The sequence below is a fragment of the Ovis aries genome, chromosome 7, assembly GCF_016772045.2.
Source record: "Ovis aries strain OAR_USU_Benz2616 breed Rambouillet chromosome 7, ARS-UI_Ramb_v3.0, whole genome shotgun sequence".
NCBI lineage: Eukaryota > Metazoa > Chordata > Mammalia > Artiodactyla > Bovidae > Ovis > Ovis aries.
Window position 1 is genome coordinate 35,933,208 of NC_056060.1, and position 463,484 is coordinate 36,396,691.

At 41.3% G+C, this 463,484-nt stretch overlaps 10 protein-coding genes, 2 long non-coding RNA genes and 1 pseudogene across 43 annotated transcripts; 7 read left to right on the forward strand and 6 right to left on the reverse strand.

The window, feature by feature from the left end:
- The first annotated feature begins 4,097 nt into the window (after nucleotides 1-4,097).
- On the forward strand, nucleotides 4,098-59,980 carry CAPN3 (calpain 3). 4 transcript variants are annotated; one of them, NM_001009212.1, is given in 24 exon segments: nucleotides 4,377-4,730; nucleotides 31,757-31,826; nucleotides 33,561-33,679; nucleotides 35,131-35,264; nucleotides 35,957-36,125; nucleotides 37,386-37,532; nucleotides 39,483-39,566; nucleotides 40,469-40,554; nucleotides 42,800-42,877; nucleotides 46,638-46,798; nucleotides 48,171-48,340; nucleotides 48,680-48,691; nucleotides 49,339-49,547; nucleotides 50,312-50,348; nucleotides 52,582-52,599; nucleotides 55,826-55,939; nucleotides 56,902-56,979; nucleotides 57,349-57,406; nucleotides 57,502-57,566; nucleotides 58,036-58,104; nucleotides 58,210-58,288; nucleotides 58,495-58,611; nucleotides 58,928-58,986; nucleotides 59,322-59,978. In NM_001009212.1, coding segments are annotated over 24 exon segments (2,469 nt in total). In that variant the 5' UTR covers nucleotides 4,377-4,421; the 3' UTR covers nucleotides 59,349-59,978.
- On the reverse strand, nucleotides 7,278-27,715 carry LOC132660178 (uncharacterized). Its single transcript, XR_009601472.1, has 2 exons — nucleotides 17,077-27,715; nucleotides 7,278-11,369 (listed from the first exon to the last, which is right to left on the reverse strand). It is a non-coding gene; the product is annotated as an uncharacterized LOC132660178 (long non-coding RNA).
- Nucleotides 59,981-60,456: 476 nt separating the features above from the next.
- Nucleotides 60,457-116,697, reverse strand: ZNF106 (zinc finger protein 106). Of its 4 annotated transcripts, none has more exons than XM_012181288.4 (22): nucleotides 116,526-116,697; nucleotides 100,794-100,879; nucleotides 97,104-97,165; nucleotides 91,028-91,225; nucleotides 85,603-87,783; nucleotides 83,923-84,553; nucleotides 82,676-82,745; nucleotides 81,146-81,300; nucleotides 81,002-81,062; nucleotides 80,183-80,521; nucleotides 78,043-78,823; nucleotides 77,643-77,698; nucleotides 76,391-76,536; nucleotides 74,220-74,354; nucleotides 71,901-72,017; nucleotides 69,476-69,667; nucleotides 68,966-69,028; nucleotides 68,164-68,283; nucleotides 67,569-67,640; nucleotides 66,697-66,768; nucleotides 64,778-64,924; nucleotides 60,457-64,338 (listed from the first exon to the last, which is right to left on the reverse strand). In XM_012181288.4, the coding sequence occupies exons 2-22, from the start codon at nucleotides 100,845-100,847 to the stop codon at nucleotides 64,282-64,284; spliced, it is 5,709 nt and encodes a 1,902-aa protein (XP_012036678.2). In that variant the 5' UTR covers nucleotides 100,848-100,879; nucleotides 116,526-116,697; the 3' UTR covers nucleotides 60,457-64,281. The 4 variants fall into 4 exon arrangements, with proteins under 4 accessions (XP_012036678.2, XP_060275103.1, XP_027827510.1 ...); XM_060419120.1 differs by having other exon boundaries at nucleotides 104,468-116,558; XM_027971709.2 differs by lacking the exons at nucleotides 85,603-87,783; nucleotides 91,028-91,225.
- Nucleotides 116,698-119,977: 3,280 nt separating this feature from the next.
- Nucleotides 119,978-164,882, forward strand: SNAP23 (synaptosome associated protein 23). 8 transcript variants are annotated; one of them, XM_042253033.2, is made up of 10 exons: nucleotides 119,978-120,042; nucleotides 137,564-137,629; nucleotides 144,417-144,520; nucleotides 145,085-145,126; nucleotides 145,528-145,576; nucleotides 146,289-146,406; nucleotides 150,519-150,551; nucleotides 156,149-156,307; nucleotides 157,303-157,447; nucleotides 158,794-164,882. In XM_042253033.2, the coding sequence occupies exons 3-10, from the start codon at nucleotides 144,464-144,466 to the stop codon at nucleotides 158,857-158,859; spliced, it is 669 nt and encodes a 222-aa protein (XP_042108967.1). In that variant the 5' UTR covers nucleotides 119,978-120,042; nucleotides 137,564-137,629; nucleotides 144,417-144,463; the 3' UTR covers nucleotides 158,860-164,882. The 8 variants fall into 8 exon arrangements, with proteins under 8 accessions (XP_042108967.1, XP_060275117.1, XP_042108968.1 ...); XM_060419134.1 differs by having other exon boundaries at nucleotides 157,303-164,882; XM_042253034.2 differs by lacking the exon at nucleotides 150,519-150,551.
- On the reverse strand, nucleotides 162,570-168,620 carry LRRC57 (leucine rich repeat containing 57). 3 transcript variants are annotated; one of them, XM_012181286.3, is made up of 6 exons: nucleotides 168,526-168,620; nucleotides 168,174-168,279; nucleotides 167,930-168,068; nucleotides 166,994-167,262; nucleotides 164,606-164,791; nucleotides 162,570-164,149 (listed from the first exon to the last, which is right to left on the reverse strand). In XM_012181286.3, the coding sequence occupies exons 2-6, from the start codon at nucleotides 168,255-168,257 to the stop codon at nucleotides 164,108-164,110; spliced, it is 720 nt and encodes a 239-aa protein (XP_012036676.1). In that variant the 5' UTR covers nucleotides 168,258-168,279; nucleotides 168,526-168,620; the 3' UTR covers nucleotides 162,570-164,107. The 3 variants fall into 3 exon arrangements, with proteins under 3 accessions (XP_012036676.1, XP_004010534.3, XP_004010533.1); XM_004010485.5 differs by having other exon boundaries at nucleotides 168,519-168,620; XM_004010484.5 differs by having other exon boundaries at nucleotides 168,375-168,620.
- Nucleotides 168,621-168,648: 28 nt separating this feature from the next.
- On the forward strand, nucleotides 168,649-180,873 carry HAUS2 (HAUS augmin like complex subunit 2). Its single transcript, XM_004010486.6, has 6 exons — nucleotides 168,649-168,780; nucleotides 173,777-173,869; nucleotides 174,198-174,267; nucleotides 175,333-175,465; nucleotides 177,174-177,282; nucleotides 178,842-180,873. The coding sequence occupies exons 1-6, from the start codon at nucleotides 168,688-168,690 to the stop codon at nucleotides 179,049-179,051; spliced, it is 708 nt and encodes a 235-aa protein (XP_004010535.2). The 5' UTR covers nucleotides 168,649-168,687; the 3' UTR covers nucleotides 179,052-180,873.
- Nucleotides 180,874-183,532: 2,659 nt separating this feature from the next.
- On the reverse strand, nucleotides 183,533-196,096 carry LOC132660179 (uncharacterized). Of its 2 annotated transcripts, none has more exons than XR_009601475.1 (3): nucleotides 196,007-196,096; nucleotides 194,769-194,892; nucleotides 183,533-183,746 (listed from the first exon to the last, which is right to left on the reverse strand). It is a non-coding gene; the product is annotated as an uncharacterized LOC132660179 (long non-coding RNA). The 2 variants fall into 2 exon arrangements; XR_009601474.1 differs by having other exon boundaries at nucleotides 195,461-196,096.
- LOC101117673 (ferritin heavy chain) lies at nucleotides 191,796-192,678 on the forward strand. Its single transcript, XM_042253035.2, has one exon. The coding sequence runs from the start codon at nucleotides 192,018-192,020 to the stop codon at nucleotides 192,561-192,563; it is 546 nt and encodes a 181-aa protein (XP_042108969.1). The 5' UTR covers nucleotides 191,796-192,017; the 3' UTR covers nucleotides 192,564-192,678.
- A 144-nt stretch (nucleotides 196,097-196,240) lies between the features above and the next one.
- On the forward strand, nucleotides 196,241-310,045 carry STARD9 (StAR related lipid transfer domain containing 9). 10 transcript variants are annotated; one of them, XM_042253036.2, is made up of 34 exons: nucleotides 196,241-196,405; nucleotides 201,580-201,649; nucleotides 203,393-203,509; nucleotides 251,295-251,411; nucleotides 252,626-252,658; nucleotides 252,748-252,809; nucleotides 254,381-254,493; nucleotides 261,001-261,070; nucleotides 262,692-262,764; nucleotides 266,911-266,978; nucleotides 268,112-268,209; nucleotides 268,610-268,819; nucleotides 268,998-269,095; nucleotides 270,043-270,120; nucleotides 270,562-270,633; nucleotides 273,498-273,677; nucleotides 277,255-277,306; nucleotides 277,652-277,789; nucleotides 278,495-278,577; nucleotides 278,700-278,803; nucleotides 283,877-284,073; nucleotides 284,544-284,991; nucleotides 287,084-287,343; nucleotides 287,851-297,106; nucleotides 297,268-297,444; nucleotides 297,874-298,057; nucleotides 298,399-298,536; nucleotides 306,465-306,582; nucleotides 306,722-306,843; nucleotides 307,044-307,108; nucleotides 307,279-307,481; nucleotides 307,613-307,710; nucleotides 307,921-308,079; nucleotides 308,533-310,045. In XM_042253036.2, exons 1-34 carry the CDS (start codon nucleotides 196,359-196,361, stop codon nucleotides 308,632-308,634), a joined length of 13,410 nt encoding a protein of 4,469 aa, XP_042108970.2. In that variant the 5' UTR covers nucleotides 196,241-196,358; the 3' UTR covers nucleotides 308,635-310,045. The 10 variants fall into 10 exon arrangements, 9 of the variants coding, with proteins under 9 accessions (XP_042108970.2, XP_027827514.3, XP_042108972.2 ...); XM_027971713.3 differs by having other exon boundaries at nucleotides 307,613-307,692; XM_042253038.2 differs by lacking the exon at nucleotides 298,399-298,536.
- On the reverse strand, nucleotides 299,622-324,560 carry CDAN1 (codanin 1). 5 transcript variants are annotated; one of them, XR_006060526.2, is made up of 30 exons: nucleotides 324,445-324,560; nucleotides 323,723-324,210; nucleotides 323,306-323,509; nucleotides 322,940-323,109; nucleotides 322,710-322,823; nucleotides 322,549-322,627; nucleotides 322,011-322,131; nucleotides 321,723-321,832; nucleotides 321,170-321,259; nucleotides 320,175-320,250; nucleotides 319,503-319,708; nucleotides 319,077-319,197; nucleotides 318,803-318,949; nucleotides 318,538-318,704; nucleotides 318,057-318,144; nucleotides 317,722-317,811; nucleotides 317,479-317,533; nucleotides 317,134-317,267; nucleotides 316,947-317,050; nucleotides 316,528-316,686; nucleotides 316,117-316,180; nucleotides 315,871-315,949; nucleotides 315,539-315,687; nucleotides 314,265-314,372; nucleotides 314,073-314,136; nucleotides 313,731-313,912; nucleotides 313,368-313,475; nucleotides 312,070-312,631; nucleotides 310,921-310,964; nucleotides 299,622-309,083 (listed from the first exon to the last, which is right to left on the reverse strand). XR_006060526.2 is itself a non-coding variant. In XM_027971712.2 (28 exons), exons 1-28 carry the CDS (start codon nucleotides 324,532-324,534, stop codon nucleotides 312,506-312,508), a joined length of 3,693 nt encoding a protein of 1,230 aa, XP_027827513.1. In that variant the 5' UTR covers nucleotides 324,535-324,560; the 3' UTR covers nucleotides 311,833-312,505. The 5 variants fall into 5 exon arrangements, 4 of the variants coding, with proteins under 4 accessions (XP_027827513.1, XP_042108980.1, XP_060275122.1 ...); XM_027971712.2 differs by lacking the exons at nucleotides 299,622-309,083; nucleotides 310,921-310,964 and having other exon boundaries at nucleotides 311,833-312,631; XM_042253046.1 differs by lacking the exons at nucleotides 299,622-309,083; nucleotides 310,921-310,964; nucleotides 322,710-322,823 and having other exon boundaries at nucleotides 311,833-312,631.
- Nucleotides 324,561-325,854: 1,294 nt separating this feature from the next.
- TTBK2 (tau tubulin kinase 2) lies at nucleotides 325,855-457,048 on the reverse strand. 3 transcript variants are annotated; one of them, XM_042253050.1, is made up of 16 exons: nucleotides 456,708-457,048; nucleotides 424,001-424,083; nucleotides 423,694-423,829; nucleotides 415,073-415,220; nucleotides 390,306-390,379; nucleotides 384,210-384,350; nucleotides 382,413-382,517; nucleotides 378,876-378,941; nucleotides 372,377-372,469; nucleotides 371,711-371,836; nucleotides 356,492-356,649; nucleotides 351,746-351,962; nucleotides 349,084-349,295; nucleotides 346,737-347,325; nucleotides 335,205-336,478; nucleotides 325,855-332,694 (listed from the first exon to the last, which is right to left on the reverse strand). In XM_042253050.1, exons 3-16 carry the CDS (start codon nucleotides 423,760-423,762, stop codon nucleotides 332,232-332,234), a joined length of 3,735 nt encoding a protein of 1,244 aa, XP_042108984.1. In that variant the 5' UTR covers nucleotides 423,763-423,829; nucleotides 424,001-424,083; nucleotides 456,708-457,048; the 3' UTR covers nucleotides 325,855-332,231. The 3 variants fall into 3 exon arrangements, with proteins under 3 accessions (XP_042108984.1, XP_004010537.2, XP_012036685.2); XM_004010488.5 differs by lacking the exon at nucleotides 424,001-424,083; XM_012181295.4 differs by lacking the exons at nucleotides 415,073-415,220; nucleotides 423,694-423,829; nucleotides 424,001-424,083; nucleotides 456,708-457,048 and adding an exon at nucleotides 405,389-405,499.
- Nucleotides 375,804-378,483, forward strand: LOC114115593 (testis development-related protein-like). The gene has a single exon (XM_027971714.3). The coding sequence runs from the start codon at nucleotides 375,867-375,869 to the stop codon at nucleotides 376,419-376,421; it is 555 nt and encodes a 184-aa protein (XP_027827515.1). The 5' UTR covers nucleotides 375,804-375,866; the 3' UTR covers nucleotides 376,422-378,483.
- On the forward strand, nucleotides 421,180-421,636 carry LOC121820066 (large ribosomal subunit protein eL27-like; annotated as a pseudogene).
- Nucleotides 457,049-463,484: the final 6,436 nt, after the last annotated feature.

Below are 463,484 nucleotides of genomic sequence, written 5' to 3' on the forward strand. Positions count from 1 at the left end.
TCCATCTATCAAATCCTCTGAATGCCCAGCATAATTCCGGGGGTGGGAGGGAGGTGGCACTCTAGACTAAAATAACTTCTCAGCCTAGGGGATAGAAAGCCGTCAGCAACTCTCCTGGGAACATTACAGTCTTAACCATAGACAATGGAGGCCATATAACTGGCATTCTAGCAGAAATAAAGGAGACATTGGCATCTGATATCAGATCTGCCTGTCTTATGACCAGTCTTGCTAAAGACTGCAGTGTCACAGCAAGGCCAGACAGAGTCAGACAGCTGCTTCTCGACAGTTGTTTTCAGCACGGCTGATGGTGTTAGATTCCACTCCCATCAGAGCTAGGAGAAGGGAAGCCCTGACTATTTATATACAGGAATCCAGAGGTCTTATGCCTAATGTGGTTATTGGAGTCTTAGTTTTGCATTTACTCTTTCACTGATTACCAGGAGACCCAGGATCTAGCTTGGTTCTGTAGCGAACTGGCAGGGTGATCTTGGCCATGTCATTTAATCTCTCTAGGCCTGGGTTTTCTCTTTTTTCAAGAAGAGAGATAATCTCTAAAATTCTGTGACTTTCCCATGACTTAATAAAAATATAGTAGATAGCACAAGTTTTCTCACCTCTAAAATGGGGTTAATCAAACCTGCAGGGTTGTGTACCGACTCAAAGTATTCCGTGTGTATGAAAGGAAAAAAATAGTAACTTTGGAGAAACCTAGTAGATACCACCTTTGCCAAGTAATCAAAGTTGATATCACCGGTAATAAAACACATCAATATTAAGTACCCCCACATCTGATTTGATGAGAAGGGCATATAACCTCTGTGATATTCTTCCCCCAAAACCGTAACCTCAGTCTAATCACGTGAAAATCAGACAAACTCAAGTTAGGGATATTCTGCAACATACCTGATAAGTACACTTCAAAAGTGCCAAGTTCAGGAGAGATTGGAGGGATTGGAGGACACCAAGGAGATGCGACAATTAAATGCAGTGCAGATCAGATTCTGCAAAAGAAGAGGAAAAAAAAAAACTACATAGTGGGAACACTGAGAAAAATCTAAGCATATCTTGTAGTTCAATTAGTAGTACCTTACCAACATTCATTTCTGAGTTTTGATCATTGTACCATGGTTGTATAAGGTATAAACATTAAGGGAGGCTATTGAAGGGTATTTGGGAACTCTGTGCTGTCTTTGCAATCCTTTTGTATGTCTAAAATTAATTTAAAAGTTTTAAAAACTATGTGAAGTAGCCAGCTCACAGTAGGCATGTAATGAGTGGCAGGTGTTCCAATTATAAACGAATTCATTAATTCCAACAGTGTTGAGTTAAATGTTGGTGGGAGACAGTGATACACAATCATTAACTGCCTTGTTGGTGTAACAGGAGTCATTCCAGCCACAGATACTGCATAACTTAGGCTGAAACGTGTTATAAAAATTAGTCCTTCATGCTTTTTTTTTTCCTTCATTCTTGAAGAGCCTTCCAGGAATTGAGATGTGCAGCTGTTTACATGCTCATTATCTGCCTTTGTTTGTGGGCTCAGATTGGATTTCTTACTGAGAGCATGAGTTTCTACAGCTGTGTAGATAAATAAACCTTGAGTCTGGACCTGCTCATCTGATAGGAGTTTTATCCACAACTATTGGTAAAGCAAACTGAACACCACCTTGCACTCTGTGCGTTTGATATTCCCATCCTGCTATGACAGGAGGCTGATCTCCATCACACACCTGTCTTCATTACCCACAGATGGAGCTGACTTAAACAGTTGAGGAAAGAAAGATCAGCTGTGTGTGGCCTGGAGACAGCTCCTCCCCCAGGGGCAAATCAGCCAAGATACTTTCATTGCATTGGCAAAGCAATAAGAAGCAGAAGAAATTTCTTCTCACACAGAGAAGTTTCATTCAACAGCTATGCAACATATGTTTATTAAGAGCCTTCTATAGGCTTAACCTGAGGGTGCAGTCAGTCTTTTTGGAGGCTCTTTTAGTGCAGGCAGGTAGGCATACCACACGTCTGATTGGAGACTGTGACCACACAGTCCTGGGCACATGCACTCACTGTACACATGGAAGATGTTCAGTAGATGCTCATAAAGTGAAAGCTGCTTTGTACCAATGTCATTCCACCTGGTTTAACCCCAAAATAGTATTAACTTTGGTTCATCTCTAACAATTGTCGACTACAAACTGGCACTTGCCACGGACACTTGCCATCTACAAGGATTAAACCATGTGCTGTTGCAGCTGCTGACGTTCAACGCACCATGAAAGGAGTTCAGGGTGGAGAGCAGAAATAAAGCGCTGTGCTCCAGTGGGGGAGGAGGGAAACTAGCAGAGCAGGTCTTCAGATAGCTAGATATTTTCAGGAGCCAATTTTATGAGCCCAATTCTCGTATCTCTTCATATCTAGAAAAGCACTAAAATCTTTCATGGTAACGACTGTTCCTCATGACTAGCAAAAGCTTTATGAGACTAGCATAAACCTTCTAGAAAAATATGTGCTTGATTGCATGTATTCCCCCTTCCAAAATCACATATATACTGACCCTCCCTGCCTCTTTGGAGCAGTGTCTCAGAGCTATCTGAGGTGCTGTCTCCCCAGCTGCAGTCCTCATTTTGCCCAAATAAAAACTTAACTTGCAACTCTCATGTTGTGCTTTTTTTTTAAGTTGACACAATAACAACATTTATTATGTGCTTAAGACAATCCTGGCACTATTTTAAATGTTTTATACAATTTGCTTAATTTTTACAACTCAATAACAGAATGACTACCATTATACCCATATTATAGGCAAGAAGACTGAGACATCAGATGAAAGGAGGAAGTAACCTACTTAATCATGGAGATGGGAATGACAGCCAACCCCAGTATTCTTCCCTGGAAAATCCCATGGACAGAGGAGCCTGGCGGGCTACAGTCCATAGGGTCACAGAGTCGGACATGACTGAGCGACTAACACACACACTCCCCCTACAGCTGCACAGGCTCAGCAAGGGAGCCACAAGCCTAGACTGTGAACCTAGACATCAGCTTCAGATGCTCCCTCCTCTGTTCTGCTCTGCAAGAGCAGCAGTAAAGACCCTTGGGCTTTTCCTTGGAGGGATGGGAGAATAAGCTTATGGTTCCTACAAGCTGCAACTCCAGACCTAGGGCTCTTCAAAACTGCAACCCTGGTGGATCATGACCCTGTAATTCTCCCTATTCCATCTGTCACTTCCCCACTTCTCTCATAGCCTCTAGCCTTGGGCTGATGAGGTGGTCACATGGGGACAGGCGGGACTGCAGTCTGGGACTAATTTCCACTCAGCCACACTTGGAAATCTCCTTACAGCCTGGGTAGCAGCTACCATGAGCAGAAGACAAGGTGGAGGCCAGGCAGGCAATTCCCCAGAGCCACTTGTGCCCAAAGCCACCTTTTTAGGTATCACATGCCAGGACTTGACAGCCAACCTGGCTCAGTATCCAATTCCAACTTCTGACTCAGATGCCTAATGTGGCATGCCTGCATATGCTGTGTTCAGGTACACTTCTGTAGAGGATCTGGTCCCAGTGTTGATTTGGGGAGGTGGGGAGAGACAAGCGATGCCTAAGTCAAGAAGAGACAGGGATTTTCTCAGCTGAGAACTTTGCTGAGTGGCATTTTCCACCCAGACGCTTTCACTGAACGCTGACATCAGAACATTCTAGAAGAGATGCCAAATCAAGTCGAATAAGGTTCTGATATCCTAGAATTTTTAAAAGTAAAAACCCATGTTCTCAAAAATGCCTAGAATATTCTCCTAGAATTCAGTATCTCACATCCACACTTGCTAGCTTTTCTCAGTGTTGTTCTCCATTAATCTGGTGGTCGATAGTTTGGTAGTCTGCTGATTCAATACTGCATCTGCCATTCTTTGCTAATTTTCAGTTTCAACTTTCTCACATATTCCCCTTTCATTTCCTGATAACGTCAGCACTTCATGGCAACACAGGGACACCACTGACCAGGTCCTTCTCTCTCTACCACGCAGTCTAGCTGCACCACTACCCTCTCTCTTGCTCTCATACTCATGATCTTTCTTCATGTCTATTTTTGGTCTTCCTGGCTCAAGCTTCTTTGGGCCACGGAAACACAACCCTCACTCTCTTTCTCTCCCTCTGGTATGTATGCTGCTGGTTGGAGCCCCCCAGGTAGAAACTGCTGCAGAAATCATTTAGTGCTCCTTCCTCAGGAAAACTGATGGCTTCCGGACCACAGCTCAGTTTTTAAGCTGGATGACCTTCTGATGGGTTTTAAACTTCGAATTGGATGTGGACATTTTTCTTTCCGATGACAGAATCACTGGAACTTCCCCTTTGCAGTTGCTTCCTTTCCTTAAAGGTAGCTGAATCTTGCTGTCTTTAAAAACCTTTTCTTTCCAAATTTGCCTGCCATGCCGACTGTCATTAGCGCCTCTGTGGCCCCACGGACAGGGGCTGAGCCCAGGTCCCCAGGGCCCATCGCTCAGGCAGCCCAGGGCAAGGGCACTGAGGCAGGGGGTGGAAACCCAAGTGGCATCTACTCAGCCATCATCAGCCGCAATTTTCCCATTATTGGGGTGAAAGAGAAGACTTTCGAGCAGCTCCACAGGAAATGTCTGGAAAAGAAGGTTCTTTTTGTGGATCCTGAGTTCCCACCGGACGAGACCTCCCTGTTTTACAGCCAGAAGTTCCCCATCCAGTTCATCTGGAAGAGACCTCCGGTGAGTAGCTGACTGCTCGCTGCTTGGGTTTTTTTCCTCAGGGAAAACCTCCTACTCAGCACTTCTCCACAGCACAGCTCATGGGGGCACAGGGCACTGGGTGGAGGATCCTGGAACAGCTCCATGGGGCTCTGTCCTCAAGGGAGGAGGGCTCATTCTCACTCCTTGCTCTCTTTCTGAAAAAAATCTTGTTATTTTATGAAAGCAATTGGAACTCAATTTAATTCACCCTATAAAAAGGAAATATTCCTTTCCCAGAACAAATTCCAAACTGGAATAGCCAAACAACTTCCAAAATTCTGACTTGGAGAGGAGTCCAGATCTACTCTCTGTTGGGTGTCCTGCATCTTATTAGGATTGTTTTCACTCTCTCACTGGAGGGTGAAAATTGTGATGTTCATTTTAGTTTGCCAGTGGCCATGTGGTTCTGAAATACAGAGTCCTAAAAAGAGGAGAATGGCAGCGAAGACTACTTTTTCAAGCACAAAATGTTAGGATTAGAAGGAGAAGCCCCAGCCATCATTTGTCCTAATCTCCTGAATGAGGAAATAAAGACACACCACAGCAAAGCCTATTCAAGACACGCATGACAGCCTGGATGAAAACCCTTTCTCTCTTAAGGGCTCTTCCAGCCTTTGGCTTCCATGTACAGTAATCTACCGGAAGGCAAGTTACATTTTCCAGGCTTCCTTCTCTGATCACACCTCTGACATGACCCTTTCTTTAATTCAATAAGTATTTTTGAACGTCTTCTAAGCCAGAAACCAGGCAAGCAACTGAGGAGTCAGCGTAAATAAGAAAAACAAAAATTCCTGCCCACCTTCAGCCAAGAGTCCTGAGGGCAAGACATGCTTTGAATAAGATGGATAAATTGCAGGAGACAACGCTCAGGGTGCTATGGGATCAGAAGGCAAGGAGAGTTAACCTCCGCCAGAGAGAGAGAGCCCCTCCTGAGGAACCCATGTTATCTGAGTGCTGTTTTTTAGCTTCATGGGGTTAAACTGGATAAGCCTCGCTGTGGTGTGTCTTTATTTCCTCATTCAGGAGGTGAGGACAAATGACGGCTGGGGCTTCTCCTTCTAATCCTAACATTTTGTGCTTGAAAAAGTAGTCTTCGCTGCCACTCTCCTCTTTCCAGGGCTCTGTATTTCAGAACCACATGGCCACTGGCAAAGTGAAAAGAAGCACTGGGGCCTGGTGCTGTTCATGAGCCATGTGTCTGTTTTTAACCTGAGATGAAGTAGCCAGCAACCCTGTCTTCACACTGTGTTCCCCAAGGGCCCCACCCTGCACCTGCCGGTTCTGCGGCCAGGCCCATGACTGTCCTGAGGGCCCTCGGTTTACAAGAGAGGATTGGAAAGAACTTCATTCCCCAAGCCAGTCACTGCCTTGCTGCCAGGGCACTGGGACACATCACATCCCTGCTGAAATACCTTCAACCACACCGCTCTCCCTGCCCCCGCCCGCAGGCCTTGAGATCAAACTCCCTACCTGGGGGATTGCCTCTCCTCCAGCCAGCCCGGCCTCCCTGTCCATCTCTCCTTCACCCTCTCCCCTGGACCCTGTCACACGCAGCTGCTCTGTTGTCTCAAGTCTTATATCTCTCAGCCTTTGCTCCTGCTGTCTGCCTGCCATGCCCTTGTTTTTATCTGCTTTGTTCTGCCTTACCCTTGCTGTGAAACCCTGCTCAGGTATCACTTCCTTCCAGCTTTCTCATGGCCATTCCCATCAGCTGAGAGGGGGGGAGCATTCTCATTCCTCTTGGGAGCCCCTCACTCAGCAAAGCACCTAGCCCGCAGGAGGCACTCAGCTGCTGGTGGTAAATGAAAGCCCACATCACAGAGTATTGACCTCTGAGAGGGGACAGTCCTGTGCTCCAACCTGATAGTTCCTGAAAGCCTTTTCTAACAGTTCTGCAGAGACAAAAACCAAAAAACTTACAAATACTGCTTTTAGTGAAATTGTTGGTGGATTTTAGCCTTAAAACTTAGACCTACACATTAATAAACATGCTTTAAATGGGTCTGTTATGCTCTAGGCCCTAGATGGGTCCTGAAACAAACTGCCATTGTCAATGTGAAAGGAAGGCCATGAGAAGCCTTGTCCTAAATTGTGCTCCCACCACCACCGCCCCCCCCAAGTCCGGAACTTTGTACTGTCTCTAAAGGGCCAGATAGCAAAGCCCAATCTCTGTTAAAATGTCCCTATTTACTCTGAGGTTAAGTTTTGCCTCTTGGGTTCATTGGTATAAGCTAGAATACAGAATTAGAGATGGTCAGCCTTGGATTATCTTGGAGATGCGGTCCAGCTCCTTCACCTACAGGTGATGTGATTAAGATCCAGAAAGGGCATGTGACTTATCTACAGTCACATAGCAATGAGTTTGAGACTGAACTACTGCATTGACTAGAACTTTCTGAAATGTAAAGCACTTCTTGGAGGCATAAGTTTTCATAAGATGTAGTGACCTTTGTCAGGCTCAGACAGTCTGAAAAGGGGACTATATCCTATGAGAGGCCCTTCCTGCTTTTACTATCAAAAGCGCAGTCAACACCAATCTGAATTTTTATTCACAATCAAGTATTGCTTATTACAATCAGGTGGTGATAATGATGATAAAGGGAGAATTCCTCATGACGAACTATGATTCTAGTTAAGATAAACGGCTGGACGTCAACCTTTTCCTCTTAAAAGAAGAGAGACATAGGCCCCCACACCCTCCTGCAATCTCTCCTCACCCTCGCACCGGGCACAACCTCACTGTCTTTCCCCCTCTAATAGAGAGCATCACACATTGAGTCTCCAAACCAAACAATCTGATTCCTCTAAGCTTTACTTACAGCATCTATTTCTAGGATCAGAAAGCAACCAAACCTTACACCACTTCCCAATGGTTAAGCCAAATTTTCTTGATGACAAACCCCCGGAGAGAGAAGATTGGCTCTAGAAAGTGCTTCTGGGGGACTGATGACTCTTGCCAGGTATGGGGTGACACCCATGTTCCATTCCATGCGGTGGGGGCTGCGGTCACACAACATTCCTGGCCTCTCTCCTCTCTCCTTCCCTGAGGGTGGGGCGAGGGGGAGGGTGGGTTCGTAAAGAGAACATGACCTGTGAAGCCCAACACTTTCCTTTCTTTTTCCTCCTGGGAACAAGCTACCTGCTGTTCCTTGTGGCAAGTTCCCAAAGGCAGGTCCCTGAGGGGAGTCCTTAGCCTCCCTGAGACTCATACTGGCGAATAGTATGATCACAATTGACCCTAAGAACTCAACACAACGATAACTATTCTAAGTGCTTCCACATGTTAACTCATTTCATCTTCACAACAACCCTGAGAGGTGAGTGCTATTATTGTCCCCAGGCATTCTGGCTATAGAAACTTAACTCTTAGCAACAAAATCTATCTAACTGTGGGCTTTAGAAGCCAAGATCAGACTTATGAACAATATATGTAGCATTTTTGACTCCCACCTGCCTTACACATTTGTCTCATTTATCCATTGGTTCAAAACTCAGGCACAGAAGTGGGGTGTCATTTACTGGGTTCTCCATAAGCCACAAAAGGAACTGGGCAGTGTCTTAGGGGTTTGGGGCCCTGGAAGCAGCGGCCCCTGTGAGCTTAGAGGTAGAATGGCAGAGTGGCTAATAGCCCAGTCCTGACCCGAGGTCAAATTCTGACCCTGATACATAACACTTGAGTAATCTTGATCACTTACTCTTCTCTTTGCCTGTCCCAAATTTCCCCACCAGAAAAATGAGGAATAATCCTAATAAAAAGACCCATCTCACAACATTCTTGTGAAGGTTGAATTAATCCACACCAAAGACTTACAGCTGCCTGGGACGTGGGGGAGTGCCCATGAATTTAAAATGCTCCCGATATGACTAGATGTGCAGCCTCTAAAAAGGGCAATGTCAGAAATATCTTTCCAGTTTCATTTGTGTCTAGACCAAGATACTAGTCACAGTACTGTATTTGAGTACTTTGTGCCTGATCTAAATGAAGCGGTCTACCTACTGTGAGGATTTATGTGTGAACCATCCCCTGTGGGCAGGCAACTGCTTGTCCTTTTGGGCAATTCCAATCACCCCCCCATCAAATACAAAAGTGTGTTTGATTGTGAAATGTGAGTGCATCATGGGAGTGTGAAGGTGACCACATAATGGGGGATCACAATGCCCTGGGGAACATGGGTGCTCACTCAGCGACTGGCTCGAACAACCTTGGGACTAAGGAGGCGAGCAAATGCTCCCATTTCCCCATCTGCTTTTGCCTCGTGCATTCCAGGTTATTTCTCCATACGCTCCTGAAATCACTGTTAAAATCAGGGACAACTTAGCCCCTTTTGCTTTTGGAGGGGAGAGGCAAGAGGGGCCAGCTGCAAGACCTTGTGCATCTGGTGCCCTCCTTACCCTTGGGAATGTGGGATCCCCAAGTCACTCCACAGTGACCCAGAGGCCCATGAGGGAATTCTCCCTTGGGAAGCAGCATCTCCCTTCCTGGTGCCTCTGCCCTTCCCTCTGTAGGCAAGTTGACTCACATCCTCTTGTGGCACCAGGGTTCTGTGTGGTGCAGACCCTCCAGTCAGCTCAGCTCACTAAGGCCTCCAGCAACAGGGACTGGCAACATGTTCCTGAGCCTCCCTTGTCTCTGACCCTAGACAGAGTTTCCTTACAGTAAATTCCATCTCATTCCAGCCCCACCCTAACCTGGATCCCAGAGAAGGAGGGGTCAACTCTATTTGGGAGCCAGGTTAAGTCAGACTTCAGGTTAAACTGCACTTGATGGATTCAGCCTCAGTGTCTCTTGGCTCTGCCAGGAGAGGTTATAGCCTATTTGGGCCTCCCATTCACAGCTGAGGTCAAAACAGCATCATTGAGATACTGCTATTGCTCTTCAGTTGCTCTTCAAGTCTGACTGAGACCCCATGGACTGAAGCCCACTAGGCTCCTCTATCCATGGGATTTCCCAGGCAAGAATATTGGAGTGGGTTGCCATTTCCTTTTCCAGGGCATCTCCCCAACCCAGAGATCAAATCTATGTCTCCTGCTTGGCAGGCAGATTCTTTACCGTCTGAGCCACCAGGGAACCCCTCATTGATATACAGCCACGTCTAATTTATCCCTTCAGCTCTTCCCCTAGGAAATCTGTTTTCCCTTCCTCCTCTGCCCTCTAAGCTTCTAGGGCTGACAGCTGGGACTCTGCATTTTCCCTGAGCCACTTTCTGCTCAGCTTTCTTTGTTTTCACTGGCTCTTGGGAGTTGGGGAAATTAACCATCTTTCCCTGATCTCCAGATCTAGTGCTCTGTAATTTGCTGGCAGTAGCTGGGCCTCTAGCCATAGGTTGCCCAATTACCTTTTCCTCTCAAGTCCTGTTCCCGTGCCATCTGTTCAGGGCCCGACCCTTTGCCAGTTCAGAGCTGGGTCTCAGCTTCACCCACCTGTCTCTAGTGTATGCCTTCCCTCTAAAAACCAGCCCCATATCCAGTTGTGCTTTGCCCTGTTATTCTAACCTGGCTCAGCCTTGCTCTTCTGCTTCCTTGGGTCAGCTAGTTCCCTCTGCCTAGACCTGAGGAAACCTCTTTCCCAGACAGACAGAAGTCCCTTGGTACTCTGAACAGACAACTTCGTTTCCTTATAGTTCCAAACTTGGAAATTTCTTGAATTACACTCTTTTTAAGGATAGAGTTTAGATAAGTTTTCCAAGCTGTAATTTATCATGAACTGTCTTTCACCAAGTCTAGAAGATTCTGATGCTGGTACTTTCTTGATCTTATCAGAGGGTATCCCTGGAAGGTCACAACCACCACCCAGCTGAATGCAATTGAAGGAAGTTTCTAATGTAAGATGAGTGACAATTTCAGGAATATTAAAATATGAGGGGTTAAAAAGTGCCTTTAGGATGGAGAAATAAGACGAATAAGACCCCTTTTCTCCTAAACTCAGAGTTCTGCCAACCCCTTCATACTCCTTTTTCCCAAACCATTTCTTTCTCCTGGGCTCCTATCAGCCTGAATCCAACTCCTGAAGCTGGACTTTGCTGCTGTCTATCTGACCTGGTCTCCTGCCCCTTCCCAAGTCCTCAGGCAGAACTAACTTCTCCCTGTCCCAAGCTGTTACACCAGACAAAATTTTAAAATAAAATAGGACTTCCCAGGTGGTCTAATGGGCTTCCCTGGTAGTTTAGCTGGTAAAGAATCCTACTGCAATGCGGGAGACCTGGGTTTGATCCCTGGGCTGGGAAGATACCCTGGAGAAGGGAAAGGCTACCCACTCTAGTATTCTGGCCTGGAGAATTCCATGAAATGTGGTCCAGTAGTTAGGGATCCATGCTTCCAATGCAGGGGGCACGGGTTCAATCCCTGGTTGGGGAACTAAAATCCCACATGCTGCATGGCACAGTCAAAAACTAAACTAAAATAACTCATTACATTCTTCAGGTTAGGTCTTGTTACCACCACAAAATTATCTTTGATATTTTATACATGTTTATCCAAATGTGTTTATCCAATTCACATTTTATATGTGAATCCTCAGCATGGCCGAATCTTCAGCTTCTCTCTTCAAGAGGAAAACACCCAAGGAAAATGTAGGAAGATTCTTGTAATCATAGGAAGGGGGCTGGAAATGGTTGTTTTCTGGGGGAGGAAAAAGAAAAAAAATGCTGATTTAGTTACAAGAGAAAAGAGAGCTAGAACAGAAGCCAAGGTGGGGTGTGAGAAGCAACAAGGTAGGAGGCTTCACCTGCCAGGGTCAGCCCCCCCTTGACCTGAACCTCAAAGATCCCTTTATTGATAAGCTTGTGAAATGCTGGAGGCAAGTATGTGACTTTTCTCAGTAAAGGACGGAAGTTAGTGTTTAGATTTTCACAAGCTGGATTGGGCTAGCACACCCACAAATCAGAATGTGGAAAGCACAGGAATGGGGAAAAGAGAGAAGCATAAAGAAGCAAGTGGGGGCAAGGAGGGCCTGACCTCTCAGAGGCTGTGAAAGGGGGTTCAAGATCTCCAAGGAACCATGAAGCCTCAGCTCACACCTGGGAAGCATTCTACTTTTTTAAAAAAGCTGACACTTCTTTACCATTTTCATCCAAACTTCAGATTTAAATAATCACGATAGAACTTTTAGAAGTGTATTGTATACCCCCAGAGCACCAGGAATATATAGTATATATTATACAGGAGTATAAAAACTGCTATAAAAAACTCATTATAAATCATAGAATTGAAAATGTTTGGAAACTACTGCTTTCCACCACTCCAGGTAGAGGGGCTCCTTTCCTGATGTTAAGGTTTTGAAGGCAAAACGAAGTCCCCATCTCCTTTCCTGCATTAACCTTTCACAGTCTGAAAGTTCATCCTTATTTCTAGCCAGAACTTTTCCGGCCACAATTTTAGCACATTATATACACCTCTGACCCAGCAGACAGTGAAACAGAGTCATCTGATTTCCTCTATATTGTGATTCTCCCTATTTGTGAATAATGCCATCCTTCCTTTAGTTGCTTCAGATCAAATAGCCATAAAATTCCTCTGACTCTAAAGGAATGTGGTTTTTCCCTCCCTGGAGATGTCGATGCTGTGATCCATGATTAGTTGACCCTTAGAACTTCTTTGCCTTTTGGCTGAGATCGCAGACGGTAAAGCGTCTGTCTACAATGTGGGAGACGCAGGTTTGATCCTTGGGTTGGGAAGATTCATTGGAGAAGGAAATGGCAATCCACTCCAGTACTATTGCCTGGAAAATCCCATGGACAGAGGAGCCTGGTAGGCTACAGTCCATAGGGTCGCAAAGAGCCGGACACGACTGAGCGACTTCACGTTCACGTTAGAACTTCTTTATTTGTGAATTCACCTACTCACTGAAATTTATTTGTAACCCCTAAGTCAATATCCATAGGGCTCCTTCAGTCATTTGCTGACATGTATAGGGCAGTGAAAAATTTGTCTCCCTCCATACATGTTCCTAGCTGAAGTCAGACAAGGTGACCCTCTGCCTGCTAGTTTCAGCTCTCAGACTGTAAACAAGAGTCCTTCTCATAGTCTGTTTGGTGTTACATTTTGTCACATTTCTGTACTTTTTATTGATGATTTCTCTTTTAAATGCCCCTCAACGTGCTGTGCTGAAGTACTATTTAGTGTTCTAAAGTGCAAGAAGGCTGTGATGTGCCTTAAGGAGAAAATACATGTATTAGATAAGCTTCATTCAGGCATGAGCTGTGGTGCTGTCAGTTCAATGTTAATGAATTAATAACACATATTAAATAAGGTGTCTTTAAACAGAAATACACATAAAATAAGGTTGTATATTGATGGGTTGATGAAAATCTTGTGATCAGAGCCTCCCGGGAATCTCATACTATATTTCCACCAGGTGTGATGGCTCAATATTCACTAACTGAACATTCACAGTGAATTTATAGAACGTAACTACCATGAATAATAATGAGAATCAACTCTCTTCCTATGTTCTCCCTATTCCTGGGTATCACAGCTTGAAATAATACCCTATGAACAGTGCGATCAATAGGAAACACTGCAACACATTTTAATCCATTGCAGTCATTACTGTTTTTGATGTTAAAATTGTCCCATCTTCAGACAGTGTTGCCTGTTATCACTTGACATGACACCATTCATCTCCAACTGCTTCCTTGTTTTCTGGCCACAACAAAAATTCCCAGGCTCGTCTTGTACATTTCTTGCTCTAGAACCTGGAATGAATCATTTCTTTAAAGAGCCTGGTTCCTTTTAGTCTAAACTGGAGTTGAAGAAAAGGAGTGAAATGTAGAACACAGCTGACCGTTGACTTCCTAGGACCCAGGGCTTGCCCTTTACATCAGCACCCTGGATTTGGAAGCTTTCTGACAACCTGTGGGGACACTGGGCGTTTCTTGCTCTAATGACTGCTGCCATTGCCCATCACTGCTAAAATTAACACTCTACCCTTTGTGACTTCCCTGCCGGGAGGGTCACATGACCTGAGTTACTCAATTCTGAAAGGAAGAAATCCTAGTTTGGCACAAAATAAATTTACTCCATTCCAGTGTGAGAAGAGAAGGAAGATGCAGAGTCATAGGGACGCTGAGGCTGTGTGCAGTGAGCACTCTGTCCCTGGGTCTAGGACCCAGTCACTGTGCAGCTGCTGCTCTCAGGATTAGCATCTTTCCAGTGAACCTGGCTGGGAGGAGGTCTTCTTGTAATCTGTTTTAGTGTCATCACCTGTCAGACAGTTTAGAAGCTGCATCACTGGACTAGCCACAAAGAGGAAGAATTGGGGACATGCTGCAGAGTGGTTAAGTCAGACGGATTTCAAAGCAAACAGACCTGGTCTGAACCCTGACTCTGCCCCTAGAAAGTTACATAAAGTTTCCAAGCTTTTAGTTTCTTTTCTATAGTGCAGATAGTGATACTCTAATCAGATGGCTGTTCTGAGCCAGTATCCATAAAAGTCCAAGTAGGTGCTCAAGGTAAGCCAGCAATTACTATCGGAATAGGCAGCAAAGGGAGTGCACATTCTTTCAAGTCAAAGAAACTGCATTCATATCCCAGCTCCACCTCTTACCAGTGTGACCTCAGGCAAGTAAGTTACTAACCTTTCCCAGGGCTTGATTTCCTCACCTGTGAAAAGAAAATCACAGTTCCTACTTTCTTAGAGTTGTGGTAAGGATTAAATGAGATACTGTATATGACTTGCTTAGCATAATGAACCAGGAAGTACTGATGATGGTAATTGAAAGTCAAAAGGAGGTACCCAATTGAGAGTCAGCCCTCTCTCTAAGCAGAAAATCAATCTGCCATCCTGGAGTGCAGATGGGGGCCATGAGTTTCAGTGAAAGTGACAATCCTATAAATAACTTTAAGGACTGCTTCCCATCATATCCCATAACATAAGACAGCAGCTTTCCCCAGAAGTCATAACACCAACAGGACTCTAGACATCATAGGAGGAATAAGCTGAAATAACTCAGCAGTATTATGGTGCAAATGGGAGGGACAGAGACAGAAATAGCCAAGAAATGTATGAGAAGATACCTTTTGTTGATATGAACAAGGAAGAGAATTGTTCATAACTCATGTAGCTCTTGAGCATTTGTTATCTTTATTGTTTTTGTTTAGTTGCTCAGTCATGCCCAATTTTGGGGGACAACATGGACTGCAGCACACCAGGTTTCCCTGTCCAGCACCAATTCCTGAAGCTTGCTCAGACTCATGTCCATTGAGTCAGTGATGCCATCCAGCCATCTGATCCTCTGTCGTCCCCTTCTCCTCCTGCCTTCAATCTTACCCAGCATCAGGGTCTTTTCTAAGGAGTCAGTTCTTCACATCAGGTAACCCAAGTATTGGAGCTTCAACTTCAGCATCAGTCCTTCCAATGACTATTCAGGGCTGATTTCCTTTAGGACTGACTGGTTTGACCTCCTTGCAGTCCAAGGGACTCTCAAGAGTCTTCTCCAACACTACATTTCAGAAGCATCAGTTCTTTGGTGCTCAGCTTTCTTTATGGTCCAAGTCTCACATCCACACATGACCACTGGAAAAACCATAGCTTTGAATAGACAAACCTTTGTTAGCAAAGTAGTGTCTGCTTTTTAATATGCTGTCTAGGTTGGTCATAGCTTTTCTTCCAAGGAGCAAGCATCTTTTAATTTGAGGTTGCATCCACTATGGACACCTTTGTCTGTAGTGATGCTTCTAAGGCCCACATGACTTTGCATTCCAGGATGTCTGGCTCTAGGTGAGTGATCACACCACCGTGGTTATCTGGGTCATGAAGATCTTTTTTGTATAGTTCTTCTGTGTATTCTTTCCACCTGTTCTTAATATCTTCTGCTTCTGTTAGGTCCATGCCATTTCTGTTCTTTATTGTGCCATCTTTGCATGAAATGTTCCTTTGGTATCTCTAATTTTCTTGAAGAGATCTCTAGTCTTTCCCATCCTATCGTTTCCCTCTATTTCTTTGTATTGTTTACTGAAGAAGGCTTTTTTTCCTCTCTCCCTGCTATTCTTTGAAACTTTGCATTCAGATGGTTATATCTCTCCTGTTCTCTTTTGCCTTTCACTTCTCTTTTCTTCTCAGCTATTTGTTCTCTCTTCTCAGAAGACCATTTTGCCTTTTGCATTTCTTTTCCTTTGGGATGGTTTTGATCACCACCTTCTGTACAATGTTAGGAACCTGCGTTCATAGTTCTTCAGGCACTCTGTCTATCAGAGCTAATCCTATGCGTCTATTTGTCACTTCCACTATATAATCCTAAGGGATTTGATTTATATCATACCTGAATGGTCTAGTTGTTTTCCCTGCTTTCTTCAATTTAAATCTGAATTTTGAAATTACCTAAATGGACAATATTTACCCAATTTTACTAAAGTAAATACTGATTTTTAATTTCTCTAAAATTTATAATGTTATTTTGGGAAGACAATGTGCAGAGCATAATGTGAGAAACTTAAACTTCATTCCCCCAAGTAGGAACTCTATTGATACTTTCTAAAGGTAGTAAATAAAAAGTACTAGTACAAGCATATTATTTAAAAACATAGAGGTAAATACCAGAAAAAGTAGTTAAAAGAATTAAAACTGGCTGCCTCTGAGGTGAGGGATTTGTGGGGCAAGAGACCGCTCTTCCTCTAGATAACTTTTGTTTGATTTTTTAAAAACTTTATTCATTTGCACATATACCCCAATGTTCATCACAGCACTGTTTATAATAGCCAGGACATGGAAGCAACCTAGATGTCCATCAACAGATGAAAGGATAAGAAAGCTGTGGTACATATACACAATGGAGTATTACTCAGCCATTAAAAAGAATACATTTGAATCAGTTCTAATGAGGTGGATGAAACTGGAGCCGATTATACAGAGGGAAGTAAGCCAGAAAGAAAAACACCAATACAGTATACTGATGCATATATATGGAATTTAGAAAGATGGTAACGATAACCCTGTATGCGAGAGAGCAAAAGAGACACAGATGTATAGAACAGTATTTTGGATTCTGCGGGAGAGGGAGAGGGTGGGATAATTTGGGAGAATGGCATTGAAACATGTATAATATCATATAAGAAATGAATCGCCAGTCTAGGTTTGATGCAGGATACAGGATGCTTGGGGGTGCACTGGGATGACCCAGAGGCATGGTACAGGGAGGGAGGTGGGAGAGGGGTTCAGGATTGAGAACATGTGTACACTCGTGGCGGATTCATGTTAATGTATGGCAAAATCAATACAATATTGTAAAGTAATTAGCCTCCAATTAAAATAAATAAATTTAAATTTAAAAAACTTTGTTCATGTATAAAACAAATAAAAATAAAATTATTTCTTAAAAAAAATACTGACCTCAAAAAGTATTTTGAGGAAATTCCCAGGCAGTTCAGGGTTAGGTCTTCAGGCTTCCACACTGCAGGAGGCACAGTTTTGATCCGTGGTCAGGGAATTAAGATTCCCACATGCTGCTGAGCATGGGCAAAAATAAAAAGTAATAACAATAAACTTAAAAAAATAATAAATTTTAAAAATTATTTTGAGCTATTATAGTATCCTGTAAAACTAGTGCCATAGTTTCAAACACTAGTGAACATAGAATCTCCGTGACCCCTTCCAAGAGGATCTGAATCCTTAGGTCTGGGGTAAGCCCTGGTAATCTGCATTTTTAACTGGCATCCCAGGTGATTCTGATGTAGGTAGTCCAAAGACCATACACTGAGAAACACGTAGTAGACGAAGATGATGAGCCTGCACAAATGGACAGGGAGATGCATCCTCCTGATGGGCGGGCTGCTAGAATGGAGTTTCTACCCGGGCCAGCTCCTTGTACTCACACTCGAACTGCCCATTTGAGCATGATGAAATTTGGAAAAAGCTGAGATTTCCTGTGAATATAATTCTGATACACATTAATCCTCCTTCCGGGTCCACCACATTCTCTGCCTCAAAGGTCTTGAACTCAGAACAGAATGTGTCGGTTCACAGCCACTGGAACCCACTTTCAGAGGGACTTTCATTCGAGGTCAAGCTACCTACCTTCTAGGTTCCTCTCATAGATTAGAGTCCTGAAATGGTCAGCCAAGGTCTTTGGGGGGATGGGGCAGGGACATCAGGAGAATGAAGGCTTCATTAACCTCAGACAATGGCCCGGAGCAGATTCCTCCTATGCATTCAGCAGCCTGTATAGGATTAGTGTATACAGCATGTTTCGAAGGCCCCATGCTATATCCCATTGGCCGCCAGTGTTAAAGGCCTGAATGCCTTTTGCTGAGGCAGAGTAAGCCTCTCTGTAACTATATTTTCTCTTTTTAAAGAAAGAAGCCAAGCAAGGCTGATGGAGGTGGCCTGAAGGTCTGTAGGCCTTGTGGCCTGTCCTGGGGCTGTCCCTGGCTCTCTTGCTCCCCTTGCCGGCTCCCTGTCTGACTGGCATGGTGTTGCCCCTTGACCGTGGGCTCAGGGGCCTCCAGCCAAAGCTGCTGACTCTGACCACGGCCTTTCTCTGGGCTGTGTTCATTTGCATTGCGCTGCTGAGGGTGGAGGAGCTATATAGGCTCCGGCCCATTCACGGGAGGATTAGGCCTGGACCGAGGGCGCAGCAGGAAAGAGGCCACAGCAAAGGCCCAGCTCCACTCCCTGAGCGGTCACCATGCCCTACCTGCTGCCAGGATTCTTCTGTGACCGTGTGATCCGTGAGAGGGACAGGAGAAACGGAGAGGGCACTGCCACACAGCCCATCAAGTATGAGGGGCAGGATTTTGTTGTTCTCAGACAACGGTGCCTGGCTCAGAAGTGCCTCTTTGAAGACTGTGTGTTCCCAGCAGGCATCCAATCCCTGGGCTCCCATGAGCTGAGCCAGAAAACCAAGATGAAGGCCATCGCGTGGAAAAGGCCAAAGGTAGGGATAGGAGGGACAGGGTAGCTGTCCTGGTAAGGACAGCTCCTGGGGACAGGAGACCAAGTGGTCCAGAGCCTGAGACCAAAGATCCTGGATCTGACCAAGTGGCTTATTAATGTACTCCTGCTCCTAAATACTTTCATGCTTCCTCCTGAAACTGGAGCTGTTGTTTTCTGTTCCTGAACTAAAGACTATTTAATACTTTATAAATGCCTGAGACTGTAAATATTTTTGAGAGAGCTAATGCACTGACTTAACGTCATAGTAAAACAGTAAGGAATCATTGTCATATCTCTTCTTGAGAGCAGGTGTTCTTGGGTGGGAAAGTGGAGTGGTGAACAGAATTAGGGCTCACAGTTACAAAAGCAGTTCCATGGAAGGTGGTGAAAAGTTATGGAATAGGAGGCTGCAGGAGGCTGGAGACTTGTCTTCTTAACTGTTTGCCTAAGGCTGGTTCATTAGTGATATGTCACTTCTGTTTAAATAAAAAGGTCCGTGCTGACCTGCCACACTCCTTACCGGGAAAAGCAGTTTGCTCTGCTGCTGCTGCTGCTAAGTTGCTTCAGTCGTGTCCAACTCTGTGCAACCCCATAGACAGCAGCCCACCAGGCTCCCCCGTCCCTGGGATTCTCCAGGCAAGAACACTGGAGTGGGTAGCCATTTCCTTCTCCAATGCAGGAAAGTGAAAAGTGAAAGTGAAGTCGCTCAGTCATGTCTGACTCTTCACTACCCTATGGACTGCAGCCTACCAGGCTCCTCTGTCCATGGGATTTTCCAGGCAAGAGTACTGGAGTGGGGCGCCACTGCCTTCTCTGCAGTTTGCTCAAGGATGCCTTACAGCCCAGCAACTGAAGAGCCTGTTTGTTTCCATTGTATTCAGCTACTCTGTGCTTCTCAAACTGTGGTCTTTGGACTACCTGCGTCAGAATCACCTGGGATGCCAGTTTAAAATGCAGAGTCCTAGGGCTCATCCCAGGCGTATCTGTATTTCTGTATTTAACTGACTGTATTCATAATAAGTGAAACATGAGTTCATGGTGACTCATACCAAAATATTTCTCTTTGTGTGTGTATGACTTTTATATACTAACTTTTTATCCTTCAACTGTGCTATATTTCCTTATTAGTTTCAGAAATGTGTTTTTCTTTTTGTTATTTGTTCAGGATTTTCTCCATAGACAATTACATCATCTGTGAATGAGGAGTTTATTTCTTCCTTTCCAATCGTTATAAATTTCCTTCTCTTGTTTTATTGTATTAGCTAGGTTTTCAATATGATGTTGAGTAAGAGTGGTAAGAGGACTATGGCTGATTCATATTTGGCAGAAAACAAAATTCTGTAAAGCGACTATCCTTGAATCAAAAAAATAAATTTTTTTAAAAAGAAACAAAAAGAGTGGTAAGAGGAGAGTCTTGTCCCTAATCTGAAGGAGAAAGCATCTCATTTCTCAACATTAAATATGATGATAATTGTAGGTCTCTAAAAAAAAGTACATTTTCTTTACCAACTTGAGGACATTGCCCTCTGTTCCTGAGTTTTTATCATGAATGGGTATTGAATTTTGTCAAATGGTTTTTGTGTATCAATTGATATGATCATTGATTTTTCTTCTTAGCCTGTTGTGATGATTGATTTTCAAATGTTGAAAATCTTGCATACCTGGAATAAATCCCACTTGTCTGTAGTGTATAATTTCATTTATAATTTGTCATTTTTGAGTTACTAATTTTTTTGAGGATTTGGTTTTATTTTCATAAGAGATATTGATTGGTCTGTAGTTTTACTTTGCAATGTCATTTTCTGATTTGAGTATTAGGGTAATATTGGCCTCATAGAACGAGTTATGAAGTGCTCTCTCTGCTTCTATTTTTCTGGGGGGTATTATAGAGAATTGGTGTCATTTCTTCCTTGAATGTTTGATAGAATTCACCAAGAAAATTATCTGGATCTGGTGCTTTCTTTTTTGGAGGGTTATTAATCATTGAACAAAACTTTTTAACAGGTATAGCCATATTCAGATAATCTATTTGTCCTTGCGCATGTTTTGGTAGTTTGTGTCTTCCATGAAATTAGTATGTTTTATCTAAGTTACCAGTTCCTGTGGTCATAGAGTTATCTGTAGTATTCCTTTATTATCCTTTTAATGTCCATGGGATCAGTAGTAGTGACCTGTTCATTTTTGATGTTGGTAATTTGTGTCTTCCCTTTTTTTCCCTTGGTTAGCATGGCTAGAGGTTTATTAATATTATTGACCTTTTCAAGAACCAGTTTTTGGCTTTATTGATTCTTTCTATTGTTTTGCTATTTTCAGTTTCATTGATTCTGCTCTTATTATTTCTTTTTTTTCTACTTGCTTTGTGCTTAAATTTTTTCCTTTCTCTAGTGTTCTAAGGTAAAATATTGGTATTGATATCAGATCTTTCTTCTTTTCTAATATATACATTTAATATTGTAGCTTTCCCTCTGAGCCCTGGTTTCACTGCATTCCACAAATTTTGATGTTATATTTTTATTTAGTTCAAAATAATTTGTAACTTCTCCTGGAACTTCTTCTTTGACTTGTGTGTTATTTAGAAGTGTGTCATTTAATTTCCAAATAATTTGGGGTTTTTCAGTTATTTTATTATTGTGTTCTATTTTCATTCCACTGTCATCTGAAAACATACTTTGTATGTTTCATATTCTTTGAAATTTGTCAAAGTGTGTTTTATAACCCAGAATGTGGTCTTAGTGACTCTTCCATGTGATATTGAGAGCAGAAATGTGTATTCTCCTTGCGACCTCATAGACTGTAGCCCACCAGGCTCCCCCGTCCATGGAATTCTCCAGCAGGCTCCCCTGTCCATGGAATTCTCCCCTGTCTATGGAATTCTCCAGAATAGCTACTGGAGTGGGTAGCTATTCTCTTCTCTAGGAGATCTTCCTGACACAGGATTGAGCCTGGGTCTCCTGTATGGCAGGCTGGTTCTTTACCATCTGAGCCACTGGGGAAGTCCATATATTCAGTCTGCTGCTGCTGCTGCTGCTAAGTCACTTCAGTTGCGTTCAACTCTGTGCGACCCCATAGACAGCAGCCCCCCAGGCTCCCCCATCCCTGGGATTCTCCAGGCAAGAGTACTGGAGTGGGGTGCCATTGCCTTCTCCGATATATGCAATCTAGTACCTTATAATAGAAAATACCCAATTTCTCCCTTCCTTCCCTCGAGACATTACTATCACGGATTTCACTTACCATATGCTATAAGTACTCCACATGTTGTTGTTTGAATTACTTTAAATAAAGTTATTTTGAGATTAAGAATAAGAAAAATAAAAGCTTTATTTTACCTTCATTTATGCCTTCTCTGCAGAGACGGCAGCAGCACTCCACTCCAGTACTCTTGCCTGGAAAATCCCATGGACAGAGGAGCCTGGTAGGCTGCAGTCCATGGGGTTGCAAAGAGTCAGACATGACTGAGCGACTTCACTTTCACGTTTCACTTTCATGCATTGGAGAAGGAAATGGCAACCCACTCCAGTGTTCTTGCCTGGAGAATCCCAGGGACGGTGGAGCCTGGTGGGCTGCCGTCTATGGGGTCGCACAGAGTTGGACACGACTGAAGCGACTTAGCAGCAGCAGCAGCAGCATGCCTTCTCTGATGCTTTTCCTTTTTTTATATAGGTCCAGGTTTCTGTTCTAAATAATTTTCCTTCTCCTGAAGGAGCTTTTTTAACCTTCCTTGCAAGGCAAGTCTTCTGGAAATGAATTCCCTATGGTTTTGTCTGAAAAGCCTTTATTTCTCCTTCAGTTTTTAAAAAATTCACTTATTTTGGGCTGTATCAGGTCTTAATGGAATCTTTGTTGTGGTGCACAGGTTTCTGTCTAGCTATGGAACACAGGTTTAGTTTCCCCGTGGAATGTGATCTTAGTTTCACAGCCAAGTATCAAACCCACATCCCCTGCACTGTAAGGCAAATTTTTAACCGCTGGACCACCAGGGAAGTCCCTGTCCTTCAGTTTTGAAAGATTAATGCTCTGCATATAGAATGCTAGGTGGATGGTTTTTTCTATCAATTTAAATATTTCAATCCGATCTTTCTTGCTTGCATGGTTTCTGAAGAAAAGTCTGCTATAATTCTTGCCTCTTTTCCTCTAGAGTATTTCCCTGCTCTTGGCTTCTTTCAAGATCTTTTCTTTATCTTTGGTTATCTGCAGTTTGAATATGATATGCCTAAGTGTAGTTATGTTTTATCTTGCCAGTATTTATGTTGCTTGATGTTCCTTGAGCTTCCTGGATTTGTGATTTGGTTGTCTGTCATTAATTTTGGAAAGTTCTTGGACATTATTACTTCAAATATTTCTTCTGCTCTGCTCTTTTTTCCCTCCAGTATTCCAATTATGCATATGTTGCACATTTTGAATGTCTCACCATTCTTGGATATCCTTCTCTGTTTTTTGTTATTGTTATATTCTTCTCTTTGCATTTCACTTTAGGAAATTCCTATTGTCTTATCTTCAATCTCGCTGATTTTTTTCTTTGTCTTTGTCTAATTTACTGATGGATCCATCAAATATATGTTGTAATATTATTTATTTCTATTGTTTCCTTTTGAATCTTTCTTGATTTCCATCGCTCTGCTTATATTACCAACCTTTTCTTGAATGCTATCTACTTCTTCCATTAGACCTTTTGACACACTAGTCATAATTACTTTAAATCCCCTACTTGGTAATTCCAACATCTATGTCATATCTGAATCTAGTTCTGATGTTTGCTTTACCTTTTCAGACTGCTTTTACCTGCCTTTTGACATCTCTTGTAGTTTTTGGCTGAAAGCAGATGTTGTTTTGGGTAATAAGAACTGAGATAAATAATCCTTTGGCATGAGGTGGATTTTTTTTGGCTGCACCATAGCGGTGTGCAGAAATTCCCTGGCCAGGGATCAAACCCATCCTCCGAGCATTGGGAATGCAGTCTTAATCACTGGACCACTGGAAAAGCCCTGGCATGAGGATTTATGTTAGGCTGGCTAGAAACTGGTTGTGCTATGGTTGTTTCTTATAGCTGTAGATGTCAGATGCTTCAGATTCCTTTAATATCCTTGGTTTGTTTCCTCTCTTGACTTTGGGCTTTCCTAAGTACGTATCAGAGCTTACATCTTGCAGCTCTTTCAGCTGTAAGCCACTGTTATTTCACTGGAGCCCTGTTGATGTGGTAATACAGTGGGGGAGGGGAAGTGTTCTATAATCTAATGATTAAAGCTCTGCCTTTTAATGGGCCTGTCTCTCTGGGCTGTGATCTTCACACGTTTTTCCACTGGTATAGCTTTTTTCCCTTCTTTGGTGAGAAAGACTAGAGGGAGCTAGAGTGGGAGTAATATACTTCCCCCAACATAGGTAAGACAGGAAAAGCCTTTTCCCCAGTAGGAGGATCTTTCTTGAATTTTCACAAGAAATTAGTGGAATTTTTGGAGGTAGAAACCATGAAAGTATGGGGGAGGCGGGTTCTTCTAAAGACTGTGGCCTCCAGAAGTTTCTCACTCTGTGCTAGTCCTCACTCAGCTTCCAGAAATTCATCAAGGTTACCATTTCAGTGTTTCTCCCAGTTTGTTGCTGAGGCAGCTTCTGCCTCAGATAAACAGATCTTGGCTATAACTCTCTGGTTTCACTTGCATCTTTATTTCAATGTAGTTGACCTGTAACCTCAATTCTCTGATGGGTCCAAGCAAAGTCACTGGTTTTCAGGTGTTGGCTTTTTCCTGTGGTAAGGAAGGGAGGGATGACTTCCAAGCTCTTTACATGTTGGAGCTGAAACCAGAAGTCTCCTATTAGCCCACCCTTTTAAATGTATGTTTTTATTTATCTTATAATGCACATTATATGTTAGGATAATACACACAGATAATTTAAAACTAATAAAAATACTTTTGTAGAGTTGTGTGTTCAGAACATTTTAATGATGGAAAGAAAGTGAAAGTGTTAGTCGCTCAGTTGTGTCTGACTCTTTGCAACCCCATGGACCGTAGCCCGCCAGGCTCTTCTGTCCACAAGATTCTCCAGGCAAGAATACTGGAGTGAGTAGCCATGCCCTTCTCCAGGGGATCTACCTAACCCAGGGATCCAACCTGGGTCTCCTGCATTGCAGGCAGATTCTTTACCATCCAAGCCACCAGGAAAGTGCTCTTATGATGGAGGTATACAATAAAAAATGTTTGGAGACAGTGTACAAACCACAGTACTCAAAAATGGAGGAAATGGTTACCTGCTGCTAATTGCTGTGGCTCCATCACTGACAGATCCAGTCTCATGCCAAATTATAGCCAAAGGAGTGACCAGAAGCCTTAGGTCCCCAAGCTAAAGTGACAGAGCCAGCATGATTTACCCTTTGTTTATATTAACCAACAAAAACAGGTCTCAGACACTCCAGAAAACTAGGCAGTGAGGAGGGTATCTAGGCAAATCTAGCTAGTCTATGAATTAATCCTCAACAAGCTTGCTAACTGACCCTCACCAAACAGACATCTCTCATGAGGACACACAGTTGAGGGTCTCTAGGCTGGGGGTTTCCCAGAGGGCAGGCAGGGATGATTTCCTCTTTTTATTATATCCTTCAATCTCCCAGCCCTGTATATACTCAGAAGTCCAATTAGTGTCTGGTGAATTTAGCTGAGGTAGTATTGAAGGTAAATGTAGCATATTGGGGAATCTCTACCATTGCAAAAAATGTAACTCCATTCAAATACCTGAAGCAGACGGGAGAGAAAGCAGTGCAGCTGCTTCTGCCTTTCCAAGTTGTCAGCCCTGGAATTGGTGGCAGATGGGTGGACAAGGCTTCTGAACCTGTAGACCCAAGGAGAGAAAGCTACCCCTGTGACAGCTAAAAAATGTAGCCACAATTCCATTATTTGAGTCACTCTATAATATATTCCCTTATAAGAGGGGCAGGACACTCAGTAGTCAAGTGTCTCAGTTGGCAAGTAACAGAGGCCCAACTCTAACTTAAACCAAAAATGTTCTGTAACTGAATTTTCAAAGGTGATGATTGGGTTTAGACACACTGAATCCAGGCCTCAAACCACATCAAGACACACTTCCTAATATTATCTGTCTGTCTGTTTATCACCTCTGCCCTCTCCACCCACTCCTCCATCTGCTTCTTCTGAGTTGTCTTTACTCTCAAGCAGGTTACCTTCACAAAGGGGCAGAAATGGCCACAAGCAGCTTCAGGCTGACATTCTCCCGCTTAGTAACTCCTGGAGGAGAATGTGTTTCTTTCTCAATAGTTACAACGAAAGACTTGGCCCATATCTCTTGGCCTAGACTTGGTCATCTGCCCATTCCTGGTGGTCATCCAACCGCCTTCACTCTAGTTGCCCTAACAGCTGTGTGGAGCTGGGGGAAGGGGGAAGCCCACCAGTACAAGTGCTGACAGTAGGGTTGCTCTCCAGCTGAAAACTGAGGAATAATATCAGGAGAAGGGGGAACATATTGCAAGGATGCAAAATACTGGGGAGACAAAAATAACATGTTCACTATACCTTAATTGCTTTGCTTTTTAAGAGGAAAGAGTCTTATTTGAAATAATGAGAGTTTTCTATTTTATTAGGGAAAAATGGTTTTTAAAGACCACATTCTGGTAGTTGATGTTCTCTTTACTACATTTTTACTGCTTCTAGTTTTTATGTTTTGTTTTGTTTTAGTGCTGGGAGATAGAAAATTTTTTTAGAGAGACAGAAATGAATCATGAGTTATACTTAAATATCCAACTCAACTTTAACATTGCTGGGTTTTTCCTGAAGTTATTCACTTTTCTAATTTTACATATTTTCTTTTTAAGTGAAATCTCTCTTTGAAGCTTACTTGCTTTTGGCTGTGCTGGGTCTCCGTTGCTATGAGGGCCTTTCTCTAGTTGCGGCAAGCAGAGGCTACTCTCTAGTTGTGCACGGGCTTCTCATTGCAGCAGCTTCTCTTGTTGTGGAACACTGGCTCCAGAGCGAGGGTTCAATAGTTGTGTCTCAAGGTCTTAGTTACACTGAGAGCATGTGGGATCTTCCCAGACCAGGGTTCAAACCCATGTCTCCTGCATTGGCAGGTGGATTCTTTACCACTGAGCCAGCAGGGAGGCCCCCTGCATATTCTGTTTTACACTAAAAATATCCTAGTTCCTAATGACATTGATGTACATTATTTACTTTATCCTACATGTGAATGTTTTGAAGTAGTAACAATATTATTTTTATTTATTATGGTTCACATTTCATTATGGTTTGGGGTTTGACCTTAATATGTAAGGTTTAGCCTTTGATTGTATGGATCACAAAAAAACTGTGGAACATTCTTAAAGACATGAGATACCAGAACACCTTACCTCCCTCCTGAGAAATCTTTGTGCAGGTCAAAAAGCAACAGTTAGAACTGGACATGGAACAATGGACTGGTTCCAAATTGGAAAAGGAGTACATCAAGGCCGTATATTGTCACCCTGCTTATTCAACTTATATGCAGAGTATATCATACGAAATGCCAGGCTGGATGAAGCACAAGCTGGAATCAAGATTGCTGGAAGAAATATCAATAACCTCAGATATACAGATGATACCACCCTTATGGCAGAAAGCAAAGAGGAACTAAAGAGCCACTTGATGAAGGTAAAGGAGAAGAGTGAAAAAACTGGCTTAAAACTCAAGATTCAAAAACCTAAGGTCATAGCATCTGGTCTGATCACTTTATGGCAAATAGATGGGGAAACAATGGAAACAGTGACAGAAGTTATTTTCTTGGGCTCCAAAATCACTGCAGATGGTGACTGCAGCCATACAATTAAGAGATGCTTGCTTCTTGGGAGAAAAACTATGACCAACCTAGACAGCATATTAAAAAGCAGAGTCATTACTTTGCTGACAAAGGTCCATCTAGTCAAAGCTATGATTTTTCCAGTAGTCATGTATGGATGTGGGAGTTGGACTATAAAGAAAGCTGAGCACCAAAGAATTGATGCTTTTGAACTGTGGTGTTGGAGAAGACTCTTGAGAGTCCCTTGGGCTGCAAGGAGATCCAACCTGTCCACCCTAAAGGAAATCAGTCCTGAATATTCATTGGAAGGACTGATGCTGAAACTCTGATACTTTGGCCACCTGATGCAAAGAGCTGACTCATTTGAAAAGACTCTGATGCTGGGAAAGATTGAAGGCAGGAGGAGGGAACAACAGAGGATGAGATGGTTGGATGGCATCACTGACTCAATGGACGAGTTTGAGCAAGCTCTGGGAGTTGGTGATGGACAGGGAAGCCCGGTGTGCTGCAGTCCATGGGATCACAAAGTTCAGTTCAGTTCAATCATTCAGTTGTGTCCAACTCTTGGCGACCCCATGGACTGCAGCATGCTGGGCCTCCCTGTCCATCACTGGCTCCTGGAGTTTACTCAAACTCATGTCCATTGAGTCGGTGATGCCATCCAACCATCTCATCCTCTGTCGTCCCCTTCTCCTACTGCCCTCAATCTTTCCCAGCATCAGGGTCTTTTCAAAAGAGTCAGCTCTTTGCATGAGGTGGCCAAAGTATTGGAGTTTCAGCTTCAGCATCAGTCCTTCCAATGAATACTCAGGACTGATTTCTGTTAGGATGGACTGGTTGGATCTCCTTGCAGTCCAAGGGACTCTCAAGAGTCTTCTCCAACACCACAGTTCAAAAGCATCAATTCTTCTGCCCTCAGCTTTCTTTATAGTCCAACTCTCGCATCCATACATGACTACTGGAAAAATCATAGCTTTGACTAGATGGACTTTTGTCAGCAAAGTAATGACTCTGCTTTTTAATATGCTGTCTAGGTTGGTCATAGCTTTCTTCCAAGGAGCAAGTATCTTTTAATTTCATGGCTGTAGTCACCACCTGCAGTGATTTTGGAGTCCAAGAAAATAACGTCTGTCACTGTTTCCATTGTTTCCCCATCTATTTGCTATGAAGTGATGGGACCAGATGAGAAGGCAATGGAGAAGGCAATGGCACCCCACTCCAGTACTCTTGCCTGGAAAATCCCATGGATGGAGGAGCCTGGTAGGCTGCAGTCCATGGGGTCGCTAGGAGTCGGACATGACTGAGCGACTTCACTTTCACTTTTCACTTTCATGCACTGGAGAAGGAAATGGCAACCCAGTCCAATGTTCTTGCCTGGAGAATCGCAGGGACGGCGGAGCCTGGTGGGCTGCCGTCTATGGGGTCGCATAGAGTCAGACACGACTGAAGTGACTTAGCAGCAGCAGCAGCAGATGGGAGCAGATGCCATGATCTTAGTTTTCTGAATGTTGAGTTTTAAGCCAACTTTTTCACTCTCCTCTTTCACTTTCACCAAGAGGCTGTTTAGTTCTTTGTATTCTGCCATAAGGGTGGTGTCATCTGCATATCTGAGATTATTGATATTTCTCCCAGCAATCTTGATTCCAGTTTGTGCTTCATTCAACCTAGCATTTCTCATGATGTACTTTGCATATAAGTTAAAAAGCAGGGTGACAATATACAGGCTTGATGTACTCCTTTCCCAATTTGGAACTCCTTATTGCCAAATTCAGACTTGAAAAAAGTAGGGAAAACCACTATACCATTCAGGTATGACCTAAATCAAATCTCTTACGATTATAGAGTGGAAGTGAGAAATAGATTCAAGGGATTAGATCTGATAGACAGAGTGCCTGAAGAACTATGGATGGAGGTTCGTGACATTGTACAGGAGGCAGGGATCAAGACCATCTCCAAGAAAAGAAATGCAAAAAGGCACAATGGTTGCCTGAAGAGGCCTTACAAACAGCTGTGAAAAGAAGAGAAGCAAAAGGCAAACAAGAAAAGGAAAGATATACCCATTTGAATGCAGAGTTCCAAAGAATAGCGAGAGAAGAAAGTCTTCCTCAGCGATCAATGCAGAGGAATAGAGGAAAACAATAGAATGGGGAAGACTAGACATCTCTTCCAGAAAATTAGAAATACCAAGGAACATTTCATGCAAATATGGGCACAATAAAGGACAGAAATGGTATGGACCTAACAGAAGCAGAAGATGCTAAGAAGAGGTGGCAAGAATACACAGAACATACAAAAAAGATCTTTACATCCCAGATAATCACAATGGTGTGATCACTCACCTAGAGCCAGACATCCTGGAATGCAAAGTCAAGTGGGCCTTAGGAAGCATCACTATGAACAAAGCTAGTGGAGGTGATGGAATTCCAGTTGAGCTATTTCAAATCTTAAAAGATGATGCTGTGAAAGTGCTGCACTCAATATGCCAGCAAATTTGGAAAATTCAGCACTGGCCACAGGACTGGAAAAGGTCAGTTTTCATTCCGTTCCCAAAGAAAGGCAGTGCCAAAGAATGCTCAAACTACCACACAATTGCACTCATCTCACATGCTAGTAAAGTAATGCTCAAAATTCTCCAAGCCAGGCTTTAACAGTACCTGAACCGTGAACTTCTAGATGTTCAAGCTGGATTTAGAAAAGGCAGAGGAACCAAAGATCAAATTGTCAGCATCTGTTGGATCATTGAAAAGCAAGAGAATTCCAGAAAAACATCTGCTTTATTGACTATGCCAAAGCCTTTGACTGTGTGGATCACAAAAAACTGTGATCACAAAGAGTTGGACACAACTGAGTGACTAAACTGAACTGAACTTAGGATATATCCCCAAAGGAATAAACAGCCAACATTTTACATTGCAAGTCGCTTGAAAGAATTCATTTTATGTATGTGATCATGCCATCAATTTGATAAGCAGTTAGGTTCCTTTTCTTCAATTTGCTTTTAGCTTTTACAGATTGCTTTTTTCCCCCACTAAAATTAGTATACCAGTTTATTACTCTTTTAAGTATTAACCATTCTGTTTGGTGTGTAGTAGTATCACATTGTAGTGTTTCCCGTATGATTAATGATGTTGAGCATTTTCCCATGTATTTTTTGCCATTTGTATGAGGCTCCTATGGCTGCTATAATATATTACCATAAACTTGGTAGCTTAAAATAAGAATTTTATTCTTTCACAGTTACAGATTGCTTTTTAAAATTGCATTTTCTTCAATTTGGTTTTAATTCTATAAAATGTACATTGTTCCTAAGTCAAAATTATTTTAAAACAGATATATTCAGAGTTTTACTTCCATCCCTATATTCGCCACTTAATCCTTTCCTCCCCTATAGGTAACCTTTTAAAAAATTATTATTTGGGGTTTGCCCTTCCATTGATAAGAGCTTCAAGGGGGTGGTGTGTGTGCTGTGATCTATGCACGACTTTCCATCTAGTAGGTGAGACAGATCCTTGAGCTCAGGGAGATTCATTCACTGAGCTCACTCACCCGGATTGTTGTATTAGGGAAGACAGAAAAACAGAGAGGGCTATATCACCAAGATAGCAAGGCTTCTTGAAGCGGTGAAGGACAAAGTTAAAACCAAAACACAGAATCTATAATTATTTCAAAAGTTAAAATACAAAGCATGACACATCCAAACAAACACAAGAGCACCCCCTGTTGGCCTCTGTTGGGATGCATATAACTGGTAGTGCCTGGATTTGAAAACTGCTCGGACCAGGGTGTCACGTTGGGTTAGCTTTATTAAAGAAGCATACCTACCAACAGACTGGGAGGCCTTCGAGGCTCATGTCAAATTTATTCTTGGCTCTCCCTAGCTCTCAAGTCCTGTGGCCCTTGGGACACATGCTGATACTAAATATCTATGTTACCACATCTTGGGGAAAAAGATCCTTACTTTCCCTCCTGCACCTCTTTTCCTGGCTTAGAAAACAAACAAACAAGAGCTGTGTTTTGTACTGTCCCTTGGTCAAAGCTGAGACAATAGTGACACTGTCCTAACTCTCAAGGTGCTCCCTTACTCAGACAGTATATCACTGTGAGGGATCAATGTGGGACAGTGAGAAAAGGAGCCACGCACCTGGCTTCTCCTGCCTGCTAGCTGTGTGTCCTTGGGCAAATTCTTAACCTCTCTGAGTCTTGGTGTTCTCATCCGAAAAATAAGAATGATAGTATCCAGTTCATGGGCGTTTCTGAGGTTTAAGTGAGTGGTGTGTGTAAAACTCCTGATATGGGATGCCAGTACTGCATATGAACCTCAGTAAATAATAGCTACTATTATTATTTCCTTTTTGCTTCACAGGAAATTTGTGAGAATCCCCGATTTATCATTGGTGGAGCCAATAGAACTGACATCTGCCAAGGAGATCTAGGTAGGAAAGTTCCTCTGGTCCTATTTAGCCAAACAATCAAGGTGTGACTAAGAGGTATGATCCTTTTATAGTAAGTAAAGGGACAGTAATCTGGTTTTGCTTGTAATGAATTTGGGGGAGGTAGTTTTGATAACATTATTTAAACTCATTCAGCTCTGTGTTGGTGATTACTTCATTTAATTTCTGTCCCTCCTACCTTTCTCACCAGCTCTTTACGTTGTGTCACAACAGGAGGTCGCCTCCTCTCCAGAGTCTCCAGGACACTCACACACCCCACTCAGCAAGACAAAAGCCCTGTTTCTAGCAGGACCCACCTTCCTTAAAGGGCTTCCCTGGTGACTCAGTGGTTAAGAATTAGCCTGCTAGTGCAGGAGACAGGAGTTTGATCCCTGGGTCAGAAAGACTCCCTGGAGAAGGAAATCCCTTCTCCAGGAGTCCCCACAGTGGAGCAGTGGGGTCCCCACTCCAGTGTCCAGGCTCCAGAGGAGCCTGGCAGGCTAAGTCCATGGAGTCACGAGGAGTCAGACATGACTTAGAGACTAAACAACAACAACCCTTCTTAGAAAGCAGCTCTGAAATTGTGTGCCATGCATGTCCCTTGGGCATGCAGAATCGATATGCTCACAAAAAGTGCTTTCATAACTCGAACTCTTGTTTAAACTGCCCCAGAATAGCTCCGTTTTAAACAAGCTTTTCAACAAAGGCAACGCCTGCCATGTGGATGAGCATCCAATTTTGTCTGGTTAATTAGCTTGGCTGCTTCCTTTATCTCAGCCTCTTATTTGGAAGGTATTGTCTTTAGTGTGAACTGCAGAAAAGTGCTGTGAAGTAACGTTGGAGGAAACAAATATCAACAGACACAATTTAGAACTTGAGGGAAAAGGGGCACTCAAGGCCAAACTGCTCAAGGCCAGATGAAAGGAATTTAGCTAATTTGGTCCTGGAAGGAGAGGCTGAAGAGGGTTTGAATATCTGACTTCCTGCACTTGAAGGAAGGCTGCCTGCAGAGCCCTGCCCAGCTAATAACCTGGGCCTTCCAACCGACATGCTGTTTCAGAAAGGCTGGCTGCTTGGGAGGTGGGAAGTGGGGAGGGTGGTAGTGGTGGTGGGAGGAGGCCTGTGGAGGCTCTCAGCCTCCCCTCTGCAGACTCAGAAATGCCTTGACATCCCACACAGCACAACAAAGGCCTTGCATAATCTAGCCTGTGTTCTGTTAGTGTTCCTGGCCTGCCACTTGGGCATTCACACACACACATGCACACACTAACAGGGCAAAGTGCCACCTCCAAATACTAACCAGCTTTCCTTACAGTACTAATGGGCTGGTCTGATGGCTCTCAGATGCTCAGATCCTGCAGTCACATTGCAAAGGTGCAGGGCAGGCAGCTTCCTTACAGGTGTTAGAAAGAATGACCCAATTATGACCCCCACTGCTCAGTTTCCACTGAGGTCCAGATAGAGGTCTGAGCTTATACTGCAGCCAGAGGAATTGCCTATAGCCTTCAGGAAAGCAGTCACGAGGGAGTAAGTTACCCTGTTGATGGCATAGTCCAGGGACTGCGGTCACACTCCTTTCCTTGGCTGATACCTCCGTAAGGTCAGATCTGGAAGCAGGACAGTGAGAGTCAAGTGTACGCCCTTCTCCAGAAAGCAGAGCAGCTGATGGGGATGGGGTCTCCTTCTTCCCTGGAGGTGTGGGCCCTCCTGTGACCTGTGCCACGTGTTTGCCTGCAGGGGACTGCTGGTTTCTTGCAGCCATCGCTTGCCTGACCTTGAACGAGCGTCTGCTTTTCCGGGTCATACCCCATGATCAGAGTTTCACCGAAAACTACGCGGGGATTTTTCACTTCCAGGTGAGGTCAAGGGACTGTAGTTAAGAGGGCCAGTGGGCCGTCCACCTACCAAGTATCCTGGGCTTGACTTCCCAGTGGCTCCAGGAAAGATTCCCACCCACCCAGCCAGCTATGGCTGTGGGCAGTGACCCCCTTCAGGCCTCAAGCCTGTGAGGAAGTAGTTGTTTATTTCTTCCTACCCTCAACCCCCTACACCTTCCGTTAGGCCCCAGAAATGTTAGAGGATATCCTGTTTGCTGGCCTGTTGGTCTATTTTTACCCTTCCAGCTGTCAGGCTTCTGTGTGATAACCAGAAGCCCTTCTCAAGTAAATCCCTAAGACACTGGCACTAGGAATCCAGAGGGCCCTTGAGGCTGCAAAAGAAATGCCCACACAAGTCTATACCCACACTATCATTCACCCATTCCGGGCTCTGGAAGAAAAGTCTGGTTAATCTGGGGACCAGGCTTCTGGCTTGGCCCAGCAATGAGTCTTTTGGTTTCAGAATAAGTTCAGACACTGGAAACTTTCTGGATCCAAATTGTCCTAGCAAAGAGCCAAACCTCATGCTGACCCAGAACTGAAATGAGCTTCTTATGTGGGCACTTGTATCTATGGGTGTTCTGAGGCTTCTGAACAGCCCTGAAGGCTCCCAATGTCCTGGACTGACCCAGATCATCAGTTGATCTTGTATCCCAGGATGGAAGGCCTCAGAAAGGGTCTTCTCTGCAGGTTTAGGATCAGACTCCTGCTGCTATCCCAATGTGGACAGGGCCGCGGGGTCCCAAGTCTTGTTTTTTCCCTATGCCATCAAGCTGCTCACTCCCCTTGGGTATTTAAAAGGTCTGAAACCAAAAGGATCAGAAACACAAAGACCACACAGATTTTTGCCTTCTTGTTCATAGGAGAGTAAATGTCATTAGAAGGAAATTAAACTACTTTTGGCTTTCTTGGGTTAAAACCAATTTGTTCAAGAAAGAACATCATCTAGAATTGGGATTACTGGACAGTGTTCCTGGTTTAACCAGAGTATATTCTGGGTCACCTTCCATTTCCATGTCAATCCTTCTTCTTCAACAACAATTCCTACCTTATTTGTCATCAAGAAGTACATAAATTATACGTCACCTTCTCCTAGACCAGGGCTTCTCAGCCCTGACTGCATATGAGGATCAGCTGAGATAACTAAAAGTACTGATACCTAGGCTGTCCCCAGACCTACAGAGCAGAAGGAAAATCTCAAGCCCTCAGATACACATGGAGTACCTACCATCCCCTGTACTGAGCTGGACTGTGTGGAAGAAGCATAATGGTTTGTAACATACTTCCTGCCCTCAAAGAGGTCACAGTCTGCTTAAAGAAAGATTCACCCTCTCTAAACCCAGAATAGTGTGAACAAGAGGAATGTGGGGTAGGGACGCATTTCCTGCTGGTAATCTGAGGATGGCACTGTGCTTGATGCTTCTGTGCAGTTCTGGCGCTATGGAGACTGGGTGGACGTGGTTATTGATGACTGCCTGCCAACTTACAACAATCAACTGGTTTTCACCAAATCCAACCATCGCAATGAGTTCTGGAGTGCTCTGCTGGAGAAGGCTTATGCTAAGTAAGACGGGGATAGGAAATCTCTAGTTTCCATAGTGAGCTCTTTAATCCTCCCTTCTTGGTGGCACTACAGATCCTGGATCCCAGTATTATTTCTCTGGAACTCAAATCCCAGAGCCTTGGTTGGCTCAAACTCATGAGCTCACTATATATACATATTTGTATGTATATATATATATAACTTTTTATTCTGTATTGGGGTATAGCTGATTAACAGTGTTGTGATAGTTTCAGGTGAACAGTGAAGGGACTCAGCCATATGTATACATGCATCCATTCCCCCCAAACTCCCCTCCCATCCAGGCCGCTGCATAACACTGGAGCTCAGAATATATGAATAAAAGCCATGTTGCCTCTCAGAAGTTCCACTCCAGCTACTAATGGCTTTAATGGAGCCCTACTTCAGATTTCGAGTATAGTGGAAAGAGAACTATCAGGAAGTGGGAATAGCAGGTTCCAGTCCCAGTGTTTCTCCTCTCTGTGGCCTCAGCTGGTCACACAGCCTCTGGGGCTCCGTCTCTCCATTGTGAAGAAAGGGAATCATAGTATCTGTTCAAAAGCTTACAGAGTTGTTGGAGAATTTGGATAAGGCAGCATCACAGGACCCAAGAGTAAAGTCCTGGAGCCAGGGGTACTGGGGTCATGTTTCCTGGAACCCTGTGACCCCAGACTAGTCTTCATCCTATCTCTCAGGCTCCATGGTTCGTATGAAGCCCTGAAAGGCGGGAACACTACAGAGGCCATGGAGGACTTCACGGGAGGAGTGACAGAGTTTTTTGAAATCAAGGATGCTCCCAGAGACATGTACAAGATCATGAAGAAAGCCATCGAGAGGGGTTCCCTCATGGGCTGCTCCATTGATGTAAGTCTGGGGTGTGGGGTGCAGGACAGGGTGCTGCCAGCTACTGGGAAGACTTACCCAGTGAACAGCAGCACAGGGCTTTCCTCTGGGATGGGGTGAACTTTCTGTTTTAGGAAGCAGAAAAGTAGCTCTCAACTTTGAAAACTGGGAATTTCTCAAGGGAGAAGTTTCTGGAGGTTTTCAATAAAGATCCTAGAATTTAGGTGGAAATAGGCCTCCAGGGTTTCTCTTACCTTAAGATGGTAGGTGTTGCAGGAGGGCAGACACACTGAAACCATAATCACAGAAAACTAGTCAATCTAATCACACTAGGACTACAGCCTTGTCTAACTCAATGAAACTAAGCCATGCCCTGTGGGGCCATCCAAGACGGGCGGGCATGGTGGAGAGGTCTGACACAATGTGGTCCACTGGAGAAGGGAATGGCAAACCACTTCAGTATTCTTGCCTTGAGAACCCCGTGAACTATATGAAAAGACAAAATGATAGGATACTGAAAGAGGAACTCCCCAGGTCAGTAGGTGCCCAATATGCTACTGGAGCACTGACTCGATGGACGTGAGTCTGAGTGAACTCTAGGAGTTGGTGATGGACAGGGAGGCCTGGTGTGCTGCGATTCATGGGGTTGCAAAGAGTCAGACATGACTGAGCGACTGAACTGAACTGAACTGAACTGAACCGGCCTCCAGGGCTGGTGTTTCTCAGTTCCAGCATGCCCCTAGTAAGCTGGCCACACACTGGGCTATGGACCTGAACCTACCAGTTCCCTAAGAAAGCCTCCCAGTCACTGAACTTTGATCATATCTCGCACGTGGGACACAGGCTTTGTGTTGTAATCTGGGAGAAGCTCAGCCTGCAGTCCACCTCTCAACAAAGTGGTATGAACTGAGACCAGAGCCAAGGGTAAGGGGATGGCAGACTGGCCAGGAGATGCACCTTCCCTGGGGGTTAGTCAGTGTATTCTAACAGTCTTGGTTATCTCTCTTTGTGAGGAAGGGGCCCAAGCTGAATTCCTGTTCCCTCCTCTCCTAGTACACCCAGTAGATGGGAAAGCTTGGGAAGATGAAGCACCCATGGACAAACGTTTTCTTTCTGCATCACTGTTCTCCATCTTTTCTCCATTCATGCTCTACTTATCTCTCCTCTGTTTCTTTGTCTATCCCCTCCCTTCTTTCTCTCTCCTTCCCTTTCTATCACCCTCCTTTGTTTACTCTCTCTCCCTCTCCTGGACTGTCCCCTGCCCTCCCTGTTGGGCCTCAGGATGGCACAAACATGACCTATGGAACCTCTCCTTCTGGGCTGAAAATGGGGGAGTTGATTGAACGGATGGTGAGGAATATGGATAACTCGCGGCTCAGGGACTCAGACCTCATCCCTGAGGGATGCTCAGATGACAGACCAACTCGGGTGTGTACTCCTCCCACCTGTATGGCCCGGTGTGTTGTGTGGTGTCAGACCTTCCTCAGCAGCCGGCACCGCCCACGTGGGCTCCTCCTGGGGCCTTCCAGGGGTCTGGGTTGGAATCTCTTGCTTGCTCCAAGGCTCCTGAGGAATGGAGGGGGGAGACAGCTTTTGGAGGGAATCTCTGGTGGGGGAGGGGATGGGGTTCCTTCATACTCCATGGTCAAGGCAGTTTCTCTGATATTGAATTAACAGGCATAAATATTTATGAGAGAGATTTCATTTATTTGTAAAGTATTTCTCTCCTTCTAGTTCATTCATTTATGTATTTGACACTTATTTACTGAGCTCCTACTAGGCTCTCTTCTAACAAAGAAAATTCTCTCCCATTTGTTTAGAATTCTAAGGAACGAGCAGTCTCCACACACTCCCGCTACCCCCTGCCCAGAGCTTATATTCTAGTAGTTTTGGAAGTAATACATACTATACAGTAAATCAGAGGAAAAATGAACCTATTTTTTCCCTATCTGAGGATAATAACATTTGGCATATGTCCTACTAGGATTTTTCTGTGCATACACCTAATCTAAATTTTTATTTTAAAAATGCAGTCATACTGTATGTACCTCTTTGCAGCAAGCTACTTTTTCAGCTAGCTTTATATACCTAATGTGTCAACAAGAATCACATTCTTAGTGTGTCTTCTATAACATTTTTTGTGGCTGTTCAATAGTCCAACATTGTAGTTGGACTCCAAATAAATTGTAGTTTTTTTACCCCATAACTTATTATTGGGAATTTAAATACTTTCTTTTTCTGTTTTGGCTGTAGTTTTTAAATGTTACAGCTAACATCCTATTAGATACATCTTTGTGTCCATCCAGGACACTTTTCTTTGGACAGATGGCCAGTAGTGGAATAGCTGGGAATGCATATGTAATGCCACAGAGTCACTTCAAGTGGTTTCCCTGGTCCAAAACTGAGAGATTTATGAACCTCCTGCCCCCCTCCCTTTATATTCACATGGTCTGGGTCCTCTAAAGACTGAAATCTGGAAGAGTTTGAGATGCCAAAAGCCTTGGCTCCTCATATACCCCTCACTTTGAAAAGGGCTCCAGGCTACCTCTTAAAGCTGTCATGTCACTAGGCAGAGTGAAGCCACAGAGATCCATCTAGGGCTCACTGGGTTTTGGCCCTCCTACCCTTCTGCCAAGGATCTCTTGTGGCTGCAAATCTCAGATGGAAGAGACTTCCCTGCTCCTTGAGGCTCAGTCATGTCTGAGCAGGACTCTCCTCTGGCTGCCTTGGAATTCTCTGCCTGGGTGCAGGAACTTTTAATTTCTTTCTTTTTTAAAATTTTTGGCCACATCACATGGCACGTGGGATCTTTGTTCCCCAATCAAGGATCAAACCCGCACTCCCTGCATTGCAGGTATGGAGTCCTAACCACTGGACCACTAAGCAAGTCTACTTTTAATTTCTTGAATATGTTCTAGGGTGGGTGGAGAAGGTGAGGGGATATAAAGATAAAAGGTTAGACCTCCATGTTTCATCTAACCCCTCTTCTCAATCCCTTTCTCTTCCAGGAATAGTCAACCCTGGGTGGGCTCAGGGAAGGGGAGCCTGACCCAAAGCAGCCTCTATCCACCCCCACTTCTTCCTTTGAAAGACCCAAGAGATCCAGAAAGGAGGGCCAGGCACGCTCACACTCACCTCGCGGCCCCAGCCTCCACATTGTTCTCCAAGCTGGTCAAGGGACCAGCTTGACGGAAACACCTTGTCTGGGCTGCATATTCTTGGCTCTCTTAAAGGGCTAGTGACGGTCTTCTCATGGCTAGGAGGCATGCTTCCAGGGCATGGAGGAGTGCTTGTCTTCACTGAACCTAGGATGTGAACCACTGTGAACTTTGTCTCAGGAAACAAGCCCTGACAGGCTGTCTGGTTTTCACTCCACAGACGATTGTTCCAGTTCAGTATGAGACAAGAATGGCCTGTGGGCTGGTCAAAGGCCATGCCTACTCAGTCACTGGGCTGGAGGAGGTGAGCCTGGCGGGGTATGAAGGGTTAGGACTTGAGGGGCTACTTGGGGGAACCTCCTGAAGTCAGGACTTGGCTTTCTGTGCCCTTTCGCATCTGCAGAATTTGCCTCCCATCAGGTACTCAGGCTGAGTGCCTGGGGTTAGAGGAGACTACTGGGACTTGTAGGTGGATCTTGCCACAAGACAGTGCTCAGTTTATGTTTATTTTTAGTGCTAAAGATAGCAATTGCCCCAACATTTCCAAAGAACAAATAGAAATCACTTTGGTTTTATGAAATTAATTTCATGGGCTCTTGTGTTTCTTATTTTTCATGGTCAGTAATGATGTTTTGCTCCCACTGACACATCTGGCCTTAACTGGGTCACAGCAGAGACAGGGAGTTTGTCAGGCCCCTTGTGCACAGTGGGCAGTTGTGCCCTGGTCATAGGGATGGGCAGAGAGGGGCAGTTGTCCACAGCAGCCCATGCTGCAAACAGGAGGAAGGGGCCCCTTTTTCTGATTGATCTACTTACAGGGGACATTTTCTGTCATTCTTCAGCCAGCAGGGACGTTTTTTTTCTATTAATAATTCACGAAGAGACACCTAACTGCCAGCAGAGCCCTACATTGTATGCCTTGCCTCCTCCACCCACGCCACCCAAATTTCTAAATGGCCAGTTGTTCACTGTGAAAATCACTTCTTAGAAGATGGCAAGGTGATGGTCAAGCCTAACTCCTGTGAGCTCGTGCTAAGGTTCTGCCATTTCACAGCAAACTTGTGATTAGTCTCCTTGACCAAGCAGGACAGCTCCCTGTATGGGATCCTCTCCCCACTCCCACCCCAACCCTCAGGGCAAGACAGAAGACCCCTCACCCCCTTCAGAAAGGTTCCAGAGCAAGAGAGCTTTTCCTCTTTGCCCAAGGCCCTGTACAAGGGTGAGAAAGTGAAGCTGGTGCGGCTGCGGAACCCCTGGGGCCAGGTGGAGTGGAATGGCTCCTGGAGTGACAGGTGGGTGAGGGGACCCCATGAGTAGGGGACAACAGGACCTGGGACAAGATTGGGTTGGGGACCAAACCATAACAGTACTTACAAATGCTTGGTCTAAAATCACCCTTAAAACCAATGATCCATAGAAGAGGAAAGGGGGTGTGGCTCTAGGGAAGGACTGGGAACAGAAGGGGTGTAGCTCCAGGGTAGTGCTGGGAGCAGAGCTTCGGGAACCTGGGACCCCAAGAGCTTGCTGATGGCCATTGAGGGGAAAGGAAAGATCCTAGAGAGCATGGGCCATGTCCAGGCAGGAGGGGAGTCTGGATGCAGTGGTCTGACTGGACAAGTAATTTTCTTTCTCGTAATTATCTATAAAATGGGGAAAATGTTAGCACCTACCTGGTGGGCTGTTACGAGGAGAAAATGTGATGGTGTTGCAGAGAGCTTAGCCAGTGCTAAGATTTCCTCTCCCTCACTGGCCCTAGGAAGAGACGAATAGGTCCTTTGAAAGAACTGTACTACTTATTACTGGGAGCAAGTGACTGGAAGCAGCTAAAACAGCACACAGAGGGAGGAAGCTATTGTGAAGGCTCCAGAACCTTCACAAAGCTTTTTTTGTTCCACCCCAATCGCTGGGTCCTGACTGCCTCTCTGCAGGGAGAGTGGGCCCTGGAGCTCCTTTATTCCCAAGGGGGCAGAGCAGGACTCCTTAGCTGAGAAGGACCTCAACCAGGCTGTGTGTACCCTCAGCCCCTGTGCTAATTTTAACATACCTCTCATCTCAGGGCACCATAATTACTGGCTTGTTTGGACATTCATTCACTTAGCAAGTATGTGTTGAGCACTTACTGAATCCCAGGCACAATCCGAAGCACTGGAGGTATGCTGTGAATAGGCAACTTTGCTGGGTAGACCAATAAGTTGCTGATCCTGGTCTCCTCACTGTTCCCTTCCTTTATCCGTGTGACAAATCCCAGACACCTCATTGTGCAGTATGTGTTAGGCCCCATGCTTCTGTCTGGGGACTTAGAAATTAACACAGAGATTCAGACCCTGCCCTATAGGCCTTAAGGTCTAGTGGGAAGGACAGAAAAACACTAATCATTGAGATAAATGCTATAGTTAGGGTCACAAAGCAGGAGCCCTTCTCATAGTATGAGGGGACAGGAAGGTAGCAAAAGGTTGCCTGGAGGGATGGCATTTGAACTGGGTTCTCTGTTCTGGAAGGGTCCCTGGTGCCCCATAAGTCTACCAGCCCACTGGTCCCAGTCACCCACAGGGACCCTCGCTATGTTCTCCAGTCTCAGATCTTGGGGTCCACTTTCTGCCAACTCCTCCACTTCAGGGACTGCTTACAAGTGGAACTCAGCTTCAGTCACTTAAGGAGAGTTCCCTCCCCGACCCACTGCGTCCCTCCTGCTGGTCTCAGGAATCTCCATGTCCCCTTCAGTATTCCTTGATTCCAAGCACTTCTTCAATCCCTAACCTCTCCAGAGACAATCCAGTTTAGCTTCATTCTTCTCACAAAGGTACTTTAGTTCCTCCTTCTTTGGGAGAGAGTGTGTAAAACTGCCCAGCCTTTAAAAAATACAAAACTGGGATGTTTCTTGGGGTGGCAGGAGGAAGGAGAAGTTGACCTGTTTAGTCTTTCTCTCAGTAAATCAGATAGTTACTTATTAGATGACAGGCCTGTTCTAAAAGTTTTACATGCAATATTTCATCTCTTGCTCATCACAGCACTACGAGTAGGTGACACAATCATTTCCCTTTTGCAGTTGAGAAAACAGAAACTGCGATAGGTGAAGTGACTTGCCCAGGGTTACAGCTAGTACTGGTATAATTAAATTGAAATCCCAAGTTACCTGTTTCCAGGGCCCAAATCCTAACTTGAAAGGGTGAGGAATGGTTAAAGTTTTAATCAGAGAAAAGTCTGCTGCTGCTGATGCTAAGTCGCTTCAGTCGTGTCCGACTCTGTGTGACCCCATAGATGGCAGACCACCAGGCTCCCCTGTCCCTGGGATTCTCCAGGCAAGAACACTGGAGAAAAGTCAGGCCCTCAAAAACCATTTTAAAAGATTGGTCTTAATCCTGAGGATGGTGGGAAGCGATTATGGGGTATCAGGTCAGATTTGCATTTTGGTGGTTCACACTGGCTGCAGTTGGGAGAGAAGCTATTTTGTTCATATTTCTCTGACACCTCCTGGCCCAGCTCATATCGGGCCTTCCCTTTCTTTTCCCTTTCATCACACCTCCATCATCCCTCCAGCTGGAAGGACTGGAGCTATGTGGACAAGGACGAGAAGGCCCGTTTGCAGCACCAGGTCACTGAGGATGGAGAGTTCTGGTGAGTCCAGGATCCAAGAAGACTCTGAAGGGTAAGGGATGGGGTGGGCACTGAAGTCTCAAACCTCCAACCCCAGAAAATGGCCATCAGATTCCAGCCCTTGGGATATCTGAGCCCTATTCTCCAAATCCAGCCAGAGACCTGGCAAGACTGAGGGTTTTGAGAGCAGTCTGAAAGTTATGGTGATGACCGGGCCCCAGACCAAGCCAGTGCGCTATAGCTCCCGCGGTGTTGTAACACTCTACCATACGCACTGCTCCAGCCACTTGCTCCTGGCCTTGGTGGAGCTGTTTTCTGAGTGGAGGAAGCCCTAGTTACTCAATTCACTCGATGCCACTCTCACCATCACTCTGATCATTTCTCCTGAGCCTTCAAGTCTCAGATTAAAGGGAACTTTCTTCTGGACCCACTTGTTTTCCTCAAGATTGGGATTAATTTGTGATACTCATCACCTTTATTTTTTTAATTAATTAATTTTACTTTACAATATTGTATTGGTTTTGCCATACATTGACTTGAATACACCATGGGTCTACATGTGTTCCCCATCCTGAACCCCCCTCACACTTCCCTCCCCATCCCTTCCTTCTGGGTCATCCCAGTGCACCAGCCTCGAGCACCCTGTATTATGCATTGAACCTGGACTGGCAATTCATTTCACATATGATAATTTACATGTTTCAATGACATTCTCCCATATCATCCTGCCCCCACCCTCTCCCACAGAGTCCAAAAGACTGTTCAATACATCTGTGTCTCTTTTGCTATCTTGCATACAGGGTTATTGTTACCATCTTTCTAAATTCCATATATATGCATCAGTATACTGTATTGGTGTTTTTCTTTCTGGCTTACTTCACTCTGTATAATCGGCTCCAGTTTCACTCACCTCATTAGAAGTGATTCAAATGTATTCTTTTCAATGGCTGAGTAATACTCCATTGTGTATATGTACCACAGCTTTCTTATCCATTCATCTGCTGATGGACATCTAGGTTGCTTCCATGTCCTGGCTATTATAAACAGTGCTGTGATGAACACTGGGGTCCACGTATCTCTTTCAATTCTGGTTTCCTCAGTGTGTATGCCCAGCAGTGGGATTGATGGGTCATATGGAAGTTCTATTTCCAGTTTTTTAAGGAATCTCCACACTGTTCTCCATAGTGGCTGTACTAGTTTGCATTCCCACCAACAGTGTAAGAGGGTTCCCTTTTCTCCACACTCTCTCCAGCACTTATTGCTTGTAGATTTTTGGATTGCAGCCATTCTGACTGGTGTGAAATGGTGCCTCATTGTGGTTTTGATTTGCATTTCTCTGATAATAAGTGTTGAGCAACTTTTCATGTGTTTGTTAGCCATCTGTATGTCTCCTATAGAAAACTATAAAACACTGGTGAAAGAAATCAAAGAGGGTACAAATAGATGGGAAAATATACTGTGTTCATGGATTGGAAGAATCAATATAGTGAAAATGAGTATACTACCCAAAGCAATCTATAGATTCAATGCAATCCCTATCAAGCTACCAACAGTATTTTTCAGAGAACTAGAACAAATAATTTCACAATGTGTATGGAAATACAGAAAACCTCAAATAGCCAAAGCAATCTTCAGAAAGAAGAATGGAACTGGAGGAATCGACCTGCCTGACTTCAGTCCCTACTACAAAGCCACAGTCATCAAGACAGTATGGTACTGGCACAAAGATAGAAATATAGATCAATGGAACAAAATAGAAAGCCCAGAGATAAATCCACGCAGCTGTGGACACCTTTGACAAAGGAGGCAAGAATATACAATGGAGAAAATACAATCTCTTTAACAAGTGGTGCTGGGAAAACTGGTCAACCACTTGTAACAGAATGAAACTAGAACACTTTCTAACACCATACACAAAAATAAACTCAAAATGGATTAAAGATCTGAATGTAAGACCAGAAACTATAAAACTCCTAGAGGAAAACATAGGCAAAACACTCTCTGACATAAACCACAGCAGGATTCTCTATGACCCACCTGCCAGAATATTGGAAATAAAAGCAAAAATAAACAAATGGGACCTAATTAAAATTAAAAGCTTCTGCACAACAAAGGAAGCTATAAACAAGGTGAAAAGACAGCCTTCTGAATGGGAGAAAATAATAGCAAATGAAGCAACTGACAATCAACTAATCTCAAAAATATACAAGCAACTCATGCAGCTCAATTCCAGAAAAATAAACGACCCAATCAAAAAATGGGCCAAAGAACTAAATAGACATTTCTCCAGAGAAGACATACAGATGGCTAACAAACACATGAAAAGATGCTCAACATCACTCATTATCAGAGAAATGCAAATCAAGACCACAATGAGAGGTACCATTTCATGCCAGTCAGAATGGCTGCTATCCAAAAGTCTACAAGCAACAAATGCTGGAGAGAGTGTGGAGAAAAGGGAACCCTCTTACACTGTTGGTGGGAATGCAAACTAGTACAGCCACTATGGAGAACAGTGTGGAGATTCCTTAAAAAACTGGAAATAAAACTGCCTTATGACCCAGCAATCCCACTGCTGGGCATACACACCAAGGAAACCAGAATTGAAAGAGACACATGTACCCCAATGTTCATCACAGCACTGTTTATAATAGCTAGGACATGGAAGCAACCTAGATGTCCATCAGCAGATGAATGGATAAGAAAGCTGTGGTACATATACACAATGGAGTATTACTCAGCCATTGAAAAGAATACTTTTGAATCAGTTCTAATGAGGTGGATGAAGCTGGAGCCGATTATACAGAGTGAAGTAAGCCAGAAAGAAAAACATCAATACAGTATACTGATGCATATATATGGAATTTAGAAAGATGGTAATGATAACCCTGTATGCGAGACACCAAAAGAGACACAGATGTATAAAACAGACTTTTGGACTCTGTGGGAGAGGGAGAGGGTGGGATAATTTGGGAAAATGGCATTGAAACATGTATAATATCATGTAAGAAACAAATCACCAGTCTAACTTCGATGCAGGATACAGGATGCTTGGGGCTGGTGCACTGGGGTGACCCAGAGAGATGGTATGGGGAGGGAGGTGGGAGGGGGCTTCAGGATTGGAAACTCATGTACACCCGTGGTGGATTCATGTTGATGTATGGCAAAACCAATACAGCATTGTAAAGTAAAATAAAGTAAAAAAAAATAAAATGTGGTCCAAAGAACTAAACAGACATTTCTCCAAAGAAGACATACAGATGGCTAACAAACACATGAAAAGATGCTCAACATCACTCATCACCTTTAAAATTGCTTGCTTTATTGTCTGTGCTTCCCCAACTACCTGTGCCTGGTAGTACTTGGGCCCAGTGGAGAGGCACACAGGACCACTGTGGAGAACTGAATTGCTGCCAAGCTCTTCCAGCAAGAATGCATGAGTTTGAGTTGTTAATGCAAGAGATACATCAGAACTGACAGTGTTGGGACTTCCCTGGCAGTCCAGTGCTTAGGACTCTGTACTTCTGCTGCAGAGGACATAGGTTCGATCCCTGGTCAGGAACTATCTGAAAGCCACATGGCAAGGCCAAATTTTAAAAAATAAATAAATAAAAATTTTAAAAAAGAACTGACACAATGTTGACCCTAAGAAAGGAAGGACAAGGTCCTCTCTAGGACCATGACAAAGCTGCTCTGGACTATTTCATTGTGCTGTGTTAGCCCTGCGTTCTTACCTTTCCCAGCCTCCCAAATAGTTCTCTTTCTTCTTCCAACCTCTCAGGATGTCCTACGATGATTTTATCTACCATTTCACAAAGCTGGAGATCTGCAACCTCACAGCTGATGCCCTGGAGTCCGACAAGCTTCAGACTTGGACAGTGTCTGTGAACGAGGGCCGCTGGGTGAGGGGCTGCTCTGCCGGAGGCTGCCGCAACTTCCCAGGTGGGAGATGCTCTGGATGGGGGAAGGGTCCAAGCAGAACAGGTTCCAGGCAGAATAATATTAACTAGTATCTGCCGAGTCTTTACTAACTTCCAGACATACAATGTCTTATTAAACTGTCCCCATTTTACTGAAAGGTGACTTCCCTGGTGGCTCTGTGGTAAAGAATCTGCCTGCCAGTGCAGGAATTGCAGGTTTGATTCCTGGGTCAGGAAGATCCCCTTGAGAAGGAAATGGCAACCCACTCCAGTATTCTTACCTGGGAAAATTCGGACAGAGGAGCCTGGTGGGCTATAGTCCATGACGTCACAAAGAGTCAGACACGACAGTGACCAAACAACAATAACAACATTACTGAGAAGGAAATCTCCATTCTGAGTAGCTTACATTAAGGAGCTGGTAACAACTTTTAGGCAGGTTATTATGTCAGAACTGGACTGTGTTCATTATGCTGAGGATTGAACTGGAGAACTGAGTTAGCAGCAGCTGCAAGAGTTTAAGCCAGAGATGATGAAAGTGAAGACCAAGTCAGGAGCAGCAGAGCTGGGGGAAGGGGCAGGTTGAGGGAAGGAAATATTGGGTGATCTGGAGAAGGAAGAATGACTTCAAGATTCTCTCATTGGGAGCCTGAGTAGATGATGTCAATAACATAACATGAAACACACAGGAGAAAAAAAAAGTTTTTTTTGTTTGTTTGTTTTTGACGGAGTTGGTTGTGGGCTTCTGCAGAGGAGTTTACTTTGGGACATGGGAAGTCTGAGGCACGTGTAGAATATCCTGGTGAAGATGCATGAAAGAGAACTGGATGCACAGATAAAAATGGCACTTGGCTCTATGATAGGGACTCAATATGTATTTGTGGAAGAAAAGAAGGATGGAAAGAAGAGGAAGGAAAAGAGGGAAGGAAGAAAGAAGGGATGATGGGAAGGAGTCAAAAGAGAGATTGAAGCTGGGATCTACAGCTCAGGAGTCAAGAGCATGTAGGGAGCAGTTAGAAAGTAGGAGTGGATAAGACAGCCTAGGTAGATGAGAGAAGAGGCCCAGGACCAAATCCCAGAGACTAGTAACACTGAAGGAGCAGGTGAGAAAAGTGAAGCCATCAACAAAGACAGAGAATGAAAATTCACAGAGGAAGGAGGAGCCACATAGCCAATCAGCGCAGCTCCATCTGTATAAAGGTATAAAGGCTACCCGCCCCCACCAACACACACACCAAATTAAACAGATGCCTGAATCTTTCTTATTTTTCATACATATTTGAGTATGTAGATGAGGAGGCTAGAGATGAATAGGTTCCCTCCGTCTCATCTCCTGTCCTTTCCTTTCTCTGAGAGGCAGATCTGAAAGTGCAATTCCTTTTGGGGGGGCACAGACACTTTCTGGACCAACCCACAGTACCGTCTGAAGCTCCTAGAGGAGGACGACGACCCCGATGATTCCGAGGTGATCTGTAGTTTCCTCGTGGCTCTGATGCAGAAGAACCGGAGGAAGGACCGGAAGCTGGGGGCTAACCTCTTCACCATCGGTTTCGCCATCTACGAGGTGTGCCGTCCCTGACGAGCTTCAGACCACCTCTTCAGGGAAGAGGCTTTCAGAGGGCTTCCTGAGGGGTTCCCCAGCTTCCCCAACATCCAGTGCCCCCCAAAACTCCTGATATCTGGCCCACTTGTGTCAGAACCTCTTAAAGTTTGTAACCAGTGGGGGAAAAACCCACCTAGGGGAGGCGGGGATGGGGCTGGGGCTGTCCCGGTAGGTACATGGGGCATTGGAGCCCCTCATTCACTCTATGATTGCTAGCATGCCCTTTGGCAAGTTTCCATCCCCATTAAGACCTGAAATCCACAAAAATCTGAGCACCTTCCTTTTCTGTTTCTCCCCCAGGTTCCCAAAGAGGTATAGAAGTGGAGCAGCCAGCAGTGTGTGCAGCGTTACCAGGGTCCTGTGTCTGCCTGAGGCACATGAGGACACCTCCCTTGGGGTTTGGGGGCAGGACTGTGATAGGAGAGGGCCTGGCCCACCTTACCTAACTCCAGAGCAGGTCCTCGGGCATGGCCTCCTGACCCCCACCCCCAAAACGTGCCCTTCCCCTTGCCCACCAGAGACCATCACACGCTTACATCCCATCTCACACTCACACACAGAATCACACAGACACATTGTGAGGCTGATCGCCTTCTTTGGGGGTGGAGAAATCACCTCCCTCAGACCCCGCCCACAACCTCCCCTGCTTCCTTGGGGTCTTTCCCCAGTCCAGAGGTGTTCTGGAGCTGAGCAGCAGCAATTCTGGTAAGTGACCCTGAGTGTGGGATGCCAGACTTGGCCTTCACTTCTGGATCACAGCAGAAAAGGAAGAGGATATGGGGTAGGGAGCTGCAGGGATGTTGAGCTATTGGAGGCCTTGGGCATCGGAAGCTGGTAGGTTGTGACTATGAAATGAGTGACCAGGGAGTTGGGGAGGAGGACCCCTGGAGGAGGACTGTGAGGAGGACCGGGTGTCCCTCCCGAGGGGCTGAGGCACCTTGGGCTCTTCCCTCCCTCAGATGCACGGCAACAAGCAGCACCTGCAGAAGGACTTCTTCCTGTACAACGCCTCCAAGGCTAGGAGCAGAACCTATATCAACATGCGCGAGGTGTCTGAGCGCTTCCGCCTGCCTCCCAGCGAGTACGTCATTGTGCCCTCCACTTACGAGCCCCACCAGGAGGGCGAGTTCATCCTCCGGGTCTTCTCAGAAAAGAGGAACCTCTCTGAGTGAGTCCCAGCCTGGCTTTCCCCGCCTATCCCTAAGAGCCCACGTCACCCATCCCAGAGACTAGAGGTGTGAAACAGCCAGACAGGTCTCCTCCAGGAGTCCTATTGACCAGGACCTCTTTCCCTATTCCTGAGCCACTGGGAGCATCTCCCCTACATCCATCCACCCACCCATTCAACCCACAGAGCGCTACTGAGCACCTGCTCTGTCCCCGGCACTCTTCTAGGCACTGAGGACAGAGCGATGAATTAAACAGAGAGAAATCCCCGCCTTCGTGGAATTTAACATTCTAGCATGAGATGACAATGTAATAGGAAAAAGTATAGAGAGTATATTAGATTTACGTAAGTGATAAGGGGAAAAAATAAAGTGGGAAGAGGGATAGGAGCAGTTAGGGGGGTGACTGAACTTTTATGTATGGTGACCAGGGAAGCCAGCAAGGGCACATCCTGCCCTCTTTGTCAATGGAGATGAGTTCATAGGCCCTTGCCACTTTGACCTCTGTCCCTAAACAAAACATAAGGTCCATGAATAGGTAGCTGGGTCATACATCTGGGGAAACCTAGACAAAGCCAAAAAGAAGCCCTGTGTCTGCATTTGGCTTCAGGGAATGGCACCTGTGGTAGGGAATGTCAGTCCCTGAGGTTCTCTTGAGGTCAGTCCAGACTTGGCTCTGAGAAGCCAGGTGGCCTGAGCAAAAGCCCTCTGCTTCCTTCTTGCACTTGGTGACACTGAGACCCCCTCATGTTTGTGTTCCTCACAGGGAAGTTGAGAATACAATCTCCGTGGATCGGCCAGTGGTGAGTGGTTTGGCTCTCACATGTGAAAAGGGCCAGGGAACAGGCGGGTGATGGAGGGGTAGCCGTGGGACACGGGAGTCTGGGGTGTGCAGAGCCATTACTCTGCATTACTGCAACTTCCGTGTGGCATGGCCTGAAGTCATGGGGCCACTTGTGTCCTGGTGGCATTTAGTCAGTCTAGGGGCTGGAAGGACAGAGAGTCCTAGAAGGAAAAGCAGTTTGAACAAAGAGGGAGGGACCAAGGCCACAGGAAGGGGTGACAACAGCTGCAGCCAGCACTGGATTTATGTTAGAATCTCACACAGAAAAAAAGCAGCACTACACCAGCTCTGGAGTCGGTGTCAAAACCCAGGTGCTCCACCTGCCAGCTCGGTGACAAGTTATGTAACCCTTCTAACTCAGTTTCCTACTCTGTAAAATAGGGGTGATATTAACAATACATGCTGCTCAGGGCTTTTGTGAGGTTTGAATTGATGAGATCATGTACATGAAGGGTCTGGAATAGCACAGGCCCTTAAATGGCGATTGTTCATATGTTTTACATCTTCAAGGTACTTCTCACATGGGTCATCTCTCTGATCCTTGAAAGATTTCTGACATGTAATAAGGTTATTATCCCTAGTTTTCAAGTAAGGAAGCAGAGGCTCAGTGGGTTAAGTGGGTTAAGCAGAAGTTAAGTGGTTTCTTTGAGTTCACAGAGCTTGTAAGTGGCAAGGCTGGAACTCACAACCAGATTCTCTGAGTGGAGTCAGGTTCTCTCCCCCACCCCATGCTGAGGCCTGTCCCTGGGGGTAGGAGGCCCAGGGTTAGAAGCACAGTGCTGGTGTCTGCTGAAGTCTCCATGTAGAGGAGTTTTATGACTGCCTTGGACTTTGGGTTTTGGTGAATAAATAGTCCCTTGTGCTCTGTGGGTGTGTCCTGGGCCAATAAGAGGAAGCATAAATACCCCCACTGAATTGTCTTCTGGGTAGTGATGCTCATGGTTCTAATCCCGACCCTGTGCTAGTGGCAGATCCCCAAGGGCCTTTTGAATTATCACAGATGTTGGTTTTAGTATTAAGTGCTGCTGCTGCCGCTGCTAAGTCACTTCGGTCATGTCCGACTCTGTGTGATCCCATAGATGGCAGCCCACCAGGCTCCCCTGTCCCTGGGATTCTCCAGGCAAGAACACTGGAGTGGGTTGCCATTTCCTTCCCCAATGCATGAAAGTGAAAAGTGAAAGTGAAGTCTCTCAGTCGTATCCGACTCTTAGCGACCCCAGGGACTGCAGCCTACCAGGGTCCTCCATCCATGGCATTTTCCAGGCAAGAGTACTGGAGTGGGCTGCCATTGCCTTCTCCTAGTATTAAGTGCATTTGGTGCTATTCTTATCTTTTGGATGTCGGTAATCAGTGTAGCGTATTTATCAGGTGCAGCAAACTCAAAAGCTTACCTGAATTCGTATGTCACCTAACGGAGCAGAGCAGGCACGTGTGACGGTTTTGGTGTCCCTGTGTGGGTACAGTTGCCTGTGGTCCTCTTGGTTTCAGACAGCTGGAGTGATGGTGACTGTGGCAATCCGGGGATGCAGAGCTGCTGCTTTCAGCTCCTCAGATTGCTGTCACAGGGGGTCACAGATCCGTGCAGGCTGCCAGTGAAAGTGAAAGTGTTAGTCACTCAGTCGTGTCTGACTGTGTGCAACTCCATAGACTGTAGCCCACCAGGCTCCTCTGTCCATGGAATTCTCTAGGCAAGAATACTGGAGTGAGTCACCATTTCCTTCCTCAGGGGATCTTCCCGATCCAGGGATCAAACCTGAGTATCCTGCATCGCAGGTGGACTCTATCGTCTGAGCCACCAGAGAAGCCCTGACCTTCTAATTTTAACGAAAAACCAAAAACTATAAATCAAATAAAATTCATTTTCAGGCCAGTTTAGGTGAGCCAACTTTTGGGGTGATTTAGTAACCAACTTCATTAAAAAATACAAAACATCTGCCAGAAGCTCCCCTTCCTTGGCCACGACCAATGGCAGAATGGACTATAAAAGCAAAGCCTTATCAGCTGCCAGTGTCTGGGCCTGGAAAATTCTCTTCTCCCTATACCCTCCAGGCCCGTTTGGCTCCACATGACCCAGATTTCTGAACCTCACCCGACACTGAGGACCAGGTTCACAGGGAAGCCAAAAGCCACTGGGTTTTCTGGGAACTTGCTTTTCACTTATCTTGCATTTATTATTTTCTTTTCTTGTGCAGAAAAAGAAAAAACCCAAGGTGGGTGTAACAGGGTGAGTGGGCAGACAGCACGCAGTGTGAGTGTGTAAGAGTGAGCATGTGTGTACTGGGCCTGCCTCCTCTCCCCAGCCCTCCACCTCCTTCCCTGAGCTCCTCTGGCAGCTAAGGGTACAGAGCATTGATAGCTTACACTTGCCGAGTGGAGGCTATGAGCCAGCCACTCTTGTAGGTGCTTTCTGTGGATTCTCTGCATCCTCACAACAACTCTATGAGATTGGTACACACAGACCTCAGAGATATTATGTGTTCAGTTCCAGAGCACTGCAAAAAAGCGAGTATCAGAATAAACCAAGTCACAGGAAGTTTTTGGTTTTCCAGTGCATATGATAGTTATGTCTGCACTATACTGTAGTCTATTAAGTGTGCAGTAGCATTAATACTAAAAAAAGTACGTACCTTAATTAAAAAGACTTTATTGCTACAAAATGCTGATCATCATCTGAGCCTTCAGCAAGTTGTAGTAGTAACATCAAAGAATACTGACTGCAGATCACCATAAGATAGTAATGAAAAAGTGAAATATCGTAAGAATTGCCAAAATGTGACACAGAGACACAAAGCGCACAATGCTGTTCAGAAAATGGCACCGATTAGACTTAAGATGGAATTGCCACAAACCTTCAGTTTGTAAAAAATGCAGTATCTGCGAAGCATGATAAAGCAAGGGACGCCTCTACTATGATTACCTTCATTTTCAGAGGAAGGAAAGGTACAGACAGATTGACCAACATGCCCAAGACCACACAGCCAGTGGCAGAGTCACCCTGGAACCAGGAGGTCTGGCTCCGTAGTCTGTGCTCTGAACCACCACACTGTATCGCCCACATAGAAGAGAAAGGGAGGATGGCCAACCAGTGAAAATGGGCCTGACATGGGGGTCCTGCAAAAACCCCCAGGAGAACCTCTTCTTTCTCAGAAGTGGGTGTGACTAAGCTAAGCTCAGACTTGATTCTTGCAGGAATGGCAATGGGCCCTGGTCCTCAGGAAGCAATTACAGAGTTGTGTGAGGATTTCCATGGCGGGGGGAGGGCCTTGTCTTCCGACACCAGTGCCTGCTCTGCAGGCAGGACAGCTCCTTCTTCCTCCTGTTTTCCCTGCCTGCTCCCCACTCCTTTTTCCTTAGCCTTCTGGGGAAGGGGGTGGCAGAGGACACCCAGAGGGGCTGTCACTGCCAGGGCTCTCATTCCAGGTGAAGCCAGTTGCCAATTCCCTCCTAGATAGTGACCTCTCTCTCTGATGGACTCTGCTTGCTGTGCATGTCCAGACAGGAAAGGGGAGAGGGGAAGAGAAGCTTCACATGCATGGCCCCAGAGGAGCTGCTCAACTTGACTGGTTTCAGGGGGAAAGATAAGGAGAGCTACCTGGGGAGCTTGCCCTCCTGGGTGTCCTGGTTAAGACCACTCTGCTGCAGGGACATCATCACTAAAGCTAACCATGCATGCTAAGAGCATCTCAGGGGCCTCAGAGGAAAGCTTTCATGTGTAATTTTGGAACTCGAGATTACAATCAACCTCATCCTTGCTCCTTTCACCTGATAACTTCCCCTGTGGTCTCCAGGGCAGTAATGCCTACAATAATGTTACCCCTTTTACAACTTTGGTTTGACCACCCAGAGTGCCATCCAGAAATGACTGACCTTTGGGCATCCTCACACCAATGGAGCAATAGCCATAGGCCATCAGACAAGGTTTGGTGTTAGTGTTCATGACAGCATCTGGAAGGATCCATCATAGGGATCCTCCAAGCTAGTACAGACCAGAGCTGACATTCACCAAGCACCAACTGCATATTAAGGCAGGTAAAATATACATTGTGTTCAGTTACAACAGTGTCTACAAGGTAGGTGCTATCAGGATCCCTCTTTTATAGATGAGGATAAAGATTCAGAAGTCCTTGTCTGAGGACACACTGCTAATGAGTGGGGAAACTTGAACTGGAAGCCATATTTGCTCTGAACCCATGTTTCTTGCCCTCAGCTCTCTGGTGCCGGGCCTTTACACTCCATGGCCTGTGTGGCCCAGACCCACACTTGGGCCCCAAGTTGTGTGCCTGGTAGGGGCGCCCCATGGCCACACTTCCCCCCTCAGACTGCTAGCCACACTTGCTCTGAGATTCCCTACAGGTATCAGTCACTTGAACAAGACCTCTTGCTTGGAAAGCAGAGCAAGCCAAGGTATTTGGGGCCTGCTGGGAGCCAAAGCTGGGGAAGCTCTCTCCATGGTCTGTCCATTCGTGCTGCCCTAGAGGAACAATATGGAAAGGCAAACGGGAACTCAAGAGTGCTCAGGAACTCTTATGCACTGAGAGACTTTGACTGTCCCCTTGTTCTCTGCACTGCTGACAGGGGCCTTGTCTTCCTCCTCTGGCTTTCTCTATGGGATGTATACCCCAGCCAGTGCCGCCACAGCATGGCAGCCGCTCTCCACCCTTTCACACTCTCCTCACTTGCATGAGCATGTCTGACAAATACCCCTTATATTTGGGCATCATCTTAAACGTTTTTCCAGTACATTTATTCATTCAGTATCTTGTGTGATCCCCATAAGAGCCCCATGAAAAGGGCAAAGCAGGTTTTATCATCCCCATTAATGGACGAGTAAACTCAAGCCAGAGGATATTTTTCATATGTGAGGGGCATGGCTGGGACTCCAGTCAAGTATTCTGACCCCACTCAGTGAGCATATAGATAGTCAGTTCTTTTCTCAATGTGTCCTCTGCCAAGTCCTAGAGGTTCCTTGGAGAAACCTCAGTAGCTGCCATGGTGATGTGGGGGTGTCAAGGGAAAAGAGCTCTGCCCTCTTCATTAAGCAGAGAAGCTCTGTTTTTAGAGCTTCTGGGGAAATTTAATTTGAACAAGGTTTCCATTTGAAAAAAAAAAAATCTACGAAATACTTGAAAATCACTGCACTATACCATGCTGCTTTTAGGATTCTTAGCATTTTCACATGTACTAACTACCATGTTTAATCCTCATAACTCTACAAGGAGATAAGAAACTTAGGTCCAGAGAGATTGAGCATCTTTCCTCAAGTCACACAGCTTGTTAGTGGCAGAGATGGAGCTTGAACAGAGGTTCAAGAAGTCCCAGCTCTGCTCTTTACTCCTCACTAAACAAAGCTGCTCCAAGAGAGAGGTTGCTTCATGTGCCCACTCAGCCAGTAATTCTTGTTTCCTTCCTGCCCCCTCACTCCCCTTTTCTCTCCAGCCCATCATCTTTGTTTCAGACAGAGCAAACAGCAACAAGGAGCTGGGTGTGGACCAGGAATCAGAGGAGGGCAAAGACAACACAAGCCCTGATAAGCAAGCGAAATCCCCACAGGTTTCTGAGCATGTGCATGAGTGGGGTGGCCTGCACACAACCGAGGCCTGTGCTCTTGGAGTGCATGGGGGTTGGAGGAGCCATAGGGGTGGGGTGTCCCTTTAACATCTAGAGGTTTAATTTTGTCCCACTGATATTTTCCCTCATCAAATTCAAAAATTTGGGGGTGCTGCTTGGATGAATGTCTTGGGATTGGCTGCCACACCAAGCTGGTCCTGGGAAGGACAGGCTGAGCTTCCCTGCTGGAGCCCATCCAGCCAGGATGATGAGAGAAGAGGGATGCAAAGCCTGTGACAGACACTGGGACAGAACAGCTCATTTCCTGGTGTCATTAACAACAGGGAAGATAAAGAACAGTAGTGGGAGCGGGGTGACACCAGAAGTGGAGCCCTCCAGAGCTCAAGGGACAGTGTTAGATTGGAGTGAGGACGGGGTCATATAAAGTATACAGGAGGCAAAGTATACTAACAGGCAAGATTCCGGATAAACCCATGGACATCTCTGTCCTGTGGTGCCCATCGGCATGGGGAGGGGAGGAGGGTCCTCTGAGGAATTGGCCTTGATGACAGAAACAGCTGGAGGTATCAGATTGGTCTGGTCTGCTTCATTCTGCTGGGGCTGGTTTGGTTGGGATGGTCAGGCTGTAAAAGGAAGAGAGGGCTCTAATTGGTGCGGATGGGGGAAGAGGACCAAGGGGGCTGTCTACATGTCTGTACAGCTGAAATACCTCCTCTGGCTAGGCTAGGGAGGTACAGAGTGAAGGGTTGTTGGGGCCCAGATGATTCTCACTCCAGATCAGTAGGTTCAACCAAGAAAGAAGAGCACTGACTCTGTACCCAGCTCCTGCTGCCACCTATGGCTGGTTTAGTCACCCTGGCTCCTTCAGCCCAGAAGGAACTTTCCTCTTGGGTTTGTCCATCTCCCTGGTCCCTGCCAACCAGTTTTCCTTTGTGCCTCCACAGCTAGAGCCTGGCAACACTGACCAGGAAAGTGAGGAACAGCGGCAATTCCGGAATATTTTCAGGCAGATAGCAGGCGATGTGAGTACCTCCAACTCTGACTCACTCAGACACTCCTCTCCTTGATGAATTGCTCAATTTGCCAGTTATTTCATTATTGTTCAGTGGAGGTCATTTGGGTTTTCGGTGGAAACGGGGTATATGAGTGTAGCACAGAAATCCACAAGTGAAGTCCTTTGAGTTCTAGACCGACACACCCACTGGGTGGGCCCACTGCTTTCTAGACAGCTGAAGGTACAGTGTCTTCCTCAGAAAAGCCCCAGCTTCCCCGACAGAACAGCCCTGTCATGGACTATACAAGCATGGACGGCCAGGATTTGATTTGCAAAGCCTATGCTCCATCAGCTGCTGCACTCTTGAACCATGACTCTCTTCCCCTTTCCTCCTCAGGACATGGAGATCTGTGCAGATGAGCTCAAGAATGTCCTTAACAGAGTTGTGAACAAACGTGAGCAGCTTAATTCTGCAGGGGCAGGTGGGCAGTCGGGTAGTGTGTGTCCAGCTATCTGAAGGCAGCTCCTCACTCTTCTCCATACCTCTCAGATAAGGACCTGAAGACACAAGGCTTCACGCTGGAGTCCTGCCGTAGCATGATCGCTCTCATGGATGTATCCTTCCTGCCACCCTTTCCCAGCCATGTCAGCAGCCCCTATGTAGTCTCCTGGGACTAGGGCAACAATGAGGGGGACCCAGTCAAGCAGAGGGGCCCAAATTCATGCTCAAGGAAAGATTTAAGGAGGCCCTGTGCTAAACTTCCTGGCTGCTGGTCTTAAAGGAGCTGTTGGAGGAAGCACAGTTGGGAGAACACTGGCCCCTGCTCTCAACCTCAGGCCTGGGATTCTGAGGCCCTACCCTTTAGTGGTCTTTAGAAAAAGGTTCCCTGGGTTCTAGAGCAGGCACTGATTCTGACTAGGGAAGCATGGAGGGGGGTGTTAAACACTAGGTCAGGGCAAGGGTGGATATCCTGGGCAAAGCCCTTCTGTAGAGGACGTCCCTTGCACAGCCCCCACAGAAGGTCTGCTCCCAAGCCAGGAGGATTTTGCTATGTGCCCTGTAGCCCTGACCTCCTTCCTCCAGACAGATGGCTCTGGGAGACTGAACCTGCAAGAGTTTCATCACCTCTGGAAGAAGATTAAGACGTGGCAGGTGGGAGGAAAGAACAAGGGTGGAAGTAAAGTGAAAGTGAAGTAAGGAAGGGACTAATTCAGAGGATGAGTGTGTGACCTCTGTCCTCAAATTTTCTATTGCCAGAAAATTTTCAAACACTACGACACAGACCAATCCGGCACCATAAATAGCTACGAGATGCGCAATGCAGTCAATGATGCAGGTATGGGGTGGCCAGGATGCGGATAGGAGGTGGTAGGAGCGGGGATGAGAGGGGAGGACTGGGCCACTGGGGCCTACCAAAGGGATGAGAAAGGGCTTCTTGTTCTCCTCTTCTAGGCCATAGCATGACCAGGAGGTTCTAAGGAGAAAGCAAGCAGGCCTGAGGACTCAACCCTATCTCATCCTCTCCTGTGCTCTCCCCCACAGGCTTCCACCTCAACAACCAACTCTACGATATCATTACCATGCGCTATGCAGACAAGTACATGAACATCGACTTCGACAGTTTCATCTGCTGCTTTGTCAGGCTGGAGGGCATGTTCAGTAAGTGGACAGCTACCCTTCTGCTCTCTTGTGCCCTTCCTGCTCCCTCTCCTGTAGTGGAGGGAATCTCCACTAACTGACCTTACTATATGACCCTGGACAAATCCCAATCTACTGTTCAGGCTGAACAAAGGTGAAGGCCCTTTTTAGGCTCAGAATGGGATGGCAAGGGGCAGTTATTGGTGATACTTTGGCCTATTTTGGTGCTGAAGGGCATCACCAGGCACATGGTCCTCTTAAGAAAAAAGGTGGAGTGGCGGGGGATTGGGGGGGAGCACCTGTAACTGGCCTCTGGTCTGTGCATTCTTCCGAGCAGGGGCTTTCAATGCATTTGACAAGGATGGGGACGGTATCATCAAACTCAACGTTCTCGAGGTAAAGCCTAAAAGAAACAGTACACTCCCCCTGCACTTTAAAATCTGAGGTGGAGGGATGGGATGGGATGGGATGGGAACATAAAGGGAACCTCAGAGCTCAGCAGGATGTGGTCATGGGGAATGCATACTGGGGGAAGGCTCTAAGGAAGCCTGTTATGGCTTTATGCTGGAAAATCTGTACTTTCTAGGGGAGATCTGTGGGAAGGATGCTTCTCAGGAAATCTTCCCAGTGTCTGGCATGCTGAGACTGGCCTTTTCTTCTACCCTTTAGATCTCTAGGGCTTGGCTCTTTTTGTCTCACGTGCATTCTGATCTTGGGCCTTCCTCTTGCAGTGGCTGCAGCTTACCATGTATGCCTGAACCAAGCTGGCCACATCCAAGGCATGGAGGATCACTCAGGATTTCAATTTCACCAACAGAGCTAAAGTCACTTACCTCAAAGGACACAGTTGCTGCATCCCCAGGAAGCCTCCAGGCACCTCATCAGTCTAGTTCCTCCTCTACTTACTTCCCGCCTAGCCTTAGGGCATCTGTCCATTTGTCAGGCCCAGCCTGACCCTTCAGTTAAGGAATGGGGAAGGGAGAGCTGTGTTGTCCCTGTGCCACATGGAGCCAAGTGCCTGTCTGCTTCGGCTATCCACAGGCCAGTGAGAGCTTTGCTTGGAGTCTGATGGCCTCAGCTCTGAAGACAGGTACTCTCCTTAGATGCTCGCAGCTGTCTGCAGAAGCATTTGCCAATGGCACTCAGTACTTCCTGGTGCTAGACCCCTCCCCCCCGCATTCACCCCCCTCCCCTTCATCTCTGTGTTCTCCCACCCATGGGACAGCAACCCAATGAGCACTTGGTTCTGCCTGATTGTTTCAGGACAGGGCTGCTCTGGAGTAAACTAGTTCAGTGAAAAGAGGTTTGGACATTTTGGGTTATCTGACTCATAAGTTAGGTTGCATTCTGAAAAAAGTTCATCTAAATAAAGGCATATGTTTTGCTGGTTTGATTGTGTTTTGTTTTCTCACACTGAGAGCTACAGCAAGACTGAGTAGCTCCAATCTCACCCATTGGATATAGAGCTATAGTTTCAGAATACAGCAATGGAAAATATACACACACACACACAAATCCCAAACCCCACTTTAACCATGCCTTTTTGCTATTTCTTGAGCACAGGAATCACTCAAATACTTTCCAAGATACACCAGGAAAGGAATAGGTGTTGGTGTCTAGATCAAGACAAAATGGGTCACCTATTAACTGGAGGGGCAAGTTAGCTGACTGTAATGACGCAGAGCTCCTCTACTAACACTGACCTACTGTATGACCTTGGACAAACCCTTAAATGAAGGTGTTTGCCGTGCTTATCTGGACCATGATCTATAACCATCTTGCATTTTCCACCCAATTTCCTTCTTGATCTCTATATCAACATGGAAAAGGGTCGGCCGTAAATATGTAGATAAGGTAACAAAAATAAACAATTAGTAAAAGTACTTTATTTTCCTCTTATATTTGCTTTATATGTTGCTTTACAAAGTTAGGAAGTTCACAGCTTTATACCAAAATGTAAGAAGGCTAAGCTATTTGCTTATAAACATTTTGTAGTCAAATGTCATCTGATTTCAGTCTTCTAACCCATATTCAATTAAAAAAAAAATCAAGACACCAAGGGCACTGGCGCAGCTCAAGGGCATGTACTTCTCTGAAACAGGAGAAAAGATCCTCAACAGCCTTTCCTCCTTGCTTCCTTCTCCCCTAATTCAACTGGGCTACTACTGTGAATTCAGAGGAAATCTGGGAAATGTTAGTCATCATGTGACCCAGCAAGGCCACATAGTTGGGGGTTGGAAGTGAGGTTAGCGGTTACTGTCTGATAAGTAGTAGGTTTGGTTTAATCAAGATTTCACATCTACTGATGTATGGAACTCAGTATAACCCAAACCACCTATACCACAGCTTGTTTCTGACCATCAGACAGCATCTCTGAAATTCTCATGGATCCTGAGGATTTGCTGGGATAAAATCACTGTTGTAACAATGTGGCAGGCTGTAACAATGTGGCAGGCATGGCCTTAACAGTTTTTAGGAGCTCTCCTTTTGGTAACAGTTACAAAATTTATAAGTCAGCCTATATAAACTGCAAACCAGAGGGGACGTGCTATTTAAATCCCACTTCACAATATAGTTTAACCTCCCCTCAAATGGAACTCTTCCATAAAATATACCATTACCATTCCGCTAAGTGTTATACACCTACTCCCACCAAATCATCCACATTCCTAGTCACTAAAGTTGTCCACTGTATAATCTACCAAAAAGAGAAAAACAAAAAACCCTTTGTTAGGCAAATAATCACTTAAATAGCAATAATGTTGCCTACAAATTATAGGTAGTTCAGAAGCTAAACACTCAACTTTTGAGGCAGAAAAAAAAAATTCTCCATGAAAGCAGGAGTGTAGTAACAATGATGTTCTCTCAAATTCAAGTAACATCAGGTCAAGAAAACCCTTTGTTTGCATTGTGTCTAACTGCTTTATACGGAATAGAGTAGCATGCCAAAATTTTGAACCTGATTAAAAATTTCATGATAAAACTTGAAGTCACTGATATTCCATCAGAACAAACTGCCATTAAAACACTAGCATATATACACAAAAGGACTTATGCTATGGTTTTCTTGGCTTCTGCTGTCAGAAGTAAACACAAGTAATTAAAAATAACATTTGATTCCTTAGAAGAAATGAGCTGTGTTTTGTCACATCACGTAACAATTTCCTTCCTCCACTAAGTGTGAAATATCAGAGCCAACACAAATCCCTGAACCACTGCCCTAATCTGAGAGGGAAGAGAAGGCCAGAATCAGCCAAGACATTATAGAAGACTTCAAAAAAAGACTTCTGCATAACTTTGAAGACACTTAAAAGTAATAACACACAACCATAAGCAGCCAAGATGCTTATGGTGCCTTTATTTCTAAACAGATGGCTACAACAGTGCATTTAGGGCAATACACTAACCTGGTGTTAAGTGAGTTTTACACATTCTTGCAACAAAGACATTATTGCTACGGCTTCAAAGAAAATTCCTGTGAAATGGGGAGAAGTATTATCAAGTATAGGTGCCCACATGCATACAACACGTACAAGAAACATCCATAACTGCACACATAAAGGCAGATAGACTGTGCATGATTCTATCAAAGTTAAGCTCAAATCAGTTTTTACTGATTCTATCAATCTGTTCATACCTACAACAGTTCCCCACGACTGCCCAACACCTCACATATCCCTTTCCTGCTGTACAAAGGCTCCACCACTCTCATCTTTTCAGACATGTCCTCAGGCAGAACAAAAGGGCACCTATGTAACAGAGCATGCAAGACTTTCTCAGCACACTGCTCAGCCAATGTGGGAATGTGGGTTCACTACAGTCCAAAGGAAAATGCCAGGTTTAGCAATAAATCTAAATGTACTTTCCTAGGAATCACCATTCCCAAACCCACAGAACAGCTTGGGTTCTCTGGTCACATGTACAGGAAATGGGGTAAGAGAAGGGAATGCTTGTTCTCAGACAGAAACAGCACACATCAACTTTATACAACAAGATCTTCTCTGCTCTCTCAAATATCATGCAAATCTCAGTAACGTGGTCAACACAAGAGTCCTGCCTTCATAAGGACAGAAGTAAATAATTCATGGGGCCATTCATTATCTAGATGTATCTCCCAGCTTAGTTCTTTTTTTTTTTTTGATCCAGTAAGAACCACCACAGGCTTTCCTGGAAAAAAAAGAACAGCTACTTAGTCTTATACTCAATTCCAGGGGTTTTGGATACCCTCATGAAACCTATCCCTGAACCCCAGGTGAAGTTCCCCTACCCTAGAGTCTGAGTGAAGACATGGGAGAAGTGTGTACACTAGGGTGGGTGGAGATAAACCTGGCTGCTCTCCTCTAGTAAAGAGTGGGCATCACATCTGGAGCTCAGTATGTGGCACTTGGCTCCCCTCTCCTCTCCTCCCTCTCTCTGTAGAATCTTTTAGAGTTTTGACGATCACAGAAACAAAAAGCTAAAGTAACACCTCTATGGCTTCACTGAAGAGTCCAGAGAGAATTTAAAAACAAAGCAGTGACAAGGCGGCTTTGTTCATTTGGCTGCTCTTGAAGGACAGGGAGGGTCTTTTCCCTTCACCCCACTCCACCCTTCCTTCTCAGCTTAGTGGGGGAGGTGAAGGCAATACACTGGTCTTTAAGAAGTTTGCTTGAGGCCTTAAATACTATATTCAGATGCTTTATCCTGATTCCCCCTATTTGTGTACTGCGGGTGGGTGAAAAGTACCTCATGAGCCCAGAGGAACTATATGATGGCTGCTGTCAGTCTAGGCACAACCAGAGAATGGGAGAGGGGTTGGCAATGAAGCAAACTAAAAGGTTTCAAACCTGCCCGCTTGGAGAGTCAGAACCTGGAAAGACAAAGGCACACCTCCAGTTTGAACAGCCTGCCAATACTTGTTAGACCCAGGTCTAACAGGGGGATCTCCAAGTACCTTGAACCAAGTCCTTGAACCGAGGACTTTTATCAAAATCTGCAGAGGTTCAATAGGAATTATTGTCTGCAAAGATTTGTCATTATGTGATCTGTTGCCTGAGCTCCTAAAATATAATCAGCAGAGCAGCTACTCCAGCTGTTAAAAATCTACTGTGTGTCCCCTTAGTATTTAAAGCCAGCTCTGTCCATCTAAGACGAGAATATTGAAACACATTGTACATAATTGTTAAGAAAGGAAAATAGTTGCTTCCAATTAAAATACCCAGTGGTTAGAATTAACTGATTGCAATAATTGAGGAGAAATTAAGACTGATCCTAAAACCCTAACATTTGAACAAATTTGTACTTAAACACGTGACTATTGGTGTAAACCATCATAAGAACAGAAACTAAATATCACAAACTGAAATCAATAAAATACATGTGTGATTTGGGTCAAACTGGGTAACCAATTAAGATCTGTGTCTTTAATAAACATCTGGAGAACACCAGTAGCATTAATTACTATATGCCATGCTGTCCCAGAAGAGTATGGTTCCTTAAAAATCTGTTTAAATCTGACAAACCTCCAGCAAAAACTTAGAAGTGTAACCTGTCATCCCATAGAGCTGCCCAGACTTATGCTAGTAGTAAGCCTGGCTAGTAACCACTTTCTCCTTCCCTGATTCACTGGGGAAAGGAGGACATTGGCCTGTGTAAGGGGCTGATGTGAGATTAGTTCAACTAAAGACTTCCCAACATGGGAGGCAAAAAACTTCATGAATCAATTTTGCTGTCATCCTCAGCATGGTGTTCAATGTGTCCTGCAGCATCCTAGAAATAAAGGGAAAAGGACCCATGAGAAATAGGTTGGTAGTAGGTCAAAAGAAAGTCAAAGCCACGGAGAGCTTCCCAGGTCTAATCTGTGATCCATGAAAGGCAGTTAAGACCCATCACTCTTAATTCACATGGAACTGTGCACTTGAGTTCTTAACACAAGAATGCTATAATAAACCTCTAGGTTCAGTTACTGGATTGGAACAAGTGAAAACATTCTCTTAAGGCTCTTTCTCAAAAACTACCTAATTCTTCACTTGAAACCTCATTAAGCTATCTCTCAAATCTGTGAATAATATTAATAATAAAAAGAAAAATCCTAACACTCTCCCTGTTTACTGCAAGTCTGAACATTCTAATAAGGCAAAAAAGGTTTCCTGAACCCTGCTCTGAGCAGTCAATGACCCCGGGTTGACCTCAAATCCCACTGATATACCTGTTTGGATCCTTTCTTAGCAGTAAAAAAAGCATCACAGTTCTTCCAGCGACATTTCAGAGTTTGAAAGTTTGGATTTGTATGGTCAGTCAGCAAATGTTGTTTTAAATGATCTACAACACCAAATATCAGAGAGCAGCCATGCCACTGGAGAGAGAATTGAAAGAGTTAAGTTATAAAGAATACGGGAAACATGCAATGAGAACATTCTTCATTGTAGCCTATGAGTAAGCCCCTATTCTTTAATTTATCCTTGGCTGGCAAATTCAGCAAAGCCAGAGGCAACCAAATTAATCATGAATTTATTCAGAAACTTTGAAAAGCCTGGGAAGTCTTTTGACAGTTCAGTATTCTGAAAAGGCAAAGCACTAATGTAGCCATTACGTCTTTAAATAATGAAGCTGTTAGCAAATACAGGCAAATTAAATAAAATTCAATTCAAACTATACTTATTCTTTTTTAAAAAATTTATTTTTAATGGAAGGATAGTTGCTTTACAATATTATGTTGGTTTCTGCCATACATCGATATCAATCAGCCATAGGTATACTCCTCCTGAACCTCCCTCCCACCTCCCACTCCATCCCACCCGTCTAGGTTGTTATAGAGCGTGGTAAACCATAATAATTCTTTATCTTGCCATCATAAAAAGAGTTTCTCAGTCCATTTATTTAAAAAGACAAAGAGCTTTCCTGTAATACTTGAGTAATTTTTAACAATTCTAAGAATTGTTGGCTTATAAACTTGAAAACACAAATGTATGATAAAGAAAACTACATTTGTGGAAATACTGGCAGAAAACTGCCAAGGAAGTCTGTCTTTACTTACAATTTTTATCACTTGAATCACAGTCTTGTGATCTTTCTGTTTTTTTTACTGTATTATAAATGTGGCTGTATTTCAATTGTTAGTCAGAAAGCATAAAGACTCTTTCGTTTTGGCTTTCTTTCCTTATAGGCTTTTAAGAAATGATTCTAACATGTTCATTTCTAAAAAGTAATGAAATCTTGAATTTTCCCTCTGTAAACACTATTTCATACCCCCAGCTTTAATACCAGAAGGTATTTTCCTCATTTCTCTAGATAAGTCTATTTTGGATACTGCTTTGGATTAAGTATGTTTTGGATTAAAACATTAAGTATGTTTTGGATACGTTATACTAGATTTTGCCTGTCTTCACTGAGAACACTAAAAATCAAAGATAGTGATGTATAAAAAGCTGAAAAGAATTAGGCCAGAGACAAATCTAAACTCAAATTTTAAAATGTGAGCATCCAGTTCATCAATGCTGAAAAGGGGATTAGGGTTTAGGGGAAAAAAATTCAGTGCCAGCTACTTTTCTCTGGTCAGTACTATTAGAACTGATGAATTAAATTAAGGTTTATAAGAAACAGTGAGAAAGTTTTGAGGTTTAATCACCATCCTCCACTCTAAAATAAAAACCATGAAATTTAGACTAGTGAACTGAGGTTTAGAACTTCAAGAGGGCAAATTTTTATTTGTCTATTTCTCAAAAACCAATGAACAAACCAAACTACTAATACATGTAAATGCCTGAGGAATGGGTAAAATGTTGTAGGCAGGTTATGAAAATAAGCACTTCCACTTTTCTTTCACACACTTCTGTACTATTGATGTTTTTATAGGCATGTATTAATATAGTAATAAAGCAAAATAATAAACACAAAGGAAATAACCTCTGAATGGACACTTAAACATAGTTCGTATCTAACCTTAAGATTGAACTTTCACTATAGAATTATAGAAGCATTTTATGTACTTAAAAAAAAATAAGCTTATTTGTCCTATGGTGGAAGACTCAATGTGAAAATGTTAAACCAATGATAATGAAGATCTATAAATTGGCCTGGGGTTGGGCAACATCTAAGTCTGGTGACAAGAACAGTTTCAGTCCTTACCCAGCAGCGGTAATTCTGCATCAGATTTAGCCTCACGGCCTGAATACTACCATCATAACAGCCAGTATAAATCTAGAGAAAAATGTTCATCATTATCAGACTAAAACAACACACAATAAAACTACTATGAACATCCTCAAAATAAGAGTCAAAAGCTGGTAGCACTACAACAGGAAACTATAAACCTAAACCCAAACCAGCCCCAGAGTACCATAATAGGAAAGTATCTTATACATCTTCCAGTCTGGATACTTGGAAGCTATGCTCCTTAGAAAGCCATTCTTGGGACTGTCATTGAGAGCAGAAGTGGTAGGGCTCAGAGGCACTGCTTATACTTTAACTGGTGTAGCCCTGGCTTCTGCTGGGCATTACATATCAGGCTTCTGAATTTCACTGGGACAAAGGCTCTACAGCTTAAAGTTAGAAAAATATCCATTCTGGTTCAACTCAAAATTTAAAAATAAAATCAAAGATGAGTAGGGTTACATGAGTTAGCTTCTACTTTTAGGTCTGCTATGCCACAATGACCAAATCTCCTGACTCTATTCCAATGTATTGTCCAGATCATAATGTCTCTGAAAAAAACACCACTCACCTGTTTTTTTGGCAACATCTTAAATTTACCTTCTATTTAATGGTGGTATTGTATTTTTTTATTGTAACTATTTTAGTTCTTAATAAAAATGGAATATTCAAGAGCACTACTGGGTTACTTCTCAATATTATAATACCAAGAAATAGAAAACATTCAATAATGAGGCATATCAAAACAGATGTCATTTTTGGAAGTGACAGTAACATTACTAAGAGTCTGTAGAATTTTTAGTAAACACATTCAAAAGCGAACATGTGACATGGCAAATTAAACTCACCATACTTTTATGGATGGTCATACACATAATCATGTCTTTGTGTCCTCCATAAACCTGCAATCGATCATGCGACTTAAGTGGAGGCAGGGAGGAGGGGAAAAAAAGAAAGAGAATCAAGGTTATTTATACCTTGTGTTTAATAAGCATAGTCCCTGAAGGCTTTTGCAAGTTTAAAACTGTACCTCAGGTATCAAGCTGAAGCACCAGTCACTTGTTAACAGAAGCATAATAGAATAGCAATCTTTTTAATAAGTCCTCCTCCTCAAGGGAAGAGCTGGTAATTGCGGGGAAAAACTCCCCACCAATTTCTGTGTAGTGTCAAAGTCTCAAACCTGAAATTGTACACAGAGAACCACACAGATTTGACAGGCTACAGCTGCCCTCCAGAAACTATAAATTTTGACACCTGTGAACCTGACCAGGTATCTCAGGGCAGTATTTCTGAAAGTGCTGTCCAAGGACCAAACTACTTCATAACTCTGAGTTCCACCCCAGCCTTTCCATATTTAAAAAAACAAAACAAAAAAACCCACACCAAATCCAAACAGACCATCTCTCCAAATCATTCAAACTAAATAGTGAATCTAAATTCTACCTGTAACTCATAGACACGAACAAATTTATCCAAGCAAGCAGTCACCATCACTTTCCCTAGGATATTCACCACAGTCACGGCATGATTGTGACCTTTATAGATCCGGACAAGCTCACCAGTCTGCACCAGAAGAGAGACAAGAGTCACTAGACTGATTTCTAAGAGTCTTGACTTTTGAGATTTATAACTCTGTAATTCTAAAAGAGGTAATGATGAGACTACTTGTACACACATGTAGCTGTACTAATTTTAGACAGGTGAAGTATTCTCACAAGCATTTGTTACTTATATAAAATATATGCACTGTATCCTGATGGAGAGAACCCAGTGTTACAGAGAGATAAGGGTCACAGCTCTGTGAGTATGTATTTTATAGTGTTTGAAGTATATTCACTTTTATCATTCCATTGGATCTGGACAAAAAGTTCCTGAGGCTGAATAACCTCAGAAGTTCAGACTAGGAACTAAACTTCAAAAGTAGCCTCTATGACCCAAGCAGAGTCTCACGGCTGTTTCTATTTGTGCTATTTTAAACAATATATCATATCTACTTTCTTAGAGCCTCAGATGCTCAATATGTCTCACATTTAAATGAGACATTCAAACTAAACCTGATGTAAACTTATGAGTCTGTCCCCCACGAAGAATTTTGATTTCTACAGTGCTTAACAGTATCCAGGAGCTTATGGACAAGGATTATTATTAAGTCTTTCCACTAGAAAGGAGGCTTAATTTAAATTGCAAGAGGAATCCCTTCAAGCTTTATCCACCATTTTATTAAAGATATACCAACAAGGCTTACATGAATGTTGTGAGCGTGGACTGACTGATCACTGGAGCCACTGAATACAAGGTCATTCACCACCTTAAAGAAAAAAAATTCAGTGAGTGAGATTCAGTATAAAGTTCTGAGGTTTCCTTTAACTTGTAATACACATTGGCAAACTCTACTTTCTACCCTGTTTTGAGATGAGCATGAATGAGGTATAAAATAAGCTTCTCAGACAAATTTTTTGAACTGAAATTTATGTGCTGCCACTAAGTACTCTGATAAACTGACAACATATTATTGGTTTTGTTGCTTCTTTGGAATGATTACAAAGTAGAACAGCATTTGAGTATATCTACATTCTATAATTAGATATTTGTCTCTCAATTAATATGCTAAAAATCAGTACATCCTGTGGTGATTGCAGGCCTAAGGAAAAGGACTGTAACCTCCTGTATTCTAAATAAGGCGTCAGAAAACATGGGAAATTTCATTTGAACTCTTCTGTTTGCACCAGACAATGAACTCCTGTTTCATACTTGCCTTCATGCAGAGGATGGTTTTGCTGTGGCCCTCCAGAGTTCTAAGGAGCAATCCATTCCGTGCATCGCGTACGCTAATGGTACAGTCGTAAGAACCCACAACCAGCAACTTTCGGGCACCTTCCTGAGCTGTGGCAAGACAGCTGACAGCCCGAGGGCCATGGCATTCAAAGATTTCAAGTCGTTTGTTGTTCTGAAAAATAAGCCACCATTATATGAAGTAAAAACCACTTAGTTGGAAAAACTCAGCATCAACTAATCCAAATCACTACCCTGATATAAACTCTAAATTCTAACACCTATCTGTAAGTTTTTATATCCACTGTGTATCCCTAACTCCCCAACCTCTGCCATTCCCATTCCAACACTCTCTTGTATTCATGACACCTTCTTCCTCCATTCTAGTGGGGACAGTCTTACGTTATAAACTCATTTCTATCTTTGACCCATGCTATCCTGATCACAATTAGAATCTGGTTCTCTTTATGTCCTCTCTCACTTCCCTTAAGTCAGTGACATGAAAGAGAAACCTTTTTTCCATATTTGAATACATTTTCCATGCCAAAGACCCAATAAGTCTGATTTTTGTCATCCAAAATGTATGTACTCTGTTTGTCATGGTTGCTTCCAAAATTCTCTTTGAGAACTACTTTCTTAGACAACCAGTTTCTCATTCATCAACTTTTATGTTATTCTGACCTTTTTCTGACCTCTGGTTCTGTTTTTCTCTCATAACATTAAGTTAAACTATAGGAGCCTTTATGTCAGGCAGCACGGCATGGTCACATCCTGAATGTGGATGTGGATAAACATTCCTTTACTTCAGATTTTAGACTTGCTTTCCTTACTCCCAAACCAATCTTGTTCATAGTTTCCTACTTTCCCCAAACTCTAAAAAGGTATTTTAGGTGCAAGTATAAGACAAAACTCCCCGAGACTAGGCAAGAGCAGCAGCTGGAAACCTCTATCTCAGCCATCTTAAAATGCTGGGGAGATAGATGAAAGGCATTCAGGGCCCAAAGGTAGACAGGCCAAGGTCAACAGCCCTGGCTTTTTGATGAGCCCCATCATCAAAGCACTGCATTCCATGAGTGTGGGCAAAACAGAATAAAGGCCCAGCCCTAACAAGGATTCAAAATTCACACCTCTGTAAAAACTCTCAAATCTCTGTCTCAAAGTCCACTTTGCTGGGGCTTTTCAACGATTTAAAGACCGTTTCAAAAAAACAAAAATAAAGATCATTCCCGTTTGAATTTGTCATCATTTTGCCCCAAAAGTCTGGCTCCTAACGTCATTTACCTTTGATTACATTAATCTCGCAAAATAGAACTGGGTAATTATCACGTTTTAGCCTTTAAAACATTTAAAATCTATCTTGTCTTCTGCGACCTATTCATATCAAGTGAACCAAATAATGTGATATTTGATTATATATGGGCTAGTTTCTTCTAACTTGATTCTAAGCTTTTTAAAGGCAGAAACCATAGCATATTTTATTGCATTTCTTGTACGTAGTTCCAGATAGCTGGTAGGAGAGACAGTAAGTACTAATTAAACATATGATATTCTAATTAGGTACAATACAGCAAACTTCTAATACACTGTTAAAAGATGACCAGATGGCCTTGGGATAGAATGCCACAACTAATTAGTAACCAAACCTATAACTTCTACCTCTGATTACATTTTTTATGCATTCTCTTCACTTTAGTCTACATGTCAGCTGCTGTAACAAAGCCTCCTAAATGGTCTCCAAGCTTCAACTACTATCAGTATTTTCCAATCTGTTCAACACCAAAGTGACTTTTTCTAAAATACCAACTGGATCATGTCTCTCATGCTTTAAAGCTTACAAGTTCAACTACATTAACAAAGCACACAGAGCCATCAAGAATTGGCCTGTGTTCGTTTCCTAAGCCTTATCCTGAGACCTACCACATAACAGTACTCAATAAAGGCTTGCTCAACAAATAGATTCATATTTGGGTCAGGAAAGAATGAGGCCCAAGGGCATGAAGGCAAACCTTGACTTAGTTCAGCTTACAGAACAGGCTACTTTCATGTTACCCTAAATCAGTTCTAAACAACATCACTGTCATACTCAAAGGAATTTAAGCTCACTTTTCATGGTGTCATTCTTAAAATGAGACAAACTAGTTTAACCCATGACTCATTATTTGGCCCCAAATCATTAGGCTTGATTTAATTTAGTAGAGTTACACTTTGGACCTGGCACACTTGGGCCTGAGCAGACAGAATGCATCTTGTTTCACTTACAACAGAAGGTACGTTTTTGAGCAGTAATTTTGCTGCTTTCTCTTACACACACAAAAACAGGAAAATGGCCTTGTCTTCGTATTTTCTTCCCTCACACACACCACTTCTAAGTGGCATGGGAGTTCAGCCTTCTCTCCCCTACCACTAACCTTTATGTTGAAGGTGACCACAGTGCCATTAGCCAGTCCTGCATAGAGAATTCGCCACCTACTGTGGAGGCAGAGAACCCGGTCTTCCAGCTGTAATTGCTCCACACACTCTCGAGTCTGATAAAAACACACAACACCTGATCAGTAGAGGTTAAAAGCAAATAAGGTATGAAAACAATCCTCTGTGAAACAAGAGTGTGAAATTATTTCTTATGAGGAAGAAAATGTTGCCTCCTCCATTTTGTAGAAAAGTATCTTAGACTGTTTTCTGCTTTGAAATTTGTGGCCAAAGAACCTCAAGCTGTAGGTAACATAGTAAACAAATATAACTTCTAATAATGTTACCTATGTTTCTAACTTGGAATGTAGAAATTCTTCAAAAGGCACTATGAACTGGGTTTTAGCCTCTTAAATGAAGTAGCCAAAAAGCTGCACTTGTCTAAAAAGGAAAATAAAGATTATAGTTGTATTATCTGATAATTGCATTAATCAAGCACTATGTGCTTTCCTGCTACTGATTCTCTATTTCAACAGCTCCCAAATGCCTCCTATAAACCAGTATCAGGTTAGCTGGTTTATAATTACCCAAAAAGTTTTCAAAATATATAGAACACCAAGCTTCATCCCTAAACCCTGAGATTCTAACTCAGTAGGCCCTGGAATATGTTTTTTAAAAATTTTCCTTCATAATTCTGATGCATATACAGGTTATACAAACACAGTTTGCGCTGATGTTCATAAAATGATTTCCATGAATTCCTAGAACTGTGTTTTATCAATAAAATCTAATTACCTAGAATAGGGCCAATTACATAGTAAGTACTCAAGATTGAATGCTGTTGAATGATACTAAGTGACTAAAATAATAAAAAAAGAACTGTTAATGTGGATTTGTCTATTTCTCCCTGTAATCCCATCAATATTTTCTTTACATATTTTGATGCTCTGTTATTCTCTGATAAGATAGATCACTATTCTATCTTGAATGTCTTCTATATTGACCCTTTTATCATTAATAAAAAGCTACCCTTGTTTCAGTAGTATTCTGTCTTAAAGTCTATTTGCCTGATAGTAATATAACTACTCTAGCTCTTTTTGTTGCTATTTGCAAAAAAAGGTACATTTCCCCCCCCAATCTTTTATTTCAGCCTACCTGTGTCTTTGAATTTAAAAGTGTCTTGTAGACAGCATAGATTTTGATGTTTGTTCTTTATCTAGTCAATCTCCTTTTCAATTTGAGTGTTAATTCACATTTAATATGATTATTAAATATGTTTAGATTCAGACTCCAATTTGCTTTCTATTTGTCTCATTTTTATTTGTTTCCCCATTTCTGCCTTGTTTTGTATTAAACAGTTTTTTTAGTATGCCATTTTAATTCTCCTCTATTAAATTTTTAAGCTATCTTTCTTTGCATTATTCTTTTAGTGACTGCTTTAGGGCAGCCGTTCTCAGAGTGTGACCCCTAGACCAGGAGCATCAGTATCACATGTTTGAAAAATAAATTCTTGGGCTCTATCCCAACCCTACTGAATCAGAAACTCTGGGAAAGGGATCTAGTAACATGTGTTTTAACAAGCTCTCTAGGTCCATCTGATGCACACTGAAGTTTTGAATCAGCCTTCTAGAGATTACTTCTTTAAACTGTAACAATCTAGTTCAAGTTAATATTGACTTATCCTCAATAAAATATAGGAACCTTGTACCAGCATAGTTCTAGCCTCTCCCTTTCTTGTGTTCGTTATCTCACATATACCATCTATATACATTAAAAACCTAATTATGTGGTATTATAAATTTTGTCTTAAATAATTAAGTCCTTTAAAGTAAAGAATTATGTATTTTTTTCCTGCTCACTTATTTTTATATTTTAAATATTATGCAACTGTGTATATATATGTATATTTTAATGCAAACAATTTTCTGTCATTTCTTATAATTCATTTAGAAAATTCTTTCTCAGAGGAGAGATCTATTTCTAAGTCTTTAAGTTTAAAAACTTCTTTTAACATTTCTTTTTCTACCTAGTATTAATTTTGGCATATGACATGAAAATAAAAATCAAGAGCAATATTTGTTGGAAAGATCAAAAGAGGTATATTATTAACAGTAGCAAGTGAAAAGATATGCAGAGAGAGACAGAAAACATGGTTTAGACCTAAGCCTCATTTCTACCAAAGGTTATAAGTGTACTGAAACAGATTTAAAACCAAGAAGATGAACAGAATGAAGCATCTGTCTCAGTGTCTCCACTCTACACAGTAAATATAGTCAAAGTGCTTCAGTATCATCACTTTTGATTTCTCTGGACCCACTTACCTTAACATTATAGCAGCGAATGGTATGATCACTGGAACCAGTGTAAAGGGCAGCATTCTTCCCAGAGGTCTGAGTAACCAGGAGGCAGTTCACTTTGGAGGTATGGCCCTCAAAGACACCAATGCACTTTCGACTCTGAAGTCAAGCACAGTTTAGATAATTACTTGTGGATATAGATGGATAAGATAATGTATTTCCTTAAAAAAAAAAAAAAGCTAAAACATACAGTTCATGTTTGTGTCCCCAGAGTCTAGAATAGTACCTAGTATATGGTATCAAAAGGTGTTCAGTAAGTACCTGTTCACTGAATGCCCAGTGAACAGAGGTACCCGCAACTTATATGTTAACTGAGCCATACCAAAAATTGCTTAGGGCAATTTGCTATAAGATAGATCAGAATTTTAATTAATGTTAGGCCAAGTCACTCTAGCATATGGACTAAAGTGCAAGCAAATTCAAACTATAGCTAATTACCCAGATAAGTTGCTGCATTTGATTAGTACGTAGAGAAAGCTTCACAATATTCAAAGACATGCCATCACAGGTCCTAGTGTCCCAGGGGCGGTTTCATAATGGAACACCCTGTTATCTCTGTGCACATACTGTTATATATATTTGCAATGCACATACATACCTATACCAGTCTTACAATTTAGAGTTAGAGCCAATTGCCCAAATCTTACATTCATACCTCCTGGTACCATTGCTTTCTTCCTTCAGTCATCTCTGTTGCCCTTCATACATTATTAGGCTAAAGGACCCTATATACCTATTGCCTACAGTAAACACATTTTCTCAGTCCATCGTCTAATCTTTTGACTTTCAAAGAGTTCATCAATTTCATATACTTTCACTGTATTTGTTCAGACAACGTAGTGTTCCTAAAGTTTCTTGGCTATCATTATTGATAAACAGAATTAGTTTGACATATGTTTTCCTAGTACTCAAGTATGGACATGAGAGGTAGACCATAAAGAAAGATGAGTACTGAAGAACTGATGCTTTTGAACTGTGGTTTTGGAGAACTCTTGAGAGTCCCTTGGACAGCAAGGAGATCCAATCAATCCATCCTAAAGGAAATCAGTCCTGAATATTCATTAGAAGGACTGATGCTGAAGCTGAAACTCCAATCCTTTGGCTGCCTGAAGCAAAGAACTGACTCATTTGAAAAGCCACTGATGCGGGGAAAGATTGAAGGCAGGAGGAGAAGGGGACAACAGAGGATGAGATGGTTGGATGGCCATCACCAACTCGATGGACATGAGTTTGAGCAAGCTCCAGGAGTTGGTGACGGACAGGGAAGCCTGGCGTGCTGCAGTCCATGGGGTCGCAAAGAACTGGACACAACTGAGTGACTGAACTGAACTGATACCCTGTGTGTGCTCAGTTGTGCCCAGCTCTTTTGCAACCCCATGGACGGTAGCCCACCAGGCTCCTCTGTCCAAAGAATTTTCCAGGCAAGAATATTGGAGTGGGTTGTCATTTCCTACTCCAGGAGATCTTCCCGACCCAGGGATCAAATCTATGTCTCTTGTATCTCTTGCATTGGTAGGCGAATTCTTTACCACATGCCACCAGGGAAGCACAAACGACTTAAAACTCAAAAGTCCACTATAAGAAAATTAAGAGTTATGAGCATAAGATTAAGTGTGGGGTAATGAAAGACTGCTGCTCTTATTAATAACTTGCACAATTCATCAACTCTCAGGGAAAATACCTCCTCTGACACTTTCCCAATGTTCATTCTATCCCTTCTCTATTATGTAGCAACTAGGTGACAGATCTCAGCATCCACTCCAGGGCTGGGACCTGACTGTCTCTAGCCTATTGTTATAATTTCATCTCCTTTTGCCAAGTGACTATTTAGGGAGGAAAGCACAGGACCCTTTTTTGGCGGTGGGGGGGAAAAGAAACTCTTGTGCCTATTGACATCTGTGAGCAGGAGGACCTGCTTTAGGAAGAGCTGATACCAGAGAAAATAGAAAGGAGAGAAAGAAAGAATTTAAGTCTTTGGTGACCCCACTGACTCACTAGATCAACTGTATCTAAAGTTAGTCTAAAGCCTACTCCATCTCTGGAAAGCAAACAGACGTGTGTTTAAAAGAGAGCAAGTTGGGAGTTTCTAAAACCTGTAAAGAAGCAAAAACATTCAAACTGATGTATCAACTTACCACTAGATTATAAGCTCGGACAGTTTTATCTGCTGAACAGGTATACAGTAAATTCCCAAATATCTGAATTGCATTCACTGCAGCTTGGTGCCCCTCAAAGCTCCCTTCTGTGGGCTCATCGTCATCTCCTGGCTCTGAAGATATTTCTAGAAAACAATGTTTCAGAAATGTGTCGGCTTGTATCTCAAAAAATACTAAGAAATTTAAAACATTATGAAAAAGTGGTCCCTGGATTCTCCTAAAAACCTGGTTTGCCTAGCAAAACACCACATTCTCATTACTGACCTTCATTATGAAGATTTCATATTAAGAAAAGGTAGGGAAGGCCTTTCTCTTAGGGAAAAAATACTTACATAGTGAGTCTTTGAATGATACCCTTTAAAGCACTAAATATCTTTCCACATCCAGTCTCCTCTGCTGCCAGTTATTTTATTAAGGCATTATTTTTAAAGTAATTCCTTCTCAAAACAAAGTCCCCCACCCCTCACGCCAACAAAACCTTAATACAGTTGTCCCCTGGTAACCAAGGGGGATTGGTTTCAGGATTCCTCCACCCAACATGTACCAAAATCCACAGATGCTCAAGTCGCTTATATAAAATGGCACAGTATTTACATATAGCCTATACACATCCTCCTGTTTACAGCAGACTCTTGAACAACATGCTTTGAGCTGTGCAGGTCCACTTACACACAATTTTTTTTTTTTTCAATAAATGCCCATTACACGATCTGTGATTAGTTGAATCCATAGATGCAGAACTGAAGACACAGAGGCCAACTATTCTAATTAGCTGAACACACGAGAGATCCAGATTAGAGATGTGAGTAAGAAACTGAAATACCAGGATTTGAGGATTCAGGGATACCAGTAACTGCTGGTCAAAGCATTCCATCCTCTTGGTAATAAGCCCAGTCCCCATTCCCTATTCTATAAGCATATTTAAGTAGATTTAAAGCCTGGCTTTAATACTTACAAAGCTTTTTTCCTGTGATCAATTTATCAATTCACTCATTTTTTAAAAAAATATGTAAGATTTATTTATTTACTTATGTATTCCAGAGTGTATGGACTCTATAGTGATTAATAGCTGTGGCTCATGGGCTTAGTTGCTCCAAGATGTGTGGGATCCAAGTCCCCAGACCAGAGATCCAACCCGTATCCCCTGTATTGGAAGGCCGACTCTCAACCACTGGCCCACCAGGGAAGTCCCTCCTGTAATTCATTTAATTAAAACTGAACAACCAAATACCTGAAGAGTTCTTTGATCCTTTTATGGAGGAGATCACAGTCTGAGTTTCTGCCACACTACAAAATAATAGCAAAAGTCTTCTTAGCATCTGTGTGAACAGGACAGGTAGGAAAACTTGTATTTTCCTGACTCAAAAAATTATTCTAAACAATGGAAAAAATAGCAATGATACAAGATCAGTTTCTTCATGTGAAATTTTTATATGAAAGGAAAAAACAATAAATATTTACAACACAAGTGAGAAAGCAGAAACTCTCCATTGCTAAGGAGATATCCATATCATCCCTACTGATTTTCTATAAATGTGACTCTAAAAAATTCTGATTTGGAACAAAAAGTTCCGTTTTCTAACGAAAGAATAGTGAAAGCTGCTCTGATAGGACCAACACAGTATCCTTACCTTACAGGGATGCCATCTTTATTGCGAGTGCCAATCTCACTGGTAGAGCTAACTTCATCACAACCAGAGCGAGAAGTTTCTAATGAATTTTGCTCTGTGGAGTTCCAAATATCCTTTTTAGATGGGCTATCTGGTTTCTCTTCTCCAGATTCAGAAGAATCAATGGCTACCACTTCTAACTGAGGATTAGGAAGTTCTAGGACTTCAATAGACGAGTCACTATCTGGTTCATCTCTGACACTTTCTTGTTCTGGGCCAGTTCTGCTATCTTCCCAGGTGGAGGTTGTCACTTTCCCCCCTTTAGCAGACTTTCCAGTTTTTACTTTCCTTACAGGTTTAGAAGTAAATACATCCTGTTCAGTGTCACTGTTCTCAGGAACATGAGCAGCCCGCAGAGTTTTCTTCTTCCTAAGTTTCTTCTTTTTCTTGTTCCCCCTAGCTTCAGCTGATGTCAGAGTGGACTCTGCCTGTTGTTCTGGCTGGTCAGCTGGAGAGTGGGGCTCTTTTTCTAAAGGGGTTTCTGAAGCAAAGGATAATCTTGGAAAAGAACTGGTACAGGCTTCAGACCCACTGTTGCCTTTGTTTGGCTCTTCACTTTCTTTATCTATGCTAGGAAGACCAGCTGATTGGGAAGAGGGACTGTTCCCTCTGTTTCTGGTAATTCCTTGCTCCACAGAAAACTTCAGTTCTTGGCTAGGCTCATGGAATCTCTCTGTTAGCTCTGATAAGGACAATGCTGCAGTGGTAACTGGATAAACTGGACAATTGTCACTGATCTCTCCTGAATTGAGAAGGAAAAAAAAAGTTATTCCATTGTCTTTGTGCCTGCTATGTGTAGTCATAAACTACAATTATCACTGACTGAATTTCTATCAAATATGACACTTTGATGATATGTTAACAACTTTAACAGTCATGGTTTAGTTATCTCACTCCTCAGCTTCCCATAACCTACATGTATTTCTAGCACAGTATGTATACATTTTGCCTTGCATTAATCTCAAATAATGTACACGTCTTATATCCTAGAAAAGCTCCTTTTATGGGCAGAGATTGTTTCTACTGATCTTTTCTTTCTTGTTTGAAACAATGAATGTGAATTACTTTTGCAGTCAGAAAAGGAAATCTAATAAAAGCTATTTTTGAAAAAAGTGTCACCACATTAAAAAACATACTAAATATTATCCATATAAAAGAAACAAAATTCAATATGAAAGATAACATATATTTGATGTACATATCAATGGTTAGTGATGCAACAGACAGCAAAATTTAGAATGATTCTTCAGACTTTTTGTTCAAAAAAAAACCCAAGAATACCACACAATATCAATTTGTTTCTTAATTTTCAATATAGCACCATTGTAGTTATACAAACTTCAGATAAGATTTTAAGCAACTTAGAAGTTATTCTCAAACGGTGACCAGATAAGCATTATTTTATAAAGACAGTAAAATCCCTGGCTATTTGTCAAAACCCCCAAGTTCCTGTTAGATGATCCCAACCCCAGAGCCCCCTGCCTTTCATCATGGCCGCCAGCTCTTTTCAGGTCTGTATTAACCTTAGTGTTTACTTGAAATGATAAAAACAGTTAAGTAGTGAGAAATCCAGAAGAGGAATATTATCTAGAAAACTGACTGAACAACTTCAATGCCATTTATCTCATGAAAAATAGACAATTCTGCGCCAGTCCTAATAAATGGAACCTGTTACATGCTAATCCAAAGTCAATTTAGCAATCCTGTATTAGAGAAAGTTAGGAAGAGTTACCAATATTTAAATAATCCTCCTAAATAAGAAGACTTAAAGAAAAACTATAGTAACTTTAAAAAGATATATTTATTTATTTATTCATTTATTCGGCTGTGTGGGGTCTTAGTTGCGGCACACAGGATCTTCTATCTTCATTGCGGCATGCAAGATTCTTTTAGTTGCGGATGCAGAATCTTTACTTGTAGCATGTGAGATCTAGTTCCTGAGGCCCCCTGTATGGGAGTGTGAAGTCTTAGCCACTGGATCACCAGGGAAGTCCTGTGATAACTTTAGATTTAATGGACAAGAATGACGTCACATCACTAATATAAAATTGCCCTAGACCCACTACAGGGTTGCCCTTAACACAGAGAAAAGTTTACATACTATTAGCTTGCAGTAATTCCTTGGACACACTGCAAGCAGAGCCTTGTGATATGGCATTCACAGTCTCTTCTTGTTCAGGAGACATGGGTTCTTGTTTAATATGAACTGATGAGTCGGGAGCAGGAACACTGCCATGAGCTTGGAAAGAAGATGTGATTGCTTGGAGAGGGGTTCCAGTGGATGATGGAGACACGTGGGAAGATAGAGGTTCCAGGAAATTCGGGAAAAAAGCACTAGGCAGAAGTGTGCCATCAGTAGATGTTTGAGATCTAACATTCTTCTGTTCTTGTGTAAGGCTAGAGGGAACCTGGTCTGGATGTTCAGAAGGTTCATATGTTTCTAGAACGGGAAACGTACACACATACAAATGCAAAAATGTTATCTGAAAAGCCACTCATTACTGAGCCAACTTGTATTTTTAAACATTACAAGAGAATTTTTAAAGATGCTCATAATTCTTTAAAATAGATTATTATGTAAGCTATATGTACAACCAATGAGGATACAGACAAGCAGGCATTAATATTCTAATTTTTCAGATTTTAACTGACTTCTCCAAAGTAATATTGATACTAATAGAAGAGCCAAATTGGTACCCCAGTCTTGGGATGCCTAACCCAAGACTCTTTCTATAACATTATTTCTATTGCTAAGCATTTTGGGGACATACAATCTTACAGGCCTTTCTACAGAAGCATGAAATCAAGGAGACATGAGAATAATCATATTAACTTTTTCATAACTACTTTAATTCCCCTCTAGAGAAAATAAAAAAGTAACAAGTTACAGACAGTCTAGTCCATCAAATTCTCTGAATACCTTGTAATCCCTGTAGAATCTGTATTCTATGGGTCCTCAGGGCACTCATTTCCATAGTTATCTAAAAATAAAGTATTTTGTTAAGCATTTTAAAATTCAACTTTAAGACGATCCTTTTTCATTAACCATTCCATCTGCTGTTACCTGCTGCTTCAGCATAAGTAGCCTTTGAACTTCAACATAAGCTGTCTGAAGTGCTGCCCGAGCTTGCAGAAGATTGTTATCCATGCACTGCAACGATTTGCTTAGTTCTTCTTCTCGTAAAGAAATACTCAGCAGCTGGTCAACCTGAGAACGTTCTGTCAAAAGAAACCATAAGGCTTAGTTTAATATTGGAGACTCCTCTTTAATAATCCAGGGAACTGCATCAATTATCTAGGATAGGCCTTTATTTTCTCCCCACTAGGTCACTGGAAGGAGACTCATCAAATTTTTTACAAATCACATAGTCAAGTCATGCTATCAGAGCTAGAGACCAAGCATCATGGTTTCAAGTGTACCACCACATGGTACCATCTTACCAAATCACCATCTTCCACAGTGATGCTTCCAAGCAAAACCTCTGGGGAAATGAACTCCTGTAGGTTTCACTTTCCATCTTCCTTTATCTACTACCCTCTTCAATCAAGGCTTTGGCTTAGATTGGGCCCCAAACCTAAACTGTTTGCACTCTCTTCTGGATTCCTATTTTTCTAGTCTGTTAGTTAATTTAAAATAGTTCTCTTTAATATAAAATTAAAACCTTGATATATTAAGGTTCTTTAATATAAAATAACTTTAATATAAAATTTTAAAATACAAATATTTATATTTAATATAAAATAATATATATTTTCCTGAAGAAAATATAGCGTTGAAATAAAATGTCCTACTACATGTATTTGTTTGTCATCTTTGTATCTGTCTCTTTCCCATGCAATATGCCAAGACCGCTCCCCTAAATTCCAGACCCACATATCTAACTACCAACCGGATACTTCTACTAAGGTGTCTCTAAAGTCCTTTAACTCAAGGGATCCAAAAGGGAACTCCTATCTTCTTCTACCCTCAACCTGTAACTCTCATAAAGTTTTCTATCTCTATAAATAAAGCCATCAACTGCTCCAGCTAGAAACTGGTATCATCTTTGACTCCTACCTTATCACATCCAGCCACCCAAAGTTCATCCAGCCACTTCCTGCACTAGATCTTATACTGAAATGGTCTGAGAATCAGTGAAAGGCAAGAGTCGTAGAAGCCTATCAGTCAGGGAGCCCCACAAATAACTTCTTGCCTTAATTCACATGAGAAAAGCAACCACGATTCCTCAGAAAGTGAGTGAAATGGCTATAAATGACCAAGAGGGATTAAAAACTTCTACTAAATGTCTTGTTTCTCTTCACTCCACTGAAAAGGCCCAGTGAGACTTTCTGGTTTTATACTGAACTCAATTTGTCCATGATATATATTAATTTCAGCTTTCTGGTTTAGGTGGTATCACATATTTCTTCTATAGCTCCAATTGGATATAGTACAAAATCGAACTTTTTCTATGCCCTTAAGCAAGGCAACAAAAATATCATAAATTAATAAATGGGTGTTCTCTGTTTGATAAGCTATACTTGTATATCAAGTTGTAAAAGGCTGAAGTGATACAAGAACAGTTTCTTTTTGCCAGAATATTCTATACTATACCTTTCTTTCCTTTAATTTTCCTTCTTTTATTTTTTCTCTCAAGACTTGGCAGTTCAGGAGAAGATCCATCCTAAGGAGATTAAAAAAAAAAAAAAAGAAGAATATTAAATATGCAATGGCCATTATCCAGCAGGGGGAAAAAGAATCAATTCTAAGTCAGTCATACATTATTATTCATGATTGCTACCATCAGGATAGTTAGGAGTTTCATATATATAATATGAGCTCAAATATTAGTTGACTGAATGTATCTGACCAAAAAAAAAAAGAAATACAACCAAGGTTAAGTACCTACCTAGCATCCTAAAGGTAGTAAAGCCTAAGGGCTTGGGCAAAGCACTTCACCCTGGTAAAAGCTAGTAAAATATCTGATTTCATAGTTTCTACTTTAGAATTCAGCAAGAAAATCTTTACAACAAAAAGTTTAACAGTCTGTGAGATAAGACCCAAGACATCAGCTATGCCATAAGACAATCTCTCATCCAATACTATCTGCTACAACATCTAGTTCAACAGGGCAAAGATGGAATTTAAACCCAGGTCTACAACCCGAGCCTTTAACTAGTTTGTTATATTCTCTCAATATTAAAGGAAACAGTCCATTTTCTGAGTGTCAGATTCTAGTCTATACTACTATCAGCAACTCTTTCTTTTCAGAAAGGGTTCCTGAAAGGGTTAAGCAATATTAGCCATCAGAGGTGCCAAAAGAGAAGTGTCAGTGAAGTAATGGATTCTAAAAAGACCAGGCTAGGCAACTTAAGTATAAAAGACAAAGTAAGAGAGACTAAGACTATGCTCATATAGATACACTCTCATAGTATTAAAACTACCCTATTAAGCCTAATAGTTCTGGGTCCAACAAACATATATGCCCTACAAATACAACACTAGAGTACCTTTCTTCAATAGCAGTACAGAATGCATCATGAAAACAGATAAAGTTACAGCTGAAGATGTGGCTCATTCCTTGGTCAGGTGATTCAAAGAATCATTGGCTTAGAGACTAGTTTTAGAGATGACTTCATATTTTCCCAGTACTGTACATTCATATTCAATTACAGCTAACTTAGTAGAGCTACTCAGTGAGAGAAGCCAGTAGGACAAAAATACAAAGAGCCTCAGAAATCTTCTATTCCAGAGTAGGGCAAAACACACGCCCAAGTACCCAAGAAAAACATTACGTTTTTCTTATCATAGCCAAGTCACTACATGAAATGTTCTACAAAACATACAGGAGTCATACTCACTCCAGTGGCTCTTCGTTTCTTTCTAACATTCTGGCCATCATTCTGTTCAGCACCAGAGGTACAGCTGCTGTCTGTGGCTGCATCTGCCAAACTGGAGTTTGCAAGGGCTGAGGATGCATTTGATGATAAAGAGTTTCCTTCTCCATTACTTTCCTGGGCATTATGATTCTCTGATAGTGTAGAACTCTCCTGGCTGTGCAGCTCTTTTGTCAAATCCATCAAAGGTATTGTAAGGTCAGGAGATAATTGCGTGCTATGTCGCCTTCGAGTAGCAACATTTTCAGTTCTTTCATCTGTTCTTAGGGAGGCAGCCAGAGGTGTCACTTCCTGCTTAAGGCTCATGGTTGGTTTTTGACTCTGTGAAGATCTGAATGAATTACTAGGTGAAAAAATCTGCTGGGGCTCATTTTCTTTGCCTGTGCCTTCCTCACTGAAGAAGCTATACACAGACGGAGCCCTGTCTATGATCACACTGCTCTCTGAAAGGCTTCGCTTCCTTGCCAACCCAGGGGATGAAGAAATGGAAACACCTTCCCACTGGAATCCTTCTAGATCAGACAGATCAGGCTCACCATCCAGATCCAAGACCTCTTGCTCATTTTGAACCAGAGGCACCATTTCTATGCCAAACCTCAAGAAAGAAAGGAAAAGAAAAAAAAAATTCATAAATCAGACACAGCTGGGAGAGCGGGCACCACTTAATGTGCCAAACTCTACTAGGCACAGAGATTGCAAATGTAAATGGACAGCTTCTGCCCTCAAGGAGCTTATAGTCTAGTAATTCTAAACATAAAGTAAGTTAACTCTATTATAAGTATTGTAATGTAACAAGTAGTAAATTAGATATTTGTATATAGCTATATACAAAGGGAAGGAATAAAAACTGAAGGTTTTATTTAATATGGAGCTCTAAGTCAACAGTAAGTATGTAATTTTTAATAGCAAACAAACAAAAAAAGTGTTCATCAAGCATTTACAAGCAACAGACACCATGCTAAGAACTTCATAATTTCAATGATACTCACAAGTTATGGGAAAAGAAGGGACAATAAATATGTTATTTCAGCAAGGATGGAAATTTAAGCCTGGAGGGCTATATAATTAAAACACAGCAGGATGATTTGCAAGTAGCAAACCTATGTTGAACACTGCTTTCCCATTCAGAAAAGTTTAGTGCCTTAACGTAAGGTGAACAGCCAAACTATTATTACACAAGTACTCAGGAGAATGTATTTTGTGATCACAAATACAATGTCCACAGCAGATACAGAAAGATAACCATCTATACGTTCTAAGGAAAAGGTAATGAGAAGTTATATCTAAAAGTTGCATCACTCATTGAGATCTACAGTTAAATACAGGGCTACAGATAGACATCTTTGTAATGCTGTCACTTTATGGCTTCTATCACCAAAGTGATGGATTTCTAATGGTATTTTCCCCACTTCATTTCTCAGAAGTAGGTGTGTTTCTTTGTAACCTGAATTCCCTGCTAGGAAACACTTTATTCCACTTGTTATAGAGTAGCAGTCACTCTTGGATATTTAAACCAGACATCTACAACAGATATTTTTTTTGCAAACATTTAATTAAACTCAACAAGTAGAATTTGACTACAGCCAAAGGGTAAGTTTAAAAGAAAAAAAAAAAAAGAAATGGATACTGAAAAGAGGCACACACCTGGGTAAGCCTTTGCCTAGCTCTTGCTTTTTCTTGGTTACTTGCTGAATGACCTGTTCCCAGTTGACATTTCTTCGAGATGCATTTAGAATCTGTCGAAGGGTTGGCTTGAGTCCAGATTCCTTCTCTGTCTCACTCTTTCGATGACCACTGATATTGCGGATGCGGCGAGCACTATTGAGGTTTGGCTCAGGAAGGTGTGCTCCAGTTTTGCTCTTCAAGCTAATGTGCCGGGTTAGATCTCTCTGGAGTGAGGCAGGAAAGCCAAGCTTGCTTAGTTCAGGCAGGAGGGGGCCTGAGGGTTGACCTATATCACTTTTTTGAAGCTCGGCATCCAAGCTAGTACTCTCAAAGCCTTCAGTTTCATAAGATTCATGAGATTTAACAGGGTCATCAACCTGTGCATCTTCTAGAGAGGTTTTCAAACCTAGCAGTAAACCAGACTGTGGGCTGGCTACAGATGTCATTTGTAACTCAGTTTCTTTTTGGTGAACTGCTGAGTTACACGGGGAAGTGGATGGTTTTCTAGATGTTTCCAGGTTTTGGTCATCCCCCCTTTTCTCATCAGCAGCAGGAGTACTGCAGGATAAAACTTCTGTAGTTGTAGAACCCAGGGTTTCAATTTTTGTCCCATGCTTTTCTGTGTCATATATCTCTCCATCACTTTCATCTTCTAATGCCTGTACTTGAAATTCAATCTTCAAAGATCCTTTTTCAGACTCTTCTACATTTCTACTTGCTTTTGCATAATTCCTGGTCCTTTTAGAAGCGCTAAGTGGATTTTGCAATGTCTCATGACACTGCAGCACATCTTTGGCTTTCTGTAATGTATCACTTAAATTTTCATCAGAATCCCTTTGAGTTCTAAGTGAACTTTTATTATTTCCTTTTAAAACATGAGGACCTGAACTTCGCATTCTGGATATGCAAGAACTCTGATTATCTTCCACAGTGTGTTTAGCCAAAGGATTTGAGTGTTCCCCAGAGAAAAAAGAATTAATTTTGGTGTTTTTTGAGGGATTCTTTGAATCTTGCTTTTGAGGAACTGATTTACTGTCTGGAGTTGGAAGGAGTGGGGATTTTAATGATGCCCTCTTATTTAAATTAGGCTCTTGTTCAGGTTTTTCCGTAATGGGGCATTCTCTCACCACCTCATAGGAAGCAGTGCAGTCAGATGAGGTTTTGTGTTTAAGAGAGCCAATATGTTTTTCTTTTCCTGTTTTCGGTTTTTGAGAATTATTTGTTTTATCATTTGGGGGCTCTTTTATTCCCATGGTTATCAAGCTATAATCAAAGAGAGGCTTATCTACCATTTCTGACTTGTTACCAGTGACTTCTTTCATTCCTGATTGTAAATCCAGAGTCTTCTGTGAAGGGTAAGGAGTCCAGCGACGGAGCTTTTCCCTTGCTACACTGCCACTCTTCCCACCAATTTTGGAAGTGAAGGTGTCTGTTTGTTTAGTGGTTTGGCTTTCTAGCTGCTCAAAATTGAAGTCAAGCAAGCCTTCTGAATGAAACTTACCACTTGCAAATCCTTCAGAAGGACTTCTGTATGTGGCAACTGCACCAACTTTGTCATTCTCTTGCCACTGCCACTTATACCTGTCTTGATTGTATTTGTTTGAGTTAGATTTCGTATTCCATAGCATATTCATGTCTTCCATTTGACAGTTAGAATTTCTGTTTCTGCCCGGTTGAAATTTGTCTCCGGGGCCACTGTAATTCCAACTGTTGGTACCACATGCACTGGATTTCCAATTTCCGTTACTGCTGTTCGTATGCCAACTGGAAAAGCCACCTGTTCCTTCAGAATGCCAACTGGAATTCCTTCCTGTACCATTATGATTCCAATCTACTGTCCCACTATTTGAATGCCAACCACCTCCAGAATTACTATGGTTGTGAAACCAAGGTGAGGAACCTCCTGCACCACCCTTATGCCACCCAGAACATCCTCTTGATCCACCATTATTTCTTGAAGAATGTGTGAAGCTGTTTTTCCTACTGTTACTATAGCCATCTTTCTCCCACTTCCTGTCCCACTGAGGAGGTCCACGATGATGCCATGCTGGCTGGCTGTAGCTCTCTCTGTCTTGGTAAGGGATTCGGTCTTCTCGTCTCCATTGGGGTCGCCTGTCATCAGAGTTTATTTCTTGGCTGCTATTGGAAGGTTTATCTTGTCTAGAAGAAAAACAGTCTTTTATTAGTGATTTAAAGGAGTTCTCAGAATTCCTTTAAAGGCATAACCCACCAAACATGCCCTCTGCCTTCTTCCTCTGTCACTTAGAATATGTAACTTAAGAGTATGTAATAGTCTTATTTTTATTTCAAATAGTGATTGTTTTCATATCTTTACATGATATAAACATATTTCACAATTTATTGATTTAAAATTAATATATTTATCAACCCCAAAATATTAAAAACTTGACACATTTATACTATCTTTCCTCTCCTGCTCTTTTTCTTAGCATATTTGAGGATTGTGTTCCTATCACCCAATTATTTTTATATTACACAACTTTTAGAAAAGAGGAGCAAGTACACTTTGTAGCTATGGTTAATTATCATAGTTAACACAATTTAAATCCAGCTGATCTTAATACCATGATTTCTTCAATAGTTGGTTCTTTCTGAAAACCCAGTTTCTTAACCTATTTTAAATGGTAAGATTTTACTCTGCATAATAGCTTTCATTAATAAACACTTTATCAAGTACACATTCAATGACTATTAGTAGTGAAAGAACACTTTTATGCATAGTTCCTGTTTCTGAAGGGCTTATAACCTAGCTAAGGAAATAAGTAAGGTCACAAACAGGAATAAAATAGTACATAACAAGCAAGTAGCATCCACGATAAATGCCATTAGGAGTTTCATGAGCCAGAGGTTTTTAAAAGAAGCTACAGCTGTTTCAACTATTCATGCTAGACAAGAAGCCCACAGAAATGTGAATAAATTTAAGCAAACATAATGGGAATCTGCATAAAACCATTTTCCTTCAAAAAGTACCTATGTTTTCCCTAACTCACATGTGCTTCACATGTGGTAAGGTGCTCAAAAAACTGAATAATATTAACTAAAACTACTGAATAACTACTAATCATAAGGCATTTATTGCTAAACACTACAAAGATTACCTCATTTAATTTTCACAACTCTGCAGCAAGCATTATTATTTCTACTTTTTAGATATGGAAACTGAGGATTGAGAGGTTAAATAACTTGCCTAGAGTAAGATACCTAGTTAGTGTTATGGCAGAAATTTGAACTTTGGCAGTCTAACTCTAGAGCCCATGTTCAAACTGAAGTATAGTTGATTTATAATGTTATTTTCTACTATAAAGCAAAATGACTCAGTTATATATGTATACATACATATATATATTCTTTTTCATATTTTTTTCCATTATGGTTTAACACAGGAGACTGCATAGTTTCCTATGCTTTAGAGTAGGACCTTGTTTTTTATCTGTTCTATATGTAATAGTTTGTATCTGCTAATCCCAAACTCCCAATCCATCTCTCCCTATCCCCCTCCCCACTGGCAACCACAAGTCTATTTTGAGCCTATACTCTTGACCACTAGACCTTGATAGAATGAGAATCTCAAAAACTGAAGTTTGATAGAATGAAAATCTCCAAGTTTCTGCAAGTGGGTTCCAACCTCTGAATCTGAACCTGACATAAATTTTAAACTCAGTACTGACTTTAATAGCTTTTAATGTCTCTAAGATTTTGGATACAAATTGGAATTTTTCTGTTTTTCACCTTTAGGATAAAAGCTAATTCACCTTAAAGTTCAAACATCCACTTACATTATGGATTACAACTACTGCTAAACAGGAGATCCTAAGTCCCCAAGTGTTCCTATAGACACTTGGAAGATTTTTATACCACCATTAACCAATTTGCTTTTTTACTTTCTAAGCTGAATGCAACTTCTGACATTCAAGGAGATCACTGCCTAGTTCTACTAATATCATCCAGAAATGAGAATTTGGCAATAAGTCAGTCACAAAGTAAAATTCCTAGATTATCATGAATTGGCTAGGTCAGGGGGACAATAGCATGTAGCTAAACCCACAGCTCAAAAAGAATAATCTAAATTAAAAACCTCATGAAGGAAAAAAGAAAAAACCTCATGAAGACGTAAGTAGATGACTTTATAAATATGTCACCAAAGAGGCTTATTAAAATAATCAAAGACTAGTAACTGCAATATGAATGTCTAATTTACTGAGAAGCTTTTACTCTCTGACTTAATGTTAAATCATTTACACAGATAAGCTAATAATGGCACAAGAATGTTAGAACAAAAATAGAAGTTAGTCTTCTAGAGGCTCCAACATCCTAAAACAAGAGTAAACTGCAGCTATATAAAAGTAGTGAGAATGTCATTTGAAGGATAACAACTAAACAATTTAAGAATCATGCTGCTATGGACATTTTAAAACTAAGAAAGTCCCTTTCAAAGACCTGTTCAAAAAGGTTTTAGCATAGAGAATAGCAACTACTACTTTTTAATATTCAAACTGCATTCTAACTGAAAATGAAATACAGATCAGGTATAACTAGTATTCAAAAAGGATCTTTAAAATTTTTAGAATCTGAAATGCTTTTTATCATGTTCTAGAACTTAAATCACCTCACTTCATAACTGGTTCTATATCTTTTACTCATATCTGAAATTTTCTGCTTCATTAAACTTTTCAGATCACTAATCAGTAAGGTTCAAAATACAAAAGGCTAATACCTAAATTATAGCTGTAGGTATGAAACTATCTAGTACAAGCTATAAAACTTATATTGTTGAAGTGATTCTGACACTGTCCAATATACAGCATAAATTTATTCAAGAAATACTTACTGAAGAAATTAATAATAAAAGGATAAATCAAACTTAGTAGAAGCACCTTCACATGGTGCTTCACAAAACAATTCACAAAACAATTTTTTCCTAAGGAATGAAATAAGAAATGCTATATAATATATTCAAATGAAACTTATTTACTAATATCTTTCCACTAGAAAATTCATGAACATGAATTTATTGGTACCCCCTCCCCAAACTGGAACTAATACAAACAATTCTAAACATAGTTATCAGCATGGTAAAAATTCCAGATATGTAACAGCTATGGCTAGTTTTTAGATAGGGTCAATACTGAGGCTTGTTTTTTTTTAAGGAGTTAATACAGTAGTTCAAGCAAGCATTCCATTGCCTTTTAAGATTAAGATGGCAACTTCAAGGTAAACTTTAAGGTAAAATCTGTGGCACAACACTGCAAATCAATTAAAAATTAAATTAAATTTTAAAAAAGATAAATCTGAATGCTCCAGGATGAAAAGAATGGAAATGGAAAATGTATTCTCTCCTACACTGTTTCACATAGGCTTTAAAAAATATCAAATTATTACTCACCGACTTTGTTCTTTCCTTTGTTTTATTAACTGAATGAGTTCCTTGTCAAAATAATCTTCCTCTTCTTCTTCCTTTCCATCATCTTCTCTTTCCTGGGCATCAACATTATCTTTGTGCAACTGGCCAGAAATGTGCTTTGCATATGCAGAAAGACCCACTTCTGTAACCCCGCACACTCGGCACTCATGACTACTGTCCCTAGGGAAAGAGGGAGATGAGGGACATTCAATGCTCCCCACCGGCATGGCACACTCACCAGATCTGTTATAGTTTCCTCTGAAAGACACTGCACACTTTGGCACAGTGAAAAATTAGTACTAATCAATCTCAATGCTCCTTTCATCACTTGTAATAAGTTTGTTCATAAGTTACTTTTGAAATGAATTAAAGATTCTTTTCCAGCAATCAAGAGGCAATACACTTCAGAATAATATAGTTTAGGAGAAATCTTCTTGAATTGCTGTACTTAAAACCTTGCCAGAGGAAACGTGGTGAAAGGGGAGGCAGGGAAGGGGGCTCAGAGCAAACAGAAGTTGCTCTGGAGCACACCCATGATGCCAACTGCACTCAGAAATCCTAGTGACAGCGCTCACATTTAATCTCTGGCTCAAAACCTTTCTCCCAGTGAAAAGTAAGGGGTGGGGAAAAGAGCAGGAGGCAGAGCCAATCACAGCCTAGTAACTAAATCGGAACAGCTGGAGCTCTGCCTGGAATGTGAAGATTCCGGACTCCAGGACAAATGATAGTAGTCTCAGCAAACTTTTTTTGGTCTCAATGATACATGTGATCTACATTCTGCTTCAGAAGGGTTTATTTTAAAGGGAATGGAAAGCATTTCAGTTGTAGGAAGTTAACAGCTGTGCTAGGCAAATGGTTTTTCTCAGGTTTCAGAAAAGAACACCATTTAGAGAGACGTAAAATCAGGTTCTCAGTTAAGAAAGATAATTGAGCAGGGTTTTTCTTCTTTTACTTTACATACTTTATAATGCATCTCATATGTGGCCAGTTTAAGAAGCCAAAGTCTTGAATAAATGACCAGAGCTGTAGTAGATGAATAATTTAACTGCATTTTTCGCTTCTTGAGTCCCTCAATCAGCTCAGCTATCCATGCAGTCACTATGATAAACATCAGAACACCATGGGTACATGTGTAATGAATAGACAGTAATGTCTACTCAATAATCCAAATTGGCTTATCTCTGTATCATTTATCTTGGGTTAATACTAGTGATATTTTTGCACTTCCTATGCCATTCTATAAAAATACACAAACACATACACAAAAAGACGTGTTGTCTTTAATAAGATAGACATAGACACACACATGACTCTGCTTCATCTTTCCCCTCATATCCATCCATACATGGGCAGAATTCACTTCAGCTAACCAGAAGAGACCCTCAAAATAAAGCCCCTCATTTACTAGACGATGGTTTCTGTTACTGATCATCTGAATATTCATTTAAAAAAAAAGAAAAAACAACTTATTGAGCAACTACTAAATTCCAGGCAACAAACTAAGTATATAGTTAATGGTGACAAATTATAAACAAACAATGCCAAATAAGTTACAACAAACAAACAAAAAAAACACTGTTTTTTCACTCTGTACCTATCATGAAAAACACCTCAGAAAAATGGAGAAAATTCGTAAGCTTCCGTTTTATTTTTTTGACTTTGTAACTTAAATGCTCTGGATGTAAAATAGTCTAGAACGCTAACATTCATTTTAATGAGTTCTGACCAGATTCCTCAAGTTACCCTGAATATCTATATACTAATTCCTTCTAATTCTTCAGGAACTTAAACATACTATTTTCAGAGAGTTTTCCACTGTACTTACTACAATTATATACTTTAAAAAAAGAAAAATAATCCTCAACTTTCTTCAGTTTACCACAGTCATCTCTCAAGCAACTAAAATTATGGTAGTTCATGAATGTTAACTTGTAACAGAAAGCAAGCCTTTTCTCACAGCAACAAAGAATGAACTTTAAAATGAATATATAAATAGAAATCTATCCCCAAAGGGCAGTATCAGAATAAACAGAAGACTGTAACAAATTTAGAATACATAATTTCCCCTATAATAACAACTCAGATCAACTCAATTTTCTGGTTAGAAAATCTTTTGGGCTTTAATCTCTCTACAACTGCAATAGGTTTTTAGTCCACTTTTCCACCTAAAAATTTATACATTGCTAAACTGTATATTGCAGTACCAGGGACTTCATTCTAAAAGGTATTCTTAAACAAAACCCCTGATTTTCCCCCCTTACTTCTAAAATGCAGAGTTTAAAAAAAAGAAAATGCAGAGGGTCTTTTTTTGGGGGGGGGGTCGGCCAGTGTGGGGAGCTGTGCCTCACAGCTTGCAAGATCTTAGCTCCCTGACCAGGGATGGAACCTGTGCTCCCTAGAGTGGAAGCCCTGGGTCCTAACCACTGCACTGCCAAAGAATTCCCTCAGAGAATTTTTCATATGTCCAAACCATCAAAATCCTTCTTCAAAAGAGATAATTGGAAAACCACACTGACTTTTTAACATATTAAGGAATGCAGACAGTAATTAACTCTTAAAAATAAATATCCATAACCACAGACCTAATTTGCAATTTCCAAAGCACAATTATATGTTAGATATACATCAAATACTTAAACACAGATATTTAAAACATTTTTGCTTTCATTGCCACAAAGTGTATTAACCATAATTCTGAAGCTACTTGATAGAAAAATACCTCAAGATCCTACCCAGATGGGTACAGCAGTAAGAGCAAGATAAAGTTAACACTAAAAATGGTTTATCAGAACACAGAAATCTCTAACATTTTTCTTACAAATGAAATCAAGTTTCTGGGGATTTTTTCCTTTTTTAAGATAAACTTTACAAGAAACTTCATAAAGAGAAAAGAAAGAATTTACATTTATACAGGGAAAGAATAGGACAGATTGACCACATCTTGTGAAAATTCCAATGTGTCTATATCTGAGGTTAAGCATATTAATTACAATATGTATTCATGCTTCCAAATAGGGTATTTGGGAAACCACATGTTCTTTAAAGTTAATAGCAAATTAAATAACATTTTAACAATGCTATTTTCCAATTCTTTATCAATGAACAGTTAAAATACTACTTCATATAATATATAAAGTAATCGTTGGGAAAAAACTACTGCTGTACTTCCTGACTGCTGCTACTGCTAAGTCGCTTCAGTCGTGTCCAACTCTGTGCGACCCCATAGACAGAAGCACACCAGGCTCCCCTGTCCCTGGGATTCTCCAGGCAAGGACACTGGAGTGGGTTGCCACTTCCTTCGCCAATGTATCAAAGTAAAAAGTGAAAGTGAAGTCACTCAGTCATGTCCGACTCTTAGTGACCCCATGGACTGCAGCCTACCAGGCTCCTCTGTCCATGGGATTTTCCAGGCAAGAGTACTAGAGTGGGGTGCCATTGCTTTCTCCGTACTTCCTGACTAATAAAGGCAATAATTTTCCTCAGAGTGTTTAACAGAGGGCCCAAATTAGCTACATCCTGTTACCACACAATTTCCTTTCATATGTGAAAGGTAAAGCCTTCAGATATTCTATCCATAAGCTCCTCTTTATTAAGCTTGCTCTATCTATACCACAACAGCTGGTTGATAAATTAAGGTTTGTGCCCTTTTAATAGTATCTATCTGTAGAAACTACTTACAGGCCATATATCTGAACAAGTACATTAGGAAAAAACAGGGAAATGTTCCAGATGTCTCCAATTATGAACCAAATAAGGTACTCACTTCTCAGCAAGCCAGCATTCAAAATACAAATAATATGCTCTTTACATCTCTGTGTGTGGCTCTTTGCATTTTCGTGTACGGCTCAGCTGGTAAAGAATCCGCCTGCAATCCAGGAGACCTAGGTTTGATCCCTGGTTTGGGAAGATCCCCTGGAGAAGAGAAAGACTACCCACTCCAGTATTCTGACCTGGAGAATTCTGTGGACTGTATAGTCCATGGGGTCACAAAGAGTCAGACACGACTGAGCAACTTTTACTTTACATTCTTAGCCAGATCACAACCAAAAATTAAGTGATACTTAACATCAGAAAGCCAATTTTTAAACATGAAATCCAGAGGAAATAATCACAAACTGAGGACAGAAAGAAAAAAGATGACTGATTACTATTTGTCCCTTTTGTACAAAATAGTGATGACTATTCGTCATGATAATAAATGTTCCAAGTCAGTAAATGATGTTTGAGATTTTGTTGTTTTTTTATAGCTTTGCCAGCTGTTTTTCCTGGCTACCTCCTTGCCTTCTCCCTTGTAATTTGTTACTGGCCAGAAAACCATACCAAACATGTTTCCAAACCTGAAACCACTGTATCTAAAATATGAGTAAATTAAGTACCAAAGTGTCCTCCTCTAAATGAATTTGGGTGCTAATGCTGACGTTAATATTGTCAGTTCAGAGGCTTCAAATGCTAATTTCTTTAATATTTGACTATGCTCCAAATAACTGTAAACAGTAGACAAAATCTCCATGGCACAACTAAATTGACAAGTTGGGGGAGAGGGGAACAAGTTACAGAACAATATATATATGGCATGTAGTTCAGTTCTGCTAATAAGACAAAACAAAATCAAAACATATGTACAAGAGTGTGAACATATGGATATAAATCTGTCTACACGCAGAAGAGAGGTTTGGATAGGGTATATACTACACTGTTGACTTTCCTCTGAGATTGGAGTAGGAGGATGGGGAGATGATTCTGTATTGACTATGAACATGAATCTTAAGCTATCAAAAAGTTTTAAATGTTTTAATTAGCTGATTGGTGATTTTTGAATAAAACAAGGCATTCCTCTTAGAAAAAAATGGGCTTCTCTCCTAACAACTAGACTTACTGGCCTCATTTGTTTTGTTTCATTTCATAACACAATTCAGTCACTGAGTAGCCTAGAAAAAAGTGAATTTCTGAAGGAAGTCTATAGGAAATGGGATCAAATAATTAAGACAACCCACAAAAAGGTAATCAAAGGTTGACTGCATTTCATAGGTTCCTATGATAATGAGTTAAAGATCATATATGTTCAAGATATTATAAGGGTTCTCCACACTAAATTTGAGTGAACTTTTTTTTTTTTTTGGTAGGTAAGGAGCAGGTTTGTTTAGAGGGAAACATACTCCACAGACAGAGTGTGGCCATCTCAGAGGGCAAGAAGCCTGAACACTCTTCTACACTGCTGTGAAGACCTCAACTTCACACAGTAAGGGACTGAGACCACAGAAAAATTCCTCTTACATGCTAAACAGATGCTGAAAGTTCAGTAACATATTAATTTGCCGATACAACCTAAAACTGTATTACTTAAAATACAGATAATTCCAAATGACCTAGGTTGGCATCCTGATCAGTCTGTAACCATTATTTGTGGACTAAGGTATAATTCATATTTCTGTTTTCCAAAGTTCCTCTGTTCCATACTGTCTCCAAAGTTTAAATTCACATACAATTCAAAACATCAAAAAAAGGAAACTTAGTTGGGAAAAAAGACATGGAATATATATACATGCTACCTTTAATGTCTTAATTTCCTTAAACATCTCAAGTTTTAATTCACAAAACAGCATTCTTAAATACAGGTTTATACATAGATTTTATTTATACTAGTGAGATTCAGTGCTATTTAGCAGACTTTGGACTTCTCAGACTATTCCAACAACCAGTAAAGGTTTATGGCATGTGATAATTTGCAAGCTGCTTAGGCAATAATATGAAATGTCCTGGTTGCAAAGCTGGTGTGCAGGAATGAGAAAGCTTACTAATGACAGAACTAGCTCATCCCCATCCACCTCTGCCAAATCTATTTGCCGAAGTTCCTATGAATTCTACACATTTGAGATGTACCACAATTTATCCTTTTTGAATGGAAAAAAAAAAAAAGCTATTGTACCTGTTGTTAATTCCAAAAGACGGTTCAAGGCCATAAGACAATATTCATTTTTGAAGCATTACTATAAAATAAGCGAATAGGCCCTCAGATTCCCCCATATCCACAAGTTTATGGAAGACAAAGGTTCCATACCTGCCCTTCAGGTTCTCAAGTTCCCTGTGATGCAACATGCTCCGCATGTGTTCATCCATCTCCTTCAAAATTAAAGAAAAGCAGATTAAAGGAGAAAAACTTTCTCTGTCTTATTCAATCAACAATCAGGGCTCAAGCTCCTTGTGTTAACGTGGTGTTTGTGGTTTCTATTCACAATTCAATACTGAAAACAGTTCCTTATTAAGTAACTCTTTAGCCTGTTTTTGACATATTTTATTTTTAAATAAAGCAATAATTTTAAAAGACCTATTTAAGTGGCTTTCCAAAAAGGTTAGAAAGATTATTGTATTTAGGAGGCAAAAGACTAAATAATAAACAAATAGGTAAAATTCTAGCCCTTACAAAGTATTTACTTAAGTTTCTTAAAAAACAACAACAAAAATGCCTGAAATCACATAACTTCTCAACTACGTGGCTACTTTTCTTCATACTCTTTCCCCACTCAACAGACAGTTTCTCAAGAGTATGGTACAACTTTTATCCATGTCTTGGCCAGGGCCTGACATACACTTATTAATATCTGCTGAATGAACAGATGGATACATCAATTCTAGACAGAAGTTACAGACATCAGGGAATTTTCCTATGGTAGATCAAGATTTTAAAAATGCCTTGAACACAGCAGTTCTATCATGGCTTCATTTTCACTACCCACTCCCTTGCCTACAACAACTGATGTGTTTGGTTCCAATGAAAAGTTTGAGAATGTACTAGATTCCTCCCCCCATCCCCATCCCACTGGGACGGAAACAAAATCTATGGCAAGAGTTTCTATTTAAATGTGCAAGTGTGACACACACACTCACACACCTCAAAAAACTCAAAAGTTGTAAACGTCGGTCTCTCTGTCACACTAAGTATATATATAGCCAGTATGTCATCATTAGAGAATGGCTGTTTACAAATATAAAACTGACTCAGATGGTAAAGAATCCTCCTGCAGTGTTCAAGACCTGGGTTTGATCCCTAGGTCACAACATTAGGATACTCAGGGATGTAACATACAGTAACCCTAGATTCTTTTCTCCTCCTGAGTGTATTTGGAGCAGTCATATGTGTGTAGGTGCTAAGTCTGACTCTTTTGCGACCCCATGGACTGTAGCCAACCAGGCTCCTCTGTCTGGGATTTTCCAGGTAGAATACTGGAGTGGGTTGCCATTTCTTCCTCCAGGGGATCTTCCCAACCCAGGGTTTGAACCTGTGTCTCCGGCATTGGCAGGCGTCTTCTTATCACTGAGCCACCTGGAGCAACCACGGTTAATACTATAACAGTTTGAGAAACTAGAGGAAAGTACATCAACATAAGCTGTTTTTAGTCTATCTGAGTTTATCCCTTTCAGTTAACCCATTAATTTCTTAGACCGTATCTTAACATTTAAATCATGCCATTCCCTTGCTTAAAAAAAAAAACTACTGTTGGCTTTCCCTAAGGCAGGAGTAGATTTAACTACTCAGCTCTTATTTATTGTGATCCATGGAAAAATATGAAGAGACAAAACATGTTTTAATCCAGAGTAGAAGAAATGCCAAAAAACTTAAAATAGAAAAGTTGTGAGATATAACAAGACAGGCCACAGACTCCACAGAAGTCTGGCACCTCTGAGTAGCTCCCTATCCATCTCATATCTTCTCATCTTCCCTTCTCCCTCTAATCTAAAAGTAGGCATCAGTCAGTCAGTTCAGTCACTCGGTCGTGTCCGACTCTTTGCGACCCCATGAACCGTAGCACGCCAGGCCTCCCTGGCCATCACCAACTGCTGGAGTCCACCAAAACCCATGTCCATTGAGTCGGTGATGCCATCCAACCATCTTATTCTCTGTTGTTCCCTTCTCCTCCTACCCTCAATCTTTCCCAGCATCAGGGGCTTTTCAAATGAGTCAGCTCTTCGTATCAGGTGGCCAAAGTATTGGATGGAGTTGCAGCTTCAACATCAGTCCCTCCAATGAACACCCAGGACTGATCTCCTTTAGGATGGACTGCTTGGATCTCCTTGCAGTCCAAGGGACTCTCAGGAATCTTCTCCAACACCACAGTTCAGAAGCATCAATTCTTCAGCGCTCAACTTTCTTTATAGCCCAACTCTCACATCCATACATGACCGCTGGAAAAACCATAGCCTTGACTAGATGGACTTCTGTTGACAAATGTTTCTGCTTTCTAATATGCTGTCCAGGTTGGTCATAACTTTCCTTTCAAGGAGTAAGCGTCTTTTAATTTCATGGCTGCAATCACCATCTGCAGTGGTTTTGGAGCCCAGAAAAATAAAGTCAGCCAGTTTCCAGTGTTTCCCCATCTATTTGCCATGAAGTGAAAGTAGGCATAAAAAAGTTTTATTCATTGAAAATTTGAGTAAACCTGGTCTAAATTTTTAAAATTAGAACAGCAGTTCTTTTACATTTGTAAAGGCAGCAAGTATATTACTAAACATGATTTTAAAATTTCAGCTGATTTTCCCAACACTAATTGAAATTCTAAAAAAAAAGAAAAAAATTCTTCACCCAGCCTACTAAATGGATCACAATCAAACTCCTCAGTGGGGCAATCAATATTATCAACTATCTTCACTTAACTTACAAATTAAATTGTGGTACTATTATTTCCAGGATGAAACTGTTCTAGTCAGATAAGCCTTTTTACCTATTCCTAGATGGCACCCCACTCCAGTACTCTTGCCTGGAAAATCCCATGGACGGAGGAGCCTGGTGGGCTGCAGTCTGTGTGGTCGCGAAGAGTTGGACACGACTGAGCGACTTGACTTTAACTTTTCACTTTCATGCATTGGAGAAGGAAATGGCAACCCACTCCAGTGTTCTTGCCTGGAGAATCCCAGGGACGGGGGAGCCTGGTGGGCTTCCATCTATGGGGTCGCACAGAGTCGGACACGACTGAAGCGACTTAGCAGCAGCAGAACTGTTATACTCCCTTCTACCGCTGAATCTTTGTATTTTTCTTCCACCTAAAATGCCTCTTCTCCATTTCTTGTAAGCCATTTCACTCCCAAACATCTTTCAAGGATCACTCAGACTTGCCTGGCTAACCTCACTCATGGTAACTTTCCTAGTTCTCTGTATATCCAATGGCAATCAAGAACATCTTAAAAGCACAGAGGGAAAGTTCCTCAGTATTTAAGCTAGATGAATTCTTAGAAAGCAAATATAAGAGGCAGGGGGTGGCGGGGGGTGGTGGGTGGCAAAATATGAGACAAATTGCAGATAATTTCCTTAAAGCACAGGTAAATTCTTTTAGTTTTTAAAACAGTGTTTTTCTTTGAGCAACATCCCCACCTTGTGGATGTCTGAGGATATAGTTAGAACCACTGCTGCTATGCTGTGACAGGCTACAAATCAATGCCATTCCCTTAGCTAATCAGAAAGCTGTTACAATCTCAGCCTGAATTTTAATATATTTTCTCTATAACTGGTTACTAGATGAATTTCTCTTTATCATACTGTTAAGTATCTTCAAATTCCACGTACAGGTTTAATAATATAGTTACTGTCTTCATAAGGCAGTAATGAGAAAGAAACCAGTGGAATAAGACTAAGGTTTAGGAAAGAAGCATAAATGAGATGTTGTTAAAAGCTTTTACCCATCTATACATTCCACATGGTGTCTCTGAAAAAATGGTCAGTCATAAAAGCCTCAGATTCTCTCTCTTCTATTATTACCTTTTTTGAGCTGTACACAATGTGGCACAATATGCATTTTCGTTCTCGTACCATATTGACCAGATCTGAAGCACTCAACGTCACACCTGTAATGAGGAAGTAACATTTAGTAACATTTTCTTCCCAGATGTCCTGAGTTTCATCTTAACATAGCCCAAAATACAAGTCCTGCATCTCCCTAACCTCCACCCTGCTCCTACCCCAGTCTACCCATCTTGGTAAATGAAAATTCCAATTTTGCAGGACCCTAGGGCAAAAACTTTGGGAGCCATCCTTAATCCCACCCACCTTCTCATCCCATATTCACCCTCATCAGCAAATCCTGCCGGTCCCACCTTGAAGCACATCCAAAATCTAGCCACTCCTCACAGCTCAGCACATTCATCCTCCCATGGCACCAGTCTACTGACCTGACTCCCTATTTCCACTCTTGTCTATATTCTCATGAAAGTGAAAGTGAAGTTGCTCAGTCATGTAGCCCACCAAGCTCCCCCATCCATGGGATTCTCCAGGCAGGAATACTGGAGTGAGTTGCCATTTCCTTCTCCAGGGGATCTTCCGGACCCAGGGATCGAACCCAGGTCTCCCACATTGCAGGCAGACGCTTTAACCTCTGCGCCACCAGGGAAGCCCTCTCTCATGATCCATCCTCAAACCAGGAATCAAAGATTCTCAGAATGGAATTCTTTTAAAATTTAACTTAGATCACTTAGGGCTTCCCTGGTAGCTCAGCTGGTAAAGAAACTGCCTGCAATGCAGGAGACCCCTGTTCAGCTCCTGGGTTGGGAAGTTCCCCTGGAGAAAGGACAGGGTACCCACTCCAGTATTCTTGGGCTCCCCTGGGGGCTCAGATGGTAAAGTATCTGCCTGCAATGCGGGAGACCTGGGTTTCATCCCTGGATTGGGAAGACTCCCTGGAGGACAGCATGGATGACCTGACTCCCTATTTTCCCTATCCTCACAATGATCTATTCTCAAATCAGCAACCAAAGATTCTCAGTTCAGTTCAGTCGCTCACTCGTGTCTGACTCTTTGTGACCCCATGGATTGCAGAACACCAGGCCTCCCTGTCCATCATCAACTCCCGGAGTTTGCTCAAACTCATGTCCATCGAGTTGGTGATGCCATCCAACCATCTCATCCTCTGTCCTCCCCTTCGCCTCCTGCCTTCAATCCTTCCCAGCATCAGGGGCTTTTCCAATGAGTCAGTTCTTTGCATTATGTGGCCAAAGGATTGGAGTTTCAGCTTTAGCATCAGACCTTCCAATGAACAGTCAGGACTGATTTTCTTTACGATTAACTGGTTTGATCTCCTTGCAGTCCAAGGGATTCTCAGGAGTCTTCTCCAACACCACAATTCAAAAGCATCAATTCTTCGGTGCTCAGCTTTCTTAATGGTCCAACTCTCACATCCATACATGACTACTGGAAAAACCATAGCTTTGACTAGATGGACCTTTGTAGGCAAAGTAATGTCTCTGCTTTTTAACATACTGTCTAGGTTGGTCATAGCTTTTCTTCCAAGGAGCAAGCATCTTTTAATTTCATGGCTGCAGTCACCATCTGCAGTGATTTTGGAGCCCCCCCAAAATAAAGTCTATGTTATTTATAAAGAAACTGTTTCCAGTGTTTCCCCATCTATTTGCCACGAAGTTATCTGGAACTCTTTTAAAATTTGAGTCAGGTCATTTAACTCCTCTGCTCAGAATCTTCCAGCAGATGTCCATCTCACTTACAGAAAATACAAAGTCCTTTGTCACGGGATACAAAATCCGTTTCTCTCTCATGCTCTGACTCCATATCCTATCACTCTCCCTATAGTGCTCCATTCAAGTTACACTGCCCTCCTTCCTTCTGTTCCTTGATCACACTAGGGATTTTCCCACCTGTGGCTTTCTATATGTCCTGTTTCCTCTGCTTGGAATAGTCTTCTTCAGATATACTTATGGTTCTCATGGATCACTCCCTCACAGTTGCCTCGTCGGGGAGGCCTTCCCTGTCCTCCTATAGAATTGTACTTCCTGCCCCCCATTTCTTCTATCCCCCTAATAACCTTCTTAATTTTTTACTTTTTAGTAGTTCAGTTGGAGAAGGCAATGGCAACTCACTCCACGACTCTTGCCTGGAAAATCCCACAGATGGAGGAGCCTGGTAGGCTGCAGTCCATGGGGTTGCGAAGAGTCGGGCACGACTGAGTGACTTCATTTTGACTTTTCACTTTCCTGCATTGGAGAAGGAAATGGCAACCCACTCCAGTGTTCTTGCCTGGAGAATCCCAGGGATGGGGGAGCCTGGTGGGCTGCCGTCTATGGGGTCGCACAGAGTCGGACACAACTGAAGTGACTTAGCAGCAGCAGCAGCAGCAGTAGTACAATGGTAGACAGCTTCCAAAGATGGCCACAACATTATTCCCCACCCCATGTTCTCTTTTGCGATGTGACTTTGTCACCACTGCCCATCAAAAGGTAGAGTCCCTCTCTGTGACCTGTTTTGACCAATAAAATACAATGGAAGTAACAATGCAATTTCTGAGGTCAGGCCTTAAAAAATCTGCAGCTTTGGCCTTTGCGCACTGGGAACACTTCCTCTTAGAACCCAGACACATGGAGAGGCCGAAAGGGAAAAAACTGAGGGCACAGCTGAGCACCCAAACAACAATCAACGCCATTTGACAGTCACATTGGGCTCTCCAGGTCCAGCTGCCAATGAGGTATCCTAAGTGAGACCAGTTAAAGAACCAGGCAAATGAGCCCTTTTCAACCCAAAGAATTGTAAGAGTCAATAAAATAACTGTTTTAAGAATTTCACAATAGCTTGTAAAACAGCAAGAAATATCTGAAACAAGCATCTTTTACTACCTAACATAGTATATATTGTATTTCTCTGTATCCCCAATTATAAATTCCACAAGAACAAAGGCTGTATACTTAATTCCTAATACAGGTCTAACACTGAAAAGTGTCTGGCATACTGTTGGCATTCTGTAAGTATTTACTGAATTGTTCCAAATAGGATTATCCTGGGTATTAAATATGAGTCAGAGATAACTGGATAAATACTGAGGTTTGGATTAAGACCAGAAGGGTCTCTACAACCCTCCAGCACTACCATACTTTCTTCCTGCATCTCTGCAAGGATGCCCTACCTGAGAATTTAATTCCACTCCCCATGCAAACTTATTTTTCTCTCCACACATACAATACCAGACTCTATTTAATAGAGTTATTTGCGTCCTCATCTGGGCTTTAAGTTCCTTATGGGACTTAAAACTGTGAGGTAATGAAGTTATGCTGCTGCTGCTAAGTCGGTTTAGACATGTCTGACTCTGTGCGACCCCATAGATGGCAGCCCACCAGGCTCTGCCATCCCTGGGATTCTCCAGGCAAGAACACTGGAGTGGGTTGCCATTTCCTTCTCCAATGCATGAAAGTGAAAAAGTGAAAATGAAGTCACTCAGTCGTGTCCAACTCTTCGAGACCCCATGGACTGCAGCCTACCAGGCTCCTCCATTCATGGGATTTTCTAGGCGAGAGTCCTGGAGTGGGCTGCCATTGCCTTCTCCAGAGTTGATATGATTCCAGCTAAAAAGACAAAAGTGTTTTAACTTGCACATCCCTAAACTGGGTAAAAATATAATTTCCATTACAGTTTCTAAAATACTGAAATTAACTCACAGTCTTCCATTTGGGAATCACTGCAGAGAAGGCAATGGTACCCCACTCCAGTACTCTTGCCTGGAGAATCCCAGGGACGGGGGAGCCTGGTAGGCTGCAGTCCATGGGGTCGCGAAGAGTCGGACACAACTGAGCGACTTCACTTTCTCTTTTCACTTTCCTGCATTGGAGAAGGAAATGGCAACCCACTCCAGTGTTCTTGCCTGGAGAACCCCCAGGGATGGCGAGCCTGGTGGGCGGCCATCTATGGGGTCGCACAAAGTCGGACACAACTGAAGCGACTTAGCAGCAGCAGCAGCTCTCTTTAAAGGGCTTAACAAGGATTAGAAGTCAAGGAAATAGAAACCATCCAACTCTGCAATCTCAAAATGCTTGAGAGGTTACATCATATAGGTCAAGTAAGTGTGAATAAACAACTGCTGTCCTCACTTGGACCACCTTATATTTCTGCCATATCACTTAAATATACTTATTATGTAATCTTTCATATTTTCTCCAATGAATTATGAGAATTACCTGCAAATTTCTTAGTCATAAGTCTAAAAAAAAATCCTATAGTAAGTACCTTTTCTCAATATCTTATTATCCTAATACAATTATCATTCCCATAGGCAAAAACAGATTCTTTCCTTTCAGTTTCTCATATTTAGTCAACAAATCCTGACAGATTTCAATTTTTAAATTTTTGTTATATACTCTTCAATGTGATAAACCTGCATGAGCTTATTTCTATTCTCCCTTCCCCCAACTGCTATACTCACTAACATTTCCTGCCCTAACTCCTGCTCCCAATATATGAACTAGTTTTAAATCCAAGCAGTTCATTAGAACCACCTACATAGCTTATAAATAAAAAGAAATACAGCTGTTAAGGAAGAGCAGAACTATTATTGCATTAGTCTCCAGACATTCCATTCTGCACTTCACCATGCTCTCCCCATACTACTAGTCACTCAGAAGTGACTTAAACTGGTCAGTAAGTGAGCCTTTAAGTAATCACTATCTTCATGAAAGAAACAAATCACCAGTCCAGGTTCGATACAGGATCCTTGGGGTTGGTGCACTGGGATGACCCAGAGGGATGGTATGGGGAGGGAGGTGGTAGAGGAGTTCAGGATGGGGAACACGTATACCCCCGTGGTGGATTCATGCTGATGTGTGGCAGAACCAACACAATATTGTAAAGTAATTAGCCTCCAATTGAAATAAATAAATTAAAAAAAAAAGTGTTGCCTGTATGTAAAAAGTTATTGATTTTTGTATATTGTTCTAATAAAGGCTAGCTACCTTGCTAAACTCTCAAAAAAAAAAAAAGTAATCACTATCTCATAACACTGTAGTCCATCTCAAACATCAATATCAGATTATTCCTCTAAATATTTATGAAACTCAAGGCTGGAAAACAGCATTTAGCGTCAAAGAACTTTATCTGAAATATTTTCACATTATCCCATTAAAACAACCTGCTATGTAAGTAATAACAGGTTGTTTGATGGTGGGTATGTCTGATCTCCCTGACCTTACCATGAGGAAGGAATCTGACAAGAAAGGTCTGGAAGTATTTTGGGGCACAGGAACCTATAACCACAACTTTCAAAAGCTGTCCTATTTACTAGGTCTGAGTTCTGGCTGGCTCTTGTTTCCCAAGGTAAGTGACTGGTGATTTCCTGAATCCAGTATATTTGATGGCGCATAAGCTCATAAGCATTTACTTACTAGCATTCTTATATTATCTGCCCTAACACAACATTCAGCAGGAATATATATATATACCAACCACTTTTTATTAGAAAACACAGGGTTAAAACAAAAACAGGAAGTTAAGGCTGTGACCCAGGAAAAGTGATTCAAAGTCAAGCATCCAATTAATGAAGTTGTTCAGACTGCCCATCACCAGGCAAGAAAATGGACAGGGCAGACCACAATCTGATTCTTTATCTTGGAATCAGAACTATGATCAGATTCCAATACTTCTCAATTCTGGAACTTGGAAGCATTATGTCCTAGAGGGAAAAATAACCGAGAAAGAAAACGGGGAAACATCAACTCTAACAAAGTAATAAAAATGCTATCTAAAGTTACCATCACGTAACAGAGTAGGTCATAAGATAACTTATACAAACACTGTTTTAAAAGTTTAACTGGGTGGCTTGTTGCATTTATTTAATAGTTTTAAAAGTTTTCTTTCCAGCCTACTTGGGCTTCCCAGGTGGTACATTGGTAAAGAATCCACCTGCCAACACAAGCAACATGGGTTTGACCCCCAGGTGGGGAAGATCCCCTGGAGGAGGAAATGGCAACCACTCCAGTATTCTTGCCTGGAAAATTCCATGGACACAGGAGGTTGATGGGCTATAGTCCATGGGATTACAAAGAGTTGGACACGACTGAGCGACTAACATTTTAACAGTTTACATTCCTGTATTCATCACTTATATATATCTCAAAGCAACCCCAAAGATCCACATAGCAATTTAAAGTTCTATAACATAAATTATAATCACTGCAAGCTGAAGGAGCCCTGATAATTGTTTACCATTCTTCTCAAAAAGCTTTGTTGTTCTCCATGCATCTTACTGCTAACGGTTCATTCAATAATTTTCATCTACTTTATACAAGTATGATTATAACAGCAATTCTTTTCATAATTCTTCTTACAAAATCTTTTAAGTTAATGGGTGATGATACCACAATATTGGTGTAATGTGTAATGTAGTAAAGCATTTACTTTAGTAGTTTTAATTGATGCTAATAGCTTTCTAAATGCCTTTGTCTTGTATTTTAAAAAACCATTAAGTCTCTAAAAAGGTCACCATATATTTCAGTGTATTTTAAGAAGGCTTCCCTGGTGGCTCAGAGGTTAAAGTGTCTGCCTGCAATGCGGGAGACCCAGGTTTGATCCCTGGGTTGGGAAGATCCCCTGGAGAAGGAAATGGCAACCCACTCCAGTATTCTTGCCTGGAGAAACCCATGGACGGAGGAGCCTGGAGGGCTACAGTCCATGGGGTCACAAAGAGTCGGACAGGACTGAGTGACTTCACTTTCAAAGTCGTGGTTTAAAGGGTTTCCCAAGTGGTGCTAGTTGTGAAGAATCCACCTGCCAATGTAGGAGATGTAAGAGGTGCAGGATTGATTCCTGGGTTAGGAAGATTCCCTGGAGAAGGGAATGGCTACCCACCCTAGTTTTCTTGCCTAGAGAATCCCAGGGACAGAGAAGCCTGATGGGCTCTAGTCCAAAGGATCGCACAGTCGGATACCACTGAAGCGACTTAGCAGGAACGCACAAAGTAGCAGTATCTGCAAAGTAAGTTTACTAAAAGTTCACATGCATTCTGGAATGAGGCAATGACATATCCAAAATCTCAGCAATATAGTAAAAGATATGTTTAGACAGAATTAGCTCCTGTTCAAAAGTACAGTATTCCAAGAGCTTGAAAAATTTCCCAGGCTCAAACTTAGCTTAAAAGTATCAGCCTAAAAAGAATACCTGTATAATATATCCTCCTCAGTGGTCTGACTGGTTCCAAATAGGAAAAGGAGTACATCAAGGCTGTATATTGCCACCCACCTTATTTAATTTATATGCAGAGTACATCATGAGAAACGCTGGGCTGGAAGAAGCACAAGCTGGAGTCAAGATTGCCGGGAGAAATATCAATAACCCCAGATATGCAGATGACACCACCCTTATGGCAGAAAGTGAAGAGGAACTAAAAGCCTCTTGATGAAAGTGAGGGAGGAGAGCGAAGAAGCTGGCTTAAAGCTCAACATTCAGAAAACAAAGATCATGGCATCTGGTCTCATCACTTCATGGGAAATAGATGGAGAAACAGTGGAAACAGCATCAGACTTTATTTTTTTGGGCTCCAAAATCACTGCAGATGGTGACTGCAGCCATGAAATTAAAAGATGCTTACTCCTTGGAAGAAACATTATGACCAACCTAGACAGCATATTCAAAAGCAGAGGCGTTACTTTGCCAACAAAGGTCCGTCTAGTCAAGGCTATGGTTTTTCCTGTGGTCTTGTATGGATGTGAGAGTTGGACTGTGAAGAAAGCTGAGCGCCCAAGAATTGATGCTTTTGAACTGTGGTATTGGAGAAGACTCTTGAGAGTCCCTTGGACTGCAAGGAGATCCAACCAGTCCATTCTAAAGGAGATCAGTCGTGGGTGTTCTTTGGAAGGAATGATACTAAAGCTGAAACTCCAATAGTCTGGCCCCCTCATGCGAAAAGTTGGCTCACTGGAAAAGACTCTGATGCTGGGAGGGATTGGGGGCAGGAGGAAAAGGGGACGACAGAGGATGAGATGGCTGGATGGCATCACTAACTCGATGGATGTGAGTCTGAGTGAACTCCGGGAGCTGGTGATGGACAGGGAGGCCTGGCATGCTGCAATTCATGGAGTCGCAAAGAGTCGGACACGACTGAGCAACTGAACTGAACTGAAGTGGTCTCAGCGTCAAACTGTTGCCAAAAGCTTGGCCTCTGTACACCAGTGCCAAATCAAACCCTGGAGACAAGAGTTTGGGGTGAAGCTGAAAAGGATAGCTTTACTGCTTTGCCAAGCAAAGGCACACCCTGACATTTGGCTCAACTTGATGAGGGATTTCATAACAGTGGCTCAAAGGTGGGGTCTCTGACAAGACTAGGGTGTGAATGCCCTTAATCTCATCTCAGGTGGTCTCAGTCTCCTAATCCTGATGAGCTTCTCTGGTCCTTTTAATCTTGCCTCAGGTGGTTTCTTGGCTGCTTCTTCCTTGACTAGCAAGTGTTTGAATCTGCCTTTTAGAACTCTAGGAAGATCACAGAAACTAGTCTTTACTGCAAGAAATGGAGGACAGAAAGGCCTCTGTGCCTGGGAGCCCCACAAAGCCCTGGTAAGTTTCAAAAGTACTTGAGAAAAAAAATAAATACTTGAGACGGAATCCTATACTTTTCCTAATTCCTTACACCCACAGCAAAAGTAATCTCTTTAAAATGCAAACCTGATCATAATAGTCCCTTGATTTTTGTCCCCATATTGTATTTTGGAAAATTTCAAAGGCAGAAACGTTAAAAGAATTGTATAGTGAATATCCTACATCCAGTTTATCGTATATCCATGTTGTTGTTCAGCTGCTAGGTCGTGTCCAACTCTTTGCAACCTCATGGACTGGAGCACACCAGGTTTCCCTGTCCTTCACTATCTCCCAGAGTTTGTTCAAACTCCACTCCACTGAGTTGGTGATGCCATCCAACCATCTCATCTTCTGTCGCCCCCTTCTCCTTTTACCTTCAATCTTTCCCAGAATCAGGGTCTTTTTCAATGAGTTGGCTGTTTGTATCAGGTGGCCACAATATTGAAGCTTCAGCATCAGTCTTTCCAATGAATATTCAGGACTGATATCCTTTAGGATTGACTGGTTTGATTTCCTTGCAGTCTAAGGGACTCTCAAGAGTCTTCTCCAATACCACACTTCAAAAGCATCAATTCTTTGGCCCTCAGCCTTCTTTATGGTCCAACTCACATCCACACATGACTACTGGAGAAACCATAGCTTTGACTACAGAGACCTTTGTTGGGAAAGTAATGTCTCTGCTTTTTAATATGCTGTCTGGCGTCTGTCATAACTTTCCTTCCAAGGAGCAAGCACCTTTTAATTTCATGGCTGCAATCACCATCCGCAGTGATTTTGGAGCATCTGAAAATAAAATCTGTCACTGGTGTCCATATATCCACCACACAGATTCTATGGTTACCATTTTACTGCACTTGCTTTATTGGCATCTATCCACCTATCTTTGAACACTTTATCATGAGGTATTAAGATGTTAACATTTTTCCTGAACTTTGGGGGTCTATGTTCATAAGACAACTGTTGTTAATTTTCTTTTAAATCTGCAACATCTTTATCGAGTTTCAGCCTCATGAGTGTTTCTCTTTCGTCTATTTTCTGAAAGTTTATAAAAGATTGATGTTATTTCTTCTTTAAATACTTGATAACATTCACCAATGAAACCACTGTGGGAATCTTATTTTTTTAAAGTAATTCCATTTAATATAAACTAATTTAGATTTTATTTCAACTTGTGACAGTTTTAGCACATTGATACTTTCAAGAAACTGTCCATTTTTAGCTCAAATTTGTTCAAATAAAGTTGTTTGTAATATCCCCTTATTATCCTACAGGATCTGTAGTGATGCCTTTCATTCCTGATACTAGATATCTGTCATGTGCTTTTTAGTATCAGTGTACCAAGGGGTTCATGAATATTGTTGATTTTTTTCAATGAACCAACTTCTTGCTTTGTAATTCTATTGGTTGTTTTTCTATTTCATTATTCCTTCTATTGTCTTTATTATCTCCTTCCTTCTATCTACTTTGAGTTTAGCTTCTTGCTTCCTAAGGTAGAACTTTAGCTCCTTCATTACCTTTAAACTTTACTAAAGCAGATGTTTAAGTTATAAGCTTCCGTCTAAGAACGGCATTACCTCTATCCTACAAAACATTTTTTAGCACTTTTAAATAAACTATTTATTTTAGGATAGCTTTAGATCTACAGAAATACTTTATTTCCATACTTTATTTCCTTTCTTTTCCCCTAGTATCCTTTTTTTTCCTCCAGAATTTCACCGAGTGTAACTTTTTTTTTTTTACTGGACTTATACAAGTACTTTCTTCAAATTTTTTCACATAATAACTGGTTAGCTATACATTCTTTCATTCTTCTAATGGTCTTGACACGAGAGATTATAACAGGCATCCTTGTCAACCAGGATACGATATACATTTAATCATCATGTCTCCTTAGGCTCCTGGCTATGACAGTTATCCCACAAATTTAGGTGTTAAATTTTCATCATCTAGTTCAAAATATTCATTGATTTCTCTTATGATTTATTCCTAGATTCATTGATTTAGAAGTTTCACTGAGCTTCCAAATATTTGCAGAATTTTGTTTTTTGTTTGACATCTTGATTTCTACGTATTTTAACCCCATTAGGATCAAAGAACATATTTTGTAGTATTTCGACCCTTTTAAATATATTAAGACTTAATGTGCAGGAAGCACCTGGTCTATATCCACCGCTGGGGAAAAAAGTGTATTCTGTAGTTATCAGGTAGAAATCATATGTAACGATTTTCTGCTTGTTCATAAATGTCTATCAATTGCTGAGAGAAGTGTTAAAATTACTGTGATTGTCGTCTCTTCCTTTAACTGTATCCATTTTTGCCTGTTATATTTTGAAGCTTTGATATTAGACGCATACATACTTATGTCTGTCTTCCTGATGAACTGATCCTTTTATTATTATGAAATAACCCTCTTAATTCTGGCAATACACTTTATCTTGAAATCTACTTTATCTGATATGAAAACAGCCACTCCAGCTTTCTTATGTTTACTGTTGGAAAGACCTATCTTTTGGCATTTAGCCAATCTGTCTTTATGCACTGAAATCAGTGTTTATTCCACTGAAGTAAACAAAGTTATTCATATGGGTGGATTAGGACTAACATTATATTTTTAACCTCCTATTTTTTTGTTTGGCTATACCTGTTTCCATCTTCTTATGCGTTATTCACTTCAATTTTTCTACTAGCTTTTTAGTAACACTTCTTTGCAATATTTTTTACCATAGGGTTGCTCTAGGATATAGAGTATATATCCTTTTCATTTTTACCCTGAACCACTTTACGTAATATGTAGAAACCTTGTAACAATACATGTTCATTTACCCTTACTTTCCATTCTGTGATCTATGGTATATGTTTTATATCCGTAACACATGATGAACTCCACAAGATGATTTTAAGTCATAGATAGTATTAAGATATTAAAAGGAAAAAATAGTTTATATTTATCCAGATTTTTTTTTTACCATTTCTGATGCTCTTCATTCCCTGTACAAAGAATCAAGTTTCCATCTGGTATCATTTCCCGTCAGCCTGAAGAACTTCTTTTAGCAATTCTTGTAATGCAGATTTTCTAGAAACAAATTCCCTTGGTTTTATCTGACAATATTTTTATCTTGTTCTCAGTTTTGAAGGCTATTCTACTTACTCTGGAATTATGGATTGTCAGATTTTTCTTTCAGCATTTTAAACATCCTCTATTCACTCTGCTCCATTTTAATTTTCTATGCTTCAGTTTCCATATTTATAGAATAAAAATAATATCAGTACCAATGTCAGAGGGCTGCTATGAGGAGTCCTCTATAAATTGGAAAATCCATATTGTTTTATACAAAGCAGGTACTAAGTCTTTGCTATATTTAGTTACTAGTATAATTAATTGCTTAATGAATGCCTCTTCCAATAGAGTGCAAGCTCCATGACAGCAAGCAGGAATGTCTGTCTGGTTCACCATTTTATCCCCATTACCTGGCACATCATCTGGTATAGAATAGGTATTTAATATCTGTTGAATGAACAAGCAGAAATCAGCAAAGATATTTGGACTAGATACATAATAAACACTGGAGTATAACCTTCAAGAGTACTGCAGAAATCAGCAATGATATTTCGACTAGAAACATAATAAAAACCTGGAGTATAACCTTCAAGAGTATTACTGTTTTAGGTTATACTACTAAGATAGTTCTTTACATGAATGTCAGAATTTACCCTGATGACATATACACATGTAGAATATCCCTACTGGGATACTCAAGAAACTATTAAGTCACTGCCTCTGGGAAAAGGAACTGAGGACCTGGGGGTCAAGGATTTACTTTTCACTATAAGCTCTTTTGTACTTTCCTCCCTAAACACAAATTCAACCAACCACGATGGTACAATACTGTAGTATTTTTTTTTAAACTCTGCATATAAGTGGACCCACGCAGTTCAAACCCATGTTGTTTAACAGTTAACTGTATTATCATTTTTTAAATAAAAACATTTTTTAACTCATAATATCAAGAAGTTTGACTTTTACATATTTTGAACTTTCAGAGTGGTTCTAATCTGGTTATCACACCACATAGATCAATTCCAATTTACTGATACTCCAAAAAGTGTAATTTCATTAGATACTGATTACCCGTCTAAGAAGATACAAGGGGACAAATAGTATAACTATCAAGAGTAATAACAATTTTACATTCATATACTAGTTTATAGTTTACAAAATATGGTGGGAAACTGCATGACCTTGGAATTAAACAAAAATACCTAATGTGTTTACCACCTTGAGTAAATTTTGATTTCTCCAAACTTCAATTCTTTGAGAACAATGCCATCTAGTTATCAGAGCTTCAGTCTTAAAAAAAAAAAAAAAAAAAGACAATTTCTTGCAGTGAGTTTTGTCTTTTTAAAGGTAATTATTTGTGTTTCAAATAGTTAACACTATAGTTTTAAAGTTATAAAGGTACAAAAGGGATTACAGCTGGTTTTAAGGGGGTGAAATGCAGTTTTATAAAGAAGGACCCAGACTTAACTACCATAACCCACTAAGCAATCTCAGCATCACTACTGGGGGGGAAACTAGAGTACCCAGTCTGATCTTTGACATAGTCCCCAAGTGTTTACCTAAACAAATCAAGTATTACCTCTACCTTCAACTTTATAGTAACATGTTAAATGATAGAAGAAAGCTGAGCACCAAAGAATTGATGCTTTTGAACTGCGGTGTTGGAGAAGACTCTTGAGAGTCCCTTGGACTGCAAGGAGATCCAACCAGTCCATTCTAAAGGAGATCAGTCGTGGGTGTTCTTTGGAAGGACTGATGCTGAAGCTGAAACTCCAGTACTTTGGCCACCTCATGCGAACAGTTGACTCACTGGAAAAGACCCTGATGGTGTGAGGGATTGGGGGCAGGAGTAGGGGACGACAGAGGATGAGATGGGTGGATGGCATCACTGACTCGATGGACATGAGTTTGGGTAAACTCCGGGAATTGGTGATAGACAGGGAGGCCTGGTGTGCTGCAATTCATGGGGTCGCAAAGAATCGGACACGACTGAGCGACTGAACTGAACTGAAGAATCAAACAGAGATCTGGATAACTGTATTACTCTCTTTGAGTCATGAAGAAAAAAGAAGAGGAAAAAAGTAACTTCTAGATTTAAAAAGACTTCAAGAGACGTAACAGTCAAACTCAATGCATAGACCGATCAAAACCTGTAAGAACAAGAAAATGGGATAATTTGTGGAAATTTTTAAAAAGGATCGCATATAACATAAACTGTTGTTCAGTGTGATTATTATACAGGGCTACATAGAAAAAATTTTCTTTTCATTAGAGACTCATATTAAAGTATTTAGGGTGAAATATCAGGAATAAAAATAACAAATACAGTAAACTATTAAGGAATTTTTAAACCTGAGTGATCAATTTACAGGGGGTTCAAAATAGTATCTTCCCTACTTTTCTGGATGCTTAAAAGTCTTCACAATAAAAAAATAAAACAAAAAAGCTTACAGAGAAAACTATTGTTCTCCCACTCCTGTTTCCTAGCCACCTCCACTTCATCAGTTTCTTATATATTCTAACAGATATTCTATGCATATCAGTTCAGTTCAGTTCAGCGGCTCAGTCATGTCCGACTCTTTGCGACCCCATGAATCCCGGCACGCCAAGCTTCCGTGTCCATCAGCAACTCTCTCGGAGTTCACTCAGACTCACGTCCATCAAGTCAGTGATGCCATCCAGCCATCTCATCCTCTGTCCTCCCCTTCTCCTCCTGCTCCCAACCCCTCCCAGCATCAAAGTCTTTTCCAATGAGTCAACTCTTCACATGAGGTGGCCAAAGTACTGGAGTTTCAGCTTTAGCATCATTCCTTCCAAAGATATATACCTACAATAATCACCATTCACAGTTCTCCCTTTTTAAATATCTTCCTTTTAATCAAAGCAATTGGTTTTGAACTAACCTGATCAGACTCTACACCTCCTAACTCCTTCCAAGCCACTTTAAAACCATCTAGTATCTTTAATTAAGGCTATCATTTTCTAGACTAAATAGTTAACTCTAGAAACTGTAACTGCAGTATAGCTGCTTCTCAACCGAAGTGCTTAACAATATCTAACTTGATGTAACATGGGGAAAATTACCTTTCCATCCTATTTGAATTCACCACTTCCCTAGCTAAGTTAGGCAAATTACCATCAAACTTTCAGTGACGTCACCTGAAATGTGCGCCAAAAAAAATAACTTCCATTATAATAATTCATTATTTTTTGTGACAGACCTGAGTGTATCTGGCACATGTGTAGCAGGTGCTAGATAAATGCTAACTGAACCTAATTATTATCTTTTATTGTTTCACTAACTTGAGACCAGGGCTCAAAACAAATTTTAAGATTTTCCAAGGGGCTTAGAATAGTATTAGGCTCTTAGTAAGTGTTCAAAAGTTATTTTGCCTTGAGTAAATCTGATATAAAACATTATGGTGGATAAACACATTTGCTAGATTAAGAGAACTTTCCTTAACTACCATGCAGTTCCAAATTGTTAAAAGCCACGGAAATAAACTTCCAACAAGACGGCTTAATCTGATTCTCAAAGATGATTAAATTGAGCAGACTGAAGGGGGAGTGGTGTGCAAAGCATTTCCTCTCCATAATTATGCACTGAGATTCGGACTAAATGTTAAATTGACATATAGTAAGCTCTTCTTAATTAGTAGCTATTAAGACGCATCCCACCAGGAGAGAAGTCCGAAGGAGGAAAAAGAACAGAAGCTGTCTGTCACAAGAGGTTGAAAGGTGTCCGCGGCCTGAGGCCCGCAGGCCTTTAAGGGGTACCTGGGTCTATGGGCTCCCTGCTGCCCTAGAGGGAGAAAGTCAGCGACCTCCTCGAAAGGTCAAGCCTCTGGAGCCACGTTTCCCGCCGGAGCTGGGAGGAGGGCCGGAACGCCCCCGCGAGACACTGTATCCCGAGGCCAGAAGCACCGCCTGCCCGTAATCCCGCGCGACCCCTTCAAGAACGACCCGCAGCCCCCGCGCCGCAGCCCTCAGGCGCAGAGACTGGCCGCTTCCTGCACCCCCACAGCCTCCCTACAGTGGCAGACCACCAGGTCCCTGGGGTTCCGATACGCCTCGGCGCCGCCCGGCCCTTTGATACTCACACTCACAGCCGACCCCTCTTACTCCATCAGGCCGCCGAGGCGCCGGCGAGGGAGCCCATTGACGCCCCAGCCACCCCCCCTCAGCTTTGGGTCCGGCGACCCGCTCCGGACCCGGTCCCCACCGGGAACCTCCACCGCCGCCGCCGCCGCCAGAGCGCAGGCGCACAACGCTTCCGTCGCGCTCACTTCCCCCCACCCCCTCCGCCGCGGTCCGCCTTTCTCAACAACCTAGCTTTATTTGAACACACGAGAGTGAACAACGGACACAGAGGAACGAGACTTTACTTCAAAAGAATGGAAGATCACAAGGCAGCCCAGCTGGCAGACTTATCCCGCTGCACCGGACTCTGCTGTAACGCTGTAACCAGCCTCCCTCCTTTCTTTTCCATTCTTTTTGCCTTTTTTTAGGCTTCCCTCTTACTCCTACTCTCTTCCTAAGTCCCCACCGTTCCCCTAAGCAGTGGCAACTGTTGTGGCTAAACTTCCAATCATTCTTTCCTTGTAAAATTTACTGAAGCTTATTGACAGGTGCAAGAGCTTCAGAACAGACAGTCCCGAGTTCAAATCTTGACTTGCTGCTGCTGCTGCTAAGTCGCTTCAGTCGTGTCCGACTCTGTGTGACCCCATAGACGGCAGCCCACCAGGCTCCCCTGTCCCTGGGATTCTCCAGGCAAGAACGCTGGAGTGGGTTGCCATTTCCTTCTCCAGTGCATGAAAAGTGAAAGTGAAGTCGCTCAGCCGCGTCCGACTTTTAGCGACCTCATGGACTGCAGCCCACCAGGCTCCTCGGTCCATGGGATTTTCCAGGCAAGAGTACTGGAGTGGGGTGCCATTACCTTCAGTTCAGTTCAGTTCAGTCGCTCAGTCGTGTCCGACTCTTTGCGACCCCATGAATTGCAGCACGTCAGGCCTCCCTGTCCAGCACCAACTCCCCGAGTTCACTCAAACTAATGTCCTCGAGTCGGTGAAGCCATCCAGCCATCTCATCCTCTGTTGTCCCCTTCTCCTCCTGCCCCCAATCCCTCCCAGCATCAGAGTCTTTTCCAAGGAGTCAACTCTTCTAATGAGGTGGCCAAAGTACTGGAGTTTCAGCTTCAGCATCATTCCTTCCAAAGAACACCCAGGACTGATCTCCTTCAGAATGGACTGGTTGGATCTCCTTGCAGTCTAAGGGACTCTCAAGAGTCTTCTCCAACACCACACTTCAAAAGCATCAATTCTTTGGCGCTCAGCCTTCTTTACAGTCCAACTCTCACATCCATACATGAATACTGGAAAAACTATAGCCTTGACTAGACGGACCTTAGTCAGCAAAGTAATGTCTCTGCTTTTGAATATGCCATCTAGGTTGGTCATAACTTTCCTTCCAAGGAGTAAGCGTCTTAATTTCATGGCTGCAATCACCATCTGCAGTGATTTTGGAGCCCAAAAAAATAAAGTCTGACACTGTTTCCACTCTTTCTCCATCTATTTCCCATGAAGTGATGGGACCAGATGCCATGATCTTTGTTTTCTCAATGTTGAGCTCTAAGCCAACTTCTTCACTCTCCTCCCTCACTTTCATCAAGAGGCTTTTAGTTCCTCCTCACTTTCTGCCATAAAAGTGGTGTCATCTGCATATCTGAGGTTATTGATATTTCTCCCGGCAATCTTGATTCCAGCTTATGTTTCTTCCAGTCCAGCGTTTCTCATGATGTACTCCGCATAGAAGTTAAATAAGCAGGGTGACAATATACAGCCTTGACATACTCCTTTTCCTATTTGGAACCAGTCTGTTGTTCCATGTCCAGTTCTAACTGTTGCTTCCTGGCCTGCATACAGATTTCTCAAGAGGCAGGTTAGGTGGTCTGGTATTTCCATCTAACTCCTCTCTATCAGTAGATGACTTTGTCTCCTACTTCACAGAGAAAATAAGAGGCCAACAGATGAGAACTTCTTTAACTTCCTGTTACTAAACATACAGATTTACAAATACTTCCTGTCATTAAAATTGAGGAGATATCTTCTCTATTTTGATTCCAAGACCTTTCCTTCCCTCAGTACTTTGGACTGCCTCTACTCCTACCCACTCAAGATCTACTGACTAGTGCTTCTCTTTAAAACTATTTATTTTCTCAGTTGTATCTTACCTAGCATGCTTAAGTTTTTCCTGTCTTAATTTTAATAGCAACCAAAAAAGCAGAAACAAAAAACTTGAACACTTGTCCTCTTTCCCATTCCCTTCAAGACCATACTTTCCAAAAGCATTCTATAATGTGTCCTCATTTCTGCATCTCCTCTCTCCAAACTACGGCAATCTATCTTTAACTCTTGTCATTTCATGACATAGCTAAGATCACCAATGACCTCTGTGGTGGTATTTCTCAGATTTCATCTTCCTTGACTCCTTAGGAATAGACAACTCCTTTGAAACTTTTTATTTCCAGCACTGTGCTGTATTCTCAGGGGAGCCTGGAGCAATTTCCTGATCTACTTTTAAACTTTTCAATATTCTCAGTGATCATGGTAAACTGTAGGCTCACTTTCAAAAGTACAAGATTTTCCAAGACTTGGCCATTGCCAACTTTTAAGAACTCATTTCCCGCTTCACTGGAAGATATACGAGGAGCTTAGATGAACTACAAGGAAACTTCCAGAAGGCACTATGGTCTTCTTGGACTCTCCGATGCCCGCAGTCTGGAGACCTCTATTCCCGCCCCCACCCCTACTTCCCACCCCCACCGCCCCCACCCCTACTTCCCATCCCCCCCACCCCGCCCCCGTACCTCCGGTGCAACTCCTACTTATCCTTCATGACTTCAAAACTCACTTCCTCCGGGAACCCTTTCAGATACCCTAAGAATAAAGCTCTTAGTCCCTTGTGCGCCAGTGGCGCCTCGGATGTTCTGTATGCCAAGCACTATATTCTGTCCACTATAATGTGTTTCCCACTTCCCTGGTGGCTCAGACGGTAAAGCGTCTGTCTACAATGCGGGAGACCCAGGTTCGATCCCTGGTTTGGGATCCACTCCAGTACCATTGCCTGGAAAGTCCCATGGACAGAGGAGCCTGGTAGGCTACAGTCCATGGGGTCGCAAACAGTCGGACACGACTGAGCGACTTCATTCATTCATTCATTCATAATATGTTTACAAATCTATCTCCCAGTCTAGACAGAGGTCAGGGAAGGCATTCTATTCGCCGCCTTTTCCTCAGCATTCATCCCGCACAAGGCCAGGCACATGGGTTGCCCTCAGTGAAAGTTTGTTGCCTGAACACTGCCCACCTTTGGGCGGTACTCGAATTATCCGGTAAACGGGTGAGTCCCAGGGCTCTCCGCCTGCGTGGCAAGGAGATTTAAAGCCCTCGCACGGTGATTGGCTCCAGCTACAGGGGTGTGTCCGGGCTCGCCGCGCCGGGGAAGTGCGCAGGCGCGCAGTGCTGGCGAGCGCAGGCGCAAGAAGGTCGCAGCTGGGAGTCCGGCCTGCGGGTGTCCAGAGCTGTAGCGGCCGGAGAGTAGTGGCTGGAACTCTGCTTGGTGAGTCTCCAGGAGTGGGGAAGAGTGAGCTGGCCGGGGAGAAGATTGGGATCATAATCTCAAGGAGAAAGAGTGTATCGTGACGGTTGAAAAGTTGGTGAGGTCGGGCTTAAGGGGAGGAGGTGGCGCTCTGACCGGGACTTGGCAGGTCCGGCCCTGATCGAGGACGCTAGACGCCGGGAGACTTATCAAGCGGCCAGAGGAGGAAGGGTGGAGGGTGGTGGTTCTCTGGACTCTTCCTAGAAACCTAGCAGAGGTAAACTCCCACTCTCTAACTTCCCGCCCTCACGGTGTTGCTGCGGTCGGGATTAATAGACTGTATGGTGGCCGCAGTGATCAGAGAAACTCTGAACTAGTTGTTTGAAGGAGGGTACTGCGGTTCATAGCATTGGAGAGTCCATTCTGTCCAGGGAAGTCCAGTTTTAAAACGCGGCTTTACGGAAGACACACGAAGGAAAGGGTCGGTAAAGGATCGAATTCCACAGGGTAAGCGGGGCGGGGGAAAGTCCCGGAAAGTGTTTCACATGGGACTTTTTCTCATCGTTAGTGACCACAATGCAAGGAAAGGCAGATGGGAGTTAGAGGAAACCGAAATTCGTCAAAGTTGGGAAAAGAAGATGAGAAAGGAGTATTAACTTACATCTCTCGGGGAAGGGTGGGAGCAATAGGGAGAGGAGAGTATGGAAATTGGCAGCTTCTGACAGTGATCCCTCAGCACTGTGAAAATACTGTAGCGTCTTTGTAGCAGATCGGAGAAGGCAATGGCACCCCACTCCAGTACTCTTGCTTGGAAAATCCCATGGGCGGAGGAGCCTGGTAGGCTGCAGTCCATGGGGTCCCTAAGAGTTGGATACGACTGAGTGACTTCACTTAAACTTTTCACTTTCATGCACTGGAGAAGGAAATGGCAACCCACTCCAGCGTTCTTGCCTGGAGAATCCCAGGGACAGGGGAGCCTGGTGGGCTGCCGTCTATGGGGTCACACAGAGTCGGACACGACTGAAGTGACTTAGCAGCAGCAGCAGCAGCAGATACTTTAAGATTTGAGAGTGATATTACTCTATCTGCCGTGGTGCCCTTAAGATCGGTTTTCAGATGTCCCAGTGAGATACTGCAAGTATGGCTAGATAGAAATGGTTCTTCCACTTTCTTGTCTTGCATGGAAATTCTTGAGACATCATTAGCAAGAATACTTTGGCATCTCATCTTGAAACATTTCATAGCAAAATTTTTAAATATTACTGTTTCCGCTGCCAGCAAAGTTGATGCCAAGGCATGCAGTGATCACCTGTCATTCATTCCTTTGGCAAGAGGTAATGAGAAAAAACACATTCATGTAAATAATTAGGAGAAAAACCTTTTATATGACTCTGCTCCTTTGACAGGTCATGTGAAAGTAAATAAAATGATCATATAATTTAACCTACAACTTAAATGTTTATCAGTGTTGCTGGAGTTCTTTTTTTAGATGCTTATGGTATGTGAATATGCACTAGAAAATTGCTTTTGTCTTAGTTCCAGAGAAGGAATGATTTATTTGTGCCATTATTTTTTTTTAACAATATTACACTCTTTCCTATAAACAGTAAAATTTCTGTATGCATCTTAGTGTTTGTCTCGTTTACTCTAAATCAACTTTAGTAACAAGCTCACTGAACTACAGGTCACACCTTTTCTAATCATTGGGAACAATACCTTGAGCCAAGAAGAAAGCAAACAAATAGGCCCTGTTGCTCATGGGACACTTATGGTACTTCACTTGTTTTGAACCATTTGTTTTTTGTTGTTATAGTCGTTAAGTCATGTTGAACTCTTTGCGACCCCATGGATTGTAACCTGCCAGGTTCCCCTGTCCATAGAATTTCCCAGGCAAAAATACTAGAGTGGTTGCCATTTTCTTCTCCAGGGGATCTTCCCAGGCTAGGGATCGAACTCACATCTCTTTTGTTTGCAGGCAGATTGTTTACCACTGAGCCACCAGGGAAGCCCGTGAACTATAACAAAATCATTTCTTTTCAGCTTTAGTATATTTTTAAAAAAATGTTTTTTAATTGAAGGATAATTGCTTTTTACAAAATTTTGTGTTTTTCTGTCATTCATCAACAAGAATTAGCCATAGGTACACCCATATCCCCTGCCTCCCGAACCTCCCATCTCCCCCTTGGCAAAATCGTTTCTTGTTCTTGCTCTGCACTTTGGAAAATGCAGCTTTGGGCCTAATCTACTCATTTTTAAAATAAAGTGGAAATTGAACTACCTAAACTCTAATGTTGATGGACTCCAAAATTCTCTCAGCCTTGTGATGGTATTCATTATTGTGACACAGTTCTAACAAACTTATCTGGTGAAACCAGATAAAAGTAGAATAGCAAAAGGGAAAAAGAGGATTTTGCTCTTTGACGTTTTTGTGAAATCAGCTGAATTAAGGTACTTTGTTTCCCTCCTGTGGTTCCTATGTCTTAAACATTCTGAAATCTGTTTTTTTAACTCTTTGTACTTTGCATTCTATATATGTTAGCATTTATAATATATGACATTGCTTGCATCCAAGAGTGCTGAACCTTTTATTCCAGTGCTGTATTTTGTTTTCAGGTCTGTAGATTGACAGGAAAATAAATGACGGGGACTGGTCTTTTCTTTGTCTTGGGAGTGGTAGTGGTAGGGGCTTGGAACAGATGGATTCAGTGCCTCTAACAATTGGAGGAAGTGGATTGTGGAGCCAGGAAACAGCATCTACTGTTCTTTTGTAATATTGGTGGGGGTGGAGATGGGATTCCATTTTACTCATTTAAGTTCACTGACATTTTGGTTTTAATTTCAGTTTAGATTGAATTACTACTAAAATATTTAAGTCACTATTCACTATATTTTTCTGAAATTCCTTCATCTTCTTGATTTTTGTGAGTTCTTGTATATAAAACTTGTTTAAAATTTATTTTAACAATGTTTTGACAGTTGAGATTACCGTTAGACTGCCTCTTGATGCTTTTGGCTGCAAAGAATATAATCAGTCTGATTTCGGTGTTGACCATCTGGTGATGTCCATGTATGGTCTTCTCTTGTATTGGAGAGGGTGTTTGCTATGACCAGTGTGTTCTCTTGGCAGAACCCTATTAGCCTTTGCCTTGCTTCATTCTGTACTCCAAGGCCAAATTTGCCTGTTACTCCAGGTGTTTCTTGACTTCCTACTTTTGCATTCCATTCCCCTATAATGAAAAGGACATCTTTTGGGGGTGTTAGTTCTGGACGGTCCCAACACTTCATGGCAAATAGATGGGGAAACAGTGGAAACAGTGGCTGACTTTATTTTGGGGGGCTCCAAAATCACTGCAGATGGTGATTGCAGCCATGAAATTAAGACGCTTACTCCTTGGAAGGAAAGTTATGACCAACCTAGACAGCATATTAAAAAACAGACATTACTTTGTCAACAAAGGTCCATCTAGTCAAGGCAATGGTTTTCCAGTGGTCATGTATGGATGTGAGAGTTGGACTGTGAAGAAAGCTGAGCGCCCCAAAATTGATGCTTTTGAACTGTGGTGTTGGAGAAGACTCTTGAGAGTTCCTTGGACTGCAAGGAGATCCAGCCAGTCTATCCTAAAGGAGATCAGTCCTGGGTGTTCATTAGAGGGACTGAAGTTGAAGCTGAAACTCCAGTACTTTGGGCACCTGATGCGAAGAGTTGACTAATTTATAAAGATCCTGATGCTGGGAAAGATTGAGGGCAGAAGGAGAAGGGGACAACAGAGGATGAGATGGTTGGATGGCATCACTGACTCAATGGACATGGGTTTGGGTAGACTCTGGGAGTTGGTGATAGACAGGGAGGCCTGGCATGCTGAGGTTCATGGGGTCGCAAAGAGTCGGACACGACTGAGTGACTGAACTGAACTTGATGCTTTTAAAATAAAATTCAGGGACTTCCCTGGTGGTCCAGTGGCTGATACTCCATGTTTTCAATGCAGGGGGCCCATGTTTGATCCCTGATCAGGGAATAAGATCCCACATGCTGCAACTGAGTTTGAATGCTGCAACTGAAAGACCCTGCATGCCACAACAAAGACCCAGAGCAGCCAAATAAATATTTTTAAAAGAAATAGAAATATTTTTAAAAGAAAAAGAAAATCCAAATTTCTTGGTATAGTAGATAAGCCCTTCACAAACTATGTCCTGTCTGCCTGTTAAAGCCACCTTCACTACTCTGTACACATGCACACGCATACATACACGTTTTATTCCTGCATGTCTGTATTGTGGCACTTTTTTTTTTTTTTTTTGACCATGCTATGCAGCTTGTGGAATTTTAGTTCCCTGAGCAGGGATTGAACCCAGGCCCTGGCAGTGAAAGCACCGAGTCCTTACTACTGGACTGCCAGGGAATTCCCTGTGGCACTTCTTTAATAGTCTAAGATCACAATTTTTGTTTTAGAGTTGATTGTGCTTTAATTCCCAGATTACAATCCTGAGATGTTTCATAATTACTATGAAAAATTATTATACTTTTACTGAGCACTACATTCTAGCAAGGTTTTAAATTCTTCGTGTAAGTTAACTTAGTCCTTACCACAGGACTTGAAGTATCAGTGAGAAAACAAGCACAGAGAAGTTGAGTAAGCCATAGTCACCATTTGAAACCATTGTGCCTCCAAATACTGGGTACTTAATCACTATACTGTATTGCTTTTTGTATAAACAAGAATGCCATTCAGTCTGCTGTGGGGGAGTATTCCTTTCTGGGGATTTGAATGCTTATGTTTTCTACCTGTGGCATCTGACTCTTCATATCAGAATATTTGAGAAGCTTACCCAAAAGCATCTAAGTGAACCTTTGAATCAGGGCCAAAGTACTTGGATGGCCTAGGTGAATATTTCACTCAAGCAGGATAAAGCCTTGCCAGTCATCCCCTCCTCACACTTGGTATTTCCCTGGCAGATACCATAGATATGTCTGCCAGATTGTGTCTTTCTGTTCCCCAGGAGTGAATGCTGCATTCTTGAGCCTCCTTATCTTTCTTATAAATCATCCCGTTTCTGTTCTCAGCCTTTCTTTTAGACATAGTCAGTGTAATTGATTACAATCACATCTAGATCTTCCTTCCCAGGATTATATCCTGGTTACTTAGAGTATAATTGTGGAAATCCCAAGGTTGAGCAAGACTTGAAAACTTGGTGTTGGACATCAAGCAATTAAGTTATAATAGATGTTTCTGTAAAACTGAAGTGTACTTTTGATCATTTTGATTAGTTGTTTTAGTGGTACTTTCTCCGTCAGCAGTATTATTTCTGTCTTGAATCATATGCTTCAGTGGTCTTTGAAACCAAGATATTTAATAGATATGATTCAGAGGAGTACTTCTTATATTTGCATAGTGGTTTTTTTTGGTGGTAGGGAGTGGGGAGGGCTTGGTATAAGAATACAGTTGCTCCTGTAGGAGGAAGTAGAAAGGAGACTTGAGAGAGGAAGTGAAAGTAGGAACCTAACACTAAATAAGACTCTCGTCTCATCTAAGTGCTCTCAGGAAGAATTAAATTTCCTAATCAGAGCATGGATTCTTTTTATCCTACTCTAGAATGTTTAGAGTATTTTGGAATACCATGTGCCTACTACATACATTCCAATGTACACACTGGAATACCATGTGAGTATACATGTGAACATTTTTTCTTATTTTCTTCCTTCCTTGTGTGTCAGCACTTCTAATGTTCCATGTTAAAAAAAGGAATTTAAGAATGAAATCTAAAGAAAAACTAAATTCTTTTATGCAGTAAGTGATGGTTCATATCTGAACTTCTGCTTCATTCTCTATAATCCTTTTTTCCTATTTTTTCTATTTATCCTCCATTTTTCATCTTTAGGAGTCTTCAAAAAAAAAGAGCTGCTTAAGTGTATTGTGTGTGTATGTGTGCATGCTCCATCATGTCCAACTCTTTTGCAACCCATGGACTGCAGCCCACCAGACTCCTCTGTCCATGGAATTCTCCAAGCAAGAATGCTGGAGTGGGTTGCCAGTTCCTCTTCCAGGGGATCTTCCCCACCCAGGGATCGAAGCCACGTCTCCTGCATCTCCTGCATCTGCAGGAGGATTCTTTATCACTGTGCCACCTAGGAAGCCTGTATTGTGCATATACTTGTACTTTGTTAGGTGCCATCCCAGACACCTAATAATTCATGACATGAGATACCACATGTGAGGTAGGGATGATTGGCAAGGCTTCCAACAGCCTGAATGAAATATTCACCACAGCCATCGAAGTATTGTGGCTGTGATGCTAAGTTTGCCTGGAAGCTTTCTGATTAGCTTCTCAGACATTCTGATACCAGGAATCAGATGCCATGGAGGATGTAACAAATAACATGAGTGAAAATGGGTAGTTTATTAATAATCGTTATTTCATGAGTCTTTACTCTGTGCTAAGCATGTTATGTAGCTTAACTATTAATAACTTTATTTCTGAAACAACCCTCTTGGTAGAACTGTTATCCTAATGAATGAGGAAACTGAGACTTGAATAGGTTAAATAAATTGCTTGGGTACCAGAGCTAGAATGAATTCATGGTCTATCTGACATCAGAGTCTGTGTTATGAACCACTACATTATGCTCATTCAACACAGTGTTTTAAAGTATCTCACGTTATCTGGAAGTAGCAGGTTTAGTCAGTGGAGAATTATAGCTGAAATTATATTCAACCCAACTAGGACTTGACAACATTTCAGATGGTCTTCGCCTCAGTCTAGGAAGGCTATAATCCTATAGAGAGGTAGAATTTATGTGCATAAAACAATTAGAAAACTGAAGTGAAATGGAAAACTGTATATATTTGGAGGCAATAGAGAAGAATGCTTTATTTTCCATATCCTAACTAAAGTTTAGCATGAAATACACATTTGCAAAAGAAACAAAGGTAATTTTCTTAACATCAGATATGTTCCTTTACTTGACAACAGATGCTTGAAAAATGCTTGTGGTATGTATTGAGAGAGACATGTTCTAGGACCAGGGTTCCTTTCTGCTGTGCTTTCAGACTAGGTAGGCTGCTGACTCCTCCTTGCTCTCCATCTTGCTCTCAAAGAGTTTTCAGTTCTCTTGGGGAGGTCACCATAGCTACATGGTACTTTTTACCCATTCCCTGTGACAGCCCTGGCCTACAGTTTCCCTCTTCAGTTGGACTCTGTTCCCTCTTGCCATTTTATGACCACACTCCTCTGCCTTTTCTTTCTCAGCTGCCATCAAGTCAATTCCCAAAAGTATACCCCCACCCCTGCCACTTCTCCAGTAAGGATTGTGTAGTATATTGAGAGCCTAAGAATTATACTTTATTCTCATAGCATAAAAAAGTTAGACTAGGTGATCTCTGAGGTTTATTTCCCTTTAGAGATAGTTCTCTGAGATGAGAATTAAAAAGAAATTTTATTCACACATAATTGGTTAATTAAGCAGAAAATTTCTGTAGGCTTATATTTTCCAGTTGGTGTTCCATGGAACTGTGGATTCTTTGGGATTAATAAAAAGCATTATTGGAAGGAAAGGTTTTATGGTCATCTATGTGTGAGTGGGAGTGAGAAATAGATTTAAGGGACTAGATCTGATAGAGTGCCTGATGAGTTATGGATGGAGGTTCGTGACATTGTACAGGAGACAGGGATCAAGACCATCCCCAAGAAAAAGAAATGCAAAAAAGCAAAATCGCTGTCTGAGGAGGCCTTACAAATAGCTGTCAAAAGAAGAGAAGCGAAAAGCAAAGGAGAAAAGGAAAGATATACCCATTTGAATGCAGAGTTCCAAAGAATAGCAAGGAGAGATAAGAAAGCCTTCCTTAGCGATCAATGCAAAGAAATAGAGGAAAACAATAGAATGGGAAAGACTAGAGATCTCTTCAAGAAAATTAGAGATACAAAGGCAACATTTCATGCAAAGATGGGCTCAGTAAAGGACAGAAATGGTAGGGACCTAACAGAAGCAGAAGATGTTAAGAAGAGGTGACAAGAATACACAGAAGAACTGTACAAAAAAGATCTTCAAGACCCAGATAATCAAGAAGGTGTGATCACTCACACTCACCTAGAGCCAGACATCCTGGAATGTGAAGTCAGGTGGGCCTTAGCAAGCATCACTATGAACAAAGCTAGTGGAGGTGATAGAATTCCAGTTGAGCTATTTCAAACCCTAAAAGATGATGCTGTGAAAGTGCTGCACTCAATATGCCAGCAAATTTGGAAAACTCAGCAGTGGACACAGGACTGGAAAAGGTCAGTCTTCGTTCCAATCCCAAAGAAAGGCAATGCCAAAGAATGCTCAAACTACCACACAATTGCACTCATCTCATACACTAGTAAAGTAATGCTCAAAATTCTCCAAGCCAGGCTTCAGCAATATATGAACAATGATGTTCAAGCTGGTTTTAGAAAAGGCAGAGGAACCAGACATCAAATTGCCAGCATTTTCTGGATCATTGAAAAAGCAAGAGTGTTCTAGAAAAACATCTACTTCTGCTTTATTGACTATGCCAAAGCCTTTGACTGTGTGGATCACAAGAAACTGTGGAAAATTCTGAAAGAGATGGGAATACCAGACCACCTGACCTGCCTCTTGAGAAATCTGTATGCAGGTCAGGAAGCAACAGTTAGGAAAGGAGTACATCAAGGCTGTATATTGTCACCCTGCTTATTTAACTTCTATGCAGAGTACATCATGAGAAACGCTGGACTGGAAGAAACAAGCTGGAATCAAGATTGCTGGGAGAAATATCAGTAACCTCAGATATGCAGATGACACCACCCTTATGGCAGAAAGTGAAGAGGAACTAAAAAGCCTCTTGATGAAAGTGAAAGAGGAGAGTGAAAAAGTTGGCTTAAAGCTCAACATTCAGAAAACGAAGATCATGGTATTCAGTCCCATCATTTCATGGCAAATAGACGGGGAAGCAGTGGAAACAGTGTCAGACTTAATTTTTTTTGGCTCCAAAATCACTGCAGATGGTGATGGCAGCCATGAAATTAAAAGACGCTTACTCCTTGGAAGGAAAGTTATGACCAGCCTAGACAGCATATTAAAAAGCAGAGACATTACTTTGCCAACAAAGGTCTGTCTGGTCAAGGCTATGGTTTTTCTGGTAGTCGTGTATGGATGTGAGAGTTGAACTATAAAGAAAGCTGAGTGGCAAAGAATTGATGCTTTTGAACTGTGGTATTGGAGAAGACTCTTGAGAGTCTCTTGGACTTCAAGGATATCCAACCAGTCCATCCTAAAGGAGATCAGTCCTGGGTGTTCATTGGAGGGACTGATGTTGAAACTGAAACTCCAGTACTTTGGCCACCTGATACGAAGAGCTGACTAATTTGAAAAGACCCTGATGCTGGGAAAGATTGAGGGCAGGAGGAGAAGGGCACGACAGAGGATGAGATGGTTGGATGGCAACACCAACACAGTGGACGTGGGTTTGAGTGAACTCCGGGAGTTGGTGATGGACAGGGAGGCCTGGCATGCTGCGATTCATGGGGTTGCAAAGAGTTGCACACAACTGAGTGACTGAACTGAACTGAATGTGTGAGTGGGACAAAGTTGAACAGATTTCTTCACTGCTTAAGACTTGATTTCCAGTCAAGAATTTAATGAGCCAGCCAGTCTATAATGTGAGGATAAACATGAACACTGGGAGGAGTTGGGAAGATATAAGAGTTAAATATCTTCATCGTAGAAAGTCAGTGGGTGATACCCAAAATTGACAAATATCAAGAAACAACACCATAAGCACGATTTAGAGATTGGGAGTTAAATACTAAAACAACTAATACTGTTGAAAATTTTTCTCTGGAGTCCTGGGAGCAGGAATTGGTTTGGAGGAAGAGGGAGGTCAGGGGAACTGCTATTTATTACTGCAGTAGAGCTATTTGATACCTCAAACCGTGTGTATATACTTCATTAAAATTAAACATGGAAGAATATTACTTCTTCAAAATAATTTTTAATAGCTGAATGACATTCCATCATGTAGTTATACCATACTTTTTCAATGAGATCTCTTATCATTGGTTATATAGACCTCTTTGAATTTTTTAACATTATAAATAATATTGGCACTAAGGTATTTTTGTCTTTATCTGTGATTTTCTTCTAAATTGATAAAAATGAGAAAAGGCCAGAGAAGAGGGATATTTTAATTTTTCTTGTATATATTTCATTATCTTTTGAGAATTTTGATTTTCTTAATCAACATTTCATCTTCTTAAATAGTGTTCAAGTTAAACTTTAATTGTATAGGAGTAAGAATTGAAATGGCCAGATAATCTGGATGCAGAATCCATCACTGCTTCCACTTTTCTGCCTTGTATTTTCCATGAAGTGATGAGAGGAGATGTCATGATCCTGGCTTTTTTTTTTTTTTTTTCCAAACTCCACAACTATGTATTAAACTATATGTTAGGCTCTTGACTCTTATCCACATGGTCTGGCTTATCAAATAGATGAGTTCTATTGAGCGCCCCCTCTTGGAAGCCTGTGGTGCGTACATCCTGAATTCCACAACGGACTTCTGGAACTGGGTTTTTAGAGATGAGTGTGTTTGTGTGCTTAATTGCTCAGCCATGTCCGACACTTGCGACCCCATAGGCTGTAGCCTGCCAGGCTCTTCTGTCCATGGGATTTTCCAGGCCAAGAATATTGGAGTGGGTTGCCATTTCCTTCTCCTGATCTTGGCTTTTTAATGTTGAGTTTTAAGCCAGCTTTTTGACTCTCCTCTTCCACTTTCATCTAGAGTCTCTTTAGTTCCTTTTCACTTTCTGCCAGTAGAGTGGTTCATCTGCATATCTGAGGTTGTTGATATTAAACTATACGTATTTTTAATGTAGCATTAAGACTTATTGATAGAAATAATAGTGTTTAACCTTTTGTAATGACCATTTTAAGTCTTTCCAGAAAATCAGCGTTTTAAAATATACTAGCATGTAAATACGGAGAAGGCAATGGCACCCCACTCCAGTACTCTTGCCTGGAAAATCCCATGGGCGGAGGAGCCTGGTGGGCTGCAGTCCATGGGGTAGCTAAGAGTCGGACACGACTGAGCGACTTCCCTTTCACTTTTCACTTTCCTGCATTGGAGAAGGAAACGGCAACCCACTCCAGTGTTCTTGCCTGGAGAATCCCAGGGACAGGGGAGCCTGGTGGGCTTCTGTCTATGGGGTCGCACAGAGTCGGACACGACTGAGGAGACTTAGCAGCAGCAGCAGCAGCAGCAGCATGTAAATAATGCATTGGTTGTTGTCTTATTTAGGTTTCGCTTCCTATTGCACAGTTATTAATAATAGCCAGGAATACCAGTTTTAAAGTAATTTTCTCTCATTACAAGAAGTAAAACTTGAAGTTTTTTTCCTTTTAAAAATACAGAAATACAAGTTTTCAGAATTTCAAGAAATTGGAAGGAAGAAGTTAATGAAGAAGGCTATAAGATGTATTCTTAACATGGTTGTTCTGTCATTTTCCAACCATTTTTCTTACTGGAAAAGAAAGGTGATCCATTTAATGTAAAATATACTTTTTATTTCAGTGGTGCCTACTCTCTAGCTGCTGTCATATATTATTTTAACTACATCTCTAACTTAGATTTTACACTGTGGCAGAGACTAGTTTGTTTAGTATAGGAAAAGCTACAAAATTAATGTTTTCCTTCCTGTCTTCCTTTTAATTCCTACTCAAACTTTTTTCTTTCATTAGTCTATTCTTTCTCATGGTCTTTCTCTACTCTTAAGACTTTCTCAGTTTTTTTTTAAAATTTGAGATATTATTCATATAAGTTAAAATTCACCATTTTAAAGTATACCATTTAGTGGCTTTTAGCATATTCATATGACTGGAGCCATCACCACTAATTCCAGAACATTTCCATTACCCCCAAACAGCCCCATACCTGTTGATAGTCGGTCCCACCTCTGCCTACCCTGGCAACAGCCAATCTACTTTCTGCCTTTATGGATTTATCTATTTTAGACATTTTATATAAATGGCATTATACAATATATGGGGCCTTTTGTATCTGGCTTTGTTCAGTAAGAATTAGGCTTTTGAGGCTCATACATGTTATAGCCTTTTTATATAGTTCACAGAGTTCTCATGGCAAGTATGCTAGAGTGGTTTGCCATTCCCTCCTCCAGTGGATCACATTTTCTCAGAACTCTACACTATGACCCATCAGTCTTGAGTGGCCCTGTACAAGTATGGCTCCTAGCTTCATTGAGCTCCTTTGCCATGACAAGGCAGTGATGTGAAAACTTTGAAAGAGATGGGAATACCAGACCATCTTAACCTGTGTCCTGAGAAACCTGTATGCGAGTCAAGAACAACAGTTAGAACCTTGTATGGAACAACTGACTGGTTTAAGATCGAGAAAGGAGTACGACAAGTCTGTTTATTGTCATCCTGTTGATTTAACTTATACTCAGAACACGTAATGCAAAATGCTGGACTGGATGAATTACAAACTGGAATCAATCAAGATTGCTGGGAGAAATATCAACAACCTCAGATATGTGGATGATACCACTTTAATGGCAGAAAGTGAAGAGGAACTAAAGAGCCTCTTGATGAGGGTGAAAGAAGAGAGTGAAAAAGCCAGTTAAAACTCAGTATTAAAAAAACTAAGATCATGGCATCCAGTCCCATCACTTCATGTCAGATGGAAGAGGAAAAGATGGAAGCAGTGACAGGTTTCCTCTTCTTGAGCTTTGAAATCACTGCAGATGGTGACTGCAGTCACGAAATTAGAAGATGATTGCTTATTGGCAGGAAGCTATAACAAACCTAGACAGTGACAAAAGCAGTGACATCACTTTTGCTGACAAAGGTCCATATAGTCAAAGCTGTGGTCTTTCCAGGAGTCATGTATGGATGTGAGAGCTGGACTATAAAAGAAGGCAGAACGCTGAAGAATTGATGCTTTTGAACTGTGGTGCTGGAGAAGACTCTTCAGCACCCATGGACTGAAGACTCCCATGGGCTGCAAGGAGATACTTTGGCCACCTGATGCAAAGAGCTGACCCGTTGGAAAAGACCCTAATGCTGGGAAAGATTGAAAACAGAAGGAGAAGAGGGTGACAGGGGATGAAATGGTTGGATGTCATTACTGATTCAATGGACATGAACTTGGGCAAGCTCTAGAAGATGGTGGGGAACAAGGAAGCTTGGCATGCTGTAGTCCATAGGATCACAAAGAGTCAGACGCTACTTGGCAACTGAACAACGACAACATGTTATAGCATGTAACATTCCTTTCTATGGCTGAATGATACTCCATTGTATGGACATTTGAGTTTTTCCCTGCCTTTTTTAAAAAAATGGAAGTATGTGTGTAGTTGCTAAGTCGTGTCCAACTCTTTGTGACCCTTTATAGCCTGCCATGCTCCCCTGTCCATGGAATTCTTCAGGCAAGAATACTGGAGCGGGTTGCCATTTCCTCCTCCAGGAATTGAAGTATACTTGATTTATAATATTTGTATTAGTTTTGGGTGTACAGCATAGTGATTCAGTTATTTCTTTTTTAGATTATATCCCACTATAGGTTATTGCAAGATTATAGCTATAATTCCCTATGCTATACAGTAAATCCTGGTTCTTTTATCTAGTTCATGTATAGTAGTTTGTACCTGTTAATCCCTTACTCCTAATTGTCCCTCCCCCCTCCCTCCCCTTTGGTAACCGTAAGTTTGTTTTCTGTGTCTGTGAGTCTGTTTCCATTTTGTATATAAATTCATTTGTATAATTTTTTAGATTCCACATATAAGCAATATCATATAGTATTTGTCTTGCTCACTTTGTCATTTCATTAAGCATGATCTCTAGGTCCACCCATGTTGCTGCAAATAGCAATATTTCATTCTTTTTTATTGCTGAGTAATATTGCATGATATATGTACATACCACATCTTCTTGAAGTATTCATCTGTTAGTGGACACTTGGGTTGTTTCCATGTCTTGGCTATTGTAAATAATGCTGCTGTGAAATTGGGGTGCATATATCTTTTTGAATTAGTTTTCATTTTTTCCAGATACATACCTAGGAACTGGGATTGCTGGATCGTATGGTAGCATTATTTTTTTCAGGACCCTGCAGACTGTTTTCCATGGTGGCTGCACCAATTTACTTTCCCACCAACAGTGTAGGAGGGTTCCCTTTTCTCCACACTTTTCTCTCACATTTATTATTTATAAACTTTTTGATGATGGCCATTCTGACTGGTGTGAGGTGACACCTCATTGTGATTTTGATTTACATTTCTCTAATAATTAGGGATATTGTTTTGGCCACACCCTGCAGCATGTGGGAACTTGGTTCCCCAAACAGAGATTGAACCCAGGCCCTTGGCAGTGAGAGCACAGAGTCCTAACCACTGGACCACCAGGGGAATTCCCTTTTGATATGATTTTAAATGGAAATTTTTTTATTGCTTTCTCTTTCTGATATTTCATTATTAGTGTAAAGAAATGCAACAGATCTCTATTAATCTTCTATCCTGCTGCCTTCCTGAATTCATTTATTAGTTCCGGTACATAACTAGTTTTGTGTAGACTTAAGTTTTCTCTTGGAGAAGGAAATGGCAACCCACTCCAGTTTCTTGCTTAGAAAATTCCGTGAACAGAGGATCCTGGCAGGTCACAGTCCATGGGGTTGCAGAGTTGGTCATGATAGCACACACAAGGAGTAAGGGTTCTCTGTATAGATATCCGTCGTTGTTCAGCTGCTAAGTCGTGTCCAAATCTTTGTGACCCCATGGACTGTGGCACGCCAGCCTTCTCTATCTTCTGGAGCTTGCTCAAACTCATGTCCACTGAGTCGGTGATGCCATCCAACCATCTCATCCTCTGTCACACCGTCTCCTCCTGGCCTCAGTCTTTCCCAACATCAGGGTCTTTTCCAGTGAGTCAGCTCTTTGCATCATGTGGCCAAATTATTGAGTCTTTAACATCAGTCCTTCCAATGAATATTCAAGGTTGATTTCCTTTAGGATTGACTGGTTTGATCTCCTTGCTGTACAGAGGACTCTCAAGTCTTCTCCAGCCCCACAGTTTGAAAGCACCAATTCTTTGTCACTCATATCATCTGGCAGTAGTGATAGTTTTATCTTTTCCCTTCTTTGAGGGCAAGTTTGGTATTGCTGAGTCCTTTTAATTTTTGCTTGTCTGAGAAATTCTTTAACTCTCCTTTCTACATGATAATCTTACTAGGTAGAGTATTCTAGGTTGTAGATTTTTCCCTTTCAGCACTTTGAAATATATCATGCCACTTCCTTTTGGCCTGCAGAGTTTCTGCAGAGAAATCAGCTGATAGCCTTATGGGACTTTCCTTATAACTGATACTTTGTTTTTTTCTTTCTCCTTTAAAATTCTCTTTTACTTTTGCCATTTTAATTATGATATATCTTGGTGTGGGTCTGTTTGGATTCATCTTGTTTGAAACCCTGTGCTTCTGTTCCTGAATGTCTGTTTCCTTTGGGAAGATTTTAGCCATAACTTCTTTAAACATTTTTGGTCTACTTCTCTCTTCCTTTTGAATCCTCTGTTATTTCATAGGTTGGCACATTTTTGTATTTTCCATAGATCTTGTATGTTGCTTTCTTTTTTTCTTGTCATTTGCCTTTTTGTTGTTCTTACTGGATGATTTCCATTATTTTATCTTCCAGATCACTTGTTTGTTTTTGTGTCCTTTAGTCAGATATTCATTGCTTCTAGATTGCTTATATCTCAGCAGTTGAATTATCTATTTTGACTGGTTCATCTTTATATTTTCCAGATCTTTGTAGCAGTGACCTGTGTTTCCGTTGATTGGTTGTTGTTCGTTGTTGTTGTTGTGTAGTTGCAAGTCATGTCCAACTCTTGTGCAACCCCATGGACTGTATCCTGCCAGGCTCCTCTGTCTATGCGATTTCCCAGGCAAGAATACTGGAGTGGGTTAACATTTCCTTCTCCAGGGGATCTTCCAGATGATCTGTGAGCCTCCTAAACCCTATATTTCTACTGATAATCTTTCTTAATTCATTAGCATTTTTATTGCTGCCTATTGAACTCAGGATCTGAAGTGACTTAGCAGCAGCAGCAGCAGCCACCATGCAAGACGCTTCACCCTGACTGCTGGCAAGCCAGTACACGTCCATTCCTCTGAGTAGAGTCTAGGCTTCTCCAGCTCTTCATTCTGTTCTGTTGGTTCTCTCTGTAGCCAGTAGAGCTTGTCTCCTTTGTGCACAGGTCTGAGATACCCACATTGTTTCTTGACCCTCCCATTTCCCATGGCGAGAGTCTGCCCCTGCAGACCTTCTCTCTCTTCTGGATCCTTCCCAGGATATAGATCCCAACCTGATGCCTTTTTCCATCCTTCCCTGTTAAATGGAGATCTCTCTTGTAGCTTTCGTTGCATAGGGATTTCCAGCAATTTTCCTTGAGAATTGTAGATGTATTTTGGGGTGGGGGGAGGTGAGCTCAGTGTCCTCCTACTCTGACGTCTTTATCCCCCTCTTGTTTTTTTCCCTACTTTTTGGCTATTATGAATGATGATGCTTTGAACATTGCTGTACCAGTTTTTGTGTGGCCACAAAATTTCTTTCTAACATATGTAGGAATAAAATTGCTGTATCATACGGTAATTCTGTGTTCAATTTTTTGTCTTGGGTCATTAAGTGCTAGCTATGATTTTCCTCCATTAGGTACCAGAATTGTAACAGGGTAGAATATCATCCATTAGTACTTATTTGTATATTAAAAAGCAAAACTTTTATTTGAAACAGTGGTTTTCAACCTTAGCTACACATTGGAATCACCTGGGGAACTTTAAAACCTACTATACCTGGCTCCCACCCCCCAGAGATTCTGATTTAATTCACGTGAGCAGCAGCTTTGGTCTCCAAATTTATAAAGGCCCATTAGATGATTATAATGTGTAGCCAATGCTGGAAAACATTGCTCTAAAATGTACTCTAAGGCTGAAGTTAGGTTTGGCAACTTGAAAAGCAGATGGCAGGTATTGCAGGAAAGAAAGTGGGGCATGAGAGGATTTTCACATCCCAGGTCTTAGGCAAGTTCCTAGGATGGCCACCTATTGTGGGGGTTCTTGACCTCACACTGGAAAGAATTCAAGGGCAAGCCATGGTAAAGTGAAAAAAGGTTTATTCAGGGAAATACACACTCCGTAGACAGAATGTGGGCCATCCATATACAGAATGAGAGGCCCCTGGGCACAGGGGAGTTGTCAGTTTTTATAGAGGTTTGCAGTTTTATAGGCTGAGTGGGAGGATTATTCCAACTCTTTTAGAAAAGGGTTGGGGATTTCCAGGAATTGGGTCACCATCTACTTTTTGGCCATTATGGCCAGCCTTGGAACTGTTATGGTGCCTATGGGTGTGTCATTTAATTTGCAGATGTATTGATATTGTAGGAGTGTATACTGAGGCTCAAGGCCTAGAAGTCAGTTATCCACCATCTTGAACCTGGTTGGTTCTCACCAGGTCTTCAATGTCTTCAATGGCTATCATTCTTTTAAAGGTTGTGCCCTGGCCCTTTCCTGTCTCACAGGGATTTCATGTATATACTGGTTGCCCCTTGAACAAGGTGAGTTTAAACTGGGTGTGTACGGTTATACTTAGATTTTTTTTTTCCCCAGTGAATACCTACTACAGTACTAACATAGTCCCTGCCTTGTTAAAGGGTCAACTGTACTTTTCTTCGGGCAAAGATTCTTCGTGGCTACAGAGTTGATTGACTTAATAATATGGCTCTCTATTCTCCATGTAATATGCTTAATAGTAATTGAAAACACATGCTCTGAAGCAGTCTTGCCTAGGTTTCATCCTTGCTCTACTGTGTGACCTTGTAAAAGTTGCTTAACCTCACTGTTCCTTAGTTTGTACATATGTAAAATGTGGGATTAAATAGTGTTTGCTGTGGTCTTAATGTTTGTGTGTCCTCCCCTCCAAAATTTGTATGTTTAAAATCCAAATAGCAGGATGTCATGGTGTTAGTAGATAGGGCATATGGTTGGTGCTTAAACTATGAGAGCGGAACTCTCATTAGTAGGATTAGTGTCTTATAAAAATGACTCCCAGTTGCTAACTCCTCCCACCATGTGAGGATGCTCCAGCTTTAAATCATAAAGAGGGTCCTACAAGAACTTGTAAAATACCCAGTCTGGTATTTTGTTATTGCAGCCTTAATAGACTAAGTGTTGTAAGGATTAAATGAATGTGTGTATGTGTATTTATATATATTTTTTGTTTCTAGAATAATGTATGTATAATGCTTTACCCACTATCTAGACTTTCAAAATGATGAATAAAGATTATTAAAAAGTTAGCTGTCATTTACAAGTTTTTTTGTATATTTAAAATTTTTTTCCTAATAAAAAGTTAAGAAAGTAACATAATGACCCTCCATGTATTATTCACCCAGCTTCAGTGATCATGGCCATTCTTACATCTTCTATAAACTCCCACTCATCTCCTTACTTTCAAATTATTTTAAGGAAAATCCTGCAGACATTTATTTAAATAGCTTCTTTCTTTAATTTATGTGGCTGTGTCAGGTCTTAATTGCAGCACCCAGACTTCTCTAATTATGGCCGAGGGCTCCAGAGTGCTTGGACTCAGTAGCTGATCCGTGGCATGTGGGATTTTAGTTCCCCAAACAGGAATCAAACCCATGTCTCCTACATTGCAAGGTGGAATCTTAACCACTGGAGCACCAGGGAAGTCCCTGGATCATTTTCTTTAATCTTTACCAAAAAAGCCTTACATCTGTTCGATAGGTCTGATAGATCTGTTACCTATCTTATAAATGCCGAAACTGAGCTTTAGTGGGGACAGGTAGCTTGCCCAAGGTCACACAGCAAATATATTTTGGGATCAGAAATTGGCTGCTGGAGCTCCTGCTACTCACCACTATGCTAACATGCTCTGAACGGAAGTTTCTACTTGTAAATACATTGGTTACCATGAAAGTTTAATCAAAATATGCCAAAGAGAATTGCAAATTTTATCAAACTGTTAAGAGTACAGTAATGACTGTATAACTCATAGAGAAATTTACATTGTGATTAACTTTAAGAGAAGGAATAAAGTAGGAAACTAACTTGGTAGAATATCTTAATGCAAACTCCTTGCTTTCTGGTATAAACTGAGTTAATACCTTATAAAATCATTCTTATATTGGTCTTGTCAGGAATCGATTTAAGGTGCTATTTCTTCATTACTTCCTGTCTCTCCATTTTTATCAATGAAGACCTAGATCTCCTGTTAAGTTCTAAGTCCTTTGTTCTTTGTATTCCTTCTTCCCAGTAGTAGTATTTTCTTTTTCTAAATTAGTATAGATATTTTTTAGGTTCAAAATTATTATAAAACAGCTGAAAACCATGATTACTCTGGTCTTTCTAGTTCTTCCTTCCGTTTAACCATCGTTGAGTCTGGAAGATTTCATGGTATTACTATAGAAAGTATCTGAAATTTTGAAATGAGTCATCAGGTAGAGTGTTTAGCTTATTTTCTTATATTCAACAGTTCTCATATCTTATTAAGGGACCGTGCATTCAGCAGTAAGACCGTTTACTAGACCATGAACTAACCTTGATTTCAGAGTTGATTCGGCCTTGAATAATCAGTCTGGTCTTTATTGACTCAGTCACCTTAGGCAAATTATGTAAACTCAGCCTTAGTTTCCCTACCTATAAAATAGTATAACAGAGATAATATGAATATGAACATATATGAATAACTTAGATGAGTATAGACACATAGTACATGATCTGTGAGCATTTCTTCCTTCCCTCTCCCCCAAGGTTTTATAATAGAAAAGAAGTTAAGAAAGGTAAATTAGGAGTATACTAGTAAACCCAAATGAACCATAATAAGGAAAATAGGGTGTAAAAGCACCATGAAAAAGCTTACATTTTCATATCAAAGGCACACAAACAGCATAAGATCCCAGGAGCATTGGGAAAACGACACAGATATTTAACCTATTAGCTTATACCTAAGAAAAGTAAGTTTAATGGGATCTTTGTGTCAAGTGGTGTTTCATTTTCCTTCCCCTCCCTCTTCTCTAATTCTCCTTAACCTTCTGGATAGCCTTTCCTGATTCCATGAGGAAAACTTCTGGAGATAATAAATATGAGTAAAGCTGTATAGCGCATTCTAGCTCACACCCTGCCTGACACTTCTGAGCAGTTTAGTAAAGGCTAAAAAAGCCTGGGGAGCATTATTCTTTGTCTCTCTTGGGCCGTCCCCTTAACAATTCTGCTTTGTCTCTCTCACTCCCGTTTACTATAAATCATGTGCTCAACACCCTCAAAACTCCAGAGCAGAGCAGTCTTAGGCAGCTCTGTCCTGATACCAGCATGCCAAACATGTGAGAACTTCACAGAAGTCTGTTTCTTGTCTTGTGTGTCATCTGCTCAGGGAGGAACCAAAGAGTACTAGGCAGCACTTTGAGTTCAGTTAAAGGGTGTGTCCTACAAGATGACACCATTGCTGTGCCAGCAGTGACTCTTCGCATCTGCTTCCCAGCTATGTTTGCCTTTTTTTTTTCAATCTGCCTTTTTGATAATTAAAGGCAAGACAATGGAATCTTCAAATTTGACAGAGGTCAGTTTTGCATTCAAGCCTCTGTTTGAACCTACATGGAGTTTTGCTCATATTTACTAGGAGAGTAACAAATACTGACTTGTAATTAGCAAGAGTCACCTCTAGGAGTGGAATTAAAAATTATGCAATTGGAGAGATCTGAGCTTCCTTACTCCCCAAATATTTTTCTACCCATAGGATACTACATGGGAAAATCTCATAGGGATATCATTTCCAGGTACTAATTGATTAGTGTGTACTGTTTTTCTTATCACTTTCTGCATTGTGGGGCATTTAGGAGTTTTATATGACAGGGACAGATAATTTTGGAGCATCCTGCCTAGGAAGGACAGGCTATAAAGGTAGCTTGTAGGGGCTCTAGGAAGTAATGGGGAAGCACGAGGCTGCCTGGGAAGGCAGATGGGGGTATTCTAGAAAGGAAAAATGTACAAAAAAGATGAGAGGGTACAAAGCAGCTTCCTTTGAAATTGTGTGTAACATGAACATATGTGATTAAGGCTAAAGTTTCATGAACAGTGAGCAAAGTAATAAAGCATGTGGTTCTGTTTATACTTATATCTAATGAATGATCAGTTCTTAATTTAAGAAACACCTTTATATCTTTCTTTAAATTTTGTATTTATTTTAATTTTTTGGCTGTGCTGGGTCACTGTTGCTTGCAGACTTTTCTCTAGTTGTGACAAGCGGGGGGCTGCTCGCTAGGTTGCCATGTGTGGTATGTGGACTTTTCATTGCAGTAATTTCTCCTGTTGCGGAACACAGGCTCTAGGGTGCAGGGGCTTTAGTAGTGGCGGCTCCTGGGCTCTAGAGCACAGGCTTGAAAGCTGTGACGCATAGGCTTAGTTGCTTCTTGGCATGTGGGATCTTCATGGATCAGGGATCTAACCCATGTCTCCTGCATTAGCAGGCAGATTGTTTACCACTGAGCCATCTGGGAAGCCCCTATATCTTGATTCTGTATCTTAGTATATGAACCTTTTGCTAGAGCCGCAAGTCGTACTGTGGCACATAAGATGTGAGGTTAAATTTGCAACTTTGGCAGTTTAATAATTTTAATAGCAATAATTTTATGAGCATTAATGTCTTTAATCAAGGCTCAAAATCTAAATTAAATCCTGAAATGGTTAGAAAGGACAGTAGAATTATAAACAAAACTCTAAATGTAATGCCTTCCTGTCCTGGGAATGGGATATTATCACTTTTTTTAAGATGGTTCTAATAAAAGTTTTGGTTAGCTATGGACGTGACTAAAAAGATCAATATGTGACCAGCAGGCTATTCTAGATCATACGCATGTTATGGCAGTTTTTGATTTGTGGTTCTGTTGTTTATTTGAAGGCTTTATGCTACTATTATATGTCGCTTTGTTTCTAAGATCCACTTAAACACTTTTGAGGGTACATCTTGTTTTTCTACTTATTTGTTCATTCAGCACACATTTACTGGAGTACCAACTGTCAGATCCTATTAGGTGTTAGAGGTACAAAGACATAACAAAGTCCTTTCCAAGAGTTCAGTATAATATATTCGCAGTTAACAAGCCTCTCTGCTCATCAATGAGTGTACTGCGCGGCAGGATTTCTCAACCTCAGCGCTTTGACATTTGGGGCCAGACAATTCTTTGTTGTAGGAGGTTTGTGCCAAGGAGCATTATAGGATGTTTAGCAAGCATCCTTGACTTCTACCAACTAGATTCCAGTAACACTGCTCCTCCCTACCCCCCAACTCTTGACAGTCAAAAAATTCTCCAGATATTGCCAGATGTCCCCTGATGATAAATCCAGAATGTGAACCACACTTTTATGTGTCGTTGACAAAAGGCTTTTATATAATTGGTTTTCAACATTTCACTACAAAGCTATCAAAAGTAATAAAAAGAACACAACCTAGATAAGTCACACAGTGCTTATTATTACAGGTGAGGACTCAAAGAAGAATACTATACACAGTGTATCCCTGTTAATAATTAGAAGGCAGGACTCTTGAATCTTCACCTATTAAAAGTTTTATATTTCAATTTGGATGTCTATGAGATCACTTCCTGAGTTACTATGAGTTACTAAGTTAAGTTACTAAGTCTTAGGGACTTCACTAAAATAACAAACCATATAGTAATTGAAAAGGGAGAGTCTACTATTAATAAAAACTAGTTCTTTTCTGAGCTCTTTGTATCAGCATTATCATTTTCTTGTTAATAATGAAAGTATTTCATTTTCTCTGATGAAAAGCTGGAAGACCAGCACATGGTCTTTAGAATGGTCCTTGTGTTCTGTAGGCATATGACTTTGAATATTATTACTTTACTAACGGAATACTACCTGGCTTGGACTTCTTCACCTTATTGCTTTTCCATATTCAAACAATGTACAAAGAACATTCTACAACAAGGAATCTATTTTAATAGCTTCTTTTTTTTTTTTCTGTTCTTGGCTTTTATTTTTTGTATTTGTCATAAAATATAATCGATTAACAATATTAGTTCCAGGTATACAGCATAGTGAGTCAGTACTTTTACAGATTGTGCTCAATGGAAAGTTGTTACAAGATAATGGTTATAATTCCCTGTGCTATACAGTATATCCATATTATTATTTTTTTAATTGATTTTTTTAATTTAAATTTTATTTTTTACTTTACTTTATTGGTTTTGCCATACATTGACATGAATCCACCACGGGTGTACATGAGTTCCCAACCCTAAACCCCCCTCCCACCACTCTCCCCCTGTCATCTCTCTGGGTCATCCCAGTGCACCAGCCCCAAGCATCCTGTATCGTGTATCGAACCTAGACTAGCAATTTGTTTCTTACATGATAGTATACATGTTTCAATGCCATTCTCCCAAATCATCCCACCCTCTCCCTCTCCCACAGAGTCCAAAAGTCTGTTCTTTACATCTGTGTCTCTTTTGCTGTCTGGCATATAGGGTTATCATTACCATCTTTCTAAATTCCATATATATGTATTAGTATACTGTATTGGTGTTTTTCTTTCTGGCTTACTTCACTCTGTATAATCGGCTCCAGTTTCATCCACCTCATTAGAACTGATTCAAATGTGTTCTTTTCAATGGCTGAGTAATACTCCATAGTGTATATGTACCACAGCTTTCTTATCCATTCATCTGCTGATTGACATCTAGGTTGCTTCCATGTCCTGGCTATTATAAACAGTGCTGCGATGAACATTGGGGTACACGTGTCTCTTTCAGTTCTGGTTTCCTCAGTGTGTATGCCCAGCAGTGGGATTGCTGGGTCATAGGGCAGTTCTATTTGTAGTTTTTTAAGGAATCTCCACACTGTTCTCCATAGTGGCTGTAGTAGTTTGCATTCCCACCAACAGTGTAAGAGGGTTGGTTCCCTTTTCTCCACACCTTATCCAGCATTTATTGCTTGTGGACTTTTGGATCGCAGCCATTCTGACTGGTGTGAAATGGTACCTCTCATTGTGGTCTTGATTTGCATTTCTCTGATATTTAATAGCTTCTTGAAGCTTGTGTTTTAATAATGCCTTCCTTCTCAAAGTAGAGGGACCACTTTCCTATTAGAAATAATGCTTCCCTGAAAGTCCTGAAACCTGAATTTTAGATTCAGCTCTAGTACTAGCTAACATTTGTTTACCATCTCTCAGTCTTAATTTCTTCACCGGTAAGATGTAGATAGATAGATAAAGTTAGGTTTATTTTATCGTGTTTTCTAGATAAGTATCCTAAATTCCACATTCTTTGCTCAAATAAGCTTGTTTTTGTGTTCTTATTCTTACAGAATATCCACATTTCAGTTTCTGCACCTATCAAGAATTTTAATTGACCATGGATAATCTGTCAGCAGAAGAAATTCAGCTGAGGGCTAACCAGGTTACTGATGAGGTAAAAGTTTTACTTGGAATAGGTCATTAATTCTCTTTCAATTTTCACAGTGGAAGCATGAGAGGACCTTCTTAGAAGACCATTTCGGCCTCTCCCTAGTCTGTTTATATCAAAGAATGCATTTGCCCTTGAGTGCCATTACTGCTAGTTTCTTATTTTGTCAGCTCATCAAAAAACTAAATAAGTGCAAACAATCTGTATGATTTTTTTTAAATAGTCATTACTGAATAGTAACTTAGAACGAAGATAGATATGAAGAATTCTGTTTGTTTAATTTTAACAAAATTTTCTAATATCTGTGTGATATCCCTGGATTTCTGCTACATTACATTTTTATAAATCCCATTAACTATACTCTTTCAAATTTTCTCTTAAGCATCTGGTAGAAATAAAATAATGAAAATTAAATTAGTAAACTTTATTTTTTGTTTTAAAGAAGGGAGGAATGGATGTGCTAGCAATCTTTAAAAATAAAGTAGCATCATGAATATGGCCTGTGATCAGATTTGGAGGGCGGGGATATGCTACATATTTTAGAATGCTAAAACTCTTTTTTTCTCCTAGTCTCTGGAAAGTACAAGGAGAATCCTGGGTTTAGCCATTGAGGTAAGAAAGTGTTTAATCATCAAGTTAAGTATAGAAACTGTATAGAAGGAATTCTGATAACACAGACTGGAATTAATATTGTATCAATAAGCTTTATTATTTGAAATCGGCAATTGTTGAAATTGTCAAACCATGCACTAATGGGCCTTTTTGGCTTTTCTAATTGATAGTATTGGAATATAACAGGGAAAACAATTCACCATGAGTTTGTGACTTAATTATTTGGCCGGGGTGGGGGGCTTAATATGTTAAGGTGTGTTGGTTTGGGGAGGTTAGTTTTTTTCTAATCCTCTGAGAACTTAAGTTTCTAATGTTTCTTCCTTGCTGTTTTTCAGACCTTGTACTTTTGTTTCTGTTGGTTTGGTTTGGTTGTACTATCAGCTTTTTTCCCCTTCTTTTAGTCGCAGGATGCAGGAATCAAGACTATCACTATGCTGGATGAACAAGGGGGTGAGTTGCAGTCATTGGCAGGAACTCTTGATTTGATTTAGAATGCCAGAAAGCCTTTTCAAATCAGCCACAGTTAAAATTAATTAAGCCTTTGGGAGTACCTTTCCTTTGTAAGATAAGAGTGATATTTTGCTTCTTTTCTTCTGATTTAATTTATATCATGTTTTGATGCCTATTTGGGGTGAGAGTCACAATATCCCATTGTCCACCAAGTATTTATTTATTAGGTAGCAGGGCTTATTGTGTGCACTGGTCATTTGTGTCCTGGACATTATGATATTCTTTCATAATTTTCAGAAATCAAGTTACATCCTTGTGGAATTAGAAACTTTGCATTTGATTTGGCCCTGAGCAATCTGGTCTAGTTTTTATTCATCTTAGGACAGTCTTTAGGTTTTGAGCCTATTCAGTAATAGAAATGCTAGGAATCTGGTCTAGTGAGGCCTACGCCAATCCTCAACATGCTCCTGTTATACACATTTCTTTAGAACAAATCTTTCCACATTCAGAGGCCAGATACCCTAGGATCAGTATGTGAAAGACTTTTAAATTCTGGACAGCATATAGTACCATCTGGCCCTGATATAGTCACTGTGATGAATTGTTTGTGGATTCGAGGTTAAAGTTTGCTCTTCCGTTATACTAATAATAGCACTTTCTGATTGGCAGCATGAATGTAACATAAAATTTAACTTCCACAACTTATTCTTAGAACAACTAAAACGCATAGAAGAAGGCATGGACCAAATAAACAAAGACATGAGAGAAGCAGAGAAGACTTTAACAGAACTCAACAAGTGCTGTGGCCTTTGTGTATGCCCATGTAGTAGGTGAGTTGATAAATCAAAATCTTTTTCAAATAAATCTAAAATGAGAGTATCACCTTCAGAACCCCCCTCTCATCCCCCAGGAAGTGTTCCAGGGCCTAAATAAAGAACTTGGTTAGATCAACTTAATCTCTTTCTCCTTCAGGCATATCAAACTTTTTATGTAAATAGGCACACTCACTGAAAACCATCACTTAAATTTGATCAATCTTTCAATCAAGTCCCAATTACATTTTAAATAATATGAAAAGGTTGGGAAATATCCATCTGGATAATACATAGCAGGATGAAATTAGTGTGTTTTTCCTTTCAAATAAGGAGAATTAATAAAACATATATTCTGTGGTAGGCACATGAGGGATGGCCAAGGAAATAAAGGACTTGGATCTTGGCATCAAAGGACTTAGCATGTGGTTGGATAAATGAGACAGAATAGCAGAAAGTAGAAGCTATAGAAATCTGGTGCTAGATCTATGATATCAGTGGAGGCCAAGGGTACAGAACTACTAAAAGTTAGTTTGGAGTTCATCTTATAGGAGAGAGTGGACTTGAGTTGGGCTCTGAATGATTAGAAAGATCTGGATGGGCCTGGCAAAAGTGGGAAGACATTTCCTGTGGAAGATTTAATGTAAATAAAGACTACAGAGGAGCCTGACTCAACTGTACTACATGATTCACATTGAGAAAAAGTGAAAAATAAGACATAAGTAGGCAGTAAAGGAACTTGAATGCCAGCCTAGGGGGTTGATTGATTGGAGTGGAGGATATAACTGCACACGAGGAGACCAGTTAGGAACCTTTTGTAAACTAGGCCTGTGAGCTGTAACCTTATCATTAAGATTAGAGAGAAAAGTATAAGTCGGATTCTCTTTAAATCAACTAAAAGAAAGAAAGTCAAGTCAAGTCTCTCAGTCATATCCAACTCTTTATGGCCCCATGGACTATAGCCTACCAAGTTCCTCTGTCCATGGAATTTTCCAGGCAAGAGTACTGGAGTGGGTGGGATCGAACCTGGGTCTCCTGCATTGCAGGCAGACCTTTACCAGCTGAGCCACCAGGGAAGCCAACTGATTATGTGTCAAATGTGAAGAAAGAAACATCAAAGAAGGCTGAGGATTTGAAGCCTCTAGTAAACTAGGAAATGAGAAGTCTTCAAATATTTGTGTATAGTGTATGAGATAATACTTGACAAAAAAAGAATTCATTCATTTTAGTGACTTTATTATTAATATTTCAATTCTCTCTTTAATCTTGAATAAAACAACCTCCATGTGTTGACAAATAATATGTGTATTCAGACAAAGATGAGAAGTAAGCCATCCCTCAACTTTGAACTTCACCTTTGGCCAAAATGACATTGTCTGGAGATTAAATAACTATCTGTTCTGCTAAGCATATTCAGTTTTAAAAGAGCTTTGTAACTATCCAGTTGTCTCAGCCACTGTGATAAAGCAAGACCAAGATACAAAGGTTTACAGACTCAGCATTTTTTACTCCTCTAAAGGAATTAGGAATGGAGGAGCTTTTGTTTTGTCATACTTTCAGTTAAGTGTTTCCATGTGACAATATTCTCTGTACTATTTCTACCTGAGCAAATATAGTTAAATTATTTATTGGTCAGCTTTAGTGTTTGGGCATAAGAAACTAAGAAAGACAAGTCTGTTGACCTGTTTAGACCTTGGTTGACTCTCCAAAAGGGTATATTTTAATAGCAATCACCTATAAATCAGAGTTTAATATATTAAGCAAACAAGTTAGAAACACACAGACTTTTTGATCTAAATTCTTAACTATGGTTTTCACACTCACCTATGCTTTTCTCCTATGTTCTGTGTATGCTCTTGGAAGAGTTCAGGGGGAAAAAATAGTACATGAACTTCCTTGAGATAGGTATTAAGAGAAAAGCAAAGAAGAAGAAGTTCCCTCTAGAACCTAGAGCAAATTATTTCTGAATAAATCCTGAGATGGTCTGATATCATAGAAAGTGGGAAATGGAGCTATAGAAGTATTATTTTTCTTTTTCTTTGTGTACCCAGCCAAACATGGGCAGGATTTTCTTGGACAGTAGGTAGAGTATGTTCTTAAAGCAGTCCATTCTCAGCCTCTAACATCAGCAGAGCCCTTTCCTAATGGGTCAGGAGAAGAAAGCTCTTCATAACATATGGAATCAACAGGCTTCTATAACAGAACAGTTGTTCCTTGAAGAGAAGAGAGTAGAATTTCAATTTAAAGACTGATTTTAATTGCCTTCCTTTCACCCATTTCTCCTTTATACTGTTGACACCTTGCCCTCTATGGTATCTCTTTCACTCTTGCCAGGGGCATGATCTTTCTAAGCTTATCTGCTAATCTGTATTTCAGTTAGACTTATCATATAAATAGCCATAACATGAGCTTCTCAAGGCAGAGACAGGATCTTAGTTTTCTGTATAAAGCTAGTACTAATTGTGGTACTAGTTATAACAGTTCAGGTCCATAATCTCTTATCTGCCATTTAGAAATCTAAAAATTTCTGAAAGCCAAAGGTTTGTTTTTAATTAGGCTACAAGATGTAACCTGAACTGAAGCTGTTTAATAATCTATCCCACTTAATGTAATGTTAATCTCTTTCACTGCAGAAATATTGATATATGTGATTATGTGGTACTGCTCAAGATGTCTCTCATCCAGAGGTTTGGATGAGATTTGTGATCCTATATATTAATTTAGGTTCTTACTGTCCTGAACACTTGAAATGTAATCCTCACAGTAACCTTAATATGAGATAGTTTCTCTTATTATCACCATTTTACATATGGGGAAACAGAGGCACCAGAATGCTACGCTAGCAAGTGGAAGAGCTGAGATTCAAAACCAGGCGGAGCCCTAGTTTTTAACTGTATGATGCTACATTGCTTGACTGGCAAGAAAAGAATGAAGCTTTTTGTTGCTACTATTGTTAGATGTATTGCTATCTAGAAAATGTCTTCAGTAGATTTGTTCTTTGAGATTTCTTTTGTTCACTGGTATTCATTGAAGCCATGTCAACAGATCTTTTTCTAATAAAACGTGGAAATAGCTTCCCTTAACAGAACCTTGTATTATAAGAGAAGGAAATTTTAATTTTAGCTCATTCTTTTTAAAGGACTACTAGAATTTAAAAACAGACTACCAGGATTAAACTTTAAAACTGTGAATAAATGCCATTCTTTTAGCTTGCTGCTATTTGAATCCTAAAAGCAAAAAGCACAGATCCTTATTAAAAATGTTATGTGTTTGTCAATAACTTGTTTTTTTGTTTTGGCCTCACCTTGTGTCTTGCAGAATCTTAGTTCCCTGAGCAGGGATTGAACTGTGGTTTCTAGCAGTGAAAGTGCTGAGTCTCCTGGACCACTGGGAAATTCCCTTTGTCAGTAACTGATAAGTCAAAATCCTAACTAACAAGAGTTTAAAAAGAGGCAGGTTTAAAATGGGACTTCCCTGGTGGCTCAGACGGTAAAGCATCTGTCTACAATGCGGGAGACCTGGGTTTGATCCCTGGGTTGGGAAGATCCGCTGGAGAAGGAAATGGCAATCCACTCCAGTGCTATTGCCTGGAAAATCCCATGGACAGAGGAGCCTGATAGGTTACAGTCCATGGGGTCACAAAGAGTCGAACACGACAGAGCGACTTTACTTTCACTTTTCACTTTCTCAGAATTGTAAACTGCCTAATGTCCTAGTTTAACCATTGTCAGACAAAGTAGTCTTTTGTCTTAACTTGCCTCTTTGCATTCTGTGCTTATATTGCCAAACATAATGGCACATAGTTTCAAGACAGGTTGGTATTTCTGGGCAACCTTACTAGAGAAGTTGAAAGTTGGTACTACAGGTTTTATACTATTGAATCTTAAGTCATATTATGGTATAAAGATTCAGCTCTGATTTATTAAAATAAATATTGAATTACTGTATTTTAGTCAACGTATGAATGATTCCTTCATCCTACTCACTGGAGATACAAAATGTTGAATATTTTGCCTTCTTTTCATGTTAATTCTCATAATTTTAGGGCAGAATATCATTATTCAGACATTCTTAGGAATAATGAAGTATACACTGGTTTAAATAGTTTTCTTGTTTTTCTTTTTATCTAGATTCTCAGATGTTGGTTGTTTCTATGAAATCAGGCAGGAATTTAAATGCATTATGTTTTGAAAACTCTAAACCTGCTTCTGTTCTGTTTGAATGGCATTCACTACTTCCTGTATTTCATTCTCTCACTTAATCTCTTCCTTTCTAATCTGCTTACTAAAAATGAAGATTTAACATCAGAAGCTGAGCTCAGTAACTCATCAAAGGGAACTGTAAGATGCAGTCTTGTGGCGCAGTTTGGGCTGTTAACCTGCTGTCTAAAGGTGATGCTTCAGATGACTTTTCTGTGCATGTGCATGGATTTTGTGTATGGTGGAGACTCTAAAAGCTGTGCAGTGCTGTGTAATGTAAAGTGAATTTGTTCTTGATGAGTGTGGTTTGCCAGAAGATTGGATTGACAAGATCTTAATTTATAATAACATCCTTTGACTAATGGTTCTGATACCAAGTTTTTGCTAAAAAAAAATTTAAGATTATAAAACTAAAAACACCCCTAAAATTTCCTAAGAAGTTTTAAATAGGTTGATCTTTATAGAGAATTGCTGCATTCTAGTTCTGATCAAAGGTAAGGGGATTCAGTCTAAATACATGGACTTTGATTTCAGCTTCCTATCTTGTGTTAGGTTTTCCTATTTTCTGGCTCCAGAATCAAGATTTCCTCAGTTAAAGTATTGCTTCTAATGATTTTGGATTCCCCATGATTTAGGTCACTACCAAATTGGGAATTAATTGACAAAGTAAGTCATCTTAAATGCCATTTGGAACAAGAGGGGTATAAATTTAAAATGTTACCATATCTAGTATCTCCTTTTAAAAAATAAAGGTATGCCTTCTTTATATGTTATCACCTGTTCCATGATGCCTTTTGTGTCATATGTTAGCTTGCTCTGGTTTCATATTGAATTAATGCAGAGCTAACCAATCTTAACTTTTTATGGAAGTTAACCCTCTAGTTAGCCTACTGCTTACTGTAATATTTGACTCCTTAATTTTGGATCTTTATGGTAACTTTGAAGACCATAGTTAAATGTTAGAAAATTGTTTGATTTCTACCCTTTGTTTCTTGCTCTTTTTCTTTTTTCTTGTAATCTGATCACTCCCCACACATGCACACCCTTGTAATCGTTACAATTGGTATTTTAAAAAAATATTTATTTATTTGGCTGCATCAGGTCTTAGTTGCAGCACATGGGGTCTTTGTTGAGTCATGTGAGATCTTTCATTGTGGCACATGGAGTCTCTACCTGTGTCTTGCAGGCTCCATGGGCTTCAGTAGTTGGCATGTGGGATTCCATGTCCTCTGCATTGCCAATCAGATTCTTAACCACTGGACCACCAGGGAAGTCCCACAACTGATATTTGTTTGATCCCTTTTCTCTTTGGTATGAAAGAATTATAGCTAATATTGCGCTTTCTTTTTGCTGTTTTTGTTAGTACTAATGTTGACAATCAGAGCTCAAAAAAGAAATTATTAAAGTTATTGCGTTCAGATTTATAGCATCTTCCTAAATTAGGGACTATTTCAAATTCTTATTTTAATCATGCCCTTTTTGAATGTGATATTTATCTGAAAAAAATGTGGTACTTAAAGATTATTAATTGGGCTTCCCTGGTAGCTCAGACAGTAAAGAATCTGCCTGCAATGCAGGAGACCTAGGTTTGATTCCTGGGTCAGGAAGATCCCCTGAAAAGGGAAATGGCAACCCACTCCAGTATTCTTAGAGAATTCTGGAGAATTCCATGGACAGAGGAGCCTGACAGGCTACAGTCCATGAGGTTGCAAAGAATCAGACATAACTGAGTGAGTAACACAACAAAGATTATTAAAGTCTTCAAAACTGATAGTCGAGGTAAATCTAACTTTCTAGATGGGAGTTCTTACTTACATTAAAATCTACCACAAATTTGCTTAAGCATTTTATTATGAAATCTAATTTTTTTCCCGGAGGGGCTGTTAATTTTGTTATGCAGAAGAGTTTTGTTGCAAATCAGAACAATTTCTTTCTTACTGTAGACCAGAAACAACCCTGGCCCCATTATCTTTTTATATAGCTATATTCCAGTTACTTTCAGCTGGTTGTAGATCTCAAAGCTCAGGAATGGTAATGGGTGAGAAGAATAAACATGCCAGTTGGTAATTTGTGCACTTAAAGCAATGAACTTTTAAACTAAGGATCAGATTGAGGTTGAAATGAAAGAACAAAAATATGTCTAAAATATATACATATATTTTTCTAATGCTTACAGAATAATTTTACATCAATTATCAATAGCTCTGTGAATTAATAAATATTGTTATTAGTTTTATATATAAGAAAAAGATGCTCAGAGATGGAAGTTTGCATGAGACTCTATAGCTACTGAATGACAGGTCTGGGATTAGAATTCAAGTCAGTTCAGTTCAGTTCAGTTGCTCAGTCGTGTCCAGCTCTTTGCGACCCCATTAATTGCAGCACGCCAGGCCTCCCTGTCCATCACCAACTCCCGGAGTTCACCCAAACTCAAGTCCATCGAGTTGGTGATGCCATCCAGCCATCTCATCCTCTGTCATCCCCTTCTCCTCCTGCCCCCAATCCCTCCCAGCATCAGAGTCTTTTCTAGTGAGTCAACTGTTCGCATGAGGTGGCCAAAGTATTGGAGTTTCAGCTTCAGCATCAGTCCTTCCAAAGAACACCCAGGACTGATCTCCTTTAGGATGGACTGGTTGGATCTCCTTGCAGTCCAAGGGACTCTCAAGAGTCTTCTCCAACACCACAGTTCAGAAGCATCAGTTCTTCGGCACTCAGCTTTCTTCACAGTCCAACTCTCACATCCATACATGACCACTGGAAAAACCATAGCCTTGACTAGACAGACCTTTGTTGGCAAAGTAATGTCTCTGCTTTTGAATATGCTATCTAGGTTGGTCATAACTTTCCTTCCAAGGAGCAAGCGTCTTTTAATTTCATGGCTGCAATCACCATCTGTGGTGATTTTGGAGGCCCCCCCCGCCAAATAAAATCTGACTGTTTCCGCTGTTTCCCCATCTATTTCCCATGAAGTGATGGGACCAGATGCCATGATCTTAGTTGTCTGAATGTTGAGCTTAAGCCAACTTTTTCACTCTCCTCTTTCACTTTCATCAAGAGGCTTTTTAGTTCCTCCAATTTACTATAAATCTTGTGGCTTAGAAAAATCCTTGTGTATACATTTGCTTCCTCCAGATTAATTCCTCAGTGTCCCAGTACATAGAAATACTAAGGTAGACTACCAGAGTAATTTAAAATATTCCTTCTGCAACAGATTGGAAGTCTCTTAGTGTTTATCTTCCCTGGTTGGGCAGCTAAGTGACCTATTGAATTTAAATAAATCCATAGTGACAATAGAAGATTCCTTGGCTCCACCTCATACAAACTGAAATAGAATCTTCAGAATGTAGCCTATTTACCTGTGTTTTCAAAATCATCCAGTTCACTTTGGTGCTCAGTCAAGTTTGGGAAATAGTACCTTTTAAGGCACTTAAGACCTTTTGAAGGAAGGCAAATTAATTAAATCATTATTGTTTTTATTAGATACACAGCTGCCTGACAGTGCCCTCAAAAACAGGTATCTTTTAGGGTTTTACAAATCAGTGGGAGAAACTCCATGGTAACAGCATGTGGCAGGATCTTAAGCAAGCCTTATTACCTGGAATACAGGTGCTGAAAAGGGATGATGATATGCCATCAACAACATATAAAGATCACTGCTTTGTAAACATACAGAACATGTCATAAATGCTTAAAGAAAGCAGTATAGCTTTTTTTCCCAATCCATTTGAAAATAAATATGAAAATTCAGTTGAAGTCAGCTTTTTGCACCTTTTCCCTTTGATATTTGAAGAATATCTTCAAAGATCCAGTCCTCTTAAGAAGGAAGAGTTTGATAACCAGTCTGATTTTGTTTTAAATTATGCTTTTATTGAACCTTTCATAATATTATATTAAAACAATCTGTTTGTACTTTATGCCCCTTATATCTAATTGAAGGAAGAACTCTCAGAAGTTGAAGGAATTTCAAATATCATTTTTTTGAAGGTTGAGGAGGTTGGAACTCATGCATATCTTTTGTTAGACCAAGAGCCCACAAATCCTGTCCCAGTCCAGTGCTTATGTGCTAAGACTCTCCGAAGCACAGTGTCTTATTCTTTAGTGACAGTTTGAATTCCAGCCCTCATTATTTAACCTGTTTTACAATATGATATCCTAGTAAGAGTCCCACTTATATTATTTCTATTAATGTTTCTGGTTAACTTTCTGATAAACCTATATCCTGTTTATTTTGCTTAGTTACTATTACACTGCTTTAGAATTTTGCCTGAGAATTTAGATAACATGTATCTTGTTAACAAAGAATACATGTAAATGGGTTTTATACTGAACAGAAATTATATATAAATATTCATTTAAATAATTTGTATCCCCCCCCTTGTTCCAGGAAGGATTTAACATGGCTTATTACTAACCAAATAGATTGATTAATTAAACATATAGTACCCTTTCTTTAGCACTAATGATTAAGGTCTAAGATCCAGTTCTTGGTTTGCCAAAAATGAATTCTCACATGATCCTATTAAGGAAGGACCCACTACTTTCCTAAAATCTTTCTGTTTTTGCAATTTCAAAACTTCCTCATTAATGTATCATGGAATAAATCAGAAACCAACATATCCATATACTGCTTTTTGTTTATAGAAAAGAAGAATCTAAAATTGTGTGAGTGGAAACTTTACATAGCCAAATAATCAGTAAAAAAAGTTTTGTGTTTTTTGTAATAGCCACTTAAAAGTCATTTTACCGGGTTCCTTTTCTTGCCATTTATACCAATTTAAGTAGCAAATTCCATGGTAAAATTCTGACTTTGGCTAATTTTTGGTTATATCAGTTAATCTAAAGCATATACTTTTACTTTTAAGAGGTTTGGATCTAGGATCAATTTTTATTAAGGTGGATAAGTAAACGCTTAAATGAAAAAGCCCTAAACCAAAGGAGACAACTGTGACTGGTAACAGTGTGGCCAAGTTACTCATTCATTATCTGTTCAATTTGGAAATAATTCGTGCCTTTCTTCATGATGTTTGTTAAGAAAACTTTTTTTTTTTTTAAGAATTTAATGTTAACAATTCTAAATTTAAAAAATGGGTCAGGTGGAACTATTACAGTCTAAGTAAGTGGGCAGCTGAGGTCTAAGTACTGCCCATTCTCTCTCTTTCATCCCTCATCAACCTCTGAGATGCTTCTAAGAAACCCTTAAGGCATCCCAGAACATCTTTCCTAATTTATTTCTAGTGTCCTTTAACCTTTTTTCTGGAGAGTGTCAGAGGCTAGGGGAACCTGAAGAATCAAATAATTACATTTTGCTACTTAATAACTCCTCAGTGAAGAGTTGGTAAAAGTATTTTAACCTTCAAAAATTTATTTTTAATGTTGGTGGGCTTACACAGTTCATCTTTTTTCTCCCCTAGATTGTGATGGAGCATGGTATAGATAATCTAGATCTAGCTGCATGTAACTTTTATGCTAAGGGTGCTACGACATCCCCAAGGTAACAAGCACTTATGATGATATTTCTCCCTCTCCTTTTTCGTATCTCTACGCTCCTGACTCTTACATAGGACAAAGAACTTTGAGTCTAGTAAAGCCTATAAAGCAACATGGGGTGATGGTGGAGACAACTCTCCTAGCAATATAGTATCTAAGCAGCCAGGCCGAGTGACAAATGGTCAGCCTCAACAAGCGACTGCAGGAGCAGCCAGCGGGGGATACATTAAACGGTATGCTAGCTCTTCCCAATATTTTTACCCTTTTCCTGAAGGAATGTCTCTCTCTGGAGGTTGGGTGTATTTATCTATGAACTGTAACTTATCAGTTAGAAATAGCATTTATTCTTTTTTGGAGGGGGGGTGATAGTTGGTTTTTTCATGGTCTTTTTTTTTTTGGCTGCAAAGCATGTGGGATCTTAGTTCCCCAACCAGGGATTGAACCTGGGCCCCCTGCAGTGGAATCTCTGAGCTCTAACCACTGGACCATCAGGGAATTCCCTTATTCCATTTTAAAATTTGCCTTCTGACAAAATGGTGACTGGGATTATTGACCTTAAATGATGGATTAACTTTTCTTTATAAAGTACTTTACAAATTATTCAGGTAGTCATGTTTTATTTCTGTAAATAAGATGTGATTAAAATGTATCATTTAGAGTAGGAGTTGGCCAGATCCCTGTAAGGATATCCCTGTAAAGGGTCAGATAGTAAATATTTCAGGTTTTCCAAGCCATAGAGTCTGAGTCATAACTACTCAATTCTGTTGTAGGATAAAATCAGGTAATGGGCCACATTTGACTTTGAGCCAGAATTTTACAACCCTATTTTTAGAGCAGTGGTTCTTTAGACTTAAGTATGTAACAGAATCATCTGGGAGGTTTAGTGAAACAGACTGCTGGGGTCCCTTCGGGAGATCTGGAGTAGTCTAAGAATTGGCATATTTTCATATCTAACAAGTTCCCAGGTTATGCTGGGAATTACACTTTGAAAAACCTCTATTCTTAAGTCATTTCTTCATCTTCTGTTAAATGGCTTTAAGACATTGTTATCTCTTGAATCAGCCTTTCCATTTTCACTATAGAATGTTTCCCAAGAATGGTAACCTGCATCTGTTTGGGTCTAACAGGTTGCTGCTGTCAATTTGTTTATTTTTACAAAAACTAAATCCAGACTCAGTCCATGTATAATTCACCCAAAAGTACTGAATTAAGTGTCTTTTTGTAATAGTATAACAAATGATGCCAGGGAAGATGAAATGGAAGAGAACCTGACTCAAGTGGGCAGTATCCTAGGAAACCTAAAAAACATGGCTCTGGACATGGGCAATGAGATTGAAGCTCAAAACCGACAAATAGATCGCATCACAGAAAAGGTAAGAGCCTTCTTACTGCCACAGGAAAATGGCAGTATGTACAGTGCCTTTGTGCCAAACGACATCGAGTACAGTGTTCAGTAATAGACATCTGTGCTGTGTACTCTCAGGGAGAACAACAAGGATAAGATTCTGTCCCCACCGGCCTTACAGTTTTGATGAATTTCTAACATGTTGAAAAACAACAGTCAGGTCCTCCTGTCTCTTACTTAGTTGGTTCATTTTATTTTCTGTTAAAATTTTTATTTTGCCTGAGCTAAGTAGTTCTGTTGAACTACTAAGCAACTAAAATAACTTTATTGTTGGTTCATTTTGAAACCAAGACCTTGGGATCAACTGGTTTTATTTAAAATTCATGAAAATTAAATTTATTAAGAATAATAAAATTTCACCCATGAAACTCACAATCTCTTCTAACCTCTCTGTGAGCTGTCAGGGTGTTTTGTTTGCTGTCTTTCCCCTGAATGAGCGAGTTAGCTTTTGGAATTTTATTGTGTTAGCTAATAACAAATTAGTAAATTCCCGAATCCTCATCTCATGAGTCAGTAGGTAACAATCAGTTCTGCGGAATGGTTCTTGTAGGGTGGATACACAAAAACAAGAGAGAGTCCTGTGAACAGCAAAAAAAGTGTGGTTGCTATTTTTTACTCCATATGAGCTAAAAGATGCTGAAATTAAACCATGTTCAGTGTTTGGTAGTGTCACAACTTCTTGTTACTTCATTAAAATCTCAGTATACTTTAAAGACTGGGGTTTCTCTGTGGAATAATTTATGATGGGTTTCACTCAGGCAAAGAGTGGTTCATCAGATATTTTCAATGCTGTTACGTGGGTGTAGGCTACATATTACCCATCGTTTTCATTTACAGATTGATGTGGATGGCAGTACATTTGTTCCAGAGATCTTGGGGTATATTATTTCAGTCTCTGGGTTAGATCTAGGGTAACGCCAGATGAGATTTCTATGGTTTGGCTCAGGGGACTCCCACAGGATCCAGACCTATAGCAGAGAAGAGTATTCTTATATTTTCATTGCATCTAAATGCAATTGACTGTAAGATGCATCTTAGTTTCAGACACGTTAAACTGTGAAGAAAGATGTTACAGAACTCACGAAATATTAACATGTTCTTCTGTTATATCTTTGTCGTGTTTATACACCCACGGTTTTTCAGATGCATTTGATATTCTGTCACTTCTTGCCCAAAATGAGTTTTGTAATGTGACTTTGACTATTTCCTGAATTTTCTCAGTATGTCAGTTACTCTCAGTATATGAAATTTAATGCTTATTAGAGCAACTTAACCTTGTCAAATAATACTGGTATCTTTTTCTTTTTTTTCCAGGCTGATACCAACAAAGATCGTATTGACAATGCCAATGCCAGAGCAAAGAAACTCATTGACAGCTAAAGCTACTGCTATACTTCTTTATCATTTATTTACTTCCTTAGCTCCTCCTTCAAAGTCATCACCTTTCAAGAGTTTGAAATTTTGGTTCCACACTCTTCTAATCAGGAGGTGTGGAAGAAGATCTAGGAGTAACAGTCCCCAATTTAAAAAAAAATTTTCTCATTTTCCCTTGAGGGTATTCTTAGTCTTCCTTCTAGCATTTTCTTTCTCAGTCCATACAGTTAGGTTGATTTTCATACATCGTTTATAGTTTTATTTTTCATCCTCTCTGTTTACTTTAGCAGGTTCTTCTGCTTTCAAAATTTGGAAGCATTGCCAAAGACAGCCACGTGAAAGGAAGCTGGAGGCAGTAGGGGCAAGCACAGGAGGGGAGGCAAGAGATAAGAGGTTGTTACCTCAGTAAAACCTACAGACCCTAAAGCCAAAAGTGGCATAACCACAGTGAATATCTAGTAGGGTTTAATTTTTATTTTAAGTTGCAGTTATTGCCAGTTTAGGCCAGTGTTTGGTTTTGGAGCCCGGGTACACAATGTTTTTGTTATGCATCACAACTTTGCAACCTCTGCTCCAAAAAAGAACAGAATGAGCTTTTTTAAAGTAAGCTTAATTTCTGAACTCTTGGTGATTCACTTGTACATAGATTCTATGATCCATTTCATATTGCACATATAGGAACACATGGTATAAATGAGTAGCTTTATTTTCATATTATTAATAGTATCATGGTCCCATTACAGGCCTATTAACCTCATAAATTTGTCATTAGTCTTTGAGGAAAAAATGTGTAAATATGAATGTATAACATGAGAATTTCTCTCTACAGCAGGGCTTAAAATTTTTTGGAAAAGTTTGACAAAGTGTATCACATGAATTCAGATTTACCTCAATGCCACAAATTATGTTTAGATAGGAAAAAAAACTTATTTTGATCTCAGGTAGAAAACAGTTAGATTGCTTTGAGTTTTATGTAGTTTTAAACTTTTTTTAAACTAGAATTTATTCTGTTTAAATAATTTAGAAGATTATGCCTTTGGTTTACTTATTGATGATTGCACTATCATTCTCTTGTACTCAACTTCCAGAATCACATTTGTTTATGTGTTATAAGAATCTTACTGGTATTTGTCACTTTTATTTAAAAACTAGCTTCTGCACACTTCAAGGCTATTAATGTCGATTGGTTTGACAAATAACTACTGTTTGATCCTTACAATTAAATTTTGTAACTAATGGAATTGTTTTTTCAAATAGGTAATATGCTTCTGTGACTGCTTTGGGGGGATGGGAAGCCGTAATTTTGTCAGCTTTAATTTGACAAACTGAATAAAGCAAAGGTCCATAAATCAAATGGCACTGCCACAAAGAGCTGACTTAGCACCCTTCCCACACTTACTGGCAATATAGGACTTCCGCATCTGTGATTTGTCTTGAGGTTCATTTTAATCATTACTAGTCTTTTATTCATTTGATCTTAAATATACAAGCGACTGAAAGTGTTGTGGGTGAATACCATAGCCTACTTCTTGGAGGAGATAGTTAACATGGGAAACTTTCAAAGGCTGAAAGGAAAATATTTAAAGCAAGATTTTAATTAGGCCTTCAGAAATGCCACATGCTGAAAAGAATAGTTTGGCAAGTGGTAGTAAATGTGTAAAGTAAGAAGGTATAAAACACTGTAGGCTGTTCTTTACATAAATGCCCTTCCTAAAAGCATTAAAAAAAATTTTTTTAATGCTATTACAGCCAAAGGAAATTGTTCTGAAGATACCAATATGCTGTTCCAACAGTATATAATTGGTTAGAAGTGTAAGCTAAGGCTCCAGATTGCCTGGATTTATGCTGTAGCTCTGCCACTTGCTGGCTGAGTGACTGTAAAACCATTTCTGTGCCTCCATCTCCTTGTGTATAAGGAGGGATTAATGATTTCTACCTCAGAGCATTGCTGGGAAGACTCAGTGTGTAATGCATGTAAAGCACTTAGAGCATTGCCCAACAAATGTAGGAGCTTATTTCATTAGACTGCTGATAGCCGCTGTTCTGTCTAGAGTGGAGCTCTTTTTGGGTCAAGGACCTCTTTGTGAATCTGATGAAAGATAACACAACCTGTCTCTCCAGAGGAATAGACACACAAGCATACACATGTGAATCAGGAATAAATGGGTCTTGAAAGCCTATCCGTGGATCCAAGATGACATACATTTCCAAAGCTTCTGCTACTGAGAAGAAAGGAATGAGAACCTAGAAATCAGGCTCATAATACACTAGGAATAGAAGCTGTTGACCTGACGTTTTCTCCTGTAATAGTCTGGAAACTTGTTTCTATTACTTTTGAAAGGTAGTAACTGAGATGGTTAGCACAAGCTCTGGAGTCTGACCATCTGGGTTCAAGTTTTGGTTCATTTACTAGTTTTGTGACCTTGAGCATAAGACTGACCCATAATGAAGGAGTTAAACGGTATCCTCCAGTGAACTTAATTTTTTGTTTAATGGTTAGCCTCCTCTTCAGGTTTCTAGTCTTCTAATGACAGTGATCTTTATCCCCTATAGTTGTGCCGGTTTTTTTCCTTCCTTCACACTTTTAATTCACTCTTCATTACCACATTTCAACTCTTGTATGTATTATGAATCTCCCCATAATTTTAACTTCAGCTTCCCAGACATCTGATACTCAACTGCACTCAGAATTATTTTCATTAAATGCTATTCTTTAGCATTTAAAGGGAATAACCTAACTCTTACTAAAATTCTAAGTTATTTCAATTACATTTCTAATCATATTTATAGTTCTCAGACTGATAATCAGGTTCCTTATTCTCTATTCATTTGTTTTTCATTCTAACATAGTTTGCTCCAAGCCTTCTGTTTCTGTTTTACACTTGAAATAAAAAGTACCAGTCATTGAGTGCTTACTCTGTCAATAGACACTATGCTAAATGCTTTTATGTATCTTTTCACCAAGTCCTTATAACACACCTGAGAGGTAGGAGGTATTCCCATATTACAAATAAGAGTAAATTGCTCAAATTCATAAAGCATGTAAATGATGGACTTTGGATTCAAAGCAGGATCTTTCTGACTCTGAGGCTCATGTTCTTACTCAATATACTACACTGACTTCTAACTGAGCTCTAAAAGAACTTGGGTGACTTAGAACTGTTGGCCACTAGAATCCCAGCCTCCAGACCATAAGTCAGCCTACTTTATTAACTTATATTTAAGTCTAAATACTTGTGTACTATATCTTTGGGCATATTACCTTTAGTCCTTGCCCTCAAGTAGCCCAATCTAGCAAGAGACAGATGAATATAGAATCTGAGAAGTGCTACCATGACAGATGGAGCGGTTAATTCGGCTTAGACTTCTAAGGAGGGGGCTTAGACTTCTAAGGAGGGGGCTTAGACTTCTAAGGAGGAGGCTTAGACATAGAGAAGGAACATGTTAGTAAGAGAGGGCATTCCTGACTGAGCAAACAAGTAAAGACAAAGGAGAGAGACACTGCACTGTGGGTTTAATGAGAATAACCTGGGAAGACTGGGCAGGCAAATGAGAGCGAAGAGAGAATATCTGGCTGGGTCCAGGTAGTGAAAGCAGTCACAAGAGGACCCCATTAATAATTAAATGTTTGGAGACATTTAAGTTGTTTAATTTATAAGTTCTGATTTATTAGATAAGTACTGATAAAATATTTAGAGAAATGTTCAGTAGATCAGTAAGATTAAGCGTTAAAGTTTATTTAAAAAATTAATGATGATAAACGGGCACCCCCATCCCTCCCCTAGTTGAGAAACAGAATGACATGGGGAAAAGAGAACCCCTAGACCAGATTTAAGGTCACAGAGACTTTCCTCATATAAACACTAGGTTCTTGTGATCTCATGACTTAATGGTTAAACTAGGTTTGTAAAATGAGAACTAACTATACATGGTAAATAACAGCCCCTTGGCTAAGACAAAACTTCAGAAAACAGTGGAAGCTTTCTAAATGTTCATGTCAATAGCAGTCTGACATTATTTACTTTTATACCTTTAGTTTCTCTAAATAAGCATGGTTCCAGTACCACAAAAATATTTATCAGTCACATGAAAGCATTTCAGTACTCTTGCAACCTGAACAAGAAGATGAAATATTTCTCCCTAATCAGTTTCCTTTTTTGCTTTTAATTTTTGGCTGCATTGTGTGACATGTGGGTTCCTAGTTCCCTGCCCAGTATCAAACCCATGCTTCCTGCAGTGGAAGCACGGAATCTTTAACCATTGGACTCCCAGGAAAGTCCCATTAATTAGTTATTTTCAAAAGGCCATTTACAGGTTAAAGTTCCCCTGTCTTCTCCCTTTAAAGGATTAACCTTTCTTCCAGCCATAGTTATTTAAAAAATCTTTATTTAGTATATTCTCTTCTTCAGAGAATAAATTTGATAAACATAAGTTGTAAAATATTGTAGCAGTAGTTTTTTGATAGGTAATTTGATTATTAATAGTTATAAATACAAAAAGATTACCAGAAATAAGACATTATTTCTCATAAAACTTCAGGAAAAACTTGATTATTAAAACCCTTGTATCTTACAAGTTTTGCATATACAGTTTCAGCTCTTCTCAATAAGGCACCTGCAATAGTTAAAAAAAAAAAATTGCTACTGCAGCCTTGCGGAACACCTCTTAGTGTTGTGTTGTTTCTCTGGCAAAGTACATTGTTAATCAAGAGTCATATATTTACAAACATCCTAAATTCTAAGAATAAATACTTGGAGGGACTGGAATAAAATCATAAATCCTCAGATTAACCATAGTGGCCTCTCATGAATTACCTGAATTTCATAAAAACATGAAGTGTTAACACAGAGGTGGAATGGCAACTGATTTTATGAAAGCTCACACATTGAAACACATGAAATTTCAAGCTGTTGTGTGGAGCTATTCTGGTACCAGGCAGCATCCCCTCACTGTATACATAGCAACTAGCTACTGGGTTTCTTAAAGCCAAAGTAGTGATGGTTTTGAAAATCAATCAATTGTCCTTTGCCCTATCCATGACTCAAAATGGAGGACGCTTCCTGTCTCTTGATTCCTTTTAGCTTATTTAAGATGAGCCCTGGAAAGGAAAACAATCACTGCGTGAAATGTGGCCTCCTGGAGTATCATCTTCTTACAGCAGATACCCTTGACGACAACAGGAGCCTTTCAGTCAGCCAGATTGCAACAGGTTCCAAGTCAGTGTACTCTGTAGTTCCCATGCTCCTGGAGGACATCATGCAAATTTCTTCTTGGTAGCTGTGAACCTCTCCATGTACTAAAAATCATGAAAGAATTATGCATTACTATGCCTGAGACGGTAATTATTGGTTATTTAGGATTTTGTTTTTTTAATGGTTATTTAGGACTTGATGATTCTTTTTTCTTTAGGTTTTTATAGTTCTTCATTTCCTACAAAATCTACTTATTTTAGATGGAGATTTAAAGCACATGGTTTTATGGAGTTTTTTCCTCCTTATATCCTAGTAGGAAACCTATCAAAAGGTAAAGATGCTTTACAATAAGCTGTTTAGAGAATAAAAAAAAAATCACCTTGGAACAATACCATTTGGCTGATTCTCAGAACCCACCTCCATATTGGGAACAAATCCTACTGACATAAACAAGATTATACTGTACATACATCCTGCATCTGTAAACATTTATGTGGGTTACTTCACCTTTCTATTCTCTGGAACAGGAACTAGAAATGCAGAAGTACAATAATACATACCTTATCATAGCCTTCCAGTTCTCGAAGTTTCTTAATTTCAAAAAGGTTGCCTTCCACAGCAAGCAGACAGATCTGCGAATCACTGAGGATGCTCTGTGGAAGCATACTGAGCTCAAGACAGTTCTCCTCCAGACGAAGAACTTTAAGACGAGGACAAGAAGATATCTTCACTGAGATCTGAGATATCTATTGAACAACAGTTTTTTAAAAAGGATAATAAGAAAAAGTACAAGCACTATAGTGATTATTTTTTACTAAATTAAAAATCTTTACTTGACTATTTGTCCTAGTTCTTTCTTTTACCACCCCCATTTTCTCACTACCCACTCATTCCAGAAGCCTCTTGTGTTACCCAGCTTCTGTTACTACTCCTCCAGTTTTTTTTTGGGAAAAACTTTTGAAGGTCACCAGTGGCTTTTTTTTTTGGAGAAGGAAATGGCAGCCCATTCCTGTATTCTTGCCTGGAAAATCCCATAGACAGAGAAGCCTGGTGGGCCCCAGTCCATGGGGTCACAAAGAGTTGGACATGACTTAGTGACTAACACAACACACAAGTGGTTTTTTGGAAACAAAACTGATAATAAAAGCACTGTTCATTATAGAAAATTTGAGAATCACGAGTTTAAAGAAAACAGCTACCTATAATCCATCACTGTAAACATTTTGGTAAATTTACTGCCAATCTTTTATGTGTACATAGATGCCAACCACTTTTCTGCCAAAGTCAAGGATTCACTGACCTCATTCCCTGTTGCAGTTGACTGTGCTGTCTATCCTTTCCTTGAAACTCCCTCTTATACATACTAAGTGCTGTGGGGTTTGTTTTTTTTTTTTCCTATTTTTTGAATTATTCCGGATTTTTGGCTTCCCTTCTTGTTTCTATGGGCATTTTCCAAGCAGCAGTCCCTAGTACTTAATATTTGATTTTTCTAAACTTTATCCTAGGAAAGCCTGTTCATCCTTAAAGCTATCCCTTCTGTTAAACTATGTATCAACATTCATTTCTGCTCACCTGTATTTCCTTTCCTGTGTCTCTGATTTTCAATAAAATAACTTCGGATGCTTCACCATCGTGCCCATTCCCAAGAGCACCACTCTTCTTTTAACTCTTGAGTGCAATACCAAGCAGTTATCCTTGACTTACTCACCTCTTCTGCCCTTTAAATGTGCCAAGTCACCTAGTTATAGTTACTTAGCCCAGTAATCATCTCAGACCTCCACTGGGACCTAGTTAAAACTCAAATTCTCAGGCCCTACCCCAGAACTACAAAATCAGAAGCAATGAGTATGGGGGCCCCATGATCTCTTAACTAGCTGTCCAGGTTATTCTAATGCACACTAAAACCTGAGAACCATTGATTTGACGGAGCATAGGAATGTAGAGCAGGTGTTCAACTTGCTTAGCCAATTTTTTCTCCAAATATTCAGAATGTTTTCCCTAAAAGCTCAAGAACATAAAATAACTACTTTAAGGAAAAGATAAGACCAGGCCCCTCAAAGACTGAATATCATCCTAAAGGTCAATACAATCTAGAATAGTTTTGAAGAATAAAACTTAACTGCGATCTTTGGAATGTCCTACATCTCTATGCTGTCCAATACAGTAGCCACTAGTCACATATGGTTACTGAGCTATTGAAATATGGCTAGTGCAGCTGAAGAAATGAATTTTTTTTAAGTTTAAATGAATTTTAATGGCTATGTAGCTACTGGCTACTGCAATGGACTATGCAGATTTAGAAGCACAGACTAGAAAACCAAAGACGACCTGGTCTCACCGTGATTATTTCATCATTTGTGCTTTATTTCTAGATCAGATATTGTTTCTCCAGTCAGATACATGTTAACCAAAGAGCTTCTGAAGTTAAACAACTTTCAAATACTACAATTAAAGCTATCCAACAAAGAAATGAGTGATCTACAGAAATCTATCACTGATGGTTTTTCAGCAAAAGCAGGATACACTTGACAGGCCAAAGAAAAATGAATGACCCCTGATGTCCAACTCTGAGAACTTAGGAGTTTAAGCCTCTTTTCTACTCTATCTTCCTGACATAGTTCCTAGATAGTTCCCTGACATAGTTGCTAGATAATCAGAGGTATTTGAGGACTACCTGAAGAACTCGTTTCCTGAGACAGGTTTCAGTTTGGATATTACCTCCCATTATCTATCTCACCCTCCAAAGAACACCTACACAACAAACACATCCAGTGTCTCAACTAACTGCATGGTATGTTGGGCTTTGAAATTAGTCCAGTCCATAGAATGTATCTCTCTTCTAACCTCTGATAACCCCTCCATGAATATAGTGTAGAGAACAATTGGTTATTCAGGAGACCGCAAACCAACATAACACACTGTAGAAAAAAAATTGTTAAGCTCTAGACCTGGTTCTGGTTGAGGTTGAGTTCAATGACCTGCAGCTCCCCGACTATATCAGGTATGCTCCGAATCTGGTTCTTGGAGAGATCCACTACATCCAGGTGCCGTAGGCTACACAGCTGCGATGGCAGAGCTCTCAGCTGGTTCCCAGAGAGGCTCAGGGTCTTAAGGGCAGATAGTTGCCCAAAAGTAGATGGCAACTCTCTCAATTGATTGTTGTTTAGGCTTAGTGTCTCCAGTTTCTTCAGATTGCATAACTCGTCAGGAAGAGCAGCTAGCAAAGAAAAATGTAAAACCTGAATCTGATACAGCTGAAAAACACCTTTGATGAAGTTTTAAAAAAAAACTATATGGCAGTCTGTTATGCCTCTTGTTAAATATACATAGGCTTTTCACATGTTGCCCCATTTTTAAGTATTGCATCTTTACCAACATAGTCTGCAGAAGGTGAGGGTGCCATCAAAATGCAGGAAAACATTATGTTTATAATGGGCTCCTTTTGTGAAGAAGCCACTGCACAATCCCACAGCAGTTTTGTGGGATTGGAAGGCCCTCTCCTTCCCATACCATCTGTCTTTCCAAATTAGCAGCAAAATTAACTCTGTTTACAGTACACGCCAAAGATAGTCCCTTTCAAGTCCAAATTAACTTCCTATCAATCATTACCCCACCAGAGGAGGCTTATAGGTGTAATTCTAAGAGACAGAACGCCTCGAGGATTCTGCCATTCTCCAGCCTCTGTAGTTCCCTGAAGCTTGTAAGAAACCCCCCCAAAAAACAAACAAAAAACCCCACCTTTTTTTGTTGTTGTTAGATTCTGATACATTTACTTGAATACCAGTTTAATAACATTATAATTATACTCCAAATTCTATTCCAAGAGAAAAACCACCCTTCTTAAAGCCGATCACTAGCAAAACTCCCAGGAGCAAAGGCCATACTTAATTTGTTATTGTTCAAGGAGAGGCTCTTCAGCAGAGTAAACTTCCCTATGATCACAGGCGGCAGATTCTCGATCTTGTTGTTGGACAAGTCGATGGTCCTGAGATTGCTTGTCAGCTTCTGCAACTCTGAGGGGAACTGAAGAAAGAGGTTCTCAGAGCAGAGAAGCGCTTATCTATTAACCTCACCGCCCGCGATCCCTCTCCCTTTACACTCCTTGGTCGGATCCCTCCCAGGTCTCACCTCGGTCAACCCACGGTCCTTAAGTTGAAAGACACCAGTCTTCTGCGCGGTTTCCACATGAGCGCGGAGGGCACTATTTCCCATCCTAACTCCAAGGCTCAGGTCCCTGCGGGAAGGAAGCGCAGCTGTTACCACTAGGTTCTAGCCGGCACCCAGCTACCGCGTCGGCCTCCCGGCTGCGTCTCAATCCCCAGCTGTCACCTCCTGCCGATCCCGGGATCTTGGAGGCCAGCTTAAGAGTGGCAAGAAAGAAAGAGAAGAACGCCAGGCCCTGTCGATTTTGCAGCTGATCTGAGGCGAGACGCTGCTAGGAGTTGAGGGAAGATCAGGGATCCCCGAACTCGCCTCGTACCGCTCAGCTCACGGCAGGTTCGGCAGGGGAAGACCCGGGATCGGCGCTCACTGGGATGCGCTGCCCAGGCTTCCGCACGGGCGGAAACGCCCTGTGACGTCATCGAGGCGCGCGGTGCGTTCCACTCACTCTGCGCGCCACCCGGGAAGGTGGCTCACAGCCATGGCCGCGGCGAACCCCTGGGACCCGGCTACCGCGCCAAACGCTGCTGGGCTACTGCTGGGCCATCTCATTACATCGGAGTTGGTTACTGAGGTGCGTGGCGACGATGGCGTCATTAAGGAGGTGTACCCGGTGGCGACAGAAGCTGGCTGTGAGGTGGTGGTGCCGGAGTGGGTGTTGAGAGTGCTGGCTGGAGGCCGATAGGGCTACTTGCTGGCAGAAGTGACTGGGCCGCAGTGGGTTATGCAAAAGTGGGGCTCTGAGTAGATGGTGTTTCAAGTGTCTGGCAGGCGAGATATCTCAGGTCAGTTCGTGGGCGATAATAAAAACTACTGTTTCCCCGCCTTTTTTTCAATCCAGTGATAACCGCCTCTAGATTGTATGGATGGCGGGGTTGGGAAATAATGGGTAGATAGTTAAAACGGACGTTCCCAAAAGATGCTCATTGTGTAAAATATTGAAGTCTTACGAAGCGCTGGGTCCGGGAGGGCGCGAAGGGAAGCACGCATCTTTACAAGCTAGGGAGTCGCGGGGCTGGGGGGTGGGGAGGGGGTTATTGGCGAGAAAGATCCCGAAAGGCCTGGATATGAATGGCAAAACATAACCACAGCACTCCCCAATTCTCATCTTCCTCACTTCTCTCCTGTGTTTTCTTCCTACCAACTTGTCTAGGGCTCTGGGAGATAGTGAAGGACAGGGAAGCCTGTCATGCTGCAGTTCTTGGGGTCACAGAGTCAGACAATTTGTATAGTACAGTTCTGTAACAAGGTAATTTGATAAATTCATACTATAAGACATTTGGGATTTGTCAGTCTAGAATGTATTGGTAGAAGATAAACCAAGGGAATAAGTCTCTGGTGAGTTAGGCTGCTGATTGCTTTGGGGAGGATCTTCCTTGTGTCCTTCAAGTAAGGCTAATTAGACGTACTTGTTTTGCCTACAGGTAAACTGCTAATCCATAGCTCCTTAAAACCATCTTATAATCTTACTACACAGCTAGATCCAATGAGGAAACTTCTCAGATTTGTAGCATGATTCTACTTTAAGTAAACTGTACATATGAAAACCTATTTTTATTATAAGGATTTATCATTCTTTCAGAATGATGTATTATATGATCACTTTAAACAGTCTATCCATTAAGTACACATCATCCCATGTGTGTTAAAAATTAAGAGTAATGCTTAAAACTGTGTGATATGATATGATACAACACTTCTAGAAAATATAGCTTATTGAAGCTTTGTTCTGTTTTGATCTGTCCATTGGAGAATGGTTTAGTGAAAGAAAGGTAGGGTTAATTGTCTATAGGATAATACGGGATACTGCTTTGGCTTATGCCCTGTTGTTGTTCTTATTCTGTGACCCCAGGAACTGCAGCCTGCCAGTCTTCCCTGTTCTTCACCATCTCCCAGAGTTTGCTCAAATTCATGTCCATTGAATTGGTGATGCTATCTAACCATCTCATCCTCTTCTTTGTCTGCCTTCAGCCTTTCCCAGCATCAGGGTCTTTTCCAGTGAGTCGGCTCTTTGCATCAGGTGGCCAAAGTATTGGAGCTTCAGCTCAGCATCAGTCCTTCCAATGAGTATTTAGGATTGATTTCCTTTAGGATTGACTGGTTTGATCTCCTTGCAGTCCAAAGGACTCTCAGGAGTCTTCTCTAGCACCGTAATTCAAAAGCATGGATTCTTTGGTGCTCAGCCAGCTCTAACATCCATACATGACTCCTGGAAAAACCATAACTTTGACTATATGGACCTTTGTCGGCAAAGTGATGTCTCTGCTTTTTCATACTCTGTCTAGGTTTGTTGTAGCTTTCCTTCCAAGGAGCTTCATGGCTACAGTCACCGTCCACACTGATTTTGGAGCCCAAGAAAATCTGTCACTGTTTCCAATTTTTCCCCATTTGCCATGAAGTGATGGGACTGGATGCCATGATCTTAGTTTTTTGAGTGTTGAGTTTTAAGCCAGTTTTTTCAGTGTCCTCTTCCACCCTCATCAAGAGGCTCTTTGATTCCTCTTCACTTTCTGCCATTAGAGTGGTATCTGCACATCTGAGGTTGTTGATATTTCTCTTAGTGGCTTTGTGAAAGTGTTAATCACTCAGTTGTGTCCCACTCTTTCATGGACTGCAACACCATGGACTGTAACCCTCGAGGCTCCTTTGTCCATGGCAGTCTCCAGGCAAGAACACTGGAGTGGGTAGCCTTTCCCTTCTCCAGAGGATCTTCGTGACTCAGGGATCAAACCCAGTCTCCCACATTGCAGGCAGATTCTTTACTATCAGCCACCACAGATGTAAGAAGTCCTTACATCCTAGATATTCCTTACATCCTAGATATTCTGGCAAACTTTTGAGTCACAGTGCCTTGATCTGAGCTCCCTCTACTGGCAATACATGAGATAAGGATCCGGACCTAAAAAAACCCTCAGAATCTATTTTCTAATAGAAAGGAAGAGTACTACACATGCATACACACATAGTCTATTTTCTGTGTACTGCTCTCTTCCGCACTTTGCTACCATTTTAGAGCGTCTCTGTTAATGCTGCCTCCCTTTTAATGTCCCTAGCTAGAATTCAGTATGAAGAAGAAAGGACAGAGAAAAAAAGAAAGGATGCTCACAGATACAAGCATAAACAGATATGTAGATATAGATACCACAGTGTTATCAGGATTTTTACGTGAATGTCTAGACATGAATGTCCTGGATTTCAACTTCTTGTACCTAGCAGCAGAGTAAACAGAAATACCCTAAACAGATGCCCAGTGGCATGTAAAGTTCATATAATATATAACGGTAGTTGTCAGTAGTAAAGACTTTAGAATTTTCCAATCCCTGCTTTTTTTTTTTTTAAGGTGTTCCCTAAGTCACAGTCCTCAAAACAGAATTTCCATTTACTAGAGGAATTTGACTGTTCTTTCTCTCCTCTCTCCTTTTCTCGAAGATTCTTGTTTTCCCTCTGGTTTCTCTTGCATGTTTTTGGAAAGCTCCATTACCCTGTTGTTGAACCCAAGAGTTTACTAGTTTGCAAACATGCAACCAAGATTAGTGTACAAACATGGAAGGATGAAGAGGTACCAGAGAAGGAGGAAGTTACATTGAGAAATAGGAGATGTTTTACTTTAATTTACCTTCTTACCTTTAATTTACTTCTGAGAGCAGAAAGAGTCAGGCCAATATAATGGAAATGCAAATTGAACGTATTCTCATTTCAGCCCTGTTACACATTGGCAGTATAAAGTTGAACTAATACTTAACCTCCCCAGTCCTCAGGTTTGCCATCAGTAAAATATCCTGTGTTGTCTACCTCGGTGAATGACATAACTATCTGTCCAATCACCTGAAGCCGAATCCTTGGGAGTCATTACTGACTTGACTTTATTCCTCATTCCCTGTATCAACTAGGACTTGTAAATTCCATCTTCTTAGGAACTAATATCTCTCCCTCCCTTTCCTTTTTAACTGCTACTGACCTAATCCAGTCTTATCTTCTCACTGGGTATGCTGTGGCAGCCACTTGTCTAAATATCCAACCTCCAGTCCAGCTCTACTAATTTTTTGTCTGTTTGATATTGTTGGCTCATTACCAGAGTAGGTTGGGGTTTTTACCCCACAATGTTGTGAAACTATTTTCAGACTTTTCTTTATTATCCCCAATGGAATCCCTATACTCATTAAGCAGACACTTCTCACTCCTTCCTCCCCCATCTCCATTAATTTTATTTTCCATACTATCTCCATTTACATTTCTAAAATAGGTATTATATATGATTATGTCACTTCATCAGAAAACTTTAAATTGCCCTCATTTTCTGCCTTATGATTGCTTATTATAGCTATCAAGATCTCCCATGATTATGTAGGAAACTATGTTTCCAAATTGATCTTTCCCTTTTCACATATATGTTAGTATTAACTCACAGTTACTGAGTATTTGTAATGTCTAGAATACCTTTTCCTTACCATCCATCATGAGCTTGTTAAGGGCAGAGAGCTTGTTTCATTCATCTTTGAATCTTCCATTGTCTAACTCAATGTTTATAAAATTGATTATCATTATTCAGCCAACTTTTGCCATGAAGAGCCATAGAGTAAGTACTTGAGGCTTTTAGGTCCATAGGGTCAAAACTAAGCTATTTTAGTATGAGAACAACATGAGATAAGTAAATGAATGAACAAAGTTGAGTTTCAGCGAAACTTTATTTCTGGACCCTAAAATTTGAATTTCATTTAATTTCCATGTGTCACAAAATATTTTTCTTTTGATTTTTTTCTCCAACAATTAAGAAACATGAAAACCATTCTTAACCCTTAAGCTACACAAAAACAGGCAATGGGCTGTATTTAATTCATAGGCGGTAGCTTCCCAGCCCCTGGTCTATATGGTATCTGAAGTTCTTTCCTGTGCCAACATTCTAGAAAAGAAAAAGAGAATAGAAAAAACTATGGATGAAGCCAAGGGATGAAAAAGAGAATGTTCTTATTCTATGGTAACCTGCAATTTTAAAAAGTGATATAACAGACTGAAAGGATATAAAGGAAGTGGGGCAAGGGGGTAGGCTTTTTACAAGAATAATTATGCCTGGACAAAACTATTCCTTTATCTGAGAGAGGAAGAATATGGAAAGAGACAATATGAATGACTTGTAGCCAACAGAGGTCATTTAATGAATCAGATGAATGATTCTGTGGCCCAGAGTGTTTGATTTTAGCCCCTAATCAGCAAGGCCTAGTAGACTAGGTCTTGGTCATTTGTATAGAAGTGGTTCTCTAGCAAACTCAGCCTTAGAATTCTCTGGTAAACTATCAGTAGTGCCAATCTGGTGTGCATGATGCTTTAGGAAATAATACAAAGTGATTTTCTTTGTTTTTATTATTTTTTAAATATTTGGGTAAAGGATTTCTGATGGTGGAGGTTTTAAAAACAGGAAATACACATTGCTATTATCCTAATCTGTACTTCATTTTTCAGGGGGAGTGTTTGACATATCCTCATATTTTAGATATGTGCGCATGCTATTCCAGTGCATACAGAAACTTTTTCTGACATACTACTACTTACTTTGTCTGTTCACTTACCAATAGGAAATGTTAAATATATCTAAGAAATCAACTTCTTGCTTTGTGAACTTCTCCAGACTACAGCAGATCACAGATATTCAAGCTGAAATCTACCAGGTAAATTTTGCTGGAGTTTCTACTTTCCACTTCTACTAAAGGAAAGCATCTTAAGTGGTTCCAACAATTTCCTTGCAAGTAGAATGGTATCTAGCACATAGCTGCGTAGGCTTTTCTTTGCAGTAGTTAATAACAATAGTAATCATAGTAGTAATGAGTAGTAGCAATAGCAGCAACAGGGCTTAAACACCAAAATGAAAAGCTTCCATAACAAGTCATCTTCCTGCTCCCTTTAAATATTCCTGAGTTAAAGATTGTCCTTTTTTTAAAATCAAAGTTTAAGCTTTTACTTCAGGTAAGCTAAGTGGTATTTTTGTTTCTAATGTAGAAAAACCTGGAAATTGAACTCCTAAGCCTAGAAAAAGATGCAGCAGATGTTGTCCATCCTTCCTTTTTGGGTAAGTGATTTAATTAAATGAGTAATCATTCGAATGTCAACTTTTTCTTAAGATTACTTTAAATAAGCACTAGGCTACAAGGTTATGATAATTTTTCCAGGTATTATGCCAAAGCTAACAAAGTCAGCTTTTCTGTGGGCTTAGCTATTGCAAATAGCATAAAAAGTGGCTGAGGTAGGAGCTCCTCAGAGTCAGTAGAGCTTAAAAGACAAAGGCTGAAGAATCTTACAGATGAAAGTATCCTAAAGAGACATGATAGCTAAAGCAAAGGGTAACCATGGATTGAATATTTGATTAGAAAAAAAAATTTTTGGTATAAATCACATTATTATTATGATATTTGGTGATGTTTAAATATAGGCTGCATTAAATATTGGTAGTATTGTACCAATGTTAAATTATCTGAATTTAATAGTAGTGATTTGATTCTTATATAACTACACTTGTTGTTACATTAGAGAATGTTCCTGTTTGGGAAAATACATGCTAAAGTTTTAGAAGTAAAAGGTCATGACATCTGCAACTTAACTCTCAAATTGGTTATGAAAAATATATGTATGTGAGTGTAAAGAAAGAGAAAAAATGTAGCCAAATGTTGGTTCGTGAGTCTAGGTGAAATGTATATGGGAATTCAGTCAGTGAACTTTTCTTGAAACTCTTCTGTAAGTTTGAGATTTTTTTAAAATAATAATTTAAGAGTCAGTTGATAGCCATTAACTGAATTCTCGGGAAAATACTGACATAAAAGTAGCTGATAAGACGAATGTTTACTTTTTAGTGTTCATATAGAATATTAGAGGCAAAGACTTTATGTGAAAAATATGGCTCTGGCTATAAAAAGTAGGAGTAGAATTGGAAAACACTAAGAATTTAGCACTAGATTGGGTAGTCAACAGGAAGAGTAAGAGAAAATATTAACAGTTGAAAATGAAACTAGTGTTGGGTATTAAAGATAGCAAAGGGGAGATATTTAGGAGAGAAGTGGTGGGATTGATTTTTGATGTTGATAGTGATTTCAAAACTTGTCCTGTTGCTAACTATAAATTCTGATTCTGGTTTGTGTAGCTCAGAAGTGTCATAGTCTGCAAAGCATGAATAATCATTTGGAAGCAGTGCTAAAAGAAAAGCGGTCCCTCAGGCAAAGACTGTTGAAACCCATGTGCCAAGGAAACTTGCCTGTTGAAGCTGTTTATCACAGGTTAGACTACAAAGTAGACATTAACAGTTACATGTTTCCTGCTGCTGCTGCTGCTGCTGCTGCTGCTAAGTCGCTTCAGTCGTGTCCGACTCTGTGCGACCCCATAGACGGCAGCCCACCAGGCTCCACAGTCCCTAGGATTCTCCAGGCAAGAACACTGGAGTGGGTTGCCATTTCCTTCTCCAACGCATGAAAGTGAAAAGTGAAAGTGAAGTCGCTCAGTCGTGTCCAACTCTTGGCGACCTCATGGACTGCAGCCCACCAGGTTCCTCCGTCCATGGGATTTTCCAGGCAAGAGTACTGGAATGGGGTGCCATTGCCTTCTCCCCATGTTTCCTGAGGGTAGTTTTTGTTTAGACTAGTAATTATTTCATAGCATAATTCATTGAATAGTATATAAGTGATTGTATCTATTATTAATGCTGATACATTAAACCAGAAAGAAAACCCTTTACTTTAAAGAATTATAGCAATGGTGAAGACAAAGGCATTTCTTTTGCCAGTGTCTTGGAAATTATAATCACTTTAATGAAAGAAATTAGATTCATAACATAGTAAGGTAGATAAAATCATTTTTATTGTGTATAGACAGTTTTCTGTGATGTAAATTTATTATTATGTTAATATCTCTCTATAAAAATTCTGTTGGGGGAGTTTAAGCAGGGACAGATGAACACAGGGTCAACTAAAAGGAGGAAAATTACAATTCTGATCTTACCTGTGCTGACTGTATGCCTCAAAGCCTTGGGCAAATGACTTAAGTTTTTACCTTAGCTTCCCATTCCATAGAAGGGGCATGCTCTCTTTTTCTCAAAGGAGTATGGGAAGTATCAAATTGAAGGTGTAGGTTATTAATAATAAATAATAATAAAGTTAAAAAGCAGGCATCTGGTGATCTGATTGCTTTCTCCAACCAGTGTCTTACTAACTGACCCTGAGCTGATCAGTTTCCTTTTAAAACAAAAAAAAATTATTTATTTGGCTATGACAGGTCTTAGTTACAGCATACAGGATCTTTAATTGTGGCATGCAGGATCTAGTTCCCTGACTAGGGATGGAACCCAGGCCCCCTGCATTGGGGAGTGCAGAGTCTTAACTGCTGGACCACCAGGGAACAGTATTTCCTCTTAAGTGTCAAATCTTTTACCTTACAGTCAAATAATAGATACACAAATCCCATGCTTGTGAACATATTCAGTACAGTAAAATATCATTAATATATATACTATACATTATAAATATCAGAAGAACTAAGTAATAATTTGAAGGCATTTTGCAAATACAAAGATTTAAAGTAGTTTCATGTGTAGGCTATTTCAGTGAAGCACATTTATCCTTGTCTTCACCGTTCACCAGGAATACGTGGATTGAAAAGGAATGAGGTTTTACCTAGAGAAATTTTTTTACTTATGTGAGAAAGTGATTAACATTCATGTTTGTCTAACATTAGGTAACATTAGACACGATTAGTGTTGTCTCTGTCTGTTTTTCTGTTTGGATGACAAGCTAATTCCTGTTTAAAATGAAAGAGAAGAACCTTTTTTATCATTGATATTTCCATGAATGCAGAAAGGTTATTTAATGACTCATTGGGTAGATTGTAATTCTCTTATTTCATATTAAAAGTTCTAATTAAAGGGAAAAAAGAAAACACAAAATATCTGAAGTGGAAAAAAAATAGTTGACTTTTTTTTTCTCCTTCCTTCAGATACATGGTGCATTTGCTGGAACTGGCAGTAACTTTCATTGAGCGATTAGAAGATCATCTTGAAACAATTAGAAATATCCCTCATTTAGATGCAGATCTAAAGAAAATGGTGAGTATTACCAATAGCTTTAGGTACTTCATCTCCTTTCACCTTGCTTATAACTATCATTGGTTATTTTATACTAGAATCTCAAATGTGTGATCTCCCTGTTTAACTTTTTGATGGCTAATATTATCAGTGAATTATTTTTTTAATCAGGATGCCTTTTTTAAAATTTATAAGTCATTTTACATTGTTTAATTCTAATATTTAATAAATCTGTTATCTTCATTGTGCAAGGAACTATGCTATATATATCATGAGAGAGAAACAGATATGACCAATACCTTCCTTCAGATTCTCAAGGTTTGGTGAGAGAAAATATAAGATACTTTTTACTTTATAGTATTATTTGCATAGTGAGTACAGCAGAGAATGATAAAGAAGATGCTATCTACTAAGCACAGAAAAAGGGGTAATTACTTTCATTTTAAGAAGATTGGGACTAGAATAGCAAGTAGGAATATTTCAGTAAAGTTTTAAATAGGAGTTAGAAGCAAGCTGCATCTTGAAGAATCAGTGAAAAAAGCAGTTTGAGACAAGACATGAAAATTAGAGAGCATAGGTATTTGAGGAAAGAATGGTACTCCAGTTGATTTTTAAGGGCATTGAGAGGGAGATTGGCACAGGGTTAGTTCATGGAATATTTTGAAAATCAGACTAAGAAGTTTAGACTTTGAGTATTGAGGAACTGTTGGATGGTTTTTTCATTTGTTTTTAGAGTAGTGCACAGAGGGTTGATTTACTTAATCAGAAATGTAGTTAAATCATGGAGAAAATAACGGTAGAGTAGACTGAGCCTTGTCACTCCCAGGTATGAGCATAGCATCAGTATCACCTGGAACCTTGTTAGAAATGCAGAACTCCTTCACCTTAGACCTTCAGAATCTGAATCTATAGTTTAACAAGTTCCTCAGTTGATTTCTGTACACATTAAAATTTGATGAGCTGTGGGTTAGAGGACTATGCAGAGGAACCAAAGGCAAGAAACTTGGAGAATAAATCCAGTTGTTCAGATGAAAGATTTAAAGCATCTGAATACAAAGGATTGTGCTGATTATTTTAGATTCTGGAGGTCAAGCTTCTATCACGAGGCTACTATTTGGACAAGTGACACATCCAAGGAATGAAGTTTCTAGCCTTGGGGCCTTGAGGATGAGTAGTATCAAGAGATTAAAGAAACCAATAAGTTTGTTTTCTGACATGTCTTATACAGAGAGTAAATGTTTAGTCATGGTTTGTTGAACTGTAGTTAAATGGAGTTTGAGATACTGAATATGCATCTAGATGGAGATTTCCAGAAAACTGAAATGTAGGACTGAACTTTAAGAAGGTTAGTTTGACAGTATAGACTGAGTGTCATCTGCATGAAGGTGATTAGTAAAGAGAAAGGAGAGTTGAACTCACAAAGAAAAAGAATGTGTAGGAGATTTAAGGAGCCTTTGTATTAAGAGGCTGGAAAAGATAAGTTGTTAACTTTTGGTGTCATAATTCTTATGATACAGTAATGATGTATTAATGAGAGACATGGTTTCTCTCCTGTTTTCCCCTTCTTTCATCTGTTACAGAGCACAGCTTTAGCGAAGATGGATATTTTGGTGACTGAGACAGAAGAACTGGCAGAGAATGTACTCAAGTGGCGAGAACAACAAAAGGAAGTTTCCTCTTATATCCCCAAAATATTAGCTGAAAAAAATTCTCTTCATAAACATGATGTTATAGTGCCTCCTTTACCTGTTACTTCTAAAGTTAATGTTCAAACTATTAATGCCAAGTAATTATCAACCGTTTATTTTTATTTAATTATATGTAATTGTGTGAAGCCCATTTCTAGGCAATTATAACACAGGTATTTATAGACTTTGCCACTAGTCAAACTGAAAGAGCCCTCTTTATATTGAAATACTAAGATTCCAAGTTCATTAAGACAAAACTGAATTTTCTTTTGTTTTCCATGTATTTTTGTTCCAGTTTTCAGTAAAGCTCAAATGTAAGTATGGCAGTTTATTAACATGAGTGCATTAACCATATCTTAGGTAGCAGACTTTATTATGTTTTTTAAAAATGCATGTTTTTGAATTAGAAGAGTCTAGAATCTCAAAGTATGTTGATTATTCCTGTGGGATTGTCACTAAGTGTGCAGAAGAATAACAGCAGATCAGACTTCGATCCTTTGAAAGGCCTGCTTGAAAAGTTGGACCTTGGCTGGCATCTGGAAACTTAGATTCCAAGAGGCTTCCCTCCACTCTCGTCAGTTAGAGTTGCTTTCTGTGACTAAGGTGTTTGTACAGTGTGGTTTGTGCTAACACACGCTTTCTTCCTGGGAATCTAGAATTTGGATATATGCTAGGCAGGATGTACCTATGTGAATAGCCCACAATAACAACCCTGGCACAGCTTGTTTGTTTTGTATTGATTTGGCCCTGCTGTGTGGCTTGTGGGATCTCAGTTCTCCAAGCAGGTATTGAACCCGGGCTGTTGGCAGTGAAAGCATGGAGTCCTAACCACTGAGCTGGAGTTCCCTGGCGCGGCATCTTTTGCTTCTGTTTGTTTGTTTTTGGCACTGCATCTTTAATGAGGTTTTATGGTAGACAACCTTTCACACATGTCACAATTCGGTTGCTGGAGGAATTAAGCACATCCTATGGGACTCTACTGGCAAAGGACTCTGGAAGTTTGTGCCTGCTTTCCCCCCAGACTTTGCCCTGTACACCTTTCGCTTTGCTCTTCTGCTTTGAATGCTTTTGCTGGAGTAGATCATAGCTATGAGTACAGTGATGTGCTGAGTCCTATGAGTCCTCCAAGCATCTCATCAAACCAGGGTGGCAAGGAGAGAGGTTATGGGGACCCGACATATGAAGCAGTTCCAGAGGGTATTCACTGGCAGCCTTAGAAACAGGCCAAAAAGCAAAGTAGAGCAAAGAAAAGAAAAAGGCACATTATGGTAAAACTTTGAGAGGTTTTACCTCACAAATTGCTCAGATATTTTACATATCAGAGTTTATTATGCATACAAAAGAGACTGGTATACTAAGTCTTAGGATGTATTTATTTGTATCAGGAGTAAAACTACTCTTGGCTTCTTTTCAGACTTAGGGTTCTCTTTTGCTTTAAATGTATGCTTCAGTATTTTTATGCTGTTGCATTCTCTATCACCGGAATTCACTCATCCTTGTATTCAGCACACTCTTAAAGACAAGAAGACCTCAACATAGTGGATGAGTTAAGTAGTTGTCCATAAGGAAACAGTATCATTACCCAAAACTATCCTGCTAAAACAACATGTTTTGAAGCCTGTTTTGCTGACCTTTGCAACTGGGGTATAGAAGAGTTGTCATAATGTCTTGAATATTGCTGAACATTGCCTAGACACTTTAAGCAAAACTTTTAGTTGCATTTCATTAGAAATCCGTTCAAGCCCATTCTTGGTTTCAAACATCTTACTAGGCATTTTCTTCATGTAATTTCATATATGTATATATGAGGATATATATTTTTATGTCACAGTTATTGATAAATATGATTTAAGTATTATTTTTGTGTTTTTTTTGTCTTTTATGTCTTTTTCAAAATAAATAAACCTTTAGTTTCTAACTAAAACTTTGTGGTCCTTGTCTGAATTCTGTATTGAAAGGACAGATACTTTATTTAGCATACACAGTTAAAAGTATAAGGATACAGATTATCTGATTCACAAAAGCTTCAGGTAAGTTGAGACTGAGGTCTACTACAAAGAGAAAAACTAATTTAGTACTATGCTGAAGTCAATAAGTGTGGATCAGTTGTTCTTTTCCCCCAGCTTCTAGACACGTAGATACTATCAATGTTGTTTAGTCACTAAGTTGGGTCTGACTCTTGGGAGCCCTATGGACTGTAGCCCACCAGGCTCCTCTGTCCACGGGATTTCCCAGGCAAGAATACTGGAGTGGGTTGCCATTTCCTTCTCCAGGGGATTTTCCCAACCCATGGCTTTTGCGTCTTCTGAATTGGCAGACAGATTCTTTACCAGGGGAAGCCCCATGCGTGAGTGCTCAGTTGCTTCATTAGTGTCTAACTCTTTGTGGCCCTGTGAAGTGTAACCCACCAGGCTCCTCAGTCCATGGGATTCTCCAGACAAGAATACTGGAGTGGGTTGCCATGCCCTCCAGGGCATCTTCGCAACCAAGGGATTGCATTGAGTCTTCTGTGGCTCCTGCATTGCAGGCAGATTCTTTACCGTTAAGCCACTGCTGAAGCCCAAGGGAAGCCCCAGATACTATCAATAAAACCATCCAAACAAAAATAGTTCTGAATGTTTTTCTACTTACGCTAGATGTGTGAAGAGTTGTGAATTCACTTCCAACACAAGAATAATGCTACTTTATGGAGACCATTCTGAAGAAATTTGCGTTGCTGCCTGATTTTTCCGGCACTTTTCTTATTTTACCCCTTGCTCTGATTTGTGATTCTGCCAACCTGACCCCTGTTATCCTCTCAACGTTCCATATAGTTAGGAAAATAGTCTGAGGAACAGGAAAACCCAAAGGGTTTCCTGACATGCAAAATAGAGAGTTGAGATATTAATAAAATTAATCAATGTATTATGGAATTTCCTAAGGTAATCCCTGTAAAACATGAATTTATATGAGATTTATTCTGCAATTTGTGGAATCTACTCATTAAGTTTATCTTAGAAATTAGTATAATTCAAGATAAGAAGATCACGTTCTAGAGTTCTTTTTATTTTGCCTTTTTCCTTTCTCACCATTTCCAAATTAATTTCCTCTTCTTTTGGGAAAACCACATAAATGTTTGTAGGAAAAGATTTACATTAGGACATGGTAAGAGCAGGAGTCTAGGAATTTATGAACTGTTCCTAGGAGATGATGGACCTCCAAGGTTGCGCTACCCAAATTTAGGATACCAAAACAGGACTCAAATATCTTACTTGAGACTTTGAATCACTTTAATGTAGAAGGCTAGTAAAAGGGAAAAGTCATTCACTTCCTGAAGGCTGTGGTAAGATTACATTTTCAAGGAGACCCTACACAGACAATATGCTTCCTTGTCAAAAATTAATTTACCTCAAGATGGCAACATATTTTTGATCAGTAGATACTAATAGTACTTTCTGTAACTTATATTTTCTTTTCTGAGTCTAAGCTTTTGTGGGGTGTAAAAATTTACCTTGGTCAATAAAGATTTACTTGAAAAACTGCAGGATGGAAGGCTTTCTGCAGAAAACCTGATGATAGGTGGGACTCACTGAACAGTGTATCAGTAATCTGCGTTGCCTTTTCTCTCCAAGCTCATCTTATATTCTTTTCATCTCCAACTCCAGATTCAGAGATTTAGAGACAGGGCTTGTCTTTAGCTACTGCATTACAGAGAGTAATAGCAAAGGCAAATTAGATCTGGTTTTAGATCCAAGTTCCACCGTTTAGTAGCTGTGTATTCTTTCTAACTTATTTAGTATCAGTCTCATTTTCCTCATCTCTGAAATGAGATAATAGTATCTACTTCATGGATTCTTGGGAAGAGTAAACAAGATAATGCGTAAAAACCAATCAGTCCCTGCTGCTAAGTCACTTCAGTCGTGTCAGACTCTGTGCGACCCCATAGACAGCAGCCCACCAGGCTCCCCTGTCCCTGGGATTCTCCAGGCAAGAACACTGAAATGGGCTGCCATTTCCTTCTCCAATGCATGAAAGTGAAAAGTGAAAGTGAAGTCGTTCAGTTGTGTCTGACCCTCAGCGACCCCATGGACTGCAGCCTTCCAGGCTCCTCCATCCATGGGATTTTCTAGGCAAGAGTACTAGAGTGGGGTGACATTGCCTTCTCCGAATCAGTCGCTAGTACATAGTAATTGAAAGTCATTGCTGTTATTAGATATAACCAAAACAAAGATGATTTTGATAACCCTTTCTAAGCTATTCCTTTTATTTCTTCAGGCAGAATGTTCCAAAAGTATGAACTGGATATGATGGAACTTAGTTAAGGAAACCATTCTGGATTCCCTGAAATTTTACTTTATAAATCACAGTGAGGTCACTTTCAGAAGTCCTGAGGGAGAAAGCTAGCTTGGTTAAATCACAGAACAGTGTAACTTCAATTCTAACAAAGGAAATTCAGATGAAAACTTCTGAGGTGCTTTTTTCTCACCTATCTTAATTGGCATAAATTTGAAAGTTTGTTGAGATACCCTGCTAATGAGGCTGTGGAAAAACAGAAATGCTCAGTATTACTGATGGAAACACAAAAATCATTCATATAGCTCCTATGGAGGAGAAAAAGTTTTATTCACTCAGTTGTGTCCAACTCTTTGCAACCCCATTGCCTGTAGCCTGCCAGGTTTCTCTGTCCATGGAATTCTCTAGGTAAGAATACTGCAGTGGGTTGCCATGCCCTTCTCCATGGGATCTTCCTGACCCAGGGATTGAATGTGGGTCTCCTGCATCGTAGGCAGATTCTTTACCTTCTGAGCCAGGGAAGTCCTACAGAAGAAAATGGGAATATTTAGCTTAAGTGCATAAGCATTTTCTTTTGGACTCAGCAATTCTACTTTTAGGAACCTACTGCAAAGACGTATTGGCGAAAATAAGAAAAGGTGTATGCATACGGCTATTTACACCAGGAATACTTCTAGTACCAAAAGACTGGAAGCAATCAAATTTGCTCTTAGTAAGAAATGATAATATATAAACTATGGACATCCACGATGCAGATGTAGAAAGGAATGAGGTATATCTCTCTATACTGACAGCAAGTGATACACAGGATATACTGTAAAGTATAAAACAAAGTCAGAATCAGGAATTCCCTGGCATCCCAGTGGTTAAGACTCAGTGCATTTATCGTTGTGGCCTGGGTTCAATCCCTGGTTGGGGAACTAAGATTCCAAAAGCTATGCAGGGCAGCCAAAAAGCCAAAACAAAGAAACAAAACCATAGAGTAGTATGTATGTTGCTGCTTATGTAAGAAAGGGGGAGGATAAAAATATATTGTATATATAGTATATAAATAAACTAAAAAGCATGGAAATGAAATTTTCTTCCTAGTCCTTCAGGTGCAAAAGTAGGTTATTTGAGATATTTCTTATTTCTTAAAGTAGGCATTTTTCACTATGAACTTCCCTCTTACAGCTGTTTTGTTGTATTTCAGAAGTTTTGTTATGTTTATTATGTTTGTTGCTTTTGTCTTACATTTTTTACATTGCTTTCTTTGTTATTTTTCTGACCTATTATTCAGTAGCATTTGTTTAATCACATATTTGTGAATTTTCCAGTTTTCTTCTTATAATTGCTTTTTAGTTTCATACCATTGTGGTCAGAAAAGATGTCTGATATGGTTTAAATCCTCTTAAATTTATCTTATTTCATGGCCTTACATAAACTAATATGTAAATTATATGTTACAAAAATTTATAAAAGTATTGCAATTTAACTTTTTTTAATTAAAAAATAAAGACATAAAAGGAACCAGAAGTCCTTGAAGAAAAGGCCTATATCACACTTGGAACATGTTCAAGATGCACCTGAAACTTCCTGTCATGTCAGAAATAAAGGAAGCTAGCAGAGGCTACTGGAGCTGAGTAAAAAGTCAATGAGCCTCTTCAATAAATGGTGCTGGGAAAATTGGACAGTTACATGTAAAAGAATGAAATTAGAACACTTGCTAACACCATACACAAAGATAAACTCAAAATGGATTAGAAAACTAAATGTAAGACCAGAAACTATAAAACTCTTAGAGGAAAACATAGGCAGAACACTCGATGACATAAATCAAAGCAAGATCCTCTATGACTCAGCTCCTAGAGTAATGAAAATAAAAACAAAAGTAAACAAGCGGGACCCAATTAAACTTAAAAGCTTTTGCACAGCAAAGGAAACTATAGCAAAGTGAAAAAACAACCCTCAGAAGGGAGAAAATAATAGCAAATGAAACAATTGACAAAGGATTAATTTCCAAAATATACAAGCAGCTCATACAACTTAATACCAGAAAAACAAACAATGCAATCAAAAAGTAGCAAAAAGACCTAAACAGACATTTCTCCAAAGAAGACATATAGATGGCTAACAAACACATGAAAAGATGCTCAACGTCACTCATTATTAGAGAAACGCAAATCAAGGCTACAATGAGATATCACCTCACACTGGTCAGAATGGCCCACCTTAAAAAAATAAATAAATGCTGGTGAAGGTGTGGAGAAAAGGGAACACTCTTGCACTGTTGGTGGGAATGTAAATTGATACAGCCACTATGGAAGATGGTATGGAGATTCCTTAAAAAACTAGGAATAAAACCACCATGAGACCCAGCAATCCCACTCCTAGGCATATACCCTGAGGAAACCAAATTGAAAGAGACACATGCATCCCATTGTTCACTGCAGCACTATTTACAATAGCTAGAACATGGAAGCAAACTAGATGTCCATTGACAGATGAATGGATAAAGTTGTGGTGCTTATACACAATGGAATATTACTAAACCATAAAAAGGAACACATTTGAGTCAGTTCTAATGAGGTGGATGAACCTAGAGCCTATTATATAGAGTGAAGTGAGTCAGAAAGAGAAAGATAAATATCGTATTCTAATGCATATATGTGGAATCTAGAAAAATGGTACTGAAGAATTTATTTACAGGACAGCAATGGACAATAGACAGACAACGAACAGAGAACAGACATATGGATATGGGGAGAGGGGAGAAGAGGGTGAGATGTATGGAAAGAGTAACATGGAAACTTACATTTCCATATGTAAAATAGATAGCCAACAGGAATTTGCTGTTGGCTCAAGAAACTCAAATAGGGGCTCTGTATCGACCTAGAGGAGTGGGATGAGGAGGCAGATTGGAGGGAGTTTCAATAGAGACGGGATATATGTATAACAGTGCAAAGAAATAGAGGAAAATAATAGAATGGGAAAGACTAGAGATCTCTTCAAGAAAATTAGAGATACCAAGGGAACATTTCATGCAAAGATGGGCTCAATAAAGGACAGAAAATGTATGGACTTAACAGAAGTAGAAGATATTAAGAAGAGGTGGCAAGAATACATAGAAGAACTATACAAAAAAGATCTTCATGACCCAGATAATCACGATGTTGTGATCACTCACCTAGAGCCAGACATCCTGGAATGTGAAGTCAGGTGGGCCTAAGGAAGCATCACCACGAACAAAACTAGTGGAGGGGATGGAATTCCAGTTGAGCTGTTTCAAATCCTGAAAGATGATGCTGTAAAAGTGCTGGACTCAATATGCTAGCAAATTTGGAAAACTCATCAGTGGCCACAGGACTGGAAAAGGTCATTTTCCAATGACTTTCATTTTCCAATGTAAAGGTCATTTTCATTCCAATCCCAAAGAAAGGCAATGCCAAAGAATGCTCAAACTACTGCACAATTGCACTCATTTCACACACTAGCAAAGGAATGCTCAAAATTCTCCAAACCAGGCTTCAGCAATATGTGAACCGTGATGTTCAAGCTGGTTTTAGAAAAGGCAGAGGAACCAGACATCAAATTGCCGACATCTGCTGGATCATTGAAAAAGCAAGAGTGTTCCAGAAAAACATCTATTTCTGCTTTATTGACTATGCCAAAGCCTTCGACTGTGTGGATCACAATAAACTGTGGAAAATTCTGAAAGAGATGGGAATACCAGACCACCTGACCTGCCTCTTGAGAAATCTGTATGCAGGTCAGGAAGTAACAGTTAGAACTGGACACTGAACAACAGATTGGTTCCAAATAGGAAAAGGAGTACGTCAAGGCTGTATATTGTCACCCTACTTATTTAACTTATATGCAAAGTACATTATGAGAAACACTGGGCTGGGTGAAGCACAGGCTGGAATCAAGATTGCTGGGAGAAATATCAATAACCTCAGATATGCAGATGATACCACCCTCATGGTAGAAAGTGAAGAACGAAAGAGCCTCTTGATGAAAGTGAAAGAGGAGAGTGAAAAAGTTGGCTTAAAGCTCAACATTCAGAAAATGAAGATCATGGCATCTGGTTCCATTACTTCATGGCAAATAGATGGGGAAACAGTGGAAAAAGTGTCAGACTTTATCTTTTGGGACTCCAAAATCACTGTAGATGGTGACTGCAGCCATGAAATTAAAAGATGCTTATTCCTTGGAAGGAAAATTATAACCAACCTAGACAGCATATTCAAAAGCAGAGACATTACTTTGCCCACAAAGGTCTGTCTAGTCAAGGCTATGGTTTTTCCAGTGGTCATGTATGGATGTGAGAGTTGGACTGTGAAGAAAGCTGAGCGCTGAAGAATTGATGCTTTTGAACTGTGGTGTTGGAGAAGACTCTTGAGAGTCCCTTGGATTGCAAGGAGATCCAAGCAGTCCATACTAAAGAGGATCAGTCCTGGTTGTTCACTGGAAGGACTGATGTTAAAGCTGAAACTCCAATACTTTGGCCACCTGATGCGAAGAGCTGACTCATTTGAAAAGACCCTGATGCTGGGAAAGATTGAGGGCAGGCAGAGAACGGGATGACAGAGGATAAGAGGTCTGGATGGCATCACCGTCTCAATGGACATGAGTTTGGGTAGACTCTGGGAGTTGGTGATGGACAGGGAGGCCTGGCGAGCTGCAGTCCATGGGGCTGCAAAGAGTCGGACACTACTGAGCGACTAAACTGAAATTGAACTGAATATGTATACCTGTGGCTGATTCATGTTGAGGTTTGACAGAAAACAGCAAAATTCTGTAAAGCAGTTATCCTTCAATAAAAAATAAATTAATTAAAGAAGAAGTCAGTGAGGTTCCCACTGGCCAAAGTTGGGGTGATTTTGGCTCCCAAGAATAGTAACTGTAGTAGACTGAAGCAAACCAAATAAGTTTAAACTCATGACTTTATAATATTGTTATAAACAACAACAGCTTACTAACCACCTTTGGAAAGTGCTAATGAACCAATTTACTTTGAAAACTAGTAAATAAAACAAAATTTAGTATTTGTCCTGCCTTTACTATGTGACCTGTCCTTCAGCTGATGAGGGAAAATTGCTTTGAAGTATTTAAATTCCTAAATGAAAAGTGATAAAACTGAGTTGCAACCTCGTAATACTATGATTTATAATAAGAAATATATTTGGTCCTTGTCTCACTTTTTGGCACAGAGCTCCTAAAACCCTTGGGATTTCCTAAGTGCTGAACCTGGCAAAGGTGTTGCTTGATAATGTTAATAAGGTGACTTTTTGACCTCACTGAGTAATGAGGCCTGGTTGCCAGGTGAAGCAACCATATGATTAGAAAACCGTCACTTTTAGTCCCTCCCCAACCCATGGGAAGGCGGGGCTGGAAGTTTAAACAATCACCAATGGCCAATGATGTAATCATTCATACCTATGTAATAAGGCCTTCGTAAAACCCCCAAAGGATGATGTTCAGAGAGCTGCTAGGCTGAGGAACCAGAACACTTCTGTGTGCCATGTGCAGAGTCCTAACTCCACAAGGAAGCTCTTTTGAGCTCTTTTGAGAGCTCCTCAAAACCTCTCTTGCTTGGGACCTCACCTTCTGTATCTCTTCAACTAGCTGTCAGTTTATATCCTTTAATAGCCTTGTAACAAGTTAGTAATCTAGTGACCAAACAGGTTTCCGGAGTTCTGTGAGCTGCTAGCAAATAAATCAATCCCAAGGAAGGGGTTTAGGAACCTTTGTTTTTATAGCCAGTAAGGCCAGAAGTGGAGAAGGCAATGGCACCCCACTCCAGTACTCTTGCCTGGAAAATCCCATGGACGGAGGAGCCTGGTGGGCTGTAATCCATGGGATTGCGAAGAGTTGGACACGACTGAGCGACTTCACTTTCACTTTTCACTTTCATGCATTGGAGAAGGAAATGGCAACCCACTCCAGTGTTCTTGCCTGGAGAATCCCAGAGATGGGGGAGCCTGATGGGCTGCCATCTATGGGGTCGCACAGAGTCGGACACGACTGAAGCGACTTAGCAGCAGCAGCAAGGCCAGAAGTATAAGTAGCAATCCGGACTTTCAACTGGGTCTGAAGTCTGCTCTAGCAAATTAGCCATACCCAGGGAGTGGGTCGTCAGAATCTCTAGTTTGTAGCTGGTGGGTCAGAAGAAAAGGTAACACCATGGACTTGTGATTGAGGTCAGAAGTGGAGGGCAATCTTGAGGGACTGAACTCAGCTGTGGAATCTGATGCTATGTCTGAGTAGAACTCAATCAAAGGATACCCAGCTGGTATTAGAAAACTGCTTGGTGGTGAGGGGACCGCCCCCAGTTGTTGGAAACTGGGTCCAGAACCTTTAAGCTCTTAATGAAATGATGATTTAATTAATTCAGAGGATGCTCATTAGTGGCTGCAAATAGCACAAAAAGAAAGACAGGTGCCGCCAATTGATTTGATCAAGGCTCTAGATTGAACTACCAAACCAGAAAAAATACAGAGGATAGAAAAACAATTAAATATCTCCATAGTGATCAATCTGTTAAATTAGTCTGTGGGAAATTTACAGAAAAAGCTGCCTGGTTTCTTAAACAAATACATGCTAAAGTGGAAAAGGAGGGGGGAAAGGAAGCTACTGAATAAAAGATTAAAAGATATATCAACCAATATTTGGATCCTCATTCAAACAAAGAGATGGTTAAAAAACTTATAATCACGTATTTGATGGTGTTAAGAAACTAACGTCTTTGGTTGTGATAACTGTATTATGTCTATGTTAAAAAGGTAGACTTCATCGTTCAAAGGCACATATTGAAATACTTATGAGCGATATAACTAAAAATATAGAATACTGTTATGACAACTTCTCCAACTTGAGGATAGAAATTTATATGCACATAAGATACACACACACACACACACACACACACCTGGCTAGGACTCCATGCTTTCACCCTAGTCGGGGAACACAATATGTGTTTAAATATATATATATATATAAATAAAATATATACATATATATACACAAAAATGCATATGTATTTGGCTGCAACATTCAGCTTGCAGGATCTTAGTTCCCTGACCAGAGTGAAAGCACAGAGTCCTAGCCACTGAACTGCCAGGGAATTGCCAAGATGGAAAGATATTAATATAGCGATAGTTCCCGCATCCCAGCTTTACTGAGATATAATTAACATATAACATTGTGGAAGTTTAAATTATATAACATGATTATTTCATACATGTATATATTGTGAAACATTAATATTGGTTAATATATCCTTCATCTCACATAATTACATTTTTTTTTTGGTGGTAGTGGTGGTGAGAATATTTAAGATTTATTCCAGGGTGGGAGGGAGGTCCACGGGGGAGAGGATATACGTACACATATAGCTAATAAGCGAAAGGCAAAGGAAAAAAGGAAAGATATACCCATCTGAATCCAGAGTTCCAAAGAATAGCAAGAAGAGATAAGAAAGCCTTTCTAAGTGAACAATGCAAAGAAATAGAGGAAAACAATAGAATGGGAAAGACTAGAGATCTCTTCAAGAAAATTAGAGATACCAAGGGAACATTTCATGCAAAGATGGGCACAATAAAGGACAGAAATGGTATGGACCTAACAGAAGCAGAAGAGATTAAGAAGAGGTGGCAAGAAAACACAGAAGTACACAAAAAAGATCTTCATGACCCAGATAACCATGATGGTGTGATCACTCACCTAGAGCCAGACATCTTGGAGGGCGAAGTCAAGTGGGCCTTAGGGAGCACTACTACGAAAAAAGCTAATGGAGGTGACAGAATTCCAGCTGAGCTATTTCAAATCCTAAAAGATGATGCTGTCAAAGTGCTACACTCAATATGCCAGCAAATCCAGAAGACTCAGAGGTGGCCACAGGACTGGAAATGGTCAGTTTTCATTTCAATCCCAAAAAAGGGCAATGCCAAACAATGTTCAAACTACCGCACAATTGCACTCATTTCACATGCTAGCAAAGTAATGCTCAAAATTCTCCAAGCCAGGCTTCAACAGTACATGAACCGAGGACTTCCAGATGTTCAAGCTGGATTTAGAAAAGGCAGAGGAACCAGAGATCAAACTGCCAACATCCTCTGGATCATAGAAAAAGCAAGAGAATTTCATAAAAACATCTACTTCTGCTCCATTGACTATGCTAAAGCCTTTGACTGTGGATCACAACTGTGGAAAATTCTTAAGGAGATGGGAATACCAAGCCACCTGACCTGCCTCCTGAGAAACCTGTATGTATGCAGGTCAAGAAGCAATAATTAGAACCAGACATGGAACAATGGACTGGTTCAGAATTGGGAAAGGAGTACATCAAGGCTGTATATTTTCACCCTGCTTATATATTTTCACCTTTACTTTATACGCAGAGTATATCACACAAAATGCTGGACTGGATGAAGCACAAGCTGGAATCAAGATTGCCAGGAGAAATATCAATAACCTCAGATATGCAGATGACACCACCCCTATGGCAGAAGTCGAAGAGGAACTAAAGAGCCTCTCAATGAAGGTGAAAGAGGAGAGAGTAAAAGCTGGCTTAAAACTCAACATTCAAAAAATCATGACAGTCTTCGCGGAGAGTCGCCGCGGTTTCCTGCTTCAACAGTGCTTGGACGGAACCCGGCTGCTCGTCCCCCCCTCACCCCGGCCGGCCACTCAGAGCCAGCCTTCGTCACCACTTGACAGCGCCCTCCGACCGGCCCAAGGTCCCCGCCGCCACTCCAGCGCCGCTCAGCCGTCGCCGCCGCCACCACCACCACCGCCCCTTTTCAGCCGCCCACCATGACGACCGCATCCCCCTCGCAGGTGCGCCAGAACTACCACCAGGACTCGGAGGCCGCCATCAACCGCCAGATCAACCTGGAGCTCTACGCCTCCTATGTCTACCTGTCCATGTCGTACTATTTTGACCGTGATGATGTGGCTTTGAAGAACTTTGCCAAATACTTTCTTCACCAATCTCATGAGGAGAGGGAACATGCTGAGAGACTGATGAAGCTGCAGAACCAGCGAGGCGGCCGAATCTTCCTTCAGGATATCAAGAAACCAGACCGTGATGACTGGGAGAATGGGCTGAATGCAATGGAATGTGCGCTGTGCTTGGAAAGAAGTGTGAATCAGTCGCTACTGGAACTGCACAAACTGGCCACTGAAAAAAATGATCCCCATCTGTGTGATTTCATTGAGACTCATTACCTGAATGAGCAGGTGGAAGCCATCAAAGAATTGGGTGACCACATAACCAACCTGCGCAAGATGGGGGCCCCTGGATCGGGCATGGCAGAGTACCTCTTTGACAAGCACACCCTGGGACACAGTGACAGCTAAGCCTCAGGCTGGCTCCCCACAGCCACACGGGTGACTTCCCTGGTCACCAAGGCAGTGCATGCATATTTGGGTTACCTTCATCTTTTCTATAAGTTGTAACAAAACATCTACTTAAGTTCTTTCTTTAGTACCATTCCTTCAAATAAAGTAATTTGGTACCCCCAAAAAAAAATAAAAAAAATCATGGCATCCGGTCCCATCACTTCATGGCAAACAGATGGGGAAACAATGGAAAGAGTGGAGGACTTTACTTTCTTGGGCTCCAAAATCACTGCAGATGGTGACCACAGCCATGAAATTAAAAGATGCTTGCTCCTTGGAAGAAAAGCTATGACAAACCTAGACAGCATATTAAAAAGCAGAGACATTACTTTGCTGACAAATCTCCATATAGTCAGAGTTTTGTTTTTTCCAGTAGTCACGTATGGATTTGAGAATTGGACAATAAAAAATGCTGAGCGCCAAAGAATTGATGCTTTTGAACTGTGGTGTTGGAGAAGACACTTGAGAATCCCTTGGACTGCAAGGGGTCAAACCAGTCAGTCCTAAAGGAAATCAATCCTGAATATTCTTTAGAAGGACTGATGCTGAAACTAAAATACTTTGGCTGCCTGATGGGAAGAGCTGACTCATTGGAAAAGACCCTGATGCTGGAAAAGATTGAAGGCAGGAGGAGTAGGGGATGACAGAGGATGAGATGGTTGGATGGCATCACTGACTCAATGGACAAGAGTTTGAGCAAGCTCTGGGAGATGGTGAAGGACAGGGAAGCCTGGCGTGTTGTAGTCCATTGGGTTGCAAAGAGTTTGACACAACTGAGTGACTGAACAACAACAACAACAACTAATTCACTTTGTTGTACAGCAGAAACTAAGACAACATTGTAAAGCAACTATGCTCCAATTAACAGAGGAAAAGATCAATGGATATACTACCCACAAAGCAAACTAGGAGCGAAAAAAAATGTATTCTCTTGGCAAATTCAACTTTCAACATTATTAAATAAAATCATCCTGCTATACATTAGATCCCCAGAAATTATAGCTGGGTGTTTGTACCCTTTGACCAACATATCCTCATTCTCCCTATCTACTCTGTTTCTATGAGTTTGGTTTTTTTAGATTCTCTATACAAGCGAGATCATACAGGATTTTTCTGCCTGAATTATTTAACTCAGTATAATGCTCATCTATGTTGTCATAGATGGCAGGATTTTCTTTTTTGATAATGGATGAGTAATATCTCACTATATATATATACATATATATATATGTATATATATATCAGATGTTCTGTATCCATTCACTCTTCAGTGGACAATTAGGTTGTTGCCACATCTTGGCAAATCATAAATAATGCTGCAATGAACATGAGAATACAGATATATTTTTGAAACAGTGATTTCATTTCCTTTGAATATATACCCAGAAGAGGGATTGCTGGATCATAGGTAGCTCTATTTTTAGTGTTTTGAGGAACTTTCATACTGTTTTCCCTTATACAGCCATTTTTTCCACTGCAAAGCACAGTGAGTAGAGAAGTCATTCAGAAGACTAGGTTTCCAGGTGAATTTGAATTGTAAATCAGCTGTCCCAATACTCCAGGGATGAGTCCATTCAAACAGATGAGCGAGGAGGCTGGATAGGTAAACCACTATTGGAACATGCCTGACATATAAAGGCATCACCATGACTCTATTACTGCCACTGCAGGACTAAAATAGCCTCCAACTGGTCCCTCTTGGGCTTCTATCCTTTCCCTTTCCTGAAAATAGTCTCAAAACAGTAGCCAGAGTAAACCTTTAAAAATATAGATCACATAATTTTACTTAATTTTTTAATTTTTAAAATTTTACTGGAGTATAGTTGATTTACAAGGTTGGGTTAATTTCTGCTGTATAGCAAAGTGAATCAGTTATACATATACCTACATCTTTTTTAGATTCTTTCCCATATAGGTCATTATATTGAGTAGAGTTCCCTGTGCAATACAGTGGGTCTTTATGAGTTATCTATTTTATATATAGTAGTGTGGATATGCCAATCCCAATATCTAATTTATCCCTCCCTCCCTGCCCCCATAACCATAAATTGGTTTTCTACATCTGTAACTCTATTTCTGTTTTAAAACTAAGTTCATTTGTACCATTTTTTAAGATTCCACATAAAAGTAATATCATATGTTATTTGTTTTTGTCTGACTTACTTCACTCAGTATGACAATCTCTTGGTCCATCCATGTTGCAGAAAATGGCGTTATTTCATTCTTTTTTATGGTTGAGAATAATTTTACTTTGTCCTTAACATTGTCCAGTAGCTTTCCAGCTCACCTAGAATAAAATCCAAAGGCGTTACCATGGCCTCATGCTACCTCTATGATTCTCTCCCTCTGTCACTCCATGCTATCCCCACTGGCTTTCCTACTGTTCCTCTAACATTCCAGGTTTTTACCAAGTTCAGGGGCTGTTCCCTGTGTCTGAAACTGCCCTTCCACAGAACAGCATCACTCTTCTTTTACAACCTTCAGATTTTTCTCAAGTGTCACATTCTCAAGGCCTTCCCTGGCCATATTATTTACAGTTTCAACACCCTCCTTACTCACTTCCTACCCCCCCTTCTGCTTTATTTTCACTTCTTAGCTAATCTGATATACATTTTACTTGTTTTACTTATTATTAGTTTCTTTCACCAAGTTGCATGAGGTCAGAGGTTTGCCTGTTTTCTTCACTGCTATGACCTTAATCGTAATACATGACTACTTAGGAAACACTTGTTAAATACATAAACTAATACCTGCAAGTGCTCCTCCCTCCAACACGTGTACAGTTCCTGAAATCCTATATAAAGTAGCACCTTTCTCCCTACATACACACAGAGACCATTACTGCATTTCCTTACCGTGCTTTTCCCAAAAAGTTTCATTTAGCACCATTCGACATATTATATATTCACGTATTTACTCTCTCTTCCCTTCCCTGTGGATTCTAATTTCCATGAAGGTTAGGACTGTATCCTCAGGGCCTTAGAACAGCACTTGACTCCGAGCAGGTACTCAGTAGTTACTTCTTGGATGAATTAATGAACCATTTCTGTCCGATACTATTCCCTACAAGATCACAAACTCTGCCAGGGTGCCGCTGAGCTTCCAGCACAATCTAAGAGAAGCTCGCCAGTGAGAACTCTAAATCCCGAACCCAGCGCCTTTTAAAGGAAAGACAATGTCCCTTGAAGGGAACAGCAAAAACATCGGTGTTCCCCTAATATTTAACCACAGGATTGACAGATCAGGCGAACGCAGAGAATAAAGGATTTAGTACATTACTAAACGTACTAAACGAAGACTGTAAACTGTCTAGTGTTAACGAATTTACTAGACTTTGTAGTGCTTCGGACACTGGAAAAACAAAAGCTAGTTTCTCTCAAGCGGGAGCCAGCCTTACCCACCCAGGATCTACACCACCCCGACCGCGAGGCTCAGGATTGGTCCAGGCTCCTCAGGCCTGACTGGGCTTCCTGCCAGCTTGTGGGAGAGGCAGTCCCGTGAGGCGCGTGGGCGGAGCGAGGCGGGGCGGCCCGGGCGTCCTCCCGCCCACCCAGCTCAGGATTGGCCGAGGCTCGGCAGGCACCTCCCCGGCCAGGCGTCGGCCCGCATATGGGCGGGGTCGTCCTGCGAGGCGCGTGGGGCAGGCGGGGCCAGACCCAGGTTGGGGCTGGGCTGGGGCTTGTCTTGACTTGGGGCTGGGTCCGGGGATGCTGCAGCTCGGCAGACCTGCGGGGTCTGAGCCGTGGCCGACGGATGGCCAACGTGCGGGTGGCGGTGAGGGTCCGGCCCCTCAGCAAGAGGTGAGTCTGGGCGGGAGGGGGCGCCTGAGGCGTCAAGTGAGCTGAAAGGAAGGCGGGATCCCCGCCTCTCCCTTCAGTGAGTCTGGCGCGGAGAAATCAGACACAAAGTGGCCCAAGGGGCCAGCGTCCGGAAACCGTAAAGGCCTGGCCGGGACAAGGCCTGGCTTGGGTTGGGTTTTCGATTAGTGCCCTGGCGGGGAGCTCTTAGTGGAAAGCCTCGGGATGGGCTGTCCTGTCCGTGTCCCCGGAGTCACTGTGTCCCGGCAGGAGTTTTGAGGGACCGCCCGCGGCTCAAGTTTTGATGCACAGTTTGAGCCTTTCTCTCTGGATACGCTGAGAAGGGTTGGGAAGTGTCTCTAAGTGGGGAGAGGGGTCGGCGGTGTACTGTCTCTTCTTGGTGGCTCTGGAGTACCTGTAATGACTGAGGGAGAATCGTGAGTTTCTGCGTGCACATGGGTTTCTCTGTGAAGAAGTGGACGAAAGCAGGTTGTAAGGCATAAGAGGGAAATTGAGGCTCAGAGAGATCGTGGTTTCATTCTGTGGGCGACTTCAAAAGTGTGAAGTATGACCTGGAGGGATGTTGTGGGGAGGGAGGAGGGAGGTGGGAGGGGGTTCATGTTTGGGATCGCATGTACACCGGTGGTGGATTCATGTCAATGTACGGCAAAACCAATACAGTATTATAAAGTAAAATAAAGTAAAAATAAAAAGTTAAAAAAAAAGTGTGAAGTAGGGGGAAGTCATTCTAAGCCCTTCCCTCAGCGTAGCCAGTTCCCGTTTTTTGTTTTTGTTTTTTCTTTCATGCGGGAATCTGATCCTACACTCCTCAGCTGTTGAGGCATCCAGGGTCCATAATTTCTTTCCCTTCTTACTGATTTTTCCACTCGCATGTTTGGAAAGTCAGGGCAGGCTTCACACAAGGCTTGGTGTTTGAACGCAAACGCTTTTGAAAGAGTTAGTTTGCTGACAGGTGGAGGAGAAAGTGTAGAGAGCATTCTGTGAGAACACAGAGCGAAGGACTTAGGCTCTTAGGAAACAGAAAAGTTTTGGGCTTTTGAGGAGAGGCTGTGTGAAGGGAGGTGAGTGGTAGGAGATAAACCTGGCAGAATGTGGTTTGGGACCTGAAGGCACAATATTGAAACTATTTGGGAGGTTTAAAAATTTCCAGGACACAAGATGGCTTGAAAATTGGACAGAGCAGTCAGAAAAAGATGTTGTCTCTCAGAACAAAATTCGGTTCTAGCAGGAGCAGGGCTTCCCTGGTGGCTCATTTGGTAAAGAATCTGCGTGCAGTGTGGGAGACTGGGGTTGGATCCTTGGGTTGGGAAGATCCCTTGAGGAGGGCATGGCAACTCACTCCAGTATTCTTGCCTTGAGAATCCCATGGACAGAGGAGCCTGGTGGGCTATGGTCCATGGGGTCACGAAGAGTTGGACAGAGGTCACTGAGCGATTAAGCACAGCACACAGCACAGCAGAGTCTGTGCTTGTCCTGAATGGAGGTGATTGGCTTGAAAAGTCATACAGTTGACTGAATAATGAGAGCAGCGTGATAAGGGAAAGGGACAAAAAAGTAGGAAAAGACAGAAGTGGTGCAATGGGAACTTCACTGGTGGTCCAGTGGCTAAGACCTTGCATTCCTAACGCAAGGGGTTTGATTTCAATCCCTGGTCTGGAACTAGATCCCACATGCTACAATGAAGAGTTGGCAAGAGTTTGGCAGCCACAGTAGAGAATAACATGTCAAACAAAAGTGAAGGGAAAATAAGGGCACAAAAGCTTATTAATTTTTAACTAAATTTTATTTTTTATTATTTTGGCTGTCCTGGGTCTTCACTATTGTGTGTGGGCTTTCTCTAGTTGCAGCCAGTGGGTTTCTCATGGAGATGGTTTATTATGTTTTGGAACATGGGCTCTAGAGCGCAGGTTCAGTAGTTGTGGTGTACAGGCTTAGTTCCTCCGTGGCCTGTTGAATCTTCCTGGACCAGGAATCGAACCTGCATTGCCTGCATTGGCAGGTGAGTTCTCAACCACCGACCACCAGGGAAGTCTGAAAAGCTTATTAACTTTTAGCTCAGGTTAAGAGCCTTGGGCAGCAAGGGGTAGAAGGGCAAGACTGCAGTTACCCAGATAGGAGAAGATTATAGCCTGCTGAAGATTCGGGAGCCAGGATGAATAAACCTAGCATGACCCCAGCTAAGAAGTCCAAACTATTCCCCTCTTCTCACCACACTGTATTCCAGGGTTTGTTAATTTCCACCACCTTCGCTGAGGCTCATCTCAACATAGGCTATTTACTGATTATGTGATTTGTCCCAGCCTTCAAAAAAGTAATCAGCACAGATTCGGTTAACAAAGTCATTGGATCTTATGTGGTACTTGGAAATAAATCTTAGAGTTCAAGCTTCCTTTTTTATTTTTCCAGATGAGAAAATGGTCTTGTTAAAGATCTAAAAGTAGGTAGAGCCAAGATTCCATTCACCAGACCAAGCTGCTCCTTCCTGAGATTACAGAAAAATTGTACTTCTTTCTCAAATGCCTGTTTGCTCAGTAGGACTAGTAGAGACCATCAATAAAATGATAATATAGAGAATGGTTTTAGTGCGCTCCCTTTTACCGCACAGTTGTTTCCCATAATCAGAAAATCTGTGTCTCACTGTAAGAGGCTGCTGCTTGTTTGTCCCAAATCATTCATCATTGACAGAACATATTGGCCAATACTGTAGTCTCCAGAACACTTTCCACTGCCCTTTCAAAAAGGTAATTATCATGAACTATATTCCCTTTATGTGCTCTTCTTTTCACATCTGTGAAATAGTATAAATACTTTAATGGTTTTTTTTATGAAGATTAAATGAAAGGATACATTAAAAATACTTAGAACAGAGCCTGGATGCTTTTAAGTGTCTGATAAAGTGCTAGTTATATAATTTTTAGCAGCTATTTTTATTCCTCCTTGTTCTTAGCTGTCTTTTTAAATTTTATAAATGAGTAGATAACAAGTGGAAATGGCTTGGCTATTTTCTAAGATAGTGATTTTCAAATTCTAGGATACATACAGTTCACCTGGGGAGCTTGTTATAATACAACTTGTTAAGAGGAATTCAAATTAACTAGCTCCACCACCTCCTGTAATTCTAATGAGTGAAGCCTGTGGACCACACTTTGAAAAACTGTCCTAGGAGTCAGTGTGTAACTGAGGATTTATTCCTATGCAAAACCTTTAATCCTAAGGAATGAATACCTATTGGTAGAATTCAGGCCCCAGAGGCAAGTGGTGGTAGCCACAGCAGACTTCTTTGAACTCTGTGCAGTCAGCTGCCCTGTTGAGGTTGGTGTTCTTTCTTTCTCTTCTGCTCAACTTTAATTTGTCTTCATTTTGTTTTAGAATATATTGGAACCACTAGGTTACCAATGGCTGTGGGCCAGGCAGGGAAGGGGTGGTATCTCACCAACTATAGTGTCATATCCTTTTGTCAAGAGGTCAAGTTCAAGACCCTTTTTTATTTTGGCTGCTTTATGCTAGAGTCCTAGGTGAATCCTTAAGAAAGGGCTCACTTAAAAAAATTAGATTAAATAGATTTGTAAAAGTTTTTCCCCTTACTTTGTTGCTCAATTTTCTTATAGCCTGTATATTTTATAGTGGATAAAGAGAAAATAAAACCTATTTTTAAATGCAGAAGGGAAAAAAAATGGTCTTAACACCAAACTGAAAGATTTTCTTTAGGAGAGCTAGGGGCAGGGGATGCAGTTTTATAATCCTGGGGGACAAAGTATATCCGTACTGCCTTAAGTTCTGTCTAGTATGAAATATGAAAGAAAGAGCATCAGAGCCTTGAGGAAATTTAAGTAACAGGAATGCCATCACCTGTGAGAAGGAAATTTTTTTCTAGTACTTTATTCCAAATGCACTGACTAGTTTACAAAAATAATCTTAACCTAAAGACCCCTGTCTCACTGTGTATCCCTTGCCATCCCCTCCCCCCAAGTCCTCAAGGCCACATCCTGGCAACCCTGAGGGAAGATAAAAATGACACTGAACATATTTTCTCAACTTTCAGGTCCCAGGCCAGGAATAATTTAATTGATAGTTTTCACTGTAGTAGAAAGTACCAGTGAGTTAACTCCCATCTGTTAATATTCTGGCCTTGAGCACTTTATTTTAAAATATATATTTATTTGGTTGTGTCAGGTCTTAAGTCAGGCACATGGGCTCAGTAGTTTCCCCACGGCACGTGGAATCTTCCCAGACCAGGGGTGGAACCCACATCCCCCTGCATTGGAAGGCAGATTCCTAACCTCTGGACCACCAGGAAGTCTCTGACCTTAAGCACTTTAGCTAAAGCTCTATGTTGTGAGAAAAGATTTCATATCTAGATTGGAGTGTATTCCATTCATTTTGGGCTTCAGGTTTATGAATCATTTGGATTAAGCCCCTTAAAGTGAATTCAGGGTTCGTTAGTTGATAGAAGTGTTACTACATAACTACAATTTAGGAAGATCCTTAAGGATCTTGGCTGTTATTCTGGCTTAAGAAGATAATATAAGGAAAGGATTTAGGAGATATGTTCTCAGGTCTCAACAGAAAGGACTCTGAAACCTTTTTCATTATTTTATAATGAAATAAAATATTTCATATTATTTATATATGCTCAAAATATCAGAGGAAACGGGAAATGATGCCATGCTGTGTGCTGAGCTGAGGATACTCTCAGGGTTTCCCAAGCCTGATTTCTGAGGCATATGGCTTTGTGGTTAGACAGATCTGGATTTAAATTCTGGCCCTGCCACTGCTAGCTGTGTGACCTTGGACAAATTACATAATTTTTCTCACCCTTAGTCTTCCATTTATTAAAAAAAGAAAGCTCTGTCAGGAAGCTATGTCAGGAGGATGTGTTAAGAGGATAGCATAGGATGAAGAATAGCATATACTATACTTAATACAATGCTTAGCACATAGAGGGTACCCAGTAACAGTGACTCTTCACTGTTCCCAAGCCGAGTTCTAACAATCCAGAGAAACTCGCCAGCTCAGGGACTGCTTCAGACACCCCAGTTGTGGAGATAGCAGTAGGGAAACATTTTGTCCCAATAGTGCTGGTCTCAGCTGCTCTTTTCCTGATTAATTTTAAAAAGCAATATTTCCTCTCATCTGGGTTTGTGTCTTGCTTCTAGGGAGATCAAAGAAGGGGGAAAAATTATTGTGGAAGTTAATGGCAAAGTGGCAAAAATCAGGAATTTAAAGGTAAGCCTAAAATTGTTTTCCTTTTTCTTTCCCCTAAAGAACTAGTATTAATTATAGTGACTTCTGGGGTGAAGGTGTATCTGTGAATGCATTTAGAGAGGGAGAGTGGAGGAGGAAAGGGCATATAAGGGAAATTGTGGGAAGAGCTTTGACCAACCACAAAGCTAATATAAAAATATAACAGGGAAGAAGTTCCAGGGATGTAGTTACTGCAACCCAAGTTCTACCAAATGGGGTACAGCTATTTTGGAAACTGGTTAGTAGTAGATATTTTGAAAGTAAACACATGGCCAGCTTAAATCATGTTTGGGGACAATTTGTGCATGTGTTTAACTTATCTGACCTCCTATTAGACATTGGCTCAATCTTCTTATTGAATATCATTTCATTGAGAAGCATTAACAGGGGTTTTAGTATGCATCTGCTAATACAGAACTCATTTTTAGCCACAGTGAGGCCAAGTAAAGACTTTAGATCCCAGAAGAGAGTCAGGCATTAGCCCAAGTCTTGCTGTAAATACTCTTCCATAGATCTGACTGATCTTTGAGTTACAACTAGACAGACACTGGCAACTTCCTTCCCCACCCTTACTACTTCCTCTGGCTTATTTCCTCCATCCCATTCTTTTCTTTTCCCAGGCCAGGGGAAGTGGAAGGGATTCTTTCTTTCTGAGCCTTGAGTAGTGGAGGACAGGGAAGCCAGCCACGTAAATGCCGCTGCAGTTAGCTTGCAGGTGGTACTTGACATTCCTGAGAGCTGAGGAAGCTGCCTTGCAGGAGGAGGGTTTTCTGGACCCCAGTCCCCCCAGCCACATCCACTCTTGTGTTCCTCCTGTGATGTGATCCATTTCCTTTTATCAGTAGCTCTCTGCTGAGAGAGAAACCTGCCAGACTTTCAACAGGAGCTCCCTGGGGACAAAAGACCTTTCACTCTCTCCTGTCTCTTATTTATACCTCTGTTGCCTAATCACTTCAGCTGCTTTGTTCTGAGAGCTTATATTTTTGGTTCTTAAGAATAAATCTTGGCCAAGATCACACTCTAATCTGCCCCCTGCTCACCTCGCTGGCCAGCTATCCTCTTTTCTGAGTCCAGTTATCCACTCAGAATCTCTTCATCATTCTGTCAGCCTCATTCTACTGTAGGTTTTAGAACCCAGTTCAAGGGATTGTTTCTCCCTGTCCAGAATCTAAATATTAAGTAGTAAGATAGGCATTTCTGTGAATAATGCCACTCTCCCCAGTACCTGGAGGTCGGTACAATTTCCAAGCTGCTCTCTTCTACCCTGAGCAGGTGGATTGGGCCCAGCTCTTCTGTCCAACATGCCTTCCAGGGTTGGATACCCCAGGGACCTCTGTGAGAGCTCTAGGTTGACAGAGCCTGTCAGGCCCAGGGACTGAATTACTCATGCACGACTGGTATATTCTATAGAAATACTCAGAGAAGAAATGATAGTAAGAAGAGGCCCAGGGAAGGAGAGGTTTTTTTCTCCCAAGCAGTCTTACGCCTCACAGGTCTGGTTTATATATAGATATGTGATAATATGATAGACATTTAATTCTGTTGCTTCATTGTACCTAACAAGATGAAGACAAAGGTTACTTTTTTCCCCCTTTTCAGGTAGATAAAATAAAGGTTCTCATGGTTAGTCCAGGTATCTCTATCTACAAGCAGAGGAATCAAGTGCCTCTGATTTGATTCTGATATTACAGTAGAGAAGATACTAGATCTTGTGTTTAATTTTAGGTGGACGGTCGACCTAATGGCTTTGGCGACTCCCGGGAGAAGGTTGTGGCGTTTGGCTTTGATTACTGCTACTGGTCAGTCAACCCAGAGGATCCCCAGTATGCCTCTCAGGATGTGGTAATGTCATTTTCCTTCACTTTCCCCAGGTCTTTATAACTGGATAACTATTGGGAAATTAATGTGGAATCTGGGCCCTGGCTATTTCTTACTTATGGTAGGTTGGTCAGAAACTAATGATGTTTTGGTTTGGGAAGTATTGTCTGCAGCAGATCTGCTGAGGACTGAGAGGATGAGCCAAGCCTTTGCTGGCTAACGCTGTTGGTCATCCTTCCTGCTGCTTAGCTTTCCCACAGATTTCCAAGGTCTGGTCAAGGAGGTCTATGTAGGACTTCTGTTTCTGTGAAGCAGCAGCATTGTCCTGGTTGGAGCACTGTCAGAGGTCATGCATTTGGTCCCTGTGATGGCCAGCAAGCCTTGCCTGATTCACTTCTGTGACCACAGACAGTAGCTCTTATCCTAGCAGCTGCCAGGGTCCTTTCTCAAATTAGAAAAATATCTTTGGCTTTTCATATGTCCTTTCTTAAATGAGAAAGAGAATACTAGAGGAATATGTTCTTAGAAAAAAGTATTGAAAATGGATATATTTGGGGAGGGGCCCTAGACAACCATTGCCTATCAGTCTATATGCCTTTGAATAAAAAGCCAAAGTGTGTTTTCTGCTAAGTATTTCAGTCCTTTGTGAAACTTTCCCTAATTATGCTAAAGAAACCATTTTATCAAGTTTGAGTGATTTAGAGGACAGCATAGGCATACCTCATTTTATGACATTTGGTTTTATTGTACCTAATAGATACTGCATTATTTACAAATTGACTATTTGTGGCAACTCTGCATGAGTAAGTCTGTCTGTGCCATTTTCCATAGCATTTATTCACTTTGTGTCTCTGTGTGACATTTTGGTAATTCTCATAATATTTAATTTTTAAATTATTATTCCATTTTTGTGGTTATCTCTGGTCATGTCGCCACTATGACTCACTGAAGGCTCAGATGATGGTTAGTATTTTTTAGTCTTAAAGAATTTTCTAATTAAGATTTGTTCATTGTTTATAAACATACTGCTATTGCACTTAGTAGACGGCAGTATGTGTAAATATATCTTTGGTATGCACTGCTGAGTCGCTTCAGTTTTGTCCAACTCTGTGTGACCCCATAGACAGCAGCCCACCAGGCTCCCCCATCCCTGGGATTCTCCAGGCAAGAACACTGGAGTGGGTTGCCATTTCCTTCTCCAATGCATGAAAGTGGAAAGTGAAAAGTGAAATTGAAGTCGCTCAGTCGTGTCCGACTCATCGCGACCCCACGGACTGCAGCCTACCAGGCTCCTCCATCCATAGGATTTTCCAGGCAAGAGTACTGGAGTGGGGTGCCATCGCCTTCTCCATTGGTATGCACTAGGAAACCAAAAAATTCATGTGACTGCCTTTGTTGCAATTATTCACTTTATTGTGCTGGTCTGGAGCCAGACCTGTAACATCTCCAAGGTCTATGGGTACTGATTTTTCTGCTAGTACAGACTTCTGAAGATGATTGGATAGTTCTAAACCATGGAAGTATAATTCCCCATCCTTCCCTTTTGAGGGGACCATGTGGAAACAAGATCCTAGACCACTGCGGGATTTGTTATTTTCGTTGGTCCCTTCTGTTGTAATATGAGCACCTCACTTTTGTAGTCACAATTTATTTGCCATAAATGCTTAGCAGGTGCTGCAGCTGCTGCTGCTGCTAAGTCACTTCAGTTGTGTCCGACTCTGTGCGACCCCATAGATGGCAGCCCACCAGGCTCCCCCGTCCCTGGGATTCTCCAGGCAAGAACACTGGAGTGGGTTGCCATTTCCTTCTCCAGTGCATGAAAGTGAAAAGTGAAAGTGAAGTCGCTCAGTTGTGTCCAACTCTTAGCAACTCCATGGACTACGGCCTACCAGGCTCCTTCGTCCATGGGATTTTCCAGGCAAGAACACTGGAGTGGGGTGCCATTGCCTTCTCCAATGCATGAAAGTGAAAAGTGAAAGTGAAGTTGCTTAGTAGGTGCAGTGTGGGTATTACCTGGCTCCGACAAAGCCTTCTCTGCCCTTTGAAGGATGAGGGCTTTTGCAGATCCAGGCTTGTCTTGTGGCCCTGGACTTTTATCCCAATACTCGAGCATGTATGAGGTAACTGGTTTACTAGTGTTCATATTGTTCCACTGAGAACATCCAAGAAGAGCCAGGAAAGGAACTGACTCTTAAATAAGAGGATGGTACTCCTAAAGCAGTTCACAGTTGTGACTGTATCTGTGGCATCGAAGACAGTGGTCTCTAGAAGAAAATGTGAGCATTCCAATGGCTCCTTCCGTTCTTCTTGGCCATGGCATACCTAGGACTGTTCTGTACGTAAGAAACATTAACTATTTTGTGTAACATTTGATGGATAATCTGGGAAGTATATGTAAACAAAAAAATCACCATTTAGTATACAGTGTATAGGTATAATTTTGTTTTGAGGCTCATATTTTGTATTTATGTAGCTTAAGTGTATAAAAATTATCTAGTGGAAACCCAGAAGCCCATAGAGGAGGATAATTCATAAATGTGATTCCTCTTCTGTTGCCTGATTTGAAATTCAGTGGAAAGATCAAATGGGATTTGGACAGGAAGCCTGTGCAGAGAGATAAAACCAGTGCCTCCTGAAATTTATTCTGGCTTGTTTACTAAAAGTCTAAGGAATTCATTGGGTAGTATATGAGAGGGAAGGAAAGGAATCTCTGTCACAGGCTGGAGAAGGGCCAGAGTTTCCAGAATGTTATCAACACTCAGATCCACCTGATTTGTTTGGAGGGACTCATCACTGACAGAAATTGGAGCCCAGACTTTTAACCTTAATCAGTATGACTCTGAGGTCACCAGGGTTAGGAAAGGCAGATTGTTATAAAATAGGACTTGGCATAGGAAAGAGTTTATGTGTCATCTGGTTCTTCCCCTCCCAAAATACAGCAATCCTTTCTACTGTCTTTCTGATCATATTTTGGGTGTGGGGGTGGCAAGAGACCAGTCTTATTGAAGTATAATTTTGATATAAGCCACCATTTAGTGTAGAATGTACAGTTCTGTGAGTTTTGACAAGCACATATAGTTGTGCCCCCAATCCCTCCCAGCATCAGAGTCTTTTCCAATGAATCAACTCTTCACATGAGGTGGCCAAAGTACTGGAGTTTCAGCTTTAGCATCATTCCTTCCAAAGAAATCCCAGAGCTAATCTCCTTCAGAATGGACTGGTTGGATCTCCTTGCAGTCCAAGGGACTCTCAAGAGTCTTCTCCAACACCACAGTTCAAAAGCATCAATTCTTCGGTGCTCAGCCTTCTTCACAGTCCAACTCTCACATCCATACATGACCACAGGAAAAACCATAGCCTTGACTAGACGGACCTTAGTCGGCAAAGTAATGTCTCTGCTTTTGAATATACTATCTAGGTTGGTCATAACTTTCCTTCCAAGGAGTAAGTGTCTTTTAATTTCATGGCTGCAGTCACCATCTGCAGTGATTTTGGAGCCCCAAAAAATAAAGTCTGACACTGTTTCCCCATCTATTTCCCATGAAGTGATGGGACCAGATGCCATGATCTTAGTTTTCTGAATGTTGAGCTTTAAGCCAACTTTTTCTTTTTTTTTTTTTAAGCCAACTTTTTCACTCTCCACTTTCACTTTCATCAAGAGGCTTTTTAGTTCCTCTTCACTTTCTGCCATAAGGGTGGTGGTGTCATCTGCATGTCTGAAGTTATTGATATTTCTCCTGGCAATCTTGATTCCAGCTTGTGCTTCTTCCAGTCCAGCGTTTCTTATGATGTACTCTGCATAGAAGTTAAATAAGTAGGGTGACAATATACAGCCTTGACGTACTCCTTTTCCTATTTGGAACCAGTCTGTTGTTCCATGTCCAGTTCTAACTGTTGCTTCCTGACCTGCATATAGGTTCCTTAAGAGGCAGGTCAGGTGGTCTGTATTCCCATCTCTTTCAGAATTTTCCAGGTTTGTTGTGATCCACACAGTCAAAGGCTTTGGCATAGTCAATAAAGCAGAAATAGATGTTTTTCTGGAACTCTTTTGCTTTTTCCATGATCTAGCAGATGTTGGCAATTGGATCTCTGGTTCCTCTGCCTTTTCTAAAACCAGCTTGAACATCAGGAAGTTCACAGTTCACGTATTGCTGAAGCCTGGCTTGGAGAATTTTGAGCATTACTTTACTAGCATGTGAGATGAGTGCAATTGTGCGGTAGTTTGAGCATTCTTTTGTATTGCCTTTCTTTGGGGGTTGCAATGAAAACTGACCTTTTCCAGTCCTGTGGCCACTGCTGAGTTTTCCAAATTTGCTGGCATATTGAGTGCAGCACTTTCACAGCATCATCTTTCAGGATTTGAAACAGCTCAACTGGAATTCCATCACCTCCACTAGCTTTCACATTCCAGGATGTCTGGCTCTAGATGAATGATCACACCATCGTGATTATCTGGGTCATGAAGATTTTTTTTGTGCAGTTCTTCTGTATTCTTGCAACCTCTTCTTAATATCTTCTGCTTCTGTTGGGTCCATACCATTTCTGTCCTTTATTGAGCCCATCTTTGCATGAAATATTCCCTTGATATCTCTAATTTTCTTGAAGAGATCTCTAGTCTTTCCCATTCTGTTGTTTTCCTCTATTTCTTTGCATTGATCGTTGAAGAAGGCTTTCTTATCTCTTCTTGCTATTCTCTGGAACTCTGCATTCAGATGCTTATATCTTTCCTTTTTTCCTTTGCTTTTTGCTTCTCTTCTTTTCATAGCTATTTGTAAGGCCTCCCCGGACAGCCATTTTGCTTTTTTGCATTTCTTTTCCATGAGGATGGTCTTGATCCCTGTCTCCTGTACAATGTCACGAACCTCATTCCATAGTTCATCAGGCACTCTATCTATCAGATCTAGGCCCTTAAATCTATTTCTAATTTCCACTGTATAATCATAAGGGATTTGATTTAGGTCATACCTGAATGGTCTAGCGGTTTTCCCTACTTTCTTCAATTTGAGTCTGATTCTGGTAATAAGGAGTTCATGATCTGAGCCACAGTCAGCTCCTGGTCTTGTTTTTGTTGACTGTATAGAGCTTCTCTATCTTTGGCTGCAAAGAATATAATCAATCTGATTTCGGTGTTGACCATCTGGTGATATCCACGTGTAGAGTCTTCTCTTGTGTTGTTGGAAGAGTGTGTTTGCTATGACCAGTGCATTTTCTTGGCAAAACTCTATTAGTCTTTGCCCTGCTTCATTCCGTATTCCAAGGCCAAATTTGTCTGTTACTCCAGGTGTTTCTTGACTGCCTACTTTTGCATTCCAGTCCCCTATAATGAAAAGGACATCTTTTTTGGGTGTTAGTTCTAAAAGGTCTTGTAGGTCTTCATAGAACCGTTCAACTTCAGTTTCTTCAGTGTTACTGGTTGGGGCATAGACTTGGATAACTGTGATATTGAATGGTTTGCCTTGGAAACGAACAGAGATCATTCTCTTGTTTTTGAGATTGCATCCAAGTACTGCATTTCGGACTCTTTTGTTGACCATGATGGCTACTCCATTTCTTCTGAGGGATTCCTGCCCGCAGGAATCTATGTCACATAGATCAGGTGTCAACAAATATGAGCCTGTAGAGAGCAAGTCAACTAGAAGTTCTGCTGAGAGGCAGCTTCCTTGTTAATAATCTATAGACCCTAAATGTTTAACATTTCATTTGACTCTTTCCCCAAAATCTATCAAACATGTGTTTTAACTCCGTTTTATAGATAAGGAAACTGAGGCATGAAAGGTTACAAGCCTTGCCTAAGTCACTTAGCCAGTAAATAAGTAGTGAAGCAAGGATTCAAACCCAAGATAGTCCGGCTCTAAATTGTGTGTCGTGTCCACCAAGCCTCACTGACTCTCAACATTAGACAATTCTCAGTTAGTCTACTAGTGACCTGGTCCTCTTTCTGTGTATTATCTGTTTCCACCCTTTCAGTAACTTGAAATGGAGAAGATTTTATCCTCTTTCAGTAGTTGGGGAAATTTAGGCTTAAAGAGATTACATGATCTGCCCAAAGTCACACAACAAGAAAATGAGTCTTGGATTTGAACACAGGATCATCTGAATGCAAAGTTCATATTCTTTTATAAAAATACAAAAAGAGGTATATAGTAAAAGGAAGAGAAGGAAAATTGAGGAGAGAGGATGATGGGAAAGAGAGAGAAAAGGTTATGGTGAATGGGGATTGGCAGGAGATTATACTATCTGATTTGACATCAGAATTATGGGGTAATGGACATCAGCATTCCATTTTTTTTTTCAACTTGAAAGCAATCATTGTTTGTTAACTGACTAGATTGCAAAAATAATTATGGTGGATACCTTAGTTCATCCTTCTAATAAGCCTGTTGATCTAGTCTTCCCTGTTGCCAGCATCTCCACCTTCTACAAAATGGGTGGTCTTTTTCTTCATTCCTCCTCATGGAGAAGACAATTTAAAGGGTCACAGGAAGCTGCTTGCTTCTTTGAAACATTTTCCAACATACAGATGTCATGAATCATATCCTCCATGCAGATAATGCCATGTTTCCCAAAAGATTGAGCAATCAATGTGTTATCAGGGCAGTTTACTTCTTGTTGATTTTGCCATAACCTTACTTAGAGATGAATTCATTTGCAGACTTCAGATTTGGGTACCCCCATTCAATGTATTGGAGAAGGACATGGCAATCCACTCCAGTATTCTTGCCTGGAGAATTCCATGGACAGAGTAACCTGGCGGGCTACAGTCCACAGGGTCACAAAGAGTTAGACACTATGAGTGACTGAGCACTCTTGAAGTTAGAACTGGATTTGAATTCAGGCACAGCCACTTATTAGCTGGCTTTTTTCAAACAGATAACTTAACCTCTCTGAGTCTTAGTTTTCTAGCTGGAGTTACTGTGAGGAGGAAAAAAAATAATGATGTGAAGTACTCAGTCTAGGGCTTGGCAACTAGAAGTTGAGTAAATGAGGTCATGAGTGTTGTGGCTTGGGTTGTGATTATCACTATCACAGCACAAGAGAAGCAAGGCTCATGCTTCTTTCTAAGAGCTGAACTAGATTTGAAAATCTCTTCTTTGAATTTGTTGTGCTCACTTCTGGGACCAGCATGCTCCACTTGGAAAATTAACTTCCCTCCATTCCTCCTGGTCAGGAACATCTGTTGGAGCGGGAGTCCTCTGCTCAAGCATATTGTGTTTGGGTGATTATGTGTTTGTAAAAATTTCCATGAAGAGCATTAGCTCAGCCTTACTCACCAAGGACTGTGAGTGGCTGTCAAAACAAGTGCAGACTGAGTCAACAGAAAGCCAGTCAGGAACAAAAAACCTCCCAGCCCTTGTGGGACGTAATTGCTTCTATACTCCTGGGAATCTTTATTTTAAAGTGCTTTTGTTGTTTGGCTAAAACACAATGCCTAAAATGCCTGTAGCTTTTCCACATGAAAAATTGTGTGAGTGAGCAGGGATTTCCTCCCCACAACTACCAAATTCAAAACTGAAATTCTAGTAGCACTGTGATTGTGTTTGTTGTTGTTTACATGTCCACAATATGCTGAACATCACACAACACACAAAGACCATCCATTGCTTACCCTCAAAGAGCCCTGGCAGGGGCCAGGATGGAGGGCAGTGAGTGTGTGTATGTTGACGTGCATGCATGCATGCATGTGTTATAGGTTCTTTGGTGAACATATTCTCTAGTCCTGGACTCCAGTTTAAGGACGTTAGGAACCTGGAAAGGCTTCAGAGGAAAACCCCACACACCCCAAAATGATAAAGGGCTGGCTGCAGGAACCAAGAGGAAAGCTACTGTCAGTGTAGTGCACGCCATGTGTGTGATTATTTAATGAAAGAACATTGCTCTGGAGCCAGGAAAGACAGGTGACAATAGTGCTTTGCAAGTATGGAGCATGATGATTTTAAGCTTATGCAGAATTAGAACAAGCTGGTCTTCATTGCCATTAGGAGAAAATGGAAGAGAATTCCCTGGCCATCCAGTGGTTTGTACTCTGCGCTTTCACTGCCAAGGGCACAGGTTGAATCCCTGGTCAGGCATCTGAGTTTCCGCAAGCTGTGCAGCACAGCCAAAAAAAAAAAAAAAAAGGAAAAAATAGAGAAATTTGAATTAGGACATGAAGATTACCTTTTGCAGAGTTTTTGAATCCAGCTAAATAATTTTGACTTTAGAATTTCAGAATTTTGGTGTTAGAAGAAACACTAGAGACCATCATGACACACGTTTGAATGATAAAGGCATAGAGAGACAAAAATAGCAATTATAGGGTGTTTTTTCTTTTTGGCTAGTCCAGAATTACGCTTGATGTTGCATGGGAATGTCTGTTGCTTATTCTAGTGACAGGGTCGTGAACTGCAACACAGAGTTTCCTGCAGGGCAGGAAGTGTGCTGCTTAACAGAATCCCAAGGAAAGATCTTGTTCTTGAGACTGGGCCTCTCCCTGGCTCTTTACTCCATCAAGATGAGGACATAGCATTGTAGCCATCTAGTAGTATGTGGGGGCATTGAATGCCTATTATTATAAGTTCTCTAATGTGACATGCTTTTTTGTACAGTTCTTCTGTGTATTCTTGCCACCTTTTCTTAATTTCTTCTGCTTCTGTTAGCTCCCTGCCAGTTTTGTCCTTTACTGTGCCTATCCTTCCATGAAATGTTCCTTTGGTATGTCCAATTTTCTTAGAGAGCTCTAGTCTTTCCCATTCTGTTGTTTTCCTCTATTTCTTTGCATTGTTCACTTAAGAAGGCTTTCTTAGCTCTCCTTGCTATTCTCTTGGGTATATCTTTCCCTTTCGCCTTTGCCTTTCACTTCTTTTCTCAGCTATTTGTAAGGCCTCCTCAGACAACCACTTTGCCTTCTTACATTTCTTTTTCTTGGGGATGGTTTTGGTCACCACCTCCTGGACAATGTTACGAACCTCCATTCATAGTTTTTCGGGCACTCTGTCTACCAGGTCTAGTCCCTTGAATCTATTCGTCACCTCCACTGTATAATTATAAAGGATTTAATTTAGATCATACCTGAATGGCCTAGTGATTTTCCCTAATTTCTTCAATTTGAGCAGTTCCACAAACTATGGAATATTCTTGATGAAACGGAAATACCACACCATGTTACTTGCCTCCTGAGAAACCTGTATGCAGAACAAGAAGCAACAGTTAGAACTGGGTGTGGAACAACGGACTGGTTCATAATTGGGAAAGGAGTACCTCAAAGCTGTATATTGTCACCCTGCTAATTTAACTTATATGCAGAGTATATCATGTGAAATGCTAGGCTGAATGAATCACAGGCTGGAATCAAGATTGCTGGAAGAAATGTCAGCAACTTCACATATGCAGATGATACCACGTTAATGGCAGAAAGCAGAGAGGAACTAAAGAGCCTCTTGATGAAGGTGAAAGAGGAGAGTGAAAAAGCTGGCTTAAAATTCAGCATTCAAAAAACTAAAATCATGGCACCCAGTCCTATCACTTGATGCAAATAGATGGGGAAAATGTGGAAACAATGACAGATTTCATTTTCTTGGGCTCCGAAATCAACGTGGACGGTAACTGCAGCCACAAAATTAAGACGCTTGCTCCTTGGAAGAATAGCTATGACAAACCTAGACAGCATATTAAAAAGCAGAGACATCACTTTGCCACAAAGATCTGTAAAGTCAAAGCTATGGTTTTTCCAGTGGTCATGTATGGATGTGAGAGTTGGGCCATAAAGAAGGCTCAGTACCAAGGAACGGATGCTTTCAAACTGTGGTGCTGCAGAAAACTCCTGAGAGTCCCTTGGACAGCAAGGAGATCAAAACAGTCAATTCTAAAGGAAATCAACCCTTTAACTGGAAGGGCTGAAGCTGAAGATCCAGTGTTTTGGCCACCTGATGGGAAGAGCTGACTCGTTGGAAAAAACTCTGATGCTGGGAAATATTGAGGGCAAGAAGAGAAGGGGACAACAGAGGATGAGATGGTTGGATGGCATCACTGACTCAAAGGACATAAGTTTGAGCAAACTCAGAGAGATAGTGAAGGACAGGGAAGCCTTGCATGCTGCAGTTCATGGGGTGGCAAAGAGTCAGACATGACTTAGCGACTGAACAATGACAACAACATTGTGACCAGGCTAGGGCTACTTACTGCTTCCACAGAAATAACATTTCTGTCTGGGGACTGCAACCCATTATAAGATGATGATTGGTCTATGACCTCCTGCCTCAGAAAGTAAGTAGGGTGAGGTAGAGAGGAGTATGACCCTCACTTTTGTTGTATCTGCTGTACTTGGAATGTGAATGAAGGCTTTGGAGAAGAGGAAAGAAGGTGGAAGAGTTACTGAAACTGAAGAGGGACCTTGGAGGAGCAGGAGAAGGGGAAAACATGAAGAAGAAACTAAGGTGAGAAGGAATTTGAGAGTTTACAGAGGGGTTAGGATTATATCATTTTTTATAGTAGATATCATTTCCAATTTAGGTATAGGAACAGGCTCAGATAGGTTGAGTAGCTTGCTTGAAGGTCACACAATCAAGTAATGGAGCCAGGATTCAAACCTTTGACTCTGATTCCGAAGTCCAAGCTCTCAAAGCCTGCACTATTTATACATAGTTCTCTTTGTTTCTATATTTCCAGTGTTGCACGTCTTAAATGATCAATCAGTGGTTAGTGGATTGATAATTTCATTTATGGTTCAGTGGATGAGAGACAAGAAGGACTCTGCCTTCCTCAATCTTATGGCCTATTTTGAGAAGGCCTTGCAGTTTACCTAAGCTAGAGAGCCACAGACATCTATGAATTTCTCTGTGCATCCCTTTCCCTAATGCATATATGTGCTAGGGCAGCTGGGGAGCGTGTGGGCGTTAAAGGATTTTCTCATGAATATTTGCAGAGCTGTGTACATTCCATCACTAGTGCTAATTCTTCCCAGCCAAGATGGAGACAGAAGTAGAAGGGAGAGAATTTTATAAGAAAAAGCCTTTTTGTGCAATAATTGGATGGGGCTCTTCAGGCCTGAGTGGGGGAAGGGAGATTACCATGAGTGTTTCATTTCAGCACATTCCCTCTGCCAACAGCACAGCTGCTTGGCTCCATAAGCATGTCCATGGGCTGGATTTTAAAGGAATAAGGTCATTCTTTTGGCTTCATCTGAACTCATTTTTTTTCCCTCTCTAGAAACTTGGTTGTCAGTCTTTGTAGTTTTAGACTTACAAAAAAAAATGTGAAGAACTGAGATCCTTGACACTTAATGCTTGCTGTTGGTGCTGGATGCCTGTACAAAAATGAACAGCAGAAATGAGAGAAATCTTATAAGATGCAAAAGCTTGTTTGGATTTTTTTTTCCTCCTCTGTGAGCCAAGGGTAACAAGGAATTTCTGGTACTATCTGGAGTCCTTGAGATTTAGCCTGGGGAGAGAGGTTGTGTATAGGAGTGGCATGCTCAAAGCTTGATAATCAGCTGGAAACTTGGGGCAGCCAAAGCATAAATACAGACAGAGGTCCTGAGATATGTCCTTGCTGTTCCTGCAGTGCTGAGAAGTTGCCCTAGACTCCACTTCCTTTACACTTGAATTTGTCCTGGATTTAAAAGGATTGTCAGTTAATTGCTTGAAGATGAGAGGCATGATGATGGAGATGATCACTTTGAGGATCTTTGGAAAAACCAATTTGCAAAATCACCCGAACAAGAGGATGTAAAATGAAGAACAGCCCTTTGAACAAAAGGTCTGTGTGTCCACCACAGTGGACATGTGTTCACAGGCAGACTGATAACAGTAAGCTTCTCCAGTGGGAGCCACCTGGTCTGCATGGCCAGGTGCTGAATTCTCTCCCATATATTTGCACAGTGAGCCTGTGTCTGGTCCCCTCTCAGCACCTTTCAGTGGTCCTCTGTTTGTGGGGAGCCAGTCCAGCAGACCAACAAAAGGCCCCTTCTAAGTGCAGTGTTCCGAAAAGGGTTCAGAAACTGTTGGGAAAGAAATGGGACTGGTCTCTCTCTAGTTCTTTGCTCAGCAGAAAGCAGACAGCTGCATAAAATGTGTTAGTAGATTAATTAGTTTATTAAAATATTTTGCTATAAAGGTAATCAAGCTAACTGGAAAATGTTCAAACAGTCCAGAAGGGTATAATATAAAAACCGAAACCCCTTCCCCTTTCATACTTCCCTACTGGTCTCATTCTTCAGAGGTAACCACTTATCTTAAAAAAAAAAAAAAGTACTAACGGGCTTACACTGTATATTTTATTTTCAACTGGCTTTACTTTATCACCTTATCTTGGCCCTAATTTATTGGCAATACCTATTGTTCTACCTCATTGTTTTAATGCTATATAGAATTCCATCATACAAAGGTATTGTAGTTTAACTATTTTTCTAGTGATGTACGGTTTGAATATATTATGATATGTAATTATAATTCCATAATTATGGATTCCTGCTATTATATAATATGTATTATATTATGTGTCTGCTGTTTCTGTAATACTAGAGTTAGCATCTTTAATTTCTAGTAGTGTATCTGCTTGTTTGGAGAGTTCAGTTCAGTTCAGTTGCTCAGTCATGTCCGACTCTTTGCGACCCCATGAATCGCAGCACGCCAGGCCTCCCTGTCCATCACCAACTCCCGGAGTTCACTCAGACTCACGTCCATCGAGTCCGTGATGCCATCCAGCCATCTCATCCTCGGTCGTCCCCTTCTCCTCCTGCCCCCAATCCCTCCCAGCATCAGAGTCTTTTCCAATGAGTCAACTCTTTGCATGAGGTGGCCAAAGTACTGGAGCTTAAGCTCTAGCATCATTGGAGAGTAGTATATTTTAAATTTCAATATATTTTTGTCTAATTTCCTTCCCAAAAGATTATACCAATTTACATGCTTAACAGTAGTGTATTAGAATACTTCACCACATTCCTTGTCAATACTAGGTGTTATCAAACTCTTTAATCTTTGCCTGTCTTATTTGAAATGGTATCCTATTTTTAGCTTTTCTTTTTGATATATTTGATAAGCATCTCTGTATGTTTCTGGGCCATTTGTATACTTTATTCCCTGTGAATTATGTGTTTATGTATTTTTCCCCATTTTTCTACTGTACTGTTCATTTTTCTCTTATTTTTAAGAGCAGTTAGAATATTAAAGAAAATGTTCCATGCCATAGATGTTGCAATTGTTTTCCCTGTTTACTTTTGTTTTGATTTTGTAATTTTTCCCCTGTGTGTGTGTTTAAATGTAGTCAAATTTATTGACCTTTCTCTGTGGCTTTCTGGTATATTAAGCTTAGAAGGGCCTGCCATTCTGAAGTTATGAAAGTATTTGCTATTTTTTTTTTCTGGTACACTAATGAATTTATCTTCTTAATTTAAATATTTGATCCATTTGAATTTTTTTGGTGAAGGAAATGAGGTGGGGCTTGAACATCCATCCTTTCTCCGCTAATGTTAGGGGAAACACACTGACTGAAGCTGCCCATCCTGGCCAAGCACCATAGTAACCATTTGGATGAGGTATTTTATGACAGGAGATTCCTTACTAGGAACATGGAACTAATAAGCCACCACCAATAGGAATAGTTCTGGAAAGGTCAAAAGAAGATGCCACCTGTCTTACCACCTCCCAGAATCCTTCTCACTGGCATCCATCTTGGCTGAGCAATGTATGTGCCACCAGGAAGGACACTGAGTCAAAATGATTGGCCAGAAACAACCTGGAAACTAATCCCATCACCATAATACCTGAGACTGCAAGCCACATGGCAGAGCAGTCCTCCTGGGTTCCCCCACCCTCCTGCTCTCTGCCCAGGCACCCCTTCACAATAAAGTCTCTTGTTTTGTCAGCACGTGTGTCTCCTTGGACAATTCATTTTTGAGTATTAGGAAAAAAACCCCTTTTGGGCCCTGGAAGGGGTCCCCCTTCCTGCAACAACATGAAAAAGCCATTTTTATCATTTGCTTAATTCCTATGTATACCTAGAGTCTCTTTTAAAATTATTTTATTTCATTGATCTATTTGTACTTTAATATTGTGCCAGAACTAAATATAGTGTTTCAGAAGTTTCTTTTCCAAGATCTGAAGTTAGGGGTGGTCATTATTGTGTCTTGGCTCTAATTAGTCTGTGGTTTACACATATTTACATAAGCTCAGCTTCCAGCAAAAACAACCTTTTTAGAATCCTGAGCAGGGGCTTCCCAGGTGGTGGTGGTGCTGCTGCTGCTAAGCACTTCAGTCGTGTCCGACTCTGTGCGACCCCATAGATGGCAGCCCACCAGGCTCTGCCATCCCTGGGATTCTCAAGGCAAGAACACTGGAGTGGGTCAGGTGATGCTAGTGGTACAGAATCTGCCTGCTAATGCAGGAGATTTTAGAGAGTGAGGTTCTATCCCTGAGTTGGGAAGATCACTGGAGGAGGTCATAGCAACCCACTCCAGTATTCTTGCCTGGAGAATCCCATGGACAGAGGAGCCTGGCAGGTGAAAGCCGATAGAGTCTCATAGAGCTGGACAGGACTGAAGCAACTTAGCATAGACACATGCAGAATCCTGTCCAGGTGTGGGGATGAAGGAAAATAATGTGTTTATATCTTTGTTTTGTTTTCTTTACCTTTTAACCCTGTTCGCTTACCTCTCCATTAAATCGGCATTAAGTTTGATGTCTTATTTGTGAAAGTTCACTAAGATCCTATAATATGTGATTATTTCACCTTCTTTATTCATTCATTCAACCTACACCTACTGAAAGATATGCCAAGAATTGTGCAAGGCATTGGAAATAATAAGAGTTGGACATTGTACTTACCCATGAAAAACTTAGTTCTTGAAGGAGACAGATACATAGTTAATTACCTTACAGTGTGGTAAATAATATACTGTAGTAAATATTTTATTAAACATTTGAAAAATCTTGAAGAGAGGTTAGCCTTTTTTCATTGGGAGTGGGGGTGTTGTCAGCAAATCTAGTCCACAGGGTGATTTTTCTTTTCAGTATTAAGTAGTATTTAAACCTGTAGTTCTTTTCCAAAGGCGAGAAGGGCCTTAAGACTTGAAGCTGGTGGTTCACATACATGGATTTAACTATACACTTTTGGTGAGTTTCCAAAAAGATCAGTGGCTTCTCAAAAGCATCACATGAGTGATGCTTTACTTGATTCACCCCCTTCTGGTTTCATTCTAGATACCACTTAGTCTTATAAAATAGGTTTATGAATCATTTGATTGAGCCTAGCTGTATAGAATATTAACTTGATTTCTGATCATTATGAGGGAGCTGGGTTCAGTAAAAACCTCTCTTCTCTCTGCAGAAAAGGCAGAGTGGATGGTTTCTCAATTTTTAAGTGTGAGGCAGAGGAGTATGAGCTATTTATAGATTCACCTCCCCCCACAGATGAACACAATAGAAGCCCGAAATCAAATGGTGACCAGATGTGCCCGGGCATCTCCCAGTCTGTATTTAGAAACTGGAAAAGGCAGAGCTGCTAGGAAGTTGGTCTCAGGGCAGAATTGGTTGAACTCACTCATAAGATGATTGTATACAAACAGCCCCTTGCATCGGGTCCGTAGGAGCAGAAGGGTAAAAGAAGTGTGTGCGCAAACTCATTTTTCTTGCTTCTTTTCCTGGCAGTGGGAGATTATTCCTTTGTTAATCATTTCATTGCTCAACTCTTTCCTCTGTAGTTGGGTGGTTAGACAAAGTGGAAAAGCTTTCTGGGGATATGTACTGAGTTGATGTGGGGTAAGAGCCAGTGTGGCTTCTGTGCTGTTGGTAGAGACAGTGGTTCTGCTCAGATGAGAAGAGATCTGACCGAAATGGAAACCCTCAGTTGCTTTTTCTTTTTCTCTTTACTATTCCTTCCTTATTAAACTAACCCCATCTTGCTTGTGGTGGTGGTATGGTTTAAAGCACAAACATGTAGTGGTTTCTGGCTGGTATTGCTTTTCCTTTCCTTCCCACATTAAAGATTTTTGAGAAAATAGAAGCAGCTTCCTCCTTTAATAAGCATCTGGCACCATTTGCATGGAGTTTAGAGACTCGATTTCAGGGTTTGGAAAAGTAATGTTTAATTTTGGAGAATGTTCTCGTGAACGACTCCTATAAGTGGCAAGAAAGAAAAAAAATACCACGTTTTGAGAACCTGCTGTATTCCAAGTACTGAACTGAGTGCCTAGTTCCTCTCATTCACTCTTAAACAGCAACCCCATAAAGTGGGTTATTACCATCTCTGTTCTACAGATGTGAAAAACAGGGCTCAAAGAGGTTAGGAAAAGTTCTTTAGGTCCACACTACTAAGAGGTGGAGTCCAGATTGAAACCCACATCTGGTGCCTGCAAAGCCCTTGCTCTTTCCACTGCCCCTGCCACCAGTTGTGTGTGCTAACTTCTCCTGACTATGCGCTTGTCTCTGATATTTGAAGTATGATATGAATTAGCTGACAATTAAAAGAATTTGAATTGTTAAACTTTGCATTTATCATAAGAAAGGATCCAGGAACCATAATGAGGAACACGTGGTTTCAAGCCTCCCTGTTGATGCTTCTCTCTGAGATACGGAGAACACCATCTATTTTAAATTTTGTGTCTGAAGCAAGTGCTGTCTACAGGTGGAGTCAGGGTGTTTTCTACTGAACCCCTCAAATAAGTTTAGTTGACCCAGTCACTTTCTGAGATGCAAGAAATAGCTCCTACTTTATAGCAAATGGATGCTTTGTTTTACCTATTCTGACCCAAGATGTTCTTATTGTTTAGTCATTAAGTCACATCCATCTCTTTGTGACCCCATGGACTGCAGCAGACCAGGCTTTCTTGTCCTTCACTATCCCGAAGTTTGCTCAAACTCGCATCCATTGAATTGGTGATGTCATCCAACCATCTCATCCCCTGTTGCCCCCTCCTCCTCCTGCCCTCATCCAAGCATCATGGTCTTTTCCAATGAGTTGACCCTCTGCATCAGGTGGCCAAAGTCTTGGAGCTTCAGCTTCCAATTAATATTCAGGGTTGATTTCTAAAGATTGACTGGTTTGATCTCCTTGCTGTCCAAGGGATTCTGAAGAGTCTTCTCCAGCACCACAGTTTGAAAGCATCAATTCTTTGGCACTCAGCCTTCTTTATGGTCCGACTCTCATATCCATACATGACTACTGCAATAACCATAGCTTTGACTATACAGACCTTTGTCAGCAATGTGAAATCTCTGCTTTTATTACACTGTCTAGACTTGTCTAACTTTCTAAGAAGCAAGTGTCCATTAATTTCATTACTGCAGTCACCATCAGCAGTGATTTTGGACCCAAGAAAAAAAATCTGTCAGTTTCCACTTTGGGAAAAAGTGGCCATCTATTTGCCATAAAGTGATGGGACTTGATGCCATGATCTTATTTTTTTGAGTGCTGAGTTCTAAGGTAACTTTTTCACTCTCCTGTTTCACTTTCAGCAAGAGGCTCTTTAGTTCCCATTCACTTTCTACCATTAGAGTGGTATTATCTGCATATCTGAGGTTGTTGGCATTTCTCTTGGCAGTTTTGATTCCAGTTTATGATTCATCCAACCTGGCATTTCGCATGATGTACTCTGCATATAAGTTAAATAAGCAAGGTGACAATATACAGCCTTGATGTACTCCTTTCCCAATTTTGAACCAGTCTGTTGTTCCACATCCAATTCTAACTGTTGCTTCTTGACCTGCATACAGGTTTCTCAGGAGGCAGGTGAGGTGGTCTGGTATTTCCATCTCTTGAAGAATTTTTCACAGTTATGATCCACACAGTCAAAGGCTTCCATGTAGTCAATGAAGTAGATGTTTTCCTGGGATTCCCTTGCTTTTTCTATGATCCAACAGATGCTGGCAATTTGATGTCTGGTTCCTTTGCCTGTTCTAAACCCAGCTTGAACATCTGAAAGTTCTCAGTTCACGTACTGTTGAAGCTTAGCTTGGAGAATTTTGAGCATTACTTTGCTAGCATGTGAAATGAGTGCAATTGTGCGATAGTTTGAACATTGTTTGGCATTGCCCTTCTTTGGGATTGGAATGAAAATGACCTTTTCCAGTCCTGCGGCCATTGATGAGTTTTCTAAATTTGATGACATACTGAGTGCAGCACTTTAACAGCATCATCTTTTAGGATTTGAAATAGCTTAGCTGGAATTCCATCATCTCCACCGGTTTTGTTTGTAGTGATGCTTCCTAAGGCCTACTTGACTTCACACTCCAGGATGTTTGGCTCTAGGTGAGTGACCACACTCTTGTGGTTGTTCAGGTCATTAAGACCTTTTTTTGTATAGTTCTTCTGTGTATTCTTGCCACCTCTTCTTAATCTCTTCTGCTTCTGTTAGGTTCTTGCCATTTCTGTTCTTTATTGTGCCCATCTCTGCATGAGATTTTCCCTTGGTATCTCCTATTTTCTTATGAGATTTCTAGCCTTTCCCATTCTATTGTTTTCCTCTATTTCTTTGCAGTGTTAGATTAAGAAGGCTTTCTGATCTCTCCTTGCTATCTCTGGAACTCTGCATTCAGATGGGTATATCTTTCCCTTTTTCCTTTTCCTTTCACTTCTCTTCTTTCCTCAGGTATTTGTAAGGCCTCCTCAAACAACCATTTTGTCTTTTTGCATTTCTTTTTCTTTGGGATGGTTTTGGTCACCACTTCCTGTACAGTGTTATGAACCTCCATCCATAGTTCTTTAGGCACTCTGTCTACCAGATCTAATCTCTTGAATTTGTTCATCACTTCCACTGTATGATCATAAGCAGATTTGATTTAGGTTATACCTGAATGGCCTAGTGGTTTTCCTTACTTTCTTCAATTTAGCCTGAATTTTGCAATAAGGAGCTCATGAGCCACAGTCAGCTCCTGGTCTTAGTTTTGCTGGCTGTATAGAGGTTTTCCATCTTCGGCTGGAAAGAATATAATCAATCTGATTTTGGTATTGACCATCTGGTGATGTACATGTGTAGAGTCGTCTGTGTTGTTGAAAGAGGGTATTTGCTATGATCAATGTTTTCTCTTGACAAAATTCTGTTAGCCTTTGCCCTGATTCATTTTGTACTCCAAGGCCAAACTTGCCTGTTACTCCAGGTATCTCTTCACTTCCTACTTTTGCATTCCAGTCCACTATGATGAAAAGGACATCATTTTTAGTGTTGGTTCTAGAAGGTCTTGTAGGTCTTTATGTATCCGTTGAATTTAAGCTTCTTTGGCATTAATGGTTGGGGCATAGACTTAGATTACTGTGATGTTGAATGGTTTGCCTTGGAAATGAACCGAGATCATTCTGTTCTTTTTGAGATTGCGCCCAAGTACTGCATTTTAGACTCTTTTGTTGACTGTGAGGGCTACTCCATTTCTTCTAAGGGATTCTTGCCCACAGTAGTAGATATAATAGTCATCTGAATTAAATTCACCCATTTCCGTACATTTTAGTTCACTGATTCCTAAAATGTCGATGTTCACTCTTGCCATTTCCTGATTGACCATGTCCAATTTACCTTGATTCCTGAACCTAACATTCCAGGTTCCTATGCAATATTATTCTTTATAGCATTGGACTTTACTTTCACCACCAGACACATCCACAGTTGAGTGTTGTTTCCACTTTGGCTCAGCCTCTTCATTCCTTCTGGAGCTACTTTTCCACTCTTCCCCAGTAGCCAGGTTTTGAAGTGGACTTTACAAGTGGTGAAATATGCCCGTGAAGGAACCTGGGATCTGTGTACTAACCCTGCCAGCCAGTTGCTTCTTTCCTTCCTGGTGCAATTCAGTATGACCTGGTACCTCTTTTTCTTTTTTGGCTGTACCACGTGGCATGCAGGATCTTAGGTCACTGACCAGGGATTGAACCCGTGCCACCCCCAATGGATGTGGGGAGTCTTAACTACTGGATCACCAGGGAAGTCAGCCTTTTTTTTTTTAAATTATTTTTGCCTTTTCATACTGTTCTTGGGGTTCTCAAGGCAAGAATACTGAAGTGGTTTGCCATTCCCATCTTCAGTGGACCACATTTTGTCAGAACTTTCCACCATGAACTGTCTGTCTTGGGTGGCCCTACATGGCATGGCTCATAGTTTCATTGAGTTAGACAAGGCTGTGGTCCATGTGATTAGATTGGTTAGTTTTCTGTGATTGTGGTTTTCAGTCTGTCTGTCCTCTGATGGAGAATGACAGCATCAGACCTTGCTTTCATCACCAGTCACATCCACAACTGGGTGTTGATGAAAGTGAAAGAGGAGAGTGAAAAAGTTGGCTTAAAGCTTAACATTCAGAAAACAAAGATTATGGCATCCGGTCCCATTACTTCATGGCAAATAGATGGAGAAACAGTGGAAACAGTAGCAGACTTTAGTTTTTTGGGCTCCAAAATCACTGCAGATGGTGACTGCAGCCATGAAATTAAAAGATGCTTACTATTTGGGAGAAAAGTTATGACCAACTTAGACAGCATATTAAAAAGCAGAGACATTACTTTTCCAATAAAGGTCTATCTAGTCAAGGCTGTGGTTTTTCCAGTAGTCAACTATGGATGTGAGAGTTGGACTATAAAGAAAGCTGAGCGCTGAAGAATTGATGCTTTTGAACTGTGGTGTTGGAGAAGACTCTTGAGAGTCCCTTGGACTGCAAAGGAGATCTAACCAGTCCATCCTAAAGGAGATCAGTCCTGAATATTCATTGGAAGGACTGATGCTGAAGCTAAAACTCCAGTACTTTGGTACGTGATGTGAAGAACTGACTCATTTGTAAAGACCCTGATGCTGGGAAAGATTGAAGGCAGGAGGAGAAGGGGATGACAGAGGATGAGATGGTTGGATGGCATCACCAACTCAAAGGGCATGAGTTTGAATAAACTCTGGGAGTTGGTGATGGACAGGGTGTGCTGCAGTTCATGGGGTCGCAAAGAGTCAGACACAACTGAGCGACTGAACTGAACTGACTTATTTTTGGCTATGCTGGGTCTTCATTGCTGCACAAGCTTTTCTCTAGTTGTGGTGAGTGGAGGCTACTCTTTGTTGCAGTGCACTGGCTTCTCATTACAGTGGCTTCTCTTGTTGTGCATCGTGGGCTCTAGGGTATGTGGGCTTCAGTAGTTGTGCTGCACTAGCTCTAGGCTCAATAGTTGTGGTGCGTGGGCTTAGTTGCTCCATGACATGTGGGATCTTCCTGGACCATGCACTGAACCCATGTCACCTGCATTGGCAGGTGGAGTCTTGACCACTGAGCCACCAAGGAAGCCCTTGGTACCTCTTTTTCTAAGTAGGTCCTTCCTCATCTGTGAAATACCCTGGGGTGTCCAGTTTCATGTTGGGGAGGGAAAGATGAAAGCAGGACCTCCAGTTTGAATCCAGAAGAATCTTAATATATGTTTTTGAATGAGATGAAATCCTATATTGTTTTCTAGTTCTATCCTAAATTCTACCCGCTTTAATTTCCAAATATTTATTTTTCAATGAAGATGAACCTCATCTGCTCAGTATCTTCCACATAGCATTTATATACCAGAGAGAATGAGTCTCTCAGGCATTCATCAGCTTGTTAGGGCTTTTAGAGGTGTATCAACTATGCTTCTTTGAAAATCAGCCCCAAGTTTCTGAGTGACTGTCCAGGTTTGTGTCAGTGCATCTCTGGGTCGTCACCAACAAATGGCTTTTGAGCTAAATGCTCAACACTGTCAGGTCTCTCTTTGACCATCTAGTTTGTTTTTATTTTTTTGTCTTTTGCATGCACTTTAATAAGTGCCTGTGACAACACCAGGAAGCACCTTTGTTCCAGGGCTGTTGGCTAAGGCTGGAGTCACACTTTATTTGGTTGAGGTGACTTGAGATAAAGATCTGAGGTGCAAGAAGTGCCGCAAGATGAGTGTGGTTTGAGGTCTCATGATTCTAACATGCAGCTCTGTCTTTTGCAAACTAGGGCAGTCTTCAGGGTTGGAGGAAGGTAGTGTGGCTCGAGGGGGGGAAGCTGCCTGCCGGTGGGATACAGGAGGCAGATGCTGTTAAGATCAACATGAAATTAATCTCTTTAACCAGACCTTGGATTGCTGAGAATGATACAGGCTTCAGATGGGCTGCTGAGCCCAACTGTGAAACTGAAACCATGTTGGGGGTTCAGCTCATTTGCTTCTCCAGCATTAAGATTGGTCTCTAGAGACCCATTCAGACTAAACAGTATTAAAAACAGGAAATTTGCTCCTAGCAGCATAGTTGCAGGAAAACTTTTTCCACTTGGGCAAGAATGAGAGTTAAAAACAGAAACTCCATCCTCCAGGCTTGTTTTCTTCTTATATAAAAGTAATGTTTGTAATTCCCAACAACTTGAAGCAGCTTGGCCCTACTTGACTGCCTGTCAGGCTACTGCCTGAGGGGATTCATTACCGAAGATGGTAAAGAGCCCTTGTGAACACATTAAAAAATGTGGAGGCAGTGCTCTGTGGAGGATGCTGACTTGGTGATGTTTATCTTCACCTAAGATCACGTATGCAGAATTAACGCAGGAAGCACTTAGGGGAGACCTAGAGAACAGCTATTGTTTAATTTGATTCAGCACCCATTTGTGGTGTATATTCTGGATTGGGTCCACAGGTTATGTATTCATTTATTCAGTCATTGTTAACTGAGCACGTACTGTGTGGTGTGCATAGGTGCCTCAGACATGTGATGTGCTTTTTATCCCTTTTGTACTGTGGGACCTGCTCGGGTTTGCTCCTGACAGTCAGCCTAGGGCAGCCCTGAATCAAAGAGTTCAACTCCTGGGACTGCTGCTCTTCTGCATAATTTGCTGCTAAGATTGATGGGGGTGGACAGGGGGACATTTTGGAAGAAGAGAGTGAGGACAAAGAGGAAAGTAAAACCTTGAGAGGAGGGCTTCCCTATCGGCTCAGTGGTACAGAATCTGCCTGCCAACGCAGGAGACTCGGGTTCGATCATGGCGCCAGGAAGATCCATCATGCCGTAGAGCGACTCGGCCCCTGCAGCACAACTATTGAGCCTGTCCTTTAGAGCCTGGGAGCCGTGATTACTGAAACGTGCACACCCAGCCCTACAGCCAGAAAAAGGCCCGCACAGTAAACAAAGACCCAGCATAGACAAAAATAAATACATTTATAAATTATATGTATATATTTTAAAAAGCTAGAGAGGAAATGCTATTCTTTTCTTCTTCTCCCACTGTGTTGTTACTCTGCCTAAGTAGTCCAGCGGGGAGAGAGTGGACTGAAGGCCTCAGTGAACGTGAGTTACCCTACCCTCTGTTCACCATGCTTGACCAACGTGTCATGAACAAGGTTCTGCAGTAGAAGAAACTGTGTGGTGAAAAGATTCTTTACAGCTGTGTGTCATTATTTTTTGCTGGTAAGAAAAACAGAACTGCTTTTTAAAACTTTAAAGTGGAATATGTGCACAGAAAAGTGCACTTATTAGAAGTGAACAGCTCAAATTTTCTATCCACTTGAACTTTTACAAACTGAGCGTATCTACATAACCTGCATGCAGATCAAGAAATAGAGCATTACCAGCATCTCGGAAGTCCCACTTGTGCTCTGTTAAAATACACTATAAAGCTCTTTCCTGGGGCTTTTTTCCAGTGTATGCTCTGCAATGTTGAGAGGAGAAATAATGTCCCTACCTCGCCTGCTAATCTCTGAATTTAAGAGGACAGGCAGGCCAAACACAGCCTTTCCTGGCTTTCTCCTCAACCTTCCTTTCTTTTTCTGACTTGCAGCTGTTAGTATCCTATTAACCTTCTCTTATATTCAGCCCCTGGTTTCTGGCTATAGAGATGTGTTTTGATGTGTTCCCTTGATCTCTTTTTTCTTTGGCTATCCCATGAGTCATGTAGGATCCTAGTTCCCCAACCAGGAATATCAAACCCATGCCCCCTGCACTGGAAGCTCAGGGTCTTAACCATTGAACTTCCAGGGAATTCCCCATTTTAGTTTGTCTTTGTGTTTTACATTTATAAAATATACTGAAAGTGAACAGGTGCATTTCTTTATTAAAAAAAATGTTACAGAGGACATCTTCAAAACGGAGTAGATTAGCAGGGCTTTAGTATGTGTGCTGCTTTAGTATCCTCCTCAGCTTTGGTACTCTTCAGGCTGAGTGTATGCCCGATTTAACTGTTGTATGTAGGATTATATTACAGCCCAGCATTATGAGTTATTATCCACATGCAAGCGGAGCAGTTGGCAAGCCTTCTGGGAAGCTATGCCTTTGCTTGGGGTAGCGTCACGCTTGATCACATGGCCCCCATAGAAATGGAAGGTGTATATATAAAGGAGAGCCCATAAGAAGAAAGGTCATAGAGTTAGAATTTTGTAAACTGGACAGACTTTATGATGACTTTTTAAGATGACTTTAAAAAGTCATCCATCATGCAATTGTGGTTTTGGTTAAGACTGGGCTGTAGTGCCACAGAGTCTGGGTTGGAACCCCATCTCTGACATTGCTAGCTGTGTGACAGGGCAGCTTTCTGGACTGCTCTCTGATTTAGTTGTTTCATCTGTAAAATGATGATAATAGTATCAACTTCATGGATTATTGTGAGGGGTAAATTGTTAATGTATCTAAAGTGCTTTGAATATCACCTGGTACATTTCAATAGTGAATAAATGTTGTTCTTGTTACTTTAACATCTGTCATGACACTAGATTGGCAACTGTCTGAACCTCTTCTTTTTTTAAAATCTAAATGCCAGTCAGGATGGGATTGAGGTAGAATATGTTTCCACTACAGAAGTTTACTTCACAGCCAACTTCATTTGCGCATGGTGACAAGATGAGGACATACATCCACAGCATGGGAAAGAACAATAATGTTTTTTAAGGCTTAATCTTCATTTCCTATAAATTCTTTCTATAGTAAGGTAGAACCATTGTAAACTTCTCATCAGTTTCACTCTGCAGGGGTGGCTGAAGTTTTCCTTCTCAAAAAAAGTGAAGTTTCCATATCAGCAAGATTGGTATTACCTGGGAACTTATTGGGCTCTACCTCAGACCTACTGAATCAAAATTCTAGGGGTGGCATCCATCAAACTTTTAAAATAGCTGTTCCCTTCTCCATAGGATCTTCCCAACCCAGGGATCGAACCCAGGTCTCCCGCATTGCAGGCAGATTCTTTACTAGATGAGCCACAAGGGAACCCCAAGAATACTGGAGTGGGTAGCCTATCCCTTCTCCCATGGATCTTCCCAACCCAGGAATTGAATCGGGGTCTCCTGCATTGCAGGCGGATTCAGAGTATAGAGTTTACTGAGTCAAGAATCGAACCTGTCAATCTTAAGGGAAATCAACCCTTGAATACTCGTTGGAAGGACTGATGCTGAGGTTGAAATGCCAGTAGTTTGGTCATCTGATGTGAACAGCTGACTCATTGGAAAAGTCCCTGATGCTGGAAAAGATTGAGGGCAGAAGGGAAGGAGAGCGTCAGAGGATGAGATAGGTGGATGGCATCCCTGATGCAGTGGACATCAACTTGGGCAAACTTCGGGAGATGGTGAGGGACAGAGAGGCCTGGTGTGTTGAAGTCCATAGGGTTGCAAAGAGTCAGACATGACTGATTGACTGAACAGCAACAACAGCAATCAAAAATGTCCTGAGTTTCCCTGCATCCATCAGTCACTGGTAAAAATTGCTTTTTGAAGAACATCTGGCTCTTAAAAGGAACTCTTGAGGGCAGTCCTCCAAAAAAAGAGACAAAAAGATACAGATACTAACTTTTGGAAGTTAAAGCACACCCATTGGCTGGTACACATGAAAATAGTAAAGAAATCCAAATGTATTGATATATAGATGTAGAACATTAACAGCACCTCCCATACCATCAAAGCTGGTCAGAAGAGTGTGGTAGGAAACTAAGGAATTCTGAAATACATCCTGATACCAGAGTGGGCCATGGGAAAACCACTCTGTGTGTCCTGTCCCTAAGACTTCCTGGGAGAGCCCTGTGCCTACCCTCATGTGTCTTCTAGGTAGGTCTGTGGTCTATAAACAGTCTCCTGTATCTTCTACATCTACCAGTGTGGGCATTAAGAATTGATATTCATAAAGATGACTTCAAGTCCTGCCATTGCCAAATCCTTAGACATTAAGAAAGAATATACTGAATAATTTGAAATTTTTAATGTACATGAAGTTGACAGTGATTTCTGGTTAACTAAAATATCAGAAATATGTTTTTATTAAGAAAATCTCATTTTGTGATCATTTAGCCAAAAGTGGTTTGGAACTTCCCTTGTGGTCCAGTGGCTCAGACTCCATGCTCCCAATGCAGGGGTTTTGGGTTCGATCCCTGGTAAGGGAACTGGATCTTACATGCTACAACTAAGACCCTGCACAGCCAGATAAATAAATTGAATAAATAAAAGTGGCTTAACCATTGCTATGTGATGATCATTCATGCTGTTCACTGAATATTCAAGGCTGTTTATCTCCTGTTGTGTGATACAATTTCACTTTCTGGTCCCATTGTGTGTGGTGGTGGGGGGGGGGGGGGGGGGGGGAGGTTGCATATGATGAGCTCTGTGAGTATATTTAAGAAGAAATGATGTCTGAGCCTTCAGTTGCTGATCTATGACCTTGCAAAGCCCTTTTTCCTTCTGGCATCAAGATCAGTAACATTGGAGATAGATAGTTCTGTCAGAGAAGCTACAACCACCAAGACTCCCTACTGACCCACAAGTAGCATGAGCCAGAAATAAGCTTTTGTTGTTTTCAGCTACTATGCTTTAGGGATCTGCTGCTGCTGCTGCTGCTAAGTCGCTTCAGTCGTGTCCGACTCTGTGCGACCTCATAGACAGCAGTCCATCAGGCTCCCCCGTCCCTGGGTTCTCCAGGCAAGAACACTGGAGTGGGTTTCCATTTCCTTCTCAGTGCATGAAAGTGAAAAGTGAAAGTGAAGTCGCTCAGTCGTGTCTGACCCTTAGCGACCCCATGGACTGCAGCCCACCAGGCTCCTCCATCCATGGAGTTTTCCAGGCAAGAGTACTGAGGTGGGGTGCCGTTGCCTTCTCCCTTAGGGATTTGCTGCAGTAACCTAACTTTGTCCTGACTGCTAACTCTTCAGTGTTGAGCTTGTTGAGTAACTTTAACTTTAGTTGTGCATACACGCATGCATGCATGCTTCAGTTGTGTCCGACTCTGTGCGACTCTATGGACTGCAGCCCGCCAGGCTCCTCTGTTCATGGAATTCTCCAGGCAAGAATACTGGAGTGGATTGCCATTTCCTCCTCTAGGAGATCTTCCTGACTCAGGGATCAAACCCAATCCCTAGGATGTCTCAAATGCATTAGCAGGCAGGTTCTTTACCACTAACACCACCTGGGAAGCCCAACTTTGGTAGAGTATTAGGTATTTTAAGAAAATGGATCAAGGTGATTTGTTCATGTACTTTCATTTATTTTCAATGATAAATGATCTTAATGTGTTTCAAAGTGTTGTTGTTCACTGGCTCAGTCATATCCGACTCTTTGCATGCCCATGGACTGCAGCACACCAGCTTTCCTGTCCTTCACCATCTCCTGGAGCTTGCTCAAACTCCTGTCCATTGAGTCGGTGATGCCATCCAACCATCTTGGTGTCTTCCCCTTCTCCTCCTGCCTTCAGTCTTTCCCAGCATCAAGGTCTTTTCTAATGAGTTGGCTCTTTGCCTTAGGTGGCCAAAGAATTGGAGCTTCAGTATCAGTCCTTACAGTGGATATCCAGGACTGATTCCCTTTATGATTGACTGGTTTGGTTTCTTGCAGTTCAAGGGACTCTCAGGAGTCTTCTCCAACACCACAGTTCAAAAGCATCAATGCTTTGGTGCTCAGTCTTTATGGTTCATCTCTCACATCCATACACGACTATGGGAAAAACCATAGCTTTGACTATATAGACTTTTGTTGGTAAAGTGATGTCTCTGCTTTTTAATACACTGTCTAACAGTCATCAAGACAGTACGGTACTAGCACAAAGACAGAAATATAGATCGAGGAAACAAAATAGAAAGCCCAGAGATAAATCCACACACATATGGACACCTTATCTTTGACAAAGGAGGCAAGAATATACAATGGAGAAAAGACAATTTCTTTAACAAGTGGTGCTGGGAAAACTGGTCAACCACTTGTAAAAGAATGAAACTAGAACACTTTCTAACACCAGACACAAAAATAAACTCAAAATGGATTAAAGATCTAAACGTAAGACCAGAAACTATAAAACTCCTAGAGGAGAACATAGGCAAAACACTCTCTGACATAAACCACAGCAGGATCCTCTATGATCCGCCTCCCAGAATATTGGAAATAAAAGCAAAAATAAACAAATGGGATCTAATTAAAATTCAAAGCTTCTGCACAACAAAGGAAACTATAAGCAAGGTGAAAAGACAGCCTTCTGAATGGGAGAAAATAATAGCAAATGAAGCGAATGACAAAGAATTAATCTGAAAAATATACAAGCAACTTCTACAGCTCAATTCCAGAAAAAAACGACCCAATCAAAAAATGGGCCAAAGAACTAAACAGACATTTCTCCAGAGAAGACATACAGATGGCTAACAAACACATGAAAAGATGCTCAACATCACTCACGATCAGAGAAATGCAAATCAAAACCACACTGAGGTACCATTTCATGCCAGTCAGAATGGCTGCTATCCAAAAGTCTACAAGCAATAAATGCTGGAGAGGGTGTGGAGAAAAGGGAACCTTCTTACACTGTTGGTGGGAATGCAAACTAGTACAGCCACTATGGAGAACAGTGTGGAGATTCCTTAAAATACTGGAAATAGAACTGCCTTCTGACCCAGCAATCCCACTGCTGGGCATACACACTGAGGAAACCAGAATTGAGAGAGACATGTGTACCCCAATGTTCATTGCAGCACTGTTTATAATAGCCAGGACATGGAAGCAACCTAGATGTCCATCAGCAGACGAATGGATAAGAAAACTGTGGTACATATATACAGTGGAGTATTCAGTTCAGTTCAGTCACTCAGTCGCGTGCGACTCTTTGTGACCCCATGAATCACAGCACACCAGGCCTCCCTGTCCATCACCAACTCCCCGAGTTCACTCAGACTCATGTCCATTGAGTCAGTGATGCGATCCAGCCATCTCATCCTCTGTCATCCCCTTCTCCTCCTGCCCCCAATCCCTCCCAGCATCAGAGTCTTTTCCAATGAGTCAGCTCTTCGCATGAGGTGGCCAAAGTACTGGAGTTTCAGCTTTAGCATCATTCCTTCCAAAAGAAATCCCAGGGCTGATCTCCTTCAGAATGGACTAGTTGGATTTCCTTGTAGTCCAAGGGACTCTCAAGAGTCTTCTCCAACACCACAGTTCAAAAGCATCAATTCTTCGGTGCTCAGTTTTCTTTACAATCCAACTCTCACATCCATACATGACCATTGGAAAAACCATAGCCTTGACTAGACGGACCTTTGTTTGCAAAGTAACGTCTCTGCTTTTGAATATGCTATCTAGGTTGGTCATAGCTTTTTTTCCAAGGAGTAAGCATCTTTTAATTCCTGGCTGCAATCACCATCTGCAGTGATTTTGGAGCCCCCCAAAAATAAAGTTTGACACTGTTTCAACTGTTTCCCATCTATTTCCCATAAAGTGATGGGACCAGATGCTATGATCTTCTTTTTCTGAATGTTGAGCTTTAAGCCAACTTTTTCACTCTCCTCTTTCACTTTCATCAAGAGGGTTTGAAGTTCCTCTTCACTTTCTGCCATAAGGGTGGTGTCATCTGCATATCTGAAGTTATTGATGTTTTCTCCCGGCAATCTTGATTCAGTTCAGTTCAGTTCAGTTCAGTCGCTCAGTCGTGTCCGACTCTTTGCAACCCCATGAATTGCAGGGCACCAGGCCTCCCTGTCCATCACCAACTCCCGGAGTTCACTCAGATTCACGTCCATTGAGTCAGTGATGCCATCCAGCCATCTCATCCTCTGTCGTCCCCTTCTCTTCCTGCCCCCAATCCCTCCCAGCATCAAAGTCTTTTCCAATGAGTCAACTCTTTGCATGAGGTGGCCAAAGTACTGGAGTTACTCAGCCATTAAAAAGAATACATTTGAATCAGTTCTAATGAGGTGGATGAAACTGGAGCCTGTTATACAGAGTGAAGCAAGCCAGAAAGAAAAACACCAATACAGTATACTTACATATATATATGGAATTTAGAAAGATGGTAACGATAACCCTGTATGCAAGAGAGCAAAAGAGACACAGATGTATAGAACAGTCTTTTGGGCTCTGTGGGAGAGGGCAAGGGTGGGATATTATCATATGTGAAACGAATCGCCAGTCCAGGTTCGATGCATGATACAGAATGCTTGGGGCTGGTTCACTGGGATGACCCAGAGGGACGGGATGGGGAGGGAGGTGGGACGGGATTTCAGGATGGGGAACACATGTACACCCATGGCAGATTCATGTTAATGTATGGCAAAACCAATACAATATTGTAAAGTAATTGGCCTCCAATTAAAATAAATTTATATTAAAAAAAGATTTAAAAAAATACACTGTCTAGGTTTGTCATAGCTTTTCTTCCAAGGAGCAAGTATCTTTTAATTTCATGACTGCAGTCACCATCTAGAGTCATTTTGGAGCCCAAGAAAATAAAGTCTGCCACTGTTTCCATTCTTTCCCCATTTATTTGCTATGAAGTGATGGGCTCGGATGCCATGATCTTAGTTTTTTGAATGTTGAGTTTTAAGCCAGCTTTTCCACTCTCCTTTTCACTTTCATCAACAGGCTTTTTAGTTCCTCTTCACTTTCTGCCATGAGGTTGGTGTCATCTGCATATCTGAGGTTATTGATATTCTCTGGGCAATCCTGATTCCAGCTTGTGCTTTATCCAGCCCAGCGTTTTGCATGATGTTGCATATAAGTTAAATAAGCAGAGTGAAAATATATAGCCTTTACATACTCCTTTCCTAATTTTAAATCAGTCTGTTGTTCCACTTCCGGTTCTAACTGTTGCTCCTTGATCTGCGTACAGGTTTCTCAGGAGGCAGGTCAGGTGTTCTGGTATTCTTATCTCTTTAAGAGTTTTTCACAGTTTGTTGTAATTTACATAGTCAAAGAGTTTAGCATAGTCAATGAAGCAGATGTAGATATTCTTCTTGAATTCTCTTGCTTTTTCTATGATCCAGTAGATGTTGGCAATTTGAGCTCTGGTTCCTCTGCCTTTTCTAAATCCAGCTTGAACATCTGGAAGTTCTTGGTTCACGTACTGTTGATGCGTGGCTTGGAGAATTTTGAGCATTACTTTGCTAGCATGAGAAATGAGTGCAGTTGTATGGTAGTTTGAACATTGTTTGGCATTGCCCTTCTTTGGGATTGGAATGATAACTGACCTTTTCCAGTCCTGTGGCCACCGATGAGTCTTCCAGATTTGCTGGCATGTTGAGTGCAGCATTTTCACAGCATCATCTTCAAGGAATTGAAATAGCTCAGCTGGAATTCCATCACCTCTGCTAGCTTTGTTTGTAGTGATGCTTCTTAAAGCCCATCTGACTTTGCACTCCAGGATGTCTGGCTCTAGATGAGTGATCACACATCGTAGTTATCTGGGTCATGAAGATCTTTTTAAAATAGTTCTTCTGTATATTCTTGCCCCCTCTTCTTAATATCTTCTGCTTCTGTTAGGTCCTTTATTTCTGTCCTTTATTGTGCCCATCTTTGCATGAAATGTTCCCTTGGTATTTCTGATTTTCTTGAAGAAATCTCTAGTCTTTCCCATTCTTTTGTTTTCATCTATTTCTTTGCATTGTTCAATTAAGAAGGCTTTCTGATCTCTCCTTGCTATTCTTTGGAACTTTTCATTCAGATGGATATCTTTCCTTTTCTCCTTTACCTTTCACTTCTCTTCTCAGCTATTTATTGGTAAGGCCTCCTCAGACAACCATTTTGCCTTTTTGCATTTCTTTTTCTTTGGGATGGTTTTAATCACTGCCTCCTGTACAGTGTTATGAACCTCCATCCATAGTTCTTCAGGCACTCTGTCTATTTGATCTAATCCCTTGAATCTATTTGTCACTTCCACTGTATAATCATAAGGGATTTGATTTAGATCATATTTGAATGGCCTAGAGTTTTTCCCTGCTTTCTTCAGTTTAGCCTGATTTTTGCAATAAGGAACTCTTGATCTGAGCCATAGTCAGCTCCCAGTCTTATTTTTGCTGACTGTATAGAGCTTCTCCATCTTCAGCTGGAAAGAATATAATCAACTTGATTTTGGTATTGACCATTTGGTGATGTCCATGTGTAGAGTCGTCTCTTGTGTTGTTGGAAGAGGGTATTTGCTTTGACCAGTGCTTTCTATTGGCAAAACTCTGTTAGTCTTTGCCTTGCTTTATTTTGTACTCCAAGGCCAAACTTGCTTGTTACTCCAGGTGTTGAAAGTGTTAGAAGGCCTCTCATGTATGCAGGACTCTCTTTAGTTTTTCTTTGACTCCTTTTTCTCTTGGAACCCTCAAACCCACTTATATTTTTGAAGAAGTTGGTTCTAAAAAGGACTTTTGCCCTATAGCTCTGGATGGCAAACTCTTAATATGTCCTGTGGACTCCATCTGGCCACTACCCGATTTAGTAAAGTTTTCTTGGAGCATAGCCATGCCATTTGTTTGTGTAGTATTTGTGGATGCTTTTGTACTACAAAGAGCTGAACAGTTGTGACAGAGACCATATGGCCCATAAAGCCTAATATATTTGCTGTATGGCTCATAATAGGAAAATTTTGCCAGCTCCTATGTCATAAATCCTGATTACTAGGAATAGAAAGATTCTCAGATGATTTGCCTGAATTGTTGCAGATACCTAGCTCTTGGACATTCTGTCTGATGGAATGAAGCTCTGCTCCTGGATATGCTGCTGTTGTTGTTTAGTCATTAAGTTGTGTCAGTCTTTGCAACCCCATGGATCTGCAACATCCCTTTATTTTATCCATACCTTGAAGGCAATGAAACAGCATATCCCATTTGGATTCTGCCTGTGAAGATGCAAAGATGCCCTCATACCTAATAATCTGACCACCTTCTTTGTCTTTGTTCAGACCAGCTGCTGGGCAAGCTGCTAACAAGTCCACTTGCCATGTGACTGCTGCTCAGAGATCCTGCTTTGTTCCTGTTGGTGATGACAGTTAAACCTGACATTGTGATAGGGCTTTTTCAAGCTGCCTGGGAGAGAGGTGATCAGGTTGTCTCACATGATGGGTCACGAATGCGAGGCTATGTGAGGAAATCAGGAAACTAGAAACTGTCTGCTGTATCCACCGTCACACAGCCAGGCCACACAACAATGGTACATTATTCATCACTGCTCAGAATCCAGCAGTAACTGTAGGAGGCCAACAGCAGCTCTCTGTCTACCATTCAGAGCTCCCCAAGAGAGTTCATCTTTAACCAATTTGGCATACCCTTATTAACATTCTTTTTTTTTCAGGGTTTTTTTTTTTTTTAATGGTGCTATCAGTTTATTTTATTTTTGGCTGAGATGTGCAGCATGTGGGATCTTAGCTCCCTGACCAGGGATTGAACTCAAGCCCCCTGCAGTGGAAGCCCTTAAAGTGTGGAGTCTTAGCTACTGGATCCCAGGAAGTCTCCCTTATTATTAACAGCATCCTTATTTGGGGTCATCTAAAGGTTGACAAGGGCTTCCCTGGTGGCTCAGTGGTAAAGAATCTGCTTGCCAATGCAGGAGACATGGGTTCAATCCCTAGGTCAGTAAGACTCCTTGGAGGAGGAAGTGGCAACCCACTCCAGTATTCTTGCCTGGAAAATCCCATGGACAGAGGGTTACAGTCCATGGAGTCTCAAAGAGTCAGACACAACTTAGCAGCTAAATGACAATGCTTGACAGTCTCTCTTTTGCCTGTACTTACTTTGCTTGGGGCTCAGTCAGATGGGGCGTAGAAAAAGGGTTAAATGACAAAAGACATGGTAGATTATGATCAAGGAATCCTTGTGATCATCTTTTTAAAAGCGGCGGTGGGAATAGCAAGAGTCTTTGATTCTGTTCCCGTAAGTCCACCTTTCATCTTTTCTCACATGAACTTCTCTAAGGAATCTCTCTTTGCAGGGAGGAGGAAAGCGGTAGTGTTGGATAGCCATCTATTTGTCCTGTGAATTCCTTGCTTATGTCCAGAAAGTATGAAGGGCGCATATGGGACCTACCAGGTCTCATGTGCCACTTGGATAGTTGTCTATGGGAACATTCCTTAGCAAAAAACACTGTTAGAAATAGACTAGTCTTGTATAAACAAAGATATGTGTTTTGGTGATCTCAAAGTTCAGTTTCTTGATTCCTTCAGGAACTAGGAACTTAAACTAAAAATATGAATTTATGTTTCTCTCTGTATATCTGAGTATTTGCTGCTGTGTTCAATTGTATTTCATTAAAATTTTATTTATTTGTTTGGCTATGCTGGGTCTTAGTTGCTGCACTTGAGAGCTTTGATCTTTGTTGCAGCATGTGGAATCTAGTTCCCTGACCAGAGATCGAACCTGGGCCTCTTGCATAGGGAGCATAGAGTCTTAGCCACTGGACCACCAGGGAAGTCCCCAACTCTTTTTTTCTTTACTTTTTTCTCTTTGCATAAAAAAGAAGCCCTAGATAATTAGACAGGGATTTCTGTTATCTTTTTAAAATATAATTTTATGTATTTATTTTTGGCTGTGCTGGGTCTTTGTTGCTGCACATGGGTTTTCTCTAGTTGCTGTGAGTGGGGGTTACTCTTTAGTTGTAGTGCTCAGGCTTCTCATTGCGGTGGCTTCTTTTGTTGTGGAGCACAGGCTCTAGGGCATGCGGGCTTCAGTAGTTGCAACTCCCAGGCTCTAGAGCACAGGGCTAACAGTTGTGGTGCACGGGTTTAGTAGCTCCATGGCATGTGGAATCTTCCTGGATCAGGGATTGACCCATGTTTCCTGCATTGGCAGGCAGGTTCTTCACCACTGACCCACCAGGGAAGCCCTGTTTTTATCTTTTGAATAAGGTGATAAAAGTTGCATTCAGTAGAGAGGGTATATTTTAGGGTCTGATACTAGAGGGACCCTAGACTTTCCTCTAAACCCTCATCTCCATTCTAGATGATAGGTGGTGAAGTATGTGATTAAAAGTATGGCTTGTTTTCCAGTTTCACAGATTACTGGCTGTGATCCTGGGCTAGTCCTTATCTCTTTGTGCTTTACTTATCTGTAAAAGGGGGTAATGATACCTACCTCAGAGTTGTTGTGAGGACTAAATGAGTAAGTAAATATAAAATACTTAGAACTGTGCTTTTGTTGTTGTTTTGTTGCCAAGTCATGCCCAACTCTGTTTCGACCCCATGGACTAAAGCCCACCAAGTTCCTCTGCCCATAGGATTTCCCAAGCAAGAATACTGTAGTTTCCATTTCCTTCTCCAGGAGATATTCCAAACCCAGGGACTGAACCCATGTCTCCTGCATTAACAGGTGGATTCTTTACCATTGAGCTATTAGGGAAGCCCAGAGCAGTGCTTAGCAGATAATAAATGCTGCTGCTGCTTCTAAGTCGCTTCAGTCGTGTCCAACTCTGTGCGACCCCATAGACGGCAGCCCACCAGGCTCCCCTGTCCCTGGGATTCTCCAGGCAAGAACACTGGAGTGGGTTGCCATTTCCTTCTCCAATGCAAGAAAGTGAAAAGTGAAAGTGAAGTCACTCAGTTGTGTCCGACTCTTAGTGACCCCATGGACTGCAGCCTACCAGGCTCCTCCATCCATGGGATTTTCCAGGCAAGAGTACTGGAGTGGGGTGCCATTGCCTTCTCCAATAATAAATGCTGCTGCTGCTGCTAAGTTGCTTCAGTTGTGTCTGACCCTGGGTGACCCCATAGACGGCAGCCCACCAGGCTCCCTTGTCCCTGGGATTCTCCAGGCAAGAACACTGGAGTGGGTTGCCATTTCCTTCTCCAGTGCATGAAAGTGAAAAGTGAAAGTGAAGTCGCTCAATCGAGTCTGACTCTTAGCGACCCCATGGACTGCAGCCCACCAGGCTCCTCCGTCCATGGGATTTTCCAGGCAAGAATACTGGAGTGGGGTGCCATTGCCTTCTCCGATAATAAATGCTACATAAGTATTATTATTATTAACTTCTTGATACCTGATCACAATCTTATCCAGCACACAGTAAGTTCTCCAATACCTTTTCTATTCACAATAATATGTCCCTCTGTCCTCTCTGGTAGTATGTGCATTTTAATAGAGGCATTGTGAAGTTACAGCTAACTCAGATGAATTACTATACTGGAGAGAATTTCTAGTATTCTACAGGGCGGTGGGGAAAATAATTTGGGGGCACATTGTGATAAGAGGTTGAAGAATTGGGGGTAATCACGTGCTTAGAGAGTATCTAGAAAGGTAGAAAATTGAATATGTCTCATCTTCCTTCCATTTCTATCCCCAAATTTTCTAAATTCAAGCAGTCATAGGGTCTGCACAGCCTTCTGTGGAAATCTAAGCTGGCTCTGTAGCTTCCTCCCTATGTCTTATAACCACGTTCAGCAATAAGAATGCTAGCGGACCACTGATTAACCTAATGGATTCAAGGGCACAGTAGTACGGAAATGATGCAGTGCTGAGTACTGGATAATGTGGAACCAAGGAGAGCTAAGCTAAGAAGGACAACCCAGTACTGAAAAGGAGACATGTAAGGTTGCTTCCTGATGCTGCTCCTTCTCCACTGCCACAAAACTGAAATGACCAGGGCACTGTAAATCGGTCTGTTGTTGATACTGTCAAAGACACCGGTAGCAACAATTTGGAAAGCCAACTTAAAGCTACTCAAGCCGCTGGGAAACTGCCTTCTAGGAAAAGCAACTTCCAATAGGCAACATAATCTGGGCTGGTTTGATTCCAAAGTTTGTGTCCTTCTTGGGCAGAACTGACTGTAGTCCTGTTCAGTTTGAATCTACTTGAGTGTTCACCAGCATTGCTTCCAGAATGTCAGAACAGACTGGGGCTGCGGTAGATAGAGGTGCTGCCCCAGCATTCATTTCTCTACTGGCGTCTCCCTATAATTAAATCAGTGAACAAGCTGTATGGGCTCTTGGAAACATTGCAGGTGATGGTTTTGTTTTCCAAGACCTGGTTATCAAGTGTGGTGCCATCAATCTGCTGCTGGGTCTTCTTGCAGTTCCTAATGTATCATCTTGAATATGCACCTTAGTAGTAACAAGAACCATGAATCCTTGCTAGATGCTACTGAGTAAATTATTTTTTAAGTAATTAATTAATTTTTGGCTGTGCTGGGTCTTCATTGGTGTGCATGGACTTTCTCTAATTACAGCAAGTGGGGAATACTCTCTAGTTTCGGTGCACAAGCTTCTCATTGTAGTGACTTCTTTTGTGGCAGAGCATGAGCTGTAGGTACCTGGGCTTCAGTAGTTGCAGCACACAGGTTCAATAGTTGTGGCTTGTGGGCTCCAGAGCATGCGCTCAGTAGTTGTAGCGCACAAGCTTAATTGCCCTGACGATGTGGGATCTTCCCAGGCCAAGGATCAAACCTGTGTCCCCTGAATTGGCAGGCAGTTTCTTATCCACTGGACTGTCAGGGAAGTCTGCAAATTATGCTTTGCTTCATCTCCTGTATCATGATGTCCAAAAGTACTAGCAAATGCACAGACAATGTCAGATATTAAAGCTGGCCACCAGCACCAGATTCAGTGAGTTGTGAATCATGGTTTAGTCCCATTCTTCATTGGTGTTCTAAGGCAGACTTTAAGATGCAAAAAGAAGCTGTGTGGACTGTGAACAACCAAAGATGTGGTGGAACAGTTGAACAGATTGTGTAACATCATTCATTGTGGCATAATAGAATTGTTGATGAACCTTTTAACTGTGAAACATACCAAAATTACCCTAGTTATTCTGGATGCCCTTTCAAGTATCTTGGGTTCCTGAGAAATTAGGTGAAACTGAGAAACTAGTGTAATTGAAGAATGCAGAGGTTTGGATAAAACTGAGGCTCTATAAAACCGTGAAAATGAGTCAGTACCCAAAGCTTCATTAAACTTGATTGAGAGATACTTCTGTATGGAGGAACAAGAATATCAAAATGTTGGGCCAGAAACTACCTCTGAGGCTATAGTTCAGGATGGCATTCTGAGACCATTATCTTTCAGACTATACAACTGAAACGTAAATTTGTTATATCAAACAGGTACTATGTTTGGTATAAGTTTGCTTTCTGTTTCTCTACTAAGAATTCTTTACATGTGGTTTGCTATTTAGCACTTTTTACAAGGAGACTATACTTGAACAGTTCCAAACTGTACATATTGTATGAAGCTTCTCTCGGTGGGTTTATTTCTGTGTGGAATTTCATATTTTGCAGTATCCTGTAAAGAAAGATTATTTCATTCTTTATTTTAAAAAAAGCAGCAGCTGCTGTTGTGGGTTAGCAGGCAGTCAGGGCTTACATGGTTGAGGGGAGGCCTCAAGCTTTGCGGCAGTTCTAATAGAAGAAGTTGGACTTTATATTTTGTAGTGCCTGTATGTAAGGGATGGAATGCATGGATTGTCAGGGGATCTTGGTGCAAGGTGAAGGAAAAGTTGTCATTGGTCAGTCACAGTTCTTGCTATTTACCCAAAGGAGTTTAACACTACATCCACACAGAAATCTGTGCTCAAAATGTTTCTAGCACCTTTATTCATAGTTGCCAAAATTTGCAAGGAGCCAAAGTGTCCTTCAATAGGTGAATGTGTAAACTGTGGCACCTCCAAATGATGGGATAGTCAGCCTTAACAAGAAATGAGAGGGCTTCCCTGGTGGCTCAGTGGTAAAAAATCTCCCTGCCAGTGCAGGAGACACAGGTTCAATCCCTGATCTGGGAAGATCCCACGTTCCATGAAGCAACTAAGCTTGTGTGCCACAATTACTGAGCCTGTGCTCTACAGCCCAGGAGACACAACTACTGAGCCCAAGTGCCCCAGCTGCTGAAGCCTGCACATCCCAGAGCTTGTGCTCCACAACAAGAGAAACCAATTAGAAGCCCGTGCATTGCAACTACAGAGCCGCCCCTGCTCACTGCAGCTAGAGAAAAGTCCACCCAGCAATGAAGATCTAGCACAGCCATAAATAAGTAAACGAATAATTTAAAAAAAAAATAAAAAATGAGATATCAAGTCATGAAAAGACATGAAAGAACCTTAAATGCATATTACTAAGTAAAATAACCTCAGATATGCAGATGGCACCACCCTAATGGCAAAAAGTGAAGAGAAACTAAAGAGCCTCTTGCTGAAGGTGAAAGAGGAGAGTGAAGAAGCTGGCCTAAAACTCAACATTCAAAAAACTATGATCATGGCATCTGGTTCCATCACTTTATGACAAATAGATGGGGAAGAAATGGAAACAGTGACAGATTTATTTTCTTGGTCTCCAAAATCACTGCTGATGGTGACTGCAGCCATGAAATTAAAATATACTTCCTCTTTGGAAGAAAAGCTATGACAAACCTAGACAGCATGTTAAAAAGCAGAGACATCACTTTGCTGACAAAGGTGTGTATAATCAAAGCTATGGTTTTTCCAGTAGTCATATATGTATGTGAAAGTTGAACTGTAAAGAAGGCTGAGCACTGAAGAATTGATGCATTCGAACTGGTGGTGCTGGAGAAGACTCTTGAGAGTCCCCTGGACAGCCAGGAGATCAAACCAGTCAATCTGAAAGGAAATCAACCTTGAATATTTATTGGAAGGACTGATGCTGAAGCTCCAATACTTTGACCACTGATGCAAAGAGCTGACTCATTGGAAGAGACCTGATACTGGGAAAGATTGTAGGTAGGAAGAGAAGGGTATGAAAGAGGATGAGATGGTTGGATGGCATCACTGATTCAGTGAATATGAATTTGGGCAAACTCTGGGAGATGAAGGACAAGGAAGCCAGGTGTGCTACAGTCCATGGTGTTGCAGAGTCAGACATGACTGAGCAACTGAACAGCAACAAAGTGAAAGAAGCCAATCTGAAAAGGCTGTATATTATATAATTGCAACTATATGACACTCTGGAAAAGTATGGAGACAATAAAAAGGTCAGTAGTTTCCAGTTCATGGGAGGGAGGGAGGGATGAATAGGTAAAGTACAGGGGATTTTTTTTAGGGCAGTGAAATTATTCTTTATGATACTGTAGTGGTGGTTACATATTGTTATGTATTTGTAAAAATTCATAGAACTGTACAAAACAAAAAGTGAACCCTAATGTGAACTTTGGACTTTATTTAATAATACTATAGCAGTATTGGCTCATCAGTTGCAACAAATGTATCATAGTAATGCAAGATGTTAATAATATGGGAGACTGAGGAGCGAGAGGAAAGAGGGCTGAAGGGGTGCATGAGAACTTTGTAATTTCCACTCAACTTTTCTCTTAACCTAAAACTACTCAAAAAATTGCCTTTTAACTTAGAAAAAGGTGAATAGATTAGGGAGAAAAATATTTGCAATGCATATGGCAGATTAAGGACTGCTGTTTATAATATACTAAGAAGTCTTTCATATTGAAAAGAAAAACAATCCAGTAGAAGAATGGGCAAAGGACATGAATAGACCCTTCTTGGGGAGAGCAAATTTAAATGCTCCTGCCAAAGAATGATGACTTCAAACTCACTGTTATTATAGAAACATTAAGATATGAATTTGTATTGTTCAAATGAAGAGCAGTTAAAAAGATTCCTGGTGGGAATATGAAGAAAAGGATTCTCTTATTAATTTTGTCAATAGAAATGTAAGTTATTATAGTCTTTTGGGAAAATAGTCTTAATATTTATGAAAATAAGAAATATTTTAATCCTTTGACCCAGCAGCCCCATTCCTGAAACAGTCTATAAAAATAAAAACATCAGTATATAAACATATATCTTCAAAGATATTTATTGAACCATTATGAGTAGGGATAAAATAATAAAAACAAGTGATTGCCCATTTATAGGAGAGTGATTGACTCAATTTTGGCACATTTACACCATGGAATATATTGCAAATTGTGTTGACTGAGAAAAACAGTGTATAATGACATGCCATTTTTTAAAAAGAAGTAAAAAAACCCCATAAATGTGTAAGTGCGTGTGCATTTATGATTATGACCGTGGAAAGTATGAACAATTATGCCAGTTGCTAACATGTTACCCACAGGTGGGAGGTTTATGTATGAGAAAGGAAGGGAGGAAGGGGAAAGACAGGTGGAAAATAAAAGGAAATGAAATATAGCCCAGTTATTTTACATTGTGTTTGTGTAACTGTGGCTGTGCATGTGCATGAAAAAAAGTTATATCTATGGGAAATAACCTATATGTTCATGCTATGTTATGTGATAAAAAGGAAGCTGCAGGTTGACATACATTATTTGTGTATATTTCAATGAAAACAAAAAATGAAGAAGTGTATATCCTAAGATATGTTGATAAAGATATGGAAGGACATACCTGTTGGTTATATCCTTTATTTCCTCAGTACTTGAAGGGGACTTGTTGGGTACTTAAAATGAGTAGGGTTAGAGGCGAGGTAGGGGTGGAAGTTTAGTTTTTTCTTCATGCATTATTTTTTTTTTCATTTGGTACAAAAAGTCAGTGTACTTTGTAATTTGAAAGACAGCAAAGAAAAAAAATGTCTCTCTTTAAGGCTTCCAATTCTGGTCATTTAATAATGGCAATGTGGGTGAAATTTGGGAATGAAATAATTCTCTTCATGTGCAAATTAAAAGGTTATTGGGACAAAAAGACTGCAAAAGTGATTAACAAATGGCAGAAGTATTCAGGTTTTATTGTTTTTGGCCAAAGGTTAAAACAAAATTTTACTAAGACTTCTATTTAATAGAAATACTGAAAAGGAGAGTTGGTAAAGTTTCTCCCAGTGTGAAGCAAAACAACAGGAAATAAAGAAACCTTGAAGAACAGTTCTAAATTAAAGGGTAATAGCTTAGTGTTCTCAGATAAAATTTGCGTTTCCTGATAATTGTGGTGACAGTTATTTTGCTAGTGGCAAATATCACAGTGGTTAAAGGCAACAGCTTTATTTAGAGGTACTTAACTACCCATGGAACTTCAATTTTCCCATGTGATAGAGAATTTTGATAATAGTAACTGTTGTCATAGATGTATTGTGAAGATTAAATGGATTAAAAATTTAAGGTGCTAAGAAGAAGAGAGCCTAACACAATAATTGCTTTGTGTTACTACTGTATGAATCTAAAGCTCTAGTTTTGAATAAAACACTTTTTTCATAAAACTGAAGTATGGTTGATTTTTAATGTTGTGTTAATTACTGCTGTATAGCAAAGTGATTCAGTTGTATATATAATATTCTTTCCATTGTGGTTTATTATAGAATACTGAATATAGTTCTCTGTGCTATATAGTAGGACCTTATTATTTATCCATTCTATATATAAAAGCTTGCATCTGTTAACCTTATGCATCTATTAAGTTGCAAAGCCTGTGTTCTTAACCATTAAACCTTACGTGTAGCTGTTTGGAGGAAAGCAAATCATTCTAAGTCCTTTCCCCAACTGCAGGCCCCATTAAGTTATATATTTTACGTGAATGCTCTCCAAGTAATAGGCCCCAAACCTTACTTTTCTAACCCACAAGTTTGGAGAGAGGATGTATCAGTAGATCCGCAAACAGTATCAGCTGTACCTCACCGTCTCTGTGTGATGAGAAGTAAAAGTACAACTCTGGGTTATTTGAGGTTTTCCTAAGTAACAGCATTAGTGAAAACATGTGTTTGAATAGTTTCCAGAGTTGTCTAGAATTATTTTCCAGTTTAAAGATGCCTGCTAACAGAGCTAGTTTTTAGATTCTTTTAACTAATTTTTTTTCTCCTCTTTGAAATGACCCTCTTACTTCTCACTCATCAACAATTTCTGTTACCTGTATTTGAAATCAATATTATTTAATCATGTTGAACCCTTTTTCATCCTAAATTGAAGTCACAGTTTTTTTTTGTTAGGAGTCACCTTGGGGCTCAGAGAACATAGTGTATAATAAAGAACTACAGAACTCAGTTCAGTTCAGTTACTCAGTCGTGTCCGACTCTTTGCGACCCCATGAATCGCAGCACGCCAGGCCTCCCCGTCCATCACCAACTCCCCAAGTTCACTCAGACTCACGTCCAATGAGTCGGTGATGCCATCCAGCCATCTCATCCTCTGTCGTCCCCTTCTCCTCCTGCCCCCAATCCCTCCCAGCATCAGAGTCTTTTCCAATGAGTCAACTCTTCGCATGAGGTGGCCAAAGTACTGGAGTTTCAGCTTTAGCATCATTCCTTCCAAAGAAACCCCAGGGCTGATCTCCTTTAGAATGGACTGGTTGGATCTCCTTTCAGTCCAAGGGACTCTCAAGAGTCTTCTCCAACACCACAGTTCAAACACATCAATTCTTCGGCACTTAGCTTTCTTCACAGTCCAACTCTCATATCCATACATGACTACTGGAAAAACCATAGTCTTGACTAGACGGACCTTTGTTGGCAAAGTAATGTCTCTGCTTTTGAATATGCTCTCTAGGTTGGTCATAACTTTTCTTCCAAGGATTAAGCGTCTTTTAATTTCATGGCTGCAATCACCATCTGCAGTGATCTTGGAGCCCCCCAAAATAAAGTCTGACACTGTTTCCACTGTTTCGTCATCTATTTGCCATGAAGTGATGCCATGATCTTCATTTTCTGAATGTTGAGCTTTAAGCCAACTTTTTCACTCTCCACTTTCACTTTCATCAAGAGGCTTTTAGTTCCTCTTTACTTTCTGCCATAAGGGTGGTGTCATCTACATATCTGAGGTTATTGATATTTCTCCTGGCAGTCTTGAATTCCAGCTTGTACTTCTTCCAGTCCAGCGTTTCTCATGATGTACTCTGCATAGGCGTTAAATAAGCAGGGTGACAATATACAGCCTTGATGTACTCCTTTTCCTATTTGGAACCAGTCTGTTGTTCCATGTCCAGTTCTAACTGTTGCTTCCTGACCTGCATATAGGTTTCTTAAGAGACCAGTCAGGTGGTCTGGTATTCCCATCTCTCTCAGAATTTTCCACAGTTTATTGTGATCCACACAGTCAAAGGCTTTGGCATAGTCAATAAAGCAGAAATAGATGTTTTCTGGAACTCTCTTATTTTTTCGATGATCCAACGAATGTTGGCAATTTGATCTCTGATTCCTCTACCTTTTCTAAAACTACCAAAAAAAAAGCAAACAACAACAACAAAAATCTAACAGTGAAAATTTTCTTTAGGAAAATACAGAGCAACCTTTAGTTTTGGACCTTAAATAGTCATCATGAAATCAGAGACATAAATCCAGAGACTTAGTTGATTCTAACCGGTTTTAGGAAGGATATGTCTGATAAATGTTGTTGTTATTCCTTGAGATTTATCTTGTGGATCTTTTTTGAAAATAGAGTTTATTTGTTAAAGCAATTTTAGGTTTACAGAAAAATTGAGCACAGAAATTCCGTATACCTCCTTCCGCCCACCAGGTGGCGCTAGTGGCAAAGCACCTGCCTGCCAATGCAGGAAACACGAGAGACGCAGGTTCAATCCCTGCGTCAGGAAGATCCCCTGGAGGCGGCGTGGCAACCCACTCCAGTATTCCTGCCTGGAGAATTCCATGGACAGAGGAGTCTGGCGGGCTACAGTCCTTGGGGTCACAAAGACTCAGACACGACTAATCGACTAACACTTTCACTTTTCATACACAATTATAGTATCATATGTAGAGGAGTTTCACTGCCTTAAAAATCCTCTGCATCCCACCTATCATCTGTCCCTCCCTGGACTCCTGGCAACTACTGATTTTTTCTTTAACTGTCTCTATAGTTTTACCTTTTCCAGCATGTCATGTAGCTGGACTCATACAGTGTGTAGCCTTTTCAGATTGGCTTCTTTCACTTAGGTGCATTTAAGGTGCCTTCATGTTTTTTCATGCCTTAATAGTCCATTTCTTTTTAGTACTGAATAATATCCCATGTTCTGGACTTACCAAAGTTTAGACATTCACCTATTGAAGGACAGCTTGATTACTTCCACGTTTTGACAGTTTTGAAGAAAGCTTCTATAAATATCTGTGTGCATGTTTTTGTGTGTATATGTTTTCAGCCTCTTTGGGTAAATACCAGGGAGTGCGATTGCCTCACTGTATGGTAAGAGTAATATGTTTAGTCTTGTTTAAGGAAAAAAAAAAACTGGTGTAACGTCTTCCAAAGTGGCTGTACCATTCTGCATTCCCATCATCAATGAATGAGAGTTCCTATTGCTCCATCTCCTTGTAAGCATTTGGTGTTGTCAGTGTGTTAGATATTGGCCATTCGTATAGGTGTATGGTGGTGTCTCCTTGTTTTCATTTGCAATGGTAATGACATGATACTGAACACCAAAAATTCTGGTTCTATGATTCAGTTGCCCCTCTGAAATACGTTTCGGCTTGAGCTTCAGGTATTGTGAGTTCCAATTCAGCAGCATCCAGTGGTCTGTCCCCAATCTAGTGAATGCTTAAAAAGACTGGAAGTTCTGTGTCACATGAAATTAATTTGTCTATCAAATGTGTTCTTGTACTTATATTCCAGAAAAAAAAGTTACATTGCCCGTCTTTCCTCCTGAACTGAATCTTCTGGATCATTAGGTTCTAATCCTCTAAATAAGACTGCCCTTTGGTGATTTATTTAGCCTTCGAACTGTTTTTGATATTCATATTGAGCTGTTCCCATATGCTTCATTATAATAACCACGGTGAGAGTGAACCACGATGTCATCTGGTTCTGTTGTGCTCTGTTTAAGAATTTATGATGAGCTAAGCCTCACGGTTCGTAAAGAATGGACTCTTAACAGTTTCCCCCAATTCCATGTTTGGAGCCTACCAGTTTTGCTTGTTCACACCTTTTACTGTTGAGTGGAAATGGCATCTTCAAAACTTTTTCATAAAACCTCCAGGTGATTATTTGAATTTGGATGAAGACATGGGCAAAGTAGCATTCTCCTGTCTTCTTTCACAATCCACTGAGCTCATTCTGCCCTGCTGTGTGAGCGGTGAGAAATAAATAACACTAGATGTGGCCTTGCTCTGTCTGCACCTCTGTTCCCACTTTCTGCTGGAGCACTGGAAAGAAAGGTTGAGTTTTGTGAATGTTTCCAACTAGTAAATGGATGGCTGCCAACTCAAATGTTCTGATCAAGAGAAATGATTCCTGTCTTCAGTCCCTGAGAATTTAACCCAGACAGATGTCAGGAGGCAGAGAATTCTGCCCAATTTTCAGCTTTGCAAATATAGAACTGAATGCATGGAGAATACAGAGCTGGGAGGGAGACTGGGAAAGGTGGTGAGAATGGTATAACGTCTAGATCTTTCACCTCTACTTGGGTTATTATGGCCCTATGCCTGAATATTAGAAGCACTAAAAAACAAAATGCAAATAGTTCACTGATCAAGAAGCATGACTGCAGCTGCTGAAACAGAATAGTGTAGTGTAATCTTAGGTCAGCAACTCCTATCTTCTTGCTCATGGTCCCTAGTTACATGTATTATCTCACTTGATCTTCACAACAAACCTGTGATATAGACAAAAAATATCCAATTTACCAGGAAAAAAAAGTTTAAAGTTTAAATTGTTCAAGATCACACAGCTATTATTAACCATAAGAACCATGTTCCGGTTTGGAACTGTATCAGGAGATTCATAGAATTTAAGGGAAAGTAGAAAAATGGGCTGCAAACCATGGGGCCTTAAGTTGCAGGGAGGCCAGGTAAAGCCATAGCACAGAACAGTCTAGTTTGAGTACTGTGCTTGGTACTTCAGATGCAGTACTGTTGGACTCACGATGCCAGCAAGGAGACTTGATTAACTCTTTCTTTGCTTTTGGGTCATTCTTTGAAATTTTAAGTTTTGCGAGCCTCATTTCGCATGTTCACATTCTATCCTCCAGGAGATGGAGAGAATTATCTGGCCTATTTGACTTCTGTTGGGAGGGTTGGGCCCTGCTTCCCATGAAAACTGAAACAGTTTCCTCCCAGATCAGAAGAGTATTCGGATGCTGAGCAGCAGCAGTGCAAAGGGTAAATGCCCATCATACCAGCTGTGTATGCAGATGTCCGGTGGCATTCTACTGAGGACTGGTTCAACGGAAAGTTATGCCTTCCCCATAAGCGAGGCTGTTTTGTCCTGAGCCTGGGGTCTGCCTGACAGTCCAATAGGACTTTCAGGCACTACATAAAGTATAGGGGTTTTCCTGGGAGAGCCTCTAGTTGTTTCTGATTCACTAAAACTACAGAAATGAGTGAGAGCAGAAGCAGTCAGCTGTTAGGATCAGTCTGAAGAGGTAGCATGTAGAAAAGGGTCCCACAGGGAAAACCCTCCCTAATTTCTGGGCTTAACTGACCCTCATTGTAGTGTCTTGAGACCCTGAATTTGTGTGATATGTTCCTGGGCAAAATTTCATTGTACTTTTACCTGATTAACCATATTAAAGGGTTTGTTTTTTTTTTTTTTTTGTAATGGGAGGGAAAAAGAATTCATGTACATGGTTTTCCTTCACTAATTTGCTTGCATGTCTTTGCCCTTCTCCTGGACTCTTTTCCCCTAAAGATTAGGGACCATATCAGTTTTGCATCTTAAATATCTAGCCTTGTGCCCAGCATACAATAAGCACTTTTAAAAATAATTGACTTACTGAACAAATGAATTTTCCTTAACAGTCTTTTTTTTTGAAACTGAATTGATTCTCATAAAACAGTGGGGAATTTATAGTCATGGATGTTGAAACATTTCATAATATAAAAGGCTGCTTTGGAAGGTAGGACCAGAGTGACATGCACTCTGTTTTTATTGTTACAGGTGTTCCAGGACTTGGGGACTGAAGTACTGTCTGGAGCTGCCAAAGGCTACAACATATGCCTTTTTGCCTATGGGCAGACAGGCTCTGGGAAGACGTACACCATGCTGGGCACCCCTGTGAGTGTTGAGATGTGATGTCTTCTTAAAGCCACATCAAACCTGAATGTTGCATTGTCCTTGCCACTGAAAGAGGATGTGAGTTTCATAGTCAGTTGGCTTCAGTCAGATTTAAAGGGTTCTGTTTTCTGTTAAGAATACGTTTCTTAGCAACTTAATTGACAGGTAAACTTTGAATAATTAGCTCCTCTTTATTACACCCTGAAGAACCTTAGAATTTTACAACTCTCTTTGATGAAACAGACCTTGTCAGTCCTTCTAAATTTCTCATATTTCTCAGATCATTTCAAGTTCATCACTTGTAGGTTTTTAACGCCTCTGGTGTAGACAAGTCCCAGACTGCCTTAAGTGCTGGCTAAGGCCATGTGAATATGGGGCTGTGTGTGTGTTAAATCTGAGTGTTAGAAAGAAGTGGGAGAACCAACCACTGGGATGGGAACTTTCAAAAGTGTGTAGGATTTATGAGAGCCTTCTTTTATCATGGAAAATTAGAAGGATAGAGTTCCTTCAGAATACTTCTTTGTTTTAGGCTTAGAAGAACCCTGGTGAGATGAATTGGTGGGACAGGTGATAAATAACACCACTTAAGGACATTTTTCTAGGATATTATTCCTCCTTAAAGATTGTCCCTGATGCCATGGGCCCAGATCATTGCTTAACTAATCTTCAGTGTGATGTCTTGAGACCTTAAAGGTTCATGTTTGGTGTGATTTCATATATTTTAAATTAAAAGAAGAAAAGACTCAGTAATCCAGGGGTATAAAGCCATTAACTGGAGTACAAGTTAGCACTGAATCCAATATGTAAGAAATAAGCCACTTCTCTCTAAATGTGTGTTTTGAACATGCATGTACTCTGGTTCTCCTGTGTATGGGGGGTTAGGAGATAGGGTTCTGGGAGGCAACACTGTGGTAAAGTAGGCTTATCCCACTTTACCACAAGAAGGATGTCACCTCTTCGGCATAAAAGCAGGTACCTGGGTTTGTTAGCTTCTCCTCTCTTCCTCCTTATGGTGGTGATATGCCCTTCATCTGATACTTTCCACCTGTTTGTTTCTGAGATCACTGGCAAATAGAGTCTTCCACATACCCTTGGGGATACTGCCTGAAGTGAAGAGGCAAGAGTGAGAACACTATCCTTGCTGAGCGTGGGTCCTGGGTGTTGGGGGAGAGCATCAGCATGAGTGGACAGTAATGCTTTCTTCTCTTCTCCAGGCCTCTGTTGGGCTGACACCACGGATATGTGAGGTATAGACTCTCTCTTGACTGGATCCTCTCAAAGTAGGTCTTCCTTGTACATCCCCTTCAGTGAAACTACAACCCTTTGGTTTATGCAGGGTCTCTTCATCAGGAAGGAAAATTGTGCCCCACTGCCTGCCTCCTGTAGTATAAAAGTAAGGTAAGAACCTGCTGGGCTCTGCAGCCTGAAGTGCTTCTGTGTCCACTCCAGAGCTGTCCTCTCTGCTTCCAGAGTTACCCAGAGGAATGGGGAAAGGTCACAGCAGAAATACCGTACAGCGCTTGTCACATGAATGTGCAGGCGTGTGGTAGGAAACTTAGTTTCTACCCTCAGGCTTAACACGTTAGTGTCTCCTGTGGACCCACTTCCGTTGGCTGGCTGGTTTCCCTTCCTTCATTTTCTGTTCAGTTTCATACTAGCTTCTGGAATTTCTCTTCCAGCCCCTTCCTGGGTTGTTCTCCAGGTTAGTAGTTCCCAAGCTCTTGTGTGGTGGGTGTGGGCGCATGCATAGTCAGATCCGACTCTGTGACCCCATGGACTATAGCCTGCCAGGCTCCTCTGTCCATGAAATTGTCCAGGCAAGAATACTGGAAACTCTAGTACCCAGACTAGTGCTGGCTACCTCCAGTGTGACGTTACCAATTGCCGTTCATTTTCTGTATTCTTTTTTTTTTTTTGGTGTTTAATGTCCTTGTTTAAAAACATGAGACATAATTCACATATCATAAAATTCACACTTTTAAAGTATATAGTTCAGTTTCAGTGACTTTTTTTTTTTAGTATTTAACCATCATCACTATTTAATTCCATAACATTTTCATTGCTATAAAAAGAATAAATGTCCTTTTTAAAAATTAAATGGTTGTGAACATTATTTTTACATTTTTAAATGTGTAAAGTAAAATTTTGCAGTATATATTAAGTGTTTTATTGTCCATGAAATCTGGGAACCACTATTCTAAGAGCTATCTGGGGGTTCCTATGTTTGAATTTGAAATGATTAAGAAGGGAAAATTTATAAGGAGTGTATGCAGAGAGCAGCTTTGAGCTGGAGCCTTTTTTCTGATTGCTGGCTCCACAGGCAAGTATCCATGGTCCAGTGAGGAAAACCTTTCTGTGAGAAGTGTGCTTTCTTATTTAACAAAATATTTACTGATTTTAATTAAGAATTGTAGCTGTTTTATTATTTTAAAAAGTATAAAATGCCAGTAGATACCAATAAGACATAGCATGTCTTAAACAGAATCCCAGTGTATAAGATAGGTAAAAGGAGAATTGTGCAACTTGAATCAGAAGTGGGAAGCAGAACCCTTCTCAGTTAGCTTCCCTTATTGCTCAGCAGTGGTCCTTGAGATGGCTTCTATGAGTAATAGAGCTCAAAGATCAAATTTGCAAACCACTTCAAGAAACATGCTTGTAAGACTGTATGCACCAGGGAACTGATAAAGGCACAGGCTGATGGCAGCCTAAACCCATCCTCAGATAGCCTCTTGAAAGCTAAACTTGAATCAGCACTCATAATGTAAACCTGAGACCCGGGTAATGGCAGCCAGCACTAAAAACCCTGTGTACCCATGTAGAAGAGACTCAAGGGGGAAGCCTGAAGTGACCAACGTCTCAAGAGGATCAGAGATACTCTGAACAAGAACTAGGACCTTCTGATTCTTGGCTTAGTGTTTTCCCACGTCTTTTCAAAATCTAATTTTATGCCTTTTTCTCTGTGTCTCTAGCTTCCTGGAAATCTATAATGAACGGGTGCGGGATCTGCTAAAGCAGTCTGATCAAAAAAAGACCTATAATCTGCGGGTCAGGGAGCACCCAGAGATGGGGCCCTATGTACAAGGTGAGCCACTATGGTCTTGGAAGTCAGAGACCAAACCAAAACCTGGGAAGCTCTCCTGATGGTCACTGATTCATTCAACAGACTTGTAGTGAATACTTATTGTGTGCCAGCTACTGGTATGAGATGCCCAGTAGGTACCAATAAATAGAAAAGACAGGCAAGCTGACACTGTTGTGGGGCATAATGTCAGCCAACAAGCACTAATCACAGTTGTGATAAAGGCTAATAAAGAAATAGATACAGTGATGAAAAAGAGCATCTTCGTGGGGTGGTCAGGAAAAGCTTCCTTGAGGAGGGTGGTAACATTTTAAGCTGGACCCGGAGGGGCACAAGAGCCAGTCATGTGAAAAATAGCATGGCAAGGGGAAGAGTGTTTCAGGTGAAGGGAATGGCATGGGCCAGAGCCCTGCGTGAAGGGGTTGGCTTGGTGATTTCAAGGAGCTGGTGTGTCTAGAGCATGGTGAGCGAGAGGTAAGTGGCATGGAATAGCGTTGGGTCTGTGGTGCCGGGTCCAGTGCGCCTGGGACGGATTCCTAGGTCAGCCAGACTGTTTTTGGGGTACTTCCTGTTCCAGAGATGGTGAGAGTCAAGGTCGTGGGGAGATACCAGACATGGAGCAGGGTCTACACTGCTTTCTCATCAGATATTGGTATTTGATGTTTGCTTCCATCTGTCTTCTTCCATTAGACTAGGTCTTGCTGTTGGGTGCTTTTGTCAGGGAAGCTTTCACTCTCTCGGGCCACTCTTAATAAACAACATGAATTTTATGTTCCTCTTTTCTCCACAATATGCTATTAATATCCCCACAGGCAGAGGGACAGGAAAGATCAAGAGCTGGTCTCTTCTCTGATTAGAGCATGGCCAATGGATGACTCAGTAGGTGTGCCAGTCACAAATTCTGCTGCTTGAGTCTTTCCCCAAATGTTTCATCCTAATTGGTAGCTGGAAACAGTGGTTAAAAAATACCACTTACTTTGCCGGGAACCAGTTGGAGTTTCCTCTGTAAACTTCTGTGTATACACATTTTTCTGCAAAGCAATACTTGGAAGGCAGACCAGGAGTGGTTGTAGTAGTGCCACAGTTTCTCATTTTTTTGTTTATTTTTATCTTAATGTGTTTTTATGTGTAAATGTGGGAGTAGATAGTAACTAGAGGAGACCTCAGATGTAGTTCTAATGTCTTCACTGCACAGAAGATGAAGTCTGGAAGAAGTTAAGGGACGTTCCCAAAGTTCCACAGCTACGTGGGGCAGGGTTGCAACTGGGAACCTTGTCTAGGACTGGAAGAGAAGAATGGGACAGAATCCTGTACATGGATCATAGGAAACCTACGAACATAGGTTCCTGATTGGCATAGTACCTGAAACCCTGAGAATTCATGCAAGGTGGTACAACTTGGATCATACACCCAAGGTCGGTGACAGGATCAGGACTTAAATCTAATGGCTGTTTGGATGAAGTGAATGCTGTTGGCTCTTTGTTCATGGAGTGAACCCTTGTGGGGAGGGAGGAGGCTTGGTGCTTGGTAGGAAATATTTCTAAACAAGCAAAAAGTCTCTTAGGTCCTTTGGATTACATGTTTCTTAAAGGCAGTATGAACTTTTTCGATCATTACAAATATAGGTGGACATTTCTCTTATTTCTGAGTGAAGGAGCCATGAGCTCAAATAGTATAGAACCAGCCTTGGAAAACAAGACCCTGAATAGTCACACTTAACAATGTTATTTCCATTACTACCCTCTGATGGCATTATAGCAAAGTTTTTATTTTTTTTAATGTTTGCTTTCTTTATTCATTTGTTTTCATTGTCTGCCTGTCTGTCTGTATTTCTCCATCTTTGGGCTCATACATTCTGTGAACATGATTCCAATGCCGAAAGTGATTTATGCTTTGAAACCAATCTATAGGAATTTATTAAGTACCTGCTAGATGCCTATACTATTCAGGGTGCCATGGGAAATATGAAAATACAAGAACTTTTAATTTTAATGTAAAGAATTTGTAGTTCTAGTTCAGAACCATAAGCTGGAACTTGATAGCTGCCTAAATCCAAGGAAAGATAAGGAGTAACCTCTTATTTTTCATTAAAAAGTCCATTAATTAGATGACAGGTTAAGTTGAAATCTGAAATGTACAGAGCCCTGTCCAAAGGATACATAAGAGCCCAGTGGTTACTGGGTCTAAAGGGATAATAAGTGAGGCAAAGACAGTATCATATTTTTGCTTTGGCCTTTATCTTAATATACAGAGATGGGTACAAAGCAGGAGGTTGTTGGAAATGAGTAGTTGGGACTCTGAAAAAAATTGTTTGTATTTTCTTTGTATTCAGTCTGCACATAACAGGAGTATTCTTGTTTTTGTTTTTTTTTTAATTCTTACACCTTTTTATTCCTTGTCTTTCTACACCAACTAGAACCCTATTAAAATGGTAACAATATTTAGTTTTGTCCCCAGGGTAAAACTTCAACATTTTACTATGATGTTTGCAATAGCATGCATGTGTCCTCAGTCATTTCTAACTCTTTGCAACCCCATGGGCTGTAGCCCACCAGGCTCCTCTATCCATGGGATTTCCCGGGCAGGAATATTGTAGTGGGTTGCCATTTCCTTCTCCAGAGGATCTTCCTGACCCAGGGATTGAACCTGCGTTCTCTTGCATCTCCTGCATTGGCAGGCAGATTCTTTACCACTGTGCCACTTGGGAAGGCCATTTTCAATACCATGTGTTGTTAATAGATACTCTTATCATACACTTCTCAGACTGTCTAGGGGGAAGGACCAGTTTTTGTGTTTGTTTTTTTTTTTAATTCCTATCCATGGCAAACCAATACTTTGATAAAATGAAGGTGAATTACTAGAAAAGTAAAAGACATATTAATTATAAGCCCAATTATTCTTTATTTGATTTAAAAGATATACAATCTGTCATATTGTTGTGAAGGTTTCAAACGCTTTCAATTTCTGTACCTATCTCATCACATGTCAATAACAGTTTGAGAGCTGACGCCAGTCTCTGCAGCCACTTTGAGAAGCATTACCTTAGCAGGTTAAGGGAATTCTCCCTTTACCTTATTTTCTAAAAGTTTTTATTTTTTAATTTTGAAGCAAACTTTTGAAAAAGTTGCTAGCATAAAGAACTTTTTTACTTGAACCATATGAGAGTAAATTGCCAACCTAATGACCCATATACCCTGATTATTTTAGGGTATTTTTATTTCAAACAAGAAGTACTCCTGTGTAGTAACAACAAGAAATCCACATCAGGAAATTAACTTTGATGCATTACTACCATCTGATCCTTAACACCCATTTGCATTTCACAAATTGTACCAGTGATTGTCCCTTTGAATCCAGAGTTGCCTTTGGTTAGTGTCTCTCTCTAGTGTTTTCCAGCTGGAAAGGTTCCTTGGTCTCACTTGACTTCATGAACTTGACACCATTAAGTGGTGCATAATTTTGATATGTCCATTATTCATTGTTTTTAATTTCCTCAGCTAAGGTCATATCTGCCAGGCCTCTTTACTCTGAAATTGCTGTTTTCCTTTTGTAGTCAATAAGTATTTATTGGTTGTAGAACTGTAAAGTTGTGTGTGTCTTATCCTCATCTAACTTTCAGTTCATTTATTAACTTATTTATGTTGGCATAGACTCATGTTTCCTATTGTATTAAATGAGCCACCTTCTGTTACTATTATTTTTTATTTTGATGCTCCAATTATCCCAGATTTAGCCAATGGAATCCCCTTCAAGTGTGTTCATTTGACTTTTTGTCATATCACCATCATTCTTTGAGCACTTCCTTGCTTTCTGACAGGAGGTATTCCAGGCTCATCTACTTTCCCTGCCTCAGTCTTTGAACCAGCCATTTCTCCTAGGATCCCTGGTTCTTTTTTTTTTTTGGAAGTATAGTTGATTTGCAATATTGTGTTAATTTCTGCTATACAGATAGGCATTACTTCTAGCATTATTCTAACATTGCTTTTATCCCACTCTTTCCTGTGGCATTCCAGTTACAGGTTTATTAGACCTATTCCTTATATATTTTATGATTCTTACCCTTTCTTCTATATTTTGCATCTTTTGGCTCTCTATGCTTTATTTTGGTTATATGATTTTGACATATGTTTCACCTGTATCTAACCTGCTGTTAGTTAAACTTACACATTGAGTTCTTATTTTCACTTATAGTAATTTTCACTTCCTAAATCTACATTTGATCTTTTTGTTATAGTTTCCAGTTTTCTCTGAAATTTTATAATCTTGTTTTTAGTCCCTTAAAATAGTAAGCAGAGTTACTTTAAAGTTACTATAATTCCAGGATCTGGATCTGTTTTAGGTCTCTTTAGATAGTCTGTGTAATTTTTGCTGATTTTCACATATGTTGTCAGATCTACTTATGTGCTGGTGTGTTACAGTTTTGTGCCAGACAATATTTGCTAAATTGCTTGTGGAAATAATTGAGAGGCCAGAACAATAATATTTCCTGGCGGAGAAGACTCATGTTTACCTGTGCCAGGTTCCTGCACAAACATGCTAGGAATCCAGAATCAACTCAGTACAGGTGAAGTACTAAGAATGTCCAAAGTTGAGCTGAGGTCCCTTCAGAAAATATTTACTTCTAATTCAAACTTATTCCTGTGTTTTAGCCCTTTGAGTTTCCAACTCAGAGAGGTGGGGTGCCACAGGGCCCACCTGGGCCCTGGACTGTAGTCTGTGACTCTCTGTATCTGTGAGGTTGTCAAGAGAACTGCTGTCAGCCACTTCTCAAGATATGGGAAATGCTCTCAGAGGGATAATGTCTGCAAATGCTGGCCTGATGTCTCTGGGCTTCCATCCTTCCCCAATATATGGCCTGAAAAAATGTCACTATCTGGTCATCCCTCTGTGCCCTCACATTGATGTCATTTATATTCTGTCCAACTGTTTCTAACAGTCTTTGGCAGAAGTGTTGGTTTATATTATCTAATTTGCCATTACTGAAAATGGAAGGTCTCTATCTTTGATTAAATTTTTAAAATTCTTTTTCTTATAGAGAATTTTGAACATTTTGAACAAAAATAGACTAGTGTAATGAACCCCATGTTCACAATAACCCATAACCCAATGAAGTGAAGTGAAATCGCTCAGTCGTGTCTGACTCTTCGCGACCCCATGAACAGTAGCCTGCACCAGGCTCCTCTGTCCATGGGATTTTCTAGGCAAGAGTACTGGAGTGGGTTGCCATTTCTGCCTTATCTACATTCCTGTCCACAGTCTATATTATTTTGAGGCAAATTCCAGATATCAATTCATGTATAAATATTTTAATATGTAGCCCTAAGAGATAAGAAAAATTTTTGAAAGAAATTGCACTCACAAAATTATCACATCTAAATAATAGTAATAATTCCTTAAGATAAAAAAATCCAGTCAGTGTTCAAGTTAACTATGTTAAATTTTAGTGTAATTGTATTCAGCTATGAGCCTGTGAAGATACTTTGGTTCCTGAATCTCTAATAAAGAGATCCTCCAGCACAGTTGTGAAGGCCTTTTTTGACTTGGTGGGTAACCAGCCATAAAGATTTACTTCTGTGCCCTTAAGTGCCTCCTTACCTTTTATCTAAAGCTGCCCATTCTCCAGTGGCTAAATTCAAGTCTCGCTTCTTCCATGGAGCTTCCCTGACTTTTCCTCTGACTTCCTCAGCATTTATTATCTTACTCCTCCCGTGGCACTTGGCCACGTTATCTTGTATGATTTCTCATGACTGTAAACTGTGGGAGGATAAGGACATGTGTACTGTGTTTTGTATGTCAAATTGAGTCCACCATTTTGTGGGGCATTTAGGCCCTATCTACCTCAGAAATTTGATGAGGGCCAAATGAAGTAATTCATGAGAACTTTTCTTATAACTTAAATATAGCACAATTCTAAGGATTTTTTTAAACTTTTAATTTTGTATTGGGGTATAGCTGATAACCCACAATGTTGTGATAGTTTCAGGTGAGTAGCGAAGAGACTCAGCCATACATGTATCCATTCTCCCCCAAACTCCCCTCCCATCCACATAACACTGAGCAGAGTTCCATGTGCTATACAGTAGGCCCATGTTGGTTATCCATTTTAAGTATAGCTATGAGTACATGTCCCTTCCAAACTCCCTAACTTTCCCTTTCCCTCATCCTTCCCTCTGGCAACCATAGGTTCATTCCCAAAGTCCATGAGTCTGTTTGTAAGGAATTATTATTATTCTTTTTGTTGTTAGCATAACCACTATATGAATTCTAGACTATAATCTCTGGGAGCATAGAGACTGATGTTTCCAGAGAGACTGTCACAGTGCCTGACAGTAAGCTTCCAGTAAATATTTGTTGATTTAATCCATTATCTGAATGAATTAAGTTGTTCCTCAATTCTTGTCTGCCAACTAATATGAAATAGGATAATAAATTTAATTACCTGCAAGAAAAGGTTAAACTTTGCCAAAAAATTTTATTTAATCTCTCTTTTCCTCCTCACAAATCTGATAGGTTTATCGCAACACGTAGTTACCAACTATAAGCAAGTAATTCAACTCTTGGAGGAGGGAATAGCAAACAGGTAACAGGTTTGTTTGTCCCTGTCATTCTTTCAGTCTCATTCTTCTTTCCTGTGTTCTCACTGCCCTTTTACAGTATAGATTCTCTGCCGCTCCCCACATTCACAATCAGGAGGCCTTTGTCAGAACGAAAATGTACCCAGGGGAGGGGGACATGGCTTAGTGCTCTTCTCACTGGTGGTGAAGCTGGAGTTTGTCCTGGATATAGTAATATTAGGTAGTAAGCCCAGAGAATTACCCTATGTTTTATCTTATAATACACAATTTCTGCTGTTTTTATCAAAGAAATGATTCTTGCCTGCATTGTCCTCTCCTTGATAGAGATGATATAGTACAATATAGTTAAAAATTTTTCAGAAAACCATTTTTTCTTCCAGAAAAGTTTTGCTATTGAGTTTTGTTATTGAGTCACTAAGTCGTGTCCAACTGTTTTGCAGCCCCATGTCTCCTCTGTCCATGGGATTTCTCAGGCAAGAATACTGGAGTGGGTTGCCATTTCCTTCTCCAGAGGATATTCCCGACCCATGTCTCTTGCATGTCCTGCATTGGCAGGTGGATTCTTTACCACTGTGCCATCTGGGAAGCTTGTAAAGTTTACTCAAAAAGACTTTAGAATCAGCTATGAAATACTAGGTGCTGTAGATGCTCCTAAAAGCTATTGTAAATTATGATAATACTCTATATTTTTAGTTACTATGGAATACCCACAATGTTATTAATATATGCCCCCAAATAGCCTTTTTCACCTGAAAAAAAATACTGAGGAAATTGGAGTCTTCTATGTCCCCTGTTAATAACATGTCTGAGTTAATTGAACATAAAGGAAAAGATTTAAATTTAAACTTCTGTTCCTTGGTTTTCATAGAACTATCCTGGAAGCACTTACTTCCTATCTTCAGGGTACCCTGAGTTCCTTGATTGTTAAGTGTCAGGCTTCACCTTGTCCTTTTTAGTCCTTCAATTGACCAGCCTCTAGATTTTAACTCTTCAGTTCAGCAACTTCTCTGAGAACAGAAGTCAATGAGTTGGTCTTAAACTGAAGCCATATTGACTGACTTAGATTTAGATAAAGAGAGGACTCTTCAGACTTTAAAGGTCAGCATTGAAGTGAATCTCTCAGGGAGACTGTGCATTCTTCACCTGGCTTAAGCGTGATGTTCATGTAATTCAAGATCTCAGTTTTAAAGCCCTTTCTGGCACCATGAGATTAATATTCTTAATAATGACTTACTTTCACTGTCTTTGAGTCTTCTTTTCCAACAAGTTCTCCATATCTACTTGTCTAATTTAAATGGGTCTGTTTTAGGGATATTCTTCCAGGTTGATGACTCTCTAGTATCACACCTTTCCATTCTGATTTTTAACTTCTATTGCTTAAAATAAGTTCTAATTGTGGTTTAGTATGAAGTTATACTCACTATTGTTCTCAGATATCAGTACCTGGAACACTGCTTCTGCTCTCTTGGGACCATTCTCCTAACTATAAAAGACTAAATACTGGTGTTTTGTGATCCTCACTTGTGAACCTCAGCACTAACATTTTTTCTTGTGTTCCCCATGGATCCTTAAGGATCCACCATGCATAAGCAATCTTGTCCTAATTTTCTTCCCTTGTGTACACAGAATCACAGCAGCAACCCATGTTCATGAAGCCAGCAGCAGATCCCATGCCATCTTCACTATCTACTATACACAGGTTGGTTACCGCTTAAATGTTTGCTGAGATTTCTTCCTTTCATTGTTCCTTTTGACTAATTTTCCATCTTCCTGTTTTTCTTTCTTTCTACCCTTCCCTTTATAGGTCCTCTGATATGACCTAATATTATAAGTAGGACCTACACACAATCTACTAAGCTGCTCACCCAGAAGGGGTAGAGGCATTTCATAAAGACTAACCCAGTATCTTTGACTTACATTTCATATCCATATGATCAGTCTGGGCATTTAAAATAAAAAGCAAGATTGGAATGAAAATATACATTAAAATTAAAAAGTAGAAGATTCACTTTTATTGTGATGGAGTGAGGAGGTTAACAAATCCTACCCCCCCAAAGCAACAATAAACCTAGACAAAATTGTCAAAATAAGTATTTCAGAATAGATCAAAGCCATATAAACGGAGAAGCATATATTCAAGAGAGCTACTGAATTTCTGGTAAGAGTACAAATGCATGGCATGTTCCCTTGGGCTGCTCCCATCCCCACCCACACCCCAATCTCTGTCAGTGAGGAAGTTCAGTCAGAGAAGGGCAGATGGTGGAAGCCAGCAGCTCAGTTGTTGCCACTGCTTGAGGGGTTCACTTGATTGGGAGCATTGTCAGTTAAAGTGGGTGATCTTGGTGGCAAGCTAACAAGGGGATCAGTGGCTCCATTAACCTGAGATTGTAGATCTGCTTCAGGCAAGAAGTGAACTGGAAAATTATCTGGAGGTTTAACTGGGAATTCTGGGAGATGATATGGCCATAGGGAGCTTGATAAGATCTTCACATATCCTGCGTTGAATGGAAGCTGTACACATATGCATCAGAGACTATGTGCCTATACAGCCCTGACTGACAGAATCTGCATGTATGTGCAGAAGAGACACAAGAGGGCCCTGTTGGCTAGTGATTGCTGGAGTAAACTTAAAATGGCCAGAATTTTTAGTGAATTTTCCAGCTCACACATAGATCCATCAGCAGAGAATAAAAGTCCTATTGGCTCAAGGTGTTTAATTGCAATTTCTGACCAGTCTTTGGCTGAACATTAAGGTATGCAGACACAGGTGGCCCCCTAGAATCCAAGCCTAAAATTAAAAACAACTAAAGGAAAAAAGCTGAATAGAGACCTCTTTGGCTGCATGTTGTAGAGGAGTCAGATATTAGAGCTTTAGTCCAGGCAGGTTACCAGACAGACAAAGCAACAATCACTATCACCTTTAAGAGGAAAAAGATCAGAATCCAGGGTTGTTATGTTGTTATCTAAAGTGTCTGGTATTCAACCAAAAATTAAGACATGTAAAAACAAATAAGAAAATGCAGCCCACACCTAAGGAAAATAAAAGTCACTAGAAACTGCCTCAAGTACTCCACTTGTTGGATTTAGCATACAAAGACTTCCAGGTAGCTAATATAATATGTCCAAAGAGTTGAAGGAAACCATGTTGTAAAGAATTAAAGGAAAACATGATGATATGACTCAAGGGAATTTCAATAAAATGATATGTTATTTTAAAGGGGGCAATTCTGGAAATGTATAATAACAGAAATGAAAAATTCACTAATGGGACTCAAGAGTCAATTTGAAATGTCAGAAGAATTAATGAAGTTGAAGATAAAACAATAGAAATCATCCAGTTTGAAGAAGAGTAATTGAAGAAAAATGAACAGAGCTGCACAGACCTGTCGGATATCAGGTGTGTCGGCATAAGTGTAATGGGAATCCTAGAAAGAAAGAGAAAATAGGCATAAGAAAAATTTAAAAATAATGATGGCCAAAACCAATCACCAAACGTGTTGAAAATCATTAATGTATATTTTATTAAAAAGTTAACCAAGCTGGATCATAGACACTAATGTGAAACCTAAAACATTCAACTTGTATAATAGAAAAATAACATGGGCGAACCTTGTGACCTTGGACTAGGCAAAGATATTTTTAGAAATGGCACTATAAATATAAACTGAACAAAAGAACAAATTGAAATTTGGAATGGGTCAAAATTTAAAAATTCTGATCTTCAAAAGACAGTATTAAGTAAATGAAAAGCCACAGATAGGGAGAATTTATTTGTAAAATGTATGTCAAATAAAAGGCTTGTATCCAGAATAGATCCAAAACTCTCTAAACTCAGTAACAGTAAAACAACTCAAAAAGGTGGGCAGAAATTTTGAACTGATACTTAAGAAAATATACAGATGACAAGCACTTGAAAAGATGCAGACATCATTAATTATTAGAGGAATGCAAGTTAACATCAAATAGCTATCACTGCCCACCTTTTAAAATGGCTGAAATTAAAAAGAATGATTATACTAAATACTGGCAAGATGTGTAGGAATTGGAGTTCTCATACATTATTGTACTGGTGGGAATGTGAAATGGTACAACAACTTTGAAAAAGAATTAGTTTCTGAAAAAATTAAACACATACCTACCATATGATTCAGCCATTGCACTCCTATGTATTTTCTCAAGAGAAAAGAAATCATATGTCCATAGACAGACTTATACACAAATATTCATGGCAGCTTTGTTAGTAATTGTTCAAAACTGGAAACCCAAATGTTCATTAAGAGGTGAATGGATGAACAAACCATGGTATATTCATACAGCTGATACTATTAATACTCAACCATTAAATTGAGCTGTTTGACATGTACTTCAATATGAATAAATCTATAAATAATTATGCACAATGAAAGAAGCCAGACATTGTATGATTCTGTTTGTGTGAAATATCCTCAGAAGACAGATTTATAGGTAGAAAATTGAGTGTTGGTCTGGGGCTGGAGATGACAATGGAGATTGATTGCAAACAGACTTGAGAGAATTTGGGAAGTTACTGGAAATGTTTTAAAACTGGATTTTGGTGATGGATGCACAACATTAAAATAAAACAACAAAAATCCCATATTAAAAAAAAAAAAAAGCCAGCGTGGTTTTGCTCTTGAGGACTGGATGCCCCTGCTTAAAACACAGAGAGAATCCTGCCCAGCAGATTAATAACGTGCTGTGACTTAGGCTGTGTTCTGCTGCTGCTGCTAAGTCACTTCATTCGTGTTTGACTTAGTGCGACCCCATAGATGGCAGCCCACCAGGCTCCTCTGTCCCTGGGATTCTCCAGGGAAGAATACTGCAGTGGGTTGCCATTCCCTTCTCTAAGGGATCTTCCCAACCCAGGGATCAAACCCAGGTCTCCTGCATTGCAGGCAGACTCTTTACTGTCTGAGCCATCAGGGAAGCCCATGACAGGTGAACAAGAAGCAAACCAATCAGGCCCCCCTGCCCACCACACCGCCACCTGCTGTGGATCTCTACTGATGAGTTAGAGCCTCCCAGAGCAGAGTTGAGCATTTACCTGGTAAACTGTGCTCAGGAAACTTTGTGGCGGGTGGGGAGGAGGTTGCCTACCTACTCTATGGAAGTTTTGCTCATATTTTTAATGAAGGAAGAACCCAGGGCTTACTGATTGTACCTGTCAAATATTGAGAGCTCATCTGGTTCAGAGGATGTTAGAATACAGATTTCTTGAGTGAATTGGCTAAAAATCCAACACAATGGAGTATTACTCAGCCATTAAAAGAATACATTTGAATCAGTTCTAATGAGATGGATGAAACTGGAGCCGATTATACAGAGTGAAGTAAGCCAGAAAGAAAAACACCAATACAGTATACTAACACGTATATATGGAATTTAGAAAGATGGTAATGATGACCCTGTATGCGAGAGAGCAAAAGAGACACAGATGTGTAGAGCAGACTTTTGGACTCTGAGGGAGAGGGAGAGGGTGGGATGATTTGGAAGAATGGCATTGAAACATGTATACTATCATGTAAGAAACGAAGTGCCAGTCTGTGTTCGATGCAGGATACAGGATGCTTGGGGCTGGTGCACGGGAATGACCCAGAGAGATGTTATGGGGAGGGAGGTGGGAGGAGGGGTTCATGTTTGGGAACGCATGTACACCCTTGGTGGATTCATGTCAGTGTATGGCAAAACCAATACAGTATTGTAAAGTAAAATAAAGTAAAAATAAAAATTAAAAAAACAAATATCATCTTGGTTAGGAGGGTGTCTGTGGGGAAAACAACAATACGTTGTTCCAAATGACACTGTTTAAATCTATTTCATCCCTCAGGCATTCCTGGAGAACAACCTCCCCTCTGAAATCGCTAGCAAGATCAACCTTGTGGACCTAGCAGGCAGGTAATTAGGATCTCAAAACCAGGTGGAATTATTTCCTTGACAATGACCCCGTTCTTGCCCATTTTACAAGGAATAAACTTTTCCCCACCTTTTACACATTTCAATCATCCTGAGAAAATTACAAAAGAAAGAAATTGAATGCTAGGTTAAAAAATTACAGTTTTCTAGGGCTGAGAAGTTCTGTGTTAGGGGCTCTCAATCTTAGCTGCCCATTGAAGTCACCTGGACCTTTCAGAGGTCCCAGTGCCTAGGCTGCACCTCAGATGAAATAAATGTGAGACTGTTAGTGGAGTCAAGGGGAGTGAGGCTGTGTGTAGCCAAGATTGAAAACTGGTGCTTGAAGTACAGGTGACTGAACACACTTTTTCCCTTTAACCTCGTATTGATTTTATGCAGCTCTACACATCGCTTCAGAAAAAAGAAAAGCTTTAAAAAACATTGTGGTATTGGGGATAAGATACTGCCTTTTTAAAAAGTATTAGATGAAAGCATGAATTTTACTTATTTACATATCTAGAAAGAAGAAAATTTCAGGAATAATGTAGTCAGAAAAAAGTGTAACATGAAATAAGGCAAATTTTCTTATTTTAAGACTGTTAAATAATTAATATGGTACAGTGCTCCCTTAAAAGCTTAAGTGCTTTCTGAAAGAAACTGTATCAGCCAACTGGAAGTGTGAATTTTTAATATTTCCCATTTACTTGAATAAGGAATTTGAAACTGTTAATGACCCAGATACCATAAAGCCATTAATATGTGAAATTAAAACAGTAAAGAAAAGGGGAATGGTATATAACAGAAAGCTATATTGGTATCATTACAGTAAATGAGTATTACTTTTGGCTCAAAGTTCTCTGACAGCCAAATGTAATGAATTATTTGATTTTTATTGCCTGAGATATAGAAGGATGACAGTTCATGACATGACGGTAACATTATTTCTGGAACTTATTATGTGGATATATTATATATATAATTTATATTATATGGATATATTATATTATATGGACATATATTTATTATATGGATCTTTTACATGAAGAGCAACACAATGGATAGTGTTTTTCAACAGTGTTAAAAAGATAGTGTCTTCTTGTTTGCTTCTGTTTCTGTTTTCATCGACTGTGTTTTAGTGAAAGAGCAGATCCCAGTTACTGTAAGGACCGGATTGCTGAAGGAGCCAATATCAACAAGTCTCTTGTGACTCTGGGGATCGTCATCTCCACCTTAGGTATTTTGCCAGTAACCTGGAGGACCAGAGTGGGAGGGAGACTTTGGAAAACAATTCACATGTTTTCATTTTGTCAAAATAGGGTACTTAAAAGGTTCTCTTTGATAAAGTTTACCTTCTGGTTTGGGGCATGAAAAATTGATATTTATAGTTTTCAATTACGGCATTACCATCATCCTACCACTCTTATTCCAAAAAGAGAGACTGAGAAATTACGTGTCTTAAATATTCCATTGCTTGAGTCTAGGGTCTAATTCAGGGCTCACATTTAAAGCCTCCTGACACAGACAGAAAGGGATTAGGGAGTATGATGTCTGTGTTCTCCAGCCATTGGTTTGTTTTATTGCATTTGTTTCATAATTCCTTTTTTTATCTTCCACTTTTATTATTGTCTTTTAAGCCCAGAACTCTCAGGTATTCAACAACTGCCAGAGCCTCAACAGTGCAGCACGCGATGGTGGTGACAGCGGGCTCCCTAGCTGTCCTTCCGGGACCAGCAGTGGAGTGGGACCCTCCCGGAGGCAGTCATATATCCCCTACCGGGACTCAGTGTTGACCTGGCTGCTGAAGGACAGCCTCGGAGGCAACTCCAGAACCATCATGGTTGCCAGTGAGTGGGCTGTGGAGTTGGTTCTGTGTTAGGACTGGTGCTCTGCCTCAGAGAAAGGGCCATGGCTGCCCATTTCATCAAGGGTCTTATTCAGCCTGGATGATAGCAGCAAGGCCAGTGATCATGGGCTGGGTGGGAAGGGCTCGGTGTGTGTTTTAACTTTCTGCTTCTACCCCAGCCATTTCTCCTGCACACACTAGCTACAGTGAGACCATGAGTACACTGAGATATGCATCCAATGCCAAAAACATCATCAACAAACCGAGGGTAAATGAGGTGAGACCTCCCTCTGAAGTCCTGATTTCCTACAGCTCACAAGTTTTCACCAAGTTCTCCTGTTTTCCTCTCATTTATTTCTTTCTCCTTATACTCACCCCAGTGGCCAGACTTGTTCTCCAAGTGATGAGGGAGCAAACTTCTTTCTTTTCTCATATCCCGACTGGCTTCATCCAGTTGCCTTTTAAAATAATTTATTTTAGGTGTTTCCCTATGGCCATTGATCTTAAGATCCCTGGTACACTATTGCCACTAGAGGAAAGATCGCTTAGGAGTGTTTGTGTTTACTGCCTTTATTCTGAGTTCATGTTGCTTTGTGCCTTTTTTCATATGCAAATTGCAGTGACATCTCTGTTTGGGGCTAAAAGTGGCATATGAGGAATTTTTTAGCCTTTAAAGCTGAATTAACGATGAGAATATTCTAAAAGTTCCTCATTTGCTTTGCAGTTTTGGTAAAAAATTCCAGGGCAGGGATTACAAATGAGTGGCCCATGTATAGCTCATCTATGGACTGTTTTAAAGGGCAATGTATCAATAATTAGGTGCTAAATTTAGTCACACATAATACTGGAAGATTAGCAGCTAATACTGGAAGATTAGCATACTCTGACGTTCGTATTACCTGCCTAATGTCCTGCTTTAAGGCAATGATTCTGAAACTTCAGTCTGTATCAGAATCACTTGGACGGTTTGTCAAACCAGCCCGGAAGACTTTATGATTTAGTAGGTGTTGGGGCATTGTAGGGAATGGGAGTCCACAGGTTTTGTATTTCTCACTAGCTCTTAGGTGAAGTTCCTAATGGTCCTGGGACCACACTTTGAAAAGACTGCCCTAGAAATTACTCTAAAGAAATGATCTGCTTCTTCAGGCTCATTGCGAGTAGCACCTCATAGCCATTTGGGCCTTCATATCAGTCATTGGTGACCGAGTTCTCTCTGTGTTTCAGGATGCAAATGTGAAGTTGATCAGAGAACTCAGGGAGGAGATTGGGAGACTGAAAGCCATGCTGCTGAGCTTTGAGCTGGTATGTGGGCATCAGGAGTTGTCTGTCCTCAGGAGACCCTTCTCTTCTGCAGAGGATCTGAGCCCTGCTGCATTCTGTATTCTCAATCAGGTGATGCTTGAAGAGCAGAGTGGGAGCAGAGACAGGACAGGAGTTATGATTACCTGTGTAGTTTCAGAAGGGATGGACACCCTTTTACTCTATTATCTTTGCTGTCCAGAGGGCATCAGCCTGCATGACCCTTGTTCTGTATGTGGGCAGATAAGGGGTATGAGAAAAAATTACCAGAAAAATTTACCAGAAAAAATTACCTCGAATTCTCCTTCTTTGTACCACTCTGAGCCCAATACTTAGCCTTCTGATTTGGTTCTGATTTTAACAATAAGGCCTTTCCTTTATCTGTACCTTTCCTTCCTAAGAGTAAGGGTGGGGCCCATGAAGCACATCTCTCTCTTTGAACAGAGAAACTTCCATTCATTGAATGAGGGAAAGGATGAAAACCTGAAGGAGCTGATTCTCCAAAATGAATTGAAGGTGGGTATGTTGGGGCGCTCTGTTGTGCTTCGCTTCACCTTGGGAACAGTTCTGACCTCCCTCCATCATTCGTGGGCCAGGACTGCTCCCTTATCAGGACAGAGAGATTCTATATGGAGAAAACTTTTATCTCCATTGAGCCTTGAGTTCGGGGATGTTTGTCTTACGCCTGCTGATTGGCTTTCTGACTCTCCTTTCTTCTCTCAGGGGATCATGATAACTCCTTTCAGACAGTACAGTAGCCTAGAAAAAAATTATTTTCCAGTAAATAAGTAAATCAACTAAATGACAGGTATTCACTGAGCACCAAATAGGTGTTCAGCGTGATGCTGCAGGAGACACAGAGAAGTCCCTGCCCTCAGGTGGCTTGCAGTCTAGTTGGAAGCACATTTAGAGAATGATTCAATGCTGAACGTACGTGAGTTAAATGGAAAGAGCTTCAGAAAGAAGAAATCATGGTGGCTTGGAACTTTCATTGACAGCTTCAGTGCTGGAGTAGGAAGGCAGAGAATTTGAACTAGACTTTGGAGGATGGATACGGTCTGTTCGATAAGGAGATGGGCTGAGGTGTCAGGGTAAGGGAGGGATGACAGAGGCAAAGCCACAGAAGTGAGAGAAGAGCTGGTGTGAGAGCATGTGGACACGTGCAGTGTGAGGACCTTGGAGCCAGCCAGGATACGTGCTCCTGGTAGAGGCACTGAGGGGAGGAGAGGGCTGGTTTAGGAGTTGTGTACTTGACATAAGCAGGTTACTCACAGCTTCTTGAACCAAGCTGGTGACATGATAAAGGAGTATATAGGGCGAATTAATATGACAGTTGCATGTAGGATGGATTGAGGCCTGGAAACAGACCAACAAGGAAAGAGACTGTTTTTGTGACCCTATGAGGGTGATTATATTTGGGGAGATTGAATCAAGTGGTAATTCCTGGAGACATTTAAAAGGAAGAAGTGGTAGGCATTATTTGGTGACAGGTTGGATTTAGGTCTTGTAAATGAATGTCCCCATTTCTAGTGTTCCACTGCATCATCCTTGTATATTATTACAGTATCCTGGCTATGTCAGTATTTTGTTACTCAAACGAAACTTTAAGACTACTTCCGATATTCAGAAGTTTCTCAAAAATTCTGTTTAGCTATATATTCTGATTTTTGCTTCATTCCAGGCTCATTAGCATTTTTACATTATACAGGCTGGCATACTGGACTTGAACCTGCCACTTGCTGGCCTTAGAACTTTAGGCAGGTAGGAGTGGGTGATAAAGGTCTCCAGAGGGGAGGTGTCCTCTGTAGCACCTTCAGGGGAGTGTGCCCTGCCACCCACCTCTGCCAGCCCTTTTTAGGTATCCTGTAGTTTTCAAACTTCAACTTAATGATTATAACATTAAAAAGAATGTTTCAGAAATTCCCTGGCAGTCCAGCGGTTAGGACTGCACTTCTGCTCCAGGAGGCATGGGTTCAGTCTCTGGTGGCGGAACTAAGATCCTGTAAACTGTGTGGCATGACCAAAAAAAGGAAAAGAATATTTCTAGGATCATAAAATACTTGTACCTAAACTTGTCATGATTTCTTTTTTCTTAATTAAAAAAAAATTAAGTTTTCTTCTCTATGAGATTAGGGGTTAGCTGAATCTAGTTCCTTTTCTGGTCTTCCTCAGTTCTTCACTCCCAAAGGAAGTTTCTTGCCTTGACATCAATTTCCACCACAAGAAGGAAAAAGGACACTTTAATGGCACCCCACTCCAGTACTCTTGCCTGGAAAATCCCATGGACAGAGGAGCCTGGTAGGCTGCAGTCCATGGGGTCGCTGAGGATCGGACACGACTGAGCGACTTCACTTTCACTTTTCACTTTCCTGCATTGGAGAAGGAAATGGCAACCCACTCCAGTGTTCTTGCCTGGAGAATCCCAGGGACGGGGGAGCCTGGTGGGCTGCACAGAGTCTATGGGGTCACACAGAGTCGGACACGACTGAAGCGACTTAGCAGCAGCAGCATTCAACATTGTTCCTTCACATTTCCCCAGTGGGCTTAGCTTAAGGCCTCTAAGCCTTAGTATATTTATTTTTTAAATTCTGTTCCTAAAAAAGAAAAGAAAAGAAAATTCTGTCCCTGATCCATAGTAAGCCCTCAGTGTTTTATTGTTACTGCTGTTGTTACTTTACTATTGCACGGTCTTTCAGACCAGTTTTATAGCCTTCATTCTCCCTGGAGAGACCACTCTTGGTGCTTTGTGGGTCTCTGAGGGGTGCGCAAACTTATATTAGAACTCAAGGGTATACCTCTGGAAGTGTTAGGTCACAAGAGGACTCCCAGTGTAGATCACACAGGATGGTCATGCAAAGAAGGAAATTTAAACAAGATGTCTGACTCACATCCCAGCTAATTTTTTTGATATTTATTTGGATGCATTGGGTCTTAGTTTCAGCACATAGGATCTTTGATCTTTAGCATGCTGGATTTTTTAGTTGTGGCATATAGGATCTAGTTCCCTGAGCAGGGATCAAACCCAGGTCCTCTGCATTGGGAGCACAGAGGCTTAGCCACTGGACTACCAGGGAAGTCCCCCAACTAATTTTCAAACATAGCATTTATGGTGCTCTTTTCCCCCCTAAAAACAATACATGCTCATTGCAGAAAACGTTAAAAATAACATTTATTGAGTTTCTATTTATAAAATTAATAGTAACTATTGAGTAAAACTTAGAAAACACAGAGAGCTTACAGAGGAGGTGCAAGGGCCTGTGTGGGGCCTTGAGTAGTCCCTGGGGAGGAAAGTGAGGACGTGATGCCCGGAAATGGGCCAGGATGGCACTGGACACTGCTCCTCGTGCTGAGTGTCCAAGACCACCCCTCTGTCTCCACAGACAGACCAGCTGTCTAAAGACTGGGCCCGGAAGTGGAACGAGTGGCAGGCTCTCATGGAACATTACAGAGTGGACATCAACAAGAGGCAGGCTGGGCTGGTCATTGACTCCAGCCTGCCACACCTGATGGCCTTGGAGGACGATGTGCTCAGCACAGGTGTTGTGCTCTACCACCTCAAGGTGAGCAGGCGGGTGCACCCCCCCTCCTTGAGCTGCAGGCCCCAGAGGTGCAGGAGGGAAAGGCCAGTGGCAGCCGAGGCGGCAGAACTGCCCTCAGGAAGCCAGGTCTGCCCACCAGCTGTGATCTGTTTCATTTTTGTATGAATAGAGCAGAAGACTAGAAATCAGAATTTGTTTTTCAGCTGTTACTACTGTCACTCTTGTTTTTGCTTTCTGTGCCTCAGTTTCCTCATTTAAAATAAGAAAGATGCTGCTTATATTCCTTTTCTGGCTTCCTAAAGCATAGGAATGCACTCCTAGAGGTGAAATCCCAACCTCATAATTCCACCAGCACTCTTGAGCGCTCCCCGCAGATACAGCCAGCTCACAGAGGGCTTTCAGGGGCTAAAGGGATCAAAGGATAAGAAACAGTTCCCTTCTAGTACTTTCCCACTTCAGTCAACCCCCCTTCTCCATTACTAGGTTTGCCTGGGAAAGAAGAGAGGAGAGAGGAAGTTGATTTAGGAAGTTTATAAAAAGCATGCAGAACTCTGGAGAGCTGGTGGGCTAAGGGTGACCAGGGTGCGACATGCAAGCATCCAGAGGAAATAGAATGACGTGAAGCCCTTCTGTAAAGACCTGGCTCCCGTCGTTCTTTGTCACCTGGAGGCCGCCTTACTTCTAAATAAAGCATTTTGAGAGTTAGTGACACATGGTAGGTAGAGTCTTATATCCTGTCCTCATCAAAAGCGTTTGTCCTATTGTAGAAGGACAGTCCCCATGGATGGGCTAAACATACGTTGAAGTGAACGTGTTAGTCACTCAGCTGTGTCCGACTCTTTGCAACCCCATGGACTGTAGCCCACTAAGCTTCTCTGTCCATGGGATTCTCCAGGCAAGAATGCTGGAGTAGGAAGCCATTCCCTACTTCCCAACCCAGGGATCAAACCCGTGTCTCCTGCGTTGCAGGCAGATTCTTTACCATCTGAGCCACCAGGGAAACATATTGTATGTGGCCAAGAGTCCTATGCTCACTGGAAATCCAATCTGCATTTTCATAATTGTCCCCAGCATGTTAAACCGACATTTAAAAGGAGCAGAGTTTATGGGGATATGTGATGCTGCCTTCATCCCTGGAGAAATTAGGTTGCTGTTGCTGCAGTGCCTGTGGTGGGGAGACCTCAACAAGACTCATGCACTTATTAGCAAGTCTGTGTTCTGAGGCTGAGCCCTCGGGGAAGTTGTCAGAGACTGAGCCTCCCAGACAGAAAGTTAAAGTAGCTTCTTTTTTGACACAGCATAAATCATCTCAGTGAAAATGCTCCAGGCAGAAACAGCTGTGACTTTAATAACAAATCTAAACACCAAAGGCAATCGATCGTTCCGTTAGTCAGAGCCATAGGGAAAGATTGGAGGTCAGGAGAGACCAGATGGAATAAAACGCTTAGTGTTTGAGTAGAACTGATGTGATGCATTGACTGGATGTGGAGTGAGCAGATGAAGGCAGACATCATGTGACAGAGTTAGGGTAGCAGCAGAGGGCTGAAGGATGAGGGCAGATGGAGCTGGAGGCAGGAGATGGACGATCCTGGGTCACTGGCGCCCTTGTCAGTGCACTGAGGGTCGCTCCCTCCCTCACACACTGGTAGTGAACCTAGGCATGAGGCCCCAGTCTGCTTTTGCTGGGGAGGCTCATCTAGGTTGCAGTGTGTGGGCTCCTCTAGTTGCAACGTGCAGGCTTAGTTGCCCTGAGGCACGTGGGATCTTTGTTCAGAGACCATGAATCGAACTCACATCCCCTGCTTTGGAAGGAGGATTTATAACCACTGGATCACCAGGGAAGTCTCTTAGTCTGCTTCTAATCCTGGCATTTCTATGGGTTTTTACCCATTTCCTTCCTTTTCACTTGTTTACATCCTGGGTTGGGTAGTAGTATAACAGTAGTCATTCTAGATTCTCTGTTTTTATTTGCTAACTTGGTTCCAAACCCAGACCTAGTCCCTAACAATGGCCTGGGAGCTGTTTGCCTGAGTCACCTTGGGAGGCAGCTTGGGTGGGGAGTGAGCAGTGAAAGGGTGGGAGGAGCACAGGTTATTGATATCCTGGACTTCACCCTCATAACTGCCTTTGTTTTGCTGTTCCTCCCAAGAAAGAGGCATAAAGCAGCAGGTGCTGGCTCAGCCCACATTAAGTGAGATGCCAGCACGTTTTGGGTGGTTTCTGCTCTGCAGATCCAGAGGCTGGGATGTGCTGTGGCCTTTATCCCTTTGGGAGGAACGTGCCTCATCATTAGGGCTGACCCTGACCCCTTGAGAGTAGTCTTGACCCCTCTCCCTCCATTCTGGCTGGTGGAGTCTAGAGCCTGGCATCCATTGGCTCATGCAATCCTCAGTGGCTGAGCAGGAAAGCCTGGGTTCTGGAGAGTCGTGGATTTTGGGAGGGAGCCAGATCCTCATTTATTACTTCCAGGAGTCTTTCTTCACAAGTGATTTTGGGAGAGCTGCAGGGCCCTCCCTTCTGGCTGTTGACAGTGAAGCCTAGCATAGAACTTTCTAGTCACTTAACAAGCATTGGTCACCAGGCAGGTGGTTTGGTGAGGTTGGAATAGCATGGGCACGGGACCAGGAGAGAAATGAATTCTAGCCAGAGTTGTCCTGTGTCGTCTGTGGGCCCCCAGGGCCGCTTATTTCCTATCAGCTTCAGATTCCTCCTCTATGCAGAGGATCATACTACTACATTCTAGGTGTTAAAGTATTAAATGAGAAATGTCTGTAAAGCATTCGGCGCAGTGCCCCGTACATAGGGGATAGTTAGTAAATGATAAACACAGCTCTAGACTCAGCTCTAGACTCGCATCCCCGTTGCCACGTCACTGCCTTCCTCAAACAGAGCTGTGCTCTTAAACTGTGTTGGTATGGTCTCTACTAACCCAGTGATTCACTGATACTAACTCCAGTTTCTACCTCCTCTCTTATACTCTCTTTCAGTCTTTTTTAATTCTAGATGTGTTTTCCTCCTTTTTGTGCTTTATTCTTCTTAGAATCTGGTGTCTGTTAAACTTCATCTGCGGATTAAGAAGGTAAAAATCCTGTGCTTCCATACATCGTCATAGAAAGCATGTCTCTTTGAGACTGACTTGGACCAAACTTGGGCCACACTAACCTTAGTCCCTGGGAGAAAGCCGTACTCATGTGCCCACTTCCTCAGGCTAGAGAAGCTCTGACTGCCTAACTCGAGGCTACAGGACAGAAAGGAGCTGGCCAGTGCTAGCTGCTGCTGCTGTTAAGTCACTTTAGTCGTGTCCAACTCTGTGCGAGCCCATAGACGGCAGCCCACCAGGCTCCCCCGTCCCTGGGATTCACTTTGCAAAAAGCTGTCCTGTACTGTTTTGCCCACACCTTCCCAGGCGCATCCTGGGCTGCATAGCGAGTGGGCAGAGCAGTCAGAGTAGCCTGGACCAAAGCTGAGAAGTGGTGTGGAAAGGAGGCTGGGGAGGGCATGGGGAGACAGTGTCAGTGCTCAAACAGGTGGACTCTCCTTTGGGGCAGGGCTGCATCCCTTTTTATTCTCCTTAAAATGGCTTTGTTTTTCCGTTTAGGAGGGGACGACAAAAATAGGAAGGATTGACTCGGAGCAGGAACAGGACATCGGTGAGTGACAGTGTATGGGTCTGATGCTCTGTGTAGGTGATCATGCCTGACGGGTTTTCTTTCCGAGGAAGCTGAGGGTTCTGAGAGGAAGGAATCTTGGAGTTCTGAAGGGCTGCTCCTCTTTTGCTGCCAGGCTGTGGGTCTTGGACATGAGAGGAGGTGACACACACACCGTGGGGCCCTCTGGGTCTGGGTGGTTTCAGGTGGTGGCTCTTCCTCTTCTGTCATGATGTGAGATCTTCCAGAAGTGGATTCTGATCTCATCAAAAGAAAGGCGGAGATGTTTCCTGGGCTATGCCTCCACCCGAGTGACCGCCCCACCCCCACTGCCCCCACTGTCTATAGTCCTGCAGGGTCAGTGGATCGAGAGAGACCACTGCACTATCACCAGCGCCTGTGGGGTCGTCATTCTACGTCCTGCCCGCGGGGCCCGCTGCACAGTCAACGGCCGAGAGGTCACCTCCTCTTGCCGTCTCACCCAAGGTAGGACTACCCGTAGCCCAGTTTATGCCAGCATGAGTGGTGGACCAGCTCTGTTCTCAGTCAGATCCAGAGGGCTCAGTGAAGCAGGCTTTAAGAATGGAACCACCAGCCTCTGCACCCAGGGATCTGAAGATTTCCTAATATGGTCCTTTTCCTGTAAATAGAGACCCCAAGTCCAGGACCCCCGAGCAGAGAATGACTCTCTGAAATTAGTACCTGTGTTTGTTAGCTGTACGTCCTTGGGAAGGTCCCTGAGCCTCAAATTCCTCATTTAGAAAATGGGGATAATAATAGAATCATTGTGAGGATTGAATGAGCTAATCTGTGTAATGTTCTTAACAGTGTTCTTTTCACTCAGAAAACACTCATAATGATGATTAATGCTATTATTACTACTACTATTAATCTATTCAGATTCTGTGTTCTTTGTGGGTGAACTTGGGTACCCCTTCTTGCATGGAGTATTCCCTGACTGCTCCACCTGGAGCTCCACTTGCTTTCCCCTGGAATACCAGGGCTTCTCCTGTTCATCTCATTAGTTCAATGCATATGCTATATGATATCCAGGGAGTGCAGATCTTACTGACTCAGCTAAATGATCACCTTACTGAGGGTGGGACTTTGTTCCCCAGAACAGTGCCCTGCACATTACTGTACTCAGAACATGAGCTGGGGCTTGATTTTAGTTTGGTGTCTATGCCACAGGAGCAGTCATAACCCTGGGGAAAGCACAGAAGTTCCGGTTCAACCACCCTGCAGAGGCCGCCGTCCTTCGGCAGAGGAGGCAGGTGAGCACATGGCGTTCTCCACGTGGCTGTTGACCTCCCTGCTTCGCCTTTCTGGTGGGGGAGCCGAGCTACGTCTGTATCTGTTGGGATAGGGGTGAGGAGGCTTCCTTCCTTATCCACAGGTCGGAGAGGCTCTTGGTGGCAGTGGCTCTCTGGAGTGGCTGGACTTGGGTGGAGATGTCGCTGCCTCCCAGATGTGTCTCTGCCCTTTGCTTTGGAAGGAAAGGTGAGAGAGAGTTGCTCGTTCTACTGTGGAGCCTATTGGTTTTGCTTTTAATTCATTACAACATGGAGCAGGGAAGAACTGAGTGTAGCAGCCAAGTTGGGAATGAAGCCTGGCCTGAACCACCTTGGGTGAGTGGTCTGAGGATGGTGAGCTAGCCGCTCAGCCAGTGGGTGGCCGGCCAGTGGTCATGGTCCTCATTCCCTTCCCCTTGGATGTCGCACTTCCTTCATCACTGAGAGAGGTGTGTACTAATATCACTTGATGTCTCCTGTGGCCACCTTCTCTGTCCACAAGATTTACATGTGGTGTGACTGTGGATATCTGTTGCTGCTTTCAGACCTGCCTCCCATGGATCCCATTGAATTCTGGCCTGCCTGTGTGTGAGCTCACAGATGTGTCAGTTAACTTCCAGGACCAGCTTCCTCTGAGTTTTTTAAGTTATGGTAGGATTGAGAAGCCTCTTTCCCTCGTAAGCAAGGGTTCAGGAACTCTAGGAACAACATGAAACTATCTTGGGCTCTTGCCCTCATCTACCTGCTTTGCCTGCCTTGAGACTGTGGAGTATGGAGTCAGTTTTCTATGTGATTCGTAGCAACTGCTTTTCTTCTTCACAGTCGTCCTTTGTCCACTTCAGTGAAGGAGCTGCCTCCCAGATCGAGATGCCCTGTGGGTTGGATACTGGGAGCAGTGGTATCCTTCCGTTCTGAAAGCCACCAGTGTCTTGTACCTTGAGGACTTCCTGTAGCAAATGTCAGCAGGGAACCTAGTGTCTGTGAGGCCCTGGTGCGGGGGGGTTGTCCCACACCGTGAACTCAGGGTGCCTGTGAGGGTTCTGACAGCCCCCCGGGCTCCTGTTGCTCTCTCCTCAGGCCAGGAGTGGTGATGGAAGCTGAGGAGAGTCTTGGGTCAGACCTTGATGGCCAGATGAGGGTGAGGACAGGAGTGCCCTGAGCCCAGGAGCATGAGCAGCAGGCAGGCGCTCCTGGGAGGGCTGCTGAGGCCTGGAGGACAGTGATCCCGGCCTCAGGGAGGATGGCCAGTGTAGGGCAACTGGGGGCCCTGAGGAGTGGCACAGAGTGGAGCGCATCAAGACCAAGGTGAGCTCAGGGCTGAAGCCAGGGCTCTTGTTTTGTCAGAATGACCTCCCTTTTTGTAGTGAAGTCATGAAAGGGGGCCTTATCATAGGTAAGTTCTGTTGGGAAGACACACTGAGGCTGTGTTTCCCCCAGAGTCCAGAGGTTTACAGGAAATGGATCTGCAACTTACTATTTTTTTAATTAAAATTATTTATTTATTTAGGCTGTGCTGGGTCTTCGTTGCCACGTGGGCTTTTCTCTAGTGGTGAGTGGGGGCTACTCTCTAGCTGAGGTGCTTGGGCTTCTCCTTGTGGTGGCTTCTCTTGTTGGGGATCACGGGCTGTAGGGTGCGTGGGCTTCAGTAGCTGCAGCGTGCAGGCTCAGAAGTTGCAGCTCCCAGGCTGTAAAGCACAGGCTCAGTAGTTGTGGTGATGGGCTGAGTTGTTCTGCATCTTTTGGGATCTTCCAAGTCAGTGATAGAAATCTCCTGCATTGACTTCTATACCACGGAGCCACCAGGGGAGCCCTGGCTTTGCAACTTAAAGAGCCACAGATACTTGAGGAGATATTGGCATTGGGTAAAGTAGCCTTACCTCCTGGCTCTACAACAGAAAGCTGTGTGATCTTAGGCAAGCTAAGTCTCTGAGCCTGTTTGCTCACCTCTAAGTAAGGGTGCTACCATCTCTGTCCCAGGGGTCCTTGTGATACAGGCTGAAGGAGCGGGTGCACATGGAATGCTCTGCCCAGTGCCCGTCACCCCACAGCCCTGCTGCCCTGGAAGGTGGCCTCCCTTTTGTTTTCCTGTCCTCGTATCTTGCCCTAGCAGACCCATTCACCCCAGAAAAACACTGGTCTTCTGTCTTTTTGAAGTCTTCTCAGGCTCTCTACCCCCATGGGCATGGACGTGACCTTTCAGCAGCACCAAGAATGACCCCTTTCATTAGAGGACAGAGGGCGACTAGAGAAGCAGGCCTCTCCCCTTTGCTGCCTCCGATCTTTAGCTCCAGCCCTGGGAGCCTTTGGGCTGGGTGGTCCTACCCAGTTGCCATCACCCGCAGGCATGCACCAGCAGTGGGTGGGGTGGGCTCAAGCCTGTGATCTGCTAGACGGGCTGGAGAGACCGTGAGCATGAGGGGCCCAGCACATTGTCAGCAGGGCTCCCCATCTGGGCGTGTGTCTCCATGAGGGTCTCTTATTTGCTCTTGGGTGGTGTAGGCTCCGACGCCTCCTTGTGTCCCAGGTTTCCTTTCCGTCCCCTCTCTCTGGTGGGGTGCTTCTCTGCTGGGAGCCTGAAAAGCTAGCGCTGACTCTAGAGCAAGGGAGGTTGGCCCGTTGGCAGTTATCTGGACCTGAGACCAGTTTGTCCTTGAAAACTCTTTGTCATCTGTGTTCTTAGCATTGTCCCATTTGGAATTGGGGAACTTAGCCTTAAGTGCCTAGAACCCAGGGACACTGTTGCTGCTGCCACTGTCACTGTCTCCTCTGCAAGTGGGTGCCTCTGCGTTTCTGCTGCAGAAGCCTCCAGAGCTGAGCAGCCAGAGGGCCTGATGGAGTCCTGGCAGTAGCTGGAGGTGCTAGGGTTCCCCAGGGTGAAGGGTACCATCTGAGAGGGACAGAGGTCCTCAACTGCAGGTAACTGAAGACTGGTTCTTGGTCATCTACCCAGCATGGAGCATTAGGCCAGCATGTTCTTTTTCACTTGCTTTCTGGGAACTTGACAACGTGCTCAGCACAGGAGCCGTTTTTAGTCTGATGGTGTGTGACTCAGGCGAACGTGCAGGGTCTGTGGGGATTCTTCCAGACTGCCTCTCCTTGCAGGCCTGCTGCCACTGTTGGGTCTGCAGAAGCTGATGGCTAGCTGCAGCTTTCCCCGGGGGAGGATAAAGGAGCTGTCTTCTAGGGAGAATCTGATTGTACTGGGTTGGAGAAAAAGTTTGTTCAGGTTTCCATAACAGCTTGCGAAAAGCCCAAATAAACTTTTTGGTCAACCCAATAAATCTGAGAGTCAGGAAGGAAACTGAGTACTCTCCGGGAATTCAGAATAAATGTCTCCTCCCTGTCTCTTGTAATTGATGGTCTGGATCTTTGTTGGGTATGTCTTAAGACCCTCTGATGGGTTCAGGTTTGTAATTCATCCATGTCCGGGCTCAGATACAATTTGGAGCTGTGATGCAGGTATGATACATACAAGTCTATGTGTAAAATGTTTTTCATCAACTGTTTTTTCTGTTTGTGTGGTGCTCACTGGCTTTTTATTCCATTTGCTAGCCTCTGCCATACGTGTTTTCTGTACACTCCACTGTGTGTGTTTGGCCTTTTGATCCCAGCAGCAGCACCCGTCTTCCCCAGAGCACCTGGTGCAGGTCCCTGGACCCACTGCAGTTTGAGCCCCACACAGCCTCCTTTCCACAGAGGAGCCTGCCACTGTGTCCATTCCCACCCACGCCCCTGTGCTTGTATTCACTCTCCCACCCATCCATCCTTCACTGTCCTCCTCAGGTTACAGTAAGACATCTTAATTTCTTCTAAGTCAAAAGCAGCTGGATTGTGTTTTATGCTTTGCTGCAGCTATTCAGCTCTGCCAGCAAGGCACAGAAACCCCCTAGACAATACATAGACCTCAGGTGTGGTTGGGTTCCAGTAACTGAATCACAAGACCAGGCTGTGGACCATGTGGCCCACAGGCTATAGTTTTTGGACCTCTGCTTTCATTCTTCTCTACAAGGTGGTAAATCTCCTAAGTGGAGTGGACTCCTCAGAGCGCATTGCTCAGCCAGTTTGCCATCCGCTTCTGGTGTCAAGTCACTGAGTGAGTTTCCAAGCCTGAGAGCCATGGGCTCCTGGGGCTGGAATGAGGGCCGAGGGTAGGCTAAGCACAGCCAGATCCAGCTTATGTGTCAGCTTCCAGCAAACACTGAACCTTCCTGGATGCTTCCCCTCTCACCTCAGAGCAGAGCCCCATGCATTTGGCTCTTTTAGAAACCTTAATGACAGGAATGGAGAGGCCCTGAAGAAACAGGATGGGAGGCCCATGCATAGAAGGCATGTGAGACCAAGGGAGAAGTTAGCATGAGGGGAGAAGCTGTCAGTCTTTGGAGGAAGGCTCTGACTCGTCAGTGGTCCTGCAGGAACCTGGTGGCAGAGTAAAGCATGACTGAGTCTAGAATTTTCTTTTTCTTCTTTCGGTAGAGGTGCTGGGGAATGAACTTGAGTCCTTGTACAAGCCAATAGAACCTTTGAAAATTTTGTATTATTGGAAAATTCAGCTGTACTACAAATGATTGACTCATGGCTAAATCATGTTTTATTTATATCCCCAACATGTTCCCAATGCCTCCCCACTGGATCTAAACACATCCTGGACAGTTTCACCAGTAAACACATCAGCAGGTGTCTCTGAGAGGTGAGGCTGAGCCTAAAGGTCTTGAACCCTCTTGCAGGGCTCGCTCCCCGAGACCAGCCCTCCCCCGGGGCCCCTGGGGCACATGCAGGTCGGTGTGTGTCTGAGTTCCCTCTCCTCCCACTACTAGATTGAGAGGTGCAGTCGTGGGCTCTGAACGTGGATGAGAAGTTCCGTTCCCACCATGTTCCCAGAACTTCTGCTCTACTCTCATTATGCCACATTTTCAGCAGATACCTTTTTATTCTCTTCTCTCTCTCTTTTTTTTAATGACAGGGTTTCTTTATTTAGCTAAAAATTAAATAATTTAAAAAAAAACCCAACCACTTTACTTTGCTGTTTTCCTTAACCAAAATGAACCTGTGTTTCTGCTGAGCCCACAGCCTAGGAATCTGCTAGCCTCAGGACTGCTCTCCCCTCCCGCACTGTGACATCACCAGCTGCCTGTGACACCGTGCCGGTGTGTCCCAAGCTGTCAGGAGTCCGGAGCCCTCTGCACCCTGTCCAAGGCAGGGTTCCCTGGGAGGGGCTGAGGCCACTGTGGTTTGTACTGAGCTGTGTTTGCGTTTCCCCCGGGTGACCCGGCCCCTGTGACAGGAGAGCGCTGGGAGAGCAGAGTAACAAGGACCACTGGCCACTGAGGGCTGGAGAGACGCCCTGTGGGACCCAGATTCCGCAGCAGCAGCAGCAGCACCTCGTGGGGGATGTGAGGCAGCAGATCCTAGTGGGACAGATTAGAGCCAAACAGGAAGCGGAGCCGAAACAGCTGCACACCGGCCTGCGGGTTGAAGACGGTAGGAGCCTGCTTGCCATTCCCATCTCTCTGTGCCCCCCCGCCTTCTGTATTCTTTCCTTTGTTTTCTTTGTGATATGATGGAATCTATGGTATTAGGGGTTCTCTCCCCTCTTTTAGAGACCAGGGGCTCTTACAAGGGGCTAAAAGCAAGAGTAAGGAAACAGCCTCATTTTGGCCCCTCATCGGGGTGATGGTTCTCCTGCCTGCTCCTTCATGTGCACACATTTGTCCAGGCTCTGCTGCTGGCCCGTGTGTGTGCCTGTTGCCCTGCTGAGGCCAGGGGCTACATCTCCTTGCCGTGTGGTCAGGGGGGCCGTCACTCTTGCCCCAGAAGGCCCTGTGGCCCTCATCCCGCCCTGTCAACCTGGCCAGCTCTTCACTCTGCGCAGGTACAGCTTTGGCCAGAGGTGCCTGAGTCCAGGGAGGGAGGGAGGGCTGACCTTCTCTTGGGGTGTTTTTGGTTTGCAGACCAGCTCAGAGGAGAGACCTGGCTGGCCAACCTGCGGCAGCAGCCACAGCAAGACCACGCAGCAGAGAAAGAACTTGAGGCTGCAGTGCCTTCTCATTCGTGGTGCCAGACAGACCCCAAGACTCAGCCGTACCCGCAGGTCCGAAGCCAGAGCAACGTGGTGCACCCGCAGTTCCTGCGGAGACACGAGTGGAACATCCGGCAGAGAAGAGCCTCATTCAAGCTGGAGAGGGTCATCAAGAAGCAGAGGCTGCTGGAGGCCCACAGGGGACCGGAGCAGCTCAGGGCACTGTGCTGGCTCCAGGATGACCGCCTCCGGAGGACCCCCTTCCCAGCCCTCTGCCCCGGTGCCCTGATCCCAGGGCCTCATCGTAGAAGCAGGTTGACAAGCTGCAGTTCTCTGCGCCTCCGAAGGCCCTGCAGCAGGCACTCAGCCCAGCTGCGCAGGTATAGCCCACGGAGGCCGCCTGAAGGCACTGGCTGAGGTTGACAGCGCCTTCCCAGGGCCTCAGTTTCTTCCATCTGTGAAACGGAAAGATGTGTCTGCTCTTCTCTTGCTCATCGCTTTCTCTCTCTTCTGACCACTCTCCTTTCTCTATAGTTGGACTCTTCTAAGACTGCCCCTGCCACACTTTGAGCGGCAGCTCTTGCTTCTTTGGTGACATCTCCTGAGGGAGAATCTCAGCCTCGTCTTCCCTGTGCTCCAGACCATGGCTGTCCACGTATGCCTCCTTGTGTAGCTGCTGCCCCAACCGCAGTCTGTTCCCGCACCATTCCCCCTTCCCCTCCCACCCACCCAGCAGCTCTAGTCAGCGGCTCAGCCCCCACCATATTGAGCATGCGGAGCACTGTCTCTCTGACTTCTGGTTCAGTTTGGGCTCCTCCTTTTTTTCTCCTTCACTCCTCATGTTCAGTCAAGGCGAGGATATGCTGTCTCCCCGACTGCTTGGAACAGAGGGCTGTGTCCACCTCTTCATATGCTCTGGGCCTAGCACAGGGCCTCGCCCGTAGTAGGTGCAGTTAATGTAAGTGTTATGTTTGCTCACCGATCACTCATAGTCTTCAGACAGTGTGAAACATTTCCAACACACAAGGTGGGAAGAATCATGTACCTGTCACCCAGAGCAGGTGTCACGATTTGCTTTGTCTCCCCTCCTTCATTTTGCTGATGAAGTATTTTAGAACAACTCCTATACAGCATGTCATTCCGGTCCTACAGCAAATATATACAGTTCTGAAAAATAAGGGCTTTCTTTGTAACCATATTGTCATCACACCCAACAAAATTAAAATAATAAGTATAATAAAAAACCTAGGCCATATTCAAATTTCTCTAGTTGCCTCAAAATATATATTTATAGTTAAGATCCAATAGGATATACACACTGCATGTGGTCACTATATCCTTCAAGTTTCTTTTAATCATCCTTTTTGGCTTCTTAATAATTTGTTCATATCATTAATTTGTTAAAGTGGGTCAGTTCTATGCGATGTGCTTCCTTATAGACTTGTTTGTTTGGGTCCTTGTAGAGCCGTTTCAGTTATTCTTCAGTTCCTCATGTTGGAAGATTTCCCTAAAGGTGGGATTCGATTCAGATTCCGTCCAACCTTTTTATAAGTAAAGAAAATGAGGAACACAGTGTACCCGGGGCTGCTTTAAGAGCCAGGGCTCTAGTCTGCAGTTGTCTTGTGTGCCTGTAGAGCTTTCCTCTGACCCTAAAGGCCATGAAATGAAGTGACAGTTGCTCAGTTGTATCTGACTCTTTGCAACCCCATGGACTATACAGTCCATGGAATTCTCCGGGCCAGAATATTGGAGTGGGTAGCCATTCCCTTCTCCAGGGGATCTTCCCAACCCAGGGATCGAACCCAGGTCTCTCATATTGCTTGCAGATTCTTTACCAGCTGAGCCACAAGGGAAGCCCAAGAATACTGAAATGGCTAGCCATACTGGAGTCGGTAGCCATTCCCTTCTCTGGTGGATCTTCCCAACTCAGGAATCGAACCGGGGTCCCCTGCATTGCAGGCAGATTCTTTACCAACTGAGCTATCAGGGAAGCTCATAAGACCTTAGGGACCTAGTTTTAATGATTTTATTTATTTATTTTTGCCTGTGCTGGGTCTTCACTGTTGCATGTGCTTTTCTCTAGTTGCAGCAAGCAGGGGCTCCTCTCTGGTTGTAGTGCATGGGCTTCTTGTCGTGGCGGCGTCTCTTCTTGTGGAGCATGGGCTCTAGGGCATACAGGCTTTAGGAGATACGGCATGTGGGCTCAGTGGTTGTGGCTCTCAGGCTCTAGAGCACACCCTCAGTGGTGGCTCAGGGGCTTAGTTGCTCCACACCATGTTGGATCTTCCTGGACCAGGGATTGAACCTGTGTCTCCTACATTGGCAGGCAGATTCTTTACCACTGAACCACCAAGGAAGCCCTGGCCTAGATTTAAATCTGTTTCAGAGCAAACTGAGGAGGACTTTATATTCCCTTTGTCAGGAGGAAGTAGGGACCTCTGTCTTCTGAGATGGCTTTCCTTGTCTCCACAGTGTTTTCGTGAATCGGGATCCCTCCACCACGTTACCACCTATGCCTGACCCTACTGAGCAATTATCAGAAGAGTATCTGCCCCTGGCTGCTTCTTACCCCCCAAGGATAGGGCATCTCATCCAGCATGCCCTCCGTTCCTCAGGCGAGGGGCAGTTTGGCACAGCCAGGAAGGCCCTGGCCTGGAAGGGAGCCTCACACCTGGGCACGTGCCTCACCGAGAGCTCCGAGTCGGCCAGTGTCCAGGAAGTGGAGAGAATGGGTAAGCAGCCCCATCAGATGGTGGCCCAGAGTTTAGTATCTCTGGGCCAGTCAGCTCACAAGTGAAAGCCATGGGGTAAGCTGAAGATCCTTACCCCTTCCACTCAGACCAGGAGGGCTAAGGCCATGCGCCAGCAGGGTGGTGAACAAAAGGGAACCTTGGGCCCACGAGGTTGTTGAGGGAGCCAGTTGCAGTTCCTCACATCTTCATGGATCCAAGTAGACATTTGGGCATGGGAAGGCAGCCAAGACTTTCTGGGCAGGATTCATACCACTGTCTCCAAGCGAGGCATCAAAAAGACAGCAGAGGGTCCTGGCAGCTAGGTTTGAAAAGTCCTCTTGCTTGTCTCATGGCAGCCTTTTGAAGAGGCAGCACAGAGTGGGGGACCCAGACACCGTGGCCTCACACACTCCAGCCCCATAGTGGCTCTTGCAAGAGAAAAAGGTGATGTATCTGACACAAATAGTGGTTACTCAGTTGGTTCTCTCTTCTGTGTCTGTGCCCAAGCCCTGCCAGCGCCGCTGGAGCTGGAGGAGACCCAGCGGAAGGAGCGGGACCTCCCAGAGCCAGACAACTCTGAAAGTGACGACAGCCAAATATCTGAGGACTCACTGGCCGAGAAGGGGCCCAGAAACCCACGGGACAGCCCAGGACACAGTTACCTCACCAGCGGCTGTGGCCACAGCCAGGCCAGAGCACGAGCCTCTGGGAGGGGCTTCACCACATCCTCAGGCAGTCGACCATTCACCTTGGCTCACAGGAGTGTTTCCCTAGACAGCCTGATCGATGCTGAAGAAGAACCAGGGGACCATTGGCAAGGAAAGCCTTTCTTTGGTTCAACTGATGAGATGCCCACGGAGACTTTCTGGCGCCTGCAGAGCCCCATTCTGCCTGCAGGGGGCCAGGAGGCAGTATGCAGGCTTGGTTCCATCAGTCACAGAAGAGCCCCAAGGCTAGATGCCATCTTGCCAGTGAGCAGTTCATTTTACCTGGAACCCCAGCCGCAGCAGCCCTGTGAGCAGCCTGAGGTGGCGGTGGCGGGAAGTCCCACAGAACCGGCCACCATGCTCCAGGATGTGCAGCCCTCCAGAGGGAGCCCTCTGGTGTCCATGGATTCCTGGTTCTCCTGTGAGTCCAAGATCAATCCCAGCAGCCCCCAACATTCTTTATGTCCAAGTCCCGACATCCAGGAGGTTCAGTGCTGCGGTTGGGAAAGGCCTGGATACTGGCTCAATACAGAAGAACTCAAGTCACCAGGTACAGAAACCATCTTGCCTTTCAGCTCCACACTGCCTCCGGCCAGCACTGAGCTGCCTTGCAGCATTAGAAGTGTGTATACAGGCCCTGTTTCTGGGTCTGTGTCCCTCTGCGACCCTTGCAGCCTTCTTCACCCAGGAGCTGAGGGTACCTTTCAAGCCAGTGGGGTCCCTGACACGGCCCAGCAAGGCGTCTCTGAAGCATCCAACTCTAGTGTGTCCAGCTTGTTGGCTGCCTCTGCCAGCTCATTTACTTATGTTGGCAGCGCCTGTGAGAGAGACTGGGCTGCTCTCCAGCAAAAGTACCTCCTTGAACTGTCTCATCCTGTTTTGGAGGCCACGGGAGCCCCCAGGCCAGTTTCCCCCTCCCTTAAGGAAAACTCTGATTTTCCCATTCAAGCTTCCGGCAGGGGAGGAGATACTATATTACCAGTTGGTCCTGGGGCATCTAGCAGCCCAGATTTCAACAATGTTCCAACCCATCTGTCCAAAATTAGGCGTTTGAGAGCAGAGAAAGAACAGGACAGTCTGAATGTCAAGGTAGAAGGTACTTCAGATTTCTTTACAACTAGTGAGAAAGAGGCAAGTCATAGTGGAACTTACTCAGCAGATGTAGAATCGTTGACTTCTGGACCTACAAATGCACAGGTCTCTGCAGCAGAAAACAAGATGGCGTACCCCGTGACGGCAGTGCGGGGAGTCAAAAAGAGCAGCTTGGAGGAGTCCTCTCAGAGCAGCAAGAAACCTGGACTCATGACGTCCTCTGATGAGTGTTTCATCCTGAAGAAACCTTGTCACCATATTGTCACCATAGCCACCAAAGACCCCCATTGCCCCCGAGGCGGGGCTCCTTTGAAGAAGAAGAGAGCAGGCCCAGAGAGGCAATTAGGTCAGAAGAGCCACCGCCCCCCGCAGGAAGAGAAGACAGACTCCCAGGAGAGCTCCATGGAAGCGGGTGGAAGACACAGCAGGCCTTCCTGCCCCTTTCCATCTGGTCCAGAGCTATACCTTCACTCTGCTCCCTGGAATCCACTTCCATCTTCCCTGCAGCCACCTCCCTTGGAAACATTCTATGTGACCAAAAGCCGAGATGCCCTGACAGAAACTGCCTTGGAAATTCCAGCTTGCAGAGAAGCAAGGGTGCCCTCCCCACCCCTCAGGGAAGCCTGGGGCTTTGGACATGAGCACCAGGTCCTCCAAAGTGTGTATGTGGAGAATAAGTTGCCAGTACAATTACAAAACCAGAATTCCAAGATTGTATCATCTCAGCAGGTCGCAGCCGAGAGGCCAGTTGATTTGAACACCAAGGAAGTTTGTAGAGAAGAAGGAAAATGCTTTGGAAAGGTTAAAGAAACAAGCCATAATTCGGTTTATTTTTTTGTCACTCAGAATGGACATTTTTTCCCATCTACCAGCATAAAAGTATGTAAATTTGAAAATCAAGTTGGAATTTTAAATAGACACAGTCTTACGACGCTCGGGCAGGGAGCAAAGGCTCCTGTACAGTCCCACTGCAGTGTCTCCTCAAACAGTTCTGGGTCGGGGAAGCCTCTGCTTGCGAGTGAATCTGAGACGGGTGAGGAAGAAGGGCAGGGGCAGAACACAGTCCTCACACAGGCCCAGGCCTTTGACGCAAAGAGACACTTTCCTTCCAGGGTTAGGTCTGATTTCACCTGTAAAAGCATCTATTTAGCCCCTGACAAGGACAAGCCACAGGGTGCCGCTCTTCCTTTAAAGTCTAGATCAGTGCGTTGTAAGGTAAGCAGCCCAGAGACCCTGGCCCTGGGTGAGAGTCCAGCCCATAAGGAGGAACGGAGGAACGAAACTGGCCTTCTTGGAAAAGCACCCCATTACAGAGACGGCTCAGAAGAGTTTAAGCTTTCACAGACTGAGTCCACATATGAACAATTCCAGTCAGTTACATGCTGTCAGGAAAGAAACCTCAGCAAATGCAAAGTCCCTGGAAAAGTGCTTAAAGCAAATCCCAAAGAACCACCTGGAAAGACATGGGGTGAAAGAGTTAATAATGCCGATGAGATGGCTAGGCTAATTAGGAGTGTGATGCAGCTGGAGAATGGCATCTCAGAAATTGAATCCAAACAGGGTAAGCAGCTGCACGCTTCCCACCCACCAGGAGTCAGCAAGGAATTCATCTTCCAGTACCAGCAGGACCAGGAGACGGCTGACAGCGTGCTGAGGACAGGCAGCTTTGGAAACCACCCACCCTTCAAGGATCAGCTGGCTTCTCCCAAACGGACAGACGATGTTATCTGTAGGGCTGATGAAGCTGGGGAAGTGGAGGTGAATGGTAGCGCTGATCCCTGGGGACCTGGCAGCAGATTTGTGAGAGGGCACACCTACCTAGCTGTGCTAGACACACCTGCCAAGGACTCTGGTGGTTATTTAGGGGTGTGCACAGTTTGCAGAGAATGCACCAATGCCTCTGCTCACCCGAGGATGAAAGCGTCAGCCGGAGCTCTGCCATTGCAGCCCAGGCCCAAGGGGGCTTCTGAGGAGGGCAAGGTGGTGAGTGCAGTGTGCCTCAGACGCCAGCCCCGCAGCTTGGGAAGTCTGGAGGAGCTGGAGACTGGGGACGGTGTTCAAGAAAGCCATCCTGCTAAGTGCATCCATAAGCAAGAGGAGCCCGCAGTTCGAGGCAGGGTGGAAGAAATGGCTGCTCAAAGAGGGAGCCTAGAGGAGAGAAACACAGTCTCGGCCACTCAGAGACTCCCTGGCCTGTGCCACCATTGTGTGCACACATCATTCAGCCACAAGACCGGCCTGTTACCAAGCCAGGCGGACTCCTGTATGGCTCCTCACCAAGACCTGAGTCATACCTTGCCCTTGAATTCAACAAGGCTGCCAAGAAGCGATCTCTCTGCACCTAATACTCTAGGCATTTCTTCTGTTGACTGTGTGTTGGATCCTACCATGCTGGAAATGCCCACCAGTCCCTTGGCAGCTGGAGTGGAGCAGCAGGACCAGATTGGGGCGTCTGGACGCCATAGCCTGCAGGGAGGCAGCAGACAGTGCTCCTCTGTGGCGCACTCTGCCCGGCCTGGGTCTGTGCCATCCGTGGCCATGGGACCTCATGGTCAATCCAGTCCACCAGGGAGCATTCCCCTGGGTGCAGAGGGCAAGAGGTCAGCAAGCACTGGTCCCCAAGACCAGGGAGGGCACCTTAGAAGCAGCTCGATGGGCCCAGGTAGCAGGGTAGGTTCTCCTTCCAGAGCCAAGGCAGCTGAACCAAGAGGACCAGACCGAGCCGGTGCCCTGAATGGGGCCTTTAGCCTGCTTGAGAGGAGGGTTGGCAGCCCCTTGGAAGAAGCAGACAACCAAGGCAGAGAGGTAAGGCAGGAGGCCGAGGACCTCAGTCCTGCTGGTGGGGCTTTCTCAGCGCCTATGTCCCCACCAGTGGTACCTCAGTCGGAGCCCTCTGCTCAGCCACCCACAAGCCTGGCTGTTTTGGAGGAGACAGGACAGGCAAAGACTCAGGGGAAGCAGCTTTACGACGTGGTGGCTGGGGCCGCAGTCCTGCCTTCCAGCAAGACTTTATTAGAACCTGAATGTTCTTCAAGGGCCCCCAGCAGGCTGCAGTGTCCTCAAATGGGCCAGTCAGTGGCCAACAGAACCCCAAATGAGGCTGAAGCACGGAATCACATGGCATCTCTCTCCGTTGAACCAGGACACCTATCAGTTGACAAGAGGACAACTGTCCTTCAGGCCATACCCCCCTCTGCAGACAGGTTCCACTCTCTGCCCAGCACTGACACTGACATGGGGCTGCAGTGTCCCTCACGGACTTGCTCCCACACCGACCCTGCTCCAGGTGGGAGCCATGGCACCGGAAAGCCGGAGCGTTTCCTGGGAGCAGGTGAGCAATCTGTGTGTCACACAAGCTCTTCTGAAATCACAGAGAACAGCAAAGAAGCAACCGGAGCATCTCCCTCTGCTGATGCTCTGGTCTCAGATGGTCTTCCTTCTTCAGCAGCCTCCAGGGAGGAGGACAGGAGGGTGATGACAGGTGAAGTAGTGGCTGCCTCACTTTCTCAGGCCCCTTTTGAGGATTCTGGACAGATCGCACAGGGGAGAGAGGTGTTGGCTGCGGCCGAGGGCATGCTCCCTGGCCATCAGGAGAGCAGCCCAGCCCACCAAGAACCTGGGACTCTGGACTGCACATGGGGAGGAGGTTCAGATAACTTCCAAGCCGTTGCACAGAGAGGAAGAACAACCTGTTTTGAAAGTCACCTTGTGATCTCTGTTGTTCAGAACTCAACCAGCCTCTCAGAGCCTAACCAAGACCAGGGCCAATGCCTCGAGGCTTCCACCAGCTTAGAAGAAGGGAGAGCGAGCCCCAAACAGGGTACTCTCCTGCCTGGAGCCCTGAGGGGGTTTGGACCGGAAGCTCCCTCACAGCCACGTGTGAAGCAGGAAGGGAGTGTTGGCTTTGGGCCGGCGGAAGCCTGCAGGGCCAGCATGGAAAGTCCGAGGCCAGCTCTGTTGCCAGATCAGAGCCCCAGGGGAGTCAGAGAGGAGGCCCTGAGCAGATGCCCACGGGAAGACTCGGGTTTTGGTGTCTCCTCATGGAGCCCTGGTGGCAGCAAGACCCTTGGCCTATCCCAGGGCCAGGAAGAGAGTAGATCTGGTCCTTGCTGGCAGCCGTGCAGCCCTCAACCTGTTGTTTGGGGTGCCCATTCCTCCCCTCCCTCCACCTCACTATGTTACAGAGATGGTGACCTGGGCAGGGGGGCTTCCACGGCCCCTATACACCCTTACCACCCTTCCAGGGTCCCCTCCAGGCCCTGGGGAATGGAGAGAAGAGAGGGCCTTGGCGGGGAATCTGGCGTGCTGTTGGCTCATGGCCTTGAGCCCAAAGGCATTAATGTAGAGCTGGGGCCAGCAGACAGCAGCACCCCGGAGGCCTCTGCCACTGGGGTCCTGCCTCTGACTGGGGGCTGCAGCTCCCCTTCTGGCCCCGACATGAAGACGAGCCCCCTCAGCCACTTGCTCACTGATGGGAGCTCCAGGTCAGTAGGGGATCCTGAGAAGAAGGCTGCTGAGAAGAAAGTCCGAGCCGAGCTTGAGGCTATCCCTTTCCCCGAGGGCAAGTGCTCTGAGACACCCGGGAGGGTGCAGGACAGCTCTGGGGGGGGCCAGGGTGCGAAGGGCTCTCAACCCAAGCCAGCAGCAGCAGAGGGACCACACACCCTGAATTTAAGTGACCGGTGTGTTGAGAGTGAGCTGCCGGAGGGACTACAACAGGGATGTTTGGGAAATGACATCAGATGCCTTTCAGAAGAGCCGCAACTTCCCCCAGGGTCCAGGGATCATGGTGGCTTGCATCCCCAAGCCAAACTCATAACAGAGTTAAAGTATATCTCCAGATCCCAGGTTGACAGTCTATGGGAGGAGGAAGAGCAACAGCGAGACCAGGCTACAGGTGGCCGTGAAGACCCTGCAGGGGTCAGGAGTCCCCCACATGCTGATGAAGGTGGCTCGGACAGCTGTCAGACTAGAGGTCCAGACAGAGAGGGCAGGACGGTGGCCAGGTCCCCTGTGTCCAAGACAATCTTGCCCAGCTTCGGTGACTCAGCCACTGTCTCCTTAGGCCAACGCAGAGCACACTGGCCAGCAGCTCAGGGCCCCGGGCAGCCCCCTTCTGGCAGGGAGCAGCCGGCGCCCCACCACCGGGCTTCACGTCCTATAATTGCAGTCTTCTCTGGTCGCAGACACTCCAGACCACAGTTCTCTGTGGTTAGCTCTTCCCGGTCTCTTCAGGAGCTGAACCTGAGCGTGGAGCCTCCTTCCCCAACAGAGGAGGATATCGCGGAGCCCAACCGATTGTGGACCTCACACCCCAGGGGCACTTCCTCAGGAAAATCTGTGGTGAGAACGTCTCTGAACGCTGAGGGCTGTGATCAGGAAGGCTTCCCTGACTTGGACAGTATTGCTGCTGATCTCAGGCCCCTGCCACCCGCACCCCCACCTTACTCAGCGACTTCAGGTTTCTTGAGAATGCCAACCCCCAATCTCACATCTGTCCACCCATCTGGTGCTCTGGAACAGGCCCAGTCAGGAAAGCCAGAGAGACAGGGTGGCCAAGCCAGGCCAGAGCAGCGGCACTCCACGGATGTGGGCGGAGGAGCCCTGCTCTTGTGCCCCAGTGACGTCAACCCCTGCTTCCTTCCCTGGCATCCCAAGGGGCCTGCACGCCCTGGCTGGAGGCAGCATGTGTTTGGCAGTGCAGTCAGTGTCTCCCGCCGCCCCACATCGCAGGGCCCAGCACCACCAAACGTGGCCCAGAGCAGCATGGATAGCCGCCTAGAGGACCAGAGCTCCTTGTTCCACTCCCACCTCAGCACCTTGGCCAGCGCCCAGAGCCTGTTGAACAAACGCAGCAGCGGTGGAAATGCCCGAGGTTCGCGTGAGGCTTGGGAAGTATGGGGTTCCTTGCCTGCCCTGAGGAACCCCGACATCCTGATCAGCTCTGAAGAAGCAGCCCCCTTGAAGGGTCCTGATGAGAGAGCCCAGTTCCGGGGTACCCCTGGTGAAGTGGGTTCTCTGAGGAGGGAGCCCCCTTGGGCTGAGGGAAGCGCTGCAGGTCCAGTGGATGAGATTATGCGGCTGTATCTGCCCGAGGTGGGTGGTCCCATAGCTCAGTCCAGGATGGACACCTTGGAGCAAGGCACACAGACCCTGGGCTGTGGGTCCCACTGGAGCTATTCTGACTTCTCCTCTGCCCAGTCAGATCTGGCCTCTTGGGCCAGCATGCACAACCTGTCTCTGCACCTCTCACAACTCCTGCACAGCACCTCAGAGCTGTTGGGGAGTCTCTCCCAGCCAAGTGTGGCCGAAAAGGAGTGGAATGCCAAGAGGGACACCCCTCATGAGGTGCCCCAGACCCAGATGATGGACGGCTCTACTCAGACCACTGTGGATGAGGGCATCCAGACTGACCTGGCCTCACCACCTCTCCACCTCCAGGCCCCAGAGGCTGACCCTCAGAAGGTCAATGTGATCCTTGAAGGGCTGGGCTCAGATCTTGCTAGCATGTCTCAAGGAAAGGGACGTGTTCCTGGGACACTTCAGAAGAGAGAGGCAGAGGAGACAGTGTGGAAAACAGCAGGGCCCCTAGATCTTCAGGGGGAAGACACTCTTTGCAGGCCCCAGAGCGCCCCTGTACCCTCGTTCCACTTCAACTTTCAGAAAGGCCCCTTTGAGCAGAACCTGCCTTCTCTGAGCCCCCAGGCTTCTCCAGATGCCCTCCTGCCTCCCAGCTCCCAGCCAGAGGAACCCACCTGCCTGGCTGTTGGCAGACCCTGCCTCAGCGCATTTTCCTCCCCAGGGCCCTGCACCCAGGCTGCGGAGTCTGTTGGGGAACTCAGGGTGCAGAAGGAGCAGGGGTCGGCCAGCACCTTGCTGGTGGACAGGGCCTCCTCCCCGATCCTCACACTTAGTGCCAGCACCCCAGGGTCAGGGATCCCCCTAAGCGCCTTGTCTCTTTCATCTCCCTCAGCTCTTTCCCTTGACAGCCGCCAGAAACTCATGTCCAGCCCAAGCCTTCCCCTTCCTGCCCCCCGGCCTCCAGTGGGTAATTTTTCTCAAACCACTGATGAGGCAGATGGCTCTCGGAGAGCAGGGGCTCCATGTGGAGAAGGCAGAAGTTCCTTAGAAGAGGGCGACTGCAGGCCCTTCCTTGGGGTGAGCTCCCAAGGCAGCCCACAGCAGAGCACAAAGCTCCAGGTCTGTTTTGTGCAGCAGCCCCTGCAGCAGTGTCTGCCCAGGGCCACCGCCGGGGTGCAGAGCAGACTGTCGCCCCCTCCACTGGGTAACAGGAGCCAGAGGCTGGCTGACAGCTTTCTGCCTGAGGATGTGGCCTCAGTAGAGTGTGGCCCACTGAGCAGAAGGGGGCCAGGTGGATGGCAGAGCAGGGCGGAGAAAAGGGGTGAGCACTCAGCATCTCCCGTGGAGCTGCGGCCGGCTCTGGACGTTCCCTCTTCGTGGGGGGGCCTCCAGCGCCACAGCCCCTGCCCTTTCTCTGAGTTGACTGATACCCCAGGGCTCCAGGGTTGCGTCTTGGGCCCGCCTGTGGCCTGCCAGCCTGGGGGGCTGCTGCCTCCTGGTTCCCAGATGCACACAGCTCCTGAGCCCCAACATCATGGTCTGAGGGACCTCCCCGTGCATAACAAATTTAGTGACTTGTGTGGGCCTCAGAATAACTCTCCTGGAGGGCCAGGTACCATGGATTCCCTGGGGACCAGATGTGATTGTAGCTCTGGAGAGCAGTTCCAGAGGCTCCCACAAGCCCCTGAGGACCAGAGCCGGGCACCTGAGTGGCCCCAGGAGCAGATCCCCCTGAAAGTTGGGGCCCAGAACCTCTCCCTCAGCACAGAACTCAGAGAAGCAAAACTGCACCATGGCTTCGGGGAGGCAGACGCCCTGCTGCAGGTGCTGCAGAGCGGCACGGGGGAGGCGCTCACTGCTGAGGAGGAGGAGCTATACGCCCGGTAAGGACCGGGTCCTGGGTGGGAGGCCAGAGAAGGCTAACAGCTGGCTGTTCCCCTCTCCCTGGCTCAGCTCTGGGATTTTCTGGGGGTCAGAGATAGATCTTAAGATGGAGAAGGGGCTTCAGGGTCAGCGTCAATGACTCAGTCACGTTCTGTCTCAGGCCAAAACACCCAGCAGAGACCCTCCAGAGGGAGCGGTCTGAGGAACTTCAGAACTCCCGCCGGACACGAAGCCTCAGCCCCAAGAAACAACTGACCTTTGCCCGGGACTTTGACCTCCCCAGCCGGCACCGAGAATACCTGCAGCAGCTGAGGAAGGACATTGTGGAGACCACCCGGTAGGTGGACCCACTGCCCTGCGGGGAGCCGCCTCGGTGTGGGGCGCCACCTCGGTGTGGGGCGAGAGCATGTGGGGAGCGGGGCCTGGACTCTAGTGTCCTGGACACTGGAGGCCACAGCTTTCTATGCCAGGAGTGACCAGGAGTGGGTCCTATGTGCCTGTGGACAGTGGTAGGCAGCTGTGGGGAGAGAGGCAAAAGGAGAAAAGAGGGTGGGAGGGAGCTGTGGAGGGGGTGGAGTGGTTAGAGGGACCATGATGTGCTATGTAAGGCTGCAGGCCTGAGCCTCGGATGTTTATAAAACCAAATTTGAAGACCCTGTGGGCAAAGAGAGGATGGGTCTTTCAAGAAGGCGGTGTTGAGCGGGCCTGGGCCATCGCCCACTGACCACGTTAGAAGGCATCTCTCCACCCCTCTGGTTTTCCCCAGGAGCTCAGGGTCAGCATCAAGGTCTTCTCACCCACCCTCTGACATAGAGCTGATGCTACAAGAATACCAGCGGGCCCGTGAGGAGGCTAAAGTGGAGATTGCCCGGGCCCGGGACCGACTGAGGGAGCGGACTGAACAGGAAAAGCTGAGAATTCGCCAGCAGATCATCTCCCAGCTGCTGCAGGTGGGGAGTGAGGCAAGCCTCTGATTTCTGGGTGGGCTTGGGCCTGGGGCAGACCTCAGACTGGATCAGCCATCACCATGCTGCCTCTGAGTCTTAGAACGTAGCTTCTGGAGGAAGGTGTTGGGTCCTGGTGCCTGTTCAGAGCTGCTTCGCTCTGTTTACATGTCATCCTCAGCTCTGGTCCCCGGGCGAGGGACTGGGAGGAGGCAGCTTGGAAATATAGTTGGGAGTGGGACGGGGGCGGCTTGAGGGTGTGAGGCTAAGGCAGGAGGCACTGGGAGGTGATGGGAGTGTGCCAATGATGCACCCGAAGCTGGCTGATGCTGACCTGTCCTTCCCAGGAGGAGGAAAAACTACACACCTTGGCCACCTCTGGCTCCCGGTGCACCAGCTCCAATGGAAGCCTCTCATCTGGTGTCACCTCTGGCTATAACAGCAGCCCAGCCTTGCCAAGCCAGCTCCAGTCCCCAGACAGTGTGGTGAGCAGGCAAATGCGAGGCATGAACCGGGGGCCAGGACCGGTGATACTTAGGAAGTTTTGTCTCCTAGAGGCCGCTCACTGCTGACATGAACCCTCATGAGCAATGGCCTTTGTTCTTCCCTGTGGTTTTGTCTCCCTTCCCTGTTCATTCATTCATTTATTCAATAGGTATTTATTTTGTGGGCACTATTTTAGTCACTGGGCAAAATTGTTCTTGTCCTTAAACAGATTATTAGAGGGAAGTAGCTTGTTTTATGATTAATTATTGTTGTAGAAAGTTCCATGAAGAAGGGGTGCAAAGACAATATGAAACAGAAACCTGACTTAGTCTGAAGGATCAGCAGAGATGCTCTGAAGAGACTGTGTTTAAACTGAGACTGGAAAGCTGAGAAGTAGTTAACTCAGTAGAAGTTGGTGTCTGGAATACTTGGGGGCAGAAGAGCTTTCCAGATGGAAGACTCAGCAAATGAGTCTTTAAGGGAAGAATTTTATGGGGAACTACAACCTAGATAGCATATTCAAAAGCAGAGACATTACTTTGCCGACTAAGGTCTGTCTAGTCAAGGCTATGGTTTTTCCAATGGTCATGTATGGATGTGAGAGTTGGACTGTGAAGAAGGCTGAGCGCCGAAGAATTGATGCTTTTGAACTGTGGTGTTGGAGAAGACTCTTGAGAGTCCCTTGGACTGCAAGGAGATCCAACCAGTCCATTCTGAAGGAGATCAGCCCTGGGATTTCTTTGGAAGGAATGATGCTAAAGCTGAAACTCCAGTGCTTTGGACACCTCATGCGAAGAGTTGACTCATTGGAAAAGACTTGATGCTGGGAGGGATTGGGGGCAGGAGGAGAAGGGGACGACCCGGGATGAGATGGCTGGATCGCATCACTGACTCGATGGATGTGAGTCTGAGTGAACTCCGGGAGTTGGTGATGGACAGGGAGGCCTGGCGTGCTGCGATTCATGGGGTCGCAAAGAGTCAGACACGACTGAGCTACTGAACTGAACTGAATTCACAAGAAGGTTAGTGTGGCTGGAATGTAAAGAGTGAGATGGAAGAATCACACAAGAAAAGACTAGAAAAGGCAAGGTCATGTAGACTCTATTGAAAATTCTGGCTGCTTTCTAATCCATATGATTATGCTATTTCCCGAAGCTGCTGATGAATTTTTTTAGTGGGGAGAATGACAAACGTGCCAGAGAAGAGGCAAGAACAGCCCCGGTAGACCCACTCATGACTGTGACAGACAAAGCTGAGAGATGACAGTTGCTTGGTTCAGGGCACTGTCCAAGTGGAGTAGTCGAAGTGCATATGTTAACTAGAGAATCCACAGGCACCAGGGTGGATTGGAAGTTGGAGCCAGGGAGTGGGAGGAGTCAGAACCACACACACTTTGGGCTCAAAGGGCTCGTGATGTCCAAGTGACGAGGAGCCTTGGGAGGGACAGGTTTAGAGGGGAAGATCACCATCTAGTTTTGTATTGACTGTGTTGACTTGTGAGAAATGCAGGGGAGTAGTTGAAAATCAGGCAGCTGGGATCCCGATCTGGAGCTCAGAGGTGAAATCTGGCTGGGGATATAAAATCTGAAAGCAAAACTTTTATGCCTTTTATAGGCAAAACTTCACATAGTAAAAAAAAAAGTACTCAAATAGTAACAAAGGTGCAGAACGCCAAGTGCATCTTTCAGTCTCCTTTCTGCCTCCCCAGGAGCATTCGTCCATCCCAGTTTGCTGCATATTTCCAGAGATATCCTGTGCATCTGTTAGGATATGTATATCTTTAAAAAATATGTCTTTTTGTAAAGTTCATGAATGGAAGCATACTGTACCCATTTTCTCTGCGCTTTTTCCTTAAAAATATTTTTAAGATATTTTTTCATATCAGTAAATCTGGTGCTTTTTTAAACAGCTGAATAGTGCCTTTCTCTTTTATTGCATGTTGTTTTGTTTCTGTTTTGTAAATAAGTTCATTTGTACTATCTTTTTAGATTCCACATATAAGTGATACCATACGATATTTGTCTCTTCTCTGACTTCACTTAGTATGGTGATCTCTAGGTCCATCCATGTTGCTGCAAATGGCTCCATTTCCTTCTTTTTTATGGCTGAGGAATATTCCATTGTATATATGAACCACATCTTCTTTGTCCATTCATGAGTTGTTGGACATTTAGGTTGCTTCTATGTCTTGGTTATTGTAAACAGTGCTGCAGTGAACACTGGGGTGTGTGTATGTTTTTGAATTATGATTTCCTCCAGATATATGCCCAGGAGTAGAATTGCTAGATCATATGATAATTCTATGTTTAGCTTTTTAAAGAATCTCCAACTGTTCTCCATAGTGATTGTACCAATTTATATTCCCATCAACAGGGAGGGTTCCCTTTTCTCCACACTCTCTCCAGCATTTAGTGGTTTATACGCTTTTTGATGATGGCCATTCTGATTGGTGTGAGGTGATATCACATTGTAGTTTCAGTTGATTCAATAATTAGTGATGTTGAGCATCTTTCCATGTGTTTCTGACCATCTGTTTATCTTCTTTGGAGAAATGTCTGTTTAGGTCTTCTGCCCATTTTTTGATTTTTTTTTTATATTGATCTGCATGGGCTGTTTATATATTTTGGAGATTAATCCCAGGTCACTTTGTTTACAAATATTTTCTCCCATTCTGTAGGTTGTCTTTACATTTTGTTTATGGTTTCCTTTGCTGTACCAAAGATTTTTAAGTTTAATTAGTTATTTGTTTATTTTTATTTTCATTACTCTAGGAGGTGTATTCAAAAAGATATTGCTGTCATTTATGTCAGAGTATTCTGCCTATGTTTTCCTCTAAGAGTTTTTTAGTATCTAGCCTTAAATTTAGGTCTTTAATCCATTTTTACTTATTTTTGTGTATGGTGTTAGAGAGTGTTCTAATTACATTCTTTTACCTGTAGCTGTCCAGTTTTCCCAGCACCAGTTATTGAAGAATTTATTTTTTCTCTAGTTTATACTCTTGCCTCCTTTGTCATAGATTCATTGACCATAAGTGTGTGGGCTTTCTGTCCGGTCCCATGGATCTATAAATCTTTGTGCTAGTACCATACAGTTTGATTACTGTAGCTTTAGTATAATTTGAAGTCAGGGAGTCTGATTCCTCCTGCTCCATTTTTCCTTTTCAGGATTGTTTTGGCTATTCAGGGTCTTTTGTGTTTCCATACAAATTTTAAAATTTCTTGTTCTAGTTCTGTAAAAAATGCCATTGATAATTTGATAGGGATTGCACTGAATCTGTAGATTGCCTTAGTTAGTATGGTCATTTTGACAGTACTGATTCTTCCAATCGAATAACATGGTATATCTTTTCATCTGTTTGTATCTTCTTCAGTTTCTTTCATCAGCACCTTATAGTTTTCAGAGTATAGGTCTTTTGCCTCCTTAAGTAGGTATATTCCTAGCTATTTTTTTTCTTTTTGCTGTGATAGTAAATGGAACTGTTTCCTTAATTTTTGTATCTGTTTTCCATTGTTAGTGTGTAGAAATGCAAGAGATTTCTGCATTTTAATTTTATATCCTGCAACCTTACCAAATTCATTTAGCTGTAATAGCTTTCTGGTAGCAACTTTTAGTATTTTCTATGTATAGTAAGTATCATGTCATCTTCAAACAGTGACAGTTTTACTTCTTTCCCAATTTTTCTTTTACTTCTTTTTCAATTTTTCCAACTCCTTTTATTTCTTTTCCTTCTCTGATTGCCATTGCTAGGGCTTCTAAAATTATGTTAAATAAAAGTGGTAAGAGGGCACATCCTTATCTTGTTCCTGGTCTTAGAGGAAATGCTTTCAACTTTTCATCATTGAATATGATGTTAGCTGTAGGTTTATCCTGTATGGTCTTTATTATGTTATGATAGGTTCCCTCTATGCCCACTTTCTGGAGAGGTGTTTTTTTTTTTTTTTTAAATCACAAATGGGTGTTGAATTTTGTCAAAAGCTTTTTCTGTACCTGTTGAGATGATCATATGGTTTGTATTCTTCAAGTGATTAATGTGGTGTATCACACTGATTGTTTCTGGATATTGAAAAATCTTTGCATCCCTGGGATAAATTCTACTTGATCATGGTGTATGATCCTTTAATGATCCTATTGTTAGATTAGTTTTGCTAGTATTTGTTGAGGATTTTTGCATCTGTGTTTATCAGTGTTACTGGCTTGTAATTTTCTATTTTTGTGATGTCTTTGGTTTTGTTTATCAGGGTGATGGTGGCCTCATAGAATGAGGTTGGGAGTGTTCCTTCCTCTGAAAAAATAGCTTAGAATGATAGATGTTAAGTCTTATCTAGATGTTTGATAGAGTTTGCCTGTGAAGCCATCTGCTCCTGGACTTTTGTTTGTTGGGAGTTTTTAAGTCACAGTTTCAATTTCAGTACTTGTGATTGGTCTGGCTCATATTTTCTGTTTCTTCCTAGTTCAGTCTTGGAAGATTGTTCCATTCTAAGAATTTGTCTATATTATTGGCATATAGTTGCTTGTAGTAGTCTCTTATGATCCTTTCTATTTCTATAATTATAACTTCTTTTTCATTTCTAACTTTATTGATTTTTTTTCTTGTTTGGCTAAAAGTTTGTCATTTTTCTTTCCCTTTTTCAAAGAACCAGCATTTAGTTTCACTGATCTTTTCTATTGTTTTCTTTATTTCTGCTCTGATCTTTGTGATTTCTTTCCTTCTACTAACTTTAGGTTTTGTTTGTTGTTCTTTCTCTAGTTGCTTTAGGTGTAAGATAAGGTTGTTGAGATTTTTCATTTCCTAAGGTGAGATTTTATTGCTATAAACTTCCCTCTTAGAACTGCTTTTTCTGCATCCCAAAGGTTTTGGATCATTTTCATTTGTCTCTAGGTATTTTTTTATTTCCTCTTTAATTTCATCAGGAATCCATTGGTCACTGAATAACACTGTTTAGCCTCTATGTGTTTGTGTTTTTTACAGTTTATTTTTTTCTTGTAGTTGATTTCTAATCTCAGTATTATGGTCAAAAAAGATGCTTGATATGATTTCAGTTTTCTTAAACTTGCAAAGGTTTGCTTTGTGGCCCTGGAGCAGGTTCTATGTACATTTGAGAAGAATGTGTATTCTGCTGCCTTTGGATGAAATGGTCTATAAATTAAGTTCATCTGGTCTTATATGTCAGCCTTTTATTGATGATTATTCAGCAGTTGTGATTCTGGTGTTTTCAGAGAGGAGGTAAGGTTAAGTCCTTCTGCTCCACCATTTTGTCTTCTCCCCATAATGATTGTTGAATAGAGTAAAATTTAAATTCTCCCTCCTACCACCAGCGTATCCCTGTGCTGCTCTATTATGTAATTTCAAATCACAAACACCACCCTCCCCAAATCACATGTTCACCAACTCTGAAGCTCTGTAGTATATTCCTTCTTGTTTGTTTTTTACATGAAAGTTAGATTAGCTTGTTTAGCACAATTATAAAAACTTCTTAGTATTTTAAATGGGACCATATTAGATTTATAAATCAACTTATAGAGAAATCACATCTTATCCTGTGTAATTTCCTAACAAGAATATAGAAGGTTCAGTCCTTTGTATGATTTAAAACTTTCCCTTCATGTGTCTCTAAAATTACATATCAGATTTCTTCTTGCTTTATCTTTTTTATTTCTGTTATAAATAGGTTTTCTCTTCCTGTATGTCTTCTGTCTGGTTGTTTTCTTGTGTTTATGAAAGTTAAGTTGAATGCTGTGTATTAATTTTGTGCCCATACTGTTTTTTGACTGATTCTCTAGATCCACATTTATACAGTAGTCACTAACACAGGTAGCTTAATTTAATTATGTTAAAATTTCAGTTAAGTCACACTAGCCACATTTCACATGGTCAGTAAACATACGTGGTTAGTGCTTACCATATTGTGAAGCCGTGCCCTTGATTTTTTTTTTTAAGATATACAGCCACATCCTCTGCAAATAGTGATCATTTGTCCATTTTTTTTCTAATTTTTGAACCACTATTTTCTTCTTTCCTAATTGAATGAACCTAATGTCCCAGCATAAATAAAATAATAGTGATGACAGTAAACATCCTCATCTCTTATTTCAGGCTTTAGTGGGAATGCTTCAGCAATTTCCTTCATTTAAGTTGAATGCTAACATTTGAGCTGAAACAGATGTATTTTGCAATACTAAGGAGGCATTTATGTATTACTATTTTATAGAGTATTTTTATCCAGAAGGTTATTTCAGACTCTCTAGAGATGAGTGTTTAATTGACCTGGGGGCTAATAATTAATTCATACATTCTTATAATACTTTATATACTTAGGATATCTTCTTTTAATGTACATTCAGAGTCTGTTTGCTAATATTGTATTCAGGATTTTGTGTCAGTATTTATGAATTTTTTTCCTGTAGTTTTTGTTTTTACAATATATTTCAGATTTTGGTATCAATGTTATACTTTTCATAGGAAAAAAAAGGTTGAAATTTTCTTTTTCAATGTTTAGGAATAGTTACAAAGGTAATGGAAATGTTTAATCCTATTGAATTGTCAGCTTAAAGTAATATGATGCCAGGTCTTGGGGACATAGGAACCTTATAAAGTCTTATGACCCAGCAGTGCTTGCAGAGATTTTGAGGGAACATGTATGAAATTATTTCCTAAAGCCTTATTTGAAGTGATAATGAGTTGGAACCCAGTAGCGATGGATGTGAGTCTGAGTGAACTCCGGGAGTTGGTGATGGACAGGGAGGCCTGGCGTGCTGCGATTCATGGGGTCGCAAAGAGTCAGACATGTCTGAGCGACTGAACTGAACTGAGAGAATGCATCAGTGAGAGAATGGATATACAAGATGTGGTCAGTGCACATTTGTAATACTATGTAAAAGTCAGTCAGTTCAGTTGCTCAGTCATGTCTTAACTCTTGGCTGACCCCATGGACTGCAGCACGCCAGGCTTCCCTGTCCATCACCAACTCCCAGAGCTTACTCAAACTCATGTCCATTGAATCAGTAATATCATCCAACCATCTCATCCTCTGTTGTCCCCTTCTCCTCCCACCTTCAACCTTTCCCAGCATCAGGGTGAAGATGGAGACAGAGTACCTCTGTTTACGTCTTCTTGTGTGTAAAGCAGCACAAAGTTAGAACTGATGATAGAGGTAGGATGGTAAGTGCCTGTTAGATCCAGCAGAAGTCGAGGGTCGTGTCATTGAGGAGCTGCTTGCAGTAAAGGTGGGGTCTGGCTCGAAATTTTCTGATGATGGTAAAGATTGAAGGCAGGAGGAGAAAGAAGACGACAGAGGATGAGATGATTGGATGGCATCACCGACTCAATGGACATGAGTTTGAACAAACTCTGAGAGATGGTGAAGGACAGGGAAGCAAGGTGTGCTGCAGTCCATGGGGCTGCAAAGAGTAAGACACAATTTAGTGACTGGACTGGAACTGGTTCCACATTACAACCTTGGGCTTAGCCATTGGACGTGGGGCTGGGGCCAAAAGTCAAGATTTTCACAGCCCATCACTTTCCCTCCCCATCCCACCTCCCAGTTGGGCTTTGTTTGCTGCTCACACTAAACACAGCTCCAGCCATGGCCTCATTCCAGTTCCTTCAGTGGGCAGAGGGTCCCCCCACCCAATGACCCCTGGTACCTCTCAGGCCCCAGTTTATACTGATCCCTGTTGGAACTCTTTTACAAGAAACCTTGAACTTGTGACTTGAAGGGCAAGGGAACCCTCCAGGGACTGGTTTCTATTGCTCTTGCCTTCTTGGGGGCATCCAGCTTCCTGTAATCCCAGTGGGGATGACCTTTTCACTGGAGCCTTTATGTTGAAGACTGTGCAGTTCAGAGGCAGAGATGATTCTGCACTGGCTTTCTGGTGCTCTGTTCTCTCTCTCCCTTGGCTCTGGTCCTGAGCATCTTCTCTTCTGCAGGGTGACACAAACTTGCCTGATTCCAGAGACTCCTGGATAGGGGAAGTGCGGGGCCGCTCTTCAGTGAGGAACAATCAGCTGAATCTGGCCAGCTCTGCCTGGAAATGCTTAGCCTACAGTGAGTGGTGGGGCAGGTACCTCCTTGTGGGGGGGCTTCAGGGCTGAGATCTGCTAGATCCTGGGGGCTCGTTGTCCCTCAGGATGCCGGTGTTGCCCCAAGGCCCTGATGCTCAGGAGCCTCCACCTATTCATTGTAGGCCGCAGAGCCGCCTTGGGCAGTTGCTGCTGTTCCCCGTCCAGCCTGTCCAGCCTAGGGACCTCCTTCTCCTCCTCATACAAGGATTTGGCCAAGCACATCGTGGACCTCTGTATGGCTGATGTGAGGTTTCCGGCAGCAGACTCTGCTTGGTGGGGAGGGAGGAGGGAGAGGGGAGGAACAGGGCAGACGAGGGCTTCTTTAGCAGCTCTCTCTCTTTACAAAAGGGGCAATTCAGGAAACGCTGGCTTGAGGGACTCATCCAAGGGCCTGCTTTGTACCAACTGTGCCTACTAATCTGGGTGTCGTCACTGTGTCCCCAGGTAATGGCTGCTTGCTCAGATAACCTGAACAACCTCTTCAGCTGCCGGGCAGCAGCCGGCTGGAAGTAAGTTGCTTTGCACAGTGTCTTATTGTTGCAGCCCCGCCGGCCTTGTCTCCTCCTTTGCCTTCTCCACCCTGGCTTCCTTGAGTCCCTCACCTGAACTCTTCTTTTGTGACCCTAGAGCCCAGTTTTTACCCCATCCTCTTCTTCCCCACCCTTGGTGTTCCCCTCAGCCATCAGGGCGAGGAGCAGGAGGTGCAGCTGTACTACAAGATGTTCTCTTCTACCCGGCATGGCTTCCTGGGGGCTGGCGTGGTGTCCCAGCCACTGTCTCATGTGTGGGCAGCTGTGAGTGACCCCACCTTGTGGCCCCTGTACCATAAGCCCATCCAGACAGCGAGGCTGCACCAGCGGGTGACCAACAGCATCAACCTGGGTGAGCCCAGGGAACAGAGGCAGCTCTCTTGGGAGGCTGGGTACTCAGGCTTGGTCTAGTGGGGTGTCAGGCTGTAGAATGATGGGGTGTCACAGGGCACCTTCTAACTTTCTGCATCCCTGCCCCTCCAGTGTATCTGGTGTGCAATACCACCGTGTGTGCACTGAAGCAGCCACGGGATTTCTGTTGTGTCTGCGTGGAAGCCAGAGAGGTGCCTGCCTTGCTGGTGGTAAAGATGTGGGAGGAACTTGGGCTGGAGTGTTGTGAAAAGCAATCTCTGTGGGCATCCCGTCCTCTGCGGGGGGGAGGAGGGCAAATTGGACATGGTGTGTGTGTGGGGAGGGCCTTGAAGGTTGCGTTCCACGGTACTGCCTGCACTGGAGCCTGTCCCTGGTGGAGCCACATTACATAGGCTGAACTCACACTGCTGTGTTTCCAGGGGCAACTGTCTGTCATGGCAGCTCAGTCTGTGTATGATGCATCCATGCCGAGACCCAGCAGGGAGATGGTCCGAGGGGAGATCCTGCCCAGCGCCTGGATCCTGCAGCCCCTCACTGTGGAAGGGAAGGAGATCACCAGAGTCATCTACTTAGCCCAGGTGATCCACCTCCTGCAGCTGGTCTCACAGCATGCCTTGATTTGACCCCAGCCTCATGGGAGCTTACTGTAAAGCTGTTCAACATCCTTTAGGACCCAGGACCTGTGGCCTCAAGCTGGAGGTTTTAGGGTTTCTTGGGTCACAAATCAGTGGCGAATCAGAGGAAGGAATGAGGCACAGCTGACCAACCTTCTTGAAAGCTATTTTCAGAGTCTGGTGGCCTTCATCCTCTGGCTGTTCCCAGGGTCCTCAGGAGATAGATGAGTTATTATGAGGCAGAGCAGCAGCCTCTCCCTAACTTGGCATTGGAAAGTGAAGCTTTTGTCTAGATCTGAACAGCAGTGTACAGGACTGTGCACAGTTCAGTTCAGAGTTTGTCCCATCACCGCAGCTACTTATAGCCGAAGCATGCCCCAGTGTGCATCTTTGACTCTTCCCTCTGGTTTATTTCAGGTAGAACTTGGTGCTCCAGGATTCCCCCCTCAACTTCTAAGCTCCTTCATCAAACAGCAGCCACTGGTTATAGCCAGACTTGCTTCCTTCCTTGGTAGTTAGCATCTCACAGTCAAGATGGCACTCCAGGATGCCCCAGAGATGTTGGGGCAGTTCTTGTTACTCTCTGTATCCTGATGCAAGAAGAGCCAAGGCTACCTGCTGTGGCCGACTGAGCAGACGGCATTCCGCCCCGAAGTTCCAGTGAAACCTGGTCGGCACTTGGTCACAGCTGGCATCTCTGCAGAGCAAGGGCACTTGAGTTTCTGGCTCTGGCCGTCCAGCGTGAATGAAGCTCAACTCACCTTTTTGGATTTCTCACCTTTTTTCCTGTCTCTGGGACCCTATGGCATATAGGCTACTTAAGGATCAGGACTGGGTACAGCCAGTAGAGCTGGGAAATGGCAATGCTCTGACATGGTGCTTACTGAGTTTGGTGCAGCCCTTGGGCTGGTGGAGAAGCAAGCTGCCGTCGGCCAGCACTCAGAATCTGCCTCCAGCATTCAGCTCCACTGTGGGATGGAGTGTTAGGAAATACCAAAACAGAAAATGGTTTAAAAAAACATCTACACAAACCAGAACAATGATGTAGAATTGTTTCTCCTCCTTGAATCTTTACAAATTGCTTTATTATTAATTTTTGCCTTGCCCCCACCCCCTTCCTTTCCCTCACAGGAGAGGACGTTCGTTTGGGTCTTGGCCCGTTAGGAGTACTGACCAGTGCTGTGTTATGGAGCCGCCACTCCAGAGCTCAGCAAAATGAGAAAAACCACTGTAGAAGTTGGCTGGATAGATTTGGGGTCAGAGTGGGGCCCCAGACCCTTGAGGAAGACTGGGGATGGGGCTTCGGCATCTCTCATTTCAGAGATGAAAAACTGTCTTTTGAAGACGGATGATAATGGATTTCCTCGAGGAGGTAAGTGATTTGTTAGGAGGAAGCTCAGTTCCATTCTTTACCTCACTCAAAGGCTTGGTTCCAGCCCTCAGGCTCTTGAGCATTCCACACACTGCTGTAGCCCCTTCTGTTCTAGGGTGGGATGGAGACTGGGTTCAGTTTTCTGACTGAACCTGAGCTTTTATTCTGTATGGTTACTTGAAAGTGGTAGGGGTGGGAGAGGTTCTTGGCTTCAGTTCTGGTGACCAGAATCTTTGGTAGAAGAGGGTGACCACATGGGGATTGAGATGATGTGGTAAAAAGGTAAATTTCTGCATAGTCCAGCAGAGATTTATTTTTCTGAAAGTATTTGCAGGATTTTTTTCCCCTCTTACCTCAAATTAAGTTATTTATATATTATTGAAGGTTTTAATTGCTTTTAAACTTATTTTTCTGGTTAATATTTTGGTAACATTTGATATATTTAACAGCCTATTTATGTACTCCCATATCTTTTCATATGATTAAGACCACTGATTGAAAAGTTCAGAACACTTGCAAATTAAAAGTCCAGTGTGTACATTTATTCAGTGAAGACTACCCTGAGATAGCCTAAGTGTGTCATTTGAGCTCAGAATTCAGCGTCGATTATGATGGCAGTAACTGTTCATGGCCCAGTTTCAAGCTATATAGTTTATACATAAATAGTTTCCTATGAGCTCAGCACTGCTTTGCATATAAAGAGCAACCAGATTAGTTTCCCAGCTATTGCCAGCTGTAGTCCAGGTATGAACAAGAGGGACGATTCCAGAACAGTCACTGGCACACCCAGTGGTAACCACAGAGCCCTGGAAGGAAGCTCTTTAGCAGGTATGTACCACTGGAGCTTCTGAGACAGAGCCAGTGGTACATGTGGGCAGGCAGCCCCGAGGAGACCATATCCCCTGAACTAGAGAAGCCACAGCCAAGCATGTGAGTCAGTAAATCCAAGAACATTAGCTGATGCTGGTGTTAAGATATCTGGTTCTCAGACATCATTGTGCATTAGAATCATGGAAAGGATTTGTGACACCCCAGGCTGGCCCCCACTCAAGTTTCTGATTTAAAGGCCTGGAGGGGCCTACATATTTGTATTTCTAGGAAGTCTCAGGTGATTGTGAGGCTGCTGGTCTGGAGACCACGCTTTGAAAACCACTGTTTTAGATAACTAGTAGAAAGCAGGCATATGGAAAAGAATCTAAATACCAATGAGTTCACTAGTTCATTGGCTGCCTGTCTCTTAATTCCTTTCTTATTGCCTACCTAAAGTAAGCCTTTAAGGTTCACACAGACCAGCATTGTTTCCTGAATTGGGCCTGTTGCTGTTTAGCTGAGTAGCCTTTAACTCAGCATCTTCCAGTGCTCCAGGCTTTTCCTCCCTGCTTGCTTGTCTATCTCACCTCATACGGAGCTGAGTGTCTGAAGTAGCTGCTTACCTTGGGACTCAGCTTCCTGGAGCAGTGCTTTCGTTGAGCCATACCTGATGGGTGCAGAAAGATAAGACATTTCTTAAAACTTTTTTGGTTCCCAAGAATTCAGAACTTTCAGAATTTCCTATAGTATGTTAGATTCAAAGGACAGATGAAGAAAAAAGGTTCAGATGCAAAAACTTATGGACTCGGATGAGCTGAGGGGAAGGGCGGGTCACAGCCTGACTAGGCAGAAGTGTGACTAGAGTGGTATGGGAGACATTCCCATTTTTACCCTTCTGTGCTGACAGGACCTACTGTAATGGCACACAGCAGACCTCTTTAGGCCCAGAGCCTCTTACCTAGGTAGCTTCCTTGGGTTGGAGACCTCTTTGACAGCTAAGAACTTTTCCTAAGAAATACACACACATGCACAGATTTTGTGTCACTTCAAGAGGGTTCACTGAGTACCCTTCTTTCCCTGGCAGAGACTGAATCTCTCTGCACACACTGCCAAAGTAGAAAAACCATGAATTTTACAGGAATGAATTTAACGCACGTTATCAAAGTAGTGCTTTCTTAGAATCAGTGCACCATTTATAGACATTTAGAATGCTTCCATTCTGAGTCAACTCAAACATCCCCAACTCCCACCGCCCCACAAAAACAAGCATCCTAAGGGCTGGTGAGTAGAAATTTCACACATCTTAAACCTTTAAAGGGAGCTGCACAGAAGTCAATACTGTTGGCAGTGAATTAGTAAGGGCCCCAGGCTCTCTGGCTTGCAGGTCTCACATACGGGAACATTTAGTGTCTGCTGAGTGGCCAAGCTACTAGGACAGCTCTACCCTGTCAATACCCACCTCCAAGCCCACCTGAGACTTTGCAGCCTTCTACAGGGATGAATAAGGTGAAAATAACTAGACAAGAAGCCCTTAGTAAAGAAAACAGTTTATTTTAAAAAGCTCTAGTGTTCTGCCCGTGCTTGGCCCCTGGATGGAGCGAGAGTCAAAAGTTACTACCTGCACGGGACTGAAGGCAGGCAGGGTGCAAGGTGAAAGGCAGGTTTCTGTCGGGCGAGCCCCACATCTATTGTACATTTTTAAGGAGATGGCAGTCCAGCTCCTGGTGGTAAGAAAATGTAGACTCCCAAGATTCATGTTTAACTTTACTCACAAGTTAAGTAGAAGTCAGTTGCCTTTGTCATGATTTTCCAAACCACAAAGCTTTAAGAGATACTGGGGTAGCAGCAAGTGGGGCTCGAATCTTGTGTCAACAAGTCCCCATGGGTCATTTCACTTAGTATCCAAGTAATAAAGCCAACTCTTCTTCTCCGGGACTGGAGTCTCTAGGTTTTTCCACCATAATCCTGAATCCAGTGACCCCTTCTTCTTCCTCTTGGACTTGGGATGGTGAGCCGTCCGTGGGATGCCAGGCAGCCACACTCTTGCTTCACACGTGAGCAGGAAACCTGATGACAGACTGAGCTACTTCCACAGCAGCACGGGTCACAGTGGGCACTTGGGATGGCTCTGGGGCCTCCTCCTGAGGCACAGTCAGGCTGGGTTCCAGCGCTCTGGTGAGATGCCTAAAGTAGGGACACTTTCCAGCCCTAGCTCTGGGCCAGCACAGTTCCCCTGTTTGGCTGTACCAGTTCACAAGCTCTTAGCTGGTGTTCTGGCACATGGGGCTCAGCTAAAAACAGGTTGAACAGTGTTGCTAATTCTTCAGAGAAATCCTGGAATAAGCAGAAAGGTGACTGAAAAAGCAGGCACATAATTCTAAATTAATCAATCCCAAATATGAAGCCCTAGCTAAGCAGTGAGTAGACAACCTAGGTATTTTATTTTTTCCCAACTGCCTTCTACATGGAAATGGACTTGTCCTGTTAGTACTCTAGGATGCTCAAGTCCAACAGGGCGAGCCTCTATTGGGAGGCTCAGAACCACTAATGAGTACTTCATATGCACATTATTTCATCTTGAAAAACCCCATAAGGTCTAAGTTATTCCCATTTTATGTAGAAACTACTTTGCCCTAAATCACATTAAGGACTGACTAAGCCTAAAATCCAGGTTATCCTGATTATAAACACCCACAGTTGGGAATTCCCTAGCAATCCAGTGGTTAGGACTCCACAGTTTCACTGGATTGAACCCTGACCCTGCAAGACAAGCAGTGTGGACAGAAACAACCCCACCATCAGAGAGGTTTGCCAGAGCTATGCCATGCTTTCTCACTATCTGCCATCTTCCCTTCCTCCATGGACACAGTCATTCATATAACAGCTACTTAAATGTGAAGGAGGTGCCCTAGAGCAGCCATTTCATTTCAGGGTGGTCCTCAAGACATCACAATATTCGCTGAGCTTCGGAAGATTCTCAGGATGCCAGGCCCTATCACCTGCCCCCCTTTCAGGATAAAAGGGACATGACACCTATTCTCTCTCCAGATAGAATATGAAGACTTCTTACCCCTGGCCACTGGGTCTCATGGAGGCTGCCCAGGCAAGCCTCTATCTCCATCCGTCTCATTAGACCTTTCTCTACCAGCTCCCGGAGCAAGAAGAGCAGCAGGTCCCACTGCAATACACATGGAGAAAGAGCTCAGGGGGCTAAGAGGACTGCACAGCAAGCCTGATACAGAGGACAGAGCTGCTGAGAGAGGAGGGGAGATGAGACTGAGGAGTCTCTCTCAGTGTACAGGAGAAAATGAGCACAGCCCCAGAAAAGGGGACTAAAGCAGCTAATAACATTAAGGGCAGTGGGTGTAAAAGATGACTGCAGAGCCTTCTAAGGAGCCTGCCCGCCAGCCCCCATCCACCTTCTCTGGCTCACCTCCCTCGGCCGAGTGTCTGCCAGAAGCGCCACGTTTCTTGGCCTCAGCAGCAGCTGCAGTGGAACTGGCACCTGAAAGTCATCCTTCCACAGGGAGAGCAGCATGAGCAGGAGCCTTCGAGCCTGCCCCCTCTCCAGCTGGTGCTGTGCTGGAGGCCCCAGGATGGGAATTTGATCTGCAACTGTGGAAAGAGAAAAGCCAAGCTTTAAGAAGTGGAGGCAGGGTCATGTGTCCCTGGGAGGAAGAAGAGCAGAAAAAAGCTGTTTTCTAATCTTGCTTGTACCCAACCCAGAGAACTGGGGGATCTGGCAACAGAGGGCTGTGATAAAAAGGAGCCATACCAAGGAGGGACGCTAACTCCACAGAGCACTTTGCCAGATGCTGCTCAGCCGGTGGGCACAGGAACTGGGGGGGAAAAACAGGAGACCCTGGACATTAGCACCATAATTCAAGCAGCAGCCCTGGGCCAGTGCAGCTCTGATTACCAGGCACCAGACAAGGATACGGAAGAAGGGCATCATGTCATGTCTCACCTGGCGGCACCGCAGCATCTGGCCCAGCTGGCCTAGGAGCTGCTCCAGATACTCAGGGGCAACTCCCTCCTCAGGGTCCCGGGGCCCCACAGCCAAGGAGAGCACGTCCTGCAGAGAGGAAGGGTGGACGCAGAGTAAGGCTTCAGGCCAGGCCAGGGCCAAGGAGGCCACAGAGAATGTGGCTTGGGATGGGGATCAGCCAGTGGAGAGAGGCAGAAAGGAAGACAGGGCTCTAGGGTGAAGTGATGGGCCAAGGTGCCCTTAGACTTGGGACTTGGGCAGGGCAGGTCAGGACAGCACAGCTGGGAGAAGCAACCAAGTGGACAGAGGGAACAGATGGAATAGGTAAGCCAAGGGGCAGTGTGCTGCCAGAGAGCTCGAGATGCCGTACCAAGCCAGTTCTGAAAGCATTTATGTCCTATCACGTACATGCGGTATTTTCTGTCCCTCATGATTCTCCATTCATTTTCTCAGGAGAGTCGAGGCCTCAGGACAGAAATCATCTGTGTATTGAAAACCAGTAGCTAACGGCTGCTGAGAGTTTCCTTCTCCGTCTTATATACTCTAGAACTTGAGTCAGTCCTCTTTTGTCCCTAGTTTCAATCATTATTACAACACTACTACCCCAGATCTGGGCCAGTTACTAGTTTAGGTCCCTGCCCCAGCCACTCCAATTCTGCGGCAGAGCATGAAAACAGCTCCAATCCATTTGTAAATGAATGAAAGCGGCCATGTGCCAATAAAATTTTATTTACAAAAACAAGCAGCAGGTTGGATTTGGCCCACGAATTGTTCACTGATTCCTGTTCTAGACAGTATAAATTCTTTTTATCAAATTAAGAGCACTGATAGATTATTCTTACTGCCTGTAACCAAACAAGCATCATCTCCCACATAGGAGAGTGTTTCTGAAATACTGTCCCAATACTGGGATGACTGTTCCTTAGAACTTTCCTACTGCACTAGATAGCCATTCCCTACTCCACTCCCGATATCATCTATGTACCATGTACTCAGTCAACAATTTTCACATCTACCCTCTTCCCTTTTACCCTTTTGGGTGATTCAAGTACAAAAGTCAGAGAAAAGCAATTACTAAAACCATTCAATTCCATTTAGCCCTGCCTAACTCCATTCAGTTAACAAAATGGAAACTAGCTGGACAACACAGAAAGCTGCTACACAAATACTGGAGCTGAGGAAGAAAGAAGGGCAACTAGGAAAAGAGCAGGGAGCAGGAGGAGGGGAGCCGAAGGGAGTAGGGAGCTGTGTACTTTTATCTCGGAGATGAGGTGGGAGGGGAGGGGAGCATGGTGCTCACAGGCACGGGAGCAGCCCCTCCGCTCCCCCCGGGCAGCTGGCTCAGGACCCTGGGCGCGAAGCGTGCGACTCACGGCCGCTTTCACCTCCCTTCTGATCAGTGCTGCAAGTCAGAGGGAGGACAGAGAAGAGTCACCAAAGCAGCCCTGCATAGGCTCACCATGCCAACCCCTGCCCTTCCCTGTTGCCAACTGGCCCTGAGTCCTGTCTTCCCCCAAGTGGCCTCCAACTTCCTGCCAGTCCACTCGAAAAACTTGGTCAGTTACTCCCCTTCCCTGGACCTTACCTGTGATGTTGGCTGACAACCATGCACAGGCTTTCTCTGTTGCGAGGCTCACAGCAATGTTCTCTGCACTGCTTAGAACCTGTGACACAGAAGTAGTTTTGAGTCAGGGGCAAGTTAGGACAGTGGTGAATGCCCAAGTCCAAGACTGGCCCGCCCACCACCTCATGTGCATGTTGACACACACAGCCCCACAGCACTGCTCTCCCACCAGCCCAGCCCACCACCCCAGGACTACTTCCTACGTACGGCTGCCGGAGTCTCCTCAGGAAGCAGTGCCCTCACGGCACCTGGGCTCTTCTTTTGGCAGAACCTGAAAGGAGACAGAGGTCAGTGATGTCTTGAGACATCAGCTGGGTCCCTGAGTGCACCAACTCCCTGAGCTGGGAGAGCTCTGCCACAGGGGAGGGCATGCTCAGCTCTCTGGCCCAGATGCCAGGAGATTGGACACCCAACCACATGCCTTTCCAATTCGACTCTAAACTTGGGTCCTTAAACCTCTAAAAACCAAGATAAGAGCCTACAGAGCAGGCAAAAATAGAATGACAAAAGCAGGGTGGGAGAAGACATGGAATAAACAATATAAGAAAAAAAAGGACAGGAAAGGAAAGGCTAAGAGCAGAGTGGAGATGAGAGGATCCCAACAGACTGGCATCTTACTCCCGCCCCTGGGTCAGCGCCTGGGCCCCGTGAGGGCACAGCTGGGAACACAAGATCTCCAACAGCTGGGCTGGATCGCCTCCTTCCTGTCCCTGGGTCACCAGCTGCTCTTGAAGAAGCGACTCTGCCTGGCGCACCAGCTCTGCCACCAGCGTGGCCCTGCAGCAGGAACAGCAAGATTTTGAGGTAGTTGGAAAGGCTGAATTGGAAAGGGGCTGCAAATTCAAGCAAACCAGGTCAGAACTAACTTGAAAGAATGTTAGCCATTTCAGCCTTCCCCATCCCACTGGGCCCCTGTCCCCACCCCTCAGCTGACTTTCCTCAGTTTGGCAACAAGGTGTTAAAAGGGGGAAAAGGATAAGGAAATGAGCCTGGGACCTGCAACACCTTCATTCCCAACCCCCTCAATTCAGACTCACTTGATATGCTTGACACAGTTAGAACCAATTCTCTCTGCCACGAACTCCACAGTCCTGCGCAGGGAGGGCGGCTGGTTGTGGAAAAAGGCTTGGGCCAGCTGTGCCTGTGGGGAGGAGGGAGCAGTGCAGGCAAGGGCTCCCTTTCCCTTACCCATGAGGTGGCCCTTGCTTCCACCCTGCCCCTTACCTGCAGCCCCTGTGTGGTCTGGGGAGGCTGGGCTCCCAGGCCCGTGGTGGTGGTGGGGGTGATTTTCCTGACGAGGCCCCCACTCCTTCCACTGCTGCCTGACACCCATGAAGCGAGCAGTTTGCGGAGCTCTCCTGCATCAGAGAAGCCCATGTGCTTAGTTCCAGAACTGTCCCACCCTCCCAAGCATCCAGACTAAGCATTTGTGGAATAGACAGAACGAGGCATCAGGGAGCGCCTAAGCACAAAACAAAGTACGAGGGTGCTGGGCCCATGGGATGCATTTTGGGTACTCATGAAGGGGCAGGCCAAGGACCAAGGACCCTTGGGGAAGAGTATCCTCACCAATATAAGGGCAGCAAGTGTAGAGCAGCTGCTGGTCCACCACAGGCATGCTGTCCTGCGGGAGACAACAGGTCAGTTTGCGGAAGGGAAGCTTCCCTTCCTCCCAGAAATGGGGCGGTCGGGTTAGAGAATTACGTGAGACTTCAGCCTCTATTCTGGCTTGTGTTTCTGGGCCCGCTGACAGGCAGGCTACCTCCTTTACTCTTGTGGTTCCCATGGCTCTGGCTGGACCCCAATACTTACCAAGCCATGCTCTGAGGCTACTGTGTCCACCTCAAAGACATCCAACTGACCCTCTTCCAGAAAGAATAGGTCCTCAGGGACTGTGGGAATCTGGCAAAAGATTAGGGGAGTGCCAGCCAGCACTTTAGGGATTCATCACACCTCCAACTTCATGGTTCCAGGGTTTAGACAACCAGGTTCAAAGCCACCTTCCTCTATGGCAACCCCATCTTTCCTCCTCTGAGCCTTTAGCGTCTGGTCCCGCTCTCTGTCAGAGTCCTACACTTTCCCTTTGCCCATTTCCAGCCACAGAAGTCATACCGCCTTTCCCCAACCTGGACCCTCATTCCACCAACCTGGAAAAGCCAGCCTAGGACAGCAAGCAGCAACAGCTTGTTCAGGAAACACATCTCCCCTTCACTTTCCTTTGATAAGACCAAGCTCCTAAAAGGTAAATGAGGGTGTGAGTGGAATCTGTGCAATGAGAGAAATGGAATGGAGTTAAAAAAAAAAAAAAAGCTATCACTGGGAAGGTGATTCTCAAAAGGAGACCTAAAAGGGACTGCTGTTGTGTAGGCAGCCATGTCTCATCACCTCTCCCAGACCTGTACTCACTCTTAGCTCGGCCACAGTAGGAACAGAAAAGGGCCAATCAAAGTGCAAATAACTGCCCACTGTCTGTCCTTGTGGATCAAGGCCTGGCCTTTCCCCTGAGGGTCAGCTATAGCTATGGAAGCACACAGGAAGCACAAGCTGCTTGGCCCTCTTCAAAAAGCAGCAGTCTCAACAACATTCTCCCTGCACCCTTTTCTCAAGCCTTGCCCTCTCTTGACTCACCGATGCAGGTGCAGCAGGAGAGTGAAGATGCTGCGGTAATAGTCCAGCATGGGGACAATGTGGTCAGCAAGAGAAAGGAACTCCACCAGCCAGGGCACTGTGAGCACTGCTCGGCGTGCCCGCAGCCCCTGCTGCAGCAGAGCTCGCACGTCCAGGACTGGGGGCACCTGGGAGGGCCAGGGTCAGTCAGGGGCTGGGGAAAGCCTTCTAACGCCATTGCCATGCGGCTCCTCCCAGCTCCCTCCTTACCAGCGCCCCCATTCACCTGGCTCCTCAGGGACAGAATGGAGTCCTGGAGCTCACGGGTCGGGGGTGGTTCAGGCCCACGGTATGGCAGGAAAGCGACAAAGCCCAAGAATTTGGCCAGAAGCCTTAGGCTGAGCAGCACCACAGCAAACTGCCTCCGTTCACCCTGCAGGCCATCAAGAAGTAAGAGGTCCTAAGCATTAGGCTTCTAGAACAAAACCACATCTGTTACAGACTTCTTGAAAATATCCTTTCCCCTCTAAAGCAAAGCCTCCTTTCTTCTGCTTTCTAACCTGCCAGTCCACGTCTGACTCCCCATCCTCATCACTAGGCTCAGGCTGAGGAAGGGCGAGGCTGTTGAGTTCTCGGATCTTCAAACTCAGACTATCCATGAGATGCTGATTAAACTGGAAGCTATGAAGGGAAGGGGGAAAAAAGGTACTGGAAGAGGTGCAGGAAGGATAATAGAGGTGGTGTTCCAGACAGAAAGGCTCAGTAGGGCAGACACAGGAGGTCAAGGAACAAGGAGTTTACCTTCATAGGTGAGAGAGTGAGAAGGGAAATGGAAGCAGGAAGTGTGGGTTAGAAGGAGGCTGGGCATCCCCCAGTCCCACCCACTGACATTCCAGGCCAAGAAGAGCAAACTCTTGCCCTTCTGGGAACACAAACCTCTTTTTCAGGCCTCTTCCCCCACTCTCGGCAAGACAGGGGACCTTTACCTGCTGGCACTCAAGATGAAGTCCCTGAAGAAGCCCTGACAGCCTGGGAAGGTAGGGGGTGGGCAGGGGCCCCCACTGCTCTGAGGGGCCACAAGCCGTTCCTGTAGGCGCCGCAACCGCCCCAGCTTGTCAGCTCCAAGCATATTTAACACATCCGGAGCCTCACCCAAGACAGTGCCCCCAGCACCACCAGGACTCTGACACATCTGGGGCAGGGGGAGGAGGAGAGAAATTGATAAACCAGTGAGTTTTTCTGGAAAGAAGGGGTGAAGAAAATGAGGAGGAAGCAGTGAACAATACGGGGTGCCCACCCTATATTGTGTGCCATAGATGTATTTTTTGAGGTCTGTGTTATATTCTTATTTTTACAGGTGAAGAAACTGAAATTTTAAGATTCAACATCTGCATAGGGTCACGAGGATTTGAAACCAGACCTAACCTTGCACTCTTTCTACCACACCACAAAGCAAGGGCAAGAAAGCAGGGAGGGACTGAAGGAGGGCCAGGAGAGCTGGGTGTGTGAGGGGGCCCACAGAGGAAGAGCAGAACTCTTGTTTACTCTTCAGCCAAGGACCTGCCTGTTCTCCTGTCCTGTCCCAAAGTGCCAGCCATTCCTTGGCACCTATAATACATACTGTCCACTGGAGACAGATCTCCTGCTGGAGCAATTACCTGGAGAAGTTGTTTCTGGAAAAGTCGAACAAAATGGCTGTGGCTGCAGGCCGCAGAGAGTTGACCCATCATGGCTCTGAGGAATAAGAGGCAGGGATGGAGTGTTATGGGAGGAAGAGGGGGAGAAAGATCTGAGAGAACAAGCCAATCCTTGAGACTTTCAGCCCTCTACCAGGGGCTTGAGCAGCCTTCTACCAGAGCTGGCTGGCACAAGGATATGGGAAAAGGTAAAGGATACTTTCCTTAGCACCAAGATCCCTCAAGGCTAGAGAGACACTTACTGAAACTGTCAGTCGCTCAGTCATGTCCGACTCTTTGCCACCCCATGAGCTGTAGCCTGCCAGGCTCCTCTGTCCATTGGGATCTCCCAGGCAAGAATACTGGAATGGGTTGCCATTTCCTTCTCCAGGGGATCTTCCTGACCCCGAGACAGAATCTGGGTCTCCTGCATTGCAGGCAGGTTCTTTACCATCTGAGCCCCCAGGGAAGCCCTTAACCTTACACTTAACCAAACATGAAATGAGACCACCCTTCTCCTCTTCAGTCTACACTGACTGCCAGTAAGCTTCATGACCAACGTGGATGGGAGATCACCAGACAAGAGGATATTCTTTCTGTATCCTAGTTATCCAGCTACACAAAGTTATCTTGTATTGTCAGATTAGATGATGGAGAAAATAGAGGTTGGAAAGGGTCTAAGCCAGTGACAGGCAAAAACTCACGCAACCTGGAATAAGAGTGTTCCACTTTATCAATCATTTGCAATCACAGAGCAAGTATAAATGATTTCTGAGTAGAAGGAGTTGGAGAAATAAATCCCTTTTGAGTAGAGGCAGAGGTGGCAGTAACTAAGAGATTAAGGAAGACAGAAAACAGCTTTGTGCTGGAAGGAGTTCGGGGTGGGGAGAGAAGCCTTTCTCTAATCAGTTACCCAAACACCACTAAGTTGCTCACTGCTGGAAGCAGGAAAAAGTGATCAGTGTATGAGCACATACCTGATCCTGCTGCCCAAGCCCTTCTCAAAATCCCAGCCAGGCTCCTCATGGCGATCTTCCCACTCTCGAAGTACCTCGTAAAACACATCCCTGGCAGACACATAAGATGTCTGATCAACTGAAGCACAGTTGGCTTAACTCATTCTCAGGAGTGCCTTCTCTAGCTCAGAACTGTAGACAGGACCATTCACAGCTCCATTGCTTATCCTCTCCAAGGTTCTCTATGTGATAATCCCACAGACCCGACAGTAGTACACCACATGCTTCACTTGCTTCTGTGGGCAGTTAAGGCTAATCTGGCACTCTCATCTGAGAACCCTGTGGCCAAAGTCATTACACTGCGAGAAAGCTGCTACTGTCAGAGGTGCGAGTCCATGGGTGTGAAAGAGAATGAGGCTAAGTGGCCCTTAAGATGTTTGCTAGGAAGGGCCTGGTGGTGCTAAACTACACCCGTTAGTGCCAAACATCTAGTTTCTATGAAAACAACATAGGCTGCCTATCCCGGAGAAAATGCTGCTTCATCCCCTCCCCCAGAGTCCCCTTTTCTTATCACCTCTGTTTTTTGAAAGTATGAAAGGCTCGGTCACTGGAGAAGTTAGCACGATTGTCAGTTTCTGGCTGAAAGGAGACAGCTTGAGCAGAAGGTGGCATCGCCAGAGAGACCTAAAACAGTGACATTAGGGACTGAAAGCAGAGTTCACGCTCAGAAAACTTCATCCCCATATTCTAGTCCAGAGTTTTAGGCCGCATGACACTACAGTGGTGTGAGCTGGGCCGCCTGGATTATGAGACTAGGAAGGGTCAGATCCAGGCTAGAAGATGTCTAAGATGGGGTCACTACCTTGGCGACACTGCCCTCATAGGCAGCTCGGAGGCGACCTTGCAGAGCCGGTGAGAAACACAGTAATCGCTCATTCTCAGCCAACAGCTTCAATGTCCCTTTGTCCAGGTGGGAGAGAACGCTGTACAGGGATAAGAGCACACATGACTGAGAATGGGACAGACTGCAAATAGGCAGCTGGCATCTGCACAGCACAGTGTGTTACCTGGAGCACAGAGCAGGTACATAAAAAAAAGAAAAGTCATGCGCCAAGGATTAAAGACGATAAAGGGAAAGGAAACGAGACCCTATGGAGCAGCTAATGATAGCAAAGCAGAAACAGTAAATAAACCCAAAGGTCAGCTACCAAAACTACTGGGGGCAGTTTGATTCTTTCAAGGGCTAAATTCATAGCTTTGACACGAAACTGAAGGGTTACATGTAGGAAAAGGCCTAGGGTCACTACATCTGTGTCAAGCACAAGCATGCCCCCGAAGTAGCCAGAGAATCAAGTGAATAATGTGAATAAGGTTCAAATGCCTCAGCGGGGGAAACTTACTGAAATTGATGTTCCAAAACCTGCACTGCAAAGAAGACACAATCATGGACACTCTGGAACAGAGGGCTTTCCAGGGAATCTAGAAGGACAGTACCAAGCTGTTGGTTAAAAACAATTTCATTTCCAGACATCATTTCTCAAAAAGAGGCTTGTTCACCAACCTACAGCTCCCGGAGTTGGTTCAAGGTCACTGTCTTTGGCAGCCACCATCCTCCGGGCAGTAAGGAGCTGAAGGACGAAGAAAAGCTCCAAGAAGAGGTTTGGTACCAGGTTCTCTGGTTAAAAAGGAAACTCCAGGGTATTGAACGCCAGTCAAAACAAAGGCTCAGTTCAATTCTTTTACCCTGTAGTTCTACAAGTGTCTTCATTCCAGGGCTCTGTTCTCACTCACCTGCAATGCATGAAGAGTAGACAAGGGCAACCAGCTCCAGACGGTGGCGGGAAGATACTCTGGTAGGGTCAGCGGGTTCAGCTGTGAGGTGTCCTGTCCGGCTGGGGTGAGGAGATCCTGGTTCTAGGGTGGGACAGGCAGGAGTAGGTGACTGCTGCAGCTGCTTAGAGCTACCGGGGAAAGAGAAACGTCATGAGCAGTCAGCATGGCTTCCCCTCCACAGCCACACTCAGGTTCCTTAGAGACCTGTCCACAGCCCAGGAAACAGACCCAGGGTTCCCAGGAGACAAATTAATCACAGGGAAAAGCCCTGCAAATCCCACCCCCCAAAGGAAGCTGACATCCCCAGGAGCAGCAAAGCCATACCGCTCCTTCCTGAGCATCTCCCGCTCCTCTTGCAGACTTCTGCACCCTGAGGGAATCCCATGGCCCCAAGGGCTAGTGTCTAGGACTGAGGGTTGGGAACTGGGAACACAGCTGATTGGGGGTGAGGTGAAGCAAGTCTTGGGCTTGGAAAGTGATCGCTCTTCGCTCACTGGAGTTGGGTTGATCCTGCGGGAAGGCTTGGTCCTGTTGAAAAGCAGCCATAGGTTTTCCTAATTCCCATCTTCAAGCATCTCCCCCTCCACCAAAACATCTAGCACCCCTTGCAAAATGCCCCTCACCACGTAGATATTTCACCCCCTACTTTCTTGTTATTACCACGCTCTACTACAGAGCACCCAGCCTTAATTTTTTAACTCCCCTAGCAGAGCCATATTTTAGATGAGGGCTAATTCTCACCCTGCAGAGCCGGGGGGAACGGAGCCCACGGGAGGGAACTCCTCCAGGTTGCTGAGGTTTGGCGGATCAGAGCGCGCGAGGCTGGGGCTGCTGGGGCTGCCAGAGCTCCTGGGCCTCCGGCCCCCGGCCCAGGGCAGGCACTCCCCGCTGACCCCCTCCTCCAGGCCCCCGGGGCCGCGGCCTCGCTCGCGGGCCGGCCCCGGGCCCCGCCTCCTGCCCCCACGGCGGGCCGAAGGGGCGTCAGCAGCGGTGGCGCTCGAAGCCTCGATCGGAGGGAAGAGCTGGTTGCGCGCTCCGCGGCCGCCCCGCGGCGGGCCCCCGGATCTCCCTGGCAAGCCTGTCGAGGAGCCCGGGGCCTTGGCGGGGGTTGGGGGGCCCTGCGGGAGGACGCGGCTGCTCTGTTCCCTCAGGAAGTTCAGCAGGAATGGCACGAATTCCTTCCGCAGTGGCCGAAGTGAGCTCAGCGCGGCCGCCTCCCTGGGGTCATCCTGAGGGAGAAGCGGCGAGGGGAGAGAGAGTCAGTCAGCTGCCAGCCCGGGGCCGCGAGCAGCCGGGGCCGCAGGGCGTGCTGAGGGTGGCGGGCGGCCGGGGCAGCGGCCCCTAGTTGGAGCGCACTCGGCCCCGGCTGACAGCCAGGCACTCTAGAGGAATGGGACGGGAGGAGCGGTATCTCCCGCGGGAAGCAGCTTCAGGCCAGGCTGGGGGCGTGTCGGCGCTGTTACCTCCGAACTCTGGGCGCTGCGCGCGATCCACCGCACAGCGACTGCGACCGACAGCTCCTCTCGCAGCAGCGACTCCAAAACGGCCGCCATCCCGGTCAGGGCGCTCTGAGGCGACTGCGCAGGCGCCGGCGCGCCACGGGCGCCCTGGGAAGGGCGGGGCCGGCGCCGCCGGGCGACCGTTGGGCCGCGGGGCGGAGGGGGCAGGGCCAGGGGCGGGGCCGGGGCCGCCGCCGCCGCCGGCGGGGCTTCCCCGCACTGAGGCTCGACTTGGGCCTTGGCTCAAGGCCTTGGCTGGGTCCGTGGTTCCTGACAAGAGGCCCGGTGGCCCGCCAAGAGCAGTGTACTGTTGTCGGTGAAGCGAGGCCCCGGCTGCCCTGGCCCGAGGGTGACCTGCCGGGACTCGGGGACGCGGCGGGGAAGACCAAGGGTCCGGGAGAGCGGCCGGACCGTAAAGGTGAACTATTCTTCGGAGAAGATGCCTACGTCTTCTACGATAAGCACATTCTTTTCTTTCAAGTTTTCTAGATTCAATCGTCACTACCCTAAAGAAGTTACGATAAAGTTTGCTAAACTTCATTTTGACCTTGCCTTTCTCAAAAGCCGAGTTTTCAATCCCCTGCCCACTCGTTTTCCAGCAAGATCGATCATTAAGACTTTAAGACGGAGGGGCTTTTTAGGATCCTCCGCCCACAACCCTTAAAAGTGCCCCAGGCCACCCTGCACACAGAATCGCCGTCTTTATTACCCCTTATACGTTACACAAGGTTAATAGTTCAGCTACTTTGCAGTTAATAGGCATACACATGATTAGTTTCTGGTAGCTTATTTCTTAATTTTTCTTATTTCAAAAAATACGAGAATCACCTCTTTGGATGTTGCTGCTCACTGGGAACTCAAGAAAGGGACACCGGGCTGAGAAAAACAAACAGCACTAACATTCCAGGCCAAACCAAATCAGGAAGGGTGAAGCAGTGCCCGCGTGAAAGCCTCCTGAGAGGTCCCTTGGTTCAAAGGACAAGGAAAAAGAGGGGATGCTGCAAAGCAGAAATCACTCCAGTGATACAGGGACGTTTCCTGCAGAGAAGGGAAAAATACCTCCAACCAGCGATACAATGATGGGTTGAAACAGAGCTTTTAACACTTTCAATTTTATTACATGGGGAACCCTCTCCTCACATCAACCCTCTCCTCACATCTGTGAACCGTGGTTGTTGTCTGCAGAGGAAAATGAATACCTAGTTTCTCTTCCAGCGCTGCTTTTTCTAGGTCACTTCTGGATGTGGCACTGCATTTATAGAACACTTTCTGCTCCCTGTTGATCTTGTGACCTCCGGTGCATTCAATAACCATTAAATTAGAAAAATATTTCCCACTTCTGAAATCCAAACCATCACACAAATAGAACTAGAGTTTGCATGCGGAATGAATATTTTATTACTAGATTATAAAAATAAAATACAAAATAATTTTAAAACAGAACTTAAAACACTGTACAAAACTTTAATATGATACAAATGGGAAAATTAAATAAATAATTACACTTTTATGTACAGATGGCCTATACAAAAGCACTCATGTTTCTGCCAATACTCTATGTCCTTGGTTGCCTGAGCAAAAATGCATAAAGAGGGCTGCTTGGAGGGGAAAGAGATACAATACAATACCTTTGGAGGTATTTCAAAGAGCAGTTTCTCATCACTGATTTCATGAAGAGAAGAAAGGGAGAAAACTATGGAACTGTTAAATTACTCTTAACTTGTCTTGCTCGATGAGTGAATTCTTCTGGTTTGTGGTTCCATCTGATTTAAAAGATGCCGATAGTTAGAAACTTTCAAGATTTACATATAATTGAAAATTAGGTGCTTCTCAACTCTTTTTTCCTAAAAGCTGTAAACTTGTAAGTAAATGACCTAATGACATCAGCACTTGGTTATTTCAGGAAAGGAGTCAGGAGGGGAACCAGGAACTGCAGGGGAAGTGAGGAAGCGCGAGCCTGTGTCATTGGTTCTTTTCTTTACTCAGTTCACAAGTTCACGCAATCCAATTTCAGAGCCCCAGTGGTACAGGTTATATTTCCTTTAGCTTCCTCTATTTGTATTTCTGAATTAGTGAACTAATTTATCTAACTGGTGAATAGTTTAGAAAGAAAAAAATCCCAAGGGTTTTCCCTTCCCTGTGTTGATCCCTAAAATATACTCTGGTAGGTTTGTTTATCCCTTGTGGATGAGAAGAACACCCAGGGATGGTGAAGTGCCGTACAGGAATTTTTAAGGATTTGAACTGTATATTTTAAGGGGTGGGGGGAGGAATATATGGCAGGGGTAGTCTATATAAAAATTAGGTTTACCCAGTGTTTTTAACTTCGTGAGTGAACACTTATGTACACAACGTGAAACAATTAAACTACTGAAAAGAAAGAGAAAATTTCCTATCATTAGTGTGTAAAATTATGTCAGCAAGTTCTATAGTTAAATGGGCTCAAAGGTCTGCCTCATGGAATCCTATTCTCTTGGTCAAGGAAACCAGAATCCCTGGCCCAGAGCATCTGAGATATATACTGTGCCCATCTATCACTTCAATTAAAGAGGCAAATCCTGTTAAAGTTTCACAGGGCAATGAAGAAAAATACCTCACTTCCTTTACATGTCTCCTTAAGACCAAGAATCCAGCAAAATCTATGGAAATAATCATCAAATCATTACTGAGTAAAGGTTTTTACTTGGCTCTTTAGTGTTTTAAGATTGTGTATCAGGTCAAGGTGACTTTGATCTTGTCACATACTCTGATTTTCAGATCTGCTAAGGGAAGTAATTAAACATCAAGATTATGTTAGTTTTAAAATTTGGAACAGATAACCACAACTGAACTAGAAAATATACTGATGGGTCAAGAATATAATATAATCATTTCAAGAATCTGAGGTGTGTAGCATCCAGATTTCCCTTTAAATCAATAGGGGGGTCCTTGTCCCATTTGCTGGAGTTACCTAAGAACTATAGGAATTCCCCATTTATTGCCTGCAGTTCTCCGTAGCAGTGCTGGCAACAGATTCTGCAGTCTCCTGAGTCTAACTGGCTTAAATTTCTCATGATTCCAGAGAGACAGCCAAACTCCGGAGAATATCCAATGATATGTTTCCACACTACTCCCACATCTTTGAATTCTATACCAGAGTTCTACTGGATGAAGTGGGACGTCCTAACAACCACCTGGGGTTTCCCATGAACTACTCTTTCTGTATGGTCTGTGGATTAGAACTGCCTCTTGTTCCCATCTCTAAGTTAAGGTCTAAATATGCACCTGTGATTTCTGAACTTGGGTAAATACTGACATGTGAGGACTACCACAGTGGTTACATGCCTTAATCCTGAATACTTTGTTAGAACACAGATGATGTTCTGCAAACAACTGTCTACAGTACCAAACTCAAGAAAATTAAACAACACAGTTGTCATCAACCATTCTATCTCCTCAGTGATACAGGTGCTGAAATATCTCTCCTTTAGGCAAGGTCCCGACACATGTGTGGCAAATACACATAAACAGAAATGGGCAGGTTTTAAAACAGTGAATGCATATAACTTAATTCCAAAACATATAAAGATGACAAAAGAAATAGTTCCCTAACATATGTCACGCTTTGATATCAAGGAATGAAAAAGTTTTAAAATGTGAAAATTTTGACCTTCAAGGCTAAATCTAGACTTATCTACAATAAATGTGTTTTCAAGTAGCCAAAGTAAGATGCATTTTTCCCTTAAGTCACTAAATTCTGAATTCTGGATCCTTTTTCTCCTATCACCAATTCTAATGTTAGATTAAGAATGTAGTTCCTAGAACAAAGAATCCTCTGCTCTTGAGGGAAGAAGCATCTGTTTTTAATTCAAAGCTATTGGATATATAAAAACTAGTTATGGTTTTAACTATCTGTGTCTGGGTTTATAAAACATGCACCAACATTTTTCCTTGTCAATTAAATATAACCATAGAACCATTCACATAAAAATCTGTGGCCTGGAAGGAATCTCTGATGGTTACAGAAGAACCTCAAGTTCCTGTAGTGGCTAAGAGTGATACAGAGAGAGATACTGCACCCTAGTCCACTGGATTAGTAAGCAGCTGAGATTTGTTTAGTGTTTCAAAGCAAACAACACAGAGTGGATAATGGCAACAGTGGGTCTCAATTACCATTTTGCTAGTTATTTAGGACTTGGTTAACTTGCACCTTAAAAAAAAAGTTTCACTTCACAACATGCAACTTAAAAACAGAATGTAACTACGCTGCTGTCAGCAAGGCCAGCCTGCACACCATAGTTGAGAGCAACAGTGTCTATTTAAGACTCACCATTCAAGCATGTTTATAATCTGTGCTTTACAGTTAAATTTGATATGACCCAATTTTCATTCTTTGTTCACTATACGTTAAAGTTAAATGCCTTTAAGCTGTGCAAAAGACTGCTGTGTGGAATTTTAATATTTCAAACAATCTATACACCCTGGAGATTTGGCAGCATAATTTAGGAGTAAGCTACCTAAATAGACTGAGCTATGGCTAATTTCATCTTCTGCTCCACCCAAGTAATTCCAGAGACTGGACAAGGGAGGGTAAGGGCAAGTGTGACAAGGTAACTAACCATTTTGTTGTGATAGGAGAATCTAGGAGGCACTTGGTTTTCAAAAGGTAATTTTAACTTCTTCCCCATACTACTATTAATATAGTTTGGCTTGACTTTAAAGGATAGCCAAGTCCCTCATTTTAGAATAACCAAACTGGTTCAGAATTACTTGGGTGACCTATGTCACTGAAATGTGAAATATGCCACCACTAAAACAAATAATAAATTTAACAAGAACAATAACAACAAAACCCAATTCATTTTCTGTATCATACAGAAATAAAAACAAAAACAAAAACCCTTGTGCCAAAAGTGCTTTGCTCAGGGCTGCCAACTTCTCTTTTTAGCCCAAGACATCTAAAACCATAGAGGTTTGTTTTTTTTTTTTTAAAGCAAAGTAAATCACTATACAAGACAGTCTTTTTAAGTGGATATATTGATACATGAGATATAATTAGTCTTTTTTGAAAGTGTCTGAGCATAAATATCTTTGGTTAACTCTCTTTCTATGTGCAAAGTAAAACATTCTTACATAGCAAAGTTTTCTCTCTCTGGATCTTGAGTTTGTCAGTGCCATTTAGGAAAAGGGGCAACACAGTGGAAAAGTTGGGAGAAAAACGGAAGGACTCAAGAAAGAGAGAAAACATTCAGCTGCCATGTTGTCATTACTATCAGGTTAAACTTCTAGCAGAGAAGTGCCCGTAAGAAATAAAATAGCACACTTCATACAGTTTGCAGCCTCATCAGTTTTTCGAATAGTTACCACAAGCACATTTCTGATTAGAGGGGTCAGGATTTAAAGCTGGCTACTTTTAGCACAATTTTGCTAATACAACAGGAGAAACAAGATAATTTCTTAATTACAGATTACTTCTTACCTCCACCCCGCCCCTGACAAAGTGAGATGAAAAGAGGAAAGCAGAATGGTAATTTTTTAAGAGATTAAAAAAAAATCTATTTATAGTAGACCCATGATTATCAACCCAGTTTATCCACTCTTAACCATAGGAGAGAATTATGTGATTAACATGACAAACCTCTCAATCAGTATTACAAGCTGTCCTAGTACTTTTTCCCCTATTAAAATTTTTTAAAAATGAAAATTAAATAACCTATCTTGGCCTGTTAAAGACTGCCAACCTTTGCACTACATACAAGGAAGGCAAAAAGAATCTGAAGTGTCACATGCCAAGAACAGATTTTCAGAGATGAAGACAGGCAAGGCCCAAGTGTACACGAGGCACACAGTAAAAAGCAATCTCACCACCTGTGACCTTGAAATTACAAATGGAGAATGAGAAAGAAGGAGTTTATATAAGCATAAGTTTCTCTATATATTTATAAATATTTATATAATTTACCATGAAGACATGCAAGCAGTGTTTTAGCAACTATTATACAATATAATACAGAAGGATTGGTCTTCCAATGTTACAGTTGCTTTAGTTAAACAGCAAATATGTCTTATCTACTGCATTCCTCTGTAGTCTTGAAACTGGAGAGAAATTAAGATTCCACATTATGCTACATTTCTTATGGGAGACCATATATGCCTCAATAGTGTTTTGAGTTTTTTGTTTGTTTTTTTCAAAAAGCTCGACACAGATAAAGAGAACAAGAAAAGTTCAGTCAGTGCAGCTTCAGGGCAGCTTTGATGCAGCATTAGAATATGTTCACTTGGTGAGGAAATATCTTTCTTTTTCTGTTTTCCAATTCAACCATATTAGGTTTGGCAGCAAACACAAGGTCAAAGCGAAAACACAGATGTTTGCTAGAAGGCAGATTTCAACAGCAAGCAGACCAATTTACCTGACCTTAATGAGGTCTTTACAACACAAAAACTACAAAGTATAAAAGAGCTCATTTAAAAAATCTAGTCTAACGTAACTTTGATTGATTCCTCTCAGCAAAGAGTGAGATCTGAACAAATATGATCCTCCTTACGGCTTTATAAATTAAGTGTAAATCAGGTCAAGAAGCCCAAATATTCAAACTAAAACACAGGAGAAGCAGGTAATAAAACCTTAAAAGCTAAATACTGACCCTAAATTTATTTCCTCAGGTACTCATTCCTTATTGGCTAAACATATAAAATACAAAGTTTGATAATTTTAAGCCTCATAGTACCTAATTTCTTCCTATGTTTCTTTCTAAAGCTCTGAAAGCATAAAATCACATTCCACAGTGATGTCCTTTCCTGGTACTGTCTTGGAGACTGACAGTAGAAAGAGCTGGTACCTAGAATGTGTAAGGAAGCAAGGTCTGCTACTCTGGTCAGGGTTCCTTCCACAAGGAGGAAACAACAGAGGGAAGAGGGTTCTTCTATCTTGAAGAGTATTACTCTACACTCTGTCCCTCTCCCTAAAGCACTAAAGCCTGCAAAGTAGTTCTATTTAGACTTCTCCTTCCTTTACCTAAGTTTCACCAGATATTTTTCACAATAAAAATATACTAAGAACTGTTGCTCCAAAGATAAATATTAGGAGATTAAAAATAATTGGATTTTAAATTCTTAGCATGTGCTGCTAAAAGCATATTAGAATGTGTTAAAATAAGAGAGACTGGATCAGGTGCAAACACTAACTTTAAAAAATGTGAAATCCAAGGAGGGTACTAGGAATGACTCAAAGTAAAGGTGTGAACTCTCAATACATTAGATAAACACACCAGCCCAACGTATCCAAGCACTGGCTCCCCAGCACACACTTCCCACATACTCTTAATATTGGACTTAAAATTTGACTCTCCAAGGTTGGGAAGCTTGGAAAGAAAATACTAGAAGTTTCACTTTTGCTATATAATCTTTGAGTAGAGCCTTAAAAAAAAGCAGGCCATACCCCTTAAAATCCCAGTCTACCACCTACCTTCAACATTTTTGTTTGGAAGGAATCTAAAAACTGAGAGCTCATTTAACCAGTTTCACCTCCTTCAATTTCGCTGGATGGCCCCTTCCTATGCAAAGACACTGATTCCTGATCTGCTTGCTGCTTGCCTTAGGTAATTTCTTATCATATATTTATATCTTCTTATAAATAATTTATCATGTTACTTTCTTTTGTGAGAAAAGATCAACACTGATTTTTTTCTTTTTTAAACAGACAGTACAGGGACACACATGCATCAAATTTAGGAGGAAGATCGCACACCTTTCAGAGAGACGCGGCCCAGCTCCTATCTGCTGAGTTTACTGGCTGACTTACTCTTCCCTGGCGGGGCTTTAGCGCTGGCTGAGTGGTGGTGGAAGCTGCCGGATCCTTTCAGGCCATTCTTGCTGGGTTTGCAATGCTCCTGTTGGCAGGACCTCCTGGAGGAGGAAGATCCCGAGTGGCTGGGAGGTGACTTGCTTCTCCCCAGATGTGGGGATGAACTCCTCTGGTCATGGTGGGGCCGTCCAGCCCGAGATGGTGAGGAACTGGATGTGCGAGGCAAGGAAGAGCTTCGAGGAGAGGCACTGGGGCTCCTGCGAGGGACAACTGGACTCTTGGGTGGTGTTTTTGGATTGTGAGGGGTTCCTGGACTCTTACACTGCGTAGTGCTCCGGGGTTTCTGAGATCCATTTTGAAGAATTTGGGCCAGGCGGGAGAAAAGGTCTGAGTCAGAATTGCTACTCCCTAGGACTTTGTATCTGCGGAGCCTTAAAAGAACAGAGAATAATTAGTTTCATTTTAATTCACTTCAGTTGAGACTAGAAAGTCAGTGTCCCCAGTCATAATATGTATGTGTGTGTGTGTTAGTTGCTCAGTCGTGTCCGACTCTGTGACCCCATGGACTGTAGCCCACCAGGCTCCTTTGTCCATGGGATTCTCCAGGCAAGAATACTGGAGTGGGTTGCCATTTCCTTCTCCAATATGTAATATGTGTGATGTGAGTCCAAATCAGGAAACAGAGGATGCAGAGTTACTCTTCCATGTATCAGTTGTATAAACCCTGGGCAAGTTACTTAACCTCTCCCAGCTTTGAATGTGAATATTATCTCACAGGGTTACTGAGCAGTCAAGTGCTGTAAAGTACTTAACTGGATGTCTGCCATCCAGAAACACTACATGTTGTTGGTCCCCTTCCTCTTAGAGCACATTAGCTCTTCCCATTTCAGGATTTACTTAATGAAATGTCTCTAGCATGTTAGCACATGAGAGAGAGTAAACTATTTTGTTTAAGGCTTCTAGGACAGGAATTCTACATGCACTTATGCAAACATTAAACTCTACAATATGTCTTCAACACCAACTATACTCACCAATACCAGGAACTGCAGATAAAAATATATTTCAACTTCTTTAATAATTTCCAAAAGAAAAGAATAGTCACTGGTTTCTCTGGGCCTCAGTTTCTGCCCCTCACAACAGCCCGTGATTCAGGAGAGCTGGGTTTGGGGACTGATTGCCTCTCTTACTGGCAACCAAGCTTGGGCCCAAAATTCCAAATATAGAAAATATTCATATGAATAGCATGTCTCCTCTGCCCTAAATGTCTTTCTGTCTTGGCTTATCTAAAATCCATTCAGTCTAAGAATTTAAACCTCAAACTGCTGACATGCCACTCCTTACAGAAGGAACCAGAAGAAAAACTTCTAAGTAGTATAGGCACCTCAGGATGCAGGGGACATATATAGCCACATCACCATCATGGGTCAGAACAAGTTACTTTTTTTTCCCTCTAAATTTTCTCTCCTCTTTCTTCCCCATCATCTACCTATACTGACAAATGACAGGAATTCATTCTGGTTAAGCCTAACTTCATGGATCTTATAGTAAAACTAGAAGAATGGAGTAAGACAATGCCTCTGTGCCAGGACCTGTGTGGGAAAGCTGAGTTCCCACTGAATTCCCCGAGTTTCAGGCTGGTCAGCTGTGTAGTATCTGACACAATGCCACATGTTTGGCTTTGTTATCAAGTTACCAAGTTCGTTCTTCTAAGGGACATGCAAAGTTCTAAATAGTAGATGGTAATTAAGATTTGGACTTGAGCTGCAGTCCAAAGCAGCTCAAGCCATAGATACACTATCTCTATTAAGCATAGACGCCAAGCAAAAGAGAAGCGGGCGATGTGTGAATACTGTTCATGGAATCATCTTTTTAAAATGTCTCAGCTAAATGACTGCTGCTTATTCATCACCGTTTTTCCTGTTGAAGTTTAGTCCCATGGTCATTTCAAGTCCAATGTTTACCTTTGAACCTGAAAGAAACCCTAAGGCAAGTCAAAACTGAACTTTAGTAAGGATAACAACTTCTGCTGAGTAATGATACAGATAGAACCTCACTTTAATATACTTCAGAAATCTCTGTAACAGATGGAGGCCTATTGTGTTATCTAAAACAGGCTATAATTTTCAAGTAAATTTATTTTGATGTTCACTTTGCTTTTGTTAAAAGACTATCCTTTCACTTTCTTCTCCAAGGGTTTAGACCATTCTACTTTGTGAAAAGTGAGTAATGGCTCCAAGGAAAGCACTCTTAATTGGTTTATTACTTCCCAATTATTTTCCCCTCTTCAAAATAAAATCACTCCCTGGTCAACTACAAATAAGAATATTTCAATAAACAAGCATACCATACAGTAAACATTAAGGCAATATCTTTATTATGTATGGTTGTATATATCATCAGATGTAGGGAAACTCCCTATAGGATTTTTTAAATTTAATTCATTATCATCAGATAAATATATCAGATAAATATAACTGTTACCAGGATCCATTCGTCAAATATAGACAAGTATTCTTCCCTAGAACTTGACATCATAATGACATCTGTTATAACGGGATTCTGATTAGACAAAACTAGAAAATTACCAACTATCTTGTTAAAATGGACTGGGGAAGAGAACCTTTGTCGCATGCTATAAGCACTAAACAAAGTTCTTGACATATGCTACCAGATTTCCTCCTCCCCAAACAGTTAAGCAAATGTTTTACCCATCTTTCAGATAAGGAAATTTGGGTTCATACTACTAGAAAGTGGGAGAGCTAGGAATTAACTGGGATCAAATTGAACACTTCAGCTACACTGTGCTGTACGGCTTGGGAAAGACAGGGAAGGAAGTAGATGATCAGAAGCAGGCAATGAAGAGATGAAACCTCTGACATAATCAAGCAGACACAGAAATCATGCTGCACACTTAACAAAGGCGAGGACACAGCATTACCTGGCTTCTACTCCAGGCCTCACAGGTGGTTTTCCGGGTGGTGGCCGAGGCAAGAACTGAGATGGAGCTGAGCTATTGACTTGATCTGTGTTGACCCATGAAACTGGTCTTGGAATTTTGCTCTTTCTGGACTGGGAGATGATGGGTGCCAGAAAGCTGTCTTCAGCTGACCTGCTCAGGTGTGAGTCTGCAGCCAGTCTTGAAAAGGGGGTGAAGACTTCCTCCTCGGAAAAGGGAGCAGGAACAGCGGTTAATCTCTCCTCTAGCAGTTTATCAGAGGCACTTGAGAGGTCCCCAAGGAGAGACCTGAGTTGCCTTTTCTCCACCAGGAGCTTGACGAGGTCTGGCTGGCAAGCTTTCTTTTGGAGGAGCTTTTCTTTTGCAGAGACTGGAGAGGATGAGTCAAAAGTTGAGTCTATCTCTTGTGCTAGAACAGGGATTCGGCTGTGCCTAGTTACAAAGGATGACCTAACCACATCCTTCCGGGATGGGGGACAGTGTTCACTCTCTGAAACAGGATTAAATAGCTCTCCATTTCTAGGGGCTATTTTCTCTCTCTTACCCTCTTGGTGCAAAAAAGTAGAGAGGTCTCCAGAATGATTGGGCAAGTCTTCACCCTTGATGTCATCCTCCTTAGATATCTTACTTTTTTGCATTGCTGCCACCTGGCCTATCTGCTCTTCAACATATGGGTCAATAACTCGTGGAGATACTTCTGAAGGTTGAACTGCCAGAAGTGTCATTATCTCCTGATTTCTGTCTTGATTTGGCACCACACTAAAAGTCTGTGTCTTTGTCACATCAAGAGGTTCAGTAGTAGCTGAGTGATCCCTTTCCATTGTTACCAAGTCTCCTGGGAGAGGGGAGATCTCAATATAATGCTGCCTTTTACTTAATTTCTCCTCTTCATTATCTGACCCTACAACAATGCTTTTCTCTTCCAATTCCCGAGGGAGGTCCTCAAATTCTCTCATAGCCAGTCTGTTATGGTCAGGAAGGTCTTTTGGTCCCAGGTCTTGGGATCTGTCATACTCTCTAATATTGGGTAACATGTCATGACCAATATGATCTATCTGAAGCCCCAAGTCTGTTCTGCTTCCTCCACTAGGAGGTTCGCCCTCTATCACAACCAAGCCAGAGAAGTTCTCCCTTGGAGAGTAAAGTTCCACAGTAGGCTCAATGGTATGAGGGTCTTTCTTTTCTGGCTGCTGACCATAATGAAAACTTCCTGAAGTCGACTGTGTAGATGCCACAGAAGGTCTTGGAATTGTAATCTGGAGAGAGAGGAGAAAAAAAGCTAAATGCAATCATGTGGAATTATAAATGATCCATGAGTTGAGACCTGACAGCTCAAATTCTAATTTTTTCTAAGAGGAACACAGATCCCAACTGGATTTGCCCAACTCATGCTTCAAGTGAATAATTCTGAATACAAATGCATGGTACTCATGTTCCCTTGCTCGGGAACTGTACAGGGTAGTCTTCCTCTAAGCTCATCTCTGCCCTTTCTTCAGCCTGCTCCGTGCTCTGAAGAGTGACTTCTATTGCCTGCACTGTCCAGGCTCCCTTGTCTTCTGATTTCTGGTTGTGTTTTGCCCAATGGGCAGCACCAACAGAGGATCAGAGAATTGGAGGCGAGAAAGATCTGGATGTTACTTCTCCTGGCTTCCTCCTGAGGGACTGCAGCTTTGGTGGTACATTCTAACACTCCTGGCCACAGCTTCTTTTACGGGGGACCCTCTCCTATAGATATGACTCTTTCCAGGTTCTGCTAACTGCCCTCTTCCTTCTCTTTCAGGACTCAGAAAATTGAATGGCTCCCTCTATTTCTGTTCCCGTTGGCTCTCTCAAACTCTACCCACACATCTGTAAAAAGGTCTTTTCATTAAATTTTCTCCAAGTCCCTTTGAGTGTCCCAGCTATTTTCTGCCAGAATCCAGATACAGGATCCTAAGGAAAAATTATTAGGAAATTATTTTAAGTTGAAAAACTCTAAATTCACATGCATTTATTGTACCCATAAATTCTGCCAATCAATATTACTGATATTTTCCTATAAGCAAACATGAAGATGTTACCAATGTTTTGTATCTTATTTAATTTTTCTAAAGGTCAAGTTTATGATAAAATGAAATTCTACCATCCTTCTACAGAGGTCATTTCAATTCTATATGAATAAGTTTCAATATTTAGTAAGAATATCCTTTCTTAAGGACACCTACATCTTCACATTTATTAAAATGTGTAAGGAGGCAGAAAATGTCAACTACATAAACTGGTAAGAAAAAAGCCTTTTTGAGAAAGTAATTCAGATCATTTAATGAAGCCCATTAAGCTCTAATAATACTATGGAAATTGGTCTGAAATCAAAGTGAAATGAATTTGGAGCTGAATGAACGGGAGATTTCACTTAGACCCCACCTCTAGTCCAGTGACACTTAAGAAATCCATTTGGTTGGAGTCAGATAAGTTGTTTAGATCTGTTTCTCTTTGTGTCAGGAATACTGTCAGGTTTAAGAACGTGCAAAGCTTGCCCTAAGCCCAGCCCAGGGAGAAAACACCTTACTAATGTCCTGGAATAGCTCCTAAATGGAAACAGTGTCCTGCTAGGCTCTGTCAGGTTAATTCAAGACAGGCTGAGTTCAGACATGACCTCCCGATAAGCCCACACCTGCAATGAGATTGGGAAAGAGGCAGCAAGTGCTATTGCTGCTGTCGCCCTTCAGGAGGTCACCTTACACCTGCACCTCTCTTTCATTATACTAAAGGCAGATGGCAAATTTCTAATACTTTTTAAAATGATTTTGAAACTAAAATTTATAGTATTTACTCTTAAAAATTCTCAAAATTCTCCAAGCCAGGCTTCAGCACTACGTGAACTGTGAACTTCCTGATGTTCAAGCTGGTTTTAGAAAAGGCAGAGGAACCAGAGATCAAATTGCCAACATCCGCTGGATCATCAAAAAAGCAAGAGAGGTCCAGAAAAACATCTATTTCTGCTTTATTGACTATGCCAAAACCTTTGACTGTGTGGATCACAATCAACTGTGGAAAATTCTGAAAGAGATGGGAATACCAGACCACCTGACCTGCCTCTTGAGAAATCTGTATGCAGGTCAGGAAGCAACAGTTAGAACTGGACATGAAACAACAGACTGGTTCCAAATAGGAAACGGAGTACGTCAAGGCTGTATATTGTCACCCTGCTTGTTTAACTAACATGCAGAGTACATCATGAGAAACACTGGACTGGAAGAAACACAAGCTGGAATCAAGATTGCCGGGAGAAATTATCGATAACCTCAGATATGCAGATGACACCACCCTTATGGCAGAAAGTGAAGAAGAACTAAAAAGCCTCTTAATGAAAGTGAAAGAGGAGAGTGAAAAAGTTGGCTTAAAGCTCAACATTCAGAAAACAAAGATCATGGCATCCGGTCCCATCACTTCATGGGAAATAGATGGGAAAACAGTGGAAACAGTGTCAGACTTTATTTTTGGGGGCTCCAAAATTACTGCAGATGGTGACTACAGCCATGAAATTAAAAGATGCTTACTCCTTGGAAGAAAAGTTATGACCAACCTAGATAGCATATTCAAAAGCAGAGATATTACTTGGCTGACTAAGGTCCATCTAGTCAAGGATATGGTTTTTCCTGTGGTCATGTATGGATGTGAGAGTTGGACTGTGAAGAAGGCTGAGTGCCGAAGAATTGATGCTTTTGAACGTGGTATTGGAGAAGACTCTTGAGAGTCCCTTGGACTGCAAGGAGATCCAACCAATCCATCCTGAAGGACATCAGCCCTGGGATTTCTTTGGAAGGAATGATGCTAAAGCTGAAACTCCAGTACTTTGGCCACCTCATGCAGAGTTGACTCAGTGGAAAAGACTCTGATGCTGGGAGGGATTGGGGGCAGGAGGAGAAGGGGACGACCGAGGATGAGATGGCTGGATGGCATCACTGACTCGATGGACTTGAGTCTGAGTGAACTCCGGGAGTTGGTGATGGACAGCGCGGTCTGGCGTGCTGCGATTCATGGGGTCGCAAAGAGTCGACACGACTGAGCGACTGAACTGAACTGACCTCTTAAAAATTACTTTTTAAGACCTGAGAGTGATGGTGATAAGAAAAGCAGATATGAAATGGTACTAAATACCAAATAACTAGGGAGATGACTATGTTTACATTCAAAATAAACCAAGTCTTTTCATTATTATATGTAATTTCAAGTACATTAGCCAAAATGAAATCAGTATTATTTACAAAAGTAACTCTCCATTGGTCTTCTAGGATTCAAGTTAGGAAATCAATGTACTTTTGATCTTAATTCATCTGAATTCAGGATACATATGTATATATATGTATGGTGTGACAAAAGAGGTGATAATCTTGTATACAGAAAAGATATATGAACCACCAGACAGAAGAATTAATTTTCTTGAAAAGATTCTGAGCAATTATGATAAACTGCATAAATTACTGTCATATAATATTTATATTGCACTTTAATTTATAAAATATTCCTAAAATCATTTTTACTGATTCCATTTCATACCTGCTTGGTATTTTAACTGAGTACTTCTACTAACACAAATTTCACAAATGAAGAAAAATACAGGAAAAAAAATAAGGCAGGGACAGGATTCTAGGATTTTGAAAGTCCTTCTTTCAAAGGGAAAGCCTACTGACTTGTACTACACACTCTTAAATGAAGTCTTGGAAACTGAGTCTGAAAAATAAAACAAAAAAAAAAATCCACAAAACATTAAGAGGAGCAAAACCAAAGATCAATAGCTGCAGGCAGAAATAAAGAAAGCTAATTCTAAGTATAGATGAAAACAGCTTCCTTAACATTAGACTATAAAGAGACAAAAGCAATTCCTATACTCAGGACATTCCACAAATAGGCTAAGTTAATGATCTGCCAGTAAGCCATATGTATCTTTTAAAGGTTTAATTCTCTAATTCACAAACATTTCATTAAGGCATGAATTCAAACATTTCCTTTCTTCTGTTCTCTAATTATATCAGTACACCTTTCTACAAAACTAGAAAATGACCTCAGTCTTTTCCATTTATTTCATATTTTCTTATTTTTATTAATGCCTAGTCCTGAGTGTGACTAATATCAGTCTCACTACTTTTTAGTTCAGATAAAGTAGCCTCATTATTTTACAGTTACCCGATGTTTAGAACTGGCCACACAGCAAGAGACAAACTGCAAATCAACTATTTGCACTTTAACTTACAAATTATCCTTTTCCTTTCCTCTCATTCAAGGATAGTAATGCTACTAAAATAATAAAAACTGTGGTAAATTCAACATCCATACCAAACTGTCTCTCTTCCAGATGAAAGCAATGTGGTATATACGAAATATCTATATTTCATTTTGTTTTCCTAACAAATAATTTAGAAGAGACAGAGGTCGTAATTTATGGGTTCCTACTACAAGAATAACTGTAGAATAACAAATTCCAGGTCTATTAAAGAAATTAAATTTTAACCATTCAAATTTCTTTGGGCTATTCAAATTTCACTGTAGACTTCTTTTGTTTAAAGCATCTTTATATATAATACTTTACATAAGTGCCAAAAACTATGAGTAAAAGTTTTTTTAGAAGTCCCAGAAAAGACAGATTGAAATAAGTATTTCTTGGCTGGCCTATAATTATGTATCGCACACATGGCTACAGGATTTAATAGTTTTCAAGCCCCTTCATACAGTATCTATATCTTTCAGGATAGAGCCCAACCCTCCCCAACTTTCACGCCCTATAGGTTTCTATCGTGGTGTCTATCATACTTAAACAGTGAGAAGACTCACTGGGCTTTGGATTCTTGACCCCGAGTGCTGTACCAGACACATAGCAGATGCTCAGTGAAGGTTAACATATGAATCAATCAACACTGGATGCCTGGGTTCCTTCCATGAAGCCTCTCCTAAGTGACAGTCCAATCTTTCATTTGAACAATTCACAAATGGGCTTTTTTTACTCCCCAAATTGGTCCACCCAGTCTTTAGTCTATTCCGACTGTTCATAGATTAAATTACACTATCATATATATATATATATGTGTGTGTATATATATATACACATATAATATAGTTATATACATATAATACACATAATGTATCATGTGTGTATATATATATGTGTGTATAAATAATTCTAGAGATGTAAACCTATAGAAACAAAACTTTTCTATACTTATAATGACCCACATTTCCAGATCAAAAATAGAAATCCATGGTCAGACAGAGGACATTACTCCCTAGTTAATGCACATGCATTCAACTCCCACAAACTCCATTTCAAGTCGTGTCTGACTCTGCAGCCCCATGGACTGTAGCCCACCAGGCTCCTCTGTCCATGGGATTCTCCAGGTAAGAATACTGGAGTGGGTTGCCATGTCCTCCTCCAGGGGATCTTCTCGACCCAGGGACTGAACCTGCATCTCTTATTTCTCCTGCATTGGCAGGCAGGTTCTTTACCACTAGAGCCACCTGGTAAGCAATCAACCAGGTGGCAATCAATCCAAAAAGTTTTTACCTTTCAATACTATTAAAGTCTACATCTGTCAACATATTACATGGCTCATTCACTTTTCAGTGGAAACTTTGAGTAACTCTGTGAGCTTTAATATAGTCACTCTAGGTGTACAAGGGCTCCAAATATTCAGTGGACACTGGAAAAGTCACATGAAGCTACTATTTCAGGTAAGCTGCACGACCGAACTGTCTCTCACATCTTCATTGAGATTTTCACAATTCACAATGCAAACGCTCATATTTGACTGAACTAATTGCAAAGCCTCCTCACCAGTTGCTGCCCCAGCCATTCTCTCTACATGGCTCGCAAAGACCATGTTACTCCCCTCCCTCAAACCTGGCAGTTTCTTGTCCTGCAGCCCATATACCTCAGCAGGGCAGGCCAACGTCCTTTATCACCTTACTTGTGCAGCTCATCTTCAGCTTCCTTCCTTTGCCCTACCATTCTGGCTTACTTATTTAAATACTCTGAATTTTGGTGTTTCAAGTCTCTGTGCCTTTGTATACTCTGCAATCTTTGCTTGACACCCCTGCATCTCCTTCCAGCAAATGTATCCTTCAAAGCTCTCTTGTTTTTGAAAGTAATGTATCTTCACCATGGTAAAGACCCTGATGCTCAGAAAGACTGAGGGCAAGAGGAGAACGGGGAAATAGGATGAGACGCTTGGATGGTATCACTGACTCAGTGGACAAGAGTTTGAACAAACTCTGGGAGACACTCAGGGAAGCCTGGTGTGCTGCAGTCCATAGGGTCGCAAACAGTCAGACGTGACGTAGTGACTAAACAACAATGGTAAATAAAATCAGAAAATAAGACATAATTAAAAACACCCAACACTGCATGCTCCTATCCTAGGCAGATTTATTTATATCCTCATTTGTGTACACAGCTCCACCACAATCATCTCATGTGGTTTAAGGTAACTGTTAAGATTCAGGTCTTCACTGTCAACCTAACAGGGTGGTACCAATTGTTTATCCCTAAGGTATAGCATAAAATCTGGAACTTAGCAGACACTTAATAAACTGAAGGACTGAAAAGAACAGAATTAAGGCAATGTAATCAACTGCTGACCTGAATCTCCTAGTACTGGAATTAGTAATTCCTTTAACACAGTCAGAGTAATCCTCTTAGTAGATGCTGACAGACAGACAGATTACAAAAAAATTATGTGACTCTTCTTGTCCTGCTCCCTTCTTGTGCATTATTTTATACCCCAACCCCTGCTTTCTTCTTCTCAACATCTGAGAAAAAAGTCAGTGAGTAAAGTTCTTCAGTATATTACAGTCCCCTGATATGAGGAAAGGTTGCTCTGTGTGACTAATAGAATATGGCAGAAATGATGATCGCCCTTATAAAAGACAGTGTGGCTTCTACCTTGGTGGAGGATGTTCTCTCTACCACCAAGCCTCCCCCATCCCTGTTTCTTTCTCTCCTCACTCACTGGAAAAGCCAGCTGCCATGTTAAGTATGGAAAGCCTGAGTGGTGAAGAACTGAAGCCTCTGGCCAACACTCAGTGAGGAACTGAGGCCTGCGAACAACTATGTGAATGGCCTTGGAAGAGGATCTGCCCAGCCCAGTCAAACCATATGATGGTTTTCCTGGCTAAGAGCTTGGTAGCAACCTCATGAGAAACCCTGAGCCAGGCCTAACAGCCTAAGCCACTCCTGTACTCCCAACCCTCAAAAAAGGTGTGAAATAACAACTATTGTTTAAACAGTATTCCTGCCTGGAAAATCCCACAGACAGAAGAACTTGGAGTGCTACAGTCCATGGGGCTGCAAAGGGTCAGACACACTGAGCTAAATTTGGGGTACTTTGTTACATAGAAATAGGTAACATATAGGTGGTGTTATTATTCTCCAGTCATATTTATACTATTTGCAAAGTAAAATGAAGCACTGTCTTTCTAAAGGACTGTCTAGAACCAAGAGATCATGTGGTGCAATCCACCATGATATTCTGTAAGGAATAACTCTTCCATTTCCATATGAAGACCCAAGTCCAACTTCTGCCTACCAACAGTGATCAGCCAAAACCGCGTGAAACTGGTCGCCTTCTTTCCTAGACTCACTGCCATTCTGGCCCGGTAATCAGACCTTTTTCAGAGCAGTTATTTCAGTCTCCTTCTCTACACTTGTCATTCATGCCAGCTTAATTTTGCCTCTCCATTTGCTAATCAAAACATAATATCTTTCCTATAAACCAAAGCTTAGTCTTATTTTGCTCCCTGTAAATCCAGGTTGTTCAGCATCTTTTTAGAAATGATTAGTAGTGTGTTCAACTTCACAATCATTTACCCTGATGGGGAAAAAATCTAATTTCCAAAAACAACCCCACACCAATTTCTTTTCAATCTAGCAAATTTATCCATCTTTCAAAATATATTATCTAAAAATTTTATACATGCTATGTGATGACTAGTGGTTTCATGTGTATGGATAAAGAAAGCCCTAAACAAAGTTCATAAATCTGTGCTAAGAAACAGAATTAAAGAGAGCTGAAGTTGTCATCAGTTAATTTAATATGCTAGCTATATTTATAATACAGATAAACTCTGCCTTGCCTATTTTCATAGTTCTTACATATTTTGAGATACCAGGACATTTTCCTTTCACATTATCATAACAAACAAGCAAGCTTGAATGAAAAAGATATAAACTGTTTCCCATCAGGATATGTCATAATTTAAAATATTCAGATAGAATGGGAAAGTATGTTTTATCATACTATCTAAGCTAGAGCATATAAACAAAGCTACAAAAGATCTAGAGAGACTAACTGGTAGTACTCCCTATTTAATATGTCTGCAGTTAAGTTAGGGAAGTAATACTATATCTGCTTGCAAAAGTAAACTCTGAATGTAGGCCGCAAGAAAAGAACCAAAATATATTTTTATCCCAAGCTCCCCAAAATGAAGGAAATGATAAGTTCAGCACCTTAGACATAAGTGTATAATTGATGCAGCTTGTATTTAAGAGACCTTCAGTTAAGAAAAAGATTTTTATTTAAAGATATCTGTAAATGAGATCAAATGCATACTATCAAATATAATATACAAGTCTTTCAAAAGCTTGATAGAGAAAACATTGCAGATAGTGTTAAGAGAATCATGAGAACAATTTTAATGGACAGAACAGTATTGATGGGAGAGAGTAAAAAACACCAGGTGGAAGGGTGCCAAGGCAAGCCTTTATGAAGGGAAGCACAGCAGATTGCTGTTGGAAAAACACTTGAGCAAGTGAGTATATAGCTAAAAGGGTCAAAGAAAAGAAGAAACTGAATCTGACAAGGTGGAAAGAGGGAATGAATGGAAAGAGGCAGCAAGGAGGGCTGTGGAAAAAGAAATTCAGAGAAGAGAGTATCCACCTCTAGCCAACAGGTACCTTTGTACAATTGGAAAAGGATGCCCCTCAAAGAGGAAACAGCCCTAAACAAAGATGCACAGTTCAGCCTGCAAAGTTTGGGCCAGATTTCAGCCCCAACCTGTTCCCTTGGCTAGGCCATTTTATGCAGTTAATGACTTGTAAAGAAGGAAAGACTGACTAACTCTGATGAAGAAAGAGACAAGCATTTATTTCTCTATTTTGAAGTGCAGGTAAATTCCTACAGAGCTGTACACAAAATCAAATTTTGTTGCCTTTTCTTAGTATCTTACACCTGCATGTGTAGTTCTGTTCTAACCAAAAACATTTCAGCTTGGGGAACAATGCTGTTACAGGTGAGCTGGAAGAGATGGTTGCTAGATGATTGTGGCATTTAAGGAAACCTGGTACTCCACCCATCTAAGCAGATACACCTGCTCTGGCCTGAGATTTGCATACAGTTCCTTACTGCCTCTGGATCTAGCTTTTGTGGGTCTCACGTAGTCAGAGGGCACCAATGCTTACTGATAAGAACAGGGTAACAGGTATCCCCATCTAAATGCCCAGACAGTGCAAAGAGTCAAGTTTCCTCAAAATGTTCCTTTGAAGGCCTGTATCAGAATTATCTTCAACTGCTTGTTAAAATGCAGATTCCTGGGTTCTCACTCTCCCAGACCTCCTGAAGCAGAAGCTGTGGAAGTGAGGCTGGGACTCTATTTTGTGAACAATGGACATTAAAGGTGGAGAACTACTATCAAAATAAAAATTAAATGTGGAAAAAAGGTTGGAAAACGACTGTTTAAAAGGAGTGTAAAATATGAAGAATTTCTGGGTGAATGTTATGTAGAAGAAACAAAAGATGATACCTAGTAACAGTGTACAGTATAAAGTATAAACCATGAATGGTTAAACATATGCCACCTTCATATAAAATATAAAAATTTATAGAATTACAAATTTTAAAAAATCATTATTATATATACACACATAGACACTTCTAGGGGTCTAATTTTGTTATTCTGAAATTAGGTTATAATGAATTTCACATATTAGGTTGCTTATCCTGTCAGAAAACACTTGAGAAATTTCACATTGAGAGATTAACTACACAACTTAGCCCAGACATCATTCTCTTACAGTGAAAGTGAAAGCTGCTCAGTTGTGTCCCACACTTTGAGACCCCATGGACTATACAGTTCATGGAATTCTCTAGGCCAGAATACTAGCGTGGGTAGCCTTTCCCTTCTCCGGGGGTGGGGGCGGGGGGTGGCAGTCTTCCCAACACAGGGATCGAACCCAGGTCTCCCGCATTGCAGGCAGATTCTTTACCAGCTGAGCCACAAATATGGAAGCCACAAGTTGGAAGCCCAATAATACTGGAGTGGATAGCCTATCCCTTCTCCAGCGGATCTTCCTGACTCAGGAATTGAACTGGGGTCTCCTGCATTGCAGGCAGATTCTTTAACAACTGAGCTAGCTATCAGGGAAGCCCCATTCCCTTACACCCATGTGCCAAACTCAGGCCTCCACTGAGAAATCTTAGTTGATAAGTCCTTTATTAATAGCACCTTGAGCGGATGACAGAGAAATGACAGGAGCAAACAACTTACCGCTGTAAGGGGTCCTTCTGCTTGCGCCTCCATTGGACTTGTGGGTGTCGCTGTAATAAACTGACTAGCAGCTCCAGCCTGGAGTTCTAGCCTGTCTATATATTGCTCTGAAGCAGCAGTGGCAGGGCACTCCCCAGAAAGTACAAACACCACACCTGAGGTTTCCTTCTTTAAACGATCATTTTCTGCCCAAGGACCCAACTGGAACTTGTCATCTTGAGGTGACTCCTCTAAGACTTGGAAGACTTCGGGCTCCTCATCAGAAGGGCTTCCAGTTGTTTTAGGGCCTAAAGCCTCGTTTGTCCTAAAGTCTTGAAGGTCCTGTTCCTTGTCCACAATCACCCATTCTTTGGAATCAACCTCCTGCTTGCAGGAGCTCAGGTTAACGGCTACAAATCCATTGCTGCCACCACCGTCTGCCTGCTCAGGAGTGTTGGCAGAGGCAGGCTTGGAAGCATCCGGAAGATATTCTTCATCATAGTGCCAGATGTGGTCTGCACGGGACACAGCTGGAACACAAGGCTTATGAAGCAGAGCAGGGAGAGTCGATTCTTTTCCTGCACTGGGATCCTTCTGCATTTTCTCCAAGCTTAAGAAAATGAGTACAAGTTACTTACCTGCCCTAGAGAAAATACTTACTATATAACCTATATGCTCTATACAGAACTAATATTTACCAAGAGATGAGAGAAAACAATATGGATAAAGCATTAGGAACATTTCACAAGTTAATATTGCTCTTTCCCACCTATCATAATCCTGTTTTGAAAGACAGAGCCCATGGGAGGAAGATGACTCTCCTGTTGCCAGGCAGGAGAAAATCTTAACCAGGTTAACTAGGGTGACTCGTGTGATCCATTTCATCTTTGCTTTGCCAAGGCAATCACACTGCCCTCTTCTCTCTGCTCTGAGAGACTGAGCGAAAACTTACCAGGGGCTTTTGCCTCAGCAGAGGCCCTACAAAAATGAAATGAGGACGCCAATATACATTAGGAAAATATTTTCTGAACTTGTTTTGTCTTCAGAGAGGTATATAAATGTACATTAGTTCAAATAAACTCCTCCAAAGACAGGGCTAGGCAATAATGAGATGGGTGGTATTTGGTTGCACTGGCTTCTGAGAACCACTCTCATGTGCAGGGAAGCAGTTGAAGCAATACCCTGTTCCTCTCCTTTGTAATAAGGTGCTTCACTTCCTTCCACTGTTCCCAACTCACTCCAGGTTTTGCCTTGAGTTCATTTTCTCAGAGTACTTCTGTTCTCAACTCTGTCTTGTCTCTCAGCTCTTCCCTCAGCACGGACCCTCTTTTAGTTCCATTCTTTTGTCAGACTAATTCTTTCCCAAACTAAGCTTTTATCCCTATCACACTTTTATTTTTTATTCTCAATCTCATGCACAACTGAAAATGTTTAAACACCGCCTCAGCACATCCTTTTGATCGCATCACCGTACACACAAGCTTACATCACATAGCTGTGAGAATGAATGAGTACCATGTGAAGAATACACAGCTATGAAGTACTGCTTAAATGGAAGCTAGACTGGACTAGTCCAGGAGTGGTTGAACTGTCTTCAGACACCATAACTACTTAGTCAGTCAAATACATGGCACTTCTAACCTCATATTTCATTACTGATAGTAGTCACCAGGGATATATATTGAAGGATGTTACTATTACTAAAGCCACTGAAGTCTTAATATTGCTAAAGCCTTCTATAATTCAAAAATATATCTGAAGTTCTTTTCAAAGTTTTCAGTTTTTTTTTTAATCACAAAGGGAGATAATGGGCCTTATAACCATGAACTACAAACAGTGGTTACCTATGTATATACCTCTCTGAAGTTCCATCTTTCCTTTTGTCTAGGCAGAACGATAAACAATCACATCTCTTCTTCCTATAGCATTTATTCATAGAAGGCTTTCATTGACTTGAACTGCCTATCACTTGTATATATATTATTTTTTCCCCTGCTTCATGTACTCTTCCACCTTCTTGCCTATTGCCATCTTTCCTAGGCCCTCTCTAACTTATACTCCTCCATTCCAATAAGAGAGATCACCTTCCAAACAAAGCCACTTCAAAATGTTCATTTAATTCCTACCTAGTCTCAGGAAGTTACCAGCTCCCATGGCCAAAGGCTCTACGTTACAGGACTGGGAACAATATTAGAAAGTCACATTAAGAATGAGAATGTTAACTAAAAAACATGGATGACGATGGCACCTTTACAAAATGAGCATTACAAAAATGCAAGAACTCCTTATTTGAAAAATTTTACATAATAGAAATTAATAATAACAATAGTATTTTAGTTGCTTTGAAAAAAGAAAAACTATTTTATACCAGGTCTCAAGAAACTTGTCAGTATCTGGCTTTGGTTCCAATGCCAGGCGTTTCTCCAGCTCAAAGCTGTGGATAGAACGTAACTTTCGCACCAATGGAACATCTCTGTCTGGCTGAGTAATCTCTGAGCGGACACGAATTGGGGAACCAAGGCTTGGAGCATTCAGAATACCATTTGCTTGACCATGGCTGTTTTCCTCTTCAGTAGCAGCCTAGGCAAAACATTAAGGAAAACCATGAAAAACATGCTAGTCACTATACATGGTAGGAATCATTGAAGTCTTTCAATAGAAGCAAGTGTTTGAGATATATTTTTCAGAAGATTAGGGTATTTTGGCTAGTTTAATTCATTACTATTAGACTATTAACCCTTTATTAAATAAGTTTTCTACATTTATTCTCAGATTCAGTATTTTAGTGTTTTATATTTTGGTGAAATAATGTCATTTGTAGCAACGTGGATGGACCTAAAGATTATTATACTAAGTGAAGCAAGTTAGATAGAGAAGACAGATGCTGTATGAAAACACTTTTATGTGAAATCTAAAATATGATGCACATAAACTTATCTATGAAACAGAAAGACTCACATGGAGAACAGACTCATGGTTGCCAGGGGGAGGGGGTGGGGGAACGGGTGGAGTGGTAAGCTGAGGTTAGTGGATGCAAACTATTATGCATGGAATGGATAAACAACAAGGCCCTACCGCATGGCACAGAGAACTATATTCAGTATCCTGTGATAAACCACAATGGCAAAGGATGTTTTAAAAATAATACATATATATATATATATATATATATATGCATGCATAACTGAATCACTTTGCTGTAGAGCAGAAATTAACACAACAGTATAAATCAATTACACTTCAATTTTTAAAAAGTTAAAAAAAATACCATGAGTTAAAAAAAGAAAAAAAAAGGACAGTTTGTTCCCAGGAATTTCCTGGTGGTCCTATGGCTAGGACTCAGAGCTTTCACTGCCTTGGGTCAAGGTTCAATCCAAGATTGGACAACTAAAATTTCCGCAAGCCACACAGACAAAAAGAAAAAGAGCAGTTTGCTTCTGGTACTATAAAGACAGACAGAGGTGACACTACAAAAATCTGACACCAACTTCCTGACTACTTTTCACTACTTATTCCTGATTACTACTAGTCCAGAATGGAGAAGGCAATGGCACCCCACTCCAGTACTCTTGCCTGGAAAATCCCATGGATGGAGGAGCCTGATGGGCTACAGTCCACAGGGTCGCAAAGAGTCGGACACGACTGAGCAACTTAACTTTCACTTTCACTAGTCCAGAAAGTTCTTACCAACAGCCAGACACACAGGGAGCACATCACATCAACACAGAGAACATTTCTGCAAATAACTCTCATATTCTGTTAATTTAAAAAAATTATATAGTTTGAAAAATACCAGAGAAGGCGATGGCACCCCACTCCAGTACTCTTGCCTGGAAAACCCCATGGATGGACGAGCCTGGTAGGCTGCAGTCCATGGGGTCGCGAAGAGTCAGACACAACTGAAATGACCTAGCAGCAGCAGTTTGAAAATATAGTACGTATTGTCCAAAGATAGGCCAAGCTCCTTAGAAGTGATCACTAAGTTTCTTTTCAGGATATATTTCCCATTCACAAAGAATAACTAGCCAACTTTCTATCAATCTTGTTAACAGATATCAGCCAGGAGTCTCATTTTACACCTGTAAATGTTAACCTCCTTTCCAACTAAATCATAAAAAGAGGATGTACCAAAAACTAACTTATTTGTAATTCACTGTCCCTCCATCCCATTTATCTTCATTTTACTGTCCATGAAAATAGAAATGACTGGAAACAGTAAAATTGAAGAGAAATTTAAAGACAATCTACCCCAAGATAGTATACTAAAAATCATTTAATGCAGATATCTGTATCTCTCCTCATACTTACGAGTGGAAAGTGAAAAAGTGAAAGTGAAGTAGCTCAGTCGTGTCTGACTCTTTGCAACCCCATGGACTGTAGCCTACCAGGCTCCTCAGTCCAGAGGGTTTTCCAGGCATGAATACTGGAGTGGGTTGCCATTTCCTTCTCCAGTGGATCTTCCTGATCCAGGGATCGAACCCGGGTCTCCCACATTGTAGGCAGACGCTTTACTGTCTGAGCTACCAGGGAAGTTCACCTGCTTCCAGCTCTAATGAAGAAAAAATCATGTTACTTATTCAAAATGCATTTTGTCAGTTCATTACCAACTTGATGCTTTCCACTTCCAATCCTCATTTCCTCTCCTTAAGGAAGTTTGAGACAGTTTTCAGAATGAACACTTAGACGTCCATTGGTCTTCACTATGGAAGAGGGCCAGAGTCTTGCCATTTTATTTGGAAAGACCACTAAATTCTGTTCTACAGATGTATCTTCTTTTAGACTCTGCCTCTGGTAATTTTTTTAAAACTACCTTCATCTTCCACAAAATATAAGATGAAGATTTTTTAATGTCAACACCTGAATGCTATATAGGGCAAAACTAACAAAAAAATACTGTAATCATTAATATATAAATAACTAGCAACAGAGTGTTCTACTTATTCAAAATTGAGAATCATGATATTCTGCTAAACCAACAGGAGAAAAATGAGACAGAGATAGATATCATTTCCTATGCAAGAAATACACACCTTACAAATCCCAAGCTTTATCTTATTCCTGTTGGTATCCATCTCTTCCCAGACATCCTTCTCCTGGGGACGAGGGTGTCCCAGAGACCCAGGCAATTTATCTGGTGACACACCAACAGGGATGCCATTTTCTCCATCACTAAGCTGTTCATCTGGAAACACCTCATCTGTATTTTCTCGAAGCATGTCTCCTGGGATGGGAGTGGCGTTGGCAATTCTGAAAGTAATAAATGAAAAAAAGAAAGAAAAAATGGCAGAAGGTTAAAAACACCAGAATCAAAAATTACTATGGGACTATCCTACATTTTGTTTCTAGATTTAAATGATGAAGTCTATACATAATAAAGAAAGTAGAACAAAACAAAAACCTCAGAAACTTAGGGCATGCCAGTTCTATAAAATAAACGGCATTTTGATCAACGGAACTTTCAAGCTGATTTAAAAACACAAATTCTTACACAATAACTCTCTAAGTTAGCAATCACTTTAAAAGCATTTACTTTCTATTGACTCTGTGAATTTTAATATATTCTATTCTTAACCTATTTTTCTTAGAGAATAACAAAAACTATAAACAGAAAAATATTATGTTATGATTCTTGCCTTCAAGGGGAAACAAGAAATTTTCTAACTATACAGTTCATATGGTTCTGTATGAACTGACCAGGAACAAAATAGAAAAAATTAACTGGCGTTTGTCCATATGTTCTTTCAAAGTAATTTCATGTCCTATTTACATAATTGGTCATCACTCCCCAAGACTTCTGGCCCATGAAGGGCTTTTCTAGTTCTGTTATAACTCACTAAGTGATCAGGCCCCTGCTGGGTCTCCTGTTCTATAACTAGTATGTTCTACTTTATAGACTATAGTTTTTGTTTTTTTTTTAATATTGCTGACTGAACATAACATTTAGCACAGAGCAAAACCTTTTCTTAGAGGGATGTGCAATGTCTAAAAGTAGAAAAAAAATGCCTTCAGCAGATTATACTGACACACACAATTATTGTGAGTGGGAAAATAGATGTCTTCTCAGTGAACCACTCTAAAGGCCCAGGTGTTATAAATATGTCATGCTGTGAGAATAAGAAAGATACATGTGACAGGAGCACATGGCCTGTGTTTGCAGGCAAGGTATAAATTATAGAAGCAGATTAGGGGTAAACATTAAAAAGATATTTGGAAGAACTGGATAGATGTCAAGACAAGCAATGAGACTGAACATCCTTTTCATGCCCTTTCCCATAATATAAGGTAGGAGTCAGCAAATTAGGGCCTATGAGCCAAATCTGTTCACCTATTTGTGTAATACTATCTGTGGCACACAGGCCTGCTCATTTGTTGACATACTGGCTATACTACTTTAGCACTACAGAGGCAGTGGTGGTGGTGGCAGACAGCAGAGCTCACAGATATTCATCTGGCCCTTAGTTAACAGGTAAGGCTTGATGACTCCTGATCTAAAGCATCCTCTTAGCTTCCCTGGTGGCTCAGACGGTAAAGCATCTGTCTACAATGCGGGAGACCCGGGTTCGATCCCTGGGTCGGGAAGATCCCCTGGAGAAGGAAATGGCAATCCACTCCAGTACTATTGCCTGGAAAATCCCATGGACAGAGGAGCCTGGTAGGCTACAGCCCATGGGGCCGCAAAGAGTCGGACACGACTGAGCAACTTCACTTCACTTCACTTCTATCTTCTACACTTTCTCCCTCTACGAACAGCTAAGAGTTGTGGGACATAAATTACCGTTTTTTTCTCTTTAACACTGATTCTCTAGGGTTTTTCAGGCATTCGACCATATCATTTGCAAAGAGAGAAAACTCAGAGGTGATTGAACTTTTTTTTCAAAGAGCCAGATAGTAAACAGTAGGCTTACGGGTCTAATACTTTGCAGGCAAGATGGATACTAAAATGAGTAGACAATGAAAAGTAAGTATATTCAAATAGCCTCAAAGTATCCTGAGTAGTAAAACACAAAGGGAAAAACAGCAACTTTATGGTAAAAAAACTTAACACCACCTTAACCAGATTACCAACATTAATATCATCAGTAATAAGACATCTTGACATTACGTATCTCCTTATTCAGTGCTATCAAGTTTCCCCTTATCTTGGCTTTAAATGTATCCCACAGATTCTGATACATACTGTTTTAGTTATCAATATTTTTCCTATAATTTCAGTTTCCATTTCCCCTTTTACCCTAGAGTAGTTTGATAGAAGGTTTTTACGTTTCCAGGTAGAAGGGCCTTTGACACTATTTTGTTAGTAAATAATATTTGTTTCTATTACAGTGTGATCAGATAAGGTAACACTTCTACTTTGTGGAACTACCTCTGTTTGGTGACCTGATAACTGATCAATTTTTATGAATATACCAGGGGCACCTGAGTGGATGGTACTATCTCTATTATCAGGGTATAGGAGTTGAAAAATATGCCTAAAGTCTACCTGCGTTGTTGTCTTCTAGTTCTTATTCTTCATTCAGCTGAATTTAACCTTGAACCCAATTGTGAACACAGACTGAACTGTATTACAATCTCCAGTTACTAGCGTGTTTCTTTGTATCTTTGAATATCTGTTATTTGTAGCTTTTGAAAGATTACTGCTATGATTCTGGCGACTAAATATTAATAAATACTATGTCCCATTTGTGACTTGTGACACTTAGCCTTAAAAGTACCCCTCCATCTCTGTAACTTTTAATGTTTTGTGTGGTTTTTTACTTGAATGCTACATTGTTTGATATCAGGATTGCTATTTTCTATTTCCATTTTCCTGATTTATTTTTGTCTATCCCTTTCTAGTCAAGGCTATGGTTTCTCCTGTGGTCATGTATGGATGTGACAGTTGGACTGTGAAGAAGGCTGAGTGCCGAAAAATTGATGCTTTTGAACTGTGGTGTTGGAGAAGACTCTTGAGAGTCCCTTGGACTGCAAGGAGATCCAACCAGTCCATTCTGAAGGAGATCAACCCTGGGATTTCTTTGGAAGGAATGATGCTAAAGCTGAAGCTCCAGTACTTTGGCCACCTCATGCAAAGAGTTGACTCCTTGGAAAAGACTCTGATGCTGGGAGGGATTGGGACAGGAGGAGAAGGGGACGACAGAGGATGAGATGGCTGGTTGGCATCACTGACTCGATGGACGTGAGACTGAGTGAACTCCAGGAGATGGTGATGGACAGGGAGGCCTGGAGTGCTGCGATTCATGGGGTCGCAAAGAGTTGGACACGACTGAGTGACTGAACTGAACTGAACTGAACTGATCCCTTTCTGAAACGTGTTTTTCTTAGTGTATCTCTTGTATATAGCAATGTAAACGGAACTAAAAATCTTTTTCTTTTAATAGATGTGCCCATGCATATTTATCTAGATGACTGCTAAGTTTGGTTTTAATCCTGTTATAGTATTTTATAATTATGTGTATTTTGCTATATTCTCTATAAGATAGGCACTCTCTGTACTTTAAAACTTTAAAAATTATGTATTTTAGAAGGTTTACGTTTTTGTTTTAATGGTTACCTTTGGACGTTTACCTTTTAAATGCTCTTAGTCCCATTTTCTTGTTTAATCTTTTGCTATTTAGTTTCTTACTTGTAAAGTAAAGTGGCTGCAACAGAGTGATGGATTCAAAAACCAGACAAGCATGAGAAACATCTGATGTGTATGAACTGTTCCACATGCCTAGACATTCTGATTTAGTTGGTCTACTCTGAGTCCTACAAATAGGTATTTTAAACAAACATCTACGGTGGTTCTATTGTAGCTAGTCAGGGTCTCACATTTAAGAACTCTTAGACTATCTGGGCTTCCCTGGTGGCTCAGACGGTAAAGAATTTGCCTGCAATGTAGGAGACCGGGTTCAATTCCTGGGTCAGGAAGATTCCCTGGAGGAGGGCATGGCAACCCACTCTAGTATTCTTGCCTGGAGAATTTCCATGAACAGAAGAGCCTGGCAGCTACAGTGCAAGGGGTCACAAAGAGTTGGACACAATTGAGCAACTAACACACAGACTAATAAGGGATATCATCTCGAGTTCTATGGGTCCATGTAAGCTTTTCTAAGTCAATAAGCTCTAGTATCTCATCTCAATATAAAAGGAAAGCAATGGATTAGTGATAGAGAATCCCAATTAGGTCACTGTATGGTTTTTCCCTATTTGCTCTTTCTTTTAAATCAGTTTAAAGCAATTAGAGAACAGGTTTTAAAAAAAAAGGGGAGATCAGAAAAAGAGACAACTTCCCCCAAATAAAAAATAACAAAAGCAATTATATGAATGCATATGTAGAGAAAAAGACATTAAATAACAAAAAAAATACTAACCTCTTTCTAATACACTCTGAAAATTAATCACTTTCATAAGAGGAACAGCTACATGTTTTGTTCCCACTAAACTTAAGCAGAAGATAGTTAGAAATAACTGTGGCTGTTGTTTCCAAGATCTCATATATTCTTTAGTAGTAAATGCAACAAATGCCCCTTTGCATTTTGAAGAAAACCTTCTGTACATTAACAAGCAACACAAGCTCTAAGCTGCCATTTCACGGTATAACCTGTAAGTACTTTCTAAGAAAAGTAAATGTGAACAAAGTCATGTATAAGAGCAGTGTTAATTCCAGGAAACCCAAAGGCATCCCTATATCTTCCCATTTGGTTATCTGAGGCAACCTGGATGAAATAAAAGACATTTCTGCTAACAGAATGCGTCTAGGAAAGACACTGCTGAACCACCTGTTTGGGACATACCCAATTGCCGCAGGGGTCAACCGGGTGTGCAGCTGAGGAGTCGCGGAAGCAGTGGTTGTGGTGAGGGAGCCATCAGTTCCAGTCTTCTCCCAGTCAAAAGGGTCACTTTCAATTACTCCAAAGGCCTTGATGCTGTTGTCAAACACGGATGTAAGAAGCTAAATCACAAAAGGAAAAAACTGGAGTAAGCCAACAGTAAACACAGTCACTTTATTCTATAAGAGAAAGTACCCCAGACTCTTAAATTAGTTTGGTAGTATCACTTTTTTAAAAAGCCTGATGATACAAATAGGGGAATTTGAGTAAGGACTACATAAGGATGATGATGTTCAATTAGCATTGATTTTTCTCAGTTGAGATACTGATTTTTAGTTATGAAGGATAATGTATTTTATGTAGGAAGATAAACAATGAAGCATCATACTACTTTGTGATGATTTGGCAAAGGGAAATATGTATTATATGCGTATGTGTGCATTCAGTTTCAATCATCTAAGCGATCAATTTTTTGGGGGGAGAACATTTTTATATGCTTCAACTTAAGTGACCAAGGTTAACAGTTGGTATATCTAGGTTAAGAGGTATATAAAACTTCACTGTGCTTTCTTAGAATGTTTTTGCTGGTTTGAAAAATTCTTAAACTATGTGTATGTGCACACAAACTATCAAAAAGAAAATCTGGTATTACTTTATATTGTACATTCTTTTATTTTTTGTCTTTAAATTCCAAAGGTCTGGTGTAATATTGAGAAAAATTGCATAAAGATCTTCCTTTACTGTTTGACAGTATGCAACACTTTCAATTTTATAGTTAAAACTGGATTAAGCTCTCATCATTTCTCTTACGGTTAGTATCCTACCCTCATAGATTCACCTTGCACATTGCCTGCCCCAGACCTGAAATCAGTACTTCTTCACTGGAGGATTTTTACAAAGGTCTGTTTCAGGCTTCAAAAATATTGCTCTGACTAAGAAGTGGAGAACAGATGCCATAAATAAGGAGGGGGATGAGGGTGCCAGGATCAGATGACCAGTTAGGAGGCTACTGTCAACTGAACCTGAGTGGGAACAGTGGAGGTGATAAGAAGTGGTAGGATTAGGACCTAGTATGTAGAGCCAACAGAACTTACTGCTAGAGTAGATGAAAGCTGTGAAAGTAAAGAAAGAATAAAGAAAATTTTATATTTCTGACCTGAGCTACTGGATAAATGGTGTTACCATTTAATGAGATGGAAAGTAGTGAATCTGAGGATTGGGATGTTTAAAGTTTTATGGAGTTTAGGGAGGAATAGGGAATACTGATACAAATTTGAGAGTCATCAGTGTATTGATATTACTACTGCTGCTGCTGCTAAGTCACTTCAGTTGTGTCCAACTCTGTGCGACCCCAGAGACAGCAGCCCACCAGGCTCCCTGGTCCCTGAGATTCTCCAGGCAAGAACACTGGAGTGGGTTGCCATTTCCTTCTCCAGTGCATGAAAGTGAAAGATGAAAGTGAAGTCGCTCAGTCATGTCCGACTCTTAGCGACCCCATGGACTGCAGCCTACCAGGCTCCTCTGTCCATAGGATTTTCTAGGCAAGTACTGGAGCGGGGTGCCATTGCCTTCTAGGTATTACTTAAAACCATAGACTAGATGATACGATCTAAGTAGAGCAGGCTGCAAGGGCTAAGGCCAAGGGCACTGCAACACTTAGATGGAAAGATGAGGTGGACTCAGCAAATGAAACCAAGGAGTAGCCAGTGAGGCAAGAAATGGGTATGTGGTGTTGACCAAGTGAAGACACCACCTCAACAAGGAGACAGTCAAACGCTATCAATTATAAACTTAACAGTTATTTCTGCTTATTTAATTGATTTCACCCAGACTGTAGGCTCCAAGAAGCTGGTACATGGCTCATCTTGTTCATTGCCGTATGAACATAATGCCTTCTATCAAAGAGTGTCATATTGTGATTTGTATGAAATATATATCTGGCCATTTAGAAGACCAAAAATATATTTCTCATATATATTTGGTCTTTGTCCACAGTTCCTGACTCACAGCTCCCCAAACTCTTGAAATTTTTTTAGAGATAAGAGCAATGGGAGCACTTTTTGTTATAGTATTTGATCTCTGTCCTCAGTTCCTGAAATCACTTTAGAGCCATAAAGGGGAAATGGGTGTCTTCTTATTCATAGCAAGCTCCTTTCTACCACAACTGGGTTTATGTTACTAAGGTGACTTTTGGAAAGCACCAAAAGATGGAGGCTGCTCATCAGAGGAATCAACCATATGATTAAAGGGTTGGAACTTTTTGTCCCACACTTGTGTCCTCCAGGGGAAGGAAGGGCTGGAGGTTGAATAAATTACCAAGGGTCAGGGAACTCTGCTCAATAGTACATAACAATCTAACGGGAGAAATAATTTCAAAAAGAATAGATACAAGTACATGTATTTCTGAATCGCTGCTGTACAACACATTGTTGATCAAACTATACTCCAAAATAAACTAAAAAGTTAAAAAACAAAAACAAAAAACTTTAAAAAATGACCAGTGGTCAATGATTTAATCAATCATACCTTTGTAATGAAGCCTCCAGAAAAACCCAAAGTATGGGGTTCAGAGACCTTCTGGGTTGGTTAATACGTGGAGGTGCTGGGAGAATGGTGCCCTTAGAGAGGGCAGGAAAGCTCCACACCCTTTCCTCATAACTTGTTATATGCAGCTCTTCTATCTGGCTGCTTAAGTTATATCCTTTGTAATGAAATGGTAATCTAGCGGAAAACTGGTTTCTCACAACCTGTGAGCCACTCCAGCAAGTTAATCAAACTCAAGGAGGGAGTCATGGGACCCTCATAACTTACAGCCATTCAAGTCAGAAATACATGTGACAGCTAGGACTTGCAATTAGTCTCTGAAGTGGAGGGCAGCCTCATGGAAACAAGTCATTAACCTGTGGAAACTGATACTACTTTTCTCTGGGTAGATGGTGTCAGAACTGAGTTGAATTTTAGGAATTCAGCTGGTGTCAGAGAATTGCTTGATGGTGTGGAGGATAAAAACCATGTTGGAATTGTGGGTGAAGATCCCTTAAACAGTATCTAAAAACTGTTGAAGAATAAGCGTTTATTTATAATATTTACTATAAGATTCACTTGATCTTTTTGTCTAAGTCTCAAAGAAAAAAAATAATAAATGCAGAAAAGAAAACTAAAAGCTAAAATGACTTGGGAAAGGCCTAGTTATAAAACCTGGGAATTTTTACTTTGGCCCTGTTTTTCTTGGCATGAACTATGTTACAGCTCAGACTTTTCGCAAATTGTCAGAGGTAGAGGCTTCAGAAAACAAAGGATGAAAGGGAAATGGACTGAAACCCTACACATATATAAGAACTGAAGAGGCAGACTTTGGACCCCTTTCCTAACTCTGGAACCTGATATTCTCATAGGTCCCATAGAGTGAGACGCTTCTTTCCTGAAAAGCGGAGTCGCTGGTCGCGGGGTCAGCATCTGCCTTGCTGCCTGAGTACTCAGCCTGCTACTGTTCAGTGTTGTGCTGGTATTGGGTGGTGACAGGGACAGCTCTAAACAGTTTTTATTGCCAGATGTCCTTTTATCATTGAATTCCTTACATTTATCATAGTATTGAATGTTTTAGAAATGTAGCATTTACACCACTGGGCCTCAAATAAGAAAGAGCTCGTTACTATGATGATGATACTGGAAACCTGCAGGAAGGATGCAGGGCACAGAACAAAGGAAATAGAAGGAGAGCTAAAAGCACTGAAGCACTGAAGGCACCCTACTGAGAACAAATGGTCAGATGATTAGAGCTCTGCAGACACCTTAAAGAGCAAAACATTTCAAATGCAGCAGAATACTTTTCTAATTCAGGACTGTGGTTGCTCCAAATCCTAAACTTCAACAGATTGGGATGGGATAAACAGGACAGGTCAAGGACTTTTTCCAATCAGAACAGGAGCTCATTGTGCTCCTGTTTCCTTTTTCTCAAACTGAAAAGGAAGCCAAGCAAAATCTGAAGAAACCTTCCAGACGATTCTGACACTTCCCTCTAGGAAGGCATGATCTGTATCTCTCCATTGAGAATTACTGGAATCTAGTATACATCTGATTCCTTTACTTCTTTTATTTAATAATATATTCTTAGAAAATACAAACATCTACATACAGAGTCCTGGTTTCTCAAATTAGGGTACTGTATACCCTCAGGGGATGCAACCACACACCAGAGAGTTTAAAAGTCATTTGATAACTGTGGCACAGTTTCCTAGAGAATTTTACCCAGAGGTAAGACACTAAATACATTTTATAATACAATGAACACAAGGAAGTTAGAAAGCAATATTCATAGGAATCTTTAGGATAAATCAAGAGAATGCAGAGAAGTTGTGGACTCATGGCTGACATTTTAAGACTGGTCCCAGACCTCTTGAGAACATGCTCATACTTTGCTGCAATAGGAGAAATTGGTGAAATAGTGTGAGAAACTCTAGAAGTATTAACATCATTAGGAAGGTGACTCTTCCTTGAATGGAAGTAGGGACAGGAGGGAGGTTGGGGGAAGGAGACTGGTGTGGGGGATGTGGAGAAAAGAAGAGGGAGGGCCTGAGCAAGGTCTAGACAGACAACAGTGCAGAGTTACTTTTTATGTGGTTACCGTTGTTGATTATTTGTGTCAACTGTCTATCAAGCTGCACTTACAAATAAGAGGTAGTTGTTTTTCTTAATCCTAATTCTAATGGGATATACAATAAAATGTTTTTTCTAAAGCAAATTATTCAAGACACAAAGTACATAAAAATAAAGTACGTTGGGCAATTAGATTCTGAATAATTTTGATTTTCTACTTTTCTGTAATTTCCAAACTACTTTTATGACATGTACTGCTTTCAATAACAAGAAAAAAATTAACAGAAATGCATTATCTAAAATAAGTTAATTGTATATATAAGCAGGTGTAGTCCACAAAAATGCATGGTAAAGCTCCTGCCACATGGAATACCCTTATTCTTCTCGGTAATCAGTCATCTGACAAAGACATAGTGCCTGAGGGAAGCATTCCATCCCCTCTTCTTATCCTTAGCACAAATGCAATCAACAGCTTTATCATATTTACCTCCATATGAAACCCTAGTTTGCCCTTTCAAAGAAAATGCAGATAAAGTCCAATTATTGTAAAAACAAGAACTATTTGCAATGTGATACTGGGGACTGAGAAGTCTGATTCCTGAATTCTCAGTTAATAAATGGTAAATTAATGGACCAATAAAGCACTTAACCAGTAGAGCACAATGGCAATGCTGTCTTGGCTGTTTCAAAGATAGATTATTTACAGCAAAAGAAACTGCCTTACTTCAGTGATAAGCAGATGCAATAGGGGAAAAGAAAGGTTCTACATTTCTCTCTTTCAGGAATTTTTTAGCAGCACTGGTAGAGGGGAAAAAAAAAAACCAAAAACTGCAACCTTTGGAGAAAAGAACCAAAAAAAGAAGAGAGATCAAATAAAGAGAATGAGTTGAAGAAGCTGCAGAGTTTTAGGCTGTTTTCACCACTTATAAGATACTAGAACAACTCAGGAGTAACCCCTGGTTGGCTGCCCCAGGGCAGCTGAGGCAGCATGAGGCAGCCTCAGCCACTGTGCTGCCTGTTACCAAGGTCATTTTTCAGGTGCTCATCAGCCCACGAGGTAAACTGGCAATGTCTAAGCTTTAAGGTGTCTCCTAAAAAGCCCAGTGAAAAAGATAAGCAACATTTCCTTTTCTCCTTAACAGGACAAAGCAGCATAAAAGAAATAGAAGTTCTCTTATTAATATTAATAACACAGAAGTAATGCTGAGTAGAATATAAGAATGAAAAGTAAGATAATTGTAAGTAAATGCAGTGTCCCTGAGGGACATGTAAAACCTCTTCAGGTTAACATGATGCTTTACAATTCATAAAACAGTCTCACAATTATCTCATTTATATCCTAACAACACTGTGGGATAGGTATTTTCACCATTTCACAGGTGAAAAAGAAAACAGGCTTAGAAAAGCCATACAAATGGTGTGTAGCAAAGCTCCAACTGAAACAGATCTTATAAACTCAGTGTCATTTCCACCATGTAAGAGTTATAGCTGGTCAGCAGGTGTTGGGCTGTACCCTGCAAACCTGCAAACCCTGTAGCTGCCATACTTCAAGACTGAAGAAAGATCCAAGAGACACTGACAGAGACATCACTGGTTTACTGGATAGGATATCTTACACATCCGCAGCAAAATGGTCCTGGAGCAACACTTCGCAGTGCCTGGCAGACAGCAGGCAGACCACAGCAGCAATCGTCACCCCTAGGGGATGAAGGAGGCTACCACTTGCAGGGGAAATTGACATCAGATTGGTTCAGCAGTTACCAGGGAAACCAGCAACTGGGGCAAATCCCTCAGAGCCCTCAGATTTACAACCATCACAAGGGCTGATGCTTCTCTTTCATAAATAAGGAGGCAGAATCATTCTTGGCTAAGGACTAGAACAATCACTAGCTGGGGCAGGGGGCAAGGATGTTCCTGTGAGAAGGGTATAGGTGGGAAGCAGGAACTGGTTGAACAGGGGATGTGCAGAGAGCAAGTGAAGAGCCATGTTAACTGGTGTGACCATATAACAGGCAAGGCAAAAACAGTATAAAATTGCAATTATCCTTGAAAGCTTCTTAAGATGTCCACAAAGTACAGGACAGTAGTTGTACTCAATGCAAAATAGCTCGTTTTCCCCTCAGCATTGGGAAAGACTTCTATTTCTTCAGATGAATGTGAATGAAGCTACCTACGTTTAGGGGCTATACTGTACCCCCAAACTACTATTCTTTTAAACATAAGAATCACACTCAGTACAGCCTGATTGCTGTTAATGAGTTGACAGTGAGGCAAGAGCAAATTCACAAGGGCACTGCACCCTCACCGTCACCACAGAGCATGGCTGGCTGAGCCAAAGCACAAGAGAATCACGGACACGATGAAACTGCTCCATCTCCTGAGTGCGCAGCTGAAGTTACGTGAGTCTAGTAAACATGGGTATTCTGTGACTCTACTGTACTCTATAGTTATAGCAAATACCCATTCATTGGCTCAGACAGACACTGAATGCCTAAGATGCTGGGTGCTAGGAATGCAAGAATGAACAAAGCAGTCTTGTCTCCAGAGTGTCTGCATTTAACAGAAGCAATAATCAGATTAAGCAGAGTTTGTTCAATTTGGCAAACTTTCATTAAATGACTGTCACTGTACTAATTTCTTGAGAAAACTGAGCTAAATGTGCAAGGTCCTGGCTCTAATGGAGTTTATTTAGAAAGGTGACACAACAAAATACTGTTCTCAGAGTTTAGCGTAAGAAACCATTCCTGTCTGAAAGGAATGTCTGCTGCATCTGAGTCAGGCCTTCAACTTCATAAGACAAGCAAGCAGCATTAAAAAACACAGGCATTCCAGGCAGGACAAGCTGGAAGAAGGGCTAGGAGTCCCATCTGACTGCACTGAGGGGTCCAATAGAGCTGATACACATTAAGTACAACTAAGAATGAAGGAGATAATTAGAAGAGGGAAAGCAAGAATTCACCCACTTCTCTCTATCTCCACTGCTTACACCCAGGTCAAGACCATCATGGTTCCCTTGCCTCCTGCCCAGGAAGGCGCTACCTCCCAGCCTCTCTTACAATTAGAACTGAGCCAATGTGATGTAGTTCTGGTAACAGGGTACCAGCCAAAGTGTTCACATCACTTCCAGGTCTGTTCTTAAACCCCCAAACCGTTATCTATACTTGCTCTTCCCTTTCCTGATGACTGTAAAGGCCATGGATTAAAGATAGCAGAGTTAAAATATGGGTGGAGCCTGGCTGTTCAAGGCACCACTAGAGTTGCCCAAGAGAGAGGCCCAACTAACTACACTGTTTTGTGAGCAAAGACAAAAAAAAAAAACAACAAAAACCTGTGGTGTTAAAACACTGATTTTTAAAATATTTCTTTCCAAGGTACATCTCAGTCTGTCTCAATACCTTCCTAAGTAGTCTCTAATTCTCTGCCTCATTTGAACGCACACAACTACAAAAGCAATCCTCTTCAAACACAAACTGGATCACCATGTTCCTGTTTATTAGACTTCCAGGGCTTCCTGTTGCACCAGAATAAACTGAAATGCCTAACAAGATTGGCAAGGCCCTGTATCACCTGGCTTCTGCCCTCCTTTGCAATCTCATCTCAAGATACTCTCTCCCCTCATTTACCACATTCTATATGCACATGTTCTTCTTCTTGCTTATAACCTTCTTCCTCCTGTTTTTGTTCTCCATGTGGCCATTATAGTCCCATTTTTTAGAGCTCAGCTTACGTGGGCAGTTTAAGAGAGAACGAGAGAGAAACCTTCCAACACCTTATTTGATGGGACGTTCCCCCTTGTTAATCTCTAGATCAGCCTCCTGTTTGCTTCAAAAGCAGCCCATCTGTACCTTCTGAAAAATGTTACTATTGTTATTAGAGTCAGGGGAGCCTAAAACACCTCTAAGTCCCGCAAAGCAAAAGGCAAGCCTGCTAAACTTTGATGGAAGCACTGTATAAATAGCCCTGTTTCTAAACCTGGAAATTATATTAAGATTAAGGACACTTGGATAGCTTCCTCTCTCATGTCTTTTGATGTTAGCAATACTCTGGCAATGTATGAAATGGCTCATCTACACATTTTAGTTTCAGGCTCACCAATGATGTGTATATTTATGGGTTTCATTAGTCGTCTCAATTTGCTCACTGATGTGGAGGAATTCAAGATAGATAAAATTGCCCCAGGCAACCCTCAGAAATAGCTCTCTTTCTCAAAACACTTTAAAAGGATTTATTTAAATCATAAGATGGCAACAGCAAGATTGAATATTTTTATCACTATCTACATTTCTGAAAAAGTTCACCTAGCGCGTTTTAAAAAAAGCTTAAAATTTGAAATATAAATTCACAGGAAATCATAAAAACAGTCAAAATAGTACCCTTTACCCAGTTTGCCTGATGGTAATATCTTAAATCACTAGAGTACAATGTCTAAAACAGGAGAATAACATTGTTGCAATCCAGAGAGTTTATCAAATTTCACCACTTTTAGGTATACTTGTGTGAAGAGCTGACTCATTTGAAAAGCCCCTCATGATGGGAAAGATTGAGGGCAGGAGAAGAAGGGGATGACAGAGGATGAGACAGTTAAATGGCATCACCACTCAATGGACATGGGTTTGGGTGAACTCCGGGAGTTGGTGATAGACAGGGAGGCACGGCATGCTGTGGTTCATGGGGTCGCAGAGTCAGACACAACTGAGCGACTGAACTGAACTAAACTGTGTGATTTTATGGTTCTATACAATTTTATCAGCAGAGGAGATTCTTGGCCTAGCATTTGTCTCTTATAGTTGCTATACTTTCGAAAGCTAATAAAAACAATCCACAGGTTCTGTATCTCAGGATTTAACCAACCAAATTAAAAATATTAAAAAATCCAGAAAGTTCCCAGAAGCAAAACTTAAATTTACCAGCAACTAGTTTCAAGCATTTATATTGCACTGGAATGGGTGAATTTAACTCAGATGACCATTATATCTACTACTGTGGGCAAGAATTCCTTAGAAGAAATGGATTAGCCATCATGGTCAACAAAAGAGTCTGAAATGGAGTACTTGGATGAAGTCTCAAAAATGACAGAATGATCTCTGTTCGTTTCCAAGGCAAACTGTTCAATGTCACAGTAATCCAAGTCTATGCCCCAACCAGTAACGCTGAAGAAGCTGAATTTGAATGGTTCTATGAAGACCTACAAGACCTTTTAGAACTAACACCCAAAGAAGATGTCCTTTTCATTATAGGGGACTGGAATGCAAAAGTAGGAAGTCAAGAAAACACCTGGGGCAACAGGCAAATTTGGCCTTGGAATGCAGAATGAAGCAGGGCAAAGGCTAATAGAGTTTTGCCAAGAGAATGCACTGGTCATAGCCAACACCCTCTTCCAACAACAAAAGAGAAGACTCTACACATGGACATGACCAGATGGTCAACACTAAAATCAGACTGATTATATTCTTTGCAGCCAAAGATGGAGAAGCTCTATACTGTCAGCAAAAACAAGACCAGGAGCTGACTATGGCTCAGATCATGAACTCCTTATTGCCAAATTCAGACTTAAATTGAAGAAAGTAAGGAAACCACTAGACCATTCAGGTATGACCTAAATCAAATCCCTTATGATTATACAGTGGAAGTGAGAAATAGATTTAAGGGACTAGATCTGATAGATAAGAGTGCTTGATGAACTATGGATGGAGGTTCCTGACATTGCATAGGAGACAGGGATCCCCATAGAAAAGAAACATTAAAAAGCAAAATGGCTGTCTGGGGAGGCCTTACAAATAGCTGTGAAAAGAGAAGCGAAAAGCAAAGGAGAAAAGGAAAGATATAAGCATCTGAATGCAGAGTTCCAAAGAACAGCAAGGAGAGATAAGAAAGCCTTCTTCAGCGATCAATGCAAAGAAATAGAGGAAAACAACAGAATAGGAAAGACTAGAGATCTCGTCAAGAAAATTACAAGAGAACATTTCATGAAAAGGTGGGCTAGATAAAGGACAGAAATGGTATGGACCTAACAGAAGCAGAAGATATTAAGAAGAGGTGACAAGAACACACAGAAGAACTGTACAAAAAAGATCTTCATGACCCAGATAACCACGATAGTGTGATCACTCATCTAGAGCCAGACTTCCTGGAATGCGAAGTCAAGTGGGCCTTAGAAAGCATCACTACGAACAAAGCTAGTGGAGGTGATGGAATTCCAGTTGAGCTATTTCAAATCCTGAAAGATGATGCTGTGAAAGTGCTGCACTCAATATGCCAGCAAATTTGGAAAACTCAGCAGTGGCCACAGGACTGGAAAAGGTCAGTTTTCATCCCAATCCCAAAGAAAGGCAATGCCAAAGAATGCTCAAACTACCACACAATTGCACTCATCTCACACGCTAGTAAAGGAATGCTCAAAATTCTCCAAGCCAGGCTTCAGCAATACGTGAACCGTGAACTTCCAGATGTTCAAGCTGGTTTTAGAAAAGGAAGAGGAACCAGAGATCAAATTGCCAACATCCACTGGATCATGGAAAAAGCAAGAGAGTTCCAGAAAAACATCTATTTCTGCTTTATTGACTATGCCAAAGCCTTTGACTGTGTGGATCACAGTAAACTGTGGAAAATTCTGAAAGAGATGGGAATACAGACCACCTGACCTGCCTCTTGAGAAACCTATATGCAGGTCAGGAAGCAACAGTTAGAACTGGACATGGAACAACAGACTGGTTCCAAATAGGAAAAGGAGTACATCAAGGCTGTATATTGTCACCTGCTTATTTAACTTATGTGCAGAGTACATCATGAGAAATGCTGGGCTGGAAGAAGCACAAGCTGGAATCAAGATTGCCGGGAGAAATATCAGTAACAGATATGCAGATAACACCACCCTTAGGGCAGAAAGTGAAAAGGAACTAAAAAGCCTCTTGATGAAAGTGAAAGAGGAGAGTGAAAAAGCTGGCTTAAAGCTCAACATTCAGAAAATGAAGATCATGGCATCCGGTCCTATCACTTCATGGGAAATAGATGGGAAAGAGTGGAAACAGTGTCAGACTTTATTTTGGGGGGCTCCAAAATCACTGCAGACGGTGACTGCAGTCATGAAATTAAAAGATGCTTACTCCTTGGAAGAAAAGTTATGACCAACCTAGATAGCATATTCAAAAGCAGAGCTATTACTTTGCCGACTAAGGTCTGTCTAGTCAAGACTATGGTTTTTCCAGTAGTCATGTATGGATGTGAGTTGGACTGTGAAGAAGGCTGAGCGCCGAAGAATTGATGCTCTTGAACTGTGGTGTTGGAGAAGACTCTTGAGAGTCCCTTGGACTGAAAGGAGACCCAACCAATCCATTCTGAAAGAGATCAGCCCTGGGATTTCTTCGGAAGGAATGATGCTAAAGCTGAAACTCCAGTACTTTGGCCACCTCATGCAAAGAGTTGACTCATTGGAAAAGACTCTGATGCTGGGAGGGATTGGGGTCAGGAGGAGAAGGGGACGACCGAGGATGAGATGGCTGGATGGCATCACTGACTCGATGGATGTGAGTCTGAGTGAACCCCGGGAGTTGATGATGGACAGGGAGGCCTGGCGTGCTGCGATTCATGGGGTTGCAAAGAGTCGGACACGACTGAGAGACTGAACTGAACTGAGGTTTTGCAAGCAATCTAGAGATGAGTTAAAGTATATGTCAGGGATGTGCGAAAGTTATACACAAGTATTATGCTGTTTTATATGAGGGAGTTGAGGACCAGTAATCCCCAGGGGCCTGGAACCAATCCCCTGCAGATATCAAGGGTTGACTGTACTCATAATAAGATACATTTGCTTTAATTTGACTACAATTTTAACATCTTCACCTTCAGTTTAACAGACAGAAAACAGGATAGGAGATTATTAGGCAAAGTACAATTCAATTTTCTTAACATTTGTTGAAAATTTAGGTGCCAGGCACAGTGTCAGGATAGTGTGGGATAATAAAAACAAAGTAAGACACAGCTGTACCTCCAGGATATAAAAGCCAGTAGGGACAGACTAAATATAAATTTGGATGTAATTTCCCCAAACACCATAGTGCTTTCTAAAAGTGAATGTCAGCCTTTATTCAAACTGAGACGTGCATAAAATTCCCAGTAGACAGCATCAACTCTCGGTATGCCCATGCTACAAGGGCGAGCACTAGCAGGTTACTGGTAGGGTGCTGACAACATGCAACTTGTTAAGATAATAATGTTCTCTGGCAAGAAACTACGATTTTTTAAGAATTCACAAACCACAGACATTCACAGTAAAAGTGGCTTTGGAAAACAACATCATTTAACACTTGATTATGAAATATATTCCCTTTGGTCCTATGTCAGAACATATAAAGTTGGAGACATACTGTTTATCTGACCTCTGATACAGCTAGGGAAGCAGTCACACTAAGTACTGGTATGGTTTTGGATTGCTGCTAGAGAAAGTTTGTTGCTGTTCTTAACTATACTGGTTGTTCAGTAAGGAATTTAAAATTTTGAAAGAACAGTAATTAAACTCGAATTTAGGAATGAATTCCAAATTATAAAATTAACCATTGGACAGTATTAATTCACAAGAACATTCAGATTCAAAGTAGAGCAATTTTTATGAAAATGAAGACCGTAGCAGGGTATTGTGAGGAAAGCAGGATACAGAAACTGCAAAGGTCAGATCTTTCTGGAACCTGACATCACACTGATACTAGTCATCAGAGCATCTTTTAGTCCCCGACATCTTTTTCCCAATTATCCTTCTCCCATCTACTGCCCTCTGCTCCTACTCACTGCTTACGGAAGATCAAAGAGCAAAGAAGAATCAGAAAATGTTATGAAAATGTTATGCCTATACTTTCTGTTGTTATCAGGTGACAGAATAACAGAGAAGCCTCTAAAAGAATGTCCAAATGAAAAACCAGAGAACAATATTTTGTTAATTTAAGTTGTAGGTGTAAGTTTCAAACTTTAGCTGGTGAACATTATAGTCTTCTTTGGAATGTAGGCATAACTAAGCAGAGAATGTAATTAAAAACTTTTCTTGCTGTGTAATTAATACATTAAACTTTGTCAATAAAAAAATTATTACCCCCCAAGATGAGAAAGTTGGAACAATTCCTAGCTCCTCCTGATTCTAGTCTTACAAGTAAAACTTCATTATTTCATTGCAAGTAATGTGAACTCTACACATTTAAAAAAATCCAGATATAAAATATAAATATGAGAACATATTCCAAAGCGACTCATATACAATGTAATTTTGCCATTTGTTAGCCTATATGTTATAACCCAAATAGCCACATAGAAAAGAACAACACAGGCTCACCTACTTAAGATCTCTAAGGACTCAAGGCTGTATGTTGCTTCTCTGCTTTATGTTCTACTTATGTATTATACCAAAACTGCATTTTTCGCAAAGAAATATTCATTATATGCAAATAAGTTCACTGTGCAGTAGACAGTCTTTTAGTCTTCGACACTGACAACACTTTAGAATATGAACCCTCCACTAGGGCTTCCCTGGTATCTCAGCGGTAAACAATCCACCTGCTGACGCAGGAGACATGGGTTCAATCCCTGGTCGGGGAAGATACCACATGCTGCCGTGCAACGAAGCCCATACACCACAACTATTAAGCCTGTGATCTAGAGCCTGTGAACTTCAACTTTTGAGCCCACGTGCTGCAACTACTGAAGCTCGTGAGCCCTAGAGCCAGTGCTCTGGAACAAGAGAAACCACTGCAACGAGAAGCCTGGGCACAGCACCTAGAGAGTAGCCCCTGCTCACCACAATAAGAGAAAGGCCATGCAGCAACAAAGACTCAGCACAGCCAAAAATAAATAATTTTTTAAAACTTTCATTAACAGGCAGTAAAGCCCAAGTGTTGTCCTTTGTAGATAAAACTTATACACTGACATTATTATTATTAATCAATATGTGCCTTGAATTTATGTTTTCAGTAGTAGTGATTATCTTGCATTAAGCTCTGACCAAGTTTCCCTTGAGAGCAACAGAATCTTCTGAAATTTAGCTGGTTGGGGTTTGATATGCAATTTATGGTAAGCCTCGTCACCCTTAACAGGCCTCACTAACTGATGCTCTTAGGAAATGTTTCGCCGACCACAGACAAAATGGAGCCAGTAATTTTTACTGACTACTGTCCCACAGCATGTTAACACATGACATGTAACTCTCAAGCCCTCAACAGATACATTCCTGAGCTGGACATTTCCTTCTGGTCAACAAATTAGATACTGGATTTCCATAATCTGAACTATCAGCAATTCAAAACTACCAAAAGAATCACAGCAGGAGCAGTTAGAATGCTACACGATTAACAAATCTAAAACTCTTAATGACATATGTTCATCCAGAAGGGAGAAAACACACACATGTGCGGACATGGATAATGTCATCATCAGTTAATTTAATGACATTTCTCATGACGTATTAAAACAGTATTATTTTTTTTTTAAAGTATTATTCTAGGAACCACTTATACTCATTTACAACACCCTCAATGGTACAATGCTTGGTAAGAATAAATACTAAAAGAGAGAGAAGAATTAATCTACAGAACTCACAAAGATGATTACCTGGTAGTCTGGTTTTGTAAAATAATCCAAAGAGGAAATGTGCTCCAGAAAGATGCTGAATTCTGGAGGGAGATGTTTTAACATAAGCCTGTGGTCATACCTTTCCTTAATAGAGCCCACTTGTTCCTGGGAAGTAAAGAGAAAAGGAACCAAAGTCAATTTCTCTTGGAAGCTACATATTAAGAGCTTCTCAGTAACAGTCTCAAGGGTATGTAAAATTGAACAATATAATGTGACAATTAAAAATTAAAAGCCTAATTGACATTTCTTTTCTTGGCAACCATCAGTGTTTTCTCTGTTTTGTAGATATTCATTTGTGTCATATTTTAGATTCTACACTGTAAGCGATATCACATGGTTATGTGTCTTTTTCTAACTTACTTCACTTAAAAGACCTAATTGACTTTAAAAAAGAGAACTAGTGAAAATAAAGCTAAGATAGCTTGAAATCTAATCAGAAATGATAGCTGTACTTAAACTAGCATTTTCATAGAAAAAGTTATAATATCAGCTCACAGAAAGAAAAATATACATATTAGGATATAGTGAAAGGGTTGGAAAATGTTAACTCTTATACATAAGTATACTTTCAACAAAAAATGCCTACCCAGGAGAAATTTTTACTCCTTCCCCTACCAAAACTGACGCTTCTATTTTGAAAATTACCTTGTCCTTTATTTTTCTCCAAGGGAGCTGACCAACCACAAATTCCACCAACATGTAGAACAAGGACCAAAGGTCATCATGTCTTCCCATTTCCTTCATAAGCAAAAGAGAATTCAGTCACATTACATTACTGCTCCTGTGAGTACATTACATTGTTTAAGGCCTAATCATTGTGTTTTCATTTTCCCATAAAACTATCTGGCAGGTATATCTATGTATCCGTATAGCTATAAAGCAATCTACATGGTAGAACAGATTTACTGAAAAACTTTCGATATAAAGAACACCCCAAAACCCAGAAATACTGGAAATAATGTATTTAAGAACCCATTAATTAATAAATGAGTTAATTAATTAGTAAAGGAAGGTGGCTGCCAAGGAATTCAGAGAAGGGGGAAAGGGGAGTCAGTGCTAAGTGGGTACAGAGTTTCAATGTTGCAAAATGAAAAAGCTGTAGAAATCTGGTGCAAAATAATGTGGATATACTTAACACTACTTAATTGTATATATCAAAATGTTTAAGGCGGCAAATTGAATGTTATGTGTTCTTTACTACAATATATAAAAAAGATGAAGTAGCAGCAAAGAAAATCTTTAGAACCAAAATGAAAAGAAAGCTGGAAACATGAAAAGCAACCTAAGACTGAAGCTTTGGTTTTGGCTGTTTGGAGGCATCTGTCATAGGTTTATCAACCAGGGTTTTATCAGTCATGTAGGGGACAGGTGTAAAAACATTAAGCCTACACAAGACAGGAGTTGTAACTGAGACACTGCCCCACCTCTACCCCCACCATATACCTAGGACCCTCAAAGGGCTATCTTTAATGCAATATTTGGTATGTACGTTATTACTACAATAATTTTATGCCTGGTAAAATTTGACCACTATCAAAGAGATAGTGTTATTTTAAAACAAAAACAAACAAACAAAAAACAACATCCTGAGAATCTGTTACCATGGGCCTACCCCTCACTCAGCTTTGGGGTTTAAATTTATATTGTCTATGTGGTACAGGAAACCAAGTCCAGAAATGGTGTTTTCTGGGTAATCCTATTCTGCAGTAATGACAGATGCAAATGAAAATCCTCTCAAGGTAAAAAAGTACCCTTAAATTTAGGCCTCTTTGAAGTTTTATAGATAAAACCCCACCAGATCATTATTTAAAATAGCCCAGGTTCCTCTGTCCACAGGATTCTCCAGGCAAGAATACTGGAGTGGGTTGCCATTTTCTTCTCCAGGGGATCTTTCTGACTCAGGGATCAAACCCACATCTCCTGCATTGGTAGGCAAATTCTTTGCCACTGAGCGACCAGGGAAGCCCTTAGGAAGCATTACAAATCTCAAAAAGAATAAATATAAAGAAATCCACACCAAAGCAGATTTGAAAATTTCTACAGGACACCGAAGACAAAGAAAAGATACCAAAAGTAGTCAAGAAAAAAAAAAAGACGATTAAATGCAAGTTTCCCTGGTGGCTCAGACGGTAAAAGCATCTGCTTAAAATGTGGAAGACCCAGGTTCTATCCCTGGGTGGGGAAGATCTCCTGGAGAAGGAAATGGCAACCCACTCCAGTACTCTTGCCTGGAAAATTCCATGGATGGAGGAGCCTCAGAGGCTACAGTCCATGGGGTCCCAAAGAGTTGGACACAACTGAGTGATTTCACTTTCACTTTTCACTTTCAGCAAGAATGGACAAAGATCTCAGTAAGAACCACAGAACCAGAAGTAAAATAATTTCTTCAAAGTATTGTGATAAATGGGCTTCCCAGGTGGTGCAGTGGTAAAGAATCCTCCTGCCAAAGCAGGAGACATGGGTTTGATCCCTGGGTCAGGAAGATCCCCTGGAGTAGGAAATGACAACCCACTTCAGTAATAGTGCCTAGAAAATTCCATGTGTAGAGGAACCTAGTGGGCTACAATCCGTGGGGTTGGAAAGAGTCAGCCATGATTGAGTGACGGAGCGCACATACATTGTGATAAAACAAGTATTTACAAAAATGCAGGAAAACAATGAGATGAAGTAAACAGCATTCAAGTATTTTGAAAAGTCCTTGTATTGTTTGGAAATTATTCATGTTAAAAGTTTCAGATTCTCTAAATAAACCTGCTTTCACTTAAAAGAAAACAAAAAACAAACAAAAATGGTTAAGATTTAGGTACCCCCAAAATAGAAATGCAGTGCATTAAGTTTAAAAATTATCAAATCAAGGTCACAGAGCATGGAAGAAAGAAGTATATTAGAATTACCTGGGAATTATTTCAAACTAGACAACAATCTCTCAAGGTTCTGCTAGTTGTATTCCTCTGTCACCATATACATTGATGATCAGTATTGTGAAGCTGTGCTAATGTATAAAGCATTCTATTCCTCAGATGTGTTGGGACCAGAAAAGAAGGGTAAGAACCACTGCAATATGTGATCAAATTTCCCTATCAACATTAAATAAGTAGGTTAACAGAACAGCTGATAGATCACTCTATGCTGGAAAGGCTTTTAGAAGAAATCTGTACTCTTCAAATTAAAAAAAAACAACACATAATCTCTTTCTAGTAGTTATTTTGGAAATGCTTATATTATGATCCCTGAACATGTTTATGCTTATCTCAAAATGAATGTCATATTTCAAAGATCCCAATGTGAACATATTCTTTTACAGAATTAATTAGAAAGTATAGCACTCCTAAAATTTTGCAAGAATCTATCTAGAGAATGAATACTTTCTTTTCAAGATAGAATAATTAACTAAATACCACAAAATAAAGCACACTGAATCAAATCAAATGAGTTACAAATGCTTAGCAGAGTATTTCACACAGATAAAAAAATACTTTAACTATTTTCAATTTATAATCACATCCTAAGAAACCAAGTTAACTGAAGCATTGCGTGTAAAACCACAGCATTCTCGTCCTATTACATTTAGCATCAGTCAAGTTTTAATCAAAGCAGTTTTGGCTGCACAAGAATAAGGTAACAAAAATCAAGAGATTTCTCTTTATCAAGGAATCACATGTTAAATTTCCCAACTCTGTCCAAACAAGTTCAAGGATTGAGAATCCATAAAGTACTCACCTTTCCTACTCATAACTAAAGTTCAGGGTAAGGAAAAAAAGTATTAAGAGCAAAACAAAAGGATAAAAGTAAAAAAAAGAGAGGTTTTAAAAATTTAACCCAAAAAGAGATGAACAATTCACTAAAGATGAAAGAAAAATTTAAGCTTCTGTATTTTAGATCTTCATAAAAACAAATGTTTGATGGAGAGAGGATATAATAGATTAGATGTATCTTACGGATAAAATGATGACCTACATTTCATTACGTATTGATAATATGAATTCCCAAATAAATTCTTGAAATAGAACACAGATGTCTTATTTATGCAAAATTCCTTAATAAATGTATTAATACGAGCCGCAGCCCGGGCGTCCGTGCTGCGGGCCGGCCGAGGAGGGGCACGCACGGACACCGGCGCCCGCCCGCCTGCAGCATGTGGAAGCTGGGCCGAAGCCGGGTGCTCCTGGACGAGGCCCCCGAGGAGGAGGACGGCCTGCGAGGGGGGGCGCCGCCCGCCACCGCCCCCGCCGCCGCTCAGGTTCCAGGAGCGAGTTTCCGAGGCTGGAAAGAAGTGACTTCTCTGTTTAACAAGGATGACGAGCAGCAGCTGCTGGAAGGGCGAAAATCCCCCAAGTCCAGAGCCACTAACTTACGATTAAAAGAAGAGTTGAAGACAGAGAAGAAGTCTGGATTTTGGGACAATTTGGTTTTGAAACAGAACATACAGTCTAAGAAACCAGATGAGATTGAAGGTTGGGAACCTCCGAAACTTGCCCTTGAAGACGTGGCAGCAGACTCGGGCGGCCCTTCGAGTGACCGTGAGTCTCGGCCGGGCTGGCCGGAGGACACCAAGGGCTCCACCAAGTACACCAGCCTGGCCACCGCAGGGAGCAGCTCGCGCTGGAGCCTCAGGTCGGCCGGAAAGCTGGTCAGCATCCGCCGGCAGAGCAGAGGCCACCTGACGGATGACTGGGAGGAGCTGGAGTGACCGTCCAGCCCGCACATGTCCTCACACCAAAATCTGCCTGACCGTGCACCTTTGAATCTCATCTCCTTCGCATTCCTAGAGTCTGCGGCATCGTGGTGTTTATCAGTATAGTGTCCCGTCTGGTCTTTCCCAGATGAAAACCACAGAGGATCTGCTCTGTGCTGTTTCATTTGGCTTTCCTCTTCAAATGCCAAGTGAGGAAATTCCAGGAGTCCTGTGAGTTCTCAGTGGACACGCACAGGGTCCACCTGTCATCCGTGTGCCGCTGACCTTAGATGGGAAGTTCACCGCGGTGGGGATTTGCTTTTTGCCACAAAGCTGTCTTTCTGTGTCCTGAGTTGCAGTTCTGTGTTCTGCGACCCGATCCCTGTCTCTGCATGTAGCACACACCTGTATTCTACGACACAAAAATGTAGCGGCCACACACTTCTTTTCCGTTGTCAGAAACCTGCAATCCAGGTGTAACGTGGATCTTCCAGAGGTCACGTCAGTCACACTGTGCTAGCTCTTCGTTCATATTAAACCGTAAAATATGCAAGCAGATTAAATGCTGGAGAAGGGAAGGCTGTATCCGATCCCCAGAAATACACTGTCTGCAAACACAGCTTCACCTCCCACAAGCATATTAGATGGTGACAGTGTTCCCATCTTGAGGTTCCTGAACTTTTAAATACTGATGTTTCTTTTCTTCTAAAGTTTGTTCTCTTATTTTGATTGCAGACTAAAGAATGCTATAAAGCATGGATCAGTTTTAATAACTTGACACTTAAATTTGTTTGGAAAATATTAACTTATTAAGAGTTGAAATTGTAGGTAAAATGCTGAAAGTGCCTCTTTTCTGTAACACCCAGGGTTTTGTTTTTTCCAAATGAGACTGTTGGACCCTGAGAAGCTGTGTGTTGTGCCTGGTTCAGGAGCGTCACTGAACATCTCTTGTGTCTCTGAACTTGCTCATTGTCTCCTTGACAGGTGGGCCCCAGGTCAGGTACGCAGCACGCATGTCCTCAGCAAGACAGACCTGACCCATAGGAGGACCACATGTCTCTGAGGTCAGAACAGGTATAGGGGTTTTTGATTAAAAAGAAAAACCTCCAGTTACACTGTGCATTCCTCTCTTGTGAAAGCCACTGTCTTCAAGGTATTCAGTGAGCAGATCTGTGCTGTTCCACACTAGGGGTGTCCTTCAGCATTTCTGTGGACTCCAAGGGGTGAAGGGGGTGACAGAGTGCCTGCCTGTCACCTGCCATCTCTCAGTCGGTCAGTCTGTGTACACCCAGTCATCTAACTACCAGCCGTCTAGCCACAATCGACATGTCAGCTAACCATCTGTGTCTGTCATCTGTGTAGCGTCTGTCAAAATCACCGACGTCCTTCTCTTTCTAATAGACAAGTTTACTTCACCGAGCCTTGAAAGCGGGACATGTGAGTGGTGGTAAAATCCTGTTTGTCTTAGAACCTTGAAGTGGTTAATAGCGGAGTTGAAAACCGTGTTTCCTCAGGTAAACAGTTCAGCTCATTGACTGGAGTCCTTCTCCCTAGAGACACTTGCTGTGACTAAGATGAGCTGTCTGAAGCAGGAGCTTCAGGCTCATCTTGGGCTAATCCTGTGATGAGGTACAGGGAAGGGACTTGTGTGTTTGAGGTTCTGGGCAGAGTGCTCGGGGTGGGGGCAGGTGGGACAGCCTCCAGCTCGGGGAGCCCGTGCCGGTGTGCTGCGATGCTAAGTGCCTGTGATCCCCTTGGGGACACACGTGATGCACAGCTGGCAGAACGGCCCCTCATGCCCCTCATTCCTCACAACCGAATGCAAGCCAGACTGGGGTTGGATTATGCACGTGAATAATACTTTTCTTATCTACAAACGTTAAGGTAAAAATGAATTTTTCTTCTGTTGTATCTGATTAAAATAACTCTGTGGATTTTAATATAAATATTTATTGGTGTGCTTTGGGGGAAAGATATTTTTTTCTTGATGGAATTTACCAAAGCAACTTTATTTTGTTCACTGGCTGATGAGAGCGCGGGTCTGTCTAAATTCTGTAAACTGCACAGCTTCTCTGAAGAGTGACGTGTCTGCTCTTTTGCCTCTTGTTTTGTCATTAACAGGAAAGTGATTGGTTTTAAAGGAAGTTGAATTCATCCATAATGCTGAAGTTTTTTAAAATAAAAACATGGTTTATAAAAAAAAAATAAATAAATAAATAAATGTATTAATACTTACTTATATCTAATTAAGGACACAAGAGTCCCCATAGATGTGTATATAATTAGCTATTAGATTTTCTGCCAAAGTCAATTTTATTTTCTCTGTAGCTGTACACATCTATTATATATCCACTATACACCTTACCATGCATTAGTATTACTAACACCTCTGCACTCTAATGTAAAGAAGTCAATCTGATTCGAGCATCAGCATGCTCATACAGCTATGACTCGAGTTCAGACACCTACCCTGTTCCGATGAGCATTGACTGATGCATAACGAACTGTCCCTCGAAAGCCTGCCACAGCTCGAGGCTACAAAACCAAGCAAAGGGTAATAAATGAGCTTTAAATAGCATAAGATTCAGCACAGGTGAGCTCATGAAGTAGAAGGGAGAAACATGTATTATACTCAAGAAAACATGACTTAAATTTCTAACTTTTTTTAATAACTGAAATTATAATAATTAGAGGAGAATATCTCTAAATCATACGTTTAAAATATAACAGCTATTAATGAGTCCTATTTTAATTATCAATGAATCTCATTTTTATACCTACATTTATACCTAAATAAAGTAGGATTTATGATAAATAAACTCTATCCATGAGAAAACATAAATGCTTTCATGTACCCAGAATCATGCCAAGCATCACAGTATATACATTAATATTCAGACTCTGGTTACAAATAAGTACATTAAAAACATGAGGTCTAAGCAAACTAAGATACCAACCTCTTTGTCTTGGCTATATCACTCAAACTCAATTCAGAGATGGTGGCAACTTGAACCTCTCCCTGTACATGTAATTCACATATTTATAAACTCAAGTTATTGCACACTTATTATGTGCCAGGTACTGGGAATAAACTCTACATAATATGTGAATACCAGTCCCAGAGAGCTCAACTTGGAATAAAGTCTAAATTCTAGTTATTTGGCCTATAACACCTTCCATGATTCTGGCACTTGCCTCATGCCAAAATGGATTTACTTGAGGTTTCCCCTCCAATCAAGTTTGTTTCTAGCGCAAGACTTTGTACTTGTTATTCTCTCTAGCTGGAACACCATCTCTCTACACACCTCCAATGGCAGGCTCTTCTATCCCAAATTCAGCCCTCTGCTTGAATGTCACTTCCTCAGAGAAATATTCTTTAATCATCATAATTTAAAATAATATCTGCCCTTGCGATGCCACTCTGTTCTTTTACTCTGCTTTATTTTTTTTTCACAAAACATCTTTTGCTACCTAAAATTGATTTTATTCATATTTTTACTTATTTGGTTTTTCCCTGCTTCTTTCAATGGAATATAAACCCTGTGATGGCAAAGTCTTTGTTTTGCCCACTTTACAGACACAGAAACAAGTTCCAAAAAGTAAACTTATTTGAGGACACAGAATTAGTAGGTGATAAAACCAGGCATCAACCAAGGTCTTCTGACTTGAAATCATACACTCTATTTCATGCTAAATCACTTCAGTCGTGTCCAACTCTGTGCAACTCTATGGACTGTAGCCCACCAGGCTCCTCTGCCCATGGGATTCTCCAGGCAAGAATGCTGGAGTGGGCTGCCATTTCGTTCTCCATGTTTCTACTTTACTGTTTCACAAATATCAAGTCAGTGCCTTTAAGATTCATGGATGATGCTATAGCTCAACAGGAAAACTGCCGTACTTTAAAATGATCATGGCCAATAATTTTCATTAGTAGAATTTTTTGCTCTCTTTTTCAGTAATGTCAAATTATCCTCAATTAACATGTACTAATGTGGTAGTCTGAAGAGATTACAATGAATGTTATTTTAAGAGTCTTCAGTTATCAGAGTCGTCTCAGCCATATGCTACACAGATAAATATTCTATGTGTTCTTCCTCCATTTGTTCATTTCTGCAACCTGTGTTTAATCTGTTCATATTAATTATCTACTTATTTCTTCTTTCATCAACTTATCTTTTCTCCTTCGGTTATTCCTGTTTAGTTTCAAGACTTAACTATTTTTAAAATGTTCTTTGTATTTAATGTCAAGTCTCAGGAATCAAAAATTTCTGCAATCTATTTAAGCTCCCTTTTTTCCCTTAGCTGCCATTCACTGACAATCACAGTCAACAGATCGCAATATTTTCCTAAGACATCATGACTAACAGGAATATCTAATATTCTCAATTTGGTTGATGCAACTCTGAGGTTGGAGATTTCTCCTTCTAGAAGGAAAACAATTAAGAGTCCTTTGTTCTGACTCTGACCTTACTTTTGCCATGGAAAGGTTGAGACAGAGGTAAAGAGATCAGCTGCCTAGGGAGATTTTGATGTGATCCCTCCAAGAAATAATACCAGGTCAAAGAAATTCAGCCACCTTAAATGATGCAGAAAAAACAATTCAACCTAACTGGGGAAAGCAGCTATAAATGCAGGTAACTGTAATTGAAAGTAGATTATAATAAACACCATTAGCAAAGTACAATGAGCTATGAAAGTCTAGGAGTGGTAAGAGTTAGTTTTACTTGGTGAGAAGAAAGGAGAAGTCCTGTGGAGGAAGGATGTCTTAAGAATAAGGCAACACATAACCGAGCCTTAAAATAGATGATCTCCAGAAACTGCCTCAATTGATGGTAATTTGGCAATAGCTATTTCAGATGGTAAAGATCTGCCTGCAACACAGGAGACCTGGGTTCAAGCCCAGGTCAGGAAGATCCCCTGGAGAAGGAAATGGCAACCCACTCCAGTATTCTTGCCTGGAGAATTCCATGGACAAAGGAGCCTGGCAGGCTACCGTCCATGAGATTGCCAAGAGTGGGACACGACTGAGTGACTTTCACTATTAACCATCAAAGTTGCAAATGCATACGTTCTCTTTGACCCAGCAGTTACACTTCTGGAGATTTGTCTTACAGATATACACTTTGCAGCTGCTCTATATTCTGACACGGAAAGATCTCCTGACACACTGTAAAGTGAAAGAAAAAGGGAAGTGTACATTATGCTACCTTTTGAATCAAAAGGAAAAAATAAGAGCACACATTTGTACTTATTGTACACACATTATGAACTTCAGAAAGAATATGTTAAGGAACTAAATGTTAAGGAACTAAACATTAAGAACAGAGGAGCCTGGCAGGCTATGGTACGTAGGGTCGCAAAGAGTCAGACACAACTGAAGCAACTAAGCAGAAGCAGCATGCAAGCATTATCTTAAAATGCCCAGTCCCAACAACAACAAAAAGTTACAAGACATGCAAAGAAACAAGAAAGTGTGACCCATATATGTAAAAAAAAAAAAAAGTAGGCAACAAAAACCATTTATGAGAATGACTAGACGCTGGACATAAAAAGATTTCAAAGTGGGTATTATAAATATGTTCACAGAACTAAAGGAAAGCTTGATTAAAGAAAGGAAAGTATAACGGCAATGCCATATCAAACAGAAATTTTAATTAAGAGAAATTTTAAAACAGAACTAAATGTAAATTCTGGGTATGACAAACACAGTAACTGAAACAAAAGTAGTATATGATGTAGAAAGAAGCTCAGACTGCAAAAAAGACCCTTGATCCTAAAGGGGTAATGTGTGTTCTTACAAGATACACTCTAACTCTGTGCATGTTTTTAAAAGCTGTAACACTCAATAATAAAATTAATGAATACTATCTGTAACGTAATCATAAACTCTATATGATACTTCTTGGATGATATCCATTCTGATACACAATCGGCATTTCTTTAAAAAGAGTGATACTATAATAAGCTAATCCTCAAATATTTAATAATAGTATGAAAAAATCTTACTGGTCTGACGTCACCACAGGAATTGGTAAACTGCCGAGCCAGGCCAAAATCAAGCATATAACATTTCCGACACGTACTAGGAAAGCGACCCATGGCAAAGTTTGACTAGAAAATAAAGAATGAAAACATACCTATTATTATTATACTTAATCCTTATATCTTATCCTTCCTGTATTTTAATTCTTCTATTTAAACTCTATATAATACACATCCCACATATACTGCTCTGGTCAATGGTTATTGGATATTAACACATTATTTTGCTGCAGGTTCTATTAATGCCTAAGATCAGGTGAACTTGAGCAAAAAATTTATGTGACTATTATAAAGTTACATAAAATATAATACTGATTTAATTGGAGTCAGTACTCTAATAAGTTTCTTGAAATTCTAGTCTAAGTCACTACTTAAACAAACACCCAACCCTTATTTTTTTAAATGGGAAGAACTAGGAGTGAACAAAATAGAATATATAGTCCAGAAATTGAAATGAATTTCCTATAAGCATCATGAAGCTGAATTTCACTAAGTGCAAAAATGAAAATACAATTCAAGGAAACATAACAGACTTAAGGTCAATATATTTTCCATCCTTCCCTTAACAAAGATAAATGTAGCATTAAATGACCACAGGTTTGCAAAAATGGGTATATTAAGTAAAAGAATGTATAAAAGCAAAAGTCTAATTGTTATAGAATTGTTAGCTTTTATTTTAAAATACTGTTCTACTTAGCGAGCTTTCTAATCACATTGGAAACTCTTCAATTACTATGCTTCTCAAATAATGACATTTAACTTGACATGGAAATAAAAGCAGGAAAAATCTACATTACATTAAGTCTGACTCAACTATGTTAATTTTAGCTGTCATTTTCACGTAAACTGTTTAATTTCTGAAATCATGTAGCAACAGATGGGTATAATTTTCAACTGCAACAAGCAACACAATAAATTTACAGTAAATACAGCATATCAGAAATGGGTCATTTCCCCTGTGAGTAACACAAAAACCAAGGAGAAAATAAAAGCATATTTAACAGTTACAGAAATTGCAATTTCTAGGAAAACAGAATAGAAAAAAATACTATATTGGCATGGTAGCACTCAGGAGAAAAAGCAAGCTCTTTTATAATTGATGGTTTCTTTCAAGTATAATTTGTCACTTGAGAAATAGTTCAAAGAACACAATGCCAACATCTAAAAACAACATGAATCTGTATTTTTAACCAATATCAGAAAAAAGAAATCCGAAGAATGACTATCAATTTAGGTGTATCAGTGTTAACACATAAGTCAAACATTAGTAATTTTTAATTCGGCTGCTGAGCAACTTTCATTGTATGAGAAAAGCTCTTGATTATAAGTTATAGTATATAATTATCATTTTAAAAAAATTAAAAGGCAAGTTACAATACATTTCAAGTTTACATCTCTGCCACAGAAACTGAAACATTATCTTGTATTTAACATAGAAACCTACATTTGTAATTTAATGTGTCCCATCATAAGACTGGGCTTCCCAGGTGGCGCAGTGGTAAAGAACCTGCCTGCCAATGCAGGAGACACAAGAGATGTGTGTTTGATCCCTGGGTTGGGAAGATCCTCTGGAATAGGAAATGGCAACCTGCTCCAATATTCTTTCCTGGAAGATTTCATGGACAGAGGAGTCTGGTAGGCTACAATCCATAGAGTTGCAAAGAGTCTGACACTATTGAGTGAGTGAGCACACACACACATGGTAAGACCAAGAGCACCAAGCAAACTCATTCTGAGCTCTGGCAGGAAAAGGCCCCCTACCGGTTTGATGTCTCGGTGCAAGAATCCCACAGAATGGATGCTCTCAATAGACTCCAGAATCTGTCTACCCAAGCGAAGAGTAGTGCTAATGGTGAACGTGCCCCGGGACTGGCTACGGCGTAGATCTGCCAGATTCCGACCCTGTGGAAACCAAATAAACGCTTTCAAGTGTGCTACTGAAAGCATGGGAGAAGAGCAGAGAATTATTCGTTTACCATTAAAAGATGTTTTGACTGAAATAGCAAGGATTTTATCTGAATCATTATCCTCTCACTCGAGAAGAATTCTCTTAAGATAATGTATAAACATTTCAGACAAATTTAAGAATAACCAAAGTTTTTTAAGTTGTTTCTTTTTAAAAAAATTTTTTTAAAACGAAGGACTCTTTAAATTCAATAGTACTTCACAGTTTGCAAGTTTCACACACATGATTTCATATAATGCCATAAAAACACTTCAAAAATCTCCTATCCCTATACTGCCCCATCTCCTGCTTCCCTCTCCCCACTGTGAACCCGCTTCTTTTTTGTTTTCCTCACTAGTTTGTTATAATTTTTAGGTTTCACATAAAAGTTATATCATATAGTATTTGTCTTTATCTTTTCTGTGTCTATAACATATTATGTTCCTGAGTCGTCATGTTTCCCTTTGTCACTGATGTCATAACAAAATGTAGTCTTGATTACATAAAAAAGATAAACATACACAGGGCAGTAGTTCCTCATTACTGCCTAACATATATTCCTATACAAACTACTTAACTTTTCTATGTCACAGCTTCCTTATAAAATGGGGACAATAATACTTACCTTATACTGTTTTATAAGGCTTAAACAAGATCCATGTAGTGTCTGGCACACAGTAGGTACTCAATAAGTGCTAATTACTAGTATAAATAAAAAGCTATGAAACACTCAATCACAGCAGTAGATAAAAACAAGGAATTTATCTAGTCTGTGCCAGATATATTACATTCATGACGGTATTTAGTCCTTAGCACCCTAAACAGAAGTTGTTACACCAATTTTTCAGATGAGGATACTAAGGCTCAGAGAGTTGAAATAATGTCAACCTGTTAAGATAAAGCTGTTCTTCAAATCTAAGTCTGTTTAACTGGAAAGTGTTCTTTTTCCATTTTACAGTACTGATCTACCCAGAAGACTCCTTATTGAGTAGGTAACAAATTAGCATTCTGATTGAGAGCAGGCTATGATGTTGCAGTTCCACCTGTAGCATTTATATGAAGAATTTATATTCATAGTAATATGGAATTAATATTATTAAATAAAAAAGGAAACTCATTTCTCCCTAAATAATGCTGTAAATTTAACATGATCCAGTAACTATATAAGAGGATTTTATTATTAAAAGTTTTAAACATACTCAAAAGGAAAGAAAGTAATATAATGAACTCTCACATACCTATCCATCACTCAGAATTAATAATTATCAATTATTGGCCAATCTTTTTTCATCTGTTATCCACCCCTCCTCTCCCCATATGTAACATACAATGTCTCCTTTCCTACACACATATACTGGATAACTCTCATGTAAATTTTAACCATAATTTCATCTACATATATTAGGCAAAGAAATGAAAATATATAATAAAATCAAAGAAATTATATGCCAGTTCTATCACAAAAAATTTGAAACTGAAAATATCAATATGAGCCATGATATATTTTTTCTTTTAAAAAAATTTATATACCCTGAACCTATCCACTTGAAAAGAATTTGAAACAATGACCAACCCAATTGCAGGGACCCACAGCATCTAGATTCTGGTCTCTAAATACCATTTCTCATTAGGAGGAATCAGAAAGTAAACTGTGTAAAGTTGCTCAGTTGTGTCTGACTCTGTGAGACCCCATGGACTGTAGCCTGCCAGGCTCCTTTGCCCGTGAAATTTTCCAGGCAATGATAGTGGAGTGGGTTGCCATTTCCTCCTCCAGGGTCAGAAAGTAAGGATGTTATCAAAGCTCCCTACTGGGAGCCAATTCATTTTTCTGAAAACTTGAAATTAAATAATCAAATATTAGTCCTGCCTTTCTGTGTGAAATGTACCTAAGGATAACCTAATAATTGATGGAATGCTTTTAAAAGAATTCCAGTAATAAAGAGGAATTGTAAAATTATAACTGTACATTTGCAACCCCACTGAAGTAAAGAATTTTGGCAGTGATTACTAACAGGTTGATAAAACCTAAGAGAAAAATCAGTGGCTCAGACGGTAAAGAATCTGCCTGCAATGTGGCAGACCTGGGTTAGATCCCTGAGTTGGAATGATCCCCTGGAAGAGGGCATGACAATCCACTCCAGCATGGCAACCCACTCCAGTATTCTTGCCTGGAGAATTCCTATGGACTGAGGAGCCTGGGGGGCTATAGTCCATGGGGTCACAAAGAGTTGGACATGACTGAGTGACTCAGCACACACACAAGAAAAATTATGGGAACTTTAAAATGGATGGAGAGGCTGATAGCCTCAGAATCTCACTGATTCCATCTTAACACAACTAAAAGAGACAAGCAGACACACTGTCTGCTGATATAATATAAATAGGAAGCACACAACCCATCTCTGAAGTATTCTAGCAAAATAAAACTGGAATCTGATCTAATCACAAATTTATAGACAATACAGGGGACAGAAGGATATGTTAAGTATTACCACATGGAGACAATTAGCAAAATCCAGAGCATGGAAACTTCTGCATAACAATTTTTAAAATCAATGACAATACAAACAACAACAACAACAAAAACTTAAGGAAAAAAATGAGAGGGAACTTTTAAAAAGAGGCTTAAGAGGGACTTTCCTGGTAGTCCAGTGGCTAAGACTCCAAGCTCTCAAAGCAGGGGGCCCAGGTTCAATCCCTAGTCTCCCTGGTTAGGGAACTAGATTGCACGTGCCACAACTAAGATCCTGCATGCCACAACTAAGATCCTGCATAAAAATTCCTCATGCCACAATGATGATCAAAGCATTCACAACTAAGACCTGGCACAGCCAAATAAATAAATATTAAAAAAAATAAAAATAGGGGCTTGCCTGGTGGTCTCATGGTTAAGAATCCACCTGCAATTTCAGGGGACACAGGTTTGATCCCTGGTCTGGGAAAATTCCACATGCTGCAGAGCAACTAAGCCAGTGTGCCACAACTACTGAGCCCACATGCTGCAACTACTGGCGCTCACACTCCTAGAGCCCATGCTCAGCAACAAGAGAAGCTATTGCCAGGAGAAGCCTGTGCACAGCAAGGAAGAGTAGCCCTGGCTTGCTGCAATTAGAAAAACCCTGCCTGCAGTAACAAAGACCCAGCATGGGCAAAAATAAATACATACATACATACATAAATCTTTTAAAATTTTTGTTTAAAAAAAAAATAAGAGGCTTAAGATGTACATATCCACCAAATACAATGTGTAAACCCTGACTGGAACCAGGTTCAAGTAAAACAAATATAAAAATAAGTTAGAGACACAACCAAGAAAATGTGAAGACTGACTTGAAAAGATATTATTGTGTATTATGGTTACTAGTGGAAAAAAAAGAATTCTTGACTATATATTGATATATTTATGATAAAATATGACTTCAATTTGCTTTGAAATCATCTGAGGAAGGAGAAGAAAGGTAGAATACAACTCTAGTTTCACTTATATTTAATTTTTTCCACAATAATAAAAAGCTTAAAAATATATGGCAGCCCTGATGTTAGGCAATCTAGATCTATATCTATTCTGGTTACAGGATTCAAAACATTTTTTGCCCTTTCCTAGGTGATATGCTTGGGAGAAGGCAGTGGCACCCCACTCCAGTACTCTTGCCTGGAAAATCCCATGGCCGGAGGAGCCTGGTGGGCTGCAGTCCATGGGGTCGCTAAGAGTCGGACACGACTGAGCGACTTCACTTTCACTTTTCACTTTCATGCACTGGAGAAGGAAATGGCAACCCACTCCAGTGTTCTTGCCTGGAGAATCCCAGGGACAGGGGAGCCTGGTGGGCTGCTGTCTATGGGGTCGCATAGAGTTGGACATGACTGAAGCGACTTAGCAGCAGCAGCAGGTGATATGCTTATCACAAAATACCATCCTTTGGCTATACTAAGGATGATCACATAAAGCCTCAATGGTGACAGGATAGCAAATGAGACCTGGCCACAGTCTTCCTAGTAGATATGAGAAAATAAACGTGTATGATTGCTTGAACCCTATTAGATTTCAGACCCATTTTCATGGTAAATAGCTAGAATTTCTATAGGAGAAATAGGATTATTCCTTAAAAATTTAAAGGCAGATACTATTTAACTGAATCACCAGGAGGCAAAAGACTAAAGTGAGCTTAAGAACAATGAGGGTTTTTAGAAGAAATCAGAAATGTCCGTGAGAAACTGGGTCTGAGCATATAAATTTTATCAAAATATATGGGGAAACCCTAGCAGTCAACTTTAATATGTCAAACAAGAGAAAGAACCCTCAAACAGTTATACCAGCTTTAGTCTTATGTCAAATCAAGTCAAACTTGTAGAGGTGGAAGGTTAATGGTGGGGTTTTTAATGATGGGGAAAAAAACCCCAAAACAGCATGCAAGTCAAAACAAAGCATTCTTAGATAAGTCCACAGAAGCTTGCCAAAGGTCAAAGGAGCCATCACTGCTTGATATACACCATCCTCCTTAGTTTTCCATACATGCAGCTTTCTCATTTCCAGAAGTGAGATTAAGGTGAATGTAAATCAAATAAAAAAGACTATATGCTAGGACTGAGAGAGACTCTGCAGACTTAAAAAGCATCTCCACATCCTCCAGTCAGTAGTAACCTATACACAAAAATAAAGAGTTTTCTCTTATTGTGCCAAGAATATTGGCCCAAGGCCTCCATCGAATAAGTCCTAACACCCATCAAGTTAGTCAGTCCCAGGAAAACCTCAAGCCTCCTTGAGCTAAAGTCTCTTCATTTGCAAAATGGGGGTAAAACCTGCCCTATCGTCTTCAGGGGAAATGACAAGGATCAAGTAAGATGCATAATAAATCCAGAAGAAAAAAAAACTATAAAATAGCATACAAAAGTTATATTATTATTACAGGCCAAAATGAGAGACAGCAAGGTCCATATTAATGACCTAAAAAGATACAGGGATTCTGCCTCAAGTAAAAAAACTATGCTGGCTCGAGTAGTGAATCACATGACTCTGAGACATCAAGACAACAGTCTGCAGGAAATTAATGTCTATAGATGTAAATCACATGTTGAAGGATAGCTGAGGGAAACAAGAGAAGCCCTAACAAGAAGAGGAAGAATTTAGGTGAGGATCTAGGTCTCTGAAATCACTACTAAGCAGTTAAGTTGAAAAAATAAACAAACAAAAGAACCAAATGCCTAAAACAAACTTTGCTAAAGATGAAGGGAAACCCTGAGAACTCTTAAGTTCTCTTAAGTTAGGCAGCAAAGTGAACCATGGCTTTTAAACTTTGATGGTGAGTACTGCGTGTGCGTATGCGTGTGCACGCGCGTGTGTTCATTCAGGGGCAGGGGCAGAGGCAGTGTCAGTGTCAGAGAGAATGGGCTGATTTCCCTCTCTTTGCTGCAGTCATTACTTCAATGCTCCCTTTCTGAATTTCTGTCATCTGCTACCCAACCCAACTCCACTCTCCATCTCAAGGACAGAACACAGCTATGTTAATAGTAAAGAGAAAGAACAATGGCATTTCTCTCCATCTCATTTTAAAATTTTCAAACACTCAAGGTTGATATTTGTGAAAATGGGAACCTAAAGTCCTTAACATAATAAATGGTGGAGAAGGAAGGGACAGGAACACTCATTATATCTGGTAATCCATGTGGGGATAAAAAATTTGGCAATGATGACAATCAACGAAGATGTGCATCAGAGAAAATAGTTGATAAAGACAACTTCCATCTTTGGAAAAATCCATTATCACCAGGTCTGTTTAAATATATACCATCCGTAGAGTATAAAACATTCTGCAATGATACCAAGAATGTTGTTAATTTTATTCACATCTACTGTAATTAGGTACTTTGATCAAAACTGGTCAATTTTAAGACACATTTTCAAAGTAACCTACCTGCAACTGCATGACCACGTAGTTGAATCGATCATTCCTCCCACAACCAATAAATCTACAAACATGGTCTTTCCCTGGATAAAAAGAAAGAAAGAAAGATACAAGACAGTAGAAAAGGTTATACTATAGTTTCTCTTCTTAAAAATTAATAATTTATTTTTCTGTATGGTATTTTAATGATTGAATATAAAAACCTCTTAAGAATCTTAACGATAGGAAATTAGTATTATGCAAAATTTCTACCCACCTCTCTTCATATCCTACACTGCTCTTTATGTAGTAAAGTAAGTGTTTACTAAATGAATAAACGAATGAGGGGACTAGTGAATGATAATTTATTTAGGAAGGAAACAATTAAGAGGTCATTTCAAATCAACTTGCTCATACATGATACATATAAAAGAAAGAAGAGCTATAAACAAGAACTGTGTTAGGAATATATATCCTGGATTTTAGATATGGCCTGCCATTCACCGTTATAGACTCAGTGAATCACTTCATCTTTCTAGGCCCCATTGATATGGATTTGCTTAGTGGTTTTCAACCCGAGTTTCACATGTGAAATCCAAGGAGGTGCTAGTGGCTGGGGTCCAGAGCAAAGCAGAGGTGGAGCAGAGAGAGACTAGGCTTCTGCATCTGATTCAGCAACAGCAAACAAGGGTCCTAAGAGAGGATCAGGTCTGGTGGTTCCAGGACCAGAAGAGGGAATCTGGCTGGAGAACAGTGAATGAAGGGAGGGATGGGATAACAGAATGAGATAATACTGGAGAAATAGGCAGGTACCAGATCCTGGAGGATCCTGGACTCCATAATAGGGAATGTGAACCACATGTAGGTCAGTGTTTTCTAACCCTAGCTGCTTATTAGAATTATCTGGGGAACTTTTTGAAAATTCCTAAACTTTTTTACTGAATCAGAATCTATGGGGGAAAGATACAGGATATGAGCTTTCAAAAGTTCTCTGATCCAAAAGCAGACAGGCCATGGACGTTTTTGAAACACCCATGTATTTGAAAACTACTGCTGAGTAGTGTGAGAAGTATCTAAAAGATTTTAACATAAAGAAAAACACTTAAAACATTCCATTTTAGAACATCGCCATGGTAGCAATGAGGAAGACAGACTACAGAGAGGTCAATTATGGAGGCAGAATGGTCATTCTGGGGACAGTTACAATATCCCAAGAGAGAACAGGGCTTGAACCTTTTTTTAATCTAATGTATTACAGTAGATATAGAAAAAAGAAACAGGATAAATCTGAGAGATGCTATAGTTACTGACTAGAAATGGGCACAATTAAATGGGCACAATTCTCTTGTTTTGTACTGAAACAAGAGAATAGAGTAAGTTGTATAGATTTTAAGGGATATCAGAATGTTGAGTTTGAAGACAACCAGGTGAATTCAGCAGACAACTGTAATTTCAAGCCTGAGACAAAAAACTGAGCTCCAGAAATTTACTGGGGAATGACTGGTTCATAGAAGGCAGATGGAACTACAAACATAAATGGAAGATTTCCAAGTTGAAAGAATAAAGAATGAGAAGACAAGAAACCTAAGAACAGAATTCTAGAAAATGAACCATCTGAAAAGCATGAATAGAAATAAAACAGCCCGTGAAGGAAACAGAGTAATAGCCTGAATCGTAGGAGAAAACTATGAGAGATAAAGGTCATAGAATTCAAAGGTAGAAGTGGCCAGAGGCTGAGAAGTGCTCAGTAATATAAACAATTAGGAAGTTACTGGTGAGTGGAAGGGGCAGAAGCCAGTCCATAATGGGTTAAAGAATAAATGGAACATGAGACAATGAGGGCAATCTTTGAAGAAGCGTCCCAAAAAGTGAGGAAGTCACAGACCAAGAGCCAGAAGGACAGACTTTAATAGACAGATGAGAAATATATCCCAACATTCAAAAAGAATTAGTCCACTAATTTAAAATATAAACACAATCCAGGTTTAATTTAGTTGATGAGTCCACACTTCTGTTTTGCATCTGGGTTATCACACTGTTCTCTCATTCTCTGTGCTTCTGTTCAAAGGGGTCATAACAAGCAAGAAAAAGTACAATTGGAACAATAATTCACGATGTGTACAATGTATGTATATCACTTTACATATGTTTGCAAAACTAAGTCATCTAATAAACTGTAGTAAGAGTGAAAGGACAAAATGACTGTCAGCTGGCAACTTACTCTTTTCTAGCTTCAAAGAAACAAAGAATCGTTTTAAAGTATTTCTTACTATTCACTCCTCAAGACTCCAACTTCTTATTAAGATAACAATTAAATGCAGTATCTCTATTACAAAGGCATTTAAGTCATCTAATAACAAAAGGTCGTACTAAATTTAACTCCTCTTGGAATGCTCTTCCTAAAATAAGTAATACAAAATACTATTTATCTCTTGATATTAAAACCACCCTACTTTTAAAAAGATAAAAATCAAATAAACTAGACCTTTATTGGGTAACCAAAATACAAAGTCAGTAGCAAATTTTCTAGGATTCCCCAGTACATCTTCACTGCATTAGGTAAGAGCATAATGAATTCTTATCTCATACTTTATAACATAGTGTACCCACTGCTCTTATATTTTAGATATATGCAATCAATGAAACTACTTATTAAAGTTAGTTCATTAAATATGTACCAATTTTTGGAAGCATGGAGAAACTAGAATTTAATTGAAACAGTAACTCTTCACCACCACTTATAGCAGTTCTTCAAATAACATTATAATAACTAGTACAAACTGAAGTATCATTCCATGACTACAGGGGCCCTATCTATGTTGTTCTGTTAGTACCCCACAGTACCTGGCAAAGAGTGAAACACCTGATATTTGTGAATGAACAAACTAATGGAAATAATAACTATAATGACAATAATATTAATAAAAATAAAGCATGCATAATATGAAGTATACTGTGCTAGGCATTATATTAAGTGTTTTATATGTACCTAATCCTCACAACTTAAAAGGCATAAGTATTATTATTTTCTCTATTTTTCCAATTTGAAAATGGAGGCTTGGTGAGGTTAACTACTGTGTCTAAGACCCCATAGCTGGAAGACGATGAAGCAGTTTGGTCCCAGAGTTTTTGTTCTTATCCATTATGCCAGGAATAACTGAAACAGATTTTAAGGTCAAGTAACACCTGGTAAATAAATATTAAAACTAAGCAGTAAATAAAGATTGTGACAAAATATGGGTTTCCCTCATAGCTCAGTCAGTAAAGAATCTGCCTGCAAAGCAGGAGATCTGGGTTTGATTCCTGGGTTGGGAAGATCCCCTGGAGAAGGAAATGGAAATTCACTCCAGAATTCTTGCCTGGAAAATCCCATGGACAAAGTAGCCTGGCGGGCTACAGTCCATGGGGTCGCATGAGTCAGACCAACCTAGCGACTAAACCACCACCACGATAAAATACAGACAAGGAGATCCACTATGTGCCAAGTACTAAAGCAAGCACTAGGAATACAAGATAAATTAAATACGATCCATGCCCTCAAGGAATTCACAGCCTGGATATATAAACAAAAAATTACAATATGTATTAGTATGATGAGCTCTGCATTATAGACAAATTGCTGTGGATACACAGAAGATGTGAAAATTTTATGAGGCTATTCTAGAACTAAATCATTAGATTTTAAATAATTAATAAAGTTAACAGACTAGAGGGCTAGATAAGAGGCTGAGGTGGGGGGCATGCTGAGATAAGAAAAGCACACTAAAGTCTTGTATGCCACATAAAGGAATTTAGATCTGACACACAATGGGTGGCAGCTGGGGGTGGGGAGAGGTAGTTCAAATGTTTTCAAGCATGAGAGCTACATAATTTGGCCTGTGTTTTAGAAACGTAATGCTATTCATCATTAGATGCTGATTTATGGAAGAGCTGAAGGCAGAGAGATCAATTAGGAGGTTACCACAACAGATGAGGTAAAAGATAAGGTAGGTTCAAATTAAAGCACTGAGTGAGAATTTAAAGAGGAAGGATTTCCAATTAAGCTTTAAGAAACAGAATAGACAGATTATACAAGAGAAGAAAGTGAATGAAGCCTTTTAAGTTAAGTGGACAAAGTAAACTGTATTAATATAAACCAAGACAAAAGTATGAGAGAGGATAATGATTTCTGGTTGGGGATTTTGCACTGATTTATCTATAGAACATGGAAGTTGTGTTAGGAATTTAGCAGTACAGTTTAACAGAGGTCAGCCATGTAAGGCCTCCCAGTGGCTCAGTGGTAAAGAATCTGCCTGCCAATGCAAGCAGACACAGGTTTGATCTCTGGGTTGGGAAGGTTCCCTGGAGAAAGAAATGGCTACCCACTCCAGTATTCTTGCCTGGAGAATCCCATGGACAGAGGCACCAGGTGGGCTGCAGTCCATAGGGTCGCAAAGAGTCCGACACAACTGAGCACAGACACACATCTATGCAAAGTAATAGACCTATGTGTTGTCAGTGTGGCAGGAGTTGACTGCCCAGAGAAGATGGACAGTTTGAGAGAGGGACACCAGCACGTCAGGGAAAGAAGAAGGAACTAGTGGAGAAGGCTGAGAAGGAAATCTGTTCAGATTTTCCATTTCTTCATGAGTCAGTTTCAACAGTGCAGGTTTTTCTAGGGATTTGTCCATTTCATGTAAATAATTTGTCATGTAGTCCATAGTATTCCCTTATTATAATTCTTTTAAAATTCCTGTAATGTCTGTAGAAATGTCCCCTCTTCCACTCCTGATTTTAGTAATTTCAGTGTTTTTGCTTTTTTTCCTCCCTTTGTCTGTCTAGCAAAGGCTTGTCAATTTGTTCATTTTTTAAATAAAAGAACTAATTTCTGACTTTGTGGAATCTCCCCCATTGTTTTTCTGGTCTCTCTTTTATTAAATTCCACTGTAATCTTTCTTATTTCCTTCCTTCTGCTTGCTTAAGGTTTAATTTGCTCTTTTTCTAGTGTCATAAGGTAGAAGGTTAGGCTTTTTACTGAAAATCTTTCTGGTTTCATGATGTAAGTGTTCACTGCTATAAATTTCTTTCTAAGTACTATTCAAGATGTACCTCATAACTTTAGGTATCTTGTGATGATGAAGTTTTAACTAAGCAATTGGTAGAACCAGTTTTGAATCTCAGAAGGTAGGGTCATTAATGCCATATATTATGCAGGACAACCTATTATTTTTCTTTGAAGGAGACACAATACTGCTGGAAAGAAAAAAAGCATTAAGTCAAATTTCAACTCTGCCACTTAATAATTATGGGACTTTGATCAAATCTTGGTTTCCTCAACAGAGCTACTGAAAAAAGTTAAATGAGATAATATATTTATAAAGCATTTTCTTGATTAACTATTCAGTGTTCATTCCTCCCTGCTAACAGCACCCAAATTTCCCTTTGGAAATGATCTTCCTCTGTCTCAATTGATTTGATTTACTCAGGCAAGGTGGGACATTAATTGCTCTAAGCCAAACAGAATAATCTAGAAATTGAGATCAAGTTCAGCTGGTAAAGAATCCACCTGCAATGTGGGAGACCTAGGTTCAATCCCTGGGTTGGGAAGATCCTCTGGAGAAGGGAACGGCTCCCATTTCAGTATTCTAGCCTGGAGAATTCCATGCACGGTGTAGTCCACGGGGTCACAAAGAGTCGGACATGACTGAGCAACTTGCACTTTCACTTCACTTGATGATGGAAAGAAAACTAGATATTCAAGACTGAAGACAATCAATGCATGATATTACTCTGATAAGTATAATTATTTCTGGGATGTTATAATCAGAGCAAAACTCAATACCTTCATATAATTACAAGAAGAGATATTATATTTGAATATAGGCCCCTTCCAGTTGCTATGGGCAATCGTCTCTCAACTGTGAAAGAAACCAACATGAGGATAAAGTTCACAATATGGAAGAGAAAACTGCAGGGAAAAAGAGTGTCAGATGGACAGTCATATGCAAAGGAATGAAAAGCAGACTCAATCTTACACCATATACAAAAATCAACTATCAAAAATCAACAATCCATCAAAATGGATTAAATACTTGACCATAAGACTTGAAACCACAAAACTCATAGAACAGATCACAAGGGGTAAGTTGCTTGACATCAGCCTTGGAGATGACTTTTTTGGACTTGACAACAAGGGCAAAGATGGCAAATGCAAAAATAAACAAGTGGGATTACATTAAATCAAAATGTTTCTGCACAGCAAAGGAAACCACTAAAATATAACTACATCATATATCACCTCTGAATCTTTCAGCTTGGCATGGAAGAAAACTGAATGTGCTCAAGACTGCTTGATTAAATATTAACTTTTTCACCTGCCAGGTAGTTATTTAATCTCTACAAGCCACATGAAGAGTAACAACAGCACTTATGTCAAAGAGTTATTGCACAAGTGGAATCAGCTAAATAAGGTATTTCTAATACTTAATATACTGCCTGGTACAGAATAAATACTCAATATATGCTCCCTATTACTATCACTAAAGCTTAGTAATTTTGACCACTAATTTTGGAAGGAGATATATATAAACTCAAATCTTGGCTCTACTGACCAGGCTCACCTAGCATGTGCCTCTCTCTGATACCATCTATTCTGTCATATCTGACTGTACTTCAGTGGACCAGGCCAAGCATGTCCTCTAATGTCACTGCCCACACACTAGTCATTAGATAATCTCCCTAAAATAACTGTTTTTATCATCTGCCTACTCAAGAAACCATGAACAATAATGCCTGAAGAGATTAGATTAAAATGGTGAGCCTGGATTTCAAGATTCATTCTACGTTACTTACCAAACCTCATTTCCTTCAGTTTAACATACATTATACACTCTGATGAAGTTTGTTTCTTTTTTTATTCTCCCTCACAAATGTTCTACCTTATTTTTTGTTCACATTATTTCTCTCAATCTCATCTCCTCAAATTAAATGCAACTTTTAAAATCTAAATATCCCTATAGGAGGTAGTATCAGCAAATTAATAACTCAGGATCAGATTTTCAGATATTTAGAAAGTCAGTCACCTAGCCAGGCACTGAGGGGGAAAAAAATAAACAAGAAAATTAAAATAAGAGTGCCCTAGAGATAAACACATAGAGTCTGGTGCACAGATGGAACTAGAGGAAGAAGAGAAGTCAGCAAGTCAGCACTGATCACTAGGAACCATAGCTTGTTGACCACAAGAAAATACAGGATGGAAATACATTAACAAACCAATTTTAACTTTCTGCTTATGTGTCTCCTCTGCTAAAACACAAAAGGAAGTCTGAACATAGAAGCCAGATCTTTACTAGCCACTGAAAACATCACCACTAAGGCTTTCTCTTAATCTTCTCGCTCTTGACTACTCTAACCCTACAGGGAACGCTTGTGGTCTGTCACCAAGCCCTGTGCAAAAGAGAAACAATCAGTGATATCTCCAGCCAAAAAAGACCATAAGTAAACTTAATTTAGACAGGTAATATCTAAAGATATTATAGGGAAGGTAGGACCTCACTAGTTAAACACAAATTTTAACTGTGATATAGAAAGGATGTCTATTTATCTAAGGGAAGTAGTAACTTAACTCTATACTTTTTGTTCTTAAAGGAAGAGATATGCTATATGCTTAATGAAATGCACATAACCTAAAGAATATTTTTGTTCTTACGATTTCAGATGATCATCTACTACTTTTGGTTTCAATTCAAGAGCTTAAAACTTCAGCAGGTGGTGGTGTGGTGGTCTACACCTTAATGTTAATTTTTTTTTTTTTTTTGAGTTACTAGATTTCTTTGGAGTCTTAACGTATTTTAGAAATTTAAAAACTGAACAGATCACAAATGGTGCAGTGGATTAACAATAAAAATAATCTGAAATCTTAAAGGGTAGATGGCATCCAGTTCACTACATCAGATTGTACTTTTCTCCCTACTTCTCAATAAAATTTTTTTTTAATTTTTTAATTGGAGAAAAATTGCTTTACAATGCTGTGTTGGTTTCTACTGTACAACAACACAAATCAGTTATAATTATACGTATATCATCTCGCTTTTGAGTGCCCCTACCTTCCCCCCATCCCAGCCCTCTAGGTCATCACAGAGTACCAGGCTGGGCTCCCTGTGAATCCTAGTGTTAAATATTAATATCATGCAAAAAGTAAGTAATTTTAAATGACTTGCTACTACAGGAAAGTAAATCTATCAAAAGGGGCATCAATCATTTTTCTTTTTAAATAAAAAAGCCATTTAGTAATAAAGTGAAAAGCTGAGCTAAAAGTATCCCTAACCCACTAAATGGGGATGCTCTGGAATTCACAGAACAAATTCCAGGTCAGTTACAAATTAGCAAATAAGGGGATTCTGCAACGCTGGACAATTAGACTCCTAAGAGTACAACAAAATTACCTTCCTTATCCATCTATCATTTACTCCTCATATTTACCCACTCCTCACCAAAAACAAACCAAATCGACCCTAATAATAACTCAGGAAATATCCACACCAATGGGACATAGAAAAATACATGATATAGGTTCTATCCTCAAAGAATTTACAATCTTATTGAAAGCAACAAATGTAAGACCAATATGGGCAGTACAAGATCAAATTATAGCTTATAAAAACAAAGAATAAGCATTACAGAGAAAGCAAGAAATTAGATGAGAATGCATCATAGAGCATGAAGCTTGGCTGAGTTAACTTGACAGTGATACAAAAAGACAGGAGGGTGTCTTCTAAGCCAGGTCCCACAGAAAAATAACTGAGACAAAGTCTAAGGAATAAAGCTCCTACCAGCGTTCAAGAGGATGCCCATCTAATAACCCTTAGGTTCTCGGTAGCTCATCAGGAGCCAAAGGCAAAAGAAGTTTCTAGACTCTTCAGTCCAGACAGTCGTCACAGGGAATTTCATCATTTAAACAAGACTATCCTACCACAATGGCCAACTTAAAACTAGCAGGCTTTTATGGTTCTAATGGAAAAAAAAATGAGCATGATTTCCTCATCCTATTTTTTAAATGTACTAAAGTAAAAGAAAAATATATAAACAAACATATGTGTTTTTTTTTTTTTTTCAGAGTGCGGGGCACTTTTTTTTTTTTTTTTTTTAGTTTTTTTTTAAATTTTAAAATCTTTAATTCTTACATGCGTTCCCAAACATGAACCCCCTCCCACCTCCCTCCCCATAACATCTTTCTGGGTCATCCCCATGCACCAGCCCCAAGCCAAACATATGTTTTAAAAAGGAGAGAAAAGATAAAGAATTAGGAGACCACTACTCCAGGTGGCTCAGTGGTAAAGAATCCACCTGCCAGTGCAGGAGATGTGGGTTCAACCCCTGGGTTGGAAAGATGCCTAGGAGAAGGAAAGAGCAACTCACTCCAGTATTCTTGCCACGAGAACCCCATGAACAGTATGAAACTGCAAAAAGATATGACACCAGAAGATGGGCCACCCAGCTTGGAAGGTGTCTGATATGCTACTGGAGAAGAGCAGAGAGCAATTACTAACAGCTTCAAAAAGAATGAAGCAGCTGGGCCAAAGCAGAAATGACACTCAGCTGCAGACATGTCTAGTGGTGAAACTAAAGTCCAATGCTGTAAAGAGTAACACTGCATAGGAACCTTTAATGTTAGGTCCATGAATCAAGGAAAACTGGATGTAGTCAAGCAGGAGATGGCAAGAATGAACATCGACATCTTGGGAATCAGTGAACTAAGATGGATGGGAATGGGTGAATTTAATTCAGATAACCATTACATCTACTGTGGGTAAGAATCCCTTAGAAGAAATGGAGTAGGCCTCATAGCCAACAAAGAGTCTGAAATGCAGCAGTTGGCCTTGGAGGACAAAATGATGCAGGGCAAAAATGGTTTTGTCAAGAGAACACATTGGTCATAGCAAACAATCTTTTCCAACGGCACAAGAGATGACTCTACACATGGACGTCACAGATGGTCAATATCCAAATCAGACTGATTCTATTCTTTGCAGCCGAAAATGGAGCAGCTCTACAGAATCAGCAAAAATAAGACCTGGGGCTGACTGTGGCTTAGATCATGAACTCCTTATTGCAAAATCCAGGCTTAAATTGAAGAAAGTAGGAAAACCAATAAGCCATTCAGTATGACCTGAATCAAATCCCTTATGATTATACAGTGGAGGTGATAAATAGATTCAAGGGATCAGATCTGTTAGACAAAGTATCTGAAGAACTATGGACAGAGGTTCATAACACTATACAGGAGGCAGTGACCAAAACCATCTCAAAGAAAAAGAAATTCAAGAAGGCAAAGTGGGTTGTCAGAGGAGACTTTGCAAATAGCTGAGGAAAGAAAGAAGAGAAGCAAAAAGCAAGCAAGATATACAATTGAATGCAGAGTTCCAGAGAAGAGCAAGGAGAAATAAGAGGGACTTCTGAACAGTGTGAAGAAATAGAGGAAAACAATAGAATGGGAAAGACAATAGATCTCTTCAAGAAAACTAGAGTTATCAAGGGAACATTTCATGCAAGGATGGACATGATAAAGGACAGAAATGGTAAGGACCTAACAGAGGCAGAAGACATTAAGAAGACATGCCAAGAATACACAGAAGAACTATACAAAAAAGGTCTTAATGACTTGGATAACCATGATGATGTGGTCACTCACCTAGAGTCAGACATCCTGGAGTGTGAAGTCAAGCGGGCCTTAGGAAGCATTACTACAAGCTAGTGGAGGTGATAGAATTTCAGCTGAGCTATTTCAAATCTTAAAAGACGATGCTGTTAAAGTGCTGCACTCAATATGTCAGCAAATATGAAAAACTCAACAGTGGCCACAGGATAGGAAAAGGTCAGTTTTCATTCCAATCCCAAAGAAGGGTAGTGCCAAAAAATGTTCAAATTAATGGATAATTGCACTCATTTCTCATGCTAGTAAGAGACTATGCTTAAAATCCTTCAAGCTAGGCTTCAAAAGTATGTGAACCGAGAACTTTCAGATGTACAAGCTGGGCTTAGAAAAGGCCGAAGAACCAGAGATCAAATTGCCAACAATCACTGGATCATAGAGAAAGGAAGGGAATTCCAGAAAAACATCTACTTCATTGACTACTTGAAAGCCTTTTACTGTGTGGATCACAACAAATTGTGGAAAATTCTTAAAAAGATGGGAATACCAGACCACCATACCTGTCTCCTGAGAAAGCCGTATACAGGCCAAGAAGCAATAGTTAGAACCGAACATGGAACTGACTGCTTCAAAACTGGAAAGGAATAGGACAAAACTGTATATTGTCACCCTGTTTATTTAACTTATATGCAGAGTACATCATGCAAAATTCTGGGCTGGATGAATCACAAGCTGGAATCAAGACTGCTGGGAGAAATATCAACAACCTCAGTTATGCAGATGATACCATTCTAACTACAGAAAGTGAACAGGAATTAAAGAGCCTCTTAAGGGTTAAAGAGGAGAGTGAAAAAGCTGGCTTAAAACTCAACATTCAGAAAACTAAGATCATGGCATCAAGTCCCATCACTTAATGGCAAATAGATGGGGAAGAAGTGGAAGCAGAGACAGATTTCATTTTGGGGGGCTCCAAAATCCCTGCAGACAGTGACTACAAGATACTTGCTCCTTGGAAAGAAAGTGTGAAAGTGAAAGTCGCTCAGTCGTGTCCAACTGTTTGCCATCCCGTGGAGTGGTCCATGGAATTCTCTAGGCCAGAATACTGGAGTGGGTAGCTTTTCCCTTCTCCAGGGGATCTTCCCAACCCAGGGATTGAACCCAGGTCTCCTGCATTACAGGCAGATTCTTTACCAGTTGAGCCATAGGGAAGCCCAAGAATACCAGAGTTGGTAGCCTATCCCTTCTCCAGCAGATCTTCCTGACCCAGGAACTGAAAAAGGGTCTCCTGCATTGCAGGCAGATTCTTTACCAACTGAGCTATCAGCAAAAGATGCTTGCTCCTTGGAAGGAAAGCTATGACAAACCTTGACAACATATTAAAAAGCAGAGACATCACTTTGCCAATTAAGGTCTATATAGTCAAAGCTATGGTTTTTCCAGTAGTCATGTATGGATGTGAGAGTTGGACCATAAAGAAGGCTGAGCATCAAAGACTTCATGCTTTTGAACTGTGGTGCTGGAGAAGATCTTAAGAGTTCCTTGGACAGCAAGGAGATGAAAACCAGTTAATCCTAAAGGAAATCAACCCTGAACATTCACTGGAAGGATTGATGATGAAGCTCTAATACTTTGGTCACCTCATGAGAAGAGCCCACTCATGGGAAAAGATCCTGATGCTGGGAAAGACTGAAGGCAAAAGGAGAAAAGGGTGGCAGAGGATGAGATGTTTAAATAGCATAACCAACTCAATGGACATGAGTTTGAGCAAACTCAGGGAGATAGTGAAGGACAGGGAAGCCTGGCATGCTGCAGTCCATGGGGTCACAAAGAGTCAGATGTGACTTTGCAACTGAAGAAAAACAAAACGGCTAATGATTCTAAGCATCTTTTGCTGAGCTGATTTTCCACTCTATATCCTCTCCCAAGGCCTATTGGATTTTTAATTGGATTATTTTCTTATTGTTGAGTTTTGAAGTTTTTAAATATTCAGAATATAAGTCCTTTGCAGATATGTGATTTGCAAGTATTTTCTCATGGTCTATATAGTCTGTCTTTTCATTCTCTTAATAGTGTCTTCACAAGCAAATTACTTAATTTGATTCAGTCCAATTCATCAGCTTCTTCTTTTCAATCATGATTTTGGTGTCATGTGAAAGAACTTCTTGCCTATAGCCAGCTCACAAAGATTTTCTGTGTTCGCTTCTAAAAACTGTATAGGTTTATATTTCACATTTGGATGTGTGGTGCTTTTCAAGTTCATTTATGAATAATGTGTGTAGTTTAGGTCAAGGTTCACTGTTTTGGTATTTGGATGTCCCACTGCTCTAACACCATTTATCAAAAGTGCTATTATTTTTCCACTTTGCAACTTTGTTAAACATTATTGGCCACATTTCTGTGAGTCTACTGCGGGAATCTATTCCAGTTGGGTGATCTGTATGTCTATTCCTTCACCACAGTCTTGACTGTGGTAACTTTGTACTAAATTTTAAAATCACGTAGCTTGATTTTTCCAACATTTTTCTTTTTTTAAATTGTTTTAGATATTCTAGGTCCTCTGCCTTTCTATAAAAATTCTAAAATCGGTTTCTCTATCATGACAACCAGTGTTGTTATTATTGTTATTGCTTCAAATCTATAAATCAACTTGAGGAAAATTGATGTCTTAAGTATAGCGAATTCTCCAATTCATGAATACAACATGTCTTTCTATTTATTTAAATTCTCTTTTTAAAAAATAAATTAGGAGGGGACATATGTATACCTATAGCTGATTCATGTTGATGTTTGGCAGAAACCAACACAATACTATAAAGCAATAATCCTCAATTAAAAATAAATAAATTTTTAAAATAAATAAAAATTAAAGAAGTTTTAAAAATAAGGATTTTACATTTTCACCATAAAGCTCTCATACATATTTTGCTATATTGATACCTAAGTATTTCATTTTGGGAGAGCTACTATAAATGGATTTTTAAATATTCCATTTTAAATTATTGCTAGTACACAGAAATATGATTTTTTGTGTGTGAGCTGACCTTCAACCACTTATTAAACTCATGTATTCCAGTTAATTTTTTCTGGATTCCTTGGGATTTTATAAATATATAATCATGCTATCTGCATAAATAGAGAGAGTTTTATTTCCTCCTTTCTAATCAGTATGTCATTATTTCTTCAAATATTTTTGCCATACCAGAACCATTATCTGCACATTCTGGGTCTCTGACAACACAAATGTTATAAGAGTTTCAAGATTTCTGAGGTGCTTATTTATTTTTTTCTCTGTTCTTCAAATTGGATCATTTCTATTTATTTAACTTCACTGATTTATTATGTCATGTCCTCTCTGCTATTCAGCCCGTTCAGTGAGCTTTTCATTTCCATTATTATATTTCTCAGTTCTAAAATTTCCATTTAGTTCTTCTTTACATCTTCTATTTCTTTGCTGAGACTTTCTATCTTCCCACTCATTCCTAGAATATGGTCATAATATCTGATTTTAAGTTTTTTTGAGATAATTTTAACATCTGTGATCCTGGCACTGGTATCTCTTTTCTGCCTTTTCCCAAGTGAGTGCAGATTTCACAGGTTCTTTTTAAGCTGAGTAATCCAAGACTGTATTCTGGACATTTTGAATATAATCTTATGAGAATCTGGCTCCTATTTAAGTCCCACCAAGAGTGCTGGTGTTTGTATTTTAGCCAGTAATTGACCCAGCTGGGTTCACACTTCAAGTTCTGACCATCCTTCTGTAGCCTGCATTTCCAATATCAGTTTAGTGTGTAAAGCCTTTGAAGTCATACTGAGTGTGTTCCATAACTGTCCCACGCAGTGTCCAGTTTGGGGCTTGGGAGTGGTCTATCCCATAATTTGGTCCTCAATGTGCTGTTCAGGATCACACTCAAGCAAGCACAGCTTGGAAGTCAGCTCAGCAGTCTGTGAGCAATTTTAAGTGGTCACTTTCCCAAGCTTCTCATTCACCTGCAATTCTCTGGATTCCTGGGGCTTCCCTTTTTCAGCCTTCCTGCAGAAAGCTGGGGCTTCATTAGCCCCATTCTTCCATATACTTCCCATAACCATGCCCACATCAGGGCCAAGCAACAGAAGAGCAAAGGGAAACGAAAGCAGTGGGACTTGCCCCACTCTCTTGAGACCACAGCTCCTCCAATCTGAGAGGCAGGTTCCTATCCTTCTGAGATTCAGGCTCCTGCCTGCCCCACTGATGCCACTGCCCAGGATTGCTGGAGGCCTGGGGTGCAAGAGAATGAAGAAAAAGGGGGGAAAAAAAGAAAAAAGAGAAGAATGTGGGATTGCCACATTCTGAGTATTAGGAGACGTCTTTCCTCTTCCTTGGGTCAAAACTAATGGGATTCTCCTGGTGCTTTTTCTGTCCATGTTAATAATGCTCACGTCCAAGTTTCAGGATACATTAAGTTCAGGCTGGGGCATACTGGAAGAAAAAAAATGGTAAACTCACCGACGGTTCAGTAGTACTTTGAATTCTGGTCTTCTTCCCCAATCTGCCTCCTACTATTTATTTTTCAGAGTCCTCAAATAGCCACTCCAAGCATTCTGTCCAGGTCTTACAGCTGCATTCAGTGGGAAAGACAGGGTGAAGTGTGCTTACTCCATCTTATCTGGAACCAGAACCTGGACTACTGCTTCTCATAACAAACTTTGTAGAACTGATTGACTCAACTACTTGTTAAATTTGATCATAAGAAATTAAAATTTTAAAATAAATAAATCCTGTAATAATCTTACTGAGGAAAAGGGAACAAGCAACTTAACAGGATCACATTATTTTAAGCATATATACTTTTGGCTATTCAATTATTAGGAAAAAAGTGAAGTTCTTAATTATACTTTGCTTTACTTCTCTAAATCTCATTTTACCTGTGGATTTTTGTGATTACTAGGACTGTTATAAAATTTTTAAAAGAAGGGAAGAAAAAGATTTATTGAAAGTATGACTCAGAGGAAGCCAAGTGCACTTGAGAAGCTATAAAGTGTTAAAGAAATTGAAAAATAGTTCAGGATGACCAACACTAAGTGTAAGCCCAACAGTTTCAAGAAAACAGTATAGAAAAGCAGGCAGATATCAATTCAAGGTTTTGTATGCCATGTTAAAGTGGGTATAAAGAAAGTAAAGGAAGGCCCTTAAGTGTTTTAGCAATGGCTAGGGAGTGACATGATTTTCTTGAAGGATTACTCCTCTGAAGAACATAAAAGTGCATAGAAAATGAATCTTATTGTCTGACTCTAAGGGGGGGGGTCTCATCAAGTTGGAGAACAGTATATACAGTATGATTCCACATGTGGTTGGGGGTTATGGGTAGGGAGGGAGATTTTATACACACACATGCACATATAGACATGCACGCACACATACAATGTTACGATACATGTCATATATAATCAAATGATTATATATATAAATTATATATCATATATATCCTTAAATAATATGAGTGAAAGTGAAAGTGAAGTCGCTCAGTCATGTCCGACTCTTTGCGACCCTGTGGACTATAGCCCACCAGGCTCCTCCGTCCATGGGATTCTCCAGGCAAGAATACTGGAGTGGGTTGCCATTTCCTTCTCCAGGGATCTTCCCGACCCAGGGATCTTCCCGACCCAGGGATCTTCCCGACCCAGGGATCAAACCCAAGTCTCCCGCATTGCAGGCAGATGCTTTAACCTCTGAGCCACCAGGGAAGCCAAAACATATGATGATATTAATTTGTATCTTATTATGATTCTATATAATATATATGTATATATTCATGTATGTAGACAAATGGATAGATAAAATATGTATTGAATGTTTCTGGAAAAAAAAACAAGAAACCAGTAATAGTGGTTAGAGAGGAGGGTGAAAGGGCTAAGGGCAAAAAACTTCTACTTTTTACAGTATTCTTCTGTTTGATTTTAAATTCTTTTACCATGATCATTTACACTTTTAAAAAGGGTTGTAAAAAAAATAGAAGGAGAACATATGCAAAAGTTAGATATGATATAGACATAAGACATTAAAATAAGATATGTATGAGCCTAGCATTCAGTAGCACTGTTCCTGTGTTTGTAACTCAAACACAGTTACAGATCTTCTTACAAATAATGTTATTAATCATTTATAAAGAAGGGTCACAACAGAAAACAGCTGATTTTAACTACACTACACTATACTGCACAAATTTACCAGGTATTTTCAAGCATTTAGAAATTTGAGAAAAGATAAAGAATGGATTTTAAAGATATTTTTTATTATCATTTAATTATACTTTTGCTATAAAAAGAAACGTTTGCATATTTTTCTCAATTTCTTAAGCACTGAAGGGTATAAAGGGAAGAGTCTCTCCTTTCCTGGTCCCTCTAATTCCAATACACAAACATAGCCATTCCCAATGGCTCAATGGCTTCTTGAGTTCTATACAACTGCAGACTTTCTTTGTGCATATAAAGCACATATAAAGATGTATATTTCTATATATTATATTATCTTTCAAGGAAATTAATCTCTGCTCCTTTAAATAATCTAGACCTACTCTATTTCTTAAACCCGAATAGAGTAAATGAATAAACAAATACTTAAAATGCCAGATGAAGCTAAATCTTCCAAGTTGGGATATACTTAAATGGACAGGTTGAACAGCTGAACTTCTCAATGACCTCCTAACACCCCTCGACAGGAAAGATAAACCTTAACTAGGGCAAACAAAAGTTACTTTAAGGGGAAAAAATTACTAGGTAAAATGAACGAAATGGCAGATGAAAGGTTTTTAAGAGATTAAAAGATGTAATGAGGGGTAACTTGTTATCCCTAATCTTTAGGTCCCAGAGTCTGACTACTATGCTCTCTCAGAAAAGAAGTTATTTGAGATCTTCTAACATACCCATATCTGATGGCACAGAAGAAGGGAAGCAAAAAGCCAATTTGACAGCAGAGTTCCAAAGAACAGCAAGGAGAGATAAGAAAGCCTTCCTCAGCCATCAATGCAAAGAAATAGAGGAAAACAACACAATGGGAAAGACTAGAGATCTTGTCAAGAAAACTAGAAATACCAAGGGAATATTTTATGCAAAGATGGGCTCAATAAAGGACAGAAACGGTAGGGACCTACAGAAGCAGAAGATATTAAGAAGAGGTGGCAAGAATACGCACAAGAACTGTACAAAAAAGATCTTCACGACCCAGGTAATCACGATGGTGTGATCACTCACCTAGAGCCAGACATCCTGGAATGGAAAGTCAAGTGGGCCTTAGGAAGCATCACTACGAGCAAAACTAGTGGAGGGGATGGAATTCCAGTTGAGCTATTTCAAATCCTAAAAGATGATGCTGTCAAAGTGCTGCACTCAATATGTCAGCAAATTTGGAAAACTTGGCAGTGGCCACAGGACCGAAAAAGGTCAGTTTTCATTCCAATCCCAAAGAAAGGCAATGCCAAAGAATGCTCAAACTACCGCACAATTGCACTCATCTCACACGCTAGTAAAGGAATGCTCAAAATTCTCCAAGCCAGGCTGCAGCAATACATGAACCGTGAACTTCCAGATGTTCAAGCTGGTTTTAGAAAAGGCAGAGGAACCAGAGATCAAATTGCCAACATCCACTGGATCATAGAAAAAGCAAAAGAGTTCCAGAAAAACATTCTATTTCTGCTTTATTGACTATGCCAAAGCCTTTGACTGGGTGGATCACAAGAAACTGTGGAAAATTCTGAAAGAGATGGGAATACAGATCACCTGACCTGCCTCTTGAGAAATCTGTATGCAGGTCAGGAAGCAACAGTTAGAACTGGACACGGAACAATAGACTGGTTCCAAAGAGGAAAAGGAGTATGTCAAAGCTGTACATTGTCACCCTGCTTATTTAACTTATATGCAGAGTACATCATGAGAAACGCTGGGCTGGATGAAGCACAAGCTGGCATCAAGATTGCCGGGAGAAATCTCAATAACCTCAGATACGCAGATGACACCACCCTTATGGCAGAAAGTGAATAAGAACCAAAGAGCCTCTTGATGAAAGTGAAACAGGCGAGTGAAAAAGTTGGCTTAAAGCTCAACATTCAGAAAACTAAGATCATGGCATCCGGTCCCATCACTTCATGGCAAATAGACGGGGAAACAGTGGCTGACTTTATTTTTCTGGGCTCCAAAATCACTGCAGATGGTGACAGCAGCCATGAAATTAAAAGACACTTACACTTGGAAGGAAAGTTATGACCAACCTAGACAGCATATTCAAAAGCAGAGACGTTACTTTGCCAACAAAGGTCCGTCTAGTCAGGGCTATGGTTTTTCCAGTAGTCATGTATGGATGTGAGAGTTGGACTATAAAGAAAGCTTAGCGCCGAAGAATTGATGCGTTTGAACTGTGGTGTTGGAGAAGACTCTTGAGAGTCCCTTGGACTGCAAGGAGATCCAACCAGTCCATCCCTAGGAGATCAGTCCTGGGTGTTCATTGGAAGGTCTGATGTTGAAGCTGAAACTCCAATACTTTTGCCACTTCATGCAAAGAGCTGACCCACTGGAAAAGACCCTGATGTTGGGAAAGATTGAGGGCAGGAGGAGAAGGGGACAACAGAGGATGAGATGGTTGGATGGCATCACCAACGCAACGGACATGGGTTTGGGTGGACTCCCGGAGTTGATGATGGACAGGGAGGCCTGGCATGCTACAGTTCATGGTGTTGCAAACAGGCAGACACGACTGAGCGATTGAACTGAACTGAACTGATGGAACAGAAACTCAGTAGGGCAAGCAAATTTCGAATAACTTTCACAGACATTCTATACTGAACAGAGCAGGGGGTCTAATCCAGAAATCACATATTTCTTATATTCTTATACTGGGGGAAGAAAGGAGTCACATTTTACAGCAGTAGCTACAGACTTCAAGCAGGGAAGGCAGAAGAGGCAGAGCTGATCTTCTGTAGTAGTAACCTTTCATCTCAACTTCCAGCTTGTGCTCTGCAGTCTCCAAAGCAAAAATAAAATCCAGGACCAATATTCCAGGGTTTAAAAAAAAGTTCCTATAAGTCAAAACAAAAATCACAATCTCTTTTTGGGCTGTAAGAAAAAACAGTTTTTCCCTGCATTTACATGGGGCAAGAAAAATTCCTAATTCAACTGAGAAAAAAAATTACTTGGTTATAACAGTGGTATTTACTTTACTTGATATCAATAGGATCTTTACTTGCTTTTAGAGGATCTAGAGGAGAAAAATGTTTAAACATTTAAAGAGGCTTTAAATGAACTACTTTCTCATCCAAGGTAATATATAAAGAGAAAAACCTCAGTTTTACTTGATTTAGTGCTCTGAAAAGGCACAAGAGATAAGATGATATTGATCATTTACAGCATGAAGAGCTAAAATGGGATAGAAAGGCTGAGCAAATTTCTAGTTTTAAGTTCAACAAACTTCATTAGATTGAACACATCATAGTGGTAAGACACATAAGGATTAGTGATGTGTGCGTGCGTGTGTGTGTGTAGAAGGAAATGGAAGTACAACAAACTTCATTAGATTGAACACATCATAGAGGGAAGATACGTAAGGATCAGTGGGGTGTGTGTGTGTGTATAGAAGGAAATGGAAGTATAACAAACTTTATTAAACACATCATGGAGGGAAGACACAAGGATTACTGGTGTGTGTGTGTGTGTGTGTGTGTGTGTGTGTGTGTGTAGAAGGAAACGGCAATCCACTCCAATATTCTTGCTTGGGAAATCCCATGGACAAAGAAGCCTGGCAGGCTATAGTCCATGGGGTCACAAGAGTCAGAGATGACTTGTTTCAACTGGAAGCAAGTAAACAAAATATAAACTTCTCAAGATCCTAGGAAGACTTCCTTCGATGAAAAGATGTGAGGATAAATTTTAGTCATTTTATAATATTCTGAATTTCCATATCACACCACCTATATGCAAAAATTTTAAAAAAAAAACTTCAAAACTAAATATAAACCATTTTCTGGAAGATCCAAGTGACTGTCTCTTGTAACAATGAAGAACTAAACATCTATATAACATGGTTTTGAGAATTTAAACCTTAGTCACCCAAAGATGACTTTACCAACTAGTATTTATAACACTCTTTAACAAATTATTCCAGAATCTTAATAATTTTCTTACCAAAAAAATAATTTATTAAAATGATAACCAGAAATAGAAGAGTTAATGCTATCCTATTCTCCCACAACTCCATTTACAAATGTACAGTAACACAAAATACAAAGCTACTTTCTACTATCATTCTGCTACTAAGCATAGTATGTCAAGTTTAAATGTACAAAATACATTTTGCCTAAAATAAACAATGTAAACAAATTGAAAAGTGCATATAAGAATAAACTAGGCAATATCTAGTAATATTAAAACCCACTGAAAGAAGTGTGTTGGTCCAATAGCAATTGGTGTCCTAGTCCCCACACTATGATCTCAATTTTTTCCCAATATAAAGGTTTCTTGGAGAAAAAGGTTCCTGATTCCAACTCTGGTGCAGGGAAAGTTCAAGGAAAGCCTGGAACATGTACTGTGCCAGTAAGCTAGTGATATAAAAGAACACTAAAGTAACATCAGGAGGACAAGCAGCCAATTTAAAAGGGCTTCCACCAGTCAAAAGAAGTGGAAATTTTAGCGTAAAAAGAATAACAACTGCAATGGATTGAAAGAAAACATAGAAAAATCCATGATCTCATAGTGATACTCAAAACAGAAAAACAGCTCACTATTCACATAAGGGCACTTGTTATTTTGAAAATTGGTAAATAAACAGGAAAAAAAATCAGGTCTTTATCCTGCCCTTCTTGTAGTAACTATCATTTCAGGAGAAACAAATGGCTGATGAAATAAAATTCTACTCTGTAGAATAATTCCAATTCAGAAATTTGGAAGGAATAAAAGAATCAGAAATATTTTACAACCACTATGGAAACAATGGATGAAGACAATGTACTCCATCAGCAACAATAACAATATGGATTTCTTCGAGCCACTAGGTCTAACTACAAGTTCACAGGAAACGTGGAGGATAGAGGAACATGTTAACACTACAAGGATGCAATCAGCCAAATCCAGATGTGGACTGCTCTAGCAAACTAAGAACTTCAGTTCTCAACAAACAGCAATGCCAAAATTAAAAAAAAAAAGAAGAGGAGGGGGGAACGTAAATTAAGAGATACTTAAGAGAGATGTCAACTAAATGCAAAGTGCTTACCGTGCACGTGAATCTTTATTTGAATAGCTCAATGTAAAAAGTATTTTTAAGACAATAGGGGAAATTAAATACTGGCTGCTAGATTTTATATGGTATTGAGAAATAATTTTCTTAGGTGTTTAAGACTACAGTGTTTATGTCATTAATAAAGGAATTCCCTAATGTAAATTACGGACTTTAGTTAACAATAATGTATCAATACTGTTTCACCAACTGTAACAAACATACTACACTAATGCAAGATGTTAATAAGAGGAAACTGTAGATGGGGATTCTGAACTTCCACTCAGTTTTTCCTATAAACCTGAAGCAGTTCTAAAAAAGTAAAGTCTACTAATTAGAGAAAAAAAAAGAAAAACTGGAACATGAGCTTCTTCTCCAATCCATTTTTAAAACTGGTCACCTGCAGAGTTTCCACAGTGTTATTATTTCACTTTTTCAATAATATGGATTCTCCCAAATTTTCCTAATGTTTAACATAAACTACCTCTAATATATTCTCATATCATTCTTTTTTTTTTTTTTGGTAGGGAATAAGTGACTAAGACTTTCTATGTTCCAATAAATATAAATTAATGCACTCACAAAACCATTAATCATCAACAAAGTTCTTACAAAGCAGTGTCTGGCAAATTTTTATTATTTCCAGCAAAATGCTAAGGCCTTCACACTTTAGGGCCAATGAGAAAGCAATATGGTAGTAATGAGAATTATGCATGAGCTGAGGAAATCTAGAATTGTGAAGCACAGGAAAAGACAGAGAAAAAGGAGAATGGAAGGAATTCAGGAAAAGAAATAATGAGAATTTTGAAAAGGGGGACTGATTTATTAAAAGGAACAAAACTTAGGGTCAGGCTAAATTCATCACAAAGTATCATTTTATGTTAAAAAGAAATAAATCCTATACCAGTTATCAAAAACTGAACAACAATTTTAAACCAACCAGTCCTATAAAGGGCTAACCTCTGGTTATATACCTTTTCCTTACGCATATAGCCTCCTTTTTATTGGGGTCACTGAGTAAGAAAATCATTATGACAACAGACAGGCAGGAACAAGAAGTTCAGCTTCATTAAAAGGTTCTCAAAGGGTCTAGATTCCGAAGCACCTTCAACAAAAAGAAGTTATGAGGCTTAAGTATCCAGAAGGCATGGTTAGAAAGCCAAGAAAAGAAAGCCAAGGGCTGTTCATTGAAATACAGACCAAAAGATTAGAAAAAAAACTATTTTATTTTGGAAAGAGAAAAGTTCTGAGGAACTAAAAACAGGTAAGAAAAACATTTTAGGTAATAGTATGAAAGATGAAATTAGAAGGAAAGGAGAGACTCAGCATCCAAGGATCTCCAATTCACCCATTAAAAGGTACTAAACTGTTCTTTAAGCTTTATTGCATAGAATCCTGAGTAAACCATGGCCAAAATAGGCAGGAGAACTTACTGAAAGGGCTATAAAGCTGTATTCTGCCTCATCTGGAAGCATTTCCTTGGGACCAAGTAGGAGAAAGACAGGTGAAGCAGCACTGTCCAAGCCAAGCTGATACTAACATACTTGCTGATATTAACATAATATGGACTTGGCTGAGAGTAAAACAGATCACTTGGGATCTGTGCAAGCCAGGAAGAGATAGCTCTAGCTCCACCTGTTTGTTCATATCACTGAGATGCAAACAGCTCAAAATAAACATGGAAGAGCAGAAAAGGTGAGGAAAAGAGAGCACCATCCTTTTCTCTATTCTTCCTTCTCTAATCTATTTTTTCAAGTAGTTACAATGGGTGCTGATCTATCCACTGTCTTCCTGACTTCCCATGTTTTGGGAAAGCTAAGTTTGGCCTAAAAACAACTATTAAACAGATCTATAACTGTATTAGCATCATACTCTAAAAAAAAATGAGTCAATTAGTAGAGAAACTTGGGACAATGAGAAAGCTTAAGGCAAAGGGCAGTGATTAAAACAATAGATGCTGCCAGAATACATAATACACATTTCATTAACTTAACAGAAACTAATTTACTAAAATTCCAAACATCAGTGATTCACAAAGATAGCATATTCACCCTAGAGAATACACAGCTGTGAATCTGAGGGTCCTAAGCTACATAGCATTTTGTCCTTGTTATTTCTACCAATTAGTTACTTCTACCAATTACAGCAACTTCCTTTGCTCTGTATGTTAATACTAAATTCCTTTAGACACTAATGAATGTCCCATAGCAATATCAACCCTCTAGAGTTTAATAAGATCATTCAGTGTGCTAATCACACCTCTATTTAATTTTGATCCAGAAAAAATATTTAAATATCCGTAATATCAGATTATGTCATAAACTGAAAATACAACGATGAATCAAACTGGCCACGTATTAAGGGTTTTACATCACTAGAATGATGTCAGAAAAAAAGTTACTTATCCTTGTGGTAAAATAATAGAGACTCAAGCAGTAACATGGACCTCAAAAATGATGGCCAGGGCCAGAAAGGAGTTATTTGATGAAATTGAAGCTAATGAAATCAACATGCAACAAATATTATTATTTTTTATCCACCCTTCAGTGTGATTTGAAGGCAGCTTTCTTAATGTGATTAAATCATGTTTAACATCCAAAAACACAAGAAGAAACAACTCAGAGGTGTTTATGTTTATTTTTTAAAAAGGTAAATTTTACCATAATAAACATTATGCAAATACTTACTAATGCAGAATGTTTCAGGTAATTCACTCCCTCTTATCCTTACTCACCATGAAAAGAAATTCCCAAAATCTAACTATTCTAAGCAATCAGTATGTCTACAATTACTAGCTAGCAATAAAATGTCCAAGAGAAAAATGTTCAGCATGGTTACACTTAGTTGACACCAGAATATTCAACTGATAAAGAATGTAACTTGATGTTCAAAGACAATAATAAATTGTTTGGTATATCATACAAAGCAGCTTACCTTGTAGTTTTTTCAATACAGCAACCTCCATTTTCAGAACTTGCTTTGGTTGTTGAGCTGATTCCACCTTCAGTGCAACATTTTCCCTGGTGAGCATGTCCAAGGCATCGTAAATTTCTCCAAAGCCCCCACCCCCAATCTTCCTCAACTGCATGGGAAATTAAATAGGAACACACACACACACACACACACAATTAATAGAAGATTCAAATTAGAAGTTGATTCATCTCTGATATTTACAAAATAATATATAATTGACTATCCTTATTTTATGCTAAAAGATCTCAATATTGTTAACTGAGTATATGCCAAGAATGAATACTTAGAAATAATGTCAAAATTTTTTCCCACAGATCTGTCCACAAGAAGTACTGAATTTATTTCAGCCACAAACAATTTTAAAATTAGGTCTACAGCCAGCATCAGAAACATCATAAAAGACACAGTTATCTGAAGCTTCACTTCCCACATATAACTCTCAACGACCAGATCTGTTCTAATTCTAAGGCAATCATTTGAAGATGTTTTAAATCCTTAACATTTTTTACCAACTGAAATCTCCTCTGGAACCAGACTGAGATGTGTCTGCGAGGAGGCTGGAGGAGGGACAGGCCACCAGAGCCCAGTTCTCTCAGCACCATTTACCTTCCTCTCAGAGGCACTGAATAGCTACACAGAAGACAGCTCTGAAGAGAGGTCCTAGAAAATGGGCCGGCAGCTTGGGGTTAAGGGAACTAGGGACCCCAAGGCATTAAAGAAGTCATTTGGAGGTGGCCCCTCGAATGCTCAAGCTTGCTAGTTGCCACATGGGTAAGAAATAAAAACCATCTAGTTAACTCCTAATCCATAAGACTGTGATAAAAATAAATGATTGTTTTGAGCCTCTAAATTTTGATGCAGTTTGTTACTAGATTGGTCAAAAACTTCACTTGGGTTTTTCCATAAGCTGTAACAGAAAAATCCAAATGAATCTTCTGGCCAACTCAATGAATAACAGATAATCAAAACACCATCCTTAACAATGAGCCTGTAATTTTTTTTTTTTTTACTAAGAGGCCACTATGTCACTCAAATTTGGCAGACATGCTCCACATGTATATTGGCTCTCGTTGTCAGGACAGAGCAACTATGCCAGGCATAGCTGCATTTGTCACCTTTTGATATGTCTAATGGAGAACGGCCAACCTTTACCACAGCACTTAACACAAAGCTCTCACCAAAGCACACACGTGCCTGACTTAAAGATGACCAACTGCTGGAATCTCCCTGCACCAGCCACGATGATGACAAGGTTCTTTCCTGTTTACTCAAGAAAAATTTCAAAGTCTACTGCTTTGCCTAATAACTAAAACACCGTACCATAAAAACAAAATTTTTATTTCTAGAAGAATAATCTTCTTTTTGCAATCTGTTGACAGACTATGGAAACAATTGAATAGCTTGGCTAAACTTGCCAGTGGAACAAAACTTTGGTTAACAGAAGACCAGGTAGCAATAAAACATATTTAAATATATCTAAAAGAAAAATAGCTTCTTTACTGGAAGAAAGAGAGCAGATTCCAAGTCCAGGGCAAGGAAGCCATCAAAAGACTATAAGAATCATGTTAAAAAGACTCAGGAGACAACTTGAAGGAAATCCTTTTAGTCAAATGAGACAATTTGAACATCAATAGCAATGATAACTACAACAGACTGAAACACATGAAATATGCTTAAATCCATGAATTCTTAATTATAATTTTTTAAATTCCATTAGTCACTTTGAGAAGATGCTCACTTCAGGGTTTCCCTTGTGGCTCAGAGGTTAGAGCATCTGCCTGCAATGCGGGAGACCTGGGTTTGATCCCTGGATCGGGAAGATCCCCTGGAGAAGGAAATGGCAACCAACTCCAGTATTCTTGCCTGGAGAATCCCATGGATGGAGGAGCCTGGTGGGCTACAGTCCACGGGGTCGCAAAGAGTCGGACACCACAGCAACTTCACTTTCACTTTCAGTTCAGTTCAGTCACTCAGTCATGTCCAACTCTTTGTGACCCCCTGGACTACAACACGCCAGGCCTCCTTGTCCATCACCAACTCCCAGAGTTTACTCAAACTCACGTCCATTGAGTCAGTAATGCCATCCAACCATCTTTTCCTCTGTCGTCCCCTTCTCCTCCCGCCCTCGATCCTTCCCAGCATCAGGGTCTTATCAAATGAGTCAGTTCTTCACATCAGGTGCCCAAAGTATTGGAGTTTCAGGTTCAGCATCAGTCCTTCCAATGAATATTCAGGACTGATTTCCTTTCGGACGGACTGGTTGGATCTCCTTACAGTCCAAGGAACTCTCAAGAGTCTTCTCCAACACCACAGTTCAAAAGCATCACTTCTTTGGGGCTCAGCTTTCTTTATAGTTCAACTCTCACATCCATACAAGACTACTGGAAAAACCATAGCTTTTGACTAGACGGACCTTTGTCAGCAAAGTCATGTCTCTGCTTTTCAATACATTGTCTAGGTTTGTCATAGGTTTTTTTCCAAGGAGCAAACGTCTTTTAATTTCATGTATGAAGTCACCATCTGCAGTAATTTTGGAGTCCAGAAAAATAAAGTCTTTCACTTTTTCCATTGTTTCCCCATCTATTTGCCATGAAGTGATGGGACCAGATGCCATGATCTTAGTTTTCTGAATGTTGAGTTTTAAGCCAACTTTTTCACTCTCCTCTTTCACTTTCATCAAGAGGCTCTTCGCTATCTGCCATAAGGGTAGTGTCATCTGCGTATCTGAAGTTATTGATACTTCTCCCGGCAATCATGATTCCAGCTTTGCTTCTTCCAGCTCAGCATTTCTCATGATGTACTATGCATGTAAGTTAAACAAGCAGGGCGACAATACACAGCCTTGACATACTCCTTTTCCTTTTCCTATTGGAACCAGTCTGTTGTTCCATGTCCAGTTCTAACTGTTGCTTCTTGACCTGCATACAGATTTCTCAGGAGGCAGGTCAGGTGGTCTGGTATTCCCATCTCTTTCAGAAGTTTCCAGTTTGTTGTGATCCACACAGTCAAAGGCTTTGGCATAGTCAATAAAGCAGTAGATGTTTTTCTGAAACTCTCTTGTTTTTTTCATGATCCGATGGATGTTGGCAATTTGATCTCTGGTTCCTCCCTTTTCTAAATCCAGCTTGACCATCTGGAAGTTCATGGTCCACATACTGCTGCAGCCTGGCTTGGAGAATTTTGAGTATTACTTTACTAGCATGTGCGGTAAGTGCAACTGTGCAGCAGTTTGAGCATTCTTTGGCATTGCCTTTCTTTGGGATTGGAATGAAAGCTGACCTTTTCCAGTCCTGTGGCCACTGCTGAGTTTTCCAATTTTGCTGGCATATTGAGTGCAGCACTTTCACAGCATCATCCTTTAGGATTTCAAATAGCTCAACTGGAATTCCATCCCCTCCACTAGCTTTGTTCGTAGTGATGCTTCATAAGGCCCACTTGACTTCCCATTCCAGGATGTCTGGCTGTAGGCTGGTGATCACACCATCGTGATTATCTGGGTCATGAAGATCTTTTTTGTATAGTTCTTATGTGTATTCTTGCCACCTCTTCTTAATATCTTCTGCTTCTGTTAGGTCTATACTATTTCTGTCCTTTACTGAGCCCATCTTTGCATGAAATATTCCCTTGGTATCTATAATTTTCTTGAAGACATCTCTTGTCTTTCCTATTCTATTGTTTTCCTCTATTTCTTTGCATTGATCACTGAGGAAGGCTTTCTTATCTCTCCTTGCTATTCTTTGGAACTCTGCATTCAAATAGGTGTATCTTTCCTTTTCTCCCACGCCTTTTGCTTTTCTTTTCATAGCTGTTTGCAAGGCCTCCTCAGACAACCATTTTGCCTTTTTGCATTTCTTTTCCTTGGTGATGGTCTTGATCAGTGCCTCCTGTACAATATCACCAACCTCCATCCATAGTTCTTCAAGCACTCTATCTATCAGATCTAATCCCTTTAATCAACTTGTCACTTCAAATGTCATAAGGGATTTGATTTAGGTCATAGCTAAATGGTTTGGCGGTTTTCCTTATTTTCTTCAATTTAAGTCTGAATTTGGCAATAAGGAGTCATGATCTGAGCCACAGTCAGCTCCCAGTCTTCTTTGTGCTGACTATATAGAGCTTCTCTCTCTTTGGCTGCAAAGAATATAATCAATCTGTTTTCAGTGTTGACCATCTGATGATGTCCATGTATAGTGTCTTCTCTTGTGTTGTTGGAAGATGGTGTTTGCTATGACCAGTGCATTCTCTTGGCAAAACTCTGTTAGCTTTTGCCCTGCTTCATTCTGTACTCCAAGCCCAAATTTGCCCATTACTTCAGCTACTTCTTGACTTCCTACTGTTGCACTCCAGTCCCCTATAATGAAAAGGACATCCTTTTTGGGTGTTAGTTTTAGGAGGTCTTGTAGGTCTTCATAGAACTGTTCAAATTCAGCTTCCTCAGCATTACTGGTCAGGGCATAGACTTGGATTACTGTGACACTGAATGGTTTTCCTTGGAAATGAACAGAGATCATTCTGTTGTTTTTGAGATTGCATCCAAAAGACTGGACTCTTTTGCTAACTATGATGGCTACTCCATTCTTCCCCCAGTAGTAGATATAATGGTCATCTGAGTTAAATTCACCCATTCCAGTCCATTTTAGTTCACTGATTCCTAAAATGTCGATGTTCACTCTTGCCATCTCCTGTTTGACCGCTTCCAATTTGCCTTGATTCATGGACCTAACATTCCAGGTTCCTATACAATATTACTCTTTACAGCATCGTAGTTTACTTCCATCACCAGTCACAACCACAACTGAGTGTTGTTTTTGCTTTGGCTCTGTCTCTTCATTCTTTTTGGACTTATTTCTCCACTGATCTCCGGTAGCATACTGGGCACCTACCAACCTAGGGAATTCATCTTTCAGTGTCCTATCTTTTGCCTTTTCATACTGTTCTTGGGGTTCTCAAAGAAAGAATACTGAAGTGGTTTGCCATTCCCTTCTCCAGTGAACTGTGTTTTGTCAGAACTCTCCACCATGACCCGTCCATATGGGTGGCCCTACACGGTATGGCTCATAGTTTCACTGAATTAGACAAGGCTGTGGTTGATGTGATCAGACTGGTTAGTTTTCTGTGACCTCCTCAGGAGACATCCAAACACAGTTATGCCTCAGTCTCTGTGGGGCCTCTGGGTCCTGGTGCACACAAGGTATGTTTGCACCCTCTAAGCATCTCTGGCGGGTATGGGGTTTGATTCTCATTAGCATCAGAAGATGCTAGGGAACCAATTTATTACTTTGAAAAGTGGTAAATTTAAAAAAGAATCAAGCATTTATCCTGCATTCCTAGTCAAACTGTATCTCAGGGTCATCAAATAGTTAATGATGCAAAATTTCTCTTCATAGATGTACTTCAACTAATGAATGAAGGAATGACAGAATATCACCAATCTGCCATCCCTTTGAATTAACAGACCTAGACAATGATGATCAGTAGTGTTAACAAAATGATGGGCAATAAGACATTATGTGCCTCCCATCCAAAGTTAACAGTACCCTTTATGGGCGGTGGGGGGGAAGCCCCTACCTCAATAAACAAACCTGAAGTCAGATCTAATCAAGCCTCTCTATATAACCAACAGTTTACATAAAATACACAAGACAGAGAATCATATTACCACCATGTGGAAACAATAGGAAAAACCCAAACTATGGAAAATTCTACAGGCAAATAACCTAGTTTCTTCAAAAAATAAACTGCAAGAAAAAAAGAAAGATAAAAAGGAACTTAGAAATTAAAGGAAACTTAAGTATATCAAACAACTGAAATATCCAGACTTCACCTGGATGTGATTCAACTGTTAAAAAAACTTTACAAAACAATTAGGAAAATGTGAAAGTTGGAAGGATATCTAATGATATTAATGACACTGCTTTCCTGAATGTGATGATTCCATTTTATGTGCATAGAGAAAAGTAAGGTAAAAGATTTCCTTCAAAATATTTTGGGAGAGATCTGTTTTTAATGTTTAAAAACAACTAGGAAGTGAGATCATGCTTCCTGGGGTGAAAGGTTAGCAGAAGTGCCCTTTCTTGCTTTCTGCTGTAGTCCCGAGTGGTAGCTGCCTAAATGGGCAAGTTTATGAAACCTGGGAAGGTGGTGCTGGTCCTGGCCTGTCGCTACTCTGGACGCAAAGCGGTCGTCGTGAAGAATATTGATGATGGCACCTCAGACTGACCCTACAGTCATGCTCTGGTGGCTGGAATCGACCGCTATCCCTGCAAAGTGAGAGCTTCCATGGGCAAGAAGAAAATCACCAAGAGGTCAAAGATCAAGTCTTTTGTGAAAGTTTATAATTATAGTCACCTCATTACGACAAGGTACTCTCCGAATATCCCCTTGGACAAAACTGTTGTCAACAAGGATGTCTTCAGAGATCCGCTCTCAAACGCAGGGCTCCATGAGAGGCAAAGGTCAAATTTGAGGAGAGACACAAACAACACTGGCAAGAACAAATGGTTCTTCCAGAAGCTGCGGTTTTAGGTCTGTCCCAGTTACTAAAAATATTTTTTAAAAAAACCCCAAAACTGGACTCTATGATGATCTTTTACTTTTATCTAGTTTGTTTCAGTTTTTCTATTTCATATTCAGTGCTCCCATTTCATTTGGTATGTTTTCCCATTTCTCCATCACTCCGTTTTTTTGATGTTCTTTCTCAAGCAAAGTATAGTAGAAAAGCTTTTGTATATACATATATAAATCTATATAGAGTATGTATAATACATATATTTTAGAAGACTTATGAATTTTTGCCTAGCTAAAAAATTAATGACATTCTGATTCCAATTGTCTGACTCAGTATGATAGAATGCTAGATTTCTAATTTATATTCACTCAAAATTTTGATATAGTTCCATATATTTTGGCATCTAGTATTACTGCTAGAAGTCTAGAAAGTTTATTATCTTAGTGTTAAAAAAAATGTGAATGAGGCTTGAAACTTCTAATCTAATTCTGAGAATATTAAGAAATATTACGCTGTTAAAAAAACACAGGAAGTTAACAAGTGATACAGTATTATTAACTAAAGTACAGATTTTGTTCAAATCTTCACAAAATTTTATGCTCGTGTCCATTATTTGTTTTCATACCTTATTTAAGACTCCACATTATATTTAACTGCATTTAGCAGCTTCAGCTGCATGCAACAGATTCTGGTAAATTGTTTTTTCATTTTTATTCTATTACAAATATTTCTAATTTTCCATGTTATGGGTTCTTAGATATACCCCTCATTTAAAAGTGGATATTTAATTTCTAAATACATGGGATTTTTAAAAGTATCTTTGATATTAATTTCTCATTGAAATGCTTTCTTCTCTGCAATCACCTTCTATGTTTTTCAGTCTTCTAACTTTATTGAGGCTTTCAAAGGCTAAGTTAAAGTGCTCTCTTGGTAAATGTCACACTGTACTTGAAAATATGTGGGTTATTTTCAAATATCTCTTGATAGTGATCACTATCAAAAATAAATCCACTGAAATAAAAGAACAGATTCTATATGATTTCTATACCTTTAAGACCATGAAATTTCTGCACCTGATCTTATGTCTCTGGCTATGTTCCAGTGTTTCCTAGTTTACAGTCAATGGGAACTTCAACAGAATTTGTATCCAACTGTTGTGTGAAAACTGTATAAATCTTAATTGTGTCGAATTGGTTTATAGTGTTTTTAAGGTATACTATATTCTACTTCTCTGTACAGTCATCCTATTAGTTTCTGAGCGTTTGATATTGAAACTCCAACTAAGAATCTTAATTTATCTACTTAAAACAAATGACTGTAATATATACTGGGACCACATGTAACTTTGCTCTGTATTTTCCACATCTCCTGTAAATGTTATCATATTTTCATAATTAAAAAATAAGAAAGAACAATTTAAAAATATTTTAGGAGAGAGGTTAAAGAGATGAAGCAAAATTGACTATCAATCTATAACTGTTTAAGCTGAGGCATGGGTACCTGGAGGTTCTTTATAACAGTCATGCTATTTTAACATACACTTAACAATCTTCCTTAATAAAATGTTAAAAAATAAAAAGGGCATTACACTGAAGTTTTTTCAATTGTTCTTTCCCTAAGTATACTTTTATTTACCTTACTCAATAGTAAGCTATTAGAGGTTAGGAAAATTTATTACTATAAGGAGCAAGATGCTGGGAGGGATTGGGGGCAGGAGGAGAAGGGGACAACAGAGGATGAGATGGCTGGATGGCATCACTGACTCGATGGACATGAATCTGAGTGCACTCCAGGAGTTGGTGATGGACAGGGAGGCCTGGTGTGCTGTGATTCATGGGGTCGCAAAGAGTCGGACACGACTAAGCGACTGAACTGAACTGAACTGAACTGAAGGAGCAAGAAGGACAATTAGGGTATAAACAAAACCTAATCACAGGAAAAGAAACAAAAGTAACTGCTTTAGGCATATAAGCAATATATGTATTATTTCCTAATGAAATGTTACTTTTATCAAGATACCAAAGCCTCCTCCTACCCCCTACCCCACCCATCTCTTTTCCTGATGTATACTTACTACTTTCCATCTTTCTTTGACCAGGATTCCAACACTGAGGATATCCGGCTGCTCTCCTCCTCCACTCATTGCAATTCACTGATGTGGTAGAATGGCTACACAGGCATCCGGCTCCCAAGGGTGGTTTCCATTTAACCTGAAACAAAAGAAACAGGAGCAGCATATCAGGACTAACTAATTAACACAAACATTCCAGCACCCAGAAGTACTACTAATTCTATATGTTAATTCAGTTGCTTGGCTGGAAAGGGGGAAATCCCAAATCTCGCTTCTAAAATCTGTTTAGTGCATATAAAAAAGTGCTTACCTTTCCATTACAGAGCCCAGTGAAATAACCAAACATTAAAGAGGCATTATATTGAAAGTGAAGTCACTCAGTCCTGTCAGACTCTGTTGGTACAAAAGTAATTCTAATTTCAGACCATGAATTTTAAATCATTATATCTAGGTTCAAACACATTTTTCTTAATCAAAATAGGATCCATTACAATCAACACATTTTTGTCAATGGGAAAAAGGTTGGTTTATTCCTGTAGTGTAAAAATCTGTGCTTCAGGAATCAACAAACTCTTGGAAAGCATTTTCTGCCTCCTACTGGCTGTGGAAGCATTTTCCCTGTAAAAAGCTGTCGAGAACTTTGAAGAAGCTGAAGTCCGTTGCCACTGGTGAGAGGTCAGGTGAAGATGGCAGATAAGGCAAACCTTCGTAGCCCAATTTGTTCAACTTTTGAAGCGTTGATTGTGCAACACGCAGTCAGGCATCATCGTGGAGAAGAACGGGGCCCATTCTGTTGACCAATACTGGCTGTAGGTGTTGCAGTTTTCGGTGCATCTCCTCAGTTTGTTGAACATACTTCTCAGATATAATGGCTTCGCTGGAATTCAGAAAGCTGTAGTGGATCAGAAATAAGCAGCAGACACCAAACAATGACCATGACCTTTCTGTGGTGCAAGTTTGGCTTTGGGAAGTGCTTTGGAGTTTCTTGGACCAACCACCAAGCTGGCTGTAGTATAAAATCCACTATTCATCACACGTCACAATTCAATTGAAAAACAGTTCATGTTGTTGTGTAGAATAAAAGAACAGAGACACTGTAAAATGACAATTTTTTTGATTTGCAGTCAGCTCATGAACATGAGACACCCACTCATTGAGCTTTTTCACCATTCCAATTTGCTTCAAATGCCAAATGACCATAGAATGGTCAAATGCTGAGTACTTCAGCAACTTCTTGCTTAATTTTAAGAGGATCAGTTCTGATGATGGCTCTCAATTTATTGACGTCAACTTCCGATGGCCAGCCACTATGTCCTCATCTTCAAGGCTCTCGTCTCCTTTGAAAAATTTCTTGAACCACCACTGTACAGTCATTAGCAGTTGCTAGGTCAAATGTGTTGTTGATGTTGTGAGCTGTCTACCCTGCTCTATGACTTATTTTGAACACAAATTAAAAAAGAGCTCAAATTCACATTTTGTCTAACATCATTTATAGAGTCTAAAATAAATATAAAGTAAACACCAAATAATAAATCATTTAACTCTCTTAAATTGAAGAAAGTGGGAAAACCACTAAACCATTCAGGAATGACCTAAATCAAATCCCTTATGATTATACAGTGGAAGTGAGAAATAGATTTAAGGGACTAGATCCGATTGACAGAGTGCCTGATGAACTATGGACAGAGGTTCATGACATTGTACAGGAGACAGGGATCAAGACCATCCCCAGGAAAAAGAAATGCAAAAAAGCAAAATGGCTGTCTGAGGAGGCCTTACAAATAGCTGTGGAAAGAAGAGAAGTGAAAAGCAAAGGAGAAAAGGAAAGATATTCCCATTTGAATGAAGAGTTTCAAAGAATAGCAAGAAGAGATAAGAAAGCCTTTCTCAGCCATCAATGCAAAGAAATAGAGGAAAAGAACAGAATGGGAAAGACTAGAGATCTCTTTAAGAAAATTAGAGATATCAAGGGAACATTTCATGCAAAGACAGGCTCCATAAAGGACAGAAATGGTATGGACTTAACAGAAGCAGAAGATATTAAGAAGAGGTGACAAGAACACACAGAAGAACTGTACAAAAAAGATCTTCACGACCCAGATAATAACGATGGTGTGATCACTCATCTAGAGCCAGACATCCTGGAATGTGAAGTCAAGTGGGCCTTAGGAAGCATCACTACGAACAAAGCTAATGGAGGGGATGGAATCCCAGTTGAGCTATTTCAAATTCTAAAAGATGATGCTGTGAAAGTACTGCACTCAATATGCCAGCAAATTTGGAAAACTCAGCAGTGGCCACAGGACTGGAAAAGGTCAGTTTTCATTCCGATCTCAAAGAAATGTAATGCCAAAGAATGCTCCAACTACTGCACAATTGCACTCATCTTACAATTGCAGTAAAGGAATGCTAAAAATTCTCCAAGCCAGGCTGCAGCAATATGTGAACCGTGAACTTCCAGATGTTCAAGCTGGTTTTAGAAAAGGCAGAGGAACCAGAGATCAAATTGCCAACATCCACTGGATCATGGAAAATGCAACAGAGTTCCAGAAAAACATCTATTTCTGCTTTATTGACTGTGCCAACACCTTTGACTATATGGATCACAATCAACTGTGGAAAATTCTGAAAGAGATGGGAATACCAGACCACCTGACCTGCCTCTTGAAAAATCTGTATACAGGTGAGGAAGCAACAGTTAGAACTGGACATGGAACAACAGACTGGTTCCAAATAGGAAAAGGAGTACATCAAGGCTGTATATTGTCACCCTGCTTATCTAACTTATATGCAGAGTATATCATGAGAAACACTGGGCTGGATGAAGCACAAGCTGGAATCAAGATTTCCGGGAGAAATATCAATAACCTCAGATACGCAGATGACACCACCCTTATGGCAGAAAGTGAAGAGGAACTAAAGAGTCTCTTGATGAAAGTGAAAGAGGAGAGTGAAAAAGTTGGCTTAAGCTCAAGATTCAGAAAAGTAAGATCCTGGCATCTGGTCCCATCACTTCATGGGAAATAGATGGGGAAACAGTGGCTGACTTTTATTTTTCAGGGCTCCAAAATCACTGCAGATGGTGACTGTAGCCATGAAATTAAAAGACACTTACTCCTTGGAAGAAAAGTTATGACCAACGTAGATAGCACATTCAAAAGCAGAGACATTACTTTGCCAACAAAGGTCCGTCTAGTCAAGGCTATGGTTTTTCCAGTCGTCATGTATAGCTGTGAGAGTTGGGACTATAAAGAAATCTGAGTGCCAAAGAATTGATGCTTTTGAACTGTGGTGTTGGGAGAAGATTCTTGAGAGTCCCTTGGACTGCAAGGAGATCCAACCAGTCCATCCTAAAAGAGATCAGTCCTGGGTGTTTACTGGAAGGTATGATGTTGAAGCTGAAACTCCAATACTTTGGCCACATGATGCGAAGAGCTGATTCATTTGAAAAGACCTTGATGCTGGGAAAGATTGAGGGCAGGAGGAGAAGGGGATGACAGAGGATGAGATGGTTGGATGGCATCACCGACTCAATGGACATGAGTTTGGGTGGGCTCTGGGATTTGGTGTTGGACAGGGAGGGCTGGCGTGCTGCAGCTCATGGAGGCACTAAGAGTTGGACAGGACTGAACTACTGAACTGAACTGAATAAATCATTAGCAAAAAGCATAATGTAAGAAATGCACATTAAAATGAGGTACAGCATAATTACATTTAAGAAGGCATCTCAAAATCAAACAATGAAGATCAACAATGCAAAACCGCAATTACTTCTGCACCATGCTAATACTGTTGAGAGTCCCTTAGACAGCAAGGAGATCCAATCAGCCAATTCTACAGGAAATTAATTCTGAATATTCATTGGAAGGACTGATGTTGAATCTGAAGCTCCAATACTCTGGCCATCTGATGTGAAGAGCTGACTCACTGGAAAAGACCCTGATGCTGGGAAAGATTGAGGGTGGGAGAAGAAGCGGATGACAAAGGTGAGATGGTTGGATGGCATCACTGACTTGATCGACATGAGTTTGAGGAAGTCCTGGCAGTTGGTAATGGACAGGGAAGCCTGGAGTGCTGCAGCCCATGGGGTTGCAAAGAGTCAGACATGACTGAGCGACTGAACTGAACATTACTACACAAATATAACTTACAATAACTGAGATTGCTAGACTATAGGGCAAGCATGGTGTTAATGGCAGTTGACTCAGACTACTACCCTTAGTCCAACCTTTTACTAAGAAAAAAATGCCTAATTTACAACAGCTTACAGTTTAATAAGTTGCAAGATAGATCTTAACATCACCAGAGCTAATAAAATTTTAATATTAATAATGCACTTAAAATGCATAGGAAATAAACATGAGCCACAGAAAAGGGCTGTTTATTAAACCCAATGCCAAAATACAGTTCTAGTAAAACTACTGAATTTCAATTGGGAAAAAAAAATTCACTGGACACAGGTGCAGAAAGTCCAAATTACACATAAGGGGGAAAAATCAGGCTGAGAACAGACATCAGCACAAACAGCTTATTACATATTTAAGTATCCAAGGAAATGTGAGCCAAGCATGGTCTACCCTGCCAAAGTAAACTTCAAGGCTAAGGGAAGCAGTTATGAACACAGAGAACCCAAATAATATTGTTCCTAAGAAATGCCGCTAGGAATCAACTACATAACAAGTATCAGACAGATTACGGTAGAAGATTTGACATAAGCATTGACCTGAGAAGACCTAAAATCAATGATAACCCAGTAGCAATAAGAACCCCTGCCTTCAGAGTGTGAACTCTAAACATCATATCCCACTGAAAGAAATCAGGGCTCCTTGGAAAAATGGCTTATTCTAGGTCTGGCACAGGAAATTATGCACAATCAACCTGGTGGATCTCATCAAATAAGAAAGCAAAAATGTTAACACCACCAGTATTAGCAAATCAAAAGGAAAACAGAGACAAGGGAAGGAATTCTCATTTGTCAAAGATGAAACAATTTGAGCATATACAAGAATACAATGATTGAAAAACATCAAAAATATAAATATAAATATATATATATACATATACCCATGAGTTCACAATGACACTCAAAAAAGAAAAAAGAATATTAGAGGTCGATTTTCAAGATTGTGTGGGCACAACTCGTTATTCTAATAATTGGCAAATAAACAGAATAAAACATTTATCCTGCCTTTCTAGTATGAACAGTATTTTGGGGAGGCAAAAAGATGATGAGGGTGACTTTTCCTTAGAGAACAGTCACAGCTAATAAATGCAAGAGAACGTATAGATTTAGAAAATAACCATTTTCCAATTCCTGGTTACATAATGAATCTAGACAATGACCATCAATGGCTGCTAAAGCCATAATGTAAAAAGTGGATGGAGAACTTTAATATGGAAGGATCAAGTTGAACTCACTGGTCAACCTTAACATCATTAAAAGCCAGGACAATGAAACAAGAAGTGCTTTCTGACAGATGCAACAAAATTTTCTCAGTATCACCTATGAAGTCTCTTGCCTTGAAACAAACAAACAAACAAACAAAAAACCCTTAAATCTAGTCAAACTTTTAGATTTGATTATAAGTTTACAAAAATAAGGGTGATCGAGGTACATGTTAAATGACAACATGAAGATACAATGAGCTAAATCCATGATGACGGAGATCCTAAAGAACAAAATGGCCCATATAAATGACATAATGACCCAAAACAAATGGCATGGAAAATAATAAAGCTTTACACTGCACACTATAAGAAATCAGATATATATATCAACCTAAAGCAGCAACTAGCAATTTGACCACCTCATGCGAAGAGTTGACTCATTGGAAAAGACCTTGATGCTGGGGGGATTGGGGGCAGGAGGAGAAGGGGACGACAGAGGATGAGATGGCTGGATGGCATCACTGACTCGATGGACATGAGTTTGAGTGAACTCCGGGAGTTGGTGATGGACAGGGAGGCCTGGCGTGCTGTGATTCATGGGGTTGCAAATAGTCGGACACAACTGAGCGACTTAACTGAGCTGAACTGAAGCAAGTACTGAGTAAGCAACAATTGGTAATTTTGTAGGGTGTAATAATAGTAGTGTAGTTATGTTTATAAAGTCTTTCTCTGCAAGAGATACATAAACTACCAGTGCAAAAAGTGATAAAAGGTCTTGAAAGTGAAAAAGTCCGGCTCTTTGAGACCCCGTGGACTATAGTCCAATAGGCTCCTCTGTGTCCATGGAATTCTCCAGGCAAGAATACCTGAGTGGGTACCAATTTCCCTTCTCCAGGGGATCTTCTCAAGCCAGGGATCAAACCTGAGTCTCCTGCATGGCATGCAGATTCTTTACCATCTGAGCCACGAGGGAAACAAAGTGATAAAAGCTCTTAGATTTGCCTTAAAACACTCTAAGGGGAAAGGAGTTGTACAGCGGACAGAGGATCAAATGACATAAAAATAACAGCATTTTCATAAACTTTGTATGATGGGTACATGTAAATCCATTATACTATTTCTCAGTATATCTGCCATATTATATATTAAAAGTAAAAAACAAAAGATGCACAGATTAAAAAGATCTAGAATTCATTTTAACAAATGGAGCTGAGACAAGTACATACTCACATGCAAGAAGAATGAATTTGTACCCCTACCTAACATCATACATAAAAGTTAACTCAAAATGGATCAAAGACCTAAATATACATGCTAACACTATAAAACTCTTGGAAGAAAACACTGGCAGAAGTCTTCACTGGCCTTGGATTAAGCAATGATTTCTGAGATATGACACCTTAAAGCACAACAAACTGAAGAAAATAGATAAATTGGAATCCATCAAAATTTTTTAAATTTTATATGCCAAAAAACAACCTATGAAATTGTGGGAAATAACTGCAAACTATATATCTAATATGTGGCTAGTACCCAGAATATATAAAGAATAATTCAACAAAATGAAAGTCAATAATTCAATTTAAAAACAGGCAAAAGGCCTGAATAAATATCTCTCCAAAAATATACACAAATAGCCAAAAAGCACATGAAAAAAAATGCTCAAAATCTATAATCATTACAAAACTACGAATCAAAACCACATGAAAAATTGCCTCATACCCACTACAATGGCTACCATTAAAGTAAAGTATCAAGTGGTGACAAGGATGTGGAGAAACTGGAACACTTGCACACTGTGAGTGAGGATATAAAATGATGCAGCCACTATGAAAAATAGTTTGGGAGTTGTTAAAAAATTAAGCAGTCAATTCCCATATGATTTAGCAATTCCACTTCAGGGTATATACCCCCAAAATTGAAAGCAAGGACTCAGACAAATATATTTGTGCACTCAAGCCCATAGCAGCATTATTCACAATAGCCATAAGGTGGAAGCAGCCCACACATCCATCTACAGATGTATGGATAAAGAAAATGTGCAGTATACATACAATCTGAAGGGGATCAGCCCTGGGATTTCTTTGGAAGGAATGATGCTAAAGCTGAAACTCCAGTACTTTGGCCACCTCATGTGAAGAGTTGACTCATTGGAAAAGACTCTGATGCCGGGAGGGATTGGGGGCAGGAGAAGGGGACGACAGAGGATGAGATGGCTGGATGGCATCACTGACCCGATGGACATGAGTCTAAGTGAACTCCAGGAGTTGGTGATGGACAGGGAGGCCTGGCGCACTGCGATTCATGGGGTCGCAAAGAGTCGGACACGACTGAGCGACTGAACTGAACCGAACTGATAACATACAATGTAATACTATTCAGTCTTAAAAAAAGAAATCCTATCACATACTGCAACATGGCTGAATGATAAAGCCAGTCACCAAACGACAAATACTTTTATAATTCCATTTATATGAGATATCCAGAGTAGTCAAACTCATGAAAATAGAAGAATGGTGGTTACTAGGGGCAAGTGGAGAGAGGGGGGAAAGGGGTACTGTTGTTACATAGGTATAGAATTTTAGCTTTGCAAGATAAAGAACTTTTAGAAATCTATTTTGAAACACTAATAAATACACTTAACACAACCAAGGGTATACTTAAAAATGATGAGGATGGTAAATTTTGTTGTGTGTTCCTTATCACAGTAAAAAAAAAAAACAACACAAAACTATGGGCCCGCTAGAGGAGAATCCGGTAATATTCAGCATAATAAGATAATTTACATTTAAACTCCAATCTAGCAGGGCTTCCCAGGTAGTGCTAGTGGTAAAGAACCCACCTACCAATGCAGGAGACATAAGTGATGCAGGTTTGATCCCTGGGTCGGGAAGATCCCCTGGAGGAGAGCATGGCAACCCACTCCAGTATTCTTGCCTGGAGAATCCCATAGACAGGGTAGCCTAGTGGGCTACAGTCCACGGAGTAGCAAAGAATCGCACACGACTGAAGCGATTTAGCATGCACTCCAGCAATTCCACTTCAGGGAACTTATTTCCAAGGTCCAGTGGTGAAAATATGTGAAATGAATTCTTCATAAGCCTTTTCACTATAACATTATTTGCAATTACAAAAGCCCAGGGGAAAACTAACAGTCCATATTGGTTGAATATAAAATGGTTCACTCAGGTAACGGAGTACTAGCCCAGGAATAACAGATATACTGACACAGAGTGACTTTCAGGATAAATTGTTAAGTGAAAAAAAAATAAGATGCAGTGATGTGTTTACAGTATACTACCTTTTATGTAAAAAAGAAGGGTAAATGTTAAGTATATTAACATATTTGCTTTCATTTTTTTTTAAAGGAAGGAAAAGCCAAAAAGTGATACAAATGATAGCAGAGATCAGTAAATTTTTTTCAGTAAAGGGACAAATAATAAATATTTCAGTTTTTACAAGCCATATAATCTCTGTCATAGCTACTCAGCTTGGCTGTTTTAGCACAAAAGAAGACACAGACAATACATAAACAAAACACTATGTGTTCCAACAAAAATTCATTTACAAAAAGAGACAGGTGGTTAAATGTGGCCTGCAGGTCACTGTTTGCCAACCTTTCCCAGAAGGAGAAAATATGATAGAGAGGATACAGATAGAAGTTAAGACTTCTAAGAATGTACTTTGTGATACAGTTTAGATTCTGGAATGAAAATCGTTGTTTTACATATGAGAAAAAAATTCCTATACTCCAAATTCAACAAAGTACCATAGCAACAAGTACTCTGGCCACTTGATACAAAGAGCCAACTCAGTGAAAAGACCCTGATGCTGGGAAAGACTGAGGGCTGGAGGAGAAGAGGGCATCAGAGGGTGAAACGGTTGGCTAGCATTACTGACCCAACAGACATGAGTCTGAGTAAATTCCAGGAGATAGTGAAGGACAGGGAAGCCTGGAGTGCTGCAGTCCGTGGGGTTGTAAAGAGTCGGACTCGACTTAGCAACTGAACAAGAGCAAAAAGTAATCATCAGAACCTGCTTTAAACTCATCCCAGTCTTATCAATGACAGCTTCAAACTAGTAACCACACTTCAGAAGGTCAACTAACTTACCACATTTCATAACCACATTTATCAAAAGTTCAACCACTTCCTAAACAGTCCCACTTCACCAATCCCTGAACTCTAAGTTTCACAGATCTCCTCTGAATGAGAGCAATAAATATAGCATTTTGTTCAGACACTGAGTGGTGACTTCTTTGTTCAAGACAAAAGATAAATCAAGAGAAAAAAATACTAAAAATGAAAGGAGTACAATCTCTAAAAATTAAAAATAAACCAAGAACCCTCTGCATATCAAGTATGTGGCATTATCACACAGAAAATTCAAGGGGCTTTATTTTGATTGCATAATTCCTAATCAGATATATCTTAAGTAAAAAAAGAATTATAAAGAAATCTTAAAACTACATTTAGTAGTTCTGCTGTTAGAAATTATATCAATTCTGTTATTTAAAACCTATTATAGAGCTTCCCTAGTAGCTTAGTTGGTAAAGAATCTGCCTGCAATGCAGGAGACCCAGGTTTGATCCCTGGGTCAGGAAGATCCCCTGGAGAAAGAAATGGCAGCCCACTCAAGTACTCCTGCCTGGAGAATTCCATGGACAGAGGAGCCTGGCAGGCCACAGTCCATGGGATCACAGAGTCAGATGCAACTGTGTGACTTTCACTTTTCATAGGTATATTGCAAGGCAGGAAAAAAAAATCTACAATAATGGCTAAAATAACCTCTCAAAGGTTTCATGAAAGACATAAAACAATAGACTGAAGAACTTTAATTAAACAGGATAGGCACAAAATAATCCATTTCCAAACACATCAAAACCAAACTGCTGAAAATTAAACACAAAGAAAAACTATTTCCCTAATAATCCAGTGGTTAAGAATCCATCTTCCAGTACAGAGAACCTGGATTTGATCCCTGGGTGGGGAACTAATATTCCACATACCACAGGGCAACTAAGCCTGCACACCACAACTACTCAGCCTGTGCAACTCAACTAAGGCCGTGCAACTGCAACTACTGAGGCCATGTGCCACAGCCACAGAATCCGTGTGCTGCAGCAAAAGATTCTGACTGGCAAGTAAGACTCCACGTGACCATAAACAAACAGTTTTTTAAAAACAGCCAGAGAAAAATGACATATTACTTACTGGGAATAGTAATTCAATTGACTGTGACTTTCTCATAATAAAACATGGAGGTCAACAAGAAATAGAAAAACATTTTTTAAGTACTTACAGTAAAAAAGCACTGTCAACCAGAATTCTATGCCCAGAGAAAATATCCTTCAGGGATAAGGACACTCTTAGACAAATGAAAATTAAGGTTATGTATTGTCAGCAGAGCTGCTGTGAAAGGATCACCAAAGAAATTTCTTCAGAGAAAAAAAACATATGACAGAGGGGAACTTGGACTAATAGGAATGAATGAAGAAAAACAGAAATCTAGGTAAATACAATAGACTAATCTCCTCTTAATTTAAAAAACCATGCTTGAAAACTAACAGCTAAAATTCTAACACTATCTAAAACAATTTTCAATGTATACAGATATAACTAACAAGATAATGCTAGTGGAAGTGATGGAATTCCAGTTGAGCTATTTCAAATCCTAAAAGATGATGCTGCGAATGTGTTGCACTCAATATGCCAGCAAATTTGGAAAACTCAGCAGTGGCCATAGGACTGGAAAAGGTCAGTTTTCACTCCAATCCCAAAGAAAGGTAATCCCCCAAAATGCTCAAACTACTGCACAATTGCACTCATCTCACACGCTAGTAAGGTAATACTCAAAATTCTCCAAGCCAGGCTTCAACAACATGTGAACCATGAACTTCCAGATATTCAAGCTGGTTTTAGAAAAGGCAGAGGAACCAGAGATCAAATTGCCAACATCCGCTGGATCATGGAAAAAGCAAGAGAGTTCCAGAAAAACATCTATTTCTGCTTTATTGACTATGCCAAAGCCTTTGACTGTGTGGATCACAATAAACTGTGGAAAATTCTGAAAGAGATGGGAATACAAGACCACCTGACCTGCCTCTTGAGAAATCTGTATGCAGGTCAGGAAGCAACAGTTAGAACTGTACATGGAACAACAGACTGGTTCCAAATAGGAAAAAGAGTATGTCAAGGCTGTATATTGTCACCCTGCTTATTTAACTTATATGCAGAGTACATGATGTGCTTGGGCTGGATGAAGCACAAGCTGGAATCAAGACTGCTGGGAGAAATATCAATAACCTCAGATATGCAGATGCCACCACCCTTGTGGCAGAAAGTGAATAAGAACTAAAGAGACTCATAATGAAAGTGAAAGTGGAGAGTGAAAAGTTGGCTTAAGCTCAAGATTCAGAAAACTAAGATCATCGCATCTGGTCCCATCATTTCATGGCAAATATATGGGGAAACAGTGGAAACAGTGGCTGACTTTATTTTGGGGGGGGGGGACTCCAAAATCACTGCAGATGGTGACTGCAGCCAAGAAATTAAAAGTGCTTACTCTTTTGAAGGAAAGTTATGACCAACCTAGAGAGCATATTAAAAAGCAGAGACATTACTTTGCCAACAAAGGTCTGTCTAGTCAAGGCTAAGGTTTTTCCAATAGTCATGTATGGATGTGAGAGTTGGGACTATAAAGAAAGCTGAGTGCCGAAGAATTGATGCTTTTGAACTGTGGTGTTGGAGAAGATTCTTGAGAGTCCCTTGGACTGCAAGGAGATCCAACCAGTCCATCCTAAAGGATATCAATCCTGGGTGTTCACTGGAAGGACTGATGTTGAAGCTGAAACTCCAATACTTTGGCCACCTGATGTGAAGAGCTGACTCATTTGAGAAGACCCTGATGTTGGGAAAGATTGAAGGCAGGAGAAGAAGGGGATGACAGAGGATGAATCACTAGATGGCATCACCGACTCAATGGACATGAGATTGGGTAGGCTCCGGGAGTTGGTGATGGACAGGGAGGCGTGGCGTGCTGCGGTCCACAGGCTCACAAAGAGTCGGACATGACTGAGCGACTGAACTGAACTGAACGAGACAATCACAATGAAAAGACAGAATGGTAAAGAGACCTATATGACAGTGATTAGGCTTCTGTACTCTACTTGAAGTGGTGATATAATAATTCTAGTAGATTGTGGAAATTAAGTAGGTATATTGAAACCCTAGAAGAACCATTAAAAAAGATATAACAAAAAGTAAAAGAGATGAAATATACAGTGGAAAACCAAAACATGTTAGGATAATTCAAAAAAAGCTAAGAAAGGAGAAATAGGAGAACAAAAACAGAGACCACAAACATAAGACAAAAATAATAAAATGCTTAGGGCTAAACTCAAATATACCTGTAATTACCTTAAATAGAAATGGCCTAAACACACAACTGAAAAGACAGAGATTATGAAGATGAGTATGATTTCTACAAGAAACTCACTTCAAAAATAACAGAAAACTTAGGCTAAAAGCAAACATATGCTCATTTTTGCTCCAGTTCTCTTTACCCTCTAAACAGTTCAGTCTTGACACATTAGCATGCATCAGCAAAATTTTGGTGACATTTTTGTAGCCTGGCAGAATAGATTAACTTACAGCTATTTCACTTCAAAATATATTGAACATGACTTCATATTAAGGCAGCAGTAGCTACAACATGGTAATACATCACTAACTTTAACCACATAAAAATGTAATGTACCAGTTTCCAGAATTTCCAGTATGGGACCTCCTGTTCAAATATAATTTAATGTAACAAAATAGAATTTAGAAGTAAGGCTGTCTATTTGATATTCAACTGTTTACTACATCTTTAAAATTCTTCTCTGTCAGTCTATATTGGTTTTTAAATTATTATATTTCAATTTCTTTGAGAACTTTTGAGTTTCATGAGTTTTGCTTTTATTATATAAGTATCATTATAAACTTATTTATGAATTTAAAAGGCAAAAGAATGGGGAAAGATATACCACACATAAAGCTGGAGAACCTATACAAATCTTCCTTGATTTATGATAGATGGGGTATCCCATCATTAAGTTGAAAATACTGTAAGTCAAAATGCATTTAAAACACCTAATGTACCAAACATTGAAGCTTAGCCGAACCTACCTTAAAAGTACTTAGAACACTTAAATTAGCCTACAATCAAGCAAAATAATCTAACAAGTCTATTTCGTAATGAAATGTTGAATATCTCATGTAATTTGCTGAATGCATTATTGGAAGTGAAAAACAGAATGGCTCTATAGGAACAGAATGGCTGTAAATGTGTTCATCATGATTGGTTTCTACTCAATCCATATCACTTTCATACCAGCGTAAAGTTGAAAAATTGCAAATTGAACCATTAAGTCAGAACTGTTTATATTACTATCAGATAATGTAGACTTCAGAGCAAAGAAAATCCCCAGAGATAAAGAGGGACATCACATAATCACAGAAGGCCAGTTTACAAAGAAACTATAAATGTGCATGCATCTAAAAACAGCATCAAAATACATGAATCACATGAACAAGGTGAAGAAACAGACAAACTCATAATTAGAGACTTCATCACTCCTGCCTCAAAAGAAAGAAAACAGATAGAAATACCAGCAAGATACGTGAAGAGAACTGAACAACACTACTATGGTATAATAAAAACATATTGGGTCTTTATATTTGGTCTATAAACCTTTATTTCCAGCTCCTTCACAGAGCTTGGCATTTACTAAATGACAAGAATGCCTGTTATGCTAATGAGGGGACTCCTGAAGGGACTCTTAGATCAATTCAGATTAGGGTTGGTCATCAGGTAGACCAAACACGTGATTAGAGGGTTTAAACGTTTGGCCCAATCTCTAATCTCCAACCTCTAGGGAGAGTGGGCCTGGAGATGTGAACTCAATTACATGGACAATGATTTCATTTCTCATGTCTAGCTAATGAAATCTTGATATTAAAAACACTGAGAAACAAGCCTCAGGGAGATTCCTGGTTGGTGAACATATTGATGTACCGAGAGGATGGTGTACCCTGATTCCACAAGGATAGACGTTCTTGTGCTTAGAATCCTTACAAACTGGCCCTATGTACCTGTTCATCTGGTTGTTCATTTTTATTCTTTATAATATAATGGTAATACTAAGTATAGGGGCTTCCCCGACAGCTCCAGCAGGTAAAGAATCTGCCTGTAATGCAGGAGACACAGGGGACTTGGGTTTGATCCCTGGGTCGGGAAGATCCTCTAGAGGATGGCAACCTACTCCAATATTCTACCTGGCGGGCTACAGTCCATGGGGTCACAAAGAGTTGGACATGACTGAGCACATGGCACAATCCTAAGTATAGAACTTTTATGAGTTCTTTGAGTTGTTCTAGCAAATTACTGAACCTGTAAGATACACCAAATTCACTGCCAGCCAGGCAAAGTATGAATGGCTTGAGGATACTCAGGACTAGAAGATATACTTCAAGCTAGAGTCTGAAGCGGGGGCAGTCTTGTGGAACTGAGCCCCTTAGCCTGTATGATGTCATAAACTCCAAGCAGTTAGTGTCAGAATTGAATTGCATTTTAAGACATTCATTTGATGAAAGAGAACTGAATCAGAAAGTAACCATCAACCAACTGAAACTAATGTACATTTATATAACACTCCAACAAAATCAGAATACACATTCTTTCCAAGTGCACATGGAACCAAGACAGACGTGTCATATCCTAGGTCACAAAATAAACCTCAACAAAGTTAAATAAAATCACATACAGAATATTAATGAAATTAAGCTAAAAATCAATGGCAGCAAGATAATAGAAAACTCTTACAAACATTTGGAAATTAAACCAAAATACCAAAGCTGGGTGATTGATTGTGGTAAGTAAAATTTTATAGGAATAATGCCATGCCCATTCATTTCTGTGTTGCCTACGGCTGTTTTTGTACTACTAGAGCAGATTTAAGTAACTACAACTGAGTATAGACTCAGGTCTTATCATATTTACTACTTGGACTTTTTAAAAAAAAAGTTTGACAAAGACTATTCTAAATAATCCACAGATTAAAGAAAAAGTCTTTAGGTAAATTAGAAAATATTTTACTTGAATAAAAATTAAAACACAACAAAATTTGGTGGGATGTAGCTAAAGCCCTGGTTGGAGGGAAAATTAAAACATTAAAAACTTGTATAACAGGACTTATCATTATAGACTCTACAAACATTAAAAAGTATAAAAGATCAATACTGCATACATAACCTGGACAACAATGGACCAATTTCTCAAAAACTGCAAACCTAACAATTCACCCAAGACGAAAGGAAAAGTCTGAATTGTCCTGTTAAAAAAACTGAACCCATAATTCAAAACCTTCCCACAAAAGAATACAGAGATTTTTCCACTGCCAAATTCTATCAAATGTTAAAAAAAAAAAGATCTATACAATCTCTTCCAGAAATAGAAGGGTAAGAAATATATCCCAATTCATTTTATGAAGACAGCATTAGCCTGATATGAAAACAGTCATAAAGCTGGAGAAGAAAATAGTAATGCCTAGTGTGGAAACTATAAAAATGATTAAAAAAAAACAAACAATAAAAGACAATGCAAGAAAAACCAATCTTCCCCATGAACATCTATCAGTTCAGTTCAGTTACTCGTGTTCGACTCTTTGCGACCCCATGAACCACAGCATGCCAGGCCTCCCTGTCCATATACATAGACACAAAAATTCTCAATAAAATATTAGTAAATTAAATCCAGAAATACATAATAAGCATTACACTTCAGCGACATGGTTTACTCTGGGGAAGTAAGATTTGTTTAATATTCAAAAATCAATTCATAAAATTAATTAGATTAACAGTCTAAAACAGAAAACAACATAATTATTATTTAATGCAGGAGAAGCATTTGACAAAATTCAAGTCACATGATATAAACTCTTAGTAAACTAGGAGTAGAATGGAATTTTCTCAACCTGAAAAAGGACATTAAAAAAAAAGCTGCTCAAATTGATCAATATATTTAACAATATTCCAACTGAAATTCAAGGAAAAGCCATTACATAGACATGCTGATTCTAAAATTTATGTGGAAAGGTAGATCAGTCCTGGGTGTTCTTTGGAAGGAATGATGCTAAAGCTGAAACTCCAGTACTCTGGCCACCTCATGCAAAGAGTTGACTCACTGGAAAAGACTCTGATGCTGGGAGGAACTGGGGGCAGGAGGAGAAGGGGGTGACAGAGGATGAGATGGCTGGATGGCATCACTGACTCGAGGGACATGGGTTTGGGTGAACTCCGGGAGTTGGTGATGGACAGGGAGGCCTGGTGTGCTGCAATCCATGGGGTCGCAAAGAGTCGGACACAACTGAGCAACTGAACTGAACTGAAAGGAACTAAAATATCTAAAATAGTTTTGAAAAACAGTAATAAAGTTGGAGGAATCACAGCACATGAATTTAAGACTTTATACTATATAGTTACAATAATCAAGCCAGTGTGCTATCAGCAAAGGGATAGTCATATCACAAATAAATGAAATACAATAGAGTGCAAAAACAGATGTACACAAATAGTTCAATTAAATTTTCAGCTTTTTAAAAATGCAAGTATAATCCACATACTGTATTTTAAAGTATACAATTCAGTGGTTTGTAGTATATTCACAAAGTTGTGTATTCACCACCACTATCCAATTCCAGAACATTTTCACCAACCCCAAAAGAAACTTCATAATTATTAGCTGTCACTCTACTCATTCCTTTCCCTGGTCCCTGGCAACCACTAATCTATCTTCTGTCTCTATAGCTTTGCCTATTCTAAGCCAAGTGATATCTGACAAAGACGGAAAGGCCACTCGACACAGATAAGACAGAATTTCCAACAAAGTGTTGGAACAGTTGTAAGCTGTATGGAAAAAACCTCAATCTGAAACCTCAAACCTTACATATAAAACTTAACTCAAAATGTATCACAGATCTAAATGTAAAATACAAAACATTTAAAAATAAACTTTGTGCAAAAGGTTTTGGACATGATATCTAAATCACATTTCATAAAAGAAAAAAAACCTGATAAATTGAACTTTACTAAAACTGAAAACTTATACTCTGTGAAAGACATTGTTAAGAAAATGAAAAGACAAGCTACATACTGGAAGAAAATGTGTGCAAATCATAATATCCAACCACGGGCTTGTATCCAAACACATACAGAACACTTAAAATTCAACTGTAAGAAAACAAATGACCCAATTTAAAATGAAGCAAAAAATAGACACTTCACCAAAGAGGTTATATTGACTGGAAATAAATACATGAAAAGATGTTTGACATCACTGGCAAGTCTCCAAAAGTTACATACTGTATGATTATATTTATATGACAATTTCAAAAAAATAAAAGTAGATTGACAAAGAACAGATCAGTGGTTGCCAAGAGTTAGAGGTAGGATGAAGGTATGATTATAAAGGAATATTATGAGTGGACTATTACTCAGCCATTGAAAAGAATGAAATAATGCCTTTGCTGCAACATGGATAGACTTAAAGACTGTCATACTGAGTGAAGTCAGAGAGAAGGTTAAATATCATATGACATCCCTTATATGTGGCCATCTAAAAAATGACACGAAGTTACTTACAGAACAGAAACAGACTCACAAACTTAGAGAATTAATTTATGGTTGCTGGGGGAAGGCAGAGTTAAGGTGTTTGGGATGGACATGTACACACTGCTATATTTAAAATGCATAAAACCAACAAGGACCTACTGTATAGTACATGGAACTCTGCTCAATGTTATGTGGCAGCCTGGATGGGAAGGGAGCTGTGACCTATGGACTGTAGCCCTCCAGGCTCCTCTGTCCATGGAATTCTCAAGGCAAGAATAATGGAGCGGGTTGTCATTTCCTACTTGAAGGGATCTTCCTAATCCAGGAATTAAACCCTCATCTCTGACCTCTCCTGCACTGGCAGGTAGATTCTTCACCACTGTGCCCCCTGGGAAGCCCCCAGTATCCTGGGTGGAGTCCTTCAAGAGACTGGTATAAAGCTAAAAAATATACCTGTTCCAACTAGAAATTGAACCCTAAGGGAAAAGCCCAGAATCCTATAAGCTATCAAGGTATATAGTATACCTTGGTATACTTTAGAAGCAGTATAGTATGGCTTCTAAAATGGCTCATAATAATCCCTATCTCATACTATTGCCCCTTCCCCTTGAGTGTAGATGAATCCAGTGACCTGCCTGTAATGAATAGAATGCAGCACAAATGACAGGATGCTCTTCCCATCTAGATGTCACCAAGTGACATCTACCTTGCTTATTATCTCTCTATAGCTCTTCCTACTTGCTCTGATGAGGAAAGCTGTCATGATGCCTCAAGGAAAGACCCATATACTAGGACAACCTCTGCTAACATATGATTCCATTTATAAAGGGTACCTGAGCCCTCAGTCCAACCACCCACAAGGAATGGAATCATGCCAACTACTGGAGTAAGCTTGGAAATAGAACCTTCCCCAGTCTCACTCCAGTACTCTTGCCTGGAAAATCCCATGGATGGAGGAGCCTGGTAGGCTGCAGTCCATGGGGTCGCGAAGAGTCGGACAGGACTAAGCGACTTCACTTTCACTTTTCACTTTCATGTATTGGAGAAGGAAATGGCAACCCACTCCAGTATTCTTGCCTGGAGAATCCCAGGGACAGGGGAGCCTAGTGGGCTGCCATCTATGGGGTCGCACAGAGTCGGACATGACTGAAGCGACTTAGCAGCGGCAGCAGCAGTTGAGCCTTGAGATGACTAAAGCCTACCTTAATAGTAGTAGCCTGTGGTTGATCTTGAAACAGAATACTCAGCTGAGTAACACACAAAACCCTTACCCACAGACATTCTGAAATAATAAATGTTGCTGTTTTAAAACACTAAGTTTGAGGTAATTTGTTATGCAGCCATAGATAACTAATGCTATCTACGTATATCAATGTATATGTATATCAATGTATATCAATGTTATAAGACAATAGTTTCTCAAAGTTGTACACAACCCACAGGTTCTTTTTGATTCCATATCACAGATTATATCTGAGAAAATTAATGTAATTTGGCTGCAGCATCGATGCTGTCAAATAATTGTGGTTCATTTTTCAAGTAACACTAATAGACTTAAAATAATCTGGGTGAGGGAAAATGAGATACTGCAAGAGAGAAATGAAATAATTCCTTCTTGGCAATACTCTCAAAGACTTAAAATAACAAGTAAATAGCATGCTAATGAATTCAGACAATGATGCTAAATCTGGAGGTGTTGCCAAAACAGAACCAAAGATGATCAAAATATGAACAGAACATACTAAATGGAGATGCAACTTGTAAAAGACCATGTGGTGAAAAATTATTTGAAACATTTGCTTGGTAGAAGATTAAGAAGAAAAATAGCCAACAAATTAATAAGTAAATATTGACAATCCCCTAGATTACAAACTCTGTGATGATGAAGATCATATTATAGTCACTAAATCCTCTGCCATAATCAAAGATTATGAAGTTTGCAGTTAATCAATAGATATTTGGTAAAGTAATTTAGTTAACCAGCTGAAAAAGAGACATTAAACTGCATGCAATTAAAAAAGTCACACAGGCTCACGTATAGAGTTATAACAGATGAGAGGAAAAATGAGAACTAAAAGGAGAATGGAAATCAGAAGGATAGGACACATAGGCAGGTGGATGAAAAGTGTACAAGAATTCTAAAACCATAAACCAGATCAAACCACACTTAATGACCAGAAGTCCCTACAAGAGTATTATCTGAGAAATTAACATAACACTGCAGTTATTGTCATTTAGCTTCAGTGAGTGCTCAATCGCTTCAATCCTATCCAACTCTTTGTGCCCCTATGGACTGCAGCCTGCTAGGCTCCCTTGTCCAAGGATTAAAAGTCATAATATATGGTATATGTAAAAGTGCTTATTCATCCCAGTGCCTGCTACACTGACTATACCCAATAAATGGTAACATTACTTATTATTATATATCATTTTGCATGCTTCTTAACCAACAGAAGAAGAAATAATCACAAACATAATGCTGTCCAAAACAGTCCCTGAATTGCTTGAATGTTGATGAAAGGAAATAATCATGGAAGACTAGAATTTAAACCTAGTATGCAACTACTACTTATCAAATTGATATGAAAATGTTTTTGTCAGCAAGAGAAATTATTACCCTACAACTATGATTCAAATTAAATAATAGCATTTGATTTGTTATAATTTTGCTCTTAGAGTTAACAAAAATTGGTTGACTAAAAAGGAAATAAAACTATTTCTAGGATGGAAAAAGTATATATTCATTCCCAAATGTGTTTTGACTTGAAGCAAATTTTGAGTACGCACCTACTTAAAAAAAGAAAGCATTGTCATAGTGAATATAAAAAAAGAACTTACTTAAATATAAAAAGTAAAGACTCATACACTGCTAGTAGGAATGTACTTTGGAAAATGGTTCTTTATTACAAAGTAAAGCTGGAAATATGCACAAACTATGACCCAGCAACACTTTTCCTATGTATACATCCTAAAAACACTCTTTTCTCACATGTACCAGGAACTGTGTACAAGAATTTTCAATCACATTGTCCATAAATACCAAAACCTGGAAACAACCCAAATGTCTAGCAAGAGAAGAATGGATAAATTATACTCATACAGTAAAAAATTATAGTAGCTTCCTACTGCTGACATAACAAATCACCATAAACTCAGCAGCAAAACAACACAAATTTACAGTCTTACAGTTCTGGAGATCAGAAGTCCAGACTTCCCCTGGGGCTAAAATCAAGGGGTCAGCAAGGCTATGCTCCTTCTACAGTGTCTAGAGGAGAATCCTTTTCCTTGCCCTTTCCAACCTCAGGAAGTTGCCTTCATTCTTAGGTTCATGGCCTCATCCACCATCTTCAAAACTAGAGTGGTTTAGTCAGCATCTTCAAAACTCTCTGACCCGTGCTTCCATCATCACATCTCTTTATTTCCCTCTGACAAAATATATATGCCTTTTTGTAGGCCCCTTGTGAGTACACTAAGCCCAAGCGGATAATGAAGAATAACCTTCCCATCTCAGAGCTTTAATTTAATGATACCTATAAGGTTCATTCCACCTATAAGGTAACATATTCAGAAGTTTCAGGGATTAGGAAGTGAATATCTTTCGAATAATACCATTATTGGAAGAATATACTAAAATGGAGAAGCTACTGCTACTCTAAACTACATGAAAAAACTCAAGTGTTGTTTGTTGTTTAGTTGCTAAGGTGTAACAGACTCTTTTGCGACCCTGTGGACTGTAGTCCACCAGAATCCTCTGTCCATGGGATTCTCCAGGCAAGAACACTGGAGTGGGTTGCCATTTCCTTCTCCAGGCGATCTTTCTGACCCAGGGATCAAACCGATGTCTTCTACATTGGCAGGCAGATTCTCTACCCTGAGCCACTAGGTAAGACAATAGATATTGAAAAAAATCAAGCAATACAAAAGTATACATACAATGTAAGTCCTTCCACATAAAGTTCAAAAATAAGCAAAACTAAACTATGATAAATAGGGGTGCAAATATAGGTAGTAAGTCTATAAAGAATAAAACAAGAAAATGATTTTTCATAAAAAGTGTAAGAATGAATTCCTTTGGAGTGAGAAAAGGGCTTCCCTGGTAGCTCAGTTGGTAAAGAATCTGCCTGCAGTGCAGGAGACACATGTTTGATCCCTGGATCGGGAAGATTCACTAGAGAAGGAAATAGCAAACCACTCCAGTATTCTTGCCTGGAAAATCCCATGGACAGAGGAGCCTGGCAGGCTATAGTCCATGAGATCAAGAGTTGGACACGACAGTGACTAAACCACCACAAGAAAAGGGGGATGAGATAAAGAAAGGGCTTCTAATATACTGGCAATGTTCTATTGCTTGCCCACTTGGCTTTCCTCTTTAAATTGTACACACACGTTTTACATACCCTATGATTAGGGCTTCCCCGGGGGCTCAAACAGTAAAGAGTCTGCCTGCAATGCTGGAGACCTGGGTTCAATCCCTGGGTCCGGACATCCCCTGCAGAAGGAAATGGCAACCACTCTGGTATTCTTGCCTGGAAAATTCTATAGAAGGAGGAGCCTGGCGGGCTACAGTCCATGGGGTGGGAAGGAGTCGGACACGACTGAGTAACTAATGACTCTTAAAAAGAATATCACCTAGCAGTGGGACAGCAAGAGACTGCCCCATCTGTATACTGGTGACAAGTCAGGTAACCTGTGAGTTGGGCATGAGGCTGAAATCCAGGTTCAGAGGAAAGAACAGGCTTACAAGCAACTGCAAAATCACGTGTCTTCTAAGACACTTTACAAAGTCTTCCTACAAAACTATAAATTTCTTGAGGTCAAGAGCAGAATTCGTCTCATCTTTGTATTCTCAGTACCTAGTATAATACCTACCACAGAATAATCATTGAATAAATAATGAATGGAAGAATGAATGAAATGTCTTTTACCACCTAGACAGTTGAATGAAAAGAAGTAGTCCTCAAGTAAATAAGTGAGAGTGGACTTTTGAATTTAATGTATGTGCCAAGTTGCTTCAGTCGTGTCCAACTCTGTGTGACTCCATGGGCTGTAACCTGCCAGGCTCCTCTGTCCATGGGTATACTGGCAAGAACACTGGTGGGGGTTGCCATTCCCTCCTCCAAGGAATCTTCCTGACCCAGGAATTGAACCTGCATCTCTTATGTCTCCTGCATTAGCAGGTGGATTCTTTACCACTAGCGTCACCTGGGAAGCCCAATTTAACATACTGTCATTCAATAATTCTTACAAACACATAGAAGAGTACAAAAGAAGTATAAATGCATAGTTTTGCCCTCAATGAGATTACAATCAAAGGAAGAAGTTAAACAATTGTTTCCAAATTATTTTTTGAAGTAGAACACATAATATAAAACCAGAAATTAATAGTATTAATAATTTTCTGGATTAAAAAGGCAAAATATATGTTAATCAAAATCAAACTGCAAGGGCCGACACATATGATAAGCTGGAACTAGGGAGATTGACATGGGCTTAAGATAATCATACTAGGTTTCTTAGAGGAGCTAGATAGAATTTATAGTGGGTTGGTGATTGCAAAATAGCCCCAAATTCTCCCATTACTGTATACACATGCCTTAACAATGTGACCTTGCTCCATCTGCCATTGAAAGGTAGAGTTTCTTCACCATTCTGGAAACTAGGGTTGGCCCTATGACTTGCTTTGGTCAATGGGACATCAACAAATACGACCCAGAAGGTTGAAAAGCACTTATGCACTAGACCTCCCCTCTTTGTCTGGTTTTGGGACCAAGATAATGAAGAAACCCAAGCTAGGTGATTGCTTCACACAGACGAGAGCAAATGAGCCCAAACAAGACCAAAAGAACCATTCAGCTGAACCCAGTCAAACTGGCAACCCACAGGATAGTTTATGAATTATTATTTTGGACCCTGAGCTTTGGGGTGGTTTGTTTAATGACAAAAACTAACTGAGGTGTAGTAAGCAAAGGAGCAGAAAAGAAAAGGAGCAAAGCATACAAGTACAGGAGAAAACGAATGCATACATGAGCCTAAATGGAAAAGAGCTCTGATCACAGTGAGAGAACACATAAACCTGAAAGTAAACTGAGTTCAGATGGTAAAACTCAGGCTAGGAAGAGATCGGACTTCATTCAACTTAAACAGAGAAGCAAGAGCCATTGGGGACTTCAGAGCAGGGGAGGATATAACGCAAGAGCAAAGGATGTCCAGTTTCAACTACTATTACCTAGACAGGCTGAGCAAAAAATTCTCCTACATTTGCAGGAAGCTAAACAGATAACAGCATGGTTCTATAACTGCCATATACAGCTTATGTAAGATTCTGTTCTTTAATAGAAAAACAGGAAAATTATTTTTACCTACAATTTTAATTTCAATGAGAACAGTCCTAGAATTAATCATCAGAAGAGCTTATGACGTGTCTAAAGAGTAAGGAAAATATTTCTGAAACTATGTTTGGGCATAACGATAATATAGATTTCTAATGACAGCATAACTTTGAAATATGATTCCTCTTTGTTTGAGATTTCATATACCCACCAGACCACTTTAGCTTCTGACCACCACAGTTAACAGGGACCAGATTTAGCCTCCCATCTTAAATGGGAAAAATAGACAAAATAAATGAAACAAAGGATTTTAGACACTAGGCAATAGGCAGCACAGAATAAGGATCCACAAAAGAAAATAAGTGAGGTCATCCTTGAGATTGCCCCTAGCTTATCGCCTGAGTTTTCAGGCTGCAGCATAGGAATGAGGAACCCAAATGGAACTAAGCAGTCTCACTGAGTTGAAGAGACAGAATTGAGAGTTTTGAGAAGGCCAAGGTAAGGCAGAACACTGCAGAGAGCTGCACAAAGATATGCCTCTTGATATATAGAGGCAATTCCTCTTGAAACTTTGGCTGAGTACTTATGAATGCATATGTGTAACAAAGCAAAGAACAACTAGAAAGGCGCAGGCAGAGCAATCCCTAATGATCACACAGGTCTGTGAATAGTTTGTATAGTCACAGAGTGGAAAAAAAATTTTTTTTTTAATCTTTAAAAACATCCAGGGCCATGAATGCATCTAACTATTTTCAAATAACTGTATCCCAGAACAAATTCCCATACATTTACAAAAATTAAAAAATAAATTCAGCACACAACAGTGTAAAATCATAATGTCTGGCATCCAAAGAGAAATTACCAGGGATACAAACAAGGAGAAATAACAATCAATAAAAACAGACTCAGAAATGGTGCAGATGATAAAATGGTGGACAAGAACTTTAAAACAGCTAATACAAATATATTCAAGAAAATAGAGAAAAGCATTAAGCATGAGGAGAGAAATGGGGAGTTTTTTTTAAAGTGAACTTATAGACATGAGAAGTATACATCTGAGATTTTTTTAAAATATACTGGCGGATAGGATTAATACCAGTTTAACCACTGTGAAAGAAAGGATTAGTGAAGCTGAAGATAAAGAAAAATGAAACATCCAAAATTAAATATACATAGAAAAAGACAGAAACTAAACAGGGCATCAATGTACAAAAGGATAACATCAAAAAGCCTTACATACATATAACTGGAATCCCTCAAAGAGAGAATAGTGAGGTTGTTTATACTTTTATTTTGGTGTCAGTTATTGTAGAGAATCCCATGGATGGAGGAGCCTCGTAGGCTATAGTCCATGGGGTCGCGAAGAGTTGGACACAACTGAGGGACTTCACTTTCACTTTTCACTTTCATGCTTTGGAGAAGGAAATGGCAACCCACTCCAGTATTCTTGCCTGGAGAATCCCAGGGACAGAGGAGCCTGTTGGGCTGCCATCTATGGGGTCGCACAGAGTCAGACACTACTGATGCGACTTAGCAGCAGCAGCAGCATTGTAGCCATGTTATCGTATATAAAGTTTCTCTCCACTTTCAGTAAATATTTTAATTTCTGGATACATTTATTGGGCCCAAAGAGATTACAAGCTAAAAAAAAAAAAAAAAAAACCTGAAGAAAAAAATGTCTGAAATTTTTCCAAATTTGAGGGAAACTATCAACACACTAAACAAATCTTATTATTACAGTTAAAAATCTAACACTTTCAAGATAAAACTAAAGTGTAGACACAAATATACAAAGACTACACACGAGCTAAGCTTTTCAAAGTATCTAATAATACTAACATAAACAACAGAAGTTAATGTCAAGAATAGGATAAACCCCATGAGATTTTTTTTTAACGCTGTAGGTTTTAGTAAAAGCCTCTCTAAAGGGTTGGTAAATAGAAATGAAGATGAATAACCCTATTTGCTAATACCAAAAGAGAAAGAAAATTTGGTCACCATTCACACTTCAATTGTTCCTTCTAAACTTCCACAAGAGATAAATTATACTTCCAGCAATATGGACTCTCCCTGGGCTCATACATTCAAGAAAGCAAAATATCTATTAAAAGTAAAGAGACTTTACAAGTCAGTTATGGTTACAATTACCTACAACAGAATAAAAGTGTAAACAACCTAGTTCTCTTCTCCCTGGCTACTGATACTAACAACACATGAACAAATTCTTGCCTTATAGAAAGTAGAGTGTAACTTACATAACCAGATTGTAAGGAAAACACTCAACAAGACCATTCCTTGGGTAAAATCTACTGTAACCAGACCAACCAAACAATGCACTGTCTATGATCCTCCCACTAGGGAAAAAAAAATCAATAAAGAACCTTTTCTGTAGTGATCTTCATTACAATTAAATTTAAAGTATACTAACTTCTTTTTAAAAATAGCAAAAAAAACCACAATAACCTTTTCTGTAGTGATCTTCATTATAATTAAAGTATATTAACTTTTTAAAAATAGCAAAACTATATATGTATATATATGTGGTATGTGTGTGTGTACTGAGGCAGAGAGGTTAATCTAAGGTCCTATGACATGTTCTCACAGAGATTAGAAAGGATTCAGATCTCATCTTGATGCAAAATTAACAGTTTCATTTGTTTAGTAAGCACTGAAGTTTGTGGCTATACTAACCTTATTTTATAAACTAAAAATTAGGAGCCAGCATATGATAAGGGATATTTTTTCTGATTTACAAATGAATTTATATATTTTAAAACTTACAAAGATATTCAAACTATATCCTAGTTACTTGTACATTTAATAACTCAGCTATAAGCTTCTTGACTCTGGTTACAGAGAGACTCTATCTACCTGTAAGACCTCTTTCTTGTAACCATACACACTCTCCTACTGAAAAGTGCCTACTCCTAACTTCTGATGTGCAAAGAGTGTGAAACATAACATAGGAATTCTGTCAGTACTTAAGCAATTGAGACCTGGGAAAACCAAAAGCTGAAACCCACACTGGAGGGAGAGGGTGGCCTCTTCAGGGCAAAAGTTTTCAAAGTGTTCTGGTGTCCGGAAAGGATTGGTCCAAAGCTGTTTCAGAAGTTGTATGAACATTTAATTTGTATTAAATATCTTCATTTTTAAAACATTTATTTTAAATCATTTAACTGCTCATAGGTATAAAATATCCACTAACCTCTGCAACTGGTAGACTATGCAGAATAAACTGTGGTTGATAAAACAGAAGACTTTCCTGAGCTACTTCCCAGACTGTAGGTCTGTCAGTTAATACGTTTATGTGGCAGTCTACATTCTCCCTTCACGATTCTTGGAACACTTGTAATTCCCTGTTCTACGATTGTCTCTTCCAACTGTACTGCAAATTCTAAAAGTGAGATAATTTCTGTTTTGTTCCGTGATAAATCTCTAACCCCTACCACAGAAACATAGGAGATATTTAACAAGTATTTAAATATTGCTGAGAGAAATATCAATAATCTCAGATATGCAGATGACACCGCCCTAATGGCAGAAAGTGAAGAAGCAGTAAAGAGCCTCTTGATGAAAGAGAAAGAGGAGAGTGAAAAAGCTGGCTTAAAACTCAACATTCAGAAAACTAAGATCATGGCATCCAGTCCCATCATTTCATGACAAATAGATGCGGAAACAATGGAAACAGTGAAAGACTTAACTTTCTTGGGCTCCAAAATCACTGCAGGTAGTAATTGCAACCGTGAAACTAAAAGACACTTGCTTCTTGGAAGAAAACCTATGACAAACCTAGACAGCGTATTAAAAAGCAGAGACATGACTTTGCTGACAAAGGTCCATCTAGTCAAAGCTATGGTTTTTCCAGTAGTCATGTATGGATGTGAGAGTTGGACCATAAAGAAAGCTGAGCACCGAAGAATTGATGCTTTTGAGACTGTGGTGTTGGAGAGGACTCTTGAGAGTCCCTTGGACTGCAAGGAGATCCAATCAGTTCATCCTAAAGGAAATCAGTACTGAATATTCACTGGAAGGACTGATGCTGAAGCTGAAACTCCAATACTTTGGCCACCTGATGCAAAGAACTGACTCATTGGAAAAGACTCTGATGCTGGGAAAGATTGAAGGTGGGAGGAGAAGGGGACAACAGAGAGCAAGATGGTTGGATGGCATCACTGACTCGATGGACATGAGTTTGAGTGAGCTCCTGGAGCTGGTGATGGATAGGAAAGCCTGGCATGCTGCAGTCCATGGTGGTGCAAAGAGTTGGACACAAGTGAGTGACTGAACTGAACTGGAGAGATACTGAAGATCAGAGAGGCTAAATTAAGGTGGTAGCAGTAGAAATGAAAGGGAGAGGGTTTGTGCAGGTTGAATCGGGGAAAAAAGAAAAAAATTAATGAGATTTTTGAAACTGGGTGATTGAATAAATAGTGCCACCTTCATCTATATAATTAAAGAAGTTAAAACAGAGCTGACTTCGGTCTTGGATGGGTTGAATATTTTAAGTGCTACACAAGTCCAGCAGAAATGAAGTCCTAATCTAGCTTACTATTTACCATACAATGTAGCTTCCAGATGATGTTTTCAAATCAAATTTCACGAGAAGCAAGCCTCATATTTTTCTCTTTATTCACTTCCCCCTCTATTTTCCTCCTCTCATCTCTGCATTAGCCATTGAAAAATACTGATAAAACTTTTTCTGAGAAATTTTAGAAAATGAGGTACCTAGCAGATCAAGGAAAAAAGTTGCGGGCAGGGCTTTCCAAAATTAATCCATAACACACAACACACATGGAAAACTAAATATTAGACCAATATTAGCAAAATACAGTATTTAGATGATCACATGGCTCAAACAAGATCAGAGAAACAATGCAAAATCATTTTTTTAAAAGGGCAATTATATGGAACTTCAGAAAGATAAAAAAATTAAAGTATAAAAATGATGATAAAAGCATTTCAGTAAAAACAGACATAATGGCAAATAAGTTTTCTAACACAAACATTAAAAAATACTGATTTTTATTTTCAATAGATACAAATTCTCTAAAATAAATATCTAACATATACATGTATATATGTATTATATATAATAATGATTCTTAAACATGGTTAGGTTAAATCTTGACGGCTTAACAAAGGGAGCTACAAAGCCATTACCTCCCATTTGTCAGAAGACACTACAACAACCCAGTACTTTTTTTTTCTTTTTTAATTTTTACTGGCGTATAGTTAGATTCCATCCTGGGATCGGGAAGAGCCCCGGGAGAAGGAAATGTCAACCCACTCCAGTATTCTTGCCTGGGAAATTCCATGAATGAAGAAGCCTGGCAAGCTATAGTCCTTGCAGTTGCGAAGAGTCGGACACAACTGAGCGACTAAACAACAACATAGCTGATTTGCAATGTTGCCCTAATTTCAGGTGTACAGCAAAGTGACTCAATTATACATATATCCACTTTTTAGAATCTTTTCCCATGTAGGAAATTACAGACTATTGAGGTTCTTTTCAAAGAACACTTAATTTTTTACCTTGGGAAGATCTACTCTAACTGAAGTGAAATTCAATAGCTTAATACAATAAGAAGCAGCTACTAACATTCCAAACACCAAGGATCTTATATACAAATGTTAAAGAAAAAAAAATCACAGAAAAAATCCAAATGCTAACAAAACTTGACAAGTATTATGACTCAATTAATACTAAGAACACATAAAATATTATCCACACAGACAAGACTCATTATGCTTAACTTAGTCATATACCATAAATGAAAATATACCAAGAAGTCTGCTTAAAAATCACTTGTTTAAAAGAAATTTTCTGAAAAAACTGATATTATGTAAAAAAATATAATTTCAATCTATATTTTAAACTTACAACCAAGGATCACAAGATATTGAGGAAACTTGTGAGTGGTTATATGTGTTGTAAATATGCTCAAAATTCAGCTCTAAAATCCCAAACTTTTTTCCTGAAAGCTCTTTCATCAAATATGGAAATATGATATTTAACCTAAAAGTGCTGAGTATTTACAGCACAAAAGCTATAAAAGAAAAAAAAAAAGTATTTTCAACCCAAAGATTCTATTCACTGAAGCCTGTGGGGGAAAATCTACCACCATCAGAACTATTATTTACAATATACTGAATAATAACAACAACAACAAAATGACAATGAAGTAAAACAGTATAAACATTTAATTTCATATTTTAAAACCTATAAATATTAAAAATGTCCTGCCATATTAAATACTAACCAAATAAACTGATATAGTTCCAGCTATATTTTGAATGTTTCTCAAAAACCTCAAAAATAGTAAAGAAAGAAACACATGACTCTAGTAATTTTGAGTAACATGCACTCAAACTGTAAAGAATGCCACATATCTATAAAAGAATTTTTCTATTAGGGATTTTTTTTCAATGGGAAAGGAAGCAAGCTATACTGTCCATTAGTTCTCAAATGCTTTTTCATTTGCTAATCAATTCATCTGTCACTAGTTCAGTAATGCTCAAACATTTTCTCTTGTTTTACACTATTTTTTGTTTTCTCAGACAACAAACATTTATCATGAGGATTAGGAATCTGAGAGTATCTCAGTTGGGTGGTTCCAGCTCACAGTATGTCCTGAATTGCAAGCAAATTATCATTACTTTAGGATACAAAACTTATATAAAGAATTGCCTGCTCCCCCCATCACCACCAAAGTTAAATTCCATGTCATAGCATACTCAGCTCTGTAATATTTATTTACAATGAGAAAACCACAATCTAGCACTGTCACATTTTTTTAAATGTAAAATACCCTCAAAAGTTTTTTGTATTATACTCGCTTCACTAAAGCAAATGAGCCTTAAACTCATGAAGATTTCCTGAGGCATTAAAATAATAAGTATTTAAAAGGAAGTCAAAAAAAGACACAAAAATCTGAAGTCATATAAAGTACAATAAAGAATTTCCTATTTATGTATCAACTATAGTATAAGATACACTATTCTTAGCCTCCTGCTGCTGCTGCTAAGTAGCTTCAGTCGTATCCGACTGTGCGACTCTGTGCAACCCCACAGATGGCAGTCCACCAGGCTACCTGTCCCTGGGATTCTCCAGGCAAGAACACTGGAATGGGTTGCCATTTCCTTCTCCTACTGAAGATCAGATTTATTTCAACTTAATATTACAAATTAATGATGCTAGGGACTTCAATTTCTTTTATGTGTCTAAAACAAAAAAAAAGAAAAATCATTTGGTAACATAAAGGAAAAGTTACTACAAAAACTTTCTTTTATAACCATGCTTCAAACATCCCTTTCAGCACAGACAAAATGTATCACCTGGAAAACATAAGCTTCTAAATTAGACCCTCCTTTCAGTATGTTTTCAACTTCAAAAGAGCACAAAACATCATCCAAGTCCACACACTTGTTATCTGAAAAAATTTTAGAGTTGAGATGAATTTTTCAAGATTAGTCATATAAGTAATATTTGTCATGATTACTGCTTTATTAAAAAAAAAAACCAGCATTCAGCTTTAAAATAAATTGCCCATCATCCTTTCCCTGACAAATGAACGTTACTCTATTCCATTCAGCCGAAAGAAAACAGCAAATACATCTTTGCAGTCTAGCTTAGCAAATCAGTATTTAGAAATCAATGCAACTGTTATTAATGGATCAGAACCAAACACTGTAACAAAATACACTGAGTGGATCCTCCGTGTGTGTGCAGGTGCACATTCATAATATCATGATCCTCACATATGTGTTAAAAACTCAATTTTTATTTAATACCAAAGCATCTTTACATAATACATGGGTTATTATAAAATTGCCCTCTTTAATGTTCAAAAAAAGAACAATTTCCAAAGTGCAGGATGAGAAGAGTAATACCGGATTGCTGCCACCTATCAACTTTAATTCAAAGCAAAGTACAACTCAATGTCATTTATACCTCTAAGGCGACCACGACTGAAATAAAATTAAGTTCACTGTGGATAAAGTATCCTGGCATCCCACTGGATTATTTACTTCTGATTTGATAGTAAGTATGTGTAGAGTCTTTTGTCCCTCCCGCAACATTCCAGGGTGTCAACACCATCTTAGTCAAAGGAAATGAGGAGCAAATCCCTCAGGTCTACCTCGCACCCTAAGTATCAGAAAGTCACGGTTTCCACGGTCGTTACTACACAACAAACAGATTCTATAGTCCCGTGCCCTCTTCTATTAGATCTGGGAAAGCGAGGTGGGAAAGAAGTGTTTAGTATATCCTGAGAATCCTCTGTGTTCAGTCCTGGTACCCGAAGCAGCATGAATACAAGTGGTATGTGGGTCACCCACAGAGAGAGAGACAGAACGAAGCTTTGTGACCCTCCCAAGTTCAGTGAAGACACCAAAAGCCTCTGGGGATACGGGGCACAACCCTCCGGGGAAACCGGGGAGAAGCAGACGGTCTCCGAGTTGGAGTGATTGAGTCTGGCGCAAGCCCAGGGCGTGGGTAGCGACCGAGGAGTCTCCGGTACCCCTCCCCTCTACACCAGGGTCCGTCACTGGGCGAGGGGCGCGGCCGGAGGAAGGGGTCAGGACCGAGAGAGGGCGGGGGGCGGGGCTCCCCCAGCGGCGTCCTGCGGGGGTCGCGGGGGGTGTGTCCTACCTGGGCCGTGGCGGTCTCAGGGATTTCGGAAGGAGGGCTCGGGTCCAGCTCAGGGCCGGGACCGGCAGCGGTCAACCCTCAGCAGACGGGACGGCCGCCGCCTGCCCATCCCCCACCGCCAAGTGCGGCGGGACCGGAGCGCGGCTTCGAGGGCCGGCCGGCTGGGTAGTCCCCTCGGGTACCGTCCGCGTTTACTGGCGGCGGCGGCGGCTGCTGCTGTTACTGCGGCTGCTGGACGCCCCCAGCCGCTGTGCTTGTGCCAGCCTCTGCTCCTCCTCCTGCCCCCGCCGCCGCCGCCTGGTCCCCACCGCTCCCATCGCCGCTGCGGCGACTACTGCAGCGCCCGCTGACCCGACCCGACGTTATTCTCCCCCTTCGCAACCCAGCACAGCCTAGCCCACCTGCCCTGCCAGTGCGCACGCCCACCTCTCCGCCACAGGTGCTGATTGGAGAGCGCGTCCCAAGCCCGCCAAGTCGGTTGGCTGGTCCCATTGCCTATCACGAAAGGGGCGGAGAGTCAGGCAAAGAGCGTCTCCGCCCCCCACCGGAGAATTGCCGCTATCTTCAGGTTTGCCTGAGAGGGCGAGTTACCGGGAAAGGAGCATCACAATGGCAGCGCGCGTGCGCGCGGGAATTCTGGTCCTTGTAGTTCCAGCCGCAGCCGCAACTGCCCTCTCGTCCCGAGCAGCGAAGTAGGGCTTCTGAGACTGGTGTTTGGCGCATAGTGGTGTCGTCCTAACTCAGCAGTTATCTTGGTTATAGAGACACAGTTATGACGCCAGGATTGGTCTTTTCGGAGGAAGATCGGAAATGCTTTGTCACGATACGAATTTACACACACCGAGGTGTTCGGTCGTGAAGGGCCCCAAATCTTGAGGCCCTGCCTTGCCACCTCCTCAGAACCCTCGCTGCCAGGATCTGGCAAACTGGCTCTATCCCCAGAACAGCCTAACATGAAGCTATTCACCGGTGTGTACTGGGAACAGGCCTGAAAGTGTAAGGAAGAAAGGAGACCAAGACCGCCAGAAAGGAGTCAGCCTGGAGCCCGGCGTATCCTTACGGTTTTCAAGAACAAGATTTCGCTCCCTTTTTGGGAAACACCCCCAGTGAAGGGTTCAATGAGCAGCCCCCGTGAGGTGTCCAGTATGGGCTTCTGGGCGACACTGCGGGAGTCCCACTAAGACTTTAAAAGAAAAGCGAGAAGGGCGGAGCAACGAGGCTGTGTGGGTTAATTTGTCTTTGGTGTATCAAGCTCTTTGGTAAAGAGGAAACCTTATGATAAAACCCCTCTGCCATCCTTACCCACCAACTTACCGAAGAAAAAGCTCAAAGAGGTTAACAGCTTTCCTAGAGCTACAAAACTAATTAGTGGAAGAACCAAACTCCAGTCTGGTAAACTCCCGTGTCCGGTGCTGTAATAATCACAGTGATTCCCAGGAGCCTGAAATCCCATGGATTGAAAAGATTGTGATGAATTCTTAGCTTCATTTTACTCTAAATCTTTTTATTTCCTCGTGACCTTATGATTAAAGTTGATTAAGAATATATAATGATTAAATATGAATCCTATATTCAGTCTCATAACTATTATTGAATCTGTTTCTTGTTCAGGAAATGCCACAGCCTCTTGACATTCTTTGAAAAACAGCAGGCACTTCTGTCATGTCTAGATCCTTGGATAAAAAGCAGGACAAAATATACATTAAAGGCAATTGATGATGCAGCTCTCTTCTATTCAAACTTTAAGAAGTTGCCAAATTGTTTTCTTTCCACTGATTGAAACTACAAGTTGCTTTTTCTGTTACTTTGTCTCACAGAATATAGTTCACTTCAGGGTATTGTCAGGGCAAGTAATTTGAATTGGAAAGGATCAGTGTTTCTGTAAATGATTTTCTTTAATTTTAAAGATGTTTATAGGGGGAAACAAAGTCCAGATTCATTGAAATTATGGATAGCAGGATTTCAAATAGCTATTCTCCATTTGAAGAGAATATTTTTCACTCACTTAGCAAATATAGTGTGCCCTCTTCAAGCTACCCAGATATAATCTCTGCTATCATAGATAAGGGTTTTAGTGAATTTATTCTTAGAACTATTGTTTATTTTGAACGAGTTAGTAGATACAGCTGGGTTCTCCAAATGCTGGAATGATTATTCTTCTGATTGTTATCTTATGACCAACTCTCATTTGCAAATCCATGAAGGATAAGAGAAATAGAAAAGTCTGTGAGAAAGCAGTCCAGCAGCTGTATCTAAAGAGTTGAAGAGGAAAAAAAAAAAAAAAAAAGTGCAGTGCAAAGGGAAGTGCTATATGACAAATTTCTTGAGAATAAGACAACCGTATATTTCAGAGTGGAGCTTCCCAGGTGTTGCAGTGGTAAAGAATCAACCTGCCAATGCAGGAGACACAAGAGATGTGGGTTCAATCTCTGGGTCTGGAAGATCCCCTGGAGTAGGAATGGCAACCTGCTCCAGTATTCTTGCTTGGAGAATTCCATGGACTGAGGAGCCTGGCGGGCTACAGTCCAAGGTGTTGCAAGGAGCCAGACTCAACTGAGCACCAACACCATATAGCAGACTAGGAAGTATAACAATGAATATTATTATACTGAGAGTATATATTATAGTGAGAGTTAATGCCACAGATATAGGAATTCCCAAGGAAAACAGCTTCCCAGGCCTCTTTTTTTTTTTCCCCCTCTGGTCTTTTCCATTTGAGAATTATTGGTATGTTCCAAGAGATATTTGTTCAGTTACGATAAATGGCAAGGTAATATATTATTCAAGAGCTGGTACAAGAACTCAAGAATCTCTTTTTGAGATACATGTATCTCATATATATACTACAAAGTAAATAAATGCAGCCAGCCTCTAAGGTGGTCCCCAGTGATCACTGCCTCCTGGTATCTTTACCTTTGTATAGTCTCTCCCATACTGAACTGGGCTGCCTCATGTAACCAATAGGGTTTTTCAGAAATTGTGTAAATTCCAGGTCTAGGTCATAAAATACTTTGCAGCTTCCACTTTTTTTTTTGCCACTTTATTTTTTTTTATTGAAGGATTTTTGCTTTATAGAATTTTATGGTTTCTGTCATACATCAATAAGAATTAGCCATAGGGGACCCATGTCCCCTCTCACCTGAACTTCCCTTCCCTCTCCTGCCCCATCCCACTCTTCTAGATTGTCACAAAGCCCTGAGGCATATGGCAAGTTCCCATTGGCTATCTATTTTACACATGGTATTGTAAGTTTCCTTGTTACCCTCTCCATGCATCTCACCCTCTCCTTCCCTCCTCTCCCCTGGGGTCCATATGTCTGTGCTCTTTGTCTGTTTTCCCATTACTGCCCTGAAGATAAATTCATCAGTACCATCTTTCTATATTCCATATATATGCATCAGTATATGGTATTTATATTTCTCTTTCTGACTGTCTTTGCAGCTTCCACTTTATGCTCTCTTGGATCATTCACTTAAGAGGAAAGCCAGTGCTATAATATGAGGACTCTAAAGCAGCCACTTGGAGCAGCTCGCTATCTGGCAAGAAACTCAGGCATTACACCAATAATCAGCACCAATTTGCCAACCATCTTAGTGAACTGTTCTTGGAAACAGATCCTCCAGACCCAGCCAAGCCTTCAGATGACGGCAGGCTTAGCTGGCATTTTGATTACCACCCTGTGAGATACTTCAGCCAGAACCACTCAACTAAGCCACACCCAAAATCCAGACCCACAGAAAGGATGTGATACAATAAATGTTTGCTGTTGTTTTAAGCACTAAGTTTTGGGGGCAATTCATCATGCAGGTGGGTTCTTTATTACGAATGCCACCTGGGAAGCCCAACTAATATAGTAAGACCGACAAAAATATGGCAGAGAAGAACGACTCAAATCTAGAGATGTGTGCTCTGGATAACTGAGCCTGAAACAATGAGACTCTGATTCTAGGATCAGCCTTAGAATGCATTCTAGGATAATGAGCAAAGTTCAGATTTATACTGAATTCCCCACAGAACATAAAATCTCTTTCAACACAGCTTCTTTTCTCCTGAACAGAATAAATAATTACTTTATTCTTTCCCTTCATTTGTGGCTTCCTCTACCCATATTTAAATATCCACTGATTTACTACTTTTTAAGCTTCCTCTAAATCTAAACAGGAAATAAGTCTAGTTATTTACATTGTACAATACCACAGTGAACCAGTGTGCAATTCAAGGAAAAGAGACCACATAGCTTTTGCTTTCCCACTCTCTTCTAAAACAAATCTCATATTGTATGCATGCATGCATGCTTAGTCACTTAATTGTGTCCCACTCTTTGTAACCCCGTGGACAGAGGTACACTAGGCTCCTCTGTCCATGGTATCTTCAGGCAAGAATACAGGGGTGGGTTGCCATTCTCTTCTCCAAGGGATCTTCCTGACCCAGGGATCGAGCCCTGGTCTCCTGCATTGCAAGCGGATTCTTTATGTCTGAGCCATCAGGGAAGCCCCTCATGTTGTATACCTGAAACTAATAATATATGAATTATGTCTCGATTTTTTTAAATCTCAGAATTGTATACTTTAAATGAGTAGATTGTATGGCATGTGAATTACAATCATCTCTTGGGATTCCTGGAGAAATGGTTCCAGACCACCACCCCTCCTGTAGGGGATCCCTCCTGTAGATCTTCCTTACAGATATCCAAATCCAAGGACAGATACTCAAGTACTTTATATAAAATGGCATAGTAGGAACTAACAGTAGGAACTAACAGTGGCATAGTAGGAACTAACAGTAGGAATTAACAGTATTGTAGATAAATTATACTTCAAACAAAATCATAGAGATCAATTTGTGGTTACCAGAAGCAAGATGGTGGGGAGGGGAAAATGAAGGCAGTTGAAAAATACAAACTTCCATTTATAAGTTAAATAAGTTCTAGAGATGCAATGTACACGATAAATATAATTCACACAGCTTAAAAAAATGTTTTTTTGCTTTCTTGTCTTTTAGGCTGTGCGTTATATATGAAAGTCGTTAAGGGGGTAAATCCTAAGAGTTCCCATCACAAAGAAAATAATTTTTTTCTATTTTATATCTATATGAGATGATGGGTGTTCATTAAACTTGTGATAATCCTTTCATGGTATAAATAAGCCAAATCATTATGCTGTGCACCTTAAACTTGTAAAGTGCTGTGTGTCAATTATATTTCAATAAAACTGGAAGAAGAAAAGCAAATAGCGTAGTACTTGCATATAACCTATGCACACCCTCCCATATACTTTAAACCATCTCTAGATTACTTATAATACCTAACAATATAAATACTATTTGAACAGTTGTATGGCATGCACAAAATTCAAATTTTGCTTTTGGAACTTTCTGAAATTTTCAGTCCATGGTTGGTTGAATCCGTATATGCAGCACCCAAGGATATAGAGGCCCAAGGCACTGACAGTGGATCTCAATAAAGCTGTTTTTAAAAACTCTCCACGGTCTTTAGAAATGTGAAGCTAGTAGTGGACTGGTGCTCAAGCATTTCCACAAACCAGCAAATAATCCTGTTTTCTAAATTTGTCGTCAATCTAACCAGTTACTATTTGAATGTTACTTAATCCACTAAATAAAAAATTTTAAAGCCAATCAATGCCAACTGCTCTGCTATGCACTGGAAAAACACATATGAATAAACAGTCTTTGTCCTTAAGAGTTTCAAAGTGCATTAGCAAATATGCAAATCCTATTACAATGCACCATAATAACTATTAGAGGTATATTATGTAGGCTACAAAGATGCTCTAGAATAAGGGTCAGTAAACTATAGGCAGCAGGCCAAATTTGGGAGGGTCCTCTGAGAGCTTGACCTCTTTAAGCCAATTTCAGCAGCATGCTCATTTTGACAGAAATGCATTCACATTAAATACACTTCTTGAAGTGTTTGCATTTTTGAAAACTTCATCCTTTATTTTGCTGTGAGGGGTTATTTCTAATTAAAGAAATTTCAAAGAAAAAGGAACCAGTAAGAAAAAAATGGCAGGGGAGGGAGGATAGGTAGGCAAAGTAATCTCAGTTTTGGATATATTAGTCTACTGTCTTTTAACCTGTTGGTGTTTGGTGTTCGGTGATCATTAAAATAGACCATAATATTAGGGAAGACTGACACTCATTGATTGAAATTAGTAAAGTTAGAAAAGAAACTAAAAGTTAATTTGCAATTACAAAAGTAATTCTAATCATAGTTATTTCTTGATTGACTTCCTATTTATGCCTAACTTTTATGGAATACAACAAATCACTAAATGTTAAAACCTAACTTTTTACAAATTGTGTTCTACTAGAACAGTAAATTCTCTACATATTTGCTCAGTCTTTTAGGATTTCTTTTTGTTTCAAGGTCATCAATTAACAAAGCATCATTCAGTTCAGTTGCTCAGTCATGTCTGACTCTTTGCGACCCCATGAATCACAGCACACCAGGCCTCTCTGAACTCCCGGGGTTCACTCAAACTCATGTCCATCGAGTCGGTGATGCCACCCAGCCATCTCATCCTGGGTCATCCCCTTCTCCTCCTGCCCCTAATCCCTCGCAGCATCAGAGTCTTTTCCAATGAGTCAACTCTTTGCATGAGGTGGCCGAAGTATTGGAGTTTCAGCTTTAGCATCATTCCTTCCAATGAACACCCAGGACTGGTTGGATCTCCTTGCAGTCCAAGGGACTCTCAAGAGTCTTCTCCAACACCACAGTTCAAAAGCATCAATTCTTCGGCGCTCAGCTTTCTTCACAGC

What these genes read in the sequence shown, in the direction of transcription:
- TTBK2 (XM_004010488.5), bottom strand. Translation starts at nt 423,762, where the DNA reads ATGAGTGGAGGAGGAGAGCAGCCGGATATCCTCAGTGTTGGAATCCTG. An exon ending in GGAGAAAAATAAAGGACAAG is followed by an intron (nt 371,837 to 372,376) that starts GTAATTTTCAAA and finishes TTTACTTCCCAG; the next exon opens with GAACAAGTGGGCTCTATTAA. An exon ending in GACAAGTTTCTTGAGACCTG is followed by an intron (nt 347,326 to 349,083) that starts GTATAAAATAGT and finishes CATTTTCTTAAG; the next exon opens with CTTGGAGAAAATGCAGAAGG.
- LOC114115593 (XM_027971714.3), top strand. Translation starts at nt 375,867, where the DNA reads ATGTGGAAGCTGGGCCGAAGCCGGGTGCTCCTGGACGAGGCCCCCGAG.
- ZNF106 (XM_060419120.1), bottom strand. An exon ending in CAAAGGAAAGAACAAAGTCG is followed by an intron (nt 87,784 to 91,027) that starts GTGAGTAATAAT and finishes TTTTTCTTCTAG; the next exon opens with ACAAGATAAACCTTCCAATA. An exon ending in GGAATTACTGCAAGCTAATA is followed by an intron (nt 78,824 to 80,182) that starts GTATGTAAACTT and finishes TTCTCAATTCAG; the next exon opens with GAGAGATCAGTGACAATTGT.
- CDAN1 (XM_027971712.2), bottom strand. Translation starts at nt 324,534, where the DNA reads ATGGCGGCCGTTTTGGAGTCGCTGCTGCGAGAGGAGCTGTCGGTCGCA. An exon ending in ATGAGGGCAGTGTCGCCAAG is followed by an intron (nt 321,833 to 322,010) that starts GTAGTGACCCCA and finishes TCACTGTTTTAG; the next exon opens with GTCTCTCTGGCGATGCCACC. An exon ending in AGTCAGACGTGGACTGGCAG is followed by an intron (nt 318,950 to 319,076) that starts GTTAGAAAGCAG and finishes GATGGCCTGCAG; the next exon opens with GGTGAACGGAGGCAGTTTGC.
- LRRC57 (XM_012181286.3), bottom strand. Translation starts at nt 168,257, where the DNA reads ATGGGAAATAGTGCCCTCCGCGCTCATGTGGAAACCGCGCAGAAGACT. An exon ending in AGGACCGTGGGTTGACCGAG is followed by an intron (nt 168,069 to 168,173) that starts GTGAGACCTGGG and finishes CTCTTTCTTCAG; the next exon opens with TTCCCCTCAGAGTTGCAGAA. An exon ending in AACTGGAAGGCTATGATAAG is followed by an intron (nt 164,150 to 164,605) that starts GTATGTATTATT and finishes CATGATTTTTAG; the next exon opens with TACATGGAGAGGTTCACAGC.
- SNAP23 (XM_060419134.1), top strand. Translation starts at nt 144,464, where the DNA reads ATGGATAATCTGTCAGCAGAAGAAATTCAGCTGAGGGCTAACCAGGTT. An exon ending in TGTGTATGCCCATGTAGTAG is followed by an intron (nt 146,407 to 150,518) that starts GTGAGTTGATAA and finishes CTTTTTATCTAG; the next exon opens with ATTCTCAGATGTTGGTTGTT. An exon ending in AGCGGGGGATACATTAAACG is followed by an intron (nt 156,308 to 157,302) that starts GTATGCTAGCTC and finishes TTTTTGTAATAG; the next exon opens with TATAACAAATGATGCCAGGG.
- HAUS2 (XM_004010486.6), top strand. Translation starts at nt 168,688, where the DNA reads ATGGCCGCGGCGAACCCCTGGGACCCGGCTACCGCGCCAAACGCTGCT. An exon ending in TTCAAGCTGAAATCTACCAG is followed by an intron (nt 173,870 to 174,197) that starts GTAAATTTTGCT and finishes TTTCTAATGTAG; the next exon opens with AAAAACCTGGAAATTGAACT. An exon ending in ATGCAGATCTAAAGAAAATG is followed by an intron (nt 177,283 to 178,841) that starts GTGAGTATTACC and finishes CATCTGTTACAG; the next exon opens with AGCACAGCTTTAGCGAAGAT.
- CAPN3 (XM_042251934.2), top strand. Translation starts at nt 4,422, where the DNA reads ATGCCGACTGTCATTAGCGCCTCTGTGGCCCCACGGACAGGGGCTGAG. An exon ending in TCATCTGGAAGAGACCTCCG is followed by an intron (nt 4,731 to 31,756) that starts GTGAGTAGCTGA and finishes TTTGCTTCACAG; the next exon opens with GAAATTTGTGAGAATCCCCG. An exon ending in CAATGCAGTCAATGATGCAG is followed by an intron (nt 58,289 to 58,494) that starts GTATGGGGTGGC and finishes TCTCCCCCACAG; the next exon opens with GCTTCCACCTCAACAACCAA.
- LOC101117673 (XM_042253035.2), top strand. Translation starts at nt 192,018, where the DNA reads ATGACGACCGCATCCCCCTCGCAGGTGCGCCAGAACTACCACCAGGAC.
- STARD9 (XM_042253036.2), top strand. Translation starts at nt 196,359, where the DNA reads ATGGCCAACGTGCGGGTGGCGGTGAGGGTCCGGCCCCTCAGCAAGAG. An exon ending in CCAGGAAGTGGAGAGAATGG is followed by an intron (nt 287,344 to 287,850) that starts GTAAGCAGCCCC and finishes TCTGTGCCCAAG; the next exon opens with CCCTGCCAGCGCCGCTGGAG. An exon ending in GAGTCATCTACTTAGCCCAG is followed by an intron (nt 308,080 to 308,532) that starts GTGATCCACCTC and finishes GGTTTATTTCAG; the next exon opens with GTAGAACTTGGTGCTCCAGG.